General features: G+C 47.3%; 2 protein-coding genes across 2 annotated transcripts in view; both read right to left on the minus strand.

Moving 5' to 3' along the window:
• Positions 1 to 73,909: 73,909 nt before the first annotated feature.
• SLC19A2 (solute carrier family 19 member 2) lies at positions 73,910 to 325,212 on the minus strand. The gene is made up of 6 exons (XM_069636480.1): positions 324,837 to 325,212; positions 265,885 to 266,490; positions 203,924 to 204,155; positions 172,048 to 172,240; positions 171,726 to 171,867; positions 73,910 to 75,528 (listed from the first exon to the last, which is right to left on the minus strand). The coding sequence occupies exons 1-6, from the start codon at positions 325,008 to 325,010 to the stop codon at positions 75,403 to 75,405; spliced, it is 1,473 nt and encodes a 490-aa protein (XP_069492581.1). The 5' UTR covers positions 325,011 to 325,212; the 3' UTR covers positions 73,910 to 75,402.
• Positions 325,213 to 416,399: 91,187 nt separating this feature from the next.
• The window catches only part of F5 (coagulation factor V), a 1,375,529-nt gene continuing 1,215,212 nt past the window's right edge, over positions 416,400 to 576,716 (minus strand). Inside the window, exons 23-25 of the mRNA XM_069636481.1 lie at positions 575,622 to 575,770; positions 476,692 to 476,874; positions 416,400 to 417,190 (exon numbers count right to left, since the gene is read on the minus strand). Coding sequence (XP_069492582.1) covers positions 417,044 to 417,190; positions 476,692 to 476,874; positions 575,622 to 575,770 — 479 coding nt within the window. The 3' untranslated portion in view covers positions 416,400 to 417,043. The remainder of the gene's footprint in view (positions 417,191 to 476,691; positions 476,875 to 575,621; positions 575,771 to 576,716) is intronic.

A 576,716-nucleotide genomic window follows, 5' to 3' on the forward strand; every position in this document is an offset into this window, starting at 1 on the left:
AGCCAGCAGAGGAAATGAGGGGAATGTTTCTGGAAGGTCTGGAAGAGGGCAGACTGCCGGAAGACCTTCGTCAAACTATGATAGTGGTGATACACAAGGAAGAGAGACCCATTGACCAGTGCAGTGCATACCGGCCATTCTCGCTGATCAACGGGGAAACAAAGATCCTCATGAAAGCTCTAGCAAATAAATTGTTGCAGCTAATGGGCAAATTGATCCACCCGGATTAATGTAGGTTCGTACCGAGCAGGGCGACCAGAATGAATAGCCGACTCCTGCACAGTGCGCTGGACGTGGTCTGCACTTTGAGGGGCCCACATCCGGTCATGGCAATAGATGCTGAAAAAGCTTTTGATTGAGTGGGGTGGAAATACCTGTGGGCGGTAATTGCGAAATTTGGGTTTGGCCCAGATTTTTGGGGTGGGTTAAATTGCTTTTATAACGACCCAGAGGCAAGGGTTAAGGTCAACGGCTGGATCTCAGACAGCTACCCATTCCAGCAGGGGACAAGGCAGGGCTATCTACTTTCACCGCTGCTTTTCATACTGGCTATGGAGCCCCTGGCGGTGAGAGTTCGATCAGACCCCGAGATACTGGGGTTTGAGAAACCGGGAGGAAGGGAGGATCGTATCTCATTATACACGGACAATGTCCTTATCTACTTGAAAGACCCCCAAAATATGGGGCCTCAAGTCATGTAGTTCTTTCGTAACTTTGGGGAAGTTAGGGGGCTAAAAATCAACTGGGAAAAGTCGATTCTGATGCCAGTTAGGGAGGTGTCCTCTCGTGATGGAAGCGGCCTGCTTCAAGTATTTGGGTAGTGAGGTAGGAGTAGAGAACACACAGTTTAAAAAAAAAGAACCTGAACCCAGTGCTAGACAGGTTCAGAAATATAAAACACTGGGCAATGCTCCCGCTGTCTTTGGTAGGGGGAGCCAATTCTTTCAAAATGATGCCGCTGCTGAGCCTCCTATGCAGTCTTCAGAATGTTCCAGTGGGGTTTCCCCCCCCTCGGAATTTTCTAGGTCATTCAAGGGTTGCAGAGGGGACTCATGGGGAAGGAAGACCCCTACGATAGCACTGTCAACACTAACTAGATTGGTATGGGATGGAGGCCTGGGGGTCCCAAATGTACAACATTACTACTGGGCCTCTCAACTACTGGTGATCATCGAATGGCTGGTCCAGGAGGAAGGAGAACCCCACATCGGGTGAGAATTGGGCAGGATGAATTCAGTCCCTCCCCTACAGGTGATTTACAGTAGTAGGGCAGAACACAAGCTCTTTAGGCTAGAGGTCAGCATGATGGAAGCTAGGAAAGCCGTCTTGAAGACCATGGGCTGGGGAGGGATAGTAACCAAGGAAGCTCCCATGGGGTAATGTAGACATGCTGCAAATCCGGAAAACATTTCACCAGCGGAAATGGCAGGAGAGAGGCATCACACGATTAGCACATATTGTGGCACAAAACCGTCTTAGCATCCTTCCAACAACTGCAGGACACCTACAGGCTGACGGAGAGTGACCAATACATGTACATGCGTCTGCAGCAAACAATCTCCTGGGAGGGGCGACAAATATGGGACTTACCGTCAGGTCACCTATAGAGGCTAACTTTATGGAGCTCAAAGAAAAGGGGATCACGTGTTGGTATCAAATGCTAAATAACTTAACTTCCAAGCCCTTGTTGAAACTGAAGGTGGCCTGGGAAGGGAACCAGGGTCCCATGGAGGAGGAGGAATGGACAGCAGCCTTAGGGTCCCCAAGTGAAGCGAGTGTCACAATAGGATTGCGCCTGATACACAGGATGGGCTGGGCAGCAGACCCTCTATTTTTGAAGTGGAAGAGGGAGTCAGGTGGGATCCTTTTATCATTCGATTTGGGAGGGCCCCATAGTAAAATCCTTCTGGGACAAAGTGAGATGTAAAATGACTAGGATGGTGGGAGGGACGATCCTGGATTGCCCTAAATTGTTCCTATTGAATGTGTGGGGAGATGCAAGCTTCAGCACAAGGGATTCATCGCTGCTTCGGGCTGTTCCATAGCTGGGGAAGAAGAGGCTGGCGAAGGAATGGCGCACCCCAGACACTCCTTGCTTCCAGACGGGATAGGCTTTCGCATGGGAGGGAAGGCGGGATAGAGGGGAGGGGGATAGGCGGAAGGAGATCTCTAGTTGGGAAAGTGGAGAAGGTGAGGGCGAGTGGAAGGGCGAAGGGGTCAGAGAGATGGGGTTGGGGGAGGGACGGGTCACCTAAGGATTAGGAGGGAGAAATGCTCTGATAATGTTTTTGTCGATGAAGAAAACCAATAAACATGCTTCATCATTTTTTTTGTAAATGTACACCATTTTGAGCAATGACCTTGTTGCTAAAATATTTTGGAACCACGAGACATAGGCCCCATGACCCCTCGCCACGATCAGGCATAAAAGTTTGTTTTGGCAAGGCTTCATTCCATTAATGGGAAAAAGTCACTCAGAGCAGCTCTGAGCCCACGTAATTATTTTTCTTTTTTATGAAAATGTGAAACCCAACACAAACTAATCGAAATAAGTTGCATATTCATCAAATCGCTATGGCTTTTTTACTATCTGTCTGGTGTATTATGAAGTTTTAGTCAGTCACCACTGACCAAGTTATCCGAAAGGGACAGCGTTCGGTGGGCACTGCCGATTTCTTTCTTGATTCTTGCAATACATGTTCTTTTTCCCACTTAAGATGTAGGCACAAAAAATAAGATTTGAAATGACAAACTTAAAATACATACGAGCACAGATATGCCCTAGAGCACAAATTCACCCCTGCCACATCATGACCGTAATCCCCAGGTTTGAGCGCATTGGGACCCTTGTGATGTGAGTGGAGAAGGAGGACTCAATGTTTCTCATATGAAGTTCTGATGCTTTCATAGGTGATGTCACAAATTGAGAATAGACCCGAGCAAAGTCGATCACCCCCATTGCTCCAGATACTTCATATTGAGTGCAGAATCTGTCCATCCCACTTGAGTTCAGCACCATATGCAAAGGATAGAGGGAAGCAACAACACCTCCAGTGCCAGTGTGCAAATCAACATGGAGGACAGTTGAAGGAGAGGGGTGGGGGGATTTTGCTTTAATTACTAGTAGGCTGCACTGACAAGCCCAGTATCCACACCACACTCTACAGAGTACTCAGGTTTTTCATGGCCATGCACGATATTCCCGCGCCCCACCCTCGCCTGCCCCCTCTTAGCATTCTGGGACTTGTAATTCCCCTTCTTGTAATGGTTAAAAACTACAAATCCCAGAATTCCCAACAGAAGATTGATTGGCCATGCCATGAATGACCACGGGACCTTGAATCTGACACTTGGTGGCAGCTAGTCAAAACGCATGACTGAGCTGTCTGTCTTTCACAACTTGCACAGCCCAAGCAAGAGCTGTTGCAAAGTGTGTTTGCTCAGTGCAGAAGGACCTTGACTAACTGAACTTACAGCACATGCTGCTGTGCTGGGCTGAATCGATACATTTCTGCTCATTCTGGCCGAGTGGTTGTTAAGCAATGGGTTCCTGGCTCCACCCTTTCTGAACTCACTCAAAGTTGTTGCCTACACACAAAGAACAGGAAAAGTAAAGCCTCTCCTACCAGGAGGACCTCTCAGGACAGGGAGGCCTAGACATGAAATAAAGACATGGACACGGACGGCCGGCACAAACATGCGTCTTTATTGTACGCCATCCAGTCACACTCTGCCCCTCCTTCCCTGCTCCCGCCCCCGCCCACTCCCTAGCCCAATGTCATTTCCTTGAACTCACCCCGAACAAGGGCCTTCCCACACAACGATGTGGGAGGGCGCATGGCCCTGTATTCACAAAAGGACATCTCACCACTTTTTTTAACATGTCAGTTCGTTGCCCGGTTTACCTCATTTCTTCGATCAGTCTTTGGGGCTTGATGCGACATCCCTGGGGCCGCATTGGACATTTTTGCAGATCAGGAGCCGGCAGTGCCTCCACCTCTCCCCTGCTGGCTTCTTCCTCTAACTGCTCGCCGTCCCTTTGGTAAGAGTCATCTGAGAAACGGTCATCTTGACTGCTGCTCACCGGTTCCCAGGTTGTGAAGGGTGGCCCCGTGACTTTCTTGAAGTGTGAAAAGTTTAGTGTTATAGACTGTTGGTGGTTTCCGCTGGTCATTATCATTACCACTAGCCGTTTGTGGCAAACGTGAGGTCTTCTTTCCTCACTTTTGACTGCTGAACTAGGAGGTGGTCTCCCAGTTCTATGTCGCACTCTTTTTCCCCCCGACAGGTGCCCGCTTTCTCTTTCATTTTTTCTTTTTCTGCCTGGTCTCGGGTGCTGTAAGAAAACAAGGCAAGGGGTCACACAAGTGAGTAAACTATTATTCAATTGATAATTGATTCAGATAAGTGCGTAGGGAAAAGAGGCTCAGTCAGATGAACAAATATAACATCATATTTTATTATTTATCAAAAACATTGTAGTAGAATAAAAAAGTTTTATACATTCACACTGTAACATCATAAAATACATATAAATATATATCAACATTGGAAAAATCTAGAAAATATATCTAAAAGCAACCTATCGAATCCTACTGGATTTAGTTCAAATCCATCTCTATTTAATGAGCAGTATATACTAATCAATATGAAGGTGCTATCAAAAAAGTGCTAAGTACCAGGCCTGTTGTTGCTGGGGTGTTGTAGGCTCATGCTTGTTGCTTTCCGGTAGTCTTGTTCTTACTGTTCAGCGGAATAGAAGGTCCAAAGGGCACACTCCTGTGGTGCTGTGCGGCGTGTGCCTATACTCGCGCAGGCGCTGGTATAGTACTTGTTCAAATGGCTTGTTGACGATGTTGGCAATTTGTAATGTTCTTTCGATGTTAGCCATGAAACTTTCCATGATGTCGATGGCTTAAGGCTATTATTGTGGGTTATCGTCCTGTGTTGGAAGTCTATGGCCAGTTCTTCCCAAACACTTTCTGGGAGCTGGGACATCTCCAGTGGGTTGGGATGAGAGGGCGGAGCAACCTGGGCGCAGATGGTGCACTTGCCAACTTTTTCTTCTACAATGGCGTCCAGGTTGGGGAACCATACTTTCTGTCGTAGGTGGCGTATTGTGGATACTACCCCCAGTGGCCTTTGTGCGCTAGCATGACCGTCTTTTCCCTCAGCGATTCCGGAATTACTACTTTGTAGCCTTTCATGATGATGTGGTCATCTACCATTGTGAGCACATCCTGCACCAGCTCCATGCATCGTATGTCATTCCTTATGGGCTCGGGTTGGTTTCTGGCTTGATTCTTGAAGTGAGTTGTCTTCCCTGTCTTGATGCAGTGTGCCACGATTGCAAGCACTGGGTCTTGTTGCGATTCTTTTTCTAGCGTGGTCCAGTCGGCGGGTAGAGGTTGTAGGTGATGGATGATGTAATTAATGTATGCATCCACGATGGAGGGGCCTACTTGTGGCACCCTTTGGGATGTCTTGTCTAGACAGGTAGTCGGCTGGGTTGCTTTGCTTGCCTGGACGGAGTGAAATGGTAAACTTGTAGTCTTGTAGTCTTAGTCCCCATCGCGCTATCCTCAGTGGCATTCTTGCTTTTGGGTCTCTGTAGATCGTCAGGAGGGCTTTGTGGTCTGTGATAACGGTGAAGGCCTTACCGTAGAGGAAGAGATGAAAGTATTTCGCAGGCCCACTCTGCTAGTAGGCTCTTCTTCTCCACCTGCGAGTATGCTTGTTCCGTCATGGTGAGGCTCATGCTTGCGTAAGCTACAATGAAGATGTTGGCCGGATCCGAGGGGTTTCATTGCATGAGAATTGTGCCCAAGCCGACGGGGCTGGCGTCGACTATAATTTCAGTCTGTCTTTCAGCATTTAAGTAGGCCATGTCATCTGCCTTAGAGATGTTGTTTCTTATGGTCTCAAAGGATTGCTGGCAGTCCGTCGACCATTCGAATGGTCGGTCTTTCCATGTGAGGAGACGGAGAGGGTTGCTGACCGTAGCGTAATGCAGGAGGTATCTCCAGCAGTAGCTCGCAAGGCCGAGGAATGAGCATAGTTCTGAGACATTCAGAGGCGGCAGTGCTCTGTTCAATGCTGCCACCTTCTCCGGGCCGGGTCACATTCCTTTCTCTGAGAAAATATGTCTGAAGAACCCGAGCGATCCTTTCCTGAACTCACATTTGCTCTTGTTGAGGGTGAGACCTGCTGCTTCGAGAGCCGCGCACACTAATGCAAGGCTGTGTCATGTTCCTCTTTTGACTTGCCGAACACAGGGACATCACCAGAATAGTTGAGGAAGTTGGGGACATGGCGGATGATTTTGTGAATCTCCTGCTGAAAGATTTCTGCGGCAGATGAGATGCCGAAACTAAGCCGCTTGTATTGGAAGATACCCATGTGGGTGACGAAGGTTGTGATGTATCATGATTCAGGGGAGATCTCAAGCTGGTGATAGCCCTTTGTGAGTTCCAATTTGGAGAAATATTTTGTGCCATGTAATAAGTGGATCAATATCAGTGATCCTGTGCACTTGGTGCCGTTCCCCCTCGATTGCCTCATTTGCTCTCCTCATGTCTATGCACAGTCTGATGGAGCCATCTGGTGATTTCTTTGGGACCGGTACTATGGGTGATACCGAAGCATTGGGTCCTGTCACAGGCTCAATGACTTGCTGTTTCAGGTGTTTGCTTATCTCTTCTCCAACTTGTCCCTGTATATTGATGGGTATGCCCACGTAATGTTGGGCAATATGATTGACGTCTTGGTTGATGTATAACTGAATTTTCAGTTTTTTAGTTTTCCCAAGCCTTTGAATAGGTTCAGGGAGGACGCTTCAATGTCTTCTGGATTTGTAAAGTACTTGTGGGCCATCAGTTGATATAATATGTGTACTAGGCCCATTTCAACCCCGTTCTAAAACTTAGGATACATCCACTGTTCACTTCGGTTTTGAGGACATGTAGCAGTATCGTTGCTGTGTGGGCATTGTGGGTGCACGTGGCAGTGATGACTCCTTTGCAAGGAAGTGGGGTGGTGGATCTCTTGAGTTTTAGAGCCCTGGAGAGTGCATTGTAAGCTTCCTCACGGATTATGTTGACTGTCGCCCTGTATCGATCAGGAACTCGAGGGGTGTGTCATTGACGTCAAGCATGAGGAATGGGCTGTATTCCCTTGCTATGTTGTTCAGCGGCCATACGAATCCTTTTTTGCATTTATCGTCGCCGGATGAGGGTGATTCACTGCTAATCTCATCTCAATGTACCAGACATACCGTCCGCTTTGTCTGGAGCCTTCAAGTGTTCTCTGGTCTTCTCGGGCGTATGATTTGTGGTATCCGTGCTCGTCTCATTTCGGCCTCCTGGATTCGCTGTCGGGCCCATGCTCGTGGGGGTTTGTTAGTGTGGTCCTCTGTCGTTCCCTGAACGATCTTCTGCTGGTCGGGTGTAATGGCGTGTTTTTGCACACCGCCCTGAAGTGATCATCGCCTCCACATGCTGCGCATTTCTAGCCGAGCACAGGGCACTGCCCGGTGTGAGGATATTTGTATCCACATTTAAAGCACGTGGCTTCAGTGCGTTTGGCCGGGGGATTGGGTGTGGAGTACAGCTCGTTAACGGTGTCAGATTCTGTGTGTTTGGGTTGTATCGTCACTTTAACTAGATTGTCTAGTTGGGATTCAACTGCCGCTTCCATGAGTGCTAGGGCTAGTATTTCCTCTAGGGACCTTTATTTTTGTAAGAGTTTCTTGCAGAACGCTTGGGAGTCGCATCCAGCTATAACTTGGGATCTCAGGGCTTCGTCGTTTGAGTATCTGTGGAATTCGCAGTGTTTTAACTTTGTTCTTAATCTCATGATGAAGTTGTCGAGGAACTCCCCATTTTCCTGGCGCATCGTATGGAAGTTGTGTCTTTCATAGTCAATGTTGGTGTGGGGTGCGAAATACTCTGATAATTTTGTGAGCAGGTCCTGGAATGATGCAGTTTCTAGGTTCTAGTAGCTCGCAAGCGATGTCTCTGACCGCTGGCCCCAGTGCCATGCCATTGTCATCCAAGAGCCCTAAGGCTCCTATGTAAAATGTAAAGTCTCTCAACCATATTCTCCACCGTGGCCCTAGATTGCTGGTGTCACAAAGGTCAAACGCATGTGGTAGGTGCAGTATTTGGGATCCTCCGCCCGAGGGAAAGGCGGATCCCCCTGTGCCTCCACCTGGCATAGATGCAACATTGTCCCCTGACATGATGCGGTGTTGGTGGTGCTCCACATGATTGTTCCCCTGCAGTGGACGTGTTCTGTCTCCCTCTTGGTCTTGACACCTGTGTGTTAGCATGCGCACTGCTTTGTAACAGAGTGTGGTATTTCTTCTATTTTGTCCGTGGCTAGTTGGGTCTGTTGCACCCTTCCCCTTTCCTGGTGTCATATGGCCTTCTTCCAAATATGATGCTTGCTCGGGATGAGTCTTTTTATTTTCTTTATTTTGTTTGTTTTTGGCTCCTGTGCTCTGCCCTGCTAGCCCTGTGGGCCTTGGGAGTCCCCTCTTGTTGGTATTGTGCCCGTGTGTGGGAGCGTGTGCTTCCCCCACCCCTCCATACCTTCTGGTGGTTCTTGTGCCAGTGGGAGGTGCGCCAACGCACGGTACAGTGTCCAACGACTCCCTCCCACACAGCAGGGTTGCAGACACTGTGAAACGGGCGCCCGGGGTCTCCCGCTTGCAGCTCACACTGCCTCGTGGTGCGATGTTCCTGTGGTCTATCAGGCCGATGACCATACAAGATGTGATCTATAACACAGAAGCATGTGTGTAAAAACCTGTTTCAAATATGTATGCTAACTTACAAATTAGCAAAAACAAGATACCTTAGTTCTAGATTGGCTGTGCATTTCAGGTGCATCTATGAACTGGAGCCTCTGGTATGCTTGCAGAACAGTCGTCAGCTTATCAGCTTTGCTTTGTTTGCACTCAGTGGGGGACTCAAAGGAGCAGGCACTGGGCAGCTTTGAGCACAATTTGTGCAGTCGGCTGGTCTTGGTCCAGATTACGGAGCGCAGAGAAAGAGCAGCCACAGCAGCAAAGCTGCGTTTGCTAATGTGGCTGTCCTCTCTTTCTCTACGCTTGTGTCTACCAAACAAGGCAACCTGGAGAGATTCCACATCCCAGTGCAGGAGCATGACTGCACATCACTTGCTTACTGCAGGCTCTCCAAATCAAATTGAAAAGCACACTTAACAGCCACAAGCCTTAATACTGTAAACCGGTACAAAGGCAACCGTGACTATGGTTCAGTGCAGTTGCTTATGATAGTTATACCGGTGTACCATTACACCCCTACAGCTATGATGTCATCTTATGTGGCAAACAGTAACAACCTATCGGACGGAGGGATTGGTTAAGGGAACATATATACCTATTGTTTATATCAATGTTAGTATCATCATTGGATGCCCCGCTGGTAGACACGCCTTGAAAACACCCACTAACTACGTAAAATACTGATAACATAACAACTGCATCAGATAGACTTCTGCAACATTGTATGTTCCACCATTACATAGGCCCTCATGATTGGTTGGCACTCTCTTGCAATCTTGGACATTCAGCTTGTTAGCAGCATGTAAGCAACGAAACCCAGGTGCAGGGGAACGTCAGACAACTGCCCTCCTTAGCTAATTAGCCTACCATCTCTCATCAGTTAGGCCCTAAACCAAGGCTTTTTCTCTGTAGTTGACCTTGCTGACTGTTCTTTTCCTCAGAACTCTAAAGGGATTGAAGGTACATTGCTATCTTTGTCTGGAGCTTCATGAATAGGCCCCATCTTCTGGTCTTGTACCATGCGTGAGGAAACCATGGTTTTGTCCATTTTGTCCTTCTATTTAACGCTATTTGATTTCATTATATTGGGTGCTATTACTCTCCTTGGCCTCTGGAGACTTGGTTGCTCTGTCTTGCATGTGCTTTCTGCATCTTTGATGGTTCAATACTTGGCACTCACAATTATTCACTCCTTTATTTAATCCAAGAGAATTATGTCCTGCATACATGGCTCATCCTCTTCAACTCCTTTTGTGCATTGCAGTTTCTTCTTGCTGCAGCATCCTTGCTTCTGAGCCCAACAAATATCCTTTGTTCTGCATGAATCTTTATTCCAGCAGCTATCAGCTCTGCAGCCTTGGTTTCTCTACTCCAGGCGTCTCACTTCCTATTATAAGATGCTGACATCCACTTTCTCAACATGGCTGCATAACTTGCGTTATATTTCCTACTTTAGCAAGCATCTACATTGTCTTATCTACCTTGTTTTTCTGCGTATATACATCTACTGCATCTCTCGTTACTTATCTTCTAAGTATACATGATTTTCTTCATATTCGCATATGTGTTTACTTGGTCACTAAAGTCACATCTTCATTCTTTAGATATCCACACCTCAGGTTTAGTGCGCCCATATATCTTCTCTTCTTCATGACATCACTGCACACCTGTCGGACTTCACTTCTAGTTCTTCTATGTCCAGTGGTATCTTCAGACTCATGCCTACTGCAACAGTTTGGGGATACATTTGATACAGTTGTCTGAGTGCATAACATCTCTCGTACCTTCGAAGTGGTATTGGGATGATAAAAGGTGCCATGCAAAGTGTTCTCCTGCTGTTCTTCCAATATGACGGAGGTAAGGGGGTGGGCTATATAGATTAAGTTTACAGCTGCCTCTCTACAAGGCATTCTCCTTTCCTCCCCTTCCACCACAAACTCAATGTCTCCAGACCTCTGGTTCTCTCCAGGCTGAACTACTGCAACAGCCTCTTCTTCAATCTGCCTAACTCCTGCCTTCGCCACCTTCAACTTATCCAGAACAGAGACTTCTCCTTGGTCTCAAGCCCGGGGACTGCATCTCTCCATCCCTAAAATCTCTCCACTGGCTCCCAGTTGCTGCGAGGATCAAGTTCAAGACCCTCTGTATCATTCAAGGTTTTCTGGGGCCTGGGACCACACTGCATTCAACTTTATCTCCCTATATTCCTCCCTGCTACAACCCTTTGGTCGCCTAGCTCTAAATCTCTGCAGATCAAACGTTTTTCCAAGCACGCAGTGGGGTGTGGATCTCTCTCCTCCGCAGGTGCCGCCCTCTGGAATGGCCTCCTAACCCCTGCCAGACTTGAGCCGCATCTCCTTAAATTCTGGAAGCTTCTCATGGCCTTTTTTTTCTCCTCTTCCTTCCCTCTCCACCTCCCCAGCTAATGTCCCCATCTGCCCTTGGCTGGCTGGCCGGTTTCTTCAGAGTCTTACAGGGCACCAGCCCACCCCCCAGTCCAGTCTACCCCTGCACTTGGCCTCTCCTGACCCCCTAAACCCTCTGTTTTCCTGCACTTTCCCTTGTGGGCCCCTCCCCCTGCACTTACATGTCTGGCCTGCCCCATTGTAGCCCATCCAGCGCCTTACCTCACACTTAGCTCGTGGACATCCCTTCCACTGCACTCTCTTCTTTCCCCTGACACTCACCTTCTCATTGGTCCTTCCCTCCCGACCGGCTCTTGACCCTCCACTCCCTTTTCCCCTGCACGTCTCGTTACTGCACTTGCACGATCCAAATATCACAAGGCCTGTTTGGCCTCCCTGTCCCTGTCCCCGCCCTTTTGTCTTGTTGCACCTTGAAACACTGTGTATAGGCACATTATAAATAACCAATAAATAAATAATATATCTATTATTAATGCTAGTATTCTGCAAACACTAACTTGCAGCCATGTTCGGAATTACTGCGCAAGTAGAGCCCAAGTATTCTTAAATATTCTAAACAGTAAAATAGAGAAGCCATCCACCTAATTTCTAATTAAGGGAGGGAAGAATAGTTCCTCGCCCTCTCTATGCATTTTAGACAACTGATTTTAGGTCCCCCAGTGCTAAGAGATGCTACCCCAGTAAACGTATGCTCAGGATCAAATTGATAGGAACAACATGGAAATATATGACGGGGTTTTGTATTGCTTAACCAAATTAAAGGGTATAATAAAAAGCCTCTGCGGTTTACTTGCTCATATACATATATGAAGTAATGAGGTGCATCGTTGGACTGATGATTAAACGCTCATTCTCAAAGAAATACTGATGAGTGTTGTTTATTTGAAATCGTACTCAGTATTAGGTCTTCGTAAAAGGATCGGAGTAGGTGTTTGAACGACAGTAGTCTTAGATACAGAATTGTGGTCTTTGTGATTTTCAAAAAGTTCAGAGGCACAGCCAGGATCGTCTAACAAGTGGGACCTGAAGCTAATGTAGTTGGGCTGACAATTGCTTCACAAGTAGGATTGTCAAAAGGTGTGGTAACGTTACTACAGACTCCTGCCACGTTAAACAGAACCTGGCCTTTTGATCGCGCATAATTACAGATTTAGCGAGTGCCAGGCTGGGTTCAGCTAGTAGCTCAAATGTTAATAATGCTGGGTTTACACCCTCCCGAAATGGGCCAAATAACCTTTCAGTACCTTGGTGTAGGTCAAGATGGGTAGGTACAATGGAGGTCGGCAATACATCAAGATGCACTCTAAAAACGGTGTCATGAATCTCATCTACTTTGAGATGCCACAGAGACTTTCTCTCCAGATGCAGAACTGAAGTTGCCAAAACAAAGCAATCCTACAGGAGGCAGATGGCCACAGAATGTCTATAGGCCCTTAAATAATGCACATCTTACAGGATAAGGTAGGGACGCTCACCACCCTTAGTGATTGGACAACAGCATCAAAAAATCCAACAAACCCTTACAATACAGTTATTTTGGGCCGCAGGCACCCTCATCACGCTCCACTCAGGAGAAGGCTGCAAGGTCCCCTCCCATGACCCCAATGCTCAAGGTCTCGCTATATGCCACTTATTGGCGATCAGTAAATATAGAAATTGAAGCAGGATGACTAGTTGTAGTGTGGGTGGTTCAGCCCTCTGGTTAGTCCTGTTTAATGACTCCTGAGCAACAATGCTTTGCTAGTTGATAACTCCTCACAACACCCCTTCTGGCCTCGAAGATTGCATGCTTTCAGACAGTACTGTTACTGTAAGACAGTTTCTTTTTTGTTTTTATTTAAAAATGTTATAGTTTACATAGTAAACTTTTCATTTATCGATTTTAATATAGTTAGTCCTCTTATATTGCTTTTAATTGACATACATATGAAGAAATGTAAGCATTAAACTAAAAAGATAACATGAGTCACATGTCCGCAGTTAATCAAGTCTGTGGCTTGTCAAGTTCCAGTACGTTAATTAAGAACTGGACCATGGTGTTGATTCATTTTTTGTCTTTTCCCACTAGGATATTTGCCCATCTAATTTCAGTGTCCATTTGCTGTGTCGAGATCTTGAAGTGGTCTCCAAAAAGCTCTCTTTTGTGCTAATGCCGAGCACTCCATTATGATGTGTTGCAATGTCTCTTGTGATTGTTGGTTGAGGCAAAAGCGACAGTATTGCTCTGTCATGATAATTTGTCTCGTTTTCGCGAGTCTGTATCTAGTTGGGATGGTGTTCATGCGTACTTTCAGATAAGTATCACAAATTATTTGGTCTGGAAATAGATTCCTGTAGCTTGGGAGTTCATTAATAGCCCTTATATCAGTTTCAAAGTGTAGGTTCATGTGATATGCATAGCTGTAATTTTGTCTTTTCTCATTATTTTTCAAAATAGGACAAGGCGTTTCCAACGTGCAATGGATGCAAGGGACTGCACAGCTATTTAAAATCAAATTCTTGCCATAGGGTAGTTTCTAGGTAGTGCTAGGATCTTCCGCCAGAACGTAGCTTTATATTTTTGCCACATAAGTTGTGGGAAGTCGGTCATAGTTTCGCTCCCATAAGTTATTATAGATACAGCTTTTTTCCTATAAAAGACAATGGTGGGCTTGAGCGAAAATTTTCCATATTTCCGGTGGAGAAAACGGCCTTGTCTGGCTTGCGATTGTATTTTCCCTTCAAGGTGGATCGCCCATAATGTAATCTATTATCGCTCTGGAGTTCCCTCGCGTTCAAGTTGATATTAGCTTATTATGATCACCTAGGGCTTTTCCTGTTAAGCTCAAGTTCTGATTGAGGTTTCTTTATTCCATCTACGAGTTCTATCCAAGTTCTCTTTGTTCTAATCTTTGGCTCTTTCTACCAAAGAGATGAATGTTGAGGTCCCCGCACAAAATAAATTAAATACACTGATACTTGACAGCGGCTTTATCGATGGTTGTGAAGACGCCATCTAAGAAGATTTCATCATTAATGGCTAATGGATTCCAGTAAAGGTTTAGAATCAGCAAGAATTTTGGGTGGTAAGATCTTAATTGCAGTTGACTTCTCTGTCATACTTTGTCTGTTATCTGAATGATGGAGCATTGAATCCATGGGTTCAGATTGGTAACGGGAACTGTGATCCAATCTGGGTCAATTTTGATCATGGTCAGCATACCGGAAGAGGGTCTCCCTTGGTTTCTTTGTATGGCTGGATTTAAATGTGTTATGTATCCGTCACAGCACAGTGTTTGCGAAATCCAGGTTTCCTGTAGAAATATTATGTGAAAGTTCTCGATATCCGGAACTGTTTGATCGTATAAATGGCTGTGACCTCTCGTGTTTCAAGAGCAAAGTGACCAGTAGTAGTTATGTTGTGTCGCTGGTGGTTATGAGTGAGTTGTCACTGCATTTTTCAATTTCTCTCTGTTATCTAGTTCTCTCCATATGAAATGTTTAGTGTAGTTAGTTCTCAATCTATATTTGGGGCTTTCTCTTTGCTGATTTGGAAAGGATGGTGTATATTTCGCATTATCCTGGGTTATCGAACTTCTTGGTCATTGTTTCCTGCACCATGTATCGTCTGTGTCTTGCGGTTCTTGTTTTACATTTTTCTGCATTCGTGTAACTTGCGTTGAAGGAACTGTAACTTCTGAGCATTGGGATCCCGGGCTATATAAAGTTTGTTTCATTGTTAGAATACCCTTTATAGCTTGGTTGTCTTGAAGTTTGATCTGTACTGTATCCAGTAAAGTCTCATCATAAAATATCAACCTTAAAGTCATCCGATCATATTGTCTTCAGCTGTGGTATCGCGTGAAATAATCGTAGCACGTTCGTCCTGTTGAGTATTGGAGGATCATTCCTTCACTCAACTCTGGCTTCATTGGTCGAGCTGGATTGCTCTTTGTGAATCATGGCTAGGTGTTTTTGTGTGTTATTACTCTGATAAGAAGATTAGATGTCGTCATCTGCGGTCAGCTCTATTACCGATTCTGCCTTTTCTGTCGAGTAATCTGAAGTAATGTCCAAGATGTCTTCGCATGTGAAATCTATTGAGATTGAACGCATGGAAATTTCGAGGTCATAATGGTCTATGATAATTAATGATTAATCATTTGGATTCAAAGATAGATCGATGGGCTCCAACGCCGGTTCATCCATGTATGTCGTTAGATTTAACAGATCTTGTTGAAATTAGCCTTTATGTTGAGCTATTATCTGGGAGTATGTCGTAGGTTGTTTGTAGGAGAGCGTTCTAGTTTCTATGGACGTGTCCTTCCTCTTTCGTGTTTCTGTGCTCTTTAGATGTTGGTTAGGTGGTTTTTGTTGCGGCATCGTTAAGTTCCTTAGAAATGCTCTTTATCCTGTCTGTTCGTTGATCAATTTTCTCCCTTTTCCTTTAGCTGTTTTGGTGATTGTATTGTTCTTGGTTTGTGTGAATATTTGGAATGTGTCAATCTGTTTCAGCACCAATTTGTTCTCTACTTTCTTGGCTGTTATTGGTGGAAGCATTGTTGGCTTCATCACTGGGGCCATTTGTGCCAGATCTTTTTTCGTTGTTGAGTGTATGATTGCTGCACCTAGTGGAGGTTGCGGCGCTGGTCTGTTCTTGTCAATTGCATTGGTTGGATTACTCTGTGGATTCATCTGTTTCTGCTGAAGCTCTTTCATCCATATCATCATATCTGTGGTCAGTTTAGTCAGCTCGGTTTGCCCTTGCCATGTCAAATAGTCTTGATTGCCATATCCGTGTTTGTTCAGCTTCTATGTCCAGTCTCTTCTCAATGTTATTAATTAATTTTTCTATGTGGATTTGTTTGGTGTGGATCAAGGCAAGGAGAGTTGCTTGATCTTTGATGATATCTATATATTAATTTTAAAAAGGGAATCATGGACTGAGAGGTGATCGTGATCAGCATGTTTTGAAGGTCTATCATATTTGTCGGAATTCTTTGTTGATGAAATTATTTTGAACCTTCACATTGGCATCTGTTTTCCATAAGTGCACCAGCTCGAGGCTGTGGTGTTGTTGTTTCCATGTGTTTCAGTCTTGTTTCCGGCAAGGGGGTTCGATGTTGATCCATATCATATTTGAACTGATTCTGTGCTATTTTCTGTTGATACTCATGCATCTGTATTTCAATATCTTTTTTGAGATGGCGCATGTGGGTTTCTTTGCGGTCTTCTATCTATGGGGGTCGGGGTAGCTTGGGTATCCTTATTTTGTATAAATCTCTGAATACCTCTTTCCTTTTTTCAGGCAGCTCATCAGAGACTCTATTTCCGTTATATCTAGGGAAAGTCGTGCTGCCCTGATATTAGGAAGGTAATGTGGGCGTAGCGTGGAGTCTTCAATTTTTGTCTGTGGGTTGTAAAGTTGTTGTCATTTTTGCTTAGCCAGCCTGGCCTTTTTTTTTTGTTGAAGTGTCAACCTGTTGATTCAGGGATAGCATACCTTGGTCATTCGAATTATTTGTTAGTTGTTCTGTTTTGGCAAAGGAAGCTGGATTATATAGAATTGCTTGGTCAGTCTTGCATATCCTTAATGTATTGTCAGGCGCTCTAGGAGGAGAATTGTCAGATTTGACATCTTCTTGGTGTCTTTGCAAAGGTTCCAGTTCTCTTTCTGTAGACAGAGTATTCAATGGTCTATGATTGGTGTTCATGTTTGTCTGTGGCTGGAGCGTGGGGGTCGCCCAGCTCTTTGAATGCGATTGTCTCTGACTTGATTTGTGGCATAGGATAACTCAGACGGTTATCTTTTGTAGCTGCACTAAGCTTTGCATGAGAGCTGGATCTTGTTTGTGGCGAGTAATTGAGCCCAATAGGGTCAATCTCTACGGATGAGGAGAGGCAAGGGCTCCTTGGGTTGTGCTCCGTTGCTCTCGTGTTATGGTTACCATCTCCGTTGGTGGTTTCTGTCTTGAGAGCTTGAGTCTCAGGGAGATCATCTAGGCAGGTGCTCTCTTTTTGAGGTACATCAGCACCATTGCTGTAACCGCATCCAGTCGCACTATCTGAGGATTTCGGAGGCGGTTTCGAAGGTGTGGAATCGTCAGGCTTGGTGGATGTCTCTGCCATCATTGCAGGCGTCATAGAAAGAGAGTGCGGTTTGTCGTTTGTTGCGTCTTTCTTCAGTGGCATTGTTAGAGATCGTTTTCGCTTTCCACTCTGTTGAGAGGACATATTAACTAATTTTCTATGTTTATTTTTGGAAACCACTTGTTCTATGGTCGGTTGGGCCACAGGGTATGGGGAAAGAAGCAGTGTTCATGCCGGTTTTACCACGCTGCCTAGTTCGTGGACCTGAGGTATTAGCCATGTTCTTGATATGGGCAAAGGAGGCTTGACTTGCGAGGGGAGCACTATTTGTAGTTTCCTATAGGCTCCTGTCATCACAGGATGTTGATTTAAGCAAATAGCAAGTTGGAATTCAAATTCGCTTTCTCTATTGGGGCTACACGCGAGGACAAGTAATTTCCCCGCAGGTTATCGTTCTCTCAGTTACAGGTGAAGGTAGGGGTTGCACACGGGATTGAAGGGGCACTCCCCCACAGTCTCTCGTTATCCCAGTCGTAGATAGAGATTAGATCTGTACACGTGTTCAAAGGGGGACTCTCCCACAGTCTGTCATTCTCGCAGTCACGGATGTAAATTTGGGCTGCACCCAAGATAAAAGGGGCATTCCCCTGCGGTCTCTCGGTCTCACATTTACAGATGTGAATTGGGGCTATACACGAGATCAAAGGGGCACTCCCCCACAGTCTCTCGTTCTAACAGTCACAAATGGAGATAAGAGTTGCATACAAGATCACTGGGGCCCTCCCCCGCAATCTCTCGGCTGTGCAGCCACAGCCGCAACTCTGGTAACAGTAGTGTGGTGATCCGATAGGGGATAGGGCAGTCCTTCAGAATATCTCGTTCGTACAGCAACAAATGTTGCAGTCAATGGATCATCACAGATTGCTCAGCTTCAATCACAAAGTCTTTCGAGTATTCTGCTTACCTGAGGTGGAAAGCGGAGAGTCTTTGCTCTCTCAGGGGGGAGCTGGAGTCTCGTATCTTCGGCAGGGACTCAGGCTGAAATCAGGAAGTCAAGATTGCAATCTATCTAGGGGGGCCTCTGCTGGTTTGGAGGGTCGGAGACCTTTCTGTATAACGTTTGTGGGTCCGCGGAGCCCACAGAGCCCAAAGACCAAAAGACTCTGCAGCCAGACTCTGCGGCCCGCTACGCGGTCTTTCTGGGTATTAGAGATGTAGAATGATGGGGGCCATGGAGTAGGCTGCATCTCCAGAGGGCTCCGTAATCCGGCAAACGATCCGAGCAAGCGCAAGCTGCCCGACAGAAGATTGCGGTCCCAAAACAGTACCATAGATGCATGAACATAAGGGGACCAAGAAGCGCGTATCAGCAGACGAATGGAAAGAAGTGAATAAGAGATTTGATACTTTGTGTCCCGGGTTGCGTCCCGTGACAACAACAACAAGATAGTGGCTGCTCCGAAACGAAGGGACTCCTGAAGGCGACCAGGGTGGCAGAGAAGTGGGCTGCAGAGGACTGAACAGCAGACGATCTGCTGCAAGCAGGAAGGCTGCAGCGACAGAGTATGAATACTAGCCCGCAGGCAAAGGTGGATGCGGAATACGAAGACCCGTGACATGCAAGATGGCACTTTTGACTGCCAGACGTGGGAGGTAGAGCACACAGTGGCCTGTACCGTGTGAGCTCTGAGACCACGCCGTCAGCAAGGTTGGCTGATCAAGGAGAACTGCGGGCCTGGCCCCCATGAGGCATGGGAGGCACAGAGGCTCACAGACGACCGGCGCCTCCCAGGAGCAGCAGCGCCCATAAGCACACGAAACGAACTGCTGAAGGCGGGGCAACCCATGAAGACCATAGCGTGTCTGGGTCTCGCAGTCCTGAAACCGTGAGTGTAACGCGGTGCAGAACGGGCAAACGCTAAGTGCCTCATTGAACACAACATTGGCCGAAATTGGGCCAACATAGGAACAGCACACACGCAGCCCGGAAGGGCATGCCCCCAGGATTAATATGCATGGCCGGGATATGTGACCTGAAGGGTGTGGACGGGCACTGAGGCTACCGGTACGCGGTGCATGTAAGCCGGTGGAAGTACGGTGGAACCTAAGTGTGCGCTAAGAAGCGGGGTCGGGTGCGCGCTGCTGGTGCTGTAGGCAGCAGGAACACTGAATTCAACACTGGCAGCAGGCTGAAGGAAGTAGATCCTCGCTTCTCGCACTCGGCATAATACCGGGAAACGAGATAAGCACAAGGAAGCACAGCGGGGTGCCACCTGTACCCAAGGAGAGGCCCAGAGGAAAGAGAGCACAGTAAGAATGGGAAAATAGACAATGATAACCAAAGAAGGCGCAATCAACATACAAATTGGAGGAGTAAGAAGGTACGGGCCAATCAGAGTGTATATAGGCAGCCCACGAAGGAAAGGCAACTTGAATACCATGGTGCGTGTAGCACCACAGTAAGGAAAGGGAGCAGAGCTCTGTAAACAACACATGTATAAGAGCTGAGTTGGCAGGAACCCAGAGGCCATACGCAGACAAATCAGAGGGCACTGTGATAGAACTGGACTGCCGGGGATCCCTCTGAAGACCCCCAGTCATGGATACTTTTTTAAAGGAGCGGTATGGCTTGTGTGGTGCCCCCTGGAGGAGATACTCACAACGATATCACCAAGTACAATTCGCAGTAAACAGCGTGGGGGACATGAGAACAAAAGAGACCACAAATAACACGCACCAGGAAGAGTTGGAGAAGCGGACAAGTTGATGCGCATGCGGTGGCACATCGTGAAACACTAAGGGCGACTGCAGTGAGGAAGATGTGTAGCCTGTGACCAGGTGCTAAAACACGACCCGGGAGAACAATCACTAGGAGGCATTGATACCCATAACAATTGAAAGAATCACACGAGTAGTAAGAGCTGCTATCTCCCCACGAGTACGGCCTTTGGGGAACAAACAGGGTGGAGCAATGTTGGTACGGGGAGGCAAAGCTAAGGGCAAACGGCCCACGATGGATATTTTTGCCAAGTCGCAGCAATCCCCCACCACCCCAGCACAAGGCACGGCAACCACTCCCGCAGACGCGGCTTCTCCACAGGAGCACAACGTAATCCTAAAAGCCATTACGGAACTAAAAACCTCATGGGGGACAGCGATGGCAGACCTGAGAACTGCACTGGAAACTAAAATAGACAGTGGGAATACAGGTCAATCTGCTGAGGCAAGATGTGAGAGCGCTTGCGGAACGAACGAGCCGCCTAGAGAGTGCGGTGAAAACCAACACAGACACCAGCACAAGCAATGCCAAGGAAGTCCACATATTGAAACAACAGGTGGCTAACCTACAGAATCGGGTGGAGGAAGCCGAGGGAAGAGCAAGACACAATAACATACGCGTGGTTGGCCTCCCGAAGGGAGAGGAAGGGCAAGACCCCACGAACTATGTGGAGAACATGATAATACAAGCAATAGGAGCTAACAAGCTCTCCCAAGTATTTGCAGTTGAGCGCGCACATAGGGCCTTGATGAGGAAACCGCAACCCGGAGCACCCCTCCACCCCCAGAGCAATTATAGCAAAAACCCTGAACTACAGGGACAGAGAGAAGATCTTTGAATCTTTTCGGAAAGGAGGGACGATAACAAGGGCGTCTGCGGCCATCACTGCATATCCTGATTACACCAGGCTGGCGCAAAGGCAGCGTTAGAACTATGTGGCGATCAAAAGGAGACTGCGCACTGCCGGATTCAAATACATGATCTTGTATCCCGCGAAGCTCAAGATTTTCCACAAAGGCAAAGCGCACTTTTTTGACACCCCGGAGGATGTGGCGACATGGTTGGATGCACATGGCTGTCCAGAACGAGATGGGGAGCGATCCCAGCAGGAACATGATAAGTGACCATAATGCTATACATGATAAAAGACGGGAGGTGGGGGCCGGGAGAAGAAACGGCAGAACTGGTAACAAAGAGGCAGCTAGATGAGATATCATGAAGGAAGCCTAACATGGGACAATTGAGCTCGTGGGACTAGAGTATAAATTGCAAAATGTGAAATCGGCAGTGATAAGGGCGCTTAGTTTGATAAACAAAACAGGAGTTACAGGATGGAGACAGCCTACCCCCGGGAAGTAGAATAGTAGGATCACCTTTAGGGTGATATCTCCCTGCTGAGCTGCGAGTACGGCAATTGCTGGAAAAGGGCTAGATGCGGGGGTGCCTGAGATCCAGGGATGGAGCTGGGCAACAGTTGGGGAGGGGCAGGGATGGGAGGGGATTGCAGTGTAAATTGGGGCAGGGGGGATGGGGGGATGGCGTTGGGGTAGTTGAGGGTTTCATAGTTAAGGGAAGTTTATGTTGGGGAGCGAGCCTATGAGAAAAGGAGGACTGTTCAGATATGGAATGCAATTGCGGAGATGGGAGCGAGATCCTAATAGATCATGGGGGAACCTTAAAATAATTACTTGGAATGTTAGGGGGCTCAACAGCTACCTGAAGAGAAACAAGGTTATGATGTATCTGCGTAGACAGAAGATAGACATAGCCCTGATACAGGAGACTCACCTCACAAAAGAAAAGTTGGAGGTGATCCGGAAAAGTGGAGGGGGACTGTGGTAGGCGCAACATATTCAGCCTACGCCAGAGGGGTGATTACATGGGTTGCTCTGCACGTCCCATTCCAGCTGCTACAATCTACATTCGAAGCATATGGGAGGATGGTTATAATAAGAGGGCTGCTGGAAAAAAAAGAAATAAGCATAGTAAACAAATATACCCAGAATCAGAATACGGCAGCATACTTTAGAACCTTATACGGCAAACTCAGCACATGCCTAGGTGGGGCGGTAATCTGGGGTGGAGACTACAACTGCGTAATAAACCCAAAAATAGACAGATCAGATGGTAAAGTACATAGACCCGCTCCTGCCGCAAGGGCGTTGCAGTCACTGTTAACAGACTCCAGATTTACAGATGTATGGCAGGCGAGTCATTTACGAGACAGGCAGTATCCGCATTATTCGGCCCCACAGAATTTACACACCAGGCTGGACTACATGTTCGCCACGCAAAAGCTAATTACAGAAATAGCGCAGAGAGAATATAAAGCAAGGGTCCTATCGGACCACTGATACTGGCATGGCAATACCACCCCCCCCCCCCCCCCAAGAGCAAGGATACCAACTTGGCACCTGAGAGCAGAAGCGTTGAAAGATACAATCTTCAGGGAGGATCTGAGAGAGGAAATAATAAACTTTTTTGAGATCAATACAGGCAGCGTTGAGACGGAAGGTACGCTCTGGGAAGCCTTTAAAGTGGTGGTGAGGGGAACAGCCATAGCGAAGTCCAAGGGACTACAGGGGGGGATATTAGCCGAATTGCAGAATGCAGAGAAAGAACTAGAAGCAGTGACAAAGAGAGGAGGTGATACTAAGGAAGATAACAAAGCAATACTTAGCCTACAACAGAAATGTGCTGGGCACTGGGAGAGATTGTGTAACCTCAACTATAAAAAAGTATATAGAGCGACAGCACGCAGGAGGCGACAAACCAGGGAGGGCCCTGGCGTGGTTACATAAAAGCGAGAACCCCAGACCAGCAATCAGAACAATAACTAGAGAAGATGGACACATAGTGGACACTCAAGAAGGTATTAATCAGGAATTTGTAGAGTATTACCGACTTCTTTATGGAGACAAAGAAGGAAGTGACTGCCGGGAAGTAAGAGAAACACTAGAAGACATTGGGCTGCCGCAGATTAGCACGGAGGAATGTGAGGAGCTGGATGCTCCGATTATTCTAGAAGAGTTAGAAGTAGTGGCGCAGCTACTCAATAATAAGACTCCAGGTGCTGATGGACTCCCCACTGAATTTTATAAAATGTATAGGAATGAGGTGCTCCCCCCACTCCTGGCGATGTTCGATGAAGCATATGAAATAGGAAGGCTACCAGAGTCCCTAAGGGAGGCGATAATCATACCGCTCCCTAAACCAAACAAGCCTGGCAATGATTGTAGCTCATATAGACCACTATCGATGCTAAATCAGGATAGCAAGATGCTAATGGCGGTCCTGGCAAACAGAATGAGGAGGATTATCACTAAATTAGTACACCCTGACCAGACTGGTTATGTCCCAAATAGGAATATAACCAACAACCTCAGAAGGCTCCACCGAATCGTGGAACACGTGAATGGGGACGCGGGCGATATGGCATTTGTATCACTAGATGCAATAAAAGCCTTTGATTCAGTGAAATGGCTCTGGCTAATTACAGCCCTAGCCAATTATGGAATAGGACCTGGGTACCTCAAATTGGTTAGACTATTGTATAGCGTGCCATTAGCCAGGGTTAAAACGGGAACAGTAATATCAGAGAGATGGCAGCTCAGCAGAGGCACAAGGCAGGGATGCCCTTGTTCCCCAATGCTGTATATCCTAGCCCTAGAGCCCCTGGCAATATACCTGAGGCAGCAATATGATATAATAGGTATTACCATGGGAGGAGAATTGCATCTAATTTCCTTATATGCAGACGACATGCTGTTGTATCGGCGCTAACCTCCAATATATCCTGGAGGTGATGGAGGGATTTGCTGGGCTGTCTGGTATAGCAGTGAATCCAAAGAAATCTTGTATATTCCCACTAGCGAGATATAAAGGGATCCCGCTAGAACATCTACCTGTCTTACACATACCGTGGGCAGTTAGATATCTATCCCAAGATATCGGAACGTACTATCATACGGTGGATGCAGAGTACCAAGACAATACTGTGGAAGCAATCAGGAGGATTGAAAATAGCATGAAGTTCTGGACAAAACTCCCCTTGGCAATGATGGGACGAGGGGCCATGCTGAAAATGGTGGTCCTGCCTAGACTGCTACATTATTTCGGAAATATCCCATACCTGATACCAAGACATGTCTTTACTAAGCTACATGGCATATGTAGGGGATTCCTTTGGAAACTACAAAACTCGTACGAGAGCGGGGGTATAAAATTGCCAAACTACGAGATTTACTATATAGCAAGCCAGCTGCAATATGTGGCAAAATAGCTTTCAGAAGAACCAACCACAGAGTCTAGTCTGTTTCAGTGGGAATGTGCCCCATTCTTCTTGAGAGAAATGATATGGTTGCCAAGAACGGATATGGAAGGGCGCACCAAGATGATGAAACTAGGGTGGGGGGTATGGCGTAGGGCCTGCCAGGTACTGGGGGACCCTTCCCCTTGTTCCCCGCAAATGCCACTGGTTGCATTGTCCGGAAAAGAAGGGCAATTAAGGATGACGATCAGGAAGCACTGGGAACCGGTAGGAATAGCAACTATAGGAGACATACGGCAAGAGGGGAAGATAAAGGACTTTGGGATTTTGGAAGCAGAGACGGGGTTACACAGGGGACAATATATAACATACTATAGAGTAGTGCAGAGAATCAAAGAAACATGGTCTGAAGTAGTACTAAAAGATCAGCCGGTCACCACCATAGATATAATATATGATATAGCAGAAGGTGGACACGAGATATCTAGGATATATGAGCTAATGATGTCCAAAGTAGGAAAGGAAGTGGTACAATTGAGACAGGATTGGGAGGAAGAAGTGGGGGCCCTGTTGAGTGATGGGGTGTGGGAACTGTCCCAAGGGTATCACAAAAAGGTGTCAAGAAATGCAAGGCTACAACAGATACAAATGTATATTACCCACAGGGCCTATATAACACCCCAGAGGATGGCCAAATTCAAAACCACAGGACGACAATCATGCCCCAAATGTGATGAGGAAAACCCCGGAATGGTGCACATGTTTTGGGCGTGTCCAGTGATCGACAGATTCCGGGAAGAAGTAGCACAAAGGCTGGTGGAAAAGGGAATCAAGATACTGGTGGAAACAGCATGGGCATGCTGATAGGAGGGTTTCCTGGAGAACGACTTGTGAACGCCAGAAAAAAAGGAAAAACCAGCCTCATCGTTATGAAGAGAGCACCATGTGTCCGTCATTCCCATGGCTTCGGCGAACATGGCGAGTGGTGTGGAGGCGGGGCGAGTTCCAGATCTCCTGTGAGATCTATCGACTGCAGTTTCCATCACTTCATTAAAGTCCCCACCAATCACCCATACATCGGCCTTGTCTTCCAGTAGTAGGTTCCATAGTTCAGAGAGCAGTTCTTTCGTGAGCGTGGGGGGGGGGGGCATAGATTGCAGCGAGGCCCCATTTCTCGCCCCAGATGTCAGCTAGCATCATTATGTAGCGGCCCCGGGGGTCGGTTTTGACCTTCTTAACCTGCAGGGGGACTCGCTTGTGGACGAGTATCATCGTGCCCCTAGCTCCTGTCGTGAATCCGGCATGGTAGGTGTTAGAGTAATTGGATCTTTTGAAGAAGTTAGTGCTCGTGCCTACCAAATGTGTTTCGTTTAGAAGAGCAATGTCTGGCGAGTATCGGTTGAGGTATTGGAGCACCAATCTTCGTTTTATGCTGGAGCCGAGGCCGTTAACGTTCCAGGAGAGCACAGTTACCTTGTTGGAGTTCGTTCTATCTGCGTGGGCCTCTTATCATGGCATCTGGGAGGATTAGTGGCGGTCGTGCACTTTCGGGAGGTGTGTAGTGCTGTACCTTCGGGGGAGACATCCGGGGGTCGTTTCGTATTGGTGTACCTGCTGCCTGTATGATAGTTGTGTCAGCGTGAAAGGGGCCCCTAGGGGACCCTGACATCTATGGAAACAAGGCAAGTCACCACACACGATAGAGACGCCAGACACGAGGTTGTATTCCCAAAGCTAGGGTTTTATTGCAAAGACAAAGTCTCAGTTGGCCAACTCGGTCTCGACGCCCCGCAACGTGCATCTCTAGACCTCGTGGGACACAGGAGCGCGAATTACGTACATCAGTTACATATATACAAAATGCATATCAAACAATCAGCTATGTCATGGTTAACACCCCTCTTCATTGGGTTTCTTTGAACTTGGTGTGACGATGGACATCTCTGGCCACTATGACACCTTCAAACATCTATTCTAGTAACAATTTGCAATTTGTGAGTGCGTAGGCATCTTTTGGTTATTGAATAGAACATGGCGCTTCTGTTCTTGGAAGCGAGCTACATGCAGAGGGGGTTACATTCCGGACCTTGCTATCTATCAGGTGCTATTGGCGTCCTGGGAGCCGACATGCTCTTAGCAGGCTCAGCAAAGGGGGGCCGTTAGAAAAGCATAATTCAAGCCTTTAATGGTATTATTCTAACATTCTACCATATAACGAGACTGGCTAGCAGCTGTGAAATGATTAAATGCCCTGCGGCTCTGCTTCAAGGCTACATTAAGGAGGGAGCCGGGCATTCTTCCTGGCGCTGCCTACGTCTGTGTTTCAGCGAAACTCTTGTTATCCTCTCGGCCCTGTGGCCTTGTCCTTTTCATATACAGACAGCTTTGTTCGTCAGTCAAGCAGTGTAAGCGAAAAATATACTGCGAAGCAATAGGAACAGAAAGCAATGAGCAATGGTTAGAAAACAAAATGGCGATTCTTGTTACATCAAAATGGCTGTTCATTAGTACACTCGAAAACCTATATTCTGTTGTATCGTGCATGAGACTGTTGGCCCCACTTACCGTCCCTCCCCCTTCTCTTAGATGCAACAATATTCCCAGATCCAATGATAGGGCTGTTTCTCCTGTTCCTAATTCTAATGCTCTCCTATATACTGCCATTATTTCAGGCGGGCTGGCCTTATCGTTTTTTATATCTTTACCTAATAAGTGTTCAACCATCGATTGTAGCACTTTTCTTTTCATAGGCATGGAATATTCATCAAATATCTCGTGTATCTCCATTGTGGGAATACTAGGATCTGACATCCATCTAGACGCTTCTCGCATACATACTTTTAACTTGTCGCCCCTTTGTACTGATGACATCGAATGTCGTCGCTGTATATATGGCTCTACAGTTTCCTTTCTATGTCTCCCAATATCTTTACTCCTATATCCGGGTGCAGTAAACATTTCGGCATAGTCATTATCTAATTCATCCTTAAGCTCAAAAAGTCTATACACATGTTCTCTCACATCCCTCTCCCTACAGCGTTCAGATCTAACAATCGCTGCACTGGTAATTTCCCAATTAGCTGTTTCCATCTCTCCACAAAATATATTCACCCATGCATTCCAACGCCCCCTGTCTTTCGTTGCTTCTACGAAAGTCATATATCGAAGCCAATGTTGCCGTCCCATCATTCCCGTCTATATGAATCTCTGCCTGTTGCTGCAATTCCATCTTCCTCTCCTTGCTGATTGCGCTGCGGGTTACCCTTGTGCACTGCCGTTGGTCAGTCCCGCCTCTTGCCCCTGCGGTTTCAACTTCAACCCCGGGAGGAACGGACGGTACCGAGTCTGTGTCTAAGGCGGGAGGTGCGGATGGGACAATGGGAACAGCGAGTGTCTGTTGTGGGCCTGGTTGGCTAATAGGAAGTGTTATGTGCGTGGTCTGTGGCTGTGGGAGGGCTTGAGCTACCGGAGGGGGAGCTTGAGCTACGGGCGGGGTCTGGGCAATAGTTACTAACGTATCTGGTCTTTCTTCAGATCTTGGGCCTCGTTTTGTATGAGTCAATATCATTTCTATCAATTCATCTGTCATGTGTAATTCTCGTTGTGGGTATATCTTTTCTATATTCAACTGGTCACGCCTGCCTGCTCTTCTTATACTCTCAGTCCACTCCTCCTCTTCTTTTTCTTCCACTACCTCATCTTTTGATTTATGCCTACGCGCATGCTTTGCTCTGCTTTTAAATCGGAGCATTGCTTCCTTTCTCCAATCTTTAATAGTTTCAAATGCCGCAGGGCGCACTTTCTTTCTTATCAACACCCTTTCCAAGTTATCTATCCTCGCCATCTCAAAACTACCATTAATCGGCCACTGGTGGTCTTGTTGCTTTCTGGTTGGCCTATGCCAAGTATCACAGAATATTATCGCACCCACTCCATACTTCACATACATCTCATACGCCGGCATTCCCCCAGGTGGTACAATTTGGCCATCTTCCAAAGATTGTCTACCACAGCAGAAAAACCCCGCTAAGGTGGGCAATACCCCAGGCATGTTTCAACCTTCCCCATGGTTAATCAACCTTACCTAGGGCGTTTGATTTTGCAAAGTCAACTCTCAACCAATATCAGGATGCTATGAATCGGGGAATGACTCACCTGATAAATCAAGTCGTCTGTATACTGACGCACCAAAGGACGTCGTGTCTGCGTTTCTTGGCTTCCGCCTCGTTTCGGGACCCTTGCCTCCTTGTTCTCTAGCCAGACACGTTGATCAGGGATCAGATGTGTGTAGATCTGCAAAGGAGTCTCTCATCACTTTTACAGGGCCCCCGAACACCTCTTGATCCCAGCTCGATCGTCCCGTCCTCGCCGTTCTCTGCCTTTCTCAATTACAACATTACGCGAAGGAACAAGTGGGGGGAGGGTCCCTATTCGGGCACCATCTTGAAAGGGGCCCCTAGGGGACCCCGACGTCTATGGAAACAAGGCGAGTCACCACACACGATAGAGACGCCAGACACGAGGTTGTATTCCCAAAGCTAGGGCTTTATTGCAAAGCAAAAGTCTCAGTTGGCCAACTCGGTCTCGACGCCCCGCGACGTGTATCTCTAGACCTCGTGGGACGCAAGAGCGCGAATTACGTACATCAGTTACATATATACAAAATGCATATCAAACAATCAGCTCTGTCATGGTTAACACCCCTCTTCATTGGGTTTCTTTGAACTTGAGTGTGACGATGGACATCTCCGGCCACTATGACACCTTCAAACATCTATTCTAGTAACAATTTGCAATTCGTGAGTGCGTAGGCATCTTTTGGTTATTCAATAGAACATGGCGCTTCTGTTCTTGGAAGCGAGCTACATGCAGAGTGGGTTACACTCCAGACCTTGCTATCTATCAGGTGCTATTCGCGTCCTGGGAGCTGACATGCTCTTAGCGGGCTCAGCAAAGGGGGGCCATTAGAAAAGCATAATTCAAGCCTTTAGTGGTATTATTCTAACATATTCTACCATATAATGAGACTGGCTGGCAGCTGTGAAATGATTAAATGCCCTGCGGCTCTGCTTCAAGGCTACATTAAGGAGGGAGCCGGGCATTCTTCCTGGCGCTGCCTACGTCTGTGTTTCAGCGAAACTCTCGTTATCCTCTCGGCCCTGTGGCCTTGTCCTTTTCATATACAGACAGCATTGTTCCTCAGTCAAGCAGTGTAAGCGAAAAATATACTGCGAAGCAATAGGAACAGAAAGCAATGAGCAATGGTTAGAAAACAAAATGGCGATTGTTACATCAAAATGGCTGTTCATTAGAACACTCGAAAACCTATATTCTGTCGTATCGTGCATGAGACGGTTGGCCCGTGGCCACCAAAATACGTTTGCGGTCTCGAATTACATTTCTAGACTGACAAGCGGTCTTGCCCATAGACCGTGCGTGATTTCCTTGTCGGCGTTTTCCTGAATCATGCCTTCTCGTTCCTTGGTTCTGTTTCTTTACAGTCCTTAAACTCCCCCCACCCTGTACTCCCCCACCCCCAACTGGGAGCACCTGTCGCCCAAACATTAAACTTAACTTGATAAACTTCTTTGGGATAACCCGGGCTGTGATAGCACACGTTCCCATAAGGGGCGGCAGCCGCTAAGTGTGCACTCCCATTCTATTGAGCAGCTGTTTAGTCCCCTTGTTGCGTGGCCTTCATCCCTTTTCCGCAGGGGTCCCCGTCACATCGTGGTCTGCAGTGGTTGGAGAACAAGGGGGTGAGGGTCTTTCGGCCGAGGCCGCTGTGTGGGCGGGCCCGATGGCGTACGCCTCACTCAGGAGTCCGTGAGGACTTGAGTTTCAAGCCAGTCCCATGCGTCTTTGGGATTGTAAAACAGGTGAATAGTGCCCTCATACTGGACTTTTAGCAATGCCGGGAAGAAGAGGGCATATTTGATAGACAGCGACTGGAGCTTCTTCTTGACAGAGTCAAATGACTGGCAGGCTTTTTGGACTTCTTTAGTGTAATCTTCTTAGGGGCAAAGACGTGGGTGAGCCAATCTTCTAAGAAGAGTTCTGCACTGGGGCCTTGCTCTTTCTCTGGTATTCCGAGGATCCTGAGATTGTTGCGCCGCGCCCTCCCCTCACTATCTTCAGCATAGTTTTCCAATTGGGCCACTTTTTGGGCGATCGCGGTGAGTTGCTGTTCCAGTCGGTGGACCGTGTCTTCCGTGTTCTGCTTCTCCCACCCTGGTCGACAGGTTGCGGAGGTCTTGACATATAAGGGACACCTCAGAGGATAGGCCGCCCATTTTGAGTTCCAAGGATGTCCTCGAGTCCCCAATCACTTTCATGAGGTCTGACAGAGAGATAGGGCGTGGGGGGGGTCGCAGGGCTCTCCGGAGGCGCCCGCCTCTTCTGGGGGCTGAAGCTCGCGCTGGGGAGGGGCTCCCACGGTGTAGAGGTCCATTTTACTTTGTAGCATTTGCCGCTTGAATTTCTCCTTTCCCATGTTTCTGTTGCGAATACGCCTCGTGGGGGTGGAGGGGGGCCGTGACACTGTGCGCTGATATAGTGCTGGTCTGTGCCTATCTTGGCACAGCTGTGGCCCTCTTGGGTGGTCTTTGCAGCAGGCTATTTGCGTAAGGGGCCGTGAGGGGGAAGTAAGCAAACCTCCCACCCCGCAAACCCGCGTACCTTGTTATACATTTGACCGTTTGCAGCGTATCATACCTCAGCGGGGGAGCGCAGTTCGCGGCTCTCCTTGCTGCGCTGCTGCTCGACCCCGGGTGTTGCAGTCTCGTTGATGGGGGCGGGGGGAGGGGATTTCCTGGGGAAAATCAAATAATGTGGGCCCGAGCCGCGGGCGGGTATGGAGGCCAAGTTCGAGGGGGATGCGGTGTAGCGTTTCACCCGCTGTTTTCCGCGGCTGCAGGGCTCCGCGCCATCTGGGGCGCTGTCGGGGCCAAGAGGGGAGCCGTCATGTATGGCGCTGGCTGTGGCCACTTCGTGCCCCGCACTCCAAAACTTCCCCAGGGCCAGGGAGGTGAAGGGGGTCGCCGTTGGTACTCCGCCGGTGTCGGCAGGGCGTGAGACAGTCCGGCAGTGTGTCCCCAAATGCGCCTTCTCGCGCAGGATCCCCCGCGTTCGCCGTGCCTCGGTAGGGGGAGGGCAGTCTCTCCGCCTGCACCTCGATGGCCGTGGCTCGCTCGCTTGCAGGGTCCAGGCAGATTCTCGAGTCCACCGCACCGATTCTTTTCAGGGATGCGGCAGCTGCTTCCCAGTAGTATCTGCGGCAGCTGCTTCCCAGTAGTATCTGCCACCACTCACGCCTCGCTCAGGAGAAAATATTCAGCAAAAGGAGAGTATTTTGAAGGATAATTGTAGCAGCCGCCAGGAGCCGATGAAATTAGCTCTGCATGCGTCGCACACGGATGCGCAGTCACCCATCCCAAGTAACATTTTTAATGTTTGCCTATACAGTCAGTAGTCAAGAGTCGCTCCCTTGCATAGTACTATATAAATTAACAATGTGTTTCCATAAAGCAGTATTAACCAACATCAAGATATTCAATGCTCTACTAACATGATTGTAAGGGAAGGGCAACATTGGCAGGAACTCTTCACCTTAAACTTTTTTATTGTCCAAAATGTTCTACACATATCTACAGTTTAGCCAGCCCTTTGTAGCTAGTCTATGGACCACTGCCTTAAGAGGTCCGCAACATGAGAATGGGAAATAAACACAACTCCAGGTTTCCATTTGCTTATTTGTGCATCTCAGCAAATTAGTGTCTAATTTCAGGGCAATCCAACCCGGTTTTCAGATTCTCACTGAAATATCACTGAATACAGTTTGCCGGTCCTGCTTTGTGACATGCACTAGCACTTCAATTTATGGGTAGGCTGAGGGCAAGGATGTCTGAGGGGGACACTTACCCCTTCCCACTTTGGGTCCCACCATAGAAAGGTCACTAATTCCTATTGGTTTTATACCCTTCCAGCTCTGGTAATCTCCAGGTGGGTTCCCCAGCACTTCCTGCACCATCTACTCAGCTGGGACTCTCTGCCCATAGCAGCTCTTCACTGGTGCCTCTCTTGCTAACCCCTTTGGTCACCTCTCCAAGGCAGTCCCACAAATTCTGCTCCTTAGGCATAATTGTGGTTTTCTATATTGGGAAAATACCAGGTACTCCAAGACATTAGCTTTCCAAAGAGGGAAAGCAAAGTCATGGCAGAGGTTACTCCACTGGTAGGGTGATGAACACCAGGACAAGCTGAGCACATTATCTTGAAGAACTACTTAAGTGTGCATTAAAAGAAAAACAGAGTAGGGTCTTGGTTGTTTAGAAAGGGTACATATTTAAAAATAAGACAGTCAAGTCCTACTCTGTACTTACACACTGAGGTTCGGGCCAACGAAGGAGAAAGCTCTAAACACTTGCAAGAGATTGAAAGTGAAAAGGACTACTGTAATGAAGATGAAAGGCAGTTTAGAGCTGCAAAACTGCAGTGTATGGAGACACGGAAGCAAAGGTAGGTAAATTGCATTATATTTATTAGCAAGCTGGTCTATACATATTGAGCCCTGCCAGCGTTCATGTCCCTGTCCATGTCCATGTCCAGGTTCAACCGTCGGCTCCCCCACGTTCCACTCTTGGAATTCCCAACCTAAACATCAAGCAGAGTGGTTACCAGGGCACCCCGAGCTCGAGCCACACTCCACATCCCCTTCTCTTCCCAAAGATTCTCCATCCACTTAGGAAAGCTTCAGGGTGATCCTCCACTACACATATTCCGTGAGATGCTTAGACCTCCGATTGCACCTCCCGGACCTCGAATTGAACAATTTCCCAGGTGTACAGACAGGCAACAAAAATCACCTGTCTTTGGGTCCCAACGGTCTCATCCTTGAACCATGATCACTTTTGCAGACACTTGACCCAACATCTCTGTCACTCCAGCCAGTGACCTTCTCTTTCTCTCCTCCTTCCACCCTTCTTACCAGAGACACTCTCTCCAGGTTTCATACCCTGCCATCATCCAACCTTACAACATGTTTGAAAACTTCCCTCACCTTATTTGGCTTAGACCATCTACAACACCCATCTCTGAGAGCGGGAGGCAACTTGATTCTCACCATATCACCAACAGCGGGAAGAATGCTGTTCCTCGCCACACCAACACCATCATGTGTTTGTTTGTTCCTCAATTTACTCTTCCTGATATTCTCAACCCCAATTTGCTCTCCAAATCAAAAGTCCTGCCTATCCAAGCAGGTACTACTTTTGTTTTGGCCTCCCTCCCCCAGCTATGTTCAACTGGGGATACACCTGTTGTGCAATGAACAACTACATCTCTCACCTCCCCCTTCCAATACCTGCCATTGGCCCAGGCCCATCTGATCGCTTCCTTCAACACTTTGTTAAAACGCTCCACCACCCTCACCCTACTGGTTTGGGGATGGCATAGGGCACTCTTCCTGTGTTCGATATAATTCTTTCAAAAATACTCCTCCATCTCCCTCAACTTGAATTGTAACCCATTGTCGGATATGCCTCACATCCACGAATCTCCTCCAAAAACTCAGACTCCTTGTTGTCACATTTGGTTCGATTAAGACTTCAACCCATCTGGTAAGTAAATCTACGACCACAGACAAAAGGGCGGTCTTCCAAGAAGAGATTGGCTCACTATGTGGATTTGTACATAAGATAAGGTTGAGAAACAACTGTATGCCGGTGGCACAAAAATTACCTTTGTCGATGAGGGAAGAAGTCAATCAAAGAACTGAAGAAGTTAGTAGAACACGGCATTATAGAGAGTATAAACGCATCAGAGTGGGTGTGACCTTTGGTCATCCTGAGGAAAAGTTCAGGCAAACTGGGGATTTGTGTAGGTATGAGAGAACGTAATAAATGTGTAGTTCTGGAGACACCCACTACCAAACATTCAAGAGATTATACCAACCATGGGTCCCGTGAAATATTTCTCCATGTTGGATCTCACTTCCACCTACCATTAATTGAAATTGCATGATGAATCCAGGTGTTTAACAGCCTTTATCACCCCTGAGGGGCTACTTCAATACAAACAGATGCCATTTGGCATGGTGTCCGCGGCCATCCTCATCACCAAAATTGAAGTCAATGGAGAAGTGGAAGCAAAGGCAGGTAAATTACATTATATTTATTAGCAAGCCGGTCTATACATATTGAGCCCCGCCAGTGTTCATGTCCCTCTCCACAGCCAGGTTCAACCGTCGGCGCCCCCACGTTCCACTCCTGGATTTCCCAACCTTGTCATCCAGCAGAGTGGTTACCAGGGCATCGGTGTGGCAGCACATGTCTATGTGAGTCTATGGCCCTAAGATGAGTAGGGGCAAGAGTTACCCAGGCGAGAAAGGTGGCATCTCTATCTTCTTTGCTCCTGCAGCAGGACAAAGGGACTATCTATGAGGAGAATGGCGTTGGGATAAGCATACAGATCTAGCTCATGGACAGCAATGGATTTTGGCTTGTAAGTTGGAAAGGGCCAGACTGTGAATGGTCTTGAAAGCAAGGCGGAGCACCTTTACCCAGATTCTAGTCGCCACTAGGAGCTTGTGAAGACTGCTCAGCCGATTTTAGGCCAACAATGCAACAGTAAGATGCATTTTAAACATTTGGAGGCAATTAATTTGCTAAGCTTGGAGGCCAGCATACATCAAATTGCTGTAGTCTAGTTCTGAGAGATGCATGGGAGAATCCTGTACAGTAGTTTAATCTGTATGGAGGAGCTCTTGACCACAGTGCTGATCAGGAAATTTCAACTCATATCCGTGTCCTACAATAAACCAGATTTTGTAAATTGGGTTTGATGGGGAGTGACTGTTCGAAAAAGGTGGGGGAGCCAGACGTTGCCTATTGTTTGAGAAGATAGGAGGGTCTCTGTAACAGAAGAGACAGTGAGGGCCAAGCAGGATGCTAAGACCATATGGTTCCTCTCAAGGCATTTAGTCAAGTTCTTCACACAAGGATCAAAAGTAAATGGTAACTGAGGATTCCCAGACAAAACATAAAAGTAATAACTTCAACAAAGATTGTCTGGATGGTCTTCTATGGGGGAAGTCTTTTCTGCCAGAGTTGTTGCCAGATCAGTCAATCTGGCCTCAGTTCCAGGTCGTTAGTTCCCACCTGCCGCCTTCCGTCGCATTGCAGGATTATGAATTGCACAAACCTTTTTTTATTCTCTAGTCTTTCGAATTTCAAGGTGCTTGCGCCACCAACATCTTCCTGGGTGGTGTGGGCCATCGGGGTTCCCAAATGCACTTCTTTAGCCTTTTCTCAGAGTGGATCTGCTGGAGTCCAGAATTCATGGTGCGTTTCGGTAACCAGACCACATGAGCAGTTGGATCATTCAATGTGGCTGACCCAGTCTCATTCTCCCCCCACCCCACCTGTGTTCTGAGCCTGTCTAGATCCAATGTGGGTCACTGAAGCCCCCTGCCCTTGCTAGCTAGGTCTTCATCTTCTAGCTTTCCTTCCTCTCTCTTTAAACTTACCAGGGTCTTTCCTGCATCCTCTGTTTCCCTCCCCTCTGTGACCACTCCCCCTGTCACTCTGCAACTCTCAACACCACCTCCTCTTAGCCCTCTTACTGAACCACCTTCCTCGTCTCCTGTAGCCGCCACTCCTCCACAAACCGTGGTTCATGCTTGAAACTCCCCCGATGACCAACCACAACCTATTCCAGCACCTCCTTACCTGCACCCTTAGGAACTCCGAGTTGGTCACTCCTTTCGCCTGCTCAGTTACCACCACCTCCTGTCTCTCCCCAGATGTTATCTCCTCCTTCCAGTCCACTCCTGGTGTTCCTACTGCTTTCCAATCTACTCCTGGTCTTAGCATCTCATACCAAAAATTTCCTCTGTTCTTCCAACTTCTTTCCAGTCCTCTCCCAGACTTCCCACCTATGTCCAATCCACTTGTGGTATTCTTACCGCCTTCCAGTCCACTATTGGTCGTCCCAACTGCTTCCAGTCCTCTTCCAGCCTTCCCTTCTTCTAGTCCTCTCAAGTCTTCCCACCTCTGTCTAAGCCACACCTGGTTTGACCACTTTCTTCCAATACATTTCTTGCTTGATTTTTGTATAGTATAAAGCACAGACCTAACTCGAGAGCAGCAGAGTGTGGGTAGCCAGAATTTGGGCTGCCATCTTTCAAAAGTAGCGCAGTGCTGTGAGATCTGTGCATCAGTTTGTGCATCCATTGGAATTAGTCCTTGGTCGGGTGTTGTTGAAAGATTTGCATAATTGGAGAATTGTGGGGGCATTCCGAGCCAACTCTGGGCTCGAATTCCAGAGGGTCAGTACATGACAAGAGAAGGATTCAAGTCGGTTGGTCGATTTGCTGCGTGAGGAGCGTGTGCCACCAGATATGGGGACCTTACCCGCCAGGTATGCTGGTGACTGCTTTGTCGATGATGCATGCAGTCTCGAACAGTATCCTGGCTTGAAGCAGAAGCCAATATATTTCGCGTAGGATGGGGGTAATTTGATCACATTTCCGTGCTCCTGTAATAAGACATGCTGCAGCGTGGTCTACTACTTTTAGGGGAGCCATGTGATCAGCTAGGGGCCCAGTCAGGAGAACATTTCCCCCCCATTGATGTGTGACACCACAAGGGCTTGCACTACAGTCCGGGAAGTCCTGCAGCGGGATGAAGGGATTTCAAAGGGTAGAGATTCTGAGCCAGGCTATTTGGGCCTTTTTGGTTAGGTGTTTCTGGAAGGACAGGTTGCGGTCAATAGGGAAGCCTGCATATTTTCCTGAGCCCAAGAGTTTTGGATCAAATCCTTCTAGGCGCATATCATTGGGCCATTGTTGAACAAGTTATTCTTTTACCAGGCAGACCGATGAGGATGAATTCAGTCTTGGATGGGTTTAGTTTGAAGTAGGCAGTCGACATCTAGGACTGGATGATGGCTAGGTAATCGCAGAGATGACTTGTGTCTTGCGTGCTATTTAATCAAATATACAACCGAGTATCATCCACGTATTAGCAGATGTGTAGATTGGGATCTTTGAGGAGAGTGCCCAAAGGCTCCATGTAAAGGTTAAAAAGAATTGGTGAGAGGATGGCTGCCTGAAGTCGATTAGAATGCAATGCGTTCATTTGAACAGCCTGGTGTCCGCCCGAGAGGTAGAAGGTAAACCAATTCAGGACATCCATTCTGCCAGCAAGGAGGGAGAGAAGGATGCAGTGGTTGACAGTGTTCAATGCAGCCGAGAGGTCAAGGAGGATGAGGAGGCACGAGTCCCCCTGATCTATGATTTGGAGGATGGTGGTCTTGATGCTACACTTTGGGTGGAACCCTGACTGATAGTTATTTAGGAGGGGGAGTTGTTAAATTATGGCGGGTAGTTATGTAGCAACTTTTTTTTCCAAGATTTTGCCAATAAACGGGAGGTTCGTAATGGGCCAGTAGTTGGCTAGGTCGTCTGGATTTAGGCTTGTTTTTTCAAAAGAGGTCGAATGAGACGAGGGGTGTCCACCAAGCCCGAGGGTCTAACTGTTAGATTCCGTATGGCCCATAAAATGCCATGCTCTTCGAATTGTTCATCCAAGCTACACTGGCCATCAGACAACTGATAGGTTAATCTCATCTATAAAAAAAAAAAACGAACACTTGCTCATCTGTTGAGAAAACAACATACAGTAACAGGATCTAAAAGTGTAATTTATTGCTATAGGGTCATTAGTGACAGTACCTTGGTTTGTCAATACATGAAAAAGGGTTGCGATCTTGCATTCGAGTAACTATTTGAGATAACAACCTCCTAGGTGTATCAGCTTCTTCATATAATCTTCATATATTCTGTGTATTTGAACTTCCAGAGCCTCTCCAATATATGATAAAGTTAAGCGCAAGTCTGACAGCTACTGCCCTACTGATATGTCAAACGTGCTGTCCAGTTGTTTCATTACGTCTTCCGACTGGTACAGATCTTTAGGGGATGTGTTTTTTTTGACCCCCCTCCCCATGTATATAATATCATGACACCCCTTCAAGGCTCCCCATATTATACCTCTGTTCAGTATTCAGATCCATAAATTCAGTTTATTCAAAAGACGGATACTGAAAAAATCATGTACAAAAAACATTACATAATATAATAGAGCAAAAAACATAAGCAGCATATTAATCTTTTACTATTAATTAAAATATGCATCATCCATAAAACCCTTTCAATTTAAACACTGATAAAAAAAACATACATAGCTATACATACTCCTTATTTACAAGACATATAGTATAATATAAATGTGATATTAATTCACTAAAAATGATTGCTTAGTTTGCACGCTCCTATCCGAATAGCATTTACAAAAAAATCTTTGCAGTGGCCAAATTACTTTTTTGTTCCTTGCCATCAACACAATGCAAGGTTACATTGCCTCAATCCAGTTGCACGCAAGATAACAAATCCTTTTGCCCAACTTCTCTATAAGTAGAGGAAAACAAATAAAAATGCATCAAGGTTTCAATTTGCTGTAGATCGTTAAACTTCCAAATTCCAACTGCAGATTCTAGATAAAAGTAGATTAAACCGTGTTCTTGTAATATGAAGTTGTTGGTTGCCTTTAAAAAATACACACAGTTGCTTGGGCATCATTCTTACTTTCAACAATTGCATCCTTACTGTAGATATCTGAAGCCCTTGTGTTATCAGATTTTATTTTAACAAGATACCTAGCATTGGCTGGGTTAGCCTCTGGAAGCAAAACAACAATCCTAACAATTCATAATTAATACATCTTTTTTATTTTCTTCAGAGACCGAATTGTATACAAATACACACTACTGCTTAGATCTTTTAACAGTATTCTTGTCAGAAAGGCATGCCCATTCTGCCACATAAATAGCCAAAATATAGTAGGAGCAAGTCCCTCCAAATCCTTTATATAACCAATTCCAATTCCACATGCATGGCATAGATTGGTGCAGCCTTGGGTAAGGCCAACAGTTTCCTACAGAATTTGGCAGTGTTGGTGTATGCATCAAGATTTTCATAACCCCAGATTGCTGCTCCATAAGAGGACAACGATTGTACCTTTGTCTTGTAGGCTTTAAGCGTTATAGCTACTGGCTGACGAGCAAGATATTTCGTTAATGGAGTTAAGCCTTCAACTGCTTGGGTCATCACATTTTGATTTTTTTGGCATTCTTTTTGTGGGGTGTCTACCCTTCATAAACGTGGAATACCAGTCAAATTAGCCTTGTAATGCTTTTAGAGTTGGGCCTTTTAGTACATCATTAGCATACCCAAACAAAGGCAAATTGCAACAGCCACAAAAGGAAAAATTCATATCTTCTAGAGAATCAGCATATAAAATGAACAATTGGGCTAGCACACACGCCTGCTTTACACCAGATTTTAAGCTCTACGAGGCTGGTACACCTACTATATTGTATCTGACAACCGCTTCTGTATCCTTGTGAAGAGCAATGAATGAAACTTAAGACCCCACACCATTCCCAGCTCATTTAAAATGGACCACAGCTGTTCACGTCCTTCATCCTGACAATTTATGCACCGAAGTCCTAGCACTGGTTCTCTCTAAGCTGGAATATGGAAATGCTCTTCTCACTGGAATCCCCAACTCCAACCTTGACACCCTGCAAGACATACAAAATGCAGAAGCCAGACTAATTCTCCACCTACCCAAACATTCACACACCTCCCCGCATATCCCCAAGAATTGCCTTCAAAGGACTCGGCAGTGTATTCAAAGCCACCCCCCTCAAAACTCCATCCTACCTTAATGACAAACTTAAACCCATCACCCACACAAACCCCAGACAAGCCAGTCAATACTCTGTACATATTCCATTCTGCAAACTCGCATGCACACAAAAACACCCTACATCTTTACATGTGCACGGCATCCACCATCACCACTTTCAGAAAGAGCCTCAAAACATAAGTTTCCTAATGCATAACGCTGCCCTCCTCCGCTGCCATCACTTGTCTATCCTAATCTTTCTACCCTTTCCACTCCCACCTTTCAAACTTTGAAAGATGTAAGGCGCTCCGAGACCCTCATGGTAAGGCCAGTGCTAAACAAAAATTCAAATAAAATACGGTTGAATGCCATTGGCAATTCCATAACGGCGAGGTGTGTAGGAGAATTGCGCTAAGCGATGAATCTGGTGATCAAAAAAAAATATAGGTTCACGGCTTCATTGATTGCACCAAGTCCCTGCATGAACTCCAACTGTGCCTCGGCTAATATGTTCTTTTGGATGATCCATTCCATTAGCCTAAAATAAGATACAAATCCAAATATTTTTGATGATCCATCCAATAATGAGATAGAACGATAGGCGTTTGGTAATGATTTACCACCTCTTTCATAAAGCACAATAATACTCATTACCAACTACATGATTGATGAAGCAAATTCTTGATTGTATTACAAAGAGTTGTTAACAGAGCCCACAAAACGATATTACAGGTTCAATCCCTGGTGCTTAGAAACCTCTAGGTATTAAGCACGTTATAAATATGCAACTAAGACATATTCCTGTAAAAGCGCCTCGCATATTTAAAAGAATTAACAGGTATACCATCTGGGCCCGGGATTTTGTCTGCTTTTTGGTACTTTAGAGCCTTCCATAATTGTAAAAGCGCCTATGCTTCTCTCAGTCAATTCAGTGAAACTAAATTGATCATCGACCCTCACAAGATTATGCACCCCAGTTATGTTAGTTATACTTGGAGAGCACTTTCACCCAAGGGCATTATGGCGCTAATGGATGGGAGGACAGGAAAAAAAAAAGGAGAGAAGAAAACAGAGGAGGCAAATGAAAATAGTTCGAACAAGAGTGTTTTCAGACAGCGCCTGAACATAAAGTGGCTGTCAGTGGCACGGAGAGAGCAAGGAAGTGTATTCCAAAGACCTACAGCAGACACTGAAAAAGCCTGTCCGCCAATCCTAGACCGACAAAACCTAGGGGCGTGGGTCATGAGGTCAGAGGTGGAGCACAAAACTCTAGCTGGAATGTAGCGGCAAATCCTTTCCTGCAAGAACTCATCACAGAGCTCAAAAAGCCTGGTGTACAATGCAGAATGAATTGAATTTGTCAGCTAACAGGGAGCCTGTACTCCCATATACAACAGAGAGGTGCTCAACCTAAGATTTTTAAACAGCACTTCCATTTATTGTAATACGTTACAGAAAGCTTCCAAGTGAAGGTCCCGGTGGGGGGTGATCAGAATAAAGGCATATCAGGATTTCCTTTCTAGCCCTTCTCACTAGAGTAGGTTGCACTTCCTACTAACGTCATTTCTAAATGGAGCCTTCTCCTGGAATTTGTATATCTACCCTAATTTATTACCACATTTGCTTGACCTTGTCCTGGGATCTTAAAGTCAACAAGAGTGGATGACTATCACATGTCTCGATTGATTACCACACAATATGCCAATCTTTCCCAGGACAATAAAGCAGTCACGAGGGATGAACCATTATGGCAAAAGCCTGTCTGTCTACCTGGTGCGTCTGACTTCGTATGACCTTTAACTGTTCTTAAGGCACTATCCATCAGAAACATATTGAACGCTAAGGCTGACTTAGTTTAACCAGGGTTAGGCTTGTCCTGGTAATACCCCCTCCCTATGTTGAAGTCATCTTCAGGCTATACCCACTTTTAAAGGTAAATCCCTAGCTTCAATGAGGAATGGGCGACGCTCCGTCGGTTTCTCAAGTAAACTTTTAACAGAATCCTGTAAAACGCTAATTGGTTCATCAAGTTTATTGGAGTTAGCATTAAGAAATTAAAAAATCACGATCACTAGACCATTTGGTGCCTTGAACATCCTTATGATCTCATGGTTTATAGTGATTATTTCGAAAGAAAAGTTTCAAAAAACAAAAATCTCAAAAACAAAGTTTCAAAAAAAAAGCTGCGACAAGCTATATTTAACATGCAAAGTGCATTTCTTTCGAAACCAATCCGTCGACAGTCATGGACTGGTTTCAAATGAAATGCACTTTCACAAAAGTAGCATTTTTAATGCTTTTTTTTTGTAACTTTGAAACGTTACATGGAGCTGTCCAGTGCTGTAATTTCAGCAGCTTAACAGCTCCATGTAACGTTTCAAGGTTTTTGTGTATATTGGGGGAGGTGGGGTTCCCCCCCAGCTCCCCAACCCCCACACCACCCTCCCACCCCCAACCCTAACCCAAGCCCCAACCCTATCCCCAACCCTAAGCTTAACGCTAATATAACCCTTAAACTAACCCAACCCTAACCATATTTTAACACAAACTAACCCCAACCCTAACCCTAAATTAACCCCTAAACGAACCCTAGCCCGAACCCTAAACCCTAGCCCCAACCGCAACCCTAACCCTAATTTAACCCCTAAACTAAAAAATAAAACCCACCAAAACCCTAACCCTGGCCCCAGCCCTGCACTAATACTTACCATCACATATCGATGGCACCTTCACAATCTTTTCAACGAAATTGTCATTCAAAAGAATGGCATTTCAACAAAAGAAATTCGAAGGTTTGCTATTCGAAACTTTTACATTTGTTAGAATGACCGGATACTGATCTCATTATATATTATTTGACTATTCAATCTCAAGTGGCAGCCCATCGAAATGCTGAGCCACATGAATTATTGTCCATTGAATTACATGTGGCTGGTCAATGAAATAAGACAAAAACTTCCAATGAAAGTGCCTCCAGTAAGCAGGTCTCCTGACATTCTCACTGCTGAATAAAATGTTCCCAGTCTACTCTGCGGGACTGTGGGGAAAATAGGCAATGTTTCAATATTAACAACAGAGACAGAACACCCAATTTCCTCTCTAACTATTTACAGGATAAAGGTTCCTTACATAAGCGTGCTAGTTTACCAGTATGTTTCATTGTACAACAATTCATATCATTATTGCACGTCTTTCACCATTTCTTGATGCTCTACAACAAGGGGCACTAATCTCATGATCCAGTAGGCCTTCACCACAGATAACCGCTGACCCCTCTCCCCCAGTTCCTACCACAAACATATCTAGGTGTTTCATGATGAGTCACATTTCTTCTGATTCCAGAAGTTACCCCTTTAATTCCAACAGATATAAGAGGTGGATCTCTAACTGAGCCTCTGGGGATGACTCCTCCTGGGGATCCTTCCCCTTTGAGGTCAATGTTATCACACTAATATAAAAGTCAGTCAATTTCATCAGAATTTTCCAATGGTGCAAATCTATTGCCAAATGGCTAAAAGTCAACTTTCCAACAACGCAGCGTCTGTGAGGTGTAATTTTTCAACTTCCTAAAATGCCTAATGATTTGTCATTAAGCACTAGGGGCATGTGACACTGCCAAGTTTTGGATGGTTATGTGGGGAACTGGGGGAGAGGGGTCAGCGGTTATCGGTGGATAGACGCTGAGACAAAGTACACATCTAGATTCCTCTAATGTGAAAATATGTGCCTATTTACCTCAGAACTGGAGACTGTTCACAAGTCCTCTTCCACAAAATATGTATTCAGTAGAAATGCTTTTGCTTATTCACATGCGGTTTAGGTTTTTCCTTCACCTCAGGCGATCAGGCCGTACACCAGTTACCCATAGGAATTTGAGTTATTTTGGGCACCAAACAAATGGTTGTACGATAAGAGAGACTAGCAGTAAATTGGATGAAATATACATATCACTTCCAGCATACATCGCCATTATCTTTTATTGTAGTTTTAGAAACAACACAGGCACACTCTAATGGTACTGGTTATGCTGTGTAGCCAAGTAAGATCTTTGAAGTAGGATTGGAAGCTTAGAAGGCCTGGGCAGAAATAGATTGAGGAGGCAACTAGGAATCTGCTCTTTCCATTGAATGGCATCTAGGGATGGATTGCTATGTCCAATAGAAAAGGCAATTCCTCAGGTCTCAAGGAGATCATGTTAGTGATGGACTAAATTAACAGTAAATCTCATGACATTTGCACCCCTTAAAAGCACAATCTCACCCAGATTATACTTTCATATCCAGACACCATGTGAAATGCAGTTTCCCTTTGAAATATTATAGCATTGTTTAGAGATTAATGATAGCTGTAGAGGGGACCTCAATGTGGTAGTTGGGTAGATTTGTAAGGAACAAGTTACTTACCTGTAACGGTTGTTCTTCAGCATGGGTCTGGCATGGATTCACAGGCTCATGAATATTCCCCGTCGTCAGGCTGGGAATCCTCGGTAAAGAAAAAAAATCAGTATCAGTTTCGTTTCTGATCTGTCTTCCTTAGTAGTAACCAATCACTGGTCTCGGGGTCATATTGCCCCCAGCCAATGACTGCCCTCTCCCTAAGCCCCGCCTCTGGCAGCCATCTTCAGATTTGGTAGCACGTAAAGTGGCAGTATGACCAAGTGAAGAGCCGCAGAGGGGTAGGAGGGAGGGTTGGCATGTGAATCCATGCCAGACTCATGCTGGAGAACCACAGTTACAGGTAAGTAACTTGTTCCTTCTCCAGCATTGGGTCTGGCATGGATTCACATGCTCATTAATATAAGAAGACATAGCAGTACACACATGCACAACCACAGGGGGTGGCAAAAGGCTCAACATTAAGCATTACATAAACTCAACAGTAAGCAACTCTTACTTTCCCACCAGGTCTTCAGGCAAACAGGTTGCGCAGCACTGCTTGGCCGACTCTGGACTCCTCCCTGGAATCCCGGTCGACGCAGTAGAATCTTGTGAAGGTGTGCGTCGACCTCCACGTAGCAGCCCTGCAGATGTCCAGCAGGGGCACACCAGAAAAGAACACCGTGGTAACAGCGATCACTCTGGTCGAATGGGCTCTCCGACGGCCGAGCAAAGGTCGGTTTGCCAACCGGTGACAGTGCATGATGCAGCCGGAGAGCCATCTGGAAATGGAAGCCTTCGAGAGAGCCTTCCCTTGGTTCACAGGTCCAAAGTTCACAAACAGCTGTGACGTCTTCCAAAAACTCTTGCGGTCTACGTAGAACTTCAGCGCTCTAGCCACATCCAGCGAGTGGAAAGTCCTCTCGGCCGGCGACGAAGGCGACAGGAAGAAAATTGGTAACAACAAGGGCTTGTTGAGGTGGAAGTCCGACGGCACCTTGGGCATAAAGGAGGGGTGCGTCCTCAGCACCACCCTCGTGTCGTGAAAAGTCAAGTACAGAGGCTTGCAGGATAGGGCCTGGATCCCTCCCACTCGTCGTGCAGAGGTGATGGCCACAAGAAAAACGGTGCCGAATACAGAGGCTCGAATGGGGCCCCCATGAGCCTAGACAGCACCACGTTGTGCTCCCACGCCGGGGCAGGAGCCTTCACCGGCGGGAACGATCGGAACAGTCCCTTCATAAATTCCTTCACCAGGCGATGAGACCACAAGGACGCCCGTCCCGTAGTTCTGGTGTATCGGGAGATCGAAGCCAGATGTATCTTGATGGAAGCGTGAGCTAGTCCAGCCTTGGCCAGCGACAGTAGGTACGGCAGTACAGTACTTGAGGGGCCGTAATCTGGAGAGGGCTAATCTTCTGTGCACAGCACCAGACAGAGAACCTCTTCCACTTATGTCCGTAGCACTTGAGAGTTGAGGACGCCCTGGCCTTTGTAAGAACCTCTCTGCAGTCAACCGGGATATCGTACCCTCCAAACTCTAGTGCTGCAGGAGCCAGGCCTGCAAGTTCAGCGACTCTGGGTGGTGATAAAGGATGGCGCCTCCTTCTCTGGAAAGAAGATCTGCATCCGTCGGCAGTTGACCGGTAGGGACACCGACAAGTCCAGAAGGTCCAGGAACCAGATCTGCCTCGGGCACGCCGGTGCGACGAGGATCATCCTGCACTGTGACCTCTTGAGCTGGTTGATGAGTCGGAGCAGCAATGGCAATGGAGGGAACGCATAAAGGAACAGGCCGTCCCAGGGGAACGAGAAAGCATTGCCCATGCTCCTCGGTTGGGGAAACCTGCTGGCGAACCTCTGGCACTTGGAGTTCGCCGCCGTCGCGAACAGGTCGATCTGGGGTTTGCCCCATCGCTGGAAGAGTCGGTCCACTTGATCCTGGCGTAGTTCCCACTCGTGGCACGAGCGCAGCTCTCTGCTGAGTGAGTCGGCGATGGTGTTTTTTATCCCTGCCAGATGAAACGGCAGCAGAAACATCCCTTGGGCAACGGCCCAATGCCACAGATCCTGGGCTTCCTTGGATAGGGCTGGGGATCTGGTTCCGCCCTGCTTCCGGATGTAGAACATCATCGTGGTGTTGTCGGTGAATATCCTCACCACCTTGCCCTTGAGGGACGGAAAAAAGGACCCGAGGGCCCAGAACACTGCCCGGAGTTCCAGGATGTTGATGTGGAGCGGCTTCTCCTCCGGGAGCCAAAGGCCTTTCGCGTGAAGATCTCCAGTGTGCGCTCCCTACCCCTCCAGGGAGGCATCCGTCGTCACCGTCACCTGGTGGGCCGGGGTCTGAAAGTCTGTCCCTGCTGCTAGATGAGCGCGGGTGCCCCACCACCGGATCGCTCGTCGGAAGGTCTTGTTGAGAGGGATCCTGTCCTCGAAGCTGCCCGTTGCTTGAATCCAGCGGGCGTCGAGGAACTCCTGAAGAGGGCACATCCACAGCCTGCACAGGCGCACAAGATAAATGCAAGAGGACATCATCCCATCGTCCGTGGCCAGAAGACGCTGCACCTTACCTAGGATGGCCTTTGTCCTTTCCTCCGACGGCGAGGCCAGACGCGCCACTGTGTCGAGCTTGGCTCCCAGAAACAGTGCAACTTGAGCGGGTGGGAGCAGGTGGGACTTGGGGAAGTTGGAGAACCCCCAGGTCTGTGAGCAGCTGGACGGTCTTCGCTGTGTGTTCTACGGCAAGCTCCCTTGTCCTTGCGCGGATTAGCCAATCGTCCAGGTAGGGGTAGACGTGGATCCCCTGCAGGCGCAGCCACTGGAGCGAGGGACTTGGTGAAAACCCTGGGTGCCGACTTCAATCCGAACGGGAGGGCCTTGAACTGCTAGTGCCGCCCTTGGACCACGAACCTGAGGAACTTCCGGTGTCCTTTTAGAATGGGAAAGCATGCATCCTCCAAATCCAACGACGACAGGAAATCACCCTCCTCCAGCTGTCCCAGCACGTGCTGGAGGGTGACCATCCGGAGTTTCTGTGCCTTGATGTACTTGTTCAGTCATCGCAGGTCCAGGATGGGTCGCCACCCTCCCGTCTTCTTTTTCACGAGGAAGTAGAGTACACTCCAGAGCCTCTTTGGGACGAGCTCGATGGCACTTTTCTTGAGCATCGCCCTTACCTCCAAAAGAAGTTGAGGGACGTGGTTTTCCTTCCTGGCCACGGGAGGAATGCGGGGGCACTTTTTTAGAAATTAGAGGGAGTGCCCCTGGGCCAGGGCGTCCAGCACCCAACGGTCGGTGGAGATGGACTCCCACACGCTGACGAACTTCGCCAGCCGGCCTCCCACCGGGGTGCTTCGGTGGGGGCTCGACACCACAGTCGGTTCAATCTTGCTTGGAGGGCGCCTTGCCGCCTTGGCTTCCTGTGACGAGGAGCAGGCCACTTGGCGGGACGTGGAGGAGCCACTGCCGAATTCCTTAGAGGCACCCTGCTTGCCTCCGGAGCACCCCCCCCTGCTTTCTTCTTGGCCGCTGCTGAGACGACCGAGTCAGGGGTCGGTTGCGCTCTAAGGCACAAAGGGGCTGCGTCAGGGGACCCGGTACTTCTTCTCATACCGATCCCTCTTGGCAGAGTCGTAGACGGGTTCTTGAGAAGGGTGAGACCCTCGTCCCAGATGTCATCCAACAGAGGCACGGCGAGGACCGTCTTCCTCTTGACCTCGCGCCGTTGGTAAAGGAAACCTTCCTTCTTTTCTTCGGGGCAGAGCTGGAAAAGCTCAGATGCCCTGGTGATCACAGCGTGGAAAGACCCAATCTCGTCGGGCGGGGAGGCCCGGGCTGCAGGCGATGTGAGCTCCGTCCCGTTGTCACCGCCGTCGTCATCCGTACCCGTCGTGACCGTGTCCGTTCCCGTGTCATCCCCAGGTACGGGGGATGTGGGCAAAGGTGGAGCAGGGCTGAAAAGGCGGGGCTGGATGGGTCCGTCTTCTCTCGTTTGTTCGGTGGTAGGGGCAATCTCGTCCTCATCCCCGAACAGAAGGATTGCATTGCTAACAAAATGGCCGCCGAGTTGTCCTGCGGCTCCGGAAGCGACAGGCGCGACGGTTGACTAGGAACTTCACCGGCGTCGTCGTCGCTCTCGTCGTCCCCTTCATCTGGATCCCTCCCGTGGGACCGGGCCTCTTTGACGCCCTCGTCAAGGCCCTCCAAGACTTCGACCAGTTCCTCCTCAGAGGCTGTGTCCGTGTCCACAATGGCCACCAACTCCCCCCCTCTTTTCCACCGGAGTCTTCACGGGGGTCTTCTCGATGGGCCTGAAAGAGGCTTCCCTCCGAGGTGGCAGAGAAACTCTGGGCCCCGAGGTCGCTTCCACTGGTGTAGCCTCCCCAGGCTGCGCCAGGGCCGCCGCAACTTCCTCGATAGATGCCATAGGCAGGTATATCAAGGCCTTCACCGCTTTCGGCGGACCTGTGGCCTTCACCTTGGAGGGGTGGGGGGAGGAGATCACCGTCTCGGTCCCCCTCGGCTGGATCCTTCGAGATAGACGGGGGCCTCCCCAGAAGCTTCGCCGGGTTCTCGGCTTTCCTCTTCCCTGAGCCAGAGCGTTGGCTCGTGGCTGATGGTGCTGGAGAGGGTGCGCCCTGCCTGGCAGCCGAGGAGCCCGACTGTTCGGCGCTCCCGCTGCCCGCGGACTCACAGTGCTTTGCCTTCTGTTGGGCACCCTCAACGGGGCGCCCTCACAGGACTTCGAAGACCGCTCAGACGACTTCTTCTCACCCGACGGGCTCTTTCCTTCCAGCCAGTTGGAGAGACGATGTCGATCCTTGATGGTCCGTTCCAACATGTTCCCGCAAAATGCACAGTCCTTCCCCACGTGCGTTGTGTCCTCATGAAGGCAGTAGAGGCACTTCGAATGCTCGTCCTCTTTGAACACATTCTGCAGCTGGCATCCAGGGCAAACCCTGAACATCTTTCCGGGTGTCTAGCTTCCTTTCTCCTGGGCCATGTCGGTGGTAGGCCACAGAAACTTCTGGACTGCTCCAAGAAGCGTAACTCGAAAACTTCACCCTTGAGGGGCGTAGAAAAATCCGAAACGGGTCCCCGTTGATCGGATGTAGAAACGGTGGAGCTTGAGGCTCCATTTGACCGTAAAATGAGAAAATCTCTTTGAAAAAGTGTGAAATCGCAGCAAAAAGCTCGAGAGCTAAACACGAGGACTCCCAACACTTGAGCGTGCAGTAAAAATCTGAAGATAGCTGCCAGAGGCAGGGCTTAAGGAGAGGGCAGTCATTGGCTGGGGGCAGTATGACCCAGAGACCAGTGATTTGTTACTACTAAGGAAGACAGATCAGAAACAAAACTGATACTGATTTTTTCTTTACCGAGGATTCCCAGCCTGACGACGGGGAATATTCATGAGCCTGTGAATCCATGCCAGACCCCATGCTGGAGAATACATGTTGTACATGCGCCAGTTTTTAATCAAATGATTAGGAAAAAAGGTCCCCTTGGAAAACTGGCTTTCTTTATAGTGGATGTGGTTATTATAATTGCAGATTAGTGTCCCTGCTTCCGCCACAGCAACACACATTGTTCCCAGTAAGCTTGAGGTCAAACATGCAGCATTCTCTACTGCATGGACAAGATGAAGCACTGACTTCCTGCCTCAGACACTTTAAAAGTGAAATGTATGGCTGTAATGTTTAGATAATTTAGAAATCTGAATAACACCAAAAGGTTACCTTAGAGAAACACCAGTCGTTCTCCTTCCTAAGCTGCCTTCTTCAGAAAGATTCCGACAGGGGTAGAGAACGAGAGCCTCCCTGAGACCCTTCCTCCGCCCACAATACAAGGAGTAAGGAAGGGAAGGACCCCAGGGAAACCCTCTGGGGAAGAAAACCATGTGCCGATGCTCTGGATGGATGTCGTCTGTCTGGAGAGGTCCTTGGTACCCGGACTATCCGCTGAAGGGGAGCCGTCTGAATAAAGACAGAGGAAAGTGGTAAGTTTAAGAAGGGAAACTAGAAAGCAGAATATGGGTAGAGAAAATGAAGAGTACCTGATCGGAAAGGGGATACCACTTATCAAGCTATATTGCAGATCTTCCGATAAGACTCGGATAGGAGTAACCTTGAGGACGTTCCCGAAAGAGAACGATTCTCAAATCTCAATGCTGCGGATCGGACCCCGCATATCCCTTTTTCTGCAGAGGTGAGACAACATTAGGTGTCAATCCTGGGTCTATTTCTAACCCACGAGTCTACAAGGGACTATCAATTCTCACGTACCGCTCGCCAGGGAGAAGTTCTCACTAGCAAACCGATCAGTGAGGTTCAGCTTGTAACGAGTGAGGCTGAGAGAGTCCACTCGAGTCTCCGATGTCATGCAAGATTTGGGAGAAGGAGTCAGGTCTGAAAATAGGTGAGTGAACAGGGTAGAATTACACAGAAGGAGTGACAAACAAACTAGTATGCAATAGATCCTAGTGTCGAACTCACGAAGCGTTGTTGTGGAAGAGTAGCAACGCGTCCGCGCGTTGTCTGCAGGAACAGATGAACCGGCTCCGGAGCCGGTCCTTCCACCGCGCGGTCTTTGGTGTAAACCTAGACCCACACCATCCGTAGCGGCGGCCATCTTGGGAGTAAAAATGGCCGCAATCCGTCTAAGAGACCATCTATGCCACAGAGACCATGGTCTCCGCAGGGGCGTGACAGTGGCAATTTTAAAGCACAAACAGTAGCCATTATTATTAGCCAACGCGGCAACCAAGTTCACATTTGTCATTTGCATGTCCTTCCTGGATTGGAGCCTGCGACCAATGGTTTAAGCAGGGATATCCGCAGGAGAAGAAAAATGAAGAAAACAAAAGCAGAGTTACTGTACGACCACTGATGACTGATGTTTCACTGGTTTCTTAACTGTGGTAATGTTATGGGCTTCATTTCAATTGGGAATGTCAACATTTCCACCACCTCCCTGTGGGCCCTAAATGCAGAAAAGGTTTAGTGAGGAGTAGGAGGAAGCTGGGGAAGTGCAGCTATAGTCAGCTGTGTCGTAAGCAAAGCAGGAAGAACACGGGGTGAGAAAAAAAAAACTGCACAGTGGTCAGGGGTTGGGGCAGAGAAAGTGGTGCTGGTAAGGATTATTCATTTTGTTTTATATAGCCCGATCATACCCAGTCAAGGCATACAGCACCTGCTGAGAATTATTGGTTTCAGAGTGAGGAGAAGTGAGCCAGGCAATTGGTTCCACTCCGATTACCCTCCTTACCCCGTACCAGTGGGATCAGAGAAGCTGATGAAAGTGGTAAAGTTTCATGGTGAGATATGAAAGAGTAGTGATAAGAAGAGAGTGGGCCACCGTGGCTTATAGGACAAGTGCAGATGCACTGTGGTGGGTACCAGTTCATATGGGCCTTTGTCATCTAGCACAAGAGCTGTTGTGAAGCCTAGCCCCATGCTGGCTGTGCATCCCACAGTGCTCCATTCTTTGAGACACTGGCAAATTTTGTCATGGTTGGCCTGCAAGCCTCATGCAGTTTGGGTACAACATTTCTGTAGGAAGGCTAGGAGTAAAAATCACTATGCAGCACTTTGATCTGGATACTACCGTTCCTCATCTCCCATTGCACTTGCCCAGATCACAAACTGGTAGCTCAGGAGCAACATGTTGCTCACAGCACACTAAATCGTTGCTCACCATTTGCTCTGGGCCACGGTGTGGATGCCTAGAAGGAGGCGCTGAAGGAATGAGACCTCAGTAGCAGTATAGCCAGGACTGAGTCCTGGACTGTGCAAGAATGTAGGACAATGAGCCTGCTATGGTCCCAGTTGGCTAATTTATGTAGCTGCAAGATTTGAGTTTGATGCCACCAGACACATTTTCTCAGTAAATGTCCTTACCTATTATAGCAGTGTCATTGTTAAAGCCCAGTCGTCCTCAGAAATGTTGCCCAGCTGACAAATGTATTAGTGAGCAAAATAAATGAACCATGTTCCCACGTGTGTATCCTGCAGAAAAGTGTAATTCTGTTTGTTTGTACAGCTAGCAGCAGCTGTGAGAAGTCAGGAATGAAAGCCAGACACAAGCTTGCCATGTTTTTGTTTAAAGACTTATTGAAAATAAAAGGGTTGGGAAAAGGCCTCTCTGACCCTGCTCTAAGAGGAATTTCCCTACCTAAAACAAAACTAAGGATCTGTCTGTGTCATAATTGTGCGCAAAAGTTCTATTCTGACCCACACTCAAACTCAACTATAAAGGTGAAAAGGGAAATGTCTTTAACCTTTGACGCTCTTACTAAAATGTTCATAAAAGATAAATAGTTCCAACTCAAAAAGTTATTTATGAAGAGTTCTTGTTCCAAAAAAGGGGCGGGTGCAGCTCCCTTTCCCTAGATTTCTCTACGACAAACACTTCCCTGCGTCTTTCTTGGCCCACAATAGCACTGTCATAACCAAAGCTCCCTAACCTTGTAATTCTTTCTGTCAGGACTTGGCTTTTTCTCATACGCCTAACACAGTTCTGATATTCCTCCATTTAGAAGTCCTTGTTCCTTACACACTTGCAACTGCCAGGTATACTCTTCTGCCAGGGCCTTTTACATTCACATGGTGTTTGACCATTTCCATAATTGTATATTTGCTTGGTTGGATATTATATCCTCTTGACACACACTTCGATTTGGTGTTCCCATGTATTTACATTCCATGCATTCACATACTGACAAGGGTTTTAATTATCTTCCCCTTTTTACAGTTGGGCTCTTTGCTTTCTCTCTTTGGGGCGACTCACCGGCTTTTGCTTGCGTACTGGGCTTGTTCATGGTCGTTCGGTGAAGTACACTGTCTGGTTTCCCCTTTGTGGTTGCTTCCTGTTCATTTTAACATCTCTTGCGGCAACTTTTCCACATACCGGCTTTGCCTCAGTCTCCGGTAAGCCAGGGGTTGTTTGTGGCGGTCGGCACACGCCTAGGAGTCTTTCCCTGGCATCTCGGCAGTGTGACGCGCTCAGTCAACGTCTCCCTTCTTTGCTTCTGGCACCACCCGGCTCTACCATGCTGCTTCGTTTTTTGGTCCTTCAAGCCTCACGGAGGGGTGAAACATTGTCTCGCCATCAGCAGCCTCTAGAATCTGGTTTCCATCCTTTAAATTTCCCAGGAACAGGTGTCTATGGGAAAAGACTAGGGCACTCATTAGGCTTGTGGATTCTCCAGCTCTGCATTACTCCTTCCTTCCCTCTTCTTTGGCCCAGTACTTGAGTGATTCTGGGACAAGAAGTCCATTGTTGGTCTAAAGCTTGAATATTCACTTTCAATCATTTTTAAATGGTACAGTATTTTTGGATGATTGAAAAATGGACTTGGAGACAGCGCTCTTGTCATTTCTACAAGATAGATAAAGGTTGGCGGTTTGGCCCATTTGATGTGGGGTGGGGGGAGGTTTTTCCTATTCTTCTAAGGGGGCGGTGTAGACGTAAATAGGCCAGAAAGGTTTTGGGTAGAGGAGGATGATCTTCAAGGGCAAATGGGGGATACCATGTTGCATCCAATGAAGCCATGCCATCTCCCCAGAAGTTGTCTCCCCATATGTTTTCCTTCCTCATATAGCCGCCCCAAGGGTTAGGAAGTGGCTGCCGTCCCTGGCCACATGGGGGGGAAGAGAATCAGTGATGACTCCATTGTACCACTATGATGTGGCAGTCAAAGTTTAGAACCATGTTCATCACCAAGTTGTGTAAAATCCCCTTTGAGCAGAGAAAAGAGGCTCCAAATCCTTCAGAAATTTTTTTGTAACAATGTAACAGAGCTTAGATGCTTTCAAATGCACAATTTGCCATTACATGCCAAAATAATTCTTAGAAGGTAACCTCCAATGCCTTAGTTAAGGGATATGTAAAGCCTACCATGTAATGACAGTATTACTCAATATGGAACAAGTTACTTACCTTTAACTGTTCTCCAGCATGGGTCTGGCATGGATTCACATGCTCATGAATATTCCCCGTCAGGCTGGGAATCCTCGGGAAAGAAAAAAAATCAGTATCAGTTTCGTTTCTGATCTGCCTTTCTTAGTAGTAACCAATTACTGATCTCTGGGTCATACTGCCCCCAGCCAATGACTGCCCTCTACCTAGGCCCCACCTCTGGCAGCCATCCTCAGATTTGGTAGCACGCTAAGTGGCAGTATGACCAAGTGAAGAGCTGCAGAGGGGTAGGTGGGAGGGTTCCCATGTGAATCCATGCCAGACCCATGCTGGAGAACAACAGTTACAGGTAAGTGACTTGTTCCTTCTCCAGCATGGGGTCTGGCATGGATTCACATGCTCATGAATAAAAGAATACATAGCAGTATACACATGCACAACCACAGGAGGTGGCAACAGGCTCAACATTAAGCAATACAACAACTCAACATTAAGCATCTCTTACCTCCTCACCAGGCTCACCTTAAGCGAACAGGTTGCGCAGCACTGCTTGGCCGACCCTGGACTCCTCACTGCAGTCCCGATCGACGCAGTAGAATCTTGTGAAGGTGTGCGTCTACCTCCACCTAGCAGCCCTGCAGATGTTCAGCAGGGGCACACCAGACAGGAACACTGTGGTAGCAGCGATCGCTCTGGTTGAATGGGCTCTCGGACGGCCGGGCAGCGGTCGGTTTGCCAACCGGTGACAATGCATGATGCAGCCGGAGAGCCATCTGGAAATGGAAGTCTTCGAGAGAGCCTTCCCTTGACTCACAGATTTAAAGTTCACAAACAGCTGTGACGTCTTCCGAAAACTGTTCGTGCGGTCCACGTAGAACTTCAGCGCTCTAGCTACATCCAGCGAGTGCAAAGTCCTCTCGGCCGGCGTCAAAGGTGACGGGAAGAAAACTGGTAACACCAAGGGCTCGTTGAGGTGGAAGTCAGACGGCACCTTGGGCATGAAGGAGGGGTGCGTCCTAAGCACTACCCTTGTGTCATGAAAAGTCAAGTATGAAGGCTTGCAAGATAGGGTCTGAATCTCTCCCACTCGTCGTGCAGAGGTGATGGCCACGAGGAACGCTGTCTTCCATGACAGGAACTTCAAGGGCGCCGAATGCATAGACTCGAATGGGGCTCCCATGAGCCTGGACAGCACCACATTAAGTTCCCACGCATTGGCAGGAGCCTTCACCGGCGGGAATGAACGGAATAGTCCCTTCATAAATTCCTTTACCAGGCGATGAGACTACAAGAACGCCCGTCCCGTAGTCCTGGTATATCGGGAGATGGCAGCCAGATGTATTTTTATGGAGGCGTGGGCCAGTCCAGCTTTGGCCAGCGACAGTAAGTACGGCAGCACTTGAGGGGCCGTAATCCGCAGGGGGGGTTAATCTTCTGTGCACGGCACCAGACAGAGAACCTCTTCCATTTATGACCGTAACACTTGAGAGTTGAGGACGCCCAGGCCTTTGCAAGAACCTCTCTACAATCAGCTGGGATATCGTACCCTCCAAACTCTAGCGCTGCAGGAGCCAGGCCTGCAAGTTCAGCGACTGTGGGTCATGGTGTAGAATGGCACCTCCTTCTCTGGAGAGAAGATCCGCGTCTGCCGGCAGCCTGACTGGCGAGGACGTTGACAAGTCCAGAAGGTCCGGGAACCAGACCTGCCTCGGCTACACCGGTGCGACGAGGATCATCCTGCACCTGGACTTCTTGAGCTGGCTGATGAGGCGGAGCAGCAACGGCAATGGAGGGAACGCGTATAGAAGGAACAAGTTACTTACCTGTAACTGTTGTTCTCCAGCATGGGTCTGGCATGGATTCACATGCTCATGAATATTCCCCGTCGTCAGGCTGGGAATCCTCGGTAAAGAAAAAACCAGTATCAGTTTCGTTTCTGATCTGTCTTTCGTAGTAATAACCAATCACTGGTCTCTGCGTCATACTGACCACAGCCAATGACTGCCCTCTACCTAAGCACCGCCTCTGGCAGCCATCTTCAGATTTGGAAGCACGTGAAGTGGCAGTATGACCAAGTGAAGAGCCGCAGAGGGGTAGGCGGGAGGGTTTGCATGTGAATCCATGCCAGACCCATGCTGGAGAACAACAGTTACAGGTAAGTAACTTGTTCCTTCTCCAGCATGGGGTCTGGCATGGATTCACATGCTCATGAATAAAGAATACATAGCAGTACACACATGCACAACCACGGGAGGTGGCAAAGGCTCAACATTAAGCATTACATCAAACCCAACATTAAGCATCTTACCTCCTCACCAGGCTCACCTCAGGCGAACAGGTTGCGCAGCACTGCTTGGCCGACCCTGGACTCCTCCCTGGAATCCCGATCGACGCAGTAGAATTTCGTGAAGGTGTGCGTCGACCTCCACGTAGCAGCCCTGCATATGTCCAGCTGGGGCACACCAGAAAGGAACGCCGTGGTGGCTGCGATTGCTCTGGTGGAATGGGCTCTCGGACGGCCAGGCAGCGGTCGGTTTGCCAACCGATGACAGTACATGATACAGCCGGAGAGCCATCTGGAAATCGAAGCCTTCGAGAGAGCCTTCCCCTGATTGACAGGTCCAAAATTCACAAAGAGTTGTGACGTCTTCCGAAAACACTTCGTGCGGTCCACGTAGAACTTCAGCGCTCTAGCCACATCCAGCGAGTGCAAAGTCCTCTCAGCCGGCGACGAAGGCGACGGGAAGAACACAGGCAACACCAAGGGTTCGTTGAGATGGAAGTCCGACGGTACCTTGGGCATGAAGGAGGGGTGCGTCCTGAGCACTACCCTCGTGTCGTGAAAAGTCAAGTACGGGGCCTTGCAGGAAAGGGCCTGGATCTCTCCCACCCGTCGTGCGGAGGTGATGGCCACAAGAAACGCTGTTTTCCACGACAGAAACTTCAACGGGGCCGAGTGCAGAGGCTCGAGCGAAGGTCCCATGAGCTTGGTCAGCACCACGTTGAGCTCCCACGCCGGGGCCGGAGCCTTCACCGGCGGGAACGATCTGAACAGTCCCTTCATGAACTCTTTCACCAGACGATGAGACCACAAGGACGTCCGGCCCGTGGTTCTGGTGTATCGGGAGATCGCAGCAAGATGAATCTTGATGGACGCGTGTGCCAGTCCAGCTTTGGCCAGCGTCAGCAGGTACGGCAGTACCTGGGGAGCCGTAATCCGTAGAGGGTTAATCTTCTGTGCGTGGCACCAGACAGAGAACCTCTTCCATTTGTGTCCGTAGCATTTAGAGTCGAGGACGCCCTGGCCTTTGCAAGAACCTCTCTGCAGTCGGCCGGTATGTCGTATCCTCCAAACTCTAGCGCTGCAGGAGCCAGGCCTGCAAGTTCAGCGATTTCGGGTCGTGGTGGAGGATGGCGCCTCCTTCCCTGGAGAGTAGATCCGCGTCCACCGGCAGCCTGATTGGCGGGGACGCTGATAAGTCCAGAAGGTCCGGGAACCATATCTGCCTCGGCCACGCAGGTGCGACGAGGATCATCCTGCACCGTGACCTCTTGAGCTGGTTGACGAGCCGGATTAGCAGTGGCAAAGGAGGGAACGCGTAGAGGAACAGGCCCTCCCAGGGGAACGAGAAAGCATCGCCCATGCTCCTCGCCTGGGGAAACCTGCTGGCGAACCTCCGGCACTTGGAGTTCGTCGCCGTCGCGAACAGGTCGATCTGGGGTGTGCCCCACCGTCGGAAGAGGCGATCCACTAGATCCTGCCGTAGCTCCCACTCGTGGCACGAGCGCAGCTCCCTGCTGAGTGAGTCGGCGATGGTGTTTTTATCCCTGCCAGATGAAACGGCACCAGAAACATCCTTTGGGCGACAGCCCAATGCCACAGGTCCTGCGCCTCCTTGGACAGTGCTGGGGACCTGGTTCCGCCCTGTTTCCTGATGTAAAACATGGTGGTGGTGTTGTCGGTGAAGATCCTCACCACCTTGCCCTTGAGGGACGGAAGGAAGGACCTGAGGGCCCAGAACACTGCACGGAGCTCCAGGACGTTGATATGGAGGGACTTCTCCGTCGGGAGCCTCAGGCCTCTCGCGTGCAGATTTTCGGTGTGCGCTCCCCACCCTTCCAGGGAGGCATCCGTGGTCACTGTCTCCTGGTGGTCTGGGGTCTGGAAATCCATGCCCGCCGTCAGATGCGCGCGGGTGCCCCACCACCGGACCGCTCGGCGGAAACTCTCGTCGAGTGTGATCCTCTCCTCGAAGCCGCCCGTCGTTTGGGTCCAGCGCGCGTCCAGGAACTCCTGCAATGGGCGCATCCGGAGCCTGCACATGGGAATGAGGTAGATGCAAGAAGACATCATTCCGAGGAGGGACTTGATGGCCCTCACCTTGGCCGCATCGGAAACCAACATCCGCTGTACCTTGCCCAGGATGGACCTGGTCCTTTCCTCCGACGGCGAGGCCAGAAGGGACACTGTGTCGAGCTTCGCTCCCAGAAACAGTGCGTTTTGCGCGGGTACCAGGTGGGACTTGGTGTAGTTCACGGAGAATCCCAGGTCCGTGAGAAGTTGGACGGTCCTTGCCGTGTGCTCCACGGCGAGCTCCCTCGTCTTGGCTCGGATGAGCCAGTCGTCCAGGTAGGGGTAGACGTGGATCACCTCGCGGCGCAGCTGCGCCGCCACCGGTGCAAGGCACTTGGTAAATACCCTGGGTGCCGACCGTAGTCCGAAGGGGAGGGCTTTGAACTGGTAGTGACGCCCTTGGACCACAAACCTGAGGAATTTTCGGTGCCCCTTTAGGATGGGAATATGGAAGTAGGCATCCTCCAAATCCAACGACGACAGGAAGTCTCCTTCCTACAGCTGACCCAGGACGTGCTGGAGGGTGACCATCCGGAACTTCTGCGCCTTGATGAACTTGTTCAGACGTCGCAGGTCTAGGATGGGGCACCATCCTCCCGTCTTCTTCTTCACGAGGAAGTATCTTGAGTAAACTCCGGAGCCCCGAAGCCTCTTTGGGACGAGTTCGATGGCGCCCTTCCTGAGCAACGCCTTTACCTCCAGGAGAAGCTGAGGGACGTGAAGCTCTTTCCTGGCCACGGGGGGGATGCGCGGGCACCTTCTTTGAAACTCGAGCACATGGCCCCGGCCTAAAGCGTCCAGCACCCAACGGTCGGTGGAGATGGACTCCCACACGCTGACGAAGCTCGCCAGCCGGCCTCCCACCGGGGTGCTTCGGTGGGGGCCCGACCCCACGGCCGGTTCAATCCTCTTTCGATGAGGCTTTGCCGCCTGGACCTCCTTGGCGACGACGGCGGGGTCTGCCAGACTTGCCTCGTCCTCTGTAGGCCTCCTGAGACGAGCGGGCCGCTTGACGGTAGGTAGAGAAACCGCCGCCGGAACTTTTGGAGGCGCCCTTGCCTCCGCTGCTCCGAAAGGGCGTCCGTCGGTGCTGTAGAACCCCAAGGGCCCGGGCCGTCTCAGTGTCCGCTTTAATGGCCTGAAGGGAATCGTCCACTGTTTTCCCAAACAGGTTGTTCCCATCGAACGGCATGTCCAGGACTCTGGTCTGTACGTCTTGACGGAAGTCCGTAGCCTTGAGCCATCCACGCCGCCTAAGGCACACGCCGTTGCCCAACTGGCGAAACCCAGTGTCGGCTATGTCCGTCGCAATAGTGATGGCGTGGTCCGACGCCACCTCACCTTCCTGTAGGATCTCCAGGGCATCCGCCCTCTTGTCGTCCGGTAGAAGTCCAGCAGGGGAGCCAGTTTGTACCATAGCTCCCTGTCGTAGCGGGCCACGATAGCCAAGGCGTTGGCCGCTTTAATCGTCGTCGCTGCAGACGAGATGACCCTGCATCCCATAGCGTCCAATTTCTTTCCCTCGCCGTCCGGTGGGGAAGTCGATGTGGAGGCCGCACCCCCCCCCGCTTTCTTCCTGGCCGCCGCGGAGACGACGGAGTCCGGGGTAGGCTGCGCCCGGAGGCACAGGGGGGCCGCGTCCGGGACCCGGTACTTCTTCTCGTACCGGTCTCTTCTAGCTGGCGTCGTGGAAGGGTTCTTGAGGAGGGCGAGGCCCTCATCCCAAATGTCGTCCAGTAGAGGCACCGCGAGGACAGTCTTCCTCTTGGCCTCACGCCGTTGATAAAGGAATCCTTCCTTTTTCTTCTCCTCAGGGCAGAGTTGGAAAAGCTCGGATGCCCTGGCGATCATGGAGTGGAACGATCCAATCTCGTCGGGCGGAGAAGCCCTGGTGGGAGGTGACGACGGGAGATCCTCGTCGTATACCTCGTCGTCCGTACCCGTCGCTGCCGTGTCAGTCCCCGTATCATCCCCTCGGGTGGACGGGGAGGAGGGCTGGACGGGTCGCGACGGCTGAAAAGGAGGTGGAGGGTGAATCCTTCTTTTCTTGGGCGGGGGAACACCAGAAGGTCCCGGTTCAGGATCCCCCGACGGGAGAGGTTCCTCCGTCGGCAACGGCAGTCTCGTCCTTATCTCTGAGCATAAGGACTGTATAGCCAACAAAATGGCCGCCGAGTTGTCTTGCGGCGCTGGCAGAGGGGAATCCGACGGGCGATCAGGGGCCCCGTCGGCACCCTCGACGATGTCGTCGTCACCTGCGTCGGGATCCATCCCGACGGGCCGGTCTTCATCCACGCCAAGGCCGTGGCTTAAGACCTCGATCAGCTCTTCCTCTGAAGCCGAATCTACGACGACGCCCTGCCCCCCCTTTTTCTTCCCCGCCGGGGATTTCACGGGGGTCCTATCGATGGGCACAAAAGAGGACTCCCTCCGAGGTGGCAGGGAGACTCTGAGCCCCGAGGTCGTCACCACTGGTGTAGCCTCCACAGGCTGAGCCAGGGCCGCCGCGACAGTATCGATAGAGGGCTTGGCCGGATGGATTAAGGCCTTCACCACCTTAGGTGCGCTCACCGCCTTATCCTTGAGGGGGGGGGGACACTGCCTCGCTCCCCCTCCGATGGGACCTTCGAGCTCGACTGGGGCCTCTCCAGGAGCTTTGCCGGGTGCTCGACCTTCCTCTTACCCGACCCAGAGCGTTGGCTCGTGGCTGAAGGTGCCGGGGAGGGTGCGCCCTGCCTGGCGCCCGTAGAGCCCGACCGTTCGGCGCTCCCGGTGCCAGCGGACTCGCGGTGCTTGGCCTTGTGTTGGACCCCCGTCGCCGGGGCGTCCTCAAAGGTCTTAGAAGACCGCTCGGATTTCTTCCTCTTCTTCTCGCCTGACGGGCTCTTCCCTTCCAGCCAGTTGGCGAGGCGTTGGTGGCGGTCCTTCATGGTCCGCTCCGACATATTGCCGCAAAACGCACAGTCCTTCTCCACGTGCGTCCTGTCCTCATGTAAGCAGTAGAGACAAAAGGAGTGTTCGTCCTCCTTAAAGACGTTCTGCAGCTGGCATCCAGGGTAGACCCTGAACAGCTTTCCGGGCGTCGAGCTTCCCTTCTCCTGGGCCATGTCCGGGCCTGAGAAGCTCGTGGAGTCCTCCAAAACGTAGCTCGACGAAATCTTCACCCTTGAGGGGCGCAGACGAATCCGACACGGGTCCTCGTTGATCGGATGGAGAGTCGGTGGAGCTTGAGGCTCTTTTGACCGGAAAAAACGAAGTTTTGAGAAAAAAACGTGAAAAAATAGCACTAACGCTCGAGAGCAATAGCCCGAGGATCCCAACACATGAACGTGGGGTAAAAATCTGAAGATGGCTGCCAGAGGCGGTGCTTAGGTAGAGGGCAGTCATTGGCTGTGGTCAGTATGACGCAGAGACCAGTGATTGGTTATTACTACGAAAGACAGATCAGAAACGAAACTGATACTGGTTTTTTCTTTACCGAGGATTCCCAGCCTGACGACGGGGAATATTCATGAGCATGTGAATCCATGCCAGACCCCATGCTGGAGAAACAGGCCGTCCCAAGGGAACGAGAAAGCATCGCCCATGCTCCTCAGCTGTGGGAACTTGCTGGCGAACCGCTGGCACTTGGAGTTCACCGCCGTCGCGAACAGGTCGATCTGGGGTTTGCCCCATCGTTGGAAGAGTCGATCCACTTGATCCTGGCGCAGTTCCCACTTGTGGCACAAGCACAGCTCCATGCTGAGTGAGTCAGCGATGGTGTTCTTTATACCTGCCAGGTGGAAGGGAACCAGAAACATCCCCTGGGCGACGGCCCAGTGCCACAGATCCTGGGCCTCCTTGGATAGGGCCGGGGATCTGGTGCCTCCCTGCTTCCGTATGTAGAACATCGTGGTGGTGTTGTCGGTGACGATCCTCACCACTTTGTCCTTGAGGGACGGGAGGAACGACTTGAGCGCCCGGAACACTGCACGGAGCTCAAAGATGTTGTGAAGAGACCTCTCCTCCGGGAGCCAAAGGCCTCTTGCATGGAGATCTCTGGTGTGGGCCCCCCAACCCTCCAGAGAGGCGTCCGTAGTCACGGTCTCCTGAAACGCCGTAGTTTGAAAGTCTGTATCCGTCGTGAGGTGAGTCCGGGTGCCCCACCATAGAATCGCCCGACGGAACTCCTCGTCGAGGGGGATCCTGTCCTCGAAGCAGCCTCCCGCCTTAAACCAGCGGGCATCGAGGAACTCCTGTAGCGGACGCATCTGAAGTCTGCAAAGGGGTACAAGGTAGATGCATAAGGACATCATCCCGATAAGGGACTTGATGGACCTCACCCTGGCCACTTCCGTGGCTAACAGTCACCGTACCTTGCCCAGGATGGTTTTGGTCCTCTCCTCTGAAGGGGAGGCCAACTGATCCACTGTATCGAGCTTCGCCCCCAAAAACAGTGCTACTTGCGACGGAACCAGGTGGGATTTGGGGTAGTTGATGGAGAAGCCCAGCTCCGTGAGCAACCGGACGGTCCTCGCCGTATGATCGACGGCGAGTTCACTTGACCTTGCCCGGATTAGCCAGTCGTCCAGGTAGGGCTAGACGTGGATCCCCTGCAGGCGCAGCCGCGCCACCACTAGTGCCAGGCACTTGGTGAAAACCCTGGGTGACGACTTTATTCCGAACGGTAGGGCTCTGAATTGGTAGTGGCGTCCTTGAACCACGAACCTGAGGAACTTCCTGTGCCTTTTTAGAATGGGGATGTGGAAGTAAGCATCCTCCATGTCCAGCGACGATAGGAAGTCGCCTTCCTCCAGCTGTCCCAGTACGTGCTGGAGGGTGACCATCCTGAATTTCTGCGCCTTGATGTATTTGTTTACCTGACGCAGGTCTAGGATGGGGCGCCAACCGCCCGTCTTCTTCCTGACGAGGAAGTACCTTGAGTATATGGAGCCCCGGAGCCTCCTGGGGACGAGCTCGATGGCACCTTTCTTGAGCATCGCCTTCACCTCCAACAGCAGTTGAGGGACGTGATTCTCCATCCTGGCCACGGGAGGAATGCGAGGGCACTTCTTTAGGAATTCCAGCAAGTGCCCGTTGGCCAGGGTGTCCAACACCCAATGATGGGTGGAGATGGACTCCCACACCCCGACGAACTTCGTCAGTAGGCCTCCCACTGGGGTGCTTCGGTGGGGGCCCGACCACCCGGCCGGGTCAGTCTTGCTTGGAAGCGGCCTGGCCTCCTTGGCGACGACGGCAGGAACCCCCTTGCTTGCCACAACCTCTGTAGGCCTCCTGGGAAGAGGAGCGGGCCGCCTGGCGGTAGGTGGAGGAGCCACCGCTGGATTCTTTGGAGGCACCCTGTTTGCCTCCAGAGCTCCGAAAGGGCTGTCACTGCTGAAGCACCCCAAAGGCCCAGGCCGTCTCCGAGTCGGTCTTGATGGCCTGCAGAGACTCATCCACCGCCTTACCAAAGAGGTTGTTGCCGTCGAACGGCATGTCCAACACTCTGGCCTGGACTTCCTGGCAAAAGTTGTCGCCTTGAGCGATCCTAGTCGTCGGAGGCAAACTCTGTTGCCCAGTTGGCGAAATCCGGTATCGGCAATGTCTGTTGCCACCGTAATGGCGTGATCCGACGCCACCTCGCTCTCCTGCAGAATATCTAGGGCCTCTGCCCTTTTGTCATCAGGCAGGAAATCTAGCAGGGGAGCCATCTTGAACCAGAGCTTCCTGTCGTAGCGGGCCACGATTGCTAAGGCATTGGCCGCCTTAATCATCGTCGCCGCCGACGAGATGACTCGTCGTCCCATTGAGTCCAACTTCTTACCCTCGCTGTCCGGCAGGGAAGTGGAAGTTGAAGCTGCCGCGCCCGCTGCGTTCTTCTTAGCCGCTGCCGAGACGACCGAGTCTGGCATGGGCTGGGCCCTGAGGCACAAGGGGGCGGCATTGGGGACTCGGTACTTCTTCTCGTACCTGTCCCTCTTGGAGGGTGTCGTGGCAGGATTCTGGAGGACAGCAAGCCCCTTGTCCCAGATGTCGTCGAGTAAAGGCACCGCGAGGACCGTCTTCCTCTTAGCCTTTCGTCGTTGGTACAGAAACCCCTCCTTTTTCTCTTCAGGGCAGAGCTGGAAGAGCTCGGATGCCCTGGTTATCATGGCGTGGAAAGGGCCAACCTCGTCGGCTGGGCACGCCAGTGGGGGGGGGGGGCTCGACGGGATGTCTGCTGCGTCATCGGCGCCGTCCGTCCCCATCGCCGTATCCTCTCCCGGCGAGGGGGATGAGGGGTCCACCGGCCTCGTGGGCACAAAGGGCGGAGAGGGGTGGACTCTCGTCGGCTTGTTCGGAGGGTTTCCTGACGGGCCTTGTTCTGGATCCTCCGTCGGGGTCCGTGGTAATCTCGTCCTTATCCTGGTACATAAGTATTGGATAGCCAACAAAATGGCCGCGAGCTATCCTGGGGCTCGGGCAATGGCTGCGACGGATGGGATGGCCGCTCCACTGGGCCCTGTTCGTCGTCCTCGTCGCTATCTTCGATCACGTCAGCCGGGATCGTCCCCTGGGACCGAACCTTCTCGAACCTCTCGTTGAGGTTTATGAACCTCTCATTGAGGCCTATGGACCTTTCTTTGAGGCGCCTCTCGGTCTCCACCAGTTCCTCCTTAGAGGCTGATTCCGAGTCTGTAACAGCCACCGCCCCCACCCCCTCTTTTCCAGCCAGGGGCTTCACGGGGGTCTTAGCGGTGGGTTGGAAAGAGGATTCCCTCCGCGGCGGCAGGGATACTCTGGGCCCAGAGGCTGTTTCCATCGGCGTAGTCTCAGCCGGCTCTGCCAGGGTCGCAGAGACCACTTCGGTAGAGGCCTTAGCCGGGTGGATCAAGGCCCTCACCACCTTAGGTGCGTCCTGGGCCTTCGCCTTGGGGGGGGGGGGGGTCAACGCCTCGCTCCCCCTTCGAGATCAACCGGGTCTGCTCCAGCGGCCTACCCGGGTTCTCGGACTTCCTCTTCCCCGAACCAGAGCGCTGGCTCGTGGTCGAACGTGCCGGGGAAGTAGCGCCCTGCTTGGCAACCAAAGAGCCCGACCTTTTGCCGCTCCCGGACTCGCGGTGCTTGGCCTTCTGTTGGGCCCCTGTCGCCTGGGCGCCCTCAAAGGACTTAGCAAGTGAGAAGGCGAAGAAGAAGTCTGAGCGGGCTTCTATGTCCTTCTCCAGCCAGGTGGCGAGGCGGGAACGACGATCTTGTTTGGTCCGTTCCGAAAGGTTCTTGCAGAACGCACAGTCCTTCTCCACGTGCGTCTTGTCCCCATGGAGGCAGTATTGACATCGCAAATGCTCGTCCTCCTTGAAAACGTTATATAATCCGCATCCAGGGCAGTTCCTGAACAGCTTGGATCCGGGCGTCGAGCTCCCTTTGTCCTGGGCCATGTCCGTTGAGGTAGGCCGCAGATCTTCCGGAATCCTCCAAGAAGTGTAAACTCGATGAAAACTTCACCCTTGAGGGGCGTAGAAGAATTCCGAAATGGGTCCCCGTTATCGGAAGTAGAAACGGTGGAGCTTGAGGCTCAATTAAAACGAAAAAATGAGAAAATCTCCTGAAAAAGTTGAAAACGCATAAAAAAACTCGAGCTAAACACGAGGACTCCCAACACTTGAGCGTGCGGTAAAAATCTGAGGATGGCTGCCAGAGGCGGGGCTTAGGGAGAGGGCAGTCATTGGCTGGGGGCAGTATGACCCAGAGATCAGTGATTGGTTGCTACTAAGAAAGACAGATCAGAAACAAAACTGATACTTATTTTTTCTTTACCGAGGATTCCCAGCCTGACGACGGGGAATATTCATGAGCATGTGAATCCATGCCAGACCCTATGCTGGAAAATTAAGCATATTTCTCCATTGTTACCTGATCATTACAATAAAATAAAACATAGGTTTCATGCATGTCCACGCAAAACCGAGAAACAACGACAAATCAACAGTTAATGAACCAAATCTCCATTTTGCAGACATTTGTGCTTCCTCCTGCACACCTTAATTTATTGAGGAGTGGGTACATTAAACGTACCATTACCATCAGCCTCCTGGGCATGTTATTTCAAAGATTTCCCCTTCCTGTCTTGTGTGTGTACGTAACTCCGCATATAAAGCTGAAGAGGGCAGCTTACTTATATTTTGGACATCTGCCTCTATCCCAATCAAGACAAGCTCTTGCTTTAAGAGGTATTTTGAATTGACAAAGCCGAATTTTGGTATACCCCAAACCACCTATCCAAATGGACAGTGCTTTCCAACCCCCCCGTCCACAATACCACTACCACCCCCCCATGCCCTAGTACCACAAGGATTTTTCTTTACCAAGGGAGGATGCAATGAAACTTACACTGAAATTCAGTTTATGATTAGCAGAAAATCCTAGAAAAAATAGTTACAAATCTTAACTGGGTCAACATCTTCAAACTTAACACCCTTAATTGAGCTCATAAGGCGCTACCAGGTGTACCCCTGGAGGGAGCACAGGAATTTATTTTGCAACCCCTCCAGGACATGACAGTTTGACCCCACCCCAGGCTTTGCTGCCATAACAAATAATGGAACAGACCTTTGCCTTTTATACCTATTGGTGGTATTCTACCATTACATCGCAGAATATTTCAACAAAGTCCATTACATCGAATTGTTTACAACACATTTTGCTGCAATGCAGATCTGGGGATGGGCTAGGGTATTAAGGTGGAGGGGGTGTGGGGAGTTAGGGATGTGCGGAGGGGAGTAGGGTATACCCCAGCATTGATTGGCAGTAAAATGGTTTTAAAATTAAATGTAATGGGCTTCGAGGAAATATTATCAAAGAAATCACATACATCCCGTCCAAGGACTTGTCCAAACTGAATGCCCCAAACCTGAAATAAAATCAAAAAGACCTTTAATCGTCAACAATGCCCTTTCAGTGGTCTTCTTAAAAGGACTGACCCAAGTACCCCTTTTCCTGACCTCCATAATTTTTGTTTGATATTTTATTTCAAACTATAGTTCCCAAAATAATATTTTGAGCCCACTCCTTCAGTTTGAGCAACAAACATTTGGAGAATATGTCACTGGAAATGTCCACTAAGGAAACTGTCATATAAAACATGAGTTTCTGTTATATGATATTTTATTTGTATCGCGCTGATACACAAGTGTTTCAGAGCGCCAAGTGGCAAGGGAGGGGAGCAAGGGAGGACAAAAACAACGATCTTACTAGGTCCAGTGACATTGAGAACGCCCAAGTGCAGGGGAGAGGGAAGGGGGTAAAGTGCAAAGGGGAGGTGGAAAGTGCTGAGCAAGGGGGAAAAAAAGAAAAACTGATAGTGCAGCAAGCAAGTTGGCAAGTGCAAGGTTTAAAGCACAGACAAGGGGTATCTGGTAAGTGCAAGTAGAGGGATTGTAGGGTTACAGATACAGACCCAAGTGCAGGGGTTGCCAGCAGGCAGTGCGGGTAAGGAGGCTGTTGGTGGAAGGATTTATTGTACAAGGAGATGGCATAATGCCGCTTTTGACAATTGCATTAAACAAAGCTATTTGGCGTCAGTCGGAATTGCAGCCCTGACCGAAAACTCCCATAGTTTCTCAATAAACTTGAGCAACCTTTGTCCCCTTTGAAACTATTAATCTGGTTAGCCGCGTGCACACCACTCATTAAATAATGGTTCAATTTTCATTTCAAGATACTAAATTCTACATAGAACTATGAGGCATCCCGTTTCTAGAACATGGACCTCCTGAACTGGGGGACGCCATTTGCCAATAGCTCTGTCCTGGATAGTTTCGACCAAAGACTCAAACTGATATTTTTCTCTGTGGCCTATGAACAGTTTCAGTTTTAAGAGAATATCTTTTATTAGCAATTCTTTCCAATGTCTTCTTTTTGAGCTTGGGCATCGCCAACCAGCCCCTCTGGCTGTCCGACATCTTCCTGTTGCCTACCCCTGGCCATTGGAAAATTACCCCAAGAGGATAGTGATCACTGTCTGTTCAATCAAAAATGCAAAATTTCGTAATATTCCTGAGGAAACCAGTCCCAATGACTGAAGAATAGCATTACTTGTCTTGCATGCTTAGGAATGCCTTTTCAGATACAGATTCTGCCTAGAGAAGGGGCAAATAATTCTAAAAGTGTGTGTGGTTATGAATGTGATTTTACTGGGAGTGGTGGCTCACTAGACCACCAGGGATGTGTTGTATTAAAAGGGGGTGGGGGGGCGAAGCAAGGAGTGTCCCTCTCCCCCTACCCCAAATGGATGGGCATGCCATTCAGCCCTCCCTGGAGGACACGTTGGCAGTGTTATCTGCCTCTAGGAAGGGGCACATTTGTTTTTTGTATGTTACCACTGCAAAGAGGTTGGATTAAGGGTGGGGACAGGGGTGGGAGGTGCCCCTAGAGCACAAGTGATGCGTTATTTGAAAAGGGGGTGGGGGGAGGTCCTCAGACCCGCCATTTTTTTTTTGCATTGCTCAATTACATAGGTGCTTTTACTGGGCATGGGAGCGGGATTATGGGAGGAGTGTGTGACCAGCAAAAGGAGGATGCTGGCTGCTTTGCATAAAAAGAAGGCATTGCTGGGTGCAGATCGCTGGCTCCGTGCCCAGCAATGGCACTAGACTTTGTATGGTGGTCGTTTCCTGTGCACAGTATTTTGACAGAGGAAATGAGGACCATGTGCATTGCATGTTCTGAAGGAATTAAAGTTGCGACTATCCCCAGATACTCAGCAGCGCAAGCTCATGGAACTGTATGTCTCATGCTTGTGCAAAGCATGACATACTGTTCCATGTGTTTGCACTGTGGTCAGAAACGTGTGTGCTAGTAATGTAAAACGTTAATTCCTTCAGGCATGCGTTGCACACATGCTATGGTGCTCATTTCCCCTCTCACAATTGTCACCCTGACAGTAAAATCTGAAAAGCATGAAACAGGTACACAGCTTTAGACAGTTTCATTGTTTGAGTTTGGGCTGCTGAGCGAAGATAGGAACATGATTGATTGCATTTGTTTTTGCTAGGCTGACCACAGAGAATGACTTGTTTCGTTTACAGGTTACATTATTCGCTGTATGCACTGACGCCTCTCCTTTGTTATGCAAGTAGCAAAGAATATGCTCTTAACATCATTGTACATTATACAGGGGCGGTGGTGGATTGTTAGTAGCGTGGGTGGGACTGGGGCTGCCTGTTGATGTGGGTGGGAGTGAGGGGGGGCTCTTACCTACACAGAGCAGCGCTCCGGCAAGACACTTTTTGCCAGAACACAGCCCAATTCCTCCTCTGTGTATGGTGGGGGCGGGGTATTTTGGTGGGCTGGACCACAATTGCAGGGCCATACAACAAATGGGTCCCATGCCAGCAGAACATTGCTGCTCCCCCAAGAAGGCAATTTAGAGGTGTATGCCTCCATTTTGCCAACCCTGAGAGGCAGTAACGTCCACTAGGTCATCTGGAAATGTATGTTCTGGGTGGTGGGGTTTCCATGCACCCATTTCACTCATTCGCATTCCCCATAAGTTTGCAGTGTACCATTTATCTGGGCCAAGGAAGGGAAATGTTTGCAGATCGCAACATGAATTTTTTTTGTGTTTAATTTACAGTTGGGGCAGGCTGAAGCTTGTCGGCTTATGTAAGCAGTACGAAATGTCCTTTCGTCATTATATATTATAATTGGGGGCGGATTCTCAGTGCGGTGGGCGGGACTGTGGCTGGAGTGTCAGTGCTGTGGGCATCAACGGGTGGTGTGGAGGTAATTGTACAATGATATGTGTGCCCTGAATAGAGGATGCTGGCTGCTTAGCATAAAAACAAACTGCATTTTGTAAACCTAATATTGACCACCACTTTCTCAAACATGTTTGCGCTAGTAACGCAGACGTTCATTTCTTCTGTGCATGCAATGAACACTTATAGTATGGTCACCATTTGGGGGTCGACAGTTTCAAAGTCCAGCAGCCGTCCCAGGGAGCCTCATTAGGTCCCCCATCCCTTCCCACAGGGGAAAAAGCTGTAACACAGTCCAGCCAGAGCTCCAGGACGATAAGGGTGAAGTCCCCGGCCTTGGTCCGTCTCCCATGTGGGACAAGCATGGCCAAGTCCAGCGGCAGTGCCAGGGTGCCCCGGCATGGTCCCCATCCCTCCCAGGAGGAAAAAAACTGTAACATAGTCCAGCCAGAGCTTCAGGACGGATGGGGGCCGGTCTTCTGTGTGGGTAAACCATCCAAGCCCCGGTAGGCTACCTTCCTGGAGGGAAAAGCAGTAACGCAGGCCAGCCAGAGATCCAGGATGGTCGGGGCGATGCCCCGGCCCTTGAGCGCCTGTCTCCCATGTGTGTCGACCGTCCCCAAGTTCGGCGGCAGTCCCATGGAGCCCCGGCAGGGTCCCCATCCCTCCCTGGAGGGAAAAGCTGCGGCACGGCCAGAGTTCCAGGACGGCCAAGGGGGATGGCCACGGCCTTGGGCACCTATCTCCCTTGTTGGTCAACTATTCCCATGTTCAGTGGCAGTCCTAGGGAGCACTGGCAGGGTCCCCCATCTCTCCTCGGAGGGAAGAGCTGTAGATTAGTAAATATTTGGTTTTCGCAGGCCTTTTCCCTTTGCGGCCAAGTCTGTGCACCTACACGTGAGCTAACATTTTCGTGGGGACACCTGTAGGAAAATGTGTTTTTTGCCGCCGTATTTCGGTAGTTTCCTGGTGGCAAATGTCCGAAAATTGTGTTCATTTTCCCTACATTTTGGACTTTGCCAGGCCTTTTGGGTGATAAATTCTGGAGTGAATCGCGCAGGTCAGACCCCTTTGGATTCCCAGGGGTGTCTTCTTTTCAGAAATGCATGGGTATCCAGTTTTCCTTTGTGGCTGCTACACCCCAGGCCCAAATCTGTGGGTTGTCCACAAGACCAAATCCAGTTAAAATGTGGTCTTCGCAGGGTGTTTGGTGTACCAGTGGTTTAGCGTTTTCCCTTAAAGCCCAGGTCAGTGCACCCACACGAGGTATATTTTCATTGGGACACCTGTGGGAACGTGAGACATTTGTTATTTTCTCTTGGTTTTGATAAAATGTTCACACATTTCCTACACAACCCTTTCATTTCCAAAATGTGACCTGCATGTAGCTGCTGCTTTAGGCACTGTATGCTTTTGTAACCTGCACAAGTCACCTACCCTTCAAAAGGTCTGCCTGTTCCCTTTCCTAGTTTTCCTTATTTTCAAATGTCTAGTACTTCTGTTTAGGCAGTTAGCATAAAGGTCCTGTGTACCATGGCTCAGTTTTTAGCTTGCGATTTCCTAACTAGAAGAGTCGGGGGAATGTAGCGGTGCATTGCTTTTCTCAATATTCACAGATGCCATTACCTTACAAGTCCAAACATGTGCAGCACATACTTATTTTGGTCCTTTTTTCAAACATTTTCCCAAACGATGGAAATTTTTGGTATATATTTGTTGCCGGACCTGGGCAAATGACTCCTTCCTGAATTTGGAATTTTATCTACTTTTCAGAAATGTATGGCTTTCTCTGTTCCCATTAAGCTTTCCTAGCCTCCTCTTCCATTCCGTCCAAGCAGGGCCTATTGAAAAATCACCTACCTCTCACAAAACTGATGTTAGCCTTATGAAAAATATGTTTTTTGTTTCAACTGAACCTGCTCTTGACTGCAAACCATTTGTTCCTAGCTCTTGTACATCATTTTATTGCCATTTTCAGAAAAATACAAAATGTCACTTTTTTGGGGATTTTCTCACAACCCCCTAACAGCAAACTAGGAATCGTTGGTGGCGTTATGACCACCTACATATGGGAAGAAAAGGGTGTACATTTGGCCAGGATATCACTTGTAACAAAAAGGTTACAAGGGATTGAATGCGGACATACCGAATGTCCAAAAAAAGGGCTCAGTAATGGGAGGGAAAACTCAACAGTTAACGGGTTAAAGGCCTTGCAAGTTTCCTTTACTAGAATTGCACATGGTGAAGATAACTGTTAAGTACTGCAAATTGAAATATTCTATTAGCCGTCTTAAGTTTATTACATTTGAAATTTGTATTGCAATAATGTTTCAAGCCACTGAGATATGTTCCGTTAAAGAATGGATGTTGCTCACCATTTCATTTGATATCCAAATTTTGCTCATCTGCACTAACCGTTGACAGAACCCATAATGGATGCCACCACGCTACAGCTACATAATGGCTTGCCCAAAAAACAGGAAAGGAACTATGCAACAAATCAACGCATTGAGGGGCAAGAGTCGCCAGGAAGTAAGCAAAGAACCAAACTAAAGCCCACCTAATCAAGCAGAATGCTCCCAGTTACCCCATAGGCAGCCATCATTGTAATTATATGAATTGTTCCTTTACTCTACATACACGTTAAATTAATGGTTTAAACTTCCTCTTCAGCCATTCTTGGGGCCCAAGTGCAATCCCCTCTTTGATATCTGTCAAAACTATAACCTCTTTCCAGGACTTTCCATATAAATTAGTGACGACAGTTTGGGATGTTCAATGGCACACCAAATATGACCCATTAGCTAGATTTATGCTGTTGCTCCGTCTGTGGCCTGCATAAGAACGCCAGTCTCTTAGCAATTCTAACAAACCGCATGTCTAAGTTTAATAGTACAAATAATGTATTTACAAAACAGTCTGCATATTCTGTTCTCACCAAACAAAACTCATAGCAACGCTTTGTAGCATCATGGTAATATTTACAAACTGCAGGTGTGACGCAATGACATCAAGATTAATTTTATTAAAAAAATGAAAATGCTGTGAGAGGCTACTGGATAACTGGCTATGTAAAAGATTACTATTATTGTAGAAGTTATGTATAACAATTTGCATGCAAAGGAAAAAGTCTGAAATGTGTTCTTAAGGGGGGTCTGCATTGGCGAAGTACTACTACTCCCTAAATTAATAAGATTCAAAGCATGGTACAACTGTAGCGCACACACTGAATGCTTGGTGCTTAGTGAGAAGGAAACAGGACTAGATTTGAATCGCCAACCCTTTAATGAGCCTAATAATTTGGCATCAAAACATGAATAACTGCGTTCCTTTCAAAAGAAATGCATTAACATACTCCTTCATGAATCACAGCACCACACTCCTCATCGCCACAAGTAGACTGTGTGTGTGTGTCAGACACAAATACAGACGCCAATTAAAAAAATACATTTATTTTGTACATATACGTTAGGATTACAGAAAATGATGAAAGGAGGTAGGAAACCAAAGGCAAGGCTGGGGTTTCAGCAGTCTACGACAAAATACAGAGATCAATGGGTAACTGATGCCAAAAGGCCTACCGTAGGAATTTGTCAAGGCCTTGATGGACATTTTAAAAATGTTAAGGAAGGTGCTACGTAAAAAAGGTAATCGATAACATTTAAAAAATATTCCGTCAATAAAAGTTGAAGGCATTCACGTGTGCAAAAATATTCAACTAATCCAAGTCATCGTTTATTTTAACAAATCAATGTAGATCGTTGGCGTGGAGAAGGCAGTACATCTTAAAGTGCCATGCATATTTTATGCAACCCGAAGTGTTTTACTGAGATTGGAGATCAGTCTACAGCCAGTGAATGCTCTTTCAGTGGCCAGCATGCTAAAAGGTTAGCCAAGATGAAGGAAGTATAACAAAAACATGCTAAAAGGTGCATGTCTTCTTTCCAGTGAATCGCCCTGCTGCACAAATCACATTCACTCACGTCAATGCCCACGCTCTACTAAGAGCAGATTAGACTGAGAACTAAAAAATGGCGCTCAGATACACTTCCTTTAAGAGAAATGTTGGAGTACAACAGCACTTGAGGTTGGGAACAAGCTAAGCAAGCATCAACCACCTTTCATGGTATTGAAAGTCTTGAAGCTTGGTTAGCCCAGCGTTTACTCACATACCCGGACAAAGTTTTGGGTTTAGAGTATACATTAGCTCTCAGTTATAGGGCATCCATAAGCCGAGCCTGTTCGTGACCTCCCTTGGGCAGCTATCTGATGGAAAAAAAAAAATAACAGAAAAATGTTGAGTGTTGAACTAAAAAAGGGTCTCGAGGAAAGAGGGCACTTGACCTCATAAGTAACAGAGTAATCTTGTGTCAACAACTCAAATACATCAAGAATAGCACAACTGCATTTTAAATGGAATGCTTACTGTGCTGCCAAAATTGAAAAAGCATTTTTGTTAGTGTTACATTACCTACGAAGGCACTTCTCCTGACCTCCGTTAGCTGTAAGCACATACCAAGCCTCTGCTTGAGCCCATCAAGAGACCCATTCAACAGCACGAGCACCAGACGCCCAGAGGCATTTTGTAACAATGAGAACAGATTGCACAATTAAATATACTCTCTGTTGCCCAGGTTTGCACATTTCACAAAACAATAATGTAAGATCCTCCATAAATCGGAGGGGCAGGTCTAGTCAGCAGGCTTCAGCGAGGAACCATCTTGACATAATTGGTGTGTTATGCAGCAGTTTAGTTTGTTTTTCAAGAAAAAAAAAACATTCGGTGCCGATGCCGAATACTAAAATGCACAGCTTGGTTTTAACTAGGGGAACAGTGCTTTTAAAATGTTTCTTTAACGAAAATAAATATTTTCCAAACACAGTTGCTGTGTAATATTAAGGCAGCAAGGAGGAGCCAGTCCGTACAATTTAGGAGTCCACTGAGGGTGCTGCTGGTGGCGGTTGCTTACTTCTGTAGCTTTTCACAATCCTGTAAATCCCACTCACTAGAAAGATCAAGGATATGGCTGCAAAATATCCAGCATAGATCATGAACTGCAAAAAAAAAAAAAAAATTAAAGCATAATCAACAATGCAATGCATTTCCACTTTTACACAGGGTCTTTCAAACACTTCCGGACAGTTCTGTAAGTGCACAATGTCAGCGTGTGGAAGCGATAGCACCAACTCTGCCATCACCAGTGGTATCTCCATGCCAGGACAGCGCCAGAGGACTTGTTCATGCTAAAGGACAGAACGGAAGCATCTTCCCACATGCACTATGTAATGGAACTGTCTGTAAAAGTCTTTGGCCAAGATGGGTAGCACAAACATGTGGTGCCATATGAGGGGACACCATACAACTTCAACATCAGGACTCTCCCCAAACCCTTACTCGCCCTCTCGACCTACTTTCACTCGTCTTTCCCAGTCAGATTTCAGCAACCTACTAGCACTTCGCCGACCCTCTGACTCGCCTGAAGATCCTTGCCCACTGCCCCTTCTAAAAAAGATCCTTACCTCCACCTGTGATGCCAGAGTAGCCCGCTGTCTCGCTCCCATCAAACTCCTTCCCAGATTCCTTCAAAACTGCTCATGTCAAACCGCTTCTCAAAAAACCAGCCTCAACCCACTTTTTCCTTCAAGCTACCGATCAATCCCCAATACCCGCTTCATTGCTAAACTAAGTGACAGCGCTGCATATACGCAACTTGGACTTTGTTATTGACATAACTAATATAAATCAACTTTACAATATCATAAAAAAAGCATAATAAAATTCATTGTACACATGACAATTATAAAAAGAGCGCACATAAAAAAGACAAATAACTCATTTTAAAACAAACACAAAAAGACTTTCGAACACAAACCCAGATTAATATATCCAATTTTTAAATCAACTTCTAATAACAGTTAGAAGCGTCTAAACAGTTCTTGGACAACCATCTATAATCCTAGTCCACAAGCACTCACATCTACTAGACTCTTGTCATTCTTGTTCCTGACTTAGCATGGTCTCATTGACAGTACTTTCATTGCTCTCCTGCAAGTTCAGACCACAAAGAAACGCAATGGCCCCTAATCTAGTCTTGGTGTAAATTCCAGAGTGTATTATCTTCCATAGAATTTCAGCAGTAAGGAAATAAGAAAAGTTACGTCAAATATTTAAAGTGTGTGCGTCACTGGTCAATAAGTGCATCACACTCAGTCAGGAGATGGCTTAGCGTTTCCTCATGATCTTGTCTTTTCCAGAAGCGGCAAAAATGATCTGTGCTCTTGATAATTTTACGTCGTGCCAAAACCTGTCTTGTTGGCCACTTTTCACAGAAGCCAATAGTCTCCTCAACTCAGCCCAATCGGGGTTCTGACCCCTCTGTAGAATGTAATCTTCTCTGGCCTCCATCTGGGACGACCAACTGCCGACTCAGGAGTGTGCTGCACTCATCCTCCTGGATCTATACGCATCCTTTGATGCCATCATCCTTTGATAGTATTAGCCACGTAATATTGAGAACAGGCTCCTCACCCTAGGCATGAAAGACGCAGCCCTTAATTGGATCACCTCTTATTTCCAATTGCTCACAAATCATTCTCCTCTCCCTTTCTCCTGCACCCCTCACCCAGTCATAAAAGGGGTGCCACAAGGAGCATCCCTGTCACCCCTCCTCTTCAACCTCTACCTCAGCCCACTGCCAGCTCTCATCAATTCACACACCTTACCTGTTACAACTATGCAGACATGCAGATTTCCGAAACTCCCCACCTCGCCTCTTGTCCCTCGGATATAGACCATTGGATGACTAACAACCACTTAGTCCTCAACCCGGGCAAATCGGAGATACTAATACGTGGCAAAACTGTTCCGATTCCACAACCTTTACCATGGCCAGTTGCCCTTTGAGATCCACCTTCCGTCTCTGCCTGCGTCAAAAGTCTTGGCTGCATGGGCTTTGAAATTACTTTGTTGTGCCTGCAATTGTTTTTCTACCTGCCGGTGTCCCCTGTTCTCCCACTTACCCGTTGTTCTCCTCCTCCTCCTCCTCCTCCTCCCCCCCCCCGTCCGCCTCCCATCCCGCCCACACCCTCCGATTGGCTCTCTGGGGCCGTGTGTTTGGTTCAGCAGCGCTGCTCGCCACGCTCGCCATTTCACCAGGCTGAGCGGGCGAGTGCAGCGTTGTAAAGATCTTCCAATGTTGCCCTCCAGGGATTTGAAATTACTTCGTTGTGCTTGCAATTGTTTTTGTTCCTGCCCGTGTCCCCTGTTCGCCCGCTTCCCCTTCCCCGTTTTCCTCCTCCCTGCCCGCCTCTCATCCCAACCTACCCCCCTGATTGGCTCATCCTCCCTTATCACTGACCTTCCCTGGGCAGCCCCTGCCCGGCAGCCCCACGGCTAAGGGGCCTAGGCCAAGGGCGGCTCCTGCTTGGTGGTTCCCTGTTGGTGTCTGCAGGGGACGCCAGCTGCCAGTCAACTCCCTTCTGACCGCCCTGCCTACCCCCCTTCCAGTTACCAGCGGTTTATTCCCTGCTGTTTCAAATTGTATAAATTGCCTGTATCAGTACCACCTATATTGCATTGTGAAACCTAGGCCTTTTCTCCCTCTTTAGGACTCTCAAACCTAGGTGCATCTTCTCTCCTGTCTTAGGATGTCCATTTTTCTGAGCTCTCATCCCGAGTGCCGCCGTCCTGTCCCATAGCTCTACTCACTTGCCTCTCGCTGTCTTGTCTGTCTACCCCAGGGCCCCCCCACCCCTCTCCCTCCACCTCCCTCCTCTCCCACCTACTCTATGGTGCTCTCTGTCTCTCCTATCTTTTCAAACTGCTTCTCTATTGACTATCCTGCTGTCCTCACCAAGTCTGGTCCCCAACCCAGGCCTCCCCATCGTCGACACCTACACCAGTGCCTCCAAGGAAAGTCTCACGACATCCTCTTTGTCGTCCCTTCACAAGACCTATGGACCCCTCACATAGTCTCTGTGCTCTCCCCTTTCTCCCCGACTCCTATTAAAGGTGGCACCCGTTGGGACGCCCTCCTGTCCTCCTTCCATTCTTCAAAGGTCATCATATCATATATCATATCAGTAATGTCTACTCTAATATGACCGCCTTAGTCCAAAGCCCCCAGGCCAACCTGCATCTCTTTGATAGACGCTTCCTGCGCCTCAACAACTTCCTTTCTTCTCCTGCTGTCCCCTCCTGCCTTTCCCCTACTACCTCGCCTCCCCCTTCCACCTCCTCCTTGGCTACCTTGCCTCCTCCTCCCCTCGCTGCCCCCTCTTGGGCTCCCGCTACATCTCCGAAGGGCGTACCTATGATCTGTACCCCTCCCCGGAAGTCCTTCAAGGATGGCAACCTTATCCATATTGCCACTCTAAACTCTCGCTCTGCTGTCAAACACGCCTCTGATATCTGCCGCCTTCTGGAAGTACTTGACCTTGATGTCCTCTGTCTCATCGAGACATGGTTCACGACCGGCTCTGTCACTAGCTTCGATACTCTCCTCCCTGACAGCTACAAGATCCTCTCCATGCCCAGGTCCAAACGCTCTGGTGGTGTAGCCATGATCTTCCCCGAGTGGATTCCTGCCTCCGTCACTCCTACACAGGCCTACTCTTCGTTTGAATGCCTCGTCTGCAGGCTCTCTCTCTCTCTCTCCCCAGCCACTCCCTTACTGTGGCTACTATCCATTGGCCACATGGTCAGATTTCTTCCTTCCTCTGAGTGGGCGGACCTCTCCTCCTCACTCCTGGCCTCTACCACTCAACAACTCCTTCTTGGAGACTTCAACATTCAATTGGATGCCTCCTGTCCTCCCTCTGGACTCTTTCGCGACCTCTGCTACTCTCTCTCTCCCTATTCTCCCTCTGGCCGGACTCATTCTGCAGGGCACACTCTCGATGTTCTGATCTCCTCAGACCTTCCCCTCTCGGTCCCTCTCTCCACTCCTCTCTCCTGGAGGGATCACTTTCTCCTATCCTCCCACCTCACCCTCCTTACCCCTCAGGCCAAGCCACCTCCATCACTGCCACCCACCTTCTCGGTCATCTGACCCATGAAACACAGGTCAGTTGAGGCTTTCGCCGCCACCTTCTCACCCCCTCCTGCCCCTTTGGCTGACTCATCCTGACACAGCCCTCTCCACGCTCCTATTTTCTATATTGGATACTCTTGATATCTTTGCCCCTGTCATGAGAATCCGCCTCAAGCCCAAAGCCAAGTGTAAGGAACAAGTTACTTACCTGTAACTGTTGTTCTCCAGCATGGGTCTGGCATGGATTCACATGCTCATGAATATTCCCCGTCGTCAGGCTGGGAATCATCGGTAAAGAAAAAACCAGTATCAGTTTCGTTTCTGATCTGTCTTTCGTAGTAATAACCAATCACTGGTCTCTGCGTCATACTGACCACAGCCAATGACTGCCCTCTACCTAAGCCCCGCCTCTGGCAGCCATCTTCAGATTTGGAAGCACGTGAAGTGGCAGTATGACCAAGTGAAGAGCCGCAGAGGGGTAGGCGGGAGGGTTCGCATGTGAATCCATGCCAGACCCATGCTGGAGAAGGGAGTAGTTTCTTACCTGTAACTCCATTTCTCCAGCATTGGTATCTTTCATGGATTCACATGCTTAGAATATTCCCCGTCGTCAGACTGGGAACCCTCGGTACACATATATATAGTCATTTCCAATAGGAAAAACTTCTGCCCTATCCCCGTCTGCGTCCTCTACGGGGCCGCCCACGTACGCCCCGTTGGACGTGATGGTATATAAGCCCCGCCCCCGCGGGTCCCTTCAGATTTCGACCCCTCCAAGATAACGGGGGGAAAACTTGCTTACATACCAATCTTCCACATTGCAGTCCGGGGAGGCCGGAGGGCGCATGTGAATCCATGAAAGATACCAATGCTGGAGAAATGGAGTTACAGGTAAGAAACTACTCCCTTCTCCAGCATTGGATCTTTCATGGATTCACATGCTTAGAATAGATTGTAAAGCAGTAACATCAAGAAGGAGGTGAGAGTGCAATGTAACTTACATTCGTAGAGACACCCCCAAACACTACCGTTTACACCATGTATGTAAGCAACAACTTATTATACTGATACGAAACGGATTTCCGCCATACAATGCTATGTCATATGACTCAGTATGCACCCCTTGCGCACATATCTACCCAACCACTTATGTTTAGGTCAATAAACTATGCACATTCATGTATACACTCTGAAAAACCAGCTGAGGCCAAATAATAATAGGCAGCATTCTTCTTGAAACTTTGGCTTACCTCATTGAAAAAGGTGGCGAAGCACTGCCCTTCCCATTTGTACCTCATCCGCGTGCTGCTTTTCCAGGCAGTAGTGGCGCGTAAACGTGTGCGGAACAGACCATGCCGCCGCCTGGCAGATGTCCGTCAGCGGAATTCCTGCCCATAGAGCCACGGAGGAAGATGTCGATCTCGTGGAATGGGCTCTGGGACGATGTAGTAGAGGTCTCCCGGCCTTGGAATGACACAGGGTAATCGCCGAGGAGACCCAGCGAGCCAGACCTTGTTTGGAGATAGCCTTACCCCTAGCCGAGGGGCCGTAGGCGACGAATAGCTGTCTGGTGGCTCTGATATCTTGCGTTTTTTGCAGGTAAAATTTTAGCGCCCTTTTGACGTCCAGAGTGTGAAGAGCCTTCTCCGCCGTCGACGAAGGAGATGCAAAGAAAGTAGGGAGTACCAGGGTCGAGTGCTTATGATAGACCGACGGTACTTTTGGGATGAATGAAGGGTTAGTTGATAAAATAACCTTGTCCTTAAAGAACCTCAGATATGGAGGGTCTATGACCAGTGCCTGTAGTTCCGACATTCTTCTAGCCGAAGTGATGGCAACTAGGAACGCGAGTTTCCAAGATAGAAATTGTAGAGATGAAGAGGACATTGGCTCAAAGGGAGGCTTCATTAAGGCAGCTAGAACCGTGTTCAGACTCCACGACGGTGGGAACCGTTTTTCCGGAGGGAAGGTTCTAAACAGACCCTTCATGAAATGCTTCACTAGCCTGTCACTGAATAGTGGAGGGGACTGTCTTCTTCTGGTAAATCTCGAAACAGCCGCCAGGTGTACTTTGATTGACGATGATGACAGTCCGCTCTCCGCAAGATGAAGAAGATACGGGAGGATTTGCTCCGGAGTTACTTCCAAAGGTTGTATATTTTGTTGTGTTTGACACCATATACAGAACCTTTTCCATTTGCTTACATATGATTTGTTAGTGGACGGGGCTCTGGCCGCCTGCAGAATCCTTCGGCAATCAGTCGAGACTTTTAGGTTCCCGAACTCCGAGAAGTCAGGAGCCATGCAGTTAAGTTCAGGCTGTCCGGATTGTGGTGCCACACGGTCCCCTTGTCCCTGGACAGGAGGTTCGGTACTTTCCTGAAGGGTATCGGCTGATCCAGCGACAGATGGAGGTCTGAGAACCATGGTTGCCTCGGCCAGCGCGGGGCCACTAGGATGACCCGGCAATTGTACCTGTGGATCCCCTGGATCGTCCTCCGTATGAGGGGAAATGGAGGGAAGGCGTAGAGGAACTTGCCTGTCCACGGAAACGAGAACGCTTCCCCCAGGGAGCCTGTTTGGGGCCATCTGCTCGCGAACTGAGCACATTTTCGGTTTCTTTCCGTGGCGAAGAGATCGATCGACGGGGTCCCCCATCTTTCGAAGATTTCCCCGAGTTGAGTGGAGTCCAGCTCCCACTCGTGTATTTGTGACATAGTCCTGCTCAGGGAATCCGCCTGTAAGTTCTTCGCTCCCGGTAGGTGGTATGCCACTAGGGAGATGTGGTGTTTTAAAGCCCAATGCCAGATCTTTTGAGCTTCCTTCGAGAGGGTCCTGGATCTGGTGCCACCCTGTTTTATCAGGTAGAACATAGCTGTCGTATTGTCCGTGAGCACTCTTACTTTTGACCCCTTGATGTGTGGGAGGAAAGATTTCAGGGCCCATCTCACCGCCCTTAGCTCCAGGACGTTGATATGTAGGCGAGATTCGGTCGACGACCACCTGCCTTGGGTTTGGTGACGTGACATGTGTGCTCCCCAGCCCGACAGAGAGGCGTCTGTAATGATGGTGTTCTGAAATTCCGGCTCCTGCAGGGGGACCCCTCTGTCCAGGTTGCGCGCCACTTTCCACCATCGGATGGCTTTGATAACTCGTTCGTCGTCGACTATTATCTTGTCCGACCAGCGGCCTGTGGCCTGCTTCCATCTGTCTGATAGGAACTCCTGTAGAGGTCTCATGAACAACCGGCAGTTCGCGACTAGGTGGATGCACGATGCCATGGAGCCGAGGAGAGCCGCATATTTTCTTACTGACAACCTTCTCTGTAAACGAAGTTGGCTTGTCAGGTGTTTGATCTTCAACAACCTTTCCAGGGATGGTTTCACTAGTCCCGTGTGGGTGTCGAATTGAGCACCTAGGAACTTCAAGCTCTTCGAGGGCTTTAGTGAAGACTTTTCGTAGTTCACTGCAAATCCCAGACGCTGTAGCAGTCGCAAGGTGGTCAATAGGCTGTCGTTGGTCGACGCTGGGGAGGATCCCCTCACGAGCCAGTCGTCGAGGTACGGGTAAACGTGATGCCCTTCCTTCCGCAGCCAGGCTGCTACGGGTGCTAGGCACTTTGTAAAGGTTCTTGGGGAGGACTTCAGGCCGAAAGGGAGCACAGTAAATTGGTAGTGTGTTTGGCCGACTAGGAACCTCAGGAACCTCCTGTGGTGAGTGCGCACCGGAATGTGAAAATACGCATCTTGGAGGTCCAGAGACGCCAGGAAATCGTTCTTTTGGACCGATCTGATTACCTCCTGTAGAGTAAGCATCTTGAACTTTTGACTCAGCAGGGTTTTGTTGAGGTCCCGTAGGTCGAGGATGGGGCGCCACTTCCCGTTTGGTTTCTTTACTACGAAGCAGCGTGAGTAAACCCCTAAGCCACTCTGTGAAGCAGGGACTAACTCGATGGCGCCTTTTTTTAGCATGAGCGCAACCTCTCGACGCAAGACGCTTAGGTGTGGTTGAGACAGGCGTATCGGTGGACGTCTTGGAGGTCTGGATTTGAATCTTAGGGAATGTCCCAGTCTCACCGTGTCCAGAACCCACCGATCTGTCGTAATTGACTCCCATTCCTCGACGCAACTTGACACTCTCCCTCCTAGAACGTCATTGTTGATCTTTTTGTTTTCCCGTCGACGACGAGTAAGTGGGACGTCTCTTAGAGGCCTGGAAATTTCTGCGTCGGGTCGAGGACTGTGAGGCGCGTCTATAGCCTTGGGACGGATATGAAGACCTCCCGAATGCTCTATCCCTGGATCCCGCAAATCGTGCGTTTCCCGTAGCTCCTCTAAAGGGGCGAAAGGAACGAAAGGGCTTACCGCTTTGGAGAGAGCCCAGCGAGCGCGCCGTCTCAGAGTCCTCCTTCATTCCTTTCAAGGCCTCATCCACCTTTTCGCCAAACAGGTGGTCACCTTCGAAAGGCATGTCGACGACCTTATATTGCACCTCGGGTCTAAAGTTGGTGCACTTGAGCCAGGCCTGGCGTCGTAGAACCACTCCGTTGTTAATTTGTTTGAACCCCGAGTCTGCCAGGTCCACCGCTATATTGATAGCATGGTTCGAGGCTTCTTCTCCTTCACGAACCAGGGACATAGCTGATTTTCTGTGTTCTTCTGGGAGGTGGTCCAAAATGGGTGCCAGTCTGTGCCACATCTCCCTGTCATACCTGGCCATGATTGCCAGGGAGTTCGCTGCTTTCACTGTTGACGCTCCCACTGACAGGATCTTCTTACCGAAAGCGTCTTGGCGTCTAGCTTCGGAGTCCGGCGGGGTAGAGCACTTATGCTGGGCCTTTGCCTTTCTCGTCGCCGCCGCCGATACCACCGAGTCAGGCGTGGGTTGCGCAGAGAGGCATTTTGGCGTCGAATCTGGAACTTTAAATTTTTTCTCTACGCGGCCTTTGACCGCAGGTTCCGAGAATGGATGCCGCATGGTTTGGACGCCCTCTTTCCATACGTGGTCCAGTATCGGTATCGAAAAAACGGAACGCCTATTCTTGCCCATGTGGTCAAAGAGGAAGCAGTCGTCCTTTTCTTCTTGTTGGGTCAAACCGAACTCCTTGCAGGCCTTTTCCATCATGGAATGGAAGGCCCCTATGTCATCCGGTGGAGATGGGTGAATGGGACTTTTCGGAGGATCCACCTCCACATCCGAAACCCATGACGGGTCTCTCGACGGCGAGAGGGAGATATCAGAAGCTGACCCCTGTTCAGAGAGGGAGTCCGAGAGCTCACCTTCTTCCTGGACTGTTGGAGCAGTTGGGCCCACGACCGATCTAGTCGGGCGGTGTGAAGGTCCGGGCTCGTCGACGAGGGGAGTCGTCGGAACAGGTGGGAGCCTTTCGTCCAGGGACTTCAAGAGCGAGTGTAAGGAGGAAAGTACCTCCATGGAGAGAGTAGCCTGGGCGTTTGGAGGCTGGGTGAAAACTTGAGAGCAGGTTGCACCAGAAGGAAATCTGGGCCGTAGCCCCAGGTCTTCCGGGCTCACTATTCTGAAGCCGTCGTCTTCTTTGGAGGCGATCGAAACTGCCTGTTCTTGTAGCAGTGTGTCGGGTAGCCCCATGTCGAACGCTTCTGGCCTCCAGGCCTGGAACTCCGTCGACGAGGGAATCGTCGTCGACGATGAGCCCGTTTGAAAGGCGGGGGACTGTGACGGAGTGGGCACTTGGATCGTCGTCGTCGACGGAGGGCCTGCAGGTGGCTTAGGCGGTCCCGCCTTCGCGGAGCTCTCCCTGCGTTTATCCGCCTCTCTACTCGTAGCTGATCTTTTCTGATCGCTCGAGGAGGATTTTGGCCTGTCCTTATCTTTCTTCGACGAAGAAGAAGAGGAAGATGATTTCTTCGTCGATTCTTTCGATGAGGCCTTAGAGGAATGACTTCGAGGCACGTCCTTCTCCGTAGGTCGTGATTTTTTGGCCGGAGGTTCCGACGGATGTGAGCGTCGGGAGGCTTCTGATGTTTTCGCTGAGGCGATACTGCGCACCGATCCTACCTCCGACTGAGGGTACGCTCCAGCGCCGTCGTTCAGCCACGAGACCAGTCGCCGATTCCGGTCCTTCAGGGTTTTTTGGGAAAACCCCTTGCAGATATCACATTGGTCCGCCGAGTGGTGGGGGTGAAGGCAGTAGATGCAGTCAAGATGGCCATCCCCTTCATAAACCTTCTTTAGACCGCACGTGGCACACGGGCGGAAAAGAGGTTTACCCGACATTATTGCCAGACCAACTAACAAAACTCGTAGGAGTTAGAAGCGGACCAAACAGACAAACTCGCAGGAGTTAGAAACAATCGATAAGTATTTGAAGAAAATACACGAGGAGATCCCACTATCTTTGGAGACGGTTGAAATCTGAAGGGACCCGCGGGGGCGGGGCTTATATACCATCACGTCCAACGGGGCGTACGTGGGCGGCCCCGTAGAGGACGCAGACGGGGCAGAAGTTTTTCCTATTGGAAATGACTATATATATGTGTACCGAGGGTTCCCAGTCTGACGACGGGGAATATTCTAAGCATGTGAATCCATGAAAGATCCAATGCTGGAGAACAACAGTTACAGGTAAGTAACTTGTTCCTTCTCCAGCATGGGGTCTGGCATGGATTCACATGCTCATGAATAAAGAATACATAGCAGTACACACATGCACAACCACGGGAGGTGGCAAAGGCTCAACATTAAGCATTACATCAAACTCAACATTAAGCATCTTACCTCCTCACCAGGCTCACCTCAGGCGAACAGGTTGCGCAGCACTGCTTGGCCGACCCTGGACTCCTCCCTGGAATCCCGATCGACGCAGTAGAATTTCGTGAAGGTGTGCGTCGACCTCCACGTAGCAGCCCTGCATATGTCCAGCAGGGGCACACCAGAAAGGAACGCCGTGGTAGCTGCGATCGCTCTGGTGGAATGAACTCTCGGACGGCCAGGCAGCGGTCGGTTTGCCAACCGATGACAGTGATACAGCCGGAAAGCCATCTGGAAATGGAAGCCTTCGAGAGTGCCTTCCCCTGATTGACAGGTCCAAAATTCACAAAGAGTTGTGACGTCTTCCGAAAACACTTTGTGCGGTCCACGTAGAACTTCAGCGCTCTAGCCACATCCAGCGAGTGCAAAGTCCTCTCAGCCGGCGACGAAGGCGACGGGAAGAACACAGGCAACACCAAGGGTTCGTTGAGGTGGAAGTCCGACGGCACCTTGGGCATGAAGGAGGGGTGCGTCCTGAGCACTACCCTCGTGTCGTGAAAAGTCAAGTACGGGGCCTTGCAGGAAAGGGACTGGATCTCCCCCACTCGTCGTGCGGAGGTGATGGCCACAAGAAACGCTGTTTTCCACGACAGAAACTTCAACGGGGCCGAGTGCAGAGGCTCGAACGGAGGTCCCATGAGCTTGGTCAGCACCACGTTGAGCTCCCACGCCGGGGCCGGAGCCTTCACCGGCGGGAACGATCTGAACAGTCCCTTCATGAACTCTTTCACCAGACGATGAGACCACAAGGACATCCGCCCCGTGGTTCTGGTGTATCGGGAGATCGCAGCAAGATGAATCTTGATGGACGCGTGTGCCAGTCCAGCTTTGGCCAGCGTCAGCCGTAATCCATAGAGGGTTAATCTTCTGTGCTTGGCACCAGACAGAGAACCTCTTCCATTTGTGTCCGTAGCATTTAAGAGTCGAGGACGCCCTGGCCTTTGCAAGAACCTCTCTGCAGTCGGCCGGTATGTCGTATCCTCCAAACTCTAGCGCTGCAGGAGCCAGGCCTGCAAGTTCAGCGATTTCGGGTTGTGGTGGAGGATGGCGCCTCCTTCCCTGGAGAGTAGATCCGCGTCCACCGGCAGCTTGATTGGCGGGGACGCTGACAAGTCCAGAAGGTCCGGGAACCATATCTGCCTCGGCCACGCAGGTGCGACGAGGATCATCCTGCACCATGACCTCTTGAGCTGGTTGATGAGCCGGATTAGCAGTGGCAATGGAGGGAACGCGTAAAGGAACAGGCCCTCCCAGGGGAACGAGAAAGCATCGCCCATGCTCCTCGCCTGGGGAAACCTGCTGGCGAACCTCCGGCACTTGGAGTTCGTCGCCGTCGCGAACAGGTCGATCTGGGGTGTGCCCCACCGTCGGAAGAGGCGATCCACTAGATCCTGCCGTAGCTCCCACTCGTGGCACGAGCGCAGCTCCCTGCTGAGTGAGTCGGCGATGGTGTTTTTTATCCCTGCCAGATGAAACAGCACCAGAAACATCCTTTGGGCGACAGCCCAATGCCACAGGTCCTGCACCTCCTTGGACAGTGCTGGGGACCTGGTTCCGCCCCGTTTCCTGATGTAAAACATGGTGGTGGTGTTGTCGGTGAAGATCCTCACCACCTTGCCCTTGAGGGACGGAAGGAAGGACCTGAGGGCCCAAAACACTGCACGGAGCTCTAGGACGTTGATATGTAGTGATTTCTCCGTCGGGAGCCAAAGGCCTCTTGCGTGCAGATTTTCGGTGTGCGCTCCCCACCCTTCCAGGGAGGCATCCGTGGTCACTGTCTCCTGGTGGGCTGGGGTCTGGAAGTCCATGCCCGCCGTCAGATGCGCCCGGGTGCCCCACCACCGGATCGCTCGTCGGAAACTCTCGTCGAGTGTGATCCTTTCCTCGAAGCTGCCCGTCGTTTGGATCCAGCGCGCGTCCAGGAACTCCTGCAACGGGCGCATCCGGAGCCTGCATAGGGGAATGAGGTAGATGCAGGAAGACATCATTCCGAGGAGGGACTTGATGGACCTCACCTTGGCCGCCTCGGCCACCAACATCCGTTGTACCTTGCCCCGGATGGCCCTGGTCCTCTCCTCCGACTGGGAGGCCAGAAGGGACACTGTCGAGCATCGCTTCCAGAAACAGTGCGGCTTGCGTCGGTACCAGGTGGGATTTGGCGTAGTTCACGGAGAATCCCAGGTCCGTGAGAACGTGGACGGTCCTTGCCGTGTGGTCCACGGCGAGCTCCCTCGTCTTGGCTCGGATGAGCCAGTCGTCCAGGTAGGGGTAGACGTGGATCCCCTCTTGGCGCAGCTGCGCCGCCACCGGTGCAAGGCACTTGGTGAAAACCCTGGGTGCCGACCGTAGTCCGAAGGGGAGGGCTTTGAACTGGTAGTGACGCCCTTGGACCACAAACCTGAGAAATTTTCGGTGCCCCCTTAGGATGGGAATATGGAAGTAGGCATCCTCCAAATCCAACGACGACAGGAAGTCTCCTTCCTCCAGCTGACTCAGGACGTGCTGGAGGGTGACCATCCGGAACTTCTGAGCCTTGATGAACTTGTTCAGACGTCGCAGGTCTAGGATGGGGCGCCATCCTCCCGTCTTCTTCTTCACGAGGAAGTATCTCGAGTAAACTCCGGAGCCCCGAAGCCTCTTTGGAACGAGTTCGATGGCGCCCTTCCTGAGCCTCGCCTTTACCTCCAGGAGAAGCTGCGGGACGTGAAGCTCTTTCCTGGCCACGGGGGGGACGCGCGGGCACCTTCTTTGAAACTCGAGCGCGTGGCCCCGGGCTAAGGCGTCCAACACCCAACGGTCGGTGGAGATGGACTCCCACACGCTGACGAAGCTCGCCAGCCGGCCTCCCACCGGGGTGCTTCGTTGGGGGCCCGACCCCACGGTCGGTTCAATCCTGTTTCGACGAGGCTTTGCCGCCTTGACCTCCTTGGCGACGACGGCGGGGTCCGCCCGACTTGCCTCGTCCCCTATAGGCCTCCTGAGACGACGAGCGGGCCGCTTGACAGTAGGTGGAGAAACCGCCGCCGGAGCCTTTGGAGGCGCCCTTGCCCCCGCTGCTCCGAAAGGGCGGCCGTCGTTGTCCTTCATGGTCCGCTCCGACATGTTGCCGCAAAACGCACAGTCCTTGTCCACGTGCGTCTTATCCTCATGTAAGCAGTAGAGACAAAAGGAGTGTTCGTCCTCCTTAAAGACGTTCTGCAGCTGGCATCCAGGGCAGACCCTGAACAGCTTTCCGGGCGTTGAGCTTCCCTTCTCCTGGGCCATGTCCGGGACGGGCCTGAGAAAACTTCTGGAGTCCTCCAAAAGCGTAGCTCGACGAAATCTTCACCCTTGAGGGGCGCAGACGAATCCGACACGGGTCCCCGTTGATCGGATGGAGAGTCGGTGGAGCTTGAGGCTCTTTTGACCGAAAAAAACGAAGTTTTTGAGAAAAACGTGAAAAAATAGCACTAACGCTCGAGAGCAATAGCACGAGGATCCCAACACATGAACATGCGGTAAAAATCTGAAGATGGCTGCCAGAGGCGGGGCTTAGGTAGAGGGCAGTCATTGGCTGTGGTCAGTATGACGCAGAGACCAGTTATTGGTTATTACTACGAAAGACAGATCAGAAACGAAACTGATACTGGTTTTTTCTTTACCGAGGATTCCCAGCCTGACGACGGGGAATATTCATGAGCATGTGAATCCATGCCAGACCCCATGCTGGAGAACTCCTGGTATGACTCAGACCTCGGCACCCTAAAACGCAAGTGCAGGGTGGGCGAGAGGCAACGCGGTGCTTCATGTTCATCCTCTGACAAACTGGCCTGCCGCTTGCTGCAAAGGCAATACCGGCTCTCCGTCCTCACCAAGAAGAGCTCATATCCAAGCCTGCATCTCTGTGGCATCTAACAACTCGGCTAATCTCTTTAAAATCTGCAAGGAACTGGCCAACCCTGCCACAGTCTCTACCTCTCCTGTCCCTTCCCAGGCCCTCTGCACGGCACTGGCTTCTCACTTCATTTCTAAAGCTCAGGACATCCTGTCCTCACTCTCCCATCGCCTCCCTCCCTCCCTCTATTCCCTGCTCTTGCGCTGGCACTTCTGCAGCCACCCCCCCTCCCTCCTCCTCTGCCTTTTACCCCCCTTTTCTCTGCAGACGAGGTTTCTAGACAAGTCTGAGCTATCAAAGCCTCGTCGAAACAGGTTCACCCCTGTTCCTCCAAAACTATCAAGGACCACATCGACTGTCTGGCTCATGCCCTGGCTGATTTCTGCAATCACTCCTTCGCCACTGGAGTCTTCCCAACCCACCCTGTAGCACTCCCTTGTGCACCCTCTTCTTAAGAAACCCTCTGCCGACCGCTCCTGCCTGGCTAACTGTCGCCCAATCTCCATCACTCCCTTTCTGGGCAAGCTCCTGGAGAAACTGGCCATCTCCCAGCTTAATCTCCACACTGAATCTGTTGGTAGTCTTCATGACCATCAGTCTGGCTTCAAAGCTGCCAGAAGCACGGAAACTGCTCTCCTGAACATCCGTGAAGACCTGCTCTCCAACCTTGACTCTAACACCCCTTGCATCCTCATCTTGCTTGATCTCTCTTCTGCCTGGACACGGTCAATCATGCCATCCTGCTCAAACGTCTCCGTGATAACCTGGGTACCACTGGTCAGGCTCTGGCGTGGCAGACTTCTTTCCTCTCCGACCGACCCTCCCAGGTCCAACGTGGGTCCTTCCTCTCCGATATCTTGATCTCTACCTGTGGTGTCCCCCAGGGGTCCAACCTCTCTCCCTGGCTTTTCAACCAATACCTGGCACTCCATGCACACCGCATCGCCTCTCTTTGCCCCGACTTTCAGTGCTATGCGGATACCCAGCTCATTTTCAGGCTACCCCCGGCCTCCTCCTCTCCTTCCCTCATCTCCGATTGTCTGTCTGCCATCCATGAGTGGTGTGCCGCCAATGACCTCTGCCTTAATGCCATTAAGACTGAGATTCTACTCATCAGCACACCCGCTCTCTCCTTCCCTGCAGCTCTCTGGCCGGCCTCTTGGCCTTCTTCCTGCTCCCACCTGCAAGGCAAAAAAACCTCGGAGTCATCTTCGACTCCACACTCTCCTTCTCTCCTCACATCTGACGTCTCCAAGTAGTAACACTACGACCTGCACCTCCTCAGAGGTATATTTCCTTTCCTCTCCTTCGCCCAGAAGCTCACCATCTCCAGAGCCATGGTTCTCTCTAAGCTGGACTATGTAACAGTCTATCTAAATCTGCCTGCCTCTACTCTCCACCCTCTGCAACTGATCCAGAACAGGACTGCGAGACTTGTCCTTGGCCTCGAGCCCAGGGATCGTATCTCTCCAGGACTGAAATCTCTTCACTGGCTCCCAGCGGCTACGAGGATTAAGTTCAAAACCCTCTATGGGCCACAAGGCCTTCTGGGGCCTGGGGCTGCAATACCTTCAACTCTCTCTTCCTAAATATCTTCCTTCTCGAGCTCTTGGCTCATCCGCATCCAACACCCTTGGGGTCAGTCGCTTCTCCAAGCAACGAGTTGGTGGTAGATCTCGCTCTTCGGCAGGGGCCTCCCTCTGAACAGCCTTCCTGCCTCCCTGGAACTTGAGGAGAACCATCTCTGGTTCCGGAAGCACCTCAAAACCTTCCTCTTTGCCTCGGCTTTCTCTCCCCCCTCTCCCCTGCTAAATTCCTGGCTGAAACGGCACTGGTTACCTACCACCCTTTCTGACTCTCGGACCCAGGCCCCACCAGTTGCCCACCTGCACTGCCTCCCTGGCAATCCCTGCACCTGGGGACTGTTTTCTGTATCCCTACAGTACCCCTACCAGCACTTATGTCTGCACTTACCTTGCACTTGCCACCAGTGGCCGTTTTTCTTTATTATGTTTATTCTACTATCCCATGTACTGCACTTTCCCCTCTCCCTTCCCAACACACTTTTCCCTTTCCCCCTCCCCATGCACGATCTGAATGATACCTGGCCTAGTAGGATTGTTCCGTCTTCCCTTTGTTCCCCCCTCCCTTGCCTCGTCACACCTTGAAACACTTGTGTATAGGCGCGTTATAAATGCTATATCATCATCATGGACGCAGACCTATCCCTCTCCAAACATCTCTGTATCCAGAACCAGCCACATCTTAAAACAAATCTTTCCCTACCTCTCCTGCCCTCAAAAAGTCTTTGCAATACTGGTTATTATCTCCCACCTGGACTATGCCATCTCCCTCTATCTCTGCATTCCTGCACGCCAGCTCAGGAAACTTCAAAACACACCAGCCAGACTGCTCCTTGCCCTCACGCCCAGAGAACACATCACCCCCGCACTGAGAATTTTGCACTGGCTCCCAGTTAGCCTAAGAGCAACTTTCAAAGCCATGTGCATCACACACGAAGCCCTCCATAATACAGGACCAGAGTTCCTTTGGAACAAAATCACCCACTATCAGCCCCCCAGAAACCTCTGATCAGGCTCTGCTCTCCTCGTGGCTATTCCACCTCTCCACTCCACCAGAGTCGGCGGCTCGGCTTTCTCCATCTTAGCTCCCACCATCTGGAACACTCTTCCTCTACACATCCGATGCACCGACAACTACTGCTCCTTAAAATCAAGCTATTCACCGTTTTATCCTGAAAACCTCCCTAAATTTCAAATCCCCACTCCGAGCATGCGAACAGCCATCCCAGCAGTGCCGGCTGCGTTCAAGGCAACACCTACCGCCAAGCTCCTGGCGGCACCAACGGTTTTCGGTGGCGGAGACCAAACACTATCTTACACCCATCATGACCCGTTTCCTCTCTAGAGCCATTGGCGGAATTACAGCCCTCATATGTTATGCCACAGGATTTATGAATGACTGCATCTGGCATGCACGGAAAAAACGGGTAAATCGCAACAATGATCAGTAAGGGTTCGATATCTGGGTAGATGCCCCATCCTATCCACCTAGAAGAATCTGTAAGTACAACCTGTGCACCTCCTGTGGCAAATAGTTTGAGCATAGACTGTCACTGTTGCAAACCGTTTTTATCAAAGCCGCAAAAAGAAGCCAATTACCTGAGCGGGCGCCCAAACAAAGCACCATCTGTTTTCTTCAATGTAATTAGAATACACCACTGGCCGTAGGCATGGCTATCCACACACATTAGTATACAGCAAGAACTATGACAAAACTAGGTTGTGCTGTTCACATAATTCTCTGCCTACTTCACCAGGCTACGCCTCAAAACCTCTGACAGTAGAATGCAGCACAGATCTATGGCAATATTGGGAACAACACATGGCGAGTCTGTAGCACCGACGCCATCCCAGACTCCTCCCAGCACCCATCCACATGCCCGACCGCCAAGGTAGCTTCTCTAGCAGAGCTTGGCCAGCCCTCTTAAGACTTTCTTGGGCAAATGCATGCACACGTCCTAATCGTACCCCATGCCTCCAACACTCTGGAATTCGGTCCTTGGAGGGCGATCCCCCTAACAGTGCATTGAAACTATAATAAATAGTAAAAGGCGCTATACAAATGTCAAGTACAATCCAAACCTGGGATGACGGCAGAAGACCTCTACTGCAGCACTCTCCCCACAAGTATCTAGTCATCTTGCAGCCCCAAGTCCTTCTCTTGCTATTTTACAACCGCAGTAATGTAAAGTGACTGAACTCACAAAAAGGGCAAAGTTGTGTCCCTGGCCATTTTTTTCTTTTAAATTAGTTCTTGTGAAACACGAGCAACATAAATTACCATTTTGGCCTGCTCTATTACCTGCTAGTCAGGACAGCACAACAACCAGAAACCTGTGACAAGAATTTGCTACAATCCATTTTCAAGTTATACGAATGGCATTAACTGCTTGCTTGGGCTTTTCTAAAATTGGTAGCACCCAAAACATTGCGTCAAGGACAATAAGATACATAGCCAAGTACTGTGTTTAAAAACAAACTTAAGTAGTCTGAATAATATCACCTCACGCCCTATTCAAAGGATTACACTTTTGGCATCACCGTTGTTCTGCTCAGGTAACATGGACTTTGAATTCAGTAATGGTTTGATGCATTTTCATATAACTTCATGCCAGATAGACATAGGGCCTCATTACGAGTCAGCTGGTCCGGAAAGAACGGTGGTGGTAAATCCGCCACCACCTTTCCGGACCGGCTGATTAAGAGTCCTGCAGGCGGGAGATGTCACTGACCTGGTGGGTTTAACGCCACCCGCCTGCAGGCGGACATGGAAACACCGGCACCATTACAGCATGGTGCCAGTGTTTCCACTTCCCCATTCCTATGGGAATGGGGATGGGGATTAACAGAATTCCACCTCCGGAATTACCAGGTCACTGGGGTTGTAATGCCCCGGTGATACCAGCAATCACAGAGCCGGAATGGTAATACAAGTCCGGCGGTAACCTGCCGGAATTTCCGGCACGGTTACCCCCGGACTCGTAATGAGGCCCATAGTTATTCAATAGTCTATCATGCAGAAAGAAAGACAAGGCAGCCGTTCCTAGTTTGAAGCCTTTTTGCAGGCTGTGGCTAATAATTTAAGTTACTCACCGTAGGGACTAACGTACTCTTAGTCTATTGTCCCCATTCCTCCATACTGTATGGGCGTCTCTTGCAAGGGACAGGAGACGGAAAATTTTCACCAGAAAAAATAAATAAATAAATCTTCCCCTTTAAATTTAGAGGCGTGCGGGGGCACGGCCCTGGGTGCATGCGCTCGCCTGACTGCGCCCACCGGCGCCACTTGTTCAGTCCCCATTGTTGCGTCTACAATGTTCAGCATTGCCGGATTACACCAATATTATTAGGAGGGGGTAGGGGGATGGTGGGACGTATGGAGGAAAGGGGACTATTGACTAAGAGTACGTTAGTCACTATGGTGAGTAACCATTAATTACTCTTATGCCCCGTCCCCTTTCTTCCATACTGTATGGGAGATTACAACTGAATGTAGCCCCAGGGTGGAGAGGAGCCCATCCTTAAGAAAACAGGTTTCTTAGAATCGCATGCCTGAATGCCGCATCTGACCTAGAGGCGCTGTCCAGGCAGTAGTGTTTACATTACAGAAAGCCAAAGGGGTGGCCCAGGTTTCTGCCCTGCTGATGACCTGCCACCGCATGGGCATGTAAGTTGGCTGGCACTGATTTGTGCTGCCCCTCATAGGCCTCCTTGATGGCCGCAACCATCAACATTGCTATGGAGGCCTTCGAGGGCTGATAACCGGGCCATGACCCACCGAAAGGGATAAACAAGGCGTCCAACTTGCGGAAGTTCTTGGTCCTGTCCAGGTAGTATTTCAGCGCGTGTCTGACATCCAGATGGTGCAAGACCCTCCGAGGCTCATCCTTGGGGTTGGCGAAGAACGTGGGTAAGACTATTTCCTTGTTGAGATGGAAGGAGGAGGCCACCTTGGGTAGGAAAGCAGGGTGCATCTGCAGGACGACCTTGTCCTTGTGAAAAGGTGGTGTAGGGTTCCAATGCCACCAGAGCCTGGATCTCGCTGACACTGCGAGCTGAGGTGAGGCCCATAAGCAGAGCTGTCTTTATGGTGACCAGCCTGATGTCCGCCGACACCATAGGCTCAAAAGGTTTGTGCGCCAAGGTGCCAAACACAAAATTAAGGTCCCACACCAGGGTGTGGCTTCTAGGAGGGTAAAGCCTGTGGAGGCCCGCCAGATGTTGTTTGACCACCAGCCCTATTCCTGTAAGCCCCTATGGCTGCCAGATAGGTGCGGCATGTAGCCATCTGCACACCAGAGTAGGCAAGATGTGCTGACAAGGAGAGCACGTTGCCCAAGCTGCACTTAAGAGGGTCAATCTCCCTAGAGTCGGTCAAATGACAGATTCCAGAAAATCTACTTTTATATTGGCTCCTAGTAGCCTTGCTTCTAGCACCCTGGATGATCTCCAGGTTAGCCTGAGGCCTGAGATAGGCTTAAGTGCTTCAGCGGAATATCTCAGGATACACGCTGTGAGGGCTAGTTTGTGAGGAGCAGGGTGGAGTACCCTGCCCTCCTGCTAGACCAGGAGAGGAGCTGGGCCCAGCGGTAGGTGAATGGGCGGTCTGTCCGATAGGCTGAGAACCACGGTCTGGCCAGCCACCAGGGAGCTATCAAAATGATGCAGAGGTGCCGGGATTCGTTTTTTTTTGTATATCACCCTGTGGACCAGGGGTGTGGGTGGGAAGGCATATGCCGTTCCATTGTATTTGGAATGTGTTGCCCACGGAGTCGGAGCCCTGTTGGCAGTTCCTGTTGTCCCGGGAGGCAAATAGATCCATCAGTGGATGCCCTCACCCGAGTGAGATCTCCTTCAGTACCAGGTCGTTCAATTGCCACTCGTAATTTTCCGCCCCCAGTCGGTCGAGCCTGTCTGCTTCCAGCTTGGCTTTCCCCCAGGAGGTGGACCACCATGAGGTAGATGTCGTTCTCCAGAGCCTATTCCCACATGCCAACTGCTAGATTGCACAGCAGAGAGGATCTGGTGCCCCCTGCTCGTTGACATAGTACATGCTGGTGGAGTGGTCTGTCTGGATAAGAACTGTGTTGCCCTCGATAAGAGGGAGAAGGGCCTTGAGAGACAACCATATGGCCTTTTGATGTGGTAATCCTGCCGAGTCCAGACTACATGGACATGGTGGCTGTCTGGGGTGGCTCCCCAGCCCTCTAGGGCAGAGTCCGTAGTAACTGTGAACTGAGGAATCGGCTGTCGGAAGGGCTTGCCCTGCCTCAGGTTGGAGTCTGCGGACCACCATTGCAGGTCCGAGAGGAGAAAGGGAGGAATGTTGGCTGGCTCCTCTTGGGAACACTTCTCCGATTCCATGAGGCTGCGAAATGCAGATGCAATCTCGGCATCCTGAGTCCTGTGTGGGGCACGGCCAAAATGACCGCTGCCATAAGACCCACTAGGTGTTGGTACCACCAGGCCGAGGTCACGGGCCTGGAGAGGAAGTGAGCCATCACTCTCTAGATGGCTGCAATCTTGTCCTCCTAGGGAAAGACTCTCACTGAGCTTGTGTCCCCGATGAGGCCCAAAAAGGTCAGGCTCTGCGTGGGCTGCAGCTGAGACTTCTTGAGATGGATAGTGAACCTCAGGTCGTGGAGTGTGTTGTTCAGTGCAGAGGCAGTATGCTGAACCGCTTCTGGAGAGGTACCCCGGACAAGTCAGTCGTCCAGGTATGGGTAGACGTGGTGGCCCTGGGCCCTGAGGAGGGCTGCCACTACATTCAGTAGATTACCCTGGGCGCCGAGTTGAGGCCGAAGAGTAGCACCTTGTATTGGAAATGGAAGCCCATGATCCTGAAGCGCAGTAAGGAACAATGCGGCTGCCAAATCGGGACGTGTAGATAAGTGTCCTTCAGATCCAGGCAGCACATTCAGTCTCCCCTGTCCAGTGTTTCCGCAAGAGCTAGCGTAACTATCTTGAATTTTTGAAGAGGGAGGGAGAGATTGAGGGTGGAAAGGTCCAACACAACTCTCAGGCCAGCCTGGTTCTTCTATATGGTGAAAATCCTGGAATAGAAGCCCAATCCCCGCTGGGAGGCTGGGACTTCTTCCACTGCCTGGCTCCCGACGAGCGACCGGATCTCCGCCAGCAGAGTTATTGTCCTAATCTGTGGGAGAGGAGGAGAGAGGAGGAAGGAGGAGGAGGAGAAGGGGGGGAATGAGGAGGAGGAGATGAAGGTACCGGTAGGCGTTACTCCGTGGAGACTACGCAGAGGATCCAGGGGTCCAAAAAATTCTGGCACCAAAATTGCACGTGAAACTTGCCTGCCCCCCACAAGAGACACGTGGACCCGAAGGGCCGTGTCATGCCTTCTTTCCCTCTGAGGCTGTTGCAGAGGAGGGGAATCGAAAAAAAACTCTTCCAACCCCACCCTCCCCCTTTGTTGTTTCCTCGGATTTGTACTCTGAGAACAGTCAGGTTGTCTGGACCTCTGCTCTTGGAAGCCTCAGAACCCTCCAAACGCCCATCCCTTGTCAGAGCCTTGCTGTAACTGGGTGCAGGCCTTGGCTGTGGCCTTTGCAAGAACAGATACGCGGTTTGCAAGCTGTTTTTCTTTTTATATAATTCCTCATCCCTGGTGGAGTGGAAGAGGTCACTACCCTCGAAGGGAAGGTCCAATATGCGTTCCTGGACATCAGGATTGAACTTAGTAGCCCGGAGCCAGGCCGTCCTTCTCATGTCTGTGGCAATGCAAATGGCCCGGGCAGAGGTATCGATGCGGGCCACTGTGTACTCCATTATAATCTGCGCTACCAGCCTGGATTCTCCTAGTCCCGCCTTGAAGCGTGCTTGGCTCTGTGCCGGATGTTCTGGGAGGAAGTCTGCAATTTCCTGCCAGAGTTTTTGGTTAGCGGCTGCCGGCAAGGCATTCGAGTTTGCCTGACGCAAGTACAAGGAGGCGTTAGAGTACAGCTTTTTCCCGTAGGCCTCCAAGATCTTCTCCTCCTTGCGAAGCAGCGACAAGGGCGAGGTGGCCAAGGACGACTGAGGCTTGGAATAGAGTGACGCCGCAGTTATCACGGAAAAGTGCAGTTGAGGATGCGCCGAAAGCAAGAGTGTCCCTCTCCATCTGCCTGTACTTGGCGTCTAGGCGCCAATTGACGGGCTGGGACGAGTGCGGCTTGAGCCACCCCCTTTTGGCCAGGGCAACTATGTCTTTCAGCATCGGGATCCCCGTTTTGGTAGGGGGTCTTAGGGTGAGGACTTCTGCCAAGACCCCCTCCTCTGGCTGCTCTACCTCGGGCTGAATAAAGCCCAAATACTCTGCCAAACCTGCAAGGTGTACTTGGAAGGCCCTGTCTGAAGATGGCATGTCAGAGTCTTTCTCCTTGTCAGTGTCCACCAGGGTGTTCGGGTGGTCCGGAGCTGGTGGAGGAGTGCCGGGCGCCATGGGCTGCGGAGTGGAGACCAAAGCCGGCGGCTGCTGCGGAGGCTGGTGTGGCACCACTTGTACTGTGGGAGGCAGGGAAGCCGTAATTGGAGGAGCCGGCTGGCACACCGGAGCCATAGGAGGAATGACTATGGGTGCTGGTGGGGTGACCTGGGGGAGCAAGTCCCTGATGGCATCCCGGGCCCCCATCTGGGGAGTTCGCATCAGCCCTAGGAACATTTCGAAGAACCAGTCTTTGGCGGCTGTAGAGGTGGCAGGTGATATTGACAGAGTGGCTAAGGGAAACTGGGGACGGGGCACACTCGGCCTGGGGTGCAGAGGAAACCTGCCCAGCTCTGCTGATGGATAAACTGGAGACCACGCACCTGGGTGACACCAGTTCCACCTTGTGACGCTTTCCTCCACCTGCCCCGAAAGAGGGGGGGGGGATATTGGACGAGCAGCCATATTGTCTGACGCAGTGGCCATTTTGTCGAGCTGCGTGCCAAAGTCGTGGTGCCTGGCACACTGGAACCAGCCCCGCCCAAGACGTTTGGTGTTGGAACAAAAGGCCTATCCTGCACCTGTAAGGCGTATTACCATTGGCGGAGCTGCCGGTAGTGCTGCGTGAAGGCACCCCCTATGACACGATGCCGGTACTACAGCGTTGCCCCTCGGGAGCTACCCCGGTAAAAGAACCTTGCGGTCCTTCAGCACTGAACCCGGAAGGATCCGGAGACCCACTCGGCCGTGAGGCCAGTAGCTGGTCTAGCCTCAGTACATGTGCTGGAGCTAGAACCCAACAGGTTCCTCCCGGTTGGGCGCTATCTTGGGAAGGAGTAGCCTTTACGTGGTGCGATGGTCAGTAGAGGCCTTTGCTTCGGCCTCGAGTGATGTTTGACAACGTCCTTTAGGTCCTCCGTAGGTGACTTCTGGAAGAGTTCCCTCCACCTAGCTAGCCTGTTGAGTGCCCGTGGAGTCAGTGTGTCGCATGCAGAGCAACCTTCCTAGCCGTGGTCGGGGCCAAAGCAGCGGATGCAAAGGGCAAGGGGGTCGGATGTAGGGAAGAGCCCCTCGCAGGCTGGACACCTGCTGAAGCCCAATGAAGTCGACATGCGCCGGGGAGGAGCGTGGCGTCGGAGGACCAAGTACCTAATTGAAAAGAAAAAGACAAAGATAGAATATTATCTGGGGAAGAGCGCATGGTATTACATGGCCGAAGCCAAACCCAGGTGCGCTGGTGAATTCGGGCCGTTCCCGTCGATGCGTAAAAGGGGACTGGCGCCGTGGGTGGAGTCAGGCGAGTGCATGCTCCGAGGGCCGTGCGCCTCTAAATGTAAAGGGGAAAAAAGTTCCTTCCCCCGTCCTGCGCGAAGGACGCCCATACAGTATGGAGGAAAGGGGACGGGGCGTAAGAGTAATGCAAGTATGTACAACTAAAACATTTGGGAGATCGATTGGATTTCTGCCATATAAAGATCTGGCATTGTACCAGCAACTTACTTTTTTAGCCTACAACCAATACATTTTATTTCGATCTTCAGTAGCTACTTTCACTACTGTTAATTGTTTAATTCCTTAACCAACTTTGTTGATGAACTTTTCAACTTTGTGGACAGTGCTGTAATAAAGCTACTTATTCAACTCCTTGGAGAATCACTCATGTAATAATTGGGGCACATGCATCCAGCTTCCATGCCAATCACTTCATCTGCCCTTTTCCTACCCTGTTGGCCAATGCCTAGTCACCCACAGGAGAGTAAAGCAGGATTTGAAATTGCTGGGAGCCATTTAGCTAATGCTCCTAGGCCAGGAGATCCTGGTTAACTCGATACGAACAACTACCAGAGCTACTTTCGGCTCCTTAGTCAACATACCTACATGGAATTAACTTTCTGTATGTGGGTATGTGAATACAAAACCATTAGCGACATCTAGAAGACACTTCACATAATGAAATGTATATAAAATGGCCAGGAAGTTAAAGTTTGCATCTCACTTAAGTTAGATGTGCGCCACAGTATGTACTAGTTCCTGGTTCTTTAGGGGTAGCTTCTACCTAGTTGATGCCCGATACCCAGGAGCTAGTTTTAGCTTTTGCTCATAAAATCATAATATTTCAACCCCTGTAATGTTGTGCCTATACATGACATAGCATCCACTACTGCTGTGCCTTCCAGGCCGCCAACCCCCCTGCATCCCCAATGGATGGCCACTCTGCCTGCCAAAACAGTGACCCACCAACAGGGCTAGTGACAAGCTGTGGTGCCGGTCCTGGAATAAAGGCCTACTGGTGCGTGGTGACCCTGGTGCAATAGTTTGCATGGAGGGCATTGGTGCCTGGGCAGGTTGAGAGGGTAATGGACAGAGGGATGCTTGTGCCAGTGTATTCGGGACAGGCGATGGACTGGTGTATGCTCACCGCTATCCCAACTAATAGAAGGTGCTGTGGAAGAAAGGGCACTGGAAGCAGGCCTGCATGCAGATCTAGTCTGATCACACTTCGATTTCATGTGTTTGTGCACAGTGGTTGCAACCCTTCTTTGGAGCACCCCGCTTCACTTGTGTGTTGGGGTTGCATAGGACAGTGCATTCCTGCCTCCACACTACCTTACCCTCCAGAAGCCTAAAGTGCTCCCATACTCATGAGAAGGACACCATGGGCCTGGGACATCCAAGGGACTCCCTGGCACCTGAAAAAGAATGCATGTGCCACCCTTTGCAAGAGCAGGCTTATGTGCAGATGACTCAGGCTCTTCCCCCTCTCAAGACATCGAAGGCAGGAACAACTTCTGTTTCGCCCTCTTCTTGCTCTTCTGTCTACTCCTGCATCCTCTCTTTGTCCAGCTCCAGACAGTCCAGCAACTGTTCTGCAATAATTCCATCTCCCCCACAACTCCAGAGCTTAAGGCATTGTCATGGAATGACTTTAGTGGATCCAAAACTACAATGCCCCACCCTGAATCTAGTATTGTCTGCATGTCTTGTCAATTCATATCCAGCACCTCTGGCATAAGGACTGTGGTCTGGCCTGCCTTCTCCTCCTGTGGAAGTGGCAAACCCTCCATTATAGTCAGTTGTGCTTCCTGATCTTCAATCTCCTTCTCCCGTGGTAGTTGCAAATCCTCAGTAAGCCCCTCCACCCCTTTTCTGAGGCATCCCTCCAATGACTAGCCCACCTTAGGCAACAGCTGCTCTGGCTATGGGTGTCCGGCACCCAATAGACTTTCTGTATACAAATTCCTGTTTCTCTTCAATTTAATTCCCTTCTTCTTAGGAAGAATTAACAGACAATAAATTAACAAGATAAGAGACTGACTAACGCAAACAAATAGATTCACATAAAGTCACGAGACAGAAAAGGTGGTCAGTTAAACACAAACTAGGGAATCCTTCATATCATCCAACACTCCATACCTCAAGAAATGTGCGCTAGGAAACTATGTAGGCGAAAACTGCCAGGGACTTCGTGAAATAATGAGCCTATAGAGACATACCATCTCAAACCATAGAACAGGTAGGATATCACTTCACTCAAGATAGACATTATACACCAGAGAACCTGTCGGTTTTGGTATTGAAGGGAGATTCCTCAAGTACATGGCACAGAAGAACATGGGAACTTGAAACCGCACAACCTCTAGACCATCAGGCAACATGCCATGTGAACACTGGTACCTAACCCCTCAATTCCATGTAAGTATACTTATTTGCCTAGACAGAGTGCACAGAGTGTGCATACCAAAATGAACTGACCAAAAACTAGGCATAACAGTGAAAAGTCCTGGTTTAGAAATTATTGGCAGATATACCAGACTTTTCCTGGGCTGCAAAGTTACCACACTATCCTGCTACCCTGGCTGCCTCATTACGCTGAGCATTAGCCAACTGCATCAACCCTTTGTCTGGCTTGACCTCCATTCTGGTGCGTATTGCTACATCAGTGCTCAAGGTCTTTGATGGCATTGCTGAACTGTATCTGCTGCTCTGGCTGCCTCTTTACGCTGAGCATCAGACGATCAAAATTTGATAATCTCTTGGGTGACAGGATGATTGAATTACAGGTGGTCACTGGGGATGTGTACTTCTTGTGTGTCCAGAAAACGAATTTCCCGGGATTTTCCTTTATTCATTTCCCTGGATTGCTTATATTAATGTTCGGCCCATTTTTAGCTTGTATTATTGTCGCTTGTTAAAAACACATTTCTAGATTTTGTTATGGTGGTTTAAGCAAGATGGCTACGGTCGTTCGTTAACCAAAATATGCACATGGAGCTCCACTTCAGTAACTTTTAACCACACCATTAGATTCCTTGTCAAAAGGTACCCGTGAGACCACTTTGAAAACCCGGTCTCTAGTTAGTTTTTCTGCTTTAGAAAAGAAGGGGGAACTGACAGACACTTGCAAAAATATATATTAGATGAAGGCCTCATTACAGGTTCGGTGGTGCATAGAAAAGTGGCAGTAATTCCGTTGCAGACATTTTTCCTGCACTGCAAATTAGAATTTCTGGTGGATTTTTAGCATGGTAAATCCACCGATTTTTGGAGTAAAAGTGGCAGATTCACCTCCAGCTTGTTGTTGGAGGTAAATCCTCACTTCACCTCCAAAAATCGATGGATTTACCGTGCAGTAATACTGCTGATGGTAAATCCACTAAAAATCCATATGGAGTCCTATGGACTCCAAAATGGGGAATAACCTTTTGTATTCCAGTGGTAACTCCATGGGATCAAGTGGCGGCAACGGTAATTCAGCAGATTTACCGGAAAACTCATAACGAGACCCCAAGGGTTTCCACCATTGCAGGCAGTCAGTATTGGGCTTTCTGAACAAGTCAGGATTTGAAAATATAAAATTTAACGTGCATAGTATTTCTGTAATCCAAAAGATACCTGTAAAATGAATACACATTTAAAAACAAAAAAAAGTGCTTGGGTGGGGGGTGGGCTATGGGAGACATGACGGTTTGAGAGCTCTGCATAAAATCAAAGAGCATTTTGGGAGCATTAGAATGACCACAAATCTTTACATTTGACAAACTGATCCGTGATAAAAGGGTTCAAGTGAATCGCCAAGCACAAAATTTAGATTGTGCAGTCTCATTTTCACAATACTCACCTCAACATTAAATTTGTATTTTATTTATTTGTAGAGCGCACCAAGCCCTGGGGCATCTGGGTGCTTTTCTTACATAGTTACATACAGATTAGTTAAATACAGAATCATAGAATATCACAGGTGCAATGACGGTGAGGAAGAGGTGACAACAAGCAGTGGGCAGTGTCGAGAGAAACTACTAGATTTCTTGCTCGAGAAGCCACAGCTTTACATTTTTCCTGAATATGTTGTAGGTGGGTTCAGATCTTAAGAGTTATAGGAACAGTGTTACACCTTTTAGCTGCTAATACAGGAAAGCTACTACTTCCTGCCTTCTGTAATTTGAACCTGGGGATCTTGAGGCAATGTGCCTGTGCAGATTTGGTGGGTCGGTTTGATATGTTGCACGGGAAACTGTTGGACAGGTATCTAGGTTCAAGATTCGCAAGGCACTTATGTGTAAGTGAGTGTTTTTTACACAATCCTTTGATAGCCAATTCAAATTGCGTCTCGTTTCAGAGATGTGTTGAGATCTCGGGATGTTCAATGGTGATCAAATGGCATTTTTTTTGTATTACTTGCAACATATTTAGGTTTGGTCGGTTGGTTCCTAGATAAAGCGCGTTGCAGGTTTTGAAAGGACTAGGGCTCTGGCAATGGTGATGCAAATTGCGGTGGTTAGGAACTGTCTGCAGGCTGTAATTAATTAGCAGGTGTAGGCCGTGGAGGAGGCAATCGCATTGGTTTGTCTTGTTAGAGCAGAGTCAATATAAATGCCTAGTGTTTTTACGTCCTTGGAGACTTTGATGATGTTCCCGTCAATGTTAAAGGAGGTAAACTGTCCATCTAATTTGTGGAGTTTTGCTGGGGATCCTACAAGGAGTAATCCTTAAGACAGAGTCCATGCTTAGCCATACAGGTTTGTATAATGAGGTAGGGATGAGTATTTGGCTGTCATCAGCATAATTAGTGTAGGCGACACCCAAATAGTCCAGGAAATCGAACAGAGGCTTAGTAAACACATATAAAAGTTGGGGACACGCAGGATCCTTGAGGGACTCCACAAGTGACTGACAGGTGCTGGCTCTGCGGAGGCTGAAGGTGCAGAGACCCTCATTAATCTATTGTCAAGGAATGACTGGATTCAAGCATTGGCTTTATCAGACAAGTGTGCTGCTGATTTTAGATGATTACATAGGACTGTGTGGTTTACTAAGTCGAATGCCGCCGAGAGATCTAATAAGAGGAGGCGGGCAAGACTGCCTTTGTCTTTTAGGACTTCAATTTGTGTCTTGCGGTCAATCAAAGCCGTTTCCGTACCGTGTCTGAAGCCTGATTGTCTACCAAGAAGGTTATTGGTTTCTAAATGGTTTTGAATCTACAGGTATACTGCTTGGTCCAGTAGTTTCAGTAGAAAAGGAACTGTGGTGATGGGCCAGTAATTGGAGGGATTGTTTGGGTCTAGAGTTGTCTTTTTTTATTAGCAGAAGTACCCAGGCATCCTTTAGGTTGTTGGGGACAATGCTAGATTCAAATGAGGCGTCGATAAAGAATGCAATGAATGGAGCCAGTTCCTTGCCTGCCTCTTTGATAAGAGCAGGGCAAATGTCTCACTGACATTTAGAGGGCTTTAGTTTAGAGTTAATGTCCTCAACCTCTTTAATAGAGAGAGGAGAGAAGTTAAATAGATTATGGGTGTTCGGGTCTGAGGTAGGCAGAGTTGGTTGAGATGTGACATTAGTGAGGTTGAGTTTTTTGGATTATATTTTGCTTTGTAGCATCGATATTTTATCTTGGAATGCTTTCTGGATATTGGTGCACTATGTGATATCTTTAGTGCAGGTGTCCTGTGGTGGAGCGGGGTATTCCAACTCAGAGTATGTTAAAGAGTTCTTTGGTGCTAGAATTGGCTTGAGTGATGTGGTTGTGATAAATGTCTTTTTTGGCCTGGATAATAACCTCTTTGTAGTGGAGGGATGCTAGTAGGAAGTTATCCTTGTTACGGGGCAGACAGAAGATTTTTCCAGAGAGCTTCTGCGTTTCTTTAGTTTTCCGTAGAGATCCAAGGTGAGGGGTGAATCATGAATTTAGATGCGTGCATGGTTCGGATTTGAGCAGTTTTAATGGTGCTATAGTGTTAATGGCATGGAGTAATGTGCGGTTATATAAGTCAACTAAGGCAGGGGGGGTCCATGAGTGTAGTTGTGTTGATAATTGGCTGTATTAGGGGCAGTAGTTTCTCAGCTGTTATGTTGCGTTTATTCCTGGTGCTAATAGGTGGAGAAAGGTTCTGCTTGTTGAGCGGGTTGCCTTCCTTTATGGTGAAGCAGATGAGGTGATGGTCTGACCATGCACACGGTGAGTTGGAGATAATATTAATGTCATAGTTGAGGTTGGCTAACCAATCTAGGGATCTGCCTTTGTCATGTGTGGGTTCGGTGATGCGCTGTAGGAAGCCTAGTTCTGATATCGTATTAGCGAGGGCGAGCGGCTTGGGATCTTTGGGGTCCTGGAAACCTAAGTTCAGATCACCCATAAAGATAACTTATGAGCCTGGCTTGGTGTTGGCCGTTTGGAGGAGATAAATATCTTCTTCAAATGAAGAAGTGGGGCCAGGAGGTCTATATATGAGGTGGATGGTGATCGTTCGGGATCCTGATGTCGGTAGCTTAATGGACAGAAGTTCTGCGGAAGGAATGGATTTATTGGATATGGTCCTTTAAGCCTAGAGTGGTTTTAGAGATAAAGGCGATCCCCCTGCCTTTCGCTAGATTGGATTCTCTGTCGTGAAAGATGATGGAATACTCGTCCGGGATGGCAAGAGAGTGAGGGCTCTGCCGCAGTATGAAGCCGGGTCTCTGCGATTGCTAGACAGTCAAGGTTGTGTGAGGTTATAAAGTCTGCAATATCTACTGCGTGGCAGTGATCTGGCATTGATGAGAGCGTCTTTGATAGAGGAGGGGGTGTTGCTCAGCTTGCATTTTGAGTGTGTAGTGATTGATCTAGGCGAGGAGGAGTCGTTTGCTGGCTTCTTTATGGAGTTAACTACTTTGGCAGTGTATTTGTGGTTGTGTGGAGAGTGCGCTGGCAGGAATCTAGAACTTAGTCTATAGTTCCTCATTTTTATTTGGCCTGGTTGTGGGTATAGTAAAAATTATTTATGCCTTCGAGTCAGTGTGATGCAGTTAGGATTGTTTAGCATAGATGGGATAGTGATCATGGATGCAGTTGTTTGAAGGCAGGATGGTAGAAATCCTGATGGTAGTATGTGGTCCGATGGAGTTAAGCTCAGTGGTATAGTTAGTATGGAGTTGGGTGTTGCTTGAAGGCAGGAATCCTGAGGGTGGTATGTAATCTGATGGAGGCAAGTTCATTGACATGGCTAGAGAGATACTGGGAGACCTAGGATAGGTATTACGGTCATGGGTGGGTGGCAGTGGGTGATTGTGCCCAACAGTGCCCATGGTGGAATGGTGCATAGACCGGAGGATGGTTTGGATGTAAGCTAGATTGGGGAGCAACATGAGCATGACTCTGCCCTTGTGTGTTATGCTAGGGTCGGTTATGTGATCTGGCTTCTAGTACTGGAGGCATGCTAGGATAATGACGACATTTTGACTGCTTACAGGGTACTACAAGTATGTATGACACAGTACAATTGTTAGACTACAGTATCAGAGGACTAGAATGCAGTGCTATGAGTTGCAATGCATGTATGGCAAAGTACACTTGGCACAATACAAGAGGCGCTCGGTTCGAACAATGGGCTCAAATGCAGTGCTAGGGGTTGCAGGCAAGTATGGTAAAATACACTTGGCACAATACAAGAGGTGCTCTGTTATAACAATGGGCTAAAATACAGTGCTAGGAGTTGCAAGATATATGTGACAAGATGCAATGGGCATGCTAAGATGTCGGAGGGCTATGATGCAAAACAAGAAACTGCATAGCATATGGGAAAAATACAATAGGCAGGATGCGACTGAAAAGATTGGAGGAGCGGAGACAGATTTGCAGGGAGTTGTATGACAGATAGCGGCATAGGCATGCAGTCACAGACGCTAAATTGCAACGTGGACGGATCGGGCCACTACAAAGGCAGCTGAGCGGGAATAGGACTAGGAGTGTAGCGCAATTGGCCAGCAGTAGTCAGTAAATCAGCGTGCTTGGAGATGAAACACTGTTATAGACAAACGTGGCTCTTCAACATGCGTAGCAGGATCAAGATGTTGCATATTTTTTTGTGCATAGGAGTGTTGTCAGAGTAAATAGAGTGCATGCTTTGCGTAGAAATAAGCACAAACAATGAGGCTGGCTGCTAGCTTAGATAGTGGCCGTTGGCGTTGTGCTGGGATTAGGGGAAGAGAATAAGTGGCCGGGCAGAGTGGGTGGCGAGCGCAGTGTTTGCTTACACTGCTATCTGTTGCAAAGACTGAAGCTGGTGGTGCTGCAGGCAGCATGACTGGCCCCGTGGCACCATTGCGGCCGGGACAGGCTGAAACAAGAATCAGGCCTTTTAGTGTAGCCTTGAAGGGGGGGGGGGGGTGGCTTCCGTCTGCCGACACAACCGATTGGGTGTTAGGGCTGGTAAAAAACCATGAACCACATACTCCTTTGTACAGCCTCAGTATTTGGATGGGGAGATAAAATGACTATGGCATTGGTGACTCCGTCAGGGTCTGAGGGCTGTCCTGCTTACCATTTCTGTAGAGAATGTATCCTCTTTCCTAAACTGGAATCCTGACTGTTATTAGAAGAGGGTGGTGGGGGGATTCGGGAGGTGTGGGGGTTCGGGGTTTCACTTAGAAGACCAACAATGCATAACCATGCTGGCCTACTGTGGCCTATTAATATTCTATAGGACATGTAACAGCCCAGCTTCAGACTAGCTGGGCTATCAGTGAACAGGATGGGCTCTTTGCTCCCCTTTACAAGGGTTGCACCCCAGGCATGGGGTGTATGCCCCAATTTCAATAGGCTAAGACGTCTTGGATTCAGCCGACGAGGGCCATCTACCCCTTTGTGAGGTTTGACCAGTCAGCTGCATTTGACACTGTAAAGCACAAGCTTCCCCAGTGGCTTGGTTCCACTGCCCATGTACCAGTTGGCTTTGGAGTGATCTTGCTCCCTTTTCTCTGGGACGTGCAGCTAGTGAGGCTGCAAAACTTTCAGTCCAACCTTTTGATGATAGACTGGAGTTTCCCCCAAAATCTCCTTACGCCACCTCTTTAACACCCATCTCTTCACTTTCCCCAGTTCTTTTTAACATTGTTGTCCCCCTTCTGCTTCTTAGAGACAAATGGGTGTGGTTCCTTGCATATGCCGATGACACTTGGATTTCAATGAGTGTAACAGTCTGCAGTTGATCAGAAATTGGATAATAGTGGGCTAACGGTAAACACCCTAAAGACTTAGGCCTACCCGTTAAGCCCACATTTCATTTTACTTCATGGAGATAATAGTTCCCCAGTTTCCCCCTAGATTGTTTGGCTTGAAAACTATTGGACACCAAAAAATAAGAAATAAAATTTAAAAAAAAAAAAGAAAAAAAAAAGTCAAAAACACACCTTATCTGGGAAGCAGATTTAGGGATACAAATCTGGTTAAAAGCAGTCCTACAGGGCATGTTTCTTAGGCTCTGCCAGCTTTGACATACAGCAGTTTATTCTCAACTAAGATCATCATGTGAAGTTGGGGGCATTGGTGAATTTGGGACTTGCCAATGAACTGTATGTTGAGTCCAAGAGTACCTGCTGAAAAGTTTACAATATGCCTGAAAAGCTGGTGGTCTTTCACAAGTGCCATCAAGCCCAGGTTTCGAATAGGTGTTCTCTTCATTGATTCTAGCCATCAACCAGATTCTGTTTAAACATTTTTTAGCCTGAAATATTTAGAGACAAAATCACCCACTATAAAAGGAGCCAAGCATACCTTTATGGCTGGTGGCAGTGGACACGTTCTACCAATTTGTGCGATTCTTTACTCGCAGGTCAATCCAGCCACGGAATGGTGGCTGTATTAGTTTTTTCGACCATTTTTAGTGTGCTGCTTCTTTCTTGGTCCTTCTGCCGTCCTGGGAGGGGGAGGGCATGGTTTTATTTTGGTCTTCGGCAGGAACCCTTTGTGTAGCCCGCCAAGGCTCCACAGTGTCTGAAGACAGGAAACAAGGGAGGAGTCCAAAACTCTGCAGCCCTTGGTCTTCTGGCATGCCTTCCTGGCGTCCTAACTGGGAGGCAAGCTTTCCTGAAAGGACAGCCACCCGCCAAAGTTTGAATGCAGCATGGGTGCCGATTGGCAGGTTCCTGGATAAAAGGCCTGGATCTGGAAGCTGAAGTTAAGTCAACCACTGAAGTTGAATCGGATGAGGAAGAGAAGACGGTTATAGCTGATTCCAGCTACTGGATATGCCTGGTTTGTAACAGCTGCCTGTGCCGACCCTTTTCCCATGCGACAGAGGAGTTCCCAAAGACGACTTCTCTGACCCTTATACTTGTGGAACCAATCAGTCGTAAGAAGACCTGCCTTTCAAGCCATACCACGATGAGCTGTGACCTTCCTGGGCTGAAAACCGCCAATACCCTGGAACCTAGAGGCTGAGTGCTCTGAAACGTCTTCCTGTGAACAAATCTTGCTGAAACTTTGGTGGACACCTGCTGGACTTCCAGAAGCAAGATTCCACTCATTGAAGTCCCAACAGAGTGCTGGACAGAGATAGCGGTGGAAATCGATCAGACAACAACCGTTCTTCATCCGGTACATTGACAAGGGCGCCAAATCCACAGAGCCACGAGAATCACTGCAGAATCCTCTGCTGGGAGCCTTTGCCCTCAACTTCTGCTGAAATTTCCCATCCAGTGTACTTTTTGTCACCATGACCAAGAATCCAGAGACAAGGTCCTGTGCTGCTGCATCGTGAAGGTGTCCGTCTGCAAGCTCTTCTTCACTGCTGAGGTGCTGTGTGGCTTGAGGTAATGCCTTACCCAAAGTCTTGTGTCGCTCATGTGTGGCTAAGGTCGTGATTCATGTAGTTGGGAGTACACCCAGGCTTAATGCATGGAATGCATCTAGGGAGCCTTCTACGAGGTCCTTGAACACTTTCGCTAACTCTAAAGTCTGTTACTTATTTGTCTGACGAGAAAACCTCTGCAACTCTGACTTTCCTGCATTTGTGCCTTATCCTGACCTGCCTAATGTTGGCCACTGGACCACCAGTTCTGCCTCTGCGAACACTCCTGCCGCAGATTAGGGAAGGACTTCCAAAGTATAAGGCCTCTGTGAGGAAATTATAATAAGTGTTGCAAAGTACTTACTTGCTATGTGTCAGTGCTGTAACTGAATATTCATGAAAAAGAATATGTTACAAGTGTTACAAAGTTATTAGTTACCTATGAATTTACCACTGGGCCCCACAAGGGTAGACCAAACCTAGAGAATCACAAGGAGGCTTTTGCAACGGCAAACCTGAGACTAACACCACTACAAACTGCCAGGAAACCCACAGGAAGACTCAGCACTACAGGACCATGCAAGGACAGATATATTCACAGGCCACAACAGGGAGGTCCTCACCTCTGAGAATTCATCACAACTACCACTTCAAGGCCCCACAAGAAGAGACAGTCACACGGAAACCACAAGGAAAGATTGAGCCACAGTACACCAGAGGGAGGACCTCACTACCATGAACCCGAAAACCACCAACTGCCAAACCTAACCCAGGCCAATAAAGTTACTCACCTACCACCAAGTCTAACCCCGGAATGGCAGGAACAGTCCAAGGCAGCAAAACACCCCCCACAACTGCCAGAAATCAACTGATACCAGGGCCAGCCCACAACTCCCAATACAGCCACCTACCACCAAGGCTAATCTCAAAAGGCAGGGTTAGGCTTAGGCAGCAAAGATCACCTCTACGTCCAGGGTAATGTACTAATTAATATTAGAGCCAGGTCACATCCCCTAGAAACCCCAACCCATAACCTCCCACCCACTAGAATAAAGGCACTCTCAGAACAGTACCCCCCCCCCCCCCAAGATGCCACACACCAGGTAAAGCTGACGAACAAGCAAAACAAAGCAAAAGAAATGGAACAATCCAAGAATACCACACCAGGAAATATATGCACATGAAGGGACTCACAATCCTCACACAGAGAGCCGAGCCAGTTCATGTGAACACCAACATCGCTCTACCTAACAACCTACATGGCCATCCCATCACACTCCTCCCCCCAACACTCAAGAACATTAGCAGGCTAACTGGACACGGAGTGGAAAAGATGTGAAATGCACAGAAACTAAACAGAACTCAACTACGCCATTCATCACAAAAAACTGGCAAGATCAAAAGTTATCATCAACCTCAACGGACCACAAAGAAGACCTCAACCCAATACCGAACCTAACCGCACTACTCAATGAAGAAACAGATTCCACAGACAAACACACAATCCGGTGGTAATAATGAACACCACCAACATGACCACAAAAGACACACCCAAAGACTAAGCAGGTCACAGGAAACAAAACGATATCCTGCAATCTAGTCAAAGCCACATCAATGTCCAAGTATAAAGCAGAAATCTGCTATCTGCTATGCAAGGGAAGGATAGACATCCTATTCCTCAGCGAACACTGGCGACCTCAACTACAACGGACAAGTGCACAACTGCCTACCCAACAACTTAAACTTAGAGTAAGAAAAAAAAGAGGAGGACTCACCATGGCATACATGGACCACCTAAAAATAAAAAACAGCCCAGCCATTAAACAACCCAAACTGAATTACTCATCATACACCTAGTTTCAGACCCTCAAACCAATCTAATGTTTGTATTAGTCTAGAGGCCACCTACCTCCAATGCTACATTTGTAGACACCTTCGTAGAAGCAGTTACCAACATGGCCATTAGACAAGACCACCCAATCATTTGTTGAGACTTTGACAACTTGTTTGAAGAGAACATCAACTCACCTAAAAAAACACTAACCAAGCAACTACCGACAATTCAATTACAATTGTCAAAAGGAGCAACGCACACAGCAGGTCACACTAAATGAAATCTTTGGCAACAAAAATGTGGTCATAACTGCACCCACAATGCAAATCCTCTGCCGCGACCACCTCATTATACCCTCCATTCATCGTTAAGAATACCCATCTCCCCAATACCTCTCCAACCCGGAAAATAAATTGGATAACTGCCAAGTGTCCAACAGTGTGGACCTAAACGTAAACCACAAAACAGTCACTCATGACCATAGACTTAACAGGCGTAGAAGAAAGAACAGACGCAATCCTAAAATGGATCATAGAAACAATAAATGACAATCACACCAGAAAAACCTTTAAACCCATCATGAAAGAAAACAATGGCAAGATGGTTCATGCCCCACCTCAAGGCACTGAACACCACAATGAACGGACCACAGACAACACCCAGAAAGAAATGTTCAACATAATAAATGAAATGAAAAACCCATCCTTGTGCAACACAATGATCCCTACACAAAAACTATGCAACAATCTCACTGACCATTTTAAGAACAAAATCTTTGACATTCTACAAATCATACAAAGACCAATAAAAAAAAATAAAAAAAACACAATCAACCATCAACAGAGCCACCGACCAGACTAAATCTCCCCCTCGCCCCCAAAATCTCAGACAAATTCAACAGCCTGGTGAGCAAAAGAGCGGGCTCCCGAGCAGATCCCGCCATCCGGACGTCTACAAAAACCACCCTCACCCAGAAAACTCCAGCAGAATACTACCAGAACCTCTTCAACCTCTCACTAGCAACAGGAACAGTAGTGCAAGCCTTCAAATCTGCTTACATCAAACCACTCCTGAAAAGATACCTCGGGAAACGTAGAAGACCTTACCAACTACCGACCAACCATTTTCAAATATCCCACACCCAGCAAAACTACTAGAAAGCTAGATCTATGAACAAATCTTGGAATACGTGGAAAATAACCAGCTGCTAGATTAGGCATAACTAGGCTTGAGATCCAAGAGAGGAACGGAAACTGCAGTACTATCTGGGAAGACAAAGACCAATGCAGACTTCAACACAAACTCAGCACTAATACTACTTGATCTCTCAGCAGCCTTAGCTTTAGTCAACCACAACACTTAAATGACTAGAAGATATTGGATCGGCAACACAGCTCTCCTTTGGCTAAAATCATTCCTGATAAAGTACAGAATCATCATCATGGCTAGTGCCATTCAAATCAACACCTCGGAAAACCACATGTGGAGTCCCACAATGCTCAACTTCGTCACTGCTACTCTTTCAAATCTACAGGACACCCCTACTCAACATCAAACAACATGGACTAACCTGCTACAACTACGCAGACACCCGAATCATCTATAAAAATGGACAGCAGGGAAGAGCAAAACCCAACACTAACCAACTGTCTCAATGAACTAAACCAATGGATGAGCACCAAAAGCCTTAAACTCAACCTGGACAGAACTGAAATCATGATTACATCCAATGACCTTGAAAATAACCCACAACTTCTATGGCCCACTAAGTTGGGAAACCTGTTGGAACCTTCCAAGGTGGTCAAAAGCCTTGGCGTACTAATGGACAACAAACACACATTAGAACCGCAAGTCAACACGATTGTTAAGAAATGCTTCTTTCATCTGCACACAATCAAAAAGATACTTTCCTTCTTTTCCTTACTGCCATCTCCCTCGCCATGTCCAGAATCTACTACGCCAACAGCATCTACCTGTGAATGCCAGAATACCTGTTAAGGAAGTGTGATTAATCTGATGATGCTATAATTCCTTTCCCGGAGACAGCCTCTCCTCATGTGGCCAGGGGATGACAGCTGCTACCTGATCCTGACCATGGGGGTAGCTATTTGAGGGAGTTTCACATGAGGGGAGGCGACCCTCAGGGGGCAGTCCAGCATAATCAGATGAGACATGGTATCACTACTTCCATCCCTCATGTCTTAATGGCATATTGTGATCACCCCCTCACACAACACTTAATGCCTGCTTATAGCATCAATCAATATCCTGTAACCAACAGTTTAATATAGAATAAGACTAGAGAGAGTGTGATGATTAATGCTGCACACTTGGCAGAATCCAAAAGGAGCAGTCTGTTTGGAGTAAACATATTGGTTCCAAGCAACACCCTTCCTTGAAGTGGGAGTTTAACGATGGAGCAGCTGAATGAAAGAGTGGCAAACACCTAGTTTTTGCCAGGGAAGCTGGCCTGAGAAGCCCAGAGATTAGCGGGGAAGACGTCGAGGGAAGAACTGCAGGAGCTGGTTTGCCGTTCTGGGATCCCAGCAGGAGTAGAAGAGGGTCCTTCCTGGCGACCGCGGGAATAGAGGAGTAATGCCTAGGTCGCCTGAACCCGCAGAGGGGCTGAGGAGTGAGGTGGGAGTTGCGGGACATGGAAGCCGCCAGACAAAGCCGGCAAGCCTGTGAAGTGGAGGCGGGACACCAGGAAACTTGTGTGTTTGCTACAAGAGGCCCAAAGAAGGCCACAGAAATCCGGTGAGCCCTGGGAAGGGAAGCTGGGTCACCGGGGTGCTTCGGCTGCTTCACCCAGTTCGATAAGGGCCAGGTACACGAGTCAGGTGACCGCGAGCAAGGAGGTTGGGTCACTGGGACATGGGAAACGAGTGAAAAAGCGTTTGAAACCTGAATTTTTGACAAAGGTAATATTGGAACTGTGCAAGTATGAGAATAAAGAAAACCTGGCAGGAGAGTATCACTTGTCTGGCGAGTCTGTGACCCTAACCCAAATTGTGTAAAGAAGCTGCAGGAGAGAGCGCCTGGCAGGAGAGTATACCAGGGGTCTGGAGAGCCTGGGACTCACAACCAAATTGTGTTTCTTTGAAAAGAGAATCCCAAGGAAAAGTCATACATCTTGGGGTTTGAATTATAGTTTTTGTGGAAATGACTTGGGGAAGTGAGTTATTTTCCTTGGAGTGAATTAGAACACCAAGAGGAGAGAGGCATCCTCTTGGGCATTAAAGAACTTGCTTATTCTTTGGAACCTTTGTTTTTGGTGAAGAGAAATCTGGGGAAGGGAGTCATTCCCAGGAACTGTGAACATTCTCAGGTTGGAACTTGTGTTGTATTATATCTTTTTGTTGAACTTGAACATGTGTGTATTTTTCAAACCAGAGGCAATACCCTTCGCACCTAGGAGTTGGTTTTAGAATGTGAGGCCTTTGGGCATCTTGACACAGGACAGACCTTTAGTTTTGGTTGAGGTAGGGAAACTACCTCCTAGTTTAGGGACAGGGAGGCATTTCCCAACCCCTTTATTGTTTAATAAAACGTGTTAACCAATAGCATGCATCCTCTGTGTCTGTGTCAGATTCCTGGTTCCCGACAGAAGCTACAACAAATACAGAATGCAACTGCAAGGCTACATCTTAAACTCACCAGAAGAGAACACATCACTGCATCCCTAAGAACGCGGCACTGGCTACCAGTCAAAAAACACATTTTCTTCAAAGCACTCTGCATAACAGAGCGATCCGAGGACAAGAATTCATACAGGAGAACATCATCTATAAACCAGCATAAACTCACTCCAAGATCCAGCAACAACACCTGCCTGAACCAAAACAATCAAAACAAAATTTAGGAGGATTTAGGGGGATCAACATTCAGCATAGCGTTGAAACTCTGCAACTCGCTCCCGAAGGAAATAAGAACAGAGGACCACTTCAATTTCAGGAAGCTGTTAAAAACATGGCAGTTTAATGTTCCGAGCTGAACAAAACATCCGAGCAACAAAATTCCATCCACTGCAAAACAAGAGAAATCCATGAGAACGGACTGCCCAAAATCAACCACGAATTTAACAGGAACATGAACGAGCAAATGGGACTAAACTTGTTGCAAAACCCAACCAACCCTACTAATAACTCCCCAACTCCAGACACAGCATACCCTTAACCAATTACATAACCAACTGAACATACAAACTGACACTCTACCATACCTCCACAACACCCACTAGGAATCACTGCATACAATCGTCCGCAAACATACAATTGCCTACCTACTAAAAGGTAGGATGGTGGAAATTGAGAGCACTTCCAATGCTACGCTACATACGATCTTGCCACTTACCAACACAGATTACTGCTGCGCTCCTAAACTGCCATCGGGCTACACCTACCCCAATGCTAAATTGTGTGGGTTGCCAATGTGTTAAGCTCAAAGTACTAGGGGTAGCCAATGTATTGAAATTGGATGTGCTTGGGGGGGTCAAACTACAGAGTTTAGATGCGTTTGTAGTGGACAATATATTGGACATGTATAGGTTTTGAGGGTAGCTAATGTGTTGAACCTGGACATAATTCGGGGATGGCCAGCACGCCGAGTTTGGGTGTACCTTAAGGGTGGCCAAAGCATTGAACGTGGATGTACTGGATAGTAACAAATATATTGAACTTAGTTGGTTCGCGACAGTTGTATCATGTTCATCTAACAATTTGCACATTTTCTGCTTACTCACCCTAACACACAGAACATGCATCATTTAAATTGGTTATTTATAACGCACGTAATACCTAGAGGTTTCTAAGCGCAGATCCGGGGATCGAACCAGTGTTACTCCGCGTCCTCTTGCTCCCAAGATGAGCGTGTTGCCCCCTGAGTTATCCTCCCAACATCCCTCTACAGTAACAAAACTTAAAACATCACAAACTACAGCGAACTACACACATCACCAAACAAACTTAGCCAGTACACATATCCCACACACACCAACCACAGCACAACTATCAAACACCACAAACATGCACACAGTGAACGTTTTTCCCAAACTGAAGCTACCAATAGCACATCAAAGCTCTTGCACTTTTCCCGCTCAACCCACTAACCAAGACCCCATCGCCCCAGCACTCCTTCCATTTCAGATCTGCATGGGCACCAAGTACCATGCAAGTGGCAGAGGTGCACAGTACAAGACCAATAACATAGTAAAAGAGTTGTGGGTTGTGGTCAATGTTTATTTACCCCCGGCCTCTCTGGGAGAGGACGTTATTTGGAAGGCGATCACTTGGGATACTTGGATAGTCACAGTGGTACAATTACACTTGTGATGTTTGAATGCCAAATCCATAGGTTTTACAAATTACACAGATGGGAGGGAGCTGCTTTAAATAGTTTTATGGCAAGGTTTTCTTTGTGCCATTTAAATGGTAGTTTTACAGAAGAAAACCCTCCACATCAAATATTGAGCATTGCAAATCCTCCTCAATAATCAAATATATATTAATGATATTTAGTTTTATGAGATTTAAGGTCACCAGCTGCCAATCCTCTCTTTTGCACTCTAAACCAAAAAATTGATTTGAGGATAGTTAGTTAGTAGTTAGGATTAAGAGATCAGGGTGTTTCATATCCAGGCATCAAGAGCTCATTTAATCAGATTTTACAAGTACAAAGGCGAAGGATACTGACCTAGTGATATTGTAAATAGATATGAGATGTTGAAAAATGAAATTGAACAAGTGATATGAATGTTGTAGCAGTACACTTATGGTTGTTGGCGATGCAAATTGTGAAATGACTCGGAAGGTAGGATCATAGAAAACATGAAGTCCGGTATTATGGAAAATGCTGCACAGTGACGTATGAACTGCATAAAACCCTTAACTGTAAATATAAAAATTGCTCAACTGTAAATATGTAATCGATGAGCAGAGGTCTGAACTGAAAAGATATCATAAAAGGTCAGGTTTGGGATTGGGTTGGGTTTTGAAATCAGATAAGAAAAGGGAAGCTACTTTATTCTTTTTTCCATGTAACCTTTTATTTGTATTTTCAAAAATGTAAACATAATATAACCCCCCCTGTTATTCCTCCCCTATTTGGTCCGATCCTGGTCCTTCATTAGTCCCTTTCCACCTACCTTCCATGACCATATGTCCTTTGACTCTTGAGCCCCATTAGAGTGGTAGAGTCCCTTCATCTTCGGGAAATCAGCGCACTTGGGCCCCTTTGGGCGATTGAGGCTTTTGGGGTTACTGCAGTCACTCATGGTCATTCTCCTAGGAAACCAGGTCCCCCTAGCTCCTTTCTGCGGGAACCCCAGCACCAGAGTCCAATCAGCCAAATATCCTTGATGATCGCCTTTTAGGGAATAAAATACCCATTCCAGAGCTGCAAAGTTCCACACTTTTCCCACCCATTCGCGTTCTGTGGGAGGGTCCTTTAATTTCCACTTTTACGCAACTACCAGGGCCCCCGCCATCATTAAAATCACATACTTTGTGTCTGCTCTCGTGGGAATATATCACAAAGGGTAGCAGGCGCTCCTCTCCAGAGAGAGCATGACATGATAACCTGTTCTGAGGTGAGAGTTTGCAGCACATGCTTTTTGCTCACTGAACCTTTCACAGATGGGAAATATCCATATCAGTCTTTGTCCCGCCCACATGGGCAGTATGCTATGGCAATTCCTCTCTGAACAAGAGTACCGACAGCAACCCCAGACACGTGTTTCAGCCTTGTTGGGCCTCATCAATGAGGTCAAGCTGTGCCTCTCTGAGCACAGTGAGCAGGGAGACCACGTCTGGTTGCCCCCAGGTAACTTAGGGTGACCAACCCCAAGTTCCTTACACATTTCACAAAAAGGTAGCAGGCGCTCCTCTCTAGAGAGCATGGCATGATAACCTGTTCTGAGGTGAGAGTTTGCAGCACGCGTTTTTTGCTCACTGTACCTTTCACAGATGGGAAATATCCATTATCAGTCTTTGTCCCACCCACATGGGCAGTCCAGCACCGAAATGCTATGGCAATTGGGCAGTGGGAAGTTCATCCAAAGTTCCTCCAAAGCTCATCATTGACATACCTCTTTTAACCCCTCCATTCAATCTAAGGCTTTCCTCTACTGCCTCTTGAATTACCCCATCCCCAATACACTTGGATTCGCGGTTATTACCACCAAATATGGTTCCACTATCCCTCCACTCAACATTCCCTCCAGCATGATGTGAGCACTGTGGGGTAAAGTTTGTGAATTTGTACCAAGGTTAGCTGCCATTGTAGCTTATGTTTTAGTCATATTTCTTAGATTTACTCCATTAATCTGGTAGTTAATAGCCAAAAGGTACTACTATTTCTTCCATCTCTGACATCATGCTCAATGAGAAAATAGGTACACCATTTTAAGCGGCTCTTGCAAGAGACTGATGTTGTAGATGGTTCATGCACGAAGGTCCAATTTCAGTTGCGTTGTGATCACAATAAGTTTTGAAAAGGCAGAGCATTAAAAAATAAATAAAAATAATTTTACAAAAAAATATATATAAAAAAAGGAAACAATTAGCCTACAAATATCACATCTGGATTGGTGGGCTGAGATAATGACTCTGGTTATTAAAGCAAGATAACTTCTTAACTCATGCACCCACACCAATTGTTCCAATATTTAAAAAGGGGGGTGGTCAAGATCCCATTTATAGGCTGAACGCCATTCTTGATATAGTAGGAAATGTGCTTATGAGCAGATTAGCTGTCACACTAGAGGATGGGGCAAACAATGCAAAAATTCTCCCAAGCAATCAAGCAGGTTTTGGATGTTCACCCAACGATCCCTGTCTGACATTAGCAAATCTGCTGAACGAATAGAACAGTGTACACAGGTAAATCTTTATGTGGCTTTTCTAGACTGCAGACATGCTTTTGAATTAGTAAATCAAAACATCTTCTGGTCCAAAATTGGATGGTATGGTGGTTCCAAAAGGACTAATCAAGTTGATCCAACAAGTAGTTAAGACATCGCTGGTTGGCAGCTGTGACTGATCTCGTTCCCATTTAAGACAAGAGTTAGGTAGGCATGTTCACTGGCTACATCATCATTTATAATTTATAGGGATGCTGCCAGATTTTGAGACTTGTCTGGGAGAAACAAGCTCACTCACCCCCTCCCTGAATGGTATAAAGCATTTTATTTATTTTATTGCTTTTAGAGCAAAACCTAGCTCAAGCGTAGCAGAGTGCTTTACAACAGGATTGTGCCAGAATTGGGCTGTGCATTTTAAACCATATCCCAAGTATCGTTCTGTTATTCATGCAGGCGATACCATACCGTTGAAATGAATACCAAAAAGGTACACAAAGTGGTCAGATTGCCGCTAGGTACTACTTCAAATTGCATATATTGAATTTGGGGAAAACTCTAGTGGCGTCAGTGGGTAAATAATGACTAAATATAGACTATTCATGGATGCCATATCAGTGGAAGAAGTGAATCAAACATTTGGGCGACGGGGAGGGATCAACTTTTCAAAAGTGCCTTGCACCTGGACAGAAACCACAAGTCCCAGTCTGAGTTAGTCACATAAGTGGCCCTGTTGGTGGTCTACCCGATGAAACCCTAAGAGAAGAGCTCTTTGAATTGCTGGACTTTGTTTTTTAGCAGGGGACTTTACACATTGGCTATTTTACCCTCAGCACTTTTCACCTTAGGGAAAGACTAGGTTTATTTTCATCATTTGCACCATTTGATTTGGCTATTCTGACAACTCACCTTTTAGGAACCTTTCATTCAGGAAGCCTTTATTCTAAACTGAGGATTAGTTGTGACAGGCGGATTTACGCTGGGAGTTTTAGTACTTTAGGCACCTTTTTACTACATAGGTGAAGTGCATCTTAACTTTGCATTATTTATACATGGATAGACCTTTAAGTAACTTATGTTTGAACACTTCGCTCAATTCCTTAAACCCCGTTTTATACTTTGCTAGTGCTGGGGTATTCGGTGAAAAATCTAAATGTTTAAGAGGTGGTCCTCTGCATCTAGTCAGAGTTGGTCCTTCCATACATTTCTTTTGTTGAAGAGTGCCATGGTATGTGTAGAGATTTTGTAACTGGTGTCTTTCAGGCCAGATGTTGAAATATCTTAAGTCAGGTGTTGGTTGTGAGAGGACAGCAACCTTGTCAGCCAGGTTGTTAGTGAAGGAATGACTGTAGGAAGGAGGTGTGTGTGTGTATACGAGGAAGATTAGTGTTGAGTGCGAAATTGAGCAAGTTGAAAGGAGATTCACAGTCCGATAAGTTACCATGGTTTGAAGTTGTAAATTTAAAGCAATCTCTGAACAAGCGCAGTTCCTCCCCCCTCTTCTCATTATCGTGGCAAACAGAATTTTGAAGCTTGCAGGAACATTTCTGTGCAAGACTGCTTAGTGATCACCCAAGAGCTAGGTTTGAGTAATGAAGAGTAGGTCTATTTTGCAATCTCCAAGGTTGTAGATGCTGGATGAGTGTTTGGCTATGGGTCCAGTGTTAAGGAGGCATCTAGTGCCAATAGTTCAATACCAATATGGTTCAGTGCTATAGGTGGCTGAAGGTTAATTTGTGAGTTCCTTGAAGGAATGTCGTCTGAGGGCACTTGCCGTTTGCCTTACTCCTCAAATAGGCCATTTATTTTTGTTGGGTCATTTTGCGTTTCCAGATTCCCTTAAGAGGTCACTGTAAGATTATTTTTCATGATGAATAGCATAATAGTCTGCAACTTTAGGAGTGCTGTATGTCTCAAAGTTGGGTTTTGTAATGTGTAGATATCTCAGTCAACCTACAGCTTGCCTGCGGTTTGGTGTTCGTGTGATTTTTTCCAGTTGGTTCTTCTTGGATTGAGTTATTGGAATGAGAAAAGAGGTGGTTGTTTAATGCCTTCGGTGAAGGCGGGTATGGGTCTTTGGAGAGGGTGGAAATGGAAAAAGGCCTGCCTCCCGTGGCCTGCAAGGATTGTTTTGTCGGTATGGTCAGGGTAGGTACCATGTGATTTGTTAGAAAGACAGCAAGATCAGAGCCACAGAAAGACTGATATGATTTAGTTTGTTTTTTGAGAGGGTCAGGAGCGGTGTGTCTTTAGCAGATTGCATGGGGAAGGGAGTAGTTTCTTACCAGTAACTCCATTTCTCCAGCATCTGTATCTTTCATGGATTCACATGCTGTGAATATTTCCCGTCGTCAGGCTGCGAAACCTTGGTAACTTTAATATAGTGGTTTTCCAAAAACGTTTGTCCTATCGACGTCTTTATAGGTGCTTTAGGATGCACCAATAGGCCATCCAATATAAATAGCCCCGCCCCTGAGGCTTCCCTTCATATTTTAACCTCACCAAAATGGAGGAACCCAAATAGTATGTTTGCCTGAAGGGGTGAGGCGGAAGGGTGCATGTGAATCCATGAAAGATCCCAACGCTGGAGAAATGGAGTTACAGGTAAGAAACTACTCCCTTCTCCACTTTTGGATCTTTCATGGATTCACATGGTGTGAACAGACTATGTAGCAGTAAGAGAACCTGGAAGTGCCTACAGGCAAACAAGACCTATGCCACAGGTAACAAGACCCAATCAACAGAAGAAATATCCATGTACAGTCAGCTCGAACCCCGAAAACATTAGTAGAACCAAACCCCGGAAGCTGCAGGGCTTACATTACTGGAACAGGCCTTGAAGCACTGCACGTCCCACTTGCACGTCCTCAGCATGTTGCTGACTCAGTGTCTGGTGAAGTTGTGCGGCACAGCCCATGTTTTGCTTTGCAAATCTCACTGAGCGGTATGCCTGCCTACAGCGCCAACGACAACGCTGCTGTCCTCGTAGAGTGGCCCTTGGGAGTCGACTGGCAGAAGGAAATCGTAGACGATGCCCAACGGGAGAGGCATTGCTTCGAAATCAGCTTTGCCTTGTTGGAGGGACCAAAAGCCACAAAGTTGTCTCGGTGTCCTGAAGGACTGAGTCCTGTCCAGATAAAACTTCAAAGACATCCAATGAATGCAACGCCTTCTACGCCGGAGTGGTAGCCTTGGGGAAAAAAGGTGGGTAAGGCTATTGTGGTCTTGTGAAACTCCGACAGAATCTTAGGTATAGTGTGAGGATTTGCAGATAGGAGAACCTTGTCCCTCATGAAACGCAGATATGGCGGTTCGATGACCACAGCCTGCAGTTCCTAAACACGCCTGGCGGACGTAATGGCCACCAGAAAAACCTACCTTCCACGTGAGAAACTTCACAGGCGCCATTGACATAGGCTCAAACTGTGGTTTCATGAGGACTGAGAGCACCAAGTTGAGACTCCAGACTGGAGAAAACGTCTTTGGGGGAAACGTCCTGAAAAGGCCCTTGAGGAAATTTTTAATGAATCTGTCACTGAACAGAGGCGTAGAGTTGCGCTGCCTTGTGAACCTGGAGATGGCAGCCAAGTGGACCTTGATCGAGGACAATGCAAGACCCCCATTGTGTTTAGGAACTGCAGGCTGTGTTCGCTGAGGCTCCCCCTAACTGGCGAAAGGGTTGAAAAGACTGCATGCCTCGAGTCTCGTCGGGGACCTTGCAGTGTCAGAGTCTTCGTTCATGTTCTTCAGTGCCTTTCAATCTTTTCCCCAAGCAGCTGTTCTTCGCATGGCATATCCACCCAGTTTGTGCTGGACTTGGTCGGAAATCAGTACAGCACAGTCAGGCCTGCCACCAGAGAATTGCACCATTATTAATCTGCTTGAAACTGGATTCTGCCTGGTCCACCTCAATATTAATGCTATGTTTGGAGGCCTCCTCCCCCTCACGAACCAACAGCATTGACTCCTTCCGCTGTTGTTAAGGCAGGTGGTCCAACAGCAGAGCCAATCTGTGCCACATCCCGCGGTCGTATCGCGCCATGATCGCCAACGAGTTTGCCGCCTTCACCGTAGTAGCACCTACTGTGAGCACTTTCTTTCCGAAAGCATCCAGTTTACGGCCCGCATTGCCTTGGGGGTTCGCACACTTGTGCTGGGTATGCGCCTTCCGAGTAGCTGCTGCCGACACCACCGACTCGAGTGGGCTGTGACGTTAGGCACTTAGGCGCGGACTCCGGTGCCTTCAACTTCTCTAAGCGGCCCTTGACCGTGGGTTCCATGACTGGATGGGCGCATTGTGCAAAGCTCTTCCTGCCACACATGGTCCAAAAATGGGGATAGAGAAGACTGCCTTCCGCCTCTTCCCCATATGATCAAACAAAAAGCAGTCTTTCCTCTCCTCTTCCCGAGTGAGGCCAAACTCATGGCAAGCCTTTGCCATCATGGCATGAAAGGCTCCAACATCATCTGGTAGAGAAGGTTGTGCCGGGCTACCTGGAGAATCCATCTCCAGATCAGTATCCAAGGTATCATCCCAACTGGGCGGTGACGGGCTTGTCGAGAGTGTCCTATGGAACGATAGCCGGCTCAGACTCCACCAATTCTCTTTCCTCCTGATCCCTACGAGGAGACAGCACTGGAGACCAAACCGTCTTGCAGGAGTCCCTCCATGGCAGGGGGCTTCGGAAACCTCCCTTTGATGGGAAATAACTGGCAAGTACTGCCCAGAGCCACGTCCCAAAGGAACCACCGGTGGATTGAGGTACCAGGAGCCAGACATCCAACTGTCCCAAAAGGGACTGCAGCGTAGTAAGCACCTGCATCGAAAGCACAGAGTGTGGGTTAACCAGCGGATATGGTGGCGGAACCGCACCCAGGCTTCCTGATGTGGACGGAACCGCAAGCTGCAGGCCCAACACCGAAGGATCCAGAAACTGAGGACCTTCCTCCCCCTTCGGACCAGAGTCAAAGTCATAGGTCGAGGATTCTTGCCGGAGAATCTCCATCGGGAGCATCAACATAAATCCTGAGCCCGACAGCCATGGCACTTCATTCCACATCGGCCACCAGCGGCACCGAGGACTTCCGTAGTTCCACTCCTGCCGCAGCTGCCATTGACAAGGCAGTCGTCGACGCAGCAGTCGTCAGCAAGGCCACCGACGAGGCTGTCATTCGCAAGGTCCCAGGTTGTAAAGTCATCGTTGGCGGAGGGTCCCTCGTCGAAGCAGTCAACAGTGCAACCAATGATAACACCTCAGCCATCCGTATGGATTTCATCGGCGAAGAGGGACACCTGGACGCAGACCTGGAGTGATGCTTTGAAAGACCTATGACCCGAAGACAACTTTTTCAACGAGGACAAATGCAATCTCGACTTATCCTTGTCCGAAGCCGAGGCCTTGTACAATGGTTCCCCCGATTTCTCCAGCCGGGAACCCAAATTCTTCAGCTCATCAGCTCCCAGTGCAGATTTTCCTTGACAGGGGGGCCTGACCCCGCATTCTTTGGCACCGGTCGTGCCACATAAGACTCACCGCCTTTTCCCAACTCAGATCCCAGGCAGGCCCTGTACACTGCTTAGGTGCTGGCTCCGCCGACCACGCCCTGTGGTGCGAAGGTGACCTCTCGGTGGATGGAGTAGAGGACTTGCCCCCGCGGGCAGAGCCCACCTCCGAAGCCGGATAGGCCCCTTTGTTCAGCCAGCAAATCATCCGCCGGTTATGGTCCTCAAGCGTCTTCTGGGAGAACCCCCGGCAAATGTCACAGTTCTCCACGGAGTGGTTGGGGTACAGGCAATACAAACAGTCTGCATGGCTGTCCCCAAGGCTGCAGGTCTCACACAGCCGAAATAATGACTTCTTAGGGCCCACAGATGACATGATGGAGCCTGGAAACACACCGGAACAACGAAGGCTGCGTAGAAGAAATAAGAGGCAATTGTCAAGAGAGCACAAGGTGATCCCAACAGTTTGGAGATGGTTGAAATCTGAAGGGAAGCTGCGTGTGCAGGGCTATTTATACCAACGTCCTATTGGTGCAACCTAAAGCAACCATAAAGACGTTGATAGGGTACTAAAAATGTCGGAGTTTTATCATTGAAAAACCACTATATTAAATTTACAGAGGTTTCCCAGCCGGACAACAGGAAATATTCACAGCATGTGAATCCATGAAAGATCCAATGTTGGAGAGGAGAAGTAACTGGTAGGCCAGCTGTTAGTAGGGCGTCTGCATGTAAATTAGATTCTACTATATTTTTGCTTCTTCACCTAGGCACCAGTCTTCGTTAATTTGCTAGCTAATTCTCCTAAAGGAGAATTAGCTACTATCCTTTTGGACATCACCATGAAATTATTCAATTACAAATATAAGCCTGAACTATCAATTCTGCAATAAGGGCTTAAAAATAATAGAATAGCGTAAACAAAAAGAGAGTACATCAGACTGATGCAATGGGCATCCATAATCGGATTTCCTTGCCCCTCATCTGTGTGCCATTCACAGGCCACCACTGAAGTCTACTGATGATCCACAAACAACTAGTCCACAGTGAATCCTTTCGTGCAGAGGAGTCCAAAAATGTTACAGACAATGTAGGCACAGACTTTAAAAAAAATATCTCTGATTCAAGTCCCCACAGCTCAAAGTTCAGTATTCAATGAAAGCCGTCCACCAATAAGTACAACGGATAGTCAAGATATGACAGATGAAATATTAAACAACTGATCAGTGCACTCTCATGGGTGAAAGAATGCCATCTTGTAAGGGTGTAATAGCCTGAACTTGATTTTAAGAATTGAAAGATGCAGGCAATTAGCTTTCTGAAAGGGAAGTCTGCTAATTAGAATCCCACGCCCTTCATAATGCTCAATGCCTAAATATGTGCACTCATGTGCCTTTGCTGTGGAATCTCCAGCAATTTCCCTTTAGTGGAAGGAGGGCAGGTTCAAAAGTCACATGTGCATTCCTGACAGCAGCTGCCTAGTTCGAACAGGCAGAGGTAACCTTTTAATCACCTGCATGTCTGGAGGCATGGGGTCAGGAAGTAGAAAGTGGTGGAGGGGCACAATAGGTGGGAAATTATGTACATTAAACCTAGAATGTATTAAGTAAACCACAGCAGGTGCCACGTTTGCCCCACGTGCAGGGGTGCTCTGCTTAGACGGAGCAGAAACCAGCAGGCAGACAAAAGCCAGTTAAGACACTTTCTGGGGAGTTTGGGCAGGAACTACAATCCCCAGCAGGCTCCATGAGGTGAGCGTGCAGCCAAGAAACTCCACGGGCCACACCCACTGCAACACGCATGTGCGTGCAACGAAAACCTGTATATGGTTTATCTTTCTCACCGAGCGGACACACTCCAGAGCTTCTTCCAAGGCAAACTTCATTGCGGGGCCACGCCCTGCTGTATCATCGTTCAAGCTCCGCTGCCTGCAAGCCAAGTTCTGCAGCTCTGTCGCTCGATTTCTGCAACAAAACCATACTAATTGCAAGGGGCACTAACTCCTGCACACACAGGAAAACTAGTACTTCACGACCTTTGTGTTTTTTTTTGCTTTACCCTGCAGCCATACTCATTGAACTAAACCTGCTACCCGACACATCAGGTATTTCTGCATTTAAACGCAGCATTCTTGTGAGCTACCAAACAATTGCTACGATCGCTGTACAATTGCATCAACCAGTATATCCACAGCATCTAATGGTTTGTTTCTGTAGATTCACAGATGCCGGCACAGCGCTCACAGAGTCCGACTCTGCAGACCACAGGGACAATGCAGATTGCACTACGCATCTCGCACCAGAGAGCGGGGCACAAGACAGAATACCAAAGCAAAGTGCATTCTTTCTATACATGTGGCATTGTTCATTGTAGTACCTAATCAGTTGGTGCCTTAAGTTACTGGAAGCAGGGAAATACCTGCATTTCTAAAGTGTATTATATTGGCAACCTGCACTTTTGAAAGACAGTGGCAATACTAGATGCAACACCCAGTGAGGTAACAGGGACAGCTATATATGTATGTGTGTGTGTGTGTGTCAAACCAGTATGTTAAACTACAGTTCAAAGCAGTATCTCATCACTGATGTTGGCCCACATTTATGTATGCTAGAGTGGATGTATATATGTGAAAATTGAGGCACCAGGTGCAAACAACCAAGGGGCATACCTTTCCTCAATTCCCCCATATCCTTCCATAACCGCTCCCTCTATCTAGTTACCCATCAAATCTGTGAACTCCAACCCTCTTCACCCCACACGGGTTGCGGCCAACCTGTGTTGCTACTAGTGCAGACGCCAAAGACCCCTGAGCGGAGGGAGGAGTGCGTGGTACCTCTGTGCGAGAACCTGGGATCTGACAGACGCACAAACCCACGTATCTCCTTACGCCCAGGTAGCACAGACTCATGAAGGACATTTTGAGGGCCTTGCAGGAATTGAAAACCTAGTGGACTGCTACATGACAGGACTATGCAAACCTGGCCTCTCATGTGCATAATTTTACAGCCCTGGTCACACCCCTAGCAACCAGACCACCCCTGCCTTCCCCAGTGAACATACAGGTCACATCTGAAACCCCATTACCTTTGGCTCCTCCTGAACACTACCATGGAGACCTGCAACAGTATGCTACTTGTATAATGTAATGTCAGCTGCATTTCTGAACCAAGCCAGCCGCATTCTGGGCCACACAGGCCCGGACAGCATTTGTAATGTCCTACCTTGGCAGAGACACCGCCGCCTGGGCAACCCTGCTAGTCCAGAAAGACAATGCCATTTTCTATCATTGGGAGGGGTTTCTGGAATAATTTGGGAAGATTTTTAACCGCAAGACGGCTTCCCTTAGGAGGGACTGCAAATTACTTAGGTAACCAGGTCTTTGTTCCCCTTGCGTAACATAAGTAACAATGTATAATTGCCTAGTGGTTGCGTCAGAGTGGCCCCAAGAAAAAGGACTCGCCCTGTTTTACCAAGTCCTTCATGAGGAACTAAAAGATCTCATTGCACAGGTAGATCCAGAACCAGTCGGCTCTCCAGTCATGATCAACTTGCCTTTACATTTGGACCATTGACAGAACGAGCGAAAGCAAGTAAGGAGACAGTGGAAAACTAAGCCAACCGCAGCACGATAAGATTACCAACGACCAGCGAGAGGACCTGAGAAATCCAGAGAGCGAACCAATGCAGATCGTTATTTTCACGGGGGCCATTAACCAAGAAGGAAAAAGCGAAAAGACAACATGAGAAATTGTGTCTGTACTGTGGTAAAGCCAGCCACTTCGTGCGGAATGCACAAATAAACCCAAGGGAGTTTCGGAACTACCCTTGTCAGTTGGGGTGGAACTGCCGAGCCCACAGACCAACAGCACCCTGGTACAACATTCAGCTGATGCAACACAATTTACAACATTGCAACTATCATAGGAAGATTCTGGAGTCACTCATGCTAAATTCTGGGGCCACCGTCAAGCCGATAGATAAAACATATGCACATGAATTAGGTCTACCTCTACTTCCAAGGGCACAAAGAAACCATTAGTTTCGATATAATCGCAGCCCCACAGTTTTGGTTAATACTCTGTCTCCCCTGGTTGCATCTCCACAATCCAATCATTGATTTACACACGGTGGAACCAAGAACGCTGTTTCAATGGCGGCAGATACAGAGTCCATACAGGTAGTTAGTGGCACCATAGTGGTTTTACCTCGTGATTTTACAGAGACATTCAGAAAGGCAGCTGCGAAAATCTTACCGCCTCGTTGTTCTTTTGGCTGCCGGATCGATCTGGAGCCCGGGGCAGCCTTGCCTTGAAGCCGGATATATGCACCAACAGAGGCAGAAAACAAATACTTGAAGGAATATATCGATACACACCTACAGAACAGATTCAGAAGTCATTTTACCTTGCTGTCTCATCCATGCTATTTTTTGTGCCCAACCAGACAGGAGCACTCTGTACTTGCATAAACTAACGAGTGGTAAACCACATCACAATCAAGAACATGTATCCACTACTGCTTATTCCGGTGCTTCTGGATCAGGTGCGAGGGGTCACAATATACACTAGACTTATGAGGAGCTTACCATCTAATGCTTGTGCGTGAAGGAGACTAATGGCAGACTGCATTTAGAAAGTAATTTGGACTGTATGAATACTAAGTTATGTCATTCGGTCTCTGCAATACACCCACCGCCTTCCAGCACTACCTGGTCGAAGTACTTCATGGATACCTAGAGGTCTTCACCGTAGTGTATTATTGATGACACACTCATCTACTCGCAATCCAGGGAACACGTCCAGCATGTAAAGTCTGTGCTACAAAGATTCAGGGAACACCATCTTTGTGCAAAATTAGAAAAGTGTGAATTCCTCTGCACCACAGCAGAATTCCTGGGATTCATTTTATCACCAGACGGAGTCAGGATGGATAGCAAGAAGATACAAGCCATTATTGACTGGCCATCCCCAAAGACGGTGAAAGATGTACAGGCAGTGTTGGGTTTCGTGAACTTTTGACCATTTTATTAACAATTTTGCGGAGAAAGTCCTGCCAATCACACGTCTGTTACGCAAAGTAATCCCATGGGATACCACAGCACAAGAAAGTTTCCAACATCTGAAAAAAGCCTTTACGACAGCCCCGGTCATGTTGCATCCGGACCCATCACAACCCTTCATCGTGGAGACAGACGCCTCTAGTTATGCCATAGGGGCAAAACTATCCCAACGACAGGGCACTTTCACCTAGTGGCTTATTTTTTTTTAAGAAAACTGAAACCAGCCGAACAAAACTACATAATAGCAGATAGAGAGCTGCTGGTGATCAAAGTGGCATTCACCAAGTGGAGACACTACCTGTTAGGGGCACGGCACACACTAACTGTGTTGACTGCCCATTTAAACGTACAGTTTCTAAAGTCTGCTAAAGCTTTGAGAATGCGCCAGTCATGATGGGCTATGTACTTTGATTTCATTGTCACATACCGCCAAAGAGCAGAGAACAAAAAGGCTGACATACTTTTCCGATATCCAGAGGAGCAAGCACATGAACAGAAAACAGACACCAAAGCCCATAGTACCGCCGGCCCAAATAATAGGGAGTACAAGCAACATTTTCTTTTAACGCATCAGCAAGGCCATGTCATCGCAAGAGCTAAGTCAATGGAGCAAGCCACAGGAACAGTCAGTAAAGGATGGCCTGCCATATTACGGTCCAGCACTGTATGGACCTACCAACCATGGACTTGAGAAACCAAGTCATACAATGGAGTCATGATTCCCCAATGGCGGGACACCCCGGTGGTTAAGGAACAAGTTACTTACCTGTAACTGTTGTTCTCCAGCATGGGTCTGGCATGGATTCACATGCTCATGAATATTCCCCGTCGTCAGGCTGGGAATCCTCGGTAAAGAAAAAATCTGTATCAGTTTCGTTTCTGATCTGTCTTTCGTAGTAGTAACCAATCACTGATCTCTGCGTCATACTGACCACAGCCAATGACTGCCCTCTACCCAAGCCCCCCAGGTAAGTAACTTGTTCCTTCTCCAGCATGGGGTCTGGCATGGATTCACATGCTCATGAATATAAGAATAAATAGCAGTACACACATGCACAACCACGGGGGGTGGCAAAAGGCTCAATATTAAGCAATACAAAAAACTCAACATTAAGCATCTCTTACCTCCTCATCAGGCTCACCTTAGGCGAACAGGTTGCGCAGCACTGCTTGGCCGACCCTGGACTCCTCCCTGGAATCCCGATCGACGCAGTAGAATCTTGTGAAGTGTGCGTCGACCTCCACGTAGCAGCCCTGCAGATGTCCAGCAGGGGCACACCAGATAAGAACGCCGTAGTAGCAGCGATCGCTCTGGTCGAATGGGCTCTCGGACGGCCTGGCAGCAGTCGGTTAGCCAACTGGTGGCAGTGCATGATGCAGCCGGAGAGCCATCTGGAAATAGAAGACTTCGAGAGAGCCTTTCCTTGATTCACAGGTCCAAAGTTCACGAACAGCTGTGATGTCCTCCGAAAACTCTTTGTGCGGTCCACGTAGAACTTCAGCGCTCTAGCCACATCCAGCGAGTGCAAAGTCCTCTCGGCCGGCGACGAAGGAGACGGGAAGAAAACAGGTAACACCAAGGGCTCGTTAAGATGGAAGTCCGACGGCACCTTGGGCAAAAAGGAGGGGTGCGTCTTAAGCACCACCCTCGAGGCATGGAAAGTCAAGTACGGTGCTTTGCAGGATAGGGCCTGGATCTCTCCCACTCGTCGTGCGGAGGTAATGGCCACCAGGAATGCAGTCTTCCACGACACAAACCTCATCGGTGTGGAGTGCATCGGCTCGAATGGGGCCCCATGAGCCTGGTCAGCACCACGTTAAGTTCCCACGCCGGGGCCTTCACCGGCGGGAACGACCGGAACAGTCCTTTCATGAACTTTTACCAGTCGATGGGACCACAGGGACGTCCGTCCTGTGGTTCTGGTAGATCTGGAGATCGCCGCCAGATAAATCTTAATGGAGGCATGGGCTAGGCCAGCCTTTGCCAGCGATAGCAGGTACGGCAGGACTTTGAGGGGCCGTAATCCATAGGGGGTTGATCTTCTGTGCTCGGCACCAGATAGAGAACCTCTTCCACTTATGACCGTAGCATTTGAGAGTCGAGGACGCCCTGGCCTTTGCAAGAACCTCTCTGCAATCGGCCGGTATATCGTAGCCTCCAAACTCTAGCGCTGCAGGAGCCAAGCCTGCAGGTTCAGCGACGCCAGGTCGTGGTGGAAGATGGCGCCTCCTTCTCTGGAGAGAAGGTCCACGTCCGCCGACAGCTTGATGGGAGGGGACGTTGACAAGTCCAGAAGGTCCGGGAACCAGATCTGCCTCGGCCACGCCGGTGCAACGAGGATCATCCTGCACCGGGACCTCTTGAGCTGGCTGATGAGTCGAAGCAGCAACGGCAACGGAGGGAACGCATACAGGTATAGGCCCTCCCAGGGGAACGAGAACGCATCGCCCATGATTCTCGGCTGGGGAAACCTGCTGGCGAACCTCTTGCACTTCGAGTTCGTCGCTGTTGCGAACAGGTCGATTTGGGGTTTGCCCCATTGTCGGAAGAGTTGATCCACCTGATCCTGGCGCAGTTCCCACTCGTGACACGCGCGCAGCTCCCTGCTGAGCGAGTCGGCGATGGTGTTGCTTTCTCCTGCCAGGTGGAAGGGAACCAGGAACATCCCCTGGGCGACCGCCCAGTGCCACAGATCCTGTGCCTCCTTGGATAGGGCTGGGGATCTGGTGCCTCCCTGCTTCTGTATGTAAAACATTGTCGTGGTGTTGAGCGACGGGAGGAACGATTTGAGAGCCCAGAACACGGCTCGGAGTTCCAGGACGTTGATGTGCAGGAGCCTCTCCTCTGGGAGCCAGAGGCCTCTTGCGTGGAGATCTCCGGTGTGGGCGCCCCAACTTTCCAGGGAGGCGTCCGTCGTCACTGTCTCCTGGTACGCCGGCGTCTGAAAGTCCTTGCACGCCGTGAGGTGCGCTCGAACGCCCCACCACTGAATCGCCCGCCGGAACACCTCGTTGAGGGGGACCCTGTCTTCGAAGGTGCCCGTCGCCTGCATCCAACGGGCATCGAGAAATTCTTGAAGAGGGCGCATCCGTAGTCTGCAGAGGCTCACCAGGTAGATGCAGGAGGACATCATCCCCAGGAGGGACTTGATGGACCTCACCCTGGCCACGTCCGTGGCCAGCAGGCACTGCACTTTGCCTAGAATGGTCTTTGTCTGTTCTTCCGACGGGGCCGCCAGGCGCCTCACTGTATCGAGCTTCGCTCCCAGAAACAGGGCCACCTGTGACGGCACCAGGTGGGACTTTGGGTAGTTTATGGCGAATCCCAGGTCTGTGAGTAGCTGGACGGTCCTCGCAGTGTGTTCGACAGCGAGTTCCCTTGTCCTTGAGCGGATGAGCCAATCGTCCAGGTAGGGGTAGACGTGCATCCCCTGCAGGCGCAGCCGCGCCGCCACTGGTGCTAGGCACTTGGTAAAGACCCTGGGGGCCGACTTCAATCCGAACGGCAGTGCTCTGAATTGGTAGTGGCGTCCCTGGACGACGAACCTGAGGAACTTTCGGTGACTTTTGAGGATGTGAACGGGGAAGTATGCATCCTCCAGGTCCAACGACGATAGAAAGTCGCCTTTCTCCAGCTGTCCCAGTATGTGCTGGAGGGTGACCATCCTGAACTTTTGTGATCTGATGTATTTGTTCAAACGACGAAGGTCCAGGATGGGGCGCCAGCCGCCGGTCTTCTTCCTGACGAGGAAGTACCTCGAGTACACCCCAGAGCCCCGGAGCCTCTTCGGGACAAGCTCGATGGCGCCTTTCCTGAGCATCGCCCGTACTTCCAACAGCAGTTGCGGGACGTGATTTTCCTTCCTGGCCACAGGTGGAACGTGAGGGCACTTCTTCAGGAATTCGATAGAGTGTCCTCTTGCCAGGGTATCCAGCACCCAACCGTCAGTGGAGATGGACTTCCACACGCCGACGAACTTCGTCAGCCGGCCTCCCACCGGGGTGCTTCGGTGGGGGCCCGAGACCACAGCCGGTTCAGTCCTGCTTGGAGTGGGTGGCCTTGCCGCCCTGGCCACCTTGCCGCTCCCTGCTTGCCGCGACCCCTGTAGGCCTCCTGAGGCGAGGAGCGTGCCGCCTGGCGGTAGGACGACGAGCCACCGCTGGATCCCTTGGAGGCACCCCGTCTGCCTCCGGAGCTCCGAAAGGGCCGTCGTTGCTGAAGGGCTCCTAGGGCGCGGGCCGTCTCTGTGTCTGTTTTTATGGCTTGGAGGGATTCGTCCACCGCCTTCCCGAACAAGTTGCTGCCGTCGAACGGCATGTCCAAACACCCTGGTCTGGACGTCCTGACAGAAGTCGGTCGCCCGGAGCCAATCATTTCATTGCTTAAAAACTGGCACGTTGGCAGATTACAAAACATGATCACATATTGATCGTGATACACACAAAAAATAGAGAAATCTCTGAGAATAGACAGTCTTGGTAATCTTTATGAATGAAAATTATTAAGTCTACTACCGAGAATTTTTTGCATTCTATTTTTGTACCCATTCCTGTTTACATGTTCTTTCTTACAATGCTTCTGATATTTTATTGTTGAATATGATCTTTTCTTTGATTCCTTTTATGTTCAGAAATGCATCTCTTTCTGTGTTTGAATAATGTATTGTTCAAGCTCTGTTTAATTCACTGTTTGTATTTGAATAATTTATTTTCAAGCCTTGTTAAATTCACTGTATTTGTTTTTGAAATCTTTGTATATTTTGTATATATATTTTTTTCATTAAAAAATTGTCAATATTTTTCCAGCTGTACTTCTGATAATTTCCTACTTGTGACTATATATGAGCACAGAAACATTTTTTGGTAAAAATAAGTAAAACTAGGACATTCATTTCTATGTCTAAACCACAGTGTGGATTACTCCCCTTTGTTTTGTACTTTGCCCCAAATCCACACTTAACACTTCAGGGGCTACCCTACCTTTTCATACAACACTACTTTACACAAAGACATCCAGACCTACCTTCAAAACTGCAAAGTATGCATTCGCAATAAATCAGACCACAGAAAGCCCACAGGTTGGTTAGATCCATTACCAACACCCAGAGCCCCATAGCACACTGTTTCCGTGGACTTAATAGTCGAATTACCGCCAAATAAAGGGTACTCAGTGATCCTAGTGGTAGTAGATTCTCGTACCGGACTGGCTTACTTTATACGCGGTAAAGGCATCCCCACAGCTACACGTCATCAGTCTACATGGAGTACCACAGCACAGTCTACGACTGGGGAATTCACATTACAGTTCTGGCGTGCCTTTTGTGATCACATAGGGATCGCCATGCAATTGTCAAGTTATCAACCGGAAACAGAAGCAAACGGAAAGAGTTAACCAGACAATAGAACAGTACCTCTGTTTTATTCATAGTGCTGAGAGGGCCCAGTTGGAAGCCATTAGGTTAGCTCAGTTAGTGTGCAATAATGCATTGCACTCTTCCACCAAATATACTCCCTTCTTTATTACTTCAGGGTTTCACCCACACATGCAACCATTATAAAGTCAACATCCGATAGCCAGCTTCCATCCGTGCAGCCATGCAAAGAACCACCAACAAAAATGTGAAAGAACATACAGGTAACCCTTGAGGCAGCCAAAGACACGTACAATCGCTATGCTTACAGAAAATGCAGACACGATCCTACATGTAAGCTTGGAGATAAAGCATGGCTTGCAACTTGCTATTTGCATCTACCAGGCCCTAACAAGTTCCAACCTCGCTTTATTGGACCTTCCATAGTAGAAGCAGTGGTCAATCCAGTGGCGAAGCGCCTCAAACTGCCAACTCACATGCAAGTGCATCCAGTATTCCATACTGCGCTGTTAAAGCCAGCATTATCCACCACACGTACCATATGACGACCACCCATCCTTGTCAAAGTGTACTCCGAGTTTGAGGCAAAAACTATTTTGAATTTGCATATCAGAGGGGGCCAGCTATACTATTTGGTGGACTGGGTGGGATTTGGCCCAGAAGATCACTCTTGGGAGCCCGTCATCAACATCCTTGCTCCTCAGCTCTCATGCACCTATCATAACCACCTGAATAAACCTGGCCCTTTCCCCGGTGCTGGGTTGTACTGTCAGGGGGCATGAGATCAGGGAGCAGAAAGTGGTGGGGGGGGAGGGACACAATAGTTGGGACATTATGTACATTAAAAGCTAGAATGTATTCAAAGATGGTCGCCGGTGAGTGAGGACGTGTTCTCCGCTCCGGGCTGCGAAAGCAGGCCGTGCGCATCCGTAGCTTGTAGGCGGGGCTAGGCAATATAGAACCCCAGAGATTAAGGAACGGGGTAGCAGACTGATGTCAGGTGAGGAGTACCCCCCCCCACACCCCCAGAAGGGACGCCGGTGACCTGTAGAATGCAATGTCACAGAGGAGTATGGCACTGGCGGTTCCATGTGATATTTTCGCCGCAAAAATATCACCATACAAAATTTTCACCATATTTTTGCGGCGAAAATAACACATGGACCCTGCGGTGGACACCCCTGCATCATTTTTTTATGTGCGGGGGACACCCCCGCACCTAATATTTTCAACACCAAAAATATCGCCTATGGCCGTTCCCGACGACCATATGTATGGCGATATTTTTGGTGGCGAAAATATTACCCGATACCACACTGGCAAAGGGGAAGAGTGCGTGGCATAGACACTTGTTAGGGAGAATTCTCTGTTTAGGCTGAATTTCCTAACCTAGTGAGTCCCCCAGCATCTTTGCTAGATTTCTGGAGTTTGTTTTTTTTCTCCTGCCAAGAGTGAGACTCTTTCTCCCACTCTTGGACATGTTTTATGGTGTTCCTTTGACTGCTAATGTGTTTTATGGGCTATGGGGTCCTTTGCTCCATAGGGTCTCATGTGTTTTTACTGTGTGTTACACAGCACCCTCCGTGCAGTAACACAGGGGTGTCTAAGTGACACCCCACCACAGACTCCATACCCTGGGACTGAAGACTGTCTCCCAGGGCATGTAAAGTCACCATTGGCTTTACTAGTCCCAAATTATGAACAGAAACCAGTACAAACCATCATATTGTGGACGTACTGGTTGGGGCAATTTGATTGGCCCGGGGTCTGTTAGTCGAGGGGGCACGTCTCCGTCCCCCCTGATCGAGTTTTGGCTGGTGGCAGTGGATACTACTTTTTTATATTCGACCGCGAATATATCCCTATGGGATTTTTCCATTGTTCGAGGCTACCAACTTTAATTATTTAATTCTCATAGCCTCGAACATACCGCCGGTTTATTTAATATTAATTCGCCGGTTGGTATTTTTTGCCAGGACTCGATTCTAAAATGGTGTTTGTGTTCTCTTCTGTGACTCCAACCCAAGTCGAGCCCTTTGTTACACTTTTTGGCGGGCTTCTCCACAGAAGCCTCCAAATGTGGTGCCACTCTGTCTGGGCACCACAGGGGTTGTGAGAGGGGGTTTAGGCACCCTGGACTGAGTTACCTTGGTAACTCAAGTCGCACTCTTGTATGATTGGCCCAAGCGGTGAGCCGGCCGGCTCACCACTTGCATGTTTGATTGACAGCTAGGATGAGTGAATGGGGGTTTTCTGCATAAAAGCAGGGCTTTGGGGACTGGAACTTTAGAAGTCGCCACAGGACCTAAGAATCCGACGAGGGAGAAGCTGAGCCGACCTGCCACGACGACACCACTGGTGGAGCCCTGCGGAACCGGCTCACCACTTCCCGACGACAGAGAAGATCTCCCGGCTGGAGAGGCTTCTTCCCCTGACTGGTGGGCACAACCAGTTTACCTTCTTCTCTTCGCATCCCAGGCCGTCTTGTGGTCGAATTGCCCGTGCCAACCACCCCGGCAACCGGATAGCCACTTACCACTGGACCGCGAATAAAAGGACCGCTCCTTTTACCCGAGAACTCTGCGGCTGGTTTCTTTCCTGGCAGTGCAACGGACTCCTGTCTTCCTCCCCGACAAGATCCTCTCTTCCCCCGGACGAAGCACCGACTTGCATCCGCTGCCAGGAACAAATGCCCCGCTGGAGTATTCTCACCACTAAGGTACCGTGTCCGCCAGGCCTCCCTTTCTAAAGATTGCTACAAGGTAATAATAACCCCTTAACCTTCTGGACTGGGCTGGCCACCTTGACCTTCTAACTGGTCCCTTTCTTTGGTCCAACTCTTTTTGAACCTTTTCAAGACTTTTTTTCGCACTGCAACCGTGTGACCTTGGACACATTTCGTTTTGATCCCCTTAAAGTGGATCCGGCCTACTGAACTCTAAACTCACGGTTTTACTTTGTCTTCCTCTCTTGTTGTGTTCTTGTAAAAGTGTTGGGATCGGTTTCAGTTTATACTCTGCTTTTCTCTCCCTTTTAAAACGAATTATTAGAGTGCCATCTGCGTTAAGCGCTCACTGCTGTCTGAAAATAAGTGGGGCTTTACTTAAGACTTGTCAAATATTCTTCTAAGGGAGTGTATATCTTTTAGTGACCGTGTTTTTGAATTGCTTACTATTAGTGCCTGTGTGTTCTTCTAGATGTGGTTTTAAATAAATAATTATATCTCCTCTACACCAAGCTCTGGTCAGTGTTTACTTGTTCTACTATGTTCTTTTGACCTATTGTGAATACTCTGTATACTGCCTAACTCTTCTTGAGGGAAGTTCGACTGCTCAGCCACTGCTACCAAGTGGGTTTACTGCCAAACATCTGTAGTCTTAAATCTTTTGCAGTGGTCCCAGAGGGAACTGCAATGGTTTCTGCCTAGCAACACTGAAGCCGACTAAGAAGAGGCGAGTGCAGCAGTGATTCCAGACCTGGCTGTGGAGCGGAATCAGTGACGTGGAGACCCTGGTGGCGCTGGAATGATCACGGAAGGAAGAGCTCGGTGAAGGTAGGCTGCCACTGTGGGGTCAGAACAGATCCGAAAACACTCAGAGCTGGGAGACGGGCGAAAGAGGAGACAGATCAGATGCCCCGGTGGTTTCGGGAAAGCAGTACATTGCTGTGGACAGTCCTGACCCCGGCGAGGGAAGGTTAAAGGAGGTAGCAGAGAAAGGTGTTCACCCCAGAAGAGGCACACAGAGGTGCGGGAGAGCAGCTAAGCCCTAAGTGAGGCAGTTCAGTGGCGACCCTGGAAGAATCCATTATGAGATGGAGGCAGTTCTCAGATTTCCCAGGCCAATGCAATAGGAAAGACCTCAGGAGTCCTGATAGGGTTCAAAGATTCTGTGAGGGCCGAGATCCTATGGATCCAGGCTGAGGGGAGGTATTTATTTGTACGAGTGCAGCTGGAACATAGACATGTAATGATGGTGATGGAATATGCACCTCATTCGGGGCAGGATGTTTTTTGCAGGAGTTGGTAGCAAAGCTGGAGTGCTTCGCAGTAGGGGAGATTCTACTCACAGGAGATTTAACTTGGCGTGTGATCCTTCTAAGGATAGGAGCGCGGGAGCAGGAAGGGGAATCTGTACCCCCTTCATAGGTGCTGAGGGAAAGTTTTGAAACTCTGACCCTATGCGATGTCTGGCAGACCAGGAGGGGAGACGAAAGGGGCTATAGGTGCTTTTTGCACATTTATCAAACCCTGTTCATGATAAGACTATGCATGGGTTACAACCAGGTTGATGGGAGAGATGAGGGAAGTAAAACTAGGGTCCATCTCACCGTCGGATCATGCCCCATTGCTGGTGACCATCTTAGAGAAGAGGACGCGTACAGGTCTATGGGCCTGGACGTTCCCTGGGGAATTGTCGAATGATATTGATATTTTATTTCTATCGCACTGGTACCAAAGTGTTTCATAGCGTGAAAATGGAGGGGGAACACAGGAGAACAAAACGATCTTACTAGACCCAGTGACATTGAGAACACGCAAGTGCATGGGAGAGTGGGAGGGGAAAAGTGCATGGAAGGGGGGGAGAAGTGGAAAGTGCGGCGCAAAGGAGAAACAGATAATTAATAAATAATAAAGGCAACAAACAGTGGTAGTGCAGCCAGCCATTGGCAAGTTCTGGGTTTAAGGCAGCAGACAGGGTAGGTCTGATAAGTGCAGGACGAAAAGGGGGGTATGCATTGGTGGCAGAGGCAATTGGGGGATAAGATAGATGGGCACTTCTGCGCCAACGATAATCTAGATTCCGCACTGGAGGGAATCTGGGATGCCTTTAAGGCAGTAATGCAGGTGGAACTTATCACGCTGCGTGCTCAGAGGGAGAAACAGAGTGCGGCAATGGAGAAGGATTTGGAGGCCCAATTGAGGGAGCCCAAACACGCCATAGTTAAGTGTAGGACGAAGGCACTGCACCAAAAGCTGAACGAAGTCCGTAGTCAATTGGAACTGCTGTGAACCCGTAGGGCAGAGACCCCTGTTGGTGACCAAGCAGAGTTATATGCATGCTAATAAGAGGACACTACTGGCTCAGTAGATGAAGGTATCAGAGGCGGCTAGGAAGTTATTGGAAATTGCGCAGCCCGATGCATCGATCGCTACCGAGTCGAGGCTATAACAGAGGCTTTTGCTCAATTCTATGAAACTCGGTATGCCTCAGCGCACTTCCCAGATATACCAATGTCAAAAATAACGTCCATGGAGCGGAAAGGCCTGGAAGGGGACATAAGGGAGGAGGCGGCATCTATTCAGGCACTACTGAGGAATAAAGCGCCAGGACCCAATGGATTACTGGCGGCATTTTACAAAACATATGCTCGGAAGCAGATCCCAAGGCTGGTGACGGTATTTAACCCGATTGTCATGGCCGGTGATACCCCTCCTTTATTTGCAGAGATGAAAGTTGTGGTATTTGGGAAATCGGGCACGGATTTGACCAATTGCGGGTCATACCGACCTATTGAGTTGATGAACAGACGCAAAAGTATACACAGGCATTTTGGCAGCAAGATTAGCACCCCTGCTACTGGATCTGATTGACACAGACCAGTCGGGGTTCATCATCAGGAGACAGACCTGGCATAACATTAGGAGGGTTGTCCATTTGATAGAGACTGTCAACACAAAACAGATTCCATCAGTGCTGGTATCGGTAGATGCCAAAAAAAGGTGGTTGACCCGATGGAGTGGCCCTTTCGGTTTACTACTATGGAGTGAATGAGGAAGGGAGCTAGGTTTGTACAGATGGTAAAAGCAAATTATAAGGGCCCCACGATGCACTTGCCAAGTAATGCACAACTATCCCGTAATATAGAAATAGGCCAGGGCACAAGGCAGGAAATGCCCTCAGTTACCGCTTCTCTACACAATATACTTAAAGCCATTCCTTGTTAAACTCGGACTGAACTCAGCGATACAGGGCATCCCTTTTGGAGGGGAGGAGCATGAAATAGCTGCCTTTGCAGCCCTTGACACACCCCGAGCTATCGATTGTGGCACTGGTGGCGTAATGGACAGAAATAGAGCATGTGGCATATCTCAAGGTTAATATGGGGAAATCAGAGCTGTTGGGACTTGGGGCACTCGTGGACACAGGGAAGCTCTGCCTTCATGCTCACCGTTTGTTGCGGCGAGCTACAGTATTATGTACTTAGGGGTTAATATAGCTAATGCGGTATCGCAGATGTATGATAAAAATTACCCGGGGCGCAGGTGAACGTAGATCTGGGGAAAAGGACCCCACTTCGTATCTCATGGTTAGGAAGGGCGGCCACCACAAAGATAGTAACACTCCTGAGGTTACTTTACCATTTCCAGGCTCTCCAGATTCAAGCTCTGTCTATTTTTTGTGGGACTGAAAAAAAATGGTTGAGATTCCTTTGGCAAAATAAACCCCAGAGGGTAGGATTGCGCACTTTAATGGGGGAGGAGGGCTGTAGTGGGACTCCCGAATTTTACAAACTATTAAGAGGCCACACAGCTTAATGCGAGAATGGTTTACGGGAGACATGCCGAAACCCTGGGCAAGGATGGGCCGAGTGCTCCCTGGAGGGGGTCCTATGGCTACATAGACAAGCTAGGCCGCAAAACACACTGATAAGTCAAGTTTTTTCGCAGTGGTGTGTGATATATGGGACCAGCTGATTGAAAAGTGATTTCTTTGAACGTGCCTGTCCCTTTACCCTGCTTTTTGGGAACCTGCAGTTCCAACCAGGGACTGTACAAAGAGAGTTCAGGCAATGGCGGAAGGTGGGATACACAAAGCTGCAGGATATGATGCAGGGGGCTGACATTCACACATTCATGGAATGTAAACAGCATATGGACTCTCTGAAATGGATAAAATGGAATATTACGAATATAGGCCCTGGATAGCTAGCTCAAGGGGGAAGGCAGCTCCGGGGAGCGAATTCACAGCCTTTGAAAAGTTAATCACCTCACATACAGGAAACGGGCAGATGTGTCGAAGCCATATTAGATTCTGATTCAAGGGGATTCGGTCCGGCACGTGGGTATATGCACAGATTGGAAAAGACACTGGGGATAGATATCCCAAGGGAGCATTGGGAACACTTGTGGGGGACTCTAAGCTGATGAGGTTGATTTAGATTAAGGAAGCTTGGTATAGATAATGGTGGCATTATACCCCGTAGAGGCTGCACAAAATATTCTGGAGGACTGCTGAGGGGGGTGAAGTATGAAAGGGGATTGGAGACACCTGGTGGGAATTTCCGAGGATGGGAAAATTCTGAGAGGAGATTACTGTTCCATGTCATTTCATTGCGGGCTGGTTTTTCACCAAAATTTTTTTTTACAAAAAACCCATCAAATTTTTTGGGGGGGGGAACCCCCCATTCCCTTACATTTTTTTTATCTATTCCCAAACACCCACAACACATATATATAATTTTCTACTCCCCTCCCCAATAATTTGCTGGGTTTTTTCATTAAAAGATTCACAATACTTTTTTTGGCCACCAGGGGGCGCACAGATGAGTCTCTCCTGCGTGAGCTCCATCAACCGTGGCCCCACAAGTGACCTGAGCCCCCACCTGTGCCCCCCCCTTGGAAATCTGAGCAGGAGGCAGATGAAGGTGCCCCCCCCCCAAGATGAGCAAAAATCCAACAAAAATCGGATGAAAACCAGCAGAGAAACACGACGTACACGAGGGCCCCCCCCCTCCTCCCGAGCGCACTTGGCTGGTGACGGAGGGCCTCACGCGGAGCGGATTGTAAACCGATTGCATCGACACCCGACCTTTGCCATCTCGAATAATCAGACCCAACCAGCTGCCCATACTAAGCGGGAAACGCCAAGGAGGAGGTGTCACAGAGCCGCACAGGAGTCCTTACACCGATCCCCAAGAGCCACGGGCGACAGTGAGACGGACCCCTGCCCCGCCCATAACACCGATATAAAAATAAAGCATACCACAGCAACCCCCGACCACCTTGCCTAACTTGGGTACGTGCAGCCTATGATTCTCCCATACACAGGATGCTAGCCACTATGGTGACCCCAACTGGACACTACCTCCCGCAAAAATAACATAGGATAGTGCCTGGACACACACCTGGAGGCACCATATATTTAAATAAAATAAAAAAAAAAAGTGAAGCTCCAGCTTTTATTACACCACAAGAACTGGGTCCCATGTCCTAGGGGGAAAGAGTGCGCGCCAGAGAGATTGGTTTTGGTGCCCTGGTATACTTTTCTTGACGGCACAGATCCGAGGGTTCCTGGAATCAATCTGAAGCCATCCAAATTGGGAACGGAATCTGAGCCAAAGAGTGCCGTGTATTGGTAACACTCCAAGCGTTTTTTCATCGAAGAGGCCAGAGGCTGGACTGCAAAAAGAGGAGGGGGAAAGGGAAACTGCTATTCTCCAGGTACCCGACCAAAGCAGCGACCAGTTGGAGAACCTGACCCCCCCCCCCCGGTCTCCTAACCTATTTGCCATTTCATGTGCTCTGTCTGCAGCGAACATACCGGTCTGTGAAATAAGGAGCCCAAAGCTCTCCTTGCCACAGGAAGAGGTGGGGGGAACCTTCTTAATCCTCAATCCGTAATCGAGTCAACAATACTTGTAGATATTATAGAAGAACTCCTCTGGACAGCGAAGTGGGACGTTCAAACTAGGTGTACACATGACAGCACAGCCCTCCTCTCCCCCTTGATCCTACTGGTGCTACCTAAGGTCACTAAAGGTTGCCCCCAGCCTTACTCCAGCCTATATGAGCGCAAAGCAAAAGCTAGCCACCTACGCCTACACTCCAGCACATCTTGGCATCTCCAACCCCCACTCAGCAATAATGGAGACACCTGGAAGTGACTCCGCTGACACGAAAGGGGGCATTGCGGCTCTCTTGAGTGAAATTAAGAATATGGGGGCCAGTATAGGCGGGAAGATAGACAAGATTACACAACGCCTAGACACCATCGAAGAAAGGCTTGACGGAGTGGAGAACAATCAAGCATCAATAGACACCCTCGAGACACAATTTGAACATAGAATAGCCGATCTGGAGCAGCGCGATGAGGACTTCAAGCTCAAAATGGATGACTTGGAAAATATCCCAGAGCAAGACGGAGAAACAGAGTGACCTCAGGAAAACACTTCATGACATCAAACTCTTGGTCGCCGATGACGCCATAGATGAACCCAAAACCGAACGGATTCACAGAGCAGGAGGTCCGCCGGGTGGTCCGAGATCAGTCCTAGCCCGCTTTCACTGCTATCAGGACAAGGCCAGGGTGCTCGAGAAAGCGAAAAGTGTGGGGGGGGGGGGGACACCTTGGGAGGCGCACAGATGACGTTTTACCAAGATTTGTCATCATTGACACTGTCCCTCAGGAGGATGTGTGGTCCCCTCACGAAATGGCTGAAAGAAAGATTCGGTACAGATGGGGCTACCCCTTCTTCCTCTCCTTCGAACATGGAGGAAAAAAGGTACAGTTGAGATCAGAAGCATGTACCTTCGAACTAACTGAAACGCACAGGGAAGAAGACCAAGAAGGACTGAGACAAGATGGAAGGGAATGGCGCATCAAAGGCCCTAGGAGGAAGTACCGAAGAGGCAATATTTTCCCAGAGGGGGGCAATTAAGCCCCATCAGACTGTATCCTTGAGATTTTCTGTTTGAAAAAGGAGATATGACCAAACACTCTACCTTATGAATCCTGTTTTGATGTGAACAAGAAGGGTGAGTTGGGAGGGGGGGCAATGGGGGCTCATTGGACAATGCGACTTTCTTTATGAATGGGGCCATGAGGTAACAGTCTCCACTGGTTCTGGTGGTTTGATGCAGAGCCAACATGTTCAACCAGGCTCGATCGGACGCCACCAATTGGGGGGAGGGAAAGCAGGTTGTGGGAGGGAATTAGGGGCAGAGGGGAGGGGAAAGGGCTAAAGCAACATTTTCAGTGGCTCAGGAAGTATGATGCAGTGCGAGGTATGATGAGGACGAGTTTGCGGTTGAATAATTTTTCTCACCTGATATAGTAATGGCGATAATTGCTGATTCGAGAGGGAGGGACTCCCTCAGGGTGGGAACGCTTAATGTCAAGGGTCTCAACTCACAGACTAAAAGATCTTTAGTATCCAGAGAATTTCGTAGAGCAAAAATAGACATCCTCCTCCTGCAGGAGACCAAATATATGAAGGGAGAAGAAAGACAGATTCTTGGAAAACGTATAGGAATAGAATTCTGGGGCTCTGGACCACTGAGAAAAGGGGGTGTGAGAATCCTCATGAGGAAGGGGATAGAGTTCAAGGTCTCCAAGACATGGTCAGATGCCGAAGGCAGAGCACTACTGGTAACAGGATCTATTGGAAATGTAAATGTAACAATTGCCACGATTTATTCCCCCAATGTAGGGCAAGTAAGATTTTTGTCCAAAAAAAATCCTAAAATAATGCTTGAGGCCACAGGGCACATCATTATGGGCGGCGACTTCAATCTATGGGCAGATCCCACCATGGATCGGAAGTCTGGTAAACCTGCTAAGAGATCCAATCAAGGGGGTGCGTAATGAGTTTGCAACCATGACGGATGTGTATGGGATGAGTGATGTGTGGAGAGGGTTGCACCTGGAAGAGCGAGGCTACACCTTTTACTCAACCCCGCACAACACCTTTACTCGAATCGATTAGATTTACTTTTCAAGAGATCTGTATGACATTACAACACGATCTGAGATTACCCCAATCACGTGGTCGGATCACGATATGGTCATTGCTGACACCCAGTGGGAATTTCTGCCAGTTAGAGGAGGCAAATGGAGATGTAACGAGGAAAGATCCGGTCTTTAGGATCGAAATGGAAACAGATTGCATAATATTTCAAATTGAACAACATTGGAGAGGTTTCCGAGCAAGTGGTGTGGGAAGCGGGGAAGGCAACCTGGAGAGGCGTTCTGATAAGAGAAGGGTCCCGTAAGAAAAGAGAAAGGACATTGATTGAAAACAGACTGCGAAAAGAGATTAACCAGTTGGACAGGGAGGTTAGGAAAGATGGGAAAGCAGACCCCGACAATTAATGAAGCGAAAATGACTCGGGGAAGAGCTTCGCCTCCTGGAACATGATCAGACGGTGCGCAAACTGCACCTGCTGAAGCCAACATTTTATGAAAAACGGGATAAAGCTGCTAGACTTAGAGAACAAAGGACGGAGCGAAAGGTGCTGGAGATAGTTGAGGAAGGGCCCACCACAATCGTAACCATGCCCAATATCCCAGAGGCCTTTGCCACCTTCTATGAGACGCTGTACACCTCAGAGGCAGCTCCAGACCGGCCTGGTATAGAAGATTACCTCGCCTCCATTAGTATGCCAAAGATGACAGAACTTGAGTCGGAGTCATTAGAATCCCCCATAACCGGAGAGGAAATTCAAAATGCAATAAAAAGGTTGGCCTTAGGCAAATCCCCCGGAGAACACGGCTACACGTCCAGTTTCTATAAATCTTTTAGTCTCCATCTTATACCATTCCTGGTTAAACTGTTCAACGAGATCCTAGACTCAGGGAGAGCCCCAGATTTTTATTAAAGCCCTTATCAATGTAATCCCTAAAGACGGAAGAGACCCCAAACAGTGCGGATCGTATCGCCCTATATCTTTGCTCAATGTAGACGCGAAAATCTACACTTGGGATCTAGCGTCTAGATTAGAGTCACATGCCCCAACACATCCATCCTGATCAGGTAGGCTTCATATTTGGGAGACAAGGAGCTGATACAATGCGAAAGACCTTGCATCTTGTCAATGAGCCCCAGAACATGATCAACGAGCCTTCCCTGCTCTCCATCGATGCGGAGAAGGCCTTTGACAGGGTAGAATGGGACTTCTTAATGGCAGTCCTACGTAAAGTGGGGACAGGGTCAAAATGTAGAAGAGGGACACGGGCGGTCTAGACTTCACCCAAAGCATCGGTATTTGTAAATGGCGAATACTCAAGATGGTTTGAACTAAAACGTGATACCAGACAGGGATGCCCTCTTTCTGCTATCCTCTTTGCTCTCTCCGTAGAACCCTTAGCACAAAGAATGAGGGAGGACACCCGGGTGGAGGGACTACGACTAGGTGATAGAGTATAAGGTGCTCCTTCATGTGGCTAATCCAGCAACATCCATCCCCAGAGCTCTGCACCTCCTTGATGAATATGACCAACTATCTGGTGTTAAGGTAAATAAGTCTAAATCAATTTTATTCCCCCTGCAGGGGTCAGCAGAGACAAATGAAGTTAAATTCTCCTTGCTTGGTCTTGCAATAGAGCATTGCAAATTGAAATACCTAGGCATACATATTACAAGAAAGCAAGAGGAACTGTATGAAGTCAACTTTCCATTGCTTCTTCGAAGGTTCAATGCACACCTTACAAAGTGGAACAAATGGACAATATCCTGGTTGGGACGGCTGAATGCAATAAAAATGATCCGTCTCCCACAGTTTCTGTATCCCTTCCAAATGCTCCCTATTAAGATGCCAGAAAACTATTTTAAAGATTCCTCTGACAGAGGAAGAAAGCCAGAATAGCCTACGACACACTGACCCTGCCTAAATACAAGGGGGGTGGGGAGGGTGGGTCTCCTGCAACTCAGGAAATAGTATGAGGCAGCCCAATTACGGGTTTTAATTCCCCCATTTACGTACTCACAAAGAGCCCCAGTGGATCGCTATGGACAATCACTACCTATCCCCCACTACAGTTTCAGAGTGGCTGTGGGCCCCAAAGAGTAAACTTTTAAATAGAATAAGAAATCACCCGATATTAGAAACCATATGGGAAATTTGGAGAGCTGGCACAGGACTGACGAACATCACCACATGGCCATCCCTACTAAGTCACCTGTGGTCCCCGGGTATTAATGAATACATCCCTAATGTAGAGAGATTTCAAACCAGGAAGGAGCAGGTCTAGAGAGTGGGCCAACTACTGAAAAAGGATTCCTTCATCACGCTCCCGAACTAGAAGAGGTCTTGGGAAGAGGCATGTTATCTACCTTCCAATTCCTACATATTAAGGGCATCCTAACGAGAGTAGAATGGAAGGACAAATTGAAAAAAAGAGACCTTACCCCCTTTGAAATATTATAGAATTCCAGGACAGAGATGAAGCGTTTAATATCGGCCATGTACAAAGACATGGTAGAGGTGGGAATGAGACCCTGAGAAAGAAATGGGAAAGATTTTGGGGACCATATCGATCCAGACATGTGGGGGGAAATGTGCTGAGCGACACCTCAAACATCTACATCGAGTCAGTATAAAATTGCACATCAACCTATTACACCGAGGGCAGTACGACCCACAACAGACTCTCTAAAATGTATTAGTCAGCTAGCCCACTCTGTTGGCATGAATGTGGTGGAATTGCAGATTACTGGCATATGTGGTGGGGATGTCCCCGAATTAAATCTACTGGGATGAGGTCCTGGGCTGGAACAGAGAACTAGATGGGGTCCACAGAACCGCAGACTCCTACCTTGTTTGGTTTGGCTTTGAGAAATATGAGGATGAATGGAGAAGGCTTAGAGGTTTGATCACAGTTATTGCTAGCTGCATGAGCTTTGCTGGTCATGAAGTGGAAATCCACGACGATTCTGAGCGAGCGCGAGTGGGTCAATGTAGCCTCAAATATATGTGTCATGGAAAAAATAACATCATCCCTACACGGGAGATCCACACAATGCGACACCTTATGGATGGACTTCACGAACAAATATATGCCAGGTACAACATGTATGGACAGGTGAAATACCTCCCTTAAGCGGTCTTCCTGGAATATTTTATACAATGCAAAATGCTGTCCGACATGAAACCTGCAATGATAAGAAAGACTAAAAGATAACTGCCCCATCAGGGGAATCCCTTGAAACTTAATCCGTGACCACTTTAAGACAAATTCACACACGTCTCGAACAATCAATTCTTAGCCCGAAGGGGGGGAGAAGAGACTGGTCACTTTGAAGGCTCGCAGACTGAAGGGGTTGCAAATTGCGAAATTTATGTTTTGAAACCAAATGGAAAAGACCTACTCCAGTTCTGTACCCAATTGTTTATCCTTGTTTTTACCAGTGACCTGTGTGTATTAAAATGTAATAAAATTGAATAAAAAAAAATTCACGATAAAAAACTCTGCCAAAAAATGTCCCGCGATGAAAGGACGTTGTACCGAGATTACAACCCAGATAAAGACAATGGTATCCCTCGATGTAGTTCTGACACCAAGGGAATGGATGCGCCGTCTGTTTGACCTGGGGGTCCGCTTGCACACTAGGGCTCATGGTAAGGCTTTGACGTTAATGATCATAGCGGCATGGCTGGTAATCGCAAAATGCTGGAAACAAAGGCAACCCCCAAAGAAAAGGGAATGGTTGTATAAACTGTGGGGGTTTATGGCAATGGAATGGTTGACATACAACTTCCAAAGGGATGCCTGCAAATTTCAACAAAATTGTTTTAAAAGGGAATTATATACGCCAGTGGCGTCTGCACAATCTGAGAATATTAGACATTATGTAACTGTATGAACTCCCATAGACTACCTGAGATGAGGAAAATCACGAGTGCACTGCTTCTGCCATGATGGGGGCGGTTATTGTTGCTCAGTTTAGACTGGGTATAAACTGGCAAGAGTCAGCCAAAGACCAGACACAGACAAAAGCCAGCCAAGACACTTTTTGGGGAGCATGGGACAGGAACTACAATCCTCAGAAGCCTCCACGAGGTGAACTTGCAGCCAAGAAACTCCCCGGGCCACAGCTGCAATAACACGCAAGGAAAACCCATTTGTGCTTGAACTTCACACCGAGCGGATGCACTCCGGAGCTGCTCCCAAGGCAAACCTCATTGCACGGCCGCGTCCTGCCTGCTCATCATTGAGCCCCCACTGCCTGTAAGCTAAGTAACGCGGCTGATTCTCACTACAAATCTGTACTAATGGCATGGGGCACCAACTCCTACATTCATGGGAAAACTACCAATTATCGATCTTTGTTTTTTTTTTTTTGCTTTAATCCGCAGTTATAGTCATTGAACTAACCCTACTACCCGACCCATCAGTTGTTTCTGTATTGAAGCACAGCATTCTTGTGAACTACCGAATGATCGCTACGATCGCTGTAAAATTACATGAACCAGTGTATCCACAGCACCTATCTGTAGACTCACAGACGCTGGCACGGCGTTCACCGAAACAGACTCTGCTGACCACAGGGACAACGCAGATTGCACTACACATCTTACATCACGGAGCGGGGCACAGAAAAGAATACCGCAGCCAAGTTCATTCTTTCTCTACATGTGGCAATGTTCATTGTAGTACCCAATTAGTGTTTGGTGCATTATCAAGTTACTGGAAGCAGGGAAATACCTGCTCTTCAAAACTGTATTCTAGTGGAAATACTAGTGGTAATACGAGGCAACATCCATTGAGGTAACTGGGACAGCTATATGTGTGTGTGCGTTAAACCAGCATGTGAAACTACAGTTTAAAGCCGCATTTGATCACTGATGTTGGTCCACATGTATGTATGCTAGAGTGCATGTATATATGCAAAATCAGAGGCACCATGTGCAAACAAGAGCCAAGGATCATACCCTTCCTCAGTTTTCCCCATACCCATCCATAATCTCTCCCTCTACCTGGCTCCCCTAAACACCACATACTCCTCCAATCTGTGGACTCCCACAGGGGCTGCGGCCAACCTGTGTTGCTACTAATCCAAGCGCCAAATACCCCTGAGGGGAGGCAGGAGTATGTGCTACTTCTGTGACACAACCTGGGACCCAACACTACACCTCTGATTCAAGACAGGATTGTGTACCTTAGTCAGCCTGGTGTCTGGTTATGCCCTTGTGGCTACTGAGCTCACAATTATACAGCCACAGCATTCAGATGCCACATTAGCGTCCGCTTGGTGAAGTGGGTCAGTGTGACAGGGCTGGCGTTAGCAATCTGGCCTGAGTGTTTCCACAACCATGTGGGACCCTGCCTAGGAAGCTGCTAATTTGTTTCACCTCAGGAAGGCCAACACCTTCCTCCAAGACACCGGAAGCCTTCCCCAAGAGGTCCCCTGGAAACTGTTGCTTCAAAGACAGTCCTGACAAAAAGACTCTCACACCAAGGTTCTGATCACTGGAATCCGTTTGAAGTAAGCACACATGTAAATGGGTGGAATTGGGGTTGCCCAGAGGAGGGATGCCACCATCTTAGATTCTGCTAGGGCTCCCCAAACTTCCTTCTCACTCAGCACTCTGGGTATGACTTCATAAGGACACTTGTGACAGAAACCTGAATTTGACCTCTGAAAAAAGGATAGTTTTGGACAATTGGCTGTAGCATTTTGCCTTTCTAAGGCTGGGGCAGTCTTGTCCTTAGTTGACTCATTTTTAGACTTCAAGACAAGGATTTACCTGAAACTCTGGGGATAGTCTATTCCAAAGTCCTTTGCCATAAAGGAGAAGACTGACGTTTCTTTCCCCACCCAAAATAGGGGCACATTTGGGGTGACACTGGTGTCGATGAAGCCTCTCTTCTGTATGTATACTGGAACCAGTATCCTGCTCACTGCAGGTGAAGACCCCCTGTAGGTGCCAGACACTTCCTGGAGTGGATGTGCAGAACAACAGACTCACCTGGACCCTTGATTGGGCCTCGCAACAACTCTGAAGCAGCTCAGAACCCTATTTTTGCTGGACTCATTTCAAGCCATTTATTCAAGAAAACAAATGAGCAGGGTCAATCTTGCCAATTCAGATACCTCAAGAGGCTAGTCAAAATGACAGTGAACAAACCTTTTTTTTTTTTTTAATTATTTATTTTCAAGAATACCACAACATAGAAATAATATGTACACAAAATTACATCATAAAGTAATGACAACAAAGCAAACAAAACTATATACCGCTGAAAAAAAACTCCCCCCCAGGAGTCACAAAACAATCAATGAACTGGTCTAATATAATAGCAGAAATTTACCCCAAATCTTGTTAGATAATGTAGTTTTCTTCTCTCTCTGATATAACACTCTTTCCATATCCGCTAGAGAATGCATTTCTGAAATCCATTCCTCAATAGTAATAGGGTTAGACGTTTTCCAATGTCTCAAAATTAGTTTCTTCCCCACCTTTGCCCCACGAAAGATCCATTTCTTCTGGGAAGTAGTCAGGTCGTCCAATAAATCCCCACAGCCTAGTACAATTGTTTTAAAATCCATATGAACCGTCTCCTCCAAAATCTTTTCACAGATCTGATCAAACTCGAACCACAAACCTCTCACCCTCGAACATCCCCACAGCATATGCTCCAAGGTGCCCTCCTCATGTGAACACGCCCAACATTCCGAGCTGTCACTCATCCCCCTTTTCATCATTCTCTCAGGTGTCCAGTATATTCTATTCAAAATCTGTATTTGACGCGACCTATCAGCAAGATTCAAAGAACACAATTTCACATTCTCACAAATACTGGTCCAATCCTCCTCAGTAATATCCTCACCAATTCTCCGATTCCAATCCAATCTCAAAGCATCATTAGCCCGATAGTTCGACACAACCAGTCTATAGACATAACTAACCAGGCCACATCCACTCACTCCAGGTATCCATCCAAGCATGTCTATGCTGATTCTCTTTTCCAAGTCCACCACCCCCACCGCCCTCCTGATCTTCCGATAGTCCGACAAACAAAGTAGGAATTTCAAACTTCAACCGAAATTCCCTAGCCGTCATCCAACGCAAACCATTGAACAAATCACTAATCCAATGCACCCCGGCTAGATACCAATCCTGCCAGAACAAAGTTTTCCCTTCAAGCGTAATACATGGATTCATCCAAATTGAAGCACTCGGATCTCTCAAAGCATTGAAACCCAGACACTCACACAAGGCCACCCAAGAGTTCCGTAAACTCCTAGTTAGCAGGCCTTCAACGCTTGTTCGCGATGGCTTACTGGTCAAAATGGCCCTAGGCGACAAAGGGCCGACATGGCTAGACTCTGCACACATCCAGTCCTCATGTTCCGATTTTAGAAAATCAAAAATATTCCGCGACATAAACGCCAGATGGTATGCCTTAAAATTAGGGACCCCCAGCCCACCCTTAGACAAAGGCAATTGCAATTTGCTAATCTTCAGGCGAGGAGGTTTATTATCCCACAAAAATTCCTACATGAGGCTAACTCACGCCAAAAATGCTTTTCAATATCTAAAGGGATCATACTCAGAACAAAATTCACGCGAGGAGTCGACACCATTTTCAAAGCATTCACCTTCCCCCAAAGGGAAAGGTGCAACACATTCCATCTCTTCAAATCTGATTTGAGGTTAGTACACACCATCATCATATTTTCTCACAAAATCAGCAACATTAGGCAAAATCCATACCCCCAAGTACAGTAGTTTTTCAGCACACCACTTGAATCCCAACCGGGTTATAAATTGTTTGTCACACAGCGTCACTAACGGTAAAACCTCCGATTTTGCCCAATTAATCTTCTAACCAGAACACTGGTGAAAGGCTTCGAGAATGTTCATAAGAACCGGTACTGACTCACCAAGATTCTTGAGGACCAATAACAAGTCATCTGCGTATAACCACATTTTTTGCAACATCCCCCGACAACTTATGCCTTGTAAACCCTCCTCATTTCTCAATGCTATAGCCAAGGGTTCAATACTCAGTACGAATAACAAAGGAGACAATGGGCAACCTTGTCTCGTGCCACGTTCCAAATCAAAAGGTGCCGACCTCTGACCATTAGTTTTGACATCAGCCGTCGGCCTGGTATACAGTAGTCTAATCCATGAACAAAACTGAATTCCAAAACCCATCTTTTCCAATACTTTAAACAAAAATCGCCAGTCAACTCTATCAAATGCCTTTTCTGCATCGAGTGATAGGACAGCTGAGTCCTCAGACAACTCTGACGCCTTCATGATCGTACACAGCAATGTTCTCATGTTACTGGACGTCATCCTACCTTTAACAAAACCAGATTGAACAATTAATGTTTATATACAAAGAAGAGGCGTCCTGGTCTAATACACACAAAATATAGAACATCCCATTGGAGGCCAGACATGTAACAAGTGCATGATACTGTGGAATATACAGTTTTGAGACATGTGTGGCTCAAATCTCAGTACAACAAACGTACAAACAGTGAGTTACCAACCACTCATGCAGCTTTTGGCACTCACTTCAAACCACTTGCCTACTCTTCGAAGCCGTCAACATGACTTGACACAGTGAAACACATCTCCACCGCAGCTACCACCAGGTCACTGCTGTGGCAGAACTCTACTTGTGTCATCTAGAGCGTTGACTCGCCCTATCAGAAGCATCGTCTTGACCAATCGTGAATGCCGACTCGATCCAGCAGATGCATACTGATGTATCCTGCCTCCTGCAGTATCTGCCCTGGGCCAGTAACAACAAGGAGCAGGAACCAGGCTGACCCAGGTATGTATAAAGTAGAAACATGCTTTATTGTCTTGGTTACAGGTTCAGTATAGAATATCGGAGAGAGATCATAAGTAGCTTCTACCCTGGTTCCCTGCCCAGCTCCAAGTCCCCAACCGTCTCCCTTGGAATCCCCAAGAGCCTGAACACTCCAAGCTCCCCTAACATTCCACTCAGCTCTTTCACTGACTCAGACCTCATTCATACATGCGCAGGATACAACACATCCTTCCCCTTTTTCAATCAAAAGAAAACGCACAAACTCGCCACCATGCAAGGACTAACAACCACAATATTCTACTAGTGCTCCTTCCACCCTGGCCTGCCACACCAGGGTCTTGGTGCCGCCACCACCCAGCACAACCTTTCCTCAAAGGACAAACAAAACCCAAAACTACAAACAACCCTCCTAGACAAAACACCTTCCGCCAAGTCTGCCACTCTTGGCCTCAAGTCTGCCACACCTGAGCACAAACCAAAACGCCCCAAAATAGGCTAACTCTCTTGCCAAAAACAGTGTAGCCACGAATATTGCAAACTTACACAAAGGCCATCACAATAGTCCTAAAAATGCCAAACAAAATATAACAATGCTTCATCCCCTCTCCCCTAAAGAGAACATGAAAAAGAATGAAAAAATCTAGGAAAAATGACACACGATACAAAGATCACGGAAAACACAACCACAAAAGGAGAACTTGTGGCTTAAAAATTGCATAGCAAAAGCTATGAAAAAAAATGTTAACATGCAATTACTACCAGGTGACAAAAATAGTAGTGCGTTGCACATTCACATTTGCAAAAACCAAAATTCAGATGTAAAAATAAACACTACCAAAGAAAGGAAAACAGTAGTGCATTTGCAAATTAATAAATTTTGCAAAACCCAAAGTCTCAGACACACCACAAGGATGAAAACTCAATGGTGTGAGAAGAAAACTCTGAAAAATATTTGAACAATGTAATTCAAACTGAAATAAATCAGTAACCCATGCCAGTGTATATTCCACAACTTCAAATACAAACCTAACACTGACTACAAACTGTGTGCCCTCCAAATACTCTTTAAAACCAATATTTAAACTGGCGTGCAATAACTACAACTTTTAATCCCTCCTCCCGCATGCACCGCCTCGCATCACAGAAAACCTAGCAAAACAAACAAGGTCCTAAAAATCAACCCTAAACACAACAAAAGGAAGATTGCCGTGCGGTTACCTTCAACGCAGACAATATTGTGTAGCCCCAATATAGTAAACTTACATAACTTTGAGAAAGAAAAAAATAATCTCTTTTCCCTTCCTTTTTCAAACGCACAACTGCGTTGAAAATCCACAACTACCTCGAAACGGGCCCCATGCCCTAAGGTCAACAACACTGGAACACTCTACTGTGTCCAACCTCCTTAAAAACAAAACTTGGGGTTCCTCCTGAAGGTTTTATATTACTGCCAATACACCTGGCCAGGGTGCATAAGTCAAACCCCATTACATATATGCAACTCCCAATAAAATACTCCAATATTTGCGCAAAATACTTCACTACAAACGTGTACATGCCCACATGTCAGATGCACAACCGTGACACACTCTGCACGCACATAATTACAAAACATAAGTGCTACATCTCTCATACATACTACAATTACACAACTACTACATACTGTGTGCACACTTGCGTAAAAAAACTCATGGCTCCACTTACACACATACGCAAACTTCAACTCACCCTCCATGCTGCAACTACAACCCATGCACAACACATACACAAAATCTGCATAATAACATAATATGCATTTCCCAAAATTTTCATTTCCAAAATGTTGCATTTCCCAAAATTTGCATTACTCAAAATGGGCATTTACCCAAGATTACATTACCCAATATGCACTTCAAATTCAAGGTGAAAATAATCAATGATTCCCCAAACACATATGTGCATTTCACGAAATTTAGAGCGTTTCTGCATTTTAACTCCTATAAATGTGTATCAAGCTATAACTTAATTCTAAAGTATTTAATTGTGCCTTCAAAGTCCTTTATAGCTTAAGTAAAAATGTCTTGATATGATAAAAACATTGCTTTTTCCAATTATCACAACAGCGCCCAAAAACCCATACTGCACTCATAATACAACACATCCATACCAAAATGTATGTATGTAAGTCAATTACTTCATTTTAACTTTACCACGATAAACGTGCACATTCAGCCCTGATGTCGCATAACAATACTGAAATGCATCACACTGTTTAATGTCCTCCTGTAAAACAAAAGTATAAACACGTTCCTTAAATACAACGTTTCCAACATTACTCGATTCAGTCATAAATGCACTGCCGTCTGCACGTCCAGCTAAGGACATAAATGTCAACATGTGGCTTCTCCCAAAACCGCCTCTCCAGTTTCATATGTTCAGAATAAAACATTATGCATCATTACCCACGGAGCGAATTACGCTGTAACTCTACACCAGATGATCCTTGAATGCAGAATGTGTAACTTCTAAATATATCTTCCGTTATTTAAACACTATCACGATGCATAAATCCTTGGAAGTTACAGTACCTTATTGGCAGAAAAATCAGTTTTCAAACATAGGTCTTCCTCAACAACAAAGCTCAAATAACCAATGTCATTCCGGTTCCGGCAACGGTTTGTAAATAAACTCACTCCCCTCGTGGCAACTTCCAAATGGCAACTCCTTCTTCCTGATGAGGCATAATTACGCTAACCCAGGAATCCAGGCATGGGTCGTAAATAAACACACCGCTCGCCTCGCAAATTCGAATGGCAACACCTGCTTCCTGATGCAGCGTCATTACGTTGGCTCACGACCTTAAGGCCTTTCTTCTAACACGGCCTCCTACTATAGACAGCAACACTGGAGATCCGTACGATGGTGCAGAGGCAGCATTTTGTGCGTTCCAGCCAATGGTTCGGCTGGAACGCAGGGGGCTCACGTGGGCGCGCGCCACCCAGGACCCTCCCCCCACAAGCACCCTCCAAAAATGCCACATTACGTTTACATTTTTTTTTTAATGCTGCGGTGCACTCCTCCACGGACTGCAAGTTCCATGATCCTCTGCACATCAAAAGCGCAAACGGCGCTCGGACTCCAAAACGTGACAGCTGCTTACTGGTGGCACCTTCTCCATGCCACACGTCCTCCATCCAGGAAAGGCCCAATACACCTGGCAGCTTATGACTGACCACAGGCTTTTGCCCTAGCCTGACTGGTGCCTCCAATGCTACAGTCAGTCACCTCCTTCGATGGCGCCAACTCCACATTTAATTCCAACAGCTCACTGACTTCAGAGCTGTTTGGCGCTGGTAAAGGGGCATTTCTCTTCTTAGAGCCTTCGATCTCTCAGCTGTCTTCAAGGTTCACTTTGATCCTCGTCGCCAAAATGATGCATCCTGCCTCCTGCAGGATCTGCCCTGGGCCAGTAACAACAAGGAGCAGGAACCAGGCTGACCCAGGTATGTATAAAGTAGAAACATGCTTTATTGTCTTGGTTACAGGTTCAGTATAGAATATCGGAGAGAGATCATAAGTAGCTTCTACTCTGGTTCCCTGCCCAGCTCCAAGTCCCCAACCGTCTCCCTTGGAATCCCCAAGAGCCTGAACACTCCAAGCTCCCCTAACATTCCACTCAGCTCTTTCACTGACTCAAGACCTCATTCATACATGTGCAGGATACAACACATACCTGTCACCCGCGCTGACTTGATCAACAGAAATCCCTACCCGGAAGCCAACCAGATGCCACAACACTGCAACTGAACAATTATTTCGACAGCGGTTCGACTGAAGAACAGCACCAAGAAGCTTGGCATGATGCTCTTGAGTGCCCAAGATAAGAAATTAAGGTATTTGCAGTATTTTTGTTTGCCTTGAAGTGCCCTAGTAACTTCTAACACCCCATACCCTTTGTCTTTTTAAGACACTTCCAAGTGCTTTTGAAATGTGCCATATTAAAGGGGAGGTACGGTGTTGAAGACTTGGAGAAGAGCTGAAATCACAGATTTATAAAAATGGATACAGGAAGAGCCCACTAATTATCAGCCTTTTTTCCTTCTCAATTTGGTCAGGAAAATCTATGCAAAAGGTACTATTCGGCAATCTCAATCATTTACAGGCTGGGTTTCAAATGGGCATCAACACTGTAGATCAGGGCTTCAGAAGGTTTCTTCTTTTACAGAAATAGTTACACCTATATGTACTGTTTGTATTTGACAGAGTCCCAGGGGTTAAGCTGTGGGAAACCTAAGTTTGGATATACCATTGCTGCCATATAAAGCCCTACTGGAGATACATACAAATAATGAGGCCGCTTGAGGTCCACAAAGATGTGCAGCAGGGCTGCATGTTAGCCCCCAAGCTCTTCTGCTCATTTGTTAATGGTGTCATGGACCCTTATTCTAGTCCAAAGGACGTCCCAACCTTGGGAAGAAATACACATCCGCTATTTGCCAGTGATGTGGTTTTGGCATTACTAATAAATTAAATTAATTGTACAAACGCAATGGTGATTAGGCATGATAGAAAAAAGGTGGTTCAAACTTCCTCTTCATGACGAAGATGCTGTTTAACAAGTTACAAGCTATAACAAGATGGTAAATGGTCATTCCAGATGAACATATCTAATCTAGCACTATTTAGATATAGCACAGAAATGTGCAGATTTTCAAAAGCAATTTAGTGATGGAGCGTTAAACCCAATCCATACAATGTTCAAATTTCAGACACAAAAGGCTACTTGTATATGGTGCAGAGAAGTGTTACTTTGGCAATTAAAAAAAAGCCTTCGGTCTACCAAGAAGTCTTTAACAACATTGTTACACGAAGACGTTAAGCCAAGTTATATTAATCGTAATATAGCCCTGAAGCCTCTTTAATGGTTCAGAATCTGGAGGTAAATACAGGGCAACGCTGAGGGATGGCCTAACACAAGATGGTGGCGCCTCACTGTGCTAATGCAGACACATTAAAGAGATGCTATGACAAGTAGGACATGGTGTGCTCTGGTCCAATCCACTTGCAATCTTACCGGGTATGAACGTCAAATCATTTTAGAATAAATATAAAGAGGAAGAACGCAAACTAAGGAAGAGTACAGACGCCAAGGTACTGGGATTATAAAATACATGGATGCTGTGAAACGGAGGCTTGAATGCACTCCTTTTATGACATTTAGAATTGGGATTGTTCCTTTAGCTTATGGATCGAAGTCCTGGATTAGAATTCAACTGATCAGTGTCCATCCTGTTGCAATTTAACTGAAACAGAAGAACACTTTTTTTTTTGCACAATTAATACGAAATACTGGAAACTTATCTTTATTCCTTAATTCAGAAACCTGTATTGGTTTACGAGCATTGCTCCAGATAAGATTTGGAAGTATTTTACTTCCTATTTTTTTTTTTAAGTTGGTAGTAAAATGATTTATTATTAAGGGCGTAAACCTGTAATTCGAATTCCCAATGAGTATTTTATAAGTGGGAAAAAATACATATTTTAACTGGAGAATTGTTTTTTTTGCAATTATTTCTTTGCACCTGGTTACTGATGCACATTTAAAGATACACGTTTACTTCTTCTGATCATGCAGTTATTACAGTAGTTTCTTGCTGTGGTGGTACTTACATTATTGGTCCAAGCATATCCATGGAGCTGTGTGGGTGAAAGCAGGGGCATAATGTCTTTCCTGTTTTTTTGTTGCGAATATTTTTACTCCCCATTTGAATTTTTGGGCAGTATTTGCCCATTTTTAGAGCGTTAAAGAGGCCAATACACCCCTTATCTCTAGGGCTGCTTACTAGTTATGAAACTCTAAACTGGAAAATAATTAAGTGATGGCTTAGGCAGTTTCCAGGTTTTTGCATAGAGAATGGCTATGCAGAATTACTTATCTGAAAATTAATGTCTTTACATATCTGCAGTTTATATTAACAGCCTTGCAAATGCCCCATTGATCTTATTGGAATTAATTACTTGTTAAACGGTTGGAACTTTATGGAGATAAAATTTGTTATTATTCAGTGCTGCTATTTTCTACAGTAAAGCTATTGTAATTTGTAGTGATGCTCGTCTAAAATATCCTAGTTCGTATTTTAAATGTTACCTTAAATTAATAAATTGTTATGTTTCCTCATGTGGTTTTATGTTGATTGTTATGCTTATATTTGTGTACATTGTTAGCTTTTATTTAAGTGGCTATTTTTCCAGAAACTTTGCTCGACACTCATTTATTTTGGTAACATACTATTGTTGCTTGCGTTGCAACTGTATCCGTTCACACCCTTCCTGAAGAGTGTAACCATCCCTCGGCAACATTACCAAAAGGGGATACCCATCGGACTGTGCCAGTTTTGCCTTTATGATTTGCTTAGCTGTTGGCTTAGTATTGGGGGGCTCTGAAGGTGTTCTAGGCACTACTCAAACCTGTACTCCTTCAGAGCAGTAGTCATTTCACACATCCAGAAAAATAATAATTCGATCAATTAAACAGTGCCAATGGATACAAAAAACAGTTAAAGGACCGAAACACACGCAGGCACATATAGACTGTGTACATTACCAAGTGAACTAGAGAATGAATGCAGTGTCATTGTACATGGGCTCCAAGCAACACCAGTGTTGCAAGCCAATAGTATTAAGTTATACGCTTGGTCAGACAAAGGGGAAAAACGGGATATCGTGGAGGAATTTCTTTTTTGGTCACTAAACCAGGCAACTTCATCACGCCCCAATTAGGTCAACCACAGTTTCAGAATCCCGACAGATTAATTTCAGGAAGAGATGGTACAGAGCAAACGTCTTGAAATCTGCTATTACTAAAAGTAGCATTCATAGTCTACAATAGAAAGCAAAATAGGGTGTGAGTGATTCATTATTTATGAACTGGATCCAAGTTTATTCAATATGCAAGCTAAAGCATGTACATGGGACACCTAGTTCCCGGTTCACATAATGTACAGGTGTACTACAGGCCAGCCCCATTTGCAATATACTTAGAACCACTATCTCTCATTATAGTAGCACCACAAATACCCCCATTAATATGCAGGAAATATGTTAGTATAAATACCTATGTGGATGACAGTTTGAGAATTATGAGTGAGTACACACAAGCTATATTGGCATTCCAAGAAACAGCGCAAGCAAATAGGGGGTAGTCTAGCTATAGACTAAATTTAGAGAAAAAAAGAAAGACGTTGCATCAACAGTCAGGCCTCAAAATGTGCATTGCCAAGTAATAATCGATTGAGGAATGGTGTGCAAAATGCATCTGCAGAATTGAGGGTGGAAGGGGAGCAACGTTATGCCTGGTCTTGCATTTTGGCATTTTTACAACTGAATACCTACAGAACAAGCAGATTACTTACGGTCCACAATTACTAGAGCTAGAATATGAATTGAGATATAGAAATCTCCTTAAAATGAATGACACTACTAAACCAATAGCAGTCTCTCCCACTTAGAATAATTGATGCAACATCCAAATTACAAGGTTACATGAATTTGATTTTTTTTTATACAACTGTATCATTAGTATTAAAGAAATTCGATTCAGCTCATTTTAGATTTGCATGGAATGGCAAATAACCTTGGAAGCATGAAAAAAAAAAAGATCTACAGCTAAATATGAAAAGAGGATGGCCTCCACTTCTAAACTTCGCATGCCATTTCTGGGTGGCTTGGAATGAGAGATTAAGACGTCCTAATAACAAAAATGCCAACTTTACATAATTTGATCGAATACTTAACAAAACATTGACGTATCTCCTATTAAATTCAACTGACCAAAACACCCCAAAAAGAAAGGTAGCCTGTATGTTTAGAGACTACGAGCTACAAGTGGCATGGTCAGATATCTCTGGATTATGTACAATATGTTGCAGAGTGTCCTTGCGATATAGGCGAATAGGACTGGATCAAGAGTCTTTCCACAAGCTTGTTTGCTGAAGGAAGCAGAGTTGGCCAGCACTACACCCAAGCGAAGCGCTGCAGAGTGTTGCAGTGTGTCCTCGGCGGCCTTAGCACATTTTTGATTCTCACGCTGGAGAAGTAAATCTACACAATGGCGAAGACACGCGACTGCAGCCCTGGAAAATCTACTGGCGCATTAAACATCAATAGGGTTAAAAGTAAATTTTCCTGGAAGGATGTCAACTTTACCAGGGCGATTCCAGTTGCACATAATTCCCTGCTTGAGTATATCAATGGTGCGGGTAATAATCCTTCACTATTACTGTCCCCGTTTGAGAAAGGTTTTGCATACTAGACGAGAATGCTCCATAACAAAAAAAAAAATCAGACCCCAGGGGAGGAGAGCCTGCTTTGGGAGGACAAATACTCAGTCTAACAAATTTGACAGTGTGATTCTTAAAATGAAAACACAACTTAGAGGATAACTGTGGCAAATTGCTAAAGCAGAAATCTCCCCTGCACTACATAGCACTGAGACTAAAGCTGCTAAATTAAGATACACAAAACAGCTAAAGAGTCATAAATATTCTAAAGACTGTCAAGTGTTGCGTGAATTAGTTTTGTCGTCACTAACGAACACTAAATGTATAGTGCATAGTGAATGCCAGAGGTCATAGTTGGTACCCAATGCTGTGTTCGGGTGGGCCTGGAAGGCCCATATCACCCCAGAACCTGGGCGGAGGTTCGCTCGCTGACACAGTGGAAACCACCCAGTAGCAAATTGGTCATTCACTTTGAGACCGTTTGATATTAAAATATGATTACGAACAGTAAGGCACCCAGAGTGCCTGGCCTTGATGGGATATGCAATTCCCAGGTAAAGTCTGCTCCAGTCCTTCTCCTTACGCCGCCTGTTTAAAAAAGGTATAGAGAGGCTCCAGGTGGTACCTAGCTCGTGGCGAGATAGCAGAATTGTCCCTATATTAAAAAGGGAAGTCTTGAGGAGCCCAAAAGCTATAGCCTTCTGGCAATGCTAGACATGCTGGCAAAAATATTCACTCAGGCATTATTAAAAGAACTTCAAGACTAGGCAGAGAGGGCCAACATTATACCCCTAAACCAAACGTGATTCCAGAAAAAACTGAATACTAACACCAATATTCTTGCCTGAACCTCAATTATCCAGCAGGCAGAAATCAGGAAATTATCAATCTATGGTTGCGTTCATTGATTTTAGCGCTGTATGCGACACAGTAGGCCGTACTAGGTTGTGGAGTAAATTGGAAAGTAGATCTATTCCGCCTGGGACTACTTAATATGCTCACCCAACTATATACCCTAACTAGGGTTAAAATTAGGTTGGACAGCCGTGTAGTACAAGGGCTTGGATAACCACAACGAAGGCCTGAAACAGGGCTGTACTTTGGCCCCCATATCTTTCAATTTATATCTGTCAGATTTGGGGGAGCACCAAGTTATTTGTCCGCCATCCCTTCAAAGCTTGGATCCGTCCAAATCCAGTGGTTGGCATACGGGGATGACCTTGTAATCCTTGAACTGACATTAGGAGGCCTTCAGGCTACACTTAATAAACTAGCGGTCTATGCGTTGGAAACTTCCCTGGTGATAAATATGGCCAAAACTAAGATGATGATATTTGACGCAGGAAAAAGGAAACAGACCCAGGACTTGGGAGCTTGATGGAAAGCCGCTCAGTGTGGTCCAAACCTATAAATACCTCGGCCTGCATCTGAATGGTAGGCCAAGTACCCACTTTGAGGAAATCGGTCTCAAAAGCAACGCCACTCTGAGGGCCCTTTGTTATTTTGCACAGAGGGGTGGTGGGTGTTAGGTAGAATTCTCATTTATGGCAAATTTCCCTCACCTAGTGAGTCCCCCGGCAGCTTCGCTGGACTTCTGGAGTTTATTTTTTTTCCACTTGGTAAGAGCGAGAGCTTTTCCCCCACTCTTTCCTGTGTTTTGCTATGTGTTCCTACCTGTTTTTGTGATTATGGACTAGTAGACCCCTTCTTTTTGTGTGTCACACAGCACCTTCCGTGCCGTGGCACACGGTTGTCTTTGAGACTTCCCTCAACTCCATTTCTGAGGTGACTACCTTCCCCCAGAAAAGGGTAAAGTTACCATTAATTTTACTTAGTCAATCTACCACAGATCCAGCACGCCCCATCTTCCATGGAGTACTGGAAAGGGTTAATTCATATCCCTTTGTATCTGTACCTCCTAGAGCACTGTTTCGCTCTTAACATTTAGACTTGGCTGGTGGCATTGGTATCTACCCTAACTTTTCTACCGCGATTATATTAGATAAACGTGGTACTGTTCTTGGCTATTATATTAGCCTCGAACATAAAACCGCTTGACCAAATTGTCTTTCGTTTGGCTCTGGTTGGGTTTATTTGCCATTTCTTTCTGTTAAAGTCCTTCTTGTCTTTTACTTTGCGCGGCAAACTAGGTTCGCCTTCTTTGTTCACCGTCTTTTGGCGGGCTTCTGCTCGGAAGCCCTCCTCAAGGCGCCTAGGTGTCTAGGTGGGCTGAATGTGAGGGAGGAGTGTAGTCAGCACCTGCACAGGGTATCCTGGGAAACCCAAGTCGCACTTTGTCATGATTGGCTAGGGTAGTTGTCTGGGCTGGACAACCCCCCTGCTGGGTGATTGACAGCCAGGCTCTGTGAATGGGGGTTTTTCGCATAAAAGGCAGGTCTCTTGGACTAGAAGTCAGAGAGTCGCCACTGCAACTACAAGGAAGCGGAGAGAACGACGGCTGCTGCAACTACCCCGTCCCGCTGAAGCCCTGCTGCAGTCCTGAGCTATCTTCCCTCAACGACTTAGAGAAGATCCAGTCCGGAGTCGTCTTCCCTTGAGCTTGGTGGGGAAACCAGCTCACCTTCTACAGCCAGAGGAACCTCTTCCTTGGTCGAAATCGCTGCACGCTGCTGTAGTGGTCCGGATAGCCATCTGAAGAGCCTCTCCCGTTTTTAAGGAGCACACCTTTTATTGTGTGTCGCTGCTGCCGGCTTCATCCCTATGTGGTGCAGACCCCCTTCAGACGTCCTCCTTCACAACGAAGCTCCAGGAATTGTGGGTCTGCGGGAAACCAACAGGAACAACTGCCAGGGCACCAGCTGCACCATTGGAACAAGGTACTGTGTTCTACTTGAGGAAACTGGGTGAACCCCTTTCCATCATTTCCAAGGCTTGCCCTTGTCTTCCCTCCTTATAACTTTTGCTTCCGAACATTGACAATATCAAAGTACTTTTTGGCTACGTTGAATCGTGAACTGTCGGACCGTGTGATCTTCGGCAACAAGCCCCTGAGTCTTTCGACTCTGGCTCCGGCCCTTTGACTTTTGAACTCCTGTCTCTGAGTGTTTCTTGATTCTGCCTGCCTAACCAAAATATTGCCTGTGATTTTTGCCTCCAACTCCCTCTGGGTAGCTCAGGTGCTAAGTGTGTTTTGCCCCGGTAGCATTTCATGTCACGGATACGCATTTCGTAGACCGAACTGTCAAAAAGTGATCACAATCGTATTCGCGGTAACGTGTTTTTTCCGTAACACTGGTTCATTCAAACACACAGTACTTACCTTGAGACTTACTGTACAAAGTGAATTGGTTAGTTGTAGTGTATTTAATGTGTGGTTTTCATTTAAGTTTAATAGAAGTGTTGGGTTTATAACGAATGGTTTAAAAATAAATGTACTTATATTTTTCTACCTGAAACCTTGAGTCAGTGTTTGCTTGAGTCACAGTAATTGTGGTCCCTTTGTGTAATCTCTGCTACTGCTCATATACTCTTGAGATAAGCCTGGCTGCTCGGCCACTGCTACCACTCTCACATAGTAGTACAGGCTTGTACCAAAGGTAAAACTTGTATTGCCACCTGTAGTCTTAATCGTGTGTAGTGGTCCCTTAAGGCACTGCACAGGATTCTGCCTAACAGTGGGTACTCGATTGGCTCCATCATACAGTTGTATCAGTCTAAGATCTCCTCAGTGGTACTGTATGGTGCTGAAATTTGGGCGCCTTTTATGATGGAGGTGCTTGGCAAACTGGAAAGATCTTTGTTAAAAAGTTTGCTTCGGCTTCCTAGGTGCACAGCATATGAGAGAATTCTCCTTGAATTTAACATCTCTCTCTTAGTTTCTAGGGTCGCAATGTGTTAACAGCTTGGTGGAAATTATTTAACACCGGCAGATACACTGTTGGCATCGACGGCTGATGCCTTCCTCGGTGAAACCAATAACGTGGGGAGAATTAGTCACTGGGCTAAGAAATGGGTAACTTGGGCACCAGAACATGCACTGACTTTCCTTTTGCCCCTATCAACAAAAAAAAAAAAACTTAAAGGGTATATTAGCAAAGCATGACTTCGAGCACTTTGTACACAAAAAATATGGCCACTGAATATGTGAAGCACATACCCTTAGAAATAAATCACCCACCTTGACAACTATCTAGTCGGAGTATTTGCACCTAAAATTTAACAGCCAAATCTGGGAAAATCCAGGGGGCTTGGTGCCGGTCCTCAAGTGCCAACAGGGACGGTCGCCTATGTGGTTCAAATGTAGTGGAAACAGTAAGACACTGGTTATGTGAATGGCACTCTGAACAACCGAAGGCTGGAAGCGAGGAGAGCAGCTGGGATGGTGATCGATTATCTCTGGAGATTCTTTATGGTGCAAAATTCATGAGTGGCAATAATCATGCTTGTGCCATTTATTTAACCCTTCTTTGGAGAAAAGTTGAGTCGATCTTTACGATTTTATGGAAATTAACCCATTTCCCCTCTGAGGGAATATATGTGGAATGCTGTGTTGTTTGACTGCTTTTTTGTGTACTAATGTGTATTGTTGAATAAACTGTCACAATAATAATAAAAAAATAAAAACAAATGTTAGGTTACATTTATTATTCCTGTGCACCATTACCATTAGCATAGTCTCCAGGTGCTCCATGGCAGATTATTTACAATACACCACTCTGGCAAAACCCTAACTTGTCAGACAAGTTTAATAGTTAATAATAAAGCATTGGTATGACAAATGGTACATGTTTTGGGGCAACTAACTACAGAACGGTCCAATTAGCATTCTTCCAGATACAATCACGAGTTCAGCATTTCCAAGAATGTTACTTTTAAACACATACAGGTAGGAGAATACATCAGAAACAGATGAACACTTCTTACACAACATTTCTTAATAAAAGATCCCTTCTCAACCTGTATGCTAATTAGAGTTGGAACAAAAATGTAAACATATATGCCCATATCCATGTATAACTTTCCATCGTGGGGAAAAAAAAAAAGTTAGTGATTCACTAAATACTTGTTGGGATACATCCGTTGGTGAAGATTTCTACAACAAGGAAAATGACTGAGAACAGGATTATTTTGCAAGGGGTTCTTTTAATGTACTTGAGATAGTTCTTGTCCTTTTCCTGATGAAGGCCTACTTCTACAAAATGGAAGATCGCAAATGGGTGGCTATATCCTCAACTCTGGCCGAAACACATGGTGTCGACAGTATTGTTCATACATCAGTGAAACATGGTGATCACGCAGGGCCAAATATTAAAATCTTATGCTTTTTTCAGCACAATTATTGCCAAGAAACATCAAGCCAAATGATTCTTTCAGAGATAGGACAATTACAATTGATATGGAGAATTGTTTGACTAAGTCGGAGACTGGCCCATTACTTTTTGCCATTTTTCTGAAAGTACAATATTGTAATGTTTATGGCACATATGTTCCGATTTAAATTTGCACTGAGAGCACTTTACTAGCACCTTCAGCACACGTTAATGGAAATTTGTTTTAATCTTTTGTATTCAATAAGAAATTGTTTTTTTACATAACCTTGATCCCAGATAGTGACAGTCTGCGTTCATAAATGTTCCTCAATATAGCGGGCCCAAATATAGAGAGTAAGCAATGCAATTATTTGTCCCCCCACCCACCCCGCCCCACAGCCCAATTAAATGAACTCTTTGGTATGAAATGTTCATGGAAATTAGCAGAATCCAAGGACACCGCATTGAGAAACCAGTTAAACTGATCATACTTTATCTAAACCGCAGCAAATTGGATACAAATGACAAGCTAATTGTTACATTAATTATTGCCAGGATTGCAAGAATATGAAAGAACTGCAATGCACCATCCTTCAAAACTTTGAATAATTAGGAGCAGGACTGCAGCTTTTGCAAGGAAAAAAAGAAAATCACTTTACATGGACACACGGGTATGCTTCTGGACAAATGTCCAACAATGAACCTATGGTAGCATTGGGGAAACCAATAGAATTAAGACATTAGCATGCAAGCTAAAGGGAAAGTGTACTTGCTATTTTTATGCTCTGCTTTCTAAGAGACCATGGTTTCCATTTGCCTGCATGACATTGCTGGGGATCTGTACATAGTGGCTGCAGTTTTAGTGACAAAAGCACATTCACTAATGATACACGTTTTGACCATACACCATGCTTTTAGACATTCAGGCTCTGCTAAATAAAACCTAGATTCTGCAAAATTGCACACCTAATGCTGTTGGACACGCCATTACCCTCCAGTTTAGGGCATCAGAGTTTACTTTTTTATTATAAAGAGTTATTGCAGCATTCCCAGCAACTGGATAGGAACACTAGCACTTTAAAAACAAATGTAAGAAACAAGAATACATTTAGCGTATATAGAGGATAGTCACTTTCTAACTAAGTACACTGCCAGGCAGAGCCTTATGCCAGGCTCTTTTACTTCTGTACCTCCAGGGTGCATTATAGGAATCTTCAAACCATGTAGTAAATTAAAAAATGCCAAGCACTCTATAGACAAAAGGGGGCTGATATGTATATAAATTACATACTAAAATTAGTCATTCTTTATAGCTTGAAAGCTAGAGTCAGTTAATTATTTAGCACAACCTAATGAGACAGCCCCTTAGAGTATAAATAACAGTAATTCAGACTTCATTGAACTCTTTCATATCTCAGAACAGATAAAACAAGGAGACTGGCGAATTACCTCATCTTCAATACAATACATAACCTACACTTAGAACCACTGTGTTCCTCCCATCCACTTAGGAAACAGAGGATTAAGTTCAGTCCTGTATTATGCAGACTTGCATACAAAAAACTGATTTGAAGGTAACCTAAAATGGCCCAGAGTTACCAAGCAAGTTCAAATAACTTTTCTAAGCAGTGACGCTGATGTCAGTCCAAGCGCAAGATCTCTGTTAAATGGTTATCCAGCACACAGGTCATGATAATGTCCTGCCTGCAAACATCCCAACCATATTTGCCTCTCCCACGCACCCCACCGAACATCCCCCCCCCCCACCATAAGCAAGAAGCGCATCTTCAGATTTCAGCTGATCTAAAATAAAAAACATTTGAAATCAAACTGTCATTTTACCTGTGTAAATATGTCTAATCCGAGCCCTCTTGAATCCACAACAATCATCGTGATTAGGGTCTGCAAAGCCAAGGCAATGAAGGTGTTTACCCCAAACACAAGAGCATACCTCTCCATACTTAGATTGGCAGCAATTTGAAACCTGTAAGAAAGAAAAAAAAAGTTACATTTCCAATACAACATCAACACTCTTATTAGAACGAAAATAAAACCAATTGTATCTACATGTAGCCCACATTAATCTTGATGTCTTGCTATACTTTCTTTAAAAAAAAGTAATGAAAACTAACATGCAGAGCTTGAACGTGTGGTAAATACTTACGTAGCTACTGTGATGAGAAGCATATAAAGGCTTCTGAAGAGAACGTAACACGCATAGCACACCCAAATGTTGCGAACAGTATCCATGACATACACTGCTGCAGCAATGAGAAAGGCAAACAAGGACAACGCCAGCTCTCCCCATGTAGACCAGGTGATTTTAATGTATCCCACAGCAAAAACAGCAACAGCGCCTAAAAATAAAAAAGGAAATCGTTACATAGATTAGAACATGAAAGGCGAGCTTCTACGTTTCAGAAAATGCAACTCTAAAACGTTGACATCTCCTCTATGGATCTACACAGGCGCTCTAATAATTTGTGGATGTGGAAGACAAAAACTTGGTTTAAAGCTACATTTAACTTTATTACAAAAACCGAATAACAGATTCATAAACGCGTTCAAAATACCATGTACTCTAAAGTATAACACAATAAGAGAAGAGCCCTCAATACATCACCCAGTATCAAAGGGGGTTCTAATGGCAGAATTCATGAATCAATATAACAAGCTTAACAGAGGGATGCACTGTTCAGAGTATAAGGACTACTCTCTGAAATACTTAGTATCCATAGTTTCAGATCCATAGGTTAATCAGCACCCATCTTGGCCGATACTATAACTGAGGGGATTCCCATGCCAGATGAATGAAGTTTGCCTGTTCTCGACCACGCCTAGCATATTTGTCAATGAACACAGAACTAGGAGTGCAACTTGTGAGGTGTGTACAATTTAAAACCAGGTCTATGCCCACAGTGTAGGGAAATGTTATCCGTCTGTGCACAGGACCAACTCCACTCTACATCCGCCAACCTCACTCTAATGCCTGTGACCTTTGCATTTTGTTGTACAGTTTAGAGACTAGTTGCGACTGATCTATATTAGTTACTATGCAATGGATAATCTAGGAGGCTCGCAGTTTAGGGCGGAAAACCAAAATATGGTGCTTAAGAGCATGTAGAATATAAAATAATTACGCTATTAACGGTACCCTACTCTTGCAGGTGTCCCAAAGTGACAAATATTTCCTCTACATATATGTCTCCCAGTTTATCAATTCCAAATCTTCCAAAACAGTTTTGAAATTGCTTAAGATTATGGGTAGTCCAGGTGTACGGAAAAGGGGCAATAAAGGAGCATTGTTCCAGGAGGATAGCTCAGCGGCAGCGTGCTCAACTTGGAAACAAGATGACACGGAGCAACACAGGTTTAATCCAAGGGTCCGCGCTTAGAAACCTCTGGGTATTAAGCGCGTTATAAATAACCTATCATATCATATCATGGGTAAAACCATCATTAGCACGTTTGAATGCTGAACAGAGCGCCTTCCAAGTTACATACCACGTTTGTATTTCTTTAGCAACCTTAGCAAGACCACCACACCAGAGCTTCAAGCAATCCCAATAAAACCATACTACCAAGCAACATATTGGGCTTGTGCCACACAGCCATCCTTCTCTAAATCCAGCACTGCTAAGTCACTCATCTTGTGTGGTGCAATCAATATATCAAAAGGAGACTTGAAGGACTTTTTTCACACCCATCGGTTTAAACAGCATCCATCAGACCGTTTCAAAATATATATTTTGAAAACATCAATATGCACTTTTTGATAAACCTATAACAGCTGTGACTGTGAGACTATCTGGTTTACGGATACCTTGCCCATAAATTGCATGCAACTGAATCGAACTTTCTACTTTTCTTTACAGAGTCTCCAGCGGTTTTATAACTTTTTGACTGTAAAACATGCACATCCGTGGACACTACAATTCCAAGATATCAATTCTTATTTTTCATGCCTAGAAAAAGCCCATATTTGCTCAGCTGTATTCATGCCACGAGGCGGGGGAATCAGATCTGGTCCCCCCCCTCCCTTTTGATCCTTAAACCTGTCAGGTTGACGCATTCATCAAAATCTTTCTTCATTGAAGCCAAATTGATTCCAGACTATTTAACTTACACCAACTTATTCTACACAAACAGGAAGAGCACATATTTTCATCATGCACATGGATCCCACATCCAACATGCTGCCCTCAGAGCAAGTGGCTCCATACAAAGAGGAGAGGGGAGAAAGGGCATCAGTGGTGTGTGCCCCCATCCAATATAAAAAGTTGGAGAAATAGTACTTTTGATACACATAAGGGCTCTATGAGAGTTGTATAATCTTCTAATCATATTAATTAAATGCAACCCGACACCCGCCCTCTTAAACACATCAAAAGTAAAAGGCCACTGAGTTGAAGGTGATTTTAGCATGAAGGGAAGCCAGCACAACTGTATGCCCCGGTTTCACATTATTTATGAATTAAAAGAGGTAGCTTAAGTTATGTGGAACTTCCTGAAATAGAGCCGGCCGGAGCAAGACTACCTAGAAGTGGCACATATAACGTTACACGCAGCTCACGAACAGCCTTGCTAAACTTTAGTCAGCATTCACGAAGGAGAGGGGTCTGTAAGATTTATAGCATTCTTTTGGCTTGTCAGGCTTTAGTATTAGGGCTGTCCTTAAGGATTCTGCCAAGATGTGGTTGAGAAGGAGGCCTTGTATACATCCATTAAATGGTGTCTAGTATCTCAATATTAGCTTTATAAAATTAAAAAATGTAACTGAAAGACCACCAATGCCAGTGGCCTTACAGTTAGGCAAAGACTGAACAATTTCTCCGATTTGGTCTGCAGCGATTGGAGTATACAATGCTTCTAAATGACAATGTATTCAGGAATTTTGATCTCCTGCTCAGAGAAGGATACTTTTGAAGTATGCAAGACCCTATAGAATTCTAGGAAAGCTTAATTTAATTTTCTGTTCATCCAAACATCTATTACCCCTATGGTTTGCCCGTGATTTAATAGCACTTTGAGAATCGGGCTGGTCCATCTTTCTCAACTTATTTTCTGGCATTCACTCTTTCACTCAGGTTTCGGATTTCATTATCAGCCAGCAGGTAAAAAATTACTCAATTGTTCCTTCATCGCCTTCAAAACGTCCCAATTCCAGGACCCAGTTTCCAATCTCTACATTTTGCCTCACACTTCCCAAGCTATCCCAACCATTCTGAGGATGTTAGCCTCATCGGAGATGCACATAACCCCCGATGGAGCACTTGGCTGTCTTCTAGATAGTATCAGCAGCTAAGGCTATGTCTTTTTCAAAATAAATTTCAAGATCATCCAGTATGGCATGTCGATATTCGTCATCCAAAAAGGCATCGCTCTTAAATCTCCCATGTCTCTGACAAAACGGGTAGTAGTCAAAGAATGTTCTCAGGAGTTTAATGCTAGACATCACCAAGCTCAGTGCACTTCTAGAAATAATGTACTTGATGCGGGAAGGCGTCATGTAAGGAACAAGTTACTTACCTGTAACTGTTGTTCTCCAGCGTGGGTCTGGCATGGATTCACATGCTCATGAATATTCCCCGTCGTCAGGCTGGGAATCCTCGGTAAAGAAAAAACCAGTATCAGTTTCGTTTCTGATCTGTCTTTCGTAGTAATAACCAATAACTGGTCTCTGCGTCATACTGACCACAGCCAATGACTGCCCTCTACCTAAGCACCGCCTCTGGCAGCCATCTTCAGATTTGGAAGCACGTGAAGTGGCAGTATGACCAAGTGAAGAGCCGCAGAGGGGTAGGCGGGAGGGTTCGCATGTGAATCCATGCCAGACCCACGCTGGAGAACAACAGTTACAGGTAAGTAACTTGTTCCTTCTCCAGCATGGGGTCTGGCATGGATTCACATGCTCATGAATAAAGAATACATAGCAGTACACACATGCACAACCACGGGAGGTGGCAAAGGCTCAACATTAAGCATCACATCAACTCAACATTAAGCATCTTACCTCCTCACCAGGCTCACCTCAGGCGAACAGGTTGCGCAGCACTGCTTGGCCGACCCTGGACTCCTCCCTGGAATCCCGGTCGACGCAGTAGAATTTCGTGAAGGTGTGCGTCGACCTCCACGTAGCAGCCCTGCATATGTCCAGCAGGGGCACACCAGATAGGAACGCCGTGGTAGCTGCGATCGCTCTGGTGGAATGGGCTCTCGGACGGCCAGGCAGCGGTCGGTTTGCCAACCGGTGACAGTACATGATACAGCCGGAGAGCCATCTGGAGATGGAAGCCTTCGAGAGAGCCTTCCCCTGATTGACAGGTCCAAAGTTCACAAAGAGTTGTGACGTCTTCCGAAACCCCTTCGTGCGGTCCACGTAGAACTTCAGCGCTCTAGCTACATCCAGCGAGTGCAAAGTCCTCTCAGCCGGCGACGAAGGCGACGGGAAGAACACAGGTAACACCAAGGGTTCGTTGAGATGGAAGTCCGACGGTACCTTGGGCATGAAGGAGGGGTGCGTCCTGAGCACTACCCTCGTGTCGTGGAAAGTCAAGTACGGGGCCTTGCAGGAAAGGGCCTGGATCTCTCCCACTCGTCGTGCGGAGGTGATGGCCACAAGAAAAGCTGTTTTCCACGATAGAAACTTCAACGGGGCCGAGTGCAGAGGCTCGAACGGAGGTCCCATGAGCTTGGTCAGCACCACGTTGAGCTCCCACGCCGGGGCCGGAGCCTTCACCGGCGGGAACGATCTGAACAGTCCCTTCATGAACTCTTTCACCAGATGATGGGACCACAAGGACGTCCGCCCCGTGGTTCTGGTGTATCGGGAGATCGCAGCAAGATGAATCTTGATGGACGCGTGTGTCAAACCAGCTTTGGCCAGCGTCAGCAGGTACGGCAGTACTTGGGGAGCCGTAATCCGTAGAGGGTTAATCTTCTGTGCGTGGCACCAGACAGAGAACCTCTTCCATTTGTGTCCGTAGCATTTAAGAGTCGAGGACGCCCTGGCCTTTGCAAGAACCTCTCTGCAATCGGCCGGTATGTCGTATCCTCCAAACTCTAGCGCTGCAGGAGCCAGGCCTGCAAGTTCAGCGACTTCGGGTCGTGGTGGAGGATGGCGCCTCCTTCCCTGGAGAGTAGATCCGCGTCCGCCGGCAGCTTGATCGGCGGGGACGCTGACAAGTCCAGAAGGTCCGGGAACCATATCTGCCTCGGCCACGCAGGTGCGACGAGGATCATCCTGCACCGTGACCTCTTGAGCTGGTTGACGAGCCGGATTAGCAGAGGCAAGGGAGGGAACGCGTACAGGAACAGGCCCTCCCAGGGGAACGAGAAAGCATCGCCCATGCTCCTCGTCTGGGGAAACCTGCTGGCGAACCTCCGGCACTTGGTGTTCGTCGCCGTCGCGAACAGGTCGATCTGGGGTGTGCCCCACCGTCGGAAGAGGCGATCCACCAGATCCTGCCGTAGTTCCCACTCGTGGCACGAGCGCAGCTCCCTGCTGAGTGAGTCGGCGATGGTGTTTTTTATCCCTGCCAGATGAAACGGCACCAGAAAAATCCCTTGGGCGACGGCCCAATGCCACAGGTCCTGCGCCTCCTTGGACAGCGCTGGGGACCTGGTTCCGCCCTGTTTCCTGATGTAAAACATGGTGGTGGTGTTGTCGGTGAAGATCCTCACCACCTTGCCCTTGAGGGACGGAAGGAAGGACCTGAGGGCCCAAAACACTGCACGGAGCCCCAGGACGTTGATATGCAGGGACTTCTCCGTCGGGAGCCAGAGTCCCCTCGCGTGCAGATTTGCGGTGTGCGCTCCCCACCCTTCCAGGGAGGCATCCGTGGTCACAGTCTCCTGGTGGGCTGGGGTCTGGAAGTCCATGCCCGCCGTCAGATGCGCGCGGGTGCCCCACCACCGTATCGCTCGTCGGAAACTCTCGTCGAGCTTGATCCTTTCCTCGAAGCTGCCCGTCGTCTGGATCCAGCGCGCATCCAGGAATTCTTGCAACGGGCGCATCCGGAGCCTGCACATGGGAATGAGGTAGATGCAGGAAGACATCATCCCGAGGAGGGACTTGATGGATCTCACTTTGGCCGCGTCGGCCACCAACATCTGTTGCACCTTGCCCAAGATGGTCCTGGTCCTCTCCTCCGACGGGGAGGCCAGAAGGGACACTGTCGAGCCTCGCTCCTAGAAACAGTGCGACTTGCGCGGGCACCAGGTGGGATTTGGCGTAGTTCACGGAGAATCCCAGGTCCGTGAGGAGTTGGACGGTCCTTGCCGTGTGGACCACGGCGAGCTCCTTCGTCTTGGCGCGGATGAGCCAGTCGTCCAGGTAGGGGTAGACGTGAATCCCCTCGCGGCGCAGCTGCGCCGCCACCGGTGCGAGGCACTTGGTGAATACCCTGGGTGCCGACCGTAGTCCGAAGGGAAGGGCTTTGAACTGGTAATGACGCCCTTGGACCACGAACCTGAGGAATTTTCGGTGCCCCTTTAGGATGGGAATGTGGAAGTAGGCATCCTCCAAATCCAACGACGATAGGAAGTCTCCTTCCTCCAGTTGACCCAGGACGTGCTGGAGGGTGACCATCCGGAACTTCTGCGCCTTGATGAACTTGTTCAGCCGTCGCAGGTCCAGGATGGGGCGCCATCCTCCCGTCTTCTTCTTCACGAGGAAGTATCGCGAGTAGACACCGGAGCCCCGAAGCCTCTTTGGGACGAGTTCGATGGCGCCCTTTCTGAGCATCGCCTTTACCTCCAGGAGAAGTTGAGGGACGTGAAGTTCTTTCCTGGCCACGGGGGGGACGCGCGGGCACCTTCTTTGAAACTCGAGCGCGTGGCCCCGGGCCAGGGCGTCCAGCACCCAACGGTCGGTGGAGATGGACTCCCACACGCTGACGAAGCCCGCCAGCCGGCCTCCCACCTTGACCTCCTTGGCGACGACGGCGGGGTCCGCTAGACTTGCCTCGTCCTCTGTAGGCCTCTTGCGACGACGAGCGGGCCGCTTGACGGTAGGAAGCGAAACCGCCGCCGGAACCTTTGGAGGCGCCCTTGCCTCCGCCGCTCCGAAAGGGCGTCCGTCGTTGCTGCAGGACTCCAAGGGCCCGGGCCGTCTCAGTATCCGCCTTGATGGCCTGAAGGGAATCGTCCACTGTCTTCCCAAACAGGTTGCTCCCGTCGAAGGGCATGTCCAGGACTCTGGTCTGGACGTCCTGCCGAAAGTCCGTAGCTTTGAGCCATCCACGACGTCGAAGGCAAACGCCGTTGCCCAGCTGGCGGAACCCAGTGTCGGCGATGTCCGTCGCCACGGTGATGGCGTGGTCAGAAGCCACTTCACCTTCCTGGAGGATCTCAAGGGCCTCCGCCCTCTTGTCGTCTGGCAGAAAATCCAGCAGGGGAGCTATCTTGTACCAGAGCTCCCTGTCGTAGCGGGCCACGATAGCCAAGGCGTTGGCCGCTTTAATCGTCGTCGCTGCCGACGAGATGACTCTACGTCCCATAGCATCCAATTTCTTTCCCTCGCCGTCCGGCGGGGAAGTCGATGTGGAGGCCGCACCCCCCCCCCGCTTTCTTCCTGGCTGCCGCGGAGACGACGGAGTCCGGGGTAGGCTGCGCCCGGAGGCATAGGGGGGCCGTGTCCGGGACCCGGTACTTTTTCTCGTACCGGTCTCTTCTAGCTGGCGTAGTGGAAGGGTTCTTGAGGAGGGAAAGGCCCTCATCCCAAATGTCGTCCAGCAGGGGCACTGCGAGGACCGTCTTCCTCTTGGCCTCGCGCCGCTGATAAAGGAAGCCTTCCTTTTTCTTCTCCTCAGGGCAGAGTTGGAAAAGCTCGGAAGCCCTGGAGAGCATGGAGTGGAAAGATCCGATCTCGTCGGGCGGAGAAGCCCTGGTGGGGGGCGACGACGGAAAATCCTCGTCGTATGCCTCGTCGTCCGTACCCGTCGCTGCCGTGTCAGTCCCCGTATCATCCCCTCGGGTGGACGGGGAGGAGGGCTGGACGGGGCGCGACGGTTGAAAAGGAGGTGGAGGATGGATCCTTCTTTTCTTGGTAGGGGGAACACCAGAAGGTCCCGGTTCTGGATCCCCCGACGGGAGAGGTTCCTCCGTCGGTAACGGTAGCCTCGTCCTTATCTCGGTGCATAAGGACTGTATGGCCAACAAAATGGCCGCCGAGTTGTCTCGCGGCGCTGGCAGAGGGGAATCCGACGGGCGAGCAGGGGCCCCGTCGGTATCCTCGACGATGTCGTCGTCGTCACCCGCGTCGGGGTCCATTCCGACGGGCTGGCCTTGTTCCACGCCTAGGCCGTGGCTTAAGACCTCGATCAGCTCCTCTTCTGAGGTTGAGGCCGAATCTACGACGACGCCCTGCCCCCCCTTCTTCCCCACGGAGGGTTTCACGGGGGTCCTATCGATGGGCACAAAAGAAGACTCCCTCCGAGGAGGCAGGGAGATTCTGGGCCCTGAGGTCGCCACCACTGGCGCAGCCTCCACAGGCTGAGCCAGGGCCACCGCGACCGTTTCGATAGAGGGCTTGGTCGGATGGATCAAGGCCTTCACCACCTTAGGTGCGCTCACCGCCTTATCCTTGAGGGAGGGGGCACTGCCACGCTCCTCCTCTGCCTTAGAGCTCGACCGGGGCCTCTCCAGGAGCTTCGCCGGGTGCTCCGCCTTCCTCTTACCCGACCCAGAGCGTTGGCTCGTGGTTGATGGTGCCGGGGAGGGTGCGCCCTGCCTGGCGCCCGTAGAGCCCGACCGTTCGGCGCTCCCGGTGCCAGCGGACTCGCGGTGCTTGGCCTTATGTTGGGCCCCCGTCGCCGGGGCGCCCTCAAAGGTCTTAGAAGACCGCTCGGATTTCTTCTTCTTCTCGCCAGACGGGCTCTTACCCTCCAGCCAGTTGGCGAGACGTTGATGACGGTCCTTCATGGTCCGTTCCGACATGTTGCCGCAAAACGCACAGTCCTTCTCCATGTGCGTTTTGTCCTCATGAAGGCAGTAAAGGCAGAAAGAGTGTTCGTCTTCCTTAAAGACGTTCTGCAGCTGGCATCCAGGGCAGACCCTGAACAGCTTTCCGGGCGTCGAACTTCCCTTCTCCTGGGCCATCTCCGAGACCGGGCCTGAGCTCCGAAGTGTAGCTCGACGAAATCTTCACCCTTGAGGGGCACAGACGAATCCGACACGGGTCCCCGTTGATCGGATGTAGGATCGGTGGAGCTCGAGGCTCTTTTGACCGAAAGAATTGAAGTTTTTTGTGAAAAAGCGCGAAAAATAGCACTAACGCTCGAGAGCAATAGCACGAGGATCCCAACACATGAACGTGCGGTAAAAATCTGAAGATGGCTGCCAGAGGCGGTGCTTAGGTAGAGGGCAGTCATTGGCTGTGGTCAGTATGACGCAGAGACCAGTGATTGGTTATTACTACGAAAGACAGATCAGAAACGAAACTGATACTGGTTTTTTCTTTACCGAGGATTCCCAGCCTGACGACGGGGAATATTCATGAGCATGTGAATCCATGCCAGACCCCATGCTGGAGAACATGGAGTAATATGTATACTCTCGCCTTTGAGAGTTAACATTGCTTGCAGGGGTCAGGGAAGTAAAGCTGGGCGCTATCTAACCGGACATGTGCAGCCTCGGATAGAGAGATCATCATCTTAACAGTTGATCTGTCAATTTCTAAGTCTACATTCATATGGAAGTCTCCAGCCCAGATCACAACATAATTATATTTACGGAGCTGTCAACGTGTATCATTATAAGAGGATGGGTCGTCAATATATTCTACCATCCGTTTCAAATTCCTTAGCATGCAGTTTAAAACCTGCTGATCTGTGTATAAACATAGCCACCCCTCTGGAGCCAGAGGCATAAGAATAACATTCTTGATGTTCGTTCCAAGTATGTGCACGTTTTTTTCTACTATTTGAATACAAACTTTTTTTTACTGGTGATATACCTACACTGTCTTTGCATATTCAGAAACCTGGCATGTTTTTCCATCATGCTTCGCTCCCCTTATTTTCTATATTCCAGGTCACAGCAGCATAGTATCTCAGTTTAACCTCGGCTCATTTGTGCTGTTGCTTCTTCATGCATTACAGACTGTTGCATTACAGACTGTTGCTCATCTAACCAACTCCTGTATTTCATATTTCTTCCATTTACACACAAAATAGTACTCCACACAAAATAGTACTCCAAACACCAACCCAAAAATTGGATCTCTACACAGACTCCAGGTTCCCAAATAAACTAGCATAAACAAAATTCAAAATGGAGCATAAGTCAGGTATATTCTGCCAATCTGCGCCTTGAAAGGTTGGTATTTTCTGTTCTATATGAATAGTTCAAAATGCCCATCACTCCTGCGGAAAACACTAAGGTATACCCAACCTTAGGAATGACATGCATTACTTACCGTAAAAGCATTTGATGATTTTATCCGCTTAGATTCACATGCTGTGCATATAGTCCGACATCCAGTGGTAACCACAGAGTATTGCATCTGGTCTTTCGAGAATCAAAAAGGGACGTCGACATGGGCGTGCCTGTAACACTATCCCTACCCGACGTGTAGTGTACCCAAGATCCCTCACGTGTCGAGGTCCCTCCGATTGTATTTTTTCTCTGATGTGAGGGAGCCTTGTGACTATTATGAGCGAGTACAGAAAAGAGAGAAAGTAGTAAGAGGTCTATGTTCCTTCCATCCGAGCGGGGAGGCAGGGTGGGCGCATGTGAATCTAAGCAGATACAATCATCAGAAATGATATTACAGTAAGTAATGCATGTCTTCTGATGCTTGTGTATCTGCTTAGACTCACATGCTGTGCATAGACTAGCTAGCAGTACCCGGAGTTGGAGGTGGGTCGTGAGAAGGAACAGTAGTGAAAAGATGTTTTAGTACTGCCTGTCCCACCTGAGAATCCGACCTAGAGTGAATGTGAAGTGGGAGAATGGAATAACACCCTCGTCCCCAGTCTCATTCAGACCATGGCCTAGGGGATCACGACCCAAGCACCCCCCACGAGAGGAGTTCGAACAATTCCCTTCCTTACCAGATGACAAAGTATCCTGCTTCAAAGGCATACACATATGAGGAGCATGCCCACTAGCACGCCCTAGTCAAGACAACGTATGCGCCATGGACCAGCTCGATTAGACACCAACCACGAAAATCACCATCGTTAGAGATGCCATGAGGGCATAGCCAACAGACAAGAGCACACGTGCCACCATGCACACTGGTCACTCACACACCAACCCACACAAAGAATATACTCAGTGCTACGACGTAGCGGACTGACATACCCACGGACATGCATCGTTGTTATTTTTCACATAGGCCTTCTACAGCACCGCACAAACGCAGGACGCCTGAAGAGCTTGTGTATATGCTTGCTGATGCTTTCTCGCTACCTATCACTATGAAGATGCCACCATGTAGATCTAATGCTGCGTATGACACTCTGTCACCCCCGCGACCTCCATAGTATGGATTATGTACCGCCACCCACGAACTAGGCCCAAGTAGGCCGCAAGCAAGAGTCCCCAGGCAGGAGCCTTGCAAACGAAAATCCTCCCAGAACGAAAATGCAAGTGCTGACCATGCAGAACGAGCCCCCAACGAGAGCCTACAGCCAGGGCCACGATGTTGCAACCCGCATGCCGCACGCCCAGCGCCAAGGTTATATCTGCAGGTGCCAAGCCCTCAGAGGTAGAATACAAAATCTAATGCTCATAATTCAACTCCAGCTACGTCTCCCCACACGTGACCAAGCCGAACTGACAAGGTGCCAAGCTCACGAGACAGAACCGCCAGGGTCCCACGTCTGGGACACAATCTGCAACAACGAAGCAACAAGTTGGACACCTACAGCGATGGGAAAGACATGCACACCAGCCCGTAAGCAGACCTGTCCATTGTCTAGCAACAATGCGCAACTATGTGTTTCTGGTAATGTCGGGCACACCACGAGCTGCGAACGGCGATGGTCCCAGGGTTGGGGGCTCGCAGGAGAACCAATCAGAACACAAGGGGCTCATCACTGACGCCATCACTCTTAGCCAATCACCAAGGGTCCCCTTGTAACAATTCCGAAGTAGCAACTGTTAGGGACAGCCCACGTATACCACCTGACCCGTCCTTCTCCACTAATATTTCCTCCCATAGGGTAACTATACTAACCCTACCACTCGGGGAAGCAACCCGAAGTGGCGATAGGCTTTGTGATGATTTTCACAGGTGACGCAAGAAGCGCGTCATACTGCTGTAAAAAGGGCCTGCGAGCCCCACTAACGACGAGAGCCTCTCCGGATGCATACGGTCTGAGCGTATCCCTGCCGTTACTCTAAAAAACAGCAGTAATTACCTTGCTCCTTGTGTGTGTCTCATACTCCTTCTGCGACGCGGGAGGAGTTGGGGCCTCCCCATCCCCGGAGGTCCGCGGACGGCTCTGCCGGCCCCCGGGAAATCACTGCAACAAATGTCTAGGCAATAGTGTTTTGTAAAGGTGTACACAGAACTCCAGGTTGCCGCTTTGCAAATGGACTCAAGGGGAACATTTGCAATGAATGCTATGGAAGCCCCAGTGCCTCGAATAGAATGTGCTCTAGGCTTGAAGGGCAGTTCTCGCTTAGCAAGAGTGTAGCAGAGTGTGATGCATTGGACAACCCACCTAGACATTGTGGATTTGGAGCCCGCATCTCCTTCTCTTCCTGCTGCCACTGAAAAACTGATAAGTCTTTCTCAGTGGTCGAGTTCTTTCCATGTAGAACATGACTGCTCTGCATACATCAAGTGTGTGCAGGCTTCTTTCTCCCATGCTTGAAGGGTTTTGAAAAAATGTTGGTAATTCTATGGATTGGTTTATATGGAACTTAGAAATGAATTTAGGCGCAAACCTAGGGTGAGTGCGTAGAACCACCTTATCTTTATGAACTGTTACAAATGGATCTAGGACTGATCGCTATTACCTCCTTCAGGAGAGTAAGTGAACTACAAGCGCTATTAAAAAAGCAGTCTTATAAGTGAGATCTTTAAGACTCGCTCTGTGCATCGGCTCGAAGGGAGGCCCAATAAGTCTAGTCAACACCACGTTTAGGTCACATCTGGAAGCCGGGTTAGAAATGGGAGGGTGGATTCTTTACACTCCCTTCATGAAAACCTTAAGAATTGGTATCTTCCACCACAACACTTTCTGGTGTGATGTAGTGTAGGCTGAAAGCGCAGCCAAGTGAACCTTTAGAGAGTTAAAGACCAGGCCTGAGTCAAGTAAATGAGTTGGGTACAAAACAATGTGTGTGGGAGCGCAGTTAATCGGTTAATGCTCTTTGAGTTGCACCAGATGACAAACCGTTTCCACTTACTGGAATAGCAGTATCAAGTGTTTGGTTTTCTTGCCTCCCTGAGAATGTCCATAAATCTGAGGGAGCTGCAGGTGCCCAAACTCCGACTTCAGGAGCCAGCCCGCTAAGTTCAATGTCTGCGGGCATGGGTGAAACATCTCCCCTTTGTCTTGAGACATGTTGTACGGGCAAGGCAGTGTCACTGGAGGAGATAGGGACATCTCCATCAGATGAGCAAACCAGGGTTGGCGGTCCCACATGGGGGCCACCAGCATCATCGTGACTGGTTCCTGGTGCATCTTGTGCACTATTTTGTTGAGAAGCGGCGTCTGGGGGCGGGGGAGGCTACGGAAGAGGGGGAAGCGTAAACAAATCTCCCTGACCATGTTATCGAGAGTCCGTTCCCCTTGGAATGGTTCTGGGGGTACCTGGAGCATTCTCCAGAGTTGCGAACAAGTCGATCTCTGGGAAGCCCCATTCTGCGAAAACGTTGGAGACGATTCTTCGTGTAATCGCCATTTCGTACACCATTTGCAGTGGGAAATCTCTGCGGAGTACGTCTGCTAGAAGATTGAGTTCCCCTGGAACATGTGTTTGAGAGCCCACTTGCAAATGTTCTGTGACAGTTTGGACAGCCCTCGAGAGTGAGTGCCCCCCAGTTTGTTCAGATAGTACATGGCCGTGGTGCTGTCTGTGAGGATCAGGACGGTCCTCCCTTGCAGTTGTGTCTGGAAAGCTTTTAGTGCTTTGAATACTGCCAACAGTTCCAACAGGTTTGTGTGGTTGGATGCTACGTCTGACGACCAAACTCTTTGCGCTGTCTGTTGAAGCAGGTGAGCTCCCCACCCTGTGAGAGATGAGCCTGTAGTTAGAGTGGCTTCCACTGCGGGGGTGGTGAAGGATTTCCCATTCAAGAGGTTGTCCCTCGATCACCACCGCAGCGAGAGAACGAGGGTTGGCGAGACAACCACTAGATCGTCCCATCATCCGCTAGCCTGACACCACTAGCTGTTGAGCCACTCCTACATTGGACGCATGCGCAAGCACGTGTGAGGAACCAAGTAAATACAGGACGCCATCATTCCTAACAGTCACATAGCCTTTCGTACAGTCAACTCTCGACTGGCTACATTTTGAGAGATTTGAAACAGCATGTTTTGGACCCTCTCATTGGAGGGGGGGGGGGGGAGACTAGGACGTCCTTTGTTTGAATTAGAGCCCCTAGGAACTGCTTGACCTGACTGGGGTCTAGGCTGGATTTTTTTCTCGTCGATAGAGAATCCCAGACTGAATAAAAGATCTATCATCTTTTGGGTATTTGACAGACAGGTTTCGTAAGAGTCCCCTGTTATGAGCCAGTCGTCGAGGGAAGGATAGACCGGGATGGATTGTCTGCGCAGGTGTGCTCTGCCACTGCTAGTACCTTTGTAAATACCCTTGGTGCAGATGCTATGCCGAAGGGTAGTACCTTGAACTGATAATGCTCGTCTTGTATCATAAATCTGAGGTATTTTCTGTGCGCTGGCACCATTGAAATATCAAAGTATGCATCTTTCATGTCCAGTGTTGCCATGTAATCCCCCTTTGATAGCAGGGGAATTACTTCCTGCAGAGTGACCATGCAGAACTTTTGTGGCTTTACAAATTTGTTCGCTGGGAGCAGATCTAATACAGGGAGCATGTTTAGATCTTTTTTGGGTACAAGGAAGTATACTGAATAAATACCTTTTTACCTGTGACAGGTACGACCTCTACGGCTCCCTTCTCTTGTAGGGTCTCGACTTCCTGAAGAAGGATACAAAGATGGTCTGGTGTCAGCAGTCTTGCTCGTGGAGGTCTGAATGTTGGGGACCGGTTGAACTCTATACAGTACCCGTGGGCCACGGTCTTTAGCACCCACTGGTCTGTAGTTATACCCTCCTACGCATTTAGGAACAATGTTAGCCGCCCCCGACCGGGGAGGCAAGGGAGGGGACCCGAATCTTCGGGTCATTTTGAACCTGAGACCGGGGAGCCTCTGGGGATAGAGCTCCGGCCCCTTCCTTTCCCACGACGCTGACCCCTCTGGGGATACGGGGTGGTGTATCCGCTGGTTCCCTGTGGAGAGGACCAATTGTTTCCCCGAGGTGTACTGTTGTTGAGGGAAACATTGGCCACGAAAAAGCTGTCTGCACCCAGATCCTTGTCTTGTAGAGGGTCTTTGTGTAATTTGGTCTGGCGTTTTCAGGGTGTCATGCTCATTTTATGCAGTCTCGAGGGCCTCGTCAACCGCTTTCGCAAACATTTTGGATTCTTCCAAGGTAGAGTTCCTTAGCCACGCATGTCTCTTCAGGAGTGTGCCCCGAGCCAGGGATCGACCAGCTGTTTTGGCGGAATCCAAATTGTTTTTAAGCATGCTTTGGTTCACTTGTCTGGCCTCAGTCACTGTGGCCAGGAGACTAGTTCGTAGTGGTTCGGGAACCTCCTGTAGACCTTGTAGAGTGGCCCACTGAGCGTCCGCGTAGCTAGCCAATATGGTGGTATTGTTGGCGATACGTGTTGAAAAAGCGGCTGCGGCCATGACCCTCTTTCCAAGGGTGTACAGTCTTACCTTCTTTATCAGTGGGTGCCTCGCCGGTTGGCAGCGGAACCCCTGCCCTTTTTCTTGTAGTGGTCACCACTAGAGAGTCTGGGGTGGAGTGACCTGATATGAAGGGGGTCTGAGGGAGAAGGACGAAAGAGCTTTTCTATCCTCGGATTAACACCTCTTGTAAGAGCAGGTGTTGATAAGGAGACAGCCAGACATTTTTTTAATCGAATTTAGGAGAGGAATAGCCTGGCTGGCTGGTGGCTTCCCTTTGAGAATGTCCTCCACAAAGTCAGCTTCAGGGACAGCTTCATCTGTGGCGATTTTGAAGTGTTCCGCTGCTTTGCGTAACATGATGGATCATCCACTGGCAAGGGTTGTCTAGTGGGAGAGGTCTGGGGGGAATCCAAACACAGGGCATCAGGATCTGGAGACTGCCATGGCTGAGGGTCACCCATATCCGGGTTTTCCCCCTCTATGGGATCATGCATGTCCTCAGGATTGGTGAATTGATCTTCATCCTGAGTGTCTGAAGGAATCTCCTCCTCAGTGAGGTCATAGGTATATATCCTCTTCCTGAGAGGGGTCAAAGAGTCTTGGGAATTTTGCTACAGGGTCCAAAGGGCTCTCATCCAGAGGTCTTCTAGGTGTGGGTTTCTCTGAACGCGTAACAAACCTGTGCAGCCTTTCCATACAATTTTCAAACTTCTCTCTAGTCCAAACAGAGGACCTAGAATAGTCTAGAGGTGGAAAATGATCTTGAAAAGGCTCTGCTGCTGTAAAACATTGAGATTTTTATCTCAACGTCGAAGAAATCCCTTCCTCGCCGTCCAAAAACTCCTCCTGGGGGACCGACAGAGGTGGGGTGTCCTTGTGCCTCTTTCGGCTTAGGTGAGGGTTCCGTTACTCCTCTTAGGCCATCCTTCGATTTCGACGGATCCTTAGCCTTTTCCGTAGGCCTCGGTGAATCTCTTGACTGCCATTTATGAGAGTCAGTGGAAATAATTCTCGCTAGGCTGTCGGCAACGTCCTCCGCAGATAGGAGGCGCGGTGTACCTTCCCCTTAGCAGTGCCTCAGCCATGCCTGGCAGGGCCGGGGCCAAACGATGCGGAGCGGGAGCGCTCTGTCGAAAGGTCAACGACCTCTGGGTCAGAGGTCTGTTCGTCATTATTGCCGTCACATTCGGTGGATGCGGCAGCGGGAGATTACTCTGCCTTCGACATCCCGTAGGCTGCCCACCGCTTGACTTTGCACTCCTTTAATGTTTTAGGATGGAGGAGCTTACAAGTCGCGCAATCTACTTCATTGTGATTGAGGGGCAAGCAACGGTTACACCGTTTATGCTCATCTCTCCAAGGAAATTTGCCTTTGTAAATGGGGCAAAACCTAAATGGAGTCCTCCCCATAGCTGAGGATGAGTAGAGTGACGAAGACCAAAGGGGAAAGAGGAAGGAAAGGGAAAGGCATTCTCAGATTGTACAGAAATGTCCACCCCAACCCCACTCTCCCTAATGCGTAGGCCGGCGAAGACCCGGCCACGTGGTCGGCAGCGCCAACTGGATCACCGTCCGTCAAAGTTCTGATGATTCAGGTTTTCGGCAGAGATCTGGAACAGCCATCGAAATAAGGGACGGATAGGGTGATCTTGTATTTTATATATAAACTATTCGACTAAAGGTCGAAGGGACAATAGGCAATGTCTGACGAGCTCCGCATAAAATGACCAGTATGCTGGGTGGAAAAAAACAATCTGAGGGACTTCAACGTGTGAGGGATCTTGGGTACACTACACGTCAAATAGGGCTAGTGTTACAGGCACGCCCATGTCGACGATTCTCGAAAGACAAGATGCAATACTCTGCGGTTACCACTGGATGTTGGATTATATGCACAGCATGCGATTCTAAGCAGATTAACAAACATCAGAAACAGAATTAATTTGGGCACTCCAAATAATATGGTAGAATAAAATATGTTGCATTCAAGAATCTTAAGACATAAAGGGGCCTCATTACAATTCCGGCGGTAACCCTGCCAGTGCTACTGGCGGGTTGCTGCCGGACCTGCAATATTTACTGGCACCTGGCTTGTCAGAAACACCAGGAGATTACGACCCCGGCGTTCGGGAAGTCAGGTGCCTGTAAATTGTTAATCCCCATTTGAGTCCCAGGGCTCAAAGGGAACAGGGACCACAGAAGTAACAGTGCCAGTGCTTCGGTACCGGCTTGCTTACCATGGCTGCTGTGTCCGGCAGGGTCTGCCCTTTCAGGTACAGCTGATCTGGCAAGCAAACCTGTAGTTTGCTGGTCTTGTAACAACGGTGCCAGTAGGCTTACTGGCACCGTTACCGGGCCGGCACACTCGTAATGAGGCCCATGGTCCTTTTTATTATTCCTAAATATCCATTATCGGGTGCCCATATGTTGACAAGTGTTTCGGCTCGCCTTATGCCTTTTTCAAAAAAGGTTTATACTTGTTATCTTGATAATCTGTGGTAGTCTGTTGATGGATTTGCTCAACTTTAAATAGGGATAGTTCCCTTGCTCCTTTCATTTTAAAAAAGCGCTCCTGGAACAGTGGCGCAAGGGAACTATCCCTACTATTTAAAGTCGAGCAAATCCATCACCAGACTACCAGGGATTAAGAGAATAAGTATAAACCAAGTCTTGTCAACAGATCATGGATATTTAGGGGGAATAAAATGACCTTATGTCTTTTCTACCATATTATTTGAAGTGCCTGGCACCCCACTGGGATGCATCAAATTAGTAACCAAAAACAGAGGTTTTACTGTTCCATAAATAGCTTTCTGACAAACAGCTTCAACCTTCGGTTACTTCTAATGAAGGGAGCAAATAAAAATGTAAACGCCTATAATCTCTCCTCAGTCTTGCCCAAGGAAAAGTTTTACATATTGCATTACATTCCAATAGGTCAAATAGTCTACTGCATTTGAACAGCTGCACAATATGATGATCAAGCTCCTGAAGACTCAATTGGACTTCCTAAACGGAGTCGTTTAGGAACGTGCTGCAGCTACAACTAAAAGAACAGATTAGGAACAAGTTACTTACCTGTAACTGTTGTTCTCCAGCATGGGTCTGGCATGGATTTACATGCTGATGAATATTCCCCGTCGTCAGGCTGGGAATCCTCGGTAAAGAAAAATCAGTATCAGTTTCGTTTCTGATCTGTCTTTCGTAGTAGTAACCAATCACTGATCTCTGCGTCATACTGACCACAGCCAATGACTGCCCTCTCCCTAAGCCCCGCCTCTGGCAGCCATCTTCAGATTTGGTAGCACGTGAAGTGGCAGTATGACCAAGTAAGAGCCGCAGAGGGGTAGGCGGGAGGGTTCGCATGTGAATCCATGCCAGACCCATGCTGGAGAACAACAGTTACAGGTAAGTAACTTGTTCCTTCTCCAGCATGGGGTCGGCATGGATTCACATGCTCATGAATAAGAATACATAGCAGTACACACATGCACAACCACGGGAGGTGGCAAAGGCTCAACATTAAGCATTACATCCAAAATTCAACATTAAGCAAATCTTACCTCCTCACCAGGCCCACCTTAGGCGAACAGGTTGCGCAGCACTACTTGGCCAACCCTGGACTCCTCCCTGGAATCCCGATCGACGCAGTAGAATTTCGTGAAGGTGTGCGTCGACCTCCACGTAGCAGCCCTGCAGATGTCCAGCAAGGGCACACCAGATAGGAACGCCGTGGTAGCTGCGATCGCTCTGGGGAATGGGCTCTCAGACGGCCAGGCAGCGGTCAGTTTGCCAACCGATGACAGTACATGATACAGCCGGAGAGCCATCTGGAAATGGAAGCCTTCGAGAGAGCCTTCCCCTGATTGACAGGTCCAAAGTTCACAAAAAGTTGTGACGTCTTCTGAAAACTCTTCGTGCGGTCCACGTAGAACTTCAGCGCTCTAGCCACATCCAGCGAGTGCAAAGTCCTTTCAGCCGGCGACGAAGGCGACGGGAAGAAAACAGGCAACACCAAGGGTTCGTTGAGGTGGAAGTCCGACGGCACCTTGGGTATGAAGGAGGGGTGCGTCCTGAGCACTATCCTCGTGTTGTGAAAAGTCAAGTACGGGGGCTTGCAGGAAAGGGCCTGGATCTCTCCCACCCGTGGAGCGGAAGTGATGGCCACAAGAAACTGTTTTCCACGACAAGAACTTCAACAGAGCCGAGTGCAGAGGCTCGAACGGAGGTCCCATGAGCTTGGTCAGCACCACGTTGAGCTCCCACGCCGGGGCCTTCACCGGCGGGAACGATCTGAACAGTCCCTTCATGAATTCTTTCACCAGACGATGAGACCACAAAGACGTCCGTCCCGTGGTTCTGGTGTATCGGGAGATCGCAGCAAGATGAATCTTGATGGAAGCGTGCGCCAGTCCAGCCTTGGCCAGCGTCAGTAGGTACGGCAGTACTTGAGGAGCCGTAATCCGTAGAGGGTTAATCTTCTGTGCGTGGCACCAGACAGACAACCTCTTCCATTTGTGTCCGTAGCATTTAAGAGTTGAGGACGCCCTGGCCTTTGCAAGAACCTCTCTGCAGTTAGCCGGTAAGTCGTAACCTCCAAACTCTAACGCTGCAGGAGCCAGGCCTGCAAGTTCAGCGACTTCGGGTCGTGATGGAGGATGGCACCTCCTTCCCTGGAGAGAAGATCCGCGTCCACTGGCAGTTTGACGGGGACGCCGACAAGTCCAGAAGGTCCGGGAACCATATCTGCCTCGCCACGCAGGTGCGACGAGGATCATCCTGCACCGTGACCCCTTGAGCTGGTTGATGAGCCGGATCAGCAGCGGCAATGGAGGGAATGCATATAGGAACAGGCCCTCCCAGGGGGAACGAGAAAGCATCGCCCATGCTCCTCGGCTGGGGAAACCTGCTGGCGAACCACCGGCACTTGGAGTTCGTCGACGTCGCAAACAGATCGATCTGGGGTGTGCCCCACCGTCGGAAGAGGCGGTCCACTAGATCCTGTCGTAGTTCCCACTCGTGGCACGAGCGCAGCTCTGAGCGAGTCGGCGATGGTGTTTTTTATTCCTGCCAGATGAAACGGCACCATAACCATCCCTTGGGCGACGGCCCAATGCCACAGATCCTGCACCTCTTTGGACAGGGCTGGGGATCTGGTACCGCCCTGCTTCCTGATGTAGAACATGGTGGTGGTGTTGTCGGTGAAGACCCTCACCACCTTGCCCTTGAGGGACGGAAGAAAGGACCTGAGGGCCCAAAACACTGCACGGAGTTCCAGGACGTTGATATGGAGGGACTTCTCCGCCGGCAGCCAAAGACCCCTCGCGTGCAGGTTTTCGGTGTGCGCTCCCCACCCTTCCAGGGAGGCATCCGTGGTCACTGTCTTCTGGTGGCCCGGGGTCTGGAAGTCCATGCCCGCCGTCGGATGCGTGCGGGTGCACCACCACCGGATCGCTCGTCGGAAGCGTCAAGTGTGATCCTGTCCTCGAAGCTGCCCGTCGTCTGGATCCAGCGAGCGTCTAGGAACTCCTGTAACGGGCGCATCCGAAGCCTGCACAGGCGGATGAGATAAATGCAAGAAGACATCATTCCGAGGAGGGACTTGATGGACCTCACCCTGGCCGCGTCCGCAACCAGCATCCGCTGCACCTTGCCCAAGATGGCCCTCGTCCTTTCCTCCGACGGAGAGGCCAGAAGCGACACTGTGTCGAGCTTCGCTCCCAGAAGCAGTGCGTCTTGAGCGGGCACCAGGTGGGACTTGGCGTAGTTTATGGAGAATCCCAGGTCCGTGAGTAGTTGGACGGTCCTCGCCGTGGGCTCCGCGGCGAGCTCCTTCGTCTTTGCTCGGATGAGCCAGTCGTCCAGGTAGGGGTAGACGTGGATCCCCTCCAGGCGCAGCCGCGCCGCCACCGGTGCAAGGCACTTGGTGAACACCCTAGGTGCCGACCTCAATCCGAAGGGAAGGGCTCTGAACTGGTAGTGACGCCCTTGGACCACGAATCTGAGAAACTTTCGGTGTCCCTTTAGGATGGGGATATTCCTCCAAATCCAACAACGATAGGAAATCGCCCTCTTCCAGTTGACCCAGGACGTGCTGGAGGGTGACCATCCGGAACTTCTGTGCCTTGATGAATTTGTTCAGTCGTCGTAGGTCCAGGATGGGATGCCATCCTCCCGTCTTCTTCACGAAGTATCTTGAGTAAACTCCGGAGCCCCGAAGCCCCTTTGGGACAAGCTCGATGGCGCCCTTCCTGAGCATCGCCTTTACCTCCAAGAGAAGTTGAGGGACGTGATGTTCGTTCCTGGCCACGGGGGGGGGGGGAAGGACGCGTGGGCACTTCTTTAGAAACTGGAGCGCGTGACCCTGGGCCAGGGCGTCCAACACCCAACGGTCAGTGGAGATGGACTCCCACACGCTGACGAAGCTCGCCAGCCGGCCTCCCACCGGGGTGCTTCGGTGGGGACCCAGACCCCACGGCCGGATTCAGTCCTGCTTCGACGAGGCTTTGCCGTCTTGTCCTCCTTGGCGACGACGGCGGGGTCCGCCCGACCTGCCTCGTCCCCTGTAGGCTTCCTGCGACGACGAACGGGCCGCTTGACGATAGGTGGAATATCCGCCGCCACAACCTTTGGAGGCACCCTGCTGGCCTCCGCCGCTCCGAAAGGGCAGCAGTCGTTGCTGGAAAACACCAAGAGCCCGGGCCGTCTCTGTGTCCGTCTTGATGGCTTGTAGGGAATCGTCCACTGTTTTCCCAAACAGATTGCTCCCGTCGAACGGCATGTCCAAGACTCTGGTCTGCACGTCCTGACGGAAGTCAGTTGCCTTGAGCCATCCACGCCGCCTAAGGCACACGTCGTTGCCCAACTGGCGAAATCCAGTGTCAGTGATGTCCGTCGCTATCGTAATGGCGTGGTCCGACGCCACTTCTCCTTCCTGCAGGATCTCTAGGGCCTCCGCCCTCTCATCGTCTGGTAAGAAGTCCAGCAGGGGGGCAACTTTTGTACCACAACTCCCTGTCGTAGCGGGCAAAGATAGCCAAGGCGTTGGCAGCCTTAATCGTCGTCGCTGGTGATGAGATGACTCTGCGTCCCTTCGTGTCCAATTTCTTTCCCTCGCCGTCCGGCGGGGAGGTTGACGTAGAGGCTGAGGCCCCCCCCACCCCCCCCGCTTTCTTCCTGGCCGCCGCAGAGACGACCGAGCCCGGGGTCGGCTGTGCCCGAAGGCACAAGGGGGCCGCATCCGGAACCCGGTACTTCTTCTCGTACCGATCCCTTCTCACAGGCGTTGTGGGTGGGTTCTTGAGGAGGGCGAGACCCTCATCCCAGATATCGTCCAGTAGAGGTACAGCGAGGACCGTCTTCCTCTTGGTCTCGCGCCGTTGATAAAGGAAACCTTCCTTCTTCTCTTCCGGGCAGAGCTGGAAAAGCTCGGATGCCCTGGTGATCATGGCGTGAAAATATCCAATCTCGTCAGGCGGGGAAGCCCGGGGAGGAGGCGACGATGGGAGGTCCTCGTCGTAAACCTAGTCGTCTGTACCCGTCGCGGCCGTGTCAGTCCCCGTATCATCCCCACGGGTCGTGGACGGGGAGGAGGGCTGAGTAGGGCGCGATGGTTGAAAAGGAGGTGGAGGATGAATCCTTCTCTTAAGAGGAGGGCTCCCAGAAGGGCCTGGCTCCGGGTCCCCCGTTGGGAGCGGTTCCTCCGTTGGTGGAAACGGCAATCTCGTCCTTATCTCCGAGCATAAAGGACTGTATAGCCAACAAAATGGCCGCCGAGTTGTGTTGCGGCACTGGTTGAGGGGATTCCGACGGGAGGTCAGGAGCCCCGCGGGCACCCTAGACGTTCTCGTCGTCTCCTACGTCGGGGTCCCTCCCGACGGGCTGGTCTTCTTCCACGCCAACGCCGTGGCTTAAGACTTCGATCAGCTCCTCCTCAGAGGTTGAGGCCGAATCCACAACGACCTCCTGCCCCCCCTTTTTCTTCTCCGTCGGAGGTTTCATGGGGGTCCTGTCAATGGGCATGAAAGAGGACTCCCTCCGTGGTGGCAGGGAGATTCTGGGCCCCGAGGTCGCCACCACTGGTGTAGCCTCCACAGGCTGAGCCAGGGCCGCCGCGACTGTTTCGATAGAGGCCTTGGCCGGATGGATCAAGGCTTTCACCACCTTAGGTGGCTCGTGGTTGATGACGCCGGGGAGGATGCGTCCTGCCTGGCGCCCGTAGAGCCCGACCGTTCGGCGCTCTCGGTGCCAGCGGACTCGCGGTGCTTGGCCTTCTGTTGGACCCCCATCACCGGGATGCCCTCAAAGGTCTTAGAAGACTGCTCGGACTTCTTTTTCTTCTCGCCTGACTGGCTCTTCCCTTCCAGCCAGTTGGCGAGACGCAGATGGCGGTCCTTCATGGTCCGCTCCGACATATTGCCGCAAAACGCACAGTCCTTCTCCACGTGCGTCTTGTCCTCATGCAGGCAGTAGAGGCAAAGGGAGTGTTCGTCCTCCTTCAAGACATTCTGAAGCTGGCATCCAGGGCAGACCCTGAACAGCTTTCCGGGCGTCGAGCTTCCCTTCTCCTGGGCCATGATCGAGAAGGGCCCGAGAAACTTCTGGAGTCCTCCAAAAGCGTGGCTCGACGAAATCTTCACCCTTGAGGGGCGTAGAAGAATCTGACACGGGTCCCCGTTGATCGGATAAAGAAACGGTGGAGCTTGAGGCTCTTTTGACCGAAAGAGAAAACTTTCCTAGGAAAAAGTGTGAAAAAAGCACTACAGCTCGAGAGCAATAGCACGAGGATCCCAACACTTGAACGTGCGGTAATAATCTGAAGATGGCTGCCAGAGGCAGGGCTTAGGGAGATGGCAGTCATTGGCTGTGGTCAGTATGACGCAGAGATCAGTGATTGGTTACTACTACGAAAGACAGATCAGAAACGAAACTGATACTGATTTTTCTTTACCGAGGATTCCCAGCCTGACGACGGGGAATATTCATGAGCATGTGAATCCATGCCAGAACCCATGCTGGAGAATGAGGGAATCCTTGCAGGACCAGATGAGGCTATGTTAGGTCTAGTGGGGGCCCATTTCAACATGTTTGGTGGCCACACTTGCCTTGCAGCCAGGAAAAACATGCAGAGAATAGTAAAGGAATGGAGATAGGGGTTAATCGCTACACATTATCAGAGGACTGGTAGCCAGCAAAGGGCTGAAACACAATGTCTGCTGAAAAACTTTTAATCGCTCTTTTTTCAGCAGTTGTGGATGTTGAGGGAACTCATAAAAAAGACAATGAGGTGCTAAGTAAATTGCCAGAGAACGTAAGAGGGAGGTGAGGGCCTGAGCGTATCAACAAAGGAAGCCTGTAACGTGCGCTCTGCACATTTAATGTTCAGAATGAAAGGAGTATGGTTCCACGTCATGACTGCCAACACGGGCTGCTGCTCTGGGCCTCAACCCACCCCCTCCCCCCAAACCCCTGGGGCCCATTTCAAGCAAAGTTTTTTTTTTTTTTTTTTTTTTTTAAGGATCAGACACTGTCCCAGAGCCCTTTATATGCACAGCGTCCAGCTAAGATTTCAATGTATTGTATCCCCCCTCACCCCCAAGTCAAACCTGATGTAAACCATAGGTGTGCTAAATATCAAACTCCATAAGGAGCGCCAGCTTACAGACAATATCCTAGCGATACTATGACAATCTTTGAAGGCTCATAATTCACAAACACAGAGTAGGACAGGTGCTACTGCGTTTGTAAGTCTGTATAAACGGCATTAGGCAATATCCATAGAGCCCAGTCTCCAACAGTTTTTAGTTTGCCCTGCACCGGTAGGCCTTCTCTTGACTATATGCAATGTTCAGTACATTTATCGGTGTTGAGCATGATTATTCCATGACATTTATATTTATTCACAAGCTCTCTAGCAGTATTTCTACACGTCCAGTTGTGTTCCATTGGTTTTGTCCTGACATTAAAGGATATGATTTTAGTTTTGGCAATCATGGACTTTTTGTGAATCTTAAGTTGTAAAAGAATGCCTCTGGTGAACGGCAATATCTCAGCCACCTGAGTCTCTAAAGACCTTTGAGCCAAATGGTTCACTCCTGAATTGGTAGCAGAATAATAAAGTTACTCACTGTAGTGACTACCTTACTCATAGTCCCCTTTCCTCCAGACTTATGGGACATTCCTACGTCCTGTGGGATGGGACTGGAGCACTTTGTAAAAAGCATCACATTTTTCAAAAATGTGTCCTTCTCTTTTTACGCGGGGTACCTCACGTGGCAGTTACCCGCCCTCCTTAGCTCTGCCCAGCTCATCACCTATCCGTCCTTTTTCTATCGCCAGGTCCTTTAAGCAGTAACAGAGGAAACTTTTTAGAGGGGACGGTGGGCGTATGGAGGAAAGGGGACTATGAGTAAAGTAGTCACTACGGTGAGTAACCGTATTATACTCCTATGTCCCATCCCCTTTCCTCCATACTTATGGGAGATTCCCAAGCACTCCTCACAGGAATTACGGGTGGATGGAAACTCCTTACTGAAACAGGTTAATAAGCACAGCTTGACCGAACTGAGCATCAGCCCTGGAGCTCAGGTCCAGACAGTAATGCTTACAAAAAGCCGATGGGGAGGCCCACGTAGGCGCTTTTCCGATGGTCTCCCAAGGAACTTATTTTTGGAAGGCAATGGAGGCCGCCTTGCCCCGCACAAGAGGACCATGAATTCCCTTTGGGGCCCAAAGAGCCTGATTGGTATACACCTCAGAAATACAGGCCGCGATCCACTGGGAGATGGTCGCTTTTGAGGCCGGCTTTCCTTGCGGATTTCCGAAGGTCACAAAAAGCTGCGAAGAGTTCCTAAGCTCAAATGTTCTGTCCAGATCGAACTCAAGGGCTCTTCAAACATCCAGGAAGTGCAGAACCCTTTCGGCATCCGAGGCCTGGTCATCAGAGACCACCATCGGAAGAAAGGCAGGATTCGTTCGCAGGACAACCTTATCCTTATGAAAAGTAAGGATTGGATGTTCCACCGACAAGGCCTGAAGCTCACTTACACGCCTTGATGAAGTCACAGCAATCAAAAAGGACACTTTCCACGAAAGGTACTTAAAATTGACAGTAGCCTTGGGCTCAAAAGGCTTATGACACAAGGCCGTAAGTACCACATTCAAATCCCACCTTGGATGCAGGTTACGAACAGGAGGATAAAGATGCATCAGGCCCGCAAAGTGTCTTAATGACTGGATTTGACAGTGAAAAAGAGCACTGGTCAGTGGACAGATAAGCGGCAACAGCCGATAAATATGTCCTGCAGGACAAGAGATGGACGCCAGACTCTGCCAGATGTGAAACAAAAGATAGGACCATGTCGATAGTATCCTCCTTGGGGTCCAGCTGCCTGGTCAAACACCAGTGACAGAACCTAGCCATTTGCTTCTATGCAGAGATCTTGAGGGCTTCCTGGCTGCTTGAATAATGTGCATGTTATCCGCAGACAAATTGAAGCGCTCCAAACATCTGAACTCAAGCCGCCAAGCTGAACGATTGTGGGAGGGGTGGGGGTACCACAGCTGTTGATCGCTCTGGTGAAGCAGGTCGGGGACCAGCAGAAGCTTGAGCTGTGGGCACACTGATAGATGCTGAAGCTCCGAAAACCAAAAACTGGCCGGCCACCAATGGGCTATGAACAGTAGGGAGCAATTCACTGTTTGTAGATGTTGCAAAGAGGTCCACTTCTGGTGTGCCCCAACAGCGAAAAATATCCGAGAGGATCTCTGTGTTCAGTTCCCACTCGTAGCTGACAATTGCTCATCGGCTGAGGGCATCTGCAGCGACATTCAGCTGGCCGAGGAGGTGTACTGCAACCAGCCAGATACCATGCTGAATGGCTCATTCCCAGATCTGAATCGCAAGATCCACAAGAGGAGGAGACCTGGTACCCCCCCCTGCTTGGTGATATAGAACTTATACACCGCATTGTTGATGCGGACACGGATCACCCTGTTGACAATGCCTGGTTTGAATGCTTTCAGTGCCAGGAATATCGGCAGGAGCTCCAGGTAATTTATATGAAGCCGTCTGTCCTTTGGCGACCAAAGATCTGAAACCTGAAGATGATCCAGCGTCGCACCCAAACCCCAGAAGGGAGGAATTTCAGTCAATAGTTGGCAAGGGTCCTGGAAGGGAGGGCCCACCGACAGATTGCTGAGAGATGACCACCACTAGAGGTCCGCCCTCATGAAAGGTGGAACCAGTAGCATTTTGGAATCTGGATCCACTGCTTGAAGCCATGAGCTTCGAAGAGCCATCTGCATCCGCCTCATCTTGAAACGAGCAAGAGGAAGAGCCAGTACGCACAAAGCCATGAGGCCCAGAACCCTCTGGAACCACCAGGCTGACATGCTCTCCGACTGCATAAACACCTGACACGGCGCGGACAGATCTGCCATTCTGTCCCCAGTCAGGTACACTCTGCAATCGATCATGTTCCAACGAAAACCCAGGAAAAATCAAGTCCTGAGAGACCGTCATGGAGGATTTCCGCCAGTTCATCGACAGCCCAATGTGGAACACAAGCTGGAGGAGAGACTGAAGGTTACTCGAGGCTTTCAGTGGACAAGGACTGTGAAGCAGCCAATCGTCCAAATACAGATATATATTGATACTCTGATAACCTGTAGCCGAAGATAAACTGCGATGACCGACATCTTCATAAAGACATGAGGTGCCGAGCTGAGACCAAACGAGAGCACACAAAACTGGAAATGCTCCTCCACCATGGAAAACCGTAGGTATTTCCGATGCAGGCTCCAAATGAGGATATGCATGTAAGCATCCTGAAGGTCCACCACGCTGAGCAAGTCGCCCTTCTGTAGAGAGGACTTTATCTGACAGAGGGTGATCATCTTGAATTTCTCTTGGGTAAGAGAAATGTTTAACTGGGAAAGGTCTAGGATGGTGCGCAGACCAGCCTGGTTGGGTTTGGGCACCGTGAACTGACGGGAGTAGAAGCCCTCCCCTCGCTCCCCTAGGGGAACGGGTTCCACCGCCTTGAGATCCAGAAGCTTCTGCACTTCGGCTCTGAGGGAGGGCGTCCCCGAGTGCTGCAAGGGAGGATTGATGGGTGGGGTAGGGGCAAGCGGAAGCCTACCCGAGCTGCTGACAAGACCCACCGGTCCTCGGTGATGGTCTGCCACGCCTCCGAGTGAGATGCAATGCGCCCTCCCACCGGGGTCTCGTGCGAGCGCCGAAAACCCCAATTCAGCAGGCTTCTCAGAGGCAAGACCCCCAGATCCTGAGGAGGCCGAGGACCGAGAGAAAAACCGGCCTCACTGCTGACGGGAGTTTCCAGCTGGAGAATCGACTCTTCGTGCCTTTCGATCTAGAAACCCCCAAAAACCAGGAGGAAGAATGAGGCTGCAAAGGCGCTCTGAGCCCTTAAAGGTGGTTTTACCAGAATGGACAACGATTTGGCCGTCTGAGGGCTGTCCTTAGTTTTAGTCAGCTCTACGTCCGTTGATGAATGGAACAGTTCTTTGCTGTCAAAAGGCAGGTCCAGAACTTTATCCTGAACCTCCTTGGAAAACTTTGTGGCATGAAGCCAAGCCTGACGAGAGGTGTCCATGCCAAGCATGAGGCCCCGAGCCAAGGTGTCGACATGATGCGCCACAGCCTCAAGCATATCCTGCGCCAGGACTCTGGCATCTGACAAGCCAGCCTTAAAATCGTCCAACTTGTCAGCAGGAATTAACTCCTCAAATTCCGAAAGACCTTTCCACATTTGCCCCCGACTAAAATGAGCTCTGCGTTTGCCCGGCGCAACTGCAGGGCCGAATTAGCAAAGATCTTCCTCCTCAAAGAGTCAAGCAGCTTGTCCTCTTTGGCCAGAACCTGAGCAACCTCTGTAGATGACGCTGAAGCCGGTCTGGATTAAAGCGTGGCGGCCGCCACCACTGTAGAGTAAGGAAGCGGGCAAGATGCTAAGGCTACCTCCTCCGAAGTATGAAGCCTATAACGAGCGTCAATCTTTGTTAACGTGCAGTCCAGAGTGTGGCTTATCCCAGACTTTGTGGACCTCAGACAAAATGTCCTTCTGGAAGAACAAGCCGGTGGGCTCCTGAGGAGACGAGGTCAACTCTCCCAAAAGCAGACCTTCTTGCAGAGGCGGTGCCTCAGGTACTGGAACATCCAGTAGAGTAATCATGTCCAGCACCCGGTCATGGAACGCCCTAACAAAGCAGGGCTGGTCATCGCCATCCTGACCCCCCTTCCGTGTCACCCAACACGACCGGATCGACCTGCGTCACGTCTGGCTCTGCAGAAGACTGGTCTATTGGAGACAAGGGCGGTGGTGGCAGAAGGGCTGGAGGTGGGAACAGAATTCGGGCAAGTAGGGCAGATTTCTTTAAAAAAGACCTCTGAAATATTCCTTCATGGGGTCGGAGTGCATTAGCTTCTGAAATTTTCCGAAGAAGGCATCCTTTGACAAAGGCTTAGACACTGTGGCAGGCGGAGGCCTCTCATAAGAGGAAAAGCTCCAGGGCCGCAAGGGAGAGCTGCCAAGAGGGCCCTTCACCAGCTGGGTTGACCAAAGAAAAAAAAAAAAAAAAAAAAAAAAAAAAAAAATCAATGGCGCAGACGCCGCAGAGAGCAAGACAGAGTGCTGTAATGGCATCCAAGCGTTCCAGTCGAAAAAATGCTCCCAGCAACCAACACCGATGGCGTAGATGTAAGGGAAGAGTCCAAAATGGCCGTTGCAGTTCACGCAGGAACAAGTGCCATTTTGTCAACGCCTGAGAAGAACTGCGTCACATGTGAGTGAGGCAAGGGTCTCCACTGACTGATTAGAACCTCGCCAGAGCCAGTACTGTGTGGCCTAGGATGTTTCTGAGACATACTAATAGCCAAATTAGCCTCTGAAATAGGAACCCCGGCCACGCCGGTAACAGGGGAATTACGGTCAGCGACCTCACTCTGTGCCCCCTTAACAGAACTGGTATCCCCACTAGAGCAGGACCGATGAGGAACCCACCTCACCGACAAGCCCTTAACAGGCCTCTCAGTTCTGTCAGTCATCTTAGTCTCTGATAGCGGAACCTTGGACCAGAGTCCAGTAACAGCTCCCTCACAAGGGGCCTTGAACCTTGGTTCGGTACAAAAAAACCTCAATAGAGGCCTCAGGGCACGCCCCGGTGTCTGTATGGGAAGCTCCAGACAAGGAGACCTCGAAGCAAGCTCCGGTACCCACCACCTCAGTAGAACTGGGCCGTTGAATAGCCCCCACAGGAGGGGCCTCGGATTGCAATCCGGTGTGAGCAGGCCCCTTACAGAGGCCCTCGGAGAAAACTGGTACTCTGCTTAGGTCTGGAAGGCACCTCAAGGAAAACCCCGGTAACTGAGCTTTTAAAGCCCCTCCCGGACCGGGAGGACCCCGGAAAGGAGTCCCACGGTCGAGGTGCCCTAAAAACTAAAGTACTTACCACGCGTCTCTTCTCGTAGATGAAAATGCGGAGGAGGAACGCGCTGGAACACCTCCTCCCACCACTCCAGACGACGTTGAAGTTCCCGGACCGAAAGGGAATCGCAGTAGAAGCATGAGTCCCACCGGTGGTCTGGACCCAAACACTCTAAACAAAGAGGATGGGGATTCGCCCTAGCGAAGCGTTGTTCGCAGGAAGAACAATTAGGAAAATCTAACCGAAACGGCATAGATGGACTACCACGCGACCGCTAAGCCGGAGCAGGAGAGAAGGACACTGGAAGGAAAAAGTCTTCCTAAAATGCAAGTGCGTCCAGTGCCGAACGTGCGGAGAAAAGGACTGATGGGTTATGCACTTGACGGAGCCAAGGAGGGCGGGGTTACGGGCACGTGCGTACCCCGCGTAAAAAGAAAAGGACACATTTTTGAAAAATGTATTGCTTTTTACAAGGTGCCACAGGACAGAGGAATGTCCCATAAGTATGGAGGAAAGCGGACGGGACGTAGGAGTAAAACATTTACTTTTTCCTTTGAAACAAGCTTAACAAGAGAAAGGTGAATAATAGAAAGAAAACAGAAATTTAAACAAATTGAAGGTCAGCTGTGTAATTAAATATTACAACGCCAGAGTTTTCGAACATCTTGTCATATTGCAAACGTACCCAAAAGTGTAGACACTGCCTCCACGCTGCCATTGTAGATTTCAGAGCTCTGAGACGGCATTACCTTCTCCCACAGCCCCTGGGCATAGTTGACCACTTGGTAGTATCCACAGGTGGACAGTGCCCACCACACCGACCAGCACAGCAGTGGACGTGACGAATAGCACTGGAGGAAATCCTGCCACAATATTTTTAGCACTTTCAGAATATTCAACTTGTGGACCATCTTGCACTACAAAAATAATAAAGAACACATATCGTCAAGAAAGAAGCACAGAACGTTTCATTGCAAGACCCCTATACTGTGAGCAACACTAAAACTACCCATCACCTTCTTGAAGACACAATTGCCTTCATGTTGGTACAGTTCATGTTCATTGTCAAATAACTTGTTTTCAAAGCTACTACAAACAAAATCCAACATTATCAAAGTTTAAATTAATTTCTACACCCATTTGTGGTTTAAAATGTTTTAGGTTCTTGTAAGTGTCCGAATGGCAGTTTTGAACACCCCCATTTCTGTCTACGAAGTCATACTCCCTTATGGATTACATACATGTGTATTACAATCTTAACTTGTAGTAGACATAAATAGTATTTTTGATTCACAGCATATTTTAAGACTCACTCTCCCTGAAGTGAGAGATGCACTTCTGATCCACAGAATTATAAAAATGCTACATTATTTCATTTGGCATATAATATTCTGGTTAGCTCTTGGGTCCAAGTCAGATAAAACTATCTGAAAAACTTGCTAAACACCTGCCATCAGTTTGTTCATTTAAAATGTGTAATCTACTAACTCCTCTTGACAAATGTGTGCGTGTGGTAGTGAGTCAATGGCTCTGCAATTAGAAACGTAGCTTAAATGGCTTTGTAGCATTTCTCAAATCTCAGCCATATCTCCTCACACTGCCCCATCCTCATTTTGAAGACATATTTTCTAACTTTGCCATATATTATTTAGACCATCCATCCAGATACTGAATAGCTGGCTCATTCGGGTCCTTTCATCTAATGCCTTGGCACACATGACACCCTGTGAGGATCCACAGTTATTCACAGTACATTCCTTTTATTTGCCATAAACGTGCACCCCAGTGGCACTATATTGCTGTTAAGCTGAAAGCCAGTTCTCGGGAATACGGACGTGTTGGCTTTATGCACGCATTTCCTAACATTGGAGCAGTGTTTGCCTGCGGTGATAGATGCATGGCCTTAATTCTGTGCCAGCCATTCCTTGCGTGTACACTGTCCATCCTTTAGAAGTCATGCTCTCCTTGTAGTCTGCTTCTAGTAAATTATAACTATGGGCTACTTCATTCATTATAACCCATTTCCAAAACAGTCCATTTTGATGCCTGTTGCAGTATAGCAGATCAAGACATAACCTTCACCCTGGTATTTTGAATGGCCACCTTACTCCACAGGCCATTGCAAGGACATCAGGGGTGCTCACCTGTTCCCCTATATGAAATCCTTGTGCAGCTTCTCCCCACCCCACCTTCTCTATTAATGTTAGGCATCGAGATTACTAATGCACTCAATTTCTAAAAGATCCAGGGGTAACAAATGAATTGTCACATGGTTCACTCCCCCCCCCCCTAAACTGGGGTTTAATTTGCTCTATTTTGCTATCTCATGTCTGTTTCAATGACCAAGACAGACCGTAAAGGCAATACAGTCTTGTTATTCTCAGAAGATATGCGAACCTACCTAGTGAAGGCGCAGCAGAATTACCCTCCCCAAATTGCCTCCAAGTCATTAATCTATGCTAGCAGTACAAACGAGTCAGTTAACAGACCTTACGAACCCCCGCTCTCCATTTGACAATCCACCAAAATAGAAAAATAAAAATTAAATCTTCCTTATTTACATCCATCCCCTTATATTGTCACCTGGATGCTTTAAAAAAAAAAAAAACTGGTATCCATCTGTTTTCTGCAAAAGTAGGACCAAATTCAGGGATGTCATGTCACCAAAATGCCAGAGGTAGTGGAAGTGACATCACATGATCCTTGACCTCTAATGACATCCCAGGAAGTGATGTCATTTGACCCCACCCCAAGTGAACACGGAAAGTGATGCACACGACCTTCAGATGTGTCTAACACCTGTGTTTCCAGGCACTCATTTCAGCCAGATCTAAGACCCAAGGCACAGAGGAAGGCATGCTATGTCCACGATCGCATATTTGGGGAATGTCACTTTCCAGATTCAACGTGGGGCCTATATGTAAAACATACATAAGGCAGTACTTAACAGGGTACAGCTAGTGCATGAAACATCTATAGATCAATGGACACAGACGTACTCATCTGTGGCAAGCCAAAAAAAAAAAAAGTGGTAATCACCAAATTTCCAGCAGCAGTGTTCGCACTAGACGCGGAAAAAGCATTTGACCGAGTAGAGTGGTCCCTGCTGTTTCGTATCATGGAGAAAATGGGCATGGGCAACATACTCTCAATTATCCCAAATTCAGGACAGCCAAATTTGGAGGCACAACACTGGATGCTCAGGGTCCCCTTTTGTGGAACACACTTCCAGCAGGTATACGGCAGATCCAGAGTTACACCGCGTTCAAACGTGCCGTCAAGACTCACTTATTCAACTTGGAATAATTTCCTGACCCATTTCTCCTTTTGCATTTTGCTTGTTTGTCCTCGTCTTGTTTTGTTCAATGTGTGCCCTGAGGCCCACGGGCATGTTGGCGCGTTACAAAAATTAAAATATATAAAAATAAAAAATACAAAAGTGATACAAGCCAACTACAAAACACCCTCAGCCAGAATCGCAGTGAACGGAGAACTTTCAGATGCTACCAAGATAGAAAGAGGCACAAAACAGGGATGTCCACTCTCCCCACTACTGTATGCAATTTTATTAGAGCCACTGCTGGAAAAAATAAGTGAAACACCCAAAATCAGAGGCATAACAATGGGAGGCATAGCCCACAAAACAGCAGCATACGCAGATGACACGATGGTGGCCCTGGTGGACCCGGAATACACTGCCTCTCACCATACAAACAATAGATGAATATGGAACGATTTCCGAATTAAAGATCAACAAACAAAAATCAAAGGTAATGGCTTTATACAGAGACAAACAAGAAATATACAAGATAGCAAGAGAACTCCACCTACGAGCAGCGAAAGAAGGGGTAAAGTACATTGGGGTTACTCTAACAGATACCATCAAAGGCCTATATGGAAGGAACTTCCCGACCCTCCTAGAGCAAGTGAAAAGAGACTTGGAAAGATGGAATCCACGCTCAATAACATGGTGGGGAAGAATAACAGTCATAAAAATGACGATCTTGCCCAGATTGCTATATTATTTTCAGGCACTTCCCATACTTCCTTTTTTAAAATCACTATCCAAAATAATATCCAAATACATCTGGCAAAACAAAACTGAGACTTTCCAATATCTCACTCACAGCTCCAAAGCTAATTGGAGGTATGGCATTACCACATTTCAGAAAATGCTACGAGGCGGCGCAGCTGTGGGTCCTGAGAGAATGGATCCCAAACAGATCCGAGAAGCTATGGGAAGCACAAGATAGGGCAGTGGCAAAGACAAACATGCAGCATCTGCTATGGCTAAGACCGGAATATAGACATCCAAATGTCCGCATAAGCGAGGTCATGAACACAACTCTAGAAATTTGGAATAGGGCAACAAAAAAAAGGGAACAAACAGATCTGGCCCCCTTTCTACCGTTATTTGATAATCCCGAATGCCACCCGGGCACAGAAAAAGGAGAATATAAGAAATGGATAAACGGGGAGTGTACAAAGGTGGGGGACATGTTTGAAAACCAACAAATCAGAAAGTTCGCAGAATGCAGGGATATCCTAGGCCTCACGGAAACAAATATGAGTATTAACAACTTCATCACTGGCCATCTTCCCCAAGAATAATACATGCGGCAACAAGAGCACTAACCCCATTCAAAACATATCATGACACAACCAGGGGATAGAAAGTTTGTCTGTACAATGTACAGATTTCTAAATACCCAGCCGGAAGAAACGACATGGCAAAATATGAAGAAATGGGAGAAAACATTGGGAAGGGAAATCTCAAGTGAACAATGGATATATGTATGGCAAATAATCCCTAAATGGACACGGCCGATCCAGACAAGAGAAGCATGGACAAAAATAATGCTACAGTGGCATTACACACCAGAAAGACTGCATAGAATGCACAACACCACGCAAAATAAATGCTGGAGAGGCTGTGATGCGGAAGGCAATTGGAGACACATTTGGTGGGACTGCCCAAAACTACAAGGCTTCTGGTCAGAGGTAAGAGTACATATGCAGAAAATGTTTAAGGATAGAGAAAACCTAGGACAAGAGGTGTAGATGGGTGGGATCTGGGACCCCAGGGACAGAACATTGTCAAAGACCCAAAAAAGGAACGTTCTGGGGCTATTGGTGGCTGCATGGGTAGCCATAGCCCAAAAATGGAAACAGAAAATGCCCTCTGTAGCCATTCTAGGTTGGATGGAGGTATGGCAGTATATTGCAACGGAACGTATAACATGACATCCAAGGTGCACGCCGGGGCTTCCTAACAGACTGGGGCATGACGCTGGAATACTTACAAAGTGACTTTATGCTACAATGGTGTTAGCATAAAATAAGAATACTAGATATGTTTACTTAGAACAAGATGAACTCGGTGGGAATCTATAAGCACTATTGAGAACTGGACGATGGGGATGGGGGGAGGGGGGGCGGGAGGGAAGGGATAAGGGACGAGTTGGAAGTCCCAATGTTAATGTTTAAGAAATGCAATTTTTTTTTTTTTTTTTTTTAAAACAAGCGAAAAAATGCACCAACATGGGGAGACGTGTCTTTTTTCCACCAGGAGCAAAATTCTGCATGAGAAAGGACTGAAAGTTAAATCATTGACCAGGATTTAGTATCTACACCATTCCCTGTTTAAAAATGTATCTACGAGTCAGCTACCCTTACTATAGAAAAAACCTATTCTGCGTGTGTAAACTAAGGCCAACTGTCTCTGTGTGCATTTATCTTTAAGCTATGTGACAAGCAACCACATGTCCCCCACAACCCAGAGCCGAACATAAGACCTTTATGTCCTAGGCTTTGATACATGACTCTTCAATCTTTAACAGGGTGAGGTGTTGGGGAACGTGCAGCCCCACCCTACCAAGAGTGGGGCTCAATGCATCTACGATTTTCAGAGCTCTATTTGCGAGGTGCATTAGTCAATGACCCACCCCAGGACCAGCCTGTGAATTAAGCTTCCACAAAGCCCTTTCCAAGGAGGAGTTTGAGTGGGGGGCGCGGGGTGTGGGTGGGTCACTCCATGGCGCTCTCACTTCTGAGACTGTGTCCAGCGTCATGTTTGTGGCCCCTCTCAACCATTCACATCTCACTAGAACGTTTTCAAGGAGAGCAGAGCCCAATCAGTGGCGCAACACAAAATTTGAGGGCCCTCTCCCTCCTCCCCCCACCCGACCCGCCATGCTCCACAGAGCACGCCATACCTTGGGCCGGCCCGGACCACCACGTGTGCAATGTCCATGAAGATTAGGCCAGACAGTTTGCAATTGGGTTTGTAGGGTGCAGGGTAACAATAGATGCAAGTCACCAAAAGTGCACCATTACACTTTCCAATACATTGTCATGTCGGTCCCTTCAAAACATTTTCATGCTGGCTCCACCAACATATGCTACTATTCCCATATATGAACATACCCATGTTTATTTTGAGATTTGTTTCATTAGTATTACTGGCACTAGGCACAAAGCTGACTCTGCCAATATATGCCAGTACTCCTATGCAAGGAAATACTCCTGCTGGTTTGGCCATTACTAGTTAAGAAAATATGTCCAAACTGGTTCCAATGTAAGCCAGGCTAGACCCCAGCCTAGACAGACACGGTGCACCATCCACAGGTCTCGTGTTCGTCTACAGACACTCCGCTGCAGACATCCAGTCTCCTATCTCGAGTCATCCCTTGGCGGATTGACACAGCGTCACCCGACGCCAACCTGATGAAACACCCTACATCGGGGTACCTATAGGATCAAAAGACCTTTTAAATTCTATACAGTGTATTTGGACACTGTTTTCTTCCAAGCCACTGCGCTCCCCAGACCCGAACTCTTAAGATACCTCCGCCTTTGGAATCATCTTGTCCTGATGAAGGCCGTCCCACCAGAGCTCACTTCCTGGCCGGAACACTGTTGTGTTGACCTTCTGTATTGTTATGTGTTGTTGTTGAACCTTACATTGTTCTGATTACTTATATTACTCATATGCTATCACATCACTAAGTCTGCTGGTTTCCTTCCCAAGGACACCCTAGTAGACGTAGAAGCAACTGATTGAGACCACAAATATCCAGCATTTGTACCCGACTAACTGGTTAATTAATCTCAAAAATGTACACCAGCTGATGTATGTTTTGCTTATGATTACGTGTATTGAAAACACCCGCTGCAATCTAATTAAAACCCTGTTGAAGCTCACTGAATCGTCTCATCAAAATATTTGTTACTACTATTCATCTTAGTATAAACTTCACCACCTGCAGGTGGCTATCTCTGAGGATTGTGTTCATCTAAGCACTCAGCAGTGAGACACTTATGTCCTTGCTCAATTTTGTTCTTCTTACCATGTTACCCACCTTGGCAGAGTAAGGCATCAACCAGGTGCCCTTTTTGATAAATTAGACCCCAGCCCTACATATAAAAAGGGGTGTATTTGCTACTTTTACTCCCTAAAAATAGGCAAATACTCAGAAAATATAAAAATAGGAGGTACAAATAAACCAAAGAATAGCTTTCACCCACAAAGCTCAATGGATATGTTTGGACCAGTAGTGAACGTAGTGCCATAGGAAGAAGCTAATATTATTGCCTGATGGGAATCTTTGTATGTGCATGAATAACACAAATTTCCGTTTTCCAGTTTAAATATATTTTTATCCGCCTATAAAATACTCCCATTGGAAATACCCTGGACATACCTTTTCACTCCCATAAAAATCATTTTACTCCCAACTTTTAAAGAAGATAGTGATTAAACTACTTCCACTTCCAAATCTTATCTGGAGCACTGCTAAACCCATGAGAACACTTATCATACTTCATCATAGATGCTCAGTTAATAAGTCGTGCTACAGTAAGAAATACAGGCCACTACACCAAAACGTCAGTACAGCGAGGTAATACTACTCAGGCTTGCTTTATCAAAGATGCAGAGTAATAAAGGTCACGCCACAGTAAGCAATGGCTAGACTGGCTGTACTAAAATACTAGCATAGCCAGGTAAGGACACACATGAACTTGGCTTTGCCCAAAAATACCAGTAAAACAAGTCAATAAAGGATGTGTCAAAAATGCTCTAGTGATCCCCGTATCCCATGGCGATACACTGGGCTGCCCCATCCCCCCCCCCCCGGCCTTTTGTGGCAGGGGCCCCCCTGCTACTCCAGTGCCCAGGAGCTGCTGTTGAACATTTAAACTTTTTTTAATACAGGGGTAGCATGGGGGACCCCTGGTGACCCCCAAAATGACATCCCTAACAAAATTAACAATTATCTAAACACCTACTCAAGTTGGAGATAGTTTTATCAAACATTGCCATGACAAGTTGAGCTCAAAATACTTGCCAGTGTTTTTTCAAAGTAGTCTTCTGAGGGTTAATGACTTAATTGGAGCTGTAAACATGCTACAGGTGTAATATAAATATCTTAGCCAGGTCTGTCTTCAGCCACTCGATTAAGAAGCACATGTGTGTCCTTCACTAAAGTCATGTTACAATGAGCACTAGTAAAGCCAACAGTTTTGGCTTGTGTATAAGTACTCAGCATTTGCCAGGCAGTGCCATTATAGGCCCAGGTACTCGCACCATTTTCCTGCTGCTACCATCAATGGTCAATTACTCCTACTGTGGAAGTGCCTGGCAAATGCCTTTGCCATGCCTACACAAAAGCCAAAATTAATGGCATTGCCAATACCCATTTTAAAAAGCAAAGGGTAGAGAGCAATGCAGTAGTTAACAGCTAAAGGAAAGAGGACCTACTCAATTTAAAACGAGGCCCCATTGCATTCCTGAAAGCAAATATCAGAAAGAAATGTGTTACCGTTGCATTACAGCTGGAGAAGGTTAACAGAGTTATAACGCATTATCGCCCAGCCAAAATATGGTTTAGCAGTGGCAGGGTTCGAAATTGCGAGGAGCTGGGAGCCATTTAGCTCCTTTGGCAAGTAGTGCCATACAAACCTAGCTATGCAATATTAACTGTATGTTTGGGAATGTATATCGAGAATAAATACCCCACCAAAGGGACATTTAGAGCATATTTATGTTATTTGGGATTTATATAGATCTCTATATATCATTTGAATGACTTCAAAGCGCTTGTGGGTTGAATGCCCTCAGGGACTGCAGTCCTAGTAAGTCGAGAGAGTAGGGTGTTATAGGGCACATTCAATATGTGAGCAGTTGATGCGATTGCTTGATGGTAGCTGCATCCTAGCCTTAGGCGTGCTGGTATTGAGAGATCAGTTGAATGTGTGCAGTCTGGTGGTTGGTCTCCAATACTGCATTCTGGCAGCATTAGGCCTGTGTAGGACGCATGTGTGCAGCTAGGCTGTTTTTTTTCGTGCAGTGCAGTTGCGTTTTAGCAGGCTGTTGAAGTGTTCATGCAGTGTTGTTCCTATGTGAGAAGCTATGCTGAGATCAGGGTGTAGCTGTGGTCTATTGTGTGTTGGCATAGAGTAGAGAGTGAGCATAGTGATAGGAGAGGTGAGTTTCTGGAATGATGTTTTATTCTGACGCGCCCACTGTTCTAGATTAATCATGCCCTACGAGATAGCTGCACTCCGTCGGAGATGGGACAGGGGGTTGCTAGGCATGTGTAGTGGACTCATGAGGCCGCTAGTTAGAGATCCTATATATAGCGCCTGCGGAACGCTAAAGTTGTCATCAATGGTAACGCTTTCTGATTCGGTCTTGGAGACTTGTTAGTCGCTTTCGGCTGAGTGATTGCACAGTATCTTCTTGAACATTTGTCCGTAGTTTGCATTTACATTCCGATGTAATGATATTGAAGTCGTGGTCCATGGTGTTGTAGTGTTTTAGCGGCCCTAGATGGTCTTAATCACGTTTACGGAAAGAGACAGTTTTTTGCAGCTTTGCAGATGGCCATGTAGTCTTGGGTGTGTTGAATGTGTGGGGGGAGTGAGTTTGACAGTCTTGGAGCCAAGGTTGAGAAGGTGGATCCTCCAATCCTGGCTGAATTGGAGGTTGGAATCACTAGTAAGAGGGCAGTGCTTGATCTTAGGGTGCGTGAGAGAAGGTAGGGTTAAATCTTCCCTTATTAGGTAAATCTGGCTGGTCTTGTGCACTACTCGGTGTGGAATGCATAGGATTTTGAAGGTGGCCCTTCGGCCTACAGGAAGCCACTGAAGGGTGCAGAGAGCGGCGAGATTTGGTCTCTGTTTAGCCGCAGCGGTTTGGGTTCTTCTGAGTTGGTTGAATTGGTATGCTGGTGCTCCCAGGTATAAGGAGTTGGCATAGTCCAGTCTCGACATAACAATGGATATAACAGCGCAGAGTCGATTGGGGTAGGTGAGGTAAGGGAAAATGTGTCCAAGGAGCTTGAGGTGGAAGTGACAGGATTTTGATACATTATTGATCTGACAGGAGAGAGTTAGGTCTGAGTACATAGTGCAGCCAAGGTTTTTGGCTGTTTGGTGGGGGGTTGCCATGAGAGGAGGGCCATGGGAGTGGTTGCGGGAGAAGAGCAGTATTGCCGCACACCAGAATTTCAGTTTCATCTGGGTTCAAAGGGGGGTGGTTTGTCATCCATCGGTCAATATCACTAAGGCAAGCTTCAAGGTCAGGGCATGGGTTGGTGCTTGTTTTGGGAATTCAGGATAATTTGGGCATCATTGGCGAAGTTTTAACAGGAGAGGTTGTGCACACACATGATGACTGGAAGCATGGTCAGATGGCGGTTAAATAGGAAAGCAAAAACAAAAAGGTGATGGCTGGAAGGTTTAGAATGAATCTTAACCACTGGCATTGCTCTGGGCAACCCTCCAGACCATCGTTCTTCGCCTGCCAAGCCATTACAGAAGGGGAAAGACCATATGATAATAGAGAGAGCAAGAAGGCAGGCATCTTGGACAAAAGGGGAGAGGAAAGCATTTGGTTTCCTGTTGCTGAGAAAGGAGGCAATCCATTTGAGTGCTGAGCCACGGATTCCTAGGGAGTTGAGGGAAGTCAAGGAGGATAGAATGGTTGACTGTGTCGAAGGCTGCTGACAGATCAAGGAGGATCAGTGCTGCGCGACCCTCTGTCTGTTGAGACCTTGAGATCATCCCAGATCAAGATCAGAGTGGTTTCGGTTCCATGGCGCGGCCTGAAGCCCAATTGCGCAGGGTCGAGTAGTTTGTTGGATTCTACAAAGCGATTGAGTTAGGAGTAAGCACCCTGGTCAATGAGTTTGCAAGTAATCTGGTGTTGGAGATTGGTCTGTAGTTCTTAGGATCAAGGGATGCCTTTTTTAGAAGGGGTTTCACATGCACCATTTTAAAAGCGTCTGGCAAGGTGCCAGAGGTGAGGGAGTCGTTTATTATGGACCTTGTATGTTCTCCTGCGCAAGTAGTAGATCATCTTTCTTTCAGAAGAGAGGCAGGACAGGGGTTGAGCGAAGATCCGGAAAATCTGCTGCCGGATAGTAGATCAAGAATCTGGTTTCTCGAGATGGGTTGGAAAGAGTGGAAGGTTGCCATTGCGGTTGTCAGGGAGACGAGATCATGAGGGGTCTGGGTGCGGCGGATGGTGGAGAGTTTGGAGTTAAGGGTTGCCGTACTGTCAAGTGCAGTGTTGTAGAAATATAGTGAGGAAATTGCAGAGCGTTTTCAAGGGGATGGTTTGGGTAGAGGTGCAATTAGGTTTCACAAAGTCTGAGATGATCTTGTGGAGTTCTTTGCTGCTGATGCCTACGTTCAGAATTTGTTCATTGGAATGGGCCTTTTTGACTTTTCGATCTCAGATTTGTAGTTATGGTGGTGGTGGGCGAAAATAGATCTGCTGAGAGTGGTTTTAAATGCTCGCCATTTACGCTCAAGAGTTATTTCGACTTTTGAAAGCCTTCAGGTGGGGGTGAACAATTTTGGGGATGGTCCTTTGCGTGAGGCTGTTGGGTGTGAGGGGGGTGGCGAGATGAATTAGTGATTCTTTAAGCCAGGATTCAATGGTTAAGGGTCTACCACTGGTCAGTGTTGCTGGAGGACAGTGTAGGAGCGCTTCAGCTAGGTCAGGAAGTACTCAAAGAGTCAAAGGTGTGGGCAGGGGTACCTGTGGTAGGAGGGGCTGGTGTGTAGATAGAGAAAGGGATGTGACTGGATATAGAGACGCAGTCATAGGTGCTAAAGATCGCATCAAGGGTGTGACCACCAGAGTGAGTTGGACCAGTGGTATGTCGGGAGAGGATGAGTGCGTCTAGACTGTCGACCAGAGGATGGGTCATGGGGTTGTTGGGCATATCGAACCAGATATTGAAATCTCCCAATAGCGTGAGAGTTGGGCGATTTACCTGAATGGTAGCGATTGAGTCACAGACAATGTTGGCGAAATGTCCGTCACATCCAAGGGGTCTGTATACAAGTAGGAAACTGGACGAGTGTTGATGGAAGTGAGTTTCACTAGAAGGGATTCACAGGTAGCGTTGCATGCTTGGGGTTCAGCGAGTGGGATGGAGAAATGATGTTTGTAGAGGATTGCCACCCCGCCACCTCTAGAAGGTCTGTTGTGAGCGATAAGGGAGTAGCCAGGAAGGGGGGCTGGGGCCTTGTGCGCAACTGGGGCAGAAACATCGAAGAACTAAGTTTGTGATAAAAATGAGGTCAGGATTCTGAGCTGATCGGAGGTCAAAGATACTGTGTTTCTAATCGCAGAGCGGGCATTGAAAAGGAGGCATGCGACTACATGAGGGGAGGCAATTTTCATGGTGCTAGTTGCGTGGAATGCTCGGTGGACAAGGGTGCCCAATGAGATCGAAGGTGTGGTGGGATCGGTCACGGTGGTTGAGACAGACTGAGAGGGGGGGTAGTAGAGGATCTGGGTGCATATTGGAGAATATAAAATGGACAAAATGCTAGAGTTTGCATCTTACGCAAAGGAATATTTGCTGTGCGCTACGTACTAGCTCCTGGTTCCCCACAGCTAGCTCTTGCCTAACTGATTATGGCCAATACCCAGGAGCTGCTCTTTGCTCTTGGTGAACAAATTCCAATGTCGACCCCTGCAGTGGGGTGGAGGAAACAACCAGCAAAATGCTGGGAGGTTATTTTGCCACCTTAGTGACAACGTGCGGCCGTTTTGGCTGAATTACCAGCAGTGGTAATTCTGCCAAAATCCCCAAATGGGGACTAACATGGCAATACCCCCACTTTTAATCCAGCGGTAATTCTGCAGGACCAAGTGGCAGTAATGGTAATACAGTTTGCTGGTATTCAAGCGGTGAATCTGCCAGAATACCACCAAACTTGTAATGAGGCAGTTTATTTTATCCCCCAGCTTGGGATGGCTACTGCAACTCTGGAACAGGCTGCACTGCCCACACAATGGGCCTCATTAGGACCCTGGCGGTCCGGAAATAACGGTGGCGGTAAACCCGCCGCCACCGTTGTTTCCGGACCGCCTGATCCCGACCCCTGCAGGCGGGAGGTGATGTTCCTGCCAGGTCTGACCTGGCGGGTTTAACACCTCCCGCATGCAGGCGGACGAGGAAACACCGGCAGCATTACGAGATGCTGCCGGTGTTTCCATGATCCCGATTCCCATTGAGTCCCATAGGACTCAATGGGAATGGGGATTTACACCATTCCGCCTCCGTGATTCCCGGAAAACCGGGGTTGTAATGCCCCGGTAATTCCGGGAATCACGGAGGCGGAATGGTAATACGAGTCCGGCGGTAACCAGGCAGTTTTACCGCCGCGGTTACCGCCGGACTCGTAATGAGGCCCAATGTATTTAAGAATTCAGGATTGTGTCCCAACACTAGTCCCATAAAGAGGTAGGATCAATGGACAGCTAAAACGAATTATGGCCTGCAGTATGGCTGTTAGGACCAATGTGAGAGCCCAAAAGGACATTTTAACGTTAGTACAGGCATTTTTTAAATTGAAAATTCACCCCATTGCTTTCAGAGCTGTATCCCCCCACCCTTTTTGTACTGTTCTGCAGGGTCACAATACCCCTAATGCTCCAACCACAAGGACATCAGACTATGCCTCACGGATGACCCCCAATAAGGGTTAAACATGCATGCAGTTGTCTGCGTCCTTGAGAGCTGTGCATCTTGCATTGAGAAATACTGTGTATGAAGTAGTACTGCATGAAACCTTAAAGCCAGAGAAAGAGTGAAGGAGGTCAGGAACCCCAAAACCTGCAACGCTACAAATCAGGAACCTCTGAAAACCCAGTCCGATATAGCAAAAACTTAGTTTAGACATGTTTAACGCCACCCCCTTCAAGAGAACCGTTCCTCTGTTAATCTTGGACACTACACAGACCCTAGAGATTACATCCGTTCGTTCCATTTAAATTGATGAAGACCCATTTTGTTTGTTTTAGCTATCCTGTGTACACTTTGCTCAATAAAGAACCTTGAACTAAAGAAGCTGGGTCCCGTTGGTCTGTTGCTCCCATCACTTAATGTGACAGTACGGTCATAGCCACATGGAGCTCAATCGCGACAGTCAGCCCATCAAAGATGCAAATATCAGTAACCGAACAATATCAGGCCCCGAACACATATCCATAACCGAATATACCAGTTAACCGATAAAGAGCTAAAAAACAGAAAAGGCTAAAACCAATAATATCCTAACCAACCATACGTATGCCCTACACGAGATAGTAATCCACCTTAGACAAAGGGAGCTAGCTTCACAAGGGTCCTTAAATGACATTTCACCTAATTTGATTTTCAGAAATTGCTGGGTAGGACATGAAGTTTTAGATTCCTGGCTTGAGCAGATCTTTTCTCTTCGTCAAATTACAGTCCGTTTTATTTTTTTTGTACTGTATGCTATTTTTGTTCCAATGTAAAAAAGTATTTCTATGTAAAGCGTCCAAAATCCTCGCATCCAAGCTCTGGAACTCCATGCCACTGGCCATTAGAACCCTCCCATCCGCCTCGCTCTTCAAACACAAAGCTAAGCTTTGGCTATCCTCTACACCCTGCTCACTACCAGCCTAAGCCACCTGTTCCACTCCCATACTACGGGCTCCTTTGCTCAAGAATTTAAAATGTTTTGATTATACCTGCATCTATGCCACTTTTGCACCATTGGGCCCAAGATATTCACCTGTGAATTTATCCTTGCCTGTAACTGTATCAATGCCACTTTTTGTACCTGTGCCTTAAAATATGCGCCTGGTTGCCCTTGGGCCTAGTGCACTATACAAATAAATAAAATACAAATACATAAACAAACTACATTGTTGCAGAAATGTCAGGAAAAAGCAATTGTGGTTATACCACTCAGTACGTTTTCCTTATCCCCTTCAATTTTAAATGAGATTTTCTTTTTCGCATGAGTTGAAAGGGCTCGGACGGTTTCACTTAAATCCTGTGTGCTCCATCTGTATCGAATTTGGTGGAACATCTAGTCAGAGGGAACTCTTTCCCCAAAAATGTCAAGGCAAGGATCAGAGTGCCTTCCTCCAGCAAAACAGTAATCCAGAGGTTGAATCTATGACTTTGATTTTACATGTTCAAAAGATTTCTCAGACCAGCTTACAGCATTCCATTTTAGATGTGACGTTTACATTTTACAGCCAGGCCAGGTTTCAGGGTTCACCAACAAAGCACCATCAGTACATATCACACAAGTTCCAGAGAAGATCCAATTTGGTTGGTGCTCCCCCTACCTTGCTTAAGAAAACACATGACTGACCAAATATAGAAAATAACAGACAAGATGGCCGTGCATGTGTCGGAACTGCTCCTCGCGTCCTTAGAAGGATAAAGCAGATACCTCAAGAGGGAATGTGAGCGGAGACACCCCAAACAGGTGGGAGTGGACCCTTTGGGGAAACTTTGATGGCGGAGCCCGGGACCTAATTCGGGTTGCCAGGCGGGTGCAGGGAGAACTGTCTGGCCGGCGTGTGGGAGGCGGTAGGGGGTTTGGGGGGACCAAAAAAACAAAAGGAAAATAAGAGATGGGCCAACTGGGAGAACACATCGACCTGGTGGAGCGTGGGACTGCCTTATACATCAGAAGAAACCCAACTACTGGAACACCCAAGCAGGGTCTGCCATAACATTGAACTCCAAGCAGAGGATCTAGTAAACAGATCCAGAAGGGTCAACATTAGAATTATGAACCTGCTGGAAGAAATTGAAAATGCCTCACTCAAAACGCAAATGCAAGCCCCCTTTACTGACCTCCTGGGAAATATTCCCCAAAGATGAAAATAGCCATCGAGAGGGTGCACAGGCTGGGAAGGATACTGGGTACGGTGACCCATCACCCATGAGACGTGGTGGTGGCGCTCTTGTCCTACCCCCAAAAGCAACAGATACTCTGGGCCGACAGGGCAAAGGAACCAATCACGTACATCTACCTGTACCAGGACTTGTTTGGCGCACCGTCGTGAAGAGAAAGCAAATGGGTCCGGTTGTTAAGGAGCTGGCAAAAAGATGATCTCCAATATCCACTACAAGTGGACTTGTCCATTTGGCATATTGTTTCTCTGGGAAGGAGCACAATGGAGAAGAGCGTTACTCCAGAAGGGAAGTTTCCTGCTCCAGATAGATCCGGGAGGGGAACACGAAGGAAGATTCCCACACACACAGAAGAGAGCTAGACCATGGGAGTGGTCGGTGGTGGGAAGCCAAAGCAAAGGAAGGGCGAAGTAGGGGCCACACAGTAAGAGGGAGGATCTAGATACTGGAGATGTGTTTTTCCGCAAAGGCAGGACTGCCTGGGGAGAGGCAGAGTTGGGGGAATCCATGGCAATGGAATTGGCGAAAGACTAGATCAAGAGGTTGGGAGGGAGCAGCAGCAAGCAACGAAGGAATCGGGACGGGCACCACTACAGGAATACAGAATGGACACAGCCCAGCAGTCCCTTTCAAGTGGGTGACACTAAATGTGAGGGGTCTTAACTCCCCTCTAAAAAGGAAAATAATTGGAGCTATTTGTTAGGGCGCACCACCCAGACGTATTGGCATTGCAAGAGACACCTGCTGAAGCGGGCCCAAGGAAGAGCGAGGCTTAGGAATTTCCCACAGACCCGTCACACTTCAGCAGCAACCAAAACTGGCGGTGTCCTCTTTGCCTATTGGAAAGGGAACGATGTGGAGATCGAGGAAATCAAAGCAGACAAGGCAGGACGGCATGTACTGGCGAAGGGTTCCATTATGGGGCAGAATTCTATGGTGGCCCCTGTCAATGCCCCAAACACAAGGCAGGAGGCCTTCCTGAGGGAATTTGATGGTCCTTGCAGATTTTGCAAGGGGAAAAATAGTAATCATGGGTGGCCCGAACCTGGCATAGTCAAGGGAGGTGGATAGAAGCGACTGCAGGAAACGATGGGAGTCTGGGGGTGGGGGGAACAAAGCGGTCGAGGGAACTGTGTCTCAAGCCCTGCTGGAGAGGTTCCAAAACATGGGGCTCAGGGATGTGTGGCAGGAAACGAAAATGAAAGACAACGGGTTCACTTATTTTTCCTGTGTCCATAAAACATTTTCCCGTATTGACCATGTATGGGTTTCGGTCCCCCTACTGGGCAGGGTAAGAGGGGGGCCGTTGTCATTGGCTGATCGTGCATTGGTCGACATGGACCATCTTGGTTTTTAGTAGATGTAATGTACTGGCCATTTGTATAGTGTCTTTCACCATTGGCATGGCCTGCAGGTTGAATGCCCCTGGGAACTGAATTCCAAGTATGGGAAATGTGTCCAAGAGTTATAGAACGCGTGTGTGCATTTTAACCAATACAAAGGTAGATAGGGGTGGTCTGTGTGCAGCTATGCCGGATTTTATGATGGGGTAGCTGCATTCTAATAGCAGAGGTGTTGTGCAAAGTGTGTGAAGCAGGAGAGGCATTATGTCTGCAGCTAGACCACATTTTACCGTGGGGGATAGATGCATTGTAATGGCAGAGGTGTTGCGCAAGATATGAGACCAGAGGGCCATTGTGTGAAAAATCTAATTTGCTCAGTTGTCTGCAAGTGCCTTCTACACGTAATTATTTGCACCATCCAAATACTTTTGGATTTCAACCTCTGAAAACGTGGGGCCTTTATGGATGGCATTAAAATCCCCAACTATAAACCTGGCAGGTCTGAAGCAGAATGGTTTTCAAAAACAGTGCAGGTCTCCTGTGCACAACAGAATCCCAGCCTTGTATTCAAGATCTCTCCCCTGTTCAGGTCGCTTCCAAGGACTTTCACTATGCACTTATAACTCACTTGGACCTGCACGGTCCAGCACGCACATTCACACCTTCATGCCGTGTCCTCTGCACTGCACCTTTGGCATAAAGAGACCTCCTACTGCAACAATTCAGCACTACCACCTCTGCTGGACACTAACATTCTTATCACTCTTGAGATTTGCCTAGTCCACTACTTTTGCTCAGGAAACCAGACTACTGCTCGAGCAAACTCCTGGACATTCCTCTCCATTTCCTCTCCCTCTAGACCAAGTCCTTAACATCCTCTTTGCTAACTGAACTATCTACAACCTTGCCAGATGCTCCCCATCTTCAACTACATACACCATGCTGACAGACTGTCCATGCTCTACAGTTCCCGTAAGATATACCTTTTCCTACTGTACAAATCTAACAATGGTCTTGCTCTCAGTACCCATTTCATTGTAGCCTAGTCTACTCACTATCTGGGTACTACTCTGCACTCCACGTCACTGCCCCAGGCCCTTGTGCCACCTTGTGCTTCTGCTCTTTCTACCTACTCACCCCTTTCAAATGGAAGCCACTTCCAATCACAATTAAAGCAAGCCAACTGTGCATCTCCTCAAAGGTTGGCTTAAACTTCACTTACGTTCCAAAGAGGAAGGTGCCCCTGCCTCTTCCCACTCTCCCTACTTTACTCCATCACTTCCTCCAGTGCACCACAATAATGCAATTTTGAATACTTGTAAAAGTATTCCAACAGACTGAAGCATTTGCTCCATACCCCCGCTAGGTAAAGGCTACATTTGAAAATCTGTATAAATATATCTATATATGGCATACACTACTCCCCGTAATTGTATTTCTGATGCTTGTATCTGCTTAGATTCACATGCTATGCATAGGCCGACAACTAGTGAACGCTGCAGCATAGTTTTCGAAACTCGAAAGGGGATGTCGACAGGGCGTGCCAATAATACCATCCCTAGTGTGTCGACTATACCCATGGTCCTTCACATGTCGAGGTCCCTCAGATGGTTTGGTTTCCAACATGAGATTGCATGAAGTGTAGCGTGAGTACAGGTGCATTAAAGTAGATATGTATTAGAACAAAGCTCAGCACCTTCTACTCAGAGGGGAGTAGGGCGGGTGCATGTGAATCTAAGCAGATACAAGCATTAGAAATACCATTATGTGAGTAATGTATCCCTTCCAAGGCTTGTGGAATCTGCTTAGATCACATGCTATGCATAGATTATCAAGCAGCGTCTGGAGAAGGTAGTGGGTTGTAAGACGGTACAGCGGCAAATGGATGTTTTAGCACCGCTTGTCCCGACAGTCAATCTGCTTTAGAATGTGTGTCAATGCAGTAATGCTGAGTAAAGCATGTATGATACTCCATGCAACTGCTTTGCAAATGGCGTCCAGCGGGATGTTTGCAATAAAGGCCAAAGTAGCCCCTCTACCCCTGGTAGAGTAAGCTTTTGGTGTGAAAGGCAGAGTTTTGTTTGAAAGGAAGTAGCAGAGCTGTATGCATTTCACTATCCATCTGGAGATGGCTTTTTTATTTATTTTTATAAACGTGATCACATTCGCTGCCAAGTGCTATGGAGACAAATAGTTGCACAGAGGCAGAAACCAAGGTTGCTTCGCCCACATAGGAGCAACCAGGATTCGAGTTACTTGCTACTGGTGCATCTGGTGCACTCTGGAGTGGTTTTGGGGGGCGGGGGTGCAGTGTAAGCACATTTCCCTGACCAGCTCATCCACAGGGCGTTCGCCTTGGACCTAGGTTGGGGAAACCTAAATGCAAAGTCTGGGCATTGTGTGTTTAGGCTTGTGGCGAACAAGTCCAAAGGAGGTTAGCCCCAGAGGGAAAAGATATTGAGTAAAAGGTTTCTGTTGAGCTGCCACTTGTCCTCTTCTGGTAGGGGATATCTGCTTAACGAGTCTCCTAGAGAATTGAGATCCCCTGGAACATGTTGAGACACTAGGAACATGTAACGCTTGCATGCCCACTTCCTCATTATTTGGGCTAGCCTGGTCAGACTGGGAGAGTGTGTGCCTGCCTCCCTGCTTGTTTATGTAAAACATAGCAGTTGTGTTGTCTGAGGGTTTGTACTGTTGGACAGGTTAGATGCACTTGGAAGGTTTGTAGGGTTTTGAGCACTTCTAGCAGCTCCAAAAGGTTTATACGATCCTGGGCTGCGATTTGTGTCCACAGGCCATGCGCTGTGTGGTGAAGGTAATGGGCTCCCAATCCGGAGAGTGATGCGTCTGTTTTAACAATCGCTTGCACTGTAGGGTTGCGACATGGTTTTCCTTTGTCCACCATCGTAGTGCTTGAAATAGGGCTAGCGAAACAACCACTAGATTGTCCCCACTGACCGCTTGCCTGAGACCACTGTTTTGCTAACCACTCTTGTATTGGATGCATGCGCAATGTGGGATATTTTGACCCACTCAGATGTGCTATGCCACATTACTTTACTGCATTGGTGCATAAACAGCACAAAATGGCTGCGCTGTCTCCTGTGCGCGCCAAGATCTTTAAACTGCGTTTTTGTCACAACCATAGAATTGCTGCACACCCTGCCACACACATTTCAGGTGGGGTGAAACAGAGCACTCACTGCAGTAGTGTGCCAGTGTGTTCTGCAACCTTTTACCTGTAGCAAAGTGAAAGAGGCAGCTTCATTGTGCTGAAAACCCAAAAATGCCTCTTTAAAAAGGATACTTTCTCAACCTCAAAAGTGCTGCTTGGCACTAAATTCATAATTTTCTCATAAACCACTTTAATTATAAAGGACCTGCAATGCCTAGGATCATTCATTGAAACTCAGAGGAACCGGGCATCATTTGAATGACAGCTCCAGTAAAAAGAATCTTTGGAAAAACCACCAGGGACTTCGTTTTTCATTTACACAGGAAATGCGGCTAAAACTTTCCAAGTGTATCTAAAGAATCAGCTGTAAGAGAAAGACTCTAGACAGATGCCCGATACATGTGTCCATGCTGCAAACAACTCCAGCACTCAAGGATGGAACTAGAGCTGTACAGATTGTATATTTGATGCAGATGAAAACCAAATTTAAAGAAATAACTTAAATGTGCTTTTTCCTGAATGAAGAGCAACATTGCCTATTTAAAGTACATTGTTGTGTAAAGGCATGCTCATTAAGAAATGTAAAAATATTTCTTGCTGGTAAAAGTACTCCTATAAACTGTTTTGATTCCTAGGTTTCAGGCAAGATTTAAAATGAGAAAATAAACACTAAACCCATGATAAGTTGGTAAACTATATATAAAAAAAAACCTGCTCTGCCAGTGCTAGCCCTGAGAAAGGATGACACCTCAAACTTCTAGCACAGGAAAGGCTAATTGCTAGCTTGGAGGCTTTGAATACCCAGGACAATGGGGTTTTCCAAGTTGCATCAGACATTCGTCTCTGCCCCAGGCTGAGACAATAGCAGGCTAAGGCTCTCACCTTTCAAGTGGGATGGGCAGGAAACTTCAGTCAAGGGAGAGGCCCCTCATTCTGCTCCAAAGGAATTGACATTTGCTTACAGTTGGAAAAGAAAAAAAACCTGATTAAGTGACAATAGACCTGTTGATTTAAAAAGCCTATTGTGTAACTGTGCTTTAAGACATTTAACTTGGCAGCAACAATGAGGAATAGTATGAAGTTTTAACTCTAATGTTATGCTCTTTCTGTGAAGACTTGGTAGAAATCCTTACTGCATAAGGAACAGAAGTTGTAAAGAATAACAGATTGTGGGGAAAGTATTGATATTGCGCACCTAACATTTTGTACACACATCCCAGGGTTAGATGCGCATCTGTGTACAAAGTTGGGAAATTTTAGGCCAAATCTTTTATGGTTAAAATTGCCAAAATGTAGCAGAAAGGCTGAACCAGGTCCCACAGATTGGGTGTTTGGATTTAAATGTGACCCACAAAATATGTAACCTGTGTATCTGATTTTCTCAGAGGACATTACTGTATATATATGTATTTGTGGTAAAATTAGATTTTGGTTCTAGGAGCGGTTTCTAGACACTGTAAAAGTAACACCATAAGCATGACATCCTTTTATGTGATCCAATCAGCGAAGAGCAAGGCGGAAACTATGCTCTTGCCCAATTTTAGCATTATGGATGTGGACTGTAAGCCTGCCCCAGCCATATACTTTAGTGATGTCATTGGGCATGATAAATAAGGGAACCTGACAACACACACATGCACCGATTCTGGACTTTCTTCCTGATTTCCTGCGTGGCGTCCTGTTCCTGATTTCTCCTACTTGATCCTGATTCCAGATTTCATTGCAAAGCCAAGGCCTATGCATTGCTGAACCCTTTTTCAGCTAGGCCTCAAACTCTAAAAATCCCAAAAACCTAAGGGAAGCATTCTGATCCAGCTGGCTTGCTACCACCAGATGCATGCCTGCAAACTTGCCATCCCACTGATCTCTAGTCTCCAGTAACCAGAAGGGCCAGTCCAGGCAGCCCAATCCAGATGATCCTGTCCCGCCCGAGTTGGCCAGCTGTCCTTGGTTAGACCCGATCTGTGTGATGACCAGAAACCTTGACGGTCCAAAATCCTAAATTAAAGTAGACTAAGTATTAATAGGAATCATAGCACACCTCACCTTGCCTTGCCTTGCCTCATCCCCAGCTCTAAACCATCCTATCCTTACTTTAATAACTTGTAACCATGTCAGAATCCTTACTGCACTCCTGACTGATTTATTCACCTCAGCGCCATTTCTTTAGTCATTTTCTCTTGTGTAAATCTTAAATTATCCATCCTGCTTCGAGTGCTCCGACTGGTTCCGCCGGAGAGGACACTGGGGATCTAGTGTTGAAGTCATGAATCAACTCTAGAGCTTACTGGGTCCCTCCTTGGTATTCTAGCAGGAATGCTCTAGTCAGTAAAACTATAATAAATATTTTCTTGTCCAAATTGAGGGGGTAATTCATAGAATTCAGCGCAGAAGTAGCGCACGCGGGCAGCGCAGAGGGAGCGTGCGCCAGCCATGTGCCCCAAACAGCATTCTGGCGTACCGCGTATTCATGGATTTCCCAAGCCATTTGTAGCCGTGGTGCAGCGAACATCCCGCAGTGCCAGCTACGCCCCTAAGAACGCCCCTTGCGCAAGGAAAAGCCATAGAAATCCCTAATAGGGCGCAAAGGGCCGCGCTAACCCTGGACCAGCTTACAGGCCCCCTAACACTGTAATCGTGTGAAAAACTATGCGTACCCAACTGTGGTGTGGGCTGCCTGCGGGTTATGGTCACGGGTGATGAGCTGCCTGCGGGTCATGCCCAGGGGTGTAAGGAGGTCCCCTGTGGTGTGGGCTGCCTGCGGGCATGGTCAGGGTTGTAAGGAGGTCCCCTGTGGTGTAGACTGCCTGCGGGGCATGGTCAGGGTGGATGGGTTGCCTTCGGGGCATGGTCAGGGGTGTAGTGGGGGGGAGGTCTGTGCCGTGGGCTGCCTGCCGGGGGTGAATGTGGCTCTTCACTACACTGGTGCGCGAATCTGGGGGTATGCGAGTGAGCTGTTCATGCGATATCACTGGCGCAAGCGGGATACGGGTATTCCGGGGTAAGCCAGTGAGCTTTTCACGCGATATCACTGGCGCAAGCGGGATACGTGTATTCCGGGGTAAGCCAGTGAGCTTTTCACGCGATATCGCTGCCGGGAGCGGGGTACGTGTATTCCGGGGTACGCAAGTGAGCTTTACACGCAAATTGGCAGTGTGGGCCCTCCCAGGTGTGCCCTTCCCCCTCCCCATGGGCAGCACATACGGCAGCCCCCCCCAAACCCCTGACCATGCCCTGCAGCCAGCCCATCCACCCTGACCATGCCCTGCAGGCAGCCCACACCACGGGGGGACCACCATACACCCCTGGGCATGCCCCGCAGCCAGCCCATCACCCCTGGTCATGGCCCGCAGGCAGCCCATCCACCCTGACCATGCCCTGCAGGCAGCCCACACCATAGGGAGGACCCCTGCAACCCCTGACCATGCCCTGCAGGCAGCCCAAATGGCACTATGCACTTGTGAGCCACAACAGCAGTTCCCCCCCCCCCCCCCACCAGTGACTGGCACCTGCCAGCAGGCCCCGACACATGTAACCCCAACCCCACCCCCATTGATGGCAACCTGCCAGCAGGTCCCGACTCATGTCCCCTCCCCCACCAGTGACGGGCACCTGCCAGCATGCCCCGACTCATGTCCCCCCAAACACCAAGTCATAACAATACAGACCCATGGCCCCAAGGCCGACCCAAATCCCACCCCTCCACCCACCAGTACAAACACGCAACCATCCACTGCACCCACTACCTAGTAAATTACCCATGTCTGAAAAGAACCAGCATGCCCATGAATAAGTGTCCTACAGCGCCACACAATGGCAACACATGACTGAGCCAATGCTCAGAGATATGCACGAAACCAATGAGAGTAGACCACACCAATAATGAAGATTCGTGAAATGTATTAAAAAGAAAACAAAATGACAAAATCAAAACCACACATGCAAATGAAGAAATTAATGAATGCAATACCAAAAAGAAAGTAAAATCCAAGGAAAAATTAAAATCCAAGACATGAAAACGGAAAAGTGGTCCACCGCCAAAGTCCATAGAAATTAATCAAAAATTGAAAACCATAAAAAAAACCATTACTCCATGGGATGACGTAAAAAAGAAAGTATGTCACAAGGATCCATGAGCCCAAAAATAAAGGAAACCTATCAAAAATAATAAAAAACAGAACTATATACAAAAAGGAGGAGCAAAGTCTGTGGATTCCAAATCATAAATTAAAAGAAAGGAAAACTGTGCCTAAATAACTATGTACAAAGGCGGCGGGCTAGTCCGACGGCTCACTTACTGATGTTCCGGGCCAGGGCATCATCGAACTCTATGTCGATCTTCCGGAGGCAGGCCTGTTCCCTGTCCTCGAGGTCTTGCAGGGATGCAGCCATGGCATCCACCAAATCCCTGCGAGTTGCCTCGAGGCACTCAGCCCGCCTCAAAGCCTGGTTCATGGAGTTCTCTGCCATGGCCATCCTGAGCCGTGCCCTCTCCGCCCGCCGCCGCTCTGCATCTATCTGCTGGCCCAACGGCTGCCACACGGAAGACACCCCCAGTCCTGGGTCCTCCTGCCCCCGGGATGTTGATGGCCCTGAGCCATGATGCCTCCCACGCTGAGACTGCTGCTGCCTCCAATGTAACTGCCTTTGGCACCACGAGGGCCTCCAGGCTGATGGAATCCCCCGGTGCCGTTGTGCACCTACCCTGCTTGTTGATGCCTGCACGTCCTCCATTTGCTGGGGTCCAGTTGGTGGGGTGGCCACCCCTGCTGGACCTCAGACTCCCGACTGTGGCAGGGATGTGTTCTCTACCAGCCTGGCCGCTGGCTCAGGGGCAGCTCCACAGGGGGCCCATGTGATACTTAGGCGGGAAGACGGCACGGAGGATGTCTGGCGCATAGGGGGTTCAGCTGAGGTGGGGGGGGGGTTGCAAGACCCTCCAGCACACGGATGAACCCAGTGCCTACGACCTGTTCTTGTAGGTCGACGCGCCCAAACAGGTATTTGAAATGACGTGCATTGTCCTGACGAGAAACCAGCACGTTATCCAGAATACCATGTGTGCGCGCAACACCAACCCAGCTAGGACAGGCTCAACCCAGTCAAGGATTGCCACGTCCGCAGGGAGAGGAAGGCCAGTTGTTGTTTGTGCATCCCCTCCCTGAAAATGGGTCTGGACAAAGGCATCCCTGCTGGTGTGGGATGATGCAGTCACAGGATCGGGGACAGGATTACACACAGGCACCTCTGTGGTGGCCTGTGCTGCCTCCTGTCCCTGCCCCTGGACTGCACCACTAGCACCAGTGGAATTCCCCCCGCCCCCCTTCTAGGCCCCGTGCATTGGCTGTCACGGCCTCCTCCTCAACCAAACCCCCACCAACCTGGATGACTCTGTGCCATCTTCCTCCACTGGCCCCTGTGGGGGCTGAGCTGCCCCTTCTGCTGCCGAGGCATCCACCTCCAACCTACACCTCTTGGACCTTCCCTCAGCAGCTGCGGCCATGGACGCGGCACCAGACTTCTCACTCCCGGAAGATATGATTACCTAAGAGGGGAGCTGGGCCTTGCGTCTCTGGCTGGCAGTGGCATCCCTGCCGCTGTGCTCCACAGCACCATCTCCGCCCTCTTCATCAGTCAACGCTGCAGACAGGGAGAGATAGAACACATGCATCAGGGCACTGTACATTGGTCTGATACACACATGACAGTTGCACATGAGTGGCAGTGTCAAACTTCACAGACGGCATCACACTCCACAACACCCATATCATTTGAACCCAGACACATGCACAAATAAACTGGGATCGTGCAACATGCATTAGCATCCATACACACGTAACTGCATGATCAACCGAAGGTTGGCATGACGTCACAAGCAACATGGGGAGTGCCAATCGCATGCACCTGCACATCTCCACCACCTGTCACAGTGCAATCATCAGCAACTAAGTCACATCTGCCAATCAGGTACCCACATGTCCGGGTCACATGCATCCATGGCATCTCACAGTCACATGCCAAACACACGCACACCGTGCACGTACATGAAGGTGGGACCAGCATCCATGTGTCACACCCCAACCATGGCATAGTACATACAAAGAAATGCAAACATGTGTGCATCTCCACATACAGTTGGGCATCATGCACTGGAACACATACACCATTGATGTGCTTCACACATGACTGGACTCACATGCAGCATGGGCATGTCCCTGCACGCACACATCCATACATGGGTCATGTCAGACATGTGTCCAAGCGGCACACTCAGGCCACACCTCAATATGCAATGTGTGGAATGGGATAGCCCAGACACTCACCGCTCGACTCCAGATGGGTCTGCCTCTCTAGGACCTGGTGGTGAAGCACTGGGTTGATGCGTTCCAGGACCCTCATCTGGTTGATGGTAAGTTGGACCTGGCGCCCCCCTACATCCGCTGCACGCAAGAGGTGCCGGACCTTCTTGACGGTCCTGGACCTGAAGTCCTCCCAGCGCTTCTGGATGTGTTTCAAGTCGCAGGTTGCCACGCCCTCCGCGTTGATGGCAACCACGATGTCCAACCAGGTCCTCTTCCGTCTATCCTTGTTGGCGCACGGTGTCTGAGGAGGGCATCATAATGCCCCAGGGCTTGCTCCACCAGGATGCCAACTTCTGTGGCTGAGAAGCTGACAGCCCTCTGCCTCTATGGTTGGGGGTTGCCAGTCTCAGATGGTGTTTGCCCCGACATAGCAACCCCCGAGGCAGCTGTGGGTTGGCAACTGGGTCCTGGGGCTGGGTTGTGGAGCGATGGAACAGCAGTCGGGAGTCTTCTGCTCCAGCAGGGGTGGTTGCAGCAACTGGACCCCTGCAGATGGGTGATGTGCAGGCACCAAATAGCAGGACACGTGGCCAGCAGGCAGACAGGCGGCAGCAGCAACAGATGGCTAGTAGGAGGTTGCTCAGGGGTCTAGGGGAAAGAGGCCATGAAAATGGCCATATGGGCAGGAGCATCGTCTTCCGTGTGTTGTCGCGTGGCCAGCTTGATGCAGAGTGAATCCGCACGTGAAAATATGCACGTGTGTGTGAAAATCGAGGAAAGGCTCTTAGTGTGCAAGTGACATGGCACGTGTAGGCATTGCTGTACACAGGGCTTAAAGGTCGGCGTAGGACGCCATTTTCTTGTACGTGCTTTTTGTGGACAGCGAGCGTGTGATTCTTGTACTTCTTGTCGGTTAACATGCGATTACTTCACAATGGTTGTAGTGCGTACTCCTTGTTTACTGAGGCAGAGCTCAATTCTTCTTTTGGCGGGGGTGTTGCCATGTGTCTTTTTTCCGTTAATTTTCCAGGCAGACGGTGAGTCGTGCACGTATTTTTGCACTGTGGTTGCCCTGGTGTGTCGCGTACCCATTCAGAGGTCACTGGAGCTTGCGTGTACCACGCGTATGCATTTTTTGTGTTCCTGGGTGCCACAGCGTACTGTGGGTCCTTCATTCCATGCACGTTTGTTTCTGGGGTGCCTGAGCATTGCGTGACCCGTCATTTTTCCCCAGGGGTCGCAGAAGACAGTCTTGCAAAAGCACAGGGGTACCTATTCCATCCAGTACCCTGCCCCCTTCACCCAGATTGCCCAGGACAATGGTTTTCTGCACCTCCCATATGCACAAATAAATCAGTGCCATAGTTGGAAGGCGACCAAGTGGTAAGGGGGGCAAAGGTGGCCGACCTCAAGGTGTCCGCGGTAGGGGACATGGCCAGGATGAGCAAGGTGGCAGTGGTGGGCAACGTGGCACAAGAGGGCAGTGTGTCCGGACCATTCAGGAACACCTATGCCCCCCCCAACCTCCAGTGGGTAAGGGAGTTGCAGCTGGCACCATCCCAGCTCAGGCCCTGGCTAGGTCACCAAACGGGCACGGGATGACTCACAGGCCGACTTCCGTGTCACGAAGTCCAAGCCACATGTGGCGGTCACCAGGCCAGGAGGATCTGGGGCAGCAACAGGGCCAATGTCCTCTGTTCGATCCATGAATACGTGTTAGCGCACTTGTGGGTGTTGCAAGGATTTGCAGCAGTAATCCCCCCTCCCCGTAACGCCCACATTTTCACATGTTGTTCCCCATTCCATGTGTTACGCCCCCTTTTTAGGTGTGTGCGCAGGCCTGTGTGCATCTTCACTGGCCGTCTCGCGCACAGCCTTCAGGATTTCATAATGACGTGTGCGCCACACGCAGATTCAGCGCTTATAACAGGTAAGCCACGTGCAGCTCCTTCCATGAATCGACCAACTGGCGCTTGCGCGGCTTTTGTACGCGTGCGCTGCGATTTTCACACTTGCGCACCCATTCTTAAAAACCGTTTGGTTAATTTTAGGTGGCAATTCCCTGTTTTTTGCAAAGTTTTACACGTGTGATTTATGTTCTAAATTATTTTAAACCTTCCATTCAGATTCAAAGTGTTTACTTTTGCTCAAACTATAGCTCATGATTGTTAGCATCTTTCCAATCTTGCTCCCATAGAAATGTGTACTGATTTAAGTATTTTTGCACGTTTTTTTATTTTTTATTTATTTATTTCACAGCCATTTCTGAATGTCATTATAAAGCGGAAGATTTCAAATGTTTCTCTCGTTTGGGGAGGGAAGGTTAAATTCGAATTCAGTCTTCCATTCTTTCTCCCGATTACCTGCTGCTTCCTTATATCTAGTTAGGACTGTTTATTTGTGGTTTGAGGAATATTGCAGGGGGAAAATATTAACTTAAATGCCATCTTTCCAAACAAGCCATAAGTGTTCTTTTCTCTTGCGTTTTCCTTCTGTGTTGCTAAAGAGTGAATTTAAGTGCATTACATACCTTTTTATCTGTTATTGTCACCACATTGGTGATTGCTGCTCACTATTAAAAGTATGTGTTTTGATTTGAATTTTAAATAAATAAATATTACCTTTACCAACCAGCCTGAATACTGGTCCATTGTGACCTGGGATATTTGAGAAGGGGTGTGATACGAGCGCCTGATAACAGCAAGCATATGTGCGGAACCAGGTAAATGCATGAAGCCATCATCCCAAGCAAGCGCATTGCTTTGCATACGGTTATTTTTGCGACTGTATATATACTGAGGTATTTGCAGCAGTATGTTTTGGACTCTTCCATTTGACAGGAAGACTAGCCCCTTACCAGTCTTTAGGATAGCTCCTAAGAACTGTTTTGTTTGGAAGAACATTTTTTCTAGTTGATTGAGAATCCCAGCTGAAACAGAAGATTGATTGTTCTTTTGGTATTTTGCTTACAAATTTGAAGGGATTCCCCTATTATCAGCCAGTCGTCCAGATAAGAGTACACTGGGATTGAGTCCCATTATCTGCGTAGGGGCACCACCAACCACCACTACCGCTAGTACCTTGGTGAATACCCTTGGAGCGGAGACTACGCTGAAGGGTAGCATCTTAAATTGTTTGAATTGTTAGTGTTGATTCGCTATTTTGAAGCGCAGGAATGTTCTGTGCACTGGGAACATTGAACTATGAAAATGAGCATCTTTTCATGTCCAGGGTTGCCATGTAGTCCCCTGTTTTAGCAGAGGGATTACTTCCTGTAGCGTTGTCATGTGAAATTTCTGAGGCTTGACATAAGTGTTCGCAAGGCACAGGTTTAGTACAGGGCGCATTGTTAAGTCTTTCTTTGGCACAAGGAAGTACATTGAAAAGATACCCTTGTTTAGCCGGAACAATTTCAATGGCGTCCTTTAGTAGCAGTGCGTTTACCTCTTCCATCAGAATGTGCTGTTCCTCCTGTGTTGCTCATCTTTGTCTTGGCGGGTGGTGTTTGTACGAGTTGTATGCAATAGCCTCCTGCCTTGGTGGAAAGTACCCACTTGTCAGACATGATCCCCCCCCTCCCATGTGTGGGTAAACTGAGAAATGCAACCTCCTAGTGGCGAGGCATGGGAGGGGACCTGTAGCGGGTGGTCATTGCTTTGGTGGCGGATCTGCCTACTTCCAGACCTTCTGTGCACCCTTTGAAAATTTTGTTGGGAAGACTGCCCCTGCGAGGAACCCCAAGATTAATTTTGCCCGCCTTGGTTGTAGTTCGAGGACCGCTGGGAGTTTTGTCCTTTAAAACTGCGTGTGTTAAACCCCACTCTGCACAAAGGGTTTGTGAGTTGTACCAGGGATTTGAGGCGGTCATACTCTTTAGCACTCGTGCGTCCTCACTGCTTTACCAAATAAGGCGTTAGGCTCAATTGGCATATTTAAAAGGGAAGCTTGGGTTTCCAGCTTGAAACCTGATTGGCGTGCCATGAATGGCGTTTGATGAGGGTACCCTCAGCTACTATCTGGTCTGCTGCATCCAGATTGTTTTTCAGGATGCAGCTTGTCACCGGTTTACCTTCAGCTATTTGTAAAAGCTGTGTCTTTGGGGGCTAGGAATGGAGTCTGTTGAGATAGGGCAATTATAACTTGCCAGTAGCATAGTGTTAGCTACCCTCACTTGGTAAACAGCTGAGGAAGCTATCCTGCCACGGGTGTACATTTCTTTGCTCTCATTGTCAGGAGGGGCTTCGGCCGAGACTAAAGGTTTGCCCGCTCTTTTCCTTGTGGTGGTGACCATGAGAGAGTTGGGCTTTAGTTGCCCCCTGATGTACAATGGGTCTGACTGGGCCCACCTAAAAATCTTCTCAATGCGAGGGTTGAATTTCCTTGTCAGATTGGGGGTAATTAGAGAAGGCTGAATGTGCCTTTGGAGAGATTGGAGCAGTGGAATGAACTGTGCTGCAGATCTCTTATCCCGGAGGATGTCGTCTACGAAGTCTTCATCGACTTGTGCCTCCTGGGTATCTATTTTAAAGTGTTCTGCAGCTTTTAAAAGAAGGCTGGTTGTGTACAGGGGAATCATCCACTGGTTGGTCAGCATGGTCTGGGGATTGGATGATGTATCCATCATCATTGTCATAGTATTTATCTGTATCCTCCATGTCTCCTTGGTCTGCTAATGAGCCAGGGTCTTGGGAACCTCGAGTGTCATAATAGTATAGGTCATCAGACATGTCTTGATAGGTAAATGTACTAGGTTGTGTTGGATCCAGTCAGGCTCTTTTGGCATTGGGCTGCTTGTTCGCTGTATCGCCTTGAGGGGGCCCCAGGGGGTTGGCAAGTTGACCTGGGTTCTCATGATAAAAGATCTGGGTGTTGCTAAATAAAAAGAAATAATAAAACAACAAAACTAGACCTTCTCATAACCCTATCAAATTGTTCCAGGTCCACTGGGAGGAACTTGGTAACACTGTGGGAGCAGGTTCAGGCAAAGGCTCTGGAGCAGGAGGCCGTTTGTGGTGCATTGCCCCTGAAAGGGTGTCCCTAGGGGCAGAGTATTCCTTCTCCCTTGAAACCTGTGATTGTGAGGGTAGGGGTGTCGAAGATTGAGTTTTTTTTACATCTTTTCTTTGAGGAGAGGGTCCGAGACGTGTTTTTAAAGAGTTCGCTCATCTCAGAATTTTTAGCAGGGGCTGTCGACGTGTCCTTCAACCCATGTTTGCCAGAACCCTAGGACTTTCTGGATTTGCTCGAAGTGTCGGAAACTGACTTTGGCATCCGCTTCGGGGGTCTGTCATGTGGCGAAAATAAACGCGATGTCCCAGAGGACAAAGATTTTTCAGACCTTCCCTTCATCAATGCTTGTGCCTTAGTGTGGCTTGCAGTGAGAGTGCCTGTCATGATGCCTACCTCCAAAGAGCCAGGTCCGACCCAGCAACCCCAGAGGCAGGCATCATTTCCCCCAGGGGAGTGCCAGCGGGCCCAAGCTGGGGCCCTTTGGACGCAGTCCTGGCGCCTTAGGCGCCAGGCTCATGTTAGGCTCATAAAGCTAGACATGTGTTCAAGTGTTTTAATGTGCACTTACCTGATGCAGACCATGCTGCCACATCCAGGCCCTCTTGAGGCCTGAATGGAACTACTTTACCTGTGGGATTTCTTTCCACCCGGGTGTGGTCGGGGAAGGATACATACCTGATCGGAGGAAGGATACACACTTGGAACTTCTTCCAAAGCTATTTAAACCACACCCGATCAGCTACTCACGCTTCGCTTTGTTCTGCTCCTCACAGCTGGACGCTCACCGTGTCAGCTCCCGCTTCTGGACCTCAGCCACGCCTGTCAGAATCCTGGGTCACCTGCAAAGGGAGACAAAAGACCTTACCTGCTAAATCAGCGCCACAGAGACATCACACCGACGATCCTGAAAAGGAAGACAACATTTTAAAGGCATTTCGCTACGATCGCTGCAGCGCTGCATTTCACTCACCTTTCCTGGACGCCACCATCTTCAGCAGCGATCATCCAGATCCACAGCCCCTTCCCAGAACCTAGAGAGAAAGACAAGAACAAGGTGAGAGAAGGAAGGGAATAGGAAAAGCTCAGTTTCCTTCTAAGTCTTACCTGTTGGGTCATTCCCATTTCATTTCGGGTCTTGCCGCTTCCAGGCATCCGGACCCCGGCCCCTATGGGGGAAAAAAGACAGACATTGAATGAGCGAATGCAGACATTACCCGAGCGCTCATCCAGAACTTACCTGTCATTTCCTGGAACTGCACGCTTCACTTCGGGTCGGCGCCATATCTCCGGCATTCCAAACCCCGGCCCCTAAGGGGAAAAGACAATGAACATTATTAATAAGCTAGGACTTTTGGACTTGCAACAGAACTTTTACCGAGCCTTACCTGAATAGTGAAGCTTACCTGAACTCCCATCAATCCTCAATCCAGTGAAGTAACTGGGTTCAACGCGCCCCTGCATCAGAAGCAGGATGGAGAGCTCATCTTTCCTGACCCTAAGGTGAGACTTCACGGGGAATCGTGGAAGGGAATCGTGGAGGGTTGGAAGAGAGTGGGAGGTTTGAGCATAACTCAGTCAGTAGGTAATACTCCCTTTTCACGCACAGGGGAATATTCCTGCGAGCCGGAGAAGCCAGAGTAGAGGGACCCTTCCTGTCCATCTTCAGAGTCCTGCGCTTCACCATTGAAGAAGCATCAGCACTCGAAGCCAGACCTGCGCCTCCGTGGGAATCAGGTGAGCGTTACAGTGCCTGAGCCGTCGGGTGTCGTCTCAGTAGCAGAACCGTTGGCCTGCCTGTCGGGGGCTCCCGATAACACTGTCACTTAGTAAGCCGATGCTGCCATAGCTGGAGGCTCCCTCAACATCGATGACAGACTTGGCCTGAATGACATGGTAGGCACAGAGCTTAGTTTTCCGGTCCTTTTGGGCCGAAACGGTCTGCACGACTTGCACTGTTTTTTCAGAATGATCCCTCGGGAGGCAAAGGTTGCACACTTGTGTAACTCCTTCCAGGGAAACATCCTGTTACAGGAAGGACAGAATTTAAATTGGGTGTTTTCCATAGTATGGGAAGATGGCAGCCTGGCAGAATAAAAGGAAGTATAGGGGAATAGGCATTCTCTAAATGAGATTGATTATGATCTCCCCCTACTGTACATGGCCGAGGCCCGTTGGGTCCTAGGTAGGCCGCAGACAAAGTTAGTCGAGATGGGTCGTAGTAGACGACAAATGGTCTGGTCTTTGAAAACTGTCGCCGAAAATCTTGCGGTGTACGGTCGTCAAAAGGACAGAAGGAAAGTATAACTTTAAACTTTATGTAAAGGCTTTAGCCAGAAGAAGGAACTCTGCAACGTGCCTCAGACTATGATGGCAGGAAAAACAATCTGAGGGACCTCGTTGCGTGAAGGACCATGGGTACAGTGGATGTCACACTAGGGATGGTATTACTGGCATATCCGGTCAATGTCCCTTTGAGCTTCGAAAACAAAATATAATACTCTGCGGATATCACTAGATGTCCGTGCATGCATAGCATGCGATCTAAGCAGATCCACAAGCCTCAAATATATCATATGTACACACGCTTTGTCTATGGTCTATTTCCCACTGTTGACACCCTCAAACTGGCTCACCACTTGTACTCGTTCCCATCTTTGTACTACTGTACAGGTATCAGTCTGGGCCGCCTCTGCCATTTTTAAATGCGTTTATTTGTATTGTTGAACAGGGACGTCATTTCGATCAACTATATATTGGGGTGCAAAAAAGATGTCTCCCTCAGCAGGGATACTTGATTTGATGAGGGTATGCAGGCCCCACAAAAAGTGGCATATTCCACTAATAAAGGTGAGATTCTCCTCTTTGCATGTAAAGCCCAAATATGAGATGTACTCTATTGTATCTCAAAAGGGTACCAATGTGCCATCCAAACATAGCACCAGCAACTCTTTTCCCCCCACTCACTGAGCGGTGTCCCCAGCTTCACAGATCTTCACTCCTAAACATATGACTCCACTCACAGCTAACCACCTAGCCGAATAGTTTGCTGCAAAAGTTTTCAAAATTAGAGAGGCTCTCCTGACCTTCCGGACGCCCCCTCCTACCATTCTACACTCTGCCTACTCAATATCATCCTCTGCATCCATCTCCCACTTTAGGCATACTAATACTGAAGAGATCCCTTCTCTTCTGATGAAGGCTGATCCCTATTGTGCACCATCAGACCCTTTTGTTGCTCACCTAGACAAGCCTATTGCCCCTTTAGTGGCCCCTCACCTCGCTGAACCGTCCTTCGACACTGCTCGCTTTCCCTCCATTTTCAAACAGCCACGGTCATACATCTCCTAAATAAGCAAGGGGCTGACCCGAACGTACCGGCAAACTTTCACCCTGTGTCTATCCTTCTGCACTATTCTAAAGGACTTGAAAAGGGTGAGTTCAACTGGCTTACAAATTTCTTAAGAAATCCACAACTTTCTAGGCCCCCCCACTACATGCATGTTTCTGCTCCCGTCACTCCATGGAAACTGCTCTCATATGTCTCCAACTTCATCGCCTCTGCTAAGCACTGCAACCTATCCACTATGCTAATTCTTCCACTATGCTAAAGCTCACCAATTCATTATCTCCTGGAACACCATCACCTCTCGACCACTCCTCTAACTATTGGCGTTCCACAGAGCTCTGTCTTGGGACCCCTCATTTACACTCTACACCTCTGCTCTTGGGGCACTTATTTCCTCCTTTGGGTTCTCGTACCAACTCTTTGCGGATGGCACCAGAGTCTTCACCTTTCCTAAACACTACTCTGACCTCCTCATCAAAATGTCCAACCTTCTGGCATGAAATATTGGATGGCTTTGTACTTGCTGATGTTAAACTACAAAACTAGAAGGGCTCTTCTTCCCTGCCAAATACTCTCCTTTTCTTCCCCTACCTATCCAGTTCCCACCCGACACTTTACCTTACTCTTCCCCCTACTCTTCAGCATCATCTAGGACCCTTCTCACCCGTTCTCTACTTTCATCTCCAAAACTGCAACAGCGGCCTGCCTCAACTTCCCAAATATTAGGAATATCAGGCACATCCTTCCTTTCAACACCACCAAGCATCTCTTAGCCATTCTGGTCTTCTCTAAACTGGACCACTATGCTAGCATCCTCTTTGGTCTCCCTACTATGCTCTGTCTCTCCACAAGAACATTAACGTTGTTAACAGGATTCTCTTCCAACGCCCTCGCTTTACACCCACTTCCTCCCATTCTCACCCGGCTGGATGGCAGATTATGCATAACGGGGCCAGATTCAAATTTCTTCTCCTGGTTCACAAATCTATCCACGGTAAGGCACCACCGTATCTATCCTCCTCAAACTAACTCTACAAACCTTCTAGTAATCTCTGCTCTGCATCCTAGACTACGCGTGTGGCACCTCGTCCTCTTGGGGCTTCCTCTTGCTTCCGCTCTTTCTCCCTTCTTGCTCCACTTGCATGGAACGCTCTTCCAATGGACATCCGAGAAATAATCCACACCATTTTTTTCCAAAACCAAACTAAAAGCCTACCTCCTCACCTAAGTTAACCTCTTAGCCCAACTCTCATCTGCCTTCTAGTTAACATGTTTCCTTTGCTTCCAACTTGCCTCGGTCCCCCACTTTCTCGGCCTACACTCCAGCGCTCCATCCATCAAGGTCACATCCTTAACACAGCTTGCCGTACCATTTATCTGCACTTAAAAAATGTCTAATGTTGGTAGTCCTTAATCTATGTAGGTCCACAGTGACTCATTTACTTCCCTCCACAACCTGGTCAGAATGTCACCCTAACTTACCCTATTGCAAGAAGCTCACAGATACCTGTAAAATCGGATTTCTTATCTATTGTGCGTTCTTTTGTGATCAAAAGAGCATTATTCCTCATACATAAATAATGCTGCCATCAAACATGATCCTTCCTTTCAGGCTTTGTCAGCATCTGTATTTTTTGTTTACGTCCCTTCTAAACACAACTCTTATTTGTTGATGCTAAGTGTTCATGTGTCCATGCTGGCTCTCGTTTGACATGCATGCAATAAAGAGACCTAAGCAGTCAGCATGTGGAAAAATAATTTTACACATTACTGGCTTGCTCTTGCAACCTTTTTTTCATAGAAAGGAGCGGATTTTTGACGTTTATATGGTATCACTTCTACAAAGCAGATATACAGGCCATGTTAGGACACCCTTTACAATTCTAGACAAGCATAATTGGATTTGTATTGTTCCATGTTTTGCTTCCTCAAATTCTATTCCCCATGCTTGATAATTGTATCACCATACTAAAGGTCTGAGTGAAGGTTAAGAACTGACACTGGAAGCCAAACTTATGGTTCACAAACTACGTTTTTCTCGAATCCTTCGGTCAGCTGATATGCGATCATCTCATGTAATCAGACCTTTGGATTGCAAGCCCATTGCATCTCTGGTGCAGGCACCTTAGCACTTGCAGTGAGTTTGTTTAAATTTGACTGCTTGGTTTATTCTACCCCAAGAACTCCCATGAATAACATGGAAGATAACCAATAAGCTATCGGAGCAAAAGGCACTTTCCTGCCTTACACAAAAATGTCGGATGTAAAAACTAGTAGCAAGTGCCTCAAAACTACCAACATATTTGTTCACTGGGGATTTACCTGGCAATTTGCCCAATCCAATTTATTTGTACAGATATTTCCTTACTTTGTACACTGCAGGGCAGTTTACTCAGAAGGGAATCAGCACATGAACTGTGCAATTGCAAGTCATCCGAGGGCTGTGGATGTGTTCTGTTCCGTGCACGCGCCTATATCAAGGGGTTGGAATACACTGAGCGGTCACTCCAGAATCACAGTGGGATCAAAGCCAAGCATGGTAAAAGGTAATAATGATTGCTAAATAATAGCAATCAAAGTTTTCTTAGTTCACTGCCAAACTACGGAGTTAATACTATAATCCAGAAGAATGCCTGGCACAAACCTGGCGATTTAGAAACTGAAATAAACGTATTTTGCTACCTAGCAACAGTTACAGATTCCATTGCTGAATGTCAAATAAGCCAAGAGACCCAAGTCTCGCTCTCAGACACACCCTTGACAAGAAGGTTACACTCCTGGTCTTTCTGGTTTTATAAACAGAAACGTGTAGGTCTCGCAATCGGCATCTGCTGACAAAACAGCAGTGCATTTTTGGGTAGGATACAATAGAAGGGCAGTGGTAAACGAGGGGAATTATACCCAATCTGACGCCCTTAATGGCGAGCATACAGGGTGAACAGAGAACAAAGAAGCAAGGAATTAGGAGAGCTAGCGGTGTGATGCGGAGACAGGAAGTAGGGCTGGAGGAGCAGAAGAGAGAATAGCCTTCACATATGGGAACTACCTCAGGGCAACAAAGGAGTTACAGCAGCATTCCGCTAGTACAAATTACATGACAGGCATGCATGATTTCATCACATTTAAAAATAAAGCCTGCGACTCAAGCTGTCGAAGATTTAAGGAATTTAGTCAACACAGAGCTTTTAAACAAAATGGATAACAGCACTATTGATATTGATATTTAATTTCTATCGCACTCGTACCCAGGTCTTCTGGTGTGACCTCACACAGCCATTTGTAGGAGGCCCAGGGAGGCCTGCATGAGGTGCCCCTGCCACCCATTTGGGGTGAGGGGGGAGAGAGCCCCCAATAATTGTGGGACAGGCTCCCCAGTGGGTGGGGCGGTTAGGTTTGGGCACCCCGGGTCAGATTGGCACACCAATGTGCCCCTCTGTGCCAAGGGGAGTTGGGTTACCAACGAAAAAGGGAAAATGGTGGAACGCATTTTAGGGGGGTTGTGGGGCACCCCAAAGGGACAGGGAATTTTCTAATGGGATGATGCGTTGACCGCCCCACCCCCCACCCGCAATGGAGTGGGTGCCATGTCTTGCAGCCCTCCCTGGGACCAGATATGGTCCCAGGGAGGACCATATCTGCTCCTAGGAAGGGACGCCCGAGCCCAGGGAGGAGTGCAGGACAGCCCCCACCCCCTTATCTGCCCCCAGGGAGAGCTACATTTTGCTGGTGTGACCGTAGGTAACATTATTTGTTTTGTTTACAGCTTTTTCTACACAAGCAGCTGCAAAGTTATGCGAGTACAGTTTTTTATTATTCTATGGTTAGGGCCCACTGTCAGTGGGCTGGGTGAGAGTGGGGCTGGATTGTTGGTGTGTGGGAGGGTATGGGCCGTCTGGGCAGATATGTTGGTGGGCTGGGACACAATTGCAGGGGCAGGCCACAAATTGCCCTCCATGCCAGCAGAACATTGTTTCCCTGGGAGCGGATCCCTCCCATGTGGGTTGTCCGTCTGAAAGCCCAGGCTCCACTTCTGGCTGTGCTACGTTACAGATGTCACCTCCGGGGAGGAATGGGGATCCTGCTGGGGCTCCCTGGAGCTGCTGCTGCTGTGCTTAGGGGACGGTACACCCACATGGTACATGGATGTCCAAGGCCAGGGACATCACCTCCAACCGACCTGGAGTTGCGGCTGGGCTGCATTACAGCTTTTCCCTTCGGGGAGGTATTGGCACACTGCCGAGACTCCCTGGTGGGGAGAAGCTGTAACGCAGGGCAGCCAGGGCTCCAGCAAAGTCGGCGGTAATATCCCTGGCCTTGGGCACCCTTCTCCCATTTGGGTCTTTGCCGGGGGTTCTGGGTAATACATTCTGGGCCGATTTGCGCAAGTCAGCCCTCTGCGGATTCCCACGTGTCCCCTCTTTTCGGAAATGCATGGGGATCCCAGTTTTCCTTGGTGGCTTGGAAACCCTAGGCCCAAACATGTATGGTGTGAGCTTGAGCGAAATTCAACATTTTCTGCTGTCCGAAACAATTTGGGGTTAGCAGCGTTTTAGGCTTTCCCCTTGGCGCCCAGGTAGGTGCACCCACAGATGTGAGGTATCGTTTTCATCGGGACACCTGTGGGAATACGGGAAGGTATAACATTTGTTGCGTTTGTGCGGTTTTCATAACGTTTTGACCCATTTGCTGGTGCCCTTTGTCACACAACCCTTTCATTTCCCAAATGTGACCTACATTTAGTCGCTGCTTTAGGCATACACTTCTGTAACTTGCACAAGTCACCTACCCTTGAAAAGGTCTGCCTGTGCTCTTTCAAAAAAAGTATGCTTGCCGTTCCTCACCACATGGGTTTTCCTGATTTACACATGCTAAGTGCGTCTGTTCAGGCCGTAAGCATAAAACTCCTGTTTACCATGGCTCAGTGTTTGGCTTGTGGTATTGCTTGTTTTGTAAAACACTACAAAAAAATGTGTGCTTTCCTAACTGCAAGAAGCAGGGGAATGTAGCGGAGCATTGCTTTTCTCAAAATTCATAGAAGCCATTGCGTACCAAGCCAACCATTTTCCCGCTTTTCCCCCAATCTATGGCATTTTCCCCTACCTAGTTGTTGCCCAACCTACACAAATCATCCCTTCCTAAACTTGGAATTATGTCTACTTTTCAGAAAAATATGCCTTTGTCCTCCAATTCGGCTTTCCTACCCTTTTCTTCCATTCCGTCCGTGCATGTCCAATTGGCAAAAATGGCCAAAATCACCTACCTCTCACAAAACAGTTGATAACCACATCAAAATAATCTTTTTTCGTTTCCACTCAACCTGTTCTTGAAAGCCAGGTAATTGGGGAATTCAGCACAGCAAACCATTTGTTCCTAGCTCTTGCAAGGAACAAACCACAGGCTTCTTTGTAAATCATTTTATTGGCATTTTTTGAAAAAACACAAAATGTTCGCCCTTTTCGCCTATTTTCTCGCCCCTACAGCAACCTAGGATTCCTGGGTGGTGTTACGACCGCCTACATGTGGGAAAAAAAGGAGCCAAATTTGGCCGAGATAGCGCATGTAACAAAAATGTTACAAGCCATTGAATGGCCACATACCAAAATCACCAAGAAAGGCCTTGGCACTGGGGAGGGGGGTGGATAGGGGGGGGGGAATACCCATGGCACAAAGAGTTAAATCCTACTAAATTCGTGCTTTCCACCCAACAGTGCCCTTTTTGGACTTGTGCTAGTTAATCAGCCCCATTTACCCAAAACGTGCGCTAAAAAGCAAATCACCTACAGTTTAACATGCTCACTACTTCGTTTTAACCAACGCTGGTAGAATCCTCATAATCCGACTATTTATGGTTAAGTTTGAAAAGAGGATATAATCATGTCAAATTTATCACACAAATATCTAAGGCATCAATTAGCGTTTGGCAGTGCAAATAAAAAATAAAATAAACACTGAGAGGGTGGGGGAGGGGCGGGGGGTGCTGTTCACGCAATTGCCACCACTGGCATATTTAGAGTTTCAAAGTGAAACTCAACGTCCACCTGGTTTTGAGTGGAGTACATTTGTTCGACACAAAACCATTCACGCATGAAGCAATTACCGATCCACCTGGTGTTCTATCGGAATAACAGAGGGGTACTACTCATGACTAAACATGCAAACCCTACATCACTGCAGCGCGTGCAGCATTTACGAAGGGAACGTCTAACAAACATGTAAATCATAGTGGTTCAAAGTGCATCTCACATGGAAGTTAGATTTACAGCATGCTATGTACTAGCTCCTCTTTCCCCCAGAGGTAGATCCTGCTTACTGGATGATGCTGGATACCTTTAAAATCGTTTTAGGCCCCGCTTATCAAATCTTTATTTCGATTTCAGCACAGAACAATGATATATTGTACATTCTATTCAAATTTGAACCCCATGTGTGGAGTTGATTGACAGATACCTTTAAGGAAGGAGCACTGGGTAGGCTCGGGTGCTAAACTGGCTGCGTACAGCAATCCTTCAACAGGTCACTCCCATCCCAGCACCACTGCAGTAGCGAGTCTCCCACGCAACACTGCGGATCCTGTGGGCGGGATATCAAGAAGGTGTCAGGCAGGAACTGGCAATCACGAGGAAAACACTGAACTTAGAAGCTCTCCCACACTTTTCTTGGTGCATTTCAAGCACAACTTCTGTAGCGCCTTCACTGCAGCAGCTCTGCCAGTAGCACTTCCCTTCTGCACAGACCATCTGGCCTCGAGTGCAATAGTGCAATACCTGAAGGGCTGGTACATCTGGCAAGTGTAGGCCAGTTTGTTGAGTTAATGCACTATGCAGTTTATCGTTTGGACCAGTGATTGACGCAATTTGTTTGCCTTTTAATTTTAGAATCATGTCGCAGAAACTGCGATATGATTTATTGCATATGTGCGAAATGCACAGATTACTGTGCCCGTTTATTTAACCTCTGCGCTCGGTGCACCGACAGTGTGCAGGCAGAAGCTCCTGGGCTGGGCTAAATACATTGCATCAATGTATGAGCCCAACCCGGGGGCAGCATCGAAGTCACGCGGAGAGGAGAGAAGACTTCAGCAGGAGCAACCCAGCTCCACTCACAGACCCGGCTTCAATCCGAGGTAAGGAGTCATGCTGGGGTGCTTAGGGGAGGGTGAAGGAGGAGGGTGCAGGCCTTCTGCGAGACTCTTGTCTGCGGGGCTGGGTGTTACCAAGTGGTCACGGCTAGGAAGAAATATTTCGCCTGCTCGTTCGGGTGGGAGAAATATCGATTCCAGCGACTTGCTAGTACCCAGCCCCACAGTAAAATGGTATGCTGGCAGATCGCCTTTCAAATATTCTTTCCTTCTCGTGATTCGCGAGAAGGAAGGAATATAAGAAATGCCCTCTGTAAGCAGGCTACGTTAATACTGCAGGCCTGGGTGCTTGGAAACTGGCATAAATAATATTTCTCCAATCCGTTCGGGAGAAATATTTTTTCTGCCACTTTCCAAGCCCCCAGGCCTGCTGTAATAACATAGCCTGCTTGCAGAGGGCATTCAACATTTTCTTTCTGTCTCGTGATTAAAATTGCCACAAGCGCTTTAATAAGGAGACTGAAAGAAAATTAAAAATGCCCTCTGCAAGCAGGCTAGTTTATTACTGCAGGCCTGGGTGCTCAGAAAGTGGCTGGAAATAATATTTCTCCCGAACGGAGGGGAGAAATATTATTTCTGCCACTTTCCAAGCACGCAGGCCTGCAGTAATAACGTAGCCTGCTTGCAGATGGCATTTTAAATATTCCTTCAGTCTTGGGATTAAAGCGCTTTTGGGACCTTTAAGCACTAGACTGAAAGAAAATTAAAAATGCTCTCTGCAAGCAGGCTATGTTATTCCTGCAGGCCTGGCTACTCAGAAAGTGGACGTATACAATATCTCACCCGCCCAAATAGGGGGGGGGGGGTCATTATTTACTTCCACTTTCTAAGCACCCAGGCCCGCACTAATAACATAACCTGCTACAGAAGGCACTTTTCATTTTCTTTCAGTCTAGGGCTTAAAGGTGCCACAAGCGCTTTAATCACAAGACTGAAGGAATATTTAAAATGTCATCTGCAAGCAGGCTATGTTGTTGGCCTACGGTGACCAGACGTCCTGGTTTTGCCGGGACTGTCCCGGTATTTGGTGCTCCGTCTCCCTTTCTCAAGATTATGTTCCCATTGGAAACTGCAGTGGTCTCGGTTTTTTGTAGTAGACCTTTATAGCTTGCAGGCAGGAATGCACAATCTCGCACAGAAGAAAGGCTTTATTTTATGTGCTAGTTTGTCATAAATTTATTATGTGTTTCTTTGAACAGCAACACTAAACCCCCTTCTCCTCCAAACGCTACCGAAGTGTAGTGCCTTGACAGCCACGTTCAAGAGTTAGTCCTACGTTTATGTTAGTTGCCATGTCCCCGTTTTTTACTTTTTAAATGTGGTCACCCTATGGTGTCCTGATGGGCATTACAAAGACGTTCCATTACTGATCAGGGTGCACGGGAACCCTGGCTTTCAGTCTCAATATTAAAGTGCCTGTGGCACCTTAATTACGAGACTGAAGGATTATCTAAAGGCCCTCTGAAGCACCATGCTGTTATTAGTGCGGGGCCTGGGTGCTTAGACAGTGGGTGGAAATAATTGCCACTTTCTAAGCACCCAGGCCCTGCACTAATAACAGCATGATGCTGCAGAGGGCCTTTAGATATTCCTTCAGTCTTGTGATTAAGGTGCCACGAGCATTTAACCACGAGACTGAAAGCCAGGGTTCCAGGGAAACCTGATCCATTTTGGAACGTCTCTGTATGTCAGATAACTGCAGTTTTAAAACACACTGCTATCCATCTAGATAATCTAATAAAAGACTGACATGCCAACATTCTGGGACCAGTTTCAAAAATAGTAAGTAGCATATGATGAGATCACAGTAGATGTCACATCAATGTTACCCAATGAAATGACAAAGAAATATTCTTGGGGGTTAACAGCCGTCGATTATCACTAAACGGCCAGGCAGCAGGAAGTTGAAACAATAATACACACTGAAAAGCTATTTATCCTATGTCAGCAAGTGCCTGCTGTGGAGGAACCGTGTGAAAAGGCAACAAGGTGATAAAGACTTCTGTATACCCCCAAGGGAAGTGACGGCCGGAAGGGCTCCCGCAAATGCAGCTAAGGCATTAAGCCCCAGAACAAAAGTATATATAAACTGCTGTGTTATTATAGAACACTGCAAACTGGCAACATGGGGTAGTTGCTGTGGACATCCCTGAGGCTCATGGCCCTTATCAAATGAAAAGGCTGAATGGCCCAGATGTTGTCCCAGATTGCAGGGCGTGTTGTTAGCAAGTGGCTGGCAGTAATATTTCTCCTACCCGTTCCGGTGGGACAAATATTTCCAGCCACTTAAGCACATTGCTGTGGGTAATCAGTTGCTTTGTCTGTTTTGTAGACATTGAAATGTGTCTGTAGAGGACGATAACAGGAAAGAGGGAACCTTCACTCTGACAACAAAAGAAGAGTCACCAGAGAGGTAAGAAAAGCGTAGCCCATCTTTTTATACTAAAAAATAATCTTTTGTGTTGGTACCATAGGCAGCGCCTTACAAGAATGGAACAATATTTAAAAGGCCTTTTGCAAGCAGGTTGTGTTATGGGGCTGTCACTTGTAGTCTTATATTCAGGGTGGTGCAAATACTCCCCCAAAGGTGGTTGCTTCAAGTGATTTGTGTTATTTGCAAATAAAGAACCATTTTGTGGTTCTTGAAACACAAATCAAATGTGTACTGATTAGAGCTTGGAAGGTATGTGGTAAGTTTCTGGCAAATTCTGGCTTCACTGCTTAACCAAACTGTGTGGTCCTGGGCAAATCATCTGATCCAACCCAGCCACACCAGTGTGCTGGCAAGACAGAAATGTGCATTATTTATTCTTAGGCAGTGTCGTGGCCTGATGGGCATTACATTGCACAATGTGCTGCTAACTTGCCACTCATTACTTCAAACAATGCTGTGGAGTCAAAATGCGGTGCCTGTGCGCCACAGGTTTAGAGAAGAGATTTCCGACCTCTTGGGCACCCTGATGATATTTCTGTTGGCTTTTAGGTGTCTGGACGGCACTCCATCCTCAGATTATTTTTTTTGATCTTTTAAATCATCTCAGTTTTTGCTGTCTTGCAATAAGCCAGAACACAAATGGATGATTACATGTTAACTTGATGGGCCTATTTGTCTCGCAGATTAAACTTTGTGGCCCTAGTAACTGGTAGGTGCTGCATCAGGGCCTCAATTACCTGAGCAGACCAAGAGACTGGCATCTAGCCATTTGATTTACAGAATAAGATAACTAATGTTCCCAATTTATCATAAACTCATTGTAGCTGCTGTCTTCATCTTGGGCAGTTGCTTGTGACCGTTTTATGCCAAACACAAGTTAAATGAAACTTGATAATAAAATAAAAAAGGACACACGCACAATGGCATCTTTATTGATGTCTTGTTGAGATGGACACTGAACTATGCACCACTGACTGCTGCATGACCCAGCTGCACAGAGCCTTGAACTGAAAAATGTTTAGAGCTTTTTTTATCCTATCTATTTATGTAGTCCATTCATGCAGTGAACCTTAACATTTTACACTCATTGCATGAATGTATTATTTCATAGGTACATAGAAATGCTGTGTTCTTGCCAATTGTATGTCTTGGGGTAAAACTAACTTCTGGTGACATTTAAAAAAGGAGTAAAAATTGCTAATCAAATAGGTTTATTTGCTAATCAAAAATATTTTAATTATCAAATTCTATTAATCAATTTTTGAAAACTAATTTATGCCTTGATATTTGCAAACACTTATCTTACAATGAGCACAGTAGCATACATACAATTAGTTATGTACAATGGCATAGAAAGGTACAGTGAAATAGTCCAAACACGACTTAACTTGCCACATTACATATTTACAGATAGTTAGATAAATGAAAGGTCAGTGAGAATCCTTGTTGTCAAGTCAGTGCGGAAAAGTTCGAAGCTGGGCACGTTAATAGGAGCTGCTGCTTTTTGTCTTGTGGAGCCAGAGTTTTACATGCTTCCTCAACTGGTGGAAGGCGGGTTCAGTTCGAAGTGTTAAGAGGTGAGCGTTTGTTCCAACTTTATGCTGCCAATACTGGAAAGCTAATCCCTCCAGCCCTTTGCAGATTGAACCTGGGGATCTTGAGGCAATGAGTCTGGGCAGATCTGGTGCGACGGGTTGGTAAATAGCGTGCAATGCTGTTTGTCAGATATTTTGGTGCCTGGTTGGCCAGGCACTATGTGTAAGTGATAATGTTTTGCATTTGATTCTTTGTTTAATAGATAACCAGTTCAGATTACGTCTGGTTTCCGAGAAGTGTTGAGATCTCGGGATGTTCATTGCTGAACGGATGGCATTATTTTGAATGGCATCTTATTTAATGTTCTGTTCAATTGTTCCTAGATAAAACGCATTGCAATAGTCGAGTTGAGACAGTACTAGAGCTCTGGCTATTGTGATGCAATTAGCGGTGGTGATGAATGTCTACAGGCTGTGATACATTTGCAGGTATATGCCACAAAGGAGGCAATTGCATTGGTTTGACGTGTTAACGTGAGAGCAAGACTCTATGTAAACGCCTAGGGTTTTTACGTCCATGGAGGTTTTGATTACGTTCCCATCAATATGAGGTGAATTGTTAATCAAGTTTGTTGAGGTTAGCTGGGGATCCTAGGAGAAGCAACTCTGTCTTATCGTTGTTAAGACAGTCTGTGCTTGGCCAGCCAAGCGTGTATAATGAGGTAGATGTCATTAAGCGTTTTGCTGTCCAATGCATAGTCTCCAGTGATAGGGATGAGTATTTGCGTGTCACCAGTGTAATTTGTATAGGAGACACCCAAATAGTCAAGGTCATCGAAAAGAGGCTTTGTGGACACGTTATAAAGGGTTTTGGACACACAGGAGCCTTGGGGGACACCACAAGTGATGGGTGTTGGTTCTGCGAAGGCTGATGGTGCAAAGACCCTCATAGATCTATTGTTTAGGAAAGACTGGATCCAGGCATTTGCTTTGTCAGAGAAATGCGTAGCTGAAGTTAGGTGGTTGCATAGGACTTTATGGTTTACTAGGTCGAACACTGCCGAAAGATCTAGTAGGATGAATGCACGTTTGCCTTCGTCTTTTAGAGCTTGAATTTGAGTCTTGAGGTCAATTGGAGCAGTTTGTCCTGTGTGGGGTTCTAAACCCCGATTGTCTAACACCGAGAAGTTTGTTTGATTCTAGATGATGTTGCATCTGCAGGTATGCTGCTTGATCCAGTATTTTTAATAGGAACGGTACCATGGTAATAGGTCTGTAATTAGAGGGATTATTAGGGTCCAAGGACGGCTTTTTTAGTAATGGCACTACCTAGGCATCGTCTATGTTACTGGGTACACTACTCAATTTAAGTGATGCATTAATAAGCGTTGTGATGAATGGGGCGAGTTCCTTAGCTGCCTCTTTAATGATGGGCGCCGGACAAATCTCCCTGGCAGTTGGGGGTTTTAATTTCATGATGATGTCCTCGACCTCCTTAATAGAGAGGGGTAAAAAGTTCAATTAAATTGCTTTTGTGGATTGGGGCCTGGCTCAGATGGAGTTGGTGTGGTTGTATCATTAGTGATGTTGAGATTTTTGGATTCTATTTTACTTTGAAGCATTGAGATTTTATCTTGTAGCGCTTTCTGAATATTAGTGCACCAGGCAACATCTTTGGTACAGGTGTCTGGAGGTGGGGCAGAGGATTCTAGCTCTCTGACAATGTTGAAAAGTTCCTTGGTGCTAGATTTGGCTTTGGTGATGCAGTCATTATAATTGTCTTTTTTGGTCAGAACTATAGCTTCTTTATAATTGAGGGAAGATAATTTCACACTATCCTTAATGGCTGTTGATGGTAGACTTTTCCAGAGAGCTTCTGCAATTCTTCTTTTAAGTTCACGTAGTGATCTAAGGTGCAGGTTAAATCAAGAGTCTAACTGCACACAAGGTTTAGATTTACGCAGCTTTAAAGGTGCTAGTGTGTTAATGGCATTAAGTAAAGTGCGATTATACAGGTCAACTATAGCAGTGGGATCCACGAGTGTCATTGCAGTGTTAATGATTGTCTGAAGTAGTGGCAGTTGTTTCTCTGCAGTTATGTTGCGTTTGTTTCTGGTGCTCATAGGTGGAGAATGGTTCAGTAGATTGGGCTGGTTACCTTCCTTTATGGTAAAGGAGATCATGTGGTCGTCTGTCCATGCACATGGTGGATTGGACACTATTTTTATGTCGCAGTTGAGATCAGCTATCCAGTCTAGGATTCTGCCTATGATATGTGTTGGTTCAGTTATACGATGTAGAAATCCTAATTATGTGATTGTTTTAGCAAGTGTGAGTGCCTTGGAGTCTTTAGGGTCCTGAAAGCCTAGGTTCAAATCCCTTGAGAACTTGTCTTAATGTTGGCTGATAGGAGTAGAGAGAGATGTCCTCTTCGAACATCTAAGTGGGGCCAGGGGGTCTGTAGATGAGATGGATGGTGAGCGATGGTGATATGGGTAACTTAATGGATAGTAGTTCTGCTGATGGCATGGTTTGGTTGGCAATGATTCTTTATCTCAAAAACCTCACTAGGATGAAGGTGATGGACCCGCCTTTGGTTAGGTTGGATTCTCTGTCATGACGGATGATGGAATAATTATCCGGAATAGCAAGAGAGTAAATGTCCTGGCGCAGTATGGAGCCAAGTCTTTGCGACAGTGAGGAAGTCGTGCATCGTTATATAGTCAGTAATGTCTAGGGCATGGGCAGACAGATCTGGCGTTGATGAGGGCCCCTTTGATCAAGGAGGAGTTGTTTAGTTTATGTTTGGATTGTGTGTAGTGCTTCGTTCAGGTCTGGGTGCGTTGCTGCTTATTATTTTTAGGCGAGTCATCTGCAGTGGTGGTGGGTCTGAGAAGGGGGATGCCTAGACAGGAATCTGGAGCTTAGTCTGCGATTTCTGTTTAATGGGCATGGGAGGTTCGGTCTGGGAGTGGTGGTGGATGGATTAGGTCTTGGGGTGGATGTGGGGGGGGGGAAATCGGGTTATCAATCAATAGTGGTGATGTATGTAAGATTTTAGGTGTCGTTTGAAGACAATATTGTAAGACTCCTGAGGAGGTGGGGGTGTTGTCCAAAGATGGTAGGCTCAAAAGGTGTGTTTAGTATGAGTTTGGGTGCTAATGGAAGACACGGTGGCCAGAAACTTGATGGTGGTATGTAGACTGATGAGGATAGGTTCCAGGACATGGATAAGCAAACGCAAGGCTCTCTAGGATTGGAGTGGAGGTCCAGGACAGGTAACAGTGTGGAGGTGCTTCTAAAGATGTATAGATATGTAATCCTGACGAGGATTTAGAAAAAGGCTAGGAAGGAAAGTATAATGCACATGGCTCAGCGCGTTAAGTTTTATATTAGGGTCAGAGGTAGAAGCAGGTTACTAGTGCTATGGGCGTGCTAGGATAGTAGTTGCATAACGACTAACTGCTAGTATAATGTGAGCAAGACGCTTTAAGTTAGCATAAATTGAGGTACAATGCTAGCATAGCAGTTGTAGGCAAGAATAGTCTAGTATAGATCACGTAATATTGGCAGGTAGGAATGGCAAAGTACAATTCATGTACTATTGGCACGCAGGAATGGCAACGTGCATATCACTTAGTAATAGCAGGCAGGAATGGCAAAGTGAAAATCACGCAATACAGAGTATCTAACAGCAGCCTGCTACTAGTAGTGAACTGTCTGCTTAGTTTTGTGTGGACTAAGGCCTAGGGCGCAGTGCTAGAGATACGTACCACAAAAAACACCAGTGTTGGCACAGTGCGAATTGTGTAGGTCAGAGGTAGGTGGAGCAGTGTAAAAATGGCTCTGAGCTGATAAGTCTGTGTACACTACCATAGGCTAGGTGACATAGGCGAGGCATGCATACAGCGCTTATGCCTCATGTGAGGCAGCGTGGTGATAGGTACGATGGGCAAGTACATTTGGCAATCAGAGATTAATGGTGCCGGTGGTGATAGAAGTTCAGCTACAGAGTAGGTGACGAGGGGATTCGTAGTGCTCGCAGGTGAGATTGCTGTGTAAACGGCTCTGAGGTTTGCATCTGTGTTATCTGTCGGTATTTCGTATGTACAAGATTAAGAACATTTGGCCTACCCTGGTATGGAATGCTGGAGTTGATGGTAAGGTTGGTGAGGTCTGTGCGGGATGGCCCACAGCCCCGTTATGGCCCGGACAGGCTCAGACAGGAATTTGCCTTATGCATATGGCATTAGGCAAAAAGGGCCGGCTAGCGCCATCTGGTGACAGAGTTCCATCGATATGCTCCCAAACAGCCTATCCGCAGCGGATTATGTTGCATAGCAAAAATGCGGGGCCACCAAACTCGAGCAAAGTCGGCCAGGTGAGCGAGGGCTGTAAAATGCATTAGGGTATTAGGTGGCAATTGCAGATAGTCCCGGATGAAATGCTGAAGTAGCACGATTACCCAATAGTAACTGGGGTAAAGCGGAGATGGCAGGCTCGATGGTCACGCTTCTCCAGAAGCCGACAGTGGGGCTGCAGGGCACGCTCCTGCCCTTCTGGGCTGCTGCTGCGGTAGACTTGAATCCCCCCCCCCCTCTCCTGAGACTCACTGCCACCGCCATTAACTTGGTGAAAACCTTCAGGGCGGAGGTCAGCCCAAATGGCAGAACTCAAAACGGATAATGAGAACCGCCAACTGCGATCCTCAGGTACTGTCTGTGCTTGTGATGGATTGGCACATGAAAGCAAGCAAGCATCAGGCCCTCCAGCATCCAGTTCTGATGCTCGAGGGCCTGAAGGATCTGAGAAAGGGTAACCATCTTGAACTTGTCCTTCCTGAGGAACTTGTTAAAGTCTTTTAAGTGCGTAATGGGTCTCAATCCTCCGTCCTTTGGGAATTCGAAAGTACCAACCCTTGTTCCTCTCCGCTACAGGTACTGGTTCTAGAGCACCTTTCTCTAGCAGGGTGAAGATTTCCTGCATAAGGAGCGGACCTGGAACTTTCAAAGAGCTGTTCTCCAGTGGATGAGCGAGGCTTTTTTTTTATTTTTAGAAAGGGAAGACAGCAACTCTGGGCAACCGTTTCCAATGCCCATGCATCTGAAGTAATGCCTCACCATTCTTTCAGATGCAGTGAGAATCTGCCTCCCATCGGGGTCTTGCATGCTAAGGCCTCAGAGGTTTTGAGGCGGCTGAAGCAATGGCTCATGGTAAAGTAGTCGCAGCCTGGGTGGTCTTAGTGCTTCTTCCCAGTCCATCACCGGGGAAACTTTTTTGACCTTGTTGATGCTACAGTCCTCTCCCCCTTCCAACTGAGTAAAAGCTAAAGGACCTACCCTCCAAGGTGTCCCAGTGGGGCAGTTTTGTAGCTGTCTTAATAGCAGCACCAAGGGATTTGGCTGCTGCTTTGGAGGTCTGCAGCTTCTCCAGGCTCTCGTCAGCCTTGCTACCAAATAAACGGGTGCCGTCAAAGGGCATGTTAAGAAGTCTGGACTGCACATCTGGTGCAAAACTGGACTTAACTAGGCAAATCTGTGCGTTACTGTACTAGCCGCCATTGACCTGCTGATACGGTCACCAGTGTCAAGACCCGTCTGGAGAGATTCACACATTATATCTTTCCCATCCTGGACTAGATTTAAAAATCTGTCTTCTTCCCCTTCAGAGATATGGTCAGCCGCCATTACTGTACATTGCCAAAGTGATTAAGTGAAACTGGACAACGTGCACGTAGCAGTCACTGACTTTCGGGCCATACTCCCCGCGGAGAAAACTTTCTTGGCCAAAGCGTCATAACGCTGGTCATCTGTCTGGGGGAAATAGTTGGGTATGCATTTTGCTTTGAGGTGGACGTGGCAGCCTGCACTACTAAACTTTCAGGAGTTGGGAGTTTAACTTACTGGACGTCCCTGTATTTAAATGTTCATTTTTTATTTACTGCTGGAATTAACTCTGGTGTCTCCCAATTGGCATTTCTCTGCCTTTGCTGAGCCACATGAAAGGAAAGAATAGGATCCTCCTGGGGTCCTTCATCAAGGATATCCAAGATCATCCTGCTCATATTGGTGTGGGTCTTTTCCACCCCATGTATTCCAACCACCGGGGACATTAAATCTCTCCAAGACCCCCTCTGCATGGTTATGTCTCCCAAATTCTAATTCTGGGGACTATCTATTCCACTTGCATTTTGCAGGGACTCCTGTAGATTTTTGATCCATCTGAGATCAAGGGTTCAGGGACCCCAGGTATTCCATATTGTAGGCCAAAGGGACGCAAATCAGATGAATGCTCTACATCCTCAAGTGATAAAAAAAAAGTGGTAGTGGAGTGTATGATTTTTTTCAATAATCCTCGATGCTGAGATTTTCGACCCCGTCGATGTCGCGGGTTGACACGCTTGTGGCGTCGAAGAGTCTTTTCGGCGCGGATGACTTTTTCCGCAAAGGAGATTTGTCTCAACTCGAAAGATCCTTCGACTGCTCTCAGAGTTTTTTTCCTCGTCTCCAGGGCTCGAGGCCGCACAGGATTTGCCCTCAACTTTTTCCTTGTCGAGTTTTTCGACCTGGACATGGCTATCTTGAGTCTGAGGGGGTCAAGGTCGCAATACTTTAATCATTTTTACCCTGAAATTTTCCCACTCAGCCAGAGAGGCGGATTTCGTTGGGCACTTGACGTGTTCTGGGGAGGAACTAGACGAGAGCAACCTATAGCGTCTTTTCTTCGAATGCTGTAAAGAGCGGTGAGAGCCACTGTGTGATCGTGATCTTTTTATCATCTTTCGACGAGGAGGAATTATTTCTCGACTCGTCTGAAGATTGTTTTTTTGACTGAGTCATCTATGGGGATTTAGACCTACCGGATGCAAATTTTCGGCTTCGCTCTTTCAGGGCTTTCGCGGTCATCGATAGGCAGGCCTTTCAGTCAAAGGTACCGTGAAGGGAAACCAGGCACCACAGACACACCCGATGGGGCTACGTAAGGGACATCTTCGCCCCACAGTCCTGCCACTTTTAAGCCTGGATCACAGAGTTGATGCCATTTGAAAGTCATTGTATTGAAGATTTTGGAAGGGAAACGAAGCGCACTGTATCCAAAGCTATACCCTTCATGGAAAAACGGAAATGAAGCAACGTCACTGCGCGTGCTTTATACCATCGACATCGAGATAGAGGCCTCCAAAGGACATCAAGTCGACGGGCATCAACGCGCTGCACCCTCTGCTGGGAATACATTCCAAAGCAGCTGAAGCTGGATATTGAAATATCATAAGATGAGGAATACGTGGGAGTAAAAATCCATTTGAAATATTTTTACTTGCTTATAAAATACTCCAGTTTGGAATGGGACATACATTTTTGTGCCCCACCCAAACATTTTTTACTCTGAACTTTAAGAGTGTAAAATACTCCCAACTGAAATCTTATCTGCAGCACTGATCACGTCACAGGATATGGCAGGTTTGACAATAATATACCAGGCACTGCCTTCAAAGACTGGGTACTCATAGCATTGCCAGATGTTGCTAACAAACACCCATTGACTACTTCCATTGCTATTCATGTTTTCAATCTTTTATTGTTTTCAGTTACTTACAACACACCAAGAACAGTGGTTCAGCGAATCCCCCCTCCCTCCCATCTTTACTCAAACATACTTTATCCGGCACATGAAACCTTAGCATCTGTATATACTGTCTCATGTTCATAAATGATTTTGAATGTGTATTCCTTCCCCATAGCCACAATCCCACATCTTCCATCCCTCTCTCCAACTCTCAGAAGTTAGTCTCAGTTCTAAGGTTGTCCCCTTCCCCAAAGTCAGCGGTGCCAGTCTTGCCTGCGCTACTAAGTACTGTTTGTACAGTTCCCATATATCTTTAGGACTAGCAAATGGGTGAACAACCATTCCATATTCAGTTTCCATCTCGTTACAATAGAGAGATCATCTTTCGATCGCTCCTTCATGGAATGCTGTGTTCTCCCCACACATCGCAACGCTTCTTTTCGCCAGTTGCAATAACAATCCTGCCAACCTCCTTACTCAACCAGTAATCTGTTTAGAATAATAGAACAGTATTTCAACCCGGGCAGGATCCATCCACTCCCCAATTATGTCACCAAGTCCCTGAAAGACCTCCTCCCAAAAAGGAAGTATAGGCGACAGCTCCATGCCAGATGTATGGCTTCGCCGGGTGAATTCCTCCATCAGTGACATTCATCCAGCGTGCCAGGAAAAACGGTGAAGAACTGTAGCAGTGTAATAAAATGGATGCAAACATTTAAAATGTATCCACGTAAAACTACTGTTAAGGGCCATTTTCTTAGTCTGCATACAATACCTCCATACCTCATCAGCTATAGGAAATCCCAATGTTGCCATCCACTTCCCTTGGGACAATTTTTCCCATCCCTCCCAAATATCATGCCATATAGTCTGGACACCATCCTACTATTGTCCACCAGCCCAATCGTGGTGTCCAACGCAGAGGCAGTCAGCAGATCCTTCGGAAAAGGTTGGAAATAGACCCTCCAGAGTATTCTGCAGCCGAAGGTACACAAATAGATCCAGGTAAGCGACAGTCCCCCCTACACTTCCATTCTTCCATAGTCAGAAACTGCCCCTCTGGAAATAAGTATTGAAAACATGAGATATCCAATTGTTCCATGCAGTGTACATATCCCAATTCTGCGGTTAGCAGTACACTTGGGATGTGAATTACTGGCAAGTTGGGAGAGCACAAAACACCTCCTTTCCCTTAGATATGAACCCATGCTCTGCATGTCAGCTCCACCATATATTTTGGTTTATATCTGGCCGGAGCGGTTAATATAATTGCTCTCAATAGGGACGGTGCTGCCAGAGTCCGCTCTCTCTAAAATATGCCTTTGATCGAAAGCATCACCCATACAAACATAACAGAAATCCAGTCTGGGTGGCTTCATAATACAACTCCACATTAAGTAGCTCTAACCCACCCCTCTCCAACGGTACAACCAGTTTCTGCAAAGCCACACTCGCCAGTCTACCTACCCATTTGATTAGCGACATCACCGATTACATCTCCTGAAAATAGGACTTCGGCACCGCCAGCAGTACATTTAGGAACAGATACAATAACCTGGGGGGGTGGGGGCAGGTGGACCATTTTTACCACTGAAATCCTTCCATACAGATTAAGGGGGAGCCCCATCCATCTCTCCAGGACAATCTTGGTATCCTCCAATTCCTTTTCATAATTGCGACGATAAAGAAACTGAGGCAAACAAGCCACATCTATCCCCAGATATCTAGTATATTCCAGATGCCACTGGAATGCAAAGCCATCAGTATCCATGGTATTTATTTTCAAACCGAGAATACAGCAAACTTCAACACACCCGTCATGATTGGCGCCAGATTTTGCAGGTTTTTATACCATATATCACCATGTCATCAGCATAAAGAGACACCACTACCTTGTGATTATATAACCAAATCCCCACCCAATCTATGGGGCTCTCCCTCAGTAATTCCGCAAGCAGTACGATCGCCAAGGCAAACAAGGGTGAAAGAACATCCTTGCCTTGTGCCCCTCTCCAGCAATAGGGTTGATGTAAATTGACCATTTACTCTGACTTTAGCATTTGGCTGGGTGTAAAGTAACAAAAACCATGGATATGAACACCTCCCCATCCCAGTTCCGTGCTGCAAAACCACGAAAAAGAAGGGCCACTCCACTGAATCAAACACCTTCTCAGCATCCAATAGTGGTGCTACCACACGGTCGAGTCCACCGAACATCAAACCAAACATGCAGCGTAACCCATAAAAGGTGGAACATCTTGGGCTAAAACCAGCTTGATCTGCTTTAACACAATTATTCATGAGAGGCGTTAACCTTGTTGCCAACATTCACCAGAATCTGGTCTAGGTTAATCAACGAAATTGGGCGATAAGAGCATTCATCTGTTGCTTTCCCAGAGTTCAGTAATACAGTGAACACTGCCTCCATCATAAAATGTGAGTAGTGTTACAACCGGAATGCCTGTTGATACACTTCCACAAAATGTGGAGCCAGCCACATTGCAAAATAGGTATAAAACTCAGCCATCCGGTCTGGGCGCCTTCTCGGTTGACAGTGCCTCTATTGCTCGCTGGACTTCTTGCTATGTAATGGGTTGACACAGCGTTCCTCCTCCCAACACCAATAGATCACCACCCGATCCAGATATGCACTCAACTCTGATTGCGATGCGCGAGCACGTGAAGAATAAAGACGGAAATAGAAAGAACCAAATTCCTGAACCATGTCCCTATCCACATATTGTAGAGTCCCCTGCCTGTCTTCAATACTCGCGATATGCGGCCTGGGGATATCAGCTTTGGCCATCCTCACAAGCAGTTCACCAGGGCTTTGGCCTTCCCCATACTGTCTGACAGTTACTTTCCCCCGCCTCGCTCTGGGCTGCGGCCATGAACCTCTCCAACTCATCTTACTATTTTATGTTTAGCAAGGTCATTTTCAAAGCCCACCTCTGCTTGCAACTGCGGAATGCCCGGCTCGCTATCTTCCAGTTCCCCTCGTATCAATTTCAGTATCTCAGACTCGCGCAAAATGCATTCCCCTGACCACACATTTGAAGGTTTCCCAAAGCACTGAGGAGGTGACCGATCACCGGTTATTAGTAAAAATCAATAACCCATGTAATCCCCGCTGTAAACACTGCATCAGATAAACCATCACTCTTGAACCCCCCAAACTGGCCTTGCTTCCATTCTTCCCGGCATCTCCAACTTTAACACAACCAGTGCATAGTCAGACAGCGTGCGTGCCAAAATACAGACCTCCTTAACCCACCCCATGACCATACCTGATATAAAATAATCCAACCTCGATGCATACTGGTTAGCCACGGAAGAGTATGTATACCACCCTCTCATCCCCATGCCTAGTTCTCCAACCATCATTCAGACCCCCATTCCCAACATAAGTCTTGTAACTTATCAGTCGACTTTAGAGGAGCCCTCTGAATCCCCCGTTCCGTCGATCTCTGGCTCGAACACAATTATTAAAGTCCCCCGCCCACACTATCGAATCAGTGGCGTTCTGATCCAATTGCTGAGCTATCCACTCCAATGTACCGACCTCATCCTGGTTAGGGCCATAATAGCTAACTAGTAGGATGACCCGCCCATGTATAAATCTGGTAACTAAGCGCGCCCCCACCCCCCCACCTCCTCTTCATCATCCCCTTCATAAGGCAGATAGTAACTGAGTTGTGCATCAAGATACAAATCCCTCTGGAGTAGGAGGAAAAAAGAACTGACATAGCGATGGCAGCCTGAGCTCTGCCCAAACCGCGATTCCCTGGATGAGGTTAAGCGAGTTTCCTGTAGAAATGCCACATCCACATGACGACATTTTATATACAATAGCACCCTACGTGCCCGAGATGCCTCACTGCGCCTACCTGTGCTACGGAAGCTGAACTGGGTCCCAGGTAGTCCAACCCATCCAATTCAAGGCTTTGTGCATGGTACACCGTGCTTTTTATGGGTAGGGGGGGGGGGGGGGAATGTTGCCCCTAGGTCCCCATGATGCACTTCGCTCTGCGGATGCCCACCTTGTCCCCGTCCCCAGGTTCAAACCCAGTTGGATTGGGTGGGGGATTTGGAGGGGGAGGGACACTCTTTGTTGTAGCCGCATCACTGTGGAACTCCCCGCTACTTCATCTTCAGGCCACTGCTAATCATCTTTCCTTCCGTCATGCGTTGAAATCGTTACCCTTTTAAATATGCATTTTCTCGCGTTCCTGTCGAGTAACGTCAAAATGCCTCTTTTGGGGAATGATGCACTTAATAAATTATTATAACTTAACAGTGTGATAGCGAGGGTTAGGTACGAAGTAGAAATGGTAGAGACAACAGAATAATAAGAGCAACAGTGAGCAGGAAAATAGAAATAACTATCAGCATAGAGAGAGATTATAAACAGAAGAATAGCAAGAGATAAAGAAGTCGAGTGAGAGGAAGGAGGGAAGAGAATGAAAGGGAACGGAGGTAGAGGGGGGGCAGTTGGAGGTACAAGTAATAGTAAGAACATGAGTAAGAAAAAAGATCAAAGAGTGGTGACAGATAGGCAGAGTGACAGATCAGAGGGATAGTAACGTGGTGGGAGGAGAACATCTTAAGAAGGAGAATGAGTGACATCGGGCGAAAGAAAGCACCATCCCAAACGCCTTATACTACTAAGCACGGTAGGTCAGGGAAAGTCTAGAAAATCCCAGAGGGAGTTCGGTAGCCCCTTAGGGAAATAGAATAATGCAGCTGACAGATGGCTAGGTGAACCCGCTGGCGAGAAATAATATTTCAGTTAGGGACGCAAGGACTAGGGAGGGGGTAAATCCTGTTGGAAGTAGAAAGCAAGGGCAGGCCCTAGCACCAAGCTTCCCTAAAAGCCTTATTGGCCCTGGAGACCATTCCAACATCTTACAACTAGTCTGTATTATATTGTTCAATAAAGACCCTTGGACTTGCTAAGGGAGTTAGAGTGGTTACTTGTGGCCTGCCAGCCCATCACATTAGGTTCACAGGTTTCAACCAGGAGACCAGTACATTGTGCCTTGATTGGCTACTGAACTCTCGAACGTGGATACTATAAGCAAACTACAGCAGGGACAAGGGAAAGCAGCACAAAAATGATAATATCTATTACTCAAAAGAATATATTGTGAGTTATTTTTAATGTGGTGCTGCTGGGCAAGGACCAGAACAAGTAACTTTGCATATGTCACGCAATCTATTTTGAAACAGAATTCAAATATAGGCTCTTTTTTGGGAAACTATGCAGGCATTGGACATTTGTTGCCACGGCCAGGTTCCCCTCCCCCCCCCCCCCCCCCATGTGTGACACTGATGTTAATATTTACACAAAACAATTATGGGGCATTCATATAAAAACATCAAGAAAGAAAAAGAACGCTATTACATCAAATGTACAACTACAAACACAATGACATAGTTTTATATAATTATATAAACATTGTGTCTTGAAGGTAAAAAAAACAAATTCATTTTACCTTGTAAAGGGTAAATTAAAGTTTAATGTGTACTAGAATTTCGGTATATATATTTTTTAAACATATTTTACTCCTGCCTTCAGCACAAATAGTTTTTTTTGTATTAAAACATCTTAATCAGATAATACTCCAGGGAGCATATGTTGTTAAAAGATTGTCTAGAATGCTAATCTTCTCAGCCAATCAGATTAACGGACTTCATCAGCCACACATTTGCTGGGGTAAAGAGAATCCCACCGAATCATGGCTGATCTGGGCCCTTCACACCGGCTGGTGGAAAACAGGAGCAAAAATGAAGTCGGCTCTGCGGCCTAGTGCAGCAAAATATGCCGATTCCGCCAGAACAGATATTCCGCTCACCACTATGTGTTAGAAAGATATTTATTAAGTCAGTTAAATAGGTCTTCAAGTTAAGGTCTTGCCTCAAAGATCTGGTGCAAACTATCCCAGATTGAAATCACAGCAGACTTCCCCTCTCTACCGAAAATTTAATTGTAATCTTATTTATCACCCTGCAAATACTTCCATAGTCAAGATTCCCATGAGGATTTGTATAAGGGGAAGATGGAGTTAGCTGGTACCAGAGGAGGAAGAACACACGCAAAGCAGTCTTGTATAGCACACCTGTGAAATGTTGGAAGACTCACGGCATATACCCCTAAAGAGAAAAGAAAGGGAAAAAAGGAAGAGGGTTGTTCATGGAATAGCAGGGAAGGCAGACCTGAATCCTGAGATGTTGGTGAATGTAGGAAGGAAGAACCCAAGTTACCAGTATCAGTATGGCAAAGTGGTTGGTTGACTACTGCATCCAGAGGGGAAAAGCACAAGAGAAGTCAGTTTGAAGTCTGCCGCCCCCCCCCCCCTGCATGATGGATGTGTATGAAGGGACAAGAGAGCAGTGGCACTGGCTCCATTAATATGGTATATGTGTAGGCATCTTGCTGCCATGTGCTGGGGTTAAATCGCGCAAGTTGATTATAGATAGAAATACGAGTGAGCTAGTGGGTAAGATGCTTCACGTATGCCCTGCCCTCTACCAGGTCTCTCAATCGCCACACTGGTCGCCCATGTCTGTGGGGCACCAGGCCTTGAGCTCTGGGCTGAACGCCTAGTCAAGAGGGAAGCAGGCGCTGGAGGGTCAATGCAGCAACATTCAATAGAATGGGCATCTCCATGGAGCGCCAACCTTAGCTGGTCTCAGCCTTCTGACCTAGGTCTACTTCTTTGGCCTGCATGTGTCCAATAATGAGACAGAAGTGGCTGGTGCTTCAGAGCAGAATTTAAACTCAGAAGTGCCAGCAACATGCATGAAGCACTAGTTTTTCCTTAGAACTGGAGGACTACAAGTGGTGAGGCCATCTTGAAAGGGAATAATATTACTAACAAAGAAAATACATTGTCCCGTTTGCTTTATTACCAGTTACTAATCTCGTCCATGCAAACTTATATAAAGGAGAAGTGAATTTTCTTTACTGGATTGTACCTGTGTAATATATCAAAATTATGTTTTGAAGATGGCTGCACCATTCTGATGCAAGTCCCAATGAAAAACAAGTACTTTTCCTCAGTCATTATGCACTGCCCCCACCCAGTTATGTGATCAGGGCTGGCAAACAATGAAAAATCGGAAGGATGCAGTCAAGGACACATGTGGATTGTGTACAAGCCAGAGAGGTCACTCCTGTTCTCGCCACACTCATTCCAATAATTTTGGCTTAAACCAGTTGTCACAGATATCATGGGCATGTACTTGCACCATGCACTCTTACACTCTATCCATGTATCACAGCTGCTGGCTAGTCCCGCATGGGTAAGAGCATGGATTCTGTACTCCATGCACAGGCATTGTGATGACCCTGCCCAACACCTACTTCCAGCTCCCAAATAAATAGGCCATGGAGGGTAGAGGAAGAAGAGAACAGACACTGCACCCCCTCTCCACCAGCATTGTGTCCCCTCCTAGGGTGAATGACAGTAAAATGAGGTACAGGAGAGGCACACCTCACACTTGTATAAACCGCCTCCTATGGTAGGCATCCATTTGCTCTGTGAATCAATGTTATCATAACAATGATGAAAATATTTTCATTGCATAACTGGTCTACAGACCACTGCTACTATGGAGAGAGGCTAGTAGAAACATGTAATGAGATTGAAAATTAAAAGTGTGTTCCACAGAAGCAACACTAAAGACTAGCGTATAGTCTTGTGCTTCTACAGCAAAGCTGTGGGGTGCTGCAGAGGCACACACCAAAAAAAGGTGCATTGTGTGCTGCGCTTCACAGGTATCTTATTCCTCCACCATTAGCTTTGCCCCCTTTTTGGCAACACCAAAGCACTGCGCCTGAGCAAAAACCAACAAAGAAAAATTACCAAAAATCACAAATCACTGATCAGTGGGATCCATGCAATTGTATGGTTGCTCTCATGCTTCCGATCTCCCTTTCATAAATTTAGCTCACATTCAGCTATAGGTCTTGTTTGTTTTTAAATTGATAACCGTCCTTTCTTTCCCACTCAACAGATGCTACAACAGCTCCTAGGAATTAGAGATCAGTAAACCCAAAACATCAGAGGAGACTGAGATGGAAGAGGTCTCCCTAGAATCGGAAAGAGTAAAATAGAGTATACATAGAATTTTAAAATGCAACACAATTATTTGTGCCAATGTATAGTTTTTTGCAGCAATTTATGCACAAACATTATTTTCTGTAAGCGCCTCTTCCCATCAGGCATCAGAGTTCATCCAGTGTTGCAGTTCTGCAACTCATTGTTTAGTCCAACATTTCAACTATCCTATTTTGTTGGAGCATATAACGTGATAAAAAGGTAGATCTGATCAATACCCCATATTGAGTCTTAAGAAAACCAAAACAGTTCTATTTTATATATTTGAAAAAAGAAAACCCACTTCAATTTGCATCGAATAAGACTATTACACGATTGACCTGGCAACAAATGTGCTTATACATCTACAGTAAACATTTGTTCTATACACATTCTGCCTGCTTCAGCTGTTAAGGTGCTGCCCTTCATAATCAGACATCCAATAGCAAAGTTACTTTGTTGTTTTGCGTCAAACCACACATACCTTTTCATCAGCGAGGCATGCTGCGCTGTTAAGTGGGATCTTTGATTCTGCTTCTTCCCACTGGCGGACAGTTTGGGAGTCTTCAATTTCTTCGAGGTCATCATCGCTACCATCCACGACCCTCATTGCTTTGTTGACGTGACCGCTAGATCGCTGGTGAAAGAAGAGGCTCTTTTGTGGCATTGGCAGGAACCACGCTGTAGCAAACGCCACAGAAACACAAGTTAAGGAGATGACGTTTAAGCTGAAGAGTGACCAACCCGCCAGCGACACCAACAACTGGCCAGTGACAGATCCCACAGTGAACCCGGCAAGGGTGGCAGTCCGACAGTAGCTGGTGACCTTCTGATACATGTCATGATCCACCACGCTATAAATGTATGAGTAGTAGGCAACCTCAGCAGCAGTTGTGATACCGTAGAAGAACTCCATGAATTGAATTGCCAGCACACCTTCCACATAGAGCAACATGAACCAAGTGATTATAAAGCTTAATCCTTGCATAATGATTACAGGTTTATATCGGAGATAATCCGTCGCCAAGAACACAGGAAACAGTAGCACTAAATATGAGTAGGTCCACACAGGGTAAATTTCATTAAAAACCTGCACAGGGAAAGAACAGAAGTATGACAAGTTAGGCACCTGGTGTCAGTATTAAAACAAAAAACCAAGATAAACTAGAAAACAAGAATACTAGAGCTGGAGTCCAGGGACTAAAAAGAACCACATTAATCTTGCCATGCTCAATATTTGGGAGCACATTCTAAAAAGTGTGGCAGCGCCAGATGAATGAGGACGCAAGGACTGCATTGAAGCTTTGCTTCCAAGGCTTACCTAGTCTCAAACAGCAAGTGATGAGGTTTTTATTTTGTATATACATACAATTACGTGTCTTATTTTTTTTTTTTTAAATAAAGCCTAAGACATTTGGAGGTAGCACCGTTAGGTACCATGTTACAAAAGAAAAGGAAAAAAGGTCTCTATGAGCACGAGGCATTGTCTGGTTTACCAGTGTATACAAAGCAAGCATCAGTAGAAGAAAGAATAAATATTAAACAAAATAAAATGGAGATGGATCACCAGGAGTCACTCTACCCAAGCCTGAATACCAAATGCTCACAGGTGTCCAACAACATCGTCTTGGTAGTGGATGCAAAGATTAAGCATATCAGTTTCTGAAATCATAACAGATATTCCAAGAATAAACCATGTGTGCAATTCTTTTTTTAAATCGTTGTGGTATTCGTTCAGAAAACTCCAATCACATCCCAATTCTTCACCAATGAAGATGAAAAATAATGCTTACACATTACTTGGCCCAATTCTTGGCCAGCGTCACATACCCCTGTATAGTGCCGTGGTGTATTGTGTTGCATGTGTAATTTGTCGAACACCATCACCGAATGAAGGCATCTTTGGCTTGAAGGAAAAAGATGGTAAGTCTGCTCTCCCAGACCCACATTTTCTAAATTCGTGATCGAGGCACAGAGATAATGTTAGGGAATACGGAAAAAGCTCTGCCACCCGTTGTTGCTTTCTTTCCAGTGGGCAAACATTTTTCAAGTAGCCATTTATACTTGTCTGGATGCAATGTAGCCAACATTTCTGAAATAAACAGAGGCCCCTGACCTGCCACTACATGGTGGACTGTTGTGGGGCGCACGCCTAATTACCTCAACCCAAGTGGGCCCACCAACTGAGGAACAAGAGCATGGTTTGTACGTAAATCAAGTTCACTGTACAATCGTCCGGGGAGCAGTTAGATGGTGCCGTGGAACCAAACTAACCCAAGTCTCAACGAACTACATCAGTTGACGCCTTATATACCTTTTTGCAACAGTTAAAACACTCCCATGTCCTATATTAAAATTCACCCCCCACATGTGATTGGACAAAACCTCTTCAAAGAAATCCCATCGTTCTCCATTTCCTACACTGTCATTGGTGATCGTTATCTGAACTACAATCTTTAGCTCATGTGTAGAACACACCTCCTTTTAGGATTTGTCCATGTTGGGTCATGACATCGATGAGTTAACATTTGTATGCAAACATAACTCATTACTAGAAATAACTGGCCCAGGTCCTTTCAACCTAAACTCTTTATGGCACACGGTTCGCATAAATATTTCAAGCGATATGAACAATGCTGAGCAAACCAGTTCTTCTTTGAACTAGTGAGAACTCCCTCATTCCCCAGGTCACTAGCGCCATTGGAACATTCCAGTTTAAATAATTGCCATGTCATCACACACAGCACATGTGAAAAAACAATTAGAACACCCTTGTGGTGTTTCCATGGACGTTGTTGTCACTCTGCGGGCTATACAAACTAGTTTAGCCTACATCTTGAATATAGCCCGTAAAATAATTACTTTGCTAACCTGCGCCGCGGATAACAACCTGGAAAAAAGCTGCCGCCGCATTGCTATTCGGCCCACATCCCATTCAGCACCTGAAATAGTTCACCCAATAAGTTGCCCTGCTAACGCAGGTGCGTGCCTCGTGTGGCCCTGCCCCCCCCCCCCCCTCAAGGAAGCTCTGTGGCATGGCACATACTTCTGGAAAGCCGCAGCATTGCCTCGCACAAGGGGTGCATGTATGCCCCTGGGGGCCAGCAGTCCCTGTACTATGTACGCACCTGAAATGCGAGAGGATATCCAGCGGGAAATAGAGGCCTGTGTCCCCTTGGGATGTCCGAAAGTCAAACGGATGTGAGGATGTCCTGAAGTCTTGAGTTCCATCACCTGAAGTCTTGAGTTCTATCTCATAACATCAAGGTTGTGGAGCACCAGATACCAGGTCTGGGAAGAACATGGTAAGGAAAGTGACTGGTTAATGTGAAAATCAGACTTTGGCAGGAAGCAAGGGTGCGTGCAGAGCGCTACCTTGTCCTTATGGAATGAAACAGAAGGTTCTTATGTACAAAGAGCCTGCAGTTCTCCAATTCTTCTAGCTGACGTGACGGTGACCAGAAAAATCTTTAAATCCACTGTTGACATGTGCTCGAAAGGCTTATGACAAAGGGACGTTGGGAACTACATCGAGGTCCCATTTTGCCAGAGGTGATCCGACAGGTGGAATTTTTTTTTTCAAAAGACCAGCAAAGTGATGTTGTATTAGCTGATATGAGCGTAAAAGAACAAGAGTGTGTCGAGTTAAACCCCAATACAGGCAAGTATGTTCGGCATGCACATATATGTAAGCCGGTAGAGGCAAGGTCTGAAATGAAGGCCAGGACACAGTTGATCGAAGCCCAATGAGGATCAACCTGGCTGTCCAGCCACCAATTTAAGAATCAGAGCCAATTACCCCTGCATGAGTCCGTGTGGAGGGTTTGCATGCTGCTTGGATGATGCACATGTTGTCCTCAGATTGAGCCGAGCTATGGACTTCACCTCAGGAACCAGGCTGCTAAACTGAGGAATTGTGTCGCGGGATGCCACACCCGCTGCAAGCTTGGTAATCTGGCAACTGGATCAGAGGGAAGGCCAACAAAGGTTTGAACTCCAAAAACCAGAACCTGGCGGGCCACATTGGGGCTATTAAGATTAGGGATGAGGTGTAAGACCTGCATAGATTTATCAGAGCGTGATGAATCAAGGGAAGGGGCGGATGGGAAAAAACCAACATTCAATCCCAAGAGATATCAAGCGCACCGCCCCCCCCCCCCCCCCCGGCCCTCCCTGGAGGCATAAACCGCAAGTTTGCGGATGGAGAATGTTGCAAACAGGTCTACACCCAGAGTACCCCACTGTGAAAAAAATCTGGGACAGAACGGAGCGTTTAATTCCCACTTTAGTCCATGGACCTATCCTGGCGGTGCTATGCATGGATGAGGAGTGTGTTGGTTCTGCAAGGGCCAATGGCTCGTAATTCTCTGGTGGCAACAGTTGTTTGGCCTCTTATCACCCGATTTAGGTCTGAGTAAGCAAACAGTAGCTCTGCTGGAAAGCCGATTCTATAGCAGATCTTCCTCTCACAAAGCCATTCAGCAATGGGTTTTAGAAATGTATGTCGCCAGTGTCACCACCACCAGGTCTTGATACAGCGCAATTGTCACACCCCGAAAGCTGATCTCGATGAGCTGCCTGGATTTCGCAATAATCTGCGGCTTGTGTGTGTACTCTCACCAGGACATCCAGGATAAAGGCCATCTCAGGTAAACCAGAAGGGCGAACCAGATGGGTTCCATCTAGCTTCACCTCTACCTCCTTCAGGCAGGCAGGAATGTGGCAAAAAAAAAAAAAAACCTTAATATAGTCCCCAATGTCAGCATCCGTTACATGTGTTGTGCACCCCCCTCCCCTCGCACATTGTTCTGGTAAGGGCGATTTTACGCGTCCTGCTTGGACTCCAGCAGATCCACCGAGGATTCGAGCTTGGATTCACTGGGGCCCACTCCCTAGTTTCAAATGTTTGCTCAGAATGTCATCACAGCCTCTTCACAACGCCTCGGATTCATCTATACACTTGTCCTGGGAGGTTCTTTTCCGTGACATCTGAGATGCTACCTTGGACTTCCATCTTGATTTCTGAGTGCCAGTGTTGGAGGTCCGACTTTGTAGCCCAGTTATATGATTCCAAAGAGCCTTTTCCCTCATGAACTTCAGCCACTGTGATCACCTTTCTTCCCCTTATACTAAGCATGTAGGAGAGAGGGGATGTCCATAGGTTTGTGTCCCTTTGCTAGTTTTCGCCATGGAGTATGCAGCGCGGTTAGCAGAAGGTAGGGTATGCCGCACTAAAGCAGCAGCACTTGTCTCGGATGCTTCCAGCATGCAGGCATGCCCAAGCCCAGGCAGAAGAGGTGGGAACACCTGGCCGGCCCCAGGGAGCCCATCAAGCAGTGTCACCAGCCGCGGGGGGACCCAGCCCTTGCAAGCAGCTGATTTCCCCCCCTCCCCCCCCACTCCTTATATCCCATCAAGGCCCTAACCCTCAGTTCCTGTGTAGGGCCACCATCACTGCAGTTAAGGTGGAAGCTCTCTGGCTTGTGATGCAGGGAACAGGGCGAGGTGCCAAGAAAGGCTGAGAAAGCAGCTCCGACAAAACCTCAGCAATGTGACGAAGAGAGACCCACCATGGCCAGTCAGGCAGAGCTCACCTCAGCTGGATGGCCAACGTATTGATCCAGGCCCTTGAAGGTCCGAGGCCTGATCCATGTGCTTCCCTGTCCGAGGCCACCTTCATCCACATCGTGCTCCCTTGCTTCACTCTGCAGCCGTTTGCATGCTTGTTATACTGGAACTTCTGTCCAGGCGCCATTCCGATCCTGCAGCGAGGGACAGACAAGGGCCCATTATCGCCACAATCAGGACACAACTGGCAGTAAAGCATTCCAAAGGTAAGTTGTGTAGATCAGGGAAGCAGCACCAAGATTAGGGGGCCACACTGAATCTGACAAAATCCATGAGTAGGGTTATGAAGTGGCCTCGCCGCCAGCCGGGCGCAGAGACCACTGGGAAAAGTGCAACACAGGGCTCTCCTCCCAGCTTTGCAGCCGTGTTGATGTGGAGAACACACAACTGTCTCTCAGGCGTCTCCCGTCACATATCTCCACAAGCTCTCCAACGTCCTGATCAGGTCCCTTGAAGAGCCCGGGTGCCATCACGGTGCAATGTCATCAGCAGTCACAGTCGTCCTATCATTGTTCCCACCTCAGTGCATCGCTCAGGCGCCACCTGCACAGATATTATGCAGGAACCGCTGCCCCAGCGCCAATACCTGGCCACATGCTGCTCTGAAGCGTCGGCGAGGGATGGCCCGAAGCTGGTTGCAAATCAATGGCCAAAATCAAGGCTTAAACCGGCATTTCATCCCCTAAATCTATGGAGGCACTCAGGCAATCATGTTGTCCATAGGCTCCCCAAGCCACGCCCACCACAACAACTTTTTTTGTCATCTGATAAACTGGTTTTAAGCACACACCAGCACTTTACTGTACCTTTAGCAGAATTCCTGAGACAATCATCTGACAAACTATGCTCAGTCTTCATTTAGTGTATGGGTTAATTCCCATTGCATGGTGCTGTCTGGTGGGGGGGTGGAGCGAGGGACAGGGACGGGGTAACTTGCGGGAGTATAGAACATGATACAGTGAGGCATGGCACAGTAACTCGTGCAATCTTCAGCAATAGAGACCTCTTTATGGGCAGGCAACCGGACATTTGCACCCTGCTCCCACCTTTGTTAAACATAACATGTAAGGATATTGCACAGTGTAAAACAAAGGCCCTGACCCTGCCTTATTGCTGTTGTGGACAAGTACATTCCATTGTGATAAATTACTCTTGTAATAAGTTCTGTATTCAGTTGAGAGACTATCTCAGTCAGCATCTACAATTTCCAGCACCCCCTAGGACGCAGCAGCCCTAGGACGTCCATCACGAGAAGGCTTCCAAAGTCGTCCCCCTGTGCCATAGGTACCTTCAAAGTACCCGTTCAGGATTGCATCCATGATCTCCTTCTCAGAAGGGGATGCTAACCGTTCCTACAAGCAAGCAGGCGTTTCTGCAAAAAGACAAGTAATTTAGATTTTCCATGACAGTCCATAAGAGGCAGAGGGTCATACTGCACAGTAAAGCTCCATACAGTAAACTTCAAGCTTACAGCTATGCCAAGAACCATGTTCTTTCAAGCATTTCTGGGTGGCCTCGAGGTCTCCGATGCCTGTGCGATCAGGAATGTGGCTCATGTGAATTTCAGGGAAGTAATTATCTGAAGTCAAAACCATGCAAGAAGTGAAGTTCCAGCAATGGTGAGTAAGCTAATGCAGCACAGCTTTTTGAGGTCGAGACTGGCCAACTTGGGCTTTTTGCGTGACAATTACTAGACACAAGTGGGCATCAACTAACCAACACCTTCTGGAAAGTATCCAAACTATTGTGCGGTCAAAGTGCAGTCTTCCTAATCAATCTCCCCCCCCCCGATCCCCCTCAGGCCCACCGGGTAAAAATAAAACCGATTATTTCACTTAATACCCTTTTCTTTTGATTTTTGATTAGTGGTAGGACTAGAATAGGATAGCTTTTGAATGGAGGACGGATTACTTTGCACTGCCTTACTGACAAGACCCATTGTTATTTTTGTGTTAGGTAGGGCAAACCTTGGTGATAGGGACAGATAGGCCTACTATCAGAAGTAGACAGACATAACACTGATGCTGTAGGTTGCTGTTCCGATTCGTTTATCGCTTGATGTGCTTTGCACCCTGAAGTAAACTGCACTGAGAATGGGGCGCATGTGGCTGACTGACATAACCCGGAGCAGAGGTTGGGGGGGTAGGGATGGTGGGGAGGGGGGCGAGAGTTTATGTGATGCTGCATACAGGGACCTTCTTTGCTCTCACCCAACATGTTGTCTCACACCCTGGCATGGTGCCGTTCGTTTGCAGTGCAAATATCCTGGAAACTGCCACATATGGGGTCAGAAGGGGGATCATGCCCACCCGATAAAAGTTGGGGGACTCTGAGGTTTAGCAAAGTGAACCCCCCCTCCCCCCCCAACCCAAGTCACTGCACCTACTGTGGCTACAGCTGCTGAATCCATTGGCTTTGATCGCCACAGTAGTGCTGAAGTTACCACTGAAGTAGGAGACCGCCAATTGGTTCCCACTGGTCTAGTGCTATTCCCACCTCAAGGAATTTATGTCAGCCTCCTCTATTTGTGGGGTCGGTTTCTCATCCCAGGAGAAACTGAACCCAGAAATAGAGGAGGCTGAGCTTATACCAGACTGCATTTTGCTCAGCACAATGACCCCATCCTAGCCGAAACATTCTGTAAGGTTGTCTTGGAGACAGAAGGGAGGACTCGGGGTGGTCCCTTCTTTTTCTTGAAAAGAGGTCTGTTATATTGTTATATCGTGGCGACACCACCACTGAAGGAATAGCAAGGACCCAATTAGTTATTACACGCAGTCACCTAAGGGTGGTGTTGGAATTGGCACACTCTTGTTTAACATCGGGTCACCAGGGAGTAACAAAAACCCAGAGTCAAGTCATCCCAAGGTTTTATTGGCCTGGGCTTCACGCCAATGTTAAAAACGTTGTGACAACTTGCTCCATCTGCAAAAAAACAGCAACCAAATGATTTCACTGAACCATTCCAACCTCTTCCCATTATTGATGTAACCTTTTCCCCACATTGGAATGAACATTGTTGGCCCGTTGGAAATATATATTGGCAATAGTATGCTAAAAAGGTACCCAGAAGCATTCACCCTCAAGAATAACACATCACAACAAATTCTCAAACACCTCATTCCCTTCCTGTCCCAGTGGAATCTTAACTGATTAGGGGAAAACCTTTATGTACAAAATAATGGCCAAGCTGCTCCCGTAAGAAGATGTGCTGCAGCATGGTGACTGCTTTTATGGGAGCCATGTGAGCAGCTGGGAGCCCTGTCAGGAGAGTATCGCCCACCCTCCCCCCCATTGATGTGCGAGACCGCAAGGGCATGCACTATGGTCCAGAAGTCGTGCAGCGGGATGAAGGGTTTGATTTAAAAAGGGTAGAGATTCTGAGCCTCACTATTTGGGCCTTCTTGTCCATGTGTTTCTGGAAGGACAGATTGCCGTCAATGGATAAGCCTAAGGATTTTGCTGAGTCTGAGAGTTGTGGATCAAATCCTTCTAGGCGCATTTCATTGAGCCATTGTTGGACAAGTTGTTTTTAGCAGGCCCACTGTTGGGGACAAATTCAGTCTTGAATGGGTTTAGTTTGAGGTAGGCGGTCGTCATCCAGGACTGGATGATAGCTAGGTAATCGCATAGACGAATGATGTCCTGTACACCCTTTACTCCATATACAACTGAGTATTGTCTGCGTATTGGTGGATGGCTACATTGGGATTGTTTGAGGAGAGTACCCAGAGGCTCCATGAAAAGGTTAAAAAGGATTGGTTAGAGGATGGAGCCTTGGGGAACTTTGCAGCAAACCTTGAATCGGTTAGAACGCAACTAGTTCATCTGGACAGCCTGGCGTCTGCCCGAGAGGTGGGAGATAAACCAATTCAGGACAGAGCCAGATACTTCCATACTGTCAGCAAGTAGGGAGAGAAGGATGTGGTGGTAAATGGTGTCAAATGCAGCTGAGAGGACGAGGAGGCACGAGTCGGAGAGCATCATCCACCACCTGGATGGTGGCTGTCTCGATGCTACACTTTGAGCAGTCCACATATGTAATACCAGACCAACTACTGGCATGCTCCAAAGTTAGGAGGATATTAAAACACATGCCGGTAGTGAATCTTCTCAATTGCCCACTGAAAAACCTAGTGCGATATTTGCATAATGAATTAGAGCAAAACCTTTGATAGCTCTAATTTATAATATTTCTTTTCATGCAAAGCATACAAGCTATTGTTCACATCCCAGACACTGGTTTTCCCCTTTAATATGGCAGATGCATTGGGAAGGGTTATCAAAATATGTAATTGTTGTCCCATGTTTGTCCAAGTGAGCATCAACCGAGTCCCGTAGTTCCGCAATGATATGGTTGGTTTGTTCAAAATTATATTGTTGTGCAATGAGTCCCCACATAGAGGGGAGATCAATACAAAATTACAATGTAGCAGCAACCATAAGGATCTCAAAAAAGGTAACTCAAGTTCCAGTCTTAAAGCTTTGACTGGGACCGATAAGAACTCCCAAGATGGAACAAAGGATTTAACCCTCTAATCTATCAAACCATACTTTGTTCGGAGAGCACCACTAAACCGTACAAAAATGCAAGGCACAATGCTCGTGTTATAAATGTTGACGAGTCCCACAATATTATTCCCACCCTTACTGCCAATAAATGGTTTCATAACCAACCATTTCATCAAAACTCTGGGGAATAAGGTGTTGCCGTGATAATCGTGTCTAGGACTCGGGTAGTCTAGGATTCAACCATCTTCCAGGTATAGCCTGATCTAATTCTGGTCCGGCCTCCAATAATTAAAATATTAGTCTTTGAGATGTTAATGACAGTTTTGCTTGGTATATGCTACTAGCGCATCCATTGAGTGCTGTAGGCCCATCAGCGTTTACTCCAGCAGAACAGTGTCATTCGCATAACCCAACCATGCCATTTGTCTGCCCCCAATTAAAGGTGGAAAATTGTTTTTGAAAAGTCCACAAAACAAAGGTAAAGCTTCCTGGGAAAGTGCTCTCCGATCTTAGCTTTGGCATAATAAAGTGCACAGAAGTTATGTATTGTGCTGTGGTCTTTACGAAATCCTGTCTGCTGCCTATGTATTAGGTCTTTTTTGTGGCTCAGGAATTGAGAGGTTTTAAAATGTAATGAAGCTAAAATCTTTTGTCTGGAATCTATCATGGCCAATAGTCTATAGTTAGTGGGATCCATCCTACTACCTTTCTTAAAAACTGGAATATGATGGATTCCCACTAACTATGTGGTATCATCCCTTTGGCCATGATGTCCCGAAAAAGATGCTCCGGTATGTACCTACAAAAGATAGGGTTGGCCTTAATCACTGCATTAGAGATACCATCAGGGCCCGGCACTCTGGAGTGCTTTCATTTCTCACATGCGGCTCGGGACGCGGATCGGCAGACTTTTGAGACATCCCCGCCACAGTGATGACCTCACTCTACACACCGCATTGAGACGGGATCTCCAGCCACGACTCGCTACTGGCTCTGGTATGATCCACTGGCCCACTGGCTTAACATCATTCACACCCGCCCCTGGGCCTTACCTACTGACGCGCACGCCGACTTCTGATAGGACTCTCAGCTTGTCCTAAGCTTTCCAGTTTTGACCCATCGGGTGTCAATTCCCCCCCTGCTCTACTGGTCCCGGGCCCATACGGAGGAACCCGTTCTTCGCAACCAGAGTTCCACACAGTACCCGTGCACATCCTGCAAGGGTCCACTCCCATGCCAATTTGATCATCGGAGTTCCTTTTCTACACCCTCCTTCCTTTCTGTTCAGAGCGACATGCGCAGGTCCAGATGAAGGTAGCCTTCACTGCCCGCCGAAACGTCTTACTGGACACGTAATTGCTATACGGCCCATTTTTCAAAATCAGCAGGAATACAACCACCGACATTGACCTAGGATTGATCTCTTTGTAAACTCCCATCAGCTGATGCTCCAAGCCACCAGGAGGACTTGACCGCTGGCACTGGTTTGGAACCACGCATGCCCTAGGCTCCAAACCGTAGGACTTGACATTTGGTTCTTTGGCCGTGGCCACAAACACACCAGACTCTGGTGGGGGTCGCATTTGGTTGCTTTGCCCTATCATACACAACCAGGACGTGTTGGGGTTTTTTTTGCTTTGTTTTTCCGTTCTGTTGTTTTGCTTTATCTTTCATTAGATAGACTGCTTGTTCAGTTATACACCTTGTGGATGGTTTTAGTTTGTAAATGTTTATTTCTTGTCAACAGAGTTTATGTTCTATACTATTTGATGCAATTGATTGTGCATTTTTATGACCATGGTATGGTTTCTTTTTTTTTTTAAAGTATCATCTTTGTATATGCTCCTTTGGGAGATCATGTCCATTTGCTAGACAACAACTGTAAAACTAATGAATAGCCACCGAGCTATTACAGTATTTTTCCTTTATGTATTGTCTTTCGCTCCAAGGAACAAACACTGGTTGCTTCGGGGTAGCCTGAGATATCAAATTAATTAGATATCCAGAGCACTTAGATTTAACATTCATTGCTGTATAGGTGAATTAGTCTTAAGCCTTCTGCTCGCAGAGTACCACACGGAAAGCAATAGTGTGTGCCATAATAAGAATAATATTTTTATTGGGATGAGGTCAGTTCCTTGTTTGTATAACAGTCTTTTTGATGCCCTTAACCTGACCTTCCCATTACATAGGGCTTTCCCTCCGGTTTACTACTTCATTTTTTTTATAATACAGTGCAAATCAGTGGAATCAAAAGACCAAATCACTCCCCAGGAGCAGGGAATTCAGTTGTTAATATAATTCCGTGATGGTCTTAATCCATGCAGACTCTGCAATAACATTATGATCCCAAAGTTCATGACCAGGCGAAAAATGTCTGATCATGGCCCAAAATGTTTTATTATCGTTGCTCCTAAGTAAGCGATAAGAGTTTCCAATTAACGTAGTGGAAAATGTATGTGCCCTCAGCCAATTGTTATATTGAGTTGATAATTTAGCTAATTGTGTCGCTTTATCTTTAGGTGACAACCAGCTGCTAAATTTGGCATCGGCAGTAGATCCTTTTCCTTTCATGTATTAACATATCAAAGGGCTTCTTGTGGGAGTGGGGATGTGGCCAAGATGGCAGAGAGATGAGAAGTGAGCCTCCTACCCTCTCCGTCCAGATCGAAGTGCGCTAATTCAGGGGGCTGAACATCCCTTTGGGGGACCCTGGCGGCGCTCCCAGAGCAAAGGGCGTCTGTAGTGAATGCCTGGCCCCTCAGCGACCCGCAAATGACGTTTAGCAGCTGAGGAGGTGTGCAGCATTAAACATGGGGGCCTGTGGCGGGCTCCTAAGGTGACCAGTGATTTTGCACTCACGGAGGGCCACATAAGAGCGCAATCAGCAGAGAGCCAAGGATTGTGTGGTGCCTCAGCAGAACAGAATTAGGCTGTGAAGAGTGTGCCGAAGGTCCGATCGCTGGAGTCCCTCCGGACCCGCAGCCTGGCTGTGAGCCCTGCAGGAGGAGGTCGGCTGCCCAAGTGCGCATGGTTTTAAGCTGTGATGGGCAGCTGAGACCAACTTGTTTAGCTTTAGCCCCCCCACCCCCCCAGGCATTATCCAGGTGCACATAGAGGAGCACATTTGGTGGGGTGAGGGCACCAACCCCTGGTTCACACAGTGCCACTGGGGAGATGCCCAAACACAGCAAAAAGATCAAGAGTGGCGCTATTCAGACATAGAACACCCAACCAAAAAGTACATGCAAGTCAACATGGATGGGCACAGAGTGAGGGGGCCCAGCAGTCGGCATTCCAACTCACTCACTGGAAGCCCTGAAAGGAGACATTAAAGAGTCCATGCATTCCGAGACCCAGGATCTCTGTAAGGAAATGGCAGACTCGGCTTGTGAACTAAGGAGGGCGCTCAGAGCACTCTGGGACAGTGTTGACCATACTGAATGTTCAATAGCAGAGGTGGAAGCGTAACTACGAGAGGTCCGTGGGGCGGTCTCTTCCCTTAAAGACAACACAAAAGGTACTGAGGGCTAATTGCGATGACCTGGGGAACAGGGCACGGAGGGAGAACCTGCACATTAAACACCTTAAGGAAGGTGCAGAAGGTAATGACAGCGGGGTGTCTAACAACTACTTCAGCAACTCCTGTCAGACAGTGCCCAGAGTCTGGTCAAGATCGACAGGGCTCACAGAGTTGGCCCCAAAGGAACTCACCAGACAGCCCCCTAGGGACGTAGTCCAGTTCCATGACTATAAAATCAAAGAGCCCGTACTGGGGGAAGCGAGGAAGGCTGCCCGGATCCAGTTTCATGACTCTACGATACAGGTCTTACAGGACGTGGCTCTGCCTACGCTACAGAAGAGGAGGAAGATGAAGCCGGTTACAGAGGAATGGCGACACCAGGAGAGGAGGTACAGCTGGACCTACCTCTTCGGTCTGCAATTCAAGCTTCATACGATCTTGGCTGAAGAAGGTGCACAGCTACTCAACTTCCAGATCCCAGATGCCGCCTGTTCCGGGGTAGCACCTCAGAGATATGAGGCCAACAAGGGGGGCGTGGAAAACGATACACTGAGGCAAAAATCACCAGACCAGTGACGCCCTTGCTTCTTTGTGCTCTTTCCTATCCTGGCCCGTTGGGCTCAAGGCGTAGAGGGCGAGAGCCACAATTATGTACCCTCCTTAAGGGTTCGGGATCCCTCTGTATGGGATGTCTAGTTGATGGCTCAGAGCGCCTCATTGTCGATTGCTGCCATGGTTGTATGTGATTTGGATATTCTGTGTGCATGGTTTGGTCTGGGAGGGCGGTAGGGGGCAATATATCCACTGCAATCACTAGGATGGGTGGGTGGGAATATGGAGGCTATCATGAGGAATCTGGTGGCGTACGAAGAATCGAAAGTATTGAGAATGTTATTTGTTTGAATCACTTGCCGGGGATGAGGAGTGTACTTGTTGAAAACAGCAGAACGGGCTAGGAGGGGGGCTCAAAAGGTCTACCTGGGTAGGAACCCTAGTAAACATCTTTGAGATACATAGCCACATTGATTATGAGGGGGCTTAATACACCTATTAAGCGCATCAACTCTTTAGAAAATTGCAGCGACTAAACTTGCACCTACTCAACCTCCAGGAGACGCATTTGCTGGCTGGGGACCAAGGTAGACTGTGGAAGAGATTATACCTGCATCAATTTCATGCATCAGCAGATGGAAAATGTGCTGGGTGGCCCTCTCGATTCATAAATACCTGGATTTACGCATATTAGAACTTGGAAGGGGAGTGATGGGAGATAGGTCATAGTGGTTGGGCCCCTACAAGGGAAGCTCAAGACTATGGTTCTGTTCTACGTCAAACGCCTTCCAGGAATCGATTTATGCTGCAGATACTGGAAGCGGTAGGGGAGTAAGGCCAAGAAGACCTACTTCTTCTAGGAATCATTAACTTGGTTATGGACAGGGCCCAGGATAGATCGATCAGCCCACTTAATCAGCGATAGGGGCGGCTTCCCAGAAACTAAGATTCCGACTTCAGGACCTCAACCTGGTTGACATATGGTGCGCATACACCACCCCACAGACAGAACCTACACCTAGACTTCACGTCCATGCGTCGGCCTCAAGGATAGGCTACATTTTCATGTCCTTTGAATTGACCGGATTAGTCCTGTCCACAGAGATCAAACCAATGACCCTAGCGTGGTCACAGTACAGACTGGGCAGGGTGCCACAAGCAACGCCAACGGAACGTGTCCCCGGGGCCCTGACAGGTTCCAACCTGCCTACATGAACTGAATAAAAAAAAAAAAAAAAGGCAGGCAAGAGGTATAGCGAGACCCCAACTAGAAAAAAACTTCAAAATACAAAGTCAACTGAAGCTCCTTACAACGGGCAGAACGCACTGTGCATCACCTGTGGCACATACTAGGGAGCAGGGCGGATGATCGCTCACCTTCTTAGGCAGCAGGCTAATCGTTCATTCATGCAAGTTCTATCGGATGCTCAGGGCAAACAATGGGGCGTTGAAGCCAAAAAGAGTGAGTTTTTTCACAACTTCCATAACTCAATGTACACCTCGAGCAGGCCTAACCACCAGGAACAAATCGCCTAACTCAACGCAATCGAATTGAAACAAATCACACAACAGGATAGGGATCTTATAGACTCCCCAATCGACCCCCTATAGGTTATCTAGGCCATAAAAACGTTTGAAATTAAATAAATCCACTGGCATTGTTGGCAAAGCCATTGGCAGACGTTTTTAATGATATCCGTGAGGCGGGGAGGCCTCCCAGAATCCAAGACCCAAGCCGGGGAACAACTCCCAAGCAGTGCTCCTCCTACAGACCGATAGCCCTCTTACATCGAGATTAAAAAATGCTCACTAAAATTCTAATGGGCAGGCTCGAAAAGCTGATGCCTGCAATTACACACCCAGACCAATCAGGGTTCATATGAGAAAGGGGCACCACAACATCAGGAGGGGTCTACTAAATTTAGACCAGTCGGGCAGAAATCAGGCGGACGCACACTTGCTGGCACTGGATGCCGAAAAAGCCTTGTTTAAAGTCAACGGCTCAAAGTCAGAAATACTGGGGCTTAACATCCCCCCCCCCCCCCCTCACTGAAGTTCGAACTGCAGCAGAAATTCCCCAACTCTTGGGCAATTAAAACATTGCGGTACCTGTGAACACACATACCCAGAAACATGTCCCTCATATAAGCCAACTTGCCCACTTTGGTGCACACTACTGAGAACGATGGGACACTTCTCCTGGTTTGGCAAAAATGGCTGTAATAAGGATGAATATACCCCAAGATTGTATCTCTTTCAATCAGTCCCTATCCCTGATCACAAAAATACTGTGGGGAGCTGGGAAGCCATGCCATTGAGGTTCCTATGGAGGGAGAGGCTCACCCAGAGTAAATAAACATACGTTGTACCCCCTACCCCAAAGTCTGGGTTGGGGGGGGGGCTATCCTAACCGATGATTTGGAATTGCTACCAGGCTACGCTAATCAGACCATTGGTTTACTGGGTTCAAAGGACTAGAGGGGGGTGAATATGGGTGGCTATGGAGCACGCGGTGGCGGGATGCCACCTGGGAACTCAACCATGGCTACCCAAACATAGGAGGGTGCGAGGGCTGTACGTAAACCCTCATTACCAGGGCTAAGCTGGAGGAATTGGATACCTCGAGTAGGTCAGCTGGGGCGTGCGCTTCCCCCATCACCATTCACTCCACTAATTCACAAAGACTACTTCTCCCCTGGCAGAAATAACAAAGGATTCACGCGCTGGATAGAAAGGGCCTCGGTAAGGTGGGAGACCTCTTTGTTAAAGAAAAATAAATAAATGAATAGTAAGATCAGTCAAAGACTGCAAAGCAGAGAATGGACTCTCAGAGGTAGACCGCTTCTGCCATCTTCAAGCTAGGCACTGGGTCCTTCACCCTACCAGTCACAGACCGGCAGTTAGGCAGCTCACCACTTTGGATTCGGCTGGTTCCTAGAAGACCAGCTCCAAGGGGCTGATTTCCAAAATATACAAGGCTGCAGTCCCCACCTGAAGGTCTTACTGTGATGGATGGGCAAGGGAGCTGGGAGAGGTGATTTCCTCCAGAGGAATGGGAAAGCGTATATAGGAGACCCCCTATATGTAATCTCCACGGCTGGCGGAAACAATCAAAAATATTGATAATGTGGTACAGAACCCAGTCTCGCCTGCACCGTTCTCACCTAACCAACTCTGAGATGTGCTGGAGGAATTGAGGGATGCAGGGAACCTTCCTTCACACTATATGGGAGTGCCCGAGAAAGACTTGGCTTGATGTTAGGTCAAAGCTGAAGGGAATTCTAGGGGTGGAGATACCAAGGGAGCCCAAGCTTTGCATCTTGGGTTTCGACGCATCGCTGGAACAGCAATGTACAAGAGCAGAGCACAAGCTGCTTGCGCACCTACTGTTATCAGTCAAGTTGTCCATTCTCCATCTCTGGAGGAAGACTGCCCAACCATAGTGTAAACAGAGGGGACCACAAAGTGTGGTCCATTCTTGCAAAGAAGAAACTTACCGCCAACATGAGGAACTCACGGCTACCTGGACACCTTTTCCGCAATATGTCCAAGAGGAATTTAATGCCCTCCTATAACCAACTCGATTGAGAGCCCGTAACCTGGTGGAGTAGCCTTATAGTGCGATGTGCATTATTACTGTCGCAGTTGTCACTGAGCCTTCTCGATACCCTGTTGAAACAAGTTTATTTGAATGTACTCCTGTGGGTGTGGGGCATTTGAAAATATGCTATGAGGTTCTGTTATTGAATACCAGGATGTTCCGGCTCATGCAACGAATGTAATAAAATCAATAAAGTCTTCCTTTAAAAAAATAAATAAAAATAAAGGCATCTTGTTGGTAATATTCTTCCTTCCCATCCTTAAATTAAGGCCTAGTAACTTCCTTCGAGCACTTATTATATTATGAATTTCCCAGCTATTAGACTCCAGCCATTTCACCAAGCACACACGATTGGTGTTCATACCCATTATGTTATTTATATAGCACTCCATATATCATTGGTATGACCTCAAAGCGCTTGTGGGTTGAACGCCCTCAGGGACCGTAGTCCAGGTCAGTCGAGAAAATAGGCATCATAGGGTGCACTCAATATGGCAGCAGCTGATGCGATTGCCTGATGGTAGCTGGATAGCTAGATCCTAACATTAGGTGTGGTGGTATTGAAATCAGTTGAATGTGAGCAGTCTGGAGGTTGGTCTCCGAGGCTCGATTTTGGCGGCATTAGGCCTGTGTAGGGCGCTTGTGTGCACCTAGGCCAATTTTTCTTGGGGTATAACTGAGTTCTAGCAGGATGTTGAGGTGTTCATGGAGTATTGTTCGTATGTGAGCAGCTAGGCCGAAATTGATGGAAGGGTGTAGCTGCTCTCTATTGTGTGTTGATGTAGAGTAGAGAGTGAGCATAGTGATAGGAGAGGTAAGTGTCTGGAGAGTAAATTTTATTCTTATGAGCCCATGAGCGGATTACTTCTACACGTTTCGCTATAACTGCGCTCAGAGCGAGATGGCACAGGAGGCAGCTAGGCATGTATAGTAGACTCAGTAAGCGGATAGTCAGCGGTCATACCTAGCAGCACCTGCAGGACGCCAAGGTTGTGATCTATGGTACCCGGTTCCAGATTCTGTCTTGGTGACTTGGTGACTTATTAGTGGCTTTCAGTAGTATTGTTCGGCATCTCCTTGAATATGTGTCTGCAGGTTGCAGGATGTCAGCGGCCCTCGATCTTAGGCAGGTTGTTTTTTCAATTTAACTTTATTGAATCATTTTCATCAACTACAGGTTCATCATCAACATTGCAAACCTTCCTCCTTTCCAACCCCCTTTAGGACTTGCTATTTGTAGTCTACATCTTCCTTTGGCAACAGTCCGGGTTTGCGTGGTGATGCACGCCGGTTATATCTATTCCCTACAACATAACTGTAACAAACACATTCTTTAGCTTTTGCACGCTTTGTTTCTCATTTAATGGAGAATCATCTGCAAAGTAATAAAAAAGGTTCAAGAAAAAGAGAACAAAAGCCATAAATCAAAAGAATCAAATTACCCTCAGTGCAACATAAAATGCAATGAAGTTTTCCATGTGGGTCCATCTTTGGTGAAAGAGGTAACTTCTGTAAGGCGGTGCCTGTTCCGTTAGGGGTGGATTGGGCGCTATAATAATGAAAAGGAGGTCATCTTTTGAGGCTTGTGATGAATACCAGGATTATCAAATGTGTTCTCAAATGTAATAAGTGGGGCCCAGTCTGATAGGAACTCCAGTTGTTGTGCCTCTCATGGCCAATTCAATTTTAGCCATTGCAGCCACGTACCACACCTTAGCCCACCATTCATTTATCCCCATCATGTCTTGTGATTTCAAGTGTCGTGCAATGACCAGTCAGGCGGCCACTAAGAAAAAAAGTCACCAACCTGGAGCTTTTAGCTATCAATTTGTAATGGCCTTGTGCATCTTCATTCCCTAGGAGTAAAACCAGTGGATCCATTGCCAACTCAAATCCACAGATATCTTTTATCTCGGCGGCCACTGTTCTCCAGAACATTTGGACTAGAGGACATTCCCACCAGATATGATAAAAGGAGCCCAGTGGTGCATTGCACCTCCAGCAGTTGGGGGAGGAGAGGGACATGTGTAACCGCTCTGGGGTGAGGTACCACCGGAGTACCAACTTGAAGCCATTCTCACGTAGGTGAACTGCCAGGTATGTTTTATTGGCCCTCGTCCATATATTGAACCATGCCAGGTCATCAATGTGTTTTCATATGGTATCCAGTTAAATTATAGAAAAAATATTTGCGACATGCCATTTTGTCAAAAACAAATGGCGAAAAAAATTCGGAATGTTTATTTTATATTTTTTTGGGGTTTCGCGAGTAAAAAAAATAAATGTTTATATAAAAAAAAAAGGGGGGCTGGGGGTGCCGACAAAATGGCATTTAGAAAATATTGCATTCGAAAAAAGTCACTAGGAATCTTTTCATACATCTCTTTCCCAACCGGCCAGGTACGTGTGTGGGGATTTGTATCTCTTCTTATTGCGGATCTTGTAAACGGTAGCCAATTTAGCTTTGGGAGGGTCACCAAAGAATAAGTCTTCAAATGTAGTGGTCTCCAGTTTTCCCTGCTGGGCTACCCTTGAATGGGTGGCCCAATGATGCAGTTGCAGGGGTTCAAATCTGTCCCATTGTTCTACCCCAAAAGCCTGCTTGCACTCCTCAAATGTGAGGGCGCTAGCATTTTGAAATAATTGGCACAGTGTCTGCAGGCCTCCTTCCCTCTAGACCAGGGAGGAATTCCCCATTGCCCCAGAGTACTGTCCTAGGTGACGGAGTAGTGGTCACCTTATATTTACGCACTGTTTGGTCCCAGTATTCCAATGCGACCCTAGAGGACGGGAGAGCCCAATTACCCACTCTACGAGCCTTGGGGGGAAATCCAGCTCAGTTCATGTAATGAGGACACTGCTGCTGCCTGTTCAAAATTCACCCAGTGTTTCTTGCATTCAGGATACCTCATAGCTTGTTAGTACCGGTGAAAACTGGGCTGCACTCCACGTCCGGTACCGCTAGCCCCCCTTCCATTTTGGACGACAGCAGCACGCTTTTGGCCACTCTTGGTTTCTTGCGAGACCATATAAAATTAAATATATGTGCCTGTAGGGCTTTCAAGGGGGCTTTCGGAATCGGAAGTGGCAATGCCTGAAAAACATTTAACAGGCGCGGTAGGAGAGTCAGTCATCTTAAACGCGGCCATCTTCCCATACCAGGATATTTCCGACCTCCCCTCCCCCAACCCCATCTAATTAGATCCTGTTTTGCTTTATTGAACAGTGGAATCAAGTTTGCCACGTACAAGACCCCAAATTTCGACTTTAGGTTAACTCCTGGGTATTTCAAAGATTGCTGTGCCCACCAAAAGGGGAGGTCTCTCTGTAGTTGAGCCACCATCTGCCTCGACTCTGAAATATTAAGTATGGTCATTAGCCAGGTTTTTAGGGCTTTTCGGAAGGCCATGTAGTCTTGGGTGCGTCGAATGTGTGGGGCGGGGGGGGAGGGGAGCCAAGGTTGAGAAGGCAGATCCTCCAATCCTGGCTGAATTGGAGGTTGGAATCACTAGTAAGAGGACAGTGCTTGATCGTAGGGTGCATGATGGGAGGTAGGGTTTTATCTTCTCTTGAAGGTACGTTGGGCCTGTCTTGTGCACTGCTCAGTGGCTAATGCATAGGATTTTGATGGAGGCCCTTCGTCCGACAGGGAGCCAGTGGAGGGTGCAGAAAGCGGGAGAGAGGTAGTCTTGGTGTCCCAGGGCCAGAAGGAGTTTCGCGTCAGCATTTTAGGCACTTTAGAGTGAAGTTGGTATGCCGGTGCTCCTCGAGATTAGCATAGTCCATTCTCGACATAACATTTAGGCATAACGGTGGCAAGTCTTTTGGGATAGGTGAGGTAAGGGAATCCAACAAACCACTTCTTTGTTGAAATTAATTGGCTCTCTGCTGCAGGTCATTGAGGCCTGCAGACTAGCATATTCAGACATTACTACATTTTGCGGGAGTACTACATTTTGCGGGAGTACACAAGAAAGTGCAGGCTGCGAGTGTTTCAAGAGCTTATTCTCTGGCATATTAGTGGGATACTTTCTACATACTGTAGTAAGTTGTAGCCCTCATCTATTAGAGCCATCATATTGGTGCATAGCAAGGCCACTACAGCCAGTGAAATGAATTCAATAGGAACCCAGTTGCCTGGTCTACCCATAACCAGAAGTTCAATGTGCAACATGTCTGTGGTAGCACCTGGAGCGTTCCAAGTGCCAGATGGAATTACCAATAAACTATCTCAGGCCTAAATAACCGGACAGACTAAGAATATGGCAAAATGCTACTTTATCAGCTCAAAGTAGGGAAAGCTGGTGAATAAACAGATTGCAGCTCACACACTCTCGAATACGTTTTGATTACACAAACGTATTTATACCTCGATGTACGTCAGTTTTGAAGTCATCCTAAGTGGCAAACATTAAAAACGAGAGATTGGTTACTGGAAAACTGCCCCTTATCTGGTAGGCACATGCCTAAAACTACCTTTCAACTACGTACAATACAGAAACTAGCAGAATAACGACAGCGGATTGGCTTCTGCAACAATATACAATCTATCGCTATATAGGCACTCATAATTGGTTGGAATTCTCTTCCAAACTTGGTCTTTCGAATCGTTAGCAGCACATAAGCAAAACGGAACCCAGGTGCTGGGAACAACGTCGGACAACTGTCCACTTGGCCCACTAGCCTACCATCTCTCATCAGATAGGCCCTAAGCCAAGGCTTCTTCTTTGCAGTTGACCTTGCTGACTGTTCCCTTCCTCAGAACTTTAAAGGGATTGAAAGCACCTTGCGATCTTCGTCTGGAGCTTAATGAAATCGGCCTATTTAATTCAAGTATACTGGGTGCCATTACTCCTCTTGGCCTCTGGAGACTTGGTTGCTCTGTCCTGCATATGCTTTCTGCATCTTTGATTGTTCATACTTGGCACTTGCAAACGTTAATTCCTTTGCTTACGAAGAGAAATATGTTGTGCGTTTGTAGCTTATATTCTCCGACTCCTTTTGTACTTTGCAATTGCTTCTTGATGTGGCATCCTTGATCCCGAGCCAAGCAAATACCCTTTGCTCTTTGTACAAAGCTTTTTTTTGCAGCGCCTGTCAACTCTGCAGCCATAGCCTCACTCTCCTTCAGGCTTCTCACTTTATTCATACAGAGTTGACTTCCATTTTCTCATCATGGCTGCTTTACCCATGTTATATTTTCTACTGCAGCAAGCTTCTATATGCCTCATCTCCCTTGTGTTTCTGCATACAAGTACACATCTACCAATTCCCTTCTCACATCTTCTCAGTGTGTATTAATTTTTTTTCGTATTTGCACAAATGTTTACTTTGTTACTTCAGTTACATCTTCACTAAGTATTCGCATATCGTTTGTGTCCCCTCAGGTCTTCTCTTTATGACATACATTTTCAGACTTCACTCTGGTCTATTCTATGTTAAGTGGTGTCTCCAGGGATCCTTCGACCACGTCAGTGCGAGAGTAAATTTTATATGGTAGTCCGAGCACAAAACGTCCATCTTCGATGCAGTATTGGGACAATACCTGGTGTCATGCACAGTGCTTTCCTGTTCTTCCAATCTCCCCTGCGGTGAAGGGACGGGCACTATAGATGACATGTACATCTGCCTCTCTACAAATCACTTAATGCCATTCTTTGACGAGGGATAAAATAAATCTCTACCCTGATGACCAAGTGTATTTACTGTAAACCTTAGATTACCATATCCAAGAATTATTTATTTATTAACTCGGTGATGGCACTATTCTCAAAGTACCCAAAGATAAAGGACAATTGACTTAACAGATGAGTTGTCAGACGACTTAAATCACATTGTATTTGTATTTACTCCGTTTTATATAGCGCCTTACACCAAAGCGCTGAACATAAGAACAAGAGCGGTACAATAAAATTAAATTGGCATTTAAAACACAGCAAATATCTGTGATTACAGTAACCTTCATGTGTTGTAAAGCAAGCAGCAACCATATGCTACTCCAGGGTGATGCTCAATATAGAGTTCACAGTGCCTGCAGCTCATTTAGCCACTAGACCAGATCATCCCTTGTCTTTGGCCAAAGTCAAGCAGTTTAGACTAAATGGGTAAGTGTTGAAGTCAGCAACTTTACAGCTAAACTACACCTGCCTCCTTTACGGTCTCTTCAATCTTTGACTTAATGCTGCACTCTATACTGAGGTTTGCTTTATTTCTAAGTATTTTGGCAAACAAGAACACTGTAGTACAGGAGGCTTACATTAGGTGCCCATTGTAGCACGATTTTGGTCAAGTGGGGGGAAGGCAAGATTAGAATGCATGCTCTATGGTTCCACCGAATCTCTCCTGCTGTTGAGAGTCTGTCTGGTTTTTGTGGCATACTAGTGATCAATGCAAGTCTATGTGCACCAACATTTAGCAGACAAATCGATTTTCCTGGCATAACAAGGATGATCCAGTTTGGAACCAAACAATATCAGCGACAATTCCTGGTTCCAAAGTTGTTAATTTTTCAGCTGGACCTCTTTTCCTGACCTTTCCGCTCTGCTACCCTGCAGGTCCTAGTTTTCACAGTGTCAGAGATCAGTGGGACAGTCAAGAGGGCCAGCGAACATGTGCCTGTAGCAGTATGGCGTAAGATGCAGGTGTCTGCAGAATGGGTACTGATCGAGTGTCGGGATGTGCCTGCAAAGGGTACATGGGGCATTGGGAAGAACCATGTATGGCTGAGGCTGGAGTGTGGTGGCATAACTTTGTAGGTGTAATAGGGTGGAGCATTGCCTGTGGTGAACTGGTGGCGCTTGTACGTATGTGTGGGAGTGGAGGGTGAAACGTGTCAAGAAGGACATGTGGGAATGTTGGAGGGTAGGGATGTGCCTGTGATGGGTTGAAGAGGGAGGGGGCTCTGTGTGCCTATAGTTGGTGGGTGAAGTCAAAATGTGTGTGGAGATATACAAGAAGGGTGATGGATATTCCTGTAAAGGCAGGGCAGTACTACAACTAGATGAGGTTTTGGAGACTGGTTGTGTACATGAGCAACAAACACCCCGAGCTGCCAGATTGCTAATCATTGCTAATCCATGTGCACCATATTTTTGATAATACCACATAAAATTAATATTACCAATCCCCTGCCCGGTTTCAGTTTTGCAGAACTACGGTCAATTAATGGTCACAGCAAATCACACATCTGCCCATTGGTTCTGCTACCTGTGCTCGCTCGTGGTTCTGGCTAATGCCTCCCTGGATCAATATTGCTAATCCCTCAGCCACTAGTACTGCAGAGCTCTTGTCTGATGGCAAACAATGCAAATAATGCTTGCTGACCCACATGCCTAATCCCGTCTGATGGTAGTCCTTACAAATCCCGCCTGGCATCATTATTCCTCTCCAAGGGGGAATGAAGTGGTTCATATTAGCCAACACATTTGAGAAAATGTGCTTGAAATGCAGAGTGTGGGTCATAGTTAAAAAAGAATCTTAGTGAGAAAAATGATGTTGCAATACCTTTTATGTTATTAAGCATTTGTACTGCATCCATCACCACTGTAGTGGAAGAGGGTAAGGGGTGGGGGAAATGTGGATAGCAGTCAAACAGACTAACAATTCGAAAATTACAAAGAGAGTAAGTTAAAGGAAGTCAAGTGTGAAGTATGGATGCTTCAGTCATTCACCGAGGATCAGATGAATTGCTGATCATAGGGAAAGAACGAACAAAAAAGGTATAACAAGCATTTTCCGGGGATGTTAGTTTTCCGTACTTTCCTACTTTCCCCTGGTTGTGCTATATAATTAGTTAAGGAAGGATGTGTGATGGACCCCCGATTTGCTCGGGAAACCTTTCAAGTGTGTAGGGTTGGTCTTCAGGTAATTATGTAGATGTCTCCTGCCAAATACCCAGGAAAATCTGGGATTGCGAAGACGATTGTCAGAGGAAACAAAGCCAAAAAATTGGCTGTGTAGGTAAATGCAAAGAACATAAAAGGAGGGCCAGGATAAGGAAGAAGTCATCAATCAGCAAACAAAGAACCATATGTACATGGCATTGTTGAGTGTGAATTCATTATTGAGCGCTATTGGAGATTAACCTTGAAGTGCCTGAAGAAGTTCTGCCCCTATGTAACGCACTGCCCTGAAAATTCCCCACCTCATTGCAACGTAGGCACACCGGAATAACCATACATTTTGAAAAGTGGCCCTTCCTTAGCGCAGAAGACAATAACGCCTCAAAGGTCGCGACCTTGAATTGTGATACCACCATTACCAAAACCACCCGATAACATTGGACATACCATTACCGTATCAACCTTACTTTATCTCTCAGTAAGCAAATTACTAAAGAGAAAATCATGGCACTACCCCTACCAACAAGAGTAAGTAAAAAAAAAAAAAAAACAACAAACTCCTGACAATCTCCTGCCACTATTGATACCAAGCATTAATGCTCTTCCTGACAACCTACATCCAGAGAGCCTGGTAGAAAGCTACAATAACGCTACGAAGAAAGCACATGACACGATTGCCCCTCTAAAACTGCAAAAAAGTAAACAACAAGCTCACCTAAACACTTAGTTCACCCCCACTTAAAATAATTAAGAATACACCCCATCTGAAGAGAATAAACTGAAACTCAAACTCTTTGCTAACAATTACACAAAATAAAATCTCTAATGAAAAAATCTGCAATGTTAGTTCCAACACCAGGGAATTATTTGCTATTTTAAGAGAGCTGGAATCCCCTGTACCTCCACCTGACAACATAGCCAAAGATAAACAATGGTGCAGTAGCATCCAAAATGCACTAACAAATAAAATTAGAACACTCCAAACCAAAAATTACCACTAAAAAAAAAGAAAATAATAAAAAAGAAAAATAATAATAATACTCCCTAACCCTTAACGAGTCACCTTTCACCATCCACACCATGATAATCACCCCACCAGGCCCAGCCCCATTCAAATTCGCTACAATCCCCATTCTGGAAACCAAAAGAATTATCGCATCCCTCAAACCATCCAATTGTAAGGGTGATAGCTGCCCAGCCCAGCTAATCAAGGATGCAGCAAGGGACTTGGCCCCCTTCATAACCAAACTAATTAATGCATCCTTCTCCTCTAACACTATCCCTAGTAATCTAAAAGAATCTTGGGTTCTGCCCCACATCAAGAAGCAAACCTTAGACCCCGCTATTCCCACCAACTATAGGCCTATCGCCACGGTACCTTTGCCTCAAGATAATAGAGTAGCATATTTACAAGTCCAGCATTATCTTGAAACCAACCAACTCCTAGGTGCCCGCCTATCAGGATTCAGACCGCAGCATGGCACAGAGACAGCCTTAATTGATCTCAAAGCACAGATCGACAAGCTCAATGACAAGGGAAACACCGCCATGCTACTTCTCCTTGATCTGTCGGCGGCCTTTGATCTGGTGGATCACAGTCTTGTGCGAACACCTGGCTTCTGCTGCCCACTTTTCAAATGAGGCCATAACCTGGATCCAATCATTCTTGGACAACCGTACAACGAGACTCTTCTCCACATTGGCATCAGCAAACCCCATTAAATTAGCTTGCGGTGTACTCCCAAGGATCTTGCGTCTCGCCAACTCTGCACAATATCTTTACCAAGCCCGTATTCGACAAATTGGACAGACTGGGGGGGGTCACATACACTAATGACACTCAGATCCTCATTCCCCTTTCGGGCAATTTCGTCTCCGATACAGCCTTGGTAAACAAAATATACCTCATCATTCAGGCATGGATGGGCACGCATATACTATGCCTGAATGATAAAACTGAAATCCTGCTCCTCGGATCCGATGCCAACCTTAAAAAAACTCTGTTCCAAATACTCAGCATTTAATATTGACGGCAATATCATTACAGTTGCCAAAGCAGTGAAAACACTAGGCTTTCACCTTGACTCTGCCCGGACATTAATGAAACAGGTGAACTTATTAGCATCCACTACCGCCTACACGTGTAAGCTTATTAGGGCAAGCTTTCCTCTCCCAAGCCAGTTACATCATTATCGCTAACGCCCTAATACTCTCCAAACTTGACTATTGCAATGCCTTGTATTTGGGAGCAAACAAATACATCATTGACAATCTTCAAATCTTGCAAAATAATGCCCTCAGAACTGCCCTGAACCTACCTTCCAAAGAACACATCAACAAAAGAAGAAAGCACAAATGGCTCAATATTTGCGATAGAATCTCTTTTAAAACAGCATCACTCACCTTCAAAGGTCTTAATAATGTTGCCCCTCACCTCCTACTTGGCAGCTAGAATAGTGAGAAAAACATCTATCCGCCCCACTAGAACCATCAACTCCTACTACCTACAAAAAACAGGAGGAAGTAGCTTCCCAGTCAAGGCTGCCCAATATTGGAACGCTGTCCTACTTATCAGGACTGACCAATCCTACTATAGCTTTAGGAGGAATATTCTCACATGGCTACGCTATAATGACCCCTAAGATTAACTCCACCATCAGTCCCACTCAATCTTACTGTATATATGTATATTATTTAACTGATTTGTCAACATGCTAGGTCTCTGTGCTTTACCCTGTAACTATGTTTTTAAGTATTCATGTTTTTTCTGCTCTGTTGCGCCCAGCTACCTTTGGTTTTGGCGCACCATACAAAATCAATAAACAAACAAAGACAGGCATGATTTTGGGGGTATACAATGAGGAGGCAATTGAGTGCCGACAAACCGTCTTACTGGGGAGATTACAAATTGTATGATTTGGAGACATACCACTTTAACCAGCTGTTTTAGAAAAAACATACAGCATAAACAGAGAATGCTAATGCTGGAAGAAGAATACCCAAAGTTGATTTATTATGCATTATATGTAATAACCGATTCAGGACCATAATAATACAGTGCTTGTCAAGCATTTACATCTGACTAACACTTAAATCCACTAGGCCACATTACAACACAATCAGTACTTAATAAACAAAGAACACTAAAACCTATAAGGCTTATGAAAATCAATTCTAAAAATTGGCACACTAAGCTTCCCGGACTGTTCTAGCTTCCTGTCACTTAACCAATCAACGCACTGGATCCTAGCAAATTAAAGTTGGAAGAAATCCTTCATCCTCCTGCTTTAGCAAGGGAGCGGGGCAGGCGAGAGCCCTTATTAAAGTTGGAAGAAATCCTTCATCCTCCTGCTTTAGCAGGGGAGCGGGGCAGGCGAGAGCCCTTCAAGCCTGTATACAGTGTAAAAGCTATTGGAACTGAAACATGGGTAACCTATATGCCTTAATGAGATCAAATACAAGAGTATAATACTATGCTACCCAATTCACCCTTTTGTATCCTCTGGTGGATTACCTTATTGGTGAAAAAGGCAACACAATACCGTACCATAGACAAAGTGAGTCAAAGATGATGCGGACATGGGTTACATTTACTGGTGGCGGAAGAAGTGGCTGGGTATGGGTTTCTTCCCAATATGCGATTGCTGGGGGTCGAAAGTACACCAGGGAGTTAGGGGAGGCCAAAAAAAAAAAAAAAAAGTCTCCATGAAATTCTTGCTAGAAACAAAACTAAGATTCCAGGTTAAGGAGTGTTTCCAGATTTCCTGCAAGGACGAGACCATCTTCACTGGTCGCCCTCCCTCTAGGCCAATCCTTGCATGCCAGGACTCTGCACACATGGACAGAGTCCTTGGGTAAATGTTCTCACCTTAAGTTTCAACAGGTACCAGACTGGTATTCAAGGATCCCCAGTGCCATTCAAATAGGATGCAAAGCCAGGGGGTCCTATGGTATTGATTACACACATCTTCATTCAGTCCCACCCCATCAAAAAAACAAAAAAAAGAAGACCATCTAGTCATACTTTGGGTACCCTCACTTGAAGAGGTTTTGTGAGCAACCGCCTTTTAGTAGTAGTAACGGCCCAACATCTGCTACTTCAAAATGTATACAATTGAACTCATTAAAAGGCATATCACACATGGGAGATACACAGCTCCAAATTTACATCTGCCACTACGATTGACTGGTAATAATAAACACAGGACACAATTGCTCACTCGCCAGGAGTTTATGGGTACAATTACAGCACGAGAGAGCAAAAAAAGAAGAATAAAGCATCAATAATTGTTACAATGTGTAGAAGTTTGGAATTAGAAATCTTTGTAACCTAGCTACGGTGTCAGATTTCAGCTGTTTGAGCACAGGCGTTTGGCACAGATATATCTGTGACAGTCTTTGGACATGTTGAAGCTCCATGTCAACTGCATGAGGCTTTTAGCCAGATCAGGTGCTTCACCAGAGACAAAAGAAAATTGCTACAACCTTATAAGGATAGGTAAAATCTCAGCAGTAAGGTATAGCAATTGGATGAGGATCAAGGTCCACGAAGCGTCTGCAGTTTTGCCTGCAACTTTAGATTTTGGTGAGGGTGATAAGTCCAATACTAGCAAGCGTGGTGGGAGAACACCAGTGGAGGTTGGATTCCAGTGTTCACCTACAAATGGAAAGTCTGGCTCCTTGCCATATGGATCGCTATGAATGGCAACTGAAGGGCCAATTTATAAAACCTTGTGAGTTTGAGACTGGATCCAGTGGCTTTCACTGTACTTGTGTGCCTCCAGGACGTATAAGACCACTGTAACTATGCCTTTCTCTGGTTCATAATGGATTCCCATAGTACACTCATCTTTGAATAGACAATCCAGTTCTGGCTCCAACTCTTCTTGAATCTTCTTAGGATTTCCCCGATTCACGTGTACCAGATTAGCCAGGTTACAGAGGACTGTTACGCTCACCTGGCTCCCACAGAGGCGTCGCTCTGAACTGGACAGCTGCTGTCTCCACCCATGTGACGCCTAAGGCCGAGATGACGGACTGGACTGGCCCACCTAGCTTCGTTTGCTTGGCCCGTAGGAATATTCTTCTGATGGTTTGAAAAGATGAGCTCTCCATCCTGCATTGAGCGCAGGGGCGCGTTGATACCAGTTGCTTCACTGGCTCGAAGGAATTGGTGAGTTCCAGAACAATATTGACTCCGAAAAGTATGTAGTTCGTAAGAGTTCACATGTCCGACTTTCACTCTTGTCAGATTCCTTGCAGTTTGCAGCTTGACCCCAGCGAAGAGTTCCTCGTGGTAGCTGACGAAGTTCAGGTAAGGATTTGGCTTATCCTACACAGTTCAATAAAATAAGGCCATAATGTAACCTGTTACTTGCTCCCTTATTCAGGTGTGGAGAGAAAATATGAAGTTTGGGGAATAATACCTCTGGCTGTAAAATTAGGTAAGTCTATTGCGGTGAGAAGAGTTCCCCTCGTTTGTCCCTTTGTCTCACCTTGTTGTCCTTTTGTTCCCCTTAGGGGCCAGGGTACGGCGAGGATGCAATGGAGACTGCGCCGACCCAGGAAGAGTAGTACCACCCCCGGCAGTAATCAGGTAAGTCTATGGGGGTAGTTACTATTGCCTCCGTTTATTCCCTTGGCTCACCTTTACTGTTCTTGTGTTCCCCTTAGGTGCCAGAGTGCGGCGGGAACGTGCAGAAGGATGCGGTGGGTCGCGAGGATGCTGCGAAGGCCGGTGAGTTCATCACGGCGCTGCAGCAGGCAAGGTGGCGCGCGTAAAATGCTTCTTTCTTCCAGCTCGAAGGCGCGGTGGATCCGGAATTCAGATCGGGATCGAAGGTTTTGCTCTTATTCTAACTTCTTCTCCTTCTGTTCCTCCCTTTTTCTAGGAGCTGCAGACTCGAGGCGGGCGTGGCAGAAGACTGGATGCAGGCTTGCAGACACGGTGAGCGTTACGCTGCTGGATGCAGAATAACACGGATCGCGTGCTGCTCTTCGGGCGTGGTTTAAATAGCCTCCAAAGTAGTCCCAGGTAAGTATTCCTCCCCAGCCCCACCCGAGTAAAAAAAATAGTCCCATGGTAAAATAGTCCCTTCCAAGCCTCATTTGGCTTGGAGCTCTGCAGCATGGTCTGCATCAGGCAAGTTCCACTCTTTAAGCCTGGCGCCATGGCGCCAGGACCGCACCCAAACTGCCCCTAGCAGGGGTTTTTGGGCTTGCTCAAAATAACTTGATGCCTGCTTCCGGGGTTGCTGGACCTGGTCTGGTGCCCCGGGGGTAGGCATCATGACAGGACTCATCTGACCCATTAATTTGGAAGGAGCTATTTTAGGGCAGACTGGAGGATCCCAGTTCTTTTGTATTAAGCTTCTGGACGCATTCAAAGGATTATGAGCTCTGGCTGGAATAATAAGTACACACTGATATTGTCTTATAGTCTAGCAGGTAACTAGTGAGACAAACCTATCCCATTTCAGTAGATGTATGACATTTTTCATTTCCCTTCAAATACTGCAAAAGGTGGAAGGCGATACTAGATAAAAAGTTATACGGATCAGAGATATCCTATGGACACAAGCATACGTTCCCAGTGACACCAAATGCGCACCACCATCTGAGCCAGAACACAGCCAGCTGCCGCCTTACCATATCACCCAACCCATCAGGAGCTTGGCCCACAGACCCACATCAGGCCCTCCCCCTTCCTGCCCTGTGCTAAACCCTTCCCTCAGTCTAACATCCCTCACTTCCTCCCCACCTTTACACAATCTCACCCTGACCAAGCCTCTTCCTGTCCAAGCCTGCATGCAACTAAGCCCACTAAGCTGCACTGGCGCTGTCACCTACCTGCCCTAAACCCACAAAGGCACTGCCCCCGCGCTACCCAAGCCCACAAGTCCCTATCACCTGGCTACCTAGGCCCATGAGTGCCCTGCCTCCTGTGCTATCCAAATCTGCGAGTGCCAAGCATCCTGCTCTGTCCTTCAAAAGCCTTACACCCCCCCAGACCTAACAAGAACACCACTTCTCCCCAATCAGAAGCCCTAAAATTACACAACCTGCACTCTAGAACGTACCGGCAACCCCTAAATCTCCAACAGCTCTACTACCCTATCAAAGCAAACAGATTGCTAGGCTATCCAGTCGACACTAGCAACTACCACCCGAACACCTTCCGCCTACCATAAGTCCACATGCCAACCCATCGCCTCTCACTGCCCAGAACAAATAACTAAATTGTGCCCTTAACATCAGATCCCTGGGTGCCCACGCAATAGAAGGTCATGACCTCATCATCGAAACCCAAATTGACCTACTAATCAATACATAGTCTTGGCTACATAGTGCCTCAGACCCTATGCTCAGCATTGCTATTCTCCCCGTCCCCCAATTATTCGATCCACAGAACCGACCATACCAACGCCAGTGGTGGCAGATTTGACATCTACAAATCTGACCTCATATCCGCTCCCTACCTCAGCCTCCTACTGAAGGATACGAAAACGCTATTACTTAAACTCAAGACCAATCCCCAGACAACTTTCACCATTCTCCTGCTCTACCGTCAACCTAATGCCTCCAGCTCACCTGACTCAACCAGACTCTGAAATCCCCCTCCTCATAACACCCTTCCTCAAACCAGCCACTAAAAGCATAATTTTAGGTGACTTCAATCTGGATTTCAATGATCCCACCAATCATAAAGCTACCACTGCAGGGCATAAAATAAGCGGTATCCCATCGCAATTTGCGATACAATACTGCTGTTGTTTTGCTGTATATTTAATGAATCATATCACACCAACTGCGATATGATTCATTACATATACAGCAAAAGATTGTGCCTTAACTCTGCGCCCGAGTCTTTGCACAGCGTGCACTGCAGGCAAGGCAGAAGAACCCGGGGCTGGGCTCATAACATTGTATCAATGTTATGATCCCAGCCCAGCCCGGATGCGACCTCATCGCGTGAGAGGAGGATCTCAGTCCCCCTCTCACACTTGGCTCTCACGTTTCAGGTAAGGAGTGCTTAGGGGAGGTTTGGGTGAGGGAGCCAGGCCCGTTTTACATTCTTGTTTCATGGGGTGGGGGACTAGGTGTTTAGCAAGTGGGCATCCTGGGGAAGAAATATTTCTCCCGCCCGTTCAGGTGGGAGAAATATTAATTCCAGCCATACTTGCTATTATCCAGCCCCTCAGTAACACAGCATGCTCATAGAAGGCTTTAAAATATATTTAAAGCCTTCTACAAGCAGGCTGCGTTATTACTGCGAGTGCTGGTTTTAGCAAGTGGCTGACAATAATATTTCTCCCGCCCGTTCAGGCGGGAGAAATATTATTGTCAGACACTTGCTAAAACCAGCACTCGCAGTAATAACGCAGCCTGCTCGCAGAAGACTTTTGAAAAGGTCTTCTGAGAGCAGACTGCTTTATTACTGCGATTGCTGGAGAGTGTTAGAGTGGCAGGCAATATTTCTCCAGCCCGGACAACGGGAGAAATATTATTGCCAGCCACCCTCCAACACCCAGCAACAGGCCCGGCTGAAGATGTGTGCCAACCGGCCCGCCACTGCTGAGGGTGAAAAGTGGTGCAGGGTCAGACTGGGACATACAATAATTGACTCGGGAACTAACTAAAAAGTGCACCACAGTTGCAAATGGGAATTCATTCCTTTTGGGACACTGTTTGAATAACCGAAGGGGGAGGTTTCTGATCAAATGTGATGCAAATTGTACATTTTAGAGAATATTTATTCAACAACACTGGTCAAAACTATTAGTCACAATATAGTCCAGTAACGCATCAAACTAGCCCACATTGGCAAAAAAGGTGGCCCACTTTGACCCAAAAATGGGCCCACACAAGCATTTTGCGTTTTTGGTTAAGCCATGGGCCTATTGCCCTATAGGCCAGTCCGAGCCTGCAATGGTGCATGGAGGTTAGCTGCCGAATTTATCACGAGGCAGGCAGCCAGAGCCAGTAGGAAGCTTTACATTGGCCATAACTTTAACGAGAGCATTGCAAAGCGCATATTAAAAAGGCCCAGAATGAAAATTGTGACTTTTTTTGCTGTGCTTTGCGGACTGGAAACATGGGGGAAGTTGCTGGGCTCCCTCCCCCCAGAGGCTCGAATCCTCTTGTTTGTAAAGGCGAAAAGCCCCAATGCTGTCCCCGATTGCTGGGCTGGGTGTTAGCAAGTGGCTGCGCTAGCATTTATTTCTCCGACCTGTTCGGGTGGGAGAAATATTATTTTCACTCCATAGCGGGTGCTGAGGGGCCCTGTTGATTCTCAAGCCCCCCCACCCCCCAGAGTGAGTGTGCATTGTTGTGGGTAATGAGTTGCTTTTTGCCTATTTTGTAGGAATTGGTCTGAGTGTAGAGGAAGATTAGGCAGAGGACCATCCCACTGTGACTTGATAACAACGTGCCTGAGGTAAGCAAAGCCTAGCCCAACCTTTTGTTCTAGAACTAGCTTTTTAATTGTAGACTATTCAAAGGCCTTCTGCAAGCAGGAGGCGTTATTGGTGCAGGTGGCCGCGCTGTATTTAGGGTATTGCAAATACTCCTCCAAAGGTGGTTGCTTCGAGTGATTTGTGTTCTTTGCAAATAAACGACCATTTGTAGTTCTTGAACCAAAACAAATGTGTACTAATTAGAGTTTGGAAGGTATGTGGCAAGTTGCTTAAATTGCTGGCAAATCCTTCCTTCACTACTTAACCAAACTGTGTGATCCTGAGAAAATCATTTGACCCAACCCAGCCACACCAGTGTGCTGGCAAGAATAGAAGTGTGCATTATTTATCCTTTGGCAGTGTTGGTGGCCTGATGGGCATTACATTGCACAATTTGCTGCTAACTTGCCACTCAATACTTCCCACAATGCCACGTAGTCACAAAATGTGGTGCCAGTGTGCCATAGGTTTAAAGAAGAGATTTCCGACCTCTTGGGCACCCTGATGATTTTTCTATTGGCTTTTAGGTATCTCATGGCACTCCCTCTTTAGATTATTTTGATCTTTTAAATCATCTCACTTTTTGTTGACTTGCAATAAGCCAGACCAATAATGGATGGGTATGTTAACTTGCTGGGCCCATTTGTCTCGCAGATGCATGAGACTTTACGGCACTAGTAACTGGAAGGTGCTGCATCAGGGCCTCACTGACCTGGGCAGACCAAGAGACTGGCATCTGGGCATTTGGTTCTGCAGAATAAGATAACTAATGTCACCAATTTATCACAAACTCCTTGTAGCTGCTGTCTTCATCTTGGGGAGTTGCTTGTGACGGTTAAATGCCAGAACACTAGCTAAATGAAACTTGATAATAAAATAAGAATTGCATCTTTATTGATGTCTTGTTGACATTTTGATGGACACTGCCCTATGCACCACTGACTGCTGCATGGCCCAGCTGCATAGAGCCTTGAACTGAAAAAAAACAAAAGCTTTTTTTAAAAAAATCAGATCTTTTTATGTGGTCCTTTCATGCAGAGAACCTTTACATTTTACAGACACTCATTGCACTAAAGTATTACTTGAGAGGTACATAGAAATGCTGTATTCTTGCTAATTGTCTTGGGGTAAAACTAACTTTGGGTGCCATTTACAATAGGAGTACAAAATTGCTAATCAAATACCTTTATTTGCTAATCATAATTATTTTAATTAGCAAATTCTACTAATCAATTTTTGAAAACTAATTTATGGCTTGCACTGTGGTCCAAGCCCTCCACAACTTGTCTCTGATCCCACCCACATGAAAGGACACACCCTCGACTGGATACTTACAACCAACTCGACCATCGACATATCTCATGATCCCAGTCCCTTGGTCCGGTCAACATCGGATTGAATTTAAACTACACCATTCAAACCCCACCCGAACACCCACCCAAATCCTAGCGCAAAGCACTCGGAAGCTCACTCATGAAATGCTTAAACCCACCCTGATCACCCTCATGGAAACACAGCCTCCCAATTGCAAGAGCCCCCCGGCTCTCACAAACCACTACCATGACAGCCTCCTTGTTATGCTAGAGCAACATGCTCCCTACAAAAACAAATCTCTGAAACCACTGAAACCCACTAACATCTGGTTCACGGATGAGCTAGTCCTGCTCTGCAGACCGAAAAGAACCATTGAGCATCTACACAAGAAACACCCAACCCAAGAATGCCCCTCTACTCGCCACCACTTCCAAGACCTACAAGGCCGCTATTTTTGCGACTAAAGCTGCCTCCTATGACAACAGAATAAACATGCCAAGCACAAACACAGAGGAACTCGCCATCTTGCGTGAACTGGAAAACCTGTGTGCACAAACCTACTTAGTTAATCCTGACAAAGCGTGGTGCACCACCATACAAAGTGCTCCAACTACCAAATTCAATCTACTCTAAGATAATGTCTAAGAAAGCCCTACTTACTGCCAAACCTACGGACCGGTCCATCACAATCCCACCCAACTCTAGCAACATCCACCTCCCCTCTGACGCCATTCCCTAGTGTCTCCTTTCAACCTGTATCCAAAGCATCTGTACTGAATACCATCCAGGCCCTCGAACCTTCCAACTGCAAAGGAGATACCTGCCCTAACATCATAAAGCTCTCCCCCCCACCCCCCAACATCACAAAATGCGTCAACTCCTCATTCAATTCATGCAAAATACCCACTACTATTAAACCACTTTTTGCAAGGTTATTTTTTTAACTCAAATATTCCATAGGGAATATTCAAGGCCCCCAAAAAACAATGTAGTAATAAAAAAAAAAAGTATATTTTTAAATGAAGTTTTTCTCTTTGTCCATAGGTTCTAATAGGTTTCTTGACCTTGCCCTCGGGCTGTACCGTCGTTATGGGGCCTTTAACTCGGTCTTCAGGGCCCATAACGGCCATCTGGCGAGGTCTATAAAGCTATATTGTCTTAACAAAAGAACAGAAAACCCTGTTATGGGAGGGCTCTTAATGAGAAATGTTAAACCTAGATATATCTTCAGCCCAGGGATCAGACCCCACTTGATTCTAACACTGATCTACAGACCCTACTTTTAAGATTCCATGAGTCAACTTTAGATCATAACCCCGCTCACGTATGCACACAATCCTTGCATATTATCTCAGCTGGACCCACCCCAAATCACAGTCCTAAATACCAAGTACATACCGTTCCATCTTGAGCCAACCTATAAAACATTACCAAACCTCTTCATCCTCTTGCGAGAATGACACTATCAGGGCACAGCCAGGTTTGCCTACCATCCTATTTCCATAAACAAACTCCAATCCATCCACCAGATCTTCAAAGAAATACACTTAATAACCTCATTCCCGAACGTAGATCCTGCCAAGTTATACTTCACCCATGGTGAACCACTTTACATATTCACAAAGCACACTGCAACCCAATAGTAGAGTCATGGTTGACTCATACAGTGCATGATACACAACTATGCCGCACACACCAATCCTCTTCTCACTTGTATAATAGGTTCTCCTTCCTATGTTCTGCTAATCTTAAAGTCCTGTCTTTGTGAGCTTTCCATTTACAATACCAAACTTTCAATAATCCAGCAGTCAAATGCTATAATTTGTCAATCCAAGAGTTTAAAAATAATAATATATTCAATATCAGGAGTTCTAGGGTATGATAATCTATGTAAGTACCAGCGCAATATGGTTTTACTAAAAGGACACTACTCAATCACCATGAATTTTTCTGCCATCTGTAAATGAACACGCATACCGTTGACTATCAAATCAATCCATCAATACTATGCAGGCTCCACCACAACTGACCTGGTCTAGCCATTCTTTATGAAGGTTTAGTGATAGCACTGTTTTCCTAAACTATGCAAACCATATATGAACTGCATTCCAGCCAACCTATGCATCAGTGGGATGTCTGCACCCAGGAAAAAAACAAAAGACGAATGTTAAAGGTTGTAATTAAGGAGAGAATTTCTTAAGTCTGTACATTACATATGCTCATAATATATTGCATGGTCCGACAACTTTAATATATTACATGCGGGATGTATGCAGGCTTAGCAACAAACAGGGGTCAAGTCCTTAAAAAAAGTGGGGGTACTCATTATCATACCAATTGAATGTAGTGTCACCAGAAATTAGCATATCAAGGTGCCCTCTGGAGAAGAAAAAAATAAATAAAAAATACAAAATCGGGGGAGGCTCCGCCCACTCGCGTGTACCCTTGACTTGAGCCCTGGCAACAAGATCGTTTTGATGAAGTTAAATAACGAAGGAAATTTATTAATTTCAGAAATATCAAGCACACTCCTATGTCTTATTGTGTGTAAAAAAGGGGGGGGGGTGAGGGTTGGTGTCAAGAAGATAGTTTACACTTATGGGTCTACAGAAGGACCAACAATTGTATCTTTTAATCAGTTTCCAGAGTAACCCAAACTGTGCATTACATGAATGCGATGCATATGGTCATATGAATGTAAAAAGGAATTAACAGATGTTTGTGAATGGATTATGGAATATCTTCCTATCTTTAATTATTAAAACATTTGATGTTCTATGTAGGGGTCTTATCCTACCGGTTTAGTATACTGTGTGGAGCTCTTTTCCTAGTTTTGGAGAGCAGTGCATGTTAAGGGAAATAAGAGCGATCCAGAGCCTCAACTGTGCTGGCATCATGTGACGATTCATGTTTCAGGCAGATGTTGGAAAAGGTTTAGGCGCATTTTGGTCTTTCGACTGGTGCATCGGAGAAAGGAGTGGATTACAGGGCAGGGACTTCTGGGACATGCAATTCTAGGGTGGCCAGTTAAGGTCACACTGCATTATCACAAAGCTTTGTTAGAAATTAGGGCTTAAGCTCCGATAGGTTATTTATAACGCGCTTAATACCCAGAGGTTTGTAAGTGCAGACCAGAGATCGAACCTGTGTTGCTCCGTGTCGTCTTGCTTCCGAGGCGAACACGTTGCCCCCAAGCTATCCTCCCGAGACAAAGCTGCAATGCTCAGCAAAATGGTACAAGCTCAATTCTGGAGTCCATGCCTTCAAAGGAAAAAATATATTAAAAAAATAAAGTCAGGGCTTTCATTGAAGTTAGTGGGTAAAAATCTAGGTTCTTCAGTCTTCTGGACAGGATTGACCCCACGAAAAAAGAAAGATACATGATCGAGTGGGAAAAGGACCTGGGTCGGGAAATAGAAGTGGAGGAGTGGGCAAAAATATGGACCAGGCTGCATAAAAGCTCACAATGCATCACTAACAGGGAGGGGGGTTATAAATTCTGCTATAGATATTATATGACCACGGACCAAATCAACAGAGCCAACCCAGCGCTATCGGATCGCTGTTGGCGAGGGTGCGTCACTCCAGGATCTCTATTTCACATGGCATAGACCTGCCCAAAGGCGGAGACATATTGGAGGGAGGTGATTAAACACATAAAAGACATCACTGGACTCACTATACCTTGGGATCCGGGGATTATTCTCCTGGGGAAACAGGGGGTGGAGCACTGCCAATCTCAGGTAACTTACCTCGATTGTGTACGCACTTACACATTGCAGCGATAATCGCCATGGCACGCCTGTGGAAACATGAGGACGGACCCTCAATAGCTTTATGGTGGTCCAAATGCTGGGACATTGCAGTGGCAGAAAAGGTAACCGCAATCCGAAACAATTTTCTCACCAAAACCATGTACATCTGGGATCCTTTCATAGACTTTGCAGCGGGGTTCCCGGCTCTCTCCAGAAGACCACCACTAACTAGGTGGTTACAAAGCAGCCCCCCTCTCTTGACCAACCTATATTCCCCATTGCCACCCCATCTGCAGCGGCTGCCACCTCCACCAAACTCAAATGTCATATCGAACAACGGAGGTCGGCCTAACGCAAACTAACTCCTTACCCTCCCTAAAAACTTGTGATGCTGAACGTTGCTGTTACTGAATACAATGCTGTCGTTGATGTCTGATTGATATGCATATTCTAATAAAATGTTATGAAAGAAAAAAAAAAAAAAAAAACGAACATCTAGGTTCTGCAGGACATCTGCATGAATTGTGACCAGGTCCAATTAAGCGTAATTTAGTGCTAGTGTTTGAAACGTACAGCAAAGGACTCCCAGCAGATGAGGAAGTCTCCTTGCACACTGTGCAGCAATAGTGCAACCACTACAGGCCACTATGGTGAAATAATCGTCTTGCAGGAACTTGCAAGCTTTGTTGGCAGATCTCATTGCATTTTCCAGAGCACCACAACTAGTCTCGTCAGTAACCCCCACATACTTCACTGAATTTTTCATGTCTCACTCGCACTTAATTGGTTTCCTCCGCTCTAGATGCAACTGAAAGACCACTGCCATTCAGTCGAAAGCATCACAGAAATACCCAAGTGCCAATTGCAAAAAATGGCAGTATAAACACATCAAGAGAGCATTATGGGCCAGGCAGAATGCCAATGCCTAGTAGAAGGCCACCCCTTTTAACAGTTTTCGTTCACCTACCTCGCAATCTCGCAATACACATGGTCTTATTTTATTTGGCCTGTCACCAAAGCAATGTGCAAAAACTGCCAGACGGGAATGTAATTTCTCTTCAACCATTACCTCAGGTGGACCACTTCTGAACAGGCATTGCACTGGTTTGTTTCAGCTTACACTAGCCTGTCTGAAGTGGATTAACATAAAAGCCAGTTCACAAATTAAAAGGTTATGCTCAACTACAAGGAATTGTATTTTTGGGGATGTAATTAAATTACGGCTTCGAAATAAAACCTGCAATTCAAACAAACACAGATGTACGCAAAGGGTCATCTTAAGGGATTTTGTGGCTCTGCCTACCGAGCTAAAAGAAATGCGACTATTGCAACGTGCTCCTGACAGGCACCTCTGCCGCCAAGTTACCCATCAAAGCGCCTGTCGATTTCAAAATATTTACTATTGCCCATCGGTGTATCTATACGGCATCTCCTCTTAACCTTAATGACTGTATCTCACAAAATCTCCCATTACTATCTCTAAGATCTAGCTCCAGCATCCTGCCGACTACACTGCGCTAGAGCTACTGGTGTTAGCTTTTGTGTCACTGCTCCCTCCCTCCTCAGGAACACTTCCTCCAGTGCTCATATACCGTTTTCAAAAGACTTGTAAAAACTTGGTTGTTTGATAAATATACAATGAACACCAACGCTTTAACTGCCTTCCCACGACTACCGCCGATCTCTGTTGTATGCCCTATGTTTCTGCTAATGTACTAAAGGCTGAGATAACCTTGGTTTGGGTGTTGGAAAAATGTATTTTTAAGGTATTAACAATCTCTGGTCGTGGCCCCTCCACCCCCTTCGTTGCAATCACAACCAATTGTTTGATGTGCTGCTCTGGCAGCAGTTACAATAAGCATGGACTATCCCTAAAAGTCCCCTTCCCCTCTTCTTCTGTGGTAGAATCTGAAAAAACAAGTGGCACTCCAAAGGCACATTAGCATTTCACGATGAGGATGTGTGTTATTGAATTCACATTTTAACAGAAGACATAAAAAAAGTTCAGTATAGATGCACGGCACCAATCAGTAGCCATACGAAACGTACCCATACCCAGCACAGCCATAGCACGTTTGAGATGGGAATTTAGAAGCCAAAAGGAAGTTACGTGTCCCCTAGAGTGGATACAGGACACAGATTGGGATCGCTCCAGCACAAATTAAGATCAGCGACTAGTAGCCATAATGAAAATGCACATGGGCCCATCATAGATGCAGGTCACAGATTAGTAGCCTCACAGAATGTAAAACCTCAGAAGCATGGATACAAAAGGTATGCAGTGATAAAATTGCGGCAAAAGTGTCACCTGTACAAAAATCACAGCTAAAATGCTGTGGTTTGATCCGTTAAAGGTGTACTCCCATTACACCATTTAAGGGGAGTGGGGGTGTCCCACGCGTCCTTTACATGGATTGCGGCGGCAAAACCACAGCCTTTTTGCCACAATATTTTGTGTCCACCTCCCTTTTTGCTGCGATTTTAACACATGGAACCGAGACAGCTAGACTAGAGGTGAGCATTAGGCTTTAACTTCCTTTAATTCTATTCTTCCAGCAGATTTAAATCTCCATATTTCATTAATTTTTCTTCTTAACCTTGAAACAGAAAATATTCCAAAAACTTCACATCCCATGAACCCCAGTGTCTCGGGTAGTGCCACGTCCATATCCGGTCCCTGGTCACCATGAGCTACTTCCTGCCCAGGTCCCTTCCTCTTTTTTCTGCTCTTCCATGAGTTAAGTAGCAGATCTTTTAGCTTACTACCAATGTGTAACATTCTGTTTATTCAAGCAGTTAGTGGGTGGTATAATGCTTTCATAAAAAACGGAATATCTCTAGGGTATAACCTTTTCATATAAGGTCTTTATTTGGGAAACGTTTCAAATTCCAATTACTACTGCTGCGCAAACTATTGCCATTGGGAGGTGCGCCAGACTTCATTAGGTACAGAGATCGGCAACAGTTTGTCATAAGGAGTGCAGCCGGACCCGTGAGTATCCGACTCATTTCAGGGCACCCGACTAAGACCACAAGGCGGTCTTGCTCCACCAGCGTTCCGCGGCCAGGCAAAGCTTTCCCCGAGCTTTGTTACGGCCGTGCGAGCGCCGGGGGCGTGGACACGCCTGTGCACAAACCCGAGAGAGCGCGCACACACACACACACACACACACACACACACACAGCCACAGGGTGCTTTCCTTCGTTATTACACAATGAATCCCGACACATCAAAGAGACACGACCCGGCACATGGACAGCATTCTCTTTCTGGTCCTGCAGCTGGGGGACACGTATTGAGCACCAGCATCTCGGCGCAAAAGATATAAATAATTAACTAGCACGGAGTGCTGGCAAGCGCTCATAATGCGAGTCCATGCAACATTGAGATACCGCAGCTTAACAAATCATCATCAGGCCTTTAAGGCCCAACTCGAGGAGGAACAGTGCACAGCTTATTGTATGGTGCATCTCTAAGCAGTTGCAGCTAGGCCTGCACAGGATATTCCAGATTAAGAAGGTAACATTGTAAAGAGGCATCAGGAGCTGCAGAAGGCAGATACCTGCTGATCCCCATAAAACAGTACCACCTTCCCCCCAAAAGAGGACGTGCCATTCTGCCTGCACAGTCCAGGAACACAGGTACTAGTAGTTTAAGTATACAATGGAGTGAGATTAAGGGAGTGTGGAGAGCGAAGACAAGGTGTACTCAGAGAAAGATTCTGAACTAACGCTTAGTTGTAAGAGTTTTGGGATACTCTCCAGTCAATGCAGTGTCTCAAGGGGTGAACCCACTCCAGGAGAGGGTCAAGGCCTGTAATGTCCGATTGGGGAGGGCTTTAAGAAAAAAGGTCTCATAATTGAAACCAGCACGTCCTCAGAAAAGGCAACCAATATTGGGAGAGACCAGACCTGTAAGAGAAAGCATTTGCCGACTCCCCCAGGTCTTATCAAGGAGGGAAATCCGAAATCGCCTTCGAAAAGCTGAAAGACGCCTTGATGATGCGGTCCAATGTGCCGAGCCTCCAACCACCTTCCCCAATGGGGGCAAAATATACAGGATAACGACGACTCCTCAATATCCCACTTTTAGGCGGAAGAGGAGATGCAAGGTGAAGCATTTAGAGAAGCCCAAAGAAGAAGTAACAGACAGGTTAGACCCTGAGTCAATCATGCACCAGAGATCAAAAACTGGCTGTCTTCACCAAGAGTGGCTTCTTATATGACTCAGAGGCTCTGCCACCCCACTGAGAAGGAGGTGAGACTGCAGATGCGCTCAGAGTGCCCCAGGTCAGAGTTACTGGGCAAAGTAGCAGAAACACTGGAACTGGACCTTAAAACCTTCCTTTTCAAGTACTAGTACACGATCCTCAGTTTCTCCTTTTTGCTCCCGGTCCTACCGGTCTGCTTAACCCTATCTGTTTTGTCTGCGCCCTCACACCCATGGGTTTACGGCCGCGCAATATAAATGTAATAAAGTAAAGTAAAGGACCCAAAAAAGATCACCTTCAAATCCAAAGCCGCTACAGACCTTAAAAAAAGGGCATGTACCGGGCCTGGAAACGTTGTCAGGAGAGGGGTCTCGACATGGCAGGCCCCAGTGCTACGATCATGGACCTGGCAGAAAGGGCCAAAGCTACCAGAGAGCCTGTTGACTGCAACACACTGGCCAACTGGGCTAAAAAGGCAGTGTGCCCTTGGGAACGCAAATTGTGCCCCATCATGAGAAAGGAGGAGGAGCTTACTATTTAAAACAGACTCAAAACTAGGGGATCTAGCATCCTACGAGGCTGCTCAAGGTTTCCCCTTTGGCAAGGCTTTCGCGTAAGAGATGGGAAGATTTGTGGGCATGTATACAGCCATAGAGAAAGCACAAACATCCATTAAAAACATTCCCCCCTCAAGAGTCTTTGCCGGGACCAGTCGCAACTGTGCGTCCAGTCGTTTGCACTCGCAAAGAAGGCCTCAGAACCCAAGATCCCATTACTGGGAAGCCAAGACGCCTTTTCCCCACCCCAGCATGAGGCTGCGGCAACCTTGGACACAGGAAGAGGGTATTACCGTCATCTAGAAGCCCAGTCAGGTGAGAAACACACAAGCTTACCCTCCAGTAGGAGGCATGACGCTTGCAAAATTAGCGAATGCTTCCAAGAGATTCATGGTTACTACAGACAGTAGCAGGTTTTCAGCTAGAGTTCGTGCCAATTCCTGTACAGTGAACAAGACCACAGATATTCGCACAAGCGTGCAAAGAGAGCAAACTACTAGACAAAGAAGTGAAGCAATTAGCAATAAAGCACAGCAGCAGTCCAGAGACATCCTTCAAAAGTGAGACCAGTCATCAACCTGAAAGAAATCAATGGGTGGCTGGTATACAGGCACTTCAAGATGGAAGGAGTGTACCTTGTAAACAACGTTTAGCTTTTTTGGGCTAGGCCTCTGGGTTTGTAAAAGCCTGCAGAGCTACAGTGTGTTTTTACAGAGCTAGAAAAATATAAAACCGCATGCTTTGACAAAGCCACTGACAATGAAGAAATGCGGCTTTGGAGTACCCCTATTATGGAAAAAGGACAGATTGGGAAGAAGCCATGATCCAGCTCCAGTAGCATCACCATGGCAAGCTAGACCTATACAAACCCCTGCTCGAGACCACTGTGGCAGGGAGAGGCACAGGAGAAGACCGTTCAGGCAGCAGAGTCCTTTGCTATCATCCTCATTTTATAAGACTAAACTTGCTATCCTTACACGATCGCCTTTTTTTTTCTCATTTCCCTACAGGGGTGTATCCATTCTGGTGTGAGCGTAGTTAGGGACACCCTTACTCCAGTGTCCCCAATTTTGATGGCCCAGCCCATTTTAGTCCCGCCAAGAAATTACCAACACAGATTTGACCTAAAGTTCAGTGTCAGTTCAGACATATTATACATGACTTGCTGTATCATAGTATATCATTTATTCAATGTAGATCCAGCAACTTCTAACTGCCAGGCAGCTGGATTATTGCCTTTAACGTTTTTGAATTTTGGCTCACAAGAGCGGTTTCTGTTACCTGCATGAGAACAAAAAGCCAACAATATGTTTAAGAAGGCTTGAGGAGTATTGCAGTAATCTGTGGAGGTATAGAAACCCATCAATTAAAAGGCCAGTGGCACAGCCTCTGAAAAGCAGTCATTTACGCCAGCACAATGTGTGGTTGAAAAATAATGGATAAGAGCAGATATTATAGAGAATAATAATAAACTTGATCAAGCGTGCCTGTCAGTCACTCAATTTAATTCAATATAACATAGCACAAGGCCAATGGGTTCAACAGGGCAGCACTGCTGATACCAGACAAAGATTTATTTCGGCGTCTTGGATCAAGTTAAATATTGAGTAGACGCTTCAATTCAAAATATTTTGTCCCTTTCTCAAAACACAGTAGTTTATCATATTGGACCTCAGCACTATAGAATCAGATTTATGGGCCTGTAAAAAGTGACAGACACTGAAAATAACAGATCTGCCTGCGATATAAGTTGTCACCGATGTTATGGTAGGAGAAGGTAGTTATCTCGTTTAAAAAAAAAAAAAAAAATATTCAGTCTGGCAGACATGTCATTCATTTGTTAAAATGATAGCCATGTAACGGGATGGGGGGAGACGTGAACAGCTCTTGACTATCAAGCACCAAAACCCAGTAAGCAGCAGTTACATCTACAAAATAAGAAGCCAACCATTACATGGAATGTTGCAAATCTTTCTTCCAGATGAGATGCAAACTATAATGTGTTGCCCGTTATATAGGACTCATGCTTTAAATCTCTTCTAGATGTGCCCAAATGCTCTTTTATACACATTTTCAAACAGTGATGCGAAACAGGTATGTTTGCATGGCACTAGCTAGCCTCTGATGTCAAAAGTAGCTCCTATTAGCTGTTACCATCAAGCTAAGCGGATCTTCTAGGCTACAGGCATGAGCTATAGCCCACGACAATTAAAATCTGTAATACGAATTTAGTCGGAACAGATCTGCCTACAGAATAGAACAAAACGGTTGTCTCTGCCTATGCATGCTCTCAGGTGCCATCACAATCTTCAAAGCTCCCTCAAGCAATGGAAAACTGCTCAATAACTTGGAATGATAGTCTGCAAACCCACCCTCCAGCCTCTGTACCGCGAGAACGTTACAATCCGTTCTGTAAGGCCCAAGTTGATCAAGTCTTCGTATATTAAAAAGACACGAAAACATTACGATTCCTAGTCAAGTGTGCTAATATTTACCACTCTCATGCAGGCATGCTTCACAAAGGTTTAATAATTGTTCGGGAGGTAGGCCAATGGAATTTATCATTGCCAACCTCAACACAGAAATGACACTAGATGTCTGTCAAAAAGCCCAGGTACTTGGTTTGAATAGGACAAACAATTGTTAACTGTGTGTCTTCCATCCTATCAAGTTTGCAATGCATTAACTGTTAGATCTGATGCGTTCTGTCAGGTAAGAAACACGTACTCGCAGCCAAGTGGTGACATCAAGAAATATGAAGTCGGGAAGCTTAAAGTGTTAAAATGAAGAGACCTTGGCATACCCTTGTTTATTTTTAAATCCATGGATCAGGAATCAATATTAGTTGGGCAAATATGGATTCCTGTAGAAATCGTAGATTATCAATGATATTGCTAAATAGAAGCTATTCTTCGATATCTTGAGCTAGAGAATACACAACACAGATGTTTCTAAAAAACGTTACATTTTCTCAAGATGTTATCACATTTCTAATAAAACCTAACACAACGGTTGAAGTTAAAGCGAGTGTAATGAAGCTACTAATTACACCAAAAAACACCTTTTTGTCCAAGTTGGCCTAAAAAGGTAACAGGACAAAAGCAAGCTGGACGGCCCCTTGTACAGGCCACCTCACCAGCAAAGGTTTGTACGTTAAAGGCATGGTCTAGTAAAAATCTTTATTGTCCCTATGGGTCGGCCATGTCTTTTTAAGGCTAAGTGGCTCGATTTTACAAAACTTTCCTATGGACCTTACCCGAGTTTTCATCCACTAAACGCACGCGAAAACAAGCACCTGGGAGCCGCCATTTTCTGATAATCCTATCTTTTCCCCGATCGCCCTGGCTGACCTGCTTTTGCGGCACTAAATCAATTCCCCCGCCCCTGAGCCTGTCATCAGCAGACTCGTACCGTCCATTTCCCAACGCCAAAGCACGTCTCGTGTCAACATTCGCTGCGCTTCAGCTAATGACGTGTCGCCATGGAAATGGCAGGACGCCTCTCTCCTCAATAAGTATAAACAGACCGTTTCACAACACACAGCAGCCGATTTTCGATTCCATTCCTCTCTCCGTTTTACTTTGAGTATTCTGTGACTCGTTTCTGTGCTCTGGTCAGCTACCTTCGCCGCTTGTAGCCCGTGTGAACAGATATCAGTACCACCGCTATAAATAATTTTAGTTTGTTTAACACACAATGGCTACAATAATGCCCTACATGTACGAGCCCGAGTATACCGAGGAGGAACTACTGGAAAGGGAAGCACGCGAAAACAATGGGGATTCGGACGGCAGTTGGGAGGACGATTCAACAGATGAAGAGCCTGGGCATAGTCGAATGGACGGCTTCTCCACCTGGTGCACATGCAATCGGTGCGAGCTAATGCCAACCGAGGACGTGAACTGCTGCTGCCGAGAAAACTCGGGATGCCTGGCCTACATTTCGGAAGGCGAGCCACGACCGCAATGCATCACCGAGCTGCCAGACTTCAGGGCAGCCTGCCTCACACGGGCCGTGTTGAGAATAATGATGGTGCTTATGCACGAACTTCGAGCAACTGTTCGTCCTCGTAATCCTAGTAACGAGTAAGTATACTCTGCTTGTCATGCCACTCCTATTTCATGTTCTTCTACTATATCCAAGATTACATCTACATATCATTGTAACGCATGTAAGTCGTTGAATAGTGTGCATTGTCTAGATAGCATTTGTCCGTGTAAAATGCCATTAGTTACAAGAATTGTCATTGACAACAAACGTTTATTAAACTTATCTGGGTCATTTAAAAACAGTTGGTTTCATTCCTTTTCACAGGTGGTACAGGCTGGTGGCCTATCGTTCCTTTACATGGTGGCTTCACGGGAGGCTTGGACACCGCGTTCGAAGAGTGATACCCGCCTGTGCCGTTCGTGCCATTAGAGACACGTTCCCGAGTGACAGCGGTCAGTACAGGGATTTTCTCTCGCTGTGCTGCAACCTGACCTGTATAACCTTTAAAGTCTTCTCATTTTTTTTTTGTGTCATGAAAATAAGATACAAAATAAAACACCACATTTATTTTAACAACGTTTGTCTCGATTTTTTAAATGAATCAAGTGTGTCTCCATTCAAGGATGGACGTCGGACACCTGTGCAGGGTGGTCACTATCTATCTAAGCTAACATAACATATTATCGATAATGCATGCACCAAATAACACTTGTTCAAAGTCTTTCAGTAGGTTATGTCTATATAAAAGTCACACATATCTACACTATCAATTACCATTGGATTATACATGCCCTAGGGTCTTGGCCACTATAATACACCGGTTGAAGTGTGGGTCTGTGCTCACAAGAATCTCCGGTATGTGGCATTTGTTATTGATAAGCAACGATATACTATCATTGATATAAAGGCGATATACTGTATATTGATATAAAGGCGGTTCGCGCCGGTGGAGGCGCGCTGGCATGGGGGGGCTGTCAGGGGCGCGAAAGGCCAAGGTGCCAAACTGCATGTACACTTCAAAAGGTGTCCCACGCCAAGGGGCCATCGGTCACATGGCCTACTCAGACCCCGTGTCTCCAGCCAGGCCTCCCCTTGAAGCAGGCCGCCCCCCCTAATACCACGACATACATACGTCATTCGTTCACAAACACACCCCAGTTTCTAATACTTTAAAAACCACTCGATATGTCTCATGAGAACATCTTTGTGCTTTGCAACTCAACTCTTGAACGTGCTACCTGGGAACCACTGAGATCTATGCTAATCTGCTTGTCGTCGTGCTATCCGTGAACTCTGTGACCGACCGCTTCGAGCATACCCATCAGTGCGCTACCTGTGGCCATCCACCTATTCTCCCGCAACATACTGCTCTGCTTGCTGAACCCAACTGTTTGTTGGTCAAGGTAAGGCCATGTATCCTGGTTATATTTCGCAGATTTTAAAATTTCTATCTATTTTCCAGTAGAGTACAAAATAGTGCTATGTTCATTGGTCTCATTGGTATTGACTTCAGTTTCCATTGCTATGCTATCAATAGATCTATTCATTTTCATCTGTGACTATTGTGATTGAACTGCATCCTTCGGGGGTCCAGTCAATGTTAGCATGTTTCCTTCTCGTGCAAGACAAAATATCCAAGGGACGAGTCACATGTTCAGATTTCAGACACATCAATTATACATTTCTGCAACTTATGCAAATACTAAGCAGCACATAATGAACTGGTATAGTTCCTGCGAGCAAAACAAACCTTGCATTGATCATTGTATGATTCATTTACTTTTGTATCAAATCTTTACTCTTGAAGATTGTATAATAATGTCGATATTTACTTTTCAGATTCATCAACAATGCCTGCCTGTTCGATTAGCGGTTGCCCTTCGAAGTCCCATGCGAAATCTGAAGGCACTACAATGCATGTATTCCCGAAAACTCTTGATCGAATAAGAGAATGGGTCAGACATTGCGGATATCCACTGGATGAACTGGAAAGTAGAGTCCAACAAGTCTTAGAGGACAAGAGGGGTGATCGATACCGCATCTGCAGCCGCCACTTTTCCTTGGACATGTACACAACTTCTTGGGTAACAAAGAAGAATAAACGGCGAACGACACGGAAATTGCGCGAAAACGCTATTCCCACTCTATTCGTCCACATTCCGCCACCGGTGAGTCAAGTGTCCCGATTTAGTTTTAGGCCTTGCGGTAGTGTGTAGCCGAATGGATTAGTAGTTATTGTAGGTGTTCTATCCCTTGTAATAATTTTGATATTGATATGAGTGTAGAGTTTTTTGAATAATGACATTTATCAATATATTCTTTTTCGATTTCATAACCCACAAACGAAATCTATATATGGGCACAGGGAACTGTGCTATATTGCGCATTACTCAAGTATTCTGTCTCCTTACATGGCTATTTTTAATATTGGCATTTCATTATCAATCATTAATTGACCTTTACAACTTCTTGACTATCCCTTGAATCTGAAGCAAGAACATTCTACATCCTTGACGTGGTCGCAGTTATCAACCACTTCTAGCGCGTATCAGGTAATCTTACTAGGCTAATCCGCTACATACCTGTTTTATGCATGTCAAGTAATAGTTTTATTCTATCGTGTAATTATTTTACCGAATGTTTGGTTACTGCTTTCCAATTAATGTACACCTTAGTTATCGTCCACTGGTGTTTATTTTCAGTTATAATTAGTGTTATCCATATTAATGCAAGTACTGTCTTTCAGGGAGATGGTGAAGCGTCCGCCACATCTACAACGTTTCTAGATGTTCCTCACCAGCAGGAGGTATGGATACTGACAGCTCCATCGAGCGTCATCATCAGAGCTGGAATTCTTGTCGTTTGATTGTTCTACACAATGTTTCATTCGTGGTTAGCCGTTGATATGTACCTGTGCTGTCGACCCCAGGTGTATGTTATGTTTTCACTATTGTAATCCTCACTAATGCAAGTACTATGTTTCAGGCAGTTGATGGAGCGTCAACCCCTACACTTGATGCAGAGCCTGACATTCAAGTATACGAATCGGCGCAACAGCTTTCGGAAGTGCGCACTACATTTGCAACATCCATAGATCTTCTTCAGCAGCACGAGGTATGGATACTGACAGCTCCATCATGCGTGATCATATAACGCGATTCCATTTGCTATACTTTCTTCCCTATTAACGCAAGTGCTGTGTTTCAGGGAGACGACGGAGCTTCCACCACAATCAAAACATCTCATTTAGATGATGCAGATGTAAAGGAATCGTTGAAATAAGTCGATGAAATGTGATCATATTTGGATTTTCCTTGATTCTTTTGGATAATGCATCTTTCGCGGTTATCTCTTTATATGTACCTGTGCCGTCGACCCCAAGTGTGTGTTGTGTTTCCAATATTGAAAAGCATACTAATGCAAGTACTGTGTTTCAGGGAGATGCGGATGCCTCCTCTCCAATACAACCATTCATGGCAGTCCATGCAGAGCCAGAGGTATGGATACTGACAGTTCCATCGAAATAGATCATCACTGGTCGAATACTTGTCGTTTGATTGTTGCACACAATGTTTAAATCGTGTTTGGCTATTGAGATGTACCTGTGTGTTCGTCCTCACGTGTGTTTTATGCTAACAATATTTTGATACATAGTAATGAAAGTACTATGTTTCAGGGAGACAATGGAGCCTCATTCCGTGCTGTCTATGCGGATACAGAAAATATAGTCGTTGCAGCGCAAGAGGAAGGGAGGACATGCGGAAACGAATCGGAGCTACAGCGTGCAGATGTTGAAGGTCGAGTCAAAAAAGTTGCAAAGAAAAAATAACAAAAAAAAGGTTACAAACAGTTCATAACTTTAAAAAAATGTTTGTGCTGAGGACTATTTTATGTTTTTTTCCAGTCAATTCTACTACACTCCATCTTGTGTTTAAACTGAACATCCCTTTTCCAATCTCTCTTCCAGTTACCCGTGGGCGTCAGAACTATACACACACAGACAGTGAAGCGAATGAGAGATGTGGCTTGCCAGACCATGTACACTATGGAGGAACTATTAATTGAGGCGAGGCGTGTTCAGGCTCGAGATGCTCATGTCCAATGGCCAGAACATGAATTAGCTCTGTTTGGAGACTACAGCAAAGTTGCATTGGACCATAGCTACTGTGCGACCGGACCACCACAAGAAGATGTTATTGAATGTATTGAAGATAGCTCTGAAGTAGTTGCAGATCAATTTACACAATCTACACCAGCCAAAAAATTGCCACCAAAAAACATGTCGACATTGTTGTGTTCTCCCATCAATGTAGAATTAGCAGATGTTGAAATGAGAGAGAATGAACCAGCCGCAGCATTAATAGACGCAACAATACTTGATAGCAGCGATATTACATTCCAATGTGTTGACATCTCCACAACGTCAAAGGCCGAAACAACGTTGACGCAGGATGACAGTCTAATGAAAGAGAGCAAATACATAGTATTCGACAGTCGTTTGATGGAAATTATAAGTATGCTGAAATGTGTGCATTCCGTTAGAGGGAAAGTATGTGGGAAGCCCTTGATTAATGTGACTCGTCAAATGAAAGGCAGTAACGTCAAAATAAATGCCGCCTGTAGATTAAATCATAGGTTCTCATGGTCTGCACAACCAATGCTGGGGAAAATGCCAGCAGGCAATCTACTGTGTGCAGCTGCATCACTTTTTAGTGGCTCCAGTTTTAGAAAGTTAGAGGCTTTCTTTCAGTTTGTGGGACTCCATTTCATTTCTAAAGCGCTGTACTACACATACCAACGTGATTATCTGTTTCCGGCCATTAGTGATGCTTGGAGAGTTGAACAATTGTCTCTAGCAAGTACATTCAAAGGCAAACGATTCAGGCTAGCCAGCGATGGACAGTGCGATAGCCCCGGATTTTCTGCCAAGTACTGCACCTACCACTTTCAGGACATGGATAGTAAGAAAATTGTGAGTTCGGAGGTCGTGCAGGTAACACAATGTACATCCTCAGTGGCCATGGAGAAACTAGGATTTATAAAATCAGTGGAACATCTACAATCGAGGGGGATGCACATCGACCTCATAGCCACGGATAGACACGTTTCAATTGCCAAGACAATGAGAGAGCAGTTCCCACATATTAAACATCAATTTGACGTATGGCATCTTGCCAAATCAATCAATAAGAAAATCTCGGCTGCAGGAAAAAAAAAGGTTTTGAAAGTATTTTGCAGTGGTCACATTCTATCACCAACCATCTTTGGTGGAGCTCAAAAACTTGTGAGGGGTCAGTGGAAATACTACTTGAAAAATGGCGGTCACTGATGCACCACTGTACCAACGTTCACCGCTGGACAGCAAATGAACATTTCCACCAATGTGAACATGGCCCTTTGTCCCCAGAGGAGGCACGGAAGAAGAAGTGGTTGATTCCATCTTCACCGACACACAAAGCCATTGAGAAGATTGTTTTCGACAAAACTCTATCAAGAGATTTGAGAGGACTGACAGAATTCTGTCACACAGGAGATTTGTAGGTGTTCCACAATATGTGCCTAAAGTACAGGCCAAAGCGCTTGCATTTTAGCTTTCGGGGCATGAAACATCGCACTCTACTAGCCGTCTTGGCCCATAACAGCAATGTCGGACGTGAACAATCTAGGACTAGGGGTAAAGTAAGGATGCCTCGCTACACTAAGGTGTTTTCAAAAAGAAGCAAGCAATGGGTGATCAAACCAGTCTATGATGAAATGCAGTTCGACTTTGTGAAAGGCCTTATTGTTGCTGTGTTAGAGAAGCACAGATATAGAATTTTGGACGTTTCTATACAGAGCAGTGATCCATTGCCACCAAACATTGCGACTGTGCCATGCCCACCCGATGCACAGCTGATTGTGAAGTACAAATCGCGGTTTAAATAATTGCAATAGGATTGTATTTTTGTAAATAAATGTTATTGTACATTGTACCTGTAAACCTAACCCCCAACTTCACCATCATGGGTGGCGAAGAAGCTGGGTGTCATCTTTGAATTCTCTCTATTTACCTCACATATGTGTATGTATATATTTTTCTCATGTGTCATCTCATGTAAATGTAAATGCTGCGCACTGTTAACGGAGGGGAGGCTTGCGTATTGCAAATAATAAAACAAGCAATAAATCTTACTTTTAACTCAACTCCTGTGGTACTTTATACTTTCCCTGACCTTCCGCCAAAAATTAAATGTCTCAATTTGGGCTGCAAAGCTCGCAGACAACGGGGACAAAATTGGGGCACTTAGAACGCGCCAGCCAAGCGGGCCGTGGCATTTGGGAGAGAAGCCAGTTCGCATTTGCACATTGAGGCGCACTACATAGACGGATTCTAAACTTCAAGTTCTCATAGATGCCTATACCACGTGATGTTGCAAATAAAGAATGCGAAGGACAGTGCCCAGATGAGGCCCACAAGTCGCACTGGAAGTATAAGGGTCTATTGTTTTTTGACCTTGAGACAGGGACCATGCCGAAAGAACTACCTTTGAAGGGAGTGCGCAATAACGTAAGAGACGATAAGGCAGAAAATTCAGAAACTAGACAGAGTTTCTGTTTTAGGTCAGTATACGAAAAATCATTGTCAAGAGCACGGTCCGTTTTACAGACTGCATTACGAAGAGACAAAATGGAAATTTCAAATATAATGTAAGTAAATCTTTGCACGCTTTTATACCGGAATGAAGATTTAATGAATGGATGCATGAATAAATGAATGAATTAAGAGCTAGGAAAAGCAAGTAAAACTGTTCATAGTGGGCACATGGGCATGCAGGTTCACTGGTCTCACCGATCTCGCTCCTTGGCCCAGCCACTTTTCCATGCACTACGGGACTGTCTCTGTATCCTTCAGCCCCTTGTCCCGGCATTTACCTTGCACTTGCCACCAGCTGGCCCTATTATTTAATTTGTATTCAACTATCCTTGTACAGCCCATCCTCATGCGCGATCAGAAAGACACCTGGCCTAGTAGGATCGTTGTCTGTCTGCCCTTGTTCCCCACCTGCCTCGTCACGCCTAGAAACACTTGAGTATACGCGCGTTACAAATGCCATATCATTCCTCACGCATGTAGACTGTCGTTTATCATTGTGTGTTGGCCTCGATTTATCTCTTTACTTTTCGCATTTATGTTAGAGACGAACATACTCCATTGAACTACCCTTGCAAGCAAATAGTTTCTGATCGGCCGTAATAAATGAAATGAGTAATATTAATGAAGTTCGGCTAGCGAGACTAATTATCATTTTTTTTGTTTTCATAACAGGTATTTGATCCCTTTCTGCAACTGCCATCTGTTTGAGACACCGGCGGATGGATTCTTCAGCAGACACCTGCAGCTTCGTGTCAACAACTGGAGCACGATCACCATATTATGGGACGATCGCCAAGGGCCCACATGCCCTTACGCTGTACTAGTGGCTAGAAGTAACATAACCTTTAGGCTGGACTAGTGCCTAGTTGATGGAACAGCCTTGCGGTTCACCGTGCTTCCAAAGTGATTCTTTTTACGAAAATGAACACCCTGTGTGCCATAAAGGAACTGCGCGTGACTCAAGATGAAACGGAACAGTTATTGCGGATACAGATAAAAGAAAATAAATGGCTTCCGGAGTTCATATGAATATTCTCTAAACATTTAATGCCAAATAAATGTACTTTACCAAATGTACCGTGTTGCTGTTTCATTGTAAAGTACAGTTTCATATTCCGAATTGTGGCGCGCTGTGTTGTGAGTTGATCTGTGTTGGTTTACGGGTTCTGTGTGGAGTCGCGCAGAAGACGACTGGGCGCGTTTGCCTACACAGCACAGTAACGTCACGGGGAGAGGCGGGGAATATGAATGTTTTGATAATGTCAGGCTCAGGGGCGGGGGAATTGATTTAGTGCCGCAAAAGCAGGTCAGCCAGGGCGATCGGGGAAAAGATAGGATTATCAGAAAATGGCGGCTCCCAGGTGCTTGTTTTCGCGTGCGTTTAATGGACGAAAACTCAGGTAAGTTCCATAGGAAAGTTTTCTAAAATCGAGCCACTTAGCCTTAAAAAAACATGGCCGACCCATAGGGACAATAACATTTTTTACTAGACCATGCCTTTAAATTCGGCCCATCAGCAAAGCAGCTAATGCAAATGGTTCCATGAAGTTTTTACAAAGATGCAGCAGGTGCAGAGGATGAAGTGTAAATTACTTCTTTATTTTTTAAACCATCTTATCCTCAGTATCGTACTGACCAAGCTTTTCAAAAGCAGAGTATGGTATATAGAACTATTTCTGAAAGTGTCAAAATTAGGGTGGGCATATTTACGCAGTCAACGCCGTCCTTTCACTCTACTGCCTCTCATCGGCCCTTTTGTGAAAACAGCATGAGTCACAAGAAGATGGAACTGTCTCATCGAAGCAACTGGGGCTCCTAGGTAGGTATATAAATGAGCCGAGGAGGATTTCTGGATCACTACTAACAAAGAAGGGCTTCGATTGAAGAACTACACCGGGTATAACTGGAAAATCTATCTTTGCGATTTCTGGATTATTCATGCTGCGTGCTGGCCAGACAAATTGGATCCCAACTAATGGGGGGCGCAAACAAGTAACGTGGGTATACCTGTGCAAATTTAGTGGGAAAACGTTGGTCGTCATGTAAGAGCTTTGCAAAAAGTATGACCTTTCTGTTGACAAAGTCAGACTTACTGGCCTTGCCATGGTTAGCATTATTTGGCACCAGGTTATATGGGCATGCAGTGCTCAAGCCCCACTAACAATAAACGTGCTAAATAAATAACACATCATTATTTGGGCTCAAAGCCTGCCTCACGTCATTCCAGCTGCAGTTTATAGTGCCCCGACAGGCGCACTGTAACAGGCAGCCCAGAGATTGAGAGAGGAGGCTGGGCACTTGGGAAGCATCATTTTATTGCAATTACTGGGCAAGCACGGGGAGGTCAATGAACCGAACTGCAAGCAATTGTCTTTCTGGCGGTTTGTGGATTATAAATGTTAAATTGTTACCCAGGTTGGCATTCACTACCAGCACAGATTAATGGCTATAAACAATGCGATGTCGAAGGCTACTTAGAAGATCGAGTATGGCAGGACTGATGTGAACTTCTTTAACGGATTGGGGGGCCTGGTACAAGCAAAAGTGAAGAGATGCTCCTTCGAGAGGCTGTCAACGCCTTTCGGAAGTGAACTCCCGTGAGAAACTGTAGGAGTCTCTGCCCGCCCCTGCGTGAGTCATGTGTCGGGTATCGTAGTATCAACACTCGACAAACATTGCTTGCGAACTCACAACTGCCTCTTCCAGCTAAGGCCAGAGTCAATGGTACTCCTGCCCTGCACTGGGTCCAAATAATACTGCATTACTTTTGGCGGCTGGCACGGTTCATATCTCTTGCAGGTGAGAACCGAAAGAGGGCCTGGAAATAATGTTCAAAGGGCCCCCATATTACACATTTCCAGTAAGCACAACCTTTTGCTTATGAGAACATTTGTTACCACACAAAAGATGCCCAGAGGGCATAGGCGTATCGGGAAGTCGCCAGAGTTGCCGATATGCCAGCCCACCCCTGCAGACAAGAGATACAGCCCGGACTCAGGTATCAATCAAGCCGTGTGTACCCACGTCAGTTCAATAGCAACGAACCCACGTTTCCAAGTCGTTTCGGTGTACGGAACAGCTCCAAGTTTAATTCACCACAAGTTTCCACGAGTCCAGAACGGTAGCCCGTTCCCCGAAAATATGACTTATATTAAACAAAAACGTCACGAAGAAAATGTAGCTTTTTTGATGAGGTATAGGATACGTTCTTTTGAATAAAGGAGCAGGAAAACCCACTTCATAAAGACAGCTCGTTCTTTCTGTGACTATAGGAAATGAAAGTGGTACATTCAACTTTAGATCAACTTGGCTCCATCTACCAAGATCCCCATGCCCAGTTGGAACCACGAACAAGGAAGTCAGTGAAAAGAAAGCATGGCAATATAGAATGCCACAGTACAGTAGTATACTATAATGGGAAGGAAAACCAAAAGTGGCATGTCGACATGCCATAGCAGAATGTCTTCGGGTGGTGTCACATGCCATATCTTTCGGCAGTGTTAGGCAATTGAACACATCTAACTGGCAGTCATGGCCTAATTTTAGGGGCGGCGGGGTGTTTGTTTCCCCCCCCCCCCCCAACTTTCATGGCACACTATTTTGTCCCCATTCATTTGAATGGGGCAACTTTTCTTCAGAGGTCATGTCCCCCCCAACATTTTCAGCAAAGTTTCTCCACTGCTGGCAGTTGTCCATTACTGCGCGGGTCGGGAGATCAATGTAGCATGCCTTGAAAACTTAAACAAGGGGCGAATACAACACTTGCATTAGATTAAAGGGTGACTGGACTGCATGTGGTGCGGGCGCCTGTGGTGGGGGGTCTCCAACGAGGGTAATCACCCTCCGCCTCTCCCAGCCCTTACCTGGCGCTCAGTGAGGTTCTTGTCCGGTCCCAGCAGGTAAGGAGTGAGGAAGGGTTCGGATGGGCGCAGGTTGCAGAAGAATCCGTACAGACAGAGCAGCGCTGTCGGCATGATCCAGCCTGGGCCAGACAGCAACATGGCCCTGCGCGCGGACACCGCGCCCTCCAGATCCATGCTGCTGTTTACAGAGCAGGTGCACCAAATGGATCACCTCGGCCGCGTCTGGAGCGACCGCTTACATGCGTTACACCAGGACATAGGGCCCAGAGCACGCCGCACAAACCGCAACAGAAACAAAAAGTTCACGCCCAGCCATTGAAGCCCCACCCCGAGCAGGCGGTCGCTTGGCCGAGTGCCCCGCCTTCCATGTCGAAAATGAGTCACGACCCGCCTCTTCCGTCAACTTCGCTCCACTCCGCTTCTCTGATTGGACGCACAGTATATCCCTGTTAAGCCGCGACCCTTCCAACCGCGTGGTCCGGGACGTCAGAGCGACCGTAAGACTCTTCCTCTGAAAGAGGGGCGGGAAAGAAAGGAAAGCGAGGCCCGCCCGGTTCTATGCCAATCTGCAGGAGGGAGTGTCTGGTGGATTAGTATGATTGGAAGGCTGCGCGATCAGCGTCATAGCACGTGAGGGCTGGAGCAGCGTTCAACGGCTAAGGTCGTCGTATGCTGTAGTGGTACAGCTTGTCCTTTCCTCCTCCAGCACAGTTCGGAAACATTTCTACACACATTTGCAATTAGAGTCCATGGGCTCTGCTGTGGGGATGGAACATACAGATCCAGTGACATTCCTTGTTCAATGCAGTTACTTAAATAATTAAGAGGAAAATTGATCAATGTGAAGGCATGGACCAACGTATACAGATTTTCCATGATTCAATCAAACATATGCAGGCGAACTATTGTTCTTCTCTAACTTTATTCCCAGAGAGCATCATTAAAGAAAAAATACATGGAAACTTTTTTACTTGAACTGTGTGGGGTATTTTAGAGGACAGAGCCCCCTGAATCATAGCGGATGGCAGGCAGCCCTTGGGCCCTCACACAAGTGGGCTAGGGCTGTATTTACAGAGTCCTGGCAAGATCACCCACGCTAGGGCGACCAGGTAGTTCGGTTTTGCCAGTACTGTCTGTGGTGCTGCCCCTTTAAGGGTTCAGCACGCAGCAGAGTGACGTTGCACTCCACCGCTTGCCTATAAATAAACAAGGCATTCCTGCCTGTGTCAGAGCGACCGGGGAGCCCGAGCTACCCGATTTTGTTTTTGGCCGGTGAGACGCCCATTGCATAGCTCTCAACTCACCCGCTTTTGGCGGGTGTCACCCGCCTTGCAAAGGGCTGACTCACCCGCCAAGCCTCCTGCACGCCCATTAATTCCAATGGGCGTCTCACCCGCCAAAAACAAAATCGGGTGATTCACCCGCCTTTGCGAGACAAATGGTTGAGAGCTATGCCATTGGAATGAATGGGTGTGCAGGAGGCTTGGCGGGTGAGTCAGCCCTTTACAAGGCGGGTGACACCCGCCAAATGCGTGTGAGTTGAGAGTTATGCTACACACAGCAGTCTCCGACTGAGTCTGTGGAGGGCGGGGGTTCAAGGCAACCTTAAAGACCGATACCGACCTGCAACAGTGGCGACAAGGTCTCTGTATTACCTGGGCACAGCAGTGACAAGGCATTGATTATTTTCCTCGTCCGAGGCCAATTTTCATTGTTTTCATGCCGCAGAAAGGGGAATGCGGCTCGGCAGCCATTTTGGTGATTAGGCCTGGGATGGTCGCTGCCCTGTAAAAGAGTGCCAGTGTGCCATCCAGCCTCAATTTTTGGATAAATCAGCAGCAAGCAACTGTCTCTGCTCAACCTGCACGTCTGGAGTCTCATTTTTGGTGTTTTGGAGTGCAAATTTCGTCAAGTTGAGGTGAGATGCTGGGGGAGGCCTGCTGTGTTCTTTGTTTGGTCCCCTAGGCCCACCCAGCTCCATTTTTTGAGACACTGTGGTGCCTCAAACATTTCCTGTGGTCTTTTACTATACCCTGCCTGAGGTTTTGGACTGGCATCCTGTACATGGCCCCCAGTATTTGTTTTTTTGGACCTTGGTGGGGGTGAAGCACAAGGGAACCTGCTACTTCCATCTGTGTAAAAACTGTCTCAAGACTGTCTGGTTGAGTTGCAGTCCCATCTGCAAATTGTTTCAAAAAAGGTAGCTGGCGCTCCTCTCCAGAAAGAACAAGGCATGATAACCTGTTCTGAGATGACAGTTTGCAGCACACACTTTTTGCTCACTCTGCCTTTCACAGATGGGAAATAACAATTTGCATATCAGTCTTTGTCCCGCCCACATGGGCAGTCCAGCACCAAATTGCTATGGCAGTTCCTCTCTGAACAAGAGTACCAAAAGCAACCCCATACACGTGTTTCAGCCTTGTTGGGCCTCATCAGTGAGGTGAAGCTTTGCCTCTCTGAGCACAGTGAGCAGGGAGTCCACGTCTGGTTGCCCCCACGTAACTCAGGAGGACCAACCCCAAGTTCCTTTCAAATATTTCAAAAAAGGTAGCTGGCACTCCTCTCCAGAAAGAACAAGGCATGATAACCTGTTCTGAGGTGAGAGTTTGCAGCACACACTTTTTGCTCACTGTGCCTTTCACAGATGGGAAATACCCATTTGCATATCAGTCTTTGTCCCGCCCACATGGGCAGTCCAGCACCGAAATGCTATGGCAATTCCTCTCTGAACAAGAGTACCAAAAGCAACCCATACACGTGTTTCAACCTTGTTGGACCTCATCATTGAGGTGAAGCTTTGCCTCTCTGAGCACAGTGAGCAGGGAGTCCAAGTCTGGTTGCCCCCAGGTAACTCAGGGTGACCAACTTTGCAAATTGGGTGGGGTGTCTGTGCGCTCACAGCCATGAGTGCTCAAGACCAAACTGTGCCTGTGCCCCTACCCCCAGTTCCCCAGCTGCTGGCCCTGACGAGACTGCCAGGGGAGCTAGAACCAATTCCTGAGTTTGACATCTTGGGTGCCCCATCCAGCCTGGGGCCCCGATGGAAAATGTGGATTGATTGGCTGCATATGTATTTTCGAGCTACCATGGAAACAAATGATGACAGTAAGCTGGCAACCCTGTTATACTCTGCCGGGCCTGCGGTGCATGAAGTTTTTCAATCCTTTCAGACTGCTGATAACTAATACAATGCAGCAAAGGCTGCTCTACACAACTACTTCTTGCCCCTCCTGATTAGGTCTACCCACCAAAAGGATGATGAAACGCTGGACAATTTCTATGGCCGCCTGCGCCGGCTGTCAGTGTCATGCGCCTGGGACAACCCTGACACAATGATCAGGGACCAGCTGATCCAGGGGTGTGCATCAGGCAAGCTACGCAGACAGGTACTGCGGGAGCCCGGCATCACCTCACCCTGCATCTTTGAGCTGGGTCGGTGCCAGGAGGTCTCTGAAGTGAGGGCATCAAGGATGGAAGCAGGGGTGTGTCCTGGCAAAACAGAAGAGGTGTGTGCTGTAGGATGTGGCACAGGTGGCAGGGTTGCCTAGAGGCCAGGGGGCAACTTCCGTGACCGTGGTGGCAGGTTAGTGGATTTGTGTCTCAAGTGTGGGTATGACTTGTCACACCCTGCAGAGTGCCCGGCTGCGGGGAAAGCGTGTGGCCGCTGTGGGTTGGCCGACCACTATGCACGCATGTGCACGGCCCCCATGCCATTGGTAGTTCCGAGAGGTCCAGTCCGGTCTGGTTATTTTCGTCAGCAACGCCCGCCCAATGTTGCTCAGGTGGACCAGGGTGAAGAGGGCGCCCAGCTTCAAGAGGAAAAGGAGGAGAACATTTTCTTTGTGTCCAGTGTGGGTGTCCTTCGCTCGAAGAACAGGCGCCAGCCGAGATATCTGGTCACAGTGAATAAGTCATCTGTCACTGTACTAGTGGATACTGAAGCCTCTGTAAATGTTATGGCGAGAACATTATGATGCCAAGGAGTGCCCCCCGCAGTTGGCCGCCCCAAGGCGCAAATCTTCACGTTTGGGGAGTCGCAACCTATTCCACTCGAGGGGGCCTTCGTGGCTGATGTGGGAGATGGGGACTCTCGGATACGCGCTTGCTTCTACATGACAACTGTGAGCAACAACATCCTGCTGAGTTGCGTGGCTTCGGAGGCCCTGGGGATTGTCAGCTTCGCATAGTCGGTGTATGTAGAGGACATCCAAATGCGGTTGGACATGTACTCCCGGCTGTTTGAGGGGATTGGGCAGATGGCAGGTGACCCTGTAAGACTGCATATTGATGAGTTGATTCAACCTATTTCTCTAAAACATCGACGTGTGCCATTCCATTTGCGGGACTTGGTCGACCGAGGGCTGGATGTCATGATGCCTACCCCCGGGGACCCAGACCAAGTCCAGCAACCCCGGAAGTAGGCATCAAGTTATCCCAAGCCCCTGCTAGGGGCTATTTGGGTGCAGTCCTGGCGCCTATGGCGCCAGGCTCATATGGAGAGTCAATTCTGGCGCCATAGGCGCCAGGCTCATAGATTAAAACTTACCTGATGCAGACCATGCTGCAAACTTACCTAATGCAGACCATGCTGCAAGAGCTCCAAGCCAAAAGAGGCTTGGAAGGGACTACTTTACCTAGGGACTATTTTTTTACTTGGGTGGGGCTGGGGAGGAATACTTACCTGGGACTACTTTGGAAGCTATTTAAACCACGCCCGAAGAGCAGCACATGCTTCGCGATATTCTGCATCCAGCAGCGTAACGCTCGCCGTGCCTGCAATTCTGCATCCAGCCTTCTGCCACGCCCGCCTTGAGTTTAGAGCTCCTAGAAAAAGGGAGAAAGAAGGAGAAAAGGTTAGAACAAGAGCAATACCTTTGATCCTTACCTGAATTCCCAATCCATCGTGCCTTCGAGCTGGAAGAAAGATGTTATTTTATGCGTGTCGCCTCGCCTGCTGCAGCGCCGCACTAAACTCACCGGCCTTTGCAGCATCTTCACATTCCACCGCATCCTCCTGCATGTTCCCGCCGCACTCCGGCACCTAAGGAGAAGACAAGAACAGCAAGGTGAGCCAAGGGAATACACAGAGGAATATTAGTTATCCCCCATAGACTTACCTGATTTTACCACCGGGGGTACTATTCCCCTTCACGGGTCAGCGCAGCTTCCACTGCATCTTCGCCGAACCCCGGCCCCTAAGGGGAAACAACAGGACAGCAAGGTGAAACAACAAAGGGACTAACAAGAGGAACCCTCCTCACCACAATAGACTTACCTGATTTTACCGCCGGAGGTATTATTCCCCGAGACTTCATACTTTCTCTCAGCGCCTGAATAAGGGAGAAAGCAACAGGTTACATATTGACAAAATATTTATTGAACTGTGTTGGATAAGACAAATCCTTACCAGAATATTACCGGTTGCCACGAGGAACTCTTCACTAGGGTCAAGCTGCAACCTGCAACGAATCGGACAAGAGTGAAAGACAGGCATTTGAACTCTTACGAACTACATACTTACGGCGTCTTGCCGGGAATCTCGGAGTCAATATTGTTCTGGAACTCACCAATTCCTTCGAGCCAGTGAAGCAACTGGTTATCTACGTGCCCCTGCGCTCAATGCAGGATGGAGAGCTCATCTTTTCAAACCATCGGGTGAGACTATAAGAGGGGACATCAAAGGTGGTCAGTGGGGAGAACAGTGGGGTGGGGGTGTTTACGCTCAACTCCACGGGTGGTTAATTCCCTCTCTCGATTTGCAGAAGAATATTCCTACGGGCCAAGCAAACAAAGTTAGGTGGGCCAGGCCAGTCTTTCATCTCGGCCCTACGCATCACATTGGTGGAGACCCCAGCTGTCCAGTTCAGATCGACGCCTCTGTGGGAGCCAGGTGAGCGTAACACGGGACAATCTGGTCAGCCTCAATATCATTGAAAAAGTTGAAGGCCAACCCTGTGGGTGTCCCCCATTGTCATTGCCAGGAAGCCGAAGCAGCCGGACTCAGTGAGGATATGCGTTGACATGAGACTCCCCAACAAAGCCATCAAGAGAGAGCGGCACTTGATGCCCACCATCGACGATATCATCACGGAGCTACAAGGTGCCCAGTTATTTTCAAAGTTGGACCTAAGAGCTGGTTACCTCCAGGTGGTGTTGCACCCTGACTCGCGGTACATCACCACGTTCACCACCCATCAGTGGTTGTACCGCTATAAAAGACGGAGTTTCGGGGGGTGTTCTCCGCAGCGGATGCATTTCAAAATATCATCCATGGCTCCTTGGCTGACCTGAATGGCGTCCTAAACATCAGTGATTACATTTTAGTCTTTGCCAGGTCGGAAATGGAGCACCTACATAAGTTGGCCAAGATGTTTGAGCGGCTCCAGTAGCTTGGCCTGACCTTACACCGTGACAAGTGCGAGTTCTTCAAAACCACCATGGAATTCTTTGGATTTGTGTTTAAGGAGGGAGACGTGTCACCTGACCCTCGCAAGGTTAAAGGCATTGTGGAGGCAAGACCACCAGATAAGGTGTCTGAGGTGCAGAGTTTTCTTGGCATGGTCGCCTACTGTGGCCGCTTCATTAAGAACTTGGCCTCTCGGTCAGAGCCCTTGCAGGCCCTCACGAAGAAGGACGTCAGGTGGCAGTGGGAGCCACTGGAGTAGGTGGCATTTGAAGACATCAAAAGTCCCCTAACAGCTGAAGATATCATGGCTTTCTTCGACCCAGCCCTGCAGTCAGAGATTGTGGTGGACGCCAGCCCTTTTGGCCTGGGGGCGATCCTAACCCAAGTGGATGCCAATCTGGGTGTCCGGCCGGTGGCGTATGCCGCCAGCAAGGCCCTCTCGGAGACTGAGCAACGGTACTCCCAGATCGAGCGGGAGGCCATGGCGGTCCTGTGGGGCTGTCAGCACTTCAGGCTATACATCCTGGGGCGGCCAGTGGCAGTAGTCACCGACCATAAACCCCTGCTGCCCATCTTGGCAGGCTCATCCTCAAACCCCCCTGCAAGGTTTGAGTGGTGGATGTTGGCGTTACTGGAGTATGGGGTCTCACTTGTCTACCGGACTGGGAGCAACAATGCGGCTGATTATCTATCTCGCCATCAAAGAGGGGTCCCAGAAGACCGTGCGGACACCTGTCCAGAGGGCGGATGCGCACGTTCAACTGGTGGTGGTTGCAGCGACTCCTACCTCAGTGCCGCTGGACGACCTAGAGCTGGCAGCGGACCAGGAGGAATGCTTCCTCATCCTGAAGTCAGCAATTCCGCAAGGATCATGGAAGGTTGTGCTGGACACTCTTGCACTGCGGACGCAGGAAGCTAAAGTCTCCCTCGAACAACTGTGAAACGTGAGAGATGAGCTGACGTTTTCTGAAGCTGGTCTTCTGCTCAGGGGTGACCGGATCGCGATCCCGCAGGTGAAAATAAAACAGGTAATTGAGTTGGCCCACCAGGGACATCAGGGCATGGCCAAAGCAAAGGCCCGGCTGCGCTAGAAAGTCTGGAGAGGCGGGTGGAAGAGTTTGTCGCGTCATGTGTATGGTGTCAGGGGGCATCACCATCCCAAAGGGAGCCTGTCATTGAAACTATGCCGCGTAGCACAAGACCGTGGGAGGTGGTTCATGCAGACTTCGGCTCCACAACCCGAGGTACGCATTTCCTGGTCGTGGTGGATGAGTGGTCCAGGTACCCAGAGGTAGAGTTCATTGAGTCTGGGGCCTTTGAAAATGTGGTGGTGGCGATAGAGAAGATCTTTGCCACTCATGGGCTCCCCAGGATACTGTGCTCGGACAACGGAGCACCCTTCCAAGGTGAGAGCTTTGCCAGGGCAATGGTAGACTATGGAATCCACCACAGGAAGGTCACCCCGCTATGCAGGGCGAACGGCGAGGCTGAGAGAATGATGGGGACTCTCAAAAGGGTGTTCCGCATCGCACAGGGACAAGGCCAGTGTTTGCAGAGGGTGGTATACCAGTTTCTGCGAGTGTGCAGGGCCCCCCCACACACATCTACGGGGGTGGCGCCTGCAGAAGCTCTATTCAAACGGTGCCAGAGAGGACTGTTGCCTGACCAACAAGTGGAATGGGACTGGAGGCTAAGGACGGAACAGGAGAACCTTTGGAGGGATCTCAGGCCTCAGCAGTTTGCTCCCGGGGATGAGTGCCCATAAAGAACCGGCACCCACACGGGAAGCTGTCACTGACTTATGAGCCGCAGCCAATGGACGTAATGGCGGTGAAGGGGTCAATGTTGACAGCCTCTGATGGCACAGCGTCTGTCACTCATAATGCCAGCTTCTTTAAAAGACTGGGGTAGCCTCGGGCAGAGGGGACCCAAAGCCGGGATATGATGGAGGTTACAGATGAGGGCAGGGGCGTGGCCCCTTTCCCCGACTCTCCAGCCAGAGAGAGTACCGCAGAGGGAGTCCCTATCCGGGAGGCTGGCATGAGGTACCCTGTGAGGACAAGGCGAGGGAAACCTGTTCACCTCAGAGACTATGTACTGGAGTTTTGATTCAGGAGCAACCTTCCGGGATGCTGCAGTTGGTGCTGGGGTCTGGGTGATTGTCATTAAAGAGGTCTTTTGTGGGTTTGGATTGCAATGAGTAATGTGCGTTACGGAAAATAATGTTATATTGTTTGTTGTTGTCCTCATGAAAAAGGAATTGTGTGGTGCTGCCCCTTTAAGGGTTCAGCACCCGGCAGAGTGACGTTGCACTCTGCCGCGTGCCTATAAGTAAAAGGGGCATTCCCTGCCTGCCGCGTCAGAGCGACTGGGGAGCCCGAACTACACACAGCAGTCTCGAACAGAGTCAGGAGGGAGGGGGCTCACGGCAACCTTAATGACCGATACCGACCTGCAACACTGTCCCGGTATTTGCACCTACATACTGGGGTCCTGAGACTTTTTAAAGTTTAAAAACCCTGTCCTGTGTTCTGGTGGATACCATCCCATTTTTTGGCTGGATATCATGATTTTTCCATCAGTTTGCCAAAAACCGGGATGGTATCCGCCTGATCCCCAAATCCCGGACCAGTTTTCATTTTTTTAAAACTTAAAATAGCCAGGGGACCCTGTGCGCTACAACATGACACGGGACAGGCCACCCACATAGAAGTAGGTCTAAAGTTTCACTGCTGAAACTTTAATCCTACTTCTATGTCAGTGGCCTGTCACATTTTTTTATTTTCAAAATCTGGTCGCCTAAGCCCAATCACAGAGACACACATCAAACAGTGTCTCTGGTGCCTCTGAGGCGGTGTGCTCGTGCCCAGCCTTTGTTTACCATGGTGATGCGTCCTCGCTTCACCATGTGAATGACTAAACATTGTCACGCAACAACCGCTAACATTGCGGGCCACATCTGAGCACTAGAGTGCTGATGCGCGCTCTCACAGCCCTTCTCTTCTAATGAAATTGGCTGGCTCCTGCCTCCCCCCCAAGCAACATACCCATTAATCACATATATAGTATTTCAGCCCATGGGCAACACTTTCTTTGGCCTGCAAAGGCATGGTGGCCTCTCGCAATGGTGACATCTGGATCTTCCTCTGGTGGTAGTGCAGGGGAGTCCTGGTCCATCTTGTTCACACCTTTTGATTGTTCCTTGCATTGTTTTTTTCCCTCAATCCTGCTGGCTACGGTGAGGTTCTCCACTTCTCTTCTGGCCGACCTGGGCCAACCACGTAGTTGTTTGAAATGGCAGACATTCCTGGTGATCAACTATGACCCTCTTTCTGCTGTAATCATATGTAACCCCAGGTCAGGGGATAGAAAAAAAGGTTTTTGGTGTGTAATCCGTGCCAGGGTTCCCAAAACGAAAAAAAGAAAATCAGATCCCCGGCGCTAGAGCTGTACCAGGGATCAGGAAGAAAAAAATATACTAGAGTAAGGGACCCTCGTGCGTGTGCACGCAATAGTCCCTTTACTCAAAAGAAAAAAAATACTGTTGCAGGCATGAGCGGAGCACCAGGGTCATTTGGTGAAACCCTGCAACAGGGTACATGGTGCTCTGCTCAGCACCTGTAGCCACCACTGATTGGGTCCTGTAAGCACTCCCCTGATAGGCAGGGGAGCGCCCAAACCACTGATGCTGCCCCCAGGTGGCCCTCATTCTGGGGGCACATTTATTTACTGGCTCTCCCCATAGCATGGTAGCACCTTGAATGTGTTTTAGGGGCTTAATTTAACAATAAGGGCCACCTCGCTTACAGATGGCCCACCAGAACACCCTCGTTCACACCTGGCAGACGTGGGACAGGTGGAGTGAGTAGTGGGGGCCCCCCACGCTGCCTCTGAGTGCTAGGCTGCATCTAACCTACACAGCCCAACCTACATAAAGACTTCAAGACTTGGGGTCCCCACACACTGTTGCTTCTGCTGCCGCCTGCCACCCACTTCTGGGAGAGTCACCATCAAAGAGCGCAGGAAGAAGGAAGGAAGATCAAGCGAGCAGCAAGGACCATGAGACAGCCCTGGCCAGGTTGTCTTAAAAGTGAGGTCTTTTAAAATCGTATTTTAATACAGTGCACTGTATAGACTTGTATATATTTTTAAAGACAATTTGTATTTTTAAGAGATTTCTGTTTTTTGTTTAATAATTTTTATTAGGAATGTTAATTTACATTTGAAACAGGCATAAGTCAAAGAACATTTTTGTATTTTGTAGGTTTGAAAGTCAGTTAAATCAGTTAACAATGGTAAGAAATAATGTGTACCAAAAAAGACCTTTTCAATGAAAGAATATCCAAGGCCAGTTCCAATACCAAGGAACTCTTTGTGATCCTCCGGGAACTGGAATCCCCTTTTCCCCCTCTAGATAATGCACCTAAGGACAAACAATGGTGTACTGGCTTTTAGAATGTCCTGTCCAACAAAATAACGTCACTCCAAATCAAAATTGCCAACAAAAAAGCCTCCCTGCTCTCCGCCGAGATGCAACCCACCACCCCTATTGAAGACACCAGCACCACAGTACCATTCAGCTTCACTAAAGTCTTCATCCAGGAAACTGAGAACATTATCTTATCTCTGAAACCATCTAACTGTCAGGGCGACAACTGCCCTGCACAAATAATCAAAGATGCAGCAAGAGACCGAGCACACTTCATCTCAAAGCTTATTAATGCCTCCTTCAAGACCAACTCTGTCCCAAGTAACCTAAAAGAGTCCTGGGTTCTAACTCTGCTTAAGAAACAAACCCTAGACCCTTCTATCCCTACAAATTACAGACCTATCACCACAGTACCCTTTCTCCTTAAACTAATTGACATAGCGGCATATTTGCAAATACAGAACTACCTCGAAGCAAACCACCTGATTGGCTCCCGCCAATCCAGATTCAGGCCACAATATGGCACAGAAACGGCATTAATCGACATAAAAACCCAAATTGATGAGTTTAAGGACAAAGGCAAAATGGCCATGCTACTCCTCCTCGATTTGTCGGCGGCCTTCGACTTGGTTGACCACACAATCTTATGTGAACACCTGGCATTGGCAGCCCACTTCTCGAGTGATGCAATAGCCTGGGTCCAGTCCTTTTTAGAAAATAGAATGATGAGAGTCTTTTCCCCGTCGGCATCAGCAGACCCAATCTAGACCACTTCTGGTCTCCCACAAGGATCATGTGTCTCGCCCAGTATGTATAACATATTTACCAAGCCACTATGTCAAAAACTGACAGTTATTTTCCCTTGTCCCGACGATTAACCATTAATTTATAATATCAATTGGGTTAGTTCTCATTCATACAACCATATGGATAGGCGTTATTTACTTCTTCTTCCAACATGGCCGCCGCTTAGAACCGTCCTTACATCCTAGTCTATTTATCCATACACGTTGCCACTAGTTACGCTGAAACCGAAGGAGAAACAGGAAGCTCGCTGTACTCCCGTTAGGCAAATGCGGTGTGAGGCTCGTACTCATTGAAGCAGGTAACTTTTTCGCTCATACGACTAACACAAACCCGCGAGATAGGTTGTGATTTTAGTTTATGTAGACTAACACGGGGGTGCGATTGTATTCCCCTTTTCTAACAGAGTTCTACAGCGGCAGTACTGCCGCGTAGTAAATGGCATCAGTTACTGAGGCGAAGCACTACGAATGTGCATTTCAAAGGTGGTTTAGTGACCTTATCCGTCTTATCCTTTATGGGAAGTGGAAATTAACGACATGGAACGGTAACACTTCTACCAAGGAAGTCAGACCACACTCGGCTCCAGGTAACGCCTAATAGCCTAAGTTAAAGAGGTTATCTAGACCTTGTACTTTCAGCACAGATTTAAAACAACAATATCTTTGTTTTATTTATTACTGCCGCTTGCATGTTTTCCCAAGCTGCGGCCTTAGAACAGTTGAAGCACCCTACGATCTCCATACGGAATATCGACTACCCCGATAGGTGAGCCAATAAAAATCTCTTTTCAGCCCAGTGATCTCAGAGTGGGACCCAGCGCCTCGTTGCGCCCCTGGTCCCACTCCAGATCGCCACTATACTCACTACCAACATCCACCTTTAGCCTGACAGTAAGTTGTAATTTTCTGTCATCTTTAGGTTCAGGAAGTCTACAGAGTGAACCTTTTGCGAATATTGACCCAGATTTTTGACCTTAAGTACAGGTTAGTTAAGTGATTGGTTATCACAGCCCCTAGTCTTGTTTCTTTTTCTTTTCCTTTTCTTATTTTTCTGAGAAGCGCAGTAATTTGTTATTATATTAATTACCTCCTATTAATTTTACAGAAAGAATTATCTGATATTATTACCTGAAGAAGGGTTAATGTAAACCCGAAACGCGTAGTATAAGACAGAAGACACAACAACAACAGCATTTCTCTGTCTAGATATCAGTGTATATCATTTGAATGAAACAGCTTGTCAACAACTGAATTTATAACCCAGATATGTTTTTGACAAATGCAATGAACAATCACTTATGTGGAGATTCTTTTATATGAAATTTGTGTTTTGAGGTTGTTGAAATATTACTGACAGGAGTTCATTGTCGATCATTTGTCTTGATTAATACTTATTTTGAAACCTAATATAAAAAAGCTTTTTTTGAATTGTCTTATTTGAAATTATTAAGAGCTTGAACAAAAGTGTTTTAGCAGCTATTTGGTTGCTATGGTCTGTGCCCCTGTTTGTATCGCGAGTTGCTCTTTGCGATACCTCCCCCTCTTCCTTTACAATTTGGGTCTAGTAGCATAGATCCCAACAGGGAGCACTACGAAGTAATATTATACATATGAGTATTCATTCATTCTAACTAATTAAGTGTGCACCTCTACAACCAATTCAGATTCACCCATTAGAGACAGTTATCACAAATCCTCCCTTCTGTGATTGCAGATTCGTTATTCCACGCTGGGGAACTACGTATCCAGGGTTCCAGATCCCAGAGCTTTCCAGACGCCCCCAGGGATATCAGGTGAGCATTACAGCTACATCACCCTTGCCAATGCCCTAATATTGTCTAAACTGGATTACTGTAACGCCCTATACCTTGGAGCTAACAAATATATCCTCGACAAAATACGAACGTTACAAAACAATGCCCTCAGAACAGCCCTAAATATACCAAACAGAGAACACATCTCCAATATCAGAAGAGATCACCACTGGCTAAAGATAAGCGACAGGATCTTACTCAAAACAGTCTCACTAACATTCAAATTGTCACGCTTCATCCCTGGAAGTGTTGGCATCAGTGGAGACTGGGGGGGTATTCTTCGATCTAACCGGTTCAGCGGTCTACTCTACCCCTAAGATGGCCGCCGCAAGAATATAGGCGGTTACTTCCGGATATGCTTCGCTTTGTATCCATCTAGGACCCTTGCTGCTTGTGTGTCTGCTGCGTACTAACACTCTGCTCCGGTTTTCCCTAAACTGCCTTTTGCTACTCTCTCTTCGTTCCGCTTTCTGTTTACATTCTGATTGTTTCCTTTCTGGTCTATTTCTGTCTATTTCCTCCTTATTGCTATCTTTCGTTCTGAACTCTGTCGGTTCGTATCCTTCCTGTTTCTTTTTGTATCTTTATATCTTATCTTGTTCTCTCGTCACTGTGCCTTACTTGGCTCTTAGCATTTTTATTTTACTCTTACCTGCTTTAGTCTTTTTTCAGGTTTTCTCTTTTATTCCGTCATTCCCTCTGCTTTGGTATGGATCACGTCCTTTCGGGTTCCCGCTTCTGACCTAACTGTTCTGTCCTTTGTCTCTTCTTTTTTCTGGAATACTCTCCACACGCACACCTTTGTGCTCCCGGCCACTTTTTATCCGGTGACGCTGATTGTTCATTCCGTGTCAGAACCGCCTGTCACTATTCTTTTGCCGTACTTCCTATCTATGGCAGTATCCAGTAAGGGAAGTTCCGGCACCGTTGAGCCAGCTTCTGACAGGAAGCCGGAGGACAATACCCTTGGTACTTAGTACCGGTGGCGGAACCCTTTGGTTGAATCACACCCGCTGTTGGTTTTGGGAGGAAGTTTAACCTACCATTTCATTTACAAAAAGGATAATACTTCAAGGCATCTTCTCCTCCAACAAACCAGAACTGTCATCACACACAGGGTTTTTTCTGCCACATCAGGCTTTTTCCCTGGACATATTTGGGAGCTTGCTCCTTGGGGTTCACCCTGATCCTCTTCCCGAGCAGGTCACAGTGGCCTCCGAGGGAGCTTGCCCTTATTTGCCCGAGAAAAAGGAAAGGAAACCAAAGGAAACTAAAAAGAACCGAAAGAAGAAGGTATCTGACAATTCTCTAGAAGACTCAGGTGAGGAGAGGGAATGGGGAGGTACCACGGACTATGACACAATTGCCTTAACAATGCAGCACCGCCATACCTTACAGAGAGAATAGTCAGAAGAACCTCGACCCGCCCCTCTAGAGTGGCCAACTCCCACTGCCTGGAGATACCTAGATTTAAGTTAACAAAAGCGGGAGGCAGTAGCTTCCTGGTGAAAGCCGCGCAATCCTGGACAGCTCTACCCCCAGCCCTCAGAACTGACGAGTCCTACTACAGCTTTAGGCGCAATACTCTAAACCGACTGCGTGCTAATGACATATGATCCCTGGAGACTCCGCCATATATACCTATGTACCTGCCTATGTATTTAACTTACTGTACCACATCACTGTACCTAACTGCATCATCCTATTGCCTTTACTGTATTTTTCCCATTGTGTAACTAAGCCTTAAGAATCCTTGTACCTGTTGCGGCCAGCTATCTAAGGGTTTGGCGCGTATTGCCAAATAAACAGACAAACAAACAAACAAACAAACAATGTAACAGGTTTAATACAAGAATAAGTTAAAACAGTTAAATTGCCAGTTGATAATAAGACATACAGGGGGGACAGACTGGACAAGAAACGATAGGGGAGATAAATGTAGGGGGTTGATCACGTTTAAGCATAGCAATTTTGATGCTACATGGTTGAACATTACTATTCAGTATTATTGAGGCATTGGATAAAACATTCAATTTTTTGTTGAATTTATGTAAACGATCTACAGTAAAGGTGTCACATTTTTCAATGCGGATGGAGCAAATGAAGTTCCATCAAGTATTGAAGGACAAATTAGAGGCATTTTTCCAATTAAAAGTAATATTATGGTAATTAATGCTAATGAATAAATTAAATAAGGTAGGTGATTCAATTAGCTGCATGTAGGGATAAACAATAGTGCCAATCATAATGTTACATAAAGATATAGGTTCTTTGAAAATAAATATTTTTTGTAGACGAATCCAAATTTTCCCCCAAAATGCATGTACAAATTTACACTCAGAAATTGTATGGAGAAAGTCAGCATTTGATGAAAGACATGACCAACAGTTATTAGATACATTAGGAACAATTTTTGCAATTCTCATGGACTTGAGGAATGCACGGTGTAGGAAGAAGAAATTAGTTTGAGTTAGATTGGCGGCAATAGATGTTGAGTAATAAAGTTTCCATATTTTACTCCACAACTCAGGGGTGGGTTGGAAGTTCCAATGAAGTTCCCATTGTTTAGTAATACTAGAATTCAGCAAATTAGGAGATGGGGAATAATTTAAGGATGTATATAATCAGGCTGCTTTCATAGAGGAGCTATTGATTAGAAATGTTGATAAAGGGGTGGGGGATTTTTGAGTAAGAGTAGCTGCTGATTTGGTCAATGATTTGAGAAGAGAAGTATGAAGGGGATGATCAGACGTAGGAATATTAAATTGTAGTTGAAGTTGTGCAAAATGATTTGCTGCAGAGTTATGAAACATGTGTTTAACCAGTTTGACACCTGAAGAGTACCATTTATGTCTGATACCAGTTTTGAATTTGTTAGGGTAGTATTTATTGAACCAAAGAAATATATCTCCCAGTTCAGTTTTGATAAAAGAGTTGGTAGGAAGTTTATTCCAAATGGTTTTGAAGGAATGTAGAGATGGGAACGTGGTAATATTAGGCCATGAAGATGTGGTTAAGAAATGCCAAAGAGAGAATGGGGCGATGATATTTGCTTCTATGTTGATCCAAAGTAGGAGCTTCATTAAGATTATTCTCATAGTGTTTAAAAACAATTAGTTGCTTGAGAATATAGGCTCTCTGATATATTTCGAAGTTGGGGAATTTTACACCTCCTAGGAGTTTTGGTAATATTAACTTATTAATGGCAATTCTATGAGTTTTCTGATTCCATAAGAATTTAAGGAGTAGAGAATCATTTTTTTAATAAAATTTGGTTGGATTTTTTATAGATAAAGTGTAAAAAATTGTGGTAGTAATCATCATTTTTATAGAATCCAAACGTCCCCACCAGTATAAGAAGAGAGGTGACCATCTCAATATCATTTTTGTAACTTTGTCAATTAAATGGTTAGTGTTAAGAGTAATTGTAGTGTTATGTCTTTAGAAATATGAAGTCCTAGATATTTAATATGAGAAGATTGCCATGTCATACCAAATAATGGGATATTATTTAAAGTACATGTGTTAGTAAGTGGCATACGTTCTGATTTATCGAAATTTAATTTGTATCCAGAAACAATAGAGAAATTATTTATGGAGGATATCACATGTTGCATGGAGGAGGCGGGGTTGGAAAGATAAAGTAAAACATCGTCAGCATATGCAGATAATTTAAATTCTGTGTTTCCCATTGTAAGACCTTTGATATTGGTATTAGTTCTTATACCTTGCAAAAAGGGCTCTAATGCAAGGTAAAATAATAAGGGCGAGAGGGGGAATCCTTGACGGGTACTTATTTTAACTTGAAAGGCAGAAGAAAGAGAATTATTGATAAGAATCTGGGTGGAGGGAGAGGAGTAAAGAATTCAAATAAGATTGATAAAGTAAGAGGAAAAGCCATGCCATTTTAAGGAGTGAAACATAAATGGGCAAGATTCACGATCAAAAGCTTTTTCCGCATCAAGAGCGAGAAGGGCCAAGGGGTCATTAGATTTCTGGCAATAGGATAGAATATCAAAAAGTAGTCTGGTATTGGAGGATGCATATGTATCTTTTATGAAGCCTGATTGTTCTATGTGTATGAGTTTAGGGAGATTTTTTTTAATCGTTTGGCTATAAGTTTGGCCAGTATTTTAGAATCAGAGTTAACAAGAGAAATGGGTCTATAATTTTTAACTAGAGAGGGGTATTTGTCTGGTTTAGGAAATAGTACAAGGAGGGCTTCTCCAAAGGAGCCTGGACTCTGGCCAATTTTAACAAAATGATTATATAGTTGTAAAAGTTTTAGAGGGATAGAATCAATAAATGCTTTATAAAAGTCAATGGAAAAACCATCAGGACCAGGGGCTTTATTAGGTTTGCGGTATACGATAGCTTCTTTGATTTCTGTTAAGGCCATGGGTGAATCAAGAGGAGAGAGATCTATAGGATCAGTAAGGTTTTTCTTATTTTTCTTGAGAAAAGAGTGAATTTCAGAATCATTGATAGGGCTATTGGAGGAATATAGAGTAAAGTAGAAGTCCAGAAAGGTCCATCTATAACTTTCGGGTTGGTAAATCTACTGCCATCAGAGGAAGTAATGTATGTGATGAGTGATTTTTATTTCTTTTTTGAATATGATGCCAACATTTTTCCAGGTTTGTTGGATTTTCTATAAAATTTGGATTTGCAGCGCAGAATGGAGTTGTAAGCCTTGTCAGTGCACAATTTATTGAATTCAATACACTTTTGCATAATGTTTTTTGCAATAATGGGATCACGAATGGCATAATATGATCGTTCAAGGTCTTTGATGGAGGTAAATAATGTGTTGTGAACATATTCAGATTGTCATTTATTGGTTGTTGAGAATTGAATAATAAAGACCCGAAGGGTGGCTTTGAAGGCATCCCAATTATTATGGATAGAAGTATGTTCAGGTTTGTTAAGGAGGAAGAAATCATCAATAAAAGTGTTTGTTTTTTCAATGAAAGCTTTATCCTTAAGGAGGAATGAGTTTAATTTCCATCTTGGGAAAATTTAGCCATAGGTGCCCCTTCAAGCACAGTAGACATGGGGGCATGATCAGAAATAGTTATGGGTCCGATATTAGATCCTAAAATGGCTGGAGCAAGCGAAGGATTAGTAATGATGCAGTCTAATCTAGAGAAAGAGTGATGTGGAGGAGAATAGGAAGTGAAGTCTATAGTATCAGGATGACAGAAGAGCCAAGAGTCAATCAAAATGAGGTTTTAAGCACCACGATGCCCCCGGGCTGATGTGCGCTCTACAAATCCAAATAAATAAATAAATAAATAAATTATGTATTAGATTGAGAAAATTGTTGCAGGATTTGGAATTAATAAAATTGGGCAGAGATTTACGGTCGAGAGAGAAATCAAGTACTTGTTTAACATCACCACATAAAAGAAGTCTATCTGGCCTCTACTGTAAAAAGTTTCTTTTGGAGATTAGACCAGAACTGGGGGTCAGGAGCAGTCGGGCCATATACATTGACTGTAGTCACTGGTAGGTTATTAATAATTCCTTCAATAATGATCCAGCAGCCATTGGGGTCTTTTTCATCACTGGTTAAGGAGAAGGTTAAGTGTTTGTTGATCAGGATGAAGACTTCACCTTTCTTGTCGAAGGCATTTGAGAAGAAAGTATGACTAATCCATGGTGCTTTGACTATGAGATTTTCACTGTCAGAGTCTAGATGCGTTTCTTGAAGACAAACAATATCCGCTTTGAATTTTTGGAGTTGGGTAATGATCTTTTTACATTTGATGGGGTGATTGAGCCCCTTAACATTCCAGGTAACCAGCTCAATAGACATTAGTAAGCATCAAATTGTTGATTAAATGACCAAAGTACGTAATATAAATAGGAAGCAGTGGAGAAAACATACAGTATTGACATTGCGACATATTTGCAGTGAAGCATCAATAGGGCATAAGGGGAAGAACATACGGTTGGGTCCATAACACGAGGGAAGAATATAGGTAAAAGATGGTGAGGAATATGTTAAGGATGAAGTACAAAAGAGAGAGCGCAAAAGCAGTAAGGATGGAGAAAGTTCATTTAGAGCCATAGAAAAGATAAGGAGTATCATGGGGGATACAAGAGCACAGTCGAAGGGTGAGTCGAGAGTGAAGAAGAGCTAACAAATAGGAGCTAAAGATGATAACAAATGTAATGGGAAGAGGGTCAAAATTGGCAATATTTAGAATAACAAAGTTATAAAAATGATGATGTAAGATTAGTGTGCAGTTAGACAATTAGTTAATTAGAATAGACATAGACATAGACAAAAATAACTGGAGTCAACGTATGATCAAGTTTGTAAAGTAGAAAGAGCAGAGTCCAGAAGTTTAATGGGTGATCTAGATTTATCTTTGGGGCACAAAAGATTTGAATTGAATCTTGGGGAAGTGATGAAATAGATCTGCTACACTTTGAAATTTAGATCTTTTGTAAGGAGGTACTTGAGAGTGGGGGTCTGTTTTAGCTGAGTAGGACATTGATTCTGTGGAAGTGGTCTCCATCGGGATGGATTGAAGAGATTGGAGCATGTAGTAGAGATCACTGGGTTCTGTGAATTCAGTAGTTGGTCCATCTGGTATGGTCGCAATCATTTGTTGCCGGTTCAAGCAGGCCGTATCTAATACCAAGGGACTTCATCAGAGGTCTCATATGGAGAAATGTCTTCCTTTTGATTTGGGTAGATTTGGAGAAATCTGAGGAAATTAAGATGTTATGTCCTTGGAAAAGAAGAGGAGAGTTTTTCCTAGCAGCTTGCAATGTTTTGGCGCGCTTACTGATGTCTTAGAAAGCAAGCAATGAAAGGTCTGGGTGTAGACACTTTAGTGGCAGAACGAGGCATAATTCGGTGCGCACATTGTAATTCCAGTGGGGGTGATAAAGTAATTCCTAATGCAGAAGGGATCCATTTGGTTAGGAAAAGTATAGCGTCATCTGCTTCCATGTTCTCCGGGATCCCAAAAAAGCAAAGGTTGTCTCTCCGATTTCTATCTTCCAAATCTATATTGTCATGTTCAAGTTGTAGCATTTTTTGTTGCATACATTCAAGACCTTCAACCCTACCTTCAACAAAAGAAATCCTTTCCTCCGTTTCATTCAATCTTCCAGAAAACATTTTTATTTCTTGTTTGAAGCCTTTTATTTCTTCTTGAATATTGGAAGTGTATGAGTCTAATGTGAAAATGGAAGAGCGAATGCTGCTGAGTTCTTCTAGGATTTTTTCCAAAAAGGAATTAAATAAAGAATTTTCCGGAGCAATAACAGTTTTAGTGATTTCAGCCATATTTTAGTAAAATATGAGATGAATTGTGTATAGATACTAGAGAATCAGCAGAATAAAAAGGGTATTTAGGGATTGTATTAAGATTTTTAGCCATGCACATTTCCAATTTGTGAGTTTGACATAATGCATTCCACCATGCTCTGGTAGAGAGCGATTGAAAGTCTTTCCAGTTTGCTGTAATACATTTTAATGCTATGCATATGAGTAGGTCGTATAATCTAGCAGAGTCCGGTGGAATATATGTTGTAATGGCTACGCTTCCCAAAAATATGCTTAAAGGAGAAAACGGAACATCTACATAGAAGATACGCTGAATACATTTCCAAATATCGTACCAAAATTTGACAATATATGAACATTCAAAGAACATATGCATATAAGTAGCAGGAGATAGGCCACACGAACAACATTTAGCGTCATTTCACATGTTATCTCAACTGTTTCAATGCAACTGCTCATGGCTCCTGAATATACATTCCTATGCTTACTTTACTAATCGAATGATTATATTTATATAAAAATGCTTGTTTTTAATTATCACTGTAATAGAAGAATCAGTTTTATGCAATAATCTGTTATACCCATCTTCGCCCCCTACACCTCGCTCCCTTCTGTATCTGGTATGTTAGCTGTCTGTTTCCCTGTTTTGTCTCCCCATCTCTCTACTCATATCTCCATATCAGTTACCCATTACAGATATGTATTATGTTAATCCAGGTTTAATCAGCACTATCTACAATTTCTACCCCATTCATGTTCAATTTAATGCATCAAATTTTATATATCTTCAATATGGTTAAACCCTTCCTTGTTAAGAATTGTTATCTCTGTTCATTCTTTATGTTTAACAGATCTACTCAAAGTCTGTAATGTGCTAACACATGTAATAATATCTGTATCTTGAACAATAAAAAAAATTATTAAAATAAAAAAAAAGAATAAAAAGGGTAGAGCGTAATAATTTGTTTGGCCACCGGGTGTCAGTGTTGAGTAAGCCTCTCGATCAACAGGGAAGCCGGGGAGTGAGAACAGCTGTTAATGCAGAGATTTACCTCAGTGAGGGATGGCAGCTTGTTTGGATGGCACTTGCCGGTGTGTTATTGTTTCTCTGCAGGGGTGGACTGGCCTATAGGGAACTCTGGAGATTTCCCGGTGGGCCTCTGCACCCTGGGCCTCTTTATGTGGTATTTCCACATGTTCCCATAGGAAAAGCATTGAGCTTGCTGAAAATGTGTCATATGGGGCCACTTTGAAAATTATTTCCAGGGCCTCTTTTGGTCCTCAGTAATTATTTCCAGGGCCTCTTTTAGTTCCCAGTCCACCCCTGTTTCTCTGGGGTGCTAAGGGAGGCTTCCAAGTTTCCTCGTACTGCCCTGACAGTCCACCGTACCCTGGAAGGCCGCAAGCTGACTAAAGGGACCCATTTCAAGAGGTATGGATGTAGTGACCCTTCACACGTGAGGGCTCCAGTTGCCTGGTAAGAGTAATTCCTTTATTTACGGCGAAACAAAACTGTTTTGTCAGCAAATGCCTATAAGAGGTTTAGGATTGTCTATATTTGAGAACAAATGCCCATATTTTAAAAAAATATTCCTATTTTGAGGAGCTTCTAAACTACACCACCATCTTGGGTTCTGCTTGGCTACACCCCCTCATTTTAAATTTTTAAAGGACTATTTTTATATTTTTATGTTTTTTTTTAGTAACGCAGCTACTCAGAAGAATTTAAATTGTATATATTGTCTTGTGTTTTACCCTTTTTTTGTCCATCTCTCCTTTTGTGCTCCAGTTACTATAACCTTGTGTTTCCTCCTTAGAGATATTTGTGGAACCGACCTGCCCTGACCTCTTGATCTTCCCTACCCATACCGTCTTCCTATCAAGGTACACTAGGATGATCTTGAACGCAGGAGAGCAGGGTTTGGAGACAGGTAAGAGGCGGGTCAAGTTATAAGTGAAGGGTTAAGTTGTATATTGTGTGTCCGCCTACACCTGTCTCGCTATAAGGTGCGTTGGAGGGTCATCCCGCTACACATACATCTATCCTGTGTGACCATTCTCATGGGAGACAGGTCAAATAGTAAAGTAAACTTGCTCTGCGGCTTGGTTTTCTTTAGCAGTATCAGCTTTCATCCTCGTTCCTTTGTTGCCTTTGGTCAGGTATGCATCATTGTCCAAATCGTCTGGCTTCCACTGAGAGACTGTAGGTATCAGTGTCTGTGGGGCTCTTCCCATCAATGCTGTCGCAGGAGCCACCCCAGTTGAGGCATGGTGTGATGACTGATACTCCCACAAGAACTGATAGATGGCTCTTTCGATGTCTGTTTGTTCCTCCTGGGCAATGCGCAAGGTCTTGTTTGGGGTCCTCATAAACTTATCCACACCTCCGTTTGCCTGGGGCCAACTGGGGGTGATTCTCTTATGGTGAACCTCTGGCTTTCACAGGAGTTCTTTCATGTCTGATCCCTGGAACAGGGGCCGTTATCAGACTTCATTGCGGCCGGCAGGCCATGCGTCATGAAGATCTTTTCAAGTTTCGGAATGACAGCCTCATTTGACTGCACAATTTTCCACCTCTGGATAGTGCAAGTACTCATCCACAATGTAATCATCCACGATGACTGTGAGAGAACGGGCCTCAACGACCGGTGGGGGGTGTCTGTACTCCCACTCCCTATATGGTGGAGGAGAGGCACAGGAGACCCCAGCCAAGATTCTCTATTCGGTAGCAATGGTCGAGCAATCAAGGCCTAGCTTCTCAGGAGGTGATGCAGGCTGGTTCTTAAGTACAGTGTATCCCCAAGCCCCCACAAAGGAATATCCACACTCTGTATTGATTAGAACACAGTCTTTATATAATCAATAGTTAAAGTTATATACATTCATCATGATAACGCACTTTGTACTCTGGCAAAATCTACAATGACAAATATTTACAATCCTAAAGTGGTACCAACCTAGATCTCATTGAAGTGCATGAACAATACTGTACAATGTCACACAGACCAATAGAGGGAAACCAGCAATAGAGAGAGGAGAGAAAATAAGATGGTTGAGCAATAGGCAGAATACTGACCCCTACCACTAGGCACAGTTCTGTGTGGAGATCCCCCCACCTGGGCAACCTGTAAAGAAAGATATAGCACAAGCCCAGTCCATATATTGCTCTGCAAGTCTTATTCTCTCCTATAATGTTTTTACCCCCCCAATGTACCTGGTGGAGTCGAGTTCCTCGAAAAGGCGTCGACAAACGTCGAGGGACTCGCTGTTCGGCGACGGGGAATCGACGGCCCTTCTTGAATGCCTTCCCTTTCAAGCGGGAGGCACGGGGCGTCGAACGTCCGTCGACAAACGAGGTAGAACGATGTCGAAGAGGCGGCAGCTTCGTCCGAGCGGTGCTCGTCGGCGTCGGGGCGTCGGCGTCCTGCAAGGCGGAGGTGTGCGGGGCACCTCGATGACAATAGTTCTGGACCGCAAAGATTGTAGAGACGGGAGCCCAGCAAGGGCGTCGAGTCGTCCGAGTCTTTGAGGTCGTCGGGTGGCGGGAAACCCACCGGCAGGTTTCTCCTCGGCGCGTTGGTCGTCCTCGACTTTCTCTGGCAGGATAAGCGGTCGACGAAGCGGTCGAGAGAGTCCTTCGATTGAATGTTCTTAGGCAAAGGAGCGGACGGCTCCGGTCGTCGGCGGCACGGCGTCAAGTGGTTCCCACGGCTGGGCAACACAACTTCGACGGGCCTCCAGCGGTTACACAAACCTGCGAACCCTGGTCGACGGCAATGGACTTCGACGGCGTCGATGTCTGGGTGCTTCACTTCGATCTCCTCGGCGGTCCCGTCTCGGGTCGACAGCCTTTCGAGGGTCTGTCTTCCAGGGCGCTTCGGCGAAGATGGAGCGGTGCTCGATGGTCCCTCGGAGCACGGGAAGAGGGCGCCTTACCAGGTCCTCTCTCGGGTCAGCCCTCGACGAATTCGACAGCCTTCGGATCGGTCGAAGCAAATGCCACAGCAAGTCTTCTTCTTCCAGCTGGACGTCGAGGATCAGCAGTTCCAGTTACTCGTAGAGTGGAGACTCAGCTCCCTGGCTGCTTTAGGAGCACAATGGTCGCTTCTCAACCAAAGGTCCCTTCTGAACACTTTTTCAGTGGTGAGAGGTCCCCAGATATACTATCCTCTCTCTCATCCACGCTGCTGGCACACACTCAGCAGCCAATCATACTGCAGGGCATTCATGCAGTCAGTCAGCCAATCAGGCACACAGTGCATTCAGGCCACACTCCTCCCTTCCAGACACTCACAACAAGGAATGTGGATTGGGACAAGTACCCAGCCATTCAACACTACACACTGCATTCAGGCCAGTTTCGGGCAGGGCTGTCTCAGTCTTTGTCTCTCATGCCAGAAACCAGACAACCACAACAAGAAGTGTATATTGGTCACACACTCCATTCACCCAGGTCCCACCCACAGGAGGTACCCACAACATACAGTCACTGGGAAGGCTCCAGTCAGTCTAGCTGGGCCTTCACAACAATACCATACATGGAACTTCCACCCAACAGCCAGTCAGGGGGAAGGGACAGAGACAGGGCTTCCCAGGACTTTGGGAAAAACAAGATAACAGGCCATAGAAAGCAAGAGGCCACAGGGGCCATCTTGTTTCCTATCAGGAATCAACAGATCCCAATGGCAGGGCCAGGGTGTCCCAAAATGGAGGACACCCAGAGCACCTGTCAATTTCAGCACGGAGCTGCCACCAGCCCATACCCTGCTCTGGGGTCACCCACAGATGCCCAAAAACATACACTAGGGGCACAGGGTTGTACCCCTACCCATGGGTGCCATAAGGGTATCCCATGGGTCTGTTCACCAAACCAAAAGAGAGAGCTGCACTGCCAGGAGTCCCACATGGACTCCGGGGCAGAAAACATAGCAGAACACACGGTAAAAACAGAAAAAGGACAAGGATTCAGAGGCCCTGTCCCTCAGATGCATTTCCAGCATCACAATGACCAAGCTGTACCTCCCATCCAGGAGGGTCCCGAAATCAACACACACCTGCTCCACATATATTCCACCTTGGGCATAGACTGGATCGAGACCGGAGTCCTGGCAATACCTGTCGACTGGCACAGAATACAACTTGGCACATTCGCTTCCACAGCAGGTTCAAGCCCTGGGAACCAAACATTCTCTCAGAGACAAGACTTCGTCTTCCGGACTCCCTGGTGTCCAATGTGTGCCAGCCGAACCACCTTGTTGGTCAATTCTAATAGAATCACGAACCGAGATCACCGGAGCAACAAACCATCAGGGATATAGACTTCTCATTCTTGGAATAAACTCAGAAGCCTTCGTCAGGCAGAGTCCATCCTATGACGCTGCTTGTGTAAAATGTTCTTAAAGCGACTGGACATGAGAGCGTCCTTGATCGCCACAATGCATTTGTCCTGCAGAGAAGTGGTCAACACCTCATCGAGAATCAGGGCGTTGGGCATGTGGTCTGATGCTACCAGGAGCAGGTGTTCCTCCAGGCGGTCAGTAAGTCGGGACTCCCTTAGCGTAGTGGCCTTTGGGTGTCGTGAACAAAAAACCGGCTGAGTTACCCATCCTGGGTCAGTGTTCTATGACATACTCTTGCAGCTGAAGGGTCAATTTTTGGATCCGTGGCGGTGGACGAGATGAGCCTGAAAAGATTGGGATCAGCGGCTTGTGGTCAGATAGTACCTTGAATGTGCGCCCATACAAATAAAAATGTAAGTGGTGACAGCCCCAGAGAACGGAAATCGCTTCCTTCTCAGTTTTCAAATTCCTCGATTCCTGCTGTGTCAGTCCCCTGCTCTCATAGGCGATTGGCAGAACTTTCCCTTTCTGGGTCCGCTGAGTCAGTTCTGCGCCCAGACCATGGGAGTTTCCAACAACCAACGGCACTGTTGGCAAAGCTGGATCGAAGTATGGACATGGCCGCATTGTCTGCCAGAGCGTCCTTAGTGGCCTCAAATACGGCCTGGTGTTCCTCATTCCACACCCAGGCTGTCAACACCTTTGTCAACCATTTCAGAGGTTCAGATATCGTAGCTAGATGCGGGATGAAATGGCTGCAGTAGTTGACAAGGCCTAGGGAATTCTGTACCGCTGACTGGTACTTCGAGGCTGTGGCTGCCCTGATATCCTCAATTTTCTGCGGATCTGCCAACATACCATCTTTGTGGAACAGTAAACCAACGAATTCCAGGCGGTCCCTCAGGAACTCGCACTTGTTCTTATTCGGTGTGAGGCCATTCTCCTGGATCTTCATCAGAACCGCGTGCATCCCCGACACAGGTTCACTGAATGTGGGTGCGAAAATCAGAATGTAATCGCTGACATTGACGACGCCGGGAATGCCAGCCACAACCCCTCGGATGGTGCTCTGAAACACCTTTATGGCTGAAAAGACACCAAAACTGAGATGCTTATATCTGTGCGGACCCACATGAGATGAGAAAGTCGTGATGGAACGTGACTCCTCGTGGAGCGGCGGTTGGTTGTAGCCCGCTTGCAGGTCTAGTTGTGATTAGTATTGTGAGCCCTGGATTACCGCCAGCACAGCCTTGTTGGGGAGGTGCATATCTATGCAAATACAAACTTCATTTGGGCTCTTCGGCTTCGGACCACGACGATGGGGACACCCATGGTGTAGGACCAACCACCTTCTTGATGTTGCCAGCCTCCTCCAGGTTGCACAGGTCTTGCTCAGCCGTTGGCCTCGGGTGAAACTGGACCCTGCAGTGTTTGAGTGCCACAGGCTGGACCATGGGGTCGATGTGGAGGCATATTTCATGCAACCGGAGACAGCCAATTCCCAGAAAGATATCAGCAAATTCTTGCAGAAGGCCTTCAATGTCTTCTACATGTACCTCAAAAGCAAACTTGAAGCATTCCAGTTCTTCTGCAGTGTCACAGCTGAGAAGAGTGGCACTGTCTCAGTGACATACACCTTTCTGTGTTTCGTTGCATCCACGTGTTGAAATTTAATCTGTGCAACCCTTTGCAATGGTATCAGCGTGTTGCTCCCATATGCAAAAATGCACCCCCTGGTGGGTCCAATTGACAGGTGGCTCATGATAGTCGGCATGGGTTCCCCATCGATCAAGATCTTGCAGCATGGCTGTCGCCACCTGGATTGTATGCATACCAGCACCGATGATGATGAAAACATTGTGATTGTCTTCAGGGTCAGAGTTGTCCTCTGTGTCAACTTGTTGCATATGTTCCAGGCATTGTGTCTGTCTTCTTGACGATGCTGTGAACGTACCCACCTTGCATAGTTTGGCAAAGTGGCCAATGCATCCATAGTTGCTGCTCTCTACACCCCAGGCCGGGCATCCACTGTGATCTGGCAACATGTAACCGCAGTATTCACAGGATCTTGTAGAAGGAAAGGTAGGTTGCCACTTCCTATCTCTTGGCCGTTGCTCTACGGTTTACTGGCTGGCACTGGCTCTTCCAGGGTGACGTTTCACGGTGGTTTGCACCTCCTGGAAGTCGAGGGTCTGGAATGCTGCCTCCATTTTTCTAGCGCTAACTTTTGTCAGCTTGTGTGAATGACCAAGCTCCAGAATACATTACAGTGGGATCCCTGGCTATATTAGGATCTGTCGGTGAAGTTTGTTGGACTGACACCCTTGGATAAGCTGAGCTCTCATCTCATTGTTTTCATCCGCCAGAGCGCATGTGTATGCTAACTGTCTTAAACGTGCGTGAAATGCGTCAATTGGTTCTAGTGCCGCTTGATGCAGCTGGAACTGCTCGAAGTTCGTATTCGCCTGCAGATTGAAATATTACACCAAATGGCCACTGATGAGAACCGTGATGCACATGACAAGAACGACGACAAAGATGCGGGTCCCTCTTTGACTTCTCTTGAACTAAACAATCCCAGACAGACAGTCCTCTGCTTACGTCGTGTCCAACTAACCACCAGGACCAAAGCTAGCGATTTGTGGCGCACTCGCTCTCCCACTCGAAAGGGATTCCAGACAGACATCTGCCTTTGTATATGGTGGGGGGGGGCTACCTCCGTGACTAAAAGCGTGAACACAAGACAGCTGTGCGCGGGCAGCGGCGTAGTCTGCTTGTGTCCTCCTGACTCAGTGACTCCTGAGTCCTGGCTCTGGGACCTCGGTCCTGGCAAGGGCCCAGGCCCAGCCAGGCCCCAGGAGGAGTGTGGACACCACCAGGGGACCGCGCCGCTGTTCCCGGCCCGGCCCGGACCCTGGAATCTTCACATTGCTTAAGTTACACGGTCAGAGAATGTCCACTTACCTGATTTTCGAGTCGGCTGCTGGCGGGGACACTCTGTCTCCTGTTGTGGTCTGGGGGGGGCAGTGGCACACTGGCAGGCACTAGTGTGAGTGAAAAAGCAGGGCCCAGCCCCCAGCAACTAGGCCGCACACAACAAAACAGTGCAGCATGCTCTCTCGAGGACCAACGCCACCCCTAGACACCTTCAGTTCACAGTAACTCGTGAAATGAAGGTGGCGCTGCGCTGCTTACTGTGGCAACAACAACACGTCACTATGTCAGTCAGAACAGCCAATGAAAACTGCACATTCTGGTTACTATACAGAATGTATCAAAATACTGCATAGTAACAACAGAATGGTAGTTTCCATTGGCTTTTTGCAACAGTTTGTTGTTGCATTGCTATTGCTGGTCCCCAGGGCTGTCACAAGGGTTGGTGAGTCCCGGGGCAAAACATTTGGTGAGGCCCCCTTACAATTTTTTGCACTGGGCCAGCGGAGGCACTGCTGCAAACAGTAGATGCGAGAAATCTCCCCTTGAGTTTGTGAGGAGGACACAAATATGCTTTATTACTACAACTCAAATCAACTACAGCTAAGTTAGATTTCTCTACTGAAGAGAGGTTTATGCCAGACTAACTTTTGTATTATATGCAGGCTCCAGTGTCTCAGTCAGAAGAAGGGTTTGGAGAGCGGCAGCCCGCGCCTGTGACAGGAATCACATGTGAGGGTCCGGGAATTTGATTAATGGCTCGTTGCCATGCAACCTGGGCTGGAGCAGGACTGTATCACTTCTTGAACTCTTAAATGGCACCATGGCCCTCATTACGACCCTGGCGGAAAGGGGAAAACGATGGCGGAAATGCAATACCGCCATTGAATAGCGCTCGGTGCGACTATGACCCGTCACCGCAAAGTACGAAGCCATTAGCGACACCGTAGTGAACGCCAACGCTAACTGCACTAAGCACGCGCGCGCGCGCCATGCCAAACCGCAAACACCACCATGGTGCAACGGTACGCCAATTCCGACCCTAGCGGACATGTACCTAACGCCATCAGGCATGGCGGAATGGACCATTCCGCCATGGCGAGAAGTACGGCATCGCGAATCAACCGTAAACGGCCCCACTGAGTGCCTGTACACCGCTCCCTGCCCACAAAGTACAACACCCTGTAGGTGCAATGAAGTCACAATGCAACCATTGAAATGTACAAAGCACCCATGCATGCCAACGAACAAAAGAAACACAAGAGGGGCCAATGGGAGCTGCAGGGCACAGATGGCACGAATACAGAAGCCATCCCAATGGACATGACCACAGTCCCCCCCCCCGAAACGCACGCAAACACAGGCACCTGTGACCAGCAACATTCCGAAAATCACATCATTCCACCAGTCCACCTGGCTGACCGCCATCTGTCACACAAAACCCAATCCCCCGCCCCTGAGCATGACAACATCCAAACTGTCATATAGGCAGCCCCCATCCCTGACCTCACGGGCTCAGTAGGCAAACGCGCCCAGCACAGTACCACGCAACTAAACCCCGAAGCAGGAACCCAATGCAGATCTCCTCACAATACATCGCCCCACATATAGGCACATGCCACATCACTTGCAAAGAAAAACGCTACACGGCCCAAATCAGAATAGAAATTTAATGCACAACAAAATCACCAAGCCCATACAGCCATCAGGCCATGAACTCCAAAACACATTTCACCATTGTGGGCTGCATCCGCAAGAAATGACCAGCCACTACTTGTGTGACGCCCTGTCCCATCATGGTACACAGAGCCACAATCACGTACGAAAAGGCAAAAAGGAAGCGCACACAACCGCAGGGCCGTCCCAATGGGGAGGCACTAGTCCAGCTGAAAGGCCGAAATGTTGCTCCGAGCCACCAGTACTGCGTAAGGGCATGTGGGCCACTGGCGATCGTCCCATAAGATCGTAATGCTGCTCCACCGATTAACACGAAGCAGCAGGTGTCGGGAGTAAAATCCATCTGCAGGAGTGGCATACAGATGGCAGTGGCAAAAGGGGAGGAGATACCTGTCAACCAAAAGAAAAGAACAAGAACAGAATGGCCATCAGAACTACATTCGAACAACTCACTTCAATGAGCACACGAAATCCACAGCCATATGCATGCCAGCCCACTCCAAAGGATCATCAACACCCCAAAGCCACTTGCGACTCATAACCATCTATACCTAGTTGTAAACACCATCACGAACGAGTGTACCTGTGCATGCGTCTGCCAAAACAGAATCCATCAGATGGGAATGTTAACGTGCATGGACACAAGTGTCTGAGGGCGCGTCGAGACAGGGAGGGCTCAACAAGGCCAGATAGACGATGGTCCCACTATGGCAGCCCTGCATCACATAGCGTAGGGGAGGCGGATAGATCCCAAGAAGCCCTGTACATGCCAAACTCTGCACCAAATCACCTGCCCATGCATCCATTCATCATTCCCTCATCCCGGGATCAAAACGCCTGAATAATTACTCACATGACATTAGAAACGTCCATTGAGTCTGTGCGTAATGCAGCCTGCTACATCCACAGTGCCCCAGCCCGTAAATCCAGTGTTGTGAAGTAACATGTATTTGGGAATGGCCGGCCTCATCGCCCACGTAGCTATTGCGCATCCCAAACTATTCATATCAATCATTGCTCCCTCGCCATGGGCCCTGTCTCAAGGACATAGAACAATAGAACGTTATATTTGCAGTCAGACCTGTGGGCATCTCCTCGCCGCTAGCTGGAAACCGAAAGCGCCGCCCTTCGAATTCCTCATTTGCAACATCACGTCGAAAAGGCATCTCTGGCCGTTTGAAATCACTAATTATTCCATCGAGTGCGGCTGTGTGTGAAAATGGCAACTGCCTTCACCCACAAATGGGACGCCCCGCCCGTCGTTGCAACTCGGTACAGTGATGCATGAGGGCCCACCGTTACTCGAGTACTACGTTCCACTGACCCTTCACAAGTCCGTTCGCGACTGCACAGATAGTATGGGAAACAATGGGACCACAGCAGAATGAACATATCAACCAATCTTACACGCCCATCGGGTACAAATACATGATTGCAATAGCAAGATACCATTACCCGAATTGCAGCGTAGTGCGCGGGACGTGCTCGGCCAAAGGGGAGAGCCGTTTGCACAGGTGGAATCAATCACCACAGGTGGAGGCCATACAGCCTGAAAACACATAAATTGCACAGCCAGTCTCCTCCCACAACCACAGCGAAATGCTACCGGCAGGACTAGCCATGTTGGCCCTGGGGGACCTGATAGCACTGCAAGTACTCCGACTCCAAGAAGAAGACGAACAACAACTACAACCAGCCGCACGGAGGAGACGCAGGAGGAGGAGGAGGCCAAGGCAGGGCCAGCAAGGCCCAGCAGCACAGCCACTACCACCACGCAGGCAGCCCGCAATCCCACGCCTCCGAGCACATCCGTTCAACCTCACTGATGAGCAGATCCACACCCTCTACCGTCTGGACCGGGACACCATAGCCGCCATTGTGGACATGACACAGGCTGACCTAGTCAGCATGATAGATAGCCCAACCGCAATCCCACCCCTACTGAAGGTGGTGTCTGTACTCCACTTCCTGGCCACAGGCACCTACCAGCACACAGTCGGACAGTTGCATGGCATATCACAGCCACTGTTTTCACGGACACTATTCCAAGTGCTCGATGCCCTCCTGCAGCACGCAGACGACTACATCTCCCTACCACGCTCGGAGCAGGAAATTACGAACACAAAAGTGGGATTCCATGCACTTGCCGGCATACCGGGTTGCATTGGTGCCATCGACTGCACCCATGTTGAATTGGTCGTCCCACATGCCATGGAGGCCCAGTACCGCAACCGAAAACAATTTCATTCCCTGAATGTACAAATGGTGTGTGACTCCAACAGGATCATTACGCATTGTTGTGCCCGATTCCCTGGATCAACCCATGATTCCATGGTCTTGAGGAACTCTACCATACCACGCTACATGGAGCGACACGCAGGGAACAGATCCTGGCTACTCGGTGAGTCTCATTGCATGCATGATGATGTGGGGTATGTGATTTGGCAATGTACTGGCAGGAAGGGGGGGGGGTGTGCGTACGTATCAATGGCATTCCACATCCTACGTTTATCGTCCACATACAGGTGATGCTGGATATCCACTGAAGAGATGGCTCCTCACACCAGTCCGGAACCCACGGGACCAGCATGAGGAGGACTACAACCATGCCCACTCACGTACCCGTGTAGTCATAGAACAGGCATTCGGCCTACTGAAGACTCGTTTCCGCTGCCTCAGCAGGTCTGGCGGGGCACTCCTGTACCGCCATGAGAAGGTTGCAAAGATGGTCATGGCATGTGTCATGCTCCACAACATGTGCGTACGTAGAAATGTGCCCATGCCCCCTGACGCTGAACTGCAAGCACCGGATGATGGTCATGATGAGGGTGGGGATGTGGCAGCACCTCAAGGAGTCTGCGAGGCACCGGAGGGCCGTGACATCCGTCAGCATCTCATTGATGTATGCTTCTAGCACTCACGCCTGGGGGCTGATACATGGACACGGGACTCGTGGCACTGCGTGTGTCTGGGACATGCACAATATGGACTGTACGCCTATGATGGCCTAGTACACAAAGATCAATGTCCACACATCTCATTGGGTGATCGTGCACTTTTTATGGCATATGTGATATCATGTTGAACACCCTATCGACCCGCCACCCAAGTGAGCCCAACACACCCCCTCCACCCTCCTACCTCCCACCCGAACACCAGTGTCCAAAGATGCTCATTGTCAGTGGCCTGTCGCTATTGCAAGCCCCCTCTGCGGGTATCAGGGGCAACCCTGCCTGTGGAGCGCAGGTTCCTCCCTGATCTACGTTGGGGGCTGCCCTGGACGGAACTTGCAACGGATGATGTGTCTGGCTGCTCACGTCCATGCATGTCCCTAAGGGTTTGCGAGAGCTCAGTGAGCACACGGCGCACTGCGGCAAGTTCGGCACATACGTCTTTGGACGTCGCATGCAGTTCCCCCCTCAGGCTCTCGGTGCTTCTCTCCATTTGGACTCTCAGGCTCTCGGTGCTACTCTCCATTTGGACTCTCAGGCTCTCGGTGCTACTCTCCATTTGGACTCTCAGGCTCTCGGTGCTACTCTCAATTTGTGCCCTTAGCGTCTCTGTACATCTCTCCATTTCTGCCCTAAGTGTCTCTGTTGATGTTTCTATGTCTGCCTTGGTGCCCCCACATTCATCGGCATGGTCCTTGAGGAGTGTGGCCATTTGCTGCTGTTGGACGATTAACTTGTCGAGGGACTGTTGCCTCTGCTGGGCCATGCCCATTTGCGGGGGTGTCACAGAGGGGCTGTTGTCCTCATGTTGCCTTGCCACAGGGCTTGGGGGGGATGGCCAGTCGTCGTCTTGTGGCTGCACCTGCGTGGTATCCTCATGTTGTACGGGATGGGACAGACAGGGGGATTGGGACAGGTCATGGATGGATCTGACCTCGACATCCCCGTCTTCTGTGTCCGAGCATGCTGCCATCAATGGGGTGTCACCTATGGTGCTGCTGCCACCAGAGGCAGTGCCTTCTGTGGCATCCATTGGGGGGACCTGTGGTGGTGGTGTTGTGGCCATGCTGGCTGCTGGGGTGCCTGTTGATGTTCCCTCCTCTGTGCTACCACCTGATTTGTGCTGCTGCCGTGTCTTGATGCGTGCAGCTGAGGTGGAGGGTCTCTGGCCGTTGGTCTTGGCCCTCTTTGCAGGTGTGCTGGTAGGGGTGTCCTGTGGCTCGTCGTTTGGATCGGACCCTGTGGTGGAGTAAAGGAGGGCGAGGGTTATTGATGGGTCTGTGGGAATTGGAATGGCATTGTATCACATGCTTTGGGGTGGTACCTGAGGGTGATTTGGGTCGGGGCCTTGGAGGTGCTTTGATTTGTGTGTGGAGTGAGGGTGCAGTTGTTTGGCAGCCTGCAGTTTGGGTGTGCCTGCTGCACGTGTAGTGCGTGTATTAGGGGTTTTTAATTATTTATGTATTTATTGTGGGTTTTAACGTGCGCTATCAGGCCGATGTGTGTGGACGTTTTCCTGGACATGTGTTTCTGTTGCACTATGTGGACGCATGGTGCTTCACATGGATGGACTGTGTGGCTTGTTATATCTGGCCCACCTACCTGAATCTTCGGATGTCTGCACTCCTTTCTCCATCCCTCCGACTCCCTCAATGCTCTCCATTCCGATGGTGGAGGCACAGATTTCTTCCCAGGGGGTCAACTTGATGGGTGATTCAGGACCTCCCCCGGTGGCTGTGGCAATGTTGCGGTTGGCAGAGAGTATGCTGCGGACGCGTATCCGCAGGTCGTCCCATCGCTTGCGGCATTGCTGTGGGGTGCGGGGTGCGGTCCCCACCGCACTTACCCGCTGTGCCACCAGAGCCCATATGGCCTTCTTGTTTGCAAGTGCCGTCCTGGTCATTTGCGTGGAGAAGACCACGGCAGCATTCTCCTGGAGGGTCTCTGTTAGCACGGTGAGTTCCTCACGGGAGAAGTGGACCTGCCGCTTGCGGTCGCACGCTTTCTTCGCTGCTTTTCCCATTTTTCTTGGTTTCGCTAGGGTGGTTGACGGGGTGGGGTGTGTCTCAGGGTAGTGTTTTTAGTGGTTGTGTGGTTTTAGTGTATTTATAGGTGTACGCCGGGATGTTTCCCGTTCCGGGCCCGTGTTTTAACTTCCGTTTCCGTATATTTCCGGCCACCGTACTTTCCGGTAGGCGCACACTGCGGTGACCGCTAAGAGGGGTGGCGGTATTGCACCTGGGGCCCCGTACGGCGGCGGTGTGGGCTGTTTTGGGGTCTTTTCCGCCATCGCGGACTTTGCACTTCCGCCATGCCGTGGTGCTCGTGCCCGATGGGTCGGAATGGGCCGCACTTTGCTCCTTCGTGCAATGGCGGAAACGCTATTTACGCTGTGGCGCTCCGGTCAGTCGATTTCCGCAAGGGTCGTAATGAGGGCCCATGTCTCTTGCAGAGCTGACACGATAGGTGCAGCTCAGCAAGAAATTAACAAAAGTCAAACTTTAACGAAAGGCAGCTGAGCTGGAGGAAAATCGTCCCACAGACATTAGCAGATAAAATGGGCCCATTTAAAGCCAAATTGATTTCGGAAACGTCAATGGCTTGCAATGATTTATGATGGAAGCGAGATGCGGAACAAAGAACAAACAAAGCAATTTAAATTGCATGTGCGCCGGCCCCCTGATGTTCCGTTGCCCAAAAAAGAATGCCGGTGTTGCCCACCGGCAAACACTGCCACAAATTAAGCACTGCACCCAGGTGATTTATATATTTAATGGCCAAGATGTTGTCCATCCTGAGTAGGATTCACCATTTCACTGCTTGTGGAGTCAGGTCTTTGATCGTGATGTAGTGCGAATGCAATTCCAGATGGTTTATATGAAACTTGAGCTCTTCTGGCATCCATCTGCCACCGGTGGCCGTTGTCCCACACCAGACTCCCCATTCTGACCTACTGCTGCATGACTCTATTATCACATCTAGAGAGTTTGCAAAGTTTGTTCTCCCATTTCAGGCCTCCATATGGTGCCTGGGTGTCAAAATACGGAAGCTGACACAAAATTGGCATGGTGGTGGTTATAGTATAAAGACGCAAATAGGTTGAGGGAGAAATTAACCTAGAGAGGGCAATCCTGTCCCGGTTGACATTGTTGCTGGGCTTCAGTTTGTAGATGACGGACCACGATAAATCCTGTATCTGATGTATGCTCTCTATCCAATGGTCTACCAATGGGGCATTTTTAGTGCGGTTCTTCAGACAGCTGCGGTGTTCGCCTATGCGTATCTTCACTTTCCTTTCTGTTTTGCCTATGTAGAGTTTCTTGCAAGGACACCATATTACATAGATTACCCAGCTGGTGTTACAGTTAGTCAATGTTTTTTGGAGCCAAGGGGTCTTAAGGCCAATGTCTATGGATGAACCTTTCTTCGTAAACACATAACAGAGGCAAGAACCACAAGGGAAATGCCCGGTGACTCCCTGAAAGCCCCACAACTGGGTTAAAGTTGGGGGGATTTTTGGTCTCAGTGACACGTCGTTCCTGGTTATTTGTTCCTTCATGTTTCGGCTCCTTTTAGATGCTATGATTGGTCTCGAGACAGGGTTTGGGCCTTTCTCCCGGATATTCCAATGTTTCCCGATCATTCTTTTGATTGTGTTTGACATCTGACTGTAGGTGTTAACAAATACTAGACGGTCCATTCCTGTTTTGTCTGATCTCTGTTGTTTGTATTGAAGGAGCGATTCTCTGTTGTTATTGTCGGCTCTCTTCCGGCAATGCTCACTGTTCTACTCGGGTAGCCTCGCTTCAAAAGGCGTATATATGCATATCTTCTGCCTCTTTTTTGAAATCCTCTCTTCTTGAGCTGTTTCTCTTCAGCCTAAGGAACTGCCCCAGAGGTAAGTTATCACGTACGTATTGAGGATGAAAACTACCATAATGTAGCATTGAGTTCTTATCAGTCGGTTTGTTGTATGGCTTTACAAAGAGTTCTTTGGCATTATCATCTGACACGATCGTGATATCCAGGAAATCAACTGTCCGTTTATTATAGGAGGAGGTGAATTTCAGAAACATATTCTGTTTATTGATCCTCTCCAGAAACTCATCCAGTCGTTCTGTGGTGTCTTTCCAGATGACAAAAATGTCATCAATGTAACGACGCCACATCCTGATGTTCTCACAAAAAGGATTAGAGTTTGTCATTATCGTGCTGGTTTAGAAAAGTTCCATGTAGAGGTTTGCTACATGGTGGTGGTTATAGACTTTTATTTATGGTAAAAAAGACCCTCACTATCCCTATCAGCTAAGAGGGGTTTCCCTGCCTCAAACTAATACTAAAGGATCCATCAGAAAGTCAGCCAAAATCAAAGTCCAACGTCCTGTGTCACAAAATATTTCTATGCCTTACACTACAACTAAAAACTAATATAATACAACAGAAAGTTCCTTCCCCAGGAGAATGACTCTCTTCTTCTGGTATTCAGGTGGCATCAAAAAAAGGTTCTCTTGCAAAAAGGTTATCAGGTGGAGTGACTCCCTTCCCCTGGTTTGTGGGTTCCACACAATCTTTGCACAACTCCACGTTCTGGACCAGGAGAATGACTCCCTTCTTCTGGTACTGCTCTGTACAGTTCACAATAAGACCAGGGGGAATTACTCCCTTCCCATGGTTTGGGAGTTCCACACAATATTTACACAACTCCACATTCTGGACCAGGTGCATGACTCCCTTCTCCAGGTACTGGTCTGTACCTGGCATCTCTCAGGGACCTCAAGTTTTAATCTGCCACTGCGTTCACTAGTCCCGGCAGATTGTACTTTTCACAATAAGACCAAGAGGAATGACTACCTTCCCATGGCGTCTTTGGAATATGTCCTAACAGTTTTTGTGTCTTCCCCAGCAGAATGACTCCCTTCTTTGGTATTTGAAAAGTTATTTTTCATGGCTTTCAACTTGCTGTATGTTTTCCCACTCTCTCTCTGTGCCAGCTAGGTCCCAAACTCTTCTCTGATGGCCAATGGTCTTATCTTTGCCACTCTGCTGAGGAAGTTCTCAGGTTCTCATATCCCTTGTATTCGGGTTCCAGGCCTTTCTCTGCTGGTCAGTGGGCATATGGATGCCACTGCAATGAGGACGTGGAGAGGAGCATTATGTTGTATCCCTCTCTTCGCCTTCCATATATCCCTATTGGGTCTCCCCTGTCTCCCTTTACCTTCTTGTGTGATTCGGCACATCACCAGTCCTTCCTGGGATGGGGTTCCTTGTCGGCTGATTTGTCTGCTCTTCTCATCCGCTTCAAAGGTCCTGGTGCATCTTTGCTGTCCTCCACTCCTTACGGTCTTGGCTTCACTCTGGGACCTGGGGGACCATGTTGTTGCGATCACGCCATTGCTTCTTCCCTTCGGCCTCTCTGTTGGATCTGCTCCCCTCAAACCCACAATGGACTCTTACAGTCTGCCGCCGGCATCCCCTATACAGCCTTCCTTCCAGCTGTAAGGGTGCATAAGTAAAACTCTGACACGGAGTGGTCATTGTTGTTTGCATACACTTTTATTGCAATGACAAAATAAAAAGAAAACCCTATCTTGCCCTAACTCTAAGAGGGTCTTCTCGTCCTCGACCAAAAGTCGGGATGTCAAAACAAGAGTTCACAGTCCTATGTCAGAATCCTAGCTCTGTCCCTCACACTCTATGTTAAACTAAATGAAAAGAAGGATGTCTTCTTAGTCTGGATCAATGGCTCCCTTCCCCTTGACAAAAAGGCAGTTCTTGTGTTATGAAGTTCTTAAAGTTCAAACTCAAGGATGTGGGGAGAATCTCTCTCTTCCCCAGCCTTCCTCAGGCTTCTGGTACAGTTTGTCAACTGCTGTGGCGGGCGGGGGGTGTCTCCCTGCCCCAGCCTTCCTTAGGCTTGTAATACAGTTCAACAATTGGTGGGGGAATGGCTCCTTTTCCCCAACCAGACTTTTTCTCAGGTTTCATCAAATGGTGGTGGGTCCCTGACCCTGGTTGGCAGACCTGGTTCCCTTCTACCAGGCACTGCAACGAAGAAGAGTCTGGATGCTTCTCCAGACTCAGATGGGTCCCAGACCTGGTTTGCAGACATGGTTCCCTTCTACCAGTCACTGCGACAAAGAAGAGGATGTTTCAAAACTGCAGAGGGTCCCTGGCCTTGGTTGGCAGACCTGGTTTACCTTTCTCCCAGTTCTCTTAGGCTCCAACAGACTTGGTTTACTCGCCTGCTGGTTTACTCGCCTGCCAAGCACTGTTCTCATATGTATCACTCACACAGTTCTCTTCATAGTCTCTTGATCTCATAAACAGACTTGATTTATTCCCCTGCAAAGTACTGTCAGCATATGTAGGGTTCTCACAGTCCTCTTCATGTTCTCTTAATCTCACATACAGACTTGGTTTACTCTTCTGCCAAGTACTGTTTTCATATATCTTATTCTCACAGTTCTCTTTGCCTTCTCCCCTCATAATCGACAGCCCTGGGTAGCCTTCCCTCCAAGTGCTGCCACAAGGAAAATTAGGTATCCTTGTTACTTGATATGTCCTTTTCAGGTAAGGGTCAGACCTTATTCTGTTTATTATATTGCTTTGCTCATGCTTCTCTTAATGTCCCTTAGGGGCTATCCTCTCTTCCTCACTTTTCCTGTGCTGTTGACTATAGGGTTCTTCGTACCCTCTTTGGACACCAACCATAGACTCAGCCTCCCAAACACCTTTAAGGTTTTGGCTGCAGCCCACCAGTCAGTCGCGGGCTTCCCCTTTCATTTCTTCAACTCGCCTGCCCTATGGGGCTCTTCTCAGCTTGCTGCAGCGGCACTGCAGCTCCTGTCCCTGTTCGGTGTGGAACTCGTAGTTGGACCGCATAGTCCTGCAGTGCCGCTCTGCTCGTACTCTCTCCAGCCGGCCTACTTGTTCTCTGTGTAAGGAAGGTACATGGTATCAAAGTAAGACAGACACAAGGGGTCACAGTTCAAGGGTATTTATTGAACATTATCAGGGGTGTGAAAAACGCCTATCTTACCCTAAATCTAAGATGGGAGCAAGCTACGACCATCAAATAATAATAATACAGTCTTAGTGGAGTCTAGTCAAATAAAAGGGCCTATGCTATAAAAAAAAAAAAACGATTGCCAAACCTTACCGCTATGCTACAAAATAGTGTGAGATAATGTTCACAAAAAGAAAGAAGTGTTTTTAGCACGGGACAAGGTGGGTCACTCAAGCTCAGCACACTCCTGGGCTTCTCTGGCACGAGGTCACAGCTCCTTTCACCAACGTGAAGGCCTTCTGTGCCCAAGCACCTTTTGTGCAAAGTCTCTTGCCTCAGAGGACCTGATGTACCATAAACAACAAAGAAAAGTTCCTTTCTCAATATTCAGGTCGGGTGATTTACTCTTCATCCTGGATCTTGTTAGGGAGAATTCTCATTCTATGGCTAATTTCCCTTACCTATGGAGTCCCCCAGCAGCTTTGCTGGATTTGAAGGGTTTGTTTTCTTCTCCTGCTAAGAGTGTGACTCTTTTTTCCCACTCTTAGGCATATTTGCTATGTGTGTTCTAGGCTATTTTTTTGTGTTTAATGTCTATGGGGTTTTTCTCACCTCCATAGGAACCATCTTTATCCACATGTGTTACACAGCACCCTCCGTGCAGTGACACAGGGGTGTTGTAGCGACCCCCAAACATAGACTCCATACCCTGGGACTGACTACTGTCACCCAGGGCATGTAAAGTCCCCATTGACTTTACTAGTCAATCTTTATGAACAAAACCAGTACAACCCATCATACTATGGAGGTACTGGCAAGGGTTAATATTTTTTCCCTTATGTTCATTTTCGAGAGGGTCCCGTACAGTCCCTCTCTCAAAAGCTTATGGCTGGTGGCAGTGGCTACTACCAAAAATATTCGACCGCAAATATTTCCCTATGGAATTTTCCCATTGTTCGAGCCTACCACATTTACTGACAACCTCTAACATACCGCTGGTTTATTTTTATGTTAACTTTACTCCGGTAGGTTTTAATTGCCAGAACTTTTAGATAAATTCTTTCTCGTGTCTTTCTCTAAACTCCTAACCCAGGTCGGGGATCCTTTGTTTGTCCTTTTGGCGGGCTTCTGCCAAGAAGCCCTCCTTTCGGCGCCACTGAGTCTGTGGTGGATCCATTGTGTGGGAGGGGGAGTAGGACCCCTGAACAGGGTTGCCTCAGCAACCCATGTCGCACTCTGCCCTGATAGGCTGGAGGGTCTCCCGCCAGATGACCACTCCACTGTGTGAGTGACTGCTAGGCTGTATGAATGGGGATCTTTTTGCCTAAAAGCACGGTCCTGAGGACTGGAAGAGCAAGATGTCGCCACTGGAACTAAGAAGCCGAAGAGGAGAGAAGCCAAAGACATCTGCAACAACTGAACCACCAGTGAAGCCCTGCAGCAGCGTCTCACCACTTTTCTCCAGACGACGAGAGAAGATCTTCATCTGCAAGAGCCTTCTTCCCTTGAGCTGGGGGGGCCAATCAGTTTGCCAATCGCCTTCCTGGACCTGCCTTGGTCGAATCGCCAGTACCCTGTACTCGGAGACCGGATAGCCAGGCACCCGTCCACCCGGACCACGATTTAAAGGAGCGCACCTTTTATTTTGTTTGGCAACACCGCGGCTGATTTCATCCCTGGCTAGTGCAGTGACTCGAACCTTCCTCCACGACGAGAGCCTCTCTTCCCCTGCTGGATCTCCCGAACTTTTGGAACTACCACGAACAACCGCCACCGCAGGAGCCTCTTCTTCATTTTAAGGTACTTTGTTCCGCCAGGCCGCCCTTTTTCGTTGGTAGCACTAAAGGTGTTTTAAATCCTTTACCTACCTGTTGGGTTGGCCGCCCCTATCTTCTAACATTGGGCCTCATTACATGGTACACAGTAAAATCTGGCCTTTACCGGCATGGCGTTATTAACGTGTCCGCCTTTGCAAGAGACCACTAATTGTGTGCTATTACGAGTACGCAGACACCAGCACAGCACCATGCCGGTAATGATCCTACCGCCATGCCGCTAAAGACCCCAAAAAAGACCTTTGGCGGCACAGACGAAAGCGCTGATAGCACTTCCGACCTCCTGCAACATGCAAATAGCGGTCACCGTAAAATTGCAGAACCGGAAATAGCGTCATCGCACAGGAACGGGAAAGAGCACGGCGGCCACCTTTAAAAACGCAATCCATTGCCATCCTCTGCCCCCAGGACCTGTTTCCACACCAGTGCCATACCAAAGCCTCAAGGATACCCTCACAATGCCCAAGGCAATCAAGAAAGGCACAGACCGCCAGAGCAAGGAGAAATGTACTAATGAGGAGCTGATAATGCTGACGGAGACCCTTGCAGCAAACGCGGATGTTGTCTTTGCGACTGACATGCGGCGGGAGACCCTGATTAAGAAAAAGGGCATCTGGGCAGAGGTGGCCCTGAAAGTCAGTGCGGTGGGCACCACCACCCGCACCGTTAAAGACTGCAGGAAGCAGTGGGACGATCTCCGCCTCTGGGTCCACAGCATACAGTCTGCTAATCGTAAGCTGGCCATGGCCACAGGAGGTGGCGCTGATTCTCCCATCAAACTCAAGGAGTGGGAGGAGACCTGCGCCAGCATGATTGGCATAGAATCCATCGAGGGAGTCGAGGATATGGAGCGTGGTGCGCCCACAACATCAGATGGAGGTGAGTGTACACATGAAACAATGCACTCTGAAAGGTGAGGCCCCCCCTCAATGTGAGCCCAGATCCACCTCATGGATGCGGCCACAAACATACATGCACACAACCCTGCCCATGTGAGTGTCACACCCCAACACACACACATGCACGCATCACCACAAACACGTGCCACACAGACCCATGCATGGATGACCCACTCAACAGCCCCATGACCTGAATGCCCATAATGAAGTCCCAATGCACTGAACAGCATGATGAACAGAATCTGCATGAAGCACATTGAACCATCACCAATGCCACCCCCCTCTTTATCCCCCACAGGCACACACACCGACAGTGATGAACAGGACACAGCGACTCAGGCTCCCCCTGCCAAAAAACAAGCCAGGGCACAGGAGACAGGGAACACCGCCACCACATCAAGGGGCACAGGGAGGAGTGAGCACCTGCAGAGGGGCACACACTGCAAGAGTGCCACTGCACCAAGACCTGAATCTACGGCTGCAACAATTGCCGCACCCACTGCTGTGATCCCCCCAACACAGGAGACACCCACGGAGGGCCCACTCTCCGCTGCCACCAGTTCGACTGGTGAGGCAGCAGCCACTGCGCCGCTGTCTGACGTGGAGGACACCAGTGACATACCCATGCAAATGCAGACCCACAGCCCCCCAGGATCCAGAGGAGCAAGCCCACTGCCAACACCACGATCCAGTAGCCATGGCCAGTCTGGCGACGACACCACGACAGGGTGCTGGAGCGCACAGGTGGCCTCACCTGATGGCCGAGACATAGAGGAAGGTTCAGCAGCCACCCCACGAGCTGGCCACAGTGGCCATGACCTGGCCACCATCAGGCAGCGCCAGGAGGATATTACAGCGCTGGTTGGCCAGCATGTAGATGAGGCTGCCTGTCTGAGGGAGGAGGTGAGGGAGAATGCTAGGCAGTCAAGGGAGGGCATGGAAGCCTGTACCAATAGGCTCTGCGAGGAGATGGCCCAAATGAGGCAGGTCCTCAAGCGCATAGCGGACGCGATGGACCGACAGTACCCACCACCACCACAGGGACAAACAGGCACCTCCTCTTCTGCAAGTTCGAGGCAGACAAGCCCCCGCCACCGCTCCTTGCGCACCATGAGGCGCACACCCGCCCAACCTCCAAGTGGTGGTGGTGGGAATGGGGGAAAGGGTGTTTTGGGAGTGTTGTGGGGGGAGGGGGGAAAGGGCGTTTTGGGAGTGTTGTGGGGGGAGGGGAAAAGGGTGTTTTGGGAGTGTTGTGGGGGGAGGGGGGAAAGGGTGGTTGCATATTTGGGGACAAACACTTTTTCCTATCTTTTTTTTTTTTTATATTTGTTTATTACATTTAAGTCAAACATACCAACAGCAGGGCCTTGAATTGGCCGCATACAACCCCTTTTGAACTCCCCCCCACCCCGCACCTCCCCCCCTCCCTCCCTCCCAACTTGCAAGACCATTTCGCTCTGCACCGCAAGGTCCTTTCCGCTTTATTCTACAGTGATCGTACTTTCACTCGATGAGTCCACCGTCTTGGGGCTGAATAGCGTCACCGTGAGCTCCACCCATTGGAGTAGGTCGACAGAGGTGTCCAGTCTTTGCTGGCTTTGGGCGTTCTCCCAAGCCCCTGTTTCGGCCTGTGTCCATCTCTGGAGGTCTTCCCACCATGTTACTAAACACAGGGCCTGGGGGCGTTTCCAACACATGGCGATGCGTCGCTTTGCAAGAATGTACATTAGGTCTTTTATCTTATTCAGTGGCTTGTTCTTCCGGTTCCTGGGGTATCTTCCCAGAATCCATGCTGTGGGCGTATGCACCTCCAGGGTGACGTCAGCCTCAGCCACTTTGGTTTTGATTAGTGTCCAGAAGGTTTGTATTGCGGGGCACCCCCAGAACATGTGGGTCATATCTGCGTGGGGTTTGTTACACTTGGGGCATCCCCTGCTGTTGGCTTCGTTGAATCTGGAAATGATAGCCGGGGTGAGGTATGCTCTGTTTGTTATGTAAAACTGTATAAACTGAAATCTGGCGTTTCTAGATACCTTTTTGTGGTATCTTGTAATGGATTCCCAATCAGCTTCTTCAAATTGCTGTCCAAGTTCCATTTCCCACTTTGCCTTGCACTTGAGGCTGTGCTGGGTAGTACTGTCTAGCAACGTTTCGTAAACCCTGGAGGTCTCGTGGCCCCCTTCCGCCGCCGCCAGCAGGCTCTCGATCCTTTCATGTCCTGTGTCCAAGTTTTCTACAGATGACCAGCGGGCAGCAACCCTCTTCGCTACAGCATTGTGCAGAAGGAATTGACCCGTGTGTAATCCAGAGATTTCCTGCAGTTCAGCAAATGTCAGGATGCCCTGGTCATCCACTAGGTCCCCCAGGGTGGCAACGCCGCACAGCTCCCATGTGTCTCTTATTATTTTCCGACTCCCTGGTCTGTTTACCATGAGTGCAGCTATCGGGATCTGTGGGGAGTAGGGGTCTTTGAGGCTCATGGATTTACTGGCTCTTTTCCAAATCTGAGTTCCAAGTTGGACTAAGTATGGGTATTGGTGTTTTTGACATGGCTCGACCCACAGTAGGTCTCTCAGTAGCGATTGGGCGATGCTTGGCTGCAGCAGGCGGGTGTCTGTAGAAGCGCCATCCGCCATCCACTGGATCACATGTTTTAGCTGTCCGGCCAAATAGTAAAGTTCAAAGTTGGGGACCCTCAGGCCTCCCTTCTCATAAGGTCTTTGCATCGTGCCCAGGGCCACTCTGTGCCTTCCTTCCTGCCACAGGAATTTTCTGCAGAGCTTATGTAGGTCGTTAAAGAATTGATGTGGGATGTTGTATGGCACGTTGGTAAGATGGTAAAGAAGCCTAGGTAATGCTACCATCTTGAGCAGCCCCACCCTGCCAGCCACCGAAAGCGGCAGCCTGCCCCAAAAGTTCATTGATTTCGCTAGGCCTTCCTTTGCCCTGACTGTGTTAAGGATGTGTTCCGTTTTAGGGTCTCTGTGGATCACAATGCCCAGGTATTTAAAGGAGGTGGGTTCCCATTTCAATTCTAGTGTAGGGAGCTTGTCGGCTGCAAGCTCGCTCAAGGCCGCCAGGGGGAACAAGCAGGATTTGCTACGGTTGATGTGGATGCCAGTGACTCTGTGAAACCCCTCCAGGGTCTCTAGAATGTAGGGCAGTGTGTGTTCAGGGTTCCTCAGATAGAGGAGCATATCGTCTGCGTACATAGAGAGCAAATGGGATACACCGTCTATCTCGATGCCTACGTCTCCATATTCCTGTCTGAGGTATGCTGCTATGGGTTTGATGGCGAGGATGTATGGCATGGGGGACAGGGGGCAACCTTGTCTAGTACCTCGGGATAACCTCCATTTGTCCGAATAAGTTTTGTTGGTGCACACTCTGGCCTCTGGGTTAGTGTAAATGAGTGTAACCCATTTAATAAAGCTAGGCCCCATCCCCATTTTGGACAAGGTAGCTAGGAGCCACCTCCAGCGAACCGAGTCGAACGCTTTTGAGGCGTCCAGAGACGCTACTGCGCATTTCTCTCGTCTACCCTCGGTACTGTAAATGACATGATGTAGTTTGCGCAGGTTTTCCGTGATGGTTCTGCCCGGCACGTACCCTGTCTGGTCCTGGTGGATCAGGATCGGGATGGCACTGCGCAACCTCATGGCCAATATTGCCGTCAGAATCTTGCTGTCCACATTTAATAGGGACAAGGGCCTGTATGACCCACAGTCTGTGGCATCCTTGTTGGGCTTTAGCAGTGGGATGATGGTTGCTTCTCTCATGGTGTCCGGGAGGTAGCCTAATTCATACGCCTCATTGAACACCTGGGACATTAACGGGGCCAGTGTATCTACGTAGGTCTTATAGAACTCTCCTGGGAGTCCGTCTGGTCCCGGTGCTTTCCCAGAGGGCAGCGATCTGATGGCGGTCGCTACCTCCTCAGGGGTGACAGGGCCTTCCAGGGACTCTGCCATTTGTTCCTCGAGGTGTGGTAGCCTAATGATGTCTAACACATCCTCTATTGCCATGTCAGTGGGGGGTGAGGGGTCAGTGTATAGCTTCTGGTAGTATTCTGCAAAAGTGCGGTTGATATCCATTTGTGAGTATGTTTCTAGCCCTGCTGCATCCCGGATTTGGCAGATGGGTTGTCTAGGGGCCTCTCGTTTATATAGCCACGCTAGCAACTTCCCAGGTTTGTCGCCTAGGGCATGGCTTCTTTCAATGTGCTTGGCATAGCTGAGCCTCCCGAGCGCCTCCCAGTGCAGCGGGCAGGCCTGCTTTAGTTCAACTGCTCTGCATACTTGGGCAGGGTCCGATGAGGCTGCAGCCTCTAGGTGTTGTAGCTCGTCTTCTGCACGCGTCAGTTGGGAAGTGATGGATTTTTGGGCGCCCCCTGCGGCGGCTATCATGTCCCCCCTTATCACTACTTTGTATGCCTCCCAGGCAGTGTTGATATGCTGGACACTGTCTATATTTATTTGCCTGTAGGCGGATGTGCATTGCCCTATCTGTTCACAGAATGCCTTGTCTAGTAACGCTTCACTCCGGAGCCTCCATGTGGGTATAGGGGGTCTGGGCACAGTTAGGGACCATGTGGTCATCAGAGGGGAGTGGTCCGACAGCACTCTAGCCAGGTATTGAGTGTCTTCAAACGCGTCTAAGTGTTCATCGCTAACCAGTATGCTATCTATTCTAGTGTGTACTGCATGTGGTGGTGAATAAAAGGAGTAGGCTCTACCCTCAGGGTGCTGTGCTCTCCAGAGGTCGCATAGGGCATATTGTTGTGTAAGGGCCTTTAATATTTTTGCGGGCGGGGAGGACTGAGAATGTTTACCGTCTGATCTATCCATGCGTGGCTCTAAAGTACAATTGTGATCCCCCCCCCATATGACCGTGCCATTTCGGCTTGGGCTCAATCGGGTATACAATGATCTAAAGAAGACCGTGGCGTCGTGGTTGGGGACATAAGTGTTGACCAAGCATAGTTCCTTGCCTTCTATAGTGCAACGTATCTGGACCATTCTACCTTCATCGTCGATGTTAGTGTGCGTCACCTTGATGGGCATGTTAGGGGCTATCCATATTAGCACCCCCCTGGCGTAGCTGGAGTACTTTGTGCCTATTAGGGTCCCCCTCCACACCCCGGCCAGCGCTGCTAATTTCCGTGCGTTCAGGTGGGTCTCTTGTAATAAGGCAATGCCTATCTTGTGGCGTTTAAGGAAGGTGTAGACTCTGTGTTGCTTAATATAACTGTTCAACCCTCTAACATTCCATGTCATTACTCTAATCGCATTAGCCATGAATGTGGTGTGGGTGAGAGTACCTGGGTGGGCTGCCCGGCGGCGTCTGGCTCTTGGTTCGGCGGCCTATCATGTGGCGAGAGAATCTGATCAGTTCCATTGACATCTTTGGGTGTTTTAGTGGTTTGCGGTGTGTTTGTTGGTCTTGAACTTCTTTGTCCCCATAAACATTAACTGTTAACTGAACTTGTAACATAACTCGTCTAGCGGGGTATCCCCCGTTCTGACATTCCCGTTTCTGCCCCATGGACCTAAGTCCCTAGGTGCCCTACGGGCGGGTAATTACCCAAAAAAAGAGATAGTTCTAGGGCGGGTGTGGCTTCACCTCCTGATTGTAACAAGTGTGAAGTACTTCCGTGGTCAGTGTGGCTCCGGTTGCATCTGGGTTGCCGCTCTTTATCTAGTAGTTCTGAGTATGTGGTAGATGTTGCTTGGGGATAGTATGAGCGGTCTCATGGGACGGGCGGTTTAGGCTTGTGCTGTTTCGGTTCCCAGTCTGGGATCTGTGCTCTGTCCATCCATTCAGTCGCTTCAGCGGGAGTATCGAATAAATGGGCCTTGTTGTTGTGAAGGACCTTTAATCTGGCCGGATATAGGAGCATGTATCGCAATCCTGCCTTTTTTAGTCTGGCTTTGGTGTGGTTGAACATAGCCCTGCTTCTCTGGACCTGTAGGGTGTAGTCGGGGTAAATGGTGACCTTGGCGGAGTCTCTCTGTATGGAACCGCCCAGCCTGGAGAAGGCCAGGATTGCTTCCCTGTCTTTATAATTCAGTACTTTGGCTATTATAGGCCTAGGCAGATTTCCAGGTGGCGGCCGTCTGGCCAGGGATCGGTGGGCTCTCTCAATAGTAAAGCCTTGAGACAGCTTCCCCGCGCCAATCTCGTGTATAAGTAGGTCTTCGACGTAGTTCGTGGGGTCATTGCCTTCGATTCCCTCGGGTAGGCCGATGATTCTGATGTTACTCCTGCGGGCCCTTCCCTCTGCCTCCTCGGCTCTATCTTCGAGGTTCTTTACCTTCTGTACTAGGACGTCCACTTCCTTTGAGAGCTTAGCTTTGGACTCACAGTGTTCCTTCATTTGGGTTTCTAGGGTGTCTGTTCTGTTGGCAATGGATCGCACATCTTGACGTAGCAGATTCAAGTCTATGGCCACAGCGTCTATCTTATTTTCCATGGTATTCTGGAGTGACATGATGGCCTCCAGAAGTTGCGAATTCGATGGTTCAGGCGCTTCTGCATTTGGTGCCACATTGCTGGCGTGGGTGGCGTCCGGGCCGGGTGCCCCAGAGGCGGCAAAGGATTCCATAGTGGTCTGTCTATGTTTGCCTCTGGCGTTTTTAGCCGACATGGTTTACGTGGTGTGGCGGCCTGCCGTGTGCTCTGTTGGCCCCGGGTGGTAGTCAGGGTGGGCTGTCTCTTGGGAGCGCAGCGCTGCGTTATATGTCCGAGTGTATTGCCCTCTATCCTTAAGGGCTGCTGCAGGGGGTAGGGGTGATCCGAGGCAAAGCCGGGGCGTTAGGGCGCTTGTAGCGCGGAGGCCTTTGCAGGCTGGTTTAAGAAGCCGTTCAGGGGTTAATGAGTCCGGGGGAAAAGGCCCCCTGATGCCTAGTTCAGCTGGTGTCTCATCTGGGGTATGGTGTGTCGCGGTGTCTTATCCTTCGCTACAGCCAGGGCGCCCCAGGTTCGGCGCCCCGGGGGTTCACAATCATTTTCGTTTCGCTGGTCGCTCCGCTCCGGTCACTGGGGGAGCCCCCACCCTGTGTAGGCTACTGTTTACTCTGGGGCCCACCACGCTGGTCCCTGTTGGCGTCCCACACCAGCGCACCGCTCCGCCTCCTGGTGCCAGGCCCTGCGGGTCCGGGGGCCGTGAGGGGCAGGGCCCTCGGTTTTGGAAGCTGGGGGGTTAGAGATCTCTGCTCCCCCCCACCGACTCCTTACCGCCCTTCTTCGGTCGCTGTTTCCTCCCTGTCTCCTCCCGCTGTCGGCCAGGGACCTTGTTGTGGGGCCGCGGCGCTCAGCGGGTCGCCCAGTGACGGGGCGTCCCAGCTAGCGCAAGCGGCTCTTCCCTCCTCCGGGCCTCGCGGTCACTCCGAAATGCCTCCCGGAGCCCCGTCCCGGGGTGCTGGGCGATCGGGGGAGCGCCAGGCTGGGTCCACGCACCTCCCTCCGTTCTGCCGACCGGGTACACCGGGGCGCCGGCCCGCCTCCTCAGCACGCCAGTGCCGATCGCTGGACACCCGCCCCCTGCGGCAAAGGCCGGGCTCCCTGGGTCTGGCTCGATTCAGGCCGCTGGTTTCCACAGAGCGGCGGACATCTATGCGGCCGCCATTTTCCGGCATCGGCGTCTCTCCCCTCTCATGTGTCGCAGTGTCGGAATGAGGGTACGGAGCCGCTCCAAACCGCAGCTACAAGTTCCTCAGGCATTCACGGTCCGATGAGACTATTTTCAAGCGTTTTTGCAATCTTTGTCTTAAGTTGGCGGCGGATCGTTGGGCGTATTACACGGAGCTCCTCCAAGGTACGGCTTCCTCACATGGCGGTTGGCCACGCCCCACACTTTTTCCTATCATGACAGGTTTAATACTCTGGTGACAAGTTGAGACACAGGCCTGGACTTCACCATTGTGTATGTGAACTTTATTGGGGAACAGGGCCCATTGCGTGCTTCAACACAAGCACCAGTGCACTAATACCCACATCCATCCAACTGAGTTGAACCATGTGATTCAGAATATTTGGTTGATCAGATGCTGACGCAGATCGTGTCCCTCCTGGGCATCGCCTCCTGCATGATCTGCAGCGCCGTCCCCTCCCTTCTCATCCCCATCCTCATCCTCATCAGGTGGTTGCATTTCGACGTCAGGGGGCAGTGGTACATTCCGTCTGATACACATATTGTGCAGCATGACACATGCCATGGTTATCTTGGCCACCTTGTCATGGCCGTACAGGAATGCCCCACCCGACCTGCTTAGGCACCAGAACCTTGTCTTCAAAAGGCCAAATGCCTGCTCAATCACGACGCGGGTACGGGTATGTGCACGGTTGTATTCCTCTTTGTGCCTGTCCTGTGGGTTCCGTACAGGGGTAAGGAGCCACCTCTTCAGGGGATAGCCAGCATCACCTGCATGGGTGGAACAATGGAGACTTGTTACTGGTCACCTCAATTCCAACCTGTACATTTCACACTAATTCAGTTTGCATTGTGATTGGCATCCACGAATCCCAGCATGCATGGAGACGATCAGCGTAACTGCAATGTGAGAAGGTAAGCTAGTCCCTGCAGTAATTGCCATGTCCTGGGTGTGGACAGGTCCTAGGTGTTCCTGGGCCCAGACATCCTTTGTACCACACTGCTAGTGTACTGTCATTATGATTCCGATGTCCCCATGCTGTCAAGCGGCACTTCAGTAGTGGTGTACGGGTGTGGTTCAGTACAATTGCATGCACTCAAGGGCGCATATCTGTTGTGATGTTGTTCAACGCACATTTACATTATGCATATTGGCTGCATGTTGCTGCTTTGTGTCATATAGGGTATGGTATGATGTGCAATGTGCATGTTGATAGATGTGTCATGTTTGGCGTTATGGATTAATGACTTTGTTGTTCAGCTTACAAATTGCATGTGGTTTTGTGTCCGGTCCATTGTGGGCTGCCTTGGTGGACATTGGCGTACATCTGTATGTCCATTTATTGTACGGATGACAGTCCACACCCAGTTGGAGTATGCATCTCTCCCCCCCAATCACACCCAGTTGGAGTATGCATCTCTCCCCCAATCACACCCAGTTGGAGTATGCATCTCTCCCCCCCCAATCACACCCAGTTGGAGTATGCATCTCTCCCCCCCCCCAATCACACCCAGTTGGAGTATGCATCTCTCCCCCCCCCCCAATCACACCCAGTTGGAGTATGCATCTCTCCCCCCTCCAATCACACCAAGTTGGAGTATGCATCTCTCCCCCCCAATCACGCCCAGTTGGAGTATGCATCTCTCCCACCCCAATCACACCCCACATCACACTGCCATGTGCTTGCCCTGCTACTCACCAATTATCCACGAACGTTGTCCAGCATGTCGCTCCATGTAGCGTGTTATCGTTGAGTTCCGCAGGACCATTGAATCATGGGTTGATCCGGGATATCAGGCACAACAATGTGTAATTATCTTGTTTGAGTCACATACCATTTGGACATTGATGGGGTGGAATTGCTTTCTGTTTCGGTAGACGGCTTCATTGTGATGTGGGACCACCAATTCCACATGGGTACAGTCGATGGCCCTGATACAACTTGGGATGCCTGCCAGTGAATAGAAGCCAACTTTGGTGTTGGAGATCTCCTGGGCAGTCCGTGGCAGGGATATGTGTTCACTTGTGTGCTTCAGGAGGGCATCGAGCACCTGGCTCAGTGTGCGTGAGAATACTGGTTGTGAAATGCCATGCATCTGCCCTACCATATGATGGTAGGTGCCTGTGGCCAGTAAGTGGAGCACAGTTACCACCTTCAGTAGAGGGGGGATGGCAGTACGGATGTCTATGAGGCTCACTATGTCGTTGTGAATCATGTCCACAATGGTGGTGATGGTATCCCGGTCCAGACGGTACAGGGTGTGTATCTGCTCAGGGGTTAGGTTGAATGGACTGGCTCAAATCCTGGGGATTGCTGGCTGCCTCTGTGGTATGACTAGGCGCACTGTTGGGGCTTGCTGGGCCTGTCTCGCCATTCTCCTCCTCCTGCGTCTCCTCTGTGCTGCCTGTTGTTGTTGGTGCTGCAATGCAATCATGTCCTCCAGCCCATGTAATGCTGCAAGTATTGGAACCATCTTGGTGTGGGAAGGGGTGTGGAAAGGGTGTGGTGTGCTCCTTTTCTGCTGCCCCAGTGTCCATTGCCTCCACCTGTGCTGATTGTGGCCACCTGTGGCAGGTGGGAACACTACTCAGGTCTCTTAACGGGTGGTTCGAGATGCCGGTATTTCCTCCATGCCGGTATTGGCTTCTTTGCCCAATACCATGCCGCTATTTGCATGTGCGCATGGCTTGTAATGGCCTGCTATTAGCGCCATGCCGCTATTGCCGACCTGAGGGCTTGCGCGCCCGCAGACTGGCCGCTATTAGTGGCACCGTTCTTAGCGGTGCCGCTAATAGCGGTTGTCCGGGTCATAATTAGCAAGGGATTTTAGCGATACCGGTAAACCTTTACCGGTATCGTTAATCCCTTACCGCATAACGTGTAATAAGGCCCATTGTCTTTCACCTTCTGCATCCACCTTTTCGAATTGTTTAACAAAGACTTGCCTGAAGCTACAAGAACATTTTACTCCTGGGCCCTTTGCCCTGTACCACTGACTCTGGCACAGGCCTATTGACTCTGGCTGAATTTGATAGAACTGCCTTCTCTAGATTGCTTCTCAACTAGAACTGTGTTGATGCACTTAATTCTTATAACCACCTTTTCCTTCCCATTTTTTAAACTTGTGGAGTTCACGTTTGCTCAGTTTTCATTTAAGTATTATACATGCTAAAGTATTGCCTTGCCTAAACTTGTTCACAAAGTTAGGGGAAGTGTTGCTAGGGTGTTTAAGAAAATATTACTGTATAACTTGTGTTTTCCCTCCCTTGTGAGAAATTGCTAGAGTGCCATTTGTGTTTGGTTTTCACTGTGCCATTTTGCTCAGTTTTCACTCTTGCTCATACTTGTCTACAATTTAACTAGGGAGTTGTGTATACTTTTCTTGACTGATTTTAACTTGCTTTTATAACTGTGATTAATGTGTTAACTTTAGAAGTGTGTAAAATAAATATATATATATTCTTTTTAATACAAATCTTTGGTCAGTGTTTCCTTGTGCCATAGTATTATAGCCCTATTGTGTAAACCCTGAATACTGCTCATCTCCCTCTTGAGATAGCTACCAACTAAATCGTTGTGGTACAGACTGATACCAAAGGGGATTTATTGCTCATACCTGCAGTCTTAATCTTCTGTAGTGCTCTCTAAGGGAACTGCATAGGATTCTGCCTAACACTGGTGTACAGCGGTGAGGATAAAAGTATTGGATTTACATTTTAGTGTGCTGATAGTACCTTGGTTCAACTAACCACAAGGCTAACAATCACAAAAAGGTTATTTTAAACAAAGTCAAAGTATGGAAGGTTACAGCCAGGAGACCCTCCTTAATAATACTGCTAATTATTTAAGGGATCTGTGTAGACAGAAAGGTCTTCCTGTCAAAGGCAAGAAATCAGAAATGATTGATAGACTGTTAGAAAAACAAAGTCTGCATAGTGGTGCTGTAGTGCCTACTACTCCAGCAAATGTAGCAAGCTGTCATGAAGCCTACCCCCGGGGAACCAGACCAGGTCCAGCAACCCCGGAAGCAGGTATCACGTTATTTTGAGCAAGCCCAAAAACCCATGCTAGGGGCTGTTTGGGTGCGGTCCTGGCACCTATGGCGCCAGGCTCATATGGAGAGTCAGTCCTGGCACCTTAGGCGCCAGGCTCATAGATTAGAACTTACCTGATGCAGACCATGCTGCAGAGCTCCAAGCCAAATGAGTCTTGGAAGGGACTATTTTACCTAGGGACTATTTTTTACTCGGTTGGGGCTTGGGAGGAATACTTACCTGGGATTACTTTGGAGGCTATTTAAACCACGCCCGAAGAGCAGCACACGCTTCGCATTATTCTGCATCCAGCAGCGTAACGCTCACCGTGTCTGCAAGCCTGCATCCAGTCTTCTGCCACGCCCGACTCGAGTCTGCAGCTCCTAGAAAGAGGGAAGAACAGAAGGAGAAGAGGTTAGAATAAGAGCAAAACCTTCGATCCTTACCTGAATTCCGGATCCACTGCACCTTCGATCTGGAAGAAAGAAGCATTTTACGCGCGCCGCCTCGCCTGCTGCAGCGCTGCGCTGAACTCTCCGGCCTTCGCAGCATCCTCACGATCCACCGCATCCTTCTGCACGTTCCCGCCGCACTCTGGCACCTATGGGGAACACAAGAACAGCAAAGGTGAGCCAAGGGAATAAACAGAGGCAATAGTAACTACCCCCATAGACTTACCTGATTACCGCCGGGGGTACTATTCCTCTTCACGGGTCGGCGCAGTCTGCATTGCATCCTCGCCGCCGTACCCTGGCCCCTCAGGGGAACAAAAGGACAACAAGGTGTGACAAAGGGACAAACAAGTGGAACTCTTCTCACCACAATAGACTTACCTAATTTTACCGCCAGAGGCATTATTCCCCGAACTTCATATTTTCTCTCCACACCTAAATAAGGGAGCAAGCAACAGGTTACATTCTGGCCTTATTTTATTGCACTGTGTAGGATAAGCCAAATCCTTACCTGAACTTCGTCAGCTACCACGAGGAACTCTTCGCTGGGTTCAAGCTGCAAACTGCAAGGAATCAGACAAGAGTGAAAGTCAGACATGTGAACTCTTACGAACTACATACTTTTCGGAGTCAATATTGTTCTGGAACTCACCAATTCCTTCGAGCCAGTGAAGCAACTGGTTATCAACGCGCCCCTGCGCTCAATGCAGGATGGAGAGCTCATCTTTTCAAACCATCAGGTGAGACTATAAGAGGGGACATCAAAGGTGATCTGTGGGGAGAACAGCGGGGGTGGGGGGATTTATGCTCAACTCCACGGGTGGTTAATCCCCTTTCTCCATTTGCAGAACAATATTCCTACGGGCCAAGCAAACGAAGCTAGGTGGGCCAGTCCAGTCTGTCATCTCGGCCCTACGCGTCACATTGGTGGAGACCGCAGCTGTCCAGGTCAGATCGACGCCTCTGTGGGAGCCAGGTGAGCGTAACAGAACGCGAAGACTACCCACAAATTCCCATCCGGGCGTTATGGATACCTCAGAGACTGACCAATTGGCCCAATTACTAGGGGAACTGAGGGCTGAAGTGCATTCCGCCCGTCAAGAAACCAATGCTCTTAGGAGAGAACTGATTTTGTCAAAGGAGCGAACTGATGACCTTGCTAGGCAACTATTGCAAAGCCAGGCTGGACAAGCACCCCTTGGGCTACTTGGGTGAATGAGTGTTTGAAGAACTTAGAGGGATGGGTTACGGGTTACAGGGTTAATACTTATGAAGGAATGAGAAATCTTGTGATGTTGGAGTCTATCTATGATGCCTGCTCTCCTGAGCTGAGACAGCACTTGGCTGATTCAAAAGAAATAGATTCTAAGGAACTGGCTAAGGCTGCTGACTTGTGGGTTACCAACAGGGCTACTCACAAGGATTCAGGCGTCACTCAGAAAAAGGATGAGGGAAAGCAGCCTAAGAAAGACACCAAAGAGGATTCAAATAATTCCAATTCCAAAGAGGCCCCCAAACAAAATTCTAAGGGTAAGCCCCGGGGGAAACCTAATCAGGCTAGTGTACCCTCTGGTCCCAGACCAGAAGGAGGTCAGAACAAGCCACCATTCATAAAGACATTTGGGAAATGTTATGTTTGTGGGTCTACTGATCATGTGAAAGGGGATCCCAGATGTAATGGTAAACCTTCAGGGGTCCACACTGTCTCCTTAGCCTTCGCTCCAGAGGAGGAAGTACATATGGCCAGTGGAACCTTTCAACTACTAGCTGAAGCCCCCATCAGAGTCTCAGCTAGTGTATCTTTAGTATCCCTAGGGTTGTGGGAACAACAGAATTTAGATGTGCATAATTCTATCCCTCCTAATACTAAAGAGTATTATAAAGACAGTGTCCTAGTAAATGTTCAGGAGACCCCTGCCATTAGAGACACTGGGGCGGACTGTGGTGGATTAATCTTTTTTCAAGGTGGAGGATTTTGCTATGGTACCCAAACGCCTCACCAAGTTAGCTGGAGGGCCTGTGCAGATGCTTCCCCAATTACCAGCTCTCATCCAGTGCAATGAAATGACTGTGAGGATACCTGTTAGTGTGCAATCTGAAGTGCCTGGAAGGGTTCTTTTAGGGAATGACCTTAAAGAACTGGGAGTGGTGTCAAGTACTCCCAAACCTCCCAGCAAAAAATTGCAGGACCTCACCAGACCTGCAAGGGAGAGGACCTTGAAGGGCTCTCCTGAGGAGATGATAGAACAAGAAATCACTCCTACTCCACTGGAGTTTCTAACTGCTATTTCAAAGCAACAAGAAGCAAAGAGGAAACCCAAGACTTCAAAGAAGAAACCAGCAGAAAGCACTCCAGTGCTTCCAACCAGGAAATCTCCTAGGTTGTCAAAAATCACACCTGTGATTCTTCCTCCAGCTGAGGCTGAGAATGAGGTACAACCCTGTGTGGTTGAAGTAGAGCCCGAGGACTCAGATCTAGTAGAAGGCCAGGAACTCATTGGAGATCTTGACCCTGTGGACAATCCTGAGCTGCAGTCTTTACTGGCAGAAGGTGGCCCCAACAGGGCAGACTTCAGTAGGGGACAAAGAGAATGTCCAACTCTGGAAGGTCTTCGCCACCAGGCAGCTTCTCAGCTTGAAGGGCAAGAGCCTGGGAAGTATAGGTTACACTGAGAAGATGGCCTCTTCTATAGTGAACCGACAGAGTCAATCCCTGGAGACTACAAGAGACTTGTAGTGCCCCAAGAGAACAGACTCCAATTCTTGCAACTAGCCCATGAGATACCTTTGGCTGGTCACTTGAGTTTCAAGAAGACCAAGGAAAGGCTCTCTCTCTACTTTTATTGCCCTAAAATGGGGGCTGAGGTAGACAAGTATTGCAAGAGTTGCCACACTTGCCAAACTTCTGTTAAAAGTGGCTCCAAGAACGTGCCACCTTTAGTGCATCACCCTGTGGTGGGAGTACCATTTGAAAGGGTAGGGATCGACATTGTTGGTCCACTTGACCCTCCAACATCTTCAGGCAACAGGTTTATACTTGTTGTAGTAGACCATGCTACTAGATACCCTGAAGCAATTCCTATGAGGACTGTTACAGCTCAGGCTGTGGCTAAGGCCCTCCTTGGTATTTTTACCAGGGTTGGGTTTCCTAAGGAGGTAATATCCGACAGGGGGTCAAATCTCATGCCCCACTACATGAAGGCCATGTGGAAAAACTGTGGCGTTTCAACAGCATACCACCCTCAGACAAATGGATGGTAGAAAGGTTTAACAAAACCATGAAGAGGATGATAGGAGCTTTAGAAGACCCCCTTAAGAAAAAGTGGGATCTTCTACTGCCATGCCTTCTCTTTGCATATAGAGAAGTCCCTCAGGAGGGAGTGGGTTACAGTCCCTTTGAACTTCTCTATGACCATCCAGTCAGAGGTCCATTGGCCCTGATCAAGGAGGGGTTGGAGAGTGTGCCTTCCCCCACACCAGTCAGAGTCACTGACTATGTGATAGGACTCCGGAGGAGAATGTCACACATGATGGCTGAGGCAAGTGATAACTTGAAAGCAGGTCAGGCTCTGGTGAAGCATTGGCATGACCAGAAGGCCAACATGGTTGAGTTCGCTCAAGACCAGCTTGTTCTTGTTATGGTGCCAACAAGGCAGAGTGCCTTGCAGGACAAATGGATGGGACCCTTCAGGATTGTGGGAAAACCTGGAGAGGTGAACTATCTGGTGGACTTAGGCAATCCTAAGGAGGCTCCTAGAGTCTTTCACACCAACCGTCTAAAAGCTTATGTCTCGAGACCAGAACTGGGAGCTTTGCTTCTAGCTTCAGCTCAAGAGGAGGAGGAGAGTGAACCTCTACCTGACCTCCTCAGAGGCAAACCTTTAGATGAGAAAGTAGAAGGAGTTAATCTCTCTTCTAATCTGACACCTGAGCAACAGGAGGAGTGCAAAGTTTTGTTAAATCAATTTGCCCCTCTGTTTTCTCTAGCACCAGGCTTGACTGTCATGATTCCTACCCCCGGGCATCCGGATCAAGCCCATCAGCCCCGGGAGCAGGCATCCAGACATTTACAAAAACCCCAGCAGCCCCAGCTAGGGGCTGTCTGGGTTCAGTCCTGGCGCCGTAGGCACCAGGCTCATAACAAAAATCAGTCCTGGCGCCATAGGCGCCAGGCTCATAGACACTACTTACCTCATGTAGACCATTCTGCAAATAAATCCAAGCCAACGTGAGGCCTGGATGGGACTATTTTACTACAGGGACTATTTTTTACTCGGGTGTGGTCCTGGGGAACTTCTTTCCTGGGACTACTTTGGAGGCTATTTAAACCACACCCGAACAGCAGCACATGCTTCGTGTTATTCTGCATCCAGCAGCGTGACTCTCACCGTGCCTGCAGCCAGCATCCAGTCTTCTGCCACGCCCGCCTTGAATCCGGAGCTCCTAGAATAAAGAGGAAGAAAAGGACAAGTTTAGAAAACAAACTTATTTCAAATTCCTCACCTGATTCCGGATCCATTTCATCTCCCTACCTGGAAGTACATCAGTCCTGCACGCGTCGCTTCGCCAGCTCCAGCACGGCGCCATACTCACCAGTTCTCACAGCATCTTTCGATCCGGCACTGTCTCCATCATTTCTTTGCCGTACTCCGGCAGCTAGGGGCACAAGAAAAACAAGGTGAGCCAAGGGAATCAACAAATACCTCTTACCACCATAGACTTACCTGATTTACCACCGACGGTATTATTCTCCATATCTTCATATGTCGCATCTGTAAAGAGGGAGAAAACCAACACGTTAACGCATGTAATAGTTACCGGACAGCGTTGGGTAACACAGACTCTTACCTGAACGCCAGCAGCAGCTACAAGACCTTCTTCTCACAAACTCAGTTGCAACTTAAGGAAGGAAAGGGACAAGAGTGAACATCGGGCACATTGAACTCTTTGAACTTGATACTTACCAATCCCACCTGGGACTTCAGAGTCAATGCTTACCGTAACTCTCCCAACGCCTTCAAACCAGTGAAGTAACTGGTATCTACGCGCCCCTGCAAGACACGCAGGATGGAGAGCTCATCTTTTACAAACATAAGGTGAGGTTACTAAGGGGATATCGGAGGTGATTAGTGGGGGAGAGCGAGAACAGTTGGGAGGCCATCACTAAAACCCACAGGTGGCTAATCCCTGTCTCCACTTGCAGGAAAATACTTCTTCGGGTCCAGCAGACAAGACTAGGCGGGCCAGTCCAGACAGTCATCTCTGCACTATGCATCACGTTGACAGAGACTGCAGCTGTCCGGGTCCGATCGACACCCCTGTGGGGTCCAGGTGAGCGCAACATTGACCCCTTGGGGCCAGCATGATATCAATACTGGTGACTGTTTACCTGTCAAAAAGCAGGGGTTACAGGATGTCAGAAAATGTAAGAAGCCACATCAAAGGAGAGGTCAACAAGATGCTTGATCTCGGGGTAATAGAGCCCTCTACTAGTCCATGGTCTAGCCCAGTTGTGTTATTACCAAAGGCAGGATCCAAGGAGCTGAGATTCTGTGTGGACTATCGAGCCCTAAATGCAGTCACTAAGACTGATGCCCATCCTTTGCCAAGGACAGATGAGCTGGTGGATAGACTTGGTTCAGCCAAGTTCCTCAGCACATTTGATCTCATGTCAGGCTATTGTCTAATAGCTCTGACTGACCATGCCAAGGAGAAAACTGCATTCTCCACCCCAGTTGGCCTATACCAGTTTAAGGTTATGCCTTTTGAACTAAAGAATGCACCTGCTAGATTCCAAAGGATGGTTAATCAGGTTCTGACTGGGATGGCGGACTTCTGCATGGCATACTTGGATGACATTGCAGTGTTCAGCCCTACTTGGAAAGAACATGTTGACCACTTAGGATATGTTTTAAAGGCTCTTGAACAGGCCCATCTGACCATAAAGGCAAGTAAATGTCAAATTGGTCAGAGTAAAGTGATCTACCTTGGGCATGAGGTAGGAGGTGGTGAAATAAGGCCGTTGCTCAGCAAGACTGAAGCTGTGCAAAATTGGACAACCCCTTCTACTCAAACCCAGGTGAGAGCCTCACTGGGTATTACAGGAATTTCACTGAGAACTATGGATCTATAGCTTCTCCTCTGAATGTAGTCTCCTCTCCAAAATTCCCTAAAAAGGTCAAATGGAATGAAGAGTGCAATCAGGCCATTGGAAGCCTGAAGAAAGCCCTTTATCAAGCTCCACTTCTCAGAGCTCCTGACTACCACCAACCCTTCATTGTGCAGACAGAGGCTTCCAATATAGGTATAGGTGCAGTCCTCAGTCAACTGGATGAGAAAAGTAGGGGGCTGTTACGCTCACCTGGCTCCCACAGGGGCGTCGATCTGAACTGGACAGCTGCGGTCTCTACCAATGTGACGCGTAGTGGCGAGATGACGGACTGGACTGGCCCACCTAGCTTTGTTTGCTTGGCCCGCAGGAATATTCTTTTGCAAATGGAGAAAGGGAATTAACCACCCGTGGAGTTGAGCGTTAACCACCACCCCCCACTCCCGCTGTTCTCCCCACTGATCACCTTTGATGTCCCCTCTTATAGTCTCACCTGATGGTTTGGAAAGATGAGCTCTCCCTCCTGCATTGGGCGCAGGGGCACGTAGATAACCAGTTGCTTCACTGACTGAAAGGAATTGGTGAGTTCCAGAACAATATTGACTCTGAGATTCCCGGCAAGACGCCGTAAGTATGTAGTTCGTAAGAGTTCAAATGTCTGACTTTCACTCTTGTCCGATTCCTTGCAGGTTGCAGCTTGACCCTAGCGTAGCGAGTTCCTTGTGGCAACCGGTAATATTCAGGTAAGGAGTTGTATTATCCAACACAGTTCGATAAAATAATGTCAATATGTAACCTGTTGCTTTCTCCCTTATTCAGGCGCTGAGAGAAAGTATGAAGTCTCTGGGAATAATGCCTCCGGCGGTAAAATCAGGTAAGTCTATTGTGGTGAGGAGGTTTCCCCTTGTTTGTCCCTTTGTTTCACCTTGCTGTCCTTTTGTTTCCCCTTAGGGGCCGGGGTATGCTTAGGATGCAGTGGAAGCTGCGCCGACCCGTGAAGAGGAATAGTACCCCAGGTGGTAAAATCGGGTAAGTCTATGGGGGGTAACTAGTATTGCCTCTATGTAGTCCCTTGGCTCACGTTGCTGTTCTTGTCTTCCCCTTAGGTGCCGGAATGCGGCGGGAACATGCAGAAGGATGCGGTGGAATGTGAAGATGCTGCGAAGGCCGGTGAGATCAGCGCGGCGCTGCAGCAGGCAAGGCGACGCGCATAAAATAACTTCTTTCTTCCAGCTCGAAGGCGTGATGGATCGGGAATTCAGGTAAGGATCAAAGGTATTGCTCTTGATCTAACCTTTTCTCCTTCTTTCTCCCTTTTTCTAGGAGCTCCAGACTCGAGGCGGGCATGGCAGAAGACTGGACGCAGACTTGCAGGCACGATGAGCGTTACGCTGCTGGATGCAGAATAACGCGAAGCGTGTGCTGCTCTTCGGGCGTGGTTTAAATAGCCTCCAAAGTAATCCCAGGTAAGTATTCCTCCCCAGCCCCACCCGAGTAAAAAAATAGTCCCTAGATAAAGTAGTCCCTTCCAAGCCTCTTTTGGCTTGGAGCTCTTGCAGCATGGTCTGCATCAGATGAGTTTGCAGCATGGTCTGCATTAGGTAAGTTTTAATATATGAGCCTGGCGCCTATGGCCCCAGGACTGACTCTCCCTATGAGCCTGGCGACATAGGCGCCAGGACTGCACCCAAATAGCCCCTAGCAGGGGTTGTTGGGCTTGCTTAGAATAACTTGATGCCTGCTTCCGGGGTTGCTGGACTTGGTCTGGGTCCCCGGGGGTAGGCATCATGGCAGCACTCCCCCCAAGCCCCCTCCTAAAGTCGTTCTTCCCTGTGGTTTCGATTTGTCTGGGAAATTTCTGTGGAATTTTTTCACCAATCGGGGTGCATGAACGTGGTCACTAGGTTCCCATGACCTTTCCTGTGGTCCGTAACCTTTCCAGTCAATTAAATAAAAAAGTTTTGACTTTATCAGCTTGGAGTCCAGGATGTTCTTAACTTCAAATTCGGGTTCCCCGTCTACAAGGATGGGGTCTGGTGGCTTGGTTAGTCTTGTCCCTGGTTGCACTGGCTTCAAAAGTGACACATGAAAGACGGGGTGAATTTGCATATTAGCAGGTAAGTCCAACTTGACAGCCACCGGGTTGATAATGGCCTTAATAGAGTAAGGTCCCAAATATCTGGGTTTAAAGGTCTGTGTTCCCCTTAGAGGTATATGTTTTGTGGCTAACCATACTTGGTCCCCTACCTGGTATTGTGGAGTATAACTTCTATGCCGATCAGCATCTTTCTTGTATTTTTCTTTCACCTTTTTTAAATGTGCAGTTGCTTCCTTAAAGGCTTGTGTAATCGTAGCGTGCAGATGGTCCACTGCGCGCTTTTCTAAGTGTTGGGGTGAGTCAAGGTCTGAGGTTCGAGGATGGTGCCAAAATAGGGTATAAAAGGGACTTTGTCCAGTTCCAGAATGTACTGAATTATTGTATGCATATTCGGCGATCTAAAGAATGTCTTTCCAATTACTCTCAGTTTGATGTAACATACAACACAGGTATTGTTCGAGAGTCTGGTTGGTCCTCTCCGTTTGACCATCGGTTTGGGGGTGGTGACTGGTCGATAACCTCACATCGATTTGCGCCAATTGACAACATTTTTTCCAAAAATGTGAAATTAATTGACTGCCCCGGTCAGAGACCAATACGGACGGAAATCTGTGTATGCGAACAATGTTTTCGAGGGACTCCTAGGCCAGGATTGAAGCTGAATGTAATCCCTTTAAAGGAATAAAGTGGGCCATCTTGGAAAAAAGATCCACAATAACTAGAATGGTGTTAAATCCATTGCATGGGGGTAGATCAGTAATAAAGTCTAACGATAAGGTGTGCCATGGTGTAGGCGGAATGTCTAAAGGTTGTAAGAGTCCAGCTGTTGTTTTCTTTTGACTTTTGTTTTGGGCGCAAATGCCACAAGACATCACAAATGATTTAATATCCTTTCGCCAGGTGGGCCACCAGAATTGTCTCTTGATTTTAGCTTCAGTTTTTGCAATACCTGGGTGCCCCTCCATTAGGGTATCATGATAACAGGAAATGACTAGCTCTTGTAGTTCCTTATGTGGCAGAAATCGCTGCCCTTGGTAATAAGGCAGGTCATTGGTGACAGAGTAGTCCGGGCCTTTCTTTACCCAGTCTTGCAGGGCTGTAGGATCAAAGAGTTGCTGGATCTTTACCTGAATGTCCTCTAGTGTCTGTAGAGTAGTCATGCCAAGAATCCTTTGTTCGGAAATTATAGGTACTGGTTCTGGGTTCACTTCTGCCTCTCCCATCCCTATTCGGGATAAGGCGTCTGCTTTACCATTCTTACAACCTTCTCCCATCCCTATTCGGGATAAGGCGTCTGCTTTACTATTCTTACAACCTGGTCGATAGGTTATCACAAAATCGAACTCGGCAAAGAACAATGCCCATCAGAGTTGGCGTGACGATTGGGCCTTGGCTGTCTTTAAATACTGTAAGTTCCAGTGCTCGGTGATCACAGTAATGGTATGCCTGGCACCGAGAAGATAGTGCCGCCAAGCCTTGAAGGCGGATTTAATGGCTAATAACTCCTTGCCGGTAACCGCATAGTTTAACTCGGGTGCCGAGAACTTTCTGGACCAAAATGCTACTGGGTGAAGCTGGCCAGTTTCAGGGTCCTTTTGAGACAGGACAGCTCCCATGGCTAGACTGGATGCATCAGTTTCCACTATGTATGAAAGTTCAGGGCGCAGGTGCTTTAATACAGGTGCAGACATGAATTTCGCTTTCAGCTCTTGGAAGGCATTTTCAGCTTCTTCAGTCCACATAAAGCATTTATTTTTTCGCAAGAGTGCTGTGATGGGATGTACAACATGTGAAAAATCTGTGATGAATCTGCGGTAGAAATTGGCAAAGTCGAGCATGCTTTGTACTCCTTTAACTGAACTTGTGATGGCCACTTAAGGATTGCGTCCACCTTTCGTGAGTCCATTCGGACACCTCTTGGGGTCAGGATAAACCCAAGGAATTCAACTTCTGTGGCATGAAAAATGCATTTTTCCAGTTTTGCATATAGTTTGTGCTGGCGCAATTTCTCAAGGACTGCTCGGACGTGTTTTACATGGTCAGATACTGAAGAGGAGTATACTAGAATATCATCGATATATACGACCACACAAACGTCAATGAGTTCACGAAGGACATTGTTCATGAAGTATTGGAGGGCTGCTGGTGCATTGCACAACCCTGAAAGGCATCACCTGGTATTCAAATAACCCATACATAGTGCGAAAAGCAGTCTTCCATTCGTCGCCCTCTTTTACACGTACCAGATGGTATGCCCCCCGGAGATCTAACTTAGTGTATATGCAAGCGTCATTCACTTGGTCTAGTAGTTCAGGGATCAGAGGCAATGGGTATCGGTCCTTAACAGTTATCTGGTTCAATGCGCGGTAGTCTATGCACGGTCTGAGGTCACCTTCCTTTTTGGGCACGAAGAACAAAGCTGAAGATGCAGGGGACTTGGATGGGCGAATGAAGTCATTAGCAAGGTACTGGTCTAAGTATTGTCGTAGGTGAAGGTTCTCAGGTTCCGTAAGGGCGTAGATCCTGCTACAAGGGGGTTGTGCACCGGGTATGAGATCGATTTGACAATCGTACGATCTGTGAGGTGGTAAGGTGTTTGCCTGTTCTTTTTGGAAGACATCCTGTAATTCTTGGTATTCTGGAGGTAATTGCATGACTGCTGTCGTTACTGTGGCCAGGCCTGCGTTCAAATTTTTCTTTGGGTAACAGGTTTGTGCACAATCCGGGAAGGTTATTCTCTTCCCTCGCCAATCAATACAAGGATTATGTGTTTCCAACCAAGGTATCCCCAGTATTATTTGGAACTGTGGGGCTTTTATTAGATCAAACACAATAGTCTCTCGATGCCCATCCTGGCCCAATAGTGTCATCTCTGCGGTGGAATGAGTTATAGGCCCAGAGGCAATTTCAGTTCCATCGACTGTGGTGATAACATCTGAGGTGGTTTTTTGGCAGAGAGGTAGATTCATCCTGGAAGCCAATTCGTAGCCCACATAGTTTCCTATGGCCCCGCTATCAATATATGCCCTTACTGCATGCATACGCGATGGCTGCCTTGGATCTACGAGGACCATTGGTATGATGAAATGCGAGGTCTGAGTATCCTTCTTCAAGCTCGGCAAGCGGACCTCTACGCTTGTCGGGCGTGGTCGTTTCCTGAGTCTGACTCCATATGGTTTTTATCAGCAGCTCCTACCACCTTCTTGGGTGGTTTTACAGGGCAATCCCGTAGAAAATGCCCAGAAGTTCCACAATATAGACACAATTGCATTTGCCATCTCCTTTCTCTTTCCTTCTGGGTTAAGGGTCCTTTAACCCCTCCGATTTGCATGGGTTCTGAAGCCTCTGCTCATTTGGGGTTAGTGTGGGTTTTGACCAACACCCGATTCTCAAACTTGGCTCGATCAGCCTTTCTGTTCTGAAGTCTGTGATCTAACTGGACCACTAAGTCTATATATTCAGCGCAGTCTTCAGGTGGGTTCACGACTTGAGCCAAGACATCCTTGAGTTCTCCTCGAAGCCCTCGATGAAATAATGTGATTCGTTTTACCTCAGGCCATCCAGTTTCCACTATCAACCTATTAAAGGTCGCAATGTAGGATTGAAGGTCCTGGTTACCCTGTCGTAGGGACAAAAGTTCGTTATCCAGGGCCTGTCCTTGGGAGTGCCGGGCAAATAGTCTTTCCATGCTCATTTGAAAGCCCTGAAAATCCTGAAGAATTGGGTCATCCTAGTAACTAGTGGAATTGACCAATCAGCTGCACTGCCGCCGAGATATGACAATACAAAGGCTACCTTGGCTTGATCGTTTGGGAAGACTCCAGGTCTGCATAAAAAGTGCAAGCGGCATTGGCTCATAAACACGGCAAACCTTTTGGGATCTCCGGCAAAGCGTTCGGGCGGAGCTAATGGAATATTTCCTGGTAGGTTTATTTGCACAGGGTTACTCAATGACAGAGGAGCTGGATTTCCCCCGGGACCTGGTAGGGGTGCTTGTCCAGCCTGGCTGTGCAGTAGTTGCCTAGCAAGGTCATCAGTTCGTTACTTTGACAAAATCAGTTCTCGCCTAAGGGCATTGGTTTCTTGACCGGTGGAATGCACTTCAGCCCTCAGTTCCCCTAGTAATTGGGCCAATTGGTCAGTTTCTGAGGTATCCATAACGCCCGGGTGGGAATTTGTGGGTAGGCTTCGCGTTCTGTTACGCTCACCTGGCTCCCACAGGGGCATCAATCTGAACAGGACAGCTGCGGTCTCCACCAATGTGACGCGTAGTGCCGAGATGACGGACTGGACTGGCCCACCTAGCTTTGTTTGCTTGGCCCGTAGGAATATTCTTCTGCGAATGGAGAAAGGGAATTAACCACCCGTGGAGTTGAGCGTTAACCCCGCCCAATCCCGCTGTTCTCCCCACTGATCACCTTTGATGTCCCCTCTTATAGTCTCACCTGATGGTTTGGAAAGATGAGCTCTCCATCCTGCATTGGCCGCAGGGGTGCGTAGATAACCAGTTGCTTCACTGGCTCGAAGAAATTGGTGAGTTCCAGAACAATATTGACTCTCAGATTCCCGGCAAGACGCCGTAAGTATGTAGTTTGTAAGAGTTCAAATGTCTGACTTACACTCTTGTCCGATTCCTTGCAGGTTGCAGCTTGACCCTAGTGAAGAGTTCCTCGTGGCAACCGGTAATATTCAGGTAAGGAGTTGTATTATCCAACACAGTTCGATAAAATAATGTCAATATGTAACCTGTTGCTTTCTCCCTTATTCAGGTGCTGAGAGAAAGTATGAAGTCTCGGGGAGTCTATGGTGGTGAGGAGGTTTCCCCTTTTTTGTCCCTTAGTTTCACTGTGCTGTCCTTTTGTTTCCCCTTAAGGGCCGGGGTTCGGCGAGGATGTAGTGGAAGCTGCGCCGACCCGTGAAGAGGAATAGTACCCCCGGTGGTAAAATCAGGTAAGTCTATGGGGGGTAACTAGTATTGCCTCTGTGTATTCCCTTGGCTCACTTTGCTGTTCTTGTCTTCCCCTTAGGTGCCGGAGTGCGGCGGGAACATCCAGAAGGATGCAGTGGAATGTGAAGATGCTGCGAAGGGCGGTGAGTTCAGCGCAGCGCTGCAGCAGGCGAGGTGATGCGCATTAAATAACTTCTTTCTTCCAGCTCGAAGGCGCAATGGATCGGGAATTCAGGTAAGGATCAAAGGTATTGCTCTTGTTCTAACCTTTTCTCCTTCTTTCTCCCTTTTTCTAGGAGCTCCAGACTCGAGGCGGGCGTGGCAGAAGACTGGACGCAGAATAACTTGATGTCTGCTTCTGGGGTTGCTGGACTTGGTCTGGGTCCCCGGGGGTAGGCATCATGACAGGAGCACCCCATTTGCTTCATCAGTAGGAAACTGAAGGAAGCTGAAACAAGGTGGGCAACTATTGAGAGAGAATGTTTTGCCATTGTGTGGTCTTTGAAGAAGTTTAGACCATACTTGTATGGATCTACTTTCATTATTCAAACAGATCACCAACCCTTGAGATGGTTGATGCAAATGAAAGGGGAAAACCCAAAACTGCTAAAATGGTCAATCTGCCTCCAAGGGTTTGATTTTACCATTGAGCACAGGTCAGGATGATGTCACACCAAAATGCTGATGGTCTCTCTAGGATGTTTATAACCGACTAGAGGTAAGAGACTCATCCAGAAGTGGATTAGATCCTCTTGTCCCTTAGTCTGGGGCGGGGGGTTGGGGGGACGAGTGTTAGGGAGAATTCTCCTTCTATGGCTAATTTCCCTTACCTATAGAGTCCCCCAGCAGCTTTGCTGGATTTGTAGGGTTTGTTTTCTTCTCCTGCTAAGAGTGTGACTCTTTTTTCCCACTCTTAGGCATATTTGCTATATGTGTTCTAGGCAATTTGTTTGTGTTGAATAATTATGGGGTTTTTCTCACCTCCATAGGAACCATCTTTATCCACATTTGTTACACAGCACCCTCCGTGCAGTGACACAAGGGTGTTGTAGCGACCCCCAAACATAGACTCCATATCCTGGGACTGACTACTGTCTCCCAGGGCATGTAAAGTCCCCATTGACTTTACTAGTCAATCTTTATGAACAAAACCAGTACAACCCATCATACTATGGAGGTACTGGCAAGGGTTAATAGTTTTTCCCTTATGTTCATTTTCAAGGGGGTACCGTACAGTCCCTCTCTCAAAAGTTTCTGGCTGGTGCAGTGGTTACTACCAAAAATATTCGACCGCAAATATTTCCCTATGGGATTTTCCCATTGTTCGAGGCTACCACATTTACTGACAGCCTCTAACATACCGCTGGTTTACTTTTATATTAACTTTACTCCGGTAGGTTTTAATTGCCAGAACTTTTATATAAATTCTTTCTCGTGTCTTTCTCTAAACTCCTAACCCAGGTCGGGGCTCCTTTGTTCGTCCTTCTGACGGGCTTCTGCCAAGTAGCCCTCCTTTCGGCGCCACTGAGTCTGGGGTGGATCCATTGTGTGGGAGGGGGAGTAGGACCCCTGGACAGGGTTGCCTCAGCAACCCATGTCGCACTTTGCCCTGATAGGCTGGAGGGTCTCCCGCCAGGATGACCACTCCACTGTGTCAGTGACAGGTAGGCTGTATGAATGGGGATCTTTTTGCATAAAAGCAGGGTCCTCAGGACTGGAAGAGCAAGACGTCGCCACTGAAACTAAGAAGCCGAAGAGGAGAGAAGCCAAAGACATCTGCAACAACTGAACCACCAGTGAAGCCCTGCTGCAGCGCCTCACCACTTTTCTCCACACGATGAAAGAAGATCTTCATCTGCAAGAGCCTTCTTCTCTTGAGCTGGTGGGGCCAACCAGTTTGCCAATCGCCGTCCTGGACCTGCCTTAGTTGAATCGCCATTACCCTGTACTCAGAGACCGGATAGCCAGGCACCCGTCCACCCGGACCGCGATTTAAAGGAGCGTACCTTTTATTTCGTTTGGCAACACCGCGGCTGGTTTCATCCCTGGGTAGTGCAGTGACGTGAACCTTCCTCCACGACATTAGCCTCTCTTCCTCTGCTGGATCTCCCGAACTGCAGGAACTACCAGGAACAACCGCCACCGCAGGAGCCTCTTCTTCATTTTAAGGTACTTTGTTCCGCCAGGCCGCCCTTTTTCGTTGGTAGCACTAAAGGTGTTTTAAATCCTTTACCTACTTGTTGGGTTGCCGCCCCTATCTTTTAACATTGTCTTTCACCTTCTGCATCCACCTTTTCGAATCGTTTAACAAAGACTTGACTGCAGCTACAAGAACATTTTACTCCTGGGCCCTTTGCACTGTACCACTGACTCTGGCACAGGCCTATTGACTCTGGCTGAATTTGTTAGAACTGCCTTCTCTAGATTGCTTCTCAACTAGAACTGTGTTGATGCACCCAATTCTTATAACCACCTTTTCCTTCCCATTTTTTAAACTTGTGGAGTTCCATTTTGCTCGGTTTTCATTTAAGTATTATACATGCTAAAGTACTGCCTTGCCTAAACTTGTTCACAAACTTATGGGAAGTGTTGCTAGGGTGTTTAAGAATATATTACTGTATAACTTGTGCTTTCCCTCCCTTGCGAGAAATTGCTAGAGGGCCATTTGTGTTTGGTTTTCACTGTGCTGTTTTGCTCAGTTTTCACTCTTGCTCAAACTTGTCTACAATTTAACTAGGGAGTTGTGTATACTTTTCTTTTTATTTTAATTAAACCTTTATTTATTTGACTTGACAACACACAACCAGTGAGCGACAACCGCAGCACGATAGCAGGGTACAATCTTACGTAATGAGAAACCAACACAAAAAGGAAAAAAAAAGCCATTCTCGTACATAATAAGCATTACTTATACATTAGAGAGTCAGTTTTCAGTCTATAGCACAGATGAAGGGTTAAAGAATCTTCCTTCAATTGGCGGTCACAGGAGAGAGAGGGGCGGGGTCAGAAGTCTCTGTATCTGTGTCTGAGTTCATGGCGGACATATAGGACTCTTGGCCTCGAGTGTAAAGGTTGCAAAATGCCCCAGGCTACTTCAGTATCTGACAGCAAAGTGACCGCCCTGAGCCACTGCGCGTATGTGGGTGCTCTAGGCCTGAGCCAGTTCATCAATATGCAGCGCACAGCAAGCAGCATGCACAGGCCGGCAAGCTTCCTCGAATCGCGGCCCAGTTGGGGCAGGTCATGAAATAGGCATCGCAGTGGGGATGGGTCTATAGTGTGGTCTAGTATAGTAGACAATGTGACGCATATTTCAGTCCAGAATTGTGTTAGTTGCGGGCAGGACCAAATCATATGGATATACGTAGCCTGATCGGAGCCACTTCTAGGGCAACTAGAGGAGAGCTCGCCAAACATGCGGTGCAACCTGGTCGGGGTGTGATGTATCTGTGCAACACTTTGAATTGTATTAATTTAAATCTAGAGTTGAAGGATACATTATGGGTGCGTGCACACATACGGGACCAACGTTCATCAGTCATTTCTACCCCCAGATCTTCCTCCCATCTCCGTTTCAGTACAGTAAATGAAGGGGCCGCTCTAGTCTGCAGTAGGGTATAAAGCCTAGACACCTTCCCCCTGGAGGAGTCAAAGGAGCACAGCTCCGCGAGTATGGGCTCATCAGATGGTATTGTGGGAAAGTTGGGATATTTAGTTTTGAAGCTTTTCCGGAGGGAGGAGTATTGCAGCCATGCCGATGGACTCCGCCTAAGGGAGCATGGGAGATCCGACCACTCAATAAAGTTACCCTGTGCAAAAACATCGCAGAGCGCCATAAAGCCCGCATCAGCCCATCGGGAAACAACGGAGTGTGGGACTCGCGGGACCTCCGGAAGGAAATTCCAAAGCGGAAGGTCTCTGTGAAAAGGGTAGGGCGTGTCTAGCAATTTCCAAATATTTGCCAGGGCCAGGGATGTATTGGCTGCCGGATCTGCCGACCCCGTGTCAGCTGGAGCAGGTTTGAGAATGAGGGAACAGATCTCTCGATCGCTGACTGATAGTTTCTCCAGCCGGACATGAGGGGGGGTCTGTGGTGTTAAACCAGTGGGAAGCAAATTGGGATTGAGCTACCAACCAGTACCTAGTGAAGTCCGGGGCACCGAACCCACCACATTCCTTAGAAGCGGTTAGTGTTGTAAATTTAAGTCGGACTGCACCGGAATGCCATTAAAAGCATATTGGTTATCTGGAGCAGCGTTTTGGAAGAAAACATCACCCGGCCAGAGGGGGAGGTTAGTGAATCGATAAAGGAGCTGGGGTAGTAAAACCATTTTAAGTATTCCTATTCGGCCTGCCAGGGAGATAGGGAGCCTGGTCCAGCTCGCGGTTTTAGTGTTCAGGTTTATGAGATAGTTCAGGTAATTATCCTCACGCAGCATCTCGACGCAGTGGGAAACCACCACCCCCAGGTAAGTGAACCTGGTTTGGGACCACGTGCACCCCATAAGGTCAGGCGGAGGTTACGTACAGTCATTAAGATGGAAAAGAACGGATTTAGAGCAGTTTACTTTCAGTCCGGATATGTGCCCAAAACGGACCACATCTTCCAGAATCGGGGCCAGGTTAGTATCTGGGGAATGGATGTAAAGGAGGGCGTCATCCGCGTACAAGGAGACGATGTCAGACTGACCTGCGGTTCGTAAGCCCCTATGAACATGTGACTGACGCATCATATCAGCAAAGGGTTCCATGGCTATGGCGAATATTAACGGGGAGAAGGGGCAGCCCTGTCGCGTCCCTCTGGCTATCTGGAACGGGGAGGAACACCTGTCTTCAGTGCAGACTCTAGCTGTCAGGCCCATATAGAGCAGCTTAACCCAGGATGGAAAGTTGGGACTGAACTTGCACTTCTCCAGGACCCGCCATAGGTATTCCCACGGCACTGAGTCAAATGCCTTCTGCATATCTAACGCAGCCGCCACTGCCTGCACCTTCGGGCCAATCTTACTGATCACATTAAATAAACGTCTTAGGTTGAGGGAGGTCGAGCGGCCTGGTACGAATCCCGCCTGACCCGAGTGAATGAGGTGGGGGAGGGATGAGGCTAGTAGTGCAGCTAATACTTTAGCGTAGATTTTTACATCACAGTTAATTAGCGAGAGGGGACGGTACGAGTTACATTGTGTAGGGGATTTACCAGGCTTAAGTAAGAACGTTATCATTGCCTCCCGGAGTGAGGGAGGGAGTATGCCCTTTTCGCATGCCTCCTCCCATAGGACCATCAGATGCGGGACCAAGAGAGATTTAAATTGTTTATATAGCTCATTGGGGAGGCCATCCGGGCCAGGGGCTTTGCTAGATGCTAACGATTCAATAGCTTCAGTTAATTCTTCTGGGGTAATCGGTCTCTCCAGGGAGACGCTGGTGTCAGTGGAAAGGAAAGAGAGAGGGAGACTTTCCAAATAGGAGTCAATTTCTGATACCTGGGCACTATCAGTGTTTGAATATAGGGAGCTATAGAATGTTAGGAACTCTGAGTTGATGTCTTGTGGTGATGTAGCTAGCGTTCCAGCAGGTCTCTCTATCGCCGGTATGTTGGGGGCACCGAATTCCCGGCGTATTAGCCTGGCCAACATACGGCCTGGTCTTTCTCCCTCACCATATTTCCTCACCAGAGAGGGGGCTATCCAAGAATTTAACCTCCTGCTCAGCTAAACCCCCGAAACGTGTCCCGTTCTGAACCCAGCTGCGCTAATGTCTCAGGGGACTGGTCCAGTGCATATTGAGCCTCCAGGGTGGCCAGGGCTGACTCGCTTCTCGTGATATCCGAGCGGATTCCTTTCAGAATACTGCTTCCCTTTGAGATGGCAACACCCCTGATATATGCCTTAAAGGATTCCCAGAGAGTAGCTTGTGATGGGACAGAGTTTCAATGGAGGATTTAAGTCCGGAGCTAAAGACCGGATCAAGTAGGGAATGGGGTCTCATTTTCCATTGTCTAGTTTTATCATGGTCCTGACACCAACTGAGGGAGATACGCACTGGTGAGTGGTCAGGTAAAGTTCTAGGAAGAATTGACAAATGGGAGAGATGCCTAATCAATATGTCCGATATAAGCCACCTGTCAATCCTAGAATGCGAATCATGCACAGTGGAATAATACGAGTATGTTCGCGAGTCGGGGTACATGAGCCGCCATGCATCTACAATTGACATACGGGTGAGCGCTGTAGGGATAGAAAGTTCGAAGTAGGTTCTGGGGCTTGTATAAGTCTGTGCCCAGTAGGTGGGAATCAACCCGCAGTTGCCATACGTCCGGTGCCCGGTCTGGATTCCTATCGTGTTGTAGGTGGTCCGAGTGCTGTGTCCTCGGGGAAGTCAGGCACCAGCTCCACTGAATATCTGGGGAGGGGGGAGCACCCCCCTGCCGCTATGCAAGGTTGGCCAGATGGGCTTGGTCGTTATTCCAGTGGGCTGTTGGAACGCTTGGTGTCTACAGCCGCCTTCTACTGTTCCTGTTGCTAAGCCTTCTCACCACTGCTAAAGGCCCATGTGGGTTCAAGTGTCCTCCAAGGCAGCAGGTGTGGGCGCTACTGCGGTACAGGCATAGTAGGCCAGGGCCCTCCTACCCCACCAGGTCACCTACCGTGCCTTCAGGTTCCGGTGTGTAGTGCCGTGATCCACAATGGCGTGGGGTCCGGGGGTCCAGTGCACCAGCACGGACTCAATAGTGGCGCCGCAGCTCCCACGCGGCACCTCCGCTCCTCAGGGCCCCCTCCTGGTGGGGTATCTGTGGTGGGTGGGAGCATATCTCGGGTGGGCTGGGGGCCCAGCAGATGTCGGGCCAATCCTAGAAGGAGCCCGCAGCCCCTCGGTCCAGCTCTTTGTGGACGTTTATGGTCGCACCAGGCTTGAAATGGCCGCCGGGTGCACGATTAGGGGAGAGGCGCCCCTCCACCCTGCAGGCCTGTGGCACTGCGGCCCACAGCAGGCAGACAGACCGCAGCTGCCTCACGGGGCGGGTTAGGCGCATTCAGCGCCAATTTCTGTTGCGGGCGCAACACTGGATTTACCGGATCCCAGGTGCCGCCCGGCTTCAGAAGTGCTCCGCCTGGGTTCTCTTACAGGTCGCCCTGATGAAGACGAGGATTCGCTGCCTGGAAAGGGTTATTTTGGTTAAAAGAGATGACCCCGTCCAGAGCCCAGCACTTAAGCTGCTTCCTCCATTGCGCGTAACAGCGCCCCTGTATACTTTCCTTGACTAATTTTAACTTGCTTTTATAACTGTGATTAATGTGTTAACTTTAGAAGTGCCTATTGACTCTGGCTGAATTTGATAGAACTGCCTTCTCTAGATTGCTTCTCAACTAGAACTGTGTTGATGCACCTAATTCCTATAACCACCTTTTCCTTCCCATTTTCTAAACTTGTGGAGTGCAAGTTTGCTCAGTTTTCATTTAAGTATTATACATGCTAAAGTATTGCCTTGCCTAAACTTGTTCACAAAGTTATGGGAAGTGTTGCTAGGGTGTTTAAGAAAATATTACTGTATAACTTGTGCTTTCCCTCCCTTGTGAGAAATTGCTAGAGTGCCATTTGTGTTTGGTTTTCACTGTGCCATTTTGCTCAGTTTTCACTCTTGCTCAAACTTGTTTACAATTTAACTAGGGAGTTGTGTATACTTTTCTTGACTGATTTTAACTTGCTTTTATAACTGTGATTAATGTGTTAACTTTAGAAATGTGTAAAATAAATATATATATTCTTTTTAATACAAAGCTTTGGTCAGTGTTTCCTTGTGCCATAGTATTATAGCCCTATTGTGTAAACCCTGAATACTGCTCATCTCCCTCTTGAGATAAGTCTGACTGCTTAGCCACAGCTACCAACTAAATCTTTGTGGTACAGACTGATATCAGAGGGGATTTATTGCTCATACCTGTAGTCTTAATCTTCTGTAGTGCTCCCTAAGGGATCTGCACAGGATTCTGCCTAACAGATCCCCCTCAGCCAGGCTCTGATCCTTCCTTCACCATTAGCTTCCCTCAGTCGGATTCAGACCAAATTCAATTTGTAGGCATCCCTCAGGCGGGTTCACATTTGCCACAACAACCTTCTCGGGTGTGTTACTGTTCACCCAGGATCCCCCTCTTCTGGGCTCAGACCCCCTTTCTACAATTAGTCTCCCTCAGCCGGCCTCAGACCAGTTTCAGTTTACAGACAATCGAAGACTTTCGAAATGTGCACGGGATTCAACATAACCCGCTACAGGACCCCTTCAGTTTCACAGTTCAATAATTCTTCCCTGCTCGGGGGTGAGAGGGCACCAAACAGAGAGCTCTCAGGGAGCACCCACGTGGCGCTGGACCACTCTGTATCTGGTAACTATGTCTGTTTTACGAATTTCAATTGGATACAAGTTCTCTTTCTTCATACAATGTTGCTGGTTGCAACCTTGAGCACAACACAGTCCGGTCTGCTATCAGTTTCTCCAACTCATCGGCTCTGCTGAACTTGTTGGCGTTGCTTTGCTGTCGGAGTCAAGGACGGTACCACAGTGGCAATCACTTCTCCTCGCCTTGGCTATCTATGCGGGAGGACACTGTGTACCTTTGACACATGCTACAGTGTTCGTCAGCTGCAATTCCCGGTCTTATGTTTCTTTTCCTTGAGGCTTCTTGAAAGTTGCAGTTCTGTGTTGAAAAGGGCAAGGGTAATTCCCTGTAACGCTCACCTGATTCCCGTAGAGGCGCCGGTCTTGACTGGGCGTATACCGTATCTTCAAAGGTGATGTGTAACACACGGCTGGCTCTTTGGGCTGGACCTCTGTGCACTGTATGTCTGACTTGAAGGGTAAGATGTCTGCAGATAGAAAATATGGGATTAATGAACTGGGTTATTGAATGTCTCTCTCTTCTTCCCTTTCTCTTCTCCTGTAGAACCCAAAGGTTAACGCTCTCACCTTAGGTAAGTGAACGCCGTGCTCTCCATCTGCCTCGGGGCAGGGTGCTGTAACCAGTTCCTTCACTGGATAAGGGGAGCCGGCCTCTTGACTTCAGAGGACTGCTGTCCGTCGTTTACTGCACGAACGGTAAGTTTCGAGTAATTCTAATGTCTTTAAAAGTCTTTAGGAATGATGTCTCTTGTTTTGCAGGGTTCCGGCGATGGCGGATGACGGGCTGAAGTGAGTTGAAGATGGAGCCCGTGTGATGAATAGAAGCGCCTGGAAGCACGTAAGTAAGCGCTTGTTGCCTGCTTCACGATGCGCTCTAACTGTCTTTTTATTTTGCAGGTACAAGTTCGGAAGAAGAGTTCCAGTGTTCTGAACCTAGGGAGTGGCTCCTGCCCCACCCAACAGGAAAAGTAGTTCCAAACAGAAGAGGATCAGAGGCTCAACTGGCAGGCAAGTAAGCAGCATGGTCTGCTGCAGGTAAGTCCACCCAAACATTATGAGCCCGGCGCTTCCAGCGCTGGGACTGGGCATATTTATGAGCCTGGTGCCACTGGCGCCAGGACTGGGTCCAAAAGGTCCCAATTGGGACTGGTTGGCACTCGGAACCTGGGTTATGGATCTGCTTCCAAGGGAGTTGGGAAAACCCCGACTTTTTGGAAGCAGAGATCATGACAGTACCCCCCCCTCAAGGCCCCTCCCAAGCCGGGCTTCTCCGGGGGTTTTGGCTTGTCAGGAAATGTTCGGTGAAATCTTTTGATTAGGCGAGGAGCGTGGACATATTCAGCAGGTTCCCAGGATCTCTCATGGGGGCCGTAGCCTTTCCAGTCAATTAGGTAAAATAGTTTAGATTTGGAGATCTTGGAGTCCAGAATGCTTTTGACTTCAAACTCGAGTTCTCCATCAACTAGGATAGGTTTTTGAGATTTAGTTAGTCGGGTTTGAGGTTGCACGGGTTTTAATAGAGAGACGTGGAAGACCGGATGTATCTTCATGTGCGGGGGCAAGTCCAACTTGACCGCTACTGGGTTTACTATGGTAGTGATGGAATAGGGACCAAGGTATCTTGGGTTGAATGTGCGTGGCCCTTTTAGAGGTAGATATTTGGTGGATAACCAGACTTGATCCCCTACTTGATATTGAGGGGCTTCCTTCCGATGTTGATCTGCTCCTTTCTTGTATTGTTCTTTAGCCCTTTGAAGGTGAGAAACAGCTTCCTTAAAGGCTTGGGTGATTGTAGAATGCAGGTAGTCTACTGCTGGTGTTTCAAGATCTTGGAGGGGATCCAACTCCGAGGTTCGAGGGTGACTGCCGTATAAAAGAAAAAACTGGGTTTTCCCAGTTCCCGAATGGACAGAGTTATTGTAGGCATATTCGGCTATCCAAAGGATGTCTTTCCAAGTTTTTTCAGTTTGTTGCAGCATGCAGCGTAAATACTGTTCCAGAGTTTGATTGGTCCTCTCGGTTTGTCTGTCGGTCTGAGGGTGGTGACTGGTCGATAGTCTCACATCAATTTGAGCTGACCGACAGCAACTTCGCCAAAAATGAGAAATAAATTGACTACCTCGATCCGAAATTAGAACCGAAGGAAAACCGTGCAGTCGGACGATGTTTTCGAGAAATTCTCGGGCCAGAGTTGCTGCTGTTGGCAAGCCTTTGAGCGGAATGAAATGCGCCATCTTGGAGAATAAGTCCACGATTACTAGAATCGTATTGTATCCGGAGCATGGAGGTAGGTCGGTGATGAAGTCCATAGAAAGCGTATGCCAAGGGCGAGGTGGGATGTCAATAGGGCGTAAGAGGCCTGCTGGTCTTTCCTTTTGACTCTTGTTTTGGGCGCATACTCCACAGGACATTATAAAGTCTCTGATATCTTTTTTCCAAGACGGCCACCAGAAATAGCGCTTGATCTTTTCTGAGGTCTTGGCCATACCGGGATGTCCTTCCATTAAAGAATCGTGATAACAAGAGATTACTTTTTTCTGTAAATCTGTGCTGGGCAGGTATAATCGTTCTTGGAAATACAATAAGTTGTCCTTTACTGCAAAGTCCTTTCCCTGCAGATGCCAATTCTGTATGCCTGCTGGAGTTACAAGTTGCCTGGCTTTATCCTTAACTTCCTCTATGGATTGTGTGGCGATGACACCCAGAATTCTTTGTTCGGGAATGATTGGTACAGGTTTAGGGTTGATCAAGTGTTCTTCCACTCCCATCCGAGAAAGGGCATCAGCTTTACCGTTTTTTGTACCAGTTCGATAGGTAATTATGAAGTCAAACTCGGCAAAGAATAATGCCCAACGGAGTTGTCTAGAGGATTGGGCTTTTGCGGTTTTCAAATATTGCAGGTTTCGGTGATCCGTAATCACAGTAACGGGGTGTCGGGCCCCCAGCAGATAATGCCGCCAAGCCTTAAAGGCAGACTTGATAGCCAGAAGTTCCTTGTCAGTGATCGTGTAATTGATTTCAGGAGGCGAGAATTTGCGGGACCAAAATGCCACAGGATGCAACTGATTGGTTACCGGGTCCTTTTGTGATAGAACTGCCCCCATGGCAAGGCTTGAAGCATCAGTTTCCACGATGTAGGAGAGTTCGGGGCGAGGGTGTTTTAAGATTGGTGCAGAGATAAATTTAGTCTTCAAATCCTGGAAAGCTTGTTCCGCCTCGGTAGACCATTCAAAACGTTTGTTTTTCTTTAACAAGGCAGTGATGGGCTGGACTATTCGAGAAAATTCGGGGATAAACCTGCGGTAAAAGTTAGCGAAGCCTAACATGCTTTGCACACCTTTTACGGAGGATGGTGATGGCCATTTGAGAACTGCATCGACCTTCTTTGAATCCATACGCACTCCGCTAGGTGATAATATGAATCCCAAGAATTCAACTTCAGTCACGTTGAAAACACATTTTTCCAACTTAGCGAAAAGTTTGTGTTGACGCAATCTTTCGAGGACCATTTTCACGTGTTTCCGATGTTCAGATTCCGATGAAGAATAAACGAGGATGTCGTCAATGTAAACAACAACACACACATCTATGAGCTCTCTGAGGACATCGTTCATAAAATATTGAAAGGCGGCCGGGGCATTGCAAAGTACGAAGGGCATGACCTGATATTCAAATAGCCCATATTTGGTGCGGAAGGCCGTCTTCCATTCATCGCCCTCTTTTACTCGTACCAAGTGGTAGGCTCCTCTAAGATCCAGCTTTGTATATATGCATGCTTTTCTGACTTGGTCCAGGAGTTCAGGGATCAAAGGAAACGGATATCTATTCTTGACGGTGATCTGGTTCAGGGAGCGATAATCTATACAAGTTCTAAAGGTCTCCTTCCTTTTTTGGAACGAAGAACAAAGCTGAAGAAGCAGGGGACTTGGAAGGACGAATAAACCCATTTGCCAGGTATTGATCCAGGTATTGTCGAAGGTGAAGGTTCTCAGGCTCGGTGAGGGCATAAATTCTACTACAAGGAGGAGTAGATCCAGGTATCAGGTCTATCTGGCAGTCATAAGACCTATGAGGAGGTAGAGAGTTAGCCTGATCCTTCCGGAAAACATCTTGGTATTCTAGGTATTCGGGAGGTAACTGGGGAGTCTCTGAAGAAATTGCTGCCAGTGCAACACCAGGTGGAGGGTGACAAGTAGAGACACATTCTGGAAACTGGACCGTTCTTGCTCGCCAATCGATCAGAGGATTGTGTTTCTCTAACCAAGGTATTCCTAGAATAATCTGAAACTGAGGGGCCTTGATCACATCGAACACGATCTTCTCATGGTGTCCATCTTGACTTACTAGCGTCACTTCTTGAGTGGTATGCGTTACTGGTCCAGAGGCTATCGCCGTACCATCCACCGTAGTAATGACGTCCTTTACAGCCTTGGGACAAAGAGTTAGATTCATCCTCAAAACCATTTCATGATCCACATAATTGCCGATGGCACTGCTGTCGACGTAAGCTTCAATTGCATGTAATCGATCCGGATTATCAGGACTAATGAGGACCATGGGTATCACGAAACGCGAGGTCACGGAACTGGTTTTCACGCTCGGCAAGAGGACCTCTATTCTTGTCGGGCGAGGTCGTTTCCCTGCTCAGAGCTTGTAACTTTGGTAACTGCAGCTCCTACTGCCTTCTTGGCAGGTTTCACCGGACAGTCTCGAAGAAAGTGCCCTGAGTTTCCGCAATAGAGGCATAATTGCAACTGTTTTCTCCTTTCCCGCTCCTTTTGTGTTAGAGGACCTTTCAGGCCCCCTATTTGCATGGGTTCCCCGGAGTCTACTCCTTTGGAAGGAGTTGGCGGTTTGGAAAATACTCGAGCATCAAACTTGGAACGATCGGCCTTCCTGTTCTGCAGTCTGTGATCTATTTGAACGACTAAGTCTATATAGTCCGAACAATCTTGTGGGGGATTCACTACTTGGGCTAACACATCTTTGAGCTCTCCACGTAGACCTCTATAAAACAGCGTAACCCTTTTGTCCTCAGGCCATTGGGTTTCCACTATCAGTCTGTTGAAAGACGCAATATAAGCCAAAAGGTCTTGATTACCTTGTCGCAACGAAAGAAGCTCATTGTCCAAGGCCTGCCCCTGTGAATGTCTTGCGACCAGTTTTTCCATACTGAGCTGAAAAGCTTGAAAATCATGGAGGACCGGATCATCTTGATTTACTAGAGGGATCGACCAGTCTGCCGCATTGCCACTAAGGTACGAAAGCACGAAAGCTACTTTAGCTTGATCAGTTGGAAAGGCTGCTGGCCGGCATAAGAAATGCAACCGGCACTGATTGATAAATACTGCAAACCTCTTTGGGTCACCAGAAAATCGTTCGGGCGGAGCCAGAGGTACATTCCCAGATAGGTTGATCTGCACTGGATTCATATAGGATGTAGAAGGAAGATTTCCCCCAGATGTGGGTAACGGGGTCTGTCCTGCTTGTGACTGTAGCAATTGTCTAGCGAGATCATCTGTTCGCTCCTTGGAAATAATCAGTTCCCTTCTTAGAGCGTTCGTTTCCTGACGGGCTGCATGCACTTCTGCCCTTAGTTCCCCAAGTAACTGGGCTAGCTGGTCAGAAGCCGAGGTTTCCATAGCGCCTGGACGGGAGTTTTGCGGTAGGCTTTGCGTTCTGTAACGCTCACCTGATTCCCGTAGAGGCGCCGGTCTTGACTGGGCGTATACCGTATCTTCAAATGTGATGTGTAACACACGGCTGGCTCTTTGGGCTGGACCTCTGTGCACTGTATGTCTGACTTGAAGGGTAAGATGTCTCCAGATAGAAAATATGGGATTAATGAACTGGGTTATTGAATGTCTCTCTCTTCTTCCCTTTCTCTTCTCCTGTAGAACCCAAAGGTTAACGCTCTCACCTTAGGTAAGTGAACGCCGTGCTCTCCATCTGCCTCGGGGCAGGGTGCTGTAACCAGTTCCTTCACTGGATAAGGGGAGCAGGCCTCTTGACTTCAGAGGACTGCTGTCCGTCGTTTACTGCACGAACGGTAAGTTTCGAGTAATTCTAATGTCTTTAAAAGTCTTTAGGAATGATGTCTCTTGTTTTACAGGGTTCCGGCGATGGCGGATGACGGGCTGAAGTGAGTTGAAGAGGGAGCCCGTGTGATGAATAGAAGCGCCTGGAAGCACGTAAGTAAGCGCTTGTTGCCTGCTTCACGATGCGCTCTAACTGTCTTTTTATTTTGCAGGTACAAGTTCGGAGCAGCTGCAGGGTGCCGGAATACCCACTGGGTTAGATGTGGAAAGGAGTAATGGCACGTGAGTATTAATGTTCCCCAATGTCTTTAAACGCACCTTGTTTTGTGTTTCAGATGCGGGATGCAGCGCCGAAGGCCTCCGGAGCGTGCGAAGAGTTGGTAAGCTTTTGTCTTTCAGATGCCGGAATGCAGTGCGAAGACCTCCGTAGCGCACGAAGAGTAGGTAAGCCTTTGTCTTTCAGATGCCGGAATGCAGCGCGAGGCGTTGGTGACAGCCGATGGACCAGGTAAGTGAAGAGCTGTCACTGAAGACCGTAATGCTAACCTGTTCTTTCTTGTCTTTATAGGTGTTGCTGAAGACTGGATTCAGGATGGTAAGCCTTTTTCCTTAGGCCCAGGATCAGATGCAGAAGACACGATGAGCATTCTGCTGCAGAGGATGCAGAATAACGCAAAGCAAGATTCATCCATCGGGTGTGGTTTAAATAGCCTCCTGTAGTGCTTAGGTGTCTCCTTCCACAGCCACGCCTAGGTAAGAAAAGAGTTCCTGCTTTCCAGAAGAGTTCCAGTGTTCTGAACCTAGGGAGTGGCTCCTGCCCCACCCAACAGGAAAAGTAGTTCCAAACAGAAGAGGATCAGAGGCTCAACTGGCAGGCAAGTAAGCAGCATGGTCTGCTGCAGGTAAGTCCACCCAAGCATTATGAGCCCGGCGCTTCCAGCGCTGGGACTGGGCATATTTATGAGCCTGGTGCCACTGGCGCCAGGACTGGGTCCAAAAGGTCCCAATTGGGACTGGTTGGCACTCGGAACCTGGGTTATGGATCTGCTTCCAAGGGAGTTGGGAAAACCCTGACCTTTTGGAAGCAGAGATCATGACATTCCCTCCTTGTCATCCTCTCTGATCTCGCCACCTTTCTCCTCAGTTTAAATTGCCATCTCGGAATTGCATTTTGCCTTGCTCAGAGTGTGCTTTTGTGCTCCTGCCTTTTATCTGTGTGGGGAAGTGTGATGGAAGTCAGGTTTGTGTAATTGTCAGTAATTGCCTGGCTCTGCCTGACCCTTGTGTTGGGACATGTCAGGTATACGGTTCTGGTGTTAGTCCATTGTTGCTCACCATGAACTGTCCGTGAGAAAGGGTTTGTGTTGGGAAGGGGGCGGGGTTGAGTTTCTAGCTATCCTACCTGGTAAGATGGGGAAAAGGCATTATAAGGAAGGGGATACCGAGGCTCACCCTTCGGTGTCCCACTCCCCAAAGACCCCCCCATCCAGGTGATCCTCCCGCACTGGTCCACCCACAGAAACTGCATCCAATAGCGATGGCAGTGTCCTGGCCACCTGTATGATAGATCCTCTGGGACTAGCGGGTGAGATACATTCAGTTTTCTCACATACCCTTCCTCCACGTGATGTAGCCGCATCTGTTTCACATGGTAACCGGGAAAAGAAGTCTACATTCCCTTGGTCTTTACCTTTTTGGTGTTGCACAGTGAAACAGTAGGGCTGCAGGTCTAGGAACCATCGCATGACACAAGGGTTGGAGTCTTTTTGTTGCCTAATCCACACTAGTGGAGAATGGTCCCTGACGACTGTGAACTTTCCTCCCACAAGGTAGTATCTAAGGTAGATAATGGCCCACTTGATGGCGAGGGCCTCTAATTCCAGCCCAGAGTAATTCTTTTCATTTGGGAAAACTTTGCGACTCGTAAACAAGATGGTATGTTCTAATCCGTCGCAGACTTGTGATAGGACTGCTCCTAACCGTGTAAGGGAGACATCGGTTTGCAGTCCGAATCCTTTCAGAAATCTACTACCTTTAAGATTGGGTTCTGGCACAGGGTTCGTTTTAAGCTGTTGTAACATATATCATCCTCGTCCATCCAATGACGTTTCTGGCGTTCAGCGTTCTTAAGTTTGTCTTTCATCCTGGCTGTTCTTGTCTGTCCGAGAATTTTGGGATAAAACTCCGGTAATACCCGATTAACCCTAGAAAGGCTCTCAGATCTCTTTTAGTATTAGGTGTAGGGGTATCTAAGACAACTTTCACTTTGTCATGTTGAGGTTGTACATTACCACTCCCTACAAAGAAGCCGAGGTAATTCACTGCTGACTGGCCAGTCAGCATTTGGATGGATTGGCAGTTAGACCGGTCTCTCTGAGGGCTCTCATAATGGTAAAAAGATGGAAAAGGTGGTCCTCCCAGGTTTTATTATAAATGACGATATCATCAATATAAACTCCACAGTAGTAGTGCTGTAATACTTTGTCCATGAGTCGTTGGAAAGTGACTGGAGCACCATGTAATCCGAAAGGGAGGACTTTGAATTGAAATGGTCCTAGGGGCATTGAGAAAGCTGTCATTTCCTTATCGGGTCCATATACTGGGACCTGCCATTACCATTTTGTTAAGTCTAGGGTGGATAGAAAGTGGCATTTCTGAGCTTATCAATTAGGTCATCAATGCATGGCATGGGATAGGCACTGAAGCCTGAAATGTATGCATAACCTCCAGGAATGGCCAGATTTGGTGACCAATAGGATAGTGGAGGACCATGGGCTGGAAAAAGGCTTGATAATATTTGATCTTAACATCTTATTCACGTCCTCAACCACTATCTGTTTACGGGCTACCAGGAGTCTAGACGGTTTTAGATGAACCACGTTTCCCTTAGGTGTTCTAATATAGTGATAGGTGCCTTTTACTCTTCCTGGATTTTCGGAGAATACATCGGGAAACTTTGTGACTACATCTTTTAGATCTTGTTGATTTGATATCTCTGGAGGAATCAATTCAAAGTTGTCTATTTCTTCTGGAACCAAACAGGATAGTATTGTGGCATGGGTGGCTGACGGGTTCTTCTGCCACTGTTAAGAGATTTACGTGTTATAAATGGACTGTTTCCTATCTGGTTGGACTACCTTATAAGTATAGGTCCCCGTTCGTTCCAATATTTCATATGGCCCGTGCGGCTTAGAGATGATCTTGTTTTCCGAGGTGGGTAAGAGGACTAGTACTTTATGTCCTATGGAAAACGATCTTAAGATCACTTTGTCGTAAGCGGATTTTTGTTGGATCTGGGCTTTTTCCATATGAGTACAGACTAGATCTCGAACAAGTCTCATATGCTCCTGCAATCTGGTTGCAGTTTGCGGGAGGGGAATGGGTGCTTCTTTTCGTTCTTCCCATGTCTCCCGGAGCATGTCCAGGACATCTCTAGGTTCTCTGACATAATGTAGGTCAAAAGGAGAGAATCCAGTAGAGGCCTCAGGGGTTTTCCTCACTGCAAATAGTGCCCAGGGGATCATTCGGTTACATTCCTTCCCGTCTTTATATACCAACTTTTGTAGGATCAATTTAAATGTTTTATTGAATCTTTATATTAAACCATCTGTTTGGGCATGGTACACAGAAGTTCGTAAAGTTATGGAGTAGTTCTTTGACTTCAGCCATGAGTTTGCTCATAAAATCTGAACCTTGATCTGTCAGTATTTCCTTAGGAAAGCCAACCCTGTAAAAATACGGTAGGAGGTGTTTGAGAATTTTCTGGGTATTATTATTCCGCATAGAGAATGCCTAGGGGTACCTGGTTGCGTAGTCAACAATCACAAGGACGTATTTGTTGCCCTGTCTAGATGTTTCTAGAGGCCCAATGAAGTCCATCCCAATTCTTGAAAAAGGGAATTCTATGATTCGTAAAGGATTCAGAGGTGCAGGTAATGGGATGTGAATGTTGTTTTTTTGACATATTTCAAACGTCTAAATAAAGGGCTCTATATCAGCGTGGATACCTGGCCAATAACACTTCCCACTGATATGTGCCTGGGTTTTGGATTGTCCCCCGGTTAGATGGGAATGAACAATCTCTAGTACAACCTTTCAGTGGGTTTTTGGTATTACTAATTGCATTTTTTCTAATCCTTCTGTAGATATTTCTTTTCTATACAGCAACCCCTGCTTTAAGAAGAAAAAAAGGGCTCCCCTTCTCTATACCTTCTCCTTCTGGAATAGCTTGTAAAAAAGCTTCAGCAAGCACTGGGTCGTTTCGCTGGGCCAGTGCTAGTTCGGGATAGATGGTAGGCTCTTCTCCCTTTCACTCTTCGATGTTAGAAGGTTTATCAGCTTCCCCAAAGCCTAGTGCACTTCTTTCTGTTTTGTCTGGTTGACTTTCTTTAAAATGATGAAATAGAGCTTTTTCCAGAATTCCTTGAGCAATTTGGTCCCCACGATGTACTTCCAATGGGATTTCACCATGATTCTGTAAGAGAACCTTTACATCTCCCTGGAAGTCGGGAATGATGATGCCTGCTAGAATGTCTATACCGAATTTCCAAGCTAGGCCAGTATTTGGGGCCAACCTTATGTAACACGGCAGAGGGGCTATTAAAACCAAACCTGATGGAATCATTCCTCTTTTCACAGGGGGGATAATAGCTTCGCTACTACTACAGATATCAAAGCCTATTGATTGTTTTATGGCAATAGAGGACTTGGAACCTCTATGACTAAGCCTCTGAAATTGTAGGGTCCCCCAATTTGTTTCAATTGAGTCACATCCCACTGCTGACACAATATGTAAGGAAGGCATGGTATCAAAGTAAGACAGACACAAGTGATCGCAGTTCAAGGGTGTTTATTGAACTTTATCAGGGGTGTAAAAAACACCTATCTAAACCTAAATCTAAGATGAGAGCAAGCTACGAACATCAAATAATAATAATACAGTCCTAGTGGAGTCTAGTCAAATAAAAAGGTCCTATTGTAAAAAAGAATATTGCTGATACTTACCGCAATGCTACAAAATAGTGTGGGATAATGTTCACAAAAAGTAAGTGGATTGTTTATACTGTGAGAAAAAAAAAACACTTATACAACTCAGAGCAGACATTCTGTTAACACTGCAGAAAAAGGCATGTTTGTGAAACAAAGGAGATTTGGTCCACTGGCCTGAGGACACATTGAAATAGGTTTCCTTGGAACAAAGAACAATGCTATGGAGGAATGGTTATTTTAGAGGTAGATGGTAGTGGCAACTGCTCGTGCATGTCTATATGAAACCGGACTTCCGGTGTTCATGGGTGCCAAGTAACTGCACCTGCGAAGTTGGTAGTTCCATAGAGATTGCTCACTCAAGTGACATTGGCCAGGCAATTATGAACCCCATAGGTAATCCTGCATGAGTATAAAAGGGAGCGAGTGTCAAAAAGAGTTGTGGGAGTCAGGAGTTGAGTGTGTCAGGTGAAGGACACTGAGTTATGGAGCAGAGAGGAGGAAAGCAACAGAGAGATGAAAGAGGTGAAGAATAGCAGTTCAGAAGAAGAGGGGAGGAGACCAAAGAGTGAGAGAGACCGAGAGAACGAAACACAGGGAGGAGCAGAGGTTAAGAGTAGAGACAAGGATTGAAGAACTTCACAGAGAAAGCATGAGAAGAGCAGCACTGGGAAGGGGACGAAAGGTGGAATATTGGAAAGAAGCAGGAAAGAGAGTTGAGATGGGAGGATAGAACATTAACACCAGAAGAGTTAGAGAAGAATATAACAGAGAAAAAGATAGAGGTCGAGGAGGATTCAGAGCGAGGCTGGAATCAAGGAAAACGGGAGGACAGAGAAGCAGCAGGTGAAAGAGGTGGTGAAGCTCAAAGAGAAGGAAGCAGCAGTGATTAAGATGAGAAGATGCTCAAGGAGAGGGGCAGAAAGAAAGGGAGCGGGTCTGGACCTGAGCTCCTGGAGAGACTCCAAGCTTGGTTGTGGAGCAATACCTAAGGCGGCAGTTAACAGCACGGAAAGGGGTTACGCCTGATAGCCCCAGGGCCCAATGTGATCTTGGAAAACATCTTAAAGATAATAATGCTTGGCCCTAATTCAGCTGACCCAAGGCATTAAGGTTGGTGGTGCCAGTTTTGCCAGGGAAGAAGTGCAGCGTCCTGATAATTGCTATAGAACCCCAGCCTTTGCCCTCAACAGCAAAGTAAGAAGGGCAGGGTGCTCAAACCCCAAATACTGTGTGCAACCTTTTATTCACCAGGAAGGTGGAGTCTACAAAAGAGATGGGAGGAATGTGGGCCATGGTCATGTAGAAAAGCCTAACTCGTTTATGTTGTGCTAAATGCCCACCAGAAAACCTAAAGTACACGTAATTCCTTACTTTTTTCCATCGATTTTAATAATAAACCTTTTGAATCTTAGAACTTTCCTTAGAGTCTTCTGTTGATCCATTGGCCAATGACAGTACCTGGACTTTTGATGCCACAAGCATGGATATGGTATGAGTAATTTGGCTATTATTGCAGAATATGGCATATGGTGTGATTACTTGTCATATGATAAAGTATCTGTCAAATGATGGGAGAACCTGGGTGTATGATGGCGAAAAATGTGACCTGGTGCCATTTCTTAGTTGTATGATGGTAACCTACCAAATCATGGAAATACCTGGGCCATAAGAGTTATAGCTAGTGTTTGGTATTAATACCTGGGCACCACAAACCCATCCTCATTTACAAGTTCCCATATTTTCTTCCAGCTTTCCTCTCCATTTGTGGCTTAAGAGATCAAGAAGAAGGTCTTTGTCCCTTTGCGCTCCTGTTTTGGGGACAGTTTCAACATGACCAGACTTACAAGAGCGCCATGGCTCTGTGGAAGACTTAACAGTCTGACCTCTGCTGAGTCAAAGAGAGTGCTTAAATGTTTTGCACAAAAGGACAAGTCTAGGTGCTCTGAAACCGGTGTGATGGTGATTTGGCGCAGCACAAAAACGTCATATAAAGGGTGAAACAACATGGACAATTTAGCTAATTTTTGAAGGGATTGCAATCACTGCAAACTTACATTTTGGTCATAGAACCTCTCCCAAATGTTTTTTTTTTATCAAAAGGCTTTCCATGTGTACAAGCTTAGCCTATAACCATTTCTCTTGCCTGTGAGCCTCACATTCCTTTCTGTTTCAGGCCCATTCTATCAATTTTGGCTGTTGACCTGGCTGAGGTGCCCCCAATGCTGATCCTGGGGTGCACTGTTCATGCTGTTGGCTTACGAGGTGAAATATTACTTCCCTGCCCCTCAGTCCCAGAGGTGGCCTTACTGTGGAATAAAGCACTGCACAAGCAACAAAGCGTTCCATAAACTTTCATTACCCATCAACGCATAGTAACATAACATAACAGAAGGTTGCCAGAGTCAATGCATACAGAAAAACAGATATCTCGTTCTCCATACCCTAACTCACCCTATTTGTCACGAATCCGCCTCCACCTTTGCCACAGTATAATTAACACAGCCTACACATGTAGCTCAGGCTATGCTTTCTTGCTATAGATGGCTATGTATTTCTGCACTCTGATAGCCTAATCCCACGTAAGGCCCCACCATGTCTCAGCATGACCAAAAACAAATTCTAGCATGACATGTCACAAACTCGTAATAAGAACCTTTTAAAATCAAGACGCCAGGTTTTTATTTATTTTTTACCATACTTGTTTGACTACTCCATTTCCTTGCCTGATGTTACCAACAACACCCACCTTCATACACAGTCTGTTTTGGCTAAGGCTTAGCAGTCACAGAAACAACATTCTATTCTGGGTACAACTTTTAGAGATGCCTCTGTAAATCCAAATCTGCCTCCTCCCTTTTGCAGGTCTACATATGAGGACTGTCATGCACCCAGGTTATAACATAACAATGTTTCTCAGCTGTACCCCTCCCTCCTTATGCCTATAGCATCTTTTTCCTGCTTTCCCATCCTCTTGTCTTCCTCTCGCTCATCTTCCCTTCTCCAGCACATCAAGGTCTTGAAAGCCTTGGAGAGGCGCAGTACACCGCTCCACGAGGAAAGCTAGGCTCTCTTATACAACTATGGTGGTGGCTAGGCACAGTATAAAAGCAGATTCACACAACATGGCATTTGATGGCAATATCTGACCTATGTGTGAGTATCCGGGAACAGGATGCCAAAGCCGCCAATTTGCATATTGTACAAATGCCTATCAAATGCTGTGAGTATCAGAGTGTATAAAGGCAATATCTGGCAACACAACAATTCCATTGTACAGCAGAGGTTGACCTGACAAACTGACCTTGTGAAAATACGTAACCTGTCTAGTCTCCTTTTGACCTCAGATCACACCCACATGTGATAATTATTACCATTTTTGTTTTTACAAGATTAATACATTCAATGAGACAAATTATGAGAATGTGCATTCAGTCTTCCATCGTTCTGAGTGTGCTATATTCTCTTTATTGCAGAACCTTAAAAAGACTTTCAAAGGAAAGTAAAAAAAGAGTATTTTCCCTTTACAAATTTAAATTTGATCAGTGAAAAGATACACCAACAATAGTTACTGGGATCACTTGCCGCTAACAGACGCTATCCTAAGAAGACTATGAAAAATAAAGCAACAAAATATGTTGACAGCAGTGTTGCTTAAAACAAACACACTATGAGCCTCGAGGCTGGTGAAGGTAACCAGTATTTTCTGGCCTCACAAAAATCCATTAAGTTTCAGTATTCTTTGGTGTGCAGAGTTGGATTTCTTTTTGTGAGTGATGATCAATTTATTTTACAATATACAAAAATAGACACTTTTAAACAGTGTATAACTGATACAAAATACATTCACGGTATAATACTATTAATATTGGGAGCTGAAGGCTTCTGCAATCATCATATTATTCAATTGTTGAACAAGTTAGTCTCAGCATAGATGGAACTGATGATACATTGGGAAGCTCCTGGACCAATTTTGTGTAGCAAGATTATCTTCTTTTGCCTTGCTTGCCATGCACTGAGAGAAGTGGTGCGGTATGACTTTCCAGAAATTCAAGTAATCCTTTTTTGACATATTATTGACCTGAATCCCTATGAAATATCACAGCCCATTAGTTCCAAACGAAGAGCGATGCTGTGGTTCCATGTTTTTGGAATGATACGGATGAACCTGGAAATAATAGGGGGGTTGAAGCGATTCCTTACGTGCCCACTGCTGTTCTCATTTCCAGGGAATATCTGAAAGAAACAATGAAGATAGTATGCGTGAAATGGTACAATCATTTGCAAACAGGCGAGGCATTTGTAAACATTTATGTGAGCTATCTTTTGTGCAGACAGAATCAACATGCTTGAAACAACTGCAAATGTTCAAATTTCCGTGATCATTTTCTGTATTCAATGCCATGTGTATGTGACAGTTACAAGATGGCAGCATTTAATACTAGTGCAGGCAATGCTCCAGATAGGATTTTGGCATGAGAGTATTTTACTCCCACTTTTTAGAATTAGAGAGTAAATCCAATTTCAGTAAAAATTTGTTTCCTCCTTCGCAAGAGACTAAAAACTGCCTGACAACTATCCAATTTGTGCGTAAAATTAAAACTGTGTTCGAAAACATTAGTGACAAAGAACTTGTTGGTGTGCACTACCCAGGTTCATCTTCATTATACTTGGACACCAAAACTCTTAAGAACTACTACAGATGCCAGCTAGTTACATTATACATCATGTCCCTCACTCTACCAGCATCACTTCTTCATCTCTCAGGCCTACTTTTGCTGCCTGGAAGTACTTGCTTGACAGTCACTCCATGTTTTTGCTCCATCTTTCCTTCCCTTTGCTGCTTGGATTCCCCAGTCTCTCACGGATGCTCTGGCTCTCACCATTAATTGTTGCTATGCCACAATTTGCAGTCTGTCTCTCTGTCACTATGACTTTCCCATCTCTGCATTCTATTGTGGCCTTTTCCTTCCTCTATCTTGCTGTATCGGTTGACATAACTCCTCTTCCTCTCTCATGTCATTACTCTGGCTATATCTGTTTTTAAAAAAAAGATTATCTGTTGTGGTTGCTGCTCTGCTCCTTTTGATTATCTTTCTTGCACTGCCTCTTATGTTACTGACATGCCTTTCTCTAGTCTTTCTTTTCTATTTCCAGTTATCCCTGCCTGCTGTTGATATTTGTTTTCTTATTTTACTGTCTCTAAATGTCTCCTTTGCTCTGCTTCTAACCCTCACTCCTATTGTGTGTGTGTACTATTATTTACCTCTGTTTCTCTTCTCACTTTCTCTGTTTCCCTATCTTGTAGCTCATTGGTCTTGCTTCCTGTTGCTTGACTTCCTGTTTTGTATTGTCCAGTATCCTCTCTGTTCAGACCTCCCCCACTGCCTCCCACCACCCCAACTTTGTTCTCTTGTATTGCTTAGGTTCAGAGTGGCTCTTCCTCTCCTGTTTTTCTGTTTGTCTTTTGACATAGCACCAATAAATATCCAAAACGCTGAAAATACCTTTTCTATTTTCAAATCTAGTGCAGCTTTACTATTGGGTGCTCCTTCTAGATGTATGCAAACCTTTTGGCCATTAGGCTGGGAATGATAGAGTTAGAGGTTTGTCTCACCAGATGCAGCACGTGCGTAATGCAGATGCTTTACCAGCACTATATGCCATTTCAAGTATAGCAGCCCTCATGGAATGTGCTTGTTCTGAGCCATTACAGGTATAGCAGTCCAGATGAGAGGCGTGTATTCTGAGCCATTACTGGTATAGCATCCCTGATAAAATGTGTGTGTTCTGAATCACAGAACCTTTAGTAGTCCTTTTGATAAGTCGAAAGCTAAGTCAGTTCTGTTACAATTGAATGTTTCCTGCAACTTAAACACATCCCTCTGATGCAGACGCATTAACTCACATATCAACAAGATTTGAACTAACAGGTTACACAACGATCTCTGCAGCAGGGTTATTGACCCACTGAGATATGTTTCTAAACAGGCTGTTGATGCTGAAAGGCACGTTGGTTTAGGGTTTAAGGTTTGTCTGACATAACTGGCTTGTCAAAAGCTCTAAGCCTGTTTGGACTATCCTACATGCGAGTCAGGAGATTCATAATGAGGTTTTGAAATGTGCTAGATTTTTGGTAGTGGAACTCAGTAATCGGACATGAGAGAAGCAGAGGTTTTGAAAAGTGCAAGACCGAGTAGAAGGGATTGAAAGATATTTGCAGCAATGCCATCTTCTCACACTGCCCACCAGTGTGCATCACACTAGCTCAGGAGGATGGTGGGAAGAGCTCAGACACTGTTCTTGCTAGGAAATATGGACATGATGCAATCAGCCCTGCTGTGAATAATTGCCACTGTGCCATGACATGCCTATAGCAGCTTTGCTGATAAATAAGGCTACTTTGCCTGAATATATATCAGCCCTGTTGAGAGGTTAACTGTACAATCAGTGCAGCCACAAAATATATACAACAGTGCTTCTACATGTTTCCATTATACCTGCTTGCTATGGGCGCTCATAAAGGGATTTAAGTAAAGTCCAGACCACATTCCTAGCTATTCCTTGCTCTCTAAGAAATCAAAGTATGTACGTTGCCCTTTCATGCATGCGCACACATGCAATCCTAAAACAAAAAAAACACATCTTCATATATAACACCAAAAGGTTTTCCTTCTCACAAATGCCAAACAACTGCTTGCTGGGAGGCTCTCCTGAAAATTCAAGAAATCAAGAACCCCAAGCCATTAAACGCAATTGATGTGCATCTGTTATAAAAAGAAAATGAAGTATGAAATGCACATGCTGCAACAGCCTCTATTAAAGCCGATTAAAACAGAGGAAAATGAAGCAGAAATGCAGCCCCTGTTTAAGACAATTTACATTGTACACAATGCTACATGTTTCCTAAAGCAAAGTGCAAAGCATGTTCATGATTCAAAACGGTTTAATAGCACTGTAACCTACAAAATGCAAGCAGTTGAACAAAGTGAACAAAACACAAATTCCCTTGTATATTACTCAGAAGGTATTAACTTGATAGGATCATTAACAGAGGAGAGTGTTAAAAAAATAAACAGACTAAGACGCATCCCAGTTGCTTCTTTCAAGGAACTGTGTGGATTGCTAAAGTAAAGAGTGGATTTGCAAGCTGCTGCTGGCCAGGCTGTCACCAGTGAGCTCCATGATTTATGGGGTTGCTGCCATAAATAGCATGTGTAAACGGTACACAATGAAGATCCACACGGGCCGTACTGACAAAATATCTGTGCGTAAAAGGGCCTCATACGCACCTTATCTGGTGGGTTGAGTACATGTACTCAAAATTGTACTGTCACCACAGATGACTCCTCCATTAACATCTGGCCTTCATAAAACTAACCAAAATCTCTAAACACTTACAACGTAATTTAGCTGTCCTCTGTTGGTCAATAATTTAACTGTAAAGGCACCTACTGACCTATTAATTAATTGTGTTATGCCCAGGTAATTCCCTGGTTAAATATGGCAATCTTCATTCCTCTGAGACCTACTCCTCCAATTCCCATTCATTAAGCATTAAATGATATGTGTAACCTCAATAAGCACCCCCTTTATACTTTAATCAAATATATTACTTAAGAATGTGCTTGTCGTAGTTCGCAGGTTCTCAGAGAAGACCATCCAGACCTAACAGATGCCCTTTTTGTAGCCAACCGCAACAATTGTCACTTTGGCAAAGGTGCTTTATAAATCAATTCAAATGAAATAAAATAAAATGAGAAGACAGGTCAATGGACCAAAGTCGGGGAGAGTATACTGTGCTGCGAGTTCATTTAGAAGGAACCAGGTCCTCCATTAACCTAGTGATTGAGTTTTGCCTTCCCATGTGGCCTAGGGTCATCACTCATCTCTTCTTGCCACAGGGCCTCGCCGTCAGGCTGTCAGATGAAGGAAGATCACTAAGGGTCTCATCTGTTTTCTCTTTCACTGTTCTTGCCCTTTTTCCCATGATTGTGCCCATCAACACCACCCAGTTACTTTGAACTTTAACCTCACCACTAACAACCCTTCTCCAGCTCTATCTGGCCTCCTTACAAGTAACTCTGATCTCCACCCACTCACAACCGCATCTAGCCATCCTCCACAGGCCCATTAGTTACCTGCATTGGTCAGTACTGGCCTGTTACCTAATTTTTTTTTTTGTTTTAATTGTGTTACAATTTTTACAAAAATCCGAGCAGTGACAATTTATTGAATTGTTCATTCTTAATTCTGAGTGAGATCTTTAGCAAAAAGGCCAATTTCACAAGTTCAGTTTTTCCAGAAACAGAGACAGACCGATAGTGCACCTTCTGTTGTTACCGCTAGCCAATAGGACCCATAGGTTTTCTAAGTCGAGGGTGCGGTAGTTCTTCAATGGGTCGGCCAAAAATCGGTGTCTGTTCCCTGTTAGTCCAGGGCATTCGAGGATCAGATGTTTAGTAGTTTCCACGATGTCCGATGTTTCACAAAACCGGCAGTTGTTTGTGCTGGATTGACTCCGAATCAATAGGACTTCATTTGTTTTCAGTTGGTTCAATCTGAACCTTAGGAAAGTTCTGCTTAGCCGTTTATCTGGGAACTTGCGTAGGTATCCACGTACCCCGTCAAGTTTCATCGGCATACTGGGTAAATTGGCTGTCATTGAGTAGTTGTTTGCAACTTCCAGTGTGTTTATCCAGTCAGCTTCGAGAAGTTTCTTTGATACCTGGTTGGGATTTTGTATTAATGTTTCCAGGTTGATGTTTAGTTCTTGAAGAATGGAGAGGTTGTATTGGGCCCATTTGGTCAGCATTGAGTTGTTCCAGTAGTTAGTTCCTCTCCTGATAAGGTCCAGAACTTTGTTTTTTGTAGAGTCGAAGACTTTACGATATAGCATAATGGTCGATCTCATTTTTAAGGCCCGAAGAGAGGATAAGCACAATTCTCTTCTTATCAGTGTTATCGGTGTCGAGGTGGCCAGGTTTAAAACACCCCGCCAGAAGAAACCTTCAAATTTTGGCCAGATTGAGTCAGGGATCAGGGGCATTGCATCCGTGCCATAAATCAGGACAGGAACGACTTTAGCTTTGTAAAATCTTATAACGGGAATGATGGAAAATCTTCTGTGCTTCCTGTCCACTGCTTTGGCCTGCGCCGTAAGCTTCTTCAGTTTTATCCAAAGGGCCTCCTGCATGGCTTGTTCTTCCTTGTCGTTGCTGATCATAATGCCCAGATATTTAAAGGCCTCGACAGTTTCCAGCATCTTCCCTTCTCCATACCAAGTGAATTTTTTCCTTCTTATGGCTGGTCTTCCCAATATTAGAATTTTAGTTTTTTCTTTATTCAATCTTAAGTTGTTTTCTGCCATATAGCGTGTGAGATTGTCTAATTGGCGTTGCAAGCCTATAGGGGTTAAATCCATGAGGATGATGTCATCTGCATAGAGTAATCTCTCGATTTTTGAGCCTCCTAGGGAGGGGGGGAAACTTCTGATCAGTTCCGATGATTTCTTGTAGTCTGCTATATAGGCATTATACAGGGCTGGTGCTAGCGGGCATCCCTGCTTTACGCCCCTTGATGTAAATATTTCCCTTGACAATCTGCCTTCGGCACTTAGTCGCACCCGTATTGAGGTTCCGTGATTTAAGGCTTTTATGGGTTCCAAGATGTCGCTAGGACAATCTATGCTTTCCAATTTGGCCCATAGTCGTTGTCTGTTGACCTGGTCGAAAGCTTGGACCAGGTCAATAAAAGCCATGTAGATAGGAGGGCCTCCCTGCAGTACTCTGACTTTCAGAGAACTTAGTAGAAAGATGTTAGTTGATGTTCCAGAGTTTTTTACGAAGCCGTTTTGAAAAGGATCCACTTGGTCCGAGTCCATGATCCATTTTTGGAAAGCGTCCAGGGCCAGAGATGCAAACACCTTGCCCATGACGTCCAAAAGGGCAATCGGTCTATAATTACCCGGGTCGTCTGTGGGACCCCTCTTGAAAATAGGTACAATAATCCCTCTTTTCCAAGACAGAGGGATATCCTGAAGGTGGTTGCAATTTTTGAAGATCTTACTCATTATAGTTGCCCATAGTTCTGGATTGGTCTTAAGCTCGGCGTTACAGAGGCCATCCGGCCCGGGAGCCCTCGAGTTGTTCAATTTGGTTATTTTTAGCAGAATCGTTGCTTCATCAGCAGGGATATTCCAAAATTCGGTATTGTGGACTGTTGTTCTAGTACCGAAACCAAACGAAAGGTTGTTGTCAGCTATCGGTGCGAACAGATTTGAAAAGTGGGTTATCCACTTGGCCTCTCCTACATTATTCTGGATATCTCCAGATGTTTTATTTAGAGTTCCCTTAATCAGGTTCCAAAATTCCTTAGGTTTATTTCCGCAGATGGCTGACAGCGTTTGTTCTGCGTCACACTGGTAGAGTTTGTGGCGGTAGTGTCTAAGCCCACTCTTGTATTCGCGGACAGCCAGCCTCCACAGATTAAGGTTTTCCGCGGTAGGTTTATTTAAGTATCTTTTCTTTAAGCGTCTGTGGAGCCTTCTTTTTTCCACCAAATCGATATTATATAGGTGGTTTGGGGCTGTTGCCGATTTGCGGAACTTTGACGTTGGTATCGAGAATCTGGTCAGCAATGGGGTGTAATCCAGGACGTCTCTGGCAGATTTTCCCAGAGTCTCACCATAAACTTGGAAGCGGGAACATTGGGAATCGATTTCCCGGAGTCCTTTTTCCGATATCTTTACCCGATTCCCCGTAGACGACTTTTCCAAGGGGATAGGGTATGCGAGGGAATAGGGTCTGCAGTTCTTCCCCTCTGTGATGAGAAGGTTATGATCACTGAACATCGTCCGCTTAACCGCAAAGGAATGGATCACCGAAAGTAGGTCCTTGGAGACGAATACATGATCGATCGAAGCATGTTGGTTCCCTCTTTCCCACGTGGGGATCTCCAGGTTGGCGTTGGAGCGCATCAGGTGAAGGTTATGCAAATCCCTTGCTCTCATGATTGTGCTTGTGGGTATTGGCCTATTATTTAATGGTGCTTGTTGCTCGTCGCCTATTATTTAATTGTGTCAGTTGATACTTGCATATTAATTAATTACATTGACCACTTCTAGCCTTTTATTTAATTGTGTGGGTCACTACAGCTTATTATTTAGCTGTATTGGTTGCTTCCAGACTATTATTTAGTTCTATTGGTCACTACCAGTCTGTTATTTAATTGGCCACCACTGGCTTAGTGCATTTACTGGTGGTCCTCCTGATCCCCATTTTCCCCCACCTCAATTTCACTATCTCCCAAAAAATATTGCCTTCTTTCTCACTGCACTCTCGTACACCTTCTAATGGGGATTTCATAGAAAGAATGGTGTTAACCCCAGGGTTCCTCATCAGGTCCCTCTTGCCCCTTTCCAATATTTTAACTCCAACACAATACGACTCTAGCTGATCTACTTATTCTGAAACCACTTTCCCCAAACTCTCCTATGCCCCACAACTCTCCTTTGGAAGCTCTCTCTCTTCATCCTCCCACTCTCTTCTAATCTTACTTTCAGACCCTGAAATGGCCAATCGGATAGCAATACATCTTAATTTCTCATGGACTACTTTGACTCTCCTCACGCTCACCTTTCTGTCATGGCCATCACGGATTCCTGGATCTACCACAGGATACTTCCACACTTACGACTGTCAAGTAATTATGCTTCCATCTCTTACACCCCTGGATGGACCAAATGTAATGGAGGGGTCAAACTCATAATCAGTAAGACCTGCCTATCTGCCCCATTCCTCCATCTGACCTTTCCTCCCTTACGCATTTAAGTAAAAAGCTGCCCAACTCCTATCTCCTACCTCCTTCACTGTACTACCCATCTACGTGCCTTTTGGCCAACTAAACTCTTTCTTTCCTGACCTTGATCTCTTCCTTAACTCCTTTACCCACCGATACTAAGGCCCCTATTGCTCTAATGGGTGACTTCCAAACATCCCCAATTCACACTGTCTTAAACTGCACTCTATACTCTGCCCATTCCCTGATTAACCTTTGCAACGTTCCCACGCATAACTCAGACAACTCGCTCTACCTCATCGTCCTCTCCTTTAACCCCACCTTGACGGACCGAACAATTGACAACTTTCCACAAGACTACTCCCTCCTCCCTTCACTGTTGCTGTACATCCTCCACTATCCCTTCCTCTCAACTCCCCCATCACTAATGGAAAATGTAAACCAGATTATTGGTAACTCCCTATCTAGCCCAAGTCAGGTAATCTCTTTCTGTTCTCTCTCCTCGCCAGGCCTCTTGTACCAATAAGCCTTTCTTGAATTCCATTCTACTCTGACTGCTACCTCTGATCACTATCCCACTCATACCTTCACTCCCTCTCATCCTTGCACATCCAGAAACTAGAGGCAACAATGCAAGTACAACTATCACTGGTGCAAGTCCTGCTCTCCTAATCTTCCACATGGAGCCTGCCCTCATCAAAACTTTTGGGTATGCCCAATCCAACTAATACACAAACCTTCTTTTCTTGGTTCTTTGCTCCTACATCTGAAAGTTGTCCATTACCCTCCAGGCCATGCTGGTCCTTCGTTGCTCACAATGCATCACCACTTCTTGCTCACTGCCACTGCACCTTACTACTCTTGCAACATTTTAATTACTGCCATTCCTCCAGAACCTTACCACCTCTATCAATCTCTGCATCCGTGCCCCACCATTTCTGCCCACCAGTCCATTTCCATGATCTAACCTACCAAGCTTGAACCAATCTCCAGGGCAACCAATCCATGCTGTGCGTCCTTTGAACCCCTTGCACTGCAGGTGACCAAAAGCATTGCACCTGTTGCCTGCTTTTACCTCTACCCACTTTTAAGCAGCTCTAATGCTGCTGGATCTTCCCCCTGTGCTACAAACTAGCAATTGGGTTTCTTATTCTCAAAAAACCCTCTCCTGACCCCAACACTGCCAATTAGTGGCATGTCTCGCTTCTTCCACACTACTACAAAATCTTTGAACCTGTCATGTTCAACACAGTCACCAATGACTTATGCCATCTCTCATCAGTCTGAATTTTGCAGTAATCACTCTACAGAGACAGCTCCTATGCTCACCTCCAACTTTATGTCAGTAGAACCATTCACACCTTCCCACTATTCTCATCCTCCTTGATATTCCTGCAACCATTGATACTGTTAACCACTCATCCTCTCTGACATAGGCACCCAATACTTAGTGCTCAATTAGATTGCCCCAATCTCTCGGGCCAGTTTTTCTGCATCTAGCGGATTTCAGGCACCACCACTGCCAACTCCTGCCACTGGGTGTCCCCCAAGTTTTCCTTTTCACCCTTTACTTCTGCTCACTTGGCAGTTTATTCCCTTTTTTGGTTTCTCATATCACCTATTTGCTGATGATACCCAACTAGCCCGATTTCCCTCCTCCACCCCTGGACCATCTTCACTATTATCTGACTGCCACCTTGCCATCTGTGTCAACAAACAACTTGTGCGCCTTTCAAAATGAACTAGATGGTGGCTTCCTATTGAGGGCGGGTCATTGGGTTCATGTTCTCGAAGGTTCCTTGACAGGTTTCAGTTTTGGTCACAAGTGTGTTACTTATAATAGTGGAGATCTGGTGTGTGGGTCAAAATGCTGCAGGATTGTGTGAGAAACCTGAAGGTGTCTCACTTACTAGTCACTGGGGATCCGTCATCCAGGTGGCCAAGAATCGGCCATCGCTATTGGATCCAGTTATTGGGGGTGGCCCAGTGCAGGAGGATCACCTGGGTGAGGGGTCTTCAGGGAGTGGAAGTGGGACACCGAAGGGTGAGACGCGGTACCCCCTATCTTATGACACCCTTTCCCCATCCTACCCCATAGGATATCTAGAAACGCAACCCTCCCCCTTTCTTGACACAAACACTTTCTCACAGGCCGATAACCACGAAAGATGACAGACTAACACCATAGCTGTATACGTGACATGTCCCAACAGAAGGGTCAGGCAGAGTCCGGTAATTGCTGAGAATTACACACACCTGACTTCCCTTCCCTTTCCCCACAGGGATAAAAGGCAGAGCATGAAAGCACACTCTGAGCAAGGCCAAACGGATGAGGAAGCAGCTATTCCAGGAAGGCAGTTCAAACGGAGGAGAAAGGCGGTGAGACCTGAAGGACGACGAGAAGGGAATTGCCCTTTTGAACCCAGACCCACAGAGCCTCAGAGAAGGGAAATGTAAGGCCAAGAATTGCAGCACAGGAATGGTGCAAAGGATGTCAGCGGTACATGGGATCCTCGTGCACTGATAGCCAGGGTGGGGAGAAGTGGTTGCCATTGTGGTACTGTCCTTGACTCCAGAGGTAGGATGTGCCAATAGAGGTCGGCACAGCCGGTGAGTTGGAAAGAGCTGATATTAGATCGGACTGTGTTGAGCTCAAGGTTGTGAAAAGCAACATTGTATGAAGAAAGAAGACGAAAGCACTGTAATGCGTGTGCAGAAAATTTGCAAAAACCATGGCTCGTTGTGCGGCCATTTTGGACATTCACTTCCAAACCAAATTGAAAGTCTACGTTTCTGTGAGCTCAGTTAGCAGGTAGACATGAATTCTGCAACGATTGCAATATTATATTATGGAACAGAGGAGCTCACTATGAAGGGTAGTTGTTGTATTGTTCACTCAAGGACGAGCCGAGAAGGGAGTCAGAGATGTGCAGGTGCATTGATAAGGGGTGCTGGGAAAGAGCGCGCGGAAGACAAGTGGGTTTTCCCACTGCTGTCTGGATTTTTCTGCTCTTTGCCTCCCATGCTTGCTGTCTGTCCTTCGGCTGGGAACAGGGATTTGTCCCCCATAAGAAGAGAGGTATCCCGATGAGGGGACAGAGAATTGAAACCCTGGGTGATGAAGTCTCGCTGAGAGGGAGGACGCTCCATTCCAGACCCCTTTAGTATGTGTGATCTCTCTGCGTACCTGCCTCGGGACTCGGTAGTGTCGCCGTGACTGAGATTAAGGCTTTTCCTACAACTGCACTAACGGTGATGTAGATCCTTTGTAACTATTTCTGTTTGTGTGTCTATATATAACCAATTGCATTTATTCCAATAGTCATGGCCAGTAAAGAGCCAATTATATTCCAATCATTGGCCTATGTGTGTAGTATTGCCTTCCTGAGTCCGAGAGCTTTTGGTCTGTGTAATAGGGTGAGTAGTTCTGAGGTCATTACACTTGTCTGAAAAGCAAAACATAATGGCGCTGGGAGCAGGGTTCTTGTGCTGAAATTGATGACAGAGACCAAACGAATCTGAAGCTTGGACCCAGGATGGCAATTTCGGTACATTTGTAAATTGTGCGCTTGTGTCTGAGGTATTTGCGAGAAGGGACGTAAAACATCCATTGATAGGATGAGTTCCTTGTTTAGAGATTGTCCCGAAGTGATGATCCTAGGGTGGACAAAGGGTCCGTATGATAAACTGGCACAGACTTAGGCGTGTGGCGCCGGTTTGAGTGAGACCTGCGACACGAGTATAGGAGAGGCGAGCCCGGCCGAGGTGGTGGCTTGCTTGCAACAAGTATTAGTAGAAAAGGGAAAGAAATGCTCAGCTTTGAGCAGGCAAGGTGGATTTTGTTGCATGCGTTTACAAAGGTACATCAACAGAATATAGAATTTCAGGTGAGTGTCTTAAAATTGGAAAAGGTGCTGGCTGCTGAGAAACAGATTGCATTAATGCAGCAGCTTCAGATGAAATTGTATCATGATAAGGCCAATAAATATCAAGCAGTAGCCAAGCAAGCTGCTGAGAGTTGCCTGATACAAATATCGAAAGAGAAGAGGAAGAATGAATACCTGCAAGGTGGCAACAGTGATTGCCTCTGCAGGGGTTGATTGAGATCCGACCAATGGGACGGGGATGTATTAGACAGTACTAGTTCAGAGAATAGGTCAGATAGGGAGGTACCGTCCAAAGCAGAGCCTGACATGAAAGAAGTGACCGTTAAACCATTCACGCGTAGACAGACTGGACCACATCCGAATAATCCCAGAGGTGGCCTAGTGGATTTGACAATGTTAGAGGATTATTCTCAACAAGAGATTGAGGAAATAATGTACCGATTGAAACAGAGGGCTGGTGAGCCTCTGTTAACATGGATGGTCATATTATTTGACGGAGGTGTGGCAAGTCTTCTTGTAGATTCGACCGATTTACCTTGGTTCCTGCCGTTGTCCCATGAAACCCATATTTAGAAGAGAGAGAGAGGGGCGAAGTGACAAACAGACCCCTGGAAAGAGGTTCGACAGTAGAGATTCACATGTAAGTAGAAAATACATGTTTTTCACACTACAAAAAGATGTAGTGCTGCGCAAACATATTGATGGAATTGAGACTCACAAAATGTATCAGGTGTATAAAAAGCGAGGGCTTGAAGGGAAAGAACAGTATAAACAAGTAAAAAGGCAGGATGTGAACAAGCAAGATGGGGATAAGTCCCCTTCCACGCGGCCTGAGGAGATGGATGACGGCTCTATGGGGACACATTCATATGGTAGACAGACGACCTCATTTGAATGTGAAATTATTTTGGCAATCAGGGAATATGCAAGAGGTTCGAGCTTTGATTGATACCGGGACAGAGGCCTCATTAATTAATGGGAATCCTTCAAGATTTAATGGTAGACATTTTACCATTACTGGACTGGGAGTGAAAGAGACTCCTGCAGTCCAAACAAAAGTTGGCATGAAAATTGGTAATTTAAAAAAGAATAAAAACCAAGTGTTCATTGTTCTCATACCTGAATATATTATTGGTTTTGATATTCTGGAAGGATTGACTTTAGAACTAGGAGGTAAAATATATCAGTTCGGGGTGAGTGCCTTGAGGTGCACCCAATCATTGTGGGAAAATTGAAAATGCCCCGTGCAGGTTCCCTTAGCCACAAAACGGGTGTCCATAAAACAATGTTGTATTTCTGTAGGGCAGATGGAGATTTCTGATACCATTCAGAGTTATGTTGAAGCAGGCGTGCTACGTCCTGTAATCACGGCTTGGAACAATCCCGTTTGGCCAGTTAAGAAGACGGACGGAAGCTATAGGATGACTGTAGATTATCGTGAGTTGAATAAGTACACTCCGCCGCTAATACCTGCAAGTCCCACATGCAGTTACGTTGATCGAAAATGTGCAAAGGTTCGAGGGAACTTGGTATGCAGACAGTGATAGATTTGGCAAATGCTTTTTTCACTGTGCCCATTGCTAAAGAGTGTCAGGAGCAGTTTGCATTTTCTTGGACTGGGAGGCATTATACGTTTCAACGTTTACCCATGGAAATCATGCATAGTCTGACCATTTGTCACCGGCTGGTGGCGGAACATTTGGAAAAGATTCTGTGCAAACCTGATGTACAGATTTTGCACTACATTGATGACATTCCAATAAAGGGAAAGGATAAGCAGAGTGTACGGACGCACCTAGACACTATTATTTGAGAAAGGAAGGATGGGTAATTAATGAAACAAAAAACCAAGGTCCAGCGCAGACCATGATTTTTCTGGGAATCCAGTGCCATAATGGGCATCGTGAGATGGTGCCGAAGGCTAAACAAAAGATCCTTGTGTTCGCTACACCGGTGAATAAGAAACAACAGTTTTTAGGGTTGTTTGGGTTCTGGAAACAACATAGGGCAGATTCTAGCACCTCTCTACAAAGTAACACAGAACAAAATCCGATTTTGAATGGGGCGAGGAGCAAGAGAAGACATTTCAGCTAGCAAAAGATACAATCCAGAGAATGCTGGATTTATGGCCTTTGACAGCAGGGGAAGTTGAATTGAATGTGTCTGTACATGGAAATTATGCCAAATGGAGTTTATGGCAAAAACAGGACAGGAGCATGATCCTTTGGGATTTTGGAATCGTAAATTACCCGAAGACGGTGACCGATAGACTCCTTTTGAAAAGCAATTGTTGGCATGCTATTGGGCTCTTGTGGATACAGAACAGATGACGGTGGGTCATGATGTATTGATCCAACCAGAAATCCCGATCATGCAATGGGTACTGAGCTCTCCTAAAACACATACTGCCGGATTCACAGAAGGTTTCTATAATGGCGCAAACCTATAGGTAAATGCTCTGTGAATCAGGCCCATAGAGTAGGACATGCTCAAGAGACTAGCATCATTAAATGGAAGTGGTACATTCAAGATCGTGCCAAAACAGGAAAGGAGGGGACCGCGAAAATTACATGAACAAGTAGCTGGTGTTCCGCTAGTGGATTTGGAACCCTCAAAGGAGACCCAAATTTGTGAGTTGCCTGTGAAATGGGGAGTCCCTTAAGAGGATTTGACAAATGAACAAACTGAACATGCTTGGTTCACCGATGGTTCAACTAAATATGTAGGGACTGAGCGACACTGGAAGGCTGTGGCATATAATCCCAAAATGAAGAAAATATTGACAACATCGGGAAAAGGCAAGATTAGCCAATTCACAGAATTGTATGCAGTTTATCAGACAATGATACAAGAAGCTTCTGGATGCTGTTACATATACACTGATTCATGGTCCGTCGTGAACGGACTAGTTATTTGGCTGCCAACATGGCAGAAGAATGGATAGAAGATTCATGCAAAAGAATTATGGGGAAAGGAACTGTGGCAAGATATCGCTGAAATGTTAATGCACAGTATAGTGACCGTGTATCATGTAGATGCACACTGCGTGACAGACTCATTCGAACGTTGGTTTAATTCTGTTGCAGATGAACACGCTAACATTTTGGCTGTGGTTGCGAGGTCTGAAGAAAATTATCTGGAAGGGATTGCTAAGTGGGCACACCAGAAAAGCGGGCATCTTGGAGCAAAGGCTACTATCAAGTGGGCACAAGATCGAGCAATTAGTATTCCTTTAGAAATAGTGAAAACAGTAATTTTGCAATGTCAAGTGTGCCAGCATCAGAAACAGAGATCTATCCCATATGTTATTCATTGTACACTGAAACAAGGTACTTTACATGGTAAAATCTGGCAGATCGATTATATCAGTCCGATGCCGATCAGCAGAGGATGTCAATATGCGTGCACGTTTGTGGACACGTATTCAGGATATTTGATGGTTCTACCGTGCAGAAGAGCCACGCAATTAAATACTATTAAATTGTTAGATCAAGTGGCAGTATATTATGGAATACCTCTACAGATTCAGAGTGACAATAGGTCACATTTGAAGGGAAAATTGATTCAAGACTATTGTTAGGAAAAGGATCGTTGAATGGATTTTCCACATCCCTTATCACCCAGAGGCTTCGGGATTGATTGAGAGAATTAATGGTTTTTTGAAAGAACAGTTGCGAAAAACTGGTAACCTAAAAGGGTGGCGTGAACGCATCCTAGATGCGGTGCAAGTGTTGAATAACAGACCAATTGTCTTACAAATTAAACCAAATAGTGCATTTGAAACATTGATGTACTGGCAAATATCACCTGGAGCGCTAGCGCCTTATCAAAGCACACCAGAGTCTGCAGGGGTAGATTTACATGCGAGGGAAGAGATTAGACTTGAACCCAAAGGAATCAGTGTTATTGACACAGGAATTGGAGTACAAATTCCATCAAAACATATGGGATTAATTGCCCCTAGGTCTGGATTAGCATTGAGAGGAATACAGGTATTGGGAGGGATTGTTGATGCCGACTATTAAGGAGAGATAAAAGTGATCCTAATCAATAGTGGAGAGAACATGATACCTATCCATAAAGGCGATACGGTGGCACAGTTAATTATTGTACCTGTAAAGTTGTCTATGGTAAAGAAGGGAAAGCTACCCACTGTGATAACTACACGTGGGGATAGAGGTTTTTTTCTGAATCTTTATTTTTTCCAGATCGTCTGTGTGATAATTGCGCTTGTGGATTTGTGTGCAGTCCATTTGGGAGGGTCCGGGGACATGCTGGAAGATGTGGCGAATGTCTCCATTGTGCATTTCAATTCGATGATCTGGGTGACAACTAACAGCTTTGATGTTACTGCATTGCCTGATGCCGGCTCTACTACGCTGTATCATGACTCATGGAGGAAACATTGTGGTCAATGACGTGATGTTTTTCCCCCCTTTGCGACTTCCATGTCTTTTAAACGACATGGCTATGCTGCAATTGTCGGGCAGCCTGAGAATGTATGGGTCTTCTTGGCCCGTCGTGTGTTGAACATCTCAAACTTCTGCTTGACTTATGTTCATGATGCTGCTAACTTGATTTTGAGGTGCCTTATGGCAGTAGCAACTCTGACCTCTGTATTGCAGCACGTTTTTCAGAGTATTGCATAATGATTCTCTCGTGCAGGATTCCGATATCAGAGGATCGTTTTCTGTCTATGAGTACTGCAAATTTTGTGCGGACACTGATCGCAAATGGAGAAATATGACCCAAATTGTCACCTACAATATTGCTCCTGCTGATGTTTGTTACTTGATGACTTGTGATCCTTGGCGTATTGGCAAGTGTCAGCAATGGGACTTAACTAATGGTCGAGCTATGACTGATTTTGAAAAGCGTTTATGTACAGGATCGATGACTGTGTGCACGGATGTCTCTAATGCTATGTTCTGTAATTTTACTATTTTAACTGCCAGCCATATTCGACATGTAAAGCTTCCTACTGGTTGGCTGTTTTCCTGCGGGTACCTTACTTACTCTTATATTCCTGCTAACATTTCTGGTGGCCCTTGTGCTTTGACACACCTTAGTTTAATGATGTTTCCCTTGCAGCCTGCTATTCATCGTTTTACGTGTTCTATTCATCATATTGGCTTCTGATTGTGACTCTAAATTGCATTTGTTGTCTGAACCTGAAGTTTTGGCTCTTGCATTTTCATTGGTGGGTGTTTGGCTGCTAGGGGCTATAAATCCTTGATCAGATTAGCCTATGTAGTGGTTAAAGGGCTAATGAAACTTCTCAAGCTTTGACTGAGCTGTTGCTTGATAGCAGACATTGGGCCTCATTATAAGTTTGCCCGTCTGGTAACAACGGTACCGGTAAGCTTGCCGGTACTGTTGTTACCGGACCAACAAACTAGGAGGTATGCTCGGGGGTGCCTTTATGCCCGCCAGGTCTGACATGGCAGACGGAATGGAACGGCCTTGAGAACTTGCAGGTAAGACTTGCGCAACTGGAAAATGAAGTCACAGAGTTAGAAGACAGGAATCCAAGGGACAAACTTCACTTCTATGGGATCCCTATAAAAAAATTGAAGGAGATGACCCTATGAGTTTTCTTATTAATTGGATCCCCTCAGCTCTAGGAATCACCTTGGATTTGTGAATGGTGCTGGTGCATCCGACATGGTCTGCTTGCGGGTTCCTTTCCGTGCCGGTGCATCCAACCTCCCTAATCCCATTGAACCCTATAGGGCTCAAATGGGAATGGGGAGTAATGCATTCTGGCGCCTGGCAATGGGGAAATACAGGATCCGCTAAGGTTGTAATGGCCCTATATTTCCCCATTGCCAGGCACTGGAAAAATTCTCAAGTTCAGCAGCAGCCTGCTGGTTTTTCCAAAAAGGCTACCGCCGAACTTGAAATGAGGCCCATTTTAGAAAGGTTATTTTGCAGAACAGGGCTGCTATAGATTATTTGTTTTTAAAGCACAATTTGGGATGCAATGCAGTTGAAGGGATGTGTTTTGATTTGGACGATCGTACCCATTCTATTGAAAAGCACATTGGCAGTTTAAAATGCCTGATTTCCCAAGTCACTGGTGGGATCTCTTGTTTTCATGGATTCCTGGGGCATTGTGCTATGTTTTTATTTGTATTTCTGCTGTGTTTTTTGTTTTGATTATTTGTTGTTGTATTTCTTCTATTCCCAATCGGGTATGGAAGTTTCGTCAATTTCAGAAACCGTCTTTTGTTTCATTGGGATATGGCAGTTGATTGTCCAAGGGGTGGAGTCTAATGCATGTGCTAACACATGGCGCCGGTGCGTTAGAAGGCACACATGAATTCTGCAACAATTGCAATATTATATTATGGAACAGAGGAGCTCACTGTGAAGGATAGTTGTACTGTGTACTCAAATACGAGCCGAGAAGGGAGTCAGAGATGTGCAGGTTCATTGATAAGGGGTGCTGGGAAAGAGCGCATGGAAGACAAGCTGGGTGTTTCCACTACTGTCTGGATTATTCCGCTTTTTGACTCCCATGCTAGCTGTCTGTCCTTCGGTCCGGGACGGTTTGCAATCTATGAGGGGCGGGGAGTTGTCCCCCATAAGAAGAGAGGTATCCTGATGAGGAGACAGAGAATTGGAACCCCGGCTGATGAAGTCTCGCTGAGAAGGAGGACACTCCGCTTCAGACCCTGTTAGTACGTGTGACCTCTCTGCCAACCTGCCTCGGGACTGAGTAGTGTTGTCGTGCCTGAGATGAAGTCTTTTCCTACAACTGCACTAACAGTGATGTAGACCTTTTGCAAGTATTTCTGTGTGTGTGTGCATATATAACCAAATGCATTTAGTCATTTACATGTTTATTTTATGTGTGTGTATAAAGGGCCTGTAAAGAGCCAATTATATTCCAATCATTGGCCTATGTGTGCATTATTGCCTTCCTGAGTCCAAGAACTTTTGGTCTGTGTAATAGGGTGAGTAGTTCTGAGGTTATTACACGTGTCCGAAAAGAAAAACAAGCACAAACGTCTTTTGTAAGCCAAATAAGTATCAGTTACGAGTGGTCCGGCGCCACGTGGGCGCACAATGGCATGACTCTGACTGAGACCCTGCTCCTGAACAAGGAGAATGTGTTGAACTGAGAAATCGAAGTGGTCATACAAGGGTCAAGCCAAACCCCTTCTACTGTCGAAGGTCTTCGGTTGTTGTGGAAATAACAAGTATCAAGAGGCCCCAGGGGAGGCCGGCGTGAGGTGTCGAGGTGGTCATACAAGGGTCAAGCCAAAACCCTTGTACAATCGAAAGTCCTTGGCACGTTGCAGTACTCTTTGAGGAATATGAAAGTATAAACCTGACTAAGGGAAGTGTGAAACTAGCGTTTGAGCCGGCTGAGGGGAACACCATGTGAACTGTGATATTTTGAAGTACGCATTTGCCAGAGAATAACAGAGTGACCCAGCGAGACCTGATCACCCTTCAGAAGTCTTTGTTTGAACTAGAAAGTGCTTTAGAAAGCTGGTAAAGGAAAGTCTGAGCCCGGACGAGGGGGACCTAACTAAACTAGATAGTTGTTTAAAAAGACATTGAGACTTTTGAATATTACAAATGAAGAGAGCGTGATTTAAGGGTGCTAGTAAACCCGACTGAGGGTCATCAAGTGAAAAGCTAAGGGAAGTGAATCCCATCTTGTGAAAAAGCTAAACTAAGGCAAGTGAATTTCACATTGTGAGAAAACTAAGTGAACAGTGTTATTCTGGCAAATGTGAACCCTGCTGAGGGATGCCTGCTAATTAGGGTGAAGAGTAATACACCCGTGAACATTGTGACGACAAACGTGAACCCGACTGAGGGATGTCCACAGTGAGTTGTTGGTCTGAGCCCGACTCAGGGAGGCTAACGTTGAGAGAAGGATCGGAGACCGGCTGAGGGAGATCCATGGGTGAAGAGTTATCGCCCGACATGAAGATTAGTAGAAGGAACTTTTGTTTTGTTGTTTATGGCATATCAGGCCCTCTAAAGCAAGAGACTTTGCATGAAAGAGACTTGTACACAGAAGGCCCGGATATTGAGAAAAGGAACTGTAACCTCATTCTGGAGAAACCCAGCAGTGTGCTGTGCTCAAGAGTCTCGCCTTGTCCCATGGTAAAAACGTGGGCAAGGGACACCCCAGGGTTAACATCCTGACTTATCATTTTGTGAACACTTCTTTCTTTTCTTGAGAACACTATTCCACACTATTTTGTAGCATAGCGGTAAGGATTGGCAATAGATTTTCTTCGTACAGGCCCTTATTATTTAACTAGACTCCTCTTGAATGGTATTCTTATTATTTGATTGTCGTAGCTTGCTCCCATCTTAGATTTAGATTTAGATTAGGCGTTTATCTCACCCATCTTTACAGTTTAATAAACACCCTTGAACTGTGATCACTTGTGTCTGTCTTGGCGTTGATACCATGGCTTCCTTACAATTGTCCAAGCAGAATAAACATGTACATCTGTTTATTGTCTTGCATGACAATAAAGCTGTCTCTGACTTTGCTACGAATGATTACTTGAACTTTGGTTTTGATCCATCAGTGCCTAATGATATGTCATGAACAGTAGCATTTATAACACCAGAATATAGCAAATAAGATTTCTTCAGCAATGCCATTTATTTTGGAGAAGATTATCCATTCAGTAGGATTTAGAATGATCTCACAACCATATTACACCATTTATCTTAAAATAATTCAGTTGGGGAGGTGGTGCTAGAGAGCCGACCAATATGACTACCTCTCTGTGAGCTCTGATACACCGGGGGAGCTTCTCCTTGAAATCCTGCCGCATCCTTGATTGCCCACTGATGAGCGGAAAATCGACGCAACCCTGAATGTCAGCGGAGTGGATCAACGCCCAAAGCATGAAAGTCAGAGCTTCCATTGTCTTAATACCGCTGTGGAAGTCGGGCGGGCCTGCAGTGCCTGGGAGCAGTGTGGATATGCGTGACTGTGTATGAAGTGTGGCAGCTGAGGTGCATGAGCTCTGGCAGCAGGATCGTGAGGGGACTGCTACCGCGATGCGGGCCGGCTTGGTCACCGCCACGCTGGGCATCGGGGGGGCTGTCCTTAATAGGGCTTGTGAGAGGAGTTGGGCTGGCACAGGAGCATGCCACCAGAACAGCACACTCTCCCTCTGCATCTCAGATCAGGGAGAAACCAGGATGGGGTTGGCCGGGGACCGGTAAACACAGTAAGCCTCGCCACAACACAGGAGGACAAGTTCATTGGTTCGGCAAGGTAGCATGTCGCTGGGGGTGATTGAGGTGATGGGCTGACTCGCCTTGAGGGGAGCCGGACTGGGGGCCGGATCTGAGGCCGAGGGCCTGAGGAGTATGTGAAGACATGCAGTCCTGCTAGCATCGGCCAGGCACGCCAGCACAATCACTAAAGGAGGGTGTGGCACTCTGCTGCACAAACACCAGATACTACTGACTGGCGAGTGAGAGGAGAGCAGACAAGTAGGTCACCCTCCACTCGCAATTATGAGGAGAATATGGTTGTAGGCAGGCGAGAGGAGGGAAGAGCACCACAGTGGTCCCTGGGGCTTTGCAGAACCTGGTGGCGCATGCAGCATGGGAACGCTGCCACTGATTGTGGTGTGTTGGTCACTGGCACGGAACACTCCTTGACATACACAGGCTAGACCAAGGGGTAACTCACTGAGCGTAATGGTGGAAGGACAGCAGCAAAAACTAGAACAATGCCTTGGGGGCAACCCAAAGCAATCCAAATCCAAAGCTTCTCAGCAGAGGAGGGCAGGTACCAGGAACCAGCAGAGGATAAAGTGACATTCGACCAGCTCTTGGGGGCAATACAAGACTCCAGAAACATCCTTGGAAGCTAAAGTACAAACAGTGGCAGTTGACATCACATTGATGAGAGCAGGCTTCCAGAAAATGGGTGAGCGGGTGATGGAGGTGGAGCAAAGAGTGGAGGAAATGGAGGACAAGCTGAAGGTGTTGAAGGCCCGCATCAACGCAATCACATCGGCCACAAGGGCAATTGAACTCCGAGCTGAAGACGCAGAGGGTTGTTCAGGGCGCAGTAAAATCCATGTATTAAGGGTTGCTGAGGGAGAAGAGGGCCCAAGTGTGGAGCTGTAGCTCGAGCAGCTCTTTGTAGATGTACTGAAGATTAAGGGACTATCGGTGTGGTTCAGCATTGAGAGAGCACACAGAGTCCCTGGGAGGAAACCCCAGGTCGGTCTCCCACCGCGAGCAATAGTCGCAAAACTGCTACATTTCCGGGGCCGTGATGTGATTCTTCAGGGCGTCAGAAGAAACAGTCTACACAGTGGGTGGCATGAGGATCTTGGTGTTTCCCGACTTCACACAGGAGGTACAGACACCAAGTAAATTGTATGATGCAGTAAGAAGAAGGCCGAGGGAGTTGGGATACAGGTACATGATGTTCTTCCCAGCAAAATTGAAGTTACTGGTGGAGGGCTACTCTCTCTTCTTTCACCGACCTAGCAAGGTATGGGACTGGCTGGACACAGTGCCATCGGATTCTCTGGGCCCTAAACAAGCGAGTGGAAGGGAGCAGCAGGCAGGGCCACAGCCAGACCAACAAGAACCTCCTCTGAAGGGAGATGTTGACCTGTGAGGCTCTGGACAAGGGGTAGTTCGTACAAGGGGTGGTATGAAGGGATGTCCCTGACGGGCGAGTCCCACCTCTAGAGTTTCACCCATTGCACACTTGGCCAGGTGCCCCATGAGGGTTTAGGGAGGAGCCTTAATTGGAGGATTTGGGACAGGTTGGTTGAAGGTCATGGGATGGGGGTGAGGGTTGCGCCCAGTGTTGGGGTTGTTGCATGTGTGGTGTAGGTGGGGACTGGGATGGGCGTTGTGAATGTGATGGTTTTAGGTTAATTTGCCATACACACATAGGTCTTAATACAGGTTCTGGGTGAGGTAGGTATAGTGAGACACAGATTAAGGTTGACCCACTGCTACGCTGAACCTGGAATGTCAGAGGATTCAATTATGTGGTGTGAAAAACCAGAGGCTGTTTCACAACCTAGTCCCTGGGGATCCCTTACTCAGGTGGCCAGGGAAAGGCCATCACTTTTGGAACACGACCCTGGGGGTGGACAAGTGAGGGAGAATCACCTGGGTAGGGGGTCATCAGGAAGTAGGGTAGAAGCACCCAATGGCGAGACATGGTATGCTCCTTTTTCCACATCCCATCTAACCCCTATCCCTGTTTATTTTATGGGAAACTACAACTCCCATAATTCCTCCCCACTTTGTTTTGACAAAAGTACTGCACCAAGGAAGATGAGGAATGAGGTTAGAAGGATTACCTCCCCTGACTTGTATTGGACTTGTCCCTGTAATGAGGCCAGGCAGAGTCAGGTACGTAGCTCTAATAATGTACGTCTGCCACTTATTAAGACTCCTGGTGAAAATAAAAGGTGCCGTGCACAAGCACACTTTGAGCAAGTCTGGGTATGTGAAGGAACAGCTCTTCTGAGGCTTATGCGAACCAGGCTGTGGGAGTTGGAAGGCCAATGGGCTGATCAACATTTGGGAAGCTCGGGAATAAGCCAGGCAAGATTTCCAAGCTTTCGGGAAGCAGTAAGTGTTCAAAAAGCAGAGCCAAGCGAGTGGAGGCAAGAAACCTTCCAGGTGCCAGGAAATGGCCAGCGACCCTCTTGGGTGAATGGCAGAGTTCGGGAGGAGCAGAGAAGGTGCTGGTAATGGCCTTGAAGTGCGAGGAAAAGATGAAAGCAAGTCATTTAGCACAACCAGTGAGTTATCGAGAGCAACAAAAGTCTGGTTGATGTTACAGAGAAAAGTGACTGTGATTTGTGCGCGTGTGGCAATAAAACGTGAGTGAAGACGACAATTGTTAAAGGAAAAGGAAACAAAGTAGCTGAGTGTTCCTGCACAAGGGAGGCACACATTCGAAAGTCTCTGTGAAATGTTATGATTTTTGTTTTGAAAGATATTACAAGCGGAGATTAAACGAAAGAACGTTGAAAAAAAGAAACATGAAATTTGTGAATTGTGGAATGTGCCAAGAGGGTAAAAGTCAAGTATAAGATCTTTGGAAAGGGCCAAGAAGGCAAGTGAAAGAGAATAAGAACTCCAAGTACCAACAGGCATTGGTGCTGCAAGAAATGATTGTGAATTGAAGGAATGCGGAAAGAGAGGTCAAAGCGGGCATGCAGTTTTGAAAGTGTTCGACAGTGAAAGATAACTTAGATAAAAGATAACTTGGGTAAAAACGTGGGGAATGGAACCCCCACGAAAAGACAGGCACGAGCCCGGCAGAGGGTAGGGTGAGGTAGGCATGGTATCAAAAGTATGAGACAGACACAATGATTCAAGATCAAAATTTGTTTATTAGCCTTGAAAAGGGGGGTGGTTGGAGATTTCCTACCTTCCCCTAAATCTATGATGGGAGAGGTCTCAACCATCAACAAAAGAAAACTGGTCAGTGTCAGTCTCTTTGTCAAATAAGGATTATAAACCTAGCCTTGTCCTCATGCTCACACCAAATATTGTGTAGGGTGTATGGGTCAAAATAAAAATATAGTGTATCAAAAAGAAAGTCGGATGGTGGTTAAACCAGTACTTAAATCCCTTCCCCACATTTAAAACACAGGGTTCAGAGGAGCTTTTCAAATAGATGGCCAGTTTCTCAAAGTTCGACAGGCTGGTACTGTCTATCTCATCCCCCAAAGTTCAAACAATTCACTGTTTCATCCGTTTCCTTCTGCCCAGGTCTCTCAACAATCCGTTTTGTCTCGTTATTCAAAACACAATCGTCTTGAGGCTTCCCTCACCTCTATTCAACACAGATTTCAAAAATTACATTAAAAGTTCAAAGACCATTTAGGCTTCCCTCGTCTAAGGTTTAGGTCTTGTCTTTCTTGTTTTCAACTTTCAACTTTACGGGGTTCCCTTCCCCAATCTTCTTACATCACATCCTTTCAACATTATGTTAGAGGTTTTTGAAACAGCACTACTTTCCCTTCCTTCATGCCTGACCACTCTGACACTGTTGCATTGTGATGCTTGACGGGTCTTACAATCGTGCCCCCGGCCCGTAACAGGTTTCTTGGGTATCGTAGTAGTATAAGCAATCACAAAAGCTTCTGCCTTTTTCTTATAATCAATTTAAAGTTCAGAAACACTTCAACGATTAACATATCACATTTGTTTTTTTTTTTTTTTTTTTTTTTGATGCTGTAGTTTATTTGAAAACTTTTTCATCGTATAGTTAAGTTGGATCCTTTTTTTTAAAAAAATTGTTTGTCCAGTTCGAGTATAGAAGATAAAAAGAGGGCAATTGTGTAAGTGTACTTGTTGTTGTGGCCGCTGAGTAGAGCGGTCCATCTTTCTTGCGTACACATTTGTATCGATGAGAGTTGATAAAAGGCACCAAATTCTTTGCGTTGTGGCGCGAGTGCATTACATTCCATGACGAGGTGGAATATGGTTTCCTCGATTTTTTGGTCTTTGCAGAACCTGCAGTAGTTGTCTTCCTTTTTGATTTGTCTTCTTGTAGCTAGGTGTGCTTTTGTAGGGAGAATGTTTAGGCGGATTTTCAAAAATGTTGTTCGAATGGTTGGGTCTGGAAAGGTTTGCAGGTAGGCCGGTGGTTCATGGATTCTCCTGTTGTCTTTTGTACAGTGTAAGTTCTGTTTGTAGGTATTTTTTTGTTGAATGGTCTTTATCCAATCATTATGTAGCAGTTTTGTTTTTGCGTGTTGTGGACGAAGTGTAAGTAATTCTTCTGTGATATTTTCACTAACCATTTCTTTTCTCATTGTGGCTTTCCATTTTTGCAGTATTGTCGTGTTGAAGGTATTTTCTTTATGTCGCAGTATTTGAATTGCTGGGGTTTTCCCGTCTGTCAATATTTTGCGAAAGATGTCTAGTCTTTTCCACTGTACGACTGATTCAATTGATTGAGTTGCCAATTCATAACGTATTCTTGGCATTGGAAATGTTTGTGGGAGGCGAAGGACTTTGCGCCAGAAAGTCGCTTCATATTTTGTCCAGTTGACTCTCTGAGCGTTTAGCATTGCTTCGGTACCATAGGTGAGAATCGGGATGTATTTGTGTCTGTAGTAGGAGATAATTGGCTTGAAGGAGAATTTGCCGTATTTTCTGTGAAGGAGGCAGCCTTGTCTTGATAGCGTTTGGGATGTTTGTTCGATTTTGTCCAGCCACTGCTCTTCTGATTTAGACTGGTTTATTGTGATCCCAAGGTATTTAAACTCAGTAACATTTTCTAGTTCGACGTTGTCTATCATGAATGTACGTTGGTTTATTCTTTTTTTTTTTAGTGATTTGGTTAGGGTCATTATCTTTGTTTTTCCCGTATTGATCATTAATTCATTTTTTTTCATGTACTGGCTTAAGTCTGCCAGTGTTGTTTGTAACCCAGTCGGTGTTTTGTCTAGTATCACGATGTCATCGGCATATGCCATGACTGGGACTGGGATCGAGTTGATTTTGGGGGGATTAGTTTTGTCTGATTTTAGATGGTCTTCAATGTCAGCAGTGTAGAGGTTGTAGAGTGTCGCTGCAAGTGGACAGCCTTGTTTGAGTCCGTTTTCTGTTGGTATGGCGGGTGTTGTAGTTCCTTGTCTCGACAATCTGACTTTTATCGTGGTTTTTGAATATAGTAGAATGATCGGTTCTAGGATGTCGGTTGGGCAGTTCCATGTTCTAAGTTTCGACCATAATTTTTCTCGCGAGATTGAGTCGAAGGCCATTTTTAGGTCAATGAATGCTGCGTAGATTGCCGAGTTGGAGTTGATAGCTTCATGTTTGATTACTTGGAGTAATACCAGGTTGAGGTTTGTTCCAACATTGGCTGTAAATCCTGTTTGTCTGGTCGAGAATTTGTTGTTTTTTGTGGCCCACGCAGTGAGTTGGTTTAATAATATTGTTGCAAATAGTTTTCCTAGCGGATCGAGCAGGGCGATCGGACGGAAGTTTTGAGGGTCTTCTTTAGGGCCTTGTTTGTGGATTGGTACGATTACTGCTGTTCTCCAGGAGTTAGGTATTCTATGCAGTTTATTGATCAGGGTTGTAATATGGCATAGAAGGGTTGCCCAAGCGGTTGGATCTTCCTTGATCATGGCATTAGATAGTCCATCTGGGCCTGGTGCTCTAGAAGTGTTGAGTTTGTTAATCAGGCAGATGAAGTCTTCAAATTCTGCTTGTACTTTCCATGTTGAGTCTGCTGTAGTTTGTGTATTCTGATGAGCTGTTTCTCGTAGTGCGTAAATGGTAGTAAAATGCGTTATCCATTTTTCTTGGGTTACATTAGCTATGAGTTTATGCTGTTTTTGTTGATTGTCATTGAGTAGGTTCCAAAGTTCTTTGGTATTGTGGGATTTGTGGCTTTTCAGTATTTGTTCAGCATCCGCTTGTTGAATGAGACTTTTTTGCGATTTGATCCAGTTTCGATGATTGTTTTTCAGGGTTTTGATCTGGTGTGAAGTGTCGGGAGCTGGAGTTTTCTTTAGCTGTCGTATTATTCGGTTTAGGTCTTTTTTCCTTTCGGCAATTTCCTGGTTGTAGAAATGTCGGTGGTCTTTCTGCGGACGATTTTTTCTGGTTTGTTGGAATGGGATTAGTATCCATTCATAGTCGATTTTTATATCATTTGCCAGTCTTGCCTGATGGAATTGTTCCGGCAATGAGGTTGAGGAGGCTTGCGGGATTCTCAGTCTTGTAGTTGTTCCATTTAGTTCTAATGGAGGAGGTGGTAGTGCTGTCACTGTTTTTTCTGGTTTCGCTTCTGAGTGTGCGGTAAGTTGGTTGTGATCGCTCTTGTCCGTTGATATCGTCTGTGCGTTTGTAACTGAATGGTGAAGGTTTTCAGATAGGAATATATAATCGATGATTGCATGGGACGAACCTCTGCTCCATGTGGGTGTATAGGAATTCAAAGTGTTCCCTTGGCTTAGAAGGAGTAGGTTCCGCGTTGTGGTTTCTTTTATCCATCTCTTTGCATTTGGTGATAATTGTGAGTGCTTTAAGAGGCTACCGTTTTTATCGTATAACTTGATGTTCAGATCGCCACAGATTATTGTTTCTGATAACGGGTATTTAGCTAAGGCCTCGTCAATCGAAATGAAGACTCCATCTAGGAACGTGTTTGTAGATATTGCTAGCGGGTTCCAGTAGAGGTTTAGAATTAGGATTGTTGAGTTGTTTTTGTCTTCTCGCTTTTGCTGGTGTTTTGTGGATGTTATTATGGTCAGTTGCGTCCAAGGGTTTATATTCTCGGAGAGTATTACTCTGATGTATGGGTTTATCTTGATCAGGGTGAGTAAGCCTGAAGCAGGTCTTCCTTGTTTTTGTACGATAGCTGGGTTTAGGAATGTGATAAAGCCATCGCATGCCGGTGGGTCGCTGAGCCAGGTTTCTTGAAGGCATATAAAATGATATTGCTCTAATTCAGCGGTTGTGTCCGTGAATAGATGTAAATTGCCTCTAGTGTTCCACGAGCACAATGACCAATTGAATCTATGGTTCATTAATTGTTATGAGTTTGAGCTCATTGAGTATTCTGTAGATTCTGTATCTGAGAGGGTGTTTTCGTAGTCATAGATTCTTCTGATTGCATCGGCATATCTGTCTGGATGTTGGCTTCTTATAGAGTATTCTGTAGATGCAGTGTCTGATGAGGGAGTTTCAAAGCTAGTTCTGTTGGGTTTGTTAATTCTATCTGAGTCTGCTTCTTTTGAGGCACGATTTGAGTATCTATCGTCAGTTGTCTGTTTTTGATTCCTCTGTTCAATGTGTAGTTCTTCATACCTTGTGGTTGCTTTGTCTTTTGGTTTGCTTGGTATTCTTGAGGATGTTGATGCCCAGCATGAGAAGCCTAATTTGTGTAGTTGTTTTCTTGTTGATATGATGAGTTCTTGGTTATTTTGGTCTGGGAGCTCTATGACGATCTTATCCAGGTTCCGGTCGTCTTTGAAGGTTATCAGAGCAATATCTTTTGTTGTGAGTTTGTTCAGGCGGGGTATTACGCCAAAGAGGCGTAGTAGGTTTGTTCTATTTAGAATTACCGGTTCTTGGTTTTTATTTGCATTTTCAATATGGATTTCATATGTTTCATTTTGTCGTAGTGGATTGACGAATATTGGTCTGGTCTGTCTGTGTTGACTGTGATCTTGTGGTGGTGTTGTTATCGAGGTCGACGAGATTGAATCATACGGTTCATCTCTGGTTGTGAGTGTTGAGATGTTTTCCATCGAGATCATTGAGATTTCTTCTAGGGAGATTTCAGTAGAATTGTCTTGATTTTGGTTCGATTGTTGTTCAAGTATTGAGGCGTATTCGTCGATTATTATGTAGCTTGTCTGAATTAGTGGTTGTGAAGATTGTTGATTGTTTTCTAGTGGTTGTTCTTCATGGGTGGTGATGTCGAGCAAGTCCTCGTCAATCAGCGATTGTGGCAGGGTAGGTTGCGCTAGTTTGGGTTTTATCTGGGTTAGCTGAACTTGAATGCTTTGTGTGTTGACAGCTGTTTGTTTCTTCTTTGGTTGATGCGCGATTTGGGTATTCTGGGTTATATTTCTTAGAAATGCTCGCGAGCCCGTTTGTCGTTTTTTGTTATTTTTCTGTTGGGTTCCTTTTATTTCGTTCGTTGTTTTTTCTTTTTCGAAGATTTGAAAGTTTTCCTTTGGATTCTTTGTTATGTTGCTTGAGATAATGGTTTCTGTTTTTTTGTTAGTATTATTTTGAGGTGGTTCTTTCAGTGTTTGTTGGGCAAGATCTGTAATTGTTTCAGGTAGTGGTTGTATCTGAGTTGGGGGTTGTGATGGTTTTGAAAGCGGCGAGGTTTGTAGTCGTTGGTCGTTGGGTCTGGTTGCTTGTTGCTGATGGTGTTCTTTAAGCATCTGTAGTAATTCTCCTGTAAGTTTTGTTTTTTCTTGTCGGTCTCCTCTTGCGATCTCTGCTAATCTTTGTTGCCACCGGTATGTCTCGTCTGCTTCTATTGTCAGTCTTGATTCCACTGTCGAGACAAAGTGTTCGATGTGTATCTGTTTTGAATGGATTAGTGCTAAAAGGGTCGCTTGATCTTTTATTGAATCTTTCAGGTCTTCTTGTAGTTTCAAGAAGGGGATCATTGATTGGGAGAGTAATGCGATGAGCATATTTTGTAAGTCCAACATTGTTGTTGGGATTCTTGGGTGCATATCTTCTTCATCTTGTACATGATTGTCGTTTTTCTGTTGTGGGTCTTTTGGTTTTTGGTTCTTGATTATTGGGTCTGGGGTATAGTAGGATTCATCCGAGTCATAGTTGAATCGTGATGGGACAGTTTTACGTTCATCCAATTCTGGTTGTCGTTCCTTTTTCATCTGTTTGTTTTGGTTTCCATAGGGGATGCAAGGGTTTTGGTAGTTTATTTCTTGTTTTGGATGTTGTTGGTTCCACAGTGCTGGCGGATTTGGCGGAATTGTGAGTTTTAAGCCATGCAAGGCGGGCTAATCTTGCTTTTTCTTTTTGCTTCAGTTGGTCTGGTGTTGGGATTGCTGGTTTTGTGGTTAGGTCTTGTGTTCGTTCTGTTTGTTGGCTGGTTGCGGTTAGCTTGGAGGCGACAGGGTCAGCTGTGAGTTTTGGTTCTTGATTATTAGTTATTTCCTGAGGGTTGCTGTGTATTTCGTGTAGTTTCTCCGATTTCATGGATTGTTGATTCTGGATTTGTTTGTCTGATATTAAGTCCTGTTTTGTGGTCGTGTGCATCTGTTTGGTTGTAAGTTCGATGGGTTCTTCGTTGCTGGTTGCAAGGTTTGTCAAGGTGTCTTGTATCCCGTTGTTTAAGGGGTCTTGTTTTGCGAGCTGGTGGTTTGCGTTCGGATCAGTTGATGAGTTGGTCAGTTGTTGTTCTAATTCGAGTTGGGAAGGCAGTAATGATGGCGCGGACATAATAGGTTGTCCAGGTTTGGTAGTGTCTGAGCTGTTTAGTTCAGATGAGATTATTTGGTGATTTTCTACTGTACTGTGTGAGTCTACTGATAGTTGGAGTTCCACTGTGCCGACGGATTTAACGAAGTTGTTGGTTTTCAGCCATGCAGTTGGATTGGCAGTTTCTAGGGTTTGGGCTCTGGAGTCTTCTAAGTTCTGTTTATAGTCTGAACACTGTGTCAGGGACTTTGGAATTTCTTTGTACAGTGTCACTTTCTTGAAGGATTGTTCCAATGTTAGCTGTAGTTGGTCTCTCTCCGTGGTGTTATCGGTCGCGTTCTTAGTTGTTTGTCTTGTTTTTGGACGTTGAGTTGGGTTTTGTTTATTAGTGCGAGTTGTGGCCATTGTTTCCCGATTGTAGAATGCTAGGCTTAGGTTTTGCAAGATTTCTGTTTGGTTTGTCAGAGTGCTGGTCTCCTTTTTTTTTTTTTCTTTTTTATCGGGTTCGCTTTTAGGATCCAAGGGACTAACCCTTTCGGTCTCCTGGTTAGCAGTGGCTGCGAAGATGTATCCTTGTTTCGGTTTTCTCTGGTGGATCAAATTGCGCTTTCAGGATCCAAGGGTCGAACCCTTTCGGTCTCCTGATCGGTTATTTCGCGCAGGTGAGTGTTTGATTCGTCCTTCTGTAGTGGCGCGAGTTGCGCTTTCAGGATCCAAGGGGCAAGCCCTTTCGGTCTCCTGGTCAGCAGGGGCTGCGTAGGTGTATCCTTGTTTCGGTTTTCTCTGGTGGATCAAATTGTGGTTTCAGAATCCAAGGGTCGAACCCTTTCGGTCTCCTGATCAGTTATTTTGCGCAGGTGAATGTTTGATTCGTCCTTTTGTAGTGGCGCGAGTTGCGCTTTCAGGATCCAAGGGGCAAGCCCTTTCGGTCTCCCGGTCAGCGAGGCTGCACTGGTGAATCTTCGTTTCGATTTATTGTAGAAAGTCAGGTACGCTTTCAGGATCTAAGGGCGGACCCCTTTCAGTTTCTTGATCAACGAATGGAACGAGGATGTATGGTTGTTTTGTTTCTCTGGAGCGGTTGGGGTTGGAGGATTAGGATCCAAGGGCGAAGCCCTTTCCGTCTCCTGATCGACGAGGGTAACTGGAGATGCCAGAAGTTAGAACGTTAAGTAGCAGGGGCGAGGCCGCAAAAGCGCGGGCGGTAGAGGATTCTATTCGGTGTGAGGTGGGGTGAAGACGCGTGTACAGTAGGCACAGGCAGGCTCCGGCGTCAAAGATGGATCGCTTGGTTACAGGCCAGCTGGTGCGAGCACACGAAGGGACAGCAGGGCTGTCAGCGGTCGCAACTGGGCTCAAGGCGATCAGCAAGTTCAGGGTCAGTGATGCAGGGCGTGGATGGGTGGTAGGCGAGGAGCATGTAACGGGTTTGAGATCCTGCAGGACGGGGAGCGATGCTTTAGGTGTATGTAGCGTGATGAGAAGTAGGTCACTTACACTATTTTGGCTGTCTTTGGCTGTCTTTGGGTGATTCAGTAGGTGGATTTTTCTGGGGGAGGCGCCGCGGAGCCTGCAGAGCCTAAAGACCAAAAGACTCTGCAGCAGACTCCGCGGCCGCTCCGCGGTGTTCTGGGTATTTTAAAGTCACCAGGTGGAAGTAGGCAAAACAAAGGTAGGACAAGAAGCAGGTCCTCACTGGGTTCAGGAGCAAAAAGCTGTAGAGTCCTCTCACAACCGCAACCAAAAGACTCTGCAGCAGACTCCGCGGCCGCTCCGCGGTGTTCTGGGTATTTTAAAGTCACCAGGTGGAAGTAGGCAAAACAAAGGTAGGACAAGAAGCAGGTCCTCACTGGGTTCAGGAGCAAAAAGCTGTAGAGTCCTCTCACAACCGCAACCAAAAGACTCTGCAGCAGACTCCGCGGCCGCTCCGCGGTGTTCTGGGTATTTTAAAGTCACCAGGTGGAAGTAGGCAAAACAAAGGTAGGACAAGAAGCAGGTCCTCACTGGGTTCAGGAGCAAAAAGCTGTAGAGTCCTCTCACAACCGCAACCAAAAGACTCTGCAGCAGACTCCGCGGCCGCTCCGCGGTGTTCTGGGTATTTTAAAGTCACCAGGTGGAAGTAGGCAAAACAAAGGTAGGACAAGAAGCAGGTCCTCACTGGGTTCAGGAGCAAAAAGCTGTAGAGTCCTCTCACAACCGCAACCAAAAGACTCTGCAGCAGACTCCGCGGCCGCTCCGCGGTGTTCTGGGTATTTTAAAGTCACCAGGTGGAAGTAGGCAAAACAAAGGTAGGACAAGAAGCAGGTCCTCACTGGGTTCAGGAGCAAAAAGCTGTAGAGTCCTCTCACAACCGCAACCAAAAGACTCTGCAGCAGACTTTTGTTTCAACACAGGTTTTCCCTCTGTCGTGCTCACCCCTTTTAAAGTTTATTCTGATTACTTGCGCTTTAGGGTCCTCTCTGTCGGGCTCAAACCTGTCTTGGCTTTCAGATTTCATTTTACATTCTTCACTTGTTAGGGGTTGTACTTGGAAAGTTAAAACAGAGTTCTTTGAAAATGCGCTTAATTCACAGGAGGACCACTCTGTTACTAGTTTTACTTTTTTTCCAACTCGACTACAAGCCCCATAAGGCCTTGCTCTTGCCTCTTTATCTTTGGTGCCTTTCACCAACAGGACTTTTATTTCATTCACTCACTCGTCGGTAGCGTTCAGGTTCTCCACTTCGTTCGGCTGGGTTGCAGTCAAGGCTTCATCATCAGCCTCTCTGCTCCTCTCCAACACTCTCGTTCAACCAAGAGTAGAGAGACCTACTTCCTCACACAAAAAAGAATACTTTCTCCAGCTCTTTGGCTCCACCTCACAAACCCTTTTCACTTCTCTTGAGCACAGTTCTCTCGCCGGGATTTCTCTGGCTTTCCTTTGCAGTTGAAAAGCTCTGAGGCTTTCCGTACTTTGCTGACTGGTTCTTGTCAGCCCCTGCTGAGCTGCTCCTTCTTGTGTCCAGGCTTGCCTCTTTAGAGTTTGGGATTTGGGTCGGAATCCTCTGCGGTTCTCAGCTTTGCAGGCTATCTCCTGGCTTCCCAAGAGCACTTCCTTGTTCTGTACGGGGCCACTCCTTTTATACACCTGGTGTCAATTTGTTGCAGGTGTACGTGATTGGGGTGGAGTGCCTGATCCCGCCTGGCCTCATTAGTGTGACAATATGGTGGATTTCCATAGGAACCCATGATCTTGCTATTCCTATGGGAAATCTTGATTCCTCTTTGTTCTTTTTTGTCTCAGTATTTGGGGAGGGGGAGACAGAATGTGTATGTGAATATCTCCTAAGGAAGAGGGGCTAGATGGAAAATAGGGAAGGGGGGAATGTGGCGTATCTGCCTGAGGCACTCTCCCTCTAATCCCCTGAATAAAGAATTCCCCAGAAGGCGGGGGCAGTTGAATACAAGCCTGTGCAGAACTATAAGAAACTGTGTGATAAAGTGAGACAAGACAGACTTGAGCATAGCACTGTGAAGCCTGTGCAGAACTGTGAGAAACTGAAAACATATCAATTAAGTATTCATTGCAAGGCGGTTGAAGCCTAAGGAAGTGATTGAACGAACAAGAGTTATAAGCCTGAGATTGAACTGCTGAACTGTACCAGTAAGCCAAAGTGTGCACAACTGAGAGAACCGTGCCATCCACCTATCCTTTGCTTATTGAGAGACTCTCTAGACCCCGTGGGGTTGAACTTGGGGAAGGGAGTTGGTGCTGAAGACATTCTGAATTTTTTTTTTAAACTTATTTTTATTGTTTTCATAGCATGTAAAAAACAAAACACACCAAACCTGAACCCTTCCCCCTTCCCCCAAACTTTTGCCATAGCGCCAGTAATCCCTCGTGTCCACCCCTTTCCCTTCCGGAAAGTCAGCTGTAGACGTCCAACAGTTTAAGCCTTTGAGGGCACAAGCACTCCCTGAAATCCCCTTTTAAGTAGGCCAAAGTCTCTCCCCAATCTGATGAAAAGTTCCCAAGGTTGATATTGACCGCCTAAGTAGCCCATTCCATCGATACTAGTTCCCACATCTTCCTCAGCCAGTCTTGCTCCATTGGAATCATGGGGCTCTTCCACCTCTGTGCAATGAGAGCCATCACTGCCAACGTGAAAATGACTTTTGCCTTGGCTCGCCCTCTCCTCACCCCTACCCCCCGCTTCTCGCCTCCCCATTAGAATCTCCCGGGGGTCCTGATTGTCACCCTCCCCGAATGCCTGGTCTTGTGCCCGTAAGATGTCCCTCCAGAAGGGTCTGATTTTGGGGCATTCCCACCAGATGTGAGCCGCTCTCCCCTCCTCCCCACAGCCCCTCCAGCATTCCCCGGGCGTTGCTGGGTATATTGCGTGCAGGCGGGCCGGGGTGTAGTGGCAACCATAAATGTACTTGTACCAGGCCTCCTGTAGCTGGACTGCTCCTGCCACCTTTGGGATCTCCCTCCAGAGCCTCTCCCAGTCCTCCCTTTCCATTCTGGCCCCCAAGAGCTGCTCCCATCTGCTCCTGTAAGCCCAGTTCGCTTTTGGGCCAGCACTCTCCAAGAGTCTGTAGAGGTCCGAGATTAACCCTCTGGACCCCTCATGAGTCAGGAGATACCGTTTGAACTGCGCCGTGTCACGAGTGGCTGCCCTTCGTACTTCTGTTGACATCACCCAATGTCTAATCTGAAAATATCTGTGCCGTTCCCCTTCGCCCAACCCAAAATCCTGCTTGCACTCTTCAAATGTTTTCACGCTTTGACCACAGAACATATCTCTGATAGACTTACATCCCCCTCTCTCCCACTTCAGGAATGCCCCCTTTTCCATCCCCGGGGTAACGTCCCCATTGTTGAAGATGGGAGTGAACGGTGACGGAAAAGTCGTGATCCCCAGTTTCTCTACCGCCCCATCCCAGATTTCAATCAACCCCTTTGTTATAGCACTCATGTACAGGTGAGGCGGCCGCAAACGACGCGGAAGGCATAGAACCCCCCCACCAGGTGGTGCCGGGCCATCGCTCTGTCCATTTTTACTCACTGCTTACTATATTCCTTGGAGAACCATTACCTGATTACCCTGAGCTGCGCGGCTTCATGATATCGGTGAAAGTTTGGTAGGGCCAAACTCCCTCTCCCCCTTAGACGCTGACAGTAACCGTCTGGCCAAGCGCAGCCTCTTGACCTCCCAAATGAAGTCCTAGACTGCCATATCCAATTCCCTGAAAAAGCTCGCCGGGACGGGCAACAGGATGGCCTGAATAGATAGAGCAAACGGGAGAACCACCATTTTGAGTGCTGCTCGCCTTCTCAGCCAGGATATCCTAAGAGCACTCCACTTTCTGAGGTCTTTTTTAATAGCCATCAGCATGGGGGCATAGTTCGCCCCGTAACATCCCGCCAGGGAGGGGGTGACCCTGATCCCCAGATATCGTAACCCACCAGGGCTCCACTTAAACAGGGATATCGTCTTCAGTGCCACCGCCTCACTATGCCTCAGCGATAGGTTCATTAGTTCTGACTTTTGCAAGTTTACTCGCAAGCCCAATATTTCCCCGAACTTGGACAGGAGCTCCATGCTCGCCTTTATAGACCCGACCGGGTCCATCAAAGTAAGCAGCATATCATCAGCGAACGCCGCCACCTTATGCTGACACGCTCCAAAAGGTATGCCTTGAATGTCCTCCGCCTCCCGTATCGCCAGAAGAAGGGTCTCCAGATATATTGCGTAAAGCAATGGGGAAAGAGGGCACTCCTGCTTTGTTCCACGCCTTAACTTAATTGGGTGTGACATTGCTCCGTTTACTAGGAGGCGTGAAGTGGGGTTTTTATAATTAGCCTGAACCAGGAATTCTGCACCCATGCCCATCCTCTCCATGACTTGATAAAAGAACGACCACTCCACCCGATCAAACTCGGAGTCCAAGGCTAGGAGAATCGCGGGAGTGGGCGTTTTCTGTACCAGATGGGCCACCCGCCTGATGTTGTCAGCTGTCTGCCTCCCCAACACGAACCCTGTCTGATTTTGATGAATCAGTGTAGGGAGGTGCCCCTCCAAACGCTTCGCTAATATTTTGGTGTACATTTTCACATCTGTATTTATTAGAGCGATGGGTCTATGGGAAGTTCATTCTTCCGGGTCTTTTCCTGCCTTATGTATGAGTGTAATTTTGGCCTCCTCCATCGATGGGGCAATGCGGCCCATAGTCCAAATGTGTTGAACAGCTGCATGAGATGTGGGGTCAATATGTGGGAAAAAGTTTTGTAAAAGGAGGCTGGGTAACCATCTGGGCTCGGGGCCTTATTGCGGGGGAGTGACGTTATGACAACTCTCACCTCATCTTCCGTGATAGCCCATCCCAGTTCCTCCCAGATTTTCCAGGAGAGTCAGGGGAGGGACATGCCCCCCGAGAAATCCCTCTGAGGCTGAGGCGTTGGATCCTGTGACGTATACAGGGTTTCACAGAATCTAGCTAAGCGCCCCTTTATCGCTTCAGTTCGGGTGAGCCTCCCCCCTCTATCATCCTTCATGGCCGTGATCACATTCTGTTCCCTGGTTCCCCTCAGAAAGCGAGCTAGAAGTGAGTCTGCTTTGTTGGCCTTCGTGTAGAATTTCTGCCTGACCTTTAGCATTGCCCCTTCCGCCTTTCTGGTCCTTAAAATTCCCAGTTGGCCCTCAGCTAACCTATATTCCCTATGAACTTTCCTTGTGGGGGCCTCCCTCAGTCTCACCCTTGCAGCCTCCACCTCCCTTTCCAGCTGAGTTTCCAGCAGCCTCATTTGTTTATTTCTCTCTGCTTTCAGAGCAATGAGTTCCCCCCTTGGTGTGGCCTTAAACGCATCCCACCTCGTGCTGAGAGTCGTACCCGTGCCATTATTCCTTTCGAAAAAAGCCTTAATGTTACTCCCTATCTCCTCCCAAATCACCTGATACCTCAGTAGTTCCTCAGGGAACTTCCAGTTTCAAACCCCGGCTTTCGCCTCCCTAGCTGCATCTTCATCTGCACTATCTTGTGATCGGCAGTCCCCATGGGTCCGGCCACCTGCTCCACCCCGCCCACCAAGCTTGCCGAGATCCAGATGTAATCAATTCTTGAATGGGTTCTGTGGACGTCGGAGAGAAACGTGAGCCCCTCCTCTCCCCGCAATGCTCTCCACACATCCCTTAACCTGGCCCCCTCCACCCGTTCCTTGAGCTGCGGGGAGGCCACCACGCCTCCCCCTCCATTCGCATGCTGTGTTCGATCCAGCCGCTTATCCAAGGCCAAATTAAGATCCCCATCAAAATGACTTGCCAAAATGACAAAATGACTTGCCCCCTCGCATGGGTATGCCCATGTAACCTCCCCCTCACCATGATGTACCTCCCATTTTTGTCCCTGAGGATGTCTTGGGTTCTGAAGTCCATACTGCTCCCAAAGGCCAGGGCCACCCCCCTTTCTTTGTGGGACCCGACGCAAACAGTATCAGCCGCAGATGACCCTGGAATTTAGCCCCCTCACATTATGCGTTAGTCACCTGAACCCTGAATGGAGATCTGACACGCCCCCCCTACCTACTCCTCTGTCCCCACCACAGATCTAACCTGGGCCACCCCCCCTCCCACCATTTGAGATGCCCCTCCCTTCCACCTCCTCTCCTGCCATCAGACGCTATCCTCCGGTCCGATAAATCCTGTGCTGCTAAATCAGTCGCTATGGCCCCTCCCCTATCCCTACCCCACTCTCCCCTAACCCCTCCCACCCTGAACCCCCAACTTAGGGTGAGACCGATCCCTCCCCCATTCCCAACCCCACGGACAATCCCATCCTTGCTTGTTCCAACATGTTTTCTACTCCTTGCTCTTAGGCCCTGTCCACCCCTGAAAAACTCTCTTGCGGCGTTCAGGTCACCCAGGCCCCCCCGCGCTGTGACCGGCCTCCCCCTCAGCACCCCGATCATTCAACCCCCCCCGTGGGCTTCAGAGCACGACCCTTCTCTTGCCCCGCTCCCCCACAGTAGACCATTCCCAGAATCTGCCACTTTCCCTTTGGATCTCTCGGGCTGGTAGCTCACCTTTATGGCCCCCCACTCGTTTTCCAGCTCCAATCGTACTATGCTAGCCGCTTCCTGGAGCGTAAGTGCTCGCCTCTGGCTCCCTTCCCACTCGAACATTCAGCCAAAAGGAAAAGCCTGATGTATTTTATCCCTTTCCTAGTCAACTCCTTCAAAACCGGACCCATGCTCCTTCTTTTCATCAGCGTGCTAGTAGCCAAATCTTGAAACAAGGATACTTCTTGCCCTTTGTAGAGTACCGGTTCGCTCTGCCTGGCCGCCCGCAACACTGCTTCCTTCTGCCAGTACCTAGCAAAGGCGACCACAACTTCCCGAGGTCTCGCGTTGGGACCCCCAGAGAGCTAGCCAACTCTATGGACTCTGTCCAATTCTATAGAGCCCGGGGCCCCTTCGCCCAAGAGCTCCGCAAAGATTTGCTGGATTTATTCCTTCAGTTGTCGGCCCATCACTGCCTCTGGCAGCGATTTAATCCTGATGTTGAACCTTCGAGATCTGTTCTCAAGATCCTCTACCATTGCTTCCATGTTCCTTGTTGCATTGTCCAGCCGATCGATAGCCTCACTATTTGCCATTGTGTCCCTTTCGCTTTCCTGGATGCCTCTTTATAACAAGTCTGTCCTTTCCCCCAACTGAGCCATTTCTTGTCGCATTTCTCCTAGCGCTGTATGGAGGTCGGACCGCATTAACTGAAATTGGTCTTGAAAGGTTTTAGCCAGGGATTCTCTGAGAGTCTGCATTTCTCCCCTGAAATCTTGCCTGGTCATCTGCGTCGGCTCGTCCACCACTTTGTTGCTCCGGCGCTCTTTCGGATGCCCACTGCCGCTTTTGTTGGAATCCCTGTTCTCCATTGCAGGCCAAAGCGTAGGTAATATTCCTTGGGGCTCACACACGAGGTGACCAGCCTTCCCAATTTTCCCCCTGGCCCTGGAAGACATCTATGTTGGGCCCGCCCTGCAAACCTACCATATTCCCAACGGCTGTCCAAGTCCTGAGTTGCTACCCCGGTGGCCTGGGTCCTCTCGCACCCGATCTTACTGTTCCCCCCTCTGCTGGGAGGTCGTCCTTGCCTCAGACCAGGTGATCCTTCCTCTGCGGGTGGTCTTCCACCCTCTCTGGCCCTGTGGTGCCTCAGCTGCTGTAGCCCCCAATGCAGGCTGCACTAATATCAGGGAGCTCCTGGTCACCCGCTTCCCGGGAGCTACTTCTTCCGGACGTATAGCCCCCCTTGTGGTATGGAGTCTGGGGGTCTGTTCCGTCACCTGCTCCTTATGGGTTGATCAAGTCCTGGGCCGTGGCCCTCCTATTTTTGGATAGTCGTAAAGTCTGTGCAGTCCAACGGGGCCCCGGACAGCTGCAATTCTATTACCGGCCTCTGATGGCTTTTCGCCCCCTGACTGAGGAGGGGGACCAGACCCTCCCCTGGTGTCCTTCACCACTCTCAACTCAACTCTCACCCCCTGCTTCCCATAGGGCCCAGACTCACTCCTGTGGCCGCCCACCCCTTGCAGGCACCCTGCAGATTCCAGACTATAGGGGCTGCTCTATGCCCCACTGCCTGCCGGCGTTTGCTGTTTGCCGGGCCTCTTCCTCCAAACTGCCTTTTGCTCCGCATGGTCCCCCCCGTGCCTGGGGCTCTTCCCTCCCGACCTCCGCTCCTCCCTGCTGCGCAAGGGTCCGCTGCCTGCTAGTGCCACCCATGTGTTGCCGCTGCCTCCCATCTGCCTCTGATATGGCTGAAGGGACTTCTAGCCTCCGCTTCTTCAGGCGCACCCCTGCACCCTCCTCGAGCCTGCTGCACCGCGCCTCACCTTCCTCCCAGCTCCTCACCTCGGCTCCGGCACATCTGCACTGGCCAGCCTGGCAGGGGCTCCGCAGCGGGTCACTATGCAGACACCCCTCCTCTGGTCTCCACTCCCCTTCTCTCTCCGGAACAGGCCAGAGCTCCTCAATAGAGCGCCGGGGACGCCGCACCTCTCGCCTCCACTGGTCCGCTTCGCTCTCACAGCTCCCTCGCTGCCTCTCCAGGAGCTGACACACAACAAGTCGTCTCACCGGTCTGCCCGGGGGGCCTCTCCGCCCCGTCAACGAGCTCCGGTCCGCTCCGCTTGCCCTGGTCTTCTAAGACACGCCTTTCTGCCCGGCGCTGCTTCAGTCTGCGCTTCTCAAGGGAGCTCTGCGCTGCCCTTCCAGGGTGCCCCCAAGCCTCTGTCTCTCCGCAGCCGTGCTCCCCGAGATGTCCGCTCCCCACAACTTCTGCCTTATAGCTGGGGGGTGGTGGGGCCACCAGATAAAAGACTGCGGAGTCCGGGAGCAGCCGTCGGCACGTCTACTCGATGCCGGCGGCCATCTTGGAATTCCCCTGACATTTATTTTTGATGCACTCTTTTCCTTTTTGTATTCCCTTAACACATTTGTTATCTTGAGAAGGAGGACAAGGTTAGGTTTTCTTAGAACAGGCCTTTTTATTTTGACCAGACTGACTTGATTTATTATTGTTTAATGGTCGAGATTACTCCCATTTTAGAGTTAAGGCAAGTTAGGAATTCCACCATCCCAACCAAATTCATAAATAAAGGTTTTCAAACTTGTATCCATTGTGTCTGTGTCTACTGCTTAACTGCTTAATACCATGCCTTCCTCCAAGTGGTTTAAAGGGGCAAGATTTGTTCCTACCTCATTAGACATAAGCTGGACTTTGAAATGTTACAGGAGGCTCCTCTTGATGCCAAGGGGCTGAATGCATTGGGAAACCGTTGGAGGGGTAAAGTGGTTGGCAGAGTATTCTCATCTTACTCGAGAGGGGTATTGATATGGATAATGGACACAGCAAGATTACAGGTCGCTCACACCATAATCAATGGGTAAGGATGGTATGTGGTGATTGTGGAGGGAAATGATAGGGGGTATCGTGTTTCTTTCTGGCACATATGCTCCCAATGTAGCTCAGGCTGAGTTCTTTTAACAGATGCAGGGCCTCATAGTGGGATATAGAAGCCTCTGGATCATCTGCCTGGGTGAGTTCAACTGTGTTCTGAATCGCACACGGGATGTTGAGAGCGCAACTGTCTGGACAGTGAGTACAGCAACCAAAACCCTAGCTCGAGTTGTTACGGAATTGAGCTTGTGGGACACGCAGCAGGTACTGCACGGTGAAGGACGCAGCTATTCTTACTTCTCTACAGTGCACAGGCCATATTCGCGTATTGATTATGCACTGGTGGGGGAGCAGGGCTTTGACCTGGTTGCTCCGGCAGAGTTTCTGGAGAGAACACTGTCAGACCATGCACCACTGATTAATAGGGTTGGCTAGGAAAATTATTAGGCTTCGGTAACTGAATGGAGGTTTGATAATAAGATGCTCCTGAACAGTGCCTTTCATGTGGCACTGGGGGACCAGACCGACAGTTCTTAGAGGGTAACTTGAGTGTCCCCTGTGCATATGTTCATGGAATGGGAGGCGTTGAAAGTATTTATTAGGGAGTATGCATCTCAGCGAGGGTAGGTGCACGCACGGTCGTGACACAAGTAAAAGTTCTGGAAATACAGGTAGCCACGATGGAGCAGGAACTATCATTGGGGAAAATACTGGGCCAAACACTGGTTGAAGCACAGTGTCACCTTCATGCAGACAGAGAATGTTTGTACGCTTGTACATATGCCAAATTCGTAGCGCAGCAGCACTCGGAGAGAGATAAAGGGGGCAAGTTACTGGCATGGCTGGTGAGGAAGGAAGGGGGACAGCTTGGCTGTGGGGGGTGTGTGTGGGACGGACAAGGGAAGCTGGTCACGGACAGGGGAGCAATATGCTTGGTATTCAAATAGTTCTACTACCATCTGTACACAGGAAGGGATGGGTTTGATGCTTATCTTGCAGCACAGTGGCACAAGGAGGCTGGTCTCGACAGAATTACCGGATAACAGAGGTCACAGCAAGTGGGGAACATAGAAATGGATGAGGTGGAACGGGCGGTTAGGGGGTTGTGTAGTGGTACGATTGCAGGACTGGACAGCATAATGGTTGACGTATACAGGGCATATGCTGAGATGCTAATCCCTAAACTCTTGGAGGTTTACCAGGAGGTTAAGGAGCAAGGTGGTTTCCCCAACCGATGCTGCAGGCTCTGGTGACAGGAAGGAAGGAACGGCAGAGTTTGTGCCTCATACCGTCCCCTATCGATGATAAATGTTGATGTCAAGATGTTGCGTAAAATCTTGGCGGGGTGCCTGATGCCGGTCATGCAGGGGTTAGTACACCCGGACCAAACTAGCAGCCTGATTCTTGGGTCTCCATCGGACTATGGCCAGATTGCTGTGGAAGGGGGAAATGCTTAGGGTTGCGCTCGCGCCCTGCAGCTGCCGGCAGGGAGGGGGAATAGGGGCACCAGATTGAAGATTGTATTATTGGGAATCCATACTCCAGCACATGATGTTAATCCACATAGGGACCGACTTATGAACTGGATTGTGGCTGAAACTGCCCCTTTACGGAGGATGAATTGTCAGGGGGCAAGAGAGAGAGAGATCAGATTATTATTGACGGTGATCAGCAGCATCAAACGAACGTGGTTGAAGGCCAAGATATCAGGTCATAGCTTTCCATTTATGGCTGAATTGCAGCAGGTTGGGGCGCATGCCACTTTGGAGCGACGGGAGCACTGGAGAGTGACTTGGCCGAGGAGGATTGCTTGGGGACATCTATAAAGAAGGAGAGGTCTACACCTTTGAAGAATTCAGGGTGGCTCACCCAATTGTCTGACTTGTTGACTTGATGAGTTTTTGGGGAATTTGCTACCTTAATGCTGGGAATAAGAACCACATGGGAGGGTGTTAAAAAAATAAAATAAAACACATACTCATGGTATGAATGTGACCATAATTAGATTGCATGAGGGTGGTAGGAATGTCTCTGAACTGTATGCAGCGGATAGGGCTGAATTGGAAACCAAAGCATCAGGCATACGGGGTAAGTTGGACAGGGATGTAGGGGAGACACTCTTGGATGGCAAATGGAACAGGACTCTCTTACATGCTAAGCAGGTCTCCATGAACTTGCACTTCCAGTTGATAGAATACAAGATACTCAGAAGCGCATACATCATACTGGTGAGGTTGATTACAATATCAATTGGCGCAAGCCCGACATGTTGTAGATGCCAGATGGGCGTTGGAACGTTTCTTCACATGTGGTAGGAGTGTGGCAGGGTTAAAGGGTTCTGGGAAGAGGCGCATAAGGAAATGTCTAGCTTGGCGGAAGTTAGAACTCAAAGCACGGTGCAACACTGCATACTAGGGCCATTGCCTGTTAAGAAGGGCAAGCATGACAGGGCGGCCCTTAGAGTGGTATCATTGGAATTCATGCCGGTTAGGAGGGCGGTTGCTATGGCCTGGAAGGCAAGCACGGGGCCCAGGATGAGCGACTGGTAGATAGAGATGTACAAGTGGGTGTGGGCTGAAATGGGCATAGCCTCATGTTCCCACACGCCAGAGGAGGAAGGGACACGGTATATGGTGTGGCATGATGTCTGGGACAAGCTTGTGGCCAGGTCAAACTTGCACCCGCAGTAGATTATAGAGGGACAGTGGACATATTGGGTGGGAGAGGAATGTGTATTTATATAGGTTGGTTATGAGCAAGTAGGGGTTTTGACTAAGAGGGTGCGGGCAATGGGGTAGTCGGATTGTGGGATAGGAGACAAACATTATACCTCTGTTGAGGACACTGTATCGTGGTAAAATGTGGTGACATTGAATCCCAGAGATCAATTGTTTGATGTAATAAGGCGCACTGTGTAAATGGAAAATGAAAGTTTCAAAAAAATTATAATTGAATTGGAGACTATCTGGATATGCTTTTTGTTATCAGGTGGCCATGCCTGCAGAATATTTGCCTTCGGCTTGGATGTGCACTGCGGAGCGTAGATCTTTAGAAAGGAGGAAAGCCTGAATCACCTGCACAGGTGTGGATGGAAGTTTGAGGGTGTGGAGGGAGGTTTGCAGATTTCACTATTGAAATTGCCACTTCTATCCATAGAGAATTTACTATACAAACTCGTAATTTGCTGTTGGATTGTTTTTCAACATTTCATTCACACATTTGGGATTCAAGTGAACTTTGTGTCAAATAAAGAATGAAGGGCCTCATCACAAGTCTGGCGGTATCCTTTGAAAGTGGTGGTAACGGAATTAGCGCCACTAATACCACTGCGCTGGATCAAGAGCCGGTGCAAATACCGCCGACTGAAAAAAGCTGCTGGTGCAATTACAGCCGGTGCTGTTTACAGCTGGCGCTATTACAGCCGGCCACACAAGGCACAAACACAGTTGCATCACAAGTCCATGTTTGACGGTATTAGTGCCGAAAACGGTGTTAATGCCGCCAGAAACACAGCGCAGTTACCTCCAGCCTCCAGCTGGAAGTAAATGAACACAGTGCCTGAAATGAAGCCACAAGTGATCCCAATCCACTTCCAAGGGCTAAAAAAGGCACGCCCCTGCCCCAACCACTGTTTCCAACATCATGCTGCCACTAGCCACTGTGAGCTGGGACAGGCAGCTGCTCATGCTGCGCCTGGAAGTAGAGATGCAGGACAGAGAGGCCAGGGCCCAGGGATTTTAGGGTGGGGGGGAGCAGGAGGAGGACAAGGAGGAGGAGGAAGAGGAGAAGAGCTCAAGCAAGGTGTGCAACCATCTCCAGGGTCAGGCCCTTACTGTGAACCCTCACTGACACCCAGTTGGCGACCATGAACCGCCTCAACAGGAGACCATTACTGAGCTGCTCAGTACAATACATGAGGACATAGGGAGCTGGATAAATATCTCTACAGCTGTGGCCCCACTGCTCAAGTTAGTGTCAGGGTTATAATTCCTAGGTACTGGCATCTTCCAGCACTCCCTGGCCATGATGCACGGCATGGCACAGCCCACATTCTGTGCAGTTCTTGCTCAGCTGCTGGATGCCCTCCTGCAGCATGTGCAACACCACATCGCACTGCCCACCAACCCAGCCCAGGTCAATGCCATGAAGGCCAAGTTGTATGCTGTAGCCCAATTTCCTAATGTGATTCGGCCCTGGACTGCACCCATGTTGCATTGGTGGCCCCAGGCCCACAAAGCAGTGTAGCAAAATCGCAAGCACTACCACTACCTCAATGTGCAGGTGACCTGCGACCCCAACCTCATCATTACCCACAGCTGTGCCTGCTACCCAGGTTCCACCCACGACTCCATGGTCCTACAGATCAGCACTCTGCCAGGATACATACAGAGGCACAGAGGACAACGGACCTGGATAGTGGATGAGTCAAACTGCCAGCACATATGCACTGTGAAGCACTTGACCAAATTGGGATGGGCATGTGAAAAATGACACAAAGCATGGCATGACAAAAAAATGCAAAACCAGCACCCGGCCAGCTCCTGCACCAACGACAGAGTACAGCCCAGGGAGCATGCACTTGTTGAACACACCTGGACGGACATGCTGATGAACACATCCAGCAGCAAATCATACCAGAAACTTGACTATAAGTACCACAACGCATCACACATAATCCAAAGCAAAAACAAACATAGTGCCACATTGCATCACACAACAGCTTCACTGCCAATGCCTCACCCATGTACCATGTACACCCACCCTGCAATGATGACCCAATGCCCCCAGAAGAGTAGAGAAGGCAGTATGGCAACCCAGCATGCCACATGCATGAGAGCAATATACAGCCACAAGACACCCAGCAGGAACACATGTCACCGACAGAAACATCATAAAACATCTGCTGCAACGTAACATGGTGCATTTGATGCCAAAACAATGCATGATACCAGCGACACAGCATATACAGACATTTGTTTGGGCACATGCCATGGGATGAAGCCCCATATGCGTGCACATGATGACCTTTGCCATGATACTGTGTAAGTCCACCACCACACATTTCACAGTGACTAATGTCTGAGCCTCTCCCCATGCAGGTGACTCCAGATACCCGCAGCTGGCTTGACTAATGACCCCTGTGCGTGATCCACGAACAGCGCACAATATAGCACACAACCACGCACACAGCAGGACCTGTGTGTGCATTGAACACACCTTCGGACTACTGAAGGCACGTTTTTGCTGCCTAGATCGTACAGGTGGAGCCCTTATGTATGCTTCAGAGAAAGCAGGGAAAATAGTGCTTGTGTGTGAGGAATTTACCCCTACTCCCTGATGTGGACATGCCACCCCCAGATGATGATGACGAAGTTCCTGTGGCAGGGGCCACAGCAGGCAATGTCAGAGATGACGCGTGGGATGAGAGACTGGCTCGCCAGACACTGATTGACAATTTCGTCTACGTCTTTTCCCTAGCACAAGCTATGCACTGCTGTGTGACTGTCACTTCTATAAATAAAGTCCACAATGACACAATCATGAATGTCCTTGTATTGATGCAGTTCAACTGTTTTATTCCAACTATGTGCCCTGACTATCCCCCCACCTTCCTCCCACCACCAACTCCCCAGCATGGCCACTCAGGGCAATAAGTGTCAACATATCATCTACAACCATGGCCTTTTTCCTCCCCTTCCAGCCTTCAGTGATCTTGGGCAGAGATAGCGTTGGGACTGAAGCCTTGGTCTGCCCTGTTGAGACTCCTCTGTGGGAGTTGTAGAAGTGGAAGGGGTGGAGCCTGGCCCTTGGAGATGTTGGCGTGTCAATTAATTGCTCTGAGTGATGGCCTCAGCGAGTGCCGAGACACATTCGGCCATCTCCCAGACCCCCTGCCCGTATACTGTTAGGGCCGCCATACTGGCAGCTGCCTCCGCCCGGCTTCTCGTCTTGTTCTTCACTATCCCGCTGGTGGACCCTTATAGGCAGTCACGGATTGCCTGCAGGTGTTCAGAGTGTGTGGGCCTATTGCCTCCATCTCCCTCTGTCTGTGCTCCACTCCTTCCAGCCTCCGCAGCATGGTGCTGCTTGATGGTGTGTGGCGTATGGGAGAGGGGCTTGTGCTGTGGCCCAGGGCTGTATTCAGGAGAGCCATAAATTGGTGTGTCAAAGTCCGGCTCTGGTGTATGAGCATGCCGGCATCAGGGAGGGCTCTCAGGGGTTTGTGGATGCTCTGTATGAGCATGCCGGCATCAGGGAGGGCTCTCAGGGGTTTGTGGATGCTCTGTCGGTGGTGACAGCACGCTGGTATCCCCTGTGCCTCCACAGTCGCCCTGCCAGCAGGTGTGGCCTCTGTGGTTGACTCTCCAGCTGCGGGAGTTGGTGCAGTGTGCCGTGCGCTGGTTCTGGTTGGCTATGGAGTGGACGTTGGCTTGGTCCTGCCATGTTGCGGTGACTAATGGCGGGACACCTGCCTCAGCGTAGCCTGACTGGGCCTTTGCAGGGTGATGGTGGTGGCAGACCTTGAGGGCCTGAATGCGCCACTCCCAGATGAGCCTGCAACCTCCTCCTCCTTTGATGCCTCTGGTGATGCGTAGGGGACATAGGAAATGTTGTCAGGTATGGTTCCCCCACATGTGTTGGCATGCAAGACACATTTGCTATGGTACAGAGTGGGACCCCACACATTTGGGCAAATGGGCATAGTTTGTCTCGGGAGATTGCATGTGGGCCCAGCATCATGGGGATGCTTGTAGCAATGAGTGTGTGACGCATGGCCAGTTTGTTGTTGCCCTGTGTGTGTGGAGGGCATGGTGTCCATGCTGGGGCAGCTGAAGAATGGCATGCATGCTTGTGGTCTTTCATGCCCCCACATCGCCTCCCCAGGTGGCACTCACATGGTGGAAGTGGTGGCTTACTCCATGGCACTGGCATGGCTCTATGGGCCACTGAAGTGCCGTGATTGGCAAGCTGAGCACATGTCCCTGTAGAGGGATGTGTACTTCCCTGTGGCTTGTCTGCATTGCCAACATGAGTCAGGTTGGTGTCGTGGTCGCTCACGCCCCACTATCCCGCTGGCACAGGGTGCACAAGCTGGGATGTGGTGTGCATGGCATTTGCCACCCCTTCCCACTGCTGTGACACTTAGGGGTGCCCCTGGTGCCCTGCACCATGGTTGTTGTTGAAAGTGGCTGATGTGCCACCCTGTCACTTCACCCTGTTGGCATGCCCAGCTTCTGGGTCTGCTGACATGTGTCCCTGTCCACTGGGGCATCTTATGCTGGGCTGTCATTTGTGCTTGCACATGTGTTGGGGGTGTTGACTCAGCTCCTGCCTCCTGGCTGCTGGCACCCGCCCCTGCACCGCTCCCTCTATTTCTTCCATGTCCAGCACTGTGCTGCACTTTTCCTCCCAGGCTGTGAGGACAAGTGGCTCCACAGTGCCTCCTCCAGTCGCAAGGGATTCCTGACGGTGTTGCAATAGCAGTCCCTGCAGCCTGCCCCTCAGGTCGTTCCACTGCTTGCGGCATTCCTCTCAGTCACAGGGTACACATACCACTGTAGTAACCTTCTGGCTGATGGCATGCCAGATGTCTGTCCTGCGCTGTTCTGTGGTCTTACGCTCCTGACTGCCATATAGTTCATCGCAGTAGGCAATTAGCTCATCTGTGAGGGCCACCATCTCCCCCCCCCCCCTCACAAAATGTTGGTTTCCGCAGACGATTTTCTGCCACCTTGCCACTGATCCTCTCCTGAGACATTCTGGCATTTTTCCAGGACCGGATGGCTGCAGGAAGTGGGGATATTTGATGGATTGTGTTTTCCAAAATAGCCGCTGCAGACGGCTCTGAAAACATAGCAGTTGTAGAATATATGTCAGAGGACTTCTCGGATTGGGTAAACTTACATCTACATTCCAGATCTCTTAGAACAGCTGTAATGGATGCTGCGGACGATATCATGTTCTTTGGTTTTGAAGTCATAAGTGCGGAGGCCTGCATTGAGGAAAGTATACATCCCTCGCCGGGGGACAAATCCGAAAATGAAAAGAGAAGGGATGCACTGTGGGCCCACATGAACATCAAAAAAGTGTCTGGTGTGAAAGAAACAAAACAACAGGACAATTAGCAAAGAGTGGATTCCATTGATGGAAACCATCAACTTTTATCCTGGAACACTCGTGGCTTCACGCATCTGTTTGATGGAAAGTGGCAATTCCCGGTGCATTTATCAATTATATGTCTTCAAGAGACTTGGATGCGTGAGTGCCTGGTGTGTGATGGTTATACAGTACTCCTGAATCCTGCTGGAAAGAACCTCTTTGGCAGACCTTTTGCTGGTCTGGTTACAATGATCAAACATAACAATGATTGGAAGATTGTATCTTCAGAAAATCTTAATATGTTCATACAAATAACTAAAATTCAAATTACGCAACCTTCTTCTGATAGTCAAGTGATGTTGATTGTAAATATATACTGGAATACAGCAATGATTTCACAATCTAATTTTGTTGGAGCTGTGTTGTCGGCGGTGGATGAGTGTTTATTAGTCTACGAGGATCCCATAATTATAATATGTGGTGATTTCAATTATACTTGGTTGAACAATTCTATTGACAAATGCACCGAAACTGGCCCAACAAACAAAGGAAGACTGCAAGATCGGGGAGATCGCTGGCTAAAAGAGATGGCATTAAGAGAGTGCTCATTGCTAAATGGATCCACCCGGCGTGATATTCCTCCAGGCTTTACATGGAAGCGTGGCGTGAGTAAAAAGACTCTTGATTACATTTGGGTGTCCAGAAATTTTCTATCAAGAATCATAACGTTTGAAATAAAAAAAACAGAAAAAAGCGACCACAATGCTTTGCTGCTAAATTGGGAAAAGGTAACCAACTATGTTTCACCCAAATACAAGGAGAGTGTTACCATAAATAATGGAGCAAATAGGCTGCAACTGAGTGCGTCCCAGCTGTTAACATTGACAAAAAACCTTGAGAAAGAAAACTCAACAACGGCAAGGATAAACTATCCATTACTGCTATACTACTTCAAAGTGAGGAACCCCAAGCAGAAGGGGGCTACCATTGAAGTAAAACATCCTTTCAATGTAACTATAAACACTGAAAAGAAAAAACTTCTTGATGATATAAAATTGCTGAAAAAAGCTGATGAAGAAAGCACATTCATGCAAATAAAAGCCAGGCGCCTGAAATATCGGAAGTGGATCAAATCTTTTAACTCGATCCGGTTGCAGAAGCAAGCTGAACAGATGTTAAAACTGATCATACTAAAGGACAGCAGACACATTTGGGAGATTATCAATACTGGCAGCCTAAATCACTCTTACTCAATGTCGAATAGTGTGAACAGCGCCAGTTGGGTCGCTCATTTCTCTGACGTATTTAATGACGACAATTGTATCGTGGTTCCACCACCATCTTTAACAACGGCAAAATGGAATGTGGCAGACTCCGCTGATGACATTGAATGGGCGATTATGAAGCTAAAGTCCTCTAGGGCTGTAGGCGCAGATGGAATTTCCAATGTGATGCTGAAAACCCATAGAAGTTTATGGGCAAATATGATGAGTGCCTTGTTTGAAAGAATTTCACATGATAAAACCCTGCCGGTTTCCTGGCTGAGGGCAGTGGTGGTCCCAATATTTAAAAAGGGCAATCGGGACGACCCGAAGAACTATCGCCCGATAGCCCTCTTGGATACAATTGGAAAGGTCTTCGGCTCCTTCCTTCAAAAGCGCCTGGCAAACTGGGCTCAAGAGTTTTCTGTGGGTGACCCTCGGCAAACAGGTTTTACTAGAGGAGTGGGAGTTGAGCTAAATCTAATCCTCTTAAATTGCCTAAAATTAGATGCCTTGAGGAGGAAGACAATTTTGTACCTTGCATTTATAGATCTGAGTCAGGCATTTGACAGCATAAACCGCAACCTCCTATGGAAGAAACTAAGTGATTGGAATTGTCCAAGTGATCTGTTGGCGCCCCTGATTGCTCTACACACTAAGACGTCCATTCGAATAAGATTAAATCAACAGGGTGATTTATCAGATGAGATATATACAAAAAGGGGCGTGAAGCAAGGTTGTCCGCTCGCTGCTCAACTATTTAAATTTTTCATCTCTGACTTATCAGTGGCCCTAAAAGACCTAAGGATATTTCCGCCAGTAGTAAATGGGCAAAAAATAAGTTGGGTCATTTACGCAGACGACATCGTTCTCATGGACTCCACTCCAATTGGGCTACAGCGCCTGTTATACGCGCTTCATAATTATTGCCTGCAAAACGACTTACAAATAAATTCTAAGAAGTCAAAGATAATCATGGCTGGTCAAGGAGCGCAAGCTCAATCAAGAAAATTTCATTGGCAAATAATGAATGAACAGCTAGACTTATCGAATAGTATCAGATACCTAGGCGTTCAATTCAATAATTCCATTCGTGAGTGGGACTGGACGCAAGATCTAATGGCCCGGATGAAAATGTTCGCACTTCAAGGTTCCAAATTGCACGCAGCCTATGGCAAATTTTCCTTTAAGCCAATATTAACATTTTACCTTCAGAAGGTGGTGCCTGCAATAACCTTTGGGAGTGAATCAGGTTGGAATATCCCGCAAGATTTATGGAACATTCTTGAGGGGAAATTCTGGCGTAAAGTTCTACATTTGCCGAAAAACATCTCTGTATTAGCTATACGATATGAGCTATGCATTGAATCACTCTACGGTACAGTTCTATGGAAATCAATCTCCACCATGAGGAAAATGATGCTGGAGCAACCTGTGAAACCATATGAAATATTGCATACAGTCTCAGAGCACCCATCGGCTGTTTTGATAAATAAGTGGAAAGAAAAGTTGCTCAACATATTGCACAACGCAGATGTGTCACTCGAGACTGTACTTTTGCGCCCGAAGGTAGCAAAAAAGAAAATTTGTCTATATAATTGGATAACCAATGAAGAGTGCCGAAACAAGCTGACTTCTTCTTTAGTACTTGGATGCGCCCTCAACAAACTAGACGCTCTACCAAAATATTTGGACAAATTCCCTTCAAGTTATCATAGGCATATGTTCCTCCGTCTACGACTAAATCTCTATAAAACTAAGGAGATACAAGTAATGAGGCGTGAGATATTAGAACAAGATGTCCGATGTAGGTTCTGTAATCAAGCGACAGAATCCGTACGACACTTAATCACAGATTGTGAAGCGATTGGCGATCAGCGTTCTCTTCATTTAGCTCAATTCCTTCCCCAATCAGGAAACATGGATGCGTGGTGGTGGTATCTGATTGGAGGTTTTAACACTCAATTAATTTGTGCAACTATAAATTTCATGGATGCTCTGAGACTTTGAGACTAACAAACAGAGGACTCTTTTACTTAAGATAGTTGGGATCTTCGAATTTCTCTGTGTTTTTAGATGAGGAGAAACAGGTAACTTAAAGTTTTCATTTCTTATGTATAAACTGATGTTACATAAAATAAAAAAATAATAAAAAAAAAAATAGCCACTGCAATGCTTCCCATGTCGGCAATGATGCAATTTCTAGTAGCACCGGGGTTGTGGCAGTAGCACTATTAGCGCTGTGATTTCAGCAGTAACCCTTATTTCAGCACAATTTCCACCGGGCGCTAATAGCGTTACCGCCAGAGTCGGGCGCATGTTCATGCTAGTTTCTGATGCAGTGCTAATACTGCCGCACGAACCAGCAGTAACGCTATTTCTGCTCAGGGGCGTGGCTAACTGCCATGTAGAGCGGACGTGTCTCCTGTGAGCTCCGCGCCAATGTGCCATCATAAGGTGATTTTCATGCATTTCTGCTAACTTTTAAAAGCTGCAACTTGCACCATTCGTTGCCGGATCTCGTCAGCTGTCGCTTGATCCGTCTTTCAGACGGTTGGAGACAACCAACATCGACATACGTCGAGCGATAAGAGCCGGAGCCGAGAACCAAAATGACGACTCCCGTGTCCTGAGTTTCGAGGGGCCGGAGCGCGCCTGCACCGTGTAGGACGTCGTCCATCGGTACCTGCCGGGGAGCCGGAACAACCGGCCAGCCTGCACCGGGGTCGGGAGAGCAACCGCGCTCGTAGATAGAACGACCCGCTCCCTGAGCCTCCATCCAGCGGCGTCCTGCCTGCGACCGCGGAGCCCAGCGGAGCCCTGACAAGACCTGCGGCCGGCCGGAGCCGCGAAGGTGAGCGGGCGGGGGGTAACCAGTGACAGAGGACTTGCGACTGCATATTATCGGGGCCTCACCCCCTGCCCCCCACCAACGCGTATCTGCACCTGGGAGTGTCGCCGAAGCCAACTCCACCACCTTGCGCCCTTCAGCTGACACCGAGATCGACCCAGGCCCGACGCTCCATACATCCACAAGAACTGGTGAATCCCTGGACGGCCACAGCTTACTCTCCTCCCACGCGGCCTTCACCCACAAGACGGGGCGCGGGCACTGCCGAAACCTGACGCCTGCCTCTTCGGATGTGCGAAGCCCCGCTTCGACGCCCAGATATTGCAGCCTCCCACCCCCCGCTTCACTTTCACCTTGGCCCTGGGCCCCGCGGCAACAGCACGAGGAACCCCGCCGCGCTCCTTAGTGGCGGCCTACCACCGGCGCCCCTGGTGCGAGAGAACTGTGCGCTCACAAGATGGCTGGTAAAAGTAGCAGGCAAAAAGCAACGGCAGACCACCCTGGACACGTACGCAGCCAGCGAATCTCCAAACCCTGAGAGCACGATTTGTGTGCCCACAAATCTTCAATCGGACCATACAGCACCGGTGGCACCTGAACCCATCAACACCCAGCTCCTCGAAGCCATCAGGCTTCTACAAACAACGATGGAGCACAAAATCGATGCTGTTGCCATTGACCTGGGCCTTCTGCGCCAAGATGTCCGCTCTCTGGCCGGTAGGACTGACGCGCTCGAAATACAGGTCAAGGAAAATACTGAATCCAAAACGCAACTCCTCCGAGATGTAGACGAGCTCGAACAAAATATTCGTCTCCTTGGGCTACCTGAGGGTATCGAGGGCTCCGACCCCACTAACTATATTGAGAACCTCCTGCTGCAAGAGGTGGGAGCTGGCAAACTCTCCCAAGGCTTCTCTATCGAAAGGGCCCACAGATCCCTTGCTAAAAGACCTCCGCCGGGCGCTCCACCCAGGCCGGTGATCGCGAAAGTCCTTAATTACAGAGACCGAGAAGTGATCCTAGCCTTTTCTCGAGCAGGTAGTCAAATCAAACGAGACTCTGCCACAATTGTAATCTACCCTGACTACACCTTCCAGGTTCAAATGAACAGAGCCCAGTTTATACACACAAAGGCCAGATTGAAGGCAGCGGGGTTGCGTTACATGCTCCTGTACCCTTCAAGACTCAAAGTGCTGCACAACAACAGGGCACACCTATTCGAAACTCCGGCACAGGCCAGAGACTGGATGGATGGACAGCAAATTCCTGACATCGAAGAAAGAAAGCGGAAACCTAGATAACGTTTCTTCCGTCATTTCGACAGCAATCATGCAGCCTTCACCCACCACCGGCAGGCAAAACGAGCCCCCTACTCAGCTGAACGGATCCTGATATGGAGACACTCGAGTCAAGGTCCACTCCTCCCCCTGGAATTTCTTTCCTTTTTTTTGGGTGTACATACCCACCCGTAGGGCACCTAGTGACCCATGCACGGTCCTATGGAGCGGAAACGGGATTGTCATAAAGAGGGTAACCTCGCTGGGCTAGTTCTATGTTTGGGTTGTTTACAGTTAAGGGGGGAGGGTGGGAAACAGGGAGTTATTATTATAATTGGGAACTGCAAACGGGAATCACCAAGACCACGGAAGCACTCGTCATTCATTTCAGCATCAATAAGACTCAGAGTTCTGCTGGCCCCACTCGTCCGACTACGCAACAACTATGGCTGACGCAGTTAAGATCGTCACATGGAACGTTAGAGGCCTGAACAGCTTTGTCAAATAACGACGCGTCCAGTCCTACTTGAAGAGATGCAAGGTCAGAATCGCCATGCTCCAAGAGACTCACCTGTCTGCCAAAAAGCTAGACGCCATGGCCAAAACTTGGCGCGGCACCCTAGTGGGTTCCACATACTCCTCCTATGCCAGAGGGGTCCTGATCTGGATTGCCCCCACGGTCCCCTTCAGGCTCACCAGCACTAAATCAGACAACGAGGGGAGAATGGTCGTGTTTTGTGGTTCTATTGAGGGTAAAGAACTGTGCCTGGTCAGCACTTACGCACCCAACCACGACGCAACTACCTTCTTCCACTCCCTCTACACACGGCTCACCCCGTATATGGACAGAATTATGATATTGGGGGGCGATCATAACTGCACCCTCGACCCTTTGCTGGACAGATCCGACGACAAACACGACCGCCCCTCCCCTCCGGCCAAAATACTTTCCAGGTTAGTCCACCAGTTGCAACTAAGTGATATTTGGAGGGACCAGCACCTGGGGCAACGTGAGTACTCCTTCTACTCCCCCCCACATGCCGTGCATACCAGGTTAGATTATATCTTTCTCAGCCAGACACAGCAGTCTATGTTTGTTGACGTGCATTACTTGCCGAGGGTGCTGTCCGATCATTCTCCCCTGCTGGTCACCTGGGAGGTGTTCCCGCCTAGACCCCCCATACCCACGTGGAGATTGAGAGCCGAAGCTCTACTTGATACATCATTCAGAGAGCACATTAGAGACGAGACCGAAGAATATTGGGAGAACAACCTACATAGCGTTAAATACATAGGCACCGCCTGGGACCATATAAGGTGGTCATGCGGGGTGAGATGATCGCAGCAGTTGGGGGCGCCCAGAGATCCATCACAGCCCTGTTGGAACAAGCCGAGGGAGACCTGCGCACCCTCTTGAGGGCAGGGCTGACTCATCTCCCGATCATTTACTTAAAATTTCTGAACTTAGACAAACCTGCCTAAAGCACTGGGAAGCCCTAGGTAAACTAAGCTACGCCATACACACGGAGAGAGCCCATGCCCTGGGAGACAAGCCTGGGAAACTCTTAGCCTAGCTCTACAAAAGGGAAACCCCAGGCCACCCATATGCCACATACTCGCACCAGATGGCACTACTGTGCATACCCAACTGGAAATCAACTCGGTTTTCTCCAGCTTCTACCATAATTTGTACTCAGAGACCCCCCCACCCCTCTGACACGGGGATCGAGGACGCCCTTGACATCATCGATTTGCCAAAACTAAACCCGCATATGGCCGAGACTCTCGATGAGCCCATCACTCCCGATGAGGTCAAGGTGGTGATCAGAAAGCTACTGGCTGGGAAGACCCCGGGCTCGGATGGCCTCCCAGGGGAGTTCTATAAAACCTACGAGGAAACACTCGCCCCTATATTGGCCCAGGTCTATAAAGAGGCCTTCGAGCGTGGTACCCTCCCGGATTCCCTGAGCCAGGCCGTGATAATACCCTTACTCAAACCTGGGAAGGACGGAGCAGATTGTGCCTCATACAGGCCCCTCTCCATGCTAAATGTAGAATGCAAGATCCTCACTGCATTGCTCGCCTCCAGACTGCACAGAGTGATCCCACTGTTGAGCCATCAAGACCAGACCGGATACGTCCCCGGACGATCCATTACTGAGAACCTGTGTAGGCTGCATCACGTTATTTATAGTTCCGAGAGAAGACCACAGAAACTTGCGGTGACATCACTGGATGCCACCAAAGCTTTTGATTCCGTGAGGTGGGAATGGCTATATGCTACCATGGCAAAGATGGGAATTGGTCCCGTATTTCTGAAATGGACCCAGCTGGTTTATGCCAACCCCACGGCAAGAGTTCGAACTAATAGAACCTTTTCTGCGAAATGGTCCCTACACAGAGGCACCCGCCAGGGATGCCCCCTATTCCCCATGCTGTACATCATCGCAGCCGAGCCTGTAGCAGCCTACTTGAGACAGGAATATGGAGATGTGGGCATCACCATAGATGGGACAACTCATCTCGTCTCCATGTACGCGGACGACACCCTATTATATTTGCAAGACCCCGAACACCTCCTACCCTACATTCTTGAAACCCTGGACAGCTTTCATAAGCTTACCGGGATCCAGATTAACAAAAATAAATCTTGCCTCTACCCCCTAGCCGCACTACACAGTGATCATTATGGGTCCCTCCCTCCCCTAGATCTCGAATGGCAGGCGACATCGTTTAAATATCTGCGGATAACCATACATCGGACCCCCGGCACGGAACATATACTTAACACCGTAAGGGCCAAAGACTCTCTCTCGAAGTCCATGGAATTTTGGGGGCGGCTTCAGCTCTCGGTGGCCGGGAGGGCGGGCCTTCTTAAGATGGTCGCCCTGCCCCGCCTATTGCACTACTTCACTAACATTCCCTTCTACATCCCCCCGGCGTTCTTTAAAGAGCTCAACAAGCTCTGTAGGGGCTTCCTTTGGCAGGGAGGCAGGCATAGGGTGGTATTGGAGACCCTCCAGAGACCATACGAGAGGGGTGGGCTGAAGATCCCCAATTTTGAACTTTATTTCCTAGCCAGCCAGCTGAGACACATTGTGCGGTGGATGGCTGACGAGAGCACAACAGACACCCGCCTCCTCCAACCGGCCCTCCCCCAGCTATTACTCAGGGATCTGCTGTGGACCAAGAGGAGTGCTCTCGAACACTGCCCTTACCTCGTCAAGCTGGGACTCCGACTCTGGAAAAGGGCCTGCAAACTGGTCGGGTCTGAAGACCCATACTCCCCACAGATCCCCATTGCAGCACTCATGTCCAACCATTCCTGGGGGCAACTTGAGACCCGTACACAATGGGAGCCCCTCGGGGTGGCCACGCTTGGGGACCTTATCCAGGAGCAGACGGTTTTAGCCTTCCCAGACCTTAGTGACGCCACTGGCCTCCTGGCCGGGCAATTCCTGCTGCACAGTGCGGTCATACAGGCCCTGACTAGCAGGTGGCCTGTCGCTGGCGAACTGAATGACGAAAACAAATGTATTGAAACGATTCTTAATGCCGCCAAAGGGGGCCACGAAACCTCACGTATTTACGAGGCCTTACTATGGGGCTCCACCAAAGAGGACCTCAGATGCCGAGACAAATGGGAAACCGAACTGAATCTGGTTTTCGAAGACAAAGCCTGGGGCGATATAACCCACTACCATAAAAAAATCTCCCGGAACACCCGCTTACAGCTCATTCAACTGTACGTCATGAACAGAGCGTATCTCACCCCGGAAGCCATATCCAGATTCACCGGTGCTACCCAATCATGCCCCAAATGCAGGGGTGACCAAGGTTGGCATGACCCACATGTTCTGGGGATGCCCAGTGATCAGAGAATTCTGGACTCAAGTGAGGGATAGAGTGGCCGGTGCAGACATTGACATTGAAGTGGACGAGCCCTCGGCATGCATCCTAGGCAGGTTTAGGCGCAGCAGGGAGAACAAACCCCTCAACAGGCTGAGAGACCTTATTTACATAACTGCCAAGAGGCGCATAGCCATGGGGTAAAAGAATCCCAAAGGCCCACCAATGCCCCTATGGTGGGGGGACCTTACAAAGTGGATCGCAGCGGAAACCGCGGCATGGGAGACTGTGATCCAAGTGCAGAGGCTTGACTCCAGCGAAGAGCTACACCGCTGGGTGGCCTCAACTGTACCCTTGTTATACCCTGAATCACAGGAGAGCGAGATAGCTGGGGAAGGCGACCCAGGGCCGAGCATGGACTCTTGACGAACCTAATGCTTACTGTGGTCTTGGGGGGGAGGGGAGGGAGGGGTGGGGGATAGTTGGGGATTTAATTTTTCTTCTGATATGCTCAATCATCACCACCGATGCCTGTTTTACTCTTTGTTATTGTTTGTAATGAAACTAATAAAATATATTTTTTAAAAAAAATACGCTATTTCTGCTCAGCGGAAATTGCGCCAGATTACTACCGGACTTGTGATGAGGCCATACATCTAGTTTCTTCTGCTAAAGGTATAAATAAACAGTATAACAAGCAATGTTTCAACATCTACCTATTCAAAAATGTAACAATGACGTTCACTTCATTTTCTCCACATTATAGATAGTTGTAAAGAAAATGGCAAGTTACAGAACTCTTGCAAATACATATCATATAATCTTTTTTCTTTTGTCTAGAACCACAACTATACCTTTTCCATAGAAGTGGAGTCGTCTATGAAGGACTTCCAGTCCCTTCCATTGTCACTGGAGGCGACGGCATAGGTTTTAAGAAACAATTCCGATGTAAGGGATCTGGCGCCTTGGGTTATGATTCCTGTTATTCTCTTGGACTGCAGAAGATCAATCTGAAGCCACTGATGGTTGTTGTTTGACTGTGATGCGAACATAAAGCGTGGAATCATAAATAGAAGAAATAAGAGCAAAGGTTTTATTTAAAATATATCAGATGATAAACAGCCAAACTCAATGTTCCTTTTTAATTGCACATGTCTGCCTTGTATTACTCGCTATACATATAAAATATTCCAATACAAATGTCTAATTCAGAATACAAAAGAAAGTGTGGTCGAAAAAAACAGCACAATGCACCTCACAAATGGATAGATAATGCCTTTGGCTGAGGTAAACATTAACAGATGAAATCTGGTCTGACATACACTGATAGTTTAAAATAACATTGAAATTATGGAAAATTAGTACATTCACAACATACATTAAGGCTGGGCTTGTTGACACATCAAATAGTGGAATACACCCATGCTCTTAGGATATTGTAAGATATCCACAATTAACCCAGCCGTATTATCTCAGTATTTGTTTGGAACTGAGTAATCTATTTATGCTTAAATGTGATTCATGAGAATGATGTGCTATTTATATGGCGCTTATGCCCATGCGCTGTGCATAGAACTTTATTACATACATTAATCATCCCAACCTAAATTGGTATTCATTTATTGACCTCAGAAGGATGAATGGCTGAGTTGGTCTTGCTGGGAGTCAAACCTGCGACCTGCAGATCACACAAAGACCGCAGCTGCGCGCCTTCAACCCGCTGAGCTATCTTACTGGCTGATTAGCCCTGCTGTCACATTGAACAAGCACAATGGACTAGTGAGAGCTATGGGGGAGAATTCCAAGGAACGATTTAAAATCTGTGTTGATAAGATCATGGGGACAAAGTGTTGAAATCCAAACAATAGAAATCTACTGGGGCGAAGAAATTAGACCAAAAACACTTGAGGGAGGGTGACCGACCCTCTGGCCTTTCGGGCTACAGCCTTGTTGTTTCTGCTGTCCCGAGCCATTTGAGGGACAATCAATACACTTGCACTAGTGGCACAGTTGAGCTAATCTTCTCACCTCCGTATCATCATTACCCTCAACTCCCCCTTTCCCATCCGAGTCGTTAATTTTGAGAGACGTCCATCTCTTTGAGAAAACCCCTTCCTAGGTTTCTTCCTCTTTTCTTTGATCCTCCTACTAAGGTGCAGGTGTAATAAGGCACTCCCCTGTCCCACACTCTTCCTGTGATTTTTGGTGTTTTGTGCATGTCCACGTTGGGGTTCACCCGACTTCTTATGGTGACCGTGAAACGGTTCAGATTCTTACAAAGCTCCTAATTGGTACGCTGTTTTTGGCACGAGAACATGTAATTTCTTATTAGGGGTGAGTATGCCTGAATGCACAAGCACACACCACTGCTCACCAGAGGTACCTTTGAGAGCCTGCATGGTCTCCTGAGTGCATTGTTATGCAGAGAACAGACCCAACAATTGTTCCAGAGGTTAAGCAAGACCTGAAGGAGATGCTTAGGTGTGATCGTTCTTTCAGGGCCAGGATGCCTCTCAGTCCATTGTTTGTAATGCCACTGAAGTTCTAATCTACATGACATGGGCAACAGAATCATCATAGCCGAGAAGGTTGGGGTTAGTGATTCTGAGAATTTGGGGCATTAATAAACCTGACATACTGAGAGGTTAATTGTTTTTGAGTGTGTTTGTATGAGTCACAGGAGCAAATTTGATATATTTATTTTTAACATTTTTGTAACACCCAGACCCTGGGGTATCACAGCATTTGGTACAGAGATTCACGTGTTGCTCGCATTTATCAAACAGTCAAGGTTTTACTAGCTTTTTGAAGGCAGTGTAGGATTGTTTGTTTCAAATAGGCGCGGGCAACGAACTCCAGAGAGTCGGGGCGTGACGCAGAAGCTGACACTGCTGGCTCTTTTGTTCTTGAAGCAAGGGGTAACACCAATGCTAGGATCTCGACCTTATTACTCGCACAGGGAGGTTCTGAGAGATACAATTGACAAGGGAAAGGGGAGCCTCCTTGTAGATACATCAGTGCGCTATAGACAAAGTACACACAGGCTTTGATGGGGAGCAAATGAGTCTCACGTCTGGTTGGTGTGATGTGATCCATGCGTTTTAGGCCCAAGGCGGCGCAAAGTGCTTTGTTTTGCAGTAGTTGGAGTTTGGACAGGTTGGCAGCAGAGGTGCCCATTAGTAGGACATTGCAGTAATCCAGTTGTGTCAGAATAAGTTCTTGTGCAAGTGTGAGGCAGTTGCTTGGTAAGAGGAATTGCCTACTCAAGGAGATGAGCCTGGCAGTACAGGCAGTGGCTGATACTAGGGCAATAATGTGCCTGGTCATGGACAGATCAACTTCAAGGTGGACCCCCAGAGTTTGGATTTGTTTCAGGACAGGGATGGTAGTACCGTCAATGCAGGAGGTGAAAGAAGCATCCAGGTGCTTAAGCCGGTAAGGGGAGTCGACTATGAGGAACTTCATTTTATCATCATTAAGGCACAAGTTGTGGGTGGCCATCCAGTTTTGTGTTGTACTGTACACTCTGTTGAATGTGGCAGTGTCTCAGGTGTGATAAATCAGGAAGAATATTTGAGTATTTGGGAATCATCCGCAAAGTTAGTGTAGATGATCTCCTGGGTATCAAGCAGATCAAAGAGAGGCTTTGTGTAAGTGTTGTAAGGAGTAGGTGAGAGGCAGGAGCCTTGTGGGACACCTAGTGGTGCAGGGATGGGGTCGGCTGCAGCTTCGTCAATGAATACACTAGTGGTGCAACCAATGAGGAAATATTTAATCCAAGAGGTGGCTTCAGGTGAGAAATGGAAGTGTTGGCTGAGTGATGGCAGAGGATATCGTGGTCAACTAGGTCAGACGCAGCTGAGAGATCTAGTAGGAGGAGGATGGCTAGGTTGCCTGAGTCACAGATCTTATCCATTGGATTTTTAAATAAAGCAGGGCAGTTTCCATGCTGTGCTTAGGGCAGAAGCCGGATTGCCTTTTTCCGAGTAGGTGGTTATGCTCCAGTAACTGTTGGACTTGAGCATAGGCCAGGCAGTCAATAATTTTGAGCAGGAAAGGAACTATGGCGATAATTAGTAGGGATCGAGGGTCTAGAGAGGGTTTCTTTAGGGGCGGTGTGAACCAGACAGGCTTGATACTGGAGGGCACAGTTGTGGGATATATTGACCCAACTCATCTGTACTTCCCCACATCACCAAGCTGCATTTCAGCAGAAACAACAAAATGACTGTGCAGGCTCCTGTGAGTACCATGGCCTCAAAACTGCGTTTTGCAGCGCCAAAAAAATGTCTGCACCATCTTGCCAAGCACCTATTGGGCAGGATGGAACAAGGGGGAGCACTGAGGAAGCCAGCCAGTGTGTTCTTCCATGTACAAAAGAAATAGAGTGAAAAAGCAGCGCTGCGTTGCTGCCAGCCCAAAGTCCCCATTGAAAAGGGGGTATTTTACCTTAAAATGATGCTGCTCTGATGCTATTTTTATCTGTTCTTTCTCAAACTACTGTTAGTAATAAGGCCCTGCCAGGTCCATTCATATCCCCATTGTGCTTTAACAAAACCTTCATTTTCCGCTGCACGGGAAAAAGCTTCACTTTTAAGTTACAAAGTGTTAATGATCAGTAATTCAAAGAAGCTCCAGCTCTGGGCTATGTCAATTTCAGTGCATAGGTGGTTCAAATAAACTACTACATAAAAGACAATAACTATGGCTGCAAAACAGTGCGGGAATCCAGATGGAAAGTCAAAAACCGAATTTGAAAGCAAAGTGCTAGCAGCTTGCACCACATGTGCAAAAATGGGCTTTGCAAACTAAAGGAGAAAAATGCTTGTTTGAGAGTACTATGTTGAACAAAAACTTCATCTTGCCTAGCAATGTGAAAGGGGATTGTACTGTGAAAATACAATGTATGGAAATGTTCTATTCAGCAGATTTTCTTCCAATTCAGAACAAAAATAAATACAAGTAAATTAAACTTCAGTGGCTGCATGGGGGAGGAATCAGCCCAAGACAGTTTTCTGCTGAGAGGATAACAGAAACAAAAGGGGCCCTCTCAGTAGATACTAACACCCCAGTGATAATTACTAGGTTGGACAGAATCTGGTCTGGGCTGAACCCTCTGACATTGGAACTTCCAGGACACGGATGTGCAAATTGAGTAAGGGGCAATAAACCTTCAATCAAGCTGGGAAAACCCCATCCTCGCTCTGGGGAAAGTGACAGGTGGTGGTAGCTGAAAAGAAAATAAATGGGCCAGTGTAGGACAAAGGATGACCATTTGTTTCAAAAGACTATTTTATTAAGAAACTTTGAAGACGGTTATCTTTGCAAAAGGACTTTGCAAAAATGTAAAAATGTAGTAGTTTAAATGTGATTTTTGTGGCTTTCAAATAAGAGGTCTTGGCTGTCAATTTCATCTAGGGGACACGAACGCCAGAAGAATGTGAATCATGGGGAAAGGACACATGATGGAATGTTAAAAATTAACAGAAATAGGCCCCATGATAGTATGTACGCACGTGTAAAGTCCCTGAATTTTTGGCCGAACATTTCACACTGAAAATGACCAAAGATTATTAAATGTACAAACTAATGTCTCACAGATATCAGAGTTGGCCTGCAATGGCCTTCATAAAATATGTAACCTGGGGGCGTGGCCTGGAGCGCCAGCGATGTGGCTGCTCCTTTGATGGCCTCCGATCAGGACCCGCAGCATCCGGCGAAAAGCTAGCCTTTCTGCGCCCATCTAGCAATAAAATCCTCATTATTGGCTACGTTAGGGGCTATGGCACTCAGGATAGTCATCTGGGGCTCCTGATCCTCTGGGAACCCCCGAACGGACTGGATTGTTGTTCTCCCCCCCTAACCCGATGTGTTGCTTCCAAGATGGCCGTCGGGAGAAGCAACCCTCGTCAGACGGCGAAGGCAGACAGAGATGCAACTGCGACCCTGTCCTATGGAGGGACGAACGATGAGGGGAGATCCAAATAACTAGCTCCTGTAAATCTGGACCTGGACCGGCGATCCAACAAGATAGCGTGCAGCCTCCCTCCCCCTCTTCCAGCGCAGGCGAGAGTTCTGACGAGATCCTGAGGAGCGACGGTCTTCCCCTCCGCCGTGCGCCCAGCCGGGTGAGAGGGTGCAGCCCTGAATCCTGGAGAGGCTGCTGTCCCGCGACACCCTGAGAGGTGTCCTCGCGGCTCTGGAGGAGAGCGGAAACCGTGGCGCCAAAGTCCCGGTAGCCGCCTCTGAAGTGGCGTTCGGCCCGCTCCGGCGGCGGAGCCAGCAAACCCCGGAGGCCTCTGACTCAGACGGGGTGAGAGCCTGGCCCCTGCGGCCCCCCGCGCCCACACCCCACAAGTCCAGCTGCGGGCTGTTCGGCCTGGGCTGGTGTTGAGGCTGGCAGAGAGAGGAGGTGGCGCTGAGACATGGGAAGACGGCACGAGCGCAGCACGAGGGCAGAAACCAAGCGACTCTTGGGAAGAACTTCGGAGGCCCGAGTTCTGGCGGAGGCCCCCTGGGCGACATCCAACCAACTCCGGCAGCTGAGCGGGTGAAGCCGGGAGGCTCCCGCTATAAACGAGGTGAGAGCCCAGCCCCTGAAGTCCCCACGCCGAGACCCTGAGAAGCCATTCGCCTGCAGTGGAGGCCCCCCTAGCCCCTCCAGCTGCCTCACTGCCAACATCGACCTGAGAGCCCTCCCTGTTCAGGCCTCTGTGAGTCGTCTCATCCTGGCCCACGCGCCATAGCTCCTCAGCTCCAGCCCAGACTAATCCAGATCACTTGACCCCTGGAATCACGGCGCGAAGCTCGCATTAAGCCGCTCAACCCAATAATCTCCTGGGGTGCCCCAGCCCACCTTTCTCCACTCCAGGCTCCCTTCACGCGGAGACCAAACCTCGCTAAGGAACACTGGACATTCCCCCTCCGCTGAGACCAGCCTAGCAGTGCTGAGGGTCTCCTCCAGGCAGACCCCTGATCACCTATCTTAAAGCACTCCTCTCTACGGGATACCAGCCCCCTGGCACACTGAGTGTTTACGGTGTGGCCCATTGAAGACCCACTGGCCGGACTCCCAATATAAGGTTGCATGACAGCCACGATGACGAAACCTGTTAAAGGAACCAAGCACTCCGATATCTCCACCATGCTGTTAGCAGCAGACAAAGCTAAGAAACCGGACCCTCCCAGGCTTACCCCGCAGAAGTCCCGGGAAGAACAGGGAAATTTGGCAACGAAAGGAGATATTCGGCCTTCATGCCTGATATTAAAAAAGAATTCAGATCCTGCATGGCCGAGCTCACCACGAAACTGGAGCAAACAGACCAACGAGTCACAGAGGCAGAGCAGAGGCTCGGAGAGGTTGAGGACCTGACCCAGAGTCATGACGCTACCTTGATAGAGATGCAACGGGCGATTCAGGCTCTCCAGAATAAGAGAGAAATACTAGAATTCAAGCAAGAAGACCTGGAAAATAGGGCCCGAAGAAACAATCTTCGCATCCGAGGTGTCCTCTTGACAATACAAGACAAAGACCTCCCAGAATATATAGGCAACTTCTTTCAAGCCCTTCTTCCTCAGATGGACAAGACCCAACTTATCCTTGACCGCACCCATAGACTGCGCCCAAGACGGGGGGTGGACTCTGACACCCCCCTTATGTAATAACTAGAGTCCATTTTTATACCACGAAGGAAGCGATTGCAGCAATTGTCCTTCCTAAGTTCCCCACTCCAGATATACCAAGATCTCTCCCTGATGACCCTACAAAAAAGGAGGGCCCTTAAACCCCTAACCCTATTTCTGCAGAGCCAAAAGATCCGGTACCGGTGGCTGTTCCGCACTGCTCTCCAATTCACCTACCAGAGAACCCAGCGCTCGATAAGCCACCTAGAAGACGCTGAATCTATCCTTCACCCGGCCTCTCCAGGAAAGTCGGCCTCTCATAACCCGTCTTCCACTCCTGACGGCCCAAACCGGTCCCCCGAGCTGCTGCCACAACCAGCCTGGTCAAAGACACATAGACGCCGAAAATAAGATAGAGCCATGAGGACCTGCGTTCAAGGATCAACTACCCGCAGATGCATGAAAGATAATAATAATGCTGCGGGCCCCGAGCGGCCCATACCCCGCTCCGAGGTGTATGCCATCATCCTACCCTTGGAGACAAAAACTGTTAAGTCCAATTATCCCAGCCCCGTTGGCTATGGAGATGAAGAAGGCCCGGTCGGCCATGGGAACCGCCAACCAGGAAAAATCGGCCTCCCGCAAGACTACAAGTTTACCCTCCCGTTGGAGAGGTCACAAAACGCGACCACTGGAGAACCACATTGTCACCAAGCCCTTAGATGATGCCTGAAACCCACAGCCCTCCCCCCCAGAAGCCACCCCAGACATTGATGGAAGATCATGAGGCCCCACAACCACACCTAAAAGTGAGTTTCCTGACGCTCAACGTCAGAGGCTTAAACGTGTCGCAGAAGAGGAAATCCACGCTACGGCGACTACAGGGTGAAGAGGCCTCAGTTGTATTCCTTCAGGAAACTCACCTGATCCCAGCTGACTTCACTAGGCACCGCGACAGACAATTCCGTTACAGTTTCTGGCATCGAACGGCACCAAGAAGGGTGGGGCGGCGATACTCGTCGCTAAGGCACTTAGACCACAAATCTTGGACATTTTACTCTGCCCAGAAGGCCGCTTCGTAGCAATTAAATGCCGGATTTACGGCCAACTGTACTCTCTCATCTCGGTCTACGCCCCGAATGATGAACAGGAAGAGTTCTACTCAGCCTTGGAGGGTGCCCTCCTGCCATTCGTTGAGGGACAGACAATAATAGGGGGAGACTTCAATGGAGCCCTAGACCCAATCAAAGATAAGTCTCACCCCCCAGCCCGTAAAGACTATAGCGTGGCGACAGCCCTACTTAAACTTTTCCGAACCCTGGATGTGGTGGACACTTGGAGAGTCTTGCATCCTGAAGTCCGCGACTACTCATTCTATTCTTACGTACACAGAGCCTACTCTCGCATCGAGTTGGCTTCCCCCCAAGTGATGCCTTTCATCGACGATGTAATCATGGGTCCCAGAATCCTATCGGATCATGCCCCGGTCATTCTAACACTGAGAGCCCATGACCCAGATCTGCTCCCAAAACGCAAGTGGTCCCTATACGACCCGATCTTGAAAGACATGTCCTTGAGAGACGTGGTAGCGAAAGCTATCAAAGATTACTTCAAGGAAAATAAGAACAAAGACACCTCACCAGCTAATACATGGGACGCAATGAAAGCAGTAGTGAGAGGGGTCCTAATCTCACAAGGAGCGGCTTATCACAAACAGAAGCGACAGTCCCTCCAGATCTTACAGGATGAAGTAGAGAAAGCGGAAGCTATATGTAAAGCAAAGAACTGGACGCCCAGGACCCATCGGGCCCTGCGGATAGCTCGGAAGAAGCTGGAAGCACATTATGCTGAAGACAGAGCCCAGATCTTAGCCAGAACTAAGCAAAGCTACTACGCCAAAGGAAACAAGGCTAACAAATTCCTGGTGGAAAAGCTGGCAAAAACCAGAAAGAGAAACGCCATCCTGGGCCTCTGTGATTCCCAGGGCAGAGTCCAATTCGCAGAGGGAGACAAACAGCGTATTGCAGTAGCTCATCTCACAGAGACGATGACAGCATCCCCGAGATCGCCCGAAGAGCAGCTCGCCTACCTGCAAGACGGAGAGCTTCCCCAGTTGGCTCCTACGATAAGAGATGAGCTAGAGACCCCGATCACAAGTGAAGAGGTCGACAAAGTCATCAAGAGTCTCAAACCAAGGGCCCCGGGTCCAGACGGATTCTCGACCCGCTTCTACAAAATCCTCCGCCCCCAGCTGGTGACCCCCCCTAACATCGCTCTTTAACTCTTTCCCCGCCTCGGGGACAATCACTCCATCAATGCAGGAATCGATCACTGTCCTCGCCTTGAAGCCGGGAAAAGACCCCAGAGATGTCAGGGTGTATAGACCTATCTCCCTACTAAACTTGGACGCTAACATATATTCCAAAGTCTTGGCTAACCGATTAGCGAAGGTGCTCCCAGACATTATCGACCCAGACCAGACAGGATTCATATTGAACAGATCCACTGCAGATAACATACGCAGGGTCCTGAATCTGGTCGAAGTCACTCAGCGAGACGCGCAAAAATTGGTGGTACTGGATCTGGATGCGACTAAGGCCTTTGACAAAGTAGACTGGTCGTTCCTCCGACTCACCCTAGAGTCCTTTCACTTCTGACCCTCTTTCCAGAAACTCGTCTTGGCGAACTACCAATCACCGAAAACCTTTCTCCGCGTTAACGGCTCTCTATCTAACCCGACCCCTTTATCATGCGGAACCAGGCAAGGATGTCCCTTATCCCCCCTGCTCTTCGCCCTGATCATTGAGCCACTGGCCCAACGGATCCGACTGAACCACAGAATCAAAGGCCTCCAAGTAGGCCCTACGCAACACAAAATAGCACTATAAGCGGATGATGTGATGTTAACCATAACGGACACAGCCCAATTGTTGAGGTCCTCCCTGGCAGAAATTCATCGCTTTGGTAGAGTGTCAGGATTTGGGATAAACTTTGCGAAATCATCAGCGCTAGGAGTGAGACTGGTGCAGGAAGATAAGGATTCCTTCAGAGCAATCTGCCAGATCCAACTTAGCGAAAAAAGTCGATCCCCACCTAGGAGTACAGATCACAGCCCGGCCAGAAGAGACCTATCAGGCGAACTTTCAGACGCTATTCAAGACCTTGGAAGGAGACCTCAATCGCTGGCTCTCACAGGAGATCTTGCTGCTGGGCCGCATAGCGGCATGTAAAATGAACCTCCTCCCACGGCTTCTTTATGCATGCTCTGCCCTTCCAGTTTTGATCCCCCGGCGCCCACTCCTGCTCCTCCAGAGGAAGGTACTACGCTTTATCTGGAAAGGTAAAAAATCAAGGATCCCATTGAGAACGATGCTGAGCAGTCCGAACCTAGGAGGCCTGGGGGTCCCGCACCTCCAGAAATACCAGATTGCGGCCCAGCTAGCTCACACCCAAGGTTGGACTATCAGCTCGAACGAACAGACCTAGATGGGTAGAGATTGAACAATCCCGCTTACCCCTCCCCCTCCACTTCCTCTTACATCTCCCTCCCGCCCTACGGAGAACCTGGCCGGCCACCCTATCTTCCATCAAGCACACTCTAAAAGCTTGGGAATGGACACGTAAACAGGGAGGCATCCCAAGAGACCTAGGCCCAGCCTCCCCAGTATTTCATAACCCGGCGTTCTCCCCAGGGGCCCATCTTGCAAACTTTAAGAACTGGATCGCCGGCGGCCTCAGCTCCCTAAGTCAGCTTTTTGAGGGGAATCGACCACTCACCTTTGAACAACGCAAAAATACCCTTGGCCTGACGGAGACAGACAGATACACATATGCGCAACTACGACATCGGTGCTCCCATCCAGCAACACGCTTGGCAGCGACACAAGACCTAGACCCTACAGAGCTGACAATCACAGACCCCCCACACCGAGGACGAATTTCGACAATGTACAAGCTGTTGCAGACAAATTTTCTCATCGCTAGAGCAACCTACATGAACCAATGGGAAACAGACCTAGGACACTCGATAGAAGACCAGGTCTGGTTAGACATTTGGTCTTGCACGCAATCCTCCTCCTTCTGCATCACTAATCGAGAGTGTGCCCACAAACTACTGCTAAGATGGTACTACCCGCCACTCCGACTACACCACTTCAACCAAACTTTGGACCCCCGATGCTGGCACCGATGTGGCCTCCAGGGATCTTTCATTCATATGTGGTGGTCTTGATCAGTGATTGCAAATTTCTGGTCCCAATGCATCGCTACCATAGCAGACATAACTGAGATAACGCTGCCCTTGGAGCCAGAACCAATTCTATTAGGAGCCCCGATCCCAGGCATATACCCAAGATCGGGCAGAAGGGCCACCCTCCTAACTCATCTGCTCCTGGCCGCTAAAATCACGGTGGCATGAACCTGGAAATCGCCCGAAGGCCCTCTAATGATCCGATGGTGGCTGAAACTCTGGGACATTTTTATAGCGGAAAAGATTACGGTGGCGAACAGAGGCCTCCTTCACCGCTTCACAAACATTTGGTCTCCAGTGACGGACTACGACCAGATCTATCCAGTTCTAACTTTTAAGCCACAGGCTGTAGTAAACACTCTATTGGCTGAGAGCACAGAGATGACACAACAAACAGAAGAGCAAGATCTGGAAGTTAACTGAGGGTTAACGGGAATGGGACTGGCACGGGGGGAGATGATCAGTGGGATGGATAGATTGCTAAGAAATAATATGGTAATGTACTTTTCTCCTGTGTGTCGACCAAAAAATAAACGTGTTTAAAAAAAAAAAATATGTAACCTGTTTATGTAATTTGCTAAGAGACTTCAACTGTATAAATGTACCATTTGTGGCAAAATTGGATTTTAGCTAAAGTAACTGTGGGAGGTTTTTGAACATTGTAAAACAGTTGCTTGGGGAGGGGTGCTTTTTACAAAGTTGTTCAAGGGTCCTTTTGCTCCTTCGTAAGAGGACTAGTTCCTGTGAGAACCAAGTGTTTTTAGGTTTATGGGGTTTGGGAATGTTTATTTTGATCAGTGCATGCAAGTCAAGCGTGTGGTGCAGGCAAGCATGAAATTGAATGGGCAGATCGTGTGGAGAGTTGTTCTGGGCCTGGGCGCCTGATCTGAGCATGGCAAGGAGTGAGGGCTGTAGAATTTCATGTTTCAGATTGTGAGTATTACGCACACGTATAGGGTTGGCAAGAGATTGAAGTGGATGAGGAAGTGATTGGACCAAGGTACTGCATTGATGGCTGATAAGTCAATGGATAGATTAGCCGTGAGGATCCAGTCCAAGGTGCACCCTTTGGAGTGGGTGGGTGCGTCTATCAGTCGGGAAAAGTTGATGTCTTCAACTGCTAGTGTAAGCGCTGAGGCTTTGGGGTCATAGGCATCGTTGTATCCTAGGTGAAGGTCACCCAGAATAATACATTTGGTCGTGGGTTCCATGAAAGCCATGATAAGGAGTGGTATGTCAAGGTCTGAAGAACTGTGTCCCTGAGCTGGTCGGTAGGTCAAGAGCAGGTTGAATGTGATTTGGGGGTCTGTGGTAAGCTTCCTTAGCAGCATTTCATACCCTGGGGTGATGAGTAGGGGAAGGGTCTGATCTGTAAGAAAGATTTGGCTATTAGGGCTACATCACCTCCTATGGCGTTCAGGCAGTCTGACAACGCGGCATAACACAGGTTCGAATCCCGATTGCGTGCTTAGAAACCACTCTCTAATATTAAGCGACTTATAAATGAACAACAAAATAAACAAAATAAATTTGGATAGTGTGAGCACCTAGAGAATGGACACTGATCAGGGCTCATTTTAGAGACTCTGGTTGCTTGGCTAGTGGTTCGAGGCAGGTGAGGGTAGGTGCCTGTTGTAACATATCAATATGTAGTGGGGTAGGAAAGCTGGTCCGAGAGCCTAGTCTTGCCAGCCTAATGGTCCCTAATAATGGAAGGGTAGAGAGGGTCGTAGGAAGAGTTCTAACCGGAAGTCTGAGTCGCTGGGTTGACCTCAAGCAGGGGAGGGAACTGTCTGATTCCTGAGTCTGCGAAATGGGTGTTTGGCTACTAACGTGTGAGATTGGTAAGCTATTCCTACCTATGGTATCATGGCGAGGTGTGAGAATGGGGGCAGTGGAGGATGAGCCAGGGCAAGAGCGAGCCAGGCTTGGTTTGTTGGATTGGTTGCTGATGGACGCTGGTATGGACCTATGCTGATTGGTGTTGGTACCTATCGCTTCAGTGTGGTGTGCATATTGCGCAGAGAAGGCGTGTCGCAGCAGAAGAACTGCTAGTACGGGTCCAATGGGCATCCCATCACATGGGGTGAGATGGACAGGGTACAGGTGGTGTGTGTGGAGCAGCGAGTATGGTGCTCCCAGTGAGCCTAACATAGAGGGAATGAAAGGAGTGGGGTGTTGGTTGGCGGAGTGGTCCGCACTGGGAAGTTGCGTGGAAACATTAAGGAAGAAAGGATGGTCTGATGGAACTGTCCTAAGGCCTAAATGTGTCATGTCAGGCAATGATAAACTGGAAAGCGGCTGGTGCATAGCAGGCGGAGGCAGGCTAAGACTCCCGTGGATTTTGTGGGTCTGCTGCACAGCAGGTGTGCTCAGTCTGGGTGTGTGGCATGGGATTGCATTCAAAATGGGATGAGAAGTGGACAAAGAAGGCATAACAGTAGGGTGGGATGGCTTAGTGGTCTGGGAGCGGAGAAGGTAATGCTTCGCCTGAGTTATTTGCCTGGAGGCAGCACAGGGAGTAGCATGGTTAAGCAGGTAGCGAGATAGTGAGGTGCTACATCTGCGGTCGGCAGCATGCTTATGGGATGGCATTACGCTCGCCATGAGTGGGCAGTAAGTGTAGGAGAGATCGGTTACTGCCGTTAATACCAAAAACTTGGAATAAAAAAATGTCGAATGCACTTTTTATGGGCATTCGCGAAGGTAAAATATAATGAATTCCCATAATGTCGAACAAGGGGAGAAGGGGTTGTGGGGGTGTCCCCCAGTCCATTTGTCCAACATTAAGGGAATTCAGGGGTTGCGCGGTGTCCTCCGCTTCCATAATAAGGAAAGTGGGGGAAAATTAAAGTAAAAAAAAAAGAAAGCTGACCCTGCGGCAGACATTCTGCACGACAATGGGGAGGAGGAACTCACGTTGCAGGGAAGGTGCTGGGGTAATGGAGAGCAGGTAAGTGCGCTGCCGCAGGTAAGATTTAGGGGTAAAGGGGTGGATGGGGAGAGGGATTGCAGGTGGGGGTAATCTGTGTGATTATTGTACGCCAAACATTTTCAAATTCAGAATTATTTCGGATTTGAGATTTTCTGCACTGCAATAATCACATAGATCCGTTACTGGAAGAGATCGAGTGGCTTTGGCTGTGATCTGGCACTTCGAAGAGTACATATACACTGCAGTACAGTGGTCTGCATAAGCAAACCCTAGCAAAGTGGGTAGGAATCTCATCGGGAATGAGAGCGGGCCATCATTAGGAGAGATAGTAAAACGTTGTGACAGGCAAGTACAAGCGAATGAAGAGCACGGGCTCGTCTTACATTGGCACTGAGGAACTGGACTAGGAGACAACAATACAGCAGCAGCATCTGTCGTCCAGCGGGTCTCGGGAAGGTGGTAATCGCAGCATTATATCCGGGCAACATGGCAGACACGGCCAGACAGGGCCTGACAGGGATTTTCAATGGAAGCCTTAAAAGCCTCCCTTTAAAGAGGGCCGGCATCGCGATACACAAATTGATGTGGCGAAAGCACCTCAGAGGAAGCCCCCCCATACACCATACTTTTGTCTGACCACAAAATGGCGGACTAAACGTTTAAGCCATCGGGCGCTGCAACAGCAACACTAATTGCAACCAATTACGAACAGAAAAATAATAACGAGGAACACCTGGGTAGCCTCAGGAAAAACAGAGAACACAGGGTCAAGAGATAGAGAAATTAGGGAAAAACCAGTCACAATTAGAGAAGCCAAAGGTCCATATATGCCATGCAGTACTCTAATCAAAGTGATCTCTGCCTCCATTAGTCGGCACTCTATGTCTGTGGAGGACCCCCTGAAATTTTGTTTTCGGCGTTATAAAGCTGAGATGAAGAAGAAGGTTGTGGCTTTTCACAATGAGCTGCAAATTTGAGAACTCCAGACTAAGAATACTGGCACTCAGTTTCTTGAATAGCTCATGCACAGAGAGGGCCCACTGGGTTATCTGCAGCGGTTTGTGGTTAACTCTCTGGTATGGGACTATTTGAGGCTGAAAATGAACGTGGTTAACAGCTAAGAGATCACGTGGCATGGATTAACGTCCTGCGAAATCAGCGCTATTGCATATTGTGCGGCGAACCTTGTCTGGAAACAGCCAGACATCTTTTGATGAAGTGCAAGTCCCTGCTTGTATTGAGAACGAGTGCCCTGAAGGCAGTTGGTATTTGTGATGGCATAGAGGAGAACGTGCTTTTGTTCCTCTTAATGAGCAGGAGCAATGAACCCTGCATTATATTGTTTAGTGTGATGTGGAAAAAGGTAGCACTGATACATCAGCATCAGCAGACCCATCACCCATACTCTGTGGTGTCCCTCAGGGATCCTGGGTATCACCTACACTATACAATATATTTACAAAGCTACTATTCGATCAGCTGAACAGCTTGGGTGTCATCTACACCAACTCTGCAGATGACACTCAAGTCCTAACCCCCCTCACAGGCTGTTATGACCATGACTCAAGACTACTGAACAATATCTATCTTGAAATCCAAGCTTGGATGGCCACCAACTGTCTATGCCTCAATGACGACAAGACTGAGTTAATGATCGTAGGTACTCAGGCACGATTGAACAAACTTGACACCAGGTACTCATCGTTCATCATTGACGGTAATATAATGAATGTTTCCAAAGAGATAAAAACACTGGGAGTCTACCTTGACTCTACACTTTCCGTCAAAAAACAAGTCAGCAATGTAGCTTCCTCCACTGCCTACACTAATAAACTGATCTACAGCTGCAAATCTTACTTATCCACAAGTAGTTGCCTAACGTTAGCAAGAGCACTTGCACTGTCCAAACTCAATTACTGCAACACACTCTTCCTTGGTTCCTCTGAACACAACTTAAACAGACTCCAGGTGCTCCAGAATAACTCCCTGAGAGGAGCACTCAGTCTTCCCAGATCCTGCCATATTTCCACTCACAGACATAATGCCAACTGGTTGCCCATCCGCGACAGAATCACTTTACGCACTCTGGCCATCACGCACAAATGTCTCACAAACTCATCACAGAAATATCTGTCCGACAAAATTTGTAAACAGCTTCCAGCATGCACCATCAGATCATCTCATGCTCACAACCGGGTGGTACCAAGATTCAATCTAAAAACAGCCAGAGGAGCCAGATTCCCAGTCCAAGCTGCTAAACAATGGAATTCTATCTCCATCCCTCTCAGACAAGAACCCTCCTTCCTCGCCTTCAAAGCCAAAATAAAAAACTGGCTGAGCAGTAAGCCTCCTCCCTAAGATCACAGTACTATGCTCTTCTCACCACCACCTATTTATGCATTGTTCACTGTCTGTATTGTACGGGTCACCCTTACTATTGTATATTATCTCTTCTACTGCATTGTACATTATCTCCTGCCTTCTGACCCATCTGTAACCAGGGTGCATCTCGCTATCCCCACACCTGATGTAATTTGCTTTTCCTCATCATGTATGTAACCACTAAGTTTCTCAAGCGCCCAGTTACCTCAGGGTTTGGTGCGCGATATAAATAATAAACAAAAAAAATAAAAAAAATACAGAAAGCCCTAGAGGTGCACTGAGAAGAGTGGGATTAGAAGGGATGGTGTGGGTGACCAGTCTCTACTAAACTCGCAAACGGTTCAGTTTTGAATTGAACCATCTAGAAAGTGTCTTCTTTTGTGAGTAATTAAATGATTTGTTGGTGCAGTGCTGACCAAGGTAGAGTTAATCCAGTAATAATGTGGAGTTGCTCATCTGGCGTATTTGTTGGTGGGTGCAGTAAGATGATTGGTTTGTTTGCTTCAAGTTTTTTTTTTTTTTAACACTTTCTTTGTTAGCACACTTGGTAACACATGTCACATTAAAGGAAGATAACAGAAGGAGCAGAGGAGCCAGGCCAGAGGGGCCCTGGTTTGGGTAGTAACAAACACAGATGGAGGAGACATGAGTGAACGGTGATGTAGATATTGTAGCCCATGCTTGCGGGGTTCAGTATCAGCGGGAAAAGTTTATAAGGATTGCATGGTTCAGATCTCACCAGACGATGACATTGTTCATAGAAGGTACAATTTAAGTGGGGCCCATATATCACTTGGACGAGATTCGGGTCGATGCATATGTACCCATTGTTCTTCCATTTCGTTAGCCCACACCCTAGGGTACACACCCTAGGGTACACCCTCTGTTAATCCTAGTTGCACTGTAATCTATGTAATATATGTAATTAGAAAGACTGTTAATATGCTGTTACCGTAAATTTTGTAATGCAATCTCTCTGTATTTTTTTTGCAACCTTGTACAAATTGCGCCCTGATGCCCCCGGGCCTGATGGACTGCGCGTTATAAATAAACAAATACAAATACAAATACACATCCCTTAGCCAATGGACCTTATTGGGGGTGTGTGTACTCGTTCATCTCAGTAAAATACAGCGTTTGGCCAAAAGGAGGCACAGTCGTACAAGTGTACGCGTGTTAATCGAGGACGTGCCAGAGATATGGAGCAAGCACAGTAATGGTAGGGGATCAACAGTTTTACAAGTCATTTCAGACAATGGGCCTCATTACGAGTTTGGAGGCAGCCATGCCCTTAAGAAGGGCATGGCTGCCTCCAAACTAGGGTCCGGGTCTATGGTCCCTGAATGGGGAAATACCAGGCCATTCTGACCGGTATTTCCCCATTCAGGGAACCCGGACCTTGACAATCCCCATTCCCATTTGAGCCCCTATAGGGCTCAATGGGAATGGGGAGCATGCTAACAACGAGCCCGTTAATGACGGGCCCGTTGTTAGCATGCTGGTCCCCTAGCGGGACCCACAAAGGACGTCTGGAAACCTTGTAATGAGGCGGTGCAGGGTTAACGGCGCCGGAACATTTACCAGCGATGTTAACCCCTTACCGCCTAAGTTGTAATGAGGCCCAATGTTTCACATACATCTTTCCAAAAGGGCATGAGCTGGGGGCAGTACCATATCATATGAAAGTACTTAGCATTAGGAAACATACAGCTTGGGCATACCCCAGTCCCCTCGTTAGAGAATGAATGTAGTTGACCTGGGGTATAGTGATATCGGTGCAACACTTAGTTGTATTAGTCTGAAACGAGAATTATACTACACCTTGGATGTTTGTGCACACGTATCAGCCCAGAGATTGTTGTTGATATCTAGTTGGAGGTCCCCCGGCCACTTAGCCCATTGTTGAAGTGTGGTGTGTCAGAGTGGGTTTGAATCAGATGGTATAAGGACGACACCCGGCTACGGCTGTCACATGCAGTCAAAGCAAACCCTAGCAGTGCATCGTTCTCAGGCTCGACCAGGAAGAAGTTGCAGTTTCTTACATGCTTTACATAAGCTAGCATATTGCAATCACTGTGAGGCCGTACTGCGTACCAGTCCTAGTATATCTGTGGTCTCAATGAAGTTACCCCTCTCACTCTCACCCCCCCCCCTCCAAGTATAGCGATTCTAGTATGTGGAATCTGTGCCGTATCCAAACTCCTCGGGAGCCGACATCCGCCTGTGGTAGGTAGGGAATGCAATTCCAAAGGGGGACGTTTTCATGGTATGGAGCAGGAATACTTACCTCCCTCCATACTTTACGTCAGGCCAGTGCTGTGAGTCAAATCAAATCCACAGGTCAAATCCACAGTCATTCATTAATTTGGCAGGGAGAATTTGTGAACGGCAACACCGCAGAGTGTCTCTCGAGCTGTACATGAGGGGAGGGGGTGAGTTGGCATCAAACCAGGAGGTTGCAAATTGTGCTTGTGCAACCATCCAGTATAGCTGAAAATTTGGGGCTGCAAACTCTCCCCTATTATATGGTTGTGTTAATGTATTCCATTTCAACCGTACTGCTCCGGAGTGCCAGACAAATTTACAAATTTCGTTTTCCAATTCCTGAAAGAATAATCTCCCAGACCACAACGGTACATTGAGGAAAAGATATAGAAGCTTAGGAAGTACTATAATTTTCAGAAGCGCTATCTTACCAGCGATTGTGATGGGTAGGTGACACCAGCGTGTGCGCTTAGCTTGCAGTTTAGTCATGTATACAGTGTAGTTGTGGTCGTGTAGCATAGGGCTGTGTCATAACACTGTCACCCCCAAGTAGTGTATGGTCTCTGGCGCCCACTTGAAAACCTGTAGATATGGAGGTGGAGTGGTTGCGTCCGTGAGGGGGAAAAACTCAGACTTGGTACAATTTACTTGGAGGCCTGAAACTTCTCCAAAGTTCAGGATATCTTGCACAATGGGTTTTAAGTGTTCACTGGGGTTCCATATATACAACAACGAGTCGTCCGCATAAAGGGAAATTATTTGCTGTTTTCTCCCTATTCTGATTCCTCAGTGTTTATGTTTGAGTCGTATTGCATCTGCGAGTGGTTCGATAACAATAGCAAATATCAGGGGGTATAAGGGAAATCCCTGACGAATGCCTCTGCCTATCTCGAACTGCGAGGAGAATAACCCATTTGTACCAACCCTGGCAACTGGTGACGTGTAAAGGAGTCGTAAAGCTTCAAGAAACCCCTGTCCAAACCCGCATTTTGACAACAGCATACATGAATTGCCAGGACACGGAGTCAAACACCTTTTGAATATGTAGTGTAGCAGCTCCCCCCTGGACTCTCGGGTCCATCTGTGCAGTTATGTTAAATATGCGCTGCAGAGTTAGTGCTATGGACCTTCCGGGGATTAAGCCCGACTGGTCCGGGTGAATGACGTATGACATGCATCAGTCGATTGGCAGTATTTTTGCGAATATCTTCACGTTTGTATTGATTAGGGAAAGGGGGCGATACGAGCCGTATTGGTCCACTGGTGTCTCTGGTTTCAACAGTACCATGATAAATGTCCCACGCATGCTGCCCAGACTGAGGCACAAGGACAGTAGGGGGCAAGGACCGCCTTGTAGAGCTTATATAATTCAGCTGTGAGGCTGTCAGTCCCTGGGGCCTTTCCGGAAGGCAGGCAATTGATTGCCTGGATAATGTCGGAAAGAGAAATTGGGATGTTCAGTGGGGCCCTGGTATTTTGTGAGAGCTGACTGAGCGGCAAGGTGTCAAGAAACATTAATTTCTTCTTCTTGTGTGTGTGTCTTTGTTGGAATAGAGGTCCATATAGAATCTTGTGAACACCTCATTGATGGCTGTGGGTGTGTGCGCTAAGCTACCCGAGGTGTCAGTTACAAAAGGAATGCACCCACTGCCACTTTCACGATGTGCCATATGGGTAAGCAGTTTACCAGGGCTGTCGCCTTCCCTGTACTTCCTAGCTGATAGTGGCGCATCAGAAAATGTAACTTCTCTCTCAGCGTGCATCCTAAAGGTGTCTATGGCTTCCTTGATCTGTGTCAACGTGGCAGTTGGGGGATTAGTAGCTAGCCCTGGTTCCAGTTCCTTCAGTTTGCTCTCGCATTGCACTATGCTATGTCGGATTGCTTTGAGTGCACTGAACTCTGCAGACATTTCGATCCCTCTAATGTAGACCTTGAAGGTTTCCCAGATTTTTCCGGGAGAGGGTACAGATCCCACATTTGTTTAAAAAAAAAATTGTACGTGGTCATCAATAATGGATGCAAATACAGCATCTTGTCATGCCAATGGTTTAAATCGCCAGTTTTTACGTGGTCTGGGAAATGTTGGAAATGTCAAGGAGATACTAACTGGAGAGTGGTCAGAATAGGTGCGAGTGAGCATGTGCATTTCTTTAAAACCTCCAAGGAGTGTGGATCAGAAATGAGCCACATGTCTATGCGGGAGGAGTCGTCGTGAACCGATGAATAGAAGGAGTAAGAGTGGTCATCGGCATGTAGTGTTCTCCAAACATCTATCAGCCCTAGCGAGTGCATGTCCTCTCTTATTGTGTGGGCTGCTCTTGTGAGTACCCTCTGAGCATGGGTGGATCTGTCTAGTTTCAGGTCTAGGATGGTAGTGAAGTCCCCTCCGCACATTAATGGGATCAGTGGATAGCGGGCAAGTTTCTCCATCACGTTAGTGTAAAACTGAGGGTCGTCTATATTAGGGCCATAGATATTCATCAGTACCACCTGCCTCCCTGCAAGCGATCCGTACACCAGGACATATCTACCCTGAGGGTCTGCTATTGCATGTTTGCACTGCAATGGAAGGGACTTATCCACCAAGTTCATGACTCCCCTGGATTGCAAGGAGTAGGAAGTGAAGTAGCGGTTCCCACCCCAATTCTTAGTGAACCCTTCGAACCCTATACAAATATAGGATTTTAACCTTGTGTCGATCAACATATAGTTGTATTTTAGAGCATATGATTGAATTACCTAGGCCACATATTTTCCAACTAAGGCAGGTTATGTCACCCATCCCGATACAGATTGTACAGTGTCACCCCTTTCAATATTTTGACTCAAACATACAAAAATCTTGGAGTGTCCATCTGTTCCAAGTGCTTTTTTAACAACTCTAACACCCCCCTCCTCTCCCCTCCCGCACCTCCCACATAACTGGGGTGATGATATCCCATAGAAAACACTCCCAACTATGAATGCAACATTGAATGGGGAAGCTGATGCACAGGCTCACCCGGTCCATCGCTGGACTTAGATACAGAGACAAAAAAAAGGATGAGTTTTAACATACTTCTTGCGTAGTTGTACTCCAGGTGGGTAGCATATTTACCGTTCACCAGAGTGTTATGGAGGAAGGCTCTCCTTTAATGATTTTGGTCAAGGCCAAAGCAGCAGCCGGGGCGTGTAAAACTGACATCGTAAGGCGATTGCCTGACTGTGCAAGGGCTGAAAAAGAGTAGTCTACTTGCACAAATACAGTAATCAGGTTTAGTATACCAGGTTCAGGGTATAGTAAGGTTTTGTCCAAGAACTTCATGGCTTTGCCTAGTATCGTGAAGAAGATTTTGTTGTTCCATTCGACTTGTAGTTTGGCGGGATACAGCATTGCGTATTTCAGGTTGTTGTCTCGAAGCCGTTACTTTACCGCCAGGAAGGATTTCGTCTCTTGCTAAACCGCCACTGGAAAGTCAGGATAGATGTGTATCCTGTTTGAACCCAGTAATAGGTCTCCCTGTTTGTGGGCTGCCCGAAGGATAGCATCCTGATCGCGGTAATTGAGTATGTGGGCAATTATAGGCCATGAAGGGGCTCCAGGTTTAGGTTTGGGAGCCAGGGACCTATGGGTTCGTTCAATGGCAAACTGCGGTGATAGTGTTGGGTTCCCAAGAAGTGGTAGCAGGGTAGACTATCCATTGTTCCAGGGAGGATTCGGTATTGCTTTCGGGAACCCCTATAATACGAATTCTATTGTGGCAGGATCTTGATTCCAAGTCGTCGTCCTTCTTTTCAACTTGGAGTACTCGCCTGGGGAGTGTCGCCAGTTCACCCCTCATGGTGGACATTTCATCCTCCACCGAGCTCACCATTGTCTCGGCCTCTGAAATGTTGGTCTGTCTTATCGATACGTGTCTTGATGGAGTCCATGGTGCTGGTCATATTGTCAGGGTGAGCCCGTGGTTTGCGCCAGGCAGCGAGCGAGGTAGTACCCAACAAGAGGAGTCTAGCAGTACCTGCAGTCTGTCATGGCCAAGTGTATTTGTTTTTAAATAAGCCCTGATGGTCTGTGAGTTGCAAATAGTTTAAACGTTGCCTCAAGATGGCTGCCGGGGTGTCCACAAGCATGTCTACCAGAAGCGTTTCCAGGTGTGGTGTAGGGGGCCAGGCAAGTTAGTGTCCACAGTAAATCCAATCGATGCTCTGCCAGTAGCACGGTGAATGGAGGGTTAATATGCAGGTAGAAGTAGATGCGCAAGTAAGTGGGGGGCCGCTTAGGGCACCCTTCACTGCAGGTGTCGCTAGGAGGGATAGAGGCTCTGTGAGTTCTTCAATGTTTCCCCTGTATCAGAGTGCTGCTGGGACTCTCTTCATTCGGGGCTTACCTCCATCTAAACCTGCCTGCTGTGGTATTGTAGTGCGGCGCGTGCCTTGTCCCTCAGGGTGTTTGTTCAGCATATCCCCTCCAAGACAGCAGAGTGGGAGCACCGTGTAGAAGTAGAAGTCAAGGTCCTCTATTCACTAGGGTCCGAGAGGGATGTGCCCCCGACACTCAGTGCGACATTCAGCAACAGCTTGGCCTTGCAAGCTGGTGGGCGGTGTAGATAATCCCTCGCCTGCCGTATCTCACTGGCGTAGCCTCAAGCTGCCAATGCCAGCGATGTGGCATGGCAGATGTTCCGTCACCCGCAGGGTGTTATTTCAGCGCGTTCCCACCAGACCTTCAGGATGGGAATGCTGTGTAGGTGCCGGGAGCCACTTTTCGTCTGGCTCTAGGGCGGGTTGTGTCCGGGCTATGAATGTAATCCACAGCAGTATTCGGGCCTTGGAGGATGATGGGTGGCGCAGGTCGTCTCTCACCTTTCGTGCCCCAAAAGCGTGTCAACTTCAGCCGCTCGTACCTCACCTTACAAGTCACTTGACGGGGTCGGGAGGGCATCACAGTGTAGCTGGTGTAGTCGGGGATGCGCCGGTTGGCTTCTGGTATCCCGTAATCTGCTAAGAAAGTATGTTTCTGTCCTTAGACAGCGCCAGGTGCGGGAGCTCTAGGATAGAGCCACCATCTTGGTCACCGTGCAACAGCATCCCACACTTGCTTCAAGTTTTTCTGATAGAGTGTTGATTCATACATCTTTCAAGGGCCTGTTCAAGTTCATGGGTCCTCAGAATGGTTCAACGAGTAGTGGTGCCTCTGTGAAGGTTGTGAATGGAAAGGATAGGTGATCTTCCTAGGGAAGGTGGACTAGCGAGCAGAGCGTGTTTATGTTTGCAGAGATGAAAATGCTATCTAGCATATGACCAGCTCTGTGGGTGGCATTGTTAACATTTGTTTGAGGTGTAGTCTGTTGAGGATTAGCTGTGAGGGATCTTGTGATACGACTGTCTTCTTTCTCAAGCCAGATGTTCAAATCCCTGTGTATTGTCTGTTATTGGTGCTCAATGAAGAGGTTGGTGGCTGAATCTGTGAGTTTGTCATTGAAGACTAGACTGTAGGAAAGTGGTCTGTGTATGAGCAGAAAGCTTATTGATGAGGTGTGAGAGATCGAGCAGAATCATTCAGGCGATTCATAGTCCAGGATGTTGTCGACAGAGGGAGTTGACACTTTGATACGGTCTCTGGACCAGTGCACTCCCTCCACCTCTCCTATTGCAACAATTGCTGCATTACATCTTGCAGCATGGAGGAATTATTTAGCGGATGACTAGCACAAGGGGAGAAAACGGCTTGTTGGTGAGAGGCGCCAAGAGGTGTACAGGATGCAAAGCCACTGAAATTAAATCTGAGCCAACTAGAATTCTGGACTCTATAACCATGACACCATACATTAGCGAGGGAAAGACCAGTATTCACATAGTTAGGTCCCTCAATCAAACTTAGCTAACTCACCATTAACACTCGAAGAACAGGCATCTGAGATCTGTATTGTAAGATTCCTTACCTTTCAGCCCATTGTGAGTGATGTTGCTGCTGTTGTACTCTGAATCATATTGGCAGCAGCATCATCATAGCAGAAAACATTTGGGTTTGGGATTCTGACAGGCATTATTAAACCTGAGGCTCTGAGAGTGAAACATTTGTTTTGGAGTCCATTTACACTAGCCACAGGAGCTGAATCAAGAACTAATAATGAGATGAAAGCAGTGAGGGACCCTGATGTCTCGCAGATGAGAAGCGCTGGACCCATGGGCGAAGAGGGTGTTTGCAAGGACAGGTGGACAGTATCAGTATCAAACCGCCCATAGTGTGGACATTTGACAAAGAGAACAAGTCCTCAACCAGGTTTTAACAGGAAGATGCAGGGTCAAGGTCGACATCTAGGCATGTGACAGACTGAAAGGTCCCATTGGCCTGGTCTGTATGTGTGTGGCTGTGGCTGAGATCTGCATGCTTGGGTACATGGAGCTCAGTTGCACTTAAACAAGGAGTTGCGTGTGACTTACTGAGGCCTGCAGTGAGGAAAGCAGCTGAACCTGCTGCCATGGGCCAGTGGGAGAGAGCCCTTACTGTTAAGGGAAGTTACAACACCATTCGAGGACTGTGACTTGTAGCGTGGTGATGCACAGGCTAAACTGTGTCAGCTGTGCAGTGTTTGGCAGGATGGGACATTAATGTACACAATTGAAGTGTGGTTCAAAGGCACACCGTGGAGAATCTCTAAGCAACCTGTGTAGATTGAGAGACTTGCCAGAGGCAAGCAACCACAGCAGGAAGTGAGAACAGTGGCTTACAGGTACTCCGGTAATCAGAACTGCAACACAGTTGCAGATCCTCGTCTATGTTGTAATCAGACCCTTTAGACACTATGTGGGGACCTTTTAGTTGAAGTAAAAAGGATAAATGAGAACCATATTTTGGAAATAATGATGATAAAGAATGTGCCAGGACCATCACGTATTCTTGGAACCACAAATCTAGTGGCGGGATTAGAAGGAAAGTTTTCAGCAGTACATGTGAGCAGTATATGGGCATACTTTAAGCATCGAAACAAAAAAGCTCTCCTGTTACATTGCTTGGGAACCGCAGGACAGCAGGTGCTGAAATATTTGTTGGTTTTTGAGTATGACATGATGACGAGGGTCAAGATTTATACATTGTAAATTATTATGACCCATGTCTGGAGAAATGTAAGTTACATTATAATCAAAGAGCCACGTAGTGTTGGAGTGATATTGGTTGGCAATCAGGAACAGGAAGAGGGGGAATCTGTTGAGCAGTGTATATATAGTAATAACACTCCCTCAACAAGATGCAGTTTATGAGGTAAAACAACAGATTCCTTTCTGACCAAAAAGGGGGTTAAGGCAGGGCTTTCTTTGTCTGTGTTCCAATATTACATACATCACTTTTTTAAGATTTGACTTTGCAAATCACAGCCCTTCCAGCGGACGCCCTGTCCATGAAAAATGAAGAAAATGGTTTGGTTGCCTTTTGCAAGTGATGCAGTTCTAGTATACAAAAACCCAGGTGCCTTGAGAAACTGCAAATGTTAAGGAAACATTTGAAAATAAATTCTGTTAAAACGAAGTAAATGGTCTGTATTTTCTATGTCAAGGAAGCAGATATGGTTTAACTTGATTGTAATTTGGAGCGGGGGTTGAACAAGTAAACCTTTTTACTAGCCAGAGTCAGTGGGGAAAAGAAATTGGGAAAATTAATTCAATACTAACTAACTGTCGTTCGGCAGTACTCAGTGTTAAAAGAAAATGTGGAAGCAGTAAAATAGGACAGAAACTACATGTATACAAAATGCAATCTCTATTCAGGCATCAGCTTATGGTGCCAATCTGTGGGGGCAATGTAGTGTGTAAAGATGGCTGTCACCGAGAATCTATTCCTAAAAGAAGTTCTGGCCCTCCCAAACGGTACACTGTCAAACTTGGTTTATCTAGAACTAGATATTTTTAGTATTGTTTCTGATCATCATACAGAAACTGCTACATTATTAGATTCACTGATGGATAAATCCCTTATTAGCAAAGGATAAGGGCGCGCTTGCTGATGTCGTGAGTTGTAAGAGACTTATTCGCTACCTTGGGTCAGACATGTGAGGTCTTTGGTATATATACCTTAGATCTCCCTAGCATTTGGGGTAACCCAGTTAGTATAAACCATTGAACAGGAGAGAAGAACATTCACATTACCTGAGTATTAGAAAGTACTTAACATTTTTTTTGTATAAGCGCTCTTGCACAGTAATACGGTTTGGTTAAAGAAATGGTTGGGTATGAGAATTATCTTGATTTGACAGAACTGCCATTTGCTCAAAGTTTATATATCAAAAAATGGGTGTCCAGTCAACTGGTCGACAACAAACTGGTCGACTACAATTTGGTCGACACCATTTGGTCGAATGCCAAATGGTTGAATTTTTTTTTTTTTTATGTTTTGTGGGTTTTCGTGTGGGGAAAAAAAATAAAAAAGAAAAAAAAGGGGGTTGGGGGGGGGACCCCCCCAAAAAAAACCAAAAAATGGGTAAAAAAAAAAAAAAAAAAAATTCGACCATTTGGCATTTGACCAAATGGTGTCGACCAAATTGTCTGTCGACCAAATGTTTTCGACCATTTGACTGGTAACCATCAAAATGCATTAGGTATTCTTCCCTTGGGTTAGCACTGAATACCAGGAATACTTTATCCACAGATTATCTCCTCGTTACAATGGAGATAAGGAAATATTTAAACACTTACTTTTCTTTTTTAATATTTATTTATCATTTCCATATACAGTAACAAACAGAAGATAACTCCCCCCAACTCCTCCCCCAACCCCCGTCCGGTGGATAGTCTCTGAGCCAGCTGGGATCTACTCATGCCGCGAATATGTCCAATATTCTTATTTTATGTGGGCACCACTGTTCCATGTCGTCCGATAGGTATTCCAGTACCTTCCCCCATTCTTTTGCAAAGGAGCCCCCCGTGCCCTGCAAGGTGTGGGATAATTTTTCCATAGTTACCCACGTCCATACCTTCTGTAACCAGCTAAAGATCAATGGAGGGTCTGGTTGTTTCCAACTCTGGGCTATGGTCGCCCAGGCCGCTATTAGCAGTCCCATAAAACACTTCCATTGCGATTTAGGTAACTCCTTTGCTGTTTGGTCCCTGAGCCCGCACATCCACATTCGCTCCCCATTTGAGCCACGTTCGGGAACATCCCCTGCATCTGTGCCTTTACCTCGTCCCAGAAGCCCTGAATCCCTATGCAGTCCCACCAGATATGCCTCCATGTACCTTCGCGCCCACACGCTCTCCAGCACAAATTGGACGCATTCGGAAACATTGCATGCACCCCACTGGGGCCAGGTGCCACTGGCTCATAACTTTTACCCACATTTCCCTCATTTGGACAGGTCGGGATATCCTTTGGACACTGCTCCATAGTTCCTCCCACTGTAGTTTATTGATGGGTCCCCCCAACGTATGTTACCACCTCACCATGTAATTCCAGTTGACCCTTTCCCCCTGCACATTGATAAACTTATAAAGAGTTTCCTGGTTCCGGGATTGGATATAGCATACTTTTCTGGATTAGGTCCTGTGTCGCTGCCTGCTTGATCATTGGGGTAGCTAACCAGTGTCTGAGTTGCTCATATTTAAGCCTGTCTGATTCCCTGAAGTTCAGGCTGTTTTTGTATGTCTCGAATGGGAGCACCTCTTGTTCCTCCATCATTTCCCCAATTTTTGTACACCCCGCTTTTTCCCCCAATGCCTAAACGCCCCCCTTTCCATGCCTGGGGGGAATTCTGGGTTCTCGAACATAGGGGTAAACGGGCCAGGCACCGCGGTTACGGAGCCGTACCGTGTGAGTTCATCCCATACGTTCAGTGTGGCCCTCATGACCTCACTAATTCGTAGGTTTGGGTGCCTTGTCTGGCTCCCCTTCCACAGCAACTCCCTCAGTGGGGTTCTAGCCACCGCCCTGTCCTGCAAGGCCCAGACCTTCTGTTGCTCCTCCCCCATCCACTCTTTCAAAATCCACAGCTGCGCTGCCTGATAATACCTGTAGAAGTGTGGCAGTGCCATGCCCCCCTCCATAGTTGAAGCCGTTAATACTGCCCTTGAGACCCCTGGTACCTTTCTCTTCCAGATATATGATGAGACTGCCTTTGCAAGAGCCCTGAAGAAGGATTTGGGGACCCTGATCGAAAAGCTTGGAAGAAGTATAACAGTTTCGGGAGTAGGGTCATGTTTACCAAGGAGACCCGCCCCAACCAAGAAATCACCAGCGGGTTCCACTTCTCCAAGTCCCTCTTAATTTTCCCTAGCAAGTCCGGGAAGTTTCCCCCATATAGCTGATCCACCCTGCTCATAAGAGTTATGCCCAGATATTTGACCCCTTTGTCTGCAAGCTTTAATCCCAGGGAATCTGCCACTCTCTTATCTCCCCTTTATCGCCTTCCAGGAGAAGGATTTCTGATTTATTCCTGTTAATCTTCAATCCCGAGATCGTCCCAAAGTTCTCTGGTTCCCGGATCACCTCTGGAAGAGTGCGTGATGGATCTGCAAGGAGTACCAGCAGGTCGTCTGCCTACTGAACACTTTCTTTTAATCTGCCTTTGGTACACGGACATTCCATGACTTCATTTAAAGAGGTGTCTTATAAATTATGTATTGAACATCTTAACCACACAGAAGAATTGTGGGGAAAAAATCTTGTATCCAGATGTAACTTTGCGGTAGCAAGTTTTCTTTAGAAATCATGGCATCGTGGATGAATTCTAAATAGAGAGTAATGATTTGCCATTATTATTGATATTCATTTGTTGCTGTTGATGGTTTAAATATTATGGATGCATACAGCAATGTGTTTTTTAATTGAATTCAGTACACTGAGACTGGAATGTTTGATTGTGATTGTACTGCTTTTTTGTGTTTTAAAATTGTTTGCTGATGAGGAGTATAAAACTGCCTTGTGTGCTCTTGCATTTGGTAAGAAAACAGAATACGAGGAATGGATTTGAGATCAAATTTTAATAGAGTATAATAGTGACAAGACTAGGGAAGAAATATGGACGAAAGGTAACCCATCACTTAATAAACTAGTGCAAAGAGAAATGACTGTACTTAAAAAAGGAGATGATAAAGGGGATGGAAGAAAATTCTAGTGAGGTACACACAGTAAAAGCAGTGGAGAGCAAGACAACCCTGAAAGAAAGGCCTGCTAAAGTAAAGGGTATACCTAGTGTAGGCAAGTAGACGTGGGGGATCAAGGTGTGCAAAGAGATGCTAGAGATGTAACAACACCATACACCTAGCGGTACCCGGGCTGTACAGAATTTACATCACATGTTAAGAATGCAGACACAAAGGTAATTTTTTGCACTGTTACAGGGACTTCAGTAAGACAGGAGTCAGAAAGGTGTCTGAGGGTGTGGAGATGGTCACCGATGTAGTGCTTTTAGTTTGCAACGTACATACCCCAGCATTTAAGAAAAAACCTTTCTTGTAGATCAACATTAATATCCTGAATGTTCCTTAACTTGTTGACTCTATATCGGACTATACTGTTGTCAAGCAAGTGTTGAGAAAACAAAGATGGGAAAGTGTAGCCTGAAGAAGCCAGACATTTGTGTAAACGCATATGATGAGCAACTATTGACATCATTGCAGGGTTTGAGACCGAAGTGAAATTCAATGAAAGGAAGATAAAAACAACGGGCCTCATTCTGACTATACCCGTATCCTGGCAGTAGAGCCGCCAGGATACCAGCATTTGGTACTTACCTCTATCGCCACCCGGTGCAGCGGCATTGCCACTGGATTATGGGTGCCAGCGGTACGGTGTAAATCCCCATTCATGGTGTCCCATAGGACTCCATGAGGGGATTCTCCGAAGTTACCGCCACCAGCAATGCCAGTAGAGGTAACAAAGGCTTCTTTGGGCAGTAGGGTGCCTGGCTTACCTCCAGCATTTTACTGGAGGTAACCCAGGTGCCCCCCCGGCAATCCCGTAGTCAGGCAGTCTGGTAAAGTGCCGGTATCCAGTGATAGCGGCACTTTTTTACCGGACCGCCCGACTCATAATGCGGCCCAATATTTTATGTGTCAAGGATTGGGATACATTTGTTGGATTGGTCACAACACTGGGACTTAGAGATAATTTGAAATCCTAATGATCTTTAACAGGGTTTTTTAGTGGATGGTGTCAGCCTGAATTTGAAGAGGTGAAAGTATGATATGATTAAACCTTGTTGCTCACAGATGTCTAAGTAAAGTCGAGCAAGCTGAAGAGATTTTGCCATGAGATACTGCTAAAAAGGGATGCACTTTCAGTGGCCACTAGAGTTAGAAGAATCCCATTTAGCACAAGGGATGGGGTCGAAGTTGAATTGGACCTTTTGCAGAAGGAATGGTAGAATTGCTAGACACGTTGAAGTGAAATTCACCAGTTATCACTGTGCGAAAGCCGAATGGGAGTGTGAAATTATGTGCAGACCTTGGAAACTGTAATAATCAAGTTGCGGAGGAGCGGTTTCTGCTGCCAAATATTACAGAAATATGGTATTTTCTGAGGAAAGCACAAGTGTTTTTGTCCATTCACTTGTCCTCAACTCACAGTCGACTGAAACTTCATACCCTTTCTAAACCTTTATTTTTTCAAAGAGAGTTACATCAAAACTAAGCCACAAGCAGTGGCTTATTATTACAGTAATAAAAAGTGCACACATATCTATTTGGGCATGTCATACTGTTCACAGGCTTTTTAGGATGAGAACAGTGTATTACTTTAATCCTCAGGGAGCATATTACATAGGTAAAGTCGGAATAGTGACCATATGTCCATAGGTCAGCACGCTGATGGTAAAGTTATAATAAATTGCTCCTCATATTCATTTATCATTGACAAGTCCTTCAAAAAGTCTACCCTCTTGGGGGCTTCTGTGGATTTCCAGCATTTCAGAATGTTCCGTTTTGCAACAACACATGCCACGTTAAACAGACGTTTGGTGGTCTCTGCCACCTTGCCGATATCTCTGAATAGATATTTCTGTGGGGAGGGTGTGGCCGGGATTGTGGTGATGTCTTCTAGGATTTCTGCCACCTCCCCCCAGAATTTCGCCACAGGTGGGCAGGCCCATTACATATGATACAAATCCGCCTTAGGGGCAACGCATTTGAGACATTTCCCTGTGTGGCCGTCTATGAACTTAGCCAGTTTCGTGGGGGTGTAATGGAGTTGGTTTAGTACTTTAAATTGGATCAGTCGCAGCCCTGAGTTCATAGAGACATGTTTAGTGAGTTGGCAGTATCTCAGCCAGCTAGTTTCACACAGTTCTACTCCCAAATCCCGCTCCACAAATCTTTAATGTTGTTACATGTTTTGGAGTGTGTTTGAACTAAGTTATATAGTGCGGATACACTTTTCCTGTGTCCCCCTGTTTCCGTCATTGCACCGATACATTCGTGTATGAGCGGTTCCGCTGGGTATGTGGGCCATTTGGCGGTAAAGGCGGCTTTCATTCTATAAAATTTAAATTGTTTAAGGTGTCCCCAACCCACTGCCTCGACAAAGTCCTTTAGTTCGCAGAACTTGCCATCGGGAAAAATGTCCCGCATCTTGAACTGTTTGTTTGGGTCCCATGCCCTCTGTAGTGACTTGTCAAATGTGGGTGTTTTGCCAGGAAAGTTCCATAACGGTATTCTGGGTCGTATGGGGTCGTGAGATCGATTCTCTTATATATCTTAAACCATGCACGTGTGGTAGTGCTCACGGGATCATATTCGCAGGAGTCTTTACGTTTGGGATCGAACATCACTGATCGCAAATCCGACGGGGATGCTGCATACTTTTCCAAGGGGATATGCGTAGTTGTATCCTCCGGGTTGAACCAATGTCTCGTAAAGTGTTCCTGTGATGCTAAGTAATGAAGTTCGAAATCAGGTGCCGAGATCCCACCCTTTGAGAAAGGTTCTGCCATTCTGGACCATTTCAGCCTGGCAGTTTTGCCTCCCCATGCGAATGTAGAAGTTAATGTATTAAGTTTTGTAAAAAAATGTTCTGCCCGGCCAGATCGGGATGTTGCAGAAAAGATATAGTAGTTTGGGGAGTGCTATTCGTCCGTACAAATAGATGGGGAGCTTGGCCCAGAGTTGTAGTTTGATGGAGCGAGATTGTAATAGTTCCCCTTGGTTTTTAGCATATAGTGTGCTTTTATCCCTGGATATCATGATACCCAGATAGCGGACGCGCACATGGGACCATTTAAACCCTTGTATGTTGGACCTGTCTCTGATGTTGGAATTCAGTGGGAACAGTTCGGACTTAGAAATATTAACTTTATATTTTGAATTCTCAGAGAACATCTTGATATCCGCCATGATGGGGCCCAAATTTTCTTCGGGTTTCAGATGTACAGTAGGGTATCATCTGCATAGAGGGAGATTATTTGCGGTGCTCCGGTCATTCTGAGTCCCCTGTGCACGTGTTTTTGTCACACGTATTCAGCCATGTGTTTTATTGTGAGTGCAAACAGAATGGGGGAGAAGGGACAGCCCTGACATAGTATGATTTGTTAGTACTCACGCACCCGGGCACATGTAGAGTAGTCGGACACATTTTACAAAATACTGACCTAGTCCGAATCTCTCGAGAAGCAAAAACAGATAAGACCAGGAGACCGAAACGAAAGCCTTTTGGGCATCAAGTGCCGCTACAGCCGCATTCGCCCTTGGGTTTATTTGTGCCATTACTCTGAAGAGTCGTCTCAGATTTAAAGCCGTGGATCTAGTCGGTATGAAGGCGGCTTGGTCGGGGTGCACCAATATGGGCATATTGGGCAGTAGTCTAGTCGCCAGAATTTTTGCAAAGATTTTTGCATCTGTATTAATAAGCGAAAGGGGTCTGTATGACCGTTATCACTGCCTCATGCATGGTGTATGGTAGTATTCCCCGTTCCATTGCTTCTTCCCAGACTTTTAGCAGGGCCTGGGCTAATTTGTGTTGGAATTCTTTATATAATTCAGCTCCCAGACCGTCTGTTCCCGGGGTCCTGCTGGAGGTTAAAGCTTTAATTGCCTCTATTATTTCCTCCAGTGAGATGGTAGTGTCTAGTAGCATTTGTGTTTCTAGGGTGAGTGTCGAGAGATCAAGTGCGTGTAAGTAATTTGTTATCTCCTCCCTTGATTTGGTGTCTCAGTTGGAGTATAATGTCTTATAAAATTCAGCAAAAAGTATCGTTGATATCTTGATCTTGATTCACCATATTCCCATTGGGCGTCTGAATGTTAATGATGGGGCTATGATGGCTTTCGGCTTTGAGCATCTGAGCCAGGAATTTCCCTGCCTTATTGCTTTCCCCATATCTTCGAGTTCGGGCTGGGGCGGCCATGTACTGGATCTCCCTTTCAGCAAGTTTATTGAATTCACCCAGTGTCATGTGTATATCGGAGAGGGATTCTTTAGTATGTGTAGTGGTGTACTCAAACTTAAGTAGTTCAAGCTTTGCTTCCATTGTGTCTAATTCTCCCCTGACAGATCTCAGTAGTCCAGAGGACTTGGCCATAATTGCGCCGTGCACCCATACTTTTGAATGTTTCCCATATCTGTCTGATATGGAATATCTGTCTACAGACTCTCGTTTAGTTGAAAAAAATTCTTCTATTTCGATATGTGATGATTCACACATGTGTGGGTCCCTTAGCATGGCGGGGGGAATTCTCTGTCGTTTAGCTTGCGGTGTCGTGTTTCGAATAGTTAGGGTGATTGATATTGGGGAGTGGTCCGAGAGCATGCACAGATGCATCTCACAGGTCCTGACTGTGTTTGAGAGGGTCGAGCTAATAAGCCAGTAGTCAATGCGGGACTCAGAATCGTGTGCTGATGAATAATAAGTGAAGCGCTTTTCCTGGGGGTGTAATTCTCGCCATATATCTATCATGGACATTTGTTCCATTATCTGCCGTATGGTCAATGCGGCCTTAGTAAGGGATCGGAAGGAAGTTGAGGACCGGTTGAGGGCTGTGTCGAGGATCGTATTGAAGTCTCCCCCCCATATTACTGCTGCATCGTCAGTAGTGGTTAGCATGTTATGTTTGGTGCTGGAGAATTTGGGGTTGTCGATTTTGGGACCATATGTGTTAACAATGACAACCTCTTATTCTGCCACCTCCCCCCAAACCAGAGCATATCTACCTTGGGTATCTATTTTGGTATCACAGAGCTGGAATCCCAGTCTCGGATGGATTAGTGTGAGAACCCCCCTGGTATGGGTCGAGTATTCGGTGTAATGTCTTAGCGGACCCCACCTTGGAAGAAAGCGAGTACAGATTTGACCGAGTGCATGTGTCTCTTATAGTAGTATGATCTGGGGGTTATGTCTAGTGATATATGCTGCTGTTTTCCGGGCTTTAATCGGGTTGTTGAGGCCACGGATGTTCCATGGAAGGAGTTTGATAGTTATACCCTTGTCAACCTGCGCCATAGTCTTCCTTTATCGTAGTTCTGTGACTTAGGCTATGAGTGGTATCTGCTATTGCAGCTATGTCCGATGCAACTAAACTCTCTGATTTTAAACATTTGCCAGTTGTGACCAAACTTTGTACCCTGTCCCCACCCCCACCCGCACCATCAACCCCAACCCGATGATGTATCCCATTCCCCATAACCTGTGGAACTCTCCTGAGGGTTGCTTGTTGCAGCCGCATGGCCTCCATCAGCAGAGGCTCTCAATCCCAACTTTAACTATTATTATTAATTGGAGCCATTCATCATTGCTGAAAGCCTCACAGCATGTATAAGGATATTGGCGCGGACCCGACTCAATCAGCGGTGCCCAGTCTTTCATCATCTAGTCGTGGTCGAATGTTCTGATCCCGTGCCCGATCTCTGGGGGGGGATAGGGATAAAAGCCTCAATAAATGTCATAGCTTCTGTGGGGTTCTCGAAGAAGTGTCACCTGCCCCCGCATTGGATTTGCATCTTTGCCGGAAACATGAGAGCATAGGGGATGCAGCAAAGCATTAGTTGCCTCTTGACTTGTTCGTAGGACCTCCTTTATGTTTGGACACTGGCCGAAAAAAATCTGGCTAGATGTGCATTCTGTTTTCCTCATAGTGTAGGGTATCTTTTCTCTGGATAGCCTCAGGATTGTGTCTCTGTCCCTGCAGTTGAGTAGACGAACGATTATCGTGCGGGGTGGAGCCCCAGGTTTGGGTGGTGGTGCCAGGATACGACGGGCCCTTTCCACAAGGAAGTGATCTGAAAAGGATTCTGTACCTAACAGGGTTTTCAGTAGGTTTTCCACATGTTGCTCCATCGGGCCCTTACAGAAGGATTCTGAAATTCCGACAATCCAAATGTTGTTCCTCCTGGATCTCAATTCGAGATCCTCGCTTTTAGCTCAGGTTTTGTGTAGTTCTCCCTTCAATTGTGCAATGTCATGCTGTGTTGGGTTATTGTATCCTCGTTTGTGCTGATCCTATTTTCTGCATCCGTGATGCAAGTGCTTTCCTTGTCCACTCTAGCTTTCAGGGAGCTGATTGTTGCCACAATGTTGTCCAGCTTAACATTTACTGCTAGGAAACCGTTTTGCACCATAGTCATTAGGCGATCTTCTCTTGCATCGGGTAGCACCTCAGCCTGTAGTGGCGGGTGACCCATGGGGTTGGGAGCTAGCGAAGGAGTCAATTGGGTCGTATTTCTTCGCTCCTGTACTTTTCTTGTCCTGGCGGCCTGTGTGTCGCCGTTGCCAATCGAGAATGGGTTGTGTTCTCGCACGCCTTGTGTTGGTATGGGACCTTTTACTGATTTGATATTGTCAGAGCAGGTCGGGTATCTTGCCTGCACGGCCTGACCTGTTAGGTCCCAGCATTGTAGGATCATATGAAAATTGCCAGCGTTGTTGCCAAGGTAGCTTTATATATTGCTGCTGGACTATGTCACCTGGGCGTCTCCTCGTTATTGCATGGGTTTTGTTATATTGTTATCATTCGGGCCAGATCTCTGCCTGATTGTAGGTTTTCGAGAAAAAATGTGGTTCCTCCTGAGAGCAGGCCTGTGTCCAGTTTCAGGGTAATTAGTTGTGTGCCCCCCCTGCTTTTTGAAATGGTCTATGGTGGTGGAAGTGCGTTCAACCACGTTCTTGCTGGGATGTCTTATGATGTCTTGGCCCTTCCGCGGTGAGTGTGGGACCCCCAACTGTGGTGCTCGAGATCCGAATGTGGATATTTCTGTAATTGCGCAGTTTTCAAGCCGGGCCTGCTTCAGATAAGGCCGCAGGCGCTGGAGATTTGATGGTCGGCAGATCGGGGGGTTGTAGAACGCAGTTACTCCTATTTCCAGCGTGTTCTCCCTGCGTAACAGCTTGGGTTGGGGCTGAGTATGCTCTTCCGAGTGTGGAGGCATCGGCCCCCGAAGTATCAAATGCTGCTGGCCTGCTCCACCAACATCCCACACCCAGCTTCAATGTATGGATCTTCAGGGTAATTCCAGCTTCTGGCCGCTTCCCGGATGGGCTGTCTCCTCCCACGTACTATGGGACTGTGGGGTATCGCTTGGTTAATATCAGCCACCCCCCGTCATGTGGGGCGCGTACCTTAGTGATGTTGGCGGGCCGTGTACCTTTTCCTGATGTGGACGTAGCTTGCCGTCCGCCGTGACAGTTCTTCCTCCTCCACACCCTTGGGTCGGTGTCTGGAGCGTCCCCTCTGCTGGGCCTAATGCGGTCTTGTGGAGGGTGCGTGTAGCTCCGGAAAGCTGGTTGGGTTTCGAATTATGTCTTTGCGCGGGTGGCGACTCACCCAGCGGCGCGCTGAGTCGGGGCACGGAAGCACCACCTTGGGCGATCCGCCACCGGGTCCAGAATCTGCTGCGTATAAATGCTAGTCGCCTCCGGCTATTACTTTGGGTATCTGAAATGTCCGGGCATTTGCGTATATTAGCGGGCCGGGGGGAACGCTCCACCCCTTTGCGGCCCTGTGTTAGTCATTCAGCCACGGTGTGGTGCAGGTTCTCTCTGGACTTATGCGTCGGCTCACAGAAAGTTACTTCTAAGTATGCCGCGAACTCCGTAACGCCACTGCGTTTTTCCCCAGACTTGCTCAGGATATGGTGTATATGTTAAAGCTCCAGACAAGCAAAGTATTTCCTATCTCTTTGGCTCCAAATAGGATTCATTTAATCCCAGGATATTCAGGGGATCGGAGCTCTCTGATCAGGCTGCCATTTTGATTGCGTGCAACAGCGCCCCCCTGAAACTTCACATCCTTTCTAAATAGCTATCAGCATATAGCCCCTCTTGGGTTGTTTGAGGAGAAAAGTGGTATAATGTTTCAAGACAACATTCTGGTATTTGAGAGGGACCAACAGGAACATGATACAATATTGTGGAATGTTCTGGATGACTTAAAATGCTGTGTAAATGCTCATGTTTGAGAAATGTAAAGTCAGGAAGGAGAACCTTTCATATATGGGCTCAGTGTTAAATAGAAAAGGTATTAGGCCAAAAGGGGATTTGTTAACGGCTATACATGATTTGAAAGGTCCTTCTTTAAAGCATGACCTCCTGTCAGTTTTGGATTTAATGGAATATCATTCAAGATGTGTGCCTAATTTTGCAGACAAAACATGTAATATTAGGGTGTTGTTGAAAAAGAATGGCCTTTTTGTATTTTTAACGGAGTGTGATAAGGGGATTTAACAGATTAAACTAGACTTTGGGGCTTTTGGTATTTTGGCAAGATTTAACTCTGTAAAACTGTCTATGCTGTTACCAGTGGCACCAGATTGGGCTCTGTTCTTTGTCAAGAGCAGGAATCTTGTGAAAGAACCAATGTATTACCCTCTTGTTCACTAAAGGGTATAAAGGTAGAATATTCAGAAATGGAAAAAGAAGCTTTGGGCTCAGCTTGGGCCACACAGAAATATCATACTTATATTTGATGAGCCATTCTTTTTACGAATGCATCATAAACCTGAGGACTGGATGGTGTTTGCCAAATGGGTCTCCTCAGTGTAGGAGTTCAACGGGCACATGCAGTTTATTGCGGGCAAGGACAATAGTACAACTGATGCCTTGTCACGGAAGGCAGTGGAAGAAATGGTAGCAAGTTGGCAGAGAGTGAACAGGGGTATCTGGTCTTTCCATCTACCACCTTTCCATGGAATACCTTTCCATTGAAAATTATTCATTGAATTGCCTTTCCATCGAAAAGCATATTCATTGAATAATTTTCGATGATTAATTTCGATGGATAGGGTTAGGGGTTAGGGTTGGGGCTAGGGTTAGATTTAGTGTTAGATTAAGGGTTAGGTTAAAAGTTAGGGTTGGGGCTAGGGTTATATTAAGGGTTAGTTTAGGGTTAAGGGTTAGGGTTGGGGTTAGCGAAGATTTAGGGTTAGATTAAGGGTTAGGGTTAGGGGGGGTGGGCATGGGGGTTGGGAGGTTGAGGGTGTTAGGCAGAGACCTGTCCAGTTCACTCTGGGACCACTGCAAAAGATTTAGGACTACAGGTGTTTGGCAGTAAACCCACTTGGTACCGCACAGATTCACTTGGTAACTGTGGCTGAGCAGTCAGACTTCCCTCAAGAAGAGTTAGGCAGTATACAGAGTATTCACAATAGGTCAAGAGAACACAATAGAACAAGTAAACACTGACCAGGGCTTGGTGTAAAAGAGATATAATTATTTATTTAAAACCACATCTAGAAAAACACACAGGCACTAATAGTAAGCAATTCAAAAACACGTCACTAAAAGATATACACTCCCTTAAAAGAATATTAGACAAGTCTTAAGTAAAGCCCCACTTATTTTCAGACAGCGGTGAGCGCTTAACGTAGATGGCACTCTAATAGTTCGTTTTAAAAAGGGTTAGAAAAGCAGAGAACAAATTGAAACAGATACCAACACTTTTACAAGAACATAACAAGAGAGGAAGGCAAAGTAAAACCGTGAATTCAGAGTCAGTAGGCCGGATCCGCTTTAAGAGGATCGAAACGAAATGTGTCCAAGGTCACACGGTTGCAGTACACAAAAGTCTTGTAAAGGTTCAAAAAGGAGTTGGACCGAAGAAAGAGACCAGTTAGAGGGTCAAGGCGGCCAGCCCAGTCCAGAAGGTTAAGGAGTTAATATTACCTTGTAGCAATCTTTAGAAAGGGAGGCCTGGCGGACACGGTACCTTAAAGTGGTGAGAATGCTCCAGCGGGAGCAGTTGTTCCTGGCAGCGGGTGCAAGTCGGTGCTTCGTCTGGGGGAAGAGAGGATCTCGTAGTGGAGGAATACAGGAGTCCGTTGCACTGCCAGGGAAGAAACCAGCCGCGGAGTTTCTCAGGTACAAGGAGCGGTCCGGTGATTCGCGGTTCAGTGGTGAGTGGCTATCCGGCTGCCGGGGTGCTTGGCATGGGCAGTTCGACCACAAACCGGGCTGGGGTGCGAAGAAAGGAAATTAAACTGGTTGTGCCCACCAGTCAGGGGAAGAAGCCTCTCCAGCCGGGAGATCTTCTCAGTCGTCGGGAAGTGGTGAGTAGGTTCTGCAGGGCTCCACCGGTGGTGTCGTCGTGGTAGGTCGACTCAGCTTCTCCCTCGTCGGATTCTCATGTCCTATGGTGACTTCTGAAGTTCCAGTCCCCAAAGGCCACTTTTATGCAGAAAACCCCCATTCACTCAGCCTAGCTGTCACTCAAACATGCTAAGTGGTGAGCCGGCCGGCTCATCACTTCGGCCAATCACACAAGAGTGTGACTTGAGTTAGCAAGGTAACTCAGTCCAGGGTGTCTAAACCCCCTCCCACACCCCCTGTGGTACCCAGACAGAGTGGCACCACCTTTGGAGGCTTCTGTGGAGAAGCCCGCCAAAACGTGGAACAAAGGGCTCGACTTGGGTTGGAGTCACAGAAGAGAACACAAACGCCATTTTAGAATCGAGTCTTGGCAAAAAATACCAACCGGAGAATTAATATTAATTAAATAAACCGGGGTATGTTCGAGGCTATGAGAATTAAATAATTAAAGTTGGTAGCCTTGAACAATGGGAAAATCCCATAGGAAAATACTTGCAGTCGAATATAAAAAGTAGTTTCCACTGCCACCAGCCAAAACTCGATCAGGGGGGACGGAGACGTGCCCCCTCGACTAACAGACCCCGGGGCAATTGAATTGCCCCGACCAGTACGTCCACAATATGATGGTTTGTACTGGTTTCTGTTAATAATTTGGGGCTAGTAAAGCCAATGGTGACTTTACATGCCCTGGGAGACAGTAGTCAGCCCCAGGGTATGGAGTCTATGGTGGGGTGTCACTATGAGACCCCAGTGTTACGGCACGGAGGGTGCTGTGTAACACATATAGGAAAAACACATGAGACCCTATGGAGTAAAGGACCCCATAGCCCATAAAACACATTACCAGTCAAAGGAATACCATAAATCATGTCCAAGAGTGGGAGAAAAAGAGTCTCAATCTTGGCAGGAGGAAAAAAAAACAAACTCCAGAGATCCAGCAAAGCTGCTGAGGGACTCACTAGGTTAGGAAATTAAGCCTAAAGAGAGAATTCTTCCTAACAGAGGGGGCTGGGGACGACCCCCCCTATATAGAAAAAAACATTAAAACATTACAAAGAGCTGGCCAGTGCCGAAATGTCAGCACTGCACTGCTCCATGTAACGTTTTAATGTAGAAAATAAACGCATCGAAATGCCATCTTTTACATTAAAAAGTACATATCCATTTGATGGAAAAGGTTAGATGGATATGTACTTTTAATGTAAAACATAGAATTTTGATGCTTTTATTTCAGATGCATCTTTTTCGATGCATTGTCATTTCAATGCATCTTTTTCGTTGCAATGACCATAAACCTGATCAGGAACAAGTCTTTCTGATTTCAGGCTCCTTCTCAAAAGCAGAATGGAAGGGGGCACTCTTGCAGGTTGATATGTACAATAGGCCTTTTGGAATGAGTGAAGTGAATCTTGATTGGTGAATAAGAACAGGCTCCTCAAATGAAGGAATTCTGTAGGTTGAGGGGGGAATTAAATGTGAGAGGCACAATGTTGATACCTCCTCTGGTGCTCAGAGCACGATTAATGCATATTGCCCAAGTAGGAACATATAGGCATAAACAAGAACAAATGACCCTCTGCAATGATTTTTGGTAGCATGGCATGGATGGTGAAATTTAACATATGGTAAAGTGGTGTGGGACGTGTGTGTGGAGAGTGACCGGATCCTGAGACCAAGAAAGGAAACTTTGGGATCCCACCCACTTGGAAAAGATCCATGGGAAGTGCTCGCTCTAGACATTGTAGGGTCTCTAGTTGTCTCAATGATGGGGACGCGATTCATTGCAGCATTCATTGATTTGTATTCCAGGCGGCTGAAAATTAAATTACAAGGAATTATATTATTAAGACCGTCATTCAGTTCTTACAGAGGATTTTCCAGTTACTGTTAATGGGGTACAAATTGTGTGGGAAATTGAGATTTTTTTTAGGAAGGGGAAGGGAATTCACCACATGGGGGTGTTTCTGTATCATCCAGAGGCAAATGGTACTAATGAGAGGCTCAATCGCTCCTTAATGGGTTGGGTCAAAATGGCCATTTAGAAGGGAGAGTATCAAGAACTGCACGCACGTAGACACAACAGTGTATAGGTTGGCGTCTCATTGAGCCATGGGTTTGGTTCCATTGAGGTGTTGAAGGGTAGGCACTGTGGTGAGTTGAAGAAACAGTGGACTAGGTCACACGGCTACCAACTGATGTGCCTCTTAGAGGATGGTTAGAGAGGGTTTCCCTGGTCTCACCCTTCCCTCTGAGACATGGTATTCCTTTAGTCTGTTCAGATTTATCGTTCTTTAAAAAGATAACTCAAGACCACACTGCTAGCATGCCCTAAAATGGTAAAACCCTACTAGTAGAGAAGATGGACATTGTAAACATTTCCACAACTATAAAATAGGAATAACGTTACAAAAAAACAAGAATGCCAGGAACTATTTGTGTGCGGTCAATCAAACTAATGTCAAAGGAAAGGCGAACAGCAAACGTTTGGGGAACTCTGAACGAGGACAGGGAATTAATCCACAAGAAAACAGAAGACAATGTACATTGAGAGTGGGGAGCCTGCCACTTGCTGTAGAGTGGAACTGTAATCCATGCTTGCTATGAGAACACTGAACATCAAGGAACACTGCAGAAACATGTATGCCCACATTGGCAGATCCAAAATAGTGCTGATGTCCAGGTGCATGTTTTTTTTTAAAAAAAATTTATTTATATTTGCTCACAGGTTATGCACATACATTAGCAACTTTCGGTTATACAGGCATGCAGTATACACAATTCAGTTATTTTCTACATTCTGGTTTTCTAGATCGGTTAAGTCTGTCAAATATTGCTTATATTGTGCCCATATGTTTCTGGGTCTACTGTGTGGCACGACCGAATCGATATACATTTCTTCGGTATCATTAATCCACACCATATCTCTGTTCCAGTCTTCTATTGTAGGGGGTTGCACATTTTTCCATCTCATTAATATGACCCTCTTGGCTATTAGTAGACTCAGGTTCAGAAGTTTTCGCCACGTTGGATTCATTTTCTTTTCTACCACTCCTAACATGCAGATCCGCGGTGTCCATACCACCGGTTGATCTGCCATTTTGTCAAGAGCCCCGCAGACCTCTGACCAATAATGTCTCAATTTCGTACAGTCCCATAGCATATGAAATATATTTGCATTTTCAGATTTACATCTCGGACAGGTTCCATCTACCATGGGATATATCTGCTTAAGCCTTGCTGGTGTGTAGTGTGTCCTATGTACTATTTTATAGTGGATTAATTTAAACCTCGAGTTACAAGATACCCCTTTAGTCAGTGTACAGATCTGATTCCATTCTTGATCTTCAATCTGTTGTCCCAGGTCTTGTTCCCATTTGCCCTTAGCTGTGTGGGTTACAGCAGGGCGAGTTTGTAGTATGGTTTTGTAGAGTGTACCGGCTGTAATCTTCTGTGTTCCCCCTGTAAATATATAGCCCAGTGCCGTGTTTATTTCTGGTTCATCTGGGAATGTTGGGTAGATTTGTTGTGTGTAGGCCGCTACCCTATGATATTGTTGTTTGTACGTGTTTGTATTACCTACCATCTCTTTAATGTCCTCCCATTGAAGGAAGTGTTGATCTAGAAACAGTTGACCCCACTGTGTAATGCCTCTAGCGCTCCAGTGTTTTGCTATTTCGCTGTCTGCTCTGAATGGTGTGTGTGGGTCCCCCCAAATTGGCATACTAGGATGATAAGGTTTACTGACGCAAAATATGTCAGTGATTTTGGACCATGCTGTGATAGTGACCCTGGAGGGGTTTATCTCGTTGTATTGTTTCGGGGCGGGTCTAGTTATCCTGTGCAGCGCCACCATTGCCTCCCATTCTTGCGATGAGGGGGTCGTGGAGGCAGAGTTAAAAAAGCATGTGGCCCATCTAGCCGCTTGTTGTGCTTGCGCCGCCAAATAATAAAGTTCCATGTCCGGTGCCATCAGCCCTCCCCTGGGATATGTGTCTGTCAATACTCTCCAGCTCAATCTAGGATGTCCACCCCACACAAATGCAATGCAGGCACTGTTAATTTTGGAGAATAGAGCACAGCCGGGCCATACTGGAACTGTGCTGAAAAGATAGAATAGCTTCGGCAGTATCACCATTTTGATCAGAGCTATCCGCCCCGCTAATGATATCGGGAGCACACTCCATCTCCTCATCTTGGCACAAAGTGTTTCCGCTAGTGTAGTGTAGTTCAATGCACGGGATAATTGGGCCGTTCTGGCTATGTGGGCACCCAGATACACAATGTGTATCGGACTCCATATAAGTCCATGTAGATTTTGAGGCTTCGGGGTGTTGTCCGTGAGTGGGAATATTTCTGATTTATGGGGGTTGAGGCGTAATCCTGAGTACTCACCGAACTTCCTCACCTCTGCCAGGACCTTGCCTAGCGTGCGGTCTGTTTTTTTTTAGATATAATAGAATATCGTCTGCATATAGCGTGATAATTTGCAGCTGGCCCTCGATCCGTATCCCAAATGAGATGTACCGAGATCTGAGAATATCTGCTAATGGCTCTACAACCAAGGCAAAAAGTAAAGGGGAGAGTGGGCACCCCTGTCTAGTGCCTCCCAACAGTTCCAGCATGTCCGTGAGGGCTCCATTCACTCTAATCCTCGCATGTGGTCGTGTGTATAATATCTGGATCCATTTTATGAACTTTGGGCCAAACCCATAGTTTCGTAGAACTCCGAAGAGAAAGGGCCACGAGACTGTGTCAAATGCTTTTCTCATATCTACGGAGACTGCTACCCCCTGGGTTGTAGTGGGTATGGAGGTCATTATCTGGTGACATCGTCTTATATTTGTGGCCGTGGATCTACCCATTATAAACCCTGCCTGGTCTTCATGTACCATGTATGGCATAAAGGGTGTGAGTCTTATTGCTAGTATTTTTGCCAGGATCTTAGCATCGGTATTTATTAATGATAATGGGCGATATGATCCGCACTCGCCGGGGGGTTTGCCTGGCTAAAGTAGGAGTGTTATTATTGCTTCCCTGGTGCTTTCGGGGAGTTCTCCTATGTCCAGGGCCTCCCTCCAAACGGCGTGAAGTCTAGGTGTTAAGATTTGACTAAACTCTTTATAAAATTCGGCTCCCAGACCATCTGCGCCCGGAGCTTTCCCATTGGGGAGTGCTTTTATTGCTTCATATATTTCAGCCTCTGTAATAGGGTCTTCTAGTAATTCCCTGGTCGAGTCTGCTATAAGCGTTGTTGGTATCTGGGAAAGATATTGCTCTATCTGGATGTCAGTGACTGTACCCTGGGGGGAATATAGGTCCTTGTAGAATTTGTAAAATGTGTCTTTCACTTCATTTTGGCTTGTGGACATTGTACCGTCTGCAATTTGTATGCAGGGTATACTTGTGGGGCCCCTTTCTCCACGCACCGCTCTGGCTAGCAATCTTCCGGGGCGCTCCCCTTCCCCATATCTGCGCGCCGCTATGGGCCTATCAAAGTATCTTATCTCTTGGTCTGCTGTTTCTCGATACTCTTCTAATTTGACTTTAATTTCAATGCCCAGATGAGGAGCCGGAGTTAGTGCATACTGAGTTTGTAGTGTTGCTAGTTGTGTTTCAAGCCTATCTAGCCGAGCCCTAATGTCTTTGAGGACTCCCCCTTCAGTGGATATTGATTGACCTCTTATACAGACCTTAAATGCCTGCCATAGTATAGCTTGGCTAGAGACTGAGTGTTCATTAATCTCAAAGTAGTCCTGCATATATTGTGCTATCGAGTTTTTATACACTGGGTCTTTAAGGGCCGCTGGTTTAAACCTCCATGGTGGTCTTTCATTGATTTTATCTGGGATCTGCAATGCCAAATGTATCGGGGAATGATCAGAATAAGTTCTGGGATATATGCAGGAGTCTGTCACCCAAGCCATGCTGTCTGTGTCTATTAGCCATAGATCAATCCTGGAGTGCATGTCGTGGACTGTGGAGTAGTATGTGTACTCTCTCTTACTGGGGTTTAATGTTGGCCATACGTCCTTCAATTGTAGATCAGTCATCTGTGTGTGTATTGTCTGCGCTGCTTTGGTTAATGTTCTAGCTTGTGTAGATGTACGATCTAACTGTACGTCTAGAATTGTGTTAAAATCCCCCCCACAGAGCACCCGAGCAGTAGGGTATCTTGATAGTTTGTCAAACACTGAGGAGTAAAAGTCTGGTTGGTCAATATTCGATCCATACAAATTCAAAAGAACTATTTATTTGTCTTGGAGCATGCCATGTAGTAAAACGTACCTCCCCTCGGGATCACACTCAGCCGCGTTACACACAAACGGTAGTGTTTTGTGTATTAGTATTGCAGCCCCTCTCGCTCTGGTGGAGTAAGTTGTGAAGTATTGATGGGTACCCCAATTCGCAATCAACTGCTCACCTTGTCTGGGACCTATATGAGTTTCTTGGATAAAGATTATCATAGCATTTTGTCTATTAAGGTAAGCCATAATCTTCCTTGTCTTAATTTTAGAGCCTAACCACCTGACATTCCAACTTAGCACATTGATAATATCTGCGTTAGACTTAGCCATTATCTATGGGGTATTTGCCAGATTCAGCATACCGGTACTTTTGTGTTGCATGTCTAAATGTTTCTGTGCCTTGAACCTGTGTGCTTTTTGTATTTACACCCTTATTTTCAGAACAACAACCCAACTTCCCCAAAAGAGTCCGTCCCCCCTCCCTCACAGTCCCCCAAACTTCAACTGTGCTTTGGTTTTCCCCCTCCACCCCTCCCAACATTGTCTTGAGCACCTGCTACAGGGGGGGCCGCGGCGTTTCCTGTGCCCAAGCCAGCATTCATAATGCATGTTACCTCCGGTTCAGTCTTGTTACTCTCCATTATTATAGTATCATTGAATTAACACTTGCGTTATGATTTAAACAAGGTTTCTTGACATCTGTAGTATGAGGCTCCCCGTGGGGAGCACGTGTCTTTGCCAATCCAATTTTCCTCTTGAACGTAATGTACGTGATTTTTGTCTCTGGTTTCTTTCGATAGCCTTACTCTTATTTCAGGATTGTCCTTTGTTCGGAGGCATGTGTGTTTCTATGAAGGTCGCGGCTTCTTCAGGGAATGTGAAAAAATATGATTTGTTTTGATGCTGGATCTTGAGTCTGGCAGGGTAGAGCATTGCATATTGCACTTGTCGATCCCGTAACATCTTTTTGATTCCTGTGAAAAGTTTATTTTCTTGCTGGACTGCTAAAGTGAAGTCTGGAAAGATGTGTATTGTGTTATTTTCCCATTTTAGCTCTTGTTTTTCTCTCGCTGTTTTTAGGATCAGGTCCCTGTCTCTGTAATTAAGTATGCATGCTATAATGGGTCTGGGGTATGCTCCGGGTTTCGGGGCCAATGACCTGTGCGCCCTTTCCACCATGAACACTGGTGACCATCCCGGTTCTCCCAGCAGTGTTTTCAACATATCTTCCACCGCTTTCTCCATTGTTCCTTTAATTGCCCCCCCCGGAACACCGATTATACGGATATTATTTCTCTGCGATCTCGCCTCTAAGTCCTCGCACTTGGATTTCACTGTCCCTAGGTCAATGGCCATTGTGGATACTGTTTTTTTAAGTGTTTCCATGTTGTCCTCCACCCCTGATATTCTGGTTTCAGCTTCCGTCGTTCGGGCTGTTTTGTCGAGTTGTGATTTAATATTAGCAACACTTGCCGTAATCCCATCCAGCTTATCTGTTAGCGCCGCAAATCCCTGTTGCATAGCCTGGAACACCGCTTGAGGGTCCATCGTGGAGGCCGGGGGTGTCTGATCAACTTGTGTTGGCATTTCAACTGCTCCCTCAGATTCAGTGCTTTTCTGTATTGTGGTTGTGTACTTCTCAATAGTTCCTTTGCTCTTTTTAGGGCCAAAGTTTTTGGGCATCGTTACTGGTCTGAGAATTATGTCCGTGGCCTATAATACACGGGTCCGCATGCAGTGAGCTTGTTGTAGGCCTCCGCTTTATCTCGTGCTATTGTTTCGGTCTAGTGTGGGGCTGATTGGTGTTTCAGTGCCAGGATGAGTTAGGTTGTCGGGGCGATTTCATTCCTCTATGATACAGTGTGGGTACCCAGTGGCTCGCCGCGGCTTCGTTCTATAGTGCCCCCGGCCCTCTCACCGGGGTCTCCAGGAGGCGATCTTGTTATAGCCCAGTGTCCTCGTGTTTCGTGCAACTGGTTCAAAGTCTGTCCTTATGTGGCTGCCGTAGCTGTGCCCATTTTGCACGTGAAGCTTCCAATGCTCTTTGTGTTCACTTGAGGGGGTGGCTAGTGAGAAGGGCGTTTGTCCCAAAGCGTAAACCGAGGCGTACGGCCCAGGCCAATGCCGTTGGACGAAGGATAGCAGAGTTTGCGGTCCCATTTTTAAGTACTAAGTATAGGAGGCGGGAGGGGCCTTCCCCGCTCTATCTCACACTCGCTCCCTCGCACCGGGCCTCAAAGTGTGCGGTGATATACCCTTTGGGCGGATTGTTCACTTGTCCCTCGGACACGATATGGGTGCCACGGCACCTCCTGGGAGTCAAGCAGGGGCCGTGGAGACGTGCGCCGGTGATATGAATGGCCTACCTTCACCGCGACGGGCCGGGCGGTGTGAGGGAGATTCCTACTCCCAGCGAGTCGCTGCGTTGGTGCCGCTGGCGGGGGCCAGCGGGCGCTTGACGTGGAGCGGAGCGCCCGCACCTCTCCCTCCCGTGCTGGGAAGGTGTCGGCGGAGGGGGCCAGTGAGCGCCCGGCGAGGAGCGGATCGCCCGGGGCAACCCCTCCGTGTAGGGAAGTATGTGCCCGTCAGCCGCCGTCCACGCTTCAGTGCCTCCAGCGCCGGGCTCCTCCTCTCCAGCGTGTGTGTCTCGCCGCGCTCCAGTAGCAATCAGGTCCAGAACTCGTTATCCGCTGCACCTTTTTGGCTCAAATTTTGTATGGGTTTCCTCGAGTCGATGTTGCACATGTCACATAAAATTCATGCCGAACCGGAGTGGGTAAATATTCAATTCAGGCTTTACGGCCCAGGTTACAGCCGGAGCTTACACGGAAGCCACCATTTCTTTCCGTGCGCAACAGCACCCCCCCCCCCCCCGGCCAGGTGCATGCCTAAATATTCAGGTTTACTGTTAATCAATCTGGAAGACATCAATTAAGAGCTAACCAATGTCAAAAGAGAGATAATAATAAGAACATGTTTCAAATGAAACGTTATGAGACGTAAAACCTACCGGGGAATATAAAACAAGCTTCTCAATGGAAGAACCAAGCCTGGGCCAGCTTAGAAAATGAGCCACTGGCCCAGCCGTAAACAAGAGGCTGGTAAACACCAGTTTGGGGCTACGACTCTGAGGAAGCAGACCTGCTTTCATCTGCTCTCTGGATACATAGAAGGGGCAATTACCTGTGAAGAGATAGTGCCCTTACCATCCAAAGTGCATCAGTCTCTGACAAACAGATGCCATAGGTTCTACCATAAGCGTTAGTGTGTATTGAAGAAAAGCCCTATCCACCAAAACTGATACCAGATGGAAGACCTGAAAGCGAGGCACTTCATTGAAGAACCCAGAAAAGAAAAAACTTGTAGCAGCAGGGTGTGTCATGTATAGGCACCCATTCTGCCCCCTATGGGGTAGAAAAACAGCCTATGAGATACCATGACATGCCTAAATTAACATCATATATGTAACCCAACCTAGGCCGGATAAGGCCTGTTAGCAGAAAGTAGTGTTAGTAGAATATAGTGGTTAGAGACCAGTGAAGTGCTATACTCTTGGAGAGCAATCTATACTGCAATAGTAAATATAGTGTTTTAAACAGCAGGAGCCTAGAGTACTGAACCAGTATTCACATTCCCTGAACTTCACATTTGCAAAGCAGGCACTGAGAGAGGTTTGTGTTTTTAAGTTACTTGAATGCATTTATGTAAACACTTATATAGAAAAGCACCTAGGAGCTTGATTGCTTACTCAAATATACATGCAAGCATACATATTTAGTTCTGCTTAGAATCCTATATATGCCTACATATTGAACCAGCAAGCAATATGGTTTTTATTCCCTGCTTGCAAAAAAGGAAAAACAGTAGTTTGCTGATGTAGTCAGAGGCAATGTGCAAAGGGCCTGGACTTTGTGCCCACAAGCACGATGCTGTTCCATGCGTATTGCTGTATCCAGTATCGTACTAGTGTGATAACGTGGCTAGACGCTCAGAGCCCCGAGCTATAATTGATATAAGAGATAAGACCATTGCTCCAGAGCATCTTGTCCAAAAAGCATTGTACTAGGGGCAGATAATGTGCACAGACAATTTGGGCACCTTGCGGGAGATTGATAACAAGAGAGACACATTGAGCGCCCTGCGAACAACTGATACGATACCAGACTCTAAGAATTGTTATTGCAGCCCCATGCTGAAGGGGAGGTGTCTCTGTCTTTGTTTACATACATCATACATATGAGTCAGGGTTTAATGCCAGGTAACATAGGTTTGCATTAGAAAGCTGAGGGACTGCCCACCGAGTGACATTTAAGTTTAATACTTGGGGGGCTTTACATTTGGGCCCTATATAAACGCCATGAAAAACCCATCTGGCTGACTGGCAGATTAGGATGCGACAAATTGAGATGAGGATTGACTACTGACAGATCTATCGACAAACCACAGGTGATGCAATCCTTCATTTAGAAGTCTGCATTTTATAAGTTAATTTGCTTGGGAATAGCTTCACCTAATTTTGTGCTAATGCCGGTCCTTCTTTTTGAGGATACATAATAAATACATTGGATAACTTGTTTATATGTTTGCATTTCATATAATGATGCTATGATGTTTTTCTGATACATGCTTAAGGTTTAGGTTGGTTTGGGAATTTGAGTTGAACAAGTTTCTTTGAACTTATTTGGTGTTGAAACAGGGACAGGGCATTGGGCCTTTTTTACATAGAATTGTGAGTTAAGCCCCATGTGGGGGATGAACAGTGTTTTTTGGTTTTTGAAGAGGTTATAAATGTTAATTAATACAGAAATATAACTTGTACACTATAAGAGGGTACTTTTGTTGGAACATGTTAGTGAGAGCCAACTGAGGGCTATGATATTTGTAAAAATAAATGTTTTCTTTTATATACGTTAGTAATTTTTGACTCAGGAATGTAGGGACTGTGAGAAATAATGTGAAAGTGTTATGTTAAAGAATGATGACTCTGTCCCAATTATGCCATTCTGTTTTATCTTCACTCTCTCTCTATAAATCCAGTGAGTACATTGTGAGGTCACACCTTATCTAATCCTAATGAGGTAACAAGGGTTGTATTTGAATGTGTATGTGCTGGTGGCTTGGAGAGGAACACATGCTTTGAGCCCCTACAAGATGAAAAAACAAACACAATTAATCTATTGTAGCAGAGCAAACCACAGTGTTGTAATCAGACGAGAAGAGACTTCTTCTGGGCTCTAAACCAGCGTCCATTAGCTACCCTGTCACCAGGGACTTCATTTGGGGGTCTCCAGGGGTCACATCATTGACCCCTGTGTTCTCCCTGGCTAACCCTGCAATCTCCCTTCATACCCCTGTTAAAGATATTTTTCAAACTGAAGCTCCTGGAGTAGCAGGGACCGCACGGGGGCCCACCACACCAGGTCTGGGGTGCCCCAATGCAATTTTCACCCATCAGGATAAAGGCTGGGCCGGGGCTTGCAACACGAGAAGGAAGTGGCCAGTAGGGGTTGGAGCTGACCAAGACATGTGTCATGTGTTACATGCCACGTTCAGCTCCAACCCCTTCTCCGGCTTCCTCGCGGCTCATATACAAGAACCAGGAAGCTCTCCCAGCTTCAAGGTTCATGTTTGTGCGCTGCACGGAAGAGCCGAGGGTGGCCTCGAGTGACGGCCCGAAGCTGGAAAAACAGGTAAGAAGGCTTTTTTTATTTGTATTTGATGTCTATTTTGCATGTGTGAAGTGCAGGTCAGATGTATCTGCTATGGGTCAGTGAGTGGTGGGTGAATGAGATGAAATGTGATAGTGTGTGTGTTTGCATGTTCTGGGTGGGTGTGTGCCTGTGTAGATAATTCAGTGAGAGTGGATGTAAGAGAAGGTGTATGAGTGAGTGACTGGTGGCTGAATGAGTAGGAATGTGATAGTGGGTTTTTATGTCCTGGATGGGTAGGTGTCTGTGTGGAGAATGCAGTGCAAGTGGACGTGAGAGGTTTATGGAGAGTGAATGGTGGGTGAGTGAGTAGGAATGTGAATGTGAGTGTGTGTGTGAATGTTCTGGGTGGGTGGGTGCCAGTGTAAGTGTGTGCGAGAGAAGGTATATGGGTTTACCTTCTCCGTCTTCCTCGCGGCTCATATACAGGAACCAGCAAGCTCTCCCAGCTTCAAGGTTCATGTTTGTGAGCTGCACGGAAGAGCCGAGGGTGGCCTGGAGTTACGGTCCGAAGATGGAAAAACAGGTAAGATGGCTTTTTTAGAATTTTTATTTGAGGTCCATTTTGCATGTGTGACGTGTAGGTCAGATGTATGTGCTATGGGTCAGTGAGTGGTGGGTGAATGAGATGAAATGTGATAGTGTTTGTGTTTGAATGGTCTGGGTGGGTGTGTACCTGTGTAGATAATTCAATGAGAGTGGATGTAAGAGAAGGTGTATGAGTGAGTGACTGGTGGCTAAATGAGCATGAATGGGATAGCGTGTTTCAATGTTCTGGATGGGTAGGTGTCTGTGTGGAGAATGCAGTGTGAGTGGACGCGAGAGAAGGTATATGGGTCAGTGAGTGCTCGGTGAATGAGTAGGAATGTGATAGTGTGTGTTTGAATATTCTGGGCGGGTGGGTGCATTCCTGTGTGGAGAATGCAGTGCAAATGGACGTGAGAGGTTTACGGATGAGTGAATGGTGGGTGAGTGAGTAGGAATGTGAATGTGAGTGCGTGTGTGAATGTTCTGGGTGGGTGGGTGCCAGTGTAAGTGTATGCGAGAGAAGGTATATGGGTGAGAACCTGGTGGGTGAATGGGTATGAATGTGATTGTGTGTGTGAATGCTCTGGGTTGGTGGTTGCATGCCTGTGTGTTGAATGCAGTGTGAATGAATGTGAGAGGAGATGCATGGGGGAGGTGAAAGGATAGGGTGTGTGTGTGTGTGTGTGTGTGTGTGTGTGTGTGTGTGTGTGTGTGTGTGCGTGTGTGTGCGTGTGTGCGTGTGTGTGTGTCTAGCCATTGCTTACTGTGGCATGACATTTATTACTCATCATCTTTGATAAAGCAAGCATGATAAGTAGTATAACCTTGCTAGACTGACGTTTTGGTGTAGTGGCCTGTATATGTCTTACTGCAGCATGACTTTTTTATTAACTGGGCATCTATGATGAAGCAAGGATGATAAGTGTTCTTATGGGTCTAGACTGGATTACATTGGAACCAGTTTGGACACGTGTTCTTATTGTGACATGTCACTTTTAATGGCCAAACCAACAGGAGTATTTTCTTACATAGGAGTACTGGCATATATTGGCAGAGCCAGGTTTGTGCCTGGTGCCAGCAATGATACTATAAAAAAAACACTCAAAGTGAACATTAGCATGTTCTTATATGGGAATACTAGCATATGTTGGTAGAGCCAACATGGAAATGTATGGGCAAAGCCAGCATGAAAATTTTTTTTATACTGGCATATATTGAAGGGACCTGTATGAGAATGAATTGGGAAATTCACTTGTGCACTTTTGGTGACTTGCATCTATTGTACTTTTTTCCATCAGTTACTCTACACCCTACAAAACCAATTGCAAACTATTAGGGAGGCATGGTATCGCAAGTCTGACATTGACACAAGAGTTACAAGTTTCAAAAACTTTGTTATCTTTTTGGGGTTTGGAGAAACTCCTACTCTGCCCTATGGCTAAGATGAGAGTAGTCTCTACAATCAAAGAAAATACAGTCCTAGCCAGTCTATATCAAATCAAAATGGCCTATAGTAACAACACCTAATGCCTGCCCTATCTCTTAAACAAAAGGTGTGTAAAGGGGAATATGTATGCAAAGGAAAGTCAGTGTTATCATATAAAGAATCAATGTGACTGAGTCAGCTTTGCTTCCCACGTTGGACAGCACAGAGTAAAGCGGCCCCTGCAAACAGCATGACACATTCTAGCTCAGGTTCACAGTTCAACAAAAGTTCACGTAGGTCTCCCTCGGTGGGGCTCGGAACTTTCAACCAAAAAGTACCTGATTCAGCGTAGTTCTCCCTCAGCCGGGCTCTGACTTTGTAATCACAGCACTTGCAGGGGTTCTCTTCCTCACGCCTCATTCAGATTAGTTAGGGTACTCTTCCTCTAACTTATCACACTTCCGGTCTCCCTCAGTCAGGCTTGGACCTTTCACTGATGTTGAAGACTTTCAAATGTGCAAGGCTTTTACTGTAGACCTCTGCAGGACCACTTAGACTTTCTCTTCAGATCACACTCTTGTGTTATTTGCCTCAGTGTCTCTTGGTCTTTTTAGTTCAGTATTATAAGCAGAAATGTTCATAGAAATCTTTCTCTTGAAGTAGTTTGTTCACCTTGCTGATTTAGAACAAGATATCACATATTTCGCAGAGACATTTGAGTGGGCTATTTCCTGTTGCCGGACCAATCTGCTACTCTGTATCACTGGCTTCACATTTATCAGTAATTTAAAAGTTCACCACAGGTCTGCCTTTCTTCTCGTCTTATCTGCACGCGCTCAGTCTTCAATCCTGAGATATACTGTTGCAACTTCAATCCTTCTTTAACACACACCAGCCTTTCATGTCGTTCACTAACTCACCAGCTGTGAGCATTCCTTTCTTGTCTTTGCAGATTTAATTTACGAGTCAAGGTCAACACCACAGGCTTGGCCTCAACTGCCCAACTCTCTCGTTGGCCCGTGAGGGTCGATGGCATCCTTGAAACACAATGCAGTCTTCTTGTCTGGGATTTGGCCTTCTCTGCATTTCTTCCACGGCTCTTTGGAGGCAAAACCTCCTGCAGGCATCTCCTGGGTTTCCCTACCCTTTTCTCTCGTCCCTCGATCGGTCGTTCTGCTCCAGTGGGATCTCCTTTGCCCTGGAAGATCTGCTCCTTCTTGTGTTCCACCTTTCTCAAAGTCTCTCTCTATGTTCTGCCTTTCATCCGTGTGGGAAGAGCTAATGGGTATCAGATGTATGTGATTAAAGTCAAGTGCCTGACTTTACCTGACCCGCTTAGCAGGACATGTCCAATGAGCTATGTAATGGTTAGCCTCTTTACTCTCAGTCACCCCCTTCCTCAGCCCAGTGTTTGTGCAGAAAGGGGGTGCATTGGAGAATCCTATAAAATAGGATGGGGCATCGGTACGGCAAAGGAGGAATACTGCATTTCATCATCGGTTGCCTCACCCCCACCCCTCACCCAGGTGATCCTCCCACACTGGTCCACCCCAGGGTCTCGATCCAACGGCGATGGCCGTGCCCATGCCACCTGAGAGAGAGATCCCTGGGGGCTAGCATGCGAGACACCTTTTGGTTTCTCACATACCCTTCCCCTATACGTTGTAGCAGTATCTGTTCTCTTCTGGACCCTCCTCATTCTAGGGTTTTGAAGAGAACAGGTAGATGACAGGTCTAGGGACCATTGCATACTACTCTGTTGCTCTTCTTTTGGTCTTGGTATACACAAGGATCAGATTATACTATTTCCTGAATAACCCATGAAACTTGAGTGAGTCGTTTGCTTCCTTAAGTATTTCCTATCTGAGTTAACTGCGGACTCACGGTGGGTCACCTCATTTTGGAAGTTCTCTTCTGTCCAATCCCATATGGGAGGGGTGTAAGAACAACAATCAGTTAGCCATTGGATGTGAGGTGAAAATTCATCTGGTGAAGGCGTTAGGTCTTGAAGGAAGGTGGAAAAACTAGAGAAAGTCCCTGCCTATGATGACCTCTTCTGAAAGCCCTCGGATATCTGCTGATGAAATGAGCATTGGCTCCCCTTCAATCCTAATTGACACGGATACTTTGTTGTACATTTTGTTGTCCCCATGCATGCAGGTAACCCTAATTAGGGATGACTTCTCAAGATCTGCCTGTGAAATGACAACGGCTCTTACTGCAGTTTGTTTGCTACCGGAATCTATCAAGGCTTTTATCACCTTTCCGTTTACCACAGCCGGTTCATAAGTGAATTCTGTTGGTGATTGGCATAAACATATGCTAACTGATTCTGTCATTTCATCCTGATCTTCCCATTCTTCACCTCTCAGACATCCTATCTCCATAGGTTCTGGAGGTTGTGGAGAGGCATAACAAACTTGTGTTACCCAGAGATCCTGTAGAGGGTAGAACGGGGAGTATTCCCAAAAGGGGACTTTCCAGGAAAGCATCTCATCACTGGAGCAGATACAAGAGAATCCTATATTGCTTCTCAAGTGATTCCCCCTAGGCCCTATTAGAATTATAGCCACCTATCCTGTTATCCTGATAAAATGGTTGAACTTCACATGTTGCTCCTGTATGTCCTCTTGCCCACCGTCACAGATACTTCTGAATCCTCCTTTCAATATGGTTTTTCCACATAACTTTATGAGACCCATGGCAAACCTCCTGCGAAGATCTCCCAGCAATATGCATTTGACTTGCAAATGTATCTAATATGAATAACTCCACTATAACATAGTGACAAGAGGCGACTCTGATGGAGAATGCAAGCTCACCGTTGGCTAAAAAGTTCTTGCTGTTGGATGATACAAGAGGTTGGGAAGGAGCCTTAAAAATGCAAAGTTTATTTTGCACATCCCATGAGTGCACCCTAAACCAGAGGAGTATTATGAATGTCTTCCACTCCATTTTCTCTGTACGGCTAATTGACACTAATTATATCAGAATTTTGGAGCAATTGGAAAACGAGAAATATGCCACAGCAATTGTGCATTTCATCTCTGAAGAGATCAGGAACACAGTCCTGCGACATCAGTCGGAATTCATGAAGTGGGGGTATGACAGCGTTTTAGTTAAAACACCTTTAGAAAAGGACTGATTATCCCGCAATACAAACAGCTGATTCCTAAATCACCTGATTTGACATGTTCTAAATATGAAGGGGAGGTGAGCAAGGAAATAGAAATACATATTATAAGCCAACCGAAGGTGATTTCTAGACCTTAACAACAGAACACAGCTGCTAAATTGGAACACCCAGGGTCACTCACATGGCCAACAAGATGAGGGAATCTGGGCATTACTTGAGGTATTTGAAGTGATTGCGCTACAAGAAATATGGGCTGTGGATGAATTGCACTGCGATGGGAGGAATACCATTCAAAAAGTCGCAACATAGGGCAACAAGGGACGTCTTAAGGGACGCTTTCTTATTAGCGTCATCAACTCCCATAGCTTACTTCCTATTTATGTACCATCAAAACTCACCCTGCAGGATACATCATAGGAAACTGGCTAATAAAATGTTCGAAGACACGGATCATAAATATATATGATCCACATGGAGGCAACTACCCCACTGAAATCATGAATTACCTTGATTACTTGCTAAGAACGCATGATCTTACTTCTGACATTCCTATGTTTATTGTTGGAGATTTCAACAAACTAATTCCCTGTGTTGAGACAGACGAAGATGAAACACAACTGCTTATAAACTATTGCCAGCTTGAAACAACCTACATCAACGCAAAAGGGACAAAATGGCTTCATCTGCTAAAAAGCTATGAATGCATTATGTTAAACGGTAGATGTAATGGCTACTACTATTGACTACTACTTTATACAAGCGCATTATTACCATCTCATTTTGGGACTGGAAATCGAACATAGAGAGGAGAGCGATAATTTCCCGCTCATTGTGCCGGAGCTGACAGAATTGTTCCCATGACTGTAAAGGGTGGATTGATTGGAATCTAAATGCCAATCGAATAACATGCAAACCTAGTAAACGCAAACTTGCTAATGAATATTTTAATAGATCTGCGTTGTTCCTCAATCTCGAACCAAAAGACAATACCCAACTGATTTTAACAAGGATAATGATGCAGGCCACACTTACTTAGAAGAGTATGAAGCCTTTATTGATGACATTATAACCTTCATTTTTTGGAAAACCCCTACTTCCAGGCAGACAACCTACCAAGACGGAAGGAAAATCTAATATGGCCCATAAGCACGAATTTGACATGGAGAGTCTGAAGAGTAAAAGAGCATTAAGGAAGCACCCCAGAAATACGCTCTGGAACACTACTTTGGTTAATTCCATCATTGCTAGTCGCAACAAACTGAAATCTGAGTATCAACATTGATTGCACCAACATAGGCACACACTGAAACTGACTTGTTGGAGAGAATTGATTTAGATTATTGAGGGTCAAGAATCCAGGAAGTTCTGCTAGTTTATAAACGGCAATAGGGGAAACTCCAAGATGACGGGATGTGCCTCTAAAGAAGCTTGGGAGTGATATATCATAGGCATTCTTGGCCTGACTGATGAAGACCTATACAATACCCCCTGGCTAGGTGCAGAATGGATATTCAACCTGAATCGCGAAAATATCTTAAATTACATCATGAACAGTAAGAACTCCAGATCGTTTGGTCCAGACGGTATCTGCAATGCCCTAATGAAATTAAACCCGGCCGAGTGGAATAACTTTTTATTCCTCCTTTTTCAACATATCAGCTAGAGTGGTCATTTCCCAGTTTCCCGGAATAAGAGCATCATAGTCCTCATTTATAAACGTGGCTCATGCTTAGACCCCTCCAACTATAGGATATTAGCCATGTTGGATGCGTCAGCAACATTTTTTGCTAGAATCCTACTTGAGAGAAATTAAATGTTTGGGCTGAAAGTAATCATATACAGCCATTTAACCAAACAGGTTTCAGAAAAGCCTATTCCACAATGGATAATATTATTGCCCTTGTCACTATGATCGAAAGCACCTGGAACCTGTGCAACATACCCATATGCATGGCATTTATCGACTTCAGTGCCGCCTTTGATGCCTTCAACAGACTAAACTAAAGGAGTGGGGCTTGCCATTTGGCCTGTTGAACATCATAAGCGCACTATATACTAACTCTACAGTTAGAGTGAGAATTGACAAAAAGGGCTCACTCACTGCCCCTCTTATTGCCGTTCAGGGCCTGACGCAAGGCTGTATACTGGCCCCTTTCTTGTTCAACCTTTATATGGTGGATTTAACACATTCTTTGGCCATTCCAGCATCTCTACCCACCAGGATGGGAAACATTAAGACAACCACCTGCAGTGGATAGCCCATATGGTTACTCTAGAAGTGGAGATTCATCAAAAGGTTGGTGCTGAAGCCATTCTGACATTTCCTTTTGACATACTATTCCTTTTTTTATTCCCTTAACACATTTGTTACCTAGAGAAGGAGGGCAAGGCTAGGTTTTCTTAGCATAGGCCCTTTTTATTTTGATCAGACTGACTTGGACATATTTGTTATTGTTTAATGGTCGAGATTACTGCCATTTTAGAGTTAGGGCCAGTTAGGAATTCAACCATCCCAAGACAATTTGTAAATAAAGGTTTTCGAAAATTGTACCCATTGTGTCTGTGTCTACTGCTTGATACCATGCCTTCCTCACATAATTGACATAAATAACATTACAAGGTTCAACTACAAAAAATTGATGAAATCCAAAATAACAAAATGTGACTATGGAGCAAAATTTGAATGATTTGGCAGTGAAGAGATGTAGCAGACGCTATGTGTGTTTACGTGACCCACAGACTAGACTGGCAAACTACCTATTCGCCCCCCTCAACTAATTTCTACATATAGATTACATAAAAATTAAATTGAATCTGATGGAAGCAGGTGATGTTTTGGTGGCTAGATACAGCATTCCAAAAGAGGAAAGGAAATAAAGATTATGTCAGACCAGCGAAATTGAGACTGCTAAACATCTCCTCTGAGCGTGCCACAAAACATAATGTCTAAGAGCAAATGCTATGAGTGAAACAGTGGATTCCAGGTTTCTGTACATGGCTAGTGACTGCTTATGGTGGTAGTATGTGGAAGGCACCAAAACAATACTGATCTACCATCTAACTGAGATATGGGTGCATATTAAATCTCGACAGGAAACGGCGGAATTAGTGATTGGGAACTGTCAGACTGTTTGGCTTATACAGCTTATAAATGTTTATTTTTATGTTAATTGTCTTACATTTTGAAATAAAAGGTTTGTTTATTTTCTTGGATAATTTTAAAAAAAATCATATGTATGGCTGTATTATAATAAAATACAAAAATATATAAAAGTAATCTGTGATGCCATCAGGAAAGTCTCTTGCATCACACAATATTGGATTTAATTCATATAGGACAGAATCAAAATCAATGGCCTTAATCTAAACTCAGGTAAGACAAAAGATTTTCAGATCTCATGTCCTCTCTACCCGCAATCCTGAATACAGTTACTACCTAGCTTTCTTTAACCACTCAAAATTCAAGATACATTTCCTGAGCTAAAGAAAACCCCAGCAAAGTCCTGAAATAATCAAGCAATAGAACCCGAGGATGGGAAGGCATTGCCAGTCTGGTAATGCCCTGGGGCGTCAGTTACAAGCACAAGCAAAGTGAGGATTTTAATGTAAGCCCCAGGGCATTACCAGACCAGTAATGCCCACCATTCAAGGGTTCTATTGCTATTAGTACCCCGGTACGTTGTACCGGGGTACTAATAGTTTATTTTCCTCAAGTTGAGAAACAGCGTATAAACCGTTTCTCAACTCGAGAAAAAAAAAAGCAAAAAACATGGCCTGCCGTGGATCAGGGTGAAGGGACAAGTAGTCCCTTCTCCCTTTCCATGGCAGCTACTCGCGCGGCGGAGATGCGCTGGGAATAGTACTGTTCCCAGCACAAGCAAGGGACAGAACAACGCAGGTAAGTAGGGTGGTGGTTGGGAGGGGAGAGGATATGCAGGGAAAGGGGGGTGGGGGAAAGGGCAGGGGACACAGGGAGTGCATTTATAATTATAATTATAAATGTTCTTTTATAATGCGCTTAAGACCGAAGACCAGTTTCTAAGCGCGAGACAGGGATTAGAACCTGTGTTGCTATGCGTTGTCGTGCTTCCAAAACAAACACGTTGCCGCTGAGCTATCCTGCCTTCATTCCCGGCGAGCGAAGATGGTGGGCTCCCGCTCTGAGGAGGCTCGGAGCGGGGTCTTTCCCGGTTTGGTAGATACCCTGTTCTGAGCCTCCTCATTGGCTGGGAGGCTGCCACCCTCCACACCATGTACTAATTATTGACAGTCGCATTAAGATGGCGTTGGATGTTTCCTCGTTTGCTACAACATATACAATTCTTTAAGTCTTCAGAAAAGAGATGTTGTTGCTGTAAAATGTGGCATCCATAGTAGTGACAGCCCACACATCACCCTCTGACACAAAAAGTATGTTCAGAAACATATTTCCTGCGACCTACTCAATTAATTGCAACAATCCTCCCACATCCTTCTTACAATTACAGACTCAGATCTCTATTTGTGGGAAGAAGAAGTCAAAACATCAAAGCTTCAGGAGTCTATGCTGACCTGGCATCCAAGCTATATCCCAGTAAGGAATACAACGCTCATTCCTCACAGGGGTCTCCCCAATCTGGTTCTCCATAGCCATGCATCTCTACATATTAACTTAACTTCTTACTTTACTCCTTACTTTACATTTCACTTTTTGTTTCACATGTTCTTCATTTTGGTGGACCTCTCTCTTTATTGTTCACAATATTTTCACTTTTTAGGGGCTTGTGAGGGGTCAGAATTGTGAGGCTGGATAAATGCCTCACTATCCCTACCTTGATGAGGATTTCCCTGCCTAAAATAAACTAAAGGAAATACTCTAACAAAAGGTTTCTGTCCGTCACACTTATAAATACAACAACTCAACAACCTAATATATGGCAATTCAAAACCAACAAAAATAACTCAATTGCACAGCATGATAATTGTCTCTCCTTATAATCTGGGTGAATTCCCCTTTCCTAGATTCAAGCAGGATTCGGGTCAACAGTTCCAAAAGAATATGGAAATCCTGTCTTGTAACAAAGTTCCAATACAGTTCTTTTGAATCCAACTTGACAACAAAAGTTCAGAATTGTTCACCAAGGTTTTTCCTGTTTCCACTTGTGATAAAAAGAGCGCAAAGCAACTTCTTCTCATAAACCAAGAACACTTCCTTGTTTCATTAGGATCAACAAAAGATAATTCTGCAACAGTTCACACTTGTTTTAATAATGTTAGAGGCTCCTGCAGCAGTTCATACACCACTTGCTTCATCAATATTAATTTGTCAGGATGATTCTGCAACAGTTCACAAAAAACATTAGTGGTTCTAGACTTTTTAATCACACCACAGTACTTCAATTACTTCCATCTGGTCCACTCACCTGCCAGGCCTACTACTACAAGGTTTCCTGCCCTGGTGTACTCTTCTGCCAGGAGAGAATAAAACTACTAACTACAAGTACTTATGCAGTAAAGGTTGGCATCCAATAAGTTAGCAATGTCTTTTGCTTCACAACTTCAAGTTTAAGTATATCTTCTAGGAAAACAAGAAACACACTGGTGCTGCTGTTACACTCTGGTGATTGCCACACGCAATGCAGGTTATGCTCCACTCCTCCTGATCACCTCCTATCAGAAGGGCAGCCTTCCTGAGGCTCTTTGTTTTCTTACTTCTGCATTAACCAAATGCTGACAATAGTTCTTTCTCGCCAGTTCCTCCCATGTCCTTCTTTACATATGGGCAATATGTTTTACAAACACACATTTTTTATTGCCTTCTCTAGGCGTTGGCAATAGTTGTTTGTTTTGATTTCTCTGGTTAATAACTTTTCATGTTGTTGGCCTTTGTTCGGACCCATATAATTACAACCACATCTTTTTGGTCTGTTTTTTAAGTTCTTATTCTGCCACCTCCTCCTCTTTACATCAGCTTGGTTCTCAACTGGATTATTAGTTCACTTCACATCAGTTCAATTTTCAAAATAAGGTTAAGTGTTCCTTTCACTTTCTTTAGAATAGTTCTTTCCTTAGTAAACCCTGGCATGGCCAGCGGGCGATCACAGGGTACTACAGGGTCGCAACACAACAGTGAACTCACTGGGTCTGGTGTGTGCGTTTGTTCGCTCCGCTGCCTCCAAATCTTCTGCTGTTTCGGGCCTCCGGCAACCTTCTTTCTGCAGCCCGCTCTGGCCCTTGTCACTCAATAGAGGAACTTTCTCTACTCCAAAGGCTCTCTGATGCCACCTGCCACCGCAGCCTGCCTTACTTCGGGGAAAGCCTTCAAAGTTTACGCAGCCCATTGCACAACCTCTGCAATTCCAGTCTCCAGGGAGAAAGCTTCCAACTCGAATGCTATCCTCTGTGCGACGTCTGCAATTAGGGTTTCTAGAGGAAGAGACCCTCTCAGGAACGGCTACCGCTCGACACTCGACCTTGGTCCCGGCATCTCTGTTCTCCTCCAGATTCTGCTTCTGCTGCAACGTAGAGAGATAATGACTACTTCACCTCCGGCTTTTCCCATTGCTTCTATTTTACAATAGGCCATTAGAAGGGTGGGGTCTCGGGGAAAGTTATAAAAGGGGGTTTCCCATTCCTCCTGGCCTGCTTCCCTCCTTATGTGATCCTCCCGCAGAACACCACCCCCAGGGTCAGGATCATAAAGCGTCTGCCTTTCCCATGCAACATGACAAGGGTCCCAGGCTAGGTTGCCTGGGGGAATCATCTGTCATTCATCATAGGCTGGAAGGAGCATACTTTCATGGATGCACTATATAACTTTGTCACAACACACTGGTTGCTAGTCCCATCAGAGACATTAACCCTGGCAAGACTCATTGATAGCTGACACCACCAGAAAGCTCCCCTTTATGGGTTCCCCCATAAACCTTCTTCCCCACTGACATGTTAATGCTTGGAATAGGAAGTCAGTACTTGCCCAGCGTTTAGGACACAACCGTTTGTTCGCATTTGGGACACAGATTAAACAAATTAAGAATCCAGCCAATGAGTAATAGCACTATCAACCTCAATCTCCCATAGTAAAGGCAGCAACATGCCATGTTATTATTACTCCTCCTACCATTTCTTTTTAATATCCCCACCTTTGCACAACCAATTATTGAAAATAGGATATAAAATAAGACTAAACTCCCCTTGCTAGCCAGCTACGCCACAGTAGCAGCGTCCACTACATCCCTCGCAGCAACCAACTTGTCATGGTGGCATCTTTCTTGCCCACACCCAAATATCTCCGCAGACACTAAGTAATAGCAGCATGTTTCTACCCCAATTTCCAAATTCTTCTCTCTAGCCAACTACTTAACAGAGTGGCGTAGTTAGTTCCAGCAAAACCTTAACTTGAGACTCCCAACTACCCACTGCACTTTTCTACTTTCTTAGAATACCCCCAGTAGATACAAATATGTCTAAGAGCTAAACCCTGTGTGTCATATTCCATTTAAAAACCAATGACCCCATGTAATTGCCTCGGCACTCACTCCTTACGCACACCATGCAACCTACCAAAGCTACACGCGTGTAGGAGCATTTCGTGATTCTATTCTTCATACTATTCCATAATTGCAGCCTTACTAGACCATCCCCCACTGCCATACCACCCCTAGCCAACTACATGTTGCATATGCCATCCCTCATTCATGTTATACACAAAGTAACACAAAGAAAGCAACGTGTGATCGTACAGGCTACTCATGATAGACACCCAATTTCCTCGCTAGAAGAGTAAAATCGTACCTTAGTCTATCTCTCCTTATCATTGCCATTGCCCATCATGCTCTCTGCATAAATTATAACAATGTGTCGCCGCATCAGTAACTCCCTCGCGTGTACACGCATCTGAGAGACAGAGAAACAGCCTACACTACCCACAGTTTTCCTAGTTAAGTGTAGCTCATCAAAAGCACCCCTTTCAGAAAAGTTACTCAGGCATTTCAAATCTACTCCACTATGCAAACCAATCTCAATCAGTAATAACACCACAATCTCAACGGTTTGTAACAAACTGTTTTGCTGCATGATGCAGCTGTGCACACCGCCACCAGTTACCAACTCATCCCTCTGCTGTGGCTTCCCTTGTTACCATTAGTCCTATAAACTCCAAGCACCCTTTGCGGCTATGACCTCCTCCTTTTACACAAAATGATCACTGAAGTCGCACCAAATTTTGACAAAGCATCAGCCCACTAAAAGTTTAAATGTTCTTTCTTAATCCCCCCCAAAAGCTTGAAAACAGAGGTGACTTTAACCCACGAACCCCAATAATTTCCCTTGTCAACTATATAGCGCAGTGATTTGTTTCCACCCCAGCACCCCATTAGTACCACAGCTTACTAGGAAATGTAGTGACTTTTTACCGCCCCTGACCCTCATTTTGATCCCCCACTTCCATTTCCTGTTGCAGGGGTGTACTTCTGCTTCTCCCCATCATCATGGGGATTCCTACTCTGGACATTTCTTTTTGTAACTTGAACTAACAATCCAGAACACACCCTTCCCACACCCCCGAGTAAGGCACCAGACCTACCAGTCAACCACATCTTGTCAATTCTCTTTTTCACAACTGACACTTCTGTTACATTACTCTACACAATTTGCTTATCATCCCCCTTACCCTGCTTAGGGGTCCGGGCAAATGGGACCTCACCTCGAGTAAGGCGTAACGCGCCCTCTTTTTGTTTGGCTCCAGGCAATGGTGGATGAACCACAATGCATGAAGGTAAAGGGAATATCTCTTTAAGAGCAAACTTGTACGTAAGAAGGACGAGTGGATCAGATAAGAGGAGAGAGCCATACGCACGGAAAGCCCTCTCACGTGAATAGCTATACCTTGGAGGGCTGAGCAGAGTTGAGCCACAGAGTCTGCAGCAATCCAAGAAGCAGAGCACTCCACAGTGAGATACCACAGTGAGATACCAGAGACCTTGCAACCTGAACAGCAGAAAAGCTGCTGTCAGGCCAGAGCTTGGAGGATCGTCCGACGTGGTGGCATGATCACGGAAGCAATGTGGTGGGCCTGAGGCCTGCCTAACGACGCTGACACCACTGGAATTGGGAAACCTGAAACCTCCCGTTAGCAGGCATTTGCCAAGCACGGCAACCAACGGAGATGCCGAGAGCGGGGATGTTGCGACCCGGAGCAGGGAGACGAGAAACTGAAGAAGCAGACCTGTGTGAGCGCCAAACCCTAAAACACCAGCCACAATGAATTAAGGTACCGGGTGGAATGTAGAAGTGGGAGGCCACCCGGTGAACATAACTTAAGTGAAGGAAGTTGTGAAAAATACAATATTGATGTTGGGACAAAGAAAAAGTATAAGTGCATATTTCACGAGAAACAAAGTAACATTTGTGGAGATATTAAGCATGAGGCTTTCAGAAAGCCAGAAAGAAGGATGGGGGAATTTACCCAAGTTAGCTGTTGAAGAGTGGGGGAATCCCTTAATGAGAGACTTTGAAAAGTACTATGAGTCAAGATTACCTATTGCACCTCGGGCTCAAAGAAAGAGCCTAGTAGAGACCCCAGAGTTGAGTTGCCTCGCCCATGTTAAAGATATAGCAACCCCCAGAATGGCCGAGTGGAAATAGAGTGAAATACTCAACTCAGAGGAAGGACTGTAAGAGACTATCTTAAGAAAACCATTAGGGAAAGTACTGGAGATTACTGATAAGCATTTCACTGTCTGGATGACCAGACATATGAGTAGTTGGCAGGAGCTCATAAATAAGGCACTGCGAACCAGAAGAGACCATTGTAATGAACTTGCGGATGACATTTTCATATCCAATATGTATATAAACTAAGAGAGCCCTCAAGTAAAGCCTCCAGACAGACGGCCTAAGGTAAGCAGCCAGGAGAGAGTCATTCTTTAGGCAAACTTTAGTTATTAGTATGAGTGGTGGGATTAGGTATATTAGATTTTGGACATAGGACATTTTTGATTTAGACTTCCTGGCGGCAGACAAGCACCTTTAGTTATTTTGGTTAGGTAGAGAACATCCCTGTAGCAATAGGTTAAGAGACGCCTTTTCTTTATTCTTTTGAAAAAATAAAGAAAGAAGTAATGTATATGTGTCTGACTCCTTCTTCCAACCCACCACAACACTTAGTAGCAGTGTCTATTTTCCCCATTTCTCATAAAAAGCCACCTTTCGTAATTCTGTGTCACTCAGCCCCACTTCCGACCCCAAACATCCCCCACCCAGCAATGTGCTGGTAGTGGTGTACCTTCAGCTTCCAGCGTACCAATAGACCCTGTCCCCTTAGTTAAGTGGCTAACCATAACTCTTGCCCCTGGTCTAAATCCCAATCCAGCTGCATCATGTTAGTTATGTATTTTTTTAAAAACCTTTATCTATAATTAGCTTGGCATCGCAACAGAGGTCAACCATAACATTTCAGACCAGTGAGTCTTTTTGTGGTACACTTACAGGAACATGAGGCAACCAGAGCATCAGAACAACATTTGAACAAACATGGGGAGTGGGCATCTAGTCAACCATACAATCATTGCACACATCTTCTAGTCAATGACGGGGAGAGGGGAAGGCGGTGCGTCAGCCTCTTCCTGTGAATCGTCAGACAAAGAAGAAACAGAGACGGAAGGGCCCCCAATTGTCCCCTGGTCTGGATCTACTCGGTTGCATCAGCAGCCAGCACTCCTCAGTGTCTGAGGCCCACGTGAGGGCGCAGACCCACTGTTCATGTGTCTGGGTCGGAGCCATAACAGGAGGATACAGCGGGTTGCGAGGATGATCCCGTGACATATGGTGTAGCCTGGCCGGTGTATAATGAATCTATGTAATAGTTTAAATTGGAATAGTTTAAAATGGGAATTAAAAGTGATTGTCTGTGGGCGAGTACACATATAATCCCAACGCTGATCGGACACCTCGACCTCTAAGTCCTTGGCCCAGGATTCCCTGAGTTTGGTAAACGGGGGTGATGCATGAGTTTGAAAAGCAATGTATAGTCTTGAGACCTTACTGCTCGGGGACATGGTAGGAAAGTCGGAGGGCCTGGCTTTTAGGGCACGCCGCAAACCGGCGTATTGCAGCCAACAGGTGGGTCTGCTGTGTAGTTGTCTAGGGAGGTCACACCACTCTGTGAAGACGCCTTGTTCAAATACGTCTCGGACAGCAAGCAAACCGGCCGCTGTCCAGCGGTCCACAGTTGTGGTGTCCACACGGGGGGGGAAGTATAGAAGGAAGTTCCAGAGGGGGAAATCCCTGTGAAATGGGTGAATGTTGCAAGTTTGTTTCCATAGCCTGGCTAGGGCCTGAACTGTGGCACCAACGGGATCAGAAGGTTCGAATCTAGCAGCGCATTTGGGAAGAACCAAGGAGCTAATATCATAGTTGTCTGTAGCTAGGCTTTCTAGTTTAACATGAAGGGGTGGGTCGGTATGGACAAACCAGAATGATGCATAGTGGACTTGGGCAGCTATCCAGTACCCCTCAAAGTTGGGAGCACCAAGTCCCCCCCTCGCCACTGGGTCCGTCAATGTTGTAAGCTTCAGGCGGACCACGCCTGAGTGCCAAAGGAAGCCATTGTCAATTCTAGCGAGTGTTTAAGAATCTGTACAGTAGTTGAGGCAGTATCACCATTTTGAGAACAGCAATCTTACCCGCTAGGGTTATTGGAAGTTTCGCCCACCCTGCCCATTTCTGAGCTAATTTGTTAGGTATTTGCCATAGTTTGAATCACATAGAGTGACGGGGTCCCACATAACTGCCACACCCAGGTATGTGATCTCAGACTGTGCCCAGACAAATCCATGGAGGTCCAAGTGGGGGGCGGGGGGTGGCCTAAGTCAATGGGAAAATAATTGATTTAGTGCAATTCACTCAAAGGCCTGATAGTTCGCCAAAGCGTCCAATGTCCTCCAGTATTGAGGAAAGGTTTAGTTCAGGTTGTCGAATGAAAAGAAGAGCATCATCTGCATATAACGAGATTATCTCGGGTGGGGCAGATAAATGCAGTCCTCTGTGTGCGTGTCGCTGTCATATGTTGTCGGCCAATGACTCTATGACCAAGGCGAATATCAGCGGTGAGAAAGGGCACCCCTGTCTCGTGGTTCTAGCTATCTGGAATTGAGTCGAACATAAGATGGTTGGTGTGGACTTGTGCAACTGGGGAGGAGTATAATAGTTTGACCCAAGTCCTGAATTGGGGACCAAAGTTACATTTCTCGAGTACCTGATATAGAAACCCCCAGGAGACAGAGTGGAATGCCCTTTGCATGCCTAAGGTCGCTGCAACTGCTTGGGTAGTTGGATCTATACGGGTTAAGATGTTAAATAGTCAGCGCAGGTTATAAGAGGTGGACCGGCCTGGGATAAACCCCGACTGGTCCGGGTGTATGATGTAGTGCATATATGGGGCCAGTCTAAGGGCTAAGACTTTGGGGTATATCTTGGCGTCACAGTTGAGTGAAAAAGGTATCCAGGGTGAGTCACCACTACAACTACCCTAGACCCATGAGTAAAGAGAAGCCCACCGAACAGCAGTACTTGAAGCATTGCACAAATCAAGGACCACTCAACAATGCCCTCTCTCCACCACAACTAACCTAAGTGAGCCCATTTAAATTGCAGGGTGGCAACCATTCACTTGACATAACAATTTAAATACTATGACTATTTATGCATTCATTTCTCATGGTATTTTAAAAAATACATTTATTATAAAGATGCTTTATTTTCTTCTTTCCCTCCCCGACCTTTGAATAGAGTTCACTTAGCACGGTTTCAAAGAAATCACGGACTGTAACAAAATCACATTGACACTCAGTAAGTGAAGAATTCATCCAGTGAGTAAATAACCCTCATACTGTAAATAATACACCTGGCAAAACATGTGGGTCAGCTTCAAAACCCTTCTCAAAGACAGATAGAAGGTGAGGAAGCCAAAAGAGATGGGACGCAATAGGGCAAAAGGCGTGCAAGAGGAGGTGGCAGACATAGCATCCCACCAATTTACACTGTGCTAAGAATGATCATTAAACATGTAACCAGATATCAACATACTTCTCTATGGGTCTTCCTTGTAACAAGGAGCTTTTTTCCAGGGAAGCCAATCTTACTAGTTCCGAAAGTCATATCTCCATTTTTAGTTTCTTTTTGGACTTCCACAACTCTAGCATTTCCCATTTCATATATGTCACTGCTATATGTAATTGTATTTTATCCTCTTCCATCCCCTGGAGCAAGTATATCGCACCAAGGACTACCAGAAATGGATCCAGCTGTAGGGTGCATCCCAGAACAGGTTCCATTATTTCTCCTACATTTCTCAGGAACTTGGAGTCTCTACTGTATGGCCAAATCATGTGAAGTAGGTTTGCATTAGGAGTGTTGATGCCCAGAAATGATCATTATCTCTCAATAAAGTTTTTAATGGTTTTGATGGGGACCTACATGATCTGAAAATGCACCTCTATACAACCAGTTGACACATTGAGTGGCATGAGCATTTCCACACATCATTTAAAAATGGTCTCATTGGCAGGCGTGGCCAACAGTGAAGCGATGCGGACGTGAGTCCCTTCGGCTCCTGTGGCCGCCACAAATATCCTGTGTAAATAGCTTGTTATGCAACTGATATTCTGGCCAAATATAACTCTACTGACTGTGGAACGCCTGCAACACGATCGTGCGAGATATGAGAGCTGTGAGCGCCTGCTCGGAACTTGGAGGGGAACTCCCACCCGGGAACCAAGATGGCCACGAGAGGACTTTTGCGCCTGGAGCCCCGAGACTGAGAAGCTCGGAAGAGCAGAACCACTGACTAGGCTACCAGAGGAAGGTGGTGTGCCGGGGGCCATAAGATCATCGGATGCCCCCGGTGAGCGGTTTCAATCACTGAGGCAGGCCTGCCGTGAACGTCCTAGGCAGCCCGGAGCACTTGCAAGGAGCTCTGCTGCTGGAAATCCATACGAGACAGGGAGCATCCGCACTGCCAGCCATTGCGAGCGGACAGCAGTAGGAAATCTTTTCATGCCGCAATACCAGCACAGACACCGGACGAGCTGCAGCGGAGGCTGGGTTAAAGAGAATCTGAGATATCTTACCTACTGCACTGTAAACCCGCAGGATTAGGGACCTGCTGTTTTGCTAAGCGGCCCTGTGGTAGCCACGCATGAAGACACCAGTCAACATAGAGGAGGCGAGGCGAGGCGCCGGAGATCACTCGCTGATGCCCAGCCGACCAACAATGTGGCCCGGAACTCGCAGGCACCGTGGAGGAGGACCCGGACGTAATCCACTGGAACAGGGCACGGGGGACCCGTGCGCGTGGAGTGAACCGTGCTTGGCTGATCCGACGACCCCAGCCAGTGGAGCTGCAGCGTGACACAGAGCACCCCTCACTTGGAACTACGCAGTGCCCAGCTCAGAGGGACACAAGGTGCCCCGAACGGCAGAGAGAGACAACATCCTCAAATAAGGTACAGTGCACAGCAATTCCACTGCAGTCCCATTCCCGGGACAATTAGTGGGGTAGGTGTCTGCGACTGGTGAAATATTGAGGAGAACAGACCGCAGTATGTTTTGTACTGGCCTGAGTCACCCACGGGGGGAATTAGGGAAAGGAACAACCCCAGATGTCCGGACCATAGCTCCCCCCCTCCGAGGCATCGTACTATGGTGTAACGCATTAGGGCCCCGATAGGTGCACCGCCGTGCTGCCATAATGGAGAGGCAGACCAACCGGGTTGAAATAAACATTGGCAATCAACTTGCAGGCCCAAGGAATTGATGCAAGGGAACCTGAAACCTAACCTTGCGGTGCTGCGAACGACTCAAACTCCATAGTTCACCAATCAGGCAGAACCTGAAGGAGACTGTGATCTAACTGTGGCAAGATTTCTCAACAGAGCGCACAGCATATCGGTAGGGGTTAGAGGGATCCTTAGTTGTTTGAGATCGTAGTCTCTGGGAATCTCTAGAGGGAAACCTGCTGCCAGTGAGGTGAGAGCGTAATTGTATGGGCTGTGAGAAGAGAGGCGCCAGAGACGGAGGATGAGTCCTGAAGTCCAAACTGCCGCAAAGGTATAACTTCCACGGACTCCCAAGTATACCATGGCCGCCCAAGTATACCGCGGCCGCCCAAGTATACCACAGAGAACAGCGACACCAATTATACACGTTGAGGAAAAAGATGCGCAGAAGATGGCGTGAAGATGTTGCCTGAGGTGCTCCGGGGTCCCATGGTCAGAAATAACTAGAACTCGAACAGAGGGCACAAGTGGCTCACCTGCACTACCGAGTATGGTGGCAAAGACCTTCAACTAAAACCGAACCGACCAAGCTGTGTCTGCCTGCCGCAACCCTGTGCTGGGCTTCTAGTGACACGATAATACCCACGCCTGTCCCACTTGGAAATTATCCGCAGCTATCACGGCGATGCCCACATCCAACATGGGCAGATACAAAGCTACGAAACATTCCATACAGAACAAAATGGACCAATACACAACGTCATCTGCACAAAACCAAGATGAGCACGACCCAATAACTATCACTGCCGGCTCAGAGAATACACTGTCCCTAAAAGACGTTATGGCCGCCATTGCAGACTCTCGTGCCTCCATGGAACAGAAAATGGACGACATAAGCATGGACGTATCGCTCCTCCATTACGACTTGCAGAAGTTAACATCTCGTGCCGGTGAGGCGGAGCAGCGAATCTCAGGCGCAGAAGATGGAATAAGGGAATTGCAACAGCAACTGGATGATGTTAAGTCAGAACTGAAATCGCTGGCAGAAAGAGTGGACGAGGGAGAGGGTAGATCGAGGCGCAACAATGTAAGGATTCTTGGCCTGCCTGAACATGAGGAAGGCCCGAACATGGAACTCTTCCTGGAGCAGTGGCTCACAGACATGTTTGAACCAGACACCTTCTCCAAATTCTTTTTGATTGAAAGGGCGCACTGCATGCCGACCGGAAAACCAGTGCCCGGAGCTCCACCACGTACTATGATCACAAAACCCCTAAACTACAGGGACCAAGATGCGTTGCTCCAGAGGTCACGCGCCACGGGCCCACTGACTTACAATGGTTCAAAAATTGCATTCTTCCCCGATTACACCAGGGAAGTACAGAAAGCCAGGCAATCATTTGATCAGCTCAAGAGGCAGCTACAGGCCCTCAATGTCAAGTACGGTCTTCTGTTCCCAGCTCAGCTCAAAATATACCATAATGGTACGCTGGTCCATTTCACTGACCCAAAGGAGGCCTGGAGATGGGCAGAGCAACATATAGAAGGGGACTGGAGAACTCTCGTCGGAACAGCAGGAATGGGAACCCGCAAGCCCGGCCGGAAAGAAGACCGCGACCACAACCACCGGCAATAAACCCTCCAGGTGACAAAGTGGGGTGAATGCCTGAGAAGGCAGACTATCACGCAGTGTGTCCCCCTGGTCGCAAGGAGGAGAAGGAGTATACCCTTTGCAAGCAGCAAGTCATGTGTTAAATAAGGATAAACAAATGTAGGCAGCCATCGGAAAGGTCGTCTCGCATAGTTTTAAATTTAACTGAGTTTGGTTTGTTTGACTGACAGCTGGTTGTTCACTCTCTTTTCTTTTTTCTCATTTCTCAAGCTGTCAGTTGTTGGACAGATGCTTCAGGTTGGCTGGAGTATGAGGAGGGACAGTGGGGAAGTTATTTGTTATGAGTATACACAGGTCCGGGGAACGCTACACACACGCTTCTCTACACATACATCACATCCAGGGACTGCAGTTCGGGCACCTCTCCAGGAATCCACATATAAGATCCAACTGCAACCAATCTACCTCTAATGGCCCCACCTAGTAAGGATATCCGAACCTTACGGTTCATGACATGGAAAGTTAACGGCTGGGTAGCCGAATCAAACGAAGGCTAGCCATTCAATTTCTAAATAGGCACTCACCAGATGTGGTGTTACTTACGAAAAAACTCACCTGGCAGCCACAACCTGCAATCTATTCAGGCGTACCAACTACCACATGGCAATACACACTGGTTTTACCAATGGCTCACAAAGGGTGCTCATATTGCTCCACAAGCAAATCCCCGTGACGCTTTCGAAGGCGATACAAGACACAACCAGAACATTGTGGAACCAAACCATAGCAATACTAGCTGCATACTCACCGCCTGCATTGATGTCTACGTTCATAGATGATATTACCCCTTTAATTGTAAAAGACACCTCAGACATACTGATTCTGGGGAGGGGGGGACTTCAACATGGTCATGAATGTGGAAAGGGACCGCACACACCTGAGAGGAAGAAAGCCCAGTACCCACAAGAAACTGGCTACCTTCACCGAAGCATTGGGACTGAGAGATGTGTGGCGAGATCTCCACCCAGAGGCCTGGGAATACTCATACCAGCAGGGGTTCATGCCTCCCTCTCAAGGCTAGACTACTTCTTCCTCACAGCAACAGATATACATAGAGCGACTAACGCGACCCTACTCCCACGGGGGATCTCAGACCACTCTCCCTTACTGTTGGAATTGGCAACGACAAGACCACTTCACCCTCCTTCCTGGAGCTTTAACAATTATGATCTAGGCTTCCCGGAATTCGTAGAACATATCCAAAAGACTACAAAAACATACTTTGAGCTGAACGCTGGGTCAGTTGATGACTCTGGAGTGCTATGGGAGGCATACAAGCCAGTGCTACGAGGAGAAATTCTCTCCTGGACCGCAGCACACACAAAAGCACACTTAAATAAACTAAAGGAAGCCGAAGTGCAAGCGAGACAGGCGGAACAATCCCACCTGACATTAAACCTACCCAAAACTAGTCGCTCGCTAATCTTAGCCTAAAAACACTACAAGAATATAGCCCTCAATAGCGCCAAACAAGCACACAGAGCGATGTGCGCTAGGATTTACGAAACTGGAGACAAGGCTGGTAAGTTGTTGGTGTAGCTGGAGCGCAGGCATGAGAGGCATAGTCAAGTCAGAATGATTAAACCTGATAATGTAGAACCTTTGTTAACTGATCAGGATATAGCGAAAGGTTTTGTAGCTTATTATGCTGATCTCTACAAGCCCCCCAATACCCCTACTAACACTTCTGTGCTAGATGAGATCAGCCTCCCGAGCCTGCCGAACAAAAAGCGCTTCTCGAAACAGACATCACAGAAGAGGAACTGGTAGCGCCATATCACAGCTCCAGTCTGGAAAAACTCAGGGACCAAATGGCTTCCCGGTAGAGATATGGAAGAGGATAGAAGCGAGCGAAATAGCACCGCACCTCCTGCGTGTATATACACACTCAAAAACACAGGGCCAACTACCCGCGGACCTTAGGAAAGCTACCATAATTGTGATACCTAAGGCTGACAAACGCCCAGAAAAATGTAGTTGGTACAGGCCAATCTCCCTAATAAACAACGAAACAACATTTTAGCGAAACTACTGGCAAATAGACTACAGAAAGTCATCACATCATTGATATATTCTGACCAATGCGGCTTCATGCCAAAAAGATCCACACGCATGAACATACACAGGCTGCAGTCAGCATTAGAGAGAATTTCGTTCTCCATGGCCCCCTGGCACTGTTGGCAATAGACTTTGAAAAAGTTTTCGATTCGGTCTACTGGGAAGCACTGTGGGAAATAATGCGCCAAATAGGCTTTGATGAACAATTTATGGGATGGGTGCAACTTCTTTATGAATCCCCCGAGGCAGAAGCTAGGGTGAATGGATGGCCATCCAAACCCTTTAAAATAGGAAAAGGAACAAGGCAGGGCTGCCCCCTATCTGCAATGCTCTTTGCACTGCCAATAGAGCCCCTAGCTGCACTACTAAGGGACACTCAGACATGGATCGGCTTTCGATGGTCAGATGATTGGGAAGATAAGATTTCGTTATACGCTGACAACCTGCTCCTATACCTAGATGACCCCGCCACCTCTTGCCCAATAGTAACACGCCTGCTGAAAAGATATGAGTCTTTCAGTGAAATAAGGGTAAACTGGTCCAAATCTATACTGTTCCCGATTAAAGGAGTGGAAGATTCTGTCCCGCGTAACTGCCCTTTTCATGTTGAAAGAGGCCACTTCCGATATCTGGGGGTACAGATCTCAAAGGACCTGAACGAAACCTCCATCCAATAGTAGAGTGGTTCACTGAGGATGTAAAACACTGGGTCGCCCTACCACTGACCCTATTAGGGAGAGGAGCGCTATTGAAAATGATGGCCTTGCCACAATTCTTATACATTCTTCAGAACGCCCCGCTACACATCCTCACACGCAAGTTCCACAGAATTAATAGAACCCTCAGAAAGCTCCTCTGGAGCAATGGACGCCTAAGATTGGCACGTCATACCCTGCAACGGTCCATCTGGGAGGGGGGCATAGGATTGCCGTGCCTGCAGACATATTATTGGGCAAACCAAATGCCAATAATAAACAGCATGCTACATGGATACACATCACTACCACACATTAGGCCCAACACCACGAGGGGACAACCCCACTGGAATCCCTTTATCAGAAAACTAATACTTTGACCCCCCGAACCATGTCATCTCACCTAAGGATAATTTAGGCGGAGGCACACAAACACATTAGCTGGGAATGGAAAATCACCCCGGTACAACCACTCTGGCAAAACAGGAATCTTCCTGAGGTGGACAAGCTTCCGCGATGGCAAAGCTGGATATCAGTGGGAATTACAAATGTTGGAGATGTAATTACATGAGGGGAACTAGTGCCTTTCGAAAACCTGGTTGCCAGATTTAATCTCCTTGACACTGAGCGATACTGACACACGCAACTAAGTCACGCAATAAAACGTCATCTGTCTGCCTTGTGTGATATGGCGGATTGCACTCTCATGGAGAGGAACCTAGTCTTAGATCGCATAGATGACAAGATCACCTCTGTGATGTACAATGCCATTACCTCCTTTGCTACACCTGAGTTAATGAGTTTGAAGTCCAAATGGGAGAGAGATGTAGGGGGCTATCCTGCCGGAAGACTGGATTGTAATAGTGATGCACCCAAGGGAAACGGCCATATCAGCCAGACTCTGACTCATACAGCTCAAAATATTGCACAGAATATATTATCCAAGGGTGGCACTTTATCGTTGGGGCAAAACTACAGACCCTAACTGCCTACGTTGTCATCGGGAGGAGGGTACCACTTCTTCCACATATTGTGGGACTGTTCTCATGCAAGATGATATTGGCAACAATGCTGCAACACACTCTCGAGAGTCCTGGGTTGCACTGTTCCTAGAGATCCTAAATTATTGTTGTTGGGTGTGGAGAATTAAGGGTCAATGACGCGCTACGATAAACTGCTTTTTTCAACCACTACAGTATTGATTAAACGCAATATTGCATTTGATGGAAGCGCTGTCACAAAAAGTGCTTCTGGTGTGCCAAATGTGCACAAATCCATCTCGAAAAGTGGAGAAGCTGTTATGTCCGGGTGAAGAGTGTCAATGATTAATGGTTGCAACAATGCGCTGGGACGCTGGGGCTGTGGCTGCGCAGGGGCCCCAGACTCAACAGGAAACGAATCCCACCTTGCCAGAGAATGAGGGACCTGGCTTGTAAATTCTGGGGAGGCACAATGGCAAGTCTTCTCGCCTGAGATGTCCGCACAGCTGTGGCTTCATGCAAGCTGCAGGTTGACAAGGAGCACTTAAAGCTGCCAAGTTCCATCTAATTTCCTGCCTTTTGTACATGGCCCAGGAAGCAGTCCCCAGAGGGCGGAAACAAGTTGTGCTTCTTTTGATTCATATTTATTTTATAGCCTGGCATTCTCCCAAACTCCCCCAATGTCTCACATAGCACTGGCAGAGCGTCCTCCAGGTTTCTTGTCAATATGAACATGTCCTCTGCATAAAGTTTGACTTTGTATGATCTGCCTCGGATTGTCACACCGTGTATTCAGAGATTTAGGTCGATGGCTTCAGCTAAGCGTTTCAAGCCAGGTTGAAAAGTTAAGGCGGGGTGGGGTATCCCTGTCTTGTCCAACACGGCAGCGAGTGGGATCCATTTGCATTCACACAGACCACTAGGTCGCTACATTGCTCCTTAAGCAAGGAAATGAAAGTATGAGAAATTTCGTATCTTGTTATGGACTCAAAGATAAAGCTCCATCTCACCCTATTGAATGCTTTTCTGCATCAACGCTGTTGTAGATAGGTCATTGTGTGCAGTAAGCCTCAGTAAGTCAAGAAGAGGTCTTGTGTTAGAAACTCCCGCTCTCCCGCTGATGAAGGCCATGTAGTCTTTGTGTATCAAGGTTCTCATTATTGCTCGCAGTTTATTTTCAGGTACCTTGGCACCTAGCTTAGCATCCACATTAATTACAGAAACCGGCCAAAAACTCAAGCAATCTGTTTCAGGTTTGCACTGTTTGTGTATTATTGTGATCATAGCCTGCTTCTGTGACGGAACCATCTGTTCTGTATCTGTATTTTCTTTGAACATCTTTAGCACCAGACCCAACACCGGCTCGGGAGGATAGCTCAGCGGCAATGTGCTCACCTTGGAAGCCGGACGAAATGGAGCAACAAAGGTTCAATCCCCGGGTCCGCGCTTAGAAACCTCTGGGTATTAAGCGCGTAATAAATAACCTATCATACCATATCATCATACCATAACACAGGCCCATCAAAGTGCTTCAGAAAATTCATGGGTAGCCCATCAAGCCCCAGACTCTTACCATTTGGCTTCTCTATGAGGGCAGTCTCCAGCTACTTTAATTGAAACACAGCTTGTAGGTCTCTTATCCATATCCATATCCAATATCTCAAATTCGAATTTTGAAGTGATGATAAGGCACTTGGTTCTAAAATATGAATTGAATGAGGAGTACTAGGTGCGTCAATTGCTGCACCTTTTCTAATGAAGCACCTATCTCTCAGCATACAAATGACAGTAGGAGCTAGCAATTCATATGCTGATATCCTTTGCCCATGTTACCATTGGCCATTCCAGTAGATACCTTCAATCTGCCATTTGGCTTTAGCTTTTCGCAACCAGTAAGCTGGAAATGTTGAGGTCTTCTCTCTGTACTCTAAGAAGGCATGGTTCCACTCGCCTAGAGAACTCCTCATTCAATTAATATTTGAGCGCAGAGTACCCTCAGGCGTTTAAGTTACATTGAAAGGCCCTAGTTGGCTTCTTTAGTTTTTGCTCTGCATCCTTCAGCTGACCCTCTCCTTCTTCCCTCTTCATGGCTGAGTATAAGATAATTTCAACCCTAAGATACACCACAGAGTTGCTTTTGAGTCGATCAAAACTTGTTGAGTCTCAAGTATTGAGCAAAGACTTCTCTAATCATTGGTGTAAAGATTTGATCTTTCAGTAGGTTCTTATTGAAAAATTGACTGTAATACATGAATACAACAATGGGGTTTACTATTCTGTTTTAACAATGGGAACTGGTGAGGGTATTTTTACCCCTACTAAACTTTAAGAAGTTTGAACTCTCCGGGAGATTGAATATCTTGAATATTAATGTTTGATTTGATGTAACTCTCAAAACACACAGCATAGTGATGCTTCTGAAGATGGTCATTCGACCGGAACACATTAAGTATTCATGTTCTGTGAAGGCATCATGAAGAAGGACACAGACAACACACTTAAAATTCAAACAAAATATGTTTATCAACTCAAATGTCAGGATGGCTGAAAGCCTAACTTGCCCTATGCTATGGTGGCATTTCCCTACCTGAACAAAGCTAAGGAAAGTATGTGTCATAGAGTTCAACTTAATAGTCTGTCTGTGTCCAAAACCTATCCCTGCCCTCACCACTATAACCACTAAATGTGTAGGGATATCAAAGTCAAAAGAAACAGTGTTCAACGTAAAGTTCTAAGCTTCTTCCAGCTCCCCTTCCCCAATTATTTGAACGTTCTCCACAGACATACGACAATTCCTTCAACCAAATGTCGCACAGTTTTACCTTCTCCAGTTCAAGGTGATATGGTTCCAATTCAATCCTTTGTGTTCCCTTCCCCAAGTTTTAAGTTGCACAATCCATACACAGATTTCTTGGCGCTGACTACTGTGCACCAAGTTGCTTTCACTTGACTCCTTGTATTGACCTCTAGGCTTTAGGTTTCACTCTGTTATTCCTCTGGCTTCTTCTAGGTTACCCTGTGGCTCTGCCACCATGTTTCACACATCCCTTGTCAAGTTGTAGATTGGCCACACTGCATTCAATTCTTATCATTCATTGTTTCGGCTTCGTTCAGCCTTTAAAATATTCAACTTTTATGTTAAGTGTAACTCGATATGCAACCTAGATCCATTATGGTTGAATTTTAGCTCCAAGTTCAAAGCGGTTTTATATTGCTTCATGATATTCAGTTTCAATTGTAAACTTGTTTGCTTCAAAGCCAAACTATGAGTGAGCTGAGTATTCAATACTTTGCTTGACTCAATGTTAATTGTTCATATATTTTGGCATTCAAAACATATTTTTTCTTTCAAAGTTAAAGTTTAGTATAGTTTGGTATTCAATATGTGTTCAATTGTTAAACCTCATGGACCATTAATCACTGCATGTCCGTTAGAAGCTTCCTGATGCTGGAAAGTCCCTCTGACACTCACCAGCCTTCTTTAAGTTGTCCAATGGTTTCCGCAGCTTCCATTCTCCTCCAGAAGTAGGGAACCACACCGGTGCGAGCCTCACTTGCTCGTCGCACAGCTTCTCCTTCACGCCGGCACCTCCAACTCTTGTTTTCCACGAGGGCCACATCCTCGGCGATCCGCGCTCTCCTGCAGCTCCTGCTGCTTGTGCCGAGCTTTGGAAGCTCCCAGACTCGGGGAAATAACAACGCCCATCCACTTCGGGTCCTGCGAGACCTCTGGGTCTCTTGCCGGCATCTTGGTTCTTCCTGCTAGGCCACCACAGCTGCCTCTCCACGTGGGTCTACTGGTGCTGCCCTGCTCTCAGGTCTCCCTGTCGCTCCCTCTGTTGCTCTTTCTCTTTCTTTATATACACCTCCAGCCCCTTGACTGGCTGCAGGTGTAAACACCTAATTGGTCCTGCTTGACCATGATTAGAGGGACATGCCTGACCCTCACAGTTCCTTACATGCATATTCTTGGTCCCAGTACCAAAGTGGTGAAAAGAGGTAATCTTCGTCACTCAGTTGCCTCTTATTCATGTCAGTACTGTCAGGTGTTGTATGTGGGGAAAATGGGGGAAACTGGTCTACAATAACCCATAAAAGTCGAGGGAGGGTTAGGTTGACTGCCACAAGAGAAAGGGGGATACCATGTCTCACCAAAGGGTACCCCACTCACACTCCTCAAGGAACCTCCACCCAGGTAATCCCCCCTCGCTTTTCCACCCCCACGGGCAGGATCCAAGAGCTATGGCCTTTCTCTAGCCACCTGCGTAGGATCAAAGGGGAATAGGAGTGAGAATACTCTCAGGTTTTTCACAGTTCTCATGGCTCTGTGGAAATCATCACAAACAGTTTTTGCACAAAACTCAGATTACTCAGAATGTGATCAGTAACATACTTTGAATATATGATCTTTTATTTATTAAACTAACACTTAAATGTGATACTTTTGTGTGTGGAGTTGAGAATTGGTGGCCTCACCTTAAGATAGGAGTGCCCAGTTTGATAATTATTATTGAACTGACATTGATTTGGGCTACAGCAGCGTCTTACCTCCCAGATTTTTTATTTCTGCATTTCATATTCCGATACAACAATCTCAACCATAATGACTGCGCGACAGCTGGGGTCAAGTATTTCACTATAAGGAAAGAATCTATCCTTGAGAAGCTAATGTGCGTGTTAAGGAGGAGTACTCTCTATTTTCACGTGGTGCAGTCACCAAGTATCACAAAGTCCAAGATATGCCATCATTGTTAATAGATTCTCTTGTAGCTGTTCTTAGGGACGTGCCAACTTGTCCATAAATGCGTCTAGTGGCACACTGAATTCTCCAGCAACAATATTGCCACAGCAACAATACTGCCACAATCCATATCTGATAAGGCATTGAAAAAAGCAGAATCTTACATATTCTGTGCATACATAATGGAAAGTGTGTACTTTGTGTCATCTACTTTTACTTTTACTGCCACCACATTTACTTTAGCCTCTATGTATTCCTAAATGATCATATGTTTTAAATTCCTTGGGAATGATAAACCCACTCCGATCGAGCCATTAGTATGTGAGCTACCATAGAACCCACCCAGCTCTTTCCCATTACCTTCCAGTATGAGATGTGTTTCTTCTACATAAGCCACATCAGTTTTTTGTTCCTGTAAGTAGAACATCACGTTCCTTCTCTTAATGGAATTATTTAGTCCACTGAAATTCCAGGAGTAGAATGCTAGTGATATGTTAGTTATAATGACTCAGTAAAGCAAATGTATGCAAAACAATACTGGAGAACTTGGAAGAAAGCACGGCACAAATATATATAGTACGGTAACATTCCTGAACACTAAGGGCCAGCATACGCTGCGGAACTCTGATGGGATGACATAACAGGATGGGTGAAACATAGAAAGAAGGGAACATGAGAGCAAGGCGTACCAGATTATCATTTCACTATGACTATCCAGCTTCACAGCCAACTTGTATGCAATAAACCTATATGTTTCAGTAACTCACACCGCTAATAACTCTATAGCTGTGGGCTCCCATGCCAACACCCCCTCCATGGAGTGCTACCTTGGCAGCTCCATTTGTGTTCTCGTGGAAAGCATTATACACCCTCCCTTATTTGGGGTGCTATGTACAGTAGGCAACATCAAGTTTGCAGGGATAAAAAAAAACATCTTATTCATAGAAGGTTTAAGGTATCACTATGACATCTCTCACAACTATACACCTCAACAGCATGCTACCTTTCCAAAGTTAGCATCCTCCAGCTCCTCCTTCCAATTTCAGTTCACAGTGGCTCTATTAGAGAAAGCACTCTAATACCCCACTATCAAACATCAGTACATACTTCAGTCAAATGTTCATATTACAGTTTGCAGCATAACAGTAATTCCTGCTGCCAGCTCACATCATATGGTCGAAGATTGGTGTGCTTGTCATCGTCACCCATCAAAGTGCACTCACAAATTTCCTTCTGCGAACTGACAGTGTTCATGTGAGTAATTGTAGGTATGTGCCACAAATAGCCCTGTTGAGCCAGCCATCACTTAAATTACAAACCATACGTAGGTCATATAATTCTGACATACAGGATAAAGTTATTAGAAAATGGCACAGTGGACAGGTTGCCACAAATCTTATTTTTCACACCCATTCTCACTCTTGAAGTGCACCACATAGTTCTTCAATTTAGATACTTTATGTTCATAAAATAGGTGGTCTTTGCGCTTCGTCCAAGTCAACATGTGACTATATCACTGCTTTTTGTGGTCTGGATATACGTCCACATTCATGGATGGTACACAATACAGGCGAACCACCATTATTATTTTGTAAGTGAATTTCAGCTTCATGTAACTATACATTTCGTTCAAAATCCTAGATAACTAGACAAGTTTAATGGCAGAAAAATGTTCTTTTTGAATGTATCTGGATCTGTGGCAGGTGTTTTAGAACCTGAATGAATTAGGTTCAGCCTACTTTCACTTGACAGTCCAGCTACAGTTCATTTACCCTAATTGCGATGGGCACGTTTATGACAAATTGATCTGGGAAAGGTAGATTCCCCAACCATAGCAATGTTTCCCTATAGGTATAAAAGTTCAGGGCACCAGTGGAGAATTATTGCATTATGGTGTTGTGATCTGTCTTGAGATCGTCCCTTGAAATCCTTGTTCTTCATGGGCAGCCTAGCCACCTCCTTCTGGAGGAGTGGAATATCAGAATGCATCTGGTTACAAGCATCCTTTAGATTGGTGCAAAACAGTGTAGGAATAAAACGATCTTTGCAGGAATGCAACTTTTTACTGAAAGACTTTCAAGGAGCCGTGTCATAGATGTTGCCTGTTCCTCCACCACAAACATTATCCAATAATACTCAATATTTTCTTGTACTAGGTTTATGCCCACCCCTCCCAAGAACATTTTTCTCACAATCAAGTATCATGAGAAGCATGCACCAAGCTTAGACAAGGCTATTGCAACTACTTTTCTCACACTTGAGAGAACTATCTTTTGAAAATTATTCACTGTCAAGATAACTTTTCTCAGTTGGCCCAAACTTCGCCAAATCTACTGTAACAAAGATCTCTTTATTGGCTTTGAGAGCCAGCAGTGCAGTGACCCTTGGGCCTGTGGCACCCACTGCAGGATGTTAGCCCCAGGGTACTGAACTGCTGCCTCATCCCATAACAGAGGTCAGCTACATGGAGACTACAGCTCCCATAATCTCCCAATCTCCCAGGACCTGAATAAGAAGTTACAATTTATAACCTCTCTGGGTATGCTCACTGCTCAGATAGGGACCCTGGAGGTTGCCTCTAAGACAAATAGGATGCTCATAGGTCAAACCAATTGCCAGGTCAAAATGGTTGCAGATACAATTAAGGGGTTACTGTGAGGGGTCAGAAATGAAAGCTGGATGCAAATATGTCATGTTTTGGTTAAAGACTTTATTTAAATGAAAATGGTTTGGGGAAAATGCCTCTACAACCCCATGCTAAAGAGAAGTTTCCCTTCCTAAAAACCAAAAACAAGGGATCTGTCTGTGTCAGGATGACAATAACTGAAAAGTCGTCCTTGTGTTCGAAACGTCCTATCCCGACCCTCACACTATAAACAAAACAATAAAGTGTGCAAGGAAATGTCCTTCAACCTGATTTGGCATACAATTGTTCACAACTGAAGATTAGAATAACTCAAACAAAAATGTTCTCCAAGGTGTAAGACTTTGGACCCACGGGGTGGTTCCCATTTCCTGGATTCTCAGATGGAAGGCAATATCTCTTTTACTAAGAGTTCCTTTTGTGTCTCTCCTGGATTCCCAATGTTCCTGTTCGGCAAAAAGTTCTGCAACAGTCTTTCTTTAACACAAGTGTCTATCTTATCTAGCAAACTCTGTCCTTCTTTTAGTATTTTTTGTAGCTTTGAAACTCTCCTGGTATACTCCGCCTGGTCTCTTTGTGCAATTCTAACTGCCTGGCGTACTCTCCTGCCAGGACTTCTCTTGTGGTTTCAATTGCCTGGTATACTCCCCTGCAAGGTCTTCTCTTGTGTTTCAATTGCCTGGTATCTTTCCTTTGGCAGGACTTCCTACGCATTTCACAGTTCCTCTGTATCATCAAAACTGCATATTCCGCTTTTGGCTCTGTATACCTTTCTGCATTAATATTTGTTCAACCTTTGCCCCACACTTGCATCTCATGTAACCATATCTCATTGGGGTTTGAATCTGCACTTTGCCTTTTCTGCATTCAAACAAGCTTCTTGTATTTTCTGTATTAGAAACATCATTACATTCAATTTTTCATTGGCGCAGTCACCGGAACGCCCCGGGGACAGCACTTGCTTCGGGTTGACTAATTGGTTCTCTCCAGCATTTCCAGTCCTGCTCACACTTCAGCAGGATGGCTCTGCTGCTCACTTCCCACTTTGCACCGTGCAGATGTCCTTCTGGCTTCCTTCATGGTTCTGCAGTGACATGCCTGCTTCCTTTCAGGTCCTGGTCTGGAGAACGCAGTGTCTTCGAGCTGCCCAGCGCCCAGGAACTCTTGTGTGGCTCACAGCATTTCCACAGCTCTTCCTGCTTGACCACTGCGTTTCTCCTACCACCTCAACTGACTCCTCTTCTCCGCCACACCGGTACGAGTCTCTCGCATTCCGAAGCCTCTGCATAGAAGCCAGCATCTTCTGCTGCACGGCCACCTGTGCGGTTTCCATCTTTAAATGTCTGGTGCACAGGTGATTCAGAAAAACAACTAGACTGCACATTAAGCTTTGAGTTCCTGTTACCTTGGACCAACTCCTTAATCCTCTTCATCTAAGTACTGCAGTGATTATGGAAATTGGTGTCCATGGATGTCATTGTACATATAGCATTTTGGTAGTTTTTCTCAGTGATTTTACATGAGAGAACACTTTCAAAACAAGGTATATCAGGAGCAAAAAGAGCTTTGTTGGAGCTTTGTGTGTCTAAGTCATACATGGGTTTTGTACCTAAAGAATACGGGGAAGAGGTTTCTTTACTTCCTCTACAGACAGCTGACAATAGGCCATTAACTTAGAGGGCCCTCATCATGGGAAAGGGGGGATACCGCGTCTCGTCCAATGAAGTCATGACATCTCCCGGGTAGGTGTCTCCTCCCATGTGATCCTCCCTCATAAAGCTGCCCCAGGGTCAGGATCAGGTAGCGGCTGCTGTCCCCTGGCCACATGGGAGGAGGTCACCGCCGGGGAATCAGTGATGACTCCATTGGATGCATCACATTACCCAAATACAATTACGACCACTATACAGGCCCCCCGGGAATCAATGAGACAAGCAGGGGGACCCTTAAAGGGAACTGAGGAGCAGGAGTCCTGAGGGGTTAGCAGTGCCTACCTGCTCTTTTCCACTCACACGAGTGCAGAAACCACTCTTAAATATACAGGAAGAGGGAGTTGGGAACTTCTAGATGGCAGATATAGTTTCTGAGCCTGTGGTCAAGCAGGCAATGAACACCAACCCAGTCCCAAAGGAATACAACACATAGCCACCCTACTCACACCTGAGCTCCCTTACCTCAAAGAGAGGTGGCAAGAGGGTCAATGATCTATATAAACCTAGACTTCTAGTCAGGCAGCAAGGGACCTAGGCGGAAGAAGGACTAGGGGTGGATCTGGAGCATACACAGGAAGAAGATGGTTAGAGCAAGGTGGAGGAAAGAGTGCAGGAGGAATTGGAATGAGTTTGGAGAAGAATACAGAAGAGGAGTAGTTATAAGACTAGAGAGCAAGATGGGTTTGATGGACATTGGTGGGGGTAAGGAGGTGAAGTTAACGTTTCATTGAAGTGGTGGGGAAATGGCATAGAGAGGTGTCAGTAAAATCCAAGGAGGAGCAGCGGTGCGTCAGGAGGTTGTAAGAGTGATAACGTAGGAGGCTGAAGGTTTGTTGTTATTAGAGGAGGTTGGAGAGTCAATGGAGGAGGTTGGGGAAAAGTAGGAGGAGATTAGAGACTTAATGGAGGGTGTAGGATATCTGTTAGAGGAGGTGGTTGGGGAAATGACACAAGAGTACAGAGAAGAAGGACGTTGTAGGAGCAGCTATCAAGGAAATGGTATGATGAGAAATCAAGAAAGTGCTAGAAAGGGAGGTCAAGTCACTACGAGGTAGTAGGAGGAGAGATCAATGAGGTGGAGGAAAGCAATAAGGAGGTGGCTGGAGAAGACATTAAGGAGGTTGTGCATTGGCCGGTAAAGACTGAAATCATTAAAGAGATCCAGTATAGCACGAAGGAGGGTGAGGCTCACAGTATGGGAATCATACAAATACTGTGACTCCAAAACGTCACTTATACCGAGTACAACGCCTTTGCGCCGTACTAATATCCCGACCCCCATTACTCTGACTAATGGAAGCAGTGATTGCAGGGGTGTCCCCCGCTCCCATTAGTCGTTGTAATGGGGGTCGGGGGGTTGCGGGGGTGTCCCCTGCATCCATTACATGGTAGCACGGGACACAAAAGGGTAAAGAAAAAAGAAAAAGAAAAAAAAAAGGACCCTACGGCACCAGCGTCGACCCACGTAAGTGGGTGGGAACTGACGCCGCAGAGATCAAGGTAAGTCGGCGGCACACTTCCGTGTGTGCCGCTGTTACGGTAAGTGACTGGGGGGAGTGGGTTAGGGGGATGTGGGCCACAGGGGCCTCTCTGATCACTGCGCCGTGCCATAATGGTTGTCAACATTTTCGTCGGCAGATTAACGGGTGGCGCAGGGATCCCATAGATCCACAGCATGCAAAGGAGAGTCAGGATGAGAAGGTGCTTCAATAGAGGGATAATCATTTTGAAAGTGAACTGATAAGAGAACTTTAAGGAGGAGAGATTAAGGAGGTAGTTGGAGGAGAAAAGATTGAGAAGAGTGGTGCAGAGGGGGAGTCGAGGGGGAAAGGGGGGGAGAAGACCTACCAGAGTTTGATGAGGAGAACAAAGAAGAGGAGGTTATTTGGGAGTTTGAGGTACAAGAATAGAGTGCTGTGTTTTCAGAAGAGAATTTGGAGGAGTAATTAGCTAGAGGTGTTTAATATTGGAAGGAAGAAGAGCAGGAAAAGATCAGGAGGTGGAAGGAGCATGAGAAAGTGGACAACAAGGTTCAAAGGTTGCAATAACTAAAAACATAACGAATTAAAAGATATCATAAGGAAACGGTAGGAAAGTAGGGGGACAGGAAAAGCTGTAGCAGTGCAGAAGTGACTGTTTGGACTTCGGGCACACCTTTAAACCAGCAATGGGAAGACCCAAGAGAGACCATCAGCTGAAACCCTGATGAGGAGGAGCGGAGAGAGAGAGAGAGAGAGAGAGAGAGAGAGAGAGAGAGAGAGAGAAAGAAAGAGATGGGTCATGAACACCAGCAGAGGGATGTTGATTAACCTTAAGGGACTTTTGTGTTACCTTCATCCATCCAGTTTGTAATTTTGGCCCCAACCTGTACACAAATCCCGAATAAATCCTTGTTGCATTTAAGTTTGAGACTGGTTGTCTGTTGATTCACAGTGGCCGTCCTTAGAGCAGGCTAAGTGTCCTTGAAGCACAGATTCGGGCGCCTTTTCCTGCTACAGAGTTCTAGCCACTGTGAAGAATCCTGAGATGTCGTGACTTCTCCCTGGGGGGAGACCCTTTCCAGGAGGCCAGGGTGGCAAGGCCTCTTATTGATAGTCCCCCTCGGGGCGGTACTCAGCGGGAGGATCTCATAGGAACGGACCTCCCCTCTGGGGACAAAGGAGAAAGACTCGGGAGAAAGCAGTATACCCACCCTCCAGCGATTAACTCCTTAAGTGCCACTCCTTTCACAAACTCTTCTATTGAGAGTAGGCCCATGTACTTCTGTAACACATGTAAGAATGACATAACCAAATGTACTGGGACGAAAAAGATCTTTGAGAACCCTGTGGGTTTGCCTGACCCATGTGCAGGGACGATTTAGCCCGTAGGAGGAATAAGGACTGGCATGACAACTACAGCTACAGGTGTTGACGTTGTGATAAGGTTGAGACGGGCCGTAAAAGGGAAACAGAAGAAGGACTACTTGTCTTCAGCGTGCGACAAACCCTGGAGCTTCGAAAAGCATTCAGAGAAGAACCAGGCAGAGCAGCGGACGCAGGCGAGCAATTGTGGAAGTCCAGAGGAGGTTGGGCTAGAAGCAACCTCCCCGCCAGTCTCAACAAACAGTGCAGTGGCACAACCGTGACCAGGTGGACCAGACGGTCTCGTGACAGCAGGGACAGACTGGGAACCAAAAGTGGCCCTGGACATTTGTTCAAAATTAACCCATATTTCGCTGAGCGACTGAGCACAGCGATTGAGTTCAACCCTTCTATGAGGGTATTGGGTGTATCCCCAAGAACATGTTGAATACAGATTGTCAAAATTAGTGCATTTAAAGCATGTTTTTAAAAATATATGGATTAAAAAGTAATGTTTTAAATAGTTTTGACATCTCTCAAAGTAGATCTTTAATGATGGAGGGACCTGGAACATTACACATTTTGAACATGAGAACAACAAATTAATACAGTATTAAATGTGCCCAGACAACATGCATCCTTAATCCATTTTGTCCTATTCTAGGGCTGGGAAGGGTACACAGATGAAAGGCATTCCTAAATTAGCATTGGCAATGCCAACAGTTTGGGCTTTTGTGTAGGCATGGAAAAGGCATTTGCCATGCACTGCCAAAGTGGTATTTACTGTCCATTGATGGTAGCAGCTGCAAAGTGGTGAGAGTACCTGGGCATATAATAGCACTGCCTGGTGAATGCCTAGTATTGATACACAAGCTTAAACGTTGGCTTGGCCAATAATTGTCTTTAACAGTACTTCAGTGAAGGACAGGCATGGTGCTTATAGAGTGGCTGAAGGCAGGCCTGGTTGACATTTTTATTTCACCAGTAGCACTTTTACAGCTCCAATTAAGTAATTAACTCTCAGAAGACTGCTTTGAGAAAACACTGGCAGGCACTTTATGCCCAAGGTTTGATGGTGAGGTTTGATAAAGCTAGCTCAGAAACATCCCGGGGGGATGTGTTTTGGGTGCAGAGGGTCAAAAAGTGGGTGGAAATGGCCATAGGGATTAGCATGGCCATGGGCAGTCAATGGGTGGGTAAATACCCAAACGATATGTACAAGCTTTGTGTCCCAAACGGCACTATAGTGTCAGAAAGTGGACAGTAGGATTCAGGGAGTTGATGTTGGGAGGGCGTGAAGGTCGGCCAGACAGGATCTGTGAGTAAAACATAGAGGCGAGTACAATGATGTGAAATACGCAAGAGACGCTATGGTCTGTATACGTATACAATGGGCAAGCATGCAGTCCACAATGCAAATCTCAATAACAAATATCTGAAATCAAGACTATTTTCAGATAAGGACTTATCCACCTACCAACTGTGAAATAATCAATTGTCTCTCTTCCAGACCAAATAGTATAGTGCTTGGTTGACTGCCAGGAAGCAATAATTGGTTTTGGAGGGGGCGTTTGAACAGGTTTTTAATATAAAACTACATCACACCAAATGAGAAACGGATCTGTCACTGAGAAACAGTGTTCAGATCATGCTACTTTCCAGGTCGGAATACAGTATATAATTAGAATAGAATGCCACAACCATTACGGTTTAAAACAAGCCTCTAATATCTCACAACTGTATTGAAATGAGCGCCAAAACACATATAGAGTGCCACCGTTTTCTCACAGTAATCATCTTACTATATATGGGGAAGTATTCCCTTCCACCCATCCATTACTGCTTGGTTTCTTAACATTGTTTGCAGCCCTATGTCGTGTGTCCTATGCCCATATGCCTTTTTGAATATGAAAAAATAACATTTCTGAAAGAGAAAGAGCTTACTTTTCGGTGTCTTATGTGCACTTACACCACCTAAACAACGTGTGCGGACACATTTTTCCAGTGGTGTTGGATGTTGCTCAGTGGGTGGAGTCTGATAGGTCGGGGGAGTGCGCTAAATTGACACTGCAAGCTTGCCCTCTTACTGGGGTATCGGGTTGTGACATCTCTCCAGAAACTCCAGATTCACTGTCTGGAAATTCCAGGCAGTGAATCTGGAACATGACTGGTTATGAAAAGCATGGCACTTACCAGTGTGTGATATTTTTATTTTGTGTTGTGCTTTATGACACGCTAAAACATGGTCAACAAAAGCGCTGAGGGTTGAAAGGCTGGGACTGGGTCAATCAAGATGCGATCTTGTGACAAAACCGGCTAGACACTAACTGGTAAACAAGCATGAACAGTTGCCGTCTCCTCCCCAACCCCTGCACCCCAGCCCTCAGCGTGTCACACAGCAGAGCCAGCAACGCCTCACCCTCTCAGTGTACGACAAAACACAACCAGCCAGCCCTCACCCCCAGTGAAGCTGCAGGGCGGAGTGCAGGGCTACAAGTGGGGTAAGAAATCGAGTGGGGGGGGGCTCATTTGGGGACGTGGCTTGTGTGGTGGGCGTGGCCTAAAATGTACACAAACTGTAGTATGGTATGCAAACAAATATATAAATGCATGTAAGCATTTATATATTTGTATGCTTACCTTACTATGGTTTGTGTAGTATGCAACATATTGCTATGTTTATAAAAGATGGCTTGCAAAGTACACACACCATAGCAAGGTGCGCACACAAATATATATTTGTGTGCATACCTTATGGTTTGCCTACTTTTCAAGCCATCTTTTTTAAACATTTCTATGTTTAAACGAGATGGCTTGAAAAGTACACAGTTCAATCCATCTTTTATAAAGCTTTGTGACAGACAAAGCCCGAGGCGTGTTTGTTTGTCGGCAAAGCTTTATAAAAGATGGCTTGAATTATGTACTTTTCAAGCCATCTTTTATAAACCTCGAACTATTTCAAGGAATCCCCAGGTTCACCGAGGGTTAAAGATGCCTCAGCGCCCTGTTGAAACAAAGGCACAGTAACCTCCTCTGGTGACCCCTCACCAGAGGAATTTACGGTGACTGACAGAAGTGGCGCTGTGGCTGGCTGGCACTTCTGTCAGCTTGCCTGATTTAATGCGGGCGCATCTCCCGTCGCAGCCGAGGCGGTATAATGTGTCCCGCCAACGTTATGGTGGGACCGGGGCCCCGGCAGGAACCCGGCTCAGTCCCACTTTTTGGAGACTGCTGGGGCCCGGCCCCGGGTGGCCCAGGCCCACTTAAAACTGGCTGAGTGTGAGCAGAACATCCTTGAGCGGTATGCCATTGTGCGTGAGGCTCAGGCAGACTCCTCTCCCATCTCCTCATGGCATAGTGTTCCACAGCAGCCCAAGCCCCACAACAGCAGTGTCGTTACACCTTGTGCATCCGGAGTGCCAGGGATCATGGGACAAGCACTAAACCGATAATACGCCACCTTGCTTGGTGGTACACCAGGTCCATTCAAACTCGCACACAGAAGCAGCAGCAGCACAAACACAGGCAAACCCGTGCAGCACACATAGGGGCGGCACACACACAAGGGCACAACCTCAATGGGCAAGAATCCTTGCATACATAAGCATGCAGGCGAAGCACATAAACAGATATTGAGTACACAAATGTATGCTGCCCAACAAGGAAACGTATGTAAAGAAAATCAATTTTGCTACAGCTCTGAATGAAGATTAGACCAAATCTAAAATAAAAACCATATTTCTCAATTTCACATGATTCACACCTGAAATGGAAGCAAGACGCTGCTCCCTGCTCACCCCGTTCGTCGTCAGAGTCCTCAGAATCAGCACTGGGTCGCAGGTCGGCACGACGGCATGGGCTGTCTGCGCTGCACACCTGCACATGTGATGCAAGTACAGCATGTGTCCTAGACTAGGGCACGTGCGGTTGATACCCAGGCCCAACCTAGGGCAGTGCCTCTCAAATGTACAGGTGCGAGCCACGGGCTGGCAGAAAAAAAATTCAGCAGGCCAGCAGCCACATGATAGTGAACTGCCCAGGCTGGCCTGGATGTTCGTTCGTTCCGAAAATAATGATTTATTTATCATTTGACCCCATTCAAGAAAAGGGGCGCCCATTCAAGAAAAGAGGCGCTATGCCCCTGAGGCCTCCTGGGGAAAGTTCTGCTGGGCAAGTCCAGCACTGTGTGACAGCATCAAGACTGCAAAGCATAGAAGCCAAGCGCAGACCTAAGCAGCTGAGGGAGAAGGAACGATGGTGCTGCCACTGAGACGCCCCATTCCCAGGAACAACCGGAGAGTGACCCGATCCCAGTGACAGGTACAGAGAAATTTGAGAGGCCCGGAAGGAACGGGAGAGCAGCTGGCGAGAGGGTCCTGCATCCGAGGAATGCTTCTTCGGCTGAGTGGCCTAACAAAAACCACTGACCATCAGAGAAGGGTCTGGGATCCGAATGTGAAGATTGAGAGAGTTGGTGGAGAAGGGAAAACGATCGACTACCAGAGAGGAGTCTGGGATCCATATCAGAATCATTTTATGAGTCATCTTCCTCATGGCAGTACTTGGCAAGAGAGTAAGCCAAGTGGGCTGAACTGAAGAGTGTTATAAACCGAGGTCTGGGACCCAAATCAAGAAGCAAGGTATCTTCCTTGCTGTCATATTTGGTAGGACAGTGAACCAAGTAGGTCACACCAAAGAGAGAGAGAAACCAGGGCTTGGGAACCAAAATCAGAATGTAACAAGAGTCATCTTCCTCATCACAGTACTTGGTAGGGAAGGATACCAAGTGGATCCAATCAAAGAAAAGGAAAACCTGGGGTCGTGGACCCTTCTAACATTTGAGAACTGTGTGTTTGAAGCTACATTACACGTAGACTAGGGAAAGGAAATTACTGCCCCAGAAGGTTATGAACTGTGAAACCAAAGTGAAAGAGTGAAAGAGAGGCCAGGGGAAGGGAGTCATTCTCCCTGGTGACTTTGGATTGTGCAACCAAGTGAAAAGAGACACAGGGAAGCGCGTTATTAACCCTGGTTGTATCAAAATCTGAAGTCGAGATACCAAGAGACGTGAGTCATTCTCCTGGTAATCAAAGTTTTAAAGACGTTCTGATACAGAGTGTTGAAGGATAGGCAGTGGGTCTGCCAAGGAAAAGTGCTTGAACTTTGCCTTTTTGTGTTAGAGGACATTAGTACCCGGCACGCGCGGCGCAACGGGAATACAGCGTGGTGATTGGCTCATTTGGGAGCCATACCACAAGGTATTCCCTTGTATGCCGTGCGTGCCAGGTACTCTGTTCCCGGCAAGGGGCGTGGCAGCCCCTCAGCCAATGAGGCGGCTCGAAATGGGGCAATCCTCGCTCCGAGCCTCCCCATGGCGGGAGGCTTCCTTCGTCCCCTATCAGGGACTCACTTAAGACTTATTTTTTTCCCCTTTCCTCCCTCTTCCGACCCCACTGCACTTACCTTCTTCTTATGACGCTTCCATCGTCCCCCCCCGGAGACCGCGGTACATTATTATTTTTTGTATTCCTTCCCCTTCCCCTGCCTTCCGCCCTCCCAGCCCCACTTACCTTCTTTTTTCTTCTGGTCTTGGGAGCGAACGAGCTAGAAACACTTCTGCTCCCAGCACGTCCACTCCCGATGGCCGGCATGGAAAGGGAAAATGGACTACGTTTTCCCTTTCCCGGCTGCCATTTTTTTCACTTTTTTTTTTCTGTTTCGAAACGCGCGAAAAATGCCATTAGTACCCCGGTCTAACGGGCTGGGGTGCTAATGGCAATAAGACCCGAGGCGGCGGGCCAATACCGCCCATGCTAATGCCCCCGGGGCTTCGTTAAGGGGCATTACCTGAGGCAGTATTGTCCCGCCGACCTCGGGTCTTATTGCCACAGTATTGACCCAGGGAAGGGAGATATTCCTCTCTGAAGAAGTCAAAGCCTAGAAGTGGACTTCCATCGCAAGTCCAGAAGAAGGGAGTCATTCTTCTGGACCAAGAAGATCTACTTTATCTCTAGTTTAGTTTTAAGTCTAAGGAACAGAAGCAGGGTGTTTGACACAGGGCGGTGGACTATTGATTTACACAGACATTCTGACAGAACCCCTAGTGTTTTAGTTGAAGCAGGGAAACCCCTCGTAAAGTTAGTGAAAGTTAGGTTTTCTCTTTATTTTCCTGACTAATAAAAGTTTATAGCAATCACCAAGCCACCCGTGTGTCAGTCTTCTCCTTCTGCACCCTTACACCACACTAGGTTAAACATTCTATTACTGGATGAACTTAAATGGACCCAATAACATGCTGCTATTATAAGATCCTAACTTTAGGTCGTTTCTAGTTAATAAATTATTGTCACGTTTTTAAATAGACCTTACATTCTTATCACCTGATGAATTCTGATATTTTCTCTGTTGTTGCAGCCCTTCTCACTCACCAGCAGAGTCAAATAAAGGGAGCTGTAACCTGAGAAGACATAGCATTTATGGGAGGCTGTGCCTTTCCAAGGTCTTTATCTCTATCAGGTTTATCATATCGCATACCTGCATGCTGCACTAAGGACCCATACTGTACATTAGTTATCCCTGAGGAGACAGACGCATTAATTTGTGCTAGCTGCACCTGGTGTATCATATGTTAGAGCAACCCTAGCCATTGCAAGCCATGAAAAGACAAATATATCTTGAAGAAGGGGGCAGAACTCTTTTTTTAATGTAAGCGCTACGCACCCGTTCCAATAGCTGGAACGTGTGTTAACGTCCCAGGGGCTTGAATTAAAGGCACAAGCAAAGCGAGGGTCCTGAGACGTTACCACCCGTTCCAGGCCTTGGAACAGTGCTTAATGCTATTAGCACCCATCCCATGAGATGGCACGGGGCTATCTGGAAAGTATTTTCTTTTCGTGAACGGGTCGCCTCTGTTCATGGAAAGAAATTGCTATACAAAGATGACTGCCATGGAGGAGGAGACAAGTGTTGCAGGAGATGCAGCGGCAGCACACGCCCCCGCACCAATCAAGTAAGTGGGTATTGGGGTTGAAGGACAAAATGAATGCAGGATCATGGGGCAAGATGGTGGGTGGGGGAACTGGCCATCAGGCCACTTGGAACGCGGGCTTAGAATAACAGTTTCAGCCCACGTTCAGTGCTACCTGATTGGCTGGCTCCCCTGCCAAGGGTGCTAATAATACTTTAGTATGAGAGCAGCAGAGACAGAGGAATTCTCTCCAAGCCTGCTGTTTGACAACATACATTGTCATTGTGTGTGTCCTGCAGGATTGTCACTACATATATGGTACGATTGAGAGGAAGGGGATGCGGATAGGCTTTGCTGAGTTATTGGGGTTTTGACAGACCTTGTTAAAAGTTTAGTATTTGTAAATTATTAGTGCGAATTATAGAGGAAATCTATCATTGGTTTTAATCAAGCCAATCCTTTCCAAGAAGAAAGGACATTTTGAGTAATAGGTATGTATTTTTGGAAAAAGAAGCTATTGAGAAGAAGGAAATACTTAATTATTCTAGCATTTCAAACTAGCTCTTTTAAAAAATGGATAAGGTTAATTTCTAATGAGAACTTCCAGCTTTCAATATAGTGAAAGCACAAAATACAAAACTTTAATAACCATATAAATTATATTTTGTATATATTTTATTTTTATTTATTTATTTATTTTTATTTTATATCTAGAATAACCATATACATTATATTTTGTATATATTTTTATTTATTTATTTGTTTTAATTTTATATATTATATTTTGATAAGTTATCATTCCAAGACAGACAGTTTGGTATACCTCTACTGTGCTCTTTCAAAATACTCTATAAAAAACGTCAAGATGACAAACAGCACTGATGTGAGTTCTTAGCTGCTTACATCAAAAAGCATTTTGGAAACATCAGAATGAACTCAGATCTATAAGATTGGCAAATTATGTCTGTGATAGTAGAGTTGTGTGATTGAATCACTACGTACATATTGCACACTGAGCTTAGTGCACATTGCATTTTTCACAACACTCACCCTAACATTAAAGCGTTTTTATCCGTGGACCACATACACATTCAGAGAGCCTTAGGAATCTGATGTAAGCATAACACGAGTATGCCATATATCATGTTATAGGGGTCTGGAGTCCTTCCTGCTTCTTTTTTCAGAGAAAATATTTCCTCTTTCCAAACAGTGCTGGGTTTGGGAGCGTTGCAGAATTGCAGAAGAGTAGATCCAAAGAGGGCAATGTGCAGACATCTTACAAAATGACATATAGATGAAGGATAAGGCATTTAAAACAGCTGTTGTGTTGCTGACAAAGCCATAGAATAGGTATGTTTCTAGTGTGGAATCATCTTTGTCTCTCAACAAGGGAGATCCATTAAATGACATGTCCACAATATGGATTTCACCTCATCCTCGCTGAACTACATTGCCATCAATATGGCTGCTGTATCAGCTGCGGATAACTCTTCATTACTGGTTACCCTGTATTTCCTGTCAACAGAGTATCAGTATACTGTTCTTTATATCTGTCTGCATTAACAATGCATCATGGAAAGGAGACTGAAATAAAAATCGCTGGGGCTTCCTTTTGAGCTGGCCATGAGTCTGCCTTGCACCGGGGATCTCCCAAATGACAAGGATCACCTCGAGCTGGTTGGTCTCTGCTTCCTCAGAACAGTTTTGAGAAATTAGTGCAACAGACGTTGGCTTCTCCCAAAGGTCCTTTATTGGCTCTCGAAAAACATCTACGCAAGGGGCTATATTGATCTGAACCATAGTACATTTGTGTAAAATATTAGTTAGTTAGTCCTATCGCTGTTTGCACCTTTCAAATCAGGCTTCATGTTGCTACTTTAAACTGCCATACATACACATTTTACATCTAGCAATGGTTGTATGCAGAGCTTGAGAACACAGTAGACTCCTTAATACAGGATGTATACACCTTTCTCTCCCTTGATAGCCTGGGCTTATCGTATACAGTTCATCAATCATTGCAATCTTGACTTTCAGGACGAGGCACCCCCAAACATACCGTACAAAGGATATCGAAATCCATGGCAGGCAAGGCCTGCTCACATTTACTGCCACACATAAAGCCTGAAGCTGGATGATTGCAAGCAACATTTGTGAGAGCCTAATGCAAGAGTATACAATTAATTATTGATTCTGGGACATGTATTAACAGTACAATACCTGTGGCGTGAAAAACGGTAACCGAGGAAGTGGCAGCACTGAACCAGTATATTCAGCTGTGTCATCACTTCTATCAGAGTTGCTCTATGGAGCTATGGTGTCTTGGCACATATCTAGGGTTCAGGTGTGCATCTGACTTCCCAAAGCTCAGAGTCCAACCATTTCAAATATACAGAACATGCAGAGGCATTACTTTGCATTAGAACAGTTTGTTGTGAGAGTTGACTGCTCCACTAGATTTTAACTTAAACTCAACTAATCCCAAGGAGCTGGCATTGTAATTGACTGCATTATGTCTTTTAAATCTAGTATGTATGGCTAAACATAATTCTCTCTTCAATCCTTTTATAGTAGGGTAATGAACTGGGGAGGAGCATAGGCTGTGACCTTTGCTCAAAACCGAATGAAGACACTCCTACAAATGCTTTACATTCTGTGCAACAATTGTACTGTTTTTCTGATCCAGGAAATCTTTTAAACGTTTCCCCTCTTGTCGTGAATTTGAAAAAGAATTGTGTTTACCTTTGCTTGCCAGGCATTGGCAGACCCTTTCCTATTCAGGCGTGCCAGCAACGGTTTCCATGAACTAATCCAAGAAGAATAATAGGAAGAGGCTGTAATCTGTTCATCTTTGATGGCAGCGCTTTCCATGCCCAATGGTGAAAAGCAACCTGTTAGAGAAATTACAGAATGTTATAGTAATTATTTTCGGCACTACCAAGAGAACACTTGCTTTCAACTAGGGAACAAACAGGATCCAGTTTCTGAGTTATTCCATGTTATTTAAGAGGCAAGACCCCATTCCTACTTGGAGCGAAGTCGGGCTAGAGCATGTGACATACTGGATAAAGTTTCTCCTACCGTAAGTTAAAGGGATATTGCAAGTAATTGAGGAGTTTTGTGAGCAAACAATGGAGCAAGGCTGAAGGCCGAGTTCCTTTATAAGGTCACGGAACTCCAAGGTGACTTGCAATATCCTTTATCCTTTTTAGTTTGGGCTATTAGGTGGCGCTAAAAGTGCTACCTTTAAGCTGAAACTATTGTCATTAAAATAAGAGCTTTAACATAAGAGCTTCAAATATGGGCTTTGAATGAGGGTCTGTAATGCTTTTCCAATGGAGATGTCATTTGAGGAGGGATACCCTTTTGTTAGGTTATTTAATCTCTCCCATTCCCTGCCCCTAGCCATGCTAATCCCTATAGCTAATCCCACCCATTCCTGCCCATCTCGGAACTCTTTGAGCTCTTCCATGGAGGCAGCCATCCTGGATGGCTGGCTCTAAGGAAGCTCTCTAGAAACAAGGCAAAACTAGTGCCCATCTTTGTATGGGAAAGATACCATGCATCTTACAAATAAAATGATACATTGAGTATTATAAATTACTCACCGTAGTGACTAACGTACTCTTAGTCCATAGTCCCCTTTCCTCCATACTGTATGGGCGTCCCTTCCAAGGGACGGGAGACGGAAACCTTTTTCACCAGAAAAAAACCTTCTTCCCCTTTAAATTTAGAGGCGTGCAGGGGTGCAGCCAAGGGAGCATGCGCTGCCCTGACTGCGCCCTCCGGTGCCACGCCTCAGTCCCCATTGACTTGTCGACAATAGATTTAACATTG

Source organism: Ambystoma mexicanum, chromosome 7p (genome assembly GCF_040938575.1).
Source record: "Ambystoma mexicanum isolate Mex_15411 chromosome 7p, UKY_AmexF1_1, whole genome shotgun sequence".
In the NCBI taxonomy this organism is placed as follows: domain Eukaryota; kingdom Metazoa; phylum Chordata; class Amphibia; order Caudata; family Ambystomatidae; genus Ambystoma; species Ambystoma mexicanum.

Excerpts from the sequence above, each read along its gene's own strand:
- SLC19A2 (XM_069636480.1), bottom strand. The coding sequence starts at position 325,010 with ATGGATCTGGAGGGCGCGGTGTCCGCGCGCAGGGCCATGTTGCTGTCT. Across the intron at positions 266,491-324,836 it reads AGAACCTCACTGAGCGCCAG|GTTTTTAATGAAATTTACCC; the intron begins GTAAGGGCTGGG and ends TTCCCTGTGCAG. Across the intron at positions 75,529-171,725 it reads GATTAGACATATTTACACAG|TTCATGATCTATGCTGGATA; the intron begins GTAAAATGACAG and ends TTTTTTTTGCAG.